Here is a 537,661-nt window from a genome sequence, read left to right on the forward strand (position 1 = left end):
ATCTCCCAGGCTGCTTTGCAAGATCCAGGGTGCACGGCTGCACCGCACGGCACTATGGGGGAGGTTATTTAAAGGAAGAGAGAAGCGCGCGAAGGGGGGGCCTTTCTGCGCTGGACTCTGAGGAACCAGCGAGCGAGAGTGAAGGACTGACACTGGATATTGGGCCAGAGCCTTTTAGCCTGGAGGGACGACGTGGAACCGTCCCATCTCAAGCACGAGGCACATTCCTGGAGGTCATACTGCTGTTTGCAGAGACCGGAAGTCATCCGCCAGAAGGACCCCGTGCGGCTGGCATATAGCCAAAGGACTGAGACCGCAGTGGAAGCGCGCGAAGGAGAAACTTCTGTTGGTGAGAGGGCACATGCCCAATAACTGACTTTATCTGCTGAAGAGACAGTTTTATCTACAGATAGCGGTAGCGCAGCAGGAGGTGATAAAACCCCGGGGTTTATCACCATACTCTCTCAGGAGACTCATAGACAAACAATAAGGTCTGTAAAGGAGTCGCCAGAGGCTTATCTCTCTCGCAGAAGTTATTGCTCAGTTACGCAGACACCCTGCGGTGACAACTAACAGCTCGTTGTTTTCTCTCTCTTGATCTTTATTCCTAATCTGGATTACAAATGAGCTCTATTCAATAACCTTGCTAGCGAAGATCAACAAGAAAGAAGAGAACTCTGGGGGAGGGACTCAGATAGGCCCACCTATCTGGTACTGTGTCTAGCCTTAATGCAGGAGGAGTGTGGGGGTATTCTTTTACCTTTTTAAAGCTGTTTTAAATAACCTTTTATGGACTTGTATTGTATTGTATTGTATCTCCCCTATTCAATTTGATATATAGTAAACTAAGTTTGGTTAATTACAATCTTGTGCGTTGTTCCATTGTGTCACCCAGAAGGACTACTATTCAAGAAGGTAACAAGGTATTGTTGCATAGTGAAGTATTGTATTCCAACCTGTGTATCTATTTGATAGTCCAGTCCTATTCTGGGTCAGTTGTGCCTGAGGAGGGATCGAGCCAATTTGATTGGGTTGTTAGGCAGGGTGTAGACCCAATAATATAATCAGCAGCTCCTGCGGGGGTGGTGCTACACGTGGGGGCTCGTCCGGGATTTCTACAGTCCTGCAATACAACCCTCTCAGCCATAGAATCCCCTCCCACGCAGAAATGGATCCTGTCGCTGCTGCTGAGTGGTGCAAGGAAGAGAATGTCATAGTGGAAAATGGCCTGGTGGTTGAAATCAAGGGAGAAGCCTGGACTGAAGAAAAGCTCCTCCCTGTTTTGAGGGCACTATCCACAGACAGGAAATTCTGGGTGATTGACATGAAAACTGACACCACTGTCCCACACACGTATGCACTGTGTGAGTGGAGGAAGGGGGTCCCTGATTATTTCAACGGAAACAGTGTAAAAACTACTGACCAAACAGAACTTTTCCTGATACATCCAGGAGTTCCTATTGCGGGTCCCTCATCCACCACCCCTGGGGTATCCAGCCAAGAAAAAGGTGTCCAAGAAGGGCATCCTGAGTCATCACCTTTGTCGACTTTTAGCTCAGAACTGTGTGCTGTTCTTGGGGAGATTGTGGCAAAATGTAGTAGGGACTCCTCGAGCTATTTGATGACTGGATATAGGAAGCTCCGGACATTCTCTGGGAAACAGCCTGTGCCTTCAGCAGAAGATGGGTTCGAAGAGTGGTTAGATACCGCCACTCAGGCTTTGGAGGAATGGGAGGTACCAGAACAGCACAAGAAGCAGAGAATCACAGAGAGTTTAAGGGGACCTGCATTAGAGGCTGTACGTAATCTAAAGCTTAGCAAGAAGAACTGCACTGCACAGGATTATTTGGACATTCTGCAAGATGTGTTTGGTCGGACGGAGAACGCGGCTGAACTTCTCTACCAGTTGGACCACTGTTATCAAGAAGAGGGGGAGAAGTTGTCCGAATTCATTAAACGTCTGGATAGGATTATCCACCAGATTCTGTTAAAGAAAGGAATAGACCCCCGGAAAATAGATGAGACTCGTGCACGACAGGTTCTGAAAGGGGCTCAACCTTTAGATCCCATTGCCATACTGTTACGAACTCGTCGAGATGGCGGCATTCTAGAATACCCCGACCTGATTCGAATGGTCAGAGAGGAAGAGGTCATGTTGGACAACAAGAAGAAAAGTCGGCAGTTTGACTCAACTGCCCGGGTTGGAGTGATAAGTGTGGAAGAGGGTGACTCTCAAGTTGAACTCCTAAAGACCCAAGTGTCTCAGTTGATAGAAATGGTGTCCATCCTGACTGGTCAGGTATCCACTCTACCCAAGGGGAGTATATCGGAGAGGCCAGATGAACCTGTTAGTCTCAGCACAGATCCAGAGCCACGGCCTGCAAGATTGTTAACTTGTTTCAACTGCGGGGGAGTTGGGCATGTTAGAAGGGTATGTCCCAGCTCAGGAAAGGTTGCCACGAAAGCTCGCGAGCCAGCGGGAAACTTCAGAGGACACCGGTGAAGGAGTCAACCGGGTGTCTGCCAGTTTTAAGGGACTCCAGGAGTGGTGCAGGATCAGGGAAACCGAGTCAGGGGGTTAGACCCCAATATAACACCCCCAGTTCTAGACTCCGGGTTACTGAGGGAAGGAGAGTCAATGCACACCGGGTTCAGCGGGGGCCCAGATCAAGGAAGAAAAAGGAGAAGAGGGCCAGGGTACAGAGAACTGAATCAGACAACCAGGCTACATCAAGAGAATTCCCAACTAACTTGGTCGGGCCCTCCCCAGTGGTCTCGGTTCAGGTGGAAGGAATTTACACAAGAGCCCTCCTTGACACAGGGGCCCAGGTGACTCTTTTGTATAGAGACTTCTATGATAAATATCTTACCCATCTACCTTTGCAGAAGTTGGAAGATCTGGAGATATGGGGTATTGGGACCCAAAGTTTTCCCTATGACGGGTATCTGCCAATCAAGTTGACCTTTGATCCATCAGTGGCTGGTGAAGCGGAAACCTTCGACACCTTAGCGGTGGTCTGTCCTCGTCCACCAGGGGCCAACAAAAGCTCTCTCATCGTAGGAACAAACACTGACCTGGTAAGGCGCCTTCTGATACAACTGGTCCAGGGACAAGATGCTCAGGCACCAAGGATCCATCCCATGCTACGGCAGGCCTACCAACGATTAGTGTTGGAGCAAGAGACCCCCGCAGAAGGAGTTGGACGACTCTGGAAGCTGGATAGAGCAGAAAAGGTCTTACAGCCAGGAGAGGTGGCCTGTTTTAAGGCTTCTGTTAAACTCACATGGCAACAGCCGGGTCCCTTCATTATCTTTGAATCAGGTCAAAAGGAGAGACAGAGAGGGATAGAAGTGATCCCTGAGGTGATCCCTTTGAAGGTGTTACAGGAAAACCGTGGAAGGGTTTTAGTGAGTGTCAGAAACACCTCTATTACACCAGTGAAGGTACCGGCCAGAGTGCTCCTGGGCCAAGTCAACCCGGCTACCCCAGTTGCCCCCATTGATTTCAAAGAAAAGGAACAGGGTGAAGCGGTTATAGAGGAGCTTTGCTCTGGAAACGCTGCCCTCCCGCCGGAATGGGTGAAGAGGGCCAAGGCACAACTTGCTCGATGGAGGGAAATATTCTCTAAGGACGAGTTTGACGTGGGATGTGCCAGGAGCGCCACTCATAAGATCCGCCTGAGTGAGGACAAGCCTTTCAGGGAGAGAGTCCGGCGAGTCCCCTTAGGTGACTTAGAAGATCTACGTCAACAGCTGGCAGAGCTCAAAAAGATCGGGATTATCCGAGAATCCAGGAGCCCGTATGCTTCCCCGATAGTGGTAGTCCGGAAGAAAAATGGATCTTTGAGGCTTTGTATCGACTACCGAACGCTGAACAGAAGAACCATCCCAGACCAGTATACCACTCCTCGAATCGAAGATGCCCTACAGAGTCTGTCAGGGGCGAAGTGGTTCAGTGTGATGGACTTAAAGAGTGGGTATTATCAGATCCCCATGCACCCTGAAGATCGGGAGAAAACAGCCTTCATCACCCCTGTGGGGTTCTTTGAGTTCAATCGCATGCCTCAGGGGTTGTCCGGGGCCCCTGCTACCTTCCAAAGGCTGATGGAGAGGACCGTTGGAGATATGAATTTGATAGAGGTACTGGTATACTTGGATGATGTTATCGTGTTTGGCAGAACTTTGGAAGAACATGAGGAGAGGTTGGAAAAGGTCTTGAAGAGGCTACATGAAGAAGGTCTGAAACTTTCTCCTGAGAAGTGCCAATTCTATCAGTCCTCGGTCCATTACCTGGGCCATATCGTGTCTGAAGAAGGGGTGGCCACTGACCCGGACAAGCTGGATGTTGTTGCTTCCTGGCCGAGACCCACAAATGTGACCGAACTCCGGTCATTCTTGGGCTTTTGCTCCTATTACAGGAGGTTTGTGGAGGGGTTCGCCCAGATTGCCCGACCCCTAAATGAGGTCCTGAAGAATGAAGAAGATGATGTCCCTGAGTTGGTAAAGCCGGCGAAGTCCACCATGGGCCCCCGGAAGGCTAAGGAATCCATCCAGGATCAGTGGACCCCGGAATGCGAAGGGGCCTTTGTCCAGCTGAAGGAAACCCTAACCACTGCCCCTGTGTTGGCCTATGCGGACCCCACAAAACCATATGAACTGCATGTTGATGCCAGCCGAGATGGGCTGGGGGGGGTACTTTATCAGGAGCATGAGGGTCATCTGCGACCTGTTGCCTATGTGAGCAGAAGCCTACTGCCTGCTGAAAGGAATTATCCTACTCACAAACTTGAATTCTTGGCCTTGAAGTGGGCAGTGGTTGACAAATTGAAAGACTACCTGTACGGAGCTGAATTCATTGTCAAGACAGATAATAATCCCCTCACCTATCTGTTGACTACGGCCAAGCTGGATGCAACAGGACATCGATGGTTGGCTGCCCTCTCTAGCTTCAATTTTAGCCTGAAGTATCGGCCAGGAATCGGAAATAGGGATGCAGATGCCCTATCCAGAAGATTGCATGTTCCACAGGAACCTGCGGAAGAATGGACTCATTTGGCTCCAGAAGGGGTGCGTGCCCTATATCAGGGAACTGAATTTCGATCCCGAGGAGGGTCAAGAGCAGAAGAGATTGGGGTTTCGGCTATCGGAGTACCCAAATGCTACTGCCAGGTGACCCAGGTTGAAGGGGAGGGTTTGCCCCGGCTGTCCAAAAGGGACTTGCGGAAGGAGCAGTTGGAAGACCCTTTGGGAAAACTTCTTTTGGAAGCCTTGGAGATCCAGAGCCCTGAGTTGCTTCTAACTGACTCCCCTCAGGGGGCCCGTCTGTTACATAGAGAGTGGACCCGGTTACAGATCAGAGAAGGAGTGGCCTACCGGAGAGGTCCATCTGAAGATCTGGAGGAGAAGTGGCAACTGTTCTTACCAGCTAAATACAGAGAGGGAGTTCTGGCCGCTCTTCATGATAATCATGGCCATCTGGGGCCCGAAAGAACCTTTCAGCTTGTCAGGGACAGGTTCTACTGGCCTTGTATGAGGGCCGAAGTTGAAGGATACTGTCATTCTTGTGTCCGGTGTATACAGAGGAAGACTCTGCCACGTCAAGCAGCCCCAATGGGCCATCTACAAAGTCAGGGACCCATGGAGCTGGTGTGCATTGATTTCCTTTGCTTAGAGCCTGATCTGAGTGGCCAGGGGAATGTCCTTGTGGTAACAGACCATTTTACCAGATATGCTCAAGCATTCCCAACAAGGGATCAGAAACCCTCAACGGTAGCCAAAGTTCTTGTAGAGAAGTTCTTTGTACATTATGGGTTACCACAACGCCTCCATTCTGATCAGGGAAGGGACTTTGAAAGCAGACTGATCAAGAGACTGTTAGATATGTTAGGCATTCAAAAGACTAGAACCACTCCCTACCATCCACAGGGGGATGCCCAGCCTGAACGATTTAACAGGACTCTTTTGGATATGTTGGGGACTTTGAGCTCAGAGAAGAAACAGCATTGGGGCAAGCACGTAGCTGCCATTGTGCATGCCTACAACAGCACTGTCAGTGATGCTACTGGATATTCCCCTTATCGGCTGATGTTTGGAAGGGAGGCTCGGTTGCCAGTGGATTTGGCCTTTGGCATTTCGCCTGATCATACCTCTTCAGCATCGCATAGAGGATATGTGGACCGACTGCGGAAGAGTCTGAAAGCGGCCTATGACAAGGCTCAGGCCACATCTGATCAACGTGGACTGCGGAATAAAAAAAATTTCGACCTAAAAGTTCGGATCCATGACCTGCAACCAGGGGACAGGGTTTTGTTGAGAAACTTGGGTGTCCCGGGAAAACACAAGTTGGCAGACCGCTGGAAGTCCCAACCTTATGTTATCTGCAAGCAACTGCCAAACCTTCCTGTGTACCAAATTCGGCCTGAAGGAAGTGTGGGTCCATTGAAGGCTTGGCATCGGAACCATTTGCTGCCTCTCTCTGAAGCGGTTCGTATGCCCCCTGTGGAAGACTTGTCAGAGGCCCCTTCGACTTCTCGCCGGTCCAGACCAGTTACCAGATCTCAGACGACGCTCCCAGATGAGGGAGAGGGAAGTTCTCCATCTGAAGATTTGGAAGATGAAGAGGAGGTACCCGACTGGTTGTGGTCATCTCAGTTGCCAGAACCCACACCTGCCTCCCTGTCTTCATCTGACTTGGCTGATAGAGGAGCCCTTCGGGCAGAAGCCCCTGAATTCATACCCTTTCATATGCTTCCAGAAGAAGCAGCTGAGGATGAAGATCCTGAGGAGGAGGTTGCACCCTTCTCTGAAGAAGAACTGACCTCTCTTGAACCATCAGGTTCCTCTGTGTTGGAACATGAGGAGGGGGACATTGAAGAATCCTCAGAAGTGCCTGATCCTAGCACCTCTGAGAGCATGCCTCCACGGGAACAGAGGGAAAGGAGAGTCATTCACCCACCTAAGAGACTGACCTATGATCAATTGGGTGAATGTTCGGAAGAAGCTGTTTTTACCTCCAAAAGATCTCCTGACCAGCCTAGTTCCTCCACTGTAGATTTGGTGGGGGACAACCCTAGCTCACCCCCAGGCACAACTGTACAAGCCACCCAAGTTTTGGGGGGTCTGTGAGAGATCATGAGAACAAAGTATTGAAGTAGAAAACGTTTGCATTTAAGTTTGTACATAAGGATATTGGGTTTGGCCATTATAATAAGCACAGTTTTTGATGTTCACAATTTGGTTTACTTTGTGAGTTAATGTTTGCGCACATTTTGTTGCTCTGACCTCACTATATGTTTTTTTCTCTTTCTCACCTTTTGATGTTTTTTTTTCAACACAAACTTTAAGATGTAAGTGTTTAAGAAATTGCAAAGGCACATGTGCTTTTTAAAGGAGCACTATATAAAAGCACTAGAAATCAGCACTATATTAACACTGTAGAAATCACTTATTTGCTTATTAATTGCACTTTATCGTTTTACTGTTGCACTGCTATTAGAATACAAAATTGGATGTATTCAGATTGACTTATTTCAGCAAAATGTTAATGTTTTTGTTGTATAATGCCAACCTATGCACTAGGGTACATACTGTTGACCTCTTTGGGGACCAAAGTTTCTCAAGTGGGGGGAGTGTGTAGCGGGGTTAAACATGCCTAAAGACACTGTTTGATATGTGGGAAGGAACTAGGCTCCCTCTAGTGGTAGCTGCATGGAATTTCCCGGGCTGTGACTTCCTTTTCACAAGATGAAGAAACTACATCTCCCAGGCTGCTTTGCAAGATCCAGGAACTAGGCTCCCTCTAGTGGTAGCTGCATGGAATTTCCCGGGCTGTGACTTCCTTTTCACAAGATGAAGAAACTACATCTCCCAGGCTGCTTTGCAAGATCCAGGGTGCACGGCTGCACCGCACGGCACTATGGGGGAGGTTATTTAAAGGAAGAGAGAAGCGCGCGAAGGGGGGGCCTTTCTGCGCTGGACTCTGAGGAACCAGCGAGCGAGAGTGAAGGACTGACACTGGATATTGGGCCAGAGCCTTTTAGCCTGGAGGGACGACGTGGAACCGTCCCATCTCAAGCACGAGGCACATTCCTGGAGGTCATACTGCTGTTTGCCGAGACCGGAAGTCATCCGCCAGAAGGACCCCGTGCGGCTGGCATATAGCCAAAGGACTGAGACCGCAGTGGAAGCGCGCGAAGGAGAAACTTCTGTTGGTGAGAGGGCACATGCCCAATAACTGACTTTATCTGCTGAAGAGACAGTTTTATCTACAGATAGCGGTAGCGCAGCAGGAGGTGATAAAACCCCGGGGTTTATCACCATACTCTCTCAGGAGACTCATAGACAAACAATAAGGTCTGTAAAGGAGTCGCCAGAGGCTTATCTCTCTCGCAGAAGTTATTGCTCAGTTACGCAGACACCCTGCGGTGACAACTAACAGCTCGTTGTTTTCTCTCTCTTGATCTTTATTCCTAATCTGGATTACAAATGAGCTCTATTCAATAACCTTGCTAGCGAAGATCAACAAGAAAGAAGAGAACTCTGGGGGAGGGACTCAGATAGGCCCACCTATCTGGTACTGTGTCTAGCCTTAATGCAGGAGGAGTGTGGGGGTATTCTTTTACCTTTTTAAAGCTGTTTTAAATAACCTTTTATGGACTTGTATTGTATTGTATTGTATCTCCCCTATTCAATTTGATATATAGTAAACTAAGTTTGGTTAATTACAATCTTGTGCGTTGTTCCATTGTGTCACCCAGAAGGACTACTATTCAAGAAGGTAACAAGGTATTGTTGCATAGTGAAGTATTGTATTCCAACCTGTGTATCTATTTGATAGTCCAGTCCTATTCTGGGTCAGTTGTGCCTGAGGAGGGATCGAGCCAATTTGATTGGGTTGTTAGGCAGGGTGTAGACCCAATAATATAATCAGCAGCTCCTGCGGGGGTGGTGCTACACATATCATCACCTTTTTTGTGTTTCCTGCACATAGGGCAGCCCATTGAAATGAATAGGGGGGCATTCAAACAAGTGCACATTAGGACACACCTCCTTGTGTGAACGAGCCCAAAGAGTCCCTGTCACCAGCTTGTAAAATTTTTAACCGAACCGAAAAATCTTGTAAATCGAACGCTTACCGGCCGCAATTTTGTGTTTCTTTCCATAACTGATTTTTAGATCACTTGCAGTGTGCTTCGGGACTTGCTGGAAAATTTTACTTTTCAGGAAGGAGCCAATTGCCTAGCACCCCCCCCCCCCTCCCGTTCCTCCTTGCACGCCATAAGCCCTCCACTTCTGGGAGTGTCCAACTGCTCTCTGTGCTGGCCCAGCTCCTCCAACCCTCACCCTTTCTACAAAGCCTTTATGTGGTGATTGAGGGAGGAGTGAAGGGGAATTTTATAGAGGTCACCTGAGTGACGGCTCGGAGTCTGCTGACATCACATCCAACATGGTGACACCCAGCAGCAGTCAGAGAGATAATATGCACAGGATACATTACATTCACATACAGTATCTGACTAAAGTAAGTACACCCCTCACATTTATGAAAATATTTTATTCTATCTTTTCATGTGACAACACTGAAGAAATGACACTTTGCTACAATGTAAAGTAGTGAGTGTACAGCTTGTATAACAGTGTAAATTTACTGTCCCCTCAAAATAACTCAACACACAGCCATTAATGTCTAAACCGCTGGCAACAAAAGTGAGTACACCCCTAAGTGACAATCTCCAAATTGGGCCCAATTAGCCATTTTCCCTCCCCGGTGTCATGTGACTTGTTAGTGTTACAAGGTCTCAGGTGTGAATGGGGAGCAGGTGTGGTAAATTTGGTGTTATCGCTCTCACTCTTTCATACTGGTCACTGGAAGTTCAACATGGCAACTCATGGCAAAGAACTCTCTGAGGATCTGAAAAAAAGAATTGTTGCTCTACATAAAGATGAACGATAATACATCTATTAGCTAAACCCCTGTTTTTAACGCATGCTGTTAGACAGGTCAATTCAGTTGGTCGCTGGATGGTTGGTAAGTTGTGACTGGAAATCCCCTTGCTTTTTTGATCTACATAAAGAGGGCCTAGGCTATAAGAAGATTGCCAAGACCCTGAAACTGAGCTGCAGCACGGTGGCCAAGACCATACAGTGGTTTACCAGGACAGGTTTCACTCAGAACAGGACTCACCATGGTCGACCAAAGAAGTTGAGTGCACATGCTCAGCGTCATATCCAGAGGTTGTCTTTGGGAAATAGACGTATGAGTGCTGCCAGCATTGCTGCAGAGGTTGAAGGGGTGGGGGGGGGGGGGGGGGTCAGCCTGTCAGTGCTCAGACCATACGCCGCACACTGCATCAAATTAGTCTGCATGGCTGTCATCCCAGAAGGAAGCCTCTTCTAAAGATGATTCACAAGAAAGCCCACAAACAGTTTGCTGAAGACAAGCAGACTAAGGACATGGATTACTGGAACCATCTCCTGTGGTCTGATGAGACCAAGATAAACTTATTTGGTGTCAGATGGTGTCAGGCGTGTGTGGGGGCAACCAGGTGAGGAGTACAAAGACAAGTGTGTCTTCCTACAGTCAAGCATGGTGGTGGGAGTGTCATGGTCTGGGGCTGCATGAGTGCTGCCGGCACTGGGGAGCTACAGTTCATTGAGGGAACCATGAATGCCAACATGTACTGTGACATACTGAAGCAGAGCATGATCCCCTCCCTTCAGAGACTGGGCCGCAGGGCAGTATTCCAACATAACGACCCCAAACACCTCCAAGATGACCACTGCCTTGCTAAAGAAGCTGAGGGTAAAGGTGATGGACTGGCCAAGCATGTCTCCAGACCTAAACCCTATTGAGCATCTGTGGGGGATCCTCAAACAGAAGGTGGAGGAGCGCAAGGTCTCTAACATCCACCAGCTCTGTGATGTCATCATGGAGGAGGGGAAGAGGACTCCAGTGGCAACCTGTGAAGTTCTGGTGAACTCCATGCCCAAGAGGGTTAAGGCAGTGCTGGAAAATAATGGTGGCCACACAAAATATTGAAACTTTGGGCCCAATATGGACATTGTCACTTAGGGGTGTACTCACTTTTGTTACCAGCAGTTTAGACATTAATGGCTGTGTGTTGAGTTATTTTGAGGGGACAGTAAATTTACACTGTTATACAAGCTGTACACTCACTACTTTACATTGTAGCAAAGTCTCATTTCTTCAGTGTTGTCACATGAAAAGATAGAATAAAATAGTTACAAAAATGTGAGGGGTGTACTTACTTTTGTGAGATACTGTATAATCTGATAGGAAGACAATTGTGCAAAGGAATGATCTGGTTACAGGGTCTCTTTAAGTAGCTGAATCTGGAATATTTCTTTCACAACTCAACAGAATACATTGTATGTACAGCGCACACCATGCAGTACCTGCTCCGGATTCTGGACAATGTATCTTCTGAGGGTTCCCTGCTGTGAGTACGGCCCGGGAGACTGAACTTCCTGCAGAATAGAAACATTTTATTAAATCCTCCCTCCGGCCTCCCTTTCAGTCTTGCACAGTTGTATTGGCTCTTCTCCTGGACTGAAATTACTTACGCCTCTTGCACTGCCGCTTGAAAAAGCTCAGTACAGCTTTTTTATTGTTTTTCACTGAGCTAAAATACAGCCCAATAATTGTAATAGGCCTGTGCACACAGAAGCGTAAGCAAGCGCCGTGCATTCTTCAGTAAAAAAATTAAAATAAAATAATCGACTTTTTTGGTCAGAAATTTATGCCTCATGTGCGCAAATGCGTGCAAATACACACAAATGTGCATTTACATATTGTGCAGTGCAAGAACACGTTTTCGTGAAATTGCACAAAGGCAGACGTGAGAATGCACGTAAAAACATACAAAAGAAAAACCTCTGAAAAAGTAGATGCTCAAACAGGAGTATCGTGTGCAAGGGGGGCAACAAGCCTAAGCCCCCGTTCACACTGGGGCGACCTGTGAGGCGACCTGGTCGCCTCACAGGTCGCCGCAGGTCGCCTCCCATAGGGAAGCTGCGGACCCGTTCTGATAGGAGCGACACAAGTCGCTCCGACTCAGAAAAAGGGTCCGGAGCTTCTTTGGGGCGACCAGGAGGCGACCGCCATAGACTTCAATGTTACGAAGTCCGTGGCGGCCGCTCCGAGGTAGCGGCGCGCTGCTCACACCGCGACCTCGGAGGTCGCGGTGCGAAGTAGCGTCGCCCCAGTGTGAATGGGGGCTTACTCTAATTTCACTGCACCCTTTATAAACAAATAAAACTACAAAATATAAATAAACAAAAGAAAAAACATAAAAGAACATAAATAAGGAAATTAAAAAAACAAAACTATCCTAAATGTATCAATACACAGGACAAGCCCCAATGTATCAATACACAGGAAGAGATCCAATGTATCATTACACAGGACGAGCCCCAATGTATCAATATACAGGAGGAGATCCAATGTATCAATACACAGGAGGAGATCCAATGTATCAATACACAGGACAAGATCCAATGTATCAATACACAGGACGAGATCCAATGTATCAAGACACAGGACGAGATCCAATGTATCATTACCCAGGACAAGATCCAATGTATCAATACACAGGAGGAGATCCAATGTATCATTACACAGGACGAGCCCCAATGTATCAATACACAGGAGGAGATCCAATGTATCAATACACAGGAGGAGATCCAATGTATCAATACACAGGAGGAGATCCAATGTATCAATACACAGGAAGAGATCCAATGTATAATTACACAGGACGAGTCCCAATTTATCAATACACAGGATAGGATCTATAAATGAGGAGATTTCATAGAAGACATTTCCATCTGAGTATCGGATTCTGGAATCTTCCGTCTCTCGGCCATCTTTATATATTCTAGAACACGTTACCTGCTCATTGTTCTGGACGATGTATCTTCGGACAGTTTCCTGTGTGTACGGTGCGGGAGTCTGAACTTCCTGAAGAGAAATATTACATTAAATATTTTCACATAAAATTTGTTGAAAAACAAAAAATCATTCTATAAACAAAAAAGAATGAAGATAAGTGCAACACCGCTGAAAATATAGATTATATGAAAGTAACTTCATATCTAAAAAAACTTCCTTTAAGGTGCGTCATATTTCCAACATTCACAATCCCCATATAAATGCACATTCACTTATTATGTCAAATAAAATGAATAATGTAAAATCACAATATTCTACACACGGTGCAGATAGAAATATATAACTAAAAAAAAAAAAATCCACTTTGATTAAAAAAAAAAAAAAATGTTCTGTGTTAATAATGCTTCAAAACTTCAAATATCAAACGTCCCCAATTTCCAAATCTCTTGTGTGCAACAATGAAATAACAAGCAGGAGTGCTCCACCTCTATATGAAATAAACAAAACTATCCTAAATGTATCAATACACAGGAGGAGATCCAATGTATCAATACACAGGATAGGATCGAGAAATGAGGAGATTTCATAGAAGACATTTCCATCTGAGTATCGGATTCTGGAATCTTCCGTCTCTCGGCCATCTTTCTATATTCTAGAACACGTTACCTGCTCATTGTTCTGGACGATGTATCTTCGGACAGTTTCCTGCGTGTACGGCCCGGGAGACTGAACTTCCTGAAGAAAAATATTACATTAAATATTTTCACCAAAAATTTGTTGAAAACCAAAAAAAGCAATCTATAAACAAAAAAGAATGAAAATAAGTGAAACACCACTAAAAAAAAATAAAAAAAACTTCCTTTAAGGTGCTTCATATTTTCAACATTCACAAGCCCCATATAAATGCACATTCACTTATTATGTCAAATAATATAAAATATGTAAAATAACAATATACTACACACAGTGCAGATGAAATATATAACTGATAAAATAAAAATAAAGATCCACTTTGATAAAAACGTTCTGCATTAATAATGCTTGAAAACTTCATATATTAAACGTCCCCAATTTCCAAATCTCTTGTGTGCAATATTGAAACAACATGCAGGAGTGCTCCATCTCTATATGAAATAAACAAAACTATCCTAAATGTACCAATACACAGGATAGGATCCAAAATATCAGTAAACAGGATGAGCCCCAATGTATCAATACACAGGAGGAGATCCAATGTATCAATACACAGGAGATTAAATGTATCAATACACAGGACGAGACCCAATGTATCAATACACAGGACGAGACCCAATGTATCAATACACAGGAGGAGACCCAATGTATCAATACACAGGAGGAGACCCAATGTAACAATACACAGGAGGAGACCCAATGTATCAATACACAGGACGAGACCCAATGTATCAATACACAGGACGAGACCCAATGTATCAATACACAGGACGAGATCCAATGTATCAATACACACGACGAGCCCCAATGTATCAATACACAGGAGGAGACCCAATGTATCAATACACAGGACGAGACCCAATGTATCAATACACAGGACGAGACCCAATGTATCAATACACAGGAGGAGACCCAATGTATCAATACACAGGAGGAGACCCAATGTATCAATACACAGAAGGAGATCCAATGTAACAATACACAGGAGGAGACCCAATGTAGCAATACACAGGACGAGACCCAATGTATCAATACACAGGACGAGATCCAATGTATCAATACACCGGACGAGACCCAATGTATCAATACACAGGAGGAGATCCAATGTAACAATACACAGAAGGAGATCCAATGTAACAATACACAGGAGGAGACCCAATGTATCAATACACAGGAGGAGACCCAATGTATCAATACACAGGAGGAGATCCAATGCATCAATACACAGGAGGAGAGCCAATGTATCAATACACAGGAGGAGATCCAATGTATCAATACACAGAAGGAGATCCAATGTAACAATACACAGGAGGAGACCCAATGTATCAATACACAGGACGAGACCCAATGTATCAATATACAGGACGAGATCCAATGTATCAATACACCGGACGAGACCCAATGTATCAATACACAGGAGGAGACCCAATGTATCAATACACAGGAGGAGACCCAATGTAACAATACACAGGAGGAGATCCAATGTATCAATACACAGGAGGAGACCCAATGTATCAATACACAGGAGGAGATCCAATGCATCAATACACAGGAGGAGAGCCAATGTATCAATACACAGGAGGAGATCCAATGTATCAATACACAGGAGGAGATCCAATGTAACAATACACAGGAGGAGATACATTGTATCAATACACAGGAGGAGATCAAATGTATCAACACACAGGAGGAGATCCAATGCATCAATACACAGGAGGAGAGCCAATGTATCAATACACAGGAGGAGACCCAATGTATCAATACACAGGAAGAGACCCAATGTATCAATACACAGGACAAAATCCATTATATCAGTAACAGGAGGAGAGCCAAAGTATCAATACAAAAGACGAGATCTAGAAATAAGGAGATTTCATAGAAGACATTTCCATCTGAGTATCGGATTCTGGAATCTTCCGTCTCTCGGCCATCTTTCTATATTCTAGAACACGTTACCTGCTCATTGTTCTGGACGATGTATCTTCGGACAGTCTCCTGTGTGTACGGTGCGGGAGTCTGAACTTCCTGAAGAGAAATATTACATTAAATATTTTCACATAAAATTTGTTGAAAACCAAAAAATCATTCTATAAACAAAAAAGAATGAAGATAAGTGCAACACCGCTGAAAATATAGATTATATGAAAATAACTTCATATCTAAAAAAAACTTCCTTTAAGGTGCGTCATATTTCCAACATTCACAATCCCCATCTAAATGCACATTCACTTATTATGTCAAATAAAATTAATAATGTAAAATCACAATATACTGCACACAGTGCAGATAGAAATATATAACTAAAAAAATAAAAAATAAGATTCACTTTGATAAAAACGTTCTGCATTAATAATGCTTGAAAACTTCAAATATTAAACGTCCCCAATTTCCAAATCTCTTGTGTGCAACAATGAAATAGCAAGCAGGAGTGCTCCACCTCTATATGAATTAAACAAAACTATCCTAAATGTATCAATACACAGGGTAAGATCCAAAATATTAGTAAACAGGACGAGACCCAATGTATCAACACACAGGAGGAGAGCCAATGTATCAATACACAGGACGAGATCCAATGTATCAATACAAAGGACGAGCCCCAATGTATCAATACACGGGGCGAGATCCAATGTATCAATATACAGGATGAAATCCAATGTATCAATACACAGGAGGAGATCCAATGTATCAATACAAAGGACGAGCCCCAATGTATCAATACACAGGAGGAGACCCAATGTATCAATACACAGGAGGAGACCCAATGTATCAATACACAGGAGGAGACCCAATGTATCAATACACAGGATAGGATCTAGAAATGAGGAGATTTCATAGAAGACATTTCCATCTGAGTATCGGATTCTGGAATCTTCCGTCTCTCAGCCATCTTTCTATATTCTAGAACACGTTACCTGCTCATTGTTCTGGACGATGTATCTTCGGACAGTCTCCTGTGTGTACGGTGCGGGAGTCTGAACTTCCTGAAGAGAAATATTACATTAAATATTTTCACATAAAATTTGTTGAAAAACAAAAATCATTCTATAAACAAAAAAGAAAGTAAAGTGCAACACCACTGAAAATATAGATTATGTGAAATATTTGAAAGTAACTTCATATCTAAAATACTTCCTTTAACTGATTGTAAGCCCCGGTTCACACTAGGGCGACCTGTGAGGCGACCTGGTCGCCTCACAGGTCGCCGCAGGTCGCCTCCCATAGGGAAGCTGCGGACCCGTTCTAATAGGAGCGACACAAGTCGCTCCGACCTAGAAAAAGAGTCCGGAGCTTCTTTGGGGCGACCAGGAGGCGACCACCATAGACTTCAATGTTATGAAGTCCGTGGCGGCCGCTCCGAGGTCGCGGCGCTCTGCTCGCACCACGATCTCGGAGGTCGCCCCTGGAAGTAGCGTCGCGGTAGTGTGAACCGGCGCTTAAGGTTCCTGTGTTTTTTTGTTTTTTTTTTCAAATAATAAACATTTTATACTTTCCTCCTCTGTGTAAGGCTCCATGTACACGGGATGTTAGAAAAAACCCTGCAAAGCTATTTCTGACGCCGGGAAAAAGTAGCTGTTAAACGTGCTTTCAGTAGCTTTTTCCATTTGCGTTATTGCACGTTTGGCCCCGTTGCTTTTAGCAGCGTTTTTCTGCCTCCATTCAAAATCAATGGTTCCCTATGGGAGCCTATTGATTTGAATGGAAGTCGCACCGCAAGTCGGATCCGACTTGCGGCGCGACCTGCACTGTGAGAATCTTGAGGGGGAACTCCACGCCAAAAAAGGGAAAAAAACTGTGTTGGGTTCCCCCCCCAGGTTCCAAACCAGGCCCTTCGGGTCCGGTATGGAATTTGAGGGTAGCCCCACGCCGAAAAAACGGCGTGGGGCCCCCCCCCAAAATCCATACCAGACCCTTATCCGAGCATGCAGCCTGGCAGGCCAGGAAAGGGGAGGGGACGAGCGAGCGGCCCCACCCCCCCTGGACCACACCAGGCCACATGCCCTCAACATGGGGGGGTGTTGGTGCTTTGGGGCAGGGGGAGCTCTGCACCCCCCATCTCAAAGCACCTTGCCCCCATGTTGATGAGGACAAGGGCCTCATCCCCACAACCCTGGCCGGTGGTTGTGGGGGTCTGCGGGCAGGGGGCTCATCGGAATCTGGAAGCCCCCTTTAACAAGGGGCCCCCCAGATCCCGGACCCCCTCCCTATGTGAATGGGTATGGGGTACACTGTACCCCTACTCATTCACCACATAAAAGGCAGTGTATGGAAATAACGACAGGAGACGTTTTGGAAAGTTTATTAAAAATCTTCATCCGGCTCTTCTTGTCTTCTCCTCTCTGGGGTCTTCTGCTGTCCGCTCTTCTTGTGTTCTTCTCTCCGGGGTCTTCTGCTCTTCTGCTGTCCCCTCCGGTCTTCTGCTCTTTTGCTGTCGGCTGTCGGCTCTTCTTCCTCCGGTCCTCCGACGACGACGTCTCCGCTGATTATGCCGGTCTCCAGTCTCTGCAGCTTATTATATAGCCATTGTGGGCGTGGCCCCGATGACGTCATCGGGAGGCCCCGCCCTCTCATGGCACAGATGACGTCGTCTGTGACATGAGGGGGCGGGCCTCCCGATGACGTAATCGGGGCCACGCCCCCAATGGCTATATAATAAGCTTCAGAGACTGGAGACCGGCATAATCAGCGGAGACGTCGCCGTCGAAGGACCGGAGGAAGAAGAGCCGACAGCCGACAGCAAAAGAGCAGAAGACCGGAGAGGACAGCAGAAGAGGGGACAGCAGAAGAGGGGACAGCAAAAGAGCAGAAGACGCCAGAGAGAAGAACACAAGAAGAGCGGACAGCAGAGGACCCCGGAGAGGAGAAGACAAGAAGAGTGGACAGCAAAAGAGCAGAAGACCGGAGAGGACAGCAGAAGAGGGGACAGCAAAAGAGCAGAAGACCCCGGAGAGAAGAACACAAGAAGAGCGGACAGCAGAAGACCCCAGAGAGGAGAAGACAAGAAGAGCCGGATGAAGATTTTTAATAAACTTTCCAAAACGTCTCCTGTCGTTATTTCCATACACTGCCTTTTATGTGGTGAATGAGTAGGGGTACAGTGTACCTCATACCCATTTACATAGGGAGGGGGTCCGGGATCTGGGGGGCCCCTTGTTAAAGGGGGCTTCCAGATTCCGATAAGCCCCCTGCCCGCAGACCCCCACAACCACCGGCCAGGGTTGTGGGGATGAGGCCCTTGTTCTCATCAACATGGGGGCAAGGTGCTTTGAGGTGGGGGGTGCAGAGCTCCCCCTGCCCCAAAGCACCAACACCCCCCCATGTTGAGGCCTGGTGTGGTCCGGGGGGGTGGGGCCATTCGCTCGTCCCCTCCCCTTTCCTGGCCTGCCGGGCTGCATGCTCGCATAAGGGTCTGGTATGGATTTTGGGGGGGACCCCACGCCTTTTTTTCGGTGTGGGGCTACCCTCAAATTCCATACCGGACCCGAAGGGCCTGGTTTGGAACCTGGGGGGGAACCCCACGCTGTTTTTTTCCCATTTTTGGTGTGGAGTTCCCCCTCAAGATTCTCACAGTGCAGGTCGCGCCGCAAGTCGGATCCGACTTGCGGTGCGACTTCCATTCAAATCAATAGGCTCCCTTAGGGAACCATTGATTTTGAATGGAAGAAAAAAAACGTATAACGTGGCTGAACGTAGGTTCATCACGTTCAGTCACGTTTAGTCACGCTCGGCCGCGTTTCTGCGTTTGAAACGTCGGGAAACACACGTTCGAACGCAAATAATTGCGTTCTAAAAAAAGTCCCTGAACGCAACTGCCTGCAAATGACTGTAAACGACCATGTGCACATGGACAGATAAGATAACATGGAGCTGCGTTCAGGGGCTTCTGAAAAAAACACCCAACTGCTCCTAAACGGCCATTTCCAGCGACCCGTGTACATGGAGCCTAAGGGTTTTGCACAGAGCAGCCCGGATCTTCCTTTTCTGGGATGCCCTGACGTCGCTCCTGGCTCCTCCTCTTCTTCGGGTGCCCCCACGGAGAGCTGCTTTCCTTGGGGGGCACCCATGAGGGCGCACTACTGAGTCCTGCCGCTGTGTCCATTGACACAGACAGCAGGACACGGCCCCGCCCCTGGCTAAGGTGTCATCGGATTAGATTGACAGCAGCAGGAGCCAATGGCTCCTGCTGCTATCAGTCAATCCAATGAGGACCCGAGACAGCGGCTGGGGCTGCTGGGCTCGTGCTCATTGCTGTATCAATGTATCAATACATGGGACGAGCCCCAATGTATCAATACACCAGACGAGAGCCAATGTATCAATACACGGGATCAGACCCAATGTATCTATACAAAAGACAAAATCTATAAATGAGGAGATTTCATCTATCCTAAATGTATCGATAGGGTTCAGGTAAGAAAAACGGGGTGGGGGGAGGGATCTGGGGGGCAGGTGAAGCAGAAAAGGATGAGACTTTACAACTCCTTATAAAGGTGCTTCATACTTCCAACATTCAAAATTCCCATATATATGCACATTCACTTATTATGTCAAATAACATAAATAATGTAAAATAGCAATATTCTACACACACAGTGCAGATGAAATATATAACAAAAAAAAAATATATATATATATATATAATTACTTTAATAAAAATGTTCTGCATTAAAAATGCTTGAAAACTTCAAATATCAAAACGTCCCCAATTTCCAAATCTCTTGTGTGCAATAATGAAATAACAAGTGTCCACCACCAGTCTCCTCTGCCACTTACCTCCACCTCCACAGGACGAGATCCAATGTATCAATACACAGGACGAGCCCCAATGTATCAATACACAGGACGAAATCCAATGTATCAATACACAGGACGAGATCCAATGTATCAATACATGGGATGAGCCCCAATGTATCAATACACAGGACGAGATCCAATGTATCAATACACAGGAGGAGATCCAATGTATCAATACACAGGACTAGAACCAATGTATCAATACAGAGGACAAAAGCCAATGTATCAATACACGGGACGAGCCCCAATGTATCAATACAAAAGCGGAAAGCCAATGTATCAATACACCAGACGAGAGCCAATGTATCAATACAAAAGACAAAATCTATAAATGAGGATATTTCATCTATCCTAAATGTATCAATACACAGGATAAGAGCCAAAATATCAGTAAACAGGACAAGTCCCAATGTATCAATACACAGGACAAGACCCAATGTAACAATACACAGGATCATACCCAATCTATCAATACACGGGACGAGAGCCAATGTATCAATACACAGGATAGGATCTAGAAATGAGGAGATTTCATAGAAGACATTTCCATCTGAGTATCGGATTCTGGAATCTTCCGTCTCTCAGCCATCTTTCTATATTCTAGAACACGTTACCTGCTCATTGTTCTGGACGATGTATCTTCGCACAGTTTCCTGTGTGTACGGCCCGGGAGTCTGAACTTCCTGAAGAGAAATAATACATTAAATATTTTCACGTAAAATTTGTTGAAAAACAAAAAATCGTTCTATAAACAAAAAAGAATGAAAATAAGTGAAACATCACTGAAATTATAGATTATGTAAAATTTGTGAAAGTAATTGATATTTTAAAGACTTCCTTAAAGGTGCTTCATATTTCCAACATTCACAATCCCCATATAAATGCACATTCACTTATTATGTCAAATAATATAAAATATGTAAAATAACAATATACTGCACACAGTGCAGATAGAAATATAGAATTTAAAAAAAAGATTCACTTTGATAAAAATGTCCTGCGTTAATAATGCTTGAAAACTTCAAATATCAAATGTCCACAATTTCCAAAACTCTTGTGTGCAACAATGAAATAACATGCAGGAGTGCTCCACCTCTGTGTGTCCACCACCAGTCTCCTCTGCCACTTACCTCCACAGGACGAGACCCAATGTATCAATACACTGGATGATAGCCAATGTATCAATACACAGGATCAGACCCAATGTATCAATACACAGGACGAGACCCTATGTATAAATACATAGGAAGAGACCCAATGTATCAATATACAGGACGGGACCCAATGTATCAATACAGAGGAGAAGATCCAATGTATCAATATACAGGATGGGACCCGATGTATCAATACAGAGGAGAAGACCCAATGTATCAATATACAGGACGGGACCTAATGTATCAATACAGAGGACGAGATCCAATGTATTAATACACAGGATCAGACCCAATGTATCAATACACAGGACAAGATCCAATGTATCAATACACAGGAGGAGACCCAATGTATCAATACACTGGATGAGAGCCAATGTATCAATACACAGGACGAGACCCTATGTATAAATACATAGGAAGAGACCCAATGTATCAATATACAGGACGGGACCCAATGTATCAATACAGAGGAGAAGATCCAATGTATCAATATACAGGATGGGACCCGATGTATCAATACAGAGGAGAAGACCCAATGTATCAATATACAGGACGGGACCTAATGTATCAATACAGAGGACGAGATCCAATGTATCAATACACAGGATCAGACCCAATGTATCAATACACAGGACAAGATCCAATGTATCAATACAGAGGACGAGATCCAATGTATCAATACACAGGATCAGATCCAATGTATCAATACACAGGACGAGAGCCAATGTATCAATACACAGGACGAGAGCCAATGTATCAATACATAGGATCAGACCCAATGTATCAATACACAGGACGGGATCCAATGTATCAATACACAGGACGAAATCCAATGTATCAATACACAGGACGAGATCCAATGTATCAATACACAGGACGGGATCCAATGTATCAATACACAGGATTAGACCCAATGTATCAATACACAGGACAAGAGCCAATGTATCAATACACAGGTCGGGATCTAATGTATCAATACACAGGATGGGATCCAATGTATCAATACACAGGACGGGATCCAATGTATCAATACACAGGACGGGATCCAATGTATCAATACACAGGACGGGATCCAATGTATCAATACACAGGACGAGAGCCAATGTATCAATACACAGGACGAGATCCAATGTATCTGTAGCACTGTCCCCGTAGGGATTGCTGTATGATGACTTCTCGGGCCTCCTCTGATTACCTGCACACGGTCACTTAGGGTACAATTCACACATCCCTACTTACTCCGATGGCTCGTCACACGATAAACAGTCCAGGGGGTATTGGTTTTAGTGTTTATTTTGGAACTTGGATGGAGGAAGGGAATAGTGGGATACTCCAACTGGAACTATTCACAATGGATAAGGACAACTCTCGCCCTCACCAGGTTGCTTGTGGACGCAGCTGCACTGCTTAATCCATACTGCCACATGTATGGAAAGATTTAAGTCTCCTTGCTCTTTTCTCTCCAGCAATAGACTTGGTGAACCTATATTTTGTTCGGGACACTCACTAACATCCCCCTTACTGACACCCGTCCACTGACTCTTCTAGCTGCAGGGGTGGCCCCCCTCAGGTCAGGCCCCTTGACACAGATCTGTACTCACTGTACTGCAGAATCAGATCCTCCAATGTCCCTCCCTTTCAGTCAGCTTCACAGGACCTCTGGGCTCCCTCTAGGCCCTCAGGTCGACTCCCTGAGGCAGCAGCCACCCCCTCCTTCCGGAATTCCGCTATCCAGCTGAAAGACCTCATGTGCTCCTGGCTTTTATACAGTATCCCAGCATGCACCGGGGCACTTTTCCTCTGCCAAATCACCAGGGCTGTACTAAATGCCTGTGCACTCATTTGTCAGGTTTCCTACCACTGTCCAAATTGCCTCCCTATTGGACCAGTGTGGAACACTCTGCAGACAGAAGGAGTTGCACCTGAGCACAATGAGAAGACCTCACTAAAAGATCCTGCTCTCTGGTAGGCAGAGAACAATATAGATTTACCTGAAATCTCTCTGGTAAGCAGACAAGATTCAAAACGATACTTTCTCTCAAGCACCAACCTAGGAGGGTGCTACATCCGCCCCCCACCAAACTGAGCCATGTCCTCTCTGGCTCTGGGCATCCGCCCCTACAAAAATACCTGTACAAAAATTTACAAAGGAGTATCCCACAAAATTGTAAAGGAGGAGAAGGGAAATATATGTACAGGGCCATGGGCATACCCCATATGTGGCCAGTGAATACAGTAAGGTACGGGAAAAAATAAATATCTCTGCTGTACAATATTTACACATAGGAAGGTACTGGGTAGACTTGGTAAATCTACATGATCTTCCGGACACTCACTAGCACTCCCTTTACTGACAACCGTATACGTCTAACTGCAGGGGTGGCCCCCCTCAGGTAAGGCCCCTTGACACAGATCTGTACTCACTGTACTGCAGAATCAGATCCTCCAGTGCCTGAAAGCTCCCCTTTCAGTCAGCTTCACAGGACCTCTGGGTTCAGTTCTTCACTAGCACTCTCCAGGCCCTCAAGTCGACTACCTGAGGCCACATGGCACCTCTACAGGAGGAGGAGGCAGCCACCCCCTCCCTGCAGGACCCCCCTATCCAGCTGAAAGTCCCCGAGCACATGTGCTCCTGGCTTTTATACATTACCCCAGCATGCACTGAGGCACTTTTCCTCTGCAAAATCACCAGGGCTGTACTAAATGCCTGTACACTCATTTGTCAGGTGTCCTCCAACTGTCCAACATGCCTCCCTATTGGACCAGTGTGAAACACTCTGCAGACAGAAGGAGTTGCACCTGAATACAATGAGCAAACCTCACTAACAGATCCTGCTCTCTGGTAGGCAGAGAACAATATAGATTTACCTACAGTCCTTCTGGTAAGCAGACAAGATTCCAAACTATACTTTCTCTCTCTAGCACCTACCTAGGAGGGTGCTACATATCAATACACAGGAGGAGATCCAATGTATCAATACACAGGAGGAGATCCAATGTATCAATACACAGGAGGAGATCCAATGTATCAATACATAGGAGGAGATCCAATGTATCAATACACAGGAGGAGATCCAATGTATCAAAACACAGGAGGAGATCCAGAAATGAGGAGTGTCTAATTCTGGAATCTTCCGTCTCTCGGTCATCTTTCTATATTCTAGAACACGTTACCTGCTCATTGTTCTGGACGATGTATCTTCGGACAGTCTCCTGTGTGTACGGTGCGGGAGTCTGAACTTCCTGAAGAGAAATAATACATTAAATATTTTCACATAAAATTTGTTTAAATACCAATAAATAATCCATATAGAGAGACGCTCCACCCAAAGTGATATTTTATTATAGGCGGAGTCTGGTGGCCTCAGTTAGTCCTTATTTCTTGTATCATCTATCAGCCAGATCTCCGAGCCACTAATTCCCAACTCTGCTCCTGTCCACCGTACAACCGTACATCCTCCGTAGGGTCAAATAAATATGCAACCCAACAAGGATGGTGGGAACCCGTCATATTGGGTACAGCAGGTGTGCAGACCCGGGAACTCAGCATAGGGATGGAGGGAACCCCTCATAATGGGCACAGCAGGTGTACAGACCCGGGAACTCAGTACAGGGATGGAGGGAACCCCTCATAATGGGCACAGCAGGTGTACAGACCCAGGAACTCAGCACAGGGATGGTGGAACCCCTCATAATGGGCACAGCAGGTGTACAGACCCAGGAACTCAGCACAGGGGTGGTGGGAACCCCTCATAATGGGCACAGCAGGTGTACAGACCCGGGAACTCAGCACAGGGATGGTGGAACCCCTCATAATGGGCACAGCAGGTGTACAGACCCGGGAACTCAGCACAGGGATGGTGGTAACTCCTCATAATGGGCACAGCAGGTGTACACATGGGCTGAAAGCTGTCCGGTTCCTATTGGACCAACTGCTTTTATCTCGTGTGCCCCCAGCCTAACTCACAAATGTCCTGTAAATACGAAAATGTCAGTTTTGGGCGAAGTCATTTCGAAACTTTAGTTTTTTTCTGGGAGGCTTTTAAAGGCTTCTAATGCTGGGTACACATGGGCTGAAACGTAGCTAAAAAAGACTCGATTCAGCAATTACCAGCAGACTTGTTTTGACCCGTGTGTACGGCTCCCTGACCGACAGAAACCTGCCTCATGTCCGGCTTCTGGCGAACGAGCATGCTGGAAAACCAGCAGCCGATTGGCATCTGATTAGCGCTCTCTGCCAATGGCGGTCCCCTGGTCAGAACACAACTGCACAGCGGGAGATCGCTGTACTAACATCGCATTGTTTGTACAGTGACCTCTTCCCCCCCGTGTGTACCCGCCTCCGTTCACCTATCCTGGACACCTTCTAGCGTCTCGTTATTATTTTTTTGTTTGTTTTTGTTTGTTTTTTTCACAGAAAGTAAACAGTGAAAAAAAAAGTAAAACAAACATAAAGTGACAGAACATAAATGATCAAACACACAATACACAACCAAAACATGAAAAGAACACAATACAAGAGAACAATAAACGGTACAACCTAAAAACTGCCCAAAATACTCCCCCATCCCCCACACTCTAAATAAAAAAATCTCACCTAAGAAGTTTAACTCCTTCATGATGAGTATAAAACAAATGTTAAAGTGATATTAAAGGTTAATTTTTTTCATACTTACCTGCTCTGTGTAATGGTTTTACACCTTACACCTGAAATTTTTTTCATACTTACCTGCTCTGTGTAACGCTTCTCCTCTAAGGGCATACAATGCGATTAGAGGAGAAGCGTTTTAACCTCAGGCAACGTGGGGGGTTCTTTACTGTTAGGGCAACAAGATTGTGGAATTCTCTACCACAAGAGGTGGTTTCTGCGGGTAGTATGGTGGCTTTCAAAAGACTCTTAGACTTACATCTCAAGGATCAGAACATTCAGGGGTATGGGAGATGATTACAGCCACACATGCCTACACAGGTTGAACTGGATGGACTATTGTCTTTATTCAACCTCACCTACTATGTAACTATGTAACTATGTTTTGCACAGAGCACCCCGATCCTCCTCCTCTTGGGTCCCTCGCATGCACTCCTGGACCCTCCGTTCTGCCTAGTTCCTGCTTGCTATGGGGGGGGGGGCACCCAAGCAGGTACGCTCCTGAGCTGCTGCTCCATGTGTCCATTCACCCACAGAGCATGGCCTGGCCTCACCGCAACCCCCCCCCCCTCTCTCCTCATTGGCTCCCTGGCTCTGTGATGGACAGTAGCAGTAGCCAATGGTTACTGCTGCTGTCTCAGTCAATGAGGAGGTAGAGACCCAGGAAAGTCGAGGCTCTAGTGCATGTCACTGGATCCAGATGGGGTTGAAGTAAGTTTAAGGGGGCCTAGAGCCAAAGTATCAATAAACAGGATCCCACCATGTGTATTGGATCTTGTCTTGTTTATTGATACATTGGATCTCCTCCTGTGTATGGATACATTGGGTCTCATCTTGTTTATTGATACATTGGGTCCCATCCTGTGTATTGATTTTATCTAGTCCCGTGTATTGATACAGTGGATCCCGTCCTGTGTATTGATTAGATCTTGTCCTGTGTATTGATACATTGGCTCTGACACTGTGTATTGATACATTGGATCCTGTCCTGTGTATTGATTGGCTCTTGTCCTGTGTATTGATACATTGGCTCTCGTCCTGTGTATTGATACATTGGCCCTTGTCCTGTGTATTGATACATTGGCCCTTGTCCTGTGTATTGATACATTGGGGCTCGTCCTTTGTATTGATACATTGGATCTCGTCCTTTGTATTGATAAATTGTCTCTCGTCCTGTGTATTGATACATTGGATCCCGTCCTACGTATTTATACATTGGCTCTTGTCCTGTGTATTGATTGGATCTTGTCCTGTGTATTTATACATTGGCTCTTGTCCTGTGTATTGATTGGATCTTGTCCTGTGTATTGATACATTGGCCCTCATCCTGTGTATTGATACATTGGATCTCAGCCTGTGTATTGATACATTGGATCTCAGCCTGTGTATTGATACATTGGATCTCGTCCTGTGTATTGATACTTTGGGGCTCGTCCTGTGTATTGATACATTGGATCTCGTCCTGTGTATTTATACATTGGATCTCGTCCTGTGTATTGATACATTGGGGCTCGTCCTGTGTATTGATACATTGGCTCTCATCTTGTATTTATCGTCATTACACAGGAAGATTTGCAATCCTGTCAGTCCTCCGAGGGGAGCAGCTGTGTGATGGAAGGGATGAGATTCAGGGAATGATGAAGACAGTAGAAGATTTTTATGTCATTCGGAGAATCGGTCACTGACCACAATAGTGGGAATATCGGAATCTTCTGTCTCTCTGTCATATTTCTAGAACACATTACCTGCTCATTGTTCTGGACAATGTATCTTCTGATGGTTCCTTGTGCGTACGGCCCAGGAGACTGAACTTCCTGCTGAAAAATAAAAAATAATATTCTTTTAATACTTTGACCTAAAAATTGTTCAAATATAAGAATCTACTACATATAAAGGGGTGCTCCACCCAAAAGTGAGATTTTATAGGTGAGGATGTAAAGAAAGGTGCAGCCAAGTGGTGGACTGAGCTAATCCCTGGATTCTTACAGTGCCATCTAAAGGCCCGTACACACGTACCGATCGTCGGCAGACAAGCGTCGGCCGACGAACGATCTGCTGATTGTACGCTTGTTAGTATGGTGCCTCCGACAGCCGTCAGCGCACATTCTGCCGACAAGAATCTGTCATGCAAGCATTAAAATTTTTGTATGCCGACACCAGAGTGGCCGATTGTTCGCCAGTCAGTACAGAATTCGGCCGACAGACCGCAGATTTGCAAGACTGGGCATGCTCAGAAAAGAAAAAACACAGGGAAAGTTAACCATTACATGACATCACTTCTGCAGTCGGCTGTAGTCGGCGGACAAAATTCTTGTGCTGTCTTTGCACTTTTCAACAGACACCGACAGCCCGGGGACAAAAGACGGCCGATCGTTCGCCGACAATCGGTACGTGTGTACGGGGCTTTAAGAGCATTATAGGCCCCCGGGCATTGCAGTGCAATGGAGTCCCACCTACACAATCACCCACCAGAATAAAATCGCAAATTATCGATAAGGTGATCTTTATTATTACCACATTGTTTGGGCAATAAAACACGAGCTTGAAAAACAAGAAATTAAAAAACAAGAGATTACAGAGTGAAATGGCGCAGTACGGAAGCACTATGAATTATTTATTAAATTTGGGATACTTCTTTGTAGAGAATTATTTTATAATTGGCTTGAAGTCAGTGGTCTTCGGGATGTCATTTTCTATACACATGAGTGTAAGCCAGTTCAAACGCTGCTGCCCCATTGTGCTACGAAGCTCATTTTCTTTATTACATAGTCCCCCCATGGACCACTTTACATTACACAGCCCCCCATGGACCACTTTACATTACACAGCCCCCCCTACCCACCTACCTTTGGACCCCTTTTTATTACACAGCCCCCCCATGGACCTCTTTACTTTACCCAGCCCCTCCATGGACCCCTTTACATTACACAGCCCTCCACCACCTACCTATGGACCCCTTTTTATTACACAGCCCCCCCATGGACCTCTTTACTTTACACAGCCCCCCCATGGACCCCTTTACATTACACAGCCCCCCCCACCACCTACCAATGGACCCCTTTAAATTACACAGCCCCCCCATGGAACCCTTATTACACAGCTTCCCCCCCCCCACACCTCTGGACCCCTTTACATTACACAGCCTCTCCCATGGACCCCTTTACATTACACAGCCCCCCTTGACCCCTTTACATTACACAGCCCCTCATGAACCCCTTTACTTTACACAGACCCCCCACAGACCCCTTTACTTTACACAGCCCCCCATGGACCCCTTTACATTACACAGCCCCACCATGGACGCTTTACATTACACAGGCCCCCCATGGACCCCTTAACATTACACAGCCCCCCCATGGACCTCTTTACTATACACAGCCCCCCCCCCCCCCCCGTGGACCGCTTTACTTTACACAGCCCCCCACATGGACTGCTTTAAATTACACAGCCCCCCCACCAATGGACCCCTTTATATTACAAAGCTCCTCCCAGCGCTCCCCCTTCCTACCTTATTTGGGCATGCTGCATGCAGAGCGGAAGACACCCCCCTAGGTGGGGGGTTTGTATGCAGCTGTCTCAGCATTGTTGGAGCTCAGAGCACTAGCGCACTGGGGGAAAAAGTCACAACTCTCCACCCCACACCTCTGGACCCCTTTACATTACACAGCCTCGCCCATGGACCCCTTTACATTACACAGCCTCCCATGGACCCCTTTACATTACACAGCCCCCCATGGACCCCTTTACATTAAACAACCTCCCCATGGACCCCTTTACTTTACACAGCCCCCCCATGGACCCCTTTACATTACACAGCCCCCCATGAACCCCTTTACTTTACACAGCCCCTCCACGGACCCCTTTACTTTACACAGCCCCCCATTGACCCCTTTACATTACACAGCCCCACACGGACCCCTTTACATTACACAGCCCCCCATGGACCCCTTTACATTACACAGCCCCCCATGAACCCCTTTACTTTACACAGCCCCTCCACGGACCCCTTTACTTTACACAGCCCCCCCCTCCACGGACCCCTTTACTTTACACAGCCCCCCCATGGACCCCTTTACATTACACAGCCCCACCATGAATGCTTTACATTACACAGCCCCCTATGGACCCCTTTACATTACACAGCCCCCCATGGACCCCTTTACTTTACACATCCCCCAATGGACCGCTTTACTTTACACAGCCCCCCCATGAACTGCTTTACATTACACAGCCCCCCACCAATGGACCCCTTTACATTACAAAGCTCCTCCCAGCACTCCCCCTTCATACCTTATTTGCTGCATGCAGAGCGGGAGACACCCCCCTAGGTGGGGGGTTTGTATGCGGCTGTCTCAGCATTGTTGGAGCTCAGAGCACTAGCGTAAAAAGTCAGATGGGCCCAGAGCCAATGAATGAAAGCTCCAGAGTGCCAGCCCCGAAAACCAGGTTCTAATCAGGGAGAAGGAAAGATCTGGAGGGGAGTTTTTTTGCTTTACAAATGAGCACACTGCCAACCTAAACAAATGATGGAACCTCATTAAAATTGTGTGCGGAGAGACACTTTAATGTCAGTCCCATAAGATCTCCTTCATACAATAAAAAGAATAAGAAGCTTAAAAGCCACTCTGGCACCCGGACCTTCCACTCCACACATCCAAGTTCTATAAAGATCGGTCAGGACGCATGGCGACACGATAATTCTCTGAAGTGAGGAGAGTAAACCTCTCCGCCTCCTCCTGTATTGTGATTGGAGAGGATCTTATGGAGAGCACACACCAGAATAAAGAGCCAAAATCTCCTTTTACAAAGTGAGACTTAAAATTCAACAGCGTGTCGCAGCGCAGACCTGCTCAGACATTCCCCGCGCCCCGGGCTCATAGACATTCCTATCACCAGAAGACGGGGTCACCCCAAGAGCTCGCACCTTTAACCACTTGCCGACTGCCTAATGTACATTTACCGCGGCAAAGTGGCTCTGTTGCACAAAATCACGTACCTGTAAGTCATTTCGTGCAATAGATACTAGAAGGCTGATTGGACAAAGGGAGAGCCAATCAGCGAGTCCGGTGGACCCGATTCCCGCCAGCCACCTGCGATCGTTCCAGAGACATGCAGATATAAACAAGGCAGATCGCCGCTCTGACAGGGGAAAAGATAGAGATCTTGTGTTCCTACTAAGCATGAACACAGATCCCTGTACTCCCACAGCCAGAGCACCTCCCACACACAGTTAGCAAGCACCCCTTAGGGACACAGTTAATCCTTTGATCGCCCCTGATGTTAACTCCTTCCCAGCCAGTGTCGTTAACCACTTAAGGACTGCCCGCCGCAGTTATACTGCGGCAGGCTGGCCCTCCTGCGCAAACCGCTGTAGGTATACATCGGCCGCGCGCCTGCAGCTAGGGGGCGAGTGCGCACCACCGGCGGCGTGCTCCCACCCCCACTCAGCAGCAGGGACTCCGATGCACGGGGCCAGCAGCTCCTATTGCCGCCTGACACCCGCAATCGATCCCCACTGAGAGAGAAGGACGGTCAGCTGTTGTAAACACTGCCAACCGTTCTTCTCTCTAGAATGATCACACAGCTCCTTCTATATAGGATCACAGGTCTCTGTGATCATTTCACAAGCCCCTCCCCCATACAGTTAGAAACACGCCCCTAGGTATACATTTAACCCTTTAATCGCCCCCTGGGTTAACCCCTTCCCTGCTAATGGCATTATTACAGTAACAGTGCATATTTTTAGCACTGATTACTGTAGTAATGTCACTGGCCCCCCCAATAGTGTAAAAAATGTCAGTTAGGGGTCCGATCTGTCTGCCGCAATGTCGCAGTTCCTCAAAAAATCGCAGATCGCCGCCATTACTAGTAAAAAAAAAAAAAAACACAATAAAAATGACTTTTGCAAACTTTTGCGCAAACTGAACAAAATCCGCTTATTGCGATTTTTTTTTTTTTTACCAAAAATATGTAGCAGACAACAAATTTGCCTAAAATGTTAAAAAATATTGATTCAAAATTATTTTTGGGAGGGAATGTTTTACAGCAGAATGTGTAAATTATTGTTTTATTTTCAGAATTGTCGCTCTATTTTTGTTTATAGTGCAAAAAATAAAAAAAAAAATCGCACAGGTGATCAAATACCACCAAAAGAAATCTCTATTTGTGGGAATAAAGGGGCATCATTTTTATTTAGATACAGCGTCACACGACCGTGCAATTGTCAGTTAAAGTAACGCAGTACCGAATAGCAAAAAAATGGCCTGGTCATTAAGGGGGCAAATCCTTCCGGTCCAGAACTGGTGAATACAGTAACCGTGCATATTTTTTAGCACTGATCACTGTATTGGTGTCACTGGTCCCTGGAAAAGTGGCAAAAGTGTCAGTTAGGTGTCCAATTTGTCTGCCACAATGTCCCAGTCCCGCTAAAAATCGCTAAACACCGCTATTATTAGCAAAAGATAAAAAATAAATAAATATAAATGCCATAAAAATATCCCATATTTTGTAGACACGATAACTTTTGCGCAAACCAATCAATATACACTTATTGGGATTTTTTTGTTTTACCAAAAACATGTAGCAGAATACATATTGGTCTAAATTGATGAAGAAATTAGATTTTTTTATATTTTTTATTGGATGTGTTTTATAGCAGAAAGTAAAAAATATATATATATATTTTTTTTTTGTTATTTGTTTTTAATTGTCGGTCTTTTTTTGTTTATAGCGCAATAAAAATAAGTAAAATAAACAAATAAAAACCACAGAGGTGATCAAATACCACAAAAAAAATCTCTATTTGTGGGGGAAAAAAAGGACAAAATATATATTTGGGTGCAGCGTCACATGACCACGCAATTGTCAGTTAAAGTAACGCAAAGCCGTATCGCAAAAAATGGCCTGGTCATGAAGGGGGGGGGGTAAAACCTTCTGGGGTCTAAGGCTCCTTTCACACTATCCGTCCGTCGGACGGATTCCGTTTTTCTCAGCGGGGGATTGAGACGCCGATCCCCCGCTGAGCAGAAGGATGACAGCTGTGTCTCTGCGCTGTGTGCGGAGACACAGCTGTCAGTTCCCCATGCATCTCTATGGGGAAAAATCGGATGGGAACGGACCGTTGGTCCGTTCTCATCCGATCCCATCCGATCTGCTGGACGGATGGAAAATAGGGTTTCCATCCGTCCAGATTTGATGGATCGGATCGGGTCGGATGTCAGCGGACAGGTCTCCGCTGCCATCCGATGCCCCATAGGAATGCATGGGGGGGACCGTTCAGATCCGCGAAAAAAACGGACAGGCGGATCTGAACGGTCCACCTATGTGAAAGGGGCCTAATTGGTTATAGAGCCAATCCAGCCTTCCCTTCAGTATTGCACTGGTGTAGCGGCTCCTCTGCTGGACTAAAATGGATTCCTCTGATTTCACTGCACACTGTGAGCTTCTCGCAATGTGCATTAGAAGCTGCAGCCAGTCAGAGAGAGTATCAATAAGAAAGCCATTTCCTGGATGGAGGATATTCAGCATTATCTAGCTTCTTCTTCCCCAGCCTGACTGTCCCTGGCTCCACCCCTTTCAGATTAGCCTAAAAAAACATTCTTCTTGATAGAAAAGAATGTATTAATTATTTATTTTATTTATTTCAGGTACTTATATAGCGCCAGGGTTTTTTTTTCAGGGGGAATGCGGGGGAACGCAGTTCCGGCACCTCCAGCTCTGAATGTATGTAATGGCAAGGTGTGTAAGGTGTGCAGGGTGTGCTACAATGTCTATTGATGCTGGTCACGGGGGGATCTATTGTTGCTGGAGGGGAGACATTTTTGTGGGGAGGTTATTGTTGCTGGGGAGGTCTATTGTTGCTTGTGTAGGATCTATTGTTTCTTGGGTTCATCTTATGTTGCTGGGGGGCAGTTGTTGTTGGGATGGATCTACTGTTGATGGAGAGATCTATTGATGCTGTCTGTGGGGGGATCTGTTGTTGCTTCTGGGGGTCTATTGTTGCTGGGGGGGGGGTAATTTGTTGCGGGTGGCCCATTATTGCTAGGGAAATCTACTGTTGCTGGGGGCTGCAGAGGATCTATTTTACTGCTTTTCTTGTTATTATTAACAAATTCCATATAAATAACTTAGTACCACAACTGATACTAGGTTCTGTATTCTCTAAAAAATGGCAGAACTGGGAGGTGGGCAGGGGGTGGACCCAAGGAACGGTACTCGGAGGTAGGTAGGGCCGAAGACAAGGGGTAACTCTAAAATGAGGAGTTCCTGCACCTGTTCTCTGAGAAAAAAAGCCCTGTATAGTGCTGTCAATTTACGCAGCGCTTTACATATACATTGCACATTCACATCAGTCCCTGCCCTCAAGGAGCTTACAATCTAAGGTCCCTAACTCCCATTCATACATACATAGTAGGGCCAATTTTATACAGGATCCAATTAACCTACCAGCATGTCCATTCACTATATTAGATTATGATTATATAATATTTCTTTTTATTTTTAATATAATATTTGTTCTATTTTTATATATTTATTTATTTTATGTTGTTTTTATATGTATATGCAGGACAATTTCTTTTGCCCCATTGTCTCCTCCCATCCCTTCCTACTGGGATCGGTATTGTGCAGCACAGCCGCCGCGGCTTCCAGCTTACCTCCGCCGCGGTCTGCGCATTCATTTCGCACCCACACCGGAAGTGACGCTGGACTCGTGCTCCGGCGAGTCCCTTCCGGTGGGACCATCCCCTTATAGAGCCGCAGGAGGCGAGGACGCCGCTATCGGCAATCTCTCTGCCGCTATGGTGGCGTCCAGACCTCACCACATTGCAGGTAATGATTATACTTTTATTCATCAATAATGCTTGATTTATATATTAGGAAGCCTCCTTCTGCTTATGTCCTAGTGCTGGCCATTAGCCAATATACTTTGTGCTTTTGAATTAGTTATATGTTGTATTGAGAGAGCAGATATGGCTAGTGGTGGCCCTTTTGTTGGTCTGCCACTCAGTGCCATCTTAAGAGCATAAAAGGGCCCCGGGCAATGCAGTGCACTGGGGCCCCGCCTATACAATCACCCATGAGAATAGAAATGTAAATTATTTATTGGTACAGCAGTGCCAGGCTAATGACACCTTCCAAGTTCGGCAGCTGGGTCCGGTGAACACACTCACAGATGGGAGTCAGACTCGACTGTCCTGTGTGTTCCTGTGGAGGCAGACAGGCATTCCTGTAGTTATGGGCTCCCCGTCCATGGCTCAAGTGGCCTGACAGCAGCACAGGGCCAACAGGCACTTGCCACCTGCTAAGTTCGGCGGCGGGATGCACACCGGAATCGGGACTAATGCTTGGCTGGGGCTGGGCAGGTGGGGCCCCCTGGGCAAGTGGGACCCCCGAGCAACTGCCCAGCATGCCCATTCGGTAAGATGGCCCTGCTGCCACTTTTACAAGTCAATTGTTGCCCTTTGAAGCCTGCTACACCTTGTTATTAGCTCTACTGCTATATCCTATGCTTATTTATCCAAAAGTACACTTCTTATATAGGTTGGCTAACCATATTACAATGTCCCACTTTGAGCAAATGTCCTATTTCTATTATATACTTTATTTGTTTCAGGTAAGTGGTGGCCGTTATCAGCCATCCACAAGATCTAGAGATATTTGATGTCTCCATCTTTTGGGGTTTTTTCCCCATATCTGCAACTCTTCGACTCTTTGAAGGTTTGGTCCAATCCGCAACACCCCCGTGGCTCCTAGTACCCACTTGGGGGGAATACTGGAGGCATCTCCCCTCGATAGGTTGTTTGGGTTGACTTGGAGGAACATATGTCAAGGTAGACCGCCTATTGTATGGGTGAGCACCATCACATTTTTTATGTAACTAATTCTTGACTGTAAATATATATATGCACTACCAATCCATTTTGTGCCATGTTCTTATTTTCTTTTGTTTATCTCCTTTTTCTAAAATCTATAAAGGACACAAATCGACTATAATGGTTCCTGAGGAAGCTACTTCTCATGTACCTTCGAAACGCGTTGAACCATATAGAATGTCCTCTGCTCTTCTTCTTGATGTTTACAGTCTGTAACAATTTTATATATGACAGTCTATGCCAGGCATGTCCAACCTGCGGCCCGGGGGCGACATGCGGCCCAGAACCTCAGGCAATGCGGCCCACTGCCCTCTGACAATTTTTTTTTTTTTTTGCTGGGGAGGAAGGAAGTCAAGTCGGGGGCACGGCCACAGAGGCAGCCTTGGAGGGGATCATCCACTAGTTGTGTTATATTAGTGCTGGGGGGGGTCGTGGCAAGACGGGAAGGGCGCGGCGGCGTTTTATTACTTATATACCTTAACTATAGTATATATTTTATATGCGGCCCGAGACAATTTCTCTACACTCAATGTGGCCCAGAGAAGCCAAAAGGTTGGACACCCTAATCTATGCTATGTTTTTATCTAAGACTTTAATAAAATATTGAATTTTATATTCTATGTGTGCTCACTGTAAGCAAACCCTTACCCTATAAAGTCCACTATTATCAGATCCACTGTGACCATCTGGTCCTAATTAATTAATTACACAGTGAGATCTTTGTTGTTTTTTTCTTTCCTTCAAATTTACACGGATGTGGGTATTGGACTTGCATTCTTTGGTCATTTGCAGTTCCCTATATCTTTATATGTATATGTTATTTTCATAATAATTTATATTTTATTTATTTAATCCCATTCACTATATTAGATTATGAATTTATAATATTTATCTATTTTTAATATAATATTTCTTCTATTTTTATATATTTATTTTGTGTTTTTTTTTGTATGTATATGTTATTTTTATAATAATTGATATTTATATATTATATATGTATTTATTTTTATTTAATACTTTTTATATATTTTTTTTAAATAATTTTTATATTTTTTTTATATATTATATTATTATTTTTTATTTCTAATAATATATATTTATTTTGTACATTTTATTTTACTGTATATTATATTTATGTATTTTTTACCCGCACACACACCTGGAAGATCTGATTTAAAGTGACAGCGGAGGAGTAACAAGTCATATCTAATTGCTGAACTCATACTCCCAAAGAAAATTCCTTGTAAACATCCAGCATGGTCGTCCATCCCCTCAGCCAGTGATTGAGCCTCATTAACATTCCTTGACTTCTATGGAATCCTTGACTTTGACACCATTGTTGGTCTCCCCTGTCAGTTCTGGTATGCGGCCGTACCTGGAAGTCATTCTGCCCACATACCAGAGGACAGGAGGCTGCAGGTTGGAACCTGTCCCTGTAATGACACCTCTCCATCTCCTAAACATGATGGACACCTGACCAGACTAAACCCCTCCGACGGATGCCGCGGGAGGCGGAGAACATGCTCTGGGTCATCGCTGAGAGGAAAACAAAGAGCATTTCATTCCTTCCATCCATGGAGAAGTCTGAGCCATCACGCAACCTGAAAATACCTGAAAACACTGTCCAACAACCGTCCAACAACCGTCCAACAACCAGCCTCCGTCTTCACAGCAGTTCTGAAGTACTTTCAAATGAAATTTGTTAGGCCTACATTGGCATTATTTCATGCACTGATGAAACTATTACTACGAATGTCTGTATAAAATTCTCCCAGTGTATGGCCAGCGTACAATCTACCACACATAAGATTCCACCCAGATCAGACCGATTTCTGGTGGTAGACATTCACTTTTGGCTGTGAATTTGTATGCAGCTTCCCACTTGCTGTATTGTAGTCCTTCCAGTCTGCCCTGGGCCATCCCAGCTTTCCTTGGCCCATCTGTTCCTCCAGTTCCCCCTGGACTGTCCAAATCTTCCCAGCCTCCCATGGACCATCTCCTCCTCCCTTGGCCCATTTGGCCTCCCTGCCTTCCCTGGGCCATCCCGTCCTCCCTGCCTTCCCTGGGCCATCCCGTCCCCCCTGCCTTCCCTGGGCCATCCCGTCCCCCCTGCCTTCCCTGGGCCATCCCGTCCCCCCTGCCTTCCCTGGGCCATCCCGTCCCCCCTGCCTTCCCTGGGCCATCCCGTCCTCCCTGGGCCATCCCGTCCTCCCTGCCTTCCCTGGGCCATGCCGTCCTCCCTGCCTTCCCTGGGCCATGCCGTCCTCCCTGCCTTCCCTGGGCCATCCCGTCCTCCCTGCCTTCCCTGGGCCATCCCGTCCTCCATGCCTTCCCTGGGCCATGCCATCCTTCCTGCCTTCCCTGGGCCATCCCGTCCTCCCTGCCTTCCCTGGGCCATGCCATCCTTCCTGCCTTCCCTGGGCCACCCCGTCCTCCCTGCCATCCCTGGGCTATCCCTCCCACACTTCTAACCTCCCCTGGATCATCCCATTCTCCCAGCCTTCCCTGGGGGTGTCCAGTCCTCAAAGCCTCCCCTGGGACATGTTATCCTCCCTGCCTTTCCCTGGAGTTTTCAATCCTCCAAGCCCCACCTGAGCCATCTCATCCTCTCAGCCTCAACTGGACTTTTCTGTTCTCAAAGCCTTCCTTGGGCTCTCCTGTCTTCCCAGCCTCCCGTAGGCCAATTTATCTTCCCATTCTCCTCTTGGCTGTCTGGTCTTCACAGTCTCCCCTGGGATATCCCATCATCTCAGTCTCCCCTGGGCTGTCCTATCCTTCTAGCCTCCCCCTGGACTTTCCATTCAATCTAGTTTGCCCCAGGGCTTTCCTCTCTTCCAAGTTTCCCCTTGGCTTTCCTTTCTTCCCAGTCTCCCCCTGGGTTGCCCTATCATCCCAGTCTCTTTTGGGTTGTCCCATCCTCCCAGTCTCTTGTAGGCCATCCTGTCTCCCCAGCCTCTTCTGTGCTGTCCCAACATCTTAGACTTCCCTGGACTGTTCTATCCTTTTAGCCTCCCATGGGCTTTCCCTTCTTCAAGGTCTCTCCTGCATTGTCCCATCATTCCAGTCTTCTGTAGGCCATCCTATCTTCCCAGTCACCTCTGGGCTGTTGTATCTTTTAAGTCTCCTCTGGGCTGTCCCATCACCCTGGTCTCCAATAGGTTGTCCTTTCCCTCTAGCCTTCCCTGGGCCTTCCCATCTTCTAAGTGTCCTCATGGGTTGTCCCATTCTCCTACTCTCTTTTGGATTGTTCCATCCTTCCAGCCTCCCCTGGTCTTTCCTGTCCCCCAGCCTTTCCCCCACAGGAAGAGTTGTATCACCAGAGAGAACTCTACAATAGAAAGCACTGCAGAGGAATTTAAAACCCCACCCCACGCTTGTCACTGCTGTCAATGCCTCCACCAATCACAGTGCTTCTCAGAGCATACATTGGGCATCACTTGCTTTAACATATCACATCAGAGTTTGCACTAATGGTCCCTACAGCAACTGTCCCCCACAGCCTCTGACCTACAGAGCTATGGGACCAGTCCAAGATGGAGGACATGGCCAATTCCACACACACCATATCAGGCAGGGTTAGGCCTGGGATCCATTAGTAACTGAGGGACAGAGTCAGTGGAAGTTGGGGTCACAGGGAAAGAGTTAGTGGAAGTTGGGGTCATGGGAAAAGAGGTAATGGAAGTTTGGGTCACGGGGACAGAGTTAGTGAAAGTTGGAGTCACGGGAACAGAGTCAGTTGCAGTTGGGGGTCACAGGAACAGAGTTAGTGGAAGTTGGGGGGTCACAGGGACAGAGTTAGTGGAAGTTGGGGGGTCACAGGGACAGAGGAAGTGGAAGTTGGGGTCACAGGAAAAGAGTTAGTAGAAGTTGGGGTCACGGGGACAGAGTCAGTGGAAGTTGGAGTCACGGGAACAGAGTCAGTGGAAGTTGGGGGTCACAGGGACAGAGTCAGTGGACGTTGGAGGTCACAGGACAGTCAGTGGAAGTTGGGGTCATGGGGACAGAGTCAGTAGAACTTGGGGGTCACGGGGACAGTTAGTGGAAGTTGGGGTCACAGGGACAGAGTGAGTGGAAGTTGGGGGGGCACAGGGACAGAGTTAGTGGAAGTTGAGGTCACAGGGACAGTTACTTGGAAGTTGGGGTCACAGAGTCAGTGGAAGTTGGGGTCACAGGGACGCAGTCAGTGGAAGTTAAGGTCACATCACAGGGAAAGTTAGTGGAAGCTGGAGGTCACAGGGACAGTTAGTAAGAAGTTGGGGGTCACAGGGACAGATTTAATGCAAGTTAGGATCACAGGGACAGTTAGTGGAAGCTGGGGTCACAGCCTGGGACAAAGTGAGCAGAAAATGGGGGTCACAGGGACAGAGTGAGTGGAAGTTGGGGGTCACAGGGACAGGGTGAGTGGAAGTTGGGGGTCACAGGGACAGAGTCAGTGGACGTTGGAGGTCACAGGACAGTCAGTGGAAGTTGGGGTCATGGGGACAGAGTCAGTAGAACTTGGGGGTCACGGGGACAGTTAGTGGAAGTTGGGGTCACAGGGACAGAGTGAGTGGAAGTTGGGGGGGCACAGGGACAGAGTTAGTGGAAGTTGAGGTCACAGGGACAGTTACTTGGAAGTTGGGGTCACAGAGTCAGTGGAAGTTGGGGTCACAGGGACGCAGTCAGTGGAAGTTAAGGTCACATCACAGGGAAAGTTAGTGGAAGCTGGAGGTCACAGGGACAGTTAGTAAGAAGTTGGGGGTCACAGGGACAGATTTAATGCAAGTTAGGATCACAGGGACAGTTAGTGGAAGCTGGGGTCACAGCCTGGGACAAAGTGAGCAGAAAATGGGGGTCACAGGGACAGAGTGAGTGGAAGTTGGGGGTCACAGGGACAGGGTGAGTGGAAGTTGGGGGTCACAGGGACAGAGTCAGTGGACGTTGGAGGTCACAGGACAGTCAGTGGAAGTTGGGGTCATGGGGACAGAGTCAGTAGAACTTGGGGGTCACGGGGACAGTTAGTGGAAGTTGGGGTCACAGGGACAGAGTGAGTGGAAGTTGGGGGGGCACAGGGACAGAGTTAGTGGAAGTTGAGGTCACAGGGACAGTTACTTGGAAGTTGGGGTCACAGAGTCAGTGGAAGTTGGGGTCACAGGGACGCAGTCAGTGGAAGTTAAGGTCACATCACAGGGAAAGTTAGTGGAAGCTGGAGGTCACAGGGACAGTTAGTAAGAAGCTGGGGGTCACAGGGACAGATTTAATGCAAGTTAGGATCACAGGGACAGTTAGTGGAAGCTGGGGTCACAGCCTGGGACAAAGTGAGCAGAAAATGGGGGTCACAGGGACAGAGTGAGTGGAAGTTGGGGGTCACAGGGACAGGGTGAGTGGAAGTTGGGGATTACAGGGGCAGAGTTAGTGGAATTTGGGGCTCACAGGGACAGTTTCTTGGAAGTTGGGGGTCACAGAGTCAGTGGAAGTTGGGGGTCACAGGGACGCAGTCAGTGGAACTAGGGTCACATCATTTAATGCAAGTTGGGATCACAGGGACTCAGTGGAAGTTGTGGGTCACAGGGAAAAAGTTAGTGGAAGTTGAGGTCACGGGGACAGGTACTTGGAAGTTGGGGTCACAGAGTCAGTGGAAGGTGGGGTCATCGGGACAGAGCCAGTGTAAGTTGGGGGTTACAGAGACACAGTCAGTGGAAGTTAGGGTCACATCACAGGGACAGTTAGTGGAATTTAGGGGTCACAGGGACAGTTAGTGGAAGTTGGGGTCACAGGGACAGAGTTGGTGGAGGTTTGGGGATCACAGGGAAAGTTAGTGGAAGTTGGGGTCACAGGGACAGAGTCAGTGGAAGTTGTGGGTCACAGGGAAAAAGTCAGTGGAAGTTGGAGTTACAAGGACAATTTCAGTGAAAGTTCGGAGTCACAGGGTCAGTTAGTGGAAGTTGGGGTCACAGGGTCAGAGTCAGTGGAAGTTGGGGTTACAAGGACAAAGTCAGTGGAAGTTGTGGTCACAGGGAGAGTTACTTGGAAGTTGGGGGTCACAGAGTCAGTGGAAGTTGGGGTCAATGGGACAGAGTCAGTGGAAGTTGGGGGTTACAGGGACGCAGTCAGTGGAATTTGGGGTTACAAGGATAGAGTAAGAAGGAGATCCTAATTGGGGGTGTATGTGGTATGAAGCCCTGAGAAGGGAGAACGCCAACAATTTACACTGTGGATGGGTTATCATATTACATACAATAGATGTATGAAAAGCCAAAACTCGTTTTGTTTTGGATACAACAGTAAAGGTGAAAACTCCTGTTAGGTAATGTTAGATCTTCAGCACTTGGTCACCTGGGGCCGTATGACATAATATTTAGGGTACTTCCCCATCATACACCCACCATGTGGCTGTGTACACGAGGCCTAATGCTGCCTGTGTCCAATTTAATGATCACAGATCAATGCATTAGACCGAGGACAATGAGGAGGGTGCAGGACTGAAGGATGGACAATGCCATGATGGAACTGTAGACACATGGAGGGCTGTGCATGCAACCATTCCATGGATAATCATCAGACCTGTAGAAGGACCATCATGGTGACCGGGACAGTCTGAATATCTAACGTGGCCCAGATCATCTATACGGGTCTACTGGGATGACAGAGATAATAAATATCTTTTATAAAAAATGCTGATTCAGTGGGATGCCGTCTGTTTGATGGATGCACTTAACCACTTCCAGTTATACATAGCTACTTTGACGGTAAATACCGGGGTTATGGCAGCAGGGCGGGCAGTCCTCTTTCACATAAAAGTGGTGCCAGCGGCGGATTCGCCGCGAGATCACTTTTATGGGTGGCGGGAAAGGAGCCCCTTCCCTCCCTCTGCTTCCTGGTCGCTTTCCCCGCTTACCGGAGCCGTCGGTAGCGGGAAAACGATCCAGTCCTTTCCCCTCCAAGGCAGGAAGTCGAGTAAGGGCAAGCTGGCCCCCAATCCACTGCACTGACACCAATGATGGGGCACTATTCCCCCCACTGACACCAATGATGAGGCACTATTCCCCCCACTGACACCACTGATGGGACACTATTCCTCCCACTGACACCAATGATGGGACACTATTCCTCCCACTGACACTAATGATGGGGCACTATTCCTCCCACTGACACCAATGATGGGGCACTATTCCTCCCCCTGACACCAATGATGGGACACTATTCCTTCCACTGACACCAATGATGGGGCACTATTCCTTCCACTGACACCAATGATAGGACACTATTCCTCCCACTGACACCAATAATGGGGCACTATTTATATTTTTTTTACTCCCACTGACCACCAAGTCTAAAGCCACTGACGCTGGAGCATTTTCTATTCTATTCTATATCTGGTGTCAGTCATTCTGGCCCCCCTAAAGTCTGAAGGACAGTAAACTGGCCCTTTGTTTAGAAGGTTTGGAGACCCCTGATCTAAGGCTCTCCTGCCTCTGGCTGTGAATCTTGCCAGAACTGCTGTGAGATTTGGTGATGCAACGACTGTTCTGCTCACTGTTCTCCTTGCTGGAGGCTCTGACATGAGGAAGCAAAGCCCTGCCTCTACCAAGATGGCCGCCTCCACATAGAGTGCAGAAATGGTAATGGGAAAATACCAGTTGTGTAGACCAGGGGTCTACAGACTATGGCCCTCCAGTTGTTCAGGAATTACAATTCCCATCATGCCTAGTCATGTCTGTGAATGTCAGAGTTTTACAATGCCTCATGGGACGTGTAGTTCTGCAAAAGCTGGAGGGCCGTAGTTTGGAGATCCCTAGTGTAGACCACAAGCAGCACTTGGGACTCACAAAGACCTCAAAAAGAAAACCTTACAGGGGGTCTAAACCCCCCCCCACTCCTCCCAAATAGATGCACATAGCATGGACCACCATGAGGCACCGTGATCCACCTCTATCGGGAATTCGTCAGCTTGGTGTGAGGAAGAGGATTCTGGTCTGAGATGTATAATCAGAATATTGTGGGCGAAGGGAGTGAGACATATCGCAGGGATATGACAAATCTCTCCATTGTGAGATCATCACAGAGGAACCTAGAAGGTGAATTCCTGTGCAGAGACTACAATGTATCCATAGAGATCACTATGGGAATAAATCGAAGGAATCCTAAAGATTGAAATGGACGGATACTATAGAAAATCCTTCTCATCCTTTCCAACATGGAGGAACCCTAAAAGAGTGCGCAATACTAATCATACCTGACATCCATGGCTGTTCTATACAATGAATGTACTATCAGTAATAATTATAAATGAAACACAGACAGTGAAAATTGTATTCTTCCTTACATTGGTGATCAGTGTCCCTTACATTGGTGGTCAGTGGGAAGAATGCTCCTTACATTGGAGGTCAGTGGGAAGAATGTCCCTTACATTGGAGGTCAGTGGGAAGAATGTCCCTTACATTGGTGGTCAGTGGGAAGAATGCTCCTAAGGCTCCATGTATACGGGACGCTGGAAATGGCCGTTTTTTTTAGAAGCCCCTGAACCCATCTACATTTTATCTTATCTGTCCATGTACACCAGGTCGTGGACTTTTTTTATAACGCAATTATTTGCGTTCGAACGTGCGTTTCCCGGCGTTTCAAACGCAAAAACGCGGCCGAACGCGACCGAACGCGATGACCTGCGTTTAGCGTTCGCGTTTTTCCATTTTAAAGGGGAATAATTTTTTTGACCTCTAGGAACGGTTCTAAACGCAAACGCCCGCTAAACGCCCGTTAAACGCGGGTACAAACGCGACCTAACGGACGTTTCAAACGTCCTAAAAATTCCAGCATTCAAAGGGACTTTTAACAACGTCCCGTGTACATGGAGCCTTACATTGGTGGGCAGTGGGAAGAATGTCCCTTACATTGGTGATCAGTGGGAAGAATGTCCCTTACATTGGTGGTCAGTGGGATGAATGTTCCTTACATTGGTGGTCAGTGGGAAGAATGTCCCTTACATTGGTGGTCAGAGAGAAGAATGTCCCTTACATTGGTGGTCAGAGAAAAGAATATCCCTTACATTGGTGGTCAGAGAGAAGAATGTCCCTTACATTGGTGATCAGTGAGAAGAATGTCCCTTACATTGGTGGTCAGTGGGAAGAATGTCCCTTACATTGGTGGTCAGTGGGAAGAATGTCCCTTACATTGGAGGTCAGTGGGAAGAATGTCCCTTACATTGGTGATCAGTGGGAAGAATGTCCCTTACATTGGAGGTCAGTGGGAAGAATGTCCCTTACATTGGAGGTCAGTGGGAAGAATGTCCCTTACATTGGTGGTCAGTGGGAAGAATGTCCCTTACATTGGTGGTCAGTAAGAAGAATGTCCCTTACAGATAGGTAAGAAGATCAGTGGTTATGTATCTGAGAAGCAGAATATGTTAATTGTTAGATCAGTCTCGGAGGTTCCACATTTCCACAGAATCCTGGCTGATAATGACTCATATATCGGTATGCAGAGAAACGAGCACTGCGACATGTGTAAAATTTTTAAATGTTCAGTGACGTCATCGAGCGCTTTGGTTGATGAGCAGCGGGACTGCCAGCGGCTCTGAAGGTCGCCATGATAAATTACTGTCAGTAGGAGTAATTGACCAATAGGCATGATTGTTGTCTGTGTTTTCTATAATCTGATACTAGGAAGTCCTGGCTCTGGAGCACTGAAATATATTATAATGCTCCCCTTGTGTTTATACACAAAATACGGTAAATGTCCTTAAAATGCAGCACCCCGCTGCCGGGCGACCGGCCGAGACTCCGCAGGAACTCAGGAAGCCGCCCTATAAACCTTTACTTCCTATAAAATTCTTTTGTTAAAGCCGTTCCCGACTATTGAATGTTTTCACATAGATCCCGCCTTCATTATTCGGAAACATTCTGTGCCGTAGAAGAGAGTCGCCGTTCTCCGGGCACAGCGAGGCGGAATTACACAAACCTCTAAAAAGCCTTCTGCAACCACAATCTTCACACCTCATCATTTCCATTACAAATCCAAAACAATAAGGACTTTATATTTTATATAATAATTGCCAAGTAAATCCACCCTTCAGGTCAACTGTCCATCCAGAGCCTCTGGTTTATAGACCGGATACATCCTAAATATAGAGCCATTTATCCAACTGTCCATCCAGAGCCTCTGGTTTATAGACTGGATACATCCTAAATATAGAGCCATTTATCCAACTGTCCATCCAGAGCCTCTGGTCTATAGACCGGATACATCCTAAATATAGAGCCATTTATCCAACTGTCCATGCAGAGCCTCTGGTTTATAGACCAAATACAGCGCCTTTAAAAAGTATTCACACCCCTTGAAATTTTCCACATTTTGTCATGTTGCAACCAAAAACGTAAATGTGTTTTGTTGGGATTTTATGTGATAGACCGACACAAAGTGGCCATAATTGTGAAGTGGAAGGAAAATGATACAAATAAATCTTTGAAAAGTGTGGCTGCATTTGTATTCACCCCCCTTTACTCTGATACCCCTAACTAAAATCTAGTTGAACCAATTACCTTCAGAAGTCACCTTATTAGTAAATAGAGTCCACCTGTGTGTAATGTAATCTCAGTATAAATACAGCTGTTCTGTGAAGCCCTTAGAGGTTTGTTAGAGAACCTTAGTGAACAAACAGCATCATGAAGGCCAAGGAACACACCAGACAGGTCAGAGATAAAGTTGTGGAGAAGTGTAAAGCAGGGTTAGGTTATAAAAAAATCTCCCAAGCTTTGACCATCTCACGGAGCGCTGTTCAATCCATCATTGGAAAATGGAAAGAGTATGGCACAACTGCAACCCTACCAAGACATGGCCATCCACCTAAACTGACCGGCCGGGCCCCTACCAAGACATGGCCATCCACCTAAACTGACCGGCCGGGCCCCTACCAAGACATGGCCGTCCACCTAAACTGACCGGCCGGGCAAGGAGAGCATTCATCAGAGAAGCAGCCAAGAGGCCCATGGGAACTCTGGAGGAGCTGCAGAGATCCACAGCTCAGGTGGGAGAATCTGTCCACAGGACAACTACTATTAGTCGTGCGCTCCACAAATCTACCCTTTATGGAAGAGTGAGAAGAAGAAAGCCATTGGTGGAAGAAAGCCATAAGAAGTCCTGCTTGCAGTTTGGGAGAAGCCATGTGGGGGACACAGCAAACATGTGGAAGAAGGAGCTCTGCTCAGAGGAGACCAAAATTCAACTTTTTGGCCTAAAAGCAAAACGCTATGTGTGGGGGAAAACTAACACTGCACATCACCCTGAACACACCATCCCCACCGTGAAACATGGCGGTGGCAGCATCATGGTGTGGGGATGCTTTTCTTCAGCAGGGACAGGGAAGCTGGTCAGAGTTGATGGGAAGATGGATGGAGCCAAATACAGGGCAATCTTAGAAGAAAAGACCTGAGACTGGGGCGGAGGTTCACCTTCCAGCAGGACAACGACCCGAAACATCCAGCCAGAGCTACAATGGAATGGTTTACATCAAAGCATATTCATGTGTTTGAATGGCCCAGTCACAGTCCAGACCTAAATCACATTGAGAATCTGTGGCAAGACTTGAAAATTGCTGTTCACAGACGCTCTCCATTTAATCTGACAGAGATGAGATATTCTGCAAAGAAGAATGGGCAGAAATGTCCTCTCTAGATGTGCAAAGCTGGTAGAGACATCCCCAAAAAGACTCCCAGCTGTAATTGCAGGGAAAGGCGGTTCTACAAAGTATTGACTCCAAGGGGGTGAATACAAATGCAGCCACACTTTTCACAGATTTATTTGTATCATTTATCATTTTCCTTCCACTTCACAATTATGGCCACTTTGTGTCGGTCTATCACATAAAATCCCAATAAAAATACATTTACGTTTTTGGTCGTAACATGAGAAAATGTGGGAGATTTCAGGGGGTGTGAATACTTTTTCAAGGCACTGTATATAAATATAGAACTATTTATCCAACTGTCTATCCAGATCCTCGTCGGGTTTATAGACCGGATAAAGTTTTTTTTTCCCATGCCAGGCTTTGTAGTTGCCCGACTGTTAAAGGTCCACGCACAGCAAAATCTTAAATGAGAGCACCAATGCGGGCCAATTATCTGACATTAGCAGTTCATTAATTAGAAGACCCCCCCCCCCCCCGCTCATCTGCCCCCCTCCCTGCCCATCCCCCGCCCTCCATGAGAATGGAAGTATAAAATAAGACATGACATGGGGTGTGAACCCGCTGACACCCTGTCATTGTATCACTTATTCTGCATTCAGATGAAGATATAAAACTTCAGGGCGACTCCTAGAGAACGCCTTCCATCTCACCTACACCCAGAATACCCCTCCCCCCCCTCCGTACAATCACCTCTGACTCACACTGCCTATACACAGGCCTGATCACAGCTATATGCCCCATAATTACAGGTGACAACCATTCCCTACTTTATCCAAATCAATATATATATATATATACATACACTTTAAATATAAAATAAAATAGAAAAATCATAATAATGATCAAAATCATACCAATTATAATAATGTTAAAATAAATAAAAAAGCCATTAATAATAATAAGGCGCCATGCACACGGGACATTTTCTTTACTCCTCTGCGCCTAACATAGCCTAAAGCTGCATTTGGGTGTTCATTCATTTAATTGGCCAAAATATAAATTTATTCTGTCCATTCCAATGACTTACCGCTCAAGTGCTAAACGCACCTAACGCTTAAGCGCTTTTCAAAGCGTTTAGGCGCTTCTTCCGCTCCTAAATGCGATGACGTTTTTTTTTTCCCTCGCATAGTGGGAACAAACGTTCACACTTGCGTTTTTTTTTTTTTTTTGCGTGATTTACACACATGATGCGTGTTGCGCATAAGGCAGCCCCTTTCATTTCAAAGAGCTGCCCTATGCGCTTTTCTCCTCCTCCCTTCTCCTTTTTGGGTGACAAGCTTTGCAAGGTTTTCTAAGGCTCCATTTACGCCTGAGCGTATCGATCTACTGGCGTTTTTCAGGCACGTTTTTTACAAGCTTTCTTAACCACTTAAGCCCCGGAAGATTTTACCCCCTTCCTGACCAGGGTTTTTTTTCCGATTTTTTTACTGCGTGACTTTAACGGACAATTGCGCGGTCGTACGACGCTGTACCTAAACGAATTTCACGTCCTTTTTTTCCCACAAACAGAGCTTTCTTTTGGTGGTATTTGATCACCTGTGCGATTTTTTGACCATGCGCTATAAACAAAAAAATTTTTGCAAAAATAACAATATGAAATATTATATGAAATCCCCCCCAAAAAAATGTAAAAATCAAAATTTTTTAACATTTTCGGCCAAATTTTTTTATGCTACGTATGTTTGGTAAAAAAAAAAAAAAAAAAATTGCAAAAAGCGTATTTTGATTGGTTTGCGCAAAAGTTATCGCGTTTACTAACAAAGGGAAAGATTTTTGTCATTTTTGGTGTTTTTTTTTTTTTAACGAGTAATGGCGGCGTACTGCGATTTTTTTGCGGGACTGCGACATTGCGGCGGACAGATCGGACCCTTGACTGACATTTTTGACACTTTTGGGGGTACCAGTGACATTACTGCAGTAATCAGTGCTATATATATGCACTGTTACTGCAAAAATGACACTGGCAGGGAAGGGGTTAACTGTATTGGACAGGGAGGGGTTAAGTGTGTCCTAGGGGCGTGATTCTAACTGTAGTGGGACAATGCTATTGGTGTAAAAACAAAGATCAACGGTCCTACATAGTAGAACTGTCTGATCTTCATTTTTACACAGGGGAGAATGACAGGCGGCTTGTTTACATAAGCCGCTCTGCCTTTCTCCCGCTGTACCGACGATCGGCGAGTGACCGGCGGACATCGGGTCCGCTGGTCACACGCCCGCACTCCTCCCTGAACGAGCCGCGGCGGGCGCGCGCTCGCCCGCTATTGGCTCTAATAGCAGTGACAGGCAAGTGACGTAGATCTACGTCACTCTGCCTGGCCGGGGCTGACTGCCTCAGTAAATATACTGTGCGCAGTCGGCAACCGGTTAAAGCGATTTAGAAGTGTATTTCAAGCGTTTTACAGATTCAGGTATTTTTGTTTAGCCAATAGAAAGCACTAGGGGGAGGAAAGGGAGAGGAAATTAGGGGCGGAGACGTGCGATTTGAGATTTTACTAGCATTTTTATGCTCAAGTCAGGCGTTTCTATTGAAGTCCATGGGGCCAAAAACCAGTGGCGGCCCGTCCATTGGGGGCTCCATGTGTCCGGCCCCCTAATCTATATGCAGGGCACTGGACGCATGGATTCCGATGTTTTTTTTTTTTTTTTTAAACGTGATTAGAGCCAGAGGCTCTGATAGGCTTCAAAAAGGGTGGGCTCGGGGTGCAGAGCAGTGCGCCCTGAGCCCATGCAGTTGTGTGACAATAGCGAATGAATATTCGTTATTGCCACACTGATTCTCCTCCTGGCCAATCAGAAAGCGGGTCCTGAGACCCATTTCCAGATTGGCCGAAAGGAGAAGCCATGCTATTGGTTGGCCAAGGAGGAGGAGGGAGGAGACACAGGGGAAGCACACCGGAGGGAACTACTGAGGGGGAAGCCACCGCCGCCGCTGCCTGCCGAGGGTGAGTGAGTAGGCGACCTGGGGGGGGGGGGGGGTAGATCAGGTGTGCGGGCTAGGGCTGGTGTGGTCCGGGGGGGGTATGGTGTGGTCCGTCTACCGCCCCCCAGCCCAAGGAGCACCAGCCGCCACTGCCAAAAACGCTAGTAACCTGCCAAAAAAAAAAGCTGATGTATTTTTTTGAGCTTCAGGCATTTTGCGTGGGGCGGTCGGCAAGTGGTTAAGGGGGGTGGCAGTGGGTGTGTCCTATGCCTACATACTCTTGCTAATAGGTGTCCCTCATTTCCATCTCAAAAAGTTGGGAGGTGTGCACATGGACACTGGATGTAAAAAAAAAAGAAAAAAAAAACAAAACACATTTTTGACATGCAGTGTCCATGCGGCCTACGATAGTCACAATTGGCGAGTTGCTGACCGCCCTGAGAAAAGAATCCATACACTGAGATTAACTAAACTAACAAAGAAAAGGTTTCCGGAAGCTCTGAGAATTTATTGTTGTGGAATTCAGCCAAGACCACTTATCTTCCGTGCAACAAGACGAGGAAGTGTTTTTACACGTGTATGGTACGTTCTGTATTCAGAGAGTGCCAACTACAAGCGTCACGTGTACCTTGTAGGAGACACATAATAGGTGATCGGTCTTCACAGACATTAGGCAGGAGACTGAAGAGATTGTACAGATGGGATGTCTCTCTGTATATAAACGGCCAGCCGGGTACAGGATAACCTTTGACATACCAGACAGTCATGGCCAAAAAATGTCCACACATTACCTAAAGCGGTATTTAATAGAAAAGCAAACATTATATTGCAGCTTACTGATTCTTAGATGCGATGGCTGCTTTGGTTTTCTTTCTTTTAGAGCAAAACCTTGGATTGAGAGTGACTTGGTTTAAAAATCGTTTTGCAAGAGGAGCAAATTTTTATTTTTTTTTATAAATTTTGACTTGATTAACAAGCGATGTATTGATATAGAAGTAGCGTCACGACTAAGTATAAGTCCCAGTTCACATATATGCGATTTCAGACATCGCATGTGATTCGCAGCGCACTGCTCTGAAAATCACATGTGATGTCTGTGTGATGCAAATTCAGCCATACAGATTGTACGGCTGAATTTGCATCACATTTGGACACAAGTCGCAGAGGACCCTTTTTTTGGGTCTGTACCAGAATCAGATCGCATGGTGGTTCACACCGATTCATATCCGAACTGACAGTTCGCACTGCGATATGCGAACTGATCCGGCGGCGCGCGCTCGTCCCCTAGAGGCTCACAGGCTAGCGACGGAATACTACATCACTTTGCCCAGGAGGGGCTGACTGCCGCAGTAAATATACTGTGGGCGGTCGGCAAGTGGTTAAATGGGCCCAGTAGAACCCCAGCTCATAAGTACCCCTGTTCAGCATATCCCCAGCTCATTTTTGTCCCTGTTCAGCGGATCCCCAGCCCCTTAGTACCCCTGTTCAGCAGATCCCCAGCTCATTAGTACCCCTGTTCAGCAGATCCCCAGCTCATTAGTAACCCTGTTCAGCGGATACCCAGCTCATTAGTACCCCTGCTCAGCAGATCCCCAGCTCATTAGTTCCCCTGCTCAGCAGATCCCCAGCTCATTGCTACCCCTGTTCAGCAGATCCCCAGCTCATTAATACCCTTGTTCAGTGGATACCCAGCTCATTGGTACCCCTGTTCAGCAAGGTTTGATCTAGGTCAGTGCCAGGGTTAGTGTTTGGGTCAGGGTCAAAGGTCAAGGTGAGGGTCAGTATATTTTTGGCATCATTTTTTTTTTTTAATTTTTAATTTTTTTTTAGGTAGGACAGAAAAAGAAGCAAAATATTATTTCTGGGCCGTACTATTCGCTGCGCTCCTCAGGAGCAAGAGAATTTATGTTTGGTTGTTCTGTGGTGATAGGTTATGGTGGTAGAAAAAAAAAAAAAAAAAATTTAATATATATATATATATAGCTTTTTTTCCTCGAAGAATAGGTGCAGGAACTCCCCCTTTCTGACTCACTCCTTCTCTCCACCCCTACCCACCTCCGAGGACTGTTCCCTAATTACACCCCCTGCCCACCTCCCAGTACTGCCCCTTATAGAGAATACAGAACTATTTTTGGTACCAAGTAAGTATGGAATTTGTTAATGATTGTTAATGAGAACAAGAAAATCAGTCAAATAGATCTCCTGCAGCCAGTAACATCAATATACCCTCTACCAACAATAGATCCTCCCCAACAAGAATGTACCACCCACAAGAAAAATATCCCACAGTACAACAAAGCCCTGGCAGCAACAACAGATCGCCCCACAGCCTGCATCAATAGACCCCCCCCCTTAACAGCAGATTTCTCCCAGCATCAACTGACCCCCCGGCAACATTAGACAAACCCCAGCAACAATAGATCCTCCACTAGTAACAATAGACTTCCCCAGCAACAATAGACCCCCCTGCAGTGCAAATATGGATTCCTTCCAGCTACAATACATCCCCTAGCAGCCAGTATCAGTAGACCCTTCAGCACACCCCAGCACCCTTTGCATACATTCAGTGCCGGAGGTGCCGGAACTGCGTTCCCCCGCGTTCCTGCTGAAAAAAAGCCCTATATATATATATATATATTTAAATGTAGCTGTATATTTTTATTTTTTAATTTTTTTTTTATTTTGGGCCACTTTTTCCTTAGATAAATAACCACTTCCTCACAGCTGGACGTCATATGAGGTCTTGGGCATTAACTGGGAACATCTGGATGACGGGTACAAGCTGCAGGCATCATTCAGATATTTTTTTTTTTAGCTGGCGATTCCCTGCACCATAAAAACAATCATAGCGGCTGTTCAGCCGCTTGATCGCTCTTTACAGGCAGCGGCAGGGGACATCCCCCCTCTCACCGCCCTCCGGTGCTTCTACCATCTCACTCATGCGATAGGCGAGCCGGAATAGGAATTTGCTGGCAGCGGAAGTACACCATAGAGACTGGCGAGGACCAGATGGTCCCCGGAAGTCTCTATGACTCTCGGAGGCCCAAGGGTGACGTCATAACGTCACGCCCGGCCTGGCAGTTGTCAATACTGCACTGATCTCGGCTAGATAGTCAAGATAGTTTTTTTTAATTGATTTCAGTCTTTCTAGCCTGTAGGAGAGATGTGAGGTCTTATTGACCCCAGATTTGTCCCTAAGGAGGACCTGTCACTATAAGTCCCGGTTCACACTTAGGCGACCTGTGAGGCGACCTGGTCGCCTCACAGGTCGCCGTAGGTCGGCCTCCCATAGGGAAGCTGCGGACCCGTTCTAATAGGAGCGACACAAGTCGCTCCGACTTAGAAAAAAGGTCCGGAGCTTCTTTGGGGCGACCAGGAGGCGACCGCCATAGACTTCAATGTTATGAAGTCCGTGGCGGCCGCTCCGAGGTCGCGGCGCGGTGCGAAGTAGCGTCGCCCCTATGTGAACGGGGCCTTACAAGGGATGTTTACATTCCTTGTAATAGGAATAAAAGTGATAAAAAAATAAATGAAAGAGAAAGTGTAAAAATAAAAAAATAAAATAAACAATAAATTTTTTTTTAAAGTGCCCCGGTCACAGCATGCTTGCACGCAGAAGCGAATGCATGGGTACGTCGCGGCCACATTTGTAAACGGCGTTCAATCTATACATGTGAGGTATCACCGCAAACGTTAGAGCGAGAGCAACAATTCTAGCCCTCTAAACTAGTAACCTGTGAAAAATTTTAAAGCGTTGCCTATGGAGATTTTCAAGCACAGAAGTTTGGCCTCATTCCAAAAAAAATTGAAAGTGCCTCCATCCCCGCATGCTCGCACGCAGAAGCGAACGCATGCGTACATTGCGGCCACATATGTATACAGCGTTCATTTCATACATATGAGGTATCACGGCGAACGTTAGAGTGAGAGCAACAATTCTAGCCCAAGACCTCCACTATAACTCTACAGGTTACCAGTTTAAACATTTTTAAAACGTAGACTATGGAGTTTTCAAGTACCGAAGTTTGGCGAGTGTGCGCAATTTTGAAGCGTGACATGTTAGGTATCTATTTACTCAGCGTAACATCATCTTTCACATTATACAAACAAAATTGGGCTAACTTTAGTGTTTTTTTTTTTTTTTTAAATTCATAATACAGTTTTTTTCCCCAAAAAAAACACTTTCGAAGAATTTCTGTGACATAAAAAGTTGCAATGACCGCCATTTTATTCTGTAAGGTCTCTGCTAAAAATATATATAATGTTTTGGGTTTTTTAGTAATTTTCTAGCAAAAAAATGATTATTTTTACATGTAGGAACAGAGTGCCAGAAATGGCCCGGTATGGAAGTTGTTAAAAAAAAAAAAAAATCAGGAGATATATGTTACCATTTTCCACCAAATGAAAGCCCAATTTGTCCTGAAAAAAAAAAAAAATGCGGTATAATCCACCTGAATGCACAAAGTAGTTTTGATGATGATACTGTATGTACAGTTTTTTAACACGTCAAAGTTGCAAAATTGTGCTTAGGCATTAACATTTGTTTTACTGTTAGCCGTAAAGGGGTTAATGAACAATGTAGTTTGCTGGACGAGTGAACTGCTGCATGTCCAGGTGCTCCTTACCTTGATTATATGGTATCCTCAGATCTTCCTCCTGTTACTGTACACAGTATAGTATAATCATTCTGGGCTCATCCAACAGACAACACACCTTCAATGGAGGAGATGTTATGAGCCCCTCGGGGTCACCAGCGCCCAGAGCCGTCCACATTCCAGACTTCGGAATATAATAAACTACAATGGTGGGATCCCACCCTCCCCCACCCACAACATTCCAGCCAGGCAGGTCATAAACTGCCCAGTCTGATGGACCCCCCATTCATCCTCCTGTATGGGGCCCTTCTGTCCGTGGGTGTCAGGGACTCTTTGCAGCCTTTGAAGATTTCTCTCTGCAAATGTATCATTAATGAGCAACAAAGAAGAAATAATAATGAATGGTTACAATGTATCAAACCTCCACCCTCTAGTGTGACAGCTGCATAGTAAGGATAGGCTCACACAGCTGTGCGTCTGAAATGTGCGCAAAATGGCACGCTATCCCCACACTCAGTCCCCGTTCACATCTCAGTGTTTCTGATAGTAAGGCGGCAAAACTGCACAGAAAATGTGCATCACGCTTACGTTGCTATTAAATGTTAATAGCACTCCAAACGCAGGTAGCGGGTGCAATTTACAGCATGTTTTGTCGTGCACCAAACGCACCAAAAAGCGCGGTAGAAAAAATGTGCAAAAAAAGTACAGGAGCTTCTTTGGGGCGTTTGCTGCACACAGGGCAGCCCACTCAGGGCCCCATTCATACCTGGGCATTTGTGATCGCGAAAATGCTCTGCAAAACTGACAAATCGCACCACGCTTGTTCAGGTGCCATTCGTTTTCAATAGCAGGTGTGATTCTGCCATGATATATCGCGCTGCAATTGCGGCAATTCGCATCGCCTGAAGCTTGTCTTTCAGAAAGAAGCAGGGGCTTCATTTGGGTGACAATCTTCGCACAATGCAAATTGCAGCCTGAAAATTGCGGTTGAATCGCTTGGTATCAGTGGGAGGAATAGTGCCCCATCATTCAGCTTCGGGTGTGGCTGCTGGAAGGTTCTCTGGCTGTGTGTCTGGAGCTGCTGCAGGTGATCTGTGTAAGAGGGGAGTGAGGTGAAATTCCTCCCAGCTCTCCTGGCTCCCTTCTGGGGAAGCCATGGAGGCCAGCAGGGCCTCTCCTGCTGTAGGCTCTCAGCCATCCCCTGGGCGGATGGATGGCATGCATGCTCCTGTGCAGCCCGTGGTTGGTGATCTCTCTGCACCTGGGGAGGATGAAGATGCTGGATCCATTCGGGAGCGAGTGGTGGCCGGGATCAAAGTCCTCAATAAGGAAAGAGACAAGCTCTACAAGGTTAGAGCGGATTTGAAACGCCTGAGAAAGCAGCGTGAAGGCTTGTTCAGCAAGAACCGTGGATCCATGGATTCAGAGATCCAATTAGCGAAAGTCAGTGTGGAACATCAAGAAACTATCGTGGCCATGATGGAAGGCAGGGATGGTCCCTTCAGGGAGAAGGTTTGCAATGAACGAAGGTTTGCAAAGATGGAGGTGGAGGAGGAGACCCTCAGTTCTGACCCCCTTCCCCCTCAAGGTGAGGTAAGCAGCCCATTGCCATCTCAGGGCTCAGGAGGCATGCTGAAAGTTATACAAGTAATGGAGTCTCCAATGCAAGAAGATCAGCTGGTGTTTGGTGGTGTGGAGGACTTACCTGACAGTGTGCCTGATAAAGTAAAGGATATAAAGCCCCAGATTACAGATAAAACTGTTTTTGTGCCTTTTAGCACCTTGCCTAATGATGGGTTTCCTAATGACACTCGGGGTGATTCCCCTAGGCTCAGCAATGTTGTGCCTGCTGCTGATGTCTCTAAACAGGAAAAGTTTTGTTTAAAAAATTACATTTCTGCTGAAGAACCACAAATCCCAGAAGAGCCGATTAACCCCCCTTCTGCTGAGCTTAAAACTATTTCAGTCACTGTTGAACAGGACTCTACAGCGCAGAAACAGGAAGCACCTGGTACTGCATCAGAAACAGTTATCCCTAACCCACCATTGTGTGTGGAACTGATAATGCTGCTGGTTTAGCCCAAGCAGGTAAAAATAATAATAGTAGCGTACCAGCTAATGTGACATCAGTATGGGGTCTTGGCCCTAAAAAACCTACATTTGCACAGGTGGTAAGCTGTGCTCCTGGCAATATCATCAAGCCAGGGTTACAATCAAGGAGGAGCTCTGCTTCTAATCGGGGGTTTCCCTCGCAGGCTGCCACTATGAGCACCATTGGATCTGGTCTTGGGTCTATGGCTTCTGCTGGGGGTCCAAGGCGGAACGTAGTCCTCCTTAAATGGGAAGGTGGTGCAGTCCCTCTAGCAAGGCGTATGGTGGTGGACCTGATTTTAGATATGGGTTTTGGAGCTGATGACCTATATGCCCTGATACATGTGGCTGGAAGCCGGGAATACACAGTTAGTTTCACCAGACCAGAGGGTCTTGACTTGTTCTGGGAGCGATATATGGCTCGGTGCAGGTCAAGACCCGAATGGGAAGGTCTGGTGCCAGTTTCCCAAAGGTCAACAGTAAAGAAAATTACTATTATCCTTACAAATGAGAGTGTTCCTGCTCGGGACTTAGAGGTCTGGTTGAAAAATTATGGGGATGTTTTGACCAGGCCGGATAAAATTTATGATGAGCGTGGCATCTGGACCGGGGGTTGGTCGGTAACGGTCAGGTTGGCTCGGGATGGGAATGTTGTCCGTCACCTGCCCGCCTCTGCCTTTATAGGGAGGGATAGGATGACTATTTTTTATCCCGGTCAGCCAAAACTGTGTCACCGCTGTGGAGAAAAGGGGCATTTTAGCTCCTCTTGTTCAGTACTGATCTGTTCAGTATGTCGGGGACAGGATCATGTGGCCAGGGACTGCACCCAGGCGATAAGGTGCAACCTGTGCTTGCGCCTTGGTCACCCCTACAGCCGATGTCCTGAAGCCTGGCATAATATGGATAGAGAGGTGATAGATGATCTGTTAAGGCTGGACAGGTTGGAGGATGAGGCCCCTGGTGTACCACCCTCCTCTGCTGGGACTGACTCCCCTGGTCTTGTTCAGGATCCCTCCCTAGTCCCTGTGCCCACCCCTCCTGTATCTGTAAGTATTCCTTCTGTGTCTGTCCCTGTGTCCCCCCAGCCTACTGTACCTGCTACTCTTGTGTCAGAACCTTCCAAGTCTGTGCCCCCCAAGTCAGTTATTCCCGATCAGTCTTCCCTTCCTAAGTGTGACCTTAAAGAAGCCCCACACCCACCAGGAGTGGTAGAGGGTAACAAAAAGGGTGCTGCTGCGGCTTCCTCTGTAAATAAGTCTTCTGTGAAGACTTCAAAGAAGAAGAAGAAGACAAGAGATGAAAGCATCTCTGAATCGGACCTGCAGTACCTGGAGGAGAGAAGGAAGGTTGTGAGGCGGAAGAGACAGACAGTGAGGACGGAACAGGGACAGGATGCCTCAGTGTCTGTCTCCAACCGGTATAGGGCTTCTGCTTGGGATATCTCCTCATCTGGGGATTCTTCTGAGCAGAATTCAGAAATTGAAATGGAATTGGAGGAGGCTTCAAGAAAGAGAGAGGCTTCTGGTGATGAGCAGCAGAGGGAAGCTAAGAAGCAATCCACCCAATAACCCAAATGGCGGTTCCCCCTCCGTTAAAAGTGATGACAATAAATGTCGCCAGTATTAAGTCGGTAAGAGCTCGTTCTATGGCCTTCTTTTTGTTCAGCCAATTAGATGCTCAAATGTTATTTTGTGCAGGAGACTAGGCTCACCTCCTTGGCAGATATTCATATGGCAAAGAGAGAGTGGAGGTATAGTCCATCTTACTGGTCTCTTGCGGCCGAGCCTTACGGCGGGGTGACGGTGTTGTTTAAAACCGGCATGGTAACTGTCCGGCGGGTTATTGAGGTGGAGATTGGGAGATGTATGGTCTTAGACGTTCTTGTGGGAGGGCAGGACCTGCGCCTAATTAATATTTATGGGCCGCACACAAAGTGGGACAGGAAATGCCTTTTTACAAGGATCAAGCCATTTCTTTTTACATCCCGGCAAGTGGTTTTTGGAGGTGACTTTAATACTGTGACTAGGCCCAAGGACAGGAAGGACTTCAATGACAGGCTGGGATATGATAGCGTTTTTTTAAATAGTATGGTTAGGGATGCTGGTCTTGTGGATGTGCACATTAAGCACCTTCCGGATGACACAGGGTTCACCTTTCATCGAGGTAATAGTCAGAGTAGGATAGATAGTTTTTTTTTGAAGGAGGCCTCTGCTTTCTCACCCCCAGTGGTGCAGGCAGTGGAGTTCTCTGATCACTGTATGCTATCTGTGGTCTTGAATGCTTCAGACTTCCCTCAGAGGGGCAAAGGCATCTGGAGATTAAATTCGACTCTCCTTGAGGAAGAACATGTTAGACAATCCTTTGAGGAATTCTTTCAGGCACAGGTGACCATCCTGGACTTTTGTAGCAGCAAGGCTGAGTGGTGGGAGCTGACCAAAAAGAGGATTGCTGGATTCTTCAGGGGCCTAGCCAATAAAAAACAGTTTAATAGATACATGACCTACCAACGTTTGCGGAGGAAGCTGGATATTCTTGTCTCGAGAGGAGGAGATCCTGGGGCAATCTCTGAAGGGAAAATCCTCCTCAGGAAGTGTCAATATGACCGGCATACCTCTTTGGTTCTGGAGAGGGACTATGGGAAATACCACTCGCCTGACCCTTACCAGAACTGCAAACAGGGTGTAGCTGTTAAGATGGTCGTTGGCCTTAAGGATAGTACAGGTTCCTTGACAAAGTCCAGGTCAGGGATCCTGGAGGTCGTGAGGTCTTTTTATGCTGAACTTCTTGGGAGGAAAGAGCTTGACCGAGACAAGATGGAAAGCTTTTTGGACTCTACTCCAGGTCTAAATGGTGGAGATGTCCCTTTGAGGAATTTGATGGAAGAGATCACAGTTGAAGAGGTGACGAGGGCAATTGAACAGCTTGCCATCAAAAAGTCACCTGGACCGGATGGTCTGACGGCTGAGTTTTACAAAGCCTTTAAGTCTATTCTGGCCCCACATTTGGTAGAGATTTTTAACAGTTGTCTTGCTGAGGGGGTGCTTCCCCCTTCCATGAGACTCTCAGCTGTGATTCTTCTTTCAAAAGGTAAAGATCCTTCGATGATTGAGAATTGGCGCCCCATCAGCCTTCTCAATGTCGATAGAAAGGTGCTGGCGAAGATACTTTTCTGGCGCCTATCGGCAGTAGCAGAGTCTTTGCTTTCTCGCTATCAGCACTATTCGATCCAGGGTCCCTGGGTGTAAGTGCCCCTGGGGTGGCAGCCCAGGGGTGCCTTAATTTCTCACTGGTGAGGGGCAGCTCGCTGTGAGTTCTTTTGGCACCTTGGTCACTGCACTATGCACACCTTTTTCGCACCTGCCTCTTGGGACAGGCCTTTTGGCTTGCACCAGAGGAATTTTTTATTCCGGCTGGAAGGCCTGCCTTGGTTCCTCACATGGCACCATTGCACTTTCCCCACTTCCCCTTCCCCACTTCTATGTTTTGTTTGTCTTTTTCTTTGGAGTCCGTCACTGCACTATCACCTTTGTTTTCTTTATTTGCACAGACTGGAGTGTGTGGGTCCTCGGGCCCAGCCTTAAGTCTTGGGAGGGGGTGGATATGGCCTTTTGGCTTAGTTCGCCCTCTCCCATGGGGTCTCCCTTCGGGGGAGCCCTACTTAGTACTCGGTGGGGGCTGTTTCGGCAGTCCCCCTGAAGAACGGGGTCTGTCTGGTTTCGGCCAGACAGACCATGAGTACCTTTTGTCCCTGTCAGGAGTCTTGCGCCCCGGGGGATTGAGGTTTCGGGTCCTACCTCTTCGGAGGGAAGACCATACGTTGTCGCACACCCTGTGCTTTTTTGTGTTACTCACTTTGTGTGTGTGCACTTTTTTATGCACCGGGTGGAGTCTTTTGAGTGTGTTGCACACGCTACGGGCTTTAAAAAAAAAAAACTATTCGATCCAGGGTAGGAGCACCTTCACAGCGGTTTTAGCTGTCCGGGAGTCAGTGTCAGTGGGAGGAATAGTGCCCGTCATTGGTATCAGTGGGTGGAATAGTGCCCCATCACTGGTGTCAGTGGGAAGAATAGTGCCCATCATTGGTATCAGTAGAATAGTGTTCCATCACTGGTGTCAGTGGGAAGAATAGTGCCCATCATTGGTGTCAGTGGGAGGAATAGTGCCCCATCATTGGTGTCAGTGGGAGGAATAATGCCCCATCACTGGTGTCAGTGGGAAGAATAGGCCCCCATCATTGGTATCAGTAGGAGGAATAGTGCCCCATCATTGGTGTCAGTGGGAGGAATAGTGCCCCATCATTGGTGTCAGTGGTAGGATTAGTGCCCCATCATTGGTGTCAGTGGGAAGAATAGTGCCCCATCACTGGTGTCAGTAGGAGGAATAGTGCCCCATCATTGGTGTCAGTGGTAGGATTAGTGCCCCATCATTGGTGTCAGTGGGAAGAATAGTGCCCCATCACTGGTGTCAGTGGGAGGAATAGTGCCCCATCACTGGTGTCAGTGGGAGGAATAGTGCCCCATCATTGGTGTCAGTTACCTATGCAAATGCAGCCTGCCTGGGTAAAATATAAGCAGATTAAACCAATCAGCACATCAAAGCCTCTTACCCTCCTGAATTCATATTCTCTGGTCACCTCCCATCCCCCGGCAGAGAGCACGCTCCTCCCACCTCGTATAATATCCATAAAAAAGATTTCTGATTAATTTCCAGGCTGGAAGCCGTTGAAGCGCAAATACTCAGGAAAGCTTAAGCAGTGATTGGTTAATATTCTACAGACTGGGGGGCGGGGATTCTGGTGGACTCTGACCCGCTGCTGACATTTTAATCTAACACATGGAGTGACACTTGGCAGACACCTGATTGTGTGACACCAAATCATACATTCTATAGACAGAGAATAATGGGGGGTGTGTTCGCTTTTCTTCCTCCCAATGTATCACCCAACCATAGGAAATCACTTCATTCCTCGTCTGGCAGATCACAGGCGACCCACAGACAGTTCACATTTCAGCACATGTTTGAGGAGCAGGTGGAGGAGCCGGAGGCGGCTGTGATTTCAGGGGAAAACCTACAGAAAGGAGAAATACGAGAATATCGCCAGCCGACTGCAAACACGAGTCAGAGGTCATCAACGTCTTCCACATTGAGGGTTACAATACCAGGAGACTCCATAGACTCTGATCACCCCAATTCCTGCACCACCAAACCTCGGATCATCCCAATTCCTGCACCTCCACCCCTCAGATCACCCCAATCCCTGAACCTCCAAACCTCGGATCACCCCAATTCCTGTACCTTCGCCCCTCCAATCACCACAATTCCTGCACGCCAAACCTCGTATCATCCCAATTCCTGCACCTTCACACCTCAGATCACCCAAATTCCTGAACCTCCAAACCTTGGGTCACCCCAATTCCTGCACCTCCAAACCTCGGATAACCCCAATTCCTGCACCTCCAAACCTCGGAAAACCCCAATTCCTGCACCTCTAAACCTTAGATCACCCCCATTCCTGCACCTCTAAACCTCAGATCACCCCCGTTCATGCACCTCCACCCCTCGGATCACCCCAAATCCTGTACCCCCAAACCTCAGATCACCCCAGTTCCTGCATCTCCAAACCTCGGATCATCCCAGCTCCTGCATCTTTACACCTTAAATCACCCCATTTCCTGCACCTTCACCCCTCAGATCACCCCGATTCCTGCACCATTACACTTCAGTGAACCCCAATTCCAGCACCTTCACCCCTCAGATCACCCCAATTCCTGCATCTTCACATCTCAGATCACCCCAATTCCTGAACCTTTACATCTCAGATTACCTTAATTCCTGCACCTTCACCCCTCAGATCACCCCAATTCCTGCACCTTCACCCCTCAGATCACCCCAATTCGTGCACCTTCACACCTCAGATCACCCCATCTCCTGCACCTTTAACCCTCAGATCACCCCAATTCCTGCACCTTCACGCCTCAGATCACCCCAATTCCTGCACCTTCACCCCTCACATCCCCCCAATTACTGCACCTCCAAACCTTGGATCACCCCCATTCCTGCACCTTCACCACTCGATTCACCCCAATGCTTGAACCTCCAAACCTCCGATCACCCCAATTCCTGCACCTCCAAACCTCGGATTACCCCTGTTCCTGCACCATTTCACTCCAGTGAATCCAAATTCCTGCACCTCACCCCTCAGATCACCCCAAATCCTCCACCTTTAACCCTCAGATCACCTTCAATTCCTGCATCTTCACATCTCGGATCACCCCAATTCCTAAACCTTCACACCTCAGATTACCCCAATTCCTGCACCTCCAAACCTCAGATCAACCCAATTCCAGCACCTTCACGCTTCTGATCACCCAAAATCCTGCACCTCTACACCTCAGATCACCCCAATTCACGTACAACTGTGCAAGACTGAAGGGAAGGCTGGAGGTCAGATTTAAATACAATAGCTGGGATTGTCCGTAAATTATATAAAAAATATATAAATAAACTTTACTGTAAGCCCTCCAAATATTCCAGAGTTTCTTTAACTGAGATGATATTATGTATAATCTTTTTTTTTTTTTTCAATAAATGCAATTGTAGGCGAAACACCATAACCTGAAGCAACCAAGACCAGAATATTTCCAGCTCCTCACACTGGAAGCCCATTCCTCTACAACGCCCAATAAACTTTCACCGTTTTCATAAAAGGGAAATCTCTGTACAAACCCCCTCCCCCCTCACCTGTACTTACACTTCTCACTGCAGACACAATACAGGTGGACCATAAATACTTCATGTGCCAGAAAATATGTTCATGCATTTAGAGACACCCCCACCCTCCCTGATGACGCAAGACACGCACATGACTCATCTTTATTTCTTCAGGCTGTCTCATAAATCTCATTACTTCAGAGCGGTCTGTGATGTTCTGTATGAATTCTCACCTGTCAGTAAAACTTCCAGCTAAGATATCCCAAACTTCTACCAGATCCAACCCTCTGCCAGCCCCAACCCCTACCAGTCCAAGCCCCCTACCAGTCCCAGCCCCAATTTCCAACCAGCCCCAATCACCTACCAGCCCCAACTCCCAACCAGCCCCAACCCCTACCAGTCCCAGCCCCCTACCAGTCCCAGCCCCCTACCAGTCCCAGCCCCAACTTCCAAACAGCCCCAATCACCTACCAGCCCCAACTCCCAACCAGCCCCAACTCTTACCAGTCCCAGCCCCAACTCACAACCAACTCCAACCCTCTATCAGTCCCAGCCCCCTACCAGCCCCAACCCCTACCAGACCCAGCCCCCTACCAGCCCCAACTCACAACCAGCTCCAACTCTCTGGCAGTCCCAACTCCCTGCTAGCACCAACTCCCAGCCAGCCCCAACCACCTACCAGCCTCAACTCCCAAGTGGTCCCAACTTTCTACCAGTCTCAACTCACAGCCAGCCCCAACCACCTACCAGCCTCAACTCCCAAGTGGTCCCAACTTTCTACCAGTCTCAACTCACAGCCAGTCCCAACTTTCTACCAGTCTCAACTCACAGCCAGTCCCAACTTTCTACCAGTCTCAACTCACAGCCAGTCCCAACCCTCTACCAGCCCCAACTCCCAACCAGCCCCGACTCTCTACCAGTTCCGACTCTCTACCAGTTCCCACTCTCTACCAGTTCCCACTCTCTACCAGTTCCCACTCTCTACCAGTTCCCACTCTCTACCAGTTCCCACTCTCTACCAGTTCCGACTCTCTACCAGTTCCGACTCTCTACCAGTTCCGACTCTCTACCAGTCCTAACTCCCAACCAGTCCTACCTCACAACCAACCCCAACCCCCTACCAGCCCCAACTCCCAACCACCCCCAATTCACTACCAGCCCCAATTCCCAACCAGCCCCAACTCCCAACCAGCTCTAACTCTCTACCAGTCCCAACTCCCTGCTAGCACCAACTTCCAACCAGCCCCAACCCCCTACCAGCCTCAACTCCCAACTGGTCCCAACTTTGTTCCAGTCTCAACTCACAGCCAACACCAACCCTCTACCAGTCCCAGACCCTACTTCCATCCAGCCCCAACTCCCAACCAGCCTCAACTCCCAACAGCCCCCTACCAGCTTTAACTCCTAACCAGCTCCAACTCTCTGCTAGTCTCAGCCCCAACCCCCAACCAGCCTCAACTCCCTACCAGCCCCAACTCCCTACCAGCCCCAACTCCCTACCAGCCCCAACTCCCTACCAGCCCCAACTCCCTACCCGCCCCAACTCCCTACCCGCCCCAACTCCCTACCAGCCCCAACTCCCTACCAGCCCCAACTCCCTACCATCCCCAACTCCCTACCAGCCCCAACTCCCTACCAGCCCCAACTCTATACCAGCCCCAACTCTATACCAGCCCCAACCCTCTACCAGTCCCAACCCTTTAACAGCCCCAACACCCAACTGGCCCAAAATCTCTACCAGTCCCAACTCCCAACCAACCCCAACCCTCTACTAGTTCCAACTCTTAAGCAGCCCCAACCCTCTATCAACCCCAACCACCTACCAGTCCCAACTCCCAACCAGCCCTAACTCTCTACCAGTTCTAATCACTCACCAGTCCCAATTCCCAACCAGCTCCACCCCTCTACCTGTCTCAGCTCCTAACCAACCATAACTCTCTACTAGCCCCAACCCTTTACCAGTTCCAACCCAATACCAGTCCCAAGCCTCTACCAGTTCCAAACCTCTTCCAGTCCCAAGACTCTACCAGTCACACGTCAGTGCTATTTATATGTTCCAAGCTAAGTTTTGTTTCCTCCACCTGCCTATAGACCTATTAGCTCCTGAGATAATCAGTCTAGGTCAACTGTATCACTAATTGTTCCAGCTTCTTACATTTGTGTGCAAACCAATGGTACTTCCAGCATATCCCTGGACTCTGACCACATGGAACTTAGGAACAGGTTCACTTCATAGGAGGTGTAGCAGCATGTATAAGCCCCCCCACACCCCACATTGCCAGAGTGAAAGTGACTCTATGAACTAGGATAAGGGGGGAAGGAGGGCGGGACTTTAAATGAGGCACATGGTGGGGTAACCATGTGTCTCCATCCCAAATTTCATATAGAAAAAAAGCCAAAAGGCAAAATGTTGGGACTTTGTATGAGAGACATGACAATGACAGGGCTAGTCGGTAAAAATATAGTATTTATTATTTTTTGTATATATATATATATATCATATAGTCATAATATACAAAATAAACAATGCATGGTATATAAAAAACTGGAGTAATACAAATGATGAATGGTCCCCAAGCCAGCCTGAAAGAACCAGCATAGCAATAGACAATAATAAAGTAAATTGAGTATGATCATAACATCCATAACTGACGCGTTTCGTGGCCTAGTATCGCCACTTCTTCAAGAGTAGGTGTATGATCCATATCTATAAACAAAAAGATAATACGTATAAAAGTATTTTGCAATTTTGCATAGCATGATGGTCATTAAAAAGCTGAGAGGGGAGGGGAGAGGGAGGGAAAAGCCCCCACAGTCTCACAACTTACATGGTGGCTCCGGCAGTAGCTGGCAATGACGGTGGGACATGGACCCAGTGCCTCCCACGGGAGCTGAGGATGCAGAGGGTCAGCGGAAGAGGCGAATAGCGCCACACACAGGAAGAATTTGTAAGTACAAGTAGCTGCGGTAATATAGGTAGTAACATACACCTGTATCAAATGAGTAGAAACGTATGTTTGTATGAGGACTTCACATAATGTTGCCTATATTGTATCAGTAAAAATTGGAAGAGACTCAAAGTAAATTTGGAGGAAATGAATTAGATGAAAATTATGGAATAAGTGAGAAAGATAAAAATGTAGATAATGACGTTTAACTATATAAATGGGGTGGGGAAGTGTGTGTTATGTGAATTGACCTGGTATAATTATATATGGTGTGAGTAAAAATATAGTAATATGTATGAATTAGTGTGAGTTGAAAATGAATGAAAATATAAAAGTATAAAAATTATAAAAAATATATAAAAATGAGGAAGTGTGGATGTGATTGAATGGTATAAAAGAGGTTGTGCATAATGTGAAAAGAAACAATAATTGAGGAGTGTGTAAGTGGATGAGAGGGTGGAAATGTGAGAGCAAGAGAATAAGTGCCGAAGTAAAGAGAGGAGAGAGAGTGGGATTGGAAAACCAAGTAAGCCAAAAAACCAGAGGATGAACACCACGAGGTGAATGAACATAAGAAAATAGATGTGTGATCCAAAGTGAGTGGTGAAGGTGCAGGAGGTCAGGAGGTGAATACCCAGGAATGGAGTATGAAGGAGTGTGTCTTGCTTTCGCCGAGGACCGCCAAACCAGTAACATCCAGCGTCACGTCGGTGCATACAGTAGATGGGAAGACCCGCGGGAGCGGCTGGCAATGCCGACCGTCCAGCGGGCTCCCTCTATATGCACTGAGATGTGAAACAGTCGTCGGCGTGTCGGCGCCAAAATGACGTCACACGTCGGCGCAGGACGTGGCGCCGATGTGTGGTGGCACCGCCCCCCCGATCACCCAAGTCCAATGGGGTAAGGAGAGGGGGAGGGCATACAGCACACATCGCAGCTCCCGGGAGAGACAGGGGAAGGAAACCCCACCAGCCAGCCATGTCGGAGCATCCATGCCAAACACCAAAAGTAATGATTAAACAGCAATGAGCTAGGATAAGCCAAATCAATGCTTGCTTTAAAAAGTCCCTGACACCACCCTGGGCAATTCAAATTTGAGCATGTACAGTAATTAAAAAACATAAATCAAGGGGTTATAAATGGAGATTCTGAGATAGCAGCAGCGGAAGTTATGTGCAACTCTCACTATAAAATCAAACCTTCCCACCTCCTCCAGAGCTTCCCTATTTGTCCTTTAATGTGATGTGCATCCTCACTAATCAACCAGGAGACACAGGAGGTGGGGTGGGAGTGGGCAGGAGCAAACTTGACTTTTACAGTATAAGTGGGGAGCTGCACATAACTTCAGCCACCTATATCTGTGGATCTAGTGATTGCTATTGCTTTGACATGCAATTCACAAAAGGTGACTTCTGCTTGTGTATTTATTAACGCATGCTGGGACTGCATTGCCCAATTGAGGAACAGGTTACATATTATTAAAAATATGATAAATATGACTAGGAATAGTAGTAATAATAATATCATTGTGATAATTATCATCATAATTAATATTATTTATTATTATTATAATTCATATTCCTAATAATAACAAACATCATCATAAAAAAAATCTTCCTCTTAATTAGGATTATTATTCATATTATCATTGTTCATATTATATGTATTCATTATTTTTCATATTATTATTATTTATATCATGATGATGATTATTATTATTGGTAATAATAATAAAAAAACGAATACAAATAATAATAATACATTGTAATACTGCCTAATGCGTTGTAATACTGCTGATTAAGTAAAAGAATATTACTATTCATATTATTATTACATACTATAGTAAATAACAGCAACAATTATGTTGTTATTATTATTATTATTATTATTATTATTATTAATAATAATAATAGTAGTAGTTTTGTTCAGTATTATTATTACTATGGCTATTACTACCACTACTACTACTAATAATAATCATAATAATATTCATAATATAAATAATAAATCAATTTAACAGTAAAAATCAGTAAAACTACAAAAACACAAACCACTTTATTGCTTGCTTAAAAATTAACTAATATATTGGTTCTGTAAATGTTACTCTTCTAATAGTACTTAAAACTTTTTGATTGTTGCTGTGGGCAATATCATCGCTATTATTATAATAATTACTACTACCTCTAATAAAAAATAATAATAATCATAAATACCAGCCACAATTTTAACAGTGTTGTGCTAAAAATAATAATATTTTATACTTATTTATATTAATATTATTATCATTTATATTTATTATTATTATTAATAATAGTAGTGGTAGTAGTATTAGTAGTAGTAGTTTTATTCATTATTATTATTGCTACTGCTATTACTACCATTACTACTAATAAGAATATTTATAATATTCCTGATATAAATAATACATTTTAACAGTAAAAATCAGTATAAAACTACAAAAATTCAACCCACTTATTTGCTTGCTCAAAAATAAACCAATATATCGGCTCTGCCGGCAGTAAATTATCCTTGTTACTCTTCTAATAGAACATAGAACTTTTGATTGTTGCTAATATTGCTATTATTATAATAATTACTACTACTACTACTAATAAAAATAAAAAAATTATAGCAATAATAAATACCAGCAACATTTTTAACAGTGATGTGCTAAAAATAATAATATTATATAATTATTCATATTAATAATATCATTCATAATATTATTCATATTATAACTACTATTTGTACTAACAAAAGAAATAATACCAACTATAGTAAATAACAGCAGAAATGTTGGTATTATTATTATTTTTATTATTATTATTATTATCATTATTATTAATAATAATAATAATAATAATAATAATAGTAGTAGTAGTTTTATTTGTTGTTATTATGATTATTATTACTACTGCTATTACTACCACTACTAAGAATATTGATAATAATATTCATAATATAAATAATAAATCCTTTTGTAAAAATACTGTTAAAATGTAAAACAAATAAAAAAAGTAAAAAAAATTACAAGAACAAATATACACCTTATTGCTTGCTTAAAAATAAAAAAAATTTACTGGCAGTAAATGATTCCTATTACTCTTCTAACAGTACATAGAACTTTTGATTGTTGCCATTGGCAATATCCTCACTATTATTATTATAATAATTACTACTAATAAAAAAAATATTAATAGCAATAATAAATACCAGCAAAATTGTTAACAGTGATGTGCTAAAAATATTAATAATTTTTCATATTAATAATATTATCATTCATAATATTATTTATATTATAACTACTATTTCTACTAACAATAGAAATAATACCAACTATAGTAAATAACAGCAATCATTTTTGTATTATTATTAATAATAATAATATTAATAATATTAGTAGTAGTTATATTCGTTATTATTATTACTACTGCTATTACCACCACTACTACTAATAATAATATTGATAATCATTTTCATAATATAAATATTAAATCATTTTTACTGCTAAAATGTAAAAAAAAAAATGTAAAAAATAAAAAAAGTAAAATAAATTACAAGAACAAATATACACTTTATTGCTTGCTTAAAAATAAACAAATTTACTGGCAGTAAATTATTCCTATTACTCTTCTAACAGTACATAGAACTTTTGATTGTTGCTATTGGCAATATCCTCGATATTGTTTTTAATCATTTTTACTGCTAAAATGTAAAAAAAAAAAAAAAAAAATGTAAAAAAAAAAAAAAGTAAAATAAATTACAAGAACACATACCACTTGATTGCTTGCTTAAAAACAAACAAATATACTGGCAGTAAATGAATCCTATTACTCTTCTAATAGTACATAGAACTTTTGATTGTTGCTGTGGGCAATATCATTGCTTCCCCTTATACTTGTATTTGATTAAGGGCAACAATTAGATGGGAAAGAGACACCAGGTAAAGCAAATATTTTTAGGCAAAGTCCAATCCCTTGTCAGATCTCCCCCCCCCCCCTTCCTCCCCAACAATATACTATAGGCAAGTTATAAAAGGAAAAAAAAAAAAAAAGAGACAAACTTGACATTTGCAAAACATACATTTGCAATCCAATACAAAAGACATGTAATGAAAGTATTTGCACCTAAACCAGTAGAAAAAAAAAAAAAACACAGCTAAATAAAAGCACCCGGATGAGTGTAAAAAATAGAATGTAAAAAGCGTAGATGGTTTGTTTAGACCCATGAAGCATGAAATTGTTACTCTACGGCCTGTGCAAACACTTGTCTGTTTGTACCGGGTAGCAGAACAGAACTCATGCAGACATTATCCCTCCTCAAACAACACTCAGCATGGCGCGCTCACCCATCGCATCCCCATGCGATCCATTGCTCAGAAGGGGCGGTTTTGCTCGGTCTAGCGGTGGCGCTCCCGGTTAACCGATACAAACTCAGGATAAATTTGGCAGGAGGACTGAAGGTGGTGGAACTCCAGTGAGTGAGCACCCGACTTCTGCTGAGCAAACAGAGATTCAAACTGGAGTTTATGATGACACAAGTATGCTACACACGGCACACCCATGTCACCGCCACCAACGTACATTCTTAAAGGTGCACGGCGTCCATAAAAAAAAAAAAGGAAAAAATGCTTATGGTAAGCAAACAGGAACACCCTTAATCCTCAGCTTAACTGCCGGGATCACATCAGCCATTCCCTTTAAGAGGCAAGGCCTGGAAGCAGCACAGTAAATGGCGTGGGATAAAGACACTGTCACGGCAGAGACAGGTAGGGTGACAGGCCACTGGGAGCCGCAGTATGGAATCACTGGTTTAATGAGCAAAGCAGGAATTTTCGGGTTTTGAGTGGATGATATTAGCTTCTTGGGGAACTCTGGTGATGAGATTGCTTCCCACCTACCTGCCACCATTAGGAGGTAGTCTCCTTTTCTCTACTGGATTTCACATTCATTTTACATGACAGAGAATATGGCAGAAGGAGTGAGACTTCTAAGGGAAGCAGCTGTAGGAGGAGGATCAGAGAAATCTCAACAAAAGATATAATGGACCTGCGTTGGTGCCTAATCCTTCTGTGACCTCCAAATACTGGTGTCTCAACCTTTTGGGACTTCCCCCTTCTCCAAATGTTGTTGTCTCAACCTTTTTGAACCCCGGTGTATCCCACGTCAGTGTATCAGACCCTCTACCCCACGCCAAATGTCAGTGTCTCAACATTCTGGGCCCCCACCAGATGCCAGTGTCTCAACCTTCTAGAAACCCCCACCAATGTGTTGTTGGACAGTGTCCCCATCACGTGGGCCCCTCCACATTCTTCTATAGCACCCCTCAAAACATTGATGCTTCGTCCTTCTGAAAATCTGTTCCCTAATCAGTGCTTCATCCTCTGCGGGAACCCCACAAGTATCAATGCTTCACCCTCCTGGGACACCCACAAGCATCATAGCTTCATCCTCCTGGGAAGCCCACAAGCATCAGAGCTTCATCCTCCTGGGAAGCCCACAAGCATCAGAGGTTCCTCCTCCAGGGAAGCCCACGAGCATCATAGCTTCATCCTCCTGGGAAGCCCACAAGCATCAGAGGTTCCTCCTCCAGGGAAGCCCACAAGCATCAGAGCTTCATCCTCCTGGGAAGCCCACAAGCATCAGAGCTTCATCCTCCTGGGAAGCCCACAAGCATCAGAGCTTCATCCTTCTAGGACCCCTACACGCATCAGAGCTTCATCCTCCTAGGACCCCACAAGCATCAGTGCTTCATCCTCCTGGGAAGCCCACAAGCATCAGAGCTTCATCCTCCTGGGAAGCCCACAAGCATCAGAGCTTCATCCTCCTGGGACACCCACAAGCATCAGAGCTTCATCCTCCTGGGAAGCCCACAAGCATCAGAGCTTCATCCTCCCGGGAAGCCCACAAGCATCACTGCTTCATCCCCCTGGGACCCTTACAAGCATCGGAGCTTCATCCCCCTGGGACCCTTACAAGCATCGGAGCTCCATCTGCCTGGGAAGCCCACATGCATTAGAGCTTCATCTTCTGTGAGAACTCCTACAAGCATCAGAGCTCCATCTGCCTGGGAAGCCCACACACATTTGAGCTTTATCCTCTGTGGGAACCCCTACAAGCATCAGAGCTTCATCCGTCTGGAAAGCTCATAAGCATCAGAGCTTCATCCTCCAGGAAAGCCCACAAGCATCAGTGCTTCCTCCTTATTGGAAGCCCACAAGAATCAAAGCTTCATCCTCCTGGAACCCCTGCAAGCATCAGAGCTTCATCTCCTGTGGGAACCCCTACAAGCATCAAAGCTTTATCCTCCTGAGAAGCCCACAAGCTTTAGAGCTTCATCCTCCTAGGAAGCCCACAAGCATCAGAGTTCATACTCCTGGGAAGCCTACAAGCATCAGAGCTTCAACCTCTTGGGAACCCCACAAGCATCAGAGCTTCATCCTCCTGGGAACCCCACAAGCATCAGAGCTTTATCCTCATGAGAAGCCCACACAATGAAATTCCAAATTCAAACTAGAACAAAGTTCCCCAGTTCAGCCTCTGTCATTACAGAGATGGTACACATACCGCGAGTATGCAAAATAGTGCCCTGGAATTTGTTTATAGTAAATATTACATTGGTAAGGAAGTCAGCGAGATCACACAGAGCCCGGGGATTACATGTAATTACATATGTAGGCAATGAACGGGATAAAATATCATCACATAATACAAGGGTACTAAATGAAGGATAACTCCGACTTTTCAATCACCACATCATTTCCTAAAGAAACCTGAATGACAGAAATGTAATTTGTCTGACCGAACTATGAATCATAGTGACAGCCAGGTACGCCTTTCTATCTCCCACTCACATAATTACAGAGCGAACGAAAGGTACAGCCAAATATTACTCTGCAGAACAAATCCTTTCTCCATTAGCAGAGGAGGGAGGGGCCACATCGCTGTAATTAGCAGAGGAAGGAGGGGTCACTTTCCTGTAATTAGCAGAGGAGGGAGGGGCTACATTGCTATAACTAGATGAAGAGGGAGGGGCCACATTGCTGTAACCAGCAAGAGAGGGAGAAGCCCCATTGCTGTAATCAGCAGGAGAAGGAGGAGCCCCATTTCTGTATTTAGCCGGAAGAAGGAGGGGCCACATTGCTGTAATTAGCAGGAAAGGGAGGGGCCACATTGCTGTAATTAGATGGAGAGGGAGGGGCCACATTGCTGTAAGTAGATGGAGATGAAGCCTCCATCTAATTACAGCAATGTGGCCCCTCCCCTCCATCTAATTACACAATGTGCTACTCCCTCTTCAATCACAGCAATGTAGCCCCGCCCTCTCTAATTACAGCAAGGTGGCCCCTCCCTCTCCATCTAATTGGAGACATATGGCCCCTCCATCTCCATCTAATTACAGCAATGTGGCCCCTCCCTCTCCATCTAATTACAGAAATATGGCCCCTCCATAATGGAGGGGCCACATTGCTGTAATTAGATGGAGATGGAGGGGCCATATTTCTGTAATTAAATGGAGAGGGAGGGACCACATTGCTGTAATTGGAGAAGGAGGGGCTACATTGCTGTAATCGGAGAGGGAGGAGAACATTGTGTAATTAGATGGAGGGGAGGGGCCACATTGCTGTAATTAGATGGAGATAAGGGGGCCACAATGCTGTCATTCGAGGAGATGAAGAGGCCACATTTCTGTGATTAGATGGGGAGGGAGGGGCCACAATGCTGTAATTAGAGGAGATGAAGAGGCCACATTTCTGTGATTAGATGGGGAGGGAGGGGCCACAATGCTGTAATTAGAGGAGATGGAGAGGCCACATTTCTGTGATTAGATGGAGAAGGAGGGGCCACATTGCTGTACTGGAGAGCGAGGAACCACATTGTGTAATTAGATTAGATGGGGGGGGGCACATTGCTGTAATTGGAGAGGGAGGGGCAGGGCAGCCATCAGGGGGGGACAGCCCATACACATGTAAGGGGCCCAGGCGTTCCGAGGGGCCCGTCCGCCCAGGCCCCAACCAAGGAGACCAAGTAGTTGCAGCTGCAGTAACTAGCAATTGCTAAAGCATAGCGGCTGCAGAGTAGGGATGTCTCTTTGCTGGATTGCGTTGTCTCATTGCTGAAAATATGAGGCTGTCTCTTTGCTGGATTGGGATATCTCTTTGCTGAATATATGAAGCAGTCTCTTTACTTGATTGGGATGTCTCTTTGCTGAATATATGGGGATGTCTCTTTGATGGATTGGATTCATTTTCATTTATTAAGTTGTAAGAGTGTTAAAATAGAAGTAGGTGCACTGAAGGACTCGGTGGGACGGCCAGAGGGCGGGCCCTGCGGAATGTTGGTGGTCAGGCCCGGTGGGGCCCAGGCCTTAAGCTGTGTAAGGGGCCCCAAAATTTCTGATGGCTGCCCTGGGGAGGGGTCACATTGTGTAATTAGATGGAGGGGAGGGGCTACATTGTGTGATTTAATGGAGGGGAGGGGCCACATTGTGTAATTAGATGGGGGAAGATATTGCTGTAATTGGAGAGGGAGGAGCCACATTGTGTAATTAGATATTAGATAGGGGGGGCACATTGCTGGAATTGGAGAGGGAGGGGCCACATTGTGTAATTAGATGAAGGGGAGGGGCACATTGCTGTAATTATCAGAGAAGAGAGGGGTCGCATTGCTGTAATAGATGGGGGGGGGGGTGCACATTGCTGTAATTGGAGAGGGAGAGGCCACATTGTGTAATTAGAGGGGAGGGGCACATTGCTGTAATTGAAGGGGAGGGGAACTTTGCTGAAATTAGCAGAGGAGAGAGCGGTCGCATTGCTGTAATAGATAGAGGGGGGGCACATTGCTGTAATTGGAGAGGGAGGAGCCACATTGTGTAATTAGATGGAGCGGGACACATTGCTGTAACTGGAGAGGGAGGAGCCACATTGTGTAATTAGATGGAGGGGGGCACATTGCTGTAATTGGAGAGGGAGGAGCCACATTGTGTCATTAGATGGAGGGGGGCACATTGCTGTAATTGGAGAGGGAGGAGCCACATTGTGTAATTAGATGGAGCGGGACACATTGCTGTAATTGGAGAGGGAGGAGCCACATTGTGTAATTAGATGGAGCGGGACACATTGCTGTAACTGGAGAGGGAGGAGCCACATTGTGTCATTAGATGGAGAGGGGGGGGCACATTGCTGTAATTTGAGGGGGAGGAGCCACATTGTGTAATTAGATGGGGGGGCACATTTCTGTAATCAGACAGAGAGGGAGAGGCCACATTTTGTAATTAGATGGGGGGGGGGGGGGGTACATTGCTGTAATTAGATGGGGGGGCACATTTCTGTAATCAGACAGAGAGGGAGAGGCCACATTTTGTAATTAGATGGGGGGGGGGGTACATTGCTGTAATTAGATGGGGGGGCACATTTCTGTAATCAGACAGAGAGGGAGAGGCCACATTTTGTAATTAGATGGAGGGGGGGGGGGGGGGTACATTGCTGTAATTAGATGGAGAGGGAGAGGCCACATTGCTGTAATCAGTAGAAGAGTGAGGGGCCACATTGCTATAATTAGATGTAGAGGGAGTGGACACGTTTCTGTAATTAGCAGGAGAGGGAGGGTCCACATTGCTGTAATTAGATGGAGAGGGAGGGACCACATTGCTATAATTAGATGTAGAGGGAGGGGCCACCTTACTATAATTAGGAGAGGGAGGGGGTCACATTGTTGTAATAAGATCTGGGGGGGGGGCACATTGTTGTAATTAAATGTAGAGAGAGGGGCCATACTGCTATAATTAGAAGAGGGAGGGGCCATATTGCTGTAATTAGCAGGAAAGGGAGGGCCACATTGCTGTAATTAGCAGGAGAGGGAGGGCCACATTGCTGTAATTAGCAGGAGAGGGAGGGGCCACATTGCTGTAATTAGCAGGAGAGGGAGGGGCCACATTGCTGTAATTAGCAGGAGAGGGAGAGGCCACATTGCTGTAATTAGTAGGAAAGGGAGGGGCCATATTGCTGTAATTAGTAGGAAAGGGAGGGGCCATATTGCTGTAATTAGATGTAGAGGGAAGGGGCCATATTTGCATCTTGACGCACATCTTAACGCATGCAATTCGATGCGTTTTGATTCGCTTCCATTATCTTGAATAGAAAACTCGTGAATGTGTAAATCCAGCCTCATAAAAAGCTGCGTGTGCTGCAATACGATTCCCCGCTGAGGACAAAACTCACCTCCAAATATTGATGTGAAAATGAAAGTAATTCTTTGTAGACAGTTTGAAAAAAATATAACATCATTGACAGATGAGAAATCACCTGGGCCATGGCATGAACACAATCGTATATTCCTCGTCCGACTCCTCTGATCCCGGGTTACTCCATGAATGATGTATTCTGATCCGGATGGTTACATAACAATAGAATGGAATTTTCTACATCGTGCTCTGCAGAGGCTTCTATAGCAACATCTCCATCAACAACAACCCATACATTGTACTCCATCACAAAGGGAGGAGGAAATCCCGGAGCGATTCTCATTCACACATAGAAGAATAACCAACAACCACAAGCCGCAACCTCTATATACACCGCCAGCCGCCCCCGACTGTCTCTGGAGCAGTGTTCATTTATATATCAAATTTCAATTTAGTTTAGTCTTTGGACTAAAATGCCATTTTAGTTTTAGTCGTATTTTAGTCATCTGAGTTGTTTTAATTTTAGTAGTATTTTAGTAAACTAAAACCTCCAGTACATTTTAGCCGACTAAAATGTAATAGGTTTAGCTAACCACTTGCCGACCAGCCGTCACTTATATACTGCGGCAGGTTCCCGCGAATCACCGTTCCTGTACCGCGGTTTGCAGGAGCGATCCTGGGGGCACACGTGTGCCCACTCGCTAGCGGGAAGCCAATGCACGGGGCACCAGCGATCGCTCCCCGTGAAGAGAGAACAGTGGTCTGCTGTTGTAAACACAACAGAACATTGTTCTCTCTGGAATCAATACAGATCTCCTGTGTTCTTCCTATTTAGAAACACAGGTCTCTGTATTCATTTCACAAGCCCATGCCCTCACAGTTAGAAAGCACCCCCTAGGCTCACATTTAACCCTTTGATCGCCCTGGGTTAACCCCTTCCCTGCCAGTGTCATTATTACAGTGCATATTTTTAGCACTGATTACTGTAGTAATGTCACTGGTCCCCCCAAAAGTGTCAAAAATGTCAGTTAGGGGTCCGATCTGCCCGCCACAATGTCGCAGTCCCGCTAAAAATTGCTGATCGCCGCCATTACTAATAAAAAATAAATAAATAAAAATAGCGTAAATCTTTCCCCTAGTTTGTAGACGCGATAACTTTTGCTCAAACCAATCAATATATACGATTATTGGGATTTTTTTAACCAAAAATATGTAGCGGAATAGAAATTGGCCTAAAATTATGAAAAATGTGTATTTCTTTTGGTGGTATTTGATCACCTGTGCGATTTTTATTTTTTGCGCTATAAACAAAAAAAGAGCGACAATTCTGAAAAAAATATATATATATTTATTTCACATTTTGCTATATAACATTCCCAATAAAAAAAATTAAAAATCAATTTTAAAAAAGAACAATTTGTATTATGCTACATATTTTTGGTTAAAAAAAAAAAAAAAAAAAAAAGCGTATTTTGATTGGTTTGCATAAAAGTTATCGCGTCTACAAACTTGGGGAAAGATTTATGTCATTTTTATTTATTTTATTTTTTTTTTTACTAGTAATGGCGGTGATCTGCGGTGATTTTTAGCAGGACTGCGACATTGCGGCGGACAGATTGGACCCCTACCTGACATTTTTGACACTTTTGGGGGGACCAGTGACATTACTACAGTAATCAGTGCTAAAAATATGCACTGTTACTATAATAATGACACTGGCAGGGAAGGGATTAATCTAGGGGCGATAAAAGGGTTAATTGTGAGTCTAGGGGAGTGTTTCTAACTGTATGGGGGAGGGACTTGTGAAATGACCATAGAGACCTGTGATCCTATATAGAAGGATTTACAGGCGCTCTGTGATCACTTCAGAGAGAACAACGGTCAGCTGTGTTTATAACATCTGACCGTCCTCACTTAGCGGGGAACGATCGCGGGTGCCCAGCGGCAATCGCAACCACCAGTCCCGTGGATCGGCATCCCCGCTGCCTAGTGGGGCGGGAGCGCGCTGCCGGCGGCTCGCGCTCGCCCCCCCCAGCACCAATCTCGCAAACCGACGTACCCCCTACGTCGATGCGCGCAGTCGAGCCAGCCTGCCTCAGTTTATATGCTGCGGGCGGTCGGCAAGTGGTTAAAAATCGCTGCTCCCCAACAAACAGAATAGTTTAAAAAATGTTTCCACTTTGGTACATATCCCCCAGAGCAGCGCCTGGCTTCCCCCCCATTTGCTTTACAATCTCTTGCCTATTAGCCTAGAAAATGACTCAAACTGTTTTTTAACATTCGGCTCCCATTGCCTTTAGTGGGGTATGGCTTCAGCACCTGAGCTTTATTTCTTCTGTGAAATGTGCCCTGAACCAATCCCGAGAGCAGAGTGTTCCTGGGTTCATCCAAAATGTTTACTGAACCAATCCCGAGAGCAGAGTGTTCCTGGGTTCATCCAAAATGTTTACTGAACCAAACCCGAGAGCAGAGCGTTCCTGGGTTCATCCAAAATGTTTACTGAACCAAACCCGAGAGCAGAGCGTTCCTGGGTTCATCCAAAATGTTTACTGAACCAAACCCGAGAGCAGAGCATTTCTGGGTTCATCCAAAATGTTTACTGAACCAAACCGGAGAGCAGAGCGTTCCTGGGTTCATCCAAAATGTTTACTGAACCAAACCCGAGAGCAGAGCGTTCCTGGGTTCATCCAAAATGTTTACTGAACCAAACCCGAGAGCAGAGCATTCCTGGGTTCATCCAAAATGTTTACTGAACCAAATCCGAGAGCAGAGCGTTCCTGGGTTCATCCAAAATGTTTACTGAACCAATCCCAAGAGCAGAGCGTTCCTGGGTTCATCCAAAATGTTTACTGAACCAAACCCGAGAGCAGAGCGTTCCTGGGTTCATCCAAAATGTTTACTGAACCAAACCCGAGAGCAGAGCGTTCCTGGGTTCATCCAAAATGTTTACTGAACCAAACCCGAGAGCAGAGCGTTCCTGGGTTCATCCAAAATGTTTACTGAACCAATCCCGAGAGCAGAGCGTTCCTGGGTTCATCCAAAATGTTTACTGAACCAAACCCGAGAGCAGAGCGTTCCTGGGTTCATCCAAAATGTTTACTGAACCAAACCCGAGAGCAGAGCGTTCCTGGGTTCATCCAAAATGTTTACTGAACCAAACCCGAGAGCAGAGCGTTCCTGGGTTCATCCAAAATGTTTACTGAACCAAACCCGAGAGCAGAGCGTTCCTGGGTTCATCCAAAATGTTTACTGAACCAAACCCGAGAGCAGAGCGTTCCTGGGTTCATCTAAAATGTTTACTGAACCAAACCCGAGAGCAGAGCGTTCCTGGGTTCATCTAAAATGTTTACTGAACCAATCCCAAGAGCAGAGTGTTCCTGGGTTCATCCAAAATGTTTACTGAACCAAACCTGAGAGCAGAGTGTTCCTGGGTTCATTCAAAATGTTTACTGAACCAAACCCGAGAGCAGAGCGTTCCTGGGTTCATCCAAAATGTTTACTGAACCAAACCCAGGTACATTTGGCTCATACCCTGGGCACTGCGGTATCATGTGAGGTGGGGGCTCCACAAGGAGATTGAGGGAGAGGGGGATTTGTGTTGGAATTTATGGGGTGGCAGGGGGTAAGTATTGTTCTAGAAGGGGAAATTTGGGAGGGGGGGCTAAGAGTGATGATTTGGGGAGATTTGTGTCAAGAGGGAGGGTGGAGTAGATTTGTGATAGGAGGGGGGATTTGTGCTTGGAGGTTGGGTTTGGAGTGGGGGGGAGATGTGTACTAGGAGAAATTTACTAGGAGGGGTAGAGGATTTGTGCTAGGAAGGGGATATTTTGTGGGGGGGGGGGATTTCAGCAGGGGGGTGGATTTGTACTGGGAGGAGGGGGGATTTATGCTTAGAGGGTAAGCATGCAGGTTAGTGTTCAGTTTTTTTGGGGGGGATTTTTGCAAACACATGCTCATACATCTTGGGGGGAGGGGGGCGCAGTTTGGCATGGGCTCTAAATGTCCTTGTCCCAGCACTGCTAGTGACTGTCCTCTGCTTACGCACCACAGGTCTTCTTTAACTTTGTTTCTTATGGGTTGAGCCAGATGGACTTGTGTCTTTTTTCAACCTGACTAACTATGTAACTATGTAACTATGTAACTATGTAATTGTTCATAGCTACATAGAGACAGCAGACATAGTGCAAAGGTAAGAAACAAGATTTATAAAGCGTGTAGCGGTGATGATAATCTGCTGTTATAAGGAAGAACTTTGATGTTATTGCCAAGAATTATAAAGATATTATAATGTGGGACAGATTGGACAGGAAAATCAAATACACTAACATATCACTTATGACCGATACAGAGAGATTGGCATCAGATTGTACATAGGAAATAACATAATAATGAAGGAAATAAACAATGTAGCGCTCATATAAATACATATAAAGAGCATGCAACCAGCGTAGACAGCGCTATCCGGAAATAGGTAATATCATAAAGACCTCCACAATTGTAGAAAGCCAGTGATAAGTCTGAGAGTTTTTACTGAACAAAAAGTATTGATATGAGGTTAAACGCGTCGTTCAGGCAAAGCTCTCCCTTTGCGTTCCAGGCTGGTTGGACTGGCTTCCTGTTCCAGGCATGGCACATCCGGTCCTGAGTTCCTGAGTCATGATCACGTCACACAGAAGCGACGGCGGGTTCTGGATTGGCTCCTGAACGCCTGTGTCTCTACTCAGCGGTTGGTTACCACACTCCAGTGGTCTTTCCCATCCCATTAACTGGACTCAACAGACATTGACCCAGTTCCAGGGGCGTAACTACAGGGGTTGCAATTGCAACCGGGCCCAATGATCCTGGGGGCCTGTGCGGCTCCCCTGTACACCTGGATAGGAAGGGCGACGGGGGCAGCATGTAGAGAAATCACTGTCCTCCTTTTTTCACCTGTAGCTGCAGGAGGAAAATGGAGGAGATTGGTTCCTCTGTATGCTGCCCCCGCCACTCCTCTTATCCAGTTCACTTGTGTTCTGCTGTCTCTGGGCCCCTGTGTGCTCCCCTGGTCCCCCCTCCCCACTGTGCTGCCCCCCGCCCCCACTGTGCTCCCTCCCCTCTCCTGCCGGCTGTGTCACAATAGAGAACCAGGAAGGGGATGGTAAATATGTAATTTACCAGCTCCTTCCTTTTCTGAATGGACAGAGTCATAGTCAGTCACATTGTAAAAAAATAAAATAAAATGATAAAAAATAATACAATTAAAATACCAAAAAATAAAAACTACTGACACCAGTGAGGGAACTTCCAGGATCGCAAAGGTCACACTTGCGACCGGGTCCTGGCATTCCACCACCGAGGCCCCAAGATGGCAGGAAGGGGGTCCACGTGAAAGAGTCCCACTGTGGGACCGTAATAAAGGGCTACGCAATGAGAGTAAAGGTTCCCAGGATCAGTGGGAAGAGCCCCAGGCTTGAAGAGAAGGGCCCCGACCAGGGATCCGGGGGGCCCTTCATGGTTTCTTGCACCGTGGCCCTGAAGGTTCTAGTTACGCCTCTGCCCAAGTCCATCTGTCCATGCCGGCTTGGTATCGTTATTTTAACCTCATATCAATACTTTTTATTCAATAAAAACTCTCAGACATATCACTGGCTTTCTACAATTGTGGAGGTCTTCCTGATATTACGTATATCCGGATAGTGCTGTCTACGCTGGTTGCTTGTTGGATAGTCCTTTCATGTACTAACTTTGACGGCTGCACCGGATTGGTTTTGGACAGTGTACATTGTTGATTTCCTCCGGTTAGTGCTGGGGACTGTTCACATAGAGCATATATAGAGAATATGGTAGTATTTAGTATCATGGTGTCAGAGAACAATCCACATATCTGTCAATAGCCATCAGAATCACGCATTGGCGAACAGAAATTCGCCAATGCTAATGCGCACACGGACAACAACGGTAAAGAAGTTATATGTGCCAGAGCGCACGCAATGTGTGACAGATCCTGGCGCCCAATGGCCTATTTAAAGCCAGGAGCAGCAACCACTAATTGCTGGATGATCGTCAGCCCCGTGTTCCCTGTGCCTTGTGTATTCTGACTTTGGACCTCCTGTTGCCGACCCGGATCGCCTTTGACCTGATTCGCCTCAATTCCTGGCTCTGACCCTTGGCTTGAACTTCTGACTTGCTTCTCCTTGATCCACTGTGTTTGAGCTCGGCTTGGCTCACCGACTCTGCTATTACCAGTGTAGCACTGCCCCCTAGAGGACTGCTGAGAATTGCACTTTCTGGATTCCCCTGGGTTACCCTTAGCAACTGATAGCAGATAATTAGCATTTGAAAGTCAATAATCAATCCAGGGGATGTTGATTTTTGTGTTTTTTATTTGGAACTGGGATAGGAGAAGGGATGAGTGGGATACTCCAACTATAAACTATGCACAATCTTTGGGACAACTAGCTGTAGTGTGCGGCAAGGCCGCTGCTTCACCTTGCCACTGAAGTGAAGATAGATAATGTGTTCCTGTTTGAATTACTCTTCAGGGTTCTAACTTGGCACCCCCTTTCTCACTTGCCGTGTGTGCTGACACCTGTCCACGACTCTCCACTGGAGTGGTCCCCTTCCTGGGCAGACCCCCAGGCAAGCTTCCCAGTACTCACAGACACTGTTTTTCCCAAGGTTGCTCTGCCTCCAACTCCACCAGTCAGCATCCACTGGACCTCCTGGCTCAGCTCCACACTCCTGGCTCACAAGGCCGACCGCCTGTGACCACCACCCACAGCAGCAGAAGGAGAGACAACTATCACCCTCCTTCTGGGACCTGGCTTCCCACCCAATGACACCCTGTCACATGTGCCCTTGGCTTTTATAACATATCCTAGGATGCACCACTGTTTGTGCCAACCCACTGGGATAGTTACAAAAGCCTGTGTGTCACTGGCTGGGTTTCCTCCACTGTCCAACAGGCCTCCTCTATTGGATACAGTGGGGACACTCTCTCAGGCCAGATTAATCACACATGGACACATGCAACAGGCAAAACCAACAATCAGGCTCCCCTGATAAACAGATGGAGAAACTAGGCTTTACCTACCTAGGAGGGTGCTACATCAGCTTACCCGTGTATGACTCCAGCTTGTTCCAGTTCTGCTTCCTGCTTGCCTTGCTGCAAAGCACACCTGGAACTGCTAAGGACACCTGAAACTGCTAAGGACACCTGCCCTACAGAGCATCCTACCTGTTCCTGCTGCCATCCGGTGCTCAGCTCTGCTCTGCAGATGGCAACCCGTGCTTCTTTGGGCAGTGCATCCCCTGTACCACCTCCAGGGGTGTTCTGCACTTTGCCGCAAGGGGAGCCCTCTCAGCACCCCGGTCTCTGACCAGGTACGTGACACATGGAGAGAGGGATTGCCAGGCTGCAGCTGCCTAATGAAATATAAGTCGTTCGGCTTGAACATTCACTGACACTTTGGCAGAAAAGTGTGAATATCGGCACAAGCCTCAAACCTCGAATAATAAAATTATTGATGTCGCTGGGGATAGAATTTGGTTGGGCTGCACACGTTGCACCCCCGCCACTAAATGACAGATCCCTGGCTGCCATATGGTCATCCTGGGTGATGACATTGACCATAGAAATGAAGGAGTAATCGGCCGAACACCGCCAACTGCTTGGAAGATATAATCCAGGGGCGTAACTACAGGGGTTGCAATTGCAACCGGGCCCCATGCTCCAGGGGGCCTGTGTGGCTCCCCTGTACACCTGGATAGGAGAGGGGAGGCAGCATGTAGAGAAATCACTGTCCCCCTTTTTTCACCTGTAGCTGCAGGAGGAAAATGGAGGAGATTGGTTCCTCTGTATGCTGCCCCCGCCACTCCTCCTATCCAGTTCACTTGTGTTCTGCTGTCTCTGGGCCCCTGTGTGCTCCCCTGGTCCCCCCCCCCCCCCCGCACTGTGCTCCCTCCCCTCTCCTGCCGGCTGCTGCAGGGGATTTGTCACAATAGAGAACCAGGAAGGGGGTCGGTAAATATGTAATTTACCAGCTCCTTCCTTTTCTGAATGGACAGAGTCATAGTCAGTGACATTGTAAAAAAAAATAATAAAATGATAAAAAATAATACAATTAAAATACCAAAAAATAAAAACTACTGACACCAGTGGGGGAACTTCCAGGAGTGCAAAGGTCACAAGACCAAGATGGCAGGAAGGGGGCCCACTGCAGAACTTGTGAAAGGGTCCCGCTGCAGGACCGTAATAAAGGGCACCGCAATGAGAGTAAATGGCCCCAGGATCAGTGGGAGGAGCCCCAGGCTTGAAGGGAAGTTTCCCGGCCAGGGGTCCGGGGGGGCCATTCATGGTTTCTTGCACCCGGGCCCTGAAGGTTCTAATTACGCCTCTGATATAATCCTTTTATTTTCATACGCCAATGGTACACAGGATACAAAGATAGACGCGTTTCACACTATTCACAAAAAACAGTGGTTAGTTCCGCTCTATAACCACAAGCTGTGGTATCCATCCCAAAATTCAATGTAAAGAAAACCAATTCCCAAAAAAAGGGAACTGGTAAACGGGGATAGGGACGTTGTGATACCGGGGAAGGTAATGGAAAATGTACATACAAAATCAATAAAACTTATCTTTTATTAAATCCAGATAAAAAAATCATCACAATGCTGAAACAACAGCTTTCAACCATAGGTACAAACATTGTAACAACTGATTGAAAAATAGTGCACAAAATTAGACATGGTACAAAACAGGACTTATTCACTCATATAGCAAGACATATAGACTCCAAGGAGCCCCTACGCGTTTCGACTAAGGGTCTTCTTCTGGGGGTATATTCATCCAGAGTTTTACACCATATATACAAGTGAGGAACACATAAGGATGTACAGTGCATTGCGAAAGTATTCGCCCCCCTTGAACTTTTCAAACTTTTGCCACATTTCAGGCTTCAAACATAAAGATATAAAACTGTAATTTTTTGTGAAGAATCAACAAGTGGGACACAATCATGAAGTAGAACGAAATTTATTGCATATTTCAAACTTTTTTAACAAATAAAAAATGGACCTCTGAGACTATCACAGTGCAGGTGCATTCATACGGAGACTTGATTACACACAGGTGGATTCTATTTATCATCATTAGTCATTTAGGTCAACATTGGATCATTCAGAGATCCTCACTGAACTTCTGGAGAGAGTTTGTTGCACTGAAAGTAAAGGGGCTGAATAATTTTGCACGCCCAATTTTTCAGTTTTTTTATTTGTTAAAAAAGTTTGAAATATCCAATAAATTTCGTTACACTTCATGATTGTGTCCCACTTGTTGTTGATTCTTCAAAAAAAATTACAGTTTTATATCTTTATGTTTGAAGCTTGAAATGTGGCAAAAGGTCGAAAAGTTCAAGGGGGCCGAATACTTTCGCAAGGCACTGTAAAGTCTTTTATTAAAAACTGTAAAGCATGGCCGTAATTGGAAGGTCCGCGGGGGGGACAGCAGGGCTCACACCAGAACCCACAAGGGACTAGGGCATGGATGAGAAATGCATTTCCCCAGTATTCACCAGAGGAACATAGGATTAAATCAAGTCCTTTCCAGAATCGGTGGAAAAGTATTGCATAGGTAAAGCCCCAGACTCAAGGCGGACTCATGTGTCAAAGGGTGAAACCCAATCAAATCTGTATTGACCTGAGCCCAGCGCACTTCCTTCCAGACCAGAGACGGAATGGAATCCCACTATACACACTATACACTCACCATAGTGAACAAGCACTTTTTTTTTGGGGGGGGGGGATTTTTGCTGACACTTCATGTTCATACATCTTGGGGGGTGCAATTTGGCATGATATGGTCACACCTGATGGGTTATATACAGTATATGTCTAAAGCTATTTGGATCTAAGACGTAACCCATGTCTATTGTGATATATAAATGAACATGCATTGTGTGCAATGGCTACTTTGTCATCTTGAAACAACAAATGCATGGCCGACAGTCCTTATCAGCTGCAAAAATGCAATTCTTTCATATGATGCATGCTAACACAGAAAACATATTAGCGGGGGGGGGGGGGGTCTCCTTTTTCCCTACACAAATGGTTGGGTGGAGTGATTTCAAGTATCAGTTATTTGCCGGTGAAGGGTTAATCAGCCATGCACACCGGGGAGCCGTGCGCGGTCTGTACACGGAAAGGTGTGGCAGCTTCTTTGGTTTGAATCTGTGAAGGGATCAAAGGATGGGCGAGGCCCGAGGTATGCCAGACGCCGAGAAATGCACGAGCCACACACAGCGAGATCGAGCTAACTGAGCAGAACTTAACCAATGGGGGACAGGAAGACCCTCATAAACCTCTATTGTCTTCTGAAGGGGAGAGAATAAAATCAACTATTTAATCTAAAATGTTTTTTTAAAGTCCCTGCTTCCTGGGTCTGTACCCCTGCTGTGCCCATTATGAGGGGTTCCCACCATCCCTGTGCTGAGTTCCCGGGTCTGAGTGTAGCATGCCAGCCAATTACAGAGTGTAACTGTCATGGACAGAGGTGTATCCACTGAAAGAAGAACAGTCCTGGTGAATAAGGAGTTTACTGGAGGAAGCCTGGAGACACTGAGGCTAATAGGTGTTCAACCGAAGACATTGGGGTGCACAAGGGTGCAATTGGAGACACTGCAGTCATGGTGCGTACCACTGGAAGAAGGACAATCCAATTCCCTTACTGCCCCGAGAGGGCTGTGCTGGATGGCAGAGCTGTGTAAATTTCATGACAGGATGAACAGCAGTGGCAGCTAAAACCGCTGCCATACAGTGTATATGTATTCCATCTGTTTATTTAGCTGTTTCTACAGAGTTCAGCTTTAAAGTCTCAAACTGCCAATTATTTCTGGATGGGGGTCAGATGTGGGACCTTCGGGGAGCGGGATTGTCCCTACTGCTATGTCCTGCTACACTCATCTCAGGGTGCCAAATATACAAAGTACACAGAAGCCAGGTCTGTGCCATGGCTCTTCTTACCTCGATAACCTGTGGCTCCGGGGCCCAAGCCACCGACTGATACCTGGAGGCCGGTGAGGCCGGGGACAGCGGTGTGGGACTGTCCAGGACTTGCACAGTCTTGGTGATAGGACTGTAGGTCCTCACGCGCTCCATGAAGACGTTGTCCCTGTCGGTGGGGCTGCCGTTCTCGGAAATCCAGTAGCCGGAGGTGGACATCTCGTCAGTGACAGCGACCAAAACCGCCTTCCGAAGCCTGAAAGGTGGAGGAAATTTTTTTTAAAAGCAACTCCAGCCATTGACAGCCCTGAGACTATGCTGCCGTCTCAGAGTCCCTCTGTTTTATATCATTTTCCTTTTATAAGTTTAAGCAGGGCTATCAGAAGGCCTCTGGGCAGGAATGCTGCCTCCTCCTAAACATGGTGTACTATAAGCCTCTATTAGATCTACAGTATCTCACAAAAGTAAGTACACCCCTCAGATTTTTGTAAATAGTTTATTCTATCTTTTCATGTGACAACACTGAAGAAATGAGACTTTGCTACAATGTAAAGTAGTGAGTGTACAGCTTGTATAACAGTGTAAATTTACTGTCCCCTCAAAATAACTCAACACACAGCCATTAATGTCTAAACCGCTGTCAACAAAAGTGAGTACACCCCTAAGTGACAATGTCCAAATGGGGCCCAATTAGTCATTTTCCCTCCCCCGGTGTCATGTGACTCGTTAGTGTTACAAGGTCTCAGGTGTGAATGGGGAGCAGGTGTGTTACATTTGGTGTTATCGCTCTCACTCTCTCATACTGGTCACTGGAAGTTCAACATGGCAAAGAACTTTCTGAGGATCTGAAAAAAAGAATTGTTGCTTTACATAAAGATGGCCTAGGCCAGGGATTCCCAAACTACGGCCCTACAGCTGTTGCAGAACTACACATCCCATGAGGCATTGTAAAACTCTGACATTCACATACATGACTAGGCATGATGGGAATTGTAGTTCCTGAACAACTGGAGGGCCGTAGTTTGGGAATCCCTAGCCTAGGCTATAAGAAGATTGCCAAAACCCTGAAACTGAGCTGCAGCACGGTGGCCAAGACCATACAGCTGTTTAACAGGACAGATTCCACTCAGAACAGGTCTTACCATGGTCAACCAAAGAAGTTGAGTGCACGTGCTCAGCGTCATATCCAGAGGTTGTCTTTGGGAAATAGACGTATGAGTGCTGCCAGCATTGCTGCAGAGGTTGAAGGGGGGAGGGGTCAGCCTGTCAGTGCTCAGACCATACGCCGCACACTGCATCAAATTGGTCTGCATGGCTGTCCTCCCAGAAGGAAGCCTCTTCTAGAGATGATGGACAAGAAATCCCACAAACAGTTTGCTGAAGACAAGCAGACTAAGGACATGGATTACTGGAACCATCTCCTGTGCTCTGATGAGACCAAGATAAACTTATTTGGTTCAGATGGTGTCAGGCGTGTGTGGCAGCAACCAGGTGAGGAGTACAAAGACAAGTAAGTCTTCCTACAGTCAAGCATGGGGGTGGGAGTGTCATGGTCTGCGGCTGTATGAGTGCTGCCGGCACTGGGGAGCTACAGTTCATTGAGGGAACCATGAATGCCAACATGTACTGTGACATACTGAAGCAGAGCATGATCCCCTCCCTTCAGAGACTGGGCCGCAGGGCAGTATTCAAACATAACGACCCCAAACACACCTCCGAGATGACCACTGCCTTGCTAAAGAAGCTGAGGGTAAAGATGATGGACTGGCCAAGCATGTCTCCAGACCTAAACCCTATTGAGCATCTGTGGGGATCCTCAAACAGAAGGTGGAGGAGCGCAAGGTCTCTAACATCCACCAGCTCTGTGATGTCATCATGGGGGAGGGGAAGAGGACTCCAGTGGCAACCTGTGAAGCTCTGGTGAACTCCATGCCCAAGAGGGTTAAGGCAGTGCTGGAAAATAATGGTGGCCACACAAAATATTGACACTTTGGGCCCAATTTGGACATTGTCACTTAGGGGTGTACTCACTTTTGTTGCCAGCGGTTTAGACATTAATGGTTGTGTGTTGAGTTATTTTGAGAGGACAGTAAATTTACACTGTTATACAAGCTGTACACTCACTACTTTACATTGTAGCAAAGTCTCATTTCTTCAGTGTTGTCACATGAAAAGATAGAATAAAGTATTAACAAAAATGTGAGGGGTGTACTGACTTATGTGAGATTCTGTATATTTCTCTGGCACTGGTTCTTCCTGTGCATTGTGGGGTGGAGCAAGGCTGTAAATAGTACATTTCTGAATGATATAAGGGTGTGAATAATGATAGTGCTGACAGACTGCGATTTGGAACATCAGGTCACTGGAGGATTGCACATTGTATACTGCAATAATAAATTATACTATAAAAATGCCCTGTAATTGTGCCTATGATGCATTTGTAATGCCAGCATGGTAAGTCAGACTCTATAATGCTGTCATGTTTCAGGTGTTGGGGGCGGTGTATAGCAATGCATCCAAGAAGGACCTCACCTGTGTGATGATCCACATTTGTAGTCCAATGAGAAGCCTAAAGGCAAAGAGGTAACACCATTGAGCTGCGGAATCTGAATAGTGGTGCTACGCCCTGGCTTTATAGTGTGGAAGGGGAGTGTGGACTGTGCCGAAAGACAACAGCATATAATAACCTGACAGATGACAGGAGACATCCCATAGTCACATGGGTAAACATGTGACTATGGGATTTATGAAGATGGACCCCCAGTAGGATTTGAACCCAGGACCCCAGTTCTGCATGGCTACAGTTCCAAGTACTGAGCTGCTACAATCTGACATTGCACAGGAATTCTCCTTCAATTGATATTAAATCTACCATCAGCACAGGGTGACCCAGAGCCAAGCCGGTGGCCAGCAGAGGGCGATGCTGGCACAGTCCACATAGGGGTAGGCGACGGAGGGAGTTGTGTGGGCCAGAACTGGGCTGCGGCCTGATGGGCGGGAAAATCTGTGTTTTTTTTTATATTAAACTTCAGCTCTTTGTAAGCTTGTGCAAGTCTCATCATCTCCTGTCACCCAGGGCAAAATAAACCGGTTGTAACAATTTCAGCTCAGCAAAGATGCGTGAAGGTGGAACTTCTCTCCTAACGCTGTCATCTCTAATGATTTATCCAATTAATATCTGTATCAAATCTTGTATGGACAGGGGAGTCCGGGGATGTTCCTGACAGGCACCAAGGCCAGCGGAGGTCTGCTCCACCCACATGTCTACAGAGGAACTGATTTATGGAGGTGCCTGGGGGTGGATAATGTTTATATATGGCCGACATATCGATACAGTGACACACTATGGCCGACATATCGACACAATGACACTCAATGGCCAACATATCGATACAATGACACTCAATGGCCAACATATCGATATAATAATACTCAATGGCCAACATATCGATACAATGACACACTATGGCCGACATATCGATACAATGACACAATGACACTCAATGGCCAACATATCGATATAATGATACTCAATGGCCGACATATCGACACAATGACACTCAATGGCCGACATATCGATACAATGATACTCAATGGCCAACATATCAACACAATGATACTCAATGGCCAACATATCGACACAATGACACTCTACGGCCAACATATCGATACAATGATACTCAATGGCCAACATATCGATACAATGATACTCTATAGCCAACATATCGACACAATGATACTCTACGGCCAACATATCGACACAATGATACTCAATGGCCAACATATCGATACAATGACACTCAATGGCCGACATATCGATACAATGACACTCAATGGCCGACATATCGATACAATGACACTCAATGGCCGACATATCGATACAATGACACTCAATGGCCAACATATCGACACAATGATACTCAATGGCCAACATATCGACACAATGACACTCTACGGCCAACATATCGACACAATGATACTCAATGGCCAACATATCGACACAATGACACTCTACGGCCAACATATCGACACAATGATACTCAATGGCCAACATATCAATACAATGATACTCTATAGCCAACATATCGACACAATGATACTCTACGGCCAACATATCGACACAATGATACACTATGGCCAACATATGAAATGCTATGGCCAATATATCGATACAATGATACGCTATGGCCAACATATCGATACAATGACATGCTATGGCCAACATATGACACGCTATGGCCAACATATCGATACAATGACACGCTATAGCCAACATATGACATGCTATGGCCAACATATCGATACAATGACATGCTATGGCCAACATATTGACACAATGATACGCTACGGCCAACATATCAACACAATGATACCCTATGGCCAACATATCGACACCATGATACACTATGGCCAACATATTAATACAGTGAAACTCTACAGCTGACATATCAATACAATGATTCGCTTTGGATGACATATCGTAACAATGATATGCTACGGCTGACATACCAAAACGACAGCCGACATATGGATACAATGATACTCTACAGCAGACATATCAATACAATTATACGCTAAGGTAGACATATCGATACAATGATAAGCTACAGCCAACATATTGATATAGTGATACGCGACGGCCAACATATCAATAATATGATATGCTATGGCCAACATATTGATACAATACTATAGCCAACAGATCAATACAATGACACTCTACATCCAACATATCAATACAATGATACTCTGCAGCTGACATATTGATACCTTGATACCCTATGGTCAAAATATTGATGCACTCATATGCTACGGCCAACATATTGATTCAATAAAACACTGAGGTCTACATATTGATACAACAATACGCTATGGCCAATGTATCTATGCTCGACATATCAGTAGTGATACACTGCAGCCGACATACTGTAACTATACAGCGCTACAGCCTACATAGTGATACAATGATACGCTGCTGATAGTTCCAGGAAACAATAAAAATCGGGTATCTGTTGAAGTTTCAGAAGTTTTAATTCCGAGTTATTAGAAGTTTCTGAAGGCTCTGAAGTTTCTTAAATGCAGAACATTTCACCAACTAGAGAATTTTCCACTGCTGAGGGACTACAACACCTGGGTTGACAAATACAACCAAGTGACCCTTTCATGGTAGGAAATGTTCCTGGGAGCAAAAGAGAGTTCAACAGATAAAGTCAGCTACAATATCACAGTGACTGGTGGGCTGAACATGGGGGAGTTACTGTATACAAGGCCCAGGAGCAGATGTCATTGACTGTGAGGCTTGCTCTGATTGAAGTATGAATTGGGGAGTGTCTCCTCCACTGTGGGCCGCCAGCCATTCATTCAATGCACTGGCCACCGGGCCCCCCCCCAGCTCATTCCTCCACCGCTTGAAGTTTTGCAGAAATTGAAAGATCATTAAATAGTTTGCAATGTGCAATCAGAGCATAACATAGATGGAACAACTGCAGATCTGAAATGCCACATGAACCACAAGTCCCAGCATGGCTTTACAGATGCAACTTCCACAGGTCTGCCAGGAAAGATTCCACAAACTAAAAATATATCAAAGATTACAGACCGAACGTGAGAAGAAAAAAAACTATATTATCTAGGACAGCCATTGTAAACCAGAGATTAGTGGAACCCCAGGGTTCTTCCAGAGGGTAGGTGTTCCTTGAGTTGAGGCTGACTGTCCGGCTGTATGATGGTGCCTCCAGAGTTCCAGGGCAATGCAGAGCCAGCAACATGAACCCAATGATCTGTCTGTTAGTGGGGCAGTCTTCCAATTAGCCAACAATGCAAGGGACATTCTTCCCACTGACCACCAATGTAAGGGACATTCTTCTCACTGACCAGCAATGTAAGGAACTTTCTTCCCACTGACCACCAATGTAAAGAGGGCATTCTTCCTATTGGCCTCCAATGTAAAGAGAGCGTTCTTCCTGTTGGCCTCCAATGTAAAGATGGCATTCTTCCTATTGGCCTATAATTTGAAAAGAGCATTCTTCCTATTGGCCTCCAATGTTAAAAGGGCAATCGTCCAATGGCCTCCAATGTAAAGAGGGCATTCTTCCTATTGGCCACCAATGCAAAGAGGGCATTCTTCCTATTGGCCTCCAATGCAAAGAGGGCATTCTTCCTATTGGCCTCCAATGTAAAGAGGGCAATCTGCCGATTGGCCTCCAATGTAAAGAGGGCATTCTTCCTATTGGCCTCCAATGCAAAGAGGGCATACTTCCTATTGGCCTCCAATGTAAAGAGGGCATTCTTCCTATTGGCCTCCAGTGCAAAGAGGGCATACTTCCTATTGGCCTCCAATGTAAAGAGGGCAATCTGCCTATTGGCCTCCAATGTAAAGAGGGCATTCTTCCTGTTGGCCTCCAATATAAAGAGGGCATTCTTCCTGATGACCTCCAATATAAAGAGGGCATTCTTCCTATTGGCCTCCAATGCAAAGAGGGCATTCTTCCTATTGGCCTCCAATGCAAAGAGGGCATTCTTCCTATTGGCCTCCAATGCAAAGAGGGCATACTTCCTATTGGCCTCCAATGTAAAGAGGGCATTCTTCCTGTTGACCTCCAATATAAAGAGGGCATTCTTCTTGTTGGCCTCCAATGTAAAGATGGCATTCTTCCTTTTGGTTCCCAATGTAAAGAGGGCATTCTTCCTATTGGCCTCCAATTTAAGGAGGGCATTCATCCTATTGGCCTCCAATGTAAAGAGGGAATTCTTCTTATTGGCCTCCAATGTAAAGAGGGCATTCTTTTTATTGGCCTACAATGTAAAGAAGGCATCCTTCCAATTAGCTTCCAATGTAAAGAGGTCATTTTTTCCCCCCATTAGCCGCCAATGTAAGAGACATTTTCCCAAAGACAACCAATGAATTGTGTTGTGAATTGTGCAAGGATTCCCCTAGGTTAGTTAAAGGGTTCCCCTGGGGTACAAAGGCTAAGAAAGGCTATCCTAAGGTGTGACAAGGTCTGTTAACTCTTGTCTGTTTTCTTGCCATTAAACATTTTTCTACATGAAGTTACAATCTCATTGTTTCCCATGTGGCCAGTTCACATTTATGTGCTGCAGTTTAGTTTGTTTTTAAAGGAAAACTGTAGTGGCTTTTTCACTGCTAGGAATGATCATTGTTGCAACATGTGTACACGTGTGTACATGGGCCCTTCGACCCATCCCGTGCAGCACAGACCACCTATGAATGCACTATGAATAATAGATAACCATGCAAAGTTGCATATTTGCAACACTGCAGACTTTAACAAGTTTGGTGATATTCTGCATCCATATGTGTGTTCTCTTGTAGTATATGTAGTATACTTCTCCATCCTTGTATATGATTTAGGCCGGACGTTCTCAGTCAGGATTCCACTAAACTTTATGGTTACTCCAGGAGTGGTTAGGGGTTCCTTGAGCTGTGGCTGATAGACCTTTCATTTGATGGTGCCGCCATAGTTCTGGGTTGAATGCCACTTAACAGAGCAAGGGACAGAACCTCACTAGCTATGTAAAAGGATAGCACCCTGACCCCTGCTGTAAGGAGGTCATTCTTCATACTGACTACCGATGTGAGGGGCATTTTTCCCCTTTGACCCCTGATGAAGTGCTTTTAGAAGGGATTTCTCAAGATCTGAAAATTATTTTAAGGGTTCCTATGGGGTAAGAGAAATGCCGATTTAGAACTCTTACCTATATATCAGTGGTCTCCAAACTGTGGCCCAGGGGGCCAGATGCGGCCCTTTTCTAGATTTTATCTGGCCCTTGGGGCACTATTTTCATCCAGGGATACCAACAATAGGACATCATTTCCCACATTGACACCAATGAAGTGGCAGAATTCCTCCCAATGACATCAACAATGGGGCACACAATTCCTTTCAATGACACCAACAATGGGGACCAATGACATCAATAATGGTGAACAAAAGCTCCAATGACTCTAACGATGGGGCACAATTCCCTCCAATGACACAATGATGGAGCAGAATTCCTCCCAATGACACCAAAGATGGGGCAGAATTCCTCCAATGACACCAACGATGTGGCACACAATTCCTCCCAATGACACCAACGATGGGGACCAATGACATCAGTAATGGTGAACAAAAGCTCCCAATGACTCCAACGATGGGGCACAATTCCCTCCAATGACACCAATGATGGGACACAATGCCTCCCAATGACACCAAAGATGAGGCACAATTACTCCTAATGACACCAGCAATGGTGCCCAATGACACCAATAATAGGGAACAAATGCTTCCAATGTCTCCAACGATGGGGCACAATTCCTTCCAATGACACCAAAGATGGCGCACAATTCCACCCAATGACACCAACAATGGTTCACTATGATACCAATAATGAGGTACATTTCCTTCCAATGACTCCAACGATGAAGCACAATTCCTCCCAATGACACCAAAGATGGGGCATACTTGCTCCAAATGACCCCAATGATGGGGCACAATTCCTTCCAATGATAGAGCACTATTCCTCCCAATGATACCAAAGACGGGGCATAATTCCTCCCAATGACACCAAAGATGGGGCATAATTGCTCCCAATGACACCAATGATGGGGCACAATTCCTCCCAATGACACCAATGATGGGGCACACTTCCTCCCAATGACACCAAAGAAGGGGCACAATTCCTCCCAATGACACCAAAGATGGGGCATAATTGCTCCCAATGACCCCAATGATGGGGCACAATTCCTTCCAATGATAGAGCACTATTCCTCCCAATAATACCAAAGACAGGGCATAATTCCTCCCAATGACACCAAAGATGGGGCATAATTACTCCCAATGACCCCAATGATGGGGCACAATTCCTCCCAACGATCCCAATGATGGGGCACAATTCTTCCAATGATATCAATGATGGAGCACTATTCCTCCCAATAATACCAAAGACGGGGCATAATTCCTCCCAATGACACCAAAGATGGGGCATAATTACTCCCAATGACCCCAATGATGGGGCACAATTCCTCCCAACGATCCCAATGATGGGGCACAATTCTTCCAATGATATCAATGATGGAGCACTATTCCTCCCAATAATACCAAAGACGGGGCATAATTCCTCCCAATGACACCAAAGATGGGGCATAATTACTCCCAATGACCCCAATGATGGGGCACAATTCCTCCCAACGATCCCAATGATGGGGCACAATTCCTTCCAATGATATCAATGATGGAGCACTATTCCTCCCAATGACACCAAAGACGGGGGAAAATAATTCCTCCCAATGACACAAAAGAGGGGGCACAATTCTTCCTAATGACACCAACAATGGGTTTTAATGGCACCAATAATAGGGTACATTTCCTTCCAATGACTCCAACGATGGGCTATTATTCCTCCCGCTGGCACCAAAGATGAGCTATTGTTTATTTCCACTGATGTCGGGACCTTTTCTACTCCCAATAGCCACAGTCCGGCCCCTCCTAAATTCTGAAGAAAAGTAAACTAGACCTTTGTTTTTGAAAGTTTGGAGACCCCCTGCTATATATTGTAACCAACAAGATCTTATTCTGGACACACAAACCTATACTTCATAGGCCGGCTTTATCTAGTTATAATTAACTTTATTAATTGTTTGATCAATGTTCCTTCTCGTCCCTTTTTGACACCACTCTTATGTAGGCATTCATTTATATAGTTTTAGAAGTATTTGTATTAATAAACATCTATTTTTATACGTTAGACCTGAAATTTGGTAACCCCACCGAAGATTTCTACCAGTTTTATCCAAAGGCTGGATTTTAACCATCAAGTCGTATGACTCATTGGGGTTGAGTTACTAAAACTGGAGAGTGCAAAATCTGGTGCAGTGCCAACCAATCAGCTTGCTGATTTTATTGTCAAAGCTTCATTGAACAAGCTGAAGTTAGAAGCTGATTGGCTGCCATGCAGAGCTGCTCCAGATTTTACTCTCTCCAGTTTTAGTAAAACAACCCCATTGTTCAAGGTGCTCCTCACCAACCACATACTGATGCCACTAGATACCACCACTAGACTGGTCCTCCCGGGAGTTGGGCAACCAAAGACCAAAAGAAGCTCTCCTATAGAACGGCCATCTGAACTCCCAGCGTGGGGTTCTGACTCAGTGTTGGGGGTAACGAGTTACAATGTAACGCGTTACGTTAACTAAATTACTTTTTTTGGTAACTTAGTAACGTAACGCGTTACATTCATAACATATGTAACTATGTTACTTTACTCGGCTTGAGTAACGCGCTTTCCTGCGTTACCCAAGCCGGGAGGTGGGAGGACTGAGGAGAGCAGGGGATCGTGTGGCGGCGGCCGAGGACTCAGAGGAGGCGGGAGGACTGAGGAGAGCGGGGGATCGTGTGGCGGCGGCCGCCGAGGACTCGGAGGTGGCGGGAGGACTGAGGAGAGCGGGGGATCGTGTGGCCGAGGACTCGGAGGTGACGGGAGGACTGAGGAGAAGACGCCTGCCACTGCAGGTAAGTGCACTGGTCACTCTGGCATTGAAAGGGCCGGGGCACACTGTGGTCACTCTGGCATTGAAAGGGCCAGGGCACACTGTGGTCACTCTGGCATTGAAAGGGCCGGGGCACACTGTGGTCACTCTGGCATTGAAAGGGCCGGGGCATGCTGTGGTCACTCTGGCATTGAAAGGGCCGGGGCACGCTGTGGTCCCTCTGGCATGGAAAGGGCCGGGGCACACTGTGGTCACTCTGGCATGGAAAGGGCCGGGGCACACTGTGGTCACTCTGGCATTGAAAGGGCCGGGGCACGCTGTGGTCACTCTGGCATGGAAAGGGCCGGGGCACACTGTGGTCACTCTGGCATTGAAAGGGCCGGGGCACCCTGTGGTCACTCTGGCATTGAAAGGGAGGCACCCTGTGGTCACTCTGGCAGTGAAAGGGAGGCACCCTGTGGTCACTCTGGCATTGAAAGGGAGGCACCCTGTGGTCACTCTGGCATTGAAAGGGAGGCACCCTGTGGTCACTCTGGCATTGAAAGGGAGGCACCCTGTGGTCACTCTGGCATTGAAAGGGGGCACGCTGTGGTCAGTCTGGCATTGAAAGGGGGCACGCTGTGGTCACTCTGGCATTGAAAAGGGGGCATGCTGTGGTCACACTGGCATTGAAAGGGGGCACGCTGTGGTCAGTCTGGCATTGAAAGGGGGCACGCTGTGGTCACTCTGGCATTGCTGTGGTCTCTCTGGCATTGAAAGGGAGGCACGCTGTGGTCACTCTGGCATTGACAGGGGGCACGCTGTGGTCACTCTGGCATTGACAGGGGGCACGCTGTGGTCACTCTGGCATTGACAGGGGGCACGCTGTGGTCACTCTGGCATTGACAGGGGGCACGCTGTGGTCACTCTGGCATTGACAGGGGGCACGCTGTGGTCACTCTGCATTGAAAGGGGGCAAGCTGTGGTCACTCTGCATTGAAAGGGGGCACGCTGTGGTCACTCTGCATTGAAAGGGGGCAAGCTGTGGTCACTCTGGCATTGAAAGGGGGCACGCTGTGGTCACTCTGGCATTGAAAGTAACTAGTAAAGTAATCTCATTACAATTTGCAGAAGTAACTAGTTACATTTTTTTGAGTAACTACCCCAACACTGGGTTCAGTCTATGGCAGCACCAACCAACACACCCAACTTTCTAAATAGAATAAAGTCTATCCAGAAATGCTTTGTCTTCTCCACCTGAGCTTCTGGTGCTTCTCATTGGACTGTTTAGTAGTGCTCCCTACAGTGACAGAGAAAGTGTCAAGCGATCGGGGCTCTTTGCATACAGCCTCACCCCGCCACTCCCATTTTTTTGGAAGTTTTAGGATAATGGATATCTGCAGCCCCAAACGTGAACTAACAGACATTTTTATATGCAATGCACCTGCAGCAAAATGCATCAAATAGTTGAAATTTAAGTTTTTTTTTCTTCCAGAGACAACTTACTGCTGGTTCCTATATAAGAGCCTGCTGGTTCCTGACTATCCTGCACAATGATATACCCGGTTGTATGGAAAGCTGGAAGATGCGTTTACAAAAAGCAGAAGCGTCCTCAACTTTTATACGGAAGGAGACAGAATAATGCTGACAGTTGCAGAAAATGGGATCTGAGGGAGCAAAACTTTCCCAGGACAGACCTGCAGCGGCCAGGCGTGAGTGGTCTCCCATTGCAGGCTCAGTGGTCAGGAATGTCTCCAAGCAGCTCACTAACAAAGCGAGTCTGGCAGGATTGGGCTCAGGGAGAGCAGACTGGGGGGGGGGGGGGATTGTTTCTACTGGCTTCCATGGGAATCTCCCACCCTCCCCAAGAGTCTCCCTCCTCTTCCTTCACCCTGTGCAATGCAAGTCATCTCTACCTGTGCAGAGGTAAGCCCAGGATTCTGCAAGCAGAAGTAGAAGTTACCTGGAGACAGAGAAGCCTTCTTTGCTGGTAGAGCTCGGTCTGTGCTACCTCTTCCACTGCTCAGCCTGCAGAGAGGAGGGGGCGGGACACACAAAGCCTGGGGGGCTGTCATAGGCTGACTGGGCAGTCACACAAAGCATAGGAGGGCTCTGATAGGTCCAGGTGGAATGCCAAGCTTACATCACAGCCAGGTGTGTTTACCTGGCCTCAGGTGGCAGACAGGGAGGGGAGAGCGTGTACAGGATCATAATGGGTTATATTGTATTATGTTTTATTGTCCTAAAACTTGTTATGTAATAATATATTAGATCATGCTATATTATATTTTTTACTATAATATTTTATGTCATGCTGTTCTGTTTTGTCTTAAAACATATAATACTAAATTATATCATGTAACGTAATATACTACGTTGTATAACTTAACTATTTTTATATGCATTCATTTTACTGCTGCCATGGCATTTATGTAATTAATTACCCCCCCCCCCCCTTTTTTACATATATATTTAGTTGCTATTACCATGGCAACTTTGCATAAATATGTTATTTTTCCTCTTTATTATTTCCATACCCAACTTACCCTCCCCCCCCCCCTTATACCTCATTTTACAATTTTATTTTTGTCCCCTTCCCCCATTTTTTGACACTATGTAATATATTATATTTTATATATTATATACATAAATAATACATACATTATATATTTTTATATATTATATACATTATTATATATGTTATACTGTCCCATTATATTATCATTATCATTATTATTATTATTATTATACAGGATTTATATAGCGCCACCAGTTTGTGCAGCGCTGTTCTAAAAAAAAAAAAAAATGTTATATATATATATATATATATATATATATATATATATAAATAAATCTCTGTAATCTCATGTTATATAATATTAGATTTCATAGATTACTCTCTGTGTGGCCCCCCCTGTGTGCTCGGGCCCCCTACAAGAGGGCTGGTGGTCCCCCCCTATCAGCGGCCCTGGCTATAATATTTAATATAATACTGTTTTATTATTTTGTTATGCTACATTATGTTATATTGCGCTATATTATACGATAAAATATACATATTTTACAATTACTATTATTTTGTAAATATGATATTGTATCCTATACCGTATGTCCTTATATAATATAATATATTGTCCTGTAACAAATTTCATAATTTAACTATACAGTATAATGTTATATTATAGAACAAAATACATTGAAGTCCTGGTTGACCAAATCAACACCACATCCCAAAAACTGACATAGAAAACAAAAAATAGACAAATGGGACTTTGAAAGTGTTGAACTCCGTTTCAGTATAATTATCGATACAAAGACATTATTAAAAATAAAATACTTTATTTGTACAAAAACATAGTTACATAGTTACAAAACATTATTTGTTTAAAAATACATGTGGGGAGGGGTCTCAATCTTCAGGGGTGCCTTTTTTTGTTACAACATTGATGTGCAATATCATTCATTGTTTTTAGGGGAATTTGTTAATCCCCATTCCCCACATATGTATTTTTAAACAAATAATGTTTTGTAACTATGTAACTATGTTTTTGTACGAATAAAGTATTTTATTTTATGAATGTCTTTGTATTGATAGTTATACTGAAAGGGAGTTCAACACTTTTAAAGTCCCCTTTGTCTATTTTTTTGTTTTTCAGTGTTATATTATAGCATATTCTGCTATGTTATATTTTTTTATATTGGCATAAAAAATATTATATTATACTACATTATATATAACAAGCTATACAGTATTATAATAGTTAGAATATATTATGTTGTCCAATTATATATTATACTATGTTATATTGTACTATATAATGGACTATGTGTATGTACAATATAAATATATTATGTATATATATATATATATATATATATATATATACACATACATATATATATATATACAGTAAAACCTTGGTTTGAGAGTAACTTGGTTTAAGAGCGCTTTGCAAGACAAGCAAAATTTTCAAATAAATTTTGACTTGATATACAAGCGATGTCTTGATATACAAGCGATGTCTTGATATACAAGCGATGTCTTGATATACAAGTAGCCTCAAGTCACAGCTAAGTATAAAAGAGAAGAGAGGCGCCTCTAAGTGTAGCAATATGGTTAAATTTAATGAAGGTACAACATTTAGCAACTCACATGGTTGATGATTGGAACAGGCACATATAAGGATACAGGCATCCGGGGTAAAGCTGTCCACATAGACCGTCCTCACCGCCATCTACGTCATCCCTTCCATGCTGCCCCTCGCTTTCAGATCGCTTTACTGCAGGGTGGTCTTCCCGGTCAGGATTACAGACTGGCAGCTGGCGGTACAGAAGATAGTCTATGTGGACAGCTTTACCCCGGATGCCTGCATACTTAGATGTGCCTGTTTTATTCATCAACCATGTGAGTTGCTAAATGTTGAACCTTCATTAAATGTAACCATATTGCTACACTTAGAGGCGCCTCTCTTCTCTTTTATACTCTGTAGCTCCTGCTGGATTTTGCTTCTAATCCCCTTATGGAAGCGGCTATTTGTGGATGGACATTTTATGGTTATATAACCTCTCGCAATGCTATAATCTTTTTATATGGACTATAAACTGAAGGATTTATGAATAAATGGTTGTGGAATGAATCATCTGAGTTTCCATGATTTCTTATGGGGAAATTCGCTTTGATATAAGAGTGTTTTGGATTACAAGCATGCTTCCGGAACGAATTATGCTCGCAATCCAAGGTTTGGATATATATGTAAAATAACATTACAAAAAAAACGCGAATTACCGGGACCGCAAAAACTGAACCGCGATGTAGCGGGGGATTACTGTATATATATACACATACACACAGTATATATATATATATATATAATGTAAAGCGCTGCAAAAATTGACGGCGCTATATATGTACCTGTAATAAATAAGTAAAATATCATATTAAATTATATTGTCCTAATACTGAATTATATAATACTACATTATATTACGTTATATTGTCTTGAAACACGAGACATCATACTATGTTATATTGTACTAAAATATTATATAATACTACCTTTTAAAATGCTGTATTATAATATATTTTATTATTATAATACAGAATTTATGTAGCGCCAACAGTTTGCGCAGCGCTTTACAACACAAGGGCAAACAGTACAGTTATAATGCAATGTAATACAGGAGGAATCAGAGGGCCCTGATCATTAGAGCTTACAATCTAAGATTATGCAATATTATACAATGTTATGTTTTATTGTCCTATGTATATTCTATTATACTATAAAAGATTGTTTCATTATATCATTCTATATTATATTAAATATTTTTCTATAATATTTTATACTATATATATATATATATATATATATATATATATATATATATATATATATATATATGTTATGTAATATGTTATGCTATATTATATTATCGCATAATATATCATACTATGTTATTGAGCTATACTATATTATGTATAATATGTTGTTATTATAATTGGATTTTTGTATGCAGCAATATATCATACAATGTTATAGCGCTATATTATATTTTATATTATGCATACTTATGTTTTGTTATTGTTGGTTGTTTTGCTGTATATCACACTATGTTATACTGGGCAGTGGTTTTAGAAAACTCTGTTGCAGGTTCTTACCTGCTTCTGGACTGTACATATTATGTCAGGTAACTTAAATAAAAGTGAAGTTTTTATGTGTAATGGATGTATTTTGTCCCCAGTAGCTGTGCTGGGCTCTGTGTGTTGTGGTTTTTGGGAAATGACCCAACTGTGACTCTCTCTATGTATTATATGGGAGACACAAAGGCATTTCCATGGTGGAGACACAAGCATTCTCTGGCTTCTATAGAAAGAAAGGCAATTAATATCTCCATTTTCTGCTTAGTGACCGGTCAGTGGGCAGAAATTGGCGATAAAAACAAGAAGCGTCTCCAATATCCGATAATTGGGGCGATGAGAGGAGACTGAGGGTCACTTCTCAATAAGCCAGATTAACATTAATGTCACCAATTCACAGCTGACTGACTGAGACAAATCTATAATTATAGAGATATAGAACAACGCAGAGGGGACCCCACCAAGAGCTCCTCTGACCCCCACTGCATAGTGACTGAGCCAGCACAAGAAATACTAACTGCATCTATATATCTCTGACATATACCGCAGCGCTGTACAGAGATCACTGAGCCAATCACATCAGTCTCTGTACCAGAGGAGCTTACACTCTAATGTCCCCTCCCCCACAGTCACATCAGTCTCTGTACCAGAGGAGCTTACACTCTAATGTCCCCTCCCCCACAGTCACATCCGTCTCTGTACCAGAGGAGCTTACACTCTAATGTCTCCTCCCCCACAGTCACATCAGTCTCTGTACCAGAGGAGCTTACACTCTAATGTCTCCTCCCCCACAGTCACATCAGTCTCTGTACCAGAGGAGCTTACACTCTAATGTCCCCTCCCCCACAGTCACATCCGTCTCTGTACCAGAGGAGCTTACACTCTAATGTCCCCTCCCCCACAGTCACATCAGTCTCTGTACCAGAGGAGCTTACACTCTAATGTCCCCTCCCCCACAGTCACATCAGTCTCTGTACCAGAGGAGCTTACACTCTAATGTCCCCTCCCCCGCAGTCACATCAGTATCTGTACCAGAGGAGCTTACACTCTAATATCCCCTCCCCCACAGTCACATCAGTCTCTGTACCAGAGGAGCTTACACTCTAATGTCCCCTCCCCCCACAGTCACATCAGTCTCTGTACCAGAGGAGCTTACACTCTAATGTCCCCCCACCCCCACAGTAACACACTATTATTATTATACATTTATATAGCTCTGACATATACCGCAGTCCTGTACAGAGATCACTGAGCCAATCACATCAGTCTCTGTATCAGAGGAGCTTACACTCTACTGTCCCCTCCCCCACAGTCACATCAGTCTCTGTACCAGAGGAGCTTACTCTCTAATATCCCCTCCCCCACAGCCACATCAGTCTCTGTACCAGAGGAGCTTACACTCTAATGCCCCCCCCCCCCCCACAGTCACATCACTCTCTGTACCAGAGGAGCTTACGCTCTAATGCCCCCCCCCCACAGTCACATCACTCTCTGTACCAGAGGAGCTTACACTCTAATATTAGGTTTCATTTAAGTGAAGCTCTGTTGAAGGAAGTGACACATGCTAAGTGTACATAAATCGGTGCCCCAAAGGCAAGCTGCCCCATACCACTGCCTATTCATCCTAATCCATCCTCTTCTCTCCGGCATACACCCCGTTGTAAAAGTCTGAATGCGCTTCGTGTTTTTTTACCATTGTGTCCACCATGATTGTACAACATTTATCATTTATAACCATTTTAACCCTGCGGCTGCTGCACTGGAGATTTACAACTTACAAGGCGTCATTTCTACCTGGCTGGAAGGTGTCATAAACCCCGGCGGCTGTAAATCACCAGAGAAGGTGACATTACCACTCAGAAGACAATGAAGAGATATTCCCTCCCAGCTTATTATTGGGACAAGTTTACAGCTCACAACATCTGTTCCTGGAGGTGGCCCTCCGACGCTACGGCTGGACATCATTGGGGGCCAGAAGAATCCCCCTATGGATCACTTCCATCCAGCGCACTTTTTTCTTTTCTTTTCATAATATATATTTTTTTTGTAACTTTAAATTTGTACATTTTCTCCTGAATAGTTTTCCCCATTAGTCATCGATTAGATTGTAAGCTCTTATGAGCAGGGCCCTCTCTTGTATTGTATTGTAATGTATGTTGCTCAAACTGTTGGCGCTATAAAAATACTGTATAATAATAATAATAATTTTAATACAATAATAATACAATAATACTAATAATAATACAATAATAATACAATAATAATAATACTAATAATAACGCAATAATAATAATAATACGAATAATAATAATAATAATACTAATAATAACAATAATACAATAATATTAATAATAATAATAATACAATAATAATAATATTACTAATAATAATAATACGAATAATAATACTAATACTAATAATAATAATACTAATAATAATAATACAATAATAATACAATAATATTAATAATAATAATAATAATAATAATAATACTAATAATAATAATAATACTAATACTAATATAATAATATAATAATAATAACTAACAGTGATTAACCACTTCCGGACCTGAAGATTTTCCCCCTTAATGACCAATCCATATTTTGCGATTCAGCACTGCATTACTTTAACTGACAATTGCGTGGTTGTGCGACGCTGTACCCTAATAAAATTGATGCCCTTTTTTTCCCACAAATAGAGCTTTCTTTTTGTGATATTTGATCACCTGTGCAATTTTCAAATTTTACGCTATAAACAAAAAAGGGCGACAATTCTGAAAAAAAAGCAATATTTTTACTTTCTTTTATAAAACATTCCCAATGAAAAAAAAAATTAAAATCAATTTTTTTCATAATTTTAGGTCAATTTGTATTCTGCTACATATTTTTGGTTAAAAAAAAATCCCAATAAGTGTATATTGATTGGTTTGCGCAAAAGTTATCGCGTCTACAAACTAGGGGAAATATTTTTTGACTTTTTATTTTTTTGTTTTTATTATTTATGGAGGCGATCAGCGATTTTTAGCAGGACTGCGACATTGCGGCGGACAGATCGGGCCCCTAACTGACATTTTTGGCACTTTTTGGGGACCAGTGACATTAATACAGTAATCAGTGCTAAAAATATGCACTGTTATTGTATAAATGATACTGGTAGGGAAGGGGTTAATACTGGGGGTGATCAAAGGGTTAAATGTAAGCCTAAATGTGCTTTCTAACTGTGGGGGGGCTCTATGAAAGGCAAACAGAAATCGGAGAGCTTAGCTGAGACACACGATCTCTCTGTGCCTGTCTGACAGGAGAGCCGCCTGCTTTGTTTACATAGGCAGGCGGCTCTCCTGTCAGTTTCTGTGAAGGCCACAGGAGGGCGGCAGCAATCGAGCCCGCTCCTCCCGCGGTCTGACTTCCGCTGTGTCTAATCACGTGATTAAGCGCAGCCTGCTGCAGTAAATCTGTGTGGAGCGGTCGGCAACTAGTTAACTTCTTAAGGAATGCCCGCCGCAGAGTTACTGCGGCAGGCATTAACTGTATACAGCGTAACTGTACATCGGTGGCGCACCTGCAGCTAGGGGGCGAGCATGCGCCGCCGGTGCGCTCCCTCCCCACTCGGCAGCGGGGACTCCGATGAACGGGGTAGGCGGCTCTGATTGCCGTCTGACACCAGCGATCGCTCCCCGCTGAGAGAGAAGGACGGTCGGATGTTGTAATCACAGCTGACCGTTCTTCTCTCTGGAATGATCACAGAGCTCCTGCGATCAGGGAGAACCCCGCAGACGAGGAAAATGGGGACTAAACCACTTTAAGAAGGATTTGCCCCCTTAATGACCAGGCCACTTTTTTCAACTTGGCACTGCGTGATTTTAACGGACAATTGCCAAATTCCAAATAAAATTTACGTTTCCTTTTTTTTTCCCCCACAAATAGAGATTTCTTTTGGTGGTATTTGGTCACCTCTGCGATTTTTTTTTTTTTTTTTTGTGCTATAAACATAAAATAGAGCAACAATTCTGAAAAAAAAAAAACAATATTTTTCACTTTCTGCTATATTTTTAAATCAAAATTTTTTAACATTTTAGGCCATTTTGTTTTCTGCTACATATTTTTGGTAAAAAAAAAAGTGTATTTTTATTGGTTTGTGCAAAATTTATCGCGTCTACAAACTAGGGGAAAGGGGAATTTATGTGATTGTTATTTATGTTTTATTTTTTTTACTAGTAATGGCGGCGATTAATGTTTTTTTAGCGGGACTGCGACATTGCGGCGGACAGATCGAACCCCTGACTGACATTTTTAACACTTTTGGGGGTACCAGTGACATTACTACAGTAATCAGTGCTAAAAATATGCACTGTCACTGTACTAATGACACTGGCAGGGAAGGGGTTAACACCAGGGGCAATACAGGGGTTAAATGTGTCCCTAGGGTGTGCTTCTAACTGTGTGGGGGATGGGCTTATGGAACGAGCACAGGGACCTGTGTTCCTAAATAGGAGAAACACAGGAGCTCTGTGGACAGATCTGATCACTAACTGACATTTTTGACACTTTTGCACTACTAGTAATGGCGGCGATCTGCGATTTTTAGCGGGACTGGGACATTGCGGTGGACAGATCGGACCCCTAACTGACATTTTTGACACTTTTGGGGGGACCAGTGACATTACTACAGTAATCAGTGCTAAAAATATGCACTGTCACTGTAATAATGACACTGGCAGGGAAGGGGTTAACATTTTGGGTGATCAAGGTAAATGTGAGCCTAGGGGAGTGATTCTAACTGTGGGGGGGTGGGGCATATGGAATGACCATAGAGACATGTGACCCTATATAGAAGGATCACAGGCGCTCTGTGATCATTCCAGGGAGAAGAACGGCCGGCTGTGTTTACAACAGCTGACCGTTCTTTTCTCTCAGCGGGGAGCGATCACGGGTGGCCGGCGGCAATCGGAGCCATCTGCCTGCTGTATCGACTTCCTTGCTGATGAGCGGGGGCGGGAGCGTGCTGCCTGCGGCGAGTGCTCGCCCACTAGCCTCCTGCTTGCGACCGCTGTACTGTTACGGTGGTTTGCGCAGGAGCGGCTGCCTGCCGCAGTACATCTACGGTGGGCGGTCGTAAAGAGGTTAATGTGCCCAAAGATATCAAAAGAAAAACAAATCATAAAAAATATAAGTGTTATTGAAAACAAAATGGTAAAATGGACATGTAGAAATACAGTATATATAAAAGGTGTATCACATAACATAGCACATCCTAAAGTACGATGGATCGACGCGTTTCGCCCGTAGTTTGGGCTTCCTCAGGATCTGGATGTGTGGCAGACTTTTCAAAGAGTATATATATATATACACACCCTGGATGAAAACACAAAACTAAATCATATAAACCAAGCCAGGAAATCTAGAATAATAAACTGGAAAGTAACCGGTTGGTCTAAGCAGAGAGAGGGAACATATAATCCTCTACAAGAATTAATAACCCAACCAGGGATGAATACAATCAAATATTAAAGCGGAGTTCCGGCCTTGGGGGTCAATTTGAGCTAAAAATCCCCCCGGGACAGTCAGGGCTAGTACATTCCACAATGGATAGCCTCTGTACTGTTCTGGGTCGCACTTACCTGTAGGAAGAAATACTTACCTTGAAAATTTCTTCTCCAGCGCTGCCATCTCAGGTGTGGGCAGCTGAAGCCGCAGCGTCCCTCTTCTGCGGCCTCTTCCGTGACGTCGTAGTCCCACAATGCACTGCACCGGCCCCGCTCGTCACTTCCGGTGCAGGCACGGCATCCCTGCACAGCTTCTGGGCATGCCCAGAAGCTGTTTAGCAGGGAATGCGGCGCCTGCACCGGAAGTGACGAGCGGGGCCGGTGCAGGCGCATTGACTCCTGGGAGCGATGACGTTCAGCTCCCAGGAATCATCGCAAACCGGAAGTGACGGCGCGGCCACAGAGGGAGGAAGTGGAAGGAAGGTGAGTATATTTTCTTCTATAATAAGGTAAGTGACCAAAAAAAAAAAAATCGTCATTATCCATTTCTTTTTCAGGTTGCCCTCAGCAAGCAGATGGCCCAAAATCAATTTTATCGTTTTTGAGACCGGAACTCCGCTTTAAGTGCAAGTGAATTCAAAGCTAAACAAGCGTATAACTTTCATATACAGCCAAGAATATATGATAAATATCCAATAAGGGAAAAAATGATTGCATATCATATGAGAGAACCGGCGTCCCTGCTGCAATCAGACCGCCCAGTCATCTCATTTCCCTTTTGTTACCTTACTGTAACTAATTATTGCGATACGTATCCATTTCATGTATTATGTGGTGCATTTTTTTTGTTTTCACATTTTTTATTTAGAAAACGAAAGCAGTTTCCAGATTATTCCGGTGACAAGATACACACAAAAGAAAAAGAGTTTAGCCAAAGGTACAAAATGTGTCCAACAACGTCTGCAATCCAAAGCTGCGATAAAGCTCAGAGGTAGTGAGTGCGTTTTCTATAATTCATGCTTTGAGGTCACTAGAAAAAAAACAAACAACAAATATATCCGAATCAATTCTGATCGTTCGTTGTGTCGTTACGTTATTTCGGATGCTTCAAAACATTAACACTTGTCCACCGCGCTATAGCCGAATGAGTCGCCGAGTTCTGGAATGCTATCATATGACGGCGTCCCTTGATCGCGCCCACGGTAGGGTGCGGGCGTTGCTCTCTGTGATCACAGTGTCCGGAGGACACTGCTAATCACATATTGAGGTAAAGAGCCAATCAGCTCTTTACCATATGATCAGCGATAACCAATCACAGCTGATCACAGAGGAGGTATCGGCAGTTCTTTCCTCAGACCGATAACCGGCTTCTCTAAAAGGGACATCTACACTGGACACTGGTATATACTGATTATCAGTGTCCTGATTTTAAGTGCAGTCCCAACAGTGCCCATCAATGCTGCCAATCAGAGCCCACCAGTGCTGCCAATCAGTGCCCACAAGTGCTGACAATCAGTGCCCACCAGTGCTTCTAATCAATGCCCATTAATGCTGCCAATTATCAGTGCTCTCTCATAAGTGTCACCTATCAGTGCTGCCTACCAGTGCTGCCTCTCAGTGCTGCCTACCAGTGCCGCCTATCAGTGCACATCGGTGATGCATATCTGTGTTGCCTATCATTGCCGCCTAATCAGTGCCCATCAGTGCTGCCTACCAGTGTCCATCAGTGCCACCTATCAGTGCCCCTATCAGTGACCATCAGTGCCACATATCAGTGCTGCCTACCAGTGTCCACCAGTGTCCATCAGTGCCACCTATCAGTGCCCCTATCAGTGACCATCAGTGCCACATATCAGTGCTGCCTCATCAGTGCCACCTAATCAGTGCCCATCAGTGCCGTCTACCAGTGCCCATCAGTGCCACCTACCAGTGCCCATCAGTGATGCCTATCCATACTGCCTATCAGTGGCACCTATCAGCGCGGCCTCATCAGTGCCCATCAGGGCAGCCTGTCAGTGCCGCCCCATGAATGCCTGCTCATCAGTGCCGCCTCCTCATCAGTGCCTATCAGTAAAATCTCATCAGTGCCCATAAGTGCCGCCTCATCAGTGCCCATAAGTGCCGCCTCATCAGTGCCCATCAGTGAAGCCTCATCAGTGCCCATCAGTGGGGCCTCATCAGTGCCCATTAATGAAGGAGGAAAAATTACCTGTTTGCAAAATTTTATAACAAACTATGAAAAATGCTTTTTTTTTTCCCAAAAATGTTAATCTTTTCTTATTTATTTAGCAAAAAATAACCCCCCCCCCCCCCCCAGTGGTGATTGAATACCACCAAAAGAAAGCTTTATTTATGTGAAAAGAAATGATACAAATGTCATTTGGGTACAGTGTAGCAGCGCTGAAAGCTGAAAATTGGCCTGGGCAGGAAGGGGGGGAAGTGCCCCCGGTAGGCAAAAGATCCAAACTATCGCATCTTGTCATCCAGTTGAATACAAATGAATTCATTGTTTTTGTTATAATTTATTTCAGATCAGTTGAAATGAATTACTATTGTGATTCGGAGATACATCCAAATACATCCGAATCTCCAAATAATGAAAATTTTGTCCAAAGTTTGATTTGTAACAAAGCGGATCGCACATATCGATCACTGTGCTGCTTCACCTTAAACTGTCCAATCACAGGCCTGTCCAGGATGAACTTGGCTTAGAGGAAGACCATTGAATTATGATGGTCTTTAGACTGAGGACATCTAGTGGCAGAAAAAAGTACCACAGGGGGCTAATCTCCGGATTCAAGGAGAATATTGCAGCAATAGCTGATTTTGTGATTTTTAGCTTTTAAAGTGGTTGTAGACTTTTACCTAAAGGTGATCCTATGATAAGGCTTACCTATAGGTGCTATAAATATCTCCTAAACATGCACCGTTTAGGAGATATTTAATTTGCATGCAGCTGATGACGTCATCGGCGCATGCGCTCTGAAGGAACGGCCACCCGCGCCGTTCCTCCAGAGCCCTGTGCTGCGAACGGCGGCTCCCGCGCTCATGATGTAATCGCGCCTCCGGCCAATCAGATGAGAACCAGGAAGCAGGATGGCCGGATTGTTGCTGAGCGGTTGGCACTGCGGGGGCTTCATTTTAAGGTAAGTATTTCATAATGAGCTAGTATGCAATGCATACTAGCTCATTAAGCCTTTGTCTTACAGGGTTTTTTTTTTTTTTTTCATTTTTTTGGGGGAGTTTACTTCCTTTTTAATGGACTATTTTTTTAACCTTGTTTTTTAGGGTCCGCTTTAAAACAAAAAAATGCAAAAAGAAAAAGAGGGGGAGAGGCGGAGTCAATGGATCATCTGGCCAGGTCTGGTCAAGTAGCAGGTAAAGACTATAGAGCAGGGGTCTCAAACTCAATTTCATCGCGGGCCGCATCAGCATTATGGTTGCCCTCAAAGGGACGGTTATATCTGTAGGATTAGATGTCCAGAGCACCCCACGTCCCCTTACACCCTTACATGGGATGTCAAGAACCCCTCCACCATCATAAGTCAAGAGTCACCCACCCCTCCTTACATCACAATGCACCCCCTTACCTTGTGCTGCTGCCAGGAAGAAGATGCGGGTGGATCTGGGAAGAAGTGCAGAGTTGGGAGGAGAACCAGAGGAGGGCTGGAGTCCGCTTCCAGAGTCTGCTGAATGCTGAGACCAGGGGAGGCAAAGGCAAGGCGGTGTTGCGGCTGCACAGAGAGGTGAAGGATCTGCAGGAGGAGTTCTGCCCTTCTCTGCTGCGGACAGCTGAGAAGAGGGGGTGGGCAAAGATGAGCCTTTCTGTAGCTGCACAGAGGAGTGCAGGATCTGGCAAAGGAGTTCTGTCCTCTCTCCTGCCAACTACAGAGACAAGGTGGGGGCAAAGGCAAGGGGTTGCCGCAGCTGCAAGAGAGGTGCGAGGGCTACATGAAATGGCCTGGGGGGCCGCATTCGTTTGACACCTGTGCTATAGAGGGTTTGCTGATTCTTTTTTTTTTTTTTTCTCAGTTTTTTTCCTGCTACATTTCTTTCATTTGGACATTTCTTTATGGCTGGACCCATCGCATCATTTCTTTCTCAGTCTTCTCTATGGATGCACCTCGTTTTTTTTTTATAATGTTTTTTAACACATATTTCCGAACGTCTACTAGAAGATTCTGTGATTATTTTGCCTCTGTGAAGTTTGTCGCCAGCTGCTGTCTGCATTCCATCTGCAGTAAAATGTATCCGGTCCCTTGTGTCCGTCTGGGTGTCTTCTGATGCCTTTCATCTTCTCCGGAGACCCCAGACCAGACCCGACCCCCATTACCCTCCCTGGTGGTCCGATTATCTCAGTATTTTTCAATGTCAAATCAGTACATTGTTTTGCATGGAAATCTGTTGTTTTATATTGCAGGCCTGTAATTCTTAGGAGAAAAAAATTAATAAATTATTAATTCATAAATTATTAATAAAAAAATAATAATAAAAATAAAAGGGATAAAACAGTAAAAGTGCAGGCAGGGCACTGGACAAAGCACTGGGGACAAAACTGATCCTAACAGATTACAATGTATCATGTCATGTTTTGTGTACTTTTTTTGGAAGTTCCCGCCCGGTTCCGCCCCCCCCTGCATCGCGGCGCTCGCAGGGAAGGAAACCCGGAAGACGGATGCCGGTGTTCTATGAGAATAGCGCTACCTATCAGATTCTGCAACCGGAAGTGACGTTCGGACCAGAAAAACTTACTGCGCATGCGCCATGCCTTCCAACATGGCCGCTACGCATTCCAACATGGCTGCTATGCGTTCCAACATGGCCGCTATGCGTTCCAACATGGCCGATATGCGTTCCAACATGGCTGCTATGCGTTCCAATTGCTTTCCTAATGTGACAGAACAGGAAACAGCAGCGGACATCTTCTTACACCCACGCAAGTCTTGAATTTTACATTTATTTTAGCAGTAAACTCACCTTATAGACTGAATAACAATATTACATTTCTATTATTATTGTAATATAATAAATATAGCGAGAAACCTGCAGGTAAAAGGTGGCGGTGGCCATCTTGGTTCACCCCGCACTGCTCAGCGACAAACTGATTATATAGTGAAATAGACTATTTCAGCATATAAGGTGAGTTTACTGCTAAAATCAGTCTGAAATTCAATAGTTTATTGGGTGTAAGAAGATGTCTGCTGCTGCTTCATGTTCTATCAGATTAGGAAAGCTATTGAAACGCATAGCGGCAATGTTGGAGCGCATGGCGCATGCGCAGCAAGGATTCTTGCACCAGTTTTTTCCATCCTATACCCCTGCCCACTGAAACCGTCTATACCTCTACCCACTGCGACCGTCCTATACCCCTACCCACTGCGACCGTCCTATACCCCTACCCACTGCGACCGTCCTATACCCCTACCCACTGCGACCGTCCTATACCCCTACCCACTGCGACCGTCCTATACCCCTACCCACTGCAACTGTTCTATACCCCTACCCACTGTGACCATCCTATACCCCTACCCACTGCGACCGCCAATACCCCTACCCACTGCGACCGTCCTATACCCCTACCCACTGCGACCGCCAATACCCCTACCCACTGCGACCGTCCTATACCCCTACCCACTACGACTTTCCTATACCCCTACCCACTGCGACCTCCAATACCCCTACCCACTGCGACCGTCCTATACCCCTACCCACTACGACTTTCCTATACCCCTACCCACTGCGACCTCCAATACCCCTACCCACTGCGACCGTCCTATACCCCTACCCACTACGACTTTCCTATACCCCTACCCACTGCGACCACCAATACCCCTACCCACTGCGACCACCAATACCCCTACCCACTACGACTTTCCTATACCCCTACCCACTACGACTGTCCTATACCCCTACCCACTGCAACCGTCTATACCCCTACCCACTGCGACCGTGCTATACCCCTACCCACTACGACTGTCCTATACCCCTACCCACTGCGACCGCCAATACCCCTACCCACTGCGACCGTCCTATACCCCTACCCACTGCGACCGCCAATACCCCTACCCACTGCGACTTTCCTATACCCCTACCCACTACGATTGTCCTATACCCCTACCCACTGCAACCGTCTATACCCCTACCCACTGCGACCGTGCTATACCCCTACCCACTGCAACCGTCAATACCCCTACCCACTGCGACCGTCCTATAACCCTACCCACTGCGACCATCCTATACCCCTACCCACTGCGGCCGTCCTATACCCCTACCCACTGCGACCGTCAATACCCCTACCCACTGCGACCGTCAATACCCCTACCCACTGCGACCGTCCTATACCCCTACCCACTGCGGCCGTCCTATACCCCTACCCACTGTGACCGTCCTATACCCCTACCCACTGTGACCGTCCTATACCCCTACCCACTGCGACCGCCAATACCCCTACCCACTGTGACTGTCCTATACCCCTACCCACTGCGACCACCAATACCCCTACCCACTGCGACCGTCCTATACCCCTACCCACTACGACTTTCCTATACCCCTACCCACTGCGACCGCCAATACCCCTATACACTACGACTGTCCTATACCCCTACCCACTGCGACCACCAATACCCCTACCCACTGCGACCACCAATACCCCTACCCACTACGACTTTCCTATACCCCTACCCACTACGACTGTCCTATACCCCTACCCACTGCAACCGTCTATACCCCTACCCACTGCGACCGTGCTATACCCCTACCCACTGCAACCGTCCTATACCCCCTACCCACTACGACTGTCCTATACCCCTACCCACTGCGACCGCCAATACCCCTACCCACTGCGACCGTCCTATACCCCTACCCACTGCGACCGCCAATACCCCTACCCACTACGACTTTCCTATACCCCTACCCACTACGATTGTCCTATACCCCTACCCACTGCAACCGTCTATACCCCTACCCACTGCGACCGTGCTATACCCCTGCCCACTGCAACCGTCAATACCCCTACCCACTGCGACCGTCCTATAACCCTACCCACTGCGACCATCCTATACCCCTACCCACTGCGACCGTCAATACCCCTACCCACTGCGACCGTCAATACCCCTACCCACTGTGACCGTCCTATACCCCTACCCACTGTGACTGTCCTATACCCCTACCCACTGTGACCGTCCTATACCCCTACCCACTGTGACCGTCCTATACCCCTACCCACTGTGACTGTCCTATACCCCTACCCACTGTGACTGTCCTACCCCCCCCCCCCCACCCAAATATTCACAGATTAAAGTGTATGGAAACCCGATATCTATTTTTCATCTCCTCCCACTGACACCCAATGGTACCACGTAAAGCCTCTACCACCAGATATAATACAGCGGCCATTAGTAAAGGCGGAGTACAGACATAGAGCTCCTCCCACTGACACCCAATGGTACCACACCAAAGCCACTACCACCAGATATAGTGCACTGGCCAATAGTAGGGGCGGAGCACAAACATAGAGCTCCCCCCACTGACACCCAATGGTACCACATCAAAGCCTCTACCAGCAAATATAATACGCCAGGCCAATAGTAGAAGCGGAGCACAGACACAGAGCTCCTCCCACTGACACCAAATTATACCAAATCAAAGCCTTTACCACCAGATATAATAGACCGGCCAATATTAGAGGTGGAGCACAGACACAAAGCTCCTCCCCCTGACACCTAATGATACCACATCAAAGCCTCTACCACCAGATATAATACAGTGGCCATTAGTAAAGGCGGAGTACAGACATAGAGCTCCTCCCGCTGACACCCAATAGTACCACACAAAGCCTCTACCACCAGATATAATACACTGGCCAATAGTAGGGGTGGAGCACAGACACAGAGCTCCTCCCACTGACAGCCAATAGTACCACACAAAGCCTCTACCACCAGATATAATACACTGGCCAATAGTAGGGGTGGAGCACAGACACAGAGCTCCTCCCACTGACAGCCAATAGTACCACACAAAGCCTCTACCACCAGATATAATACACTGGCCAATAGTAGGGGCGGAGCACAGACACAGAGCTCCTCCCACTGACAGCCAATGGTACCACACCAAAGCCACTACCACCAGATATAGTGCACTGGCCAATAGTAGGGGCGGAGCACAAACATAGAGCTCCCCCCACTGACACCCAATGGTACCACACCAAAGCCTCTACCAGCAAATATAATACGCCTGCCAATAGTAGAGGCAGAGCACAGACACAAAGCTCCTCCCACTGACACCAAATTATACCAAATCAAAGCCTTTACCACCAGATAATTCACACTGGTCAATAGTAGAGGCAGAGCACCGACACAAAGCTCCTCCCACTGACACCCAATGATACCACATCAAAGCCTCTACCACCAGATATAATACACTGGCCAGTAGTAAAGGCGGAGTACAGACATAGAGCTCCTCCCACTGACACCCAATGGTACCACACCAAAGCCACTACATTCACATATAAAAGGAAAACCTTTAAGAGAAAAGGTAAGTTGTATGAATCTTGGGTCAAAGTGGTGTGAATCTTGGGTTGAAGTTGTGTGAATCTTGGGTCAATGTTGTTTGAATCTTGGGTCACAGAGACATGATTCTTGAGTCAAATCGGTGTAAATCTTTGGTCAAAGAGGTATGACCTTTGGGTCAAAATGATGGGAATCTTGGCTCAAAGTTGTGTGAATCTTGGGTCAATGTTGTGTGAATCTTGGGTCACGGAGGTATTATTCTTGAGTCAAAGTGGTGTCAATCTTTGGTCACAGAGGTATGATCCTTGAGTCAAAGTGGTGTGAATCTTGGGTCAAAGTGGTGTGAATCTTGAGTCAAACTGGTGTGATTGTATCTTGGGTCAAAGTGGTGTGTCTTGGGTCAAAGTGGTGTGAATCTTGGGTCAAAGTGGCATGAATCTTGAGTCACAGAGGTATGATTCTTGGGTCAAAGTGGCATGAATCTTGAGTCACAGAGGTATGATTCTTGGGTCAAAGTGGTGTGTATCTTGGGTCAAATTTGTGTGATTGTATCTTGGGTCAAAGTGATGTGTCTTGGGTCAAAGTGGTGTGAATCTTGGGTGAAAATAATAATAACTAGGCCCCCTATTTAGGTTTTTAGTTCCCGGTGGAGTATATTTTTATTGCACTCCGCAGTGCCGTCAGTGAAATAACTCCACTAATTCCGGTTTTACCATTTTGTTTGGCGGGTTATTAAAGTTTTTAATTAAACGCGTTGGTGCTGATATTGGGCAATCCTCGTTAGAAGGTGATGTGAGTATTAAAGGCAATGAGTAATTTTATTTTCTCAGGTAATTGTGCGAGGCGTGGCGGGGAATTAGCGAGGCGCTCAGTGCGCATTGTCTCTCCTTTATGACCGGCTTCCATTGAGTGAGAAGACCGAGCTTATCGGCTTCTTAAATTACAATAAAATATGACGGGAAAGCTGACAGCTCCCACCCAGCAAAAATGGAGCAGAACGAGTTCCTGCGTCCCCTGCGGGGGGGAATATCGGCTTAAATTACTGAGACGCAGCAGGTATGCGGTAAACAAAGCTCAATAACGACCTTCTGGATGTCCACTGAGTTCAGCCTCAGAAAGAAAAGACTTTTCCAGAACCCTCCTGGTTCCAGAGGAGGCCAATAAACTCCAGCAGAACATAAGCTGGGGGTGTACATGGGGGCCCCGAAATCCAAACGCAACCTTCAGCTTAAATCAAAGAAAGGTGCATCAAAAGATCTGCAGGGTTGCTTTTCTTTAGAAAGCAGCCACAGCTTGAGTAGAAAAGCCTTTCTCCAGCCAGCATGCGGCAGAGAAAGACCCTGGGTGTGGAAGCAGTGGTCTCTCTGCAGAGGTCTGTTTTCTTTAGAAAGCAGCCACAGCCCGAATGTAAAAGCCTCTCTTTTGCCAGCATGCTGCAGGGAAGCTCTCAGTAGCATGTTTACCGTGGACAGGCTTTTCCAATCAGGCTGCGGCTACAGAGAAGGATCCTGGCACCCCGTGTTTGGAAGCAGTGGTCTCTCTGCAGTGGTCTGTTTTCATTAGAAAGCAGCCACAGCCTAAGTAGAAAAGCCTTTCTCCTGCCAGCATGCTGAGACAAAGACCATTGTTCCATATGTGTGGAAGCAGTGGTCTCTCTGCAGAGGTCTGTTTTCATTAGAAAGCAGCCACAGCCTGAGTAGAAAAGCATTTATCGTGCCAGCATGCTGCAGACAAAGACCCAGTGTGTGTAAGCAGTGGTCTCTCTGCAGAAGTCTGTTTTCATTAGAAAGCAGCCACAGTCTATATAGAAAAGCCTTTCTCATGCCGGCATGCTGCAGACAAGGACCCTGTGTGTGTGGAAGCAGTGGTCTCTCTTCAGAGGTTTGTTTTCTTTAGAAAGCAGCCACAGTCTATGTAGAAAAGCCTCTCTCCTGCCAGCATGCTGCAGAGAAGCTCTCCTCAGTAGCATGTTTACCATGGACAGGCTTTTCCAATCAGGCTGCGGCTACAGAGAAGGATCCTTGCATCCCGTGTGTGGAAGCAGTGGTCTCTCTGCAGAGGTCTGTTTTCATTAGAAAGCAGCCACAGCATAAGTAAAAAAGCCTTTCTCCTGCCACCATGCTGCAGACAAAGACCCAGTGTGTGTAAGCAGTGGTCTCTCTGCAGAGGTCTGTTATCTTTAGAAAGAAGCCACAGCCTAAGTAAAAAAGCCTTTCTCGTGCCAGCATGCTGCAGACAAAGACCCAGTGTGTGTAAGCAGTGGTCTCTCTGCAGAGGTCTGTTATCTTTAGAAAGAAGCCACAGCCTAAGTAAAAAAGCCTTTCTCGTGCCAGCATGCTGCAGAGAAAGACCCAGTGTGTGTAAGCAGTGGTCTCTCTGCAGAGGTCTGTTTCTTTAGAAAGCAGCCACAGCCCAAATGGAAAAGCCTCTCTTTTGCCAGCATGCTGCAGACAAAGACCCAGTGTGTGTAAGCAGTGGTCTCTCTGCAGAAGTCTGTTATCTTTAGAAAGCAGCCACAGTCTATGTAGAAAAGCCTCTCTCATGCCATCATGCTGCAGACAAGGACCCTGTGTGTGGAAGCAGTGGTCTCTCTTCAGAGGTTCGTTTTCTTTAGAAAGCAACCACAGCCCGAATGGAAAAGCCTCTCTCCTGCCAGCATGCTGCAGAAAAGCTCTCCTCAGTAGCATGTTTACAGTGGACAGGCTTTTTCAATCAGGCTGTGGCTACAGAGAAGGATCCTTGCACCCGTGTGTGGAAGCAGTGGTCTCTCTGCAGAGGTCTGTTTTCTTTGGAAAGCAGTCACGGTTTGAGTAGAAAAGCCTGTCCCCAATCAGCATGTTGCAGAGATAGACCCTTGCTCTCTGTATGTGGAAGCAGTGGTCTCTCTGCAGAGGCTATCTTTGTTTTGTTTAGAAAGCAGCCATAACCATGCTGCAGAGAAGAACCCTTGATCCCTGTGTGTGGAAGCAGCAGTCTCTCTGTAGAAGTCACAGTCGGAGTAGAAAAGCCTGTCCCCTGAAGAGTAAAACCTTCTCTTTCACAGATCAGGGTAAAAGACCAATCACAGCGGACCTTTACCACATGATCAGTTGTGTCCAATGACAGCTGGTGACAGAAGTAAACACAAGCAGGTTATTGGCTTTTCTCTCCTCATGCTGACAGCATGAGGAGGGGAGAGGAGAGCCGATAACCGGCTTGTGTAAAGGGACATTGGCACTGATTATCAGTGTCCTGATTATCAGTGCAGTCCCAAAAGTGCCCATCAGTGCTGCCAATCAGTGCCCACCGGTGTTGCCAATCAATACCCACTGGTGCTGCCATTTAGTGCCCATCAGTGCTGCCAATTAGTGCTCATCAGTGCTGCTTATCAGGGCCTTTCAGTGCCGCCTATCAGTGCCCATTAGTGCCGCCTATCAGTGCCATCTAGCAGTGCCCATCAGTGCTGCCTATCAGTGCCCATCTTCCTATCAGTGCCCATCATTGCTGCCTATCAGTGCCCATCAGTGCCACCTAGCAGTGCCCATCAGTGCTGCCTATCAGTGTCTATCAGTGCCTATCAGTGCCACCTAGCAGTGCCCATCAGTAACTTATCAGTGCCCATCAGTGCCGCCTATCAGTGCCACCTAGCAGTGCCCATCAGTGCTGCCTATCGGTGTCTATCAGTGACTATCAGTACCACCTAGCAGTGCCCATCATTGCTGCCTATCAGTGCCACCTAGCAGTGTCCATCAGTGCTGCCTATCAGTGCCCATCAGTAACCTATCAGTGCCACCTTGCAGTGCCCATCAGTGCTGCCTATTGGTGTCTATCAGGGCTTCCTAGCAGTGCCCATCAGTGCTGCCTATCAGTGCCCATCAGTACCACCTATCAGTGCCCATCAGTGCAGCCTCAGCAGTGCCAGTGCCACCTATCAGTGCCAATCAGTCCCGCCTCATCAGTGCCTCTTATCAATGCCGCCTCATTAGTGCGTATCAGTGCAGCCTATCAGCGCACATCAGTGAAGGAGAAAAATTGCCTGTTTAATTGCAAAATTTTAATAACAAACTATGAAAAAAAAAAAAACTTTTTTTTTTTTCAAAATTTTCGGTCTTTTTTTTTGTTTGTTTAGCAAAAAACTATAAAAACTCCAGCGGTGATTAAATACCACCAAAAGAAAGCTCTACTTGTGTTCAAAAAAATTATCCAAATGTCATATGGGTACAGCGTTGCATGACCGCGTAATTGTCATTCAAAGTGTGACAGCGCTGAAAGCTGAATATTGGCCTGGGCAGGAAGGGGGTGAAAGTGCCCGGTAGGCAAATGGTTAAAGAGCATCTTTGCACCTAATGACAGTCGCAGTTACCCTGCATGCAGTAAAGGAACACTACCTACAGTCTCAGCACAGGTGCAAGGTTCATGCGGTTCAGATGCGGTAAAGGATCGGTAGAACGCGGTTTAGGGTTGGTATCGGTGCAGTCTAGGTTTGGAATAAGTGCGGTATAGAGTTCAGTATGGGTGTGGTATGGATTTGGGTACACTTAGTGTCAGGGGCGTAGATAAGGGAGGGGGTCAGGGGGATCAATTTCACAGCAGCTAGGCTAGTGTAGCCTATCAGCTGCAGGAGCTGCACTGCCACTGGGAAGACCACCTGTCTCATCCACGAGAGCCCGGCTGACATTGAAGCCATGTTTACTATTTGTTCACTAACAGATGTGCCTGCTGGGGGCGCTGTATATACCATATACTGTATATATTCACACCACAGTCTGTCACAGCGTGGCAGGTGTGCTAATTTTTGTTCTCTTAGTACTCAAGACTGAACCCCCCCCAGGAAAGAAAATTATCTACGGCCCTCCTTGGTGTCCGGCTCTTAGCGGCTTAGCCCCGGCTAGCAGTATCAGCAATGGGCGAATAGCCCTCTCACCAGTCCCCGGGATGCTGCAGTGCCATCTCGCTGTAGAAGGGGGGCCCCCTCGGTCTCTCCCCCAAAGCCTCTGGCGATCAGCGATGGGAAGCAGAGGATGATTGGATGCTCTAGTCTCCCTTCTGCAGCGGTGCAGTGATGTGGGCGGTGCTACGCTGACCCTGGGTGTCCTCACTGCCAGTTTCAGGCTCTCCACTGGTATGGTCCCCAAACCAGGGCCCGGGGACAAGGGGTGGGCAGGAGGGACGGTTACCCTGGGTGCAATGGTTTATTGCAAGGAATGGGGCGCCCTGACCCTAACCCTAATGGAGGGGAGGGGGGGCAGATTGGCATCTGTGCCCTTGGCGCTGGATGGCCTTGCCCCGGCCCTGCTCCAGACTGGCAGACTATCCGGACAGAGCTGCCCTCTCTCTCTAACTCCCTCCATGCCAAGAGGAAGAACTTTCTGAAGTAGTTTAATAAAAATCATCTCTCCATTTCTTCTACTGCCCAGTGCCTATTGGGATCTGTAGTGTAAGGAGTCTATTCATCCCATTATATGGCTGCTGTCTCAAACTACAACTCCCAGGATTCTCAGAGATCTGCATAGAAGTCTGTGGGCTTGCTTGGCTTTAGCTCTCCCCCCTGCTGGCTGGAAGAGGATGGTGCAGCATAACATCAGTAGCTAAGTATAGGGAGAGAAGAATAAAAGGCAAAGTCTCCTTCTCCGTATTGCTGTAGCCCAGCACCTGGTTACATCGTATTCATAAGTGAGTGTATTGAATATATTTTGGGTGTATGTGAATTTGATATAAATAAAACAATAAAAAAAAATACAGAAAGTAGTCAGTCTCTCCAACAAGACATCAAGCTGTATTATACAGCCGTGGTCAGCATCCTACAGTGCCTTGCAAAAGTATTCACACCCCTTGAAATTTTCCACATTTTCTCATGTTACACCCAAAAACGTAAATGTATTTTATTGGGATTTTATGTGATAGACCAGGGATCTTCAAACTACGGCCCTCAAGCTGTTGCAGAACTACACATCCCATGATGCTTTGTGAAACTCTGACTTTCACACACATGACTAATGGGAATTGTAGTTCCTGAACAACTGGAGGGCCAAAGTTTGGAGACCCCTGTGATAGACCGACACAAAGTGGCCATAATTGTGAAGTGGAAGGAAAATGATAAATGATACAAATAAATCTGTGAAAAGTGTGGCTGCATTTGTATTCACCCCCCGGAGTCAATACTTTGTAGCTCCGCCTTTCCCTGCAATTACAGCTGCAAGTCTTTTTGGGGATGTCTCTACCAGCTTTGCACATCTAGAGAGGACATTTCTGCCCATTCTTCTTTGCAGAATATCTCATCTCTGTCAGATTGGATGGAGAGCGTCTGTGAACAGCAATTTTCAAGTCTTGCCACAGATTCTCAATGTGATTTAGGTCTGGACTGTGACTGGGCCATTCTAACACATGAATATGCTTTGATGTAAACCATTCCATTGTAGCTCTGGCTGGATGTTTCGGGTCGTTGTCCTGCTGGAAGGTGAACCTCCGCCCCAGTCTCAAGTCTTTTCTTCTAAGATTTCCCTGTATTTGGCTCCATCCATCTTCCCATCAACTCTGACCAGCTTCCCTGTCCCTGCTGAAGAAAAGCATCCCCACATCATGATGCTGCCACCACCATGTTTCACAGTGGGGATGGTGTGTTCAGGGTGATGTGCAGTGTTAGTTTTCCCCCACACATAGCGTTTTGCTTTTAGGACAAAAAGTTGAATTTTGGTCTCATCTGAGCAGAGCTCCTTCTTCCACATGTTTGCTGTGTCCCCCACATGGCTTCTCCCAAACTGCAAACAGGACTTCTTATGGCTTTCTTCCACCAATGGCTTTCTTCTTCTCACTCTTCCATAAAGGGCAGATTTGTGGAGCGCACGAATAATAGTTGTCCTGTGGACAGATTCTCCCACCTGAGCTGTGGATCTCTGCAGCTCCTCCAGAGTTCCCATGGGCCTCTTGGTTGCTGCTCTGATGAATACTCTGCTAGCCCGGCCGGTCAGTTTAGGTGCACGGCCATGTCTTGGTAGGGTTGCAGTTGTGCCATACTCTTCCCATTTTCCCATGATGGATTGAACAGCGCTCCGTGAGATGGTCAAAGCTTGGGAGATTTTTTATAACCTAACCCTGCTTTACACTTCTCCACAACTTTATCCCTGACCTGTCTGGTGTGTTTCTTGGCCTTCATGGTGCTGTTTGTTCACTAAGGTTCTCTAACAAACCTCTGAGGGCTTCACAGAACAGCTGTATTTATACTGAGATTAAATGACACACAGGTGGACTCTATTTACTAATTAGAAGACTTCTGAAGGCAATTGGTTCCGCTAGATTTTAGTTTGGGGTATCAGAGTAAAGGGGGGTGAATACAAATGCAGCCACACTTTTCACAGATTTATTTGTATCATTTATCATTTTCCTTCCACTTCACAATTATGGCCACTTTGTGTCGGTCTATCACATAAAATCCCAATAAAATAATAGATTTACGTTTTTGGTTGTAACATGACAAAATGTGGACATTTTCAAGGGGTATGAATACTTTTTCAATACACTGTACACTAAAATATTGTAAGGACTTCTGCATCCTCCCTTATACACTAATGTAACACCGATTGTAAGCTCTTCTGCCTCCTGTATACTTTTTATTTACTAATAGATTGTAAGCTCTTCCGCCTCCTGTATCCTTTTTATTCATTAATAGATTGTAAGCTCTTCTGCCTCCTGTACCCTTTTTATTAATTAATAGATTGCAAGCTCTTCTGCCCCCTGTATCCTTTTTATTTACTAATAGATTGTAAGCTCTTCTGCCTCCTGTATCCTTTTTATTCATTAATAGATTGTAAGCTCTTCTGCCTCCTGTATCCTTTTTATTTACTAATAGATTGTAAGCTCTTCTGCCTCCTGTACCCTTTTTATTCATTGATAGATTGCAAGCTCTTCTGCCTCCTGTATCCTTTTTATTTACTAATAGATTGTAAGCTCTTCTGCCTCCTGTACCCTTTTTATTCATTAATAGATTGTAAGCTCTTCTGCCTCCTGTATCTTTTCTATTTACTAATAGACTGTAAGCTCTTCTGCCTCCTTTATCAGTTTTATTTACTAATAGATTGTAAGCTCTTCTGCCTCCTGTATCAGTTTTATTTACTAATAGATTGTAAGCTCTTCTGCCTCCTGTATCTTTTCTATTTACTAATAGACTGTAAGCTCTTCTGCCTCCTGTATCAGTTTTATTTATTAATAAATTGTAAGCTCTTCTGCCTCCTGTACCCTTTTTATTCATTAATAGATTGCAAGCTCTTCTGCCCCCTGTATCCTTTTTATTTACTAATAGATTGTAAGCTCTTCTGCCTCCTGTACCCCTTTTATTCATTAATAGATTGCAAGCTCTTCTGCCCCCTGTATCCTTTTTATTTACTAATAGATTTTAAGCTCTTCTGCCTCCTGTACCCTTTTTATTCATTAATAGATTGTAAGCTCTTCTGCCTCCTGTACCCTTTTTATTCATTAATAGATTGTAAGCTCTTCTGCCTCCTGTATCTTTTCTATTTACTAATAGACTGTAAGCTCTTCTGCCTCCTTTATCAGTTTTATTTACTAATAGATTGTAAGCTCTTCTGCCTCCTGTATCAGTTTTATTTACTAATAGATTGTAAGCTCTTCTGCCTCCTGTATCTTTTCTATTTACTAATAGACTGTAAGCTCTTCTGCCTCCTTTATCAGTTTTATTTACTAATAGATTGTAAGCTCTTCTGCCTCCTGTATCAGTTTTATTTATTAATAAATTGTAAGCTCTTCTGCCTCCTGTACCCTTTTTATTCATTAATAGATTGCAAGCTCTTCTGCCCCCTGTATCCTTTTTATTTACTAATAGATTGTAAGCTCTTCTGCCTCCTGTACCCCTTTTATTCATTAATAGATTGCAAGCTCTTCTGCCCCCTGTATCCTTTTTATTTACTAATAGATTTTAAGCTCTTCTGCCTCCTGTACCCTTTTTATTCATTAATAGATTGTAAGCTCTTCTGCCTCCTGTACCCTTTTTATTCATTAATAGATTGTAAGCTCTTCTGCCTCCTGTCCCCTTTTTATTTACTAATAGATTGTAAGCTCTTCTGCCTCCTGTATCCTTTTTGTTTACTAATAGATTGTAAGCTCTTCTGCCTCCTGTATCCTTTTTATTTACTAATAGATTGTAAGCTCTTCTGCCTCCTGTATACTTTTTATTTACTAATAGATTGTAAGCTCTTCTGCCTCCTGTTTACTTTCTATTTACTAATAGATTGTAAGCTCTTCTGCCTCCTGAATCCTTTTTATTTACTGATAGACTGTAAGCTCTTCTGCCTCCTGTATCCTTTTTATTCACTAATAGATTGTAAGCTCTTCTGCCTCCTGTATCCTTTTTATTCACTAATAGATTGTAAGCTCTTCTGCCTCCTGTACCCTTTTTATTCACCAATAGATTGTAAGCTCTTCTGCCTCCTGTATCCTTTTTATTCATTAATAGAATGTAAGCTCTTCTGCCTCCTGTATCCTTTTTATTTACTAATAGATTGTAAGCTCTTCTGCCTCCTGTATACTTTTTATTTACTAATAGATTGTAAGCTCTTCTGCCTCCTGTATACTTTTTATTCATTAATAGATTGTAAGCTCTTCTGCCTCCTGTACCCTTTTTATTCATTAATAGATTGCAAGCTCTTCTGCCTCCTGTATCCTTTTTATTTACTAATAGATTGTAAGCTCTTCTGCCTCCTGTACCCTTTATATTTACTAATAGATTGTAAGCTCTTCTGCCTACTGTATCCCTTTTATTCACTAATAGATTGTAAGCTCTTCTGCCTCCTGTATCTTTTCTATTTACTAATTGATTGTAAGCTCTTCTGCCTCCTGTATCCTTTTTATTTATAATAGATTGTAAGCTCTTCTGCCTCCTGTATACTTTTTATTTACTAATAGATTGTAAGCTCTTCTGCCTCCTGTATCATTTTTATTCACTGATAGATTGTAAGCTCTTCTGCCTCCTGTACCCTTTTTATTCACTAATAGATTGTAAGCTCTTCGGCCTCCTGTACCCTCCTTTGTACCCTTATAGATTGCAAGCTACTTCCAAATCCGATGACTTCATCTTCTCTACATACAGATCAATCTTTCGATTGGTTTTATTGCAGTGAAACCTGTGAGAGAAGTGTGCGGGAGAATCGCACCGAGACTGGCGGGGCCCTCAGGAGCCCGCACTCCGCTCTGCATACAAATCCCCAATCTATGCTCCACCCAGAGCTGAGCCCAGCAATCTCACTAATGATGGCTTCTGCTGCTGCAATTATCAGACTTCTTACACAACACACAGTCAGACCCGTTCCTCCGCACACTGTCAGCAATTCTCCGACCAATCACAGGGCTGCCCCAAATCTCATCACCTACAACCTAATTATCTCCAATTAATAAAGCCGCGTCCTCTGCCAGCCAACCCAGGAAAATAATTATTACATGATTCAATTTAACTCCTCTCCTGAAATACTCTGCACTGCTGGAGGACTCTGCTCCTTCCTCTATAACTCCCCTCTCCTGAAATACTCTGCTCTGCTGGAGGACTCTGCTCCTTCCACTATTACTCTCCTCTCCTGAAATACTCTGCACTGCTAGAGGACTCTGCTCCTTCCTCTATAACTCTCCTCTCCTGAAATACTCTGCACTGCTGGAGGACTCTGCTCCTTCCTCTATAACTCCCCTCTCCTGAAATACTCTGCACTACTGGAGGACTCTGCTCCTTCCTCTATAACTCTCCTCTGCTGAAATACTCTGCACTGCTGGAGGACTCTGCTCCTTCCTCTATAACTCCCCTCTCCTGAAATACTCTGCTCTGCTGGAGGACTCTGCTCCTTCCACTATTACTCTCCTCTCCTGAAATACTCTGCACTGCTAGAGGACTCTGCTCCTTCCTCTATAACTCTCCTCTCCTGAAATACTCTGCACTGCTGGAGGACTCTGCTCCTTCCTCTATAACTCTCCTCTCCTGAAATACTCTGCACTGCTGGAGGACTCTGCTCCTTCCTCTATAACTCTCCTCTCCTGAAATACTCTGCACTGCTGGAGGACTCTGCTCCTTCCTCTATAACTCTCCTCTCCTGAAATACTCTGCACTGCTGGAGGACTCTGCTCCCTCCTCTATAAATCTCCTCTCCTGAAATACTCTGCACTGCTGGAGGACTCTGCTCCCTCCTCTATAAATCTCCTCTCCTGAAATACTCTGGGCTGATGGAGGACTCTGCTCCTTCCTCTATAACTCTCTTCTCCTGAAATACTCTGCACTGCTGGAGGACTCTGCTCATTCTCCTCCAACTCTCCTGAAATACTCTGCACTGCTGGAGGACTCTGCTCCTTCCTCTACTCTCCTCTCCTGAAATACTCTGCTCTGCTGGAGGACTCTGCTCCTTCCTCTATAACTCTCCTCTCCTGAAATACTCTGCTCTGCTGGAGGACTCTGCTCCTTCCTCTATAACTCCCCTCTCCTGAAATACTCTGCTCTGCAGGAGGACTCTGCTCCTTCCTCTATAACTCCCCTCTCCTGAAATACTCTGCTCTACTGGATGACTCTGCTCCTTCCTCTATAACTCTCCTCTCCTGAAATACTCTGCCCTGCTGGAGGACTCTGCTCCTCCCTCTATAACTCTCCTCTCCTGAAATATTCTGCTCTGCTGGAGGACTCTGCTCCTTCCTCTATAACTCTCCTCTCCTGAAATACTCTGCATTGCTGGATGACTCTGCTCCTTCCTCTATAACTCTCCTCTCCTGAAATACTCTGCACTGCTGGAGGACTCTGTTCCTTCCTCTATAACTCTCCTCTCCTGAAATACTCTGCACTGCTGGAGGACTCTGTTCCTTCCTCTATAACTCTCATCTCCTGAAATACTCTGCACTGCTGGAGGACTCTGCTCCTTCCTCTATAACTCTCCTCTCCTGAAATACTCTGCACTGCTGGAGGACTCTGCTCCTTCCTCTATAACTCTCCTCTCCTGAAATATTCTGCACTGCTGGAGGACTCTGCTCCTTCCTCTACAACTCTCCTTTCCTGAAATACTCTGCACTGCTGGAGGACTCTGCTCCTTCCTCTCTCTGGTGTTGTTGATCCCCTCCTGCTGCAGATAGACTCATATATCACGGAGTGATGTGTTTGCCCCTGGTGGGTTGCGCACTCTCTGCCCTGGGGGGAGATGGGGGGGGGGTTCAGACATTCTTCAGATCTTCATTCTTCTCTCACATTCCTCGTAGAGTAAAAACTTCATCTGACTTTAAAATCTCTCCGACTTGTTTGTTGTGAAATTCTCAGACTCAGCTGAAGGAAAATTGTTTTACTTAATGATTTTTTTCACTTTCTAGAGAAGAAACTTGAGATCTCCACCAGGGAGTGCCGGAGTGCGCTGCAGCCTTCGCCCATCCATACCCCAGGGTGAAGGGCTGTCTCTGCCACTCGGGGTGTCCAGGTGCCCCATGCAGGCAGCCTTCACCCATCCATACCCCAGGGTGAAGGGCTGTCTCTGCCACTCGGGGTGTCCAGGTAGCAGGCAGCCTATTAAAATCACTGACAGGTGGCTGAATGCACCAACCTCCATTGACCTCCAAAGACCTTTGCAGACCTCCTGGGACCTTTACAGACCTCCACGGATCTCCGCAGACCTCCAACAATCTCCTCAGACCTACACGGACCGCCACAGACCTCCATTGATCTCCTCAGACCTCCACGGACCTTCACAGTCCTCCATGGATCTTCTCAGACCTCCACGGACCTTCATAGATCTTCACAGACCTTTATTGACCTCCAAAGTCCTTAACAGACCTCCACGTGCATCCTAGAGTGTACATCTGTATAGTTTTGATACAGGGATCACAAACTCAGTCTGTTTGTGCTCTGAACTTTGCATCCGACCCCTGGGGATGTGCACTCTGGGATGCATGTGAAAGTCTGTGGTGGTCCGTGGAGGTCTGTGAAGGTCCGTGTAGGTCTGTAAAGGAATGTGGAGATCCATGGAGGTCTGTGAAGGTCTGTGAAGGAATTTGGAGGTCTATGACGATCTGTGAAGGTACATAGAGGTTAATGGAGGCCCTGTGAAGGTCTGTGAAAGAATGTGGAGGTCCATGTAGGTCTGTGAAGGTACATAGAGGTTAATGGAGGCCCTGTGAAGGTCTGTGAAAGAATGTGGAGGTCCATGGAGGTCTGTGAAGGTACATAGAGGTTCATGGAGGCCCTGTGAAGGTCTGTGGTGGTCCGTGGAGGTCTGTGAAGGTACATAGAGGTTCATGGAGGCACTGTGAAGGTCTGTGAAAGAATGTGGAGGTCCATGTAGGTCTGTGAAGGTACATAGAGGTTAATGGAGGCCCTGTGAAGGTCTGTGAAAGAATGTGGAGGTTCATGGAGGCCCTGTGAAGGTCTGTGGTGGTCTGTGGAGGTCTGTGAAGGTACATAGAGGTTCATGGAGGCACTGTGAAGGTCTGTGAAAGAATGTGGAGGTCCATGTAGGTCTGTGAAGGTACATAGAGGTTCATGGAGGCACTGTGAAGGTCTGTGAAAGAATACGGAGGTCCATGGAGGTCTGTGAAGGTACATAGAGGTTTATGGAGGCCTGTGAAGGTCTGTGAAAGAATACCGAGGTCCATGGAGGTCTGTGGAGGTCCATGGAGGTCTGTGAAGGTACATAGAGGTTTATGGAGGCCCTGTGAAGGTCTGTGAAAGAATACGGAGGTCCATGGAGGTCTGTGAAGGTACATAGAGGTTTATGGAGGCCCTGTGAAGGTCTGTAAAAGAATGTGGAGGTCCATGGAGGTCTGTGAAGGTCCATGGAGGTCTGTGAAGGTACATATAGGTTTATGGAGGCCTGTGAAAGAATGCGGAGGTCCATGGAGGTCTGTGAAGGTACATGGAGGTCTGTGAAGGTACATGGAGGTCTGTGAAGGTACATGGAGGTTCATGGAGGCCTGTGAAGAAATGTGAAGGTCCAAGGAGGTCCATGCCACCTGTCACTGATTTCTAAAGGCTGCCTGCATGGAACCCCTGTGTATCCCAGGAGGCTGAGAGGCCTTCACACCTAAAAGAGAACTGTTGTGGTAGTTTCAGCCTTCTATTACTCTCTCATATTTTCTGGTGGCATGTTGGTGGTCTCTCAGCAGTCTCTAAAAGTTTCCTGTTGCATGCCATGGCCTCCAGTTGTCTCTATCATTATGTCAGTGCTCTCTAATAGTCTCTTTTCCCATGTTGTTACCTCTAGACGCCTCTTTCATTATGTCAGTGCTCTTCAATAGTCTCTTGCCACATTCTGTTAACCTCCTTTAGCAAATCAGCGCTCTCTAAAAGTCTCTTGTCACATGTTGCTAGGCTCTAGTGGCGTTCTTTTCTGCAATCTCTAAAAGTTTCCTGTTGAATGTCATGGCCTCTAATAGTCTCCATTAACATGTTAGTTGATGGAGACTCTTAGTCTCTCTTGGCATGTGCAAGCCTCCAGCAGTCTTTTTTTAGCATGTCATCGCTCTCTAATAGTCTCTTGTGGCATGTTGGTGACCTCTCTGTTTGTGGTCTTTAACAGTTTTCTGTTGCATATCATTGTCTTCAGTAGTCTCTATTAGCATGTTAGCCGTCTCTTGTGGCGTGTCCATGGACTCCGGTAGTCTCCTTTCACATGTCAGCATTCTCTAATAGTCTCTTGTCATATGTTTGGTCTCTATTAGTATGTCAGTGTCCTCTAATAGTCTCTTGTTGTGTGTTTTAGCCTCTAGTAGTCTCTGCTAGCACTCGTTAAAAGTCTATTGCAGATGCCATTTCTGAGCTCCTACTTAAAATGCTATTTTCCTGGCTGTTTCTGGCTCCAGTATTTTCAAAGACAGTCCTTCAAAATCTGAGCCAATCGGAAAGTTCTGTCTGCATAGTCAGTGCCTGAAAGATGACATATGACAGCTGGAGGGAAGCCAAGCAAAGAGCATTTTCAGAGTAAGAGTTTCTTGCCTGACAGCATTCCTTTAACCCTTTGCATTCTTTTACTGAATTCGAAGGTATTTCTCTGTAATGTTATTTTGTATCTCATGCAATCCGAGGACCTTTACCCGACTCCTCCCCAGGACATGAGATTTATATAACAAAGGACTGTTCTATGTCAGATATCTTCCTTCTTTGTATAAAATTAGTGTGTGACTTTGGGGGGACATTAGAGTGTAAGCTCCTCTGGTACAGAGACTGATGTGACTGTCTCAGTGATCTCTGTATAGCACTGCAGTATATGTCAAAGATATACTGTATAAAGTATCTCACAAAAGTAAGTACACCCCTCACATTTTGTTCTATCTTTTCATGTGACAAAACTGAAGAAATGAGACTTTGCTACAATGTAAAGTAGTGAGTGTACAGCTTGTATAACAGTGTAAATTTGGTGTCCCCTCAAAATAACTCAACACACAACCATTAATGTCTAAACCGCTGGCAACAAAAGTGAGTACACCCCTAAGTGACAATGTCCAAATTGGGCACAAAGTGTCAATATTTTGTGTGGCCACCATTATTTTCCAGCACTGCCTTAACCCTCTTGGGCATGGAGTTCACCAGAGCTTCACAGGTTGTCACTGGAGTCCTCTTCCCCTCCATCATGATGACATCACAGAGCTGGTGGATGTTAGAGACCTTGCGCTCCTCCACCTTCTGTTTGAGGATCCCCACAGATGCTCAATAGGGTTTAGGTGTGGAGACGTGCTTGGCCAGTCCATCACCTTTACCCTCAGCTTCTTTAGCAAGGCAGTGGTCATCTTGGAGGTGTTTGGGGTCGTTATGTTGGAATACTGCCCTGCCCCCCAGTCTCTGAAGGGAGGGGATCATGCTCTGCTTCAGTATGTCACAGTACATGTTGGCATTCATGGTTCCCTCAATGATCTGTAGCTCCCCAGTGCCATCAGCACTCACACAGCCCCAGACCATGACACTCCCACCACCATGCCTGACTGTAGGAAGACACACTTGTCTTTGTACTCCTGACCTGGTTGCCACCACACACGCCTGACACCATCTGACACCAAATAAGTTTATCTTGGTCTCATCAGAGCACAGGAGATGGTTCCAGTAATCCATGTCCTTAGTCTGCTTGTCTTCAGCAAACTGTTTGTGGGCTTTCTTGTCCATCATCTTTAGAAGAGGCTTCCTTCTGGGATGACAGCCATGCAGACCAATTTGATGCAGTGTGCGGCGTATGGTCTGAGCACTGACAGGCTGACCCCCCACCCCTTCAACCTCTGCAGCAACGCTGGCAGCACTCATACGTCTATTTCCCAAAGACAACCTCTGGATATGACGCTGAGCACGTGCACTCAACTTCTTTGGTGGACCATGGTGAGGCCTGTTCTGAGGGGAACCTGTCCTGGTAAACTACTGTATGGTCTTGGCCACTGTGCTGCAGCTCAGTTTCAGGGTCTTGGCAATCTTCTTATAGCTGAGGCCATGACGCTGAGCACATGCACTCTGCTTTGGTCCACCACGAGGCCTGTTCTGAGTGGAACTGCTGTATGGTCTTGGCCACCGTGCTACTGCTCAGTTTCAGGGTCATCATTTTCTAGGCCATCTTTATGTAGAGCAACAATTCTTTTTTTCAGATCCTCAGAGAGTTCTTTGTCATGAGGAGCCATGTTGAACTTCCAGTGACCAGTATGAGAGAGTGAGAGCGATAACACCAAATGTAACACACCTGCCCCCCATTCACACCTGAGACCTTGTAACACTAATGAGTCACATGACACCGGGGGAGGGAAAATGACTAATTGGGCCCCATTTGGACATTGTCACTTAGGGGTGTACTGACTTTTGTTGCCAGCGGTTTAGACATTAATGGCTGTGTGTTGAGTTATTTTGAGGGGACAGTAAATTTACACTGTTATACAAGCTGTACACTCACTACTTTACATTGTAGCAAAGTGTCATTTCTTCAGTGTTGTCACATGAAAAGATAGAATAAAATATTTACAGAAATGTGAGGGGTGTACTTACTTTTGTGAGATACTGTATGTCAGAGCTGTATAAATGTATAATAATAGTGTGTGACTGTGGGGGGACATTAGAGTGTAAGCTCCTCTGGTACAGAGACTGATGTGACTGTGGGGGAGGGGACATTAGAGTGTAAGCTCCTCTGGTACAGAGACTGATGTGACTGTGGGGGAGGAGACATAAGAGTGTAAGCTCCTCTGGTACAGAGACTGATGTGACTGGGGGGGAGGGGACATTAGAGTGTAAGCTCCTCTGGTACAGAGACTGATGTGACTGTGGGGAGGGGGCATTAGAGTGTAAGCTCCTCTGGTACAGAGACTGATGTGACTGTGGGGAGGGGGCATTAGAGTGTAAGCTCCTCTGGTACAGAGACTGATGTGACTGTGGGGAGGGGGCATTAGAGTGTAAGCTCCTCTGGTGCACAGACTGATGTGACTGGCTCAGTGATCTCTGTACAGCGCTGCGGTATATGACAGAGCTATATAATGCATAATAATAATAGTGTGTGACTGTGGAGGGGACATTAGAGTGTAAGCTCCTCTGATACAGAGACTGATGTGACTATGGGGGAGGGGACATTAGAGTGTAAGCTCCTCTGGTACAGAGACTGATGTGACTGGGGGGGAGGGGACATTAGAGTGTAAGCTCCTCTGGTACAGAGACTGATGTGATTGGCTCAGTGTTCTCTGTACAGCGCTGCAGTATATGTCAGAGCTATATAATGCATAATAATAATAGTGTGTGACTGTGGAGGGGACATTAGAGTGTAAGCTCCTCTGGTACAGAGACTGATGTGACTGTGGGGGAGGGGACATTAGAGTGTAAGCTCCTCTGGTACAGAGACTGATGTGACTATGGGGGAGGGGACATTAGAGTGTAAGCTCCTCTGGTACAGGGACTGATGTGAATGTGGGGGAGGGGGACATTAGAGTGTAAGCTCCTCTGGTACAGAGACTGATGTGACTGTGGGTGGGGGATATTAGAGTGTAAGCTCCTCTGGTACAGAGACTGATGTGATTGGCTCAGTGATCTCTGTACAGCGCTATATAAATCTTTAATGATAATATAATAATTGTGTGTGAAAACATCTGCGCTCCTGCAGGCCGCACCCCATATAATAAACTCGCACCGCACACACATCTCATTTTTCTGGCATGGAATGAGTGGAAGTTGTTTGTAGAATTGATCCGTACAATCTGCAGCGCCAGCGCTCCCGGGAATGACAGAACATTATTCCTGCCGCGGCTTGTCCCAAACATCACCATTACTAATACCGTGAACACATAAATTATCGGGGTGCCTGGCGCGGTGCCCGCTCTCTGGAAGGCGCTGACTCCCCGCCACTCACTGGGTGGAAAGACAAGGAAGCGTCTGTCCTATCACCTCCCCCTGTGAACTTCAACAAATATTTACAGATTGAAACAAATAATCTTTTATGACTTAATAACAATGTAACCAAACTGAGATTGTAGATTCTTATCACATTGCTCTGCGCAGGATGAGGGGGCGGGGCTGAAACACTGACTACATCTTCACAGACGCACATTCTGAACATCTGTTGTCGTAAAATCAACCAAAATCTATTTTCCGACGCGTTTAGAATCAAATAAGTGGAACTAAAGTTCCAGATTCAGAAAATGTGAACAGGCAGATCGTTATTGCAAACGCAGCTTAGTTCAGAATTACCGCTGGGGGACATCATTATACGCCGGCCATGGCGACAGCGGCAACCCTGTGCCCAGAAGAAGGCTGGTAGGCGATGCCAACGCCAGCAACGGGACATCAGAATGTTGAAGGAGAGGTAAGTATCATGGACTTTAAGCCTGGTTCAGACCTCAAAACAAGCGTTTCCGCCTGCAATTTTTAAAGCGAGATTTACAAGCGGAAACACGTGTTGCGCATAGGGCAACCGGTGCACTTCAATGGGCCGCCCTATGTGTGTTTGTCACCGAAAAGAAGCTCCTACTCCTTTTTGGGCGACAAGCGTAGCGTGATCTTTAAACCGCACATTTTGCCGCAATTGCTGCATGATTCGAAAAAAACACCATGTTTGGGGTGCCACTCGAATCGTGCAGCAATTGCGGCAAAACGCGCGGTTGAAAATCGCGCTACGCTTGTCGCCCAAAAAGAAGTAGGATCTTTTTTCGGGGACAAACACGCATAGGGCGGCCCATTGAAGTGCACCGGCTGCCCTATGCGCAACACGTGTTTCCGCTTGTAAATCTCGCTTTAAAAATCGCATATATACAGAGGCAGGTCGGCAGGTTCCCGCGAAGCGCCGTACGTGTACGGCTTTTCAAAGGAGCGATCGTGGGGGCGCACGTTCACCCGTTCACGCGGAGCCAGGCACCCGCGATCGCTCCCCGTGGAGAGAGAACGGTGGTCTGCAGTTGTAAACACAGCAGACCGCTGTTCTCTCAGCAATCAATACAGAGCTCCTGTGTTCCTACTATTTAGGAACACTGGTCTCTGTGATGATTCCATAAGCCCACCCCCCCCCCCCCACAGTTAGAAAACACCCCCTAGCAGTGTTGGCGAACCTTGGCACCCCAGATGTTTTGGAACTACATTTCCCATGATGCTAAACTTCACTGTAGAGTGCTTTGGCATCATGGGAAATGTAGTTCCAAAACATCTGGGGTGCCAAGGTTTGACATCACTGCGGGCCTAGACATATAGTTAACCGTTTGATCGCCCCTAGGTTAACCCCTTCACTGCCAGTGATAGTGCATATGTATAGCACTGATTACTGTAGTAATGTCACTGGTCCCCCCAAAAATGTCAAAAATGCCAGTTAGGGGTCCGATCTGTCCACCGCAATGTCGCAGTCCCGCTAAAAATCGCTGATCTCTGCCATTACTAGTAAAAAAAGAAATAAATAAATAAAAATGACATAAATCTTTCCCCTAGTTTGTAGACGCGATAACTTTTTCGCAAACCAATCAAAATACGCTTATTAGGATTTTTTTTAGATTTATTTTACCAAAAATATGTATTTTTATTATTAATAATTAAAAAATTATTATTATTTTTGGCCTAAAATGATGAAAAAATTTGATTTTTAATTTTTTTTATTGGGAATGTTATATAGCAGAAAGTAAAAAATATTGTTTTTTTTTTTTTTCAGAATTGTCGCTATTTTTAGGTTTATAGCGCAAAAAAAAAAAAAAAAATTGCACAGGTGATCAAATACCACCAAAAGAAAGCTCTATTTGTGGGGAAAAAAGGACATCAATTTTATTTGGGTACAGCGTCACAGGACCGCGCAATTGTCAGTTAAAATAACGCAGTGCCAAATCGCAAAAAAAATGGCCTGGTCATTAAGGGGGTAAAACCTTCCGGTCCAGAACTGGTTAAGAATAATGGCACCCAATCGTGCGTCACGCGTTTTGCCACAGTTTGGTATTGCGGGCAGAATCACAGCAATTGTGTTTGCTATTTCAAATCGCCTTATGTGAATGGTGTAGCGCTAAAACGCACCAAAAACGCCAGTGAAATAGTCTCCTTTAACCCCTTTGCTGCCAGAGCCGGTTTTTGCGTTTTTTGCACACGCATATAAAATAATTTTATGCCTGAAGATTACATAAAACCCCCCAAAACATTATTAAGGAGATTCACCAAAACTGGTGTATCTTTGCACAGTAGCTTTGCACAGTAGCCAATCAGCTTCCAGGTTTTTTTTTTTTTTTTGGTAAAGCTTAATTGAACAAGCTGAAGTTAGAAGCTGATTGGTTAAGTGGGGTACACACTATAAAGAAAATCGGGTAAACGATCGTCCGATTTTCCTTGTTGTTTTACAGCAAATCGGAACGGATGAACGAAAATTTGTACGAAAATTCTCGTACGACAAAAGGCTTTTTGTTGTTGTTTATTGTTTCTGATCATGCGCAGTCTTTATTTTCTGAATTTTCTTGTACGAAAATCGTACGAAAACGGTACACATTAAAGGAAAATCGTTCGTTCTGTTCCTGTACGAGAAAATAATTTTGGAATTTGTTCGTACGAAAAGTCGGAATCGGCTGTCAAAAGTTGTGTACACACTATACGAAAATTGTACAAAAAATTATGGAGATGAAAATGTTCGCCCGATTTTCTTATAGCGCGTATGAGCCTTTACTCTGTACATTAGTATGAACTCGACTTTTTTCATCACGGGGGGGACAAAATGTGGTGACAGGTTCTCTTTAATAAGACATCTGGGATCTAAAAGAATCCTGATGTCTCACCTTTGCTCCAATGCATCGAATGCAGCGCAGATCGCAATGCATTCTATTCTTTCCCAGCCAAGCTGGCCGGGGAAACAAAGTGACGGTTTACATATTGCATCTGGGTCAGCAAGAAGGGGAGGAGAGTGAGCGCATGTTTGCTCTGCTCCCTCCCATCTACCTGGTGGCACCCGCTCTGTCCATCCCGGGCGCGCTGATGGGTGCGCACAGCCCGGGATACATTGTAAAGGTGAGTGGGCACGTGAGGGTAGCGTGGGTGGCACCGGGCATCACGCATTTCTAATTGTTTTCTGTAGTTATAAATGTATGTGAAAATGGGTGCAGGCCCCTTTCACCCTCATATATACAATGATTACATTTGTATTTATCTGGTAACCCTGATGAGGGGCATTGGCTTTTTTTTTTTTCTTAATGACCATTTATTGAACAATGCAACAATTTTGGATCTTTATGGCTGAGAGCCCTAGCGGGTGACATGGGCTCACCCAAGGGACAGAGTCTAAGTGACAGAGGGGTTAGTGAGCCTAGTGGCTCACTTTGCTGCAAGTTGACAACCGGTCACAGCCTTCAGGATTGCCCCGCCAAGCAGGGCCAGATTAACGTAGGGGCTATTGGAGCTGCAGCTCCAGGCCCCTACCTTTTATATAGGCCCCGGGTTGGCCATATTCACTGTTACCGCTCTTCTGTCACTTGTAAACACAGAAGTCTGGCTTCTATGCTCGCTTCCCCAGGCAGCACCCTCAGAACCTCCCCACACAGCGCGAAGGCCGGACAAGGAGGGACAGTTGCCGATGCATGGATGTGTTTATGGGCTTCAGAGACAGCATCCCATGTTGAATTAGGCATGCATGGCTGCACCCTTCCTCCTCTGGGTGCATGGCAAGGCACGGCCCTTAAGGCCCTTCAAAATCCTCAGCACCAAGCCCATGATGCTCTTAATCCGGCCCTGCCGCCAAGTGGTCACAGAAGGGGGATGGCTATACTGTGGAGACACAGTGAAAGATAAGAGAAAGTCAGAGTCCGAGCTGAGATTGAGGCAGGGGATAGCCAAGTAAGTAGCCAATGTTCAGACAGAGGTTGAGGCAGGTGGCAGGCAAGAGAGTATTCAGTGTCCTGGCCTTGGTCAAGGAAAGTAAAAGTCCAAAAAGAGATCAAGGCAGCAGGCAGGCATGAAAGTATTCAGTGTCAAGGTCAAGGTAGGTGACAGGTAAAAAAGTAGTCAGTATCCAGACAGAGCTCATGGCAGGTAGCAGGCAAGAGAATATCCAGGCAGGTATCCAGGCAGGGGCTGAGGTGGGCAGCAGGCAAGAGAGTAGCCTGTATCCAGGCAGGGGCTGAGGGGGGCAGCAGGCAAGAGAATAGTCTGTGTCCAGCCAGAGGTTAAGGCAGCAGGCAGGCATGAGAGTTTTCGGTGTCCAGGCAGAGGTCAAGGTAGGCGACAGGTAAAAGTGTAGTCAGTATCCAGACAGATGTCATGGCAGGTAGCAGGCAAGAGAATACCCTGAATCCAGGCAGGGGCTGAAGTGGGCAGCAGGCAAGGGAATAACCTATCTCCAGGTAGGGGCTGAGGTGGGCAGCAGGCAAGAGAGTATCCTGTATCCAGGCAGGGGCTGAGGGGGGTAACAAACAGGCAAGAGAGTAGTCTGTATCCAGACAGAGGTCAAGGCAGCAGGCAGGCACGAGAGTGTTCGGTGTCAAGGCTGAGGTCAAGGTAGGCGTCAGTAGTCAGTATCCATACAGAGGTCATGGCAGGTAGCAGGAAAGAGAATAGCCTGAATCCAGGCAGAGGCTGAGGTGGGCAGCAGGCAAGAGGGTAGCCTGTGTCCAGGCAGGGGCTGAGGGGGGCAGCAGGCAGGAGAGTAGTCTGTATCCAGACAGAGGTCAAGGCAGCAGGCAGGCAAGAGAATAGTCGGCATCCAGGCAGAGGTCGAGGCAGGTGGAAGGCAGGAGAATAGCTTGCATCCAGGATGTAGGCAAGGTAGATAAAAGAGTAGTTGGTGACCAGGCAGAGGTCTAGGCAAGCAGCAGGCAAAAGAGTAGTCAGTGTCCAGGCAGCATTTGAAGCAGGTGGCAAGCAAGAGAATAGTCTGTATCCAGGCAGAGGTCAAGGCAGGCGTTAGGTAAAAGAGTAGTCAGTATCCAGACAGAGGTCAAGGCAGGCAGCAGGCAAGAGAATAGCCTGTATCCAAGCATTTGCTAAGACGGACACCATGCAAGAGAGTAGTCTGTTTCAAGACAGGTTGATGCAGCAGGCAGGAAGGAGAGTAGTCTGTGTCCAGGCAGAGGTCGATGCAGGCAGTAGGCAAGAAAATATTCATGCAGAGGTCGAGGCAGGTAAGTTTGATGACCAGGCAGAGGCCGAGAAAGATGGCAGGCATGAGTGGGTAGATTCCAAGCTGAGATTGAGGCAGGCAGCAGGCAAAAGAACAGTCTGCATTGAAGCAGAGGTCAAGGTACGCAGCAGGAATGAGAGTAGTCAATATCCAGACAGAGGTCATGGCAGGCAGCAGGGTAGAAAGTAGTCGGTATTCAGGTAGAAGTTGAGGCAGGTGGCAGGCCAGAGTATAACATGTGAGCATGCCCAGTTCGGGGCCACATGCTCATCCACACTCACGCTACGCATGCAACCAGCCACAGGCAAAGAGCCATGAACCAGTGTGCAGAACATGCTGTATATGGACAGGACGGGCCCTTCGGCTGTACAGGCGTGGATCCCCAAGGGCTGTAATGTGGACACTTTCACCATTTGGTTTGGCACTTGTGATATTTGTACATGCATTGAGTCACTTTCTGGGAACCCCCGAGGAGAACTTTGTTCCACATGAGCGGCATTACCAGAGCGAGCCAGCTCAGCGAATGTTCATGGATACTTCCTTGTTGGGATGACGAAGGGTTAAAGTCCCTCTGGTGTTTCGTCTTGGAGATGTGACAGATTGGACGGGAAAACGTTGAAGCTGAAGGAAAATAAACCATTAAATCTGCATCACACACACCCTGACAATTACCAATGAGACGCGCCATGTCTGGAAATAATGCCAGACTGATCGGGCCGGGCTGAACCGCTTTGGCTGAACCTGAGACAAACAACGACACCGACTGCACGGCAATGAGAGCTGAACTATAGCAAAACCAGAAAACCAACTGGACACTGGGGGGCGTCATTTCCATCCTGGCATTCATCTTGTGTACCTGGCTGCCTCCCTTGGTTCCAGCTCCTCCCCTGCTCACACACAGTAGTGCATGAGAGGGAGGTTGCACAGCATTGTTATGTAATGACTGTACAGGATCTTGTGGTATCCACTGTCTGAGTAGTGTTAAACTCTTGTGCGGTCGGCAGGGGCTGACTGGCAACTTTCAGCCCAGGGGGCAAGTACAAACCAGAGGCCCATGGTGCAGCGACACGGCCCCCTCCCACTCTCCCTCTTCCTGTCCTCCTCCTGACCCTTATTCCAGGCTGAAGCTCCGCTCCAGGTACTCTCCACTCACTGGCTGAATCCCAGCTCCCGACCTGGCCAGCAGGGGGTGGTTGGGGGGGAGCTGGGACAGCTTAGTTGGGGCTGGCTGGGGCCGGAGAGGCTCCAGTGGGGCATGGAACCGGTCTCTGCTCAGACACATTTTACACCATCCATGCTGGGGGGGGGGGCTGCTCTCTGTCCTTGTCTTAAACCCGCACTCAGTAGGTCAGCAGCAGGGGCTTTTTACTTATCTTCACCAGGAATCCTTTAGGCATGTCTGTGGCAGAAGCGGTGCAGCCTTTTTACGGGGAATCAGAACGGCCCAGGGGGCAATTGCCCCCCTGGCCGAGTCCTCCCCTGACAGTCGGCATTTGAAATGACAGGTCTGTAAATGGCAGAGACCATCAGGGGAAAGAGTATAACAAACTCCTCCCCCCACCACCCCCCTTCCGGATGAAAGCCTCATAGATCTTTGAGTTTATATCAGCTAAAAACATTCCAGGGGCATCAAAACTAAAGGCATGCAAACATGCTTTTTTTTAGCAGCCACAGTTGAGTAGAAAAGTCTGTTCCCTGCCAGCATGCTGCAGAGAAGGACTTGCTATCTATGTGGAAGCAGTGGTCTCTCCGCAGAGGTCTGACACACCCCCTGCTAGGTCAGACCTATCAATCTGCAATCAGTCAGTCTCATGCTCCCTGCTGATTGTAGAGCTCTAGCTCGGGGGTATGTTTGACCTCTGCAGAGAGACCACTGCTTCCACACAGAGAGCAAGTGTCCTCCTCTGAGCATCGGCACAGTAGCATCACTATGGGAGTATGAGGGGTGCAGGCCGCCCCCGAGTGACACCCGCCAGAGGGTGACACCAGGCCTGGACTGACACCGGGCGCCTCATTAAGAGGGGCGCCACGGCTCCCTCCTTCCCTTCCGGGAACTTTGCTATCCCCTCAGCTCCATGCAATCTGTGAGGAGGGTGGTGGAGGAGGGAGTAATGCAGAGACAGAAAGGGTCCTAGGGGTCAGATTGTCCCACACACCCCATAATCGCATCTCTCTTCGGCTGCAGGAGTTTCTCTCCATACTGACTGCACTCACTGCAGACCGGACTATTACCGCCTCCTCCTCGCCTCTGACGTTCATGTACACAGGCCGGGAGGAAGAGGAGGAGGAGGGACACCATGCACACAGCTGAGGTCTGTAGTAACAGGAGAACATGGTGGGGACATGGTAATTGGGAAGGGGGGCATGGGCAGGTAACAATTGTAATGTCAGGAGTGATTTTAGGGAGGGAGGGGAGGTTACAGGATATGTGCCAGGAGGTGCTTTGTTTTGGATTAGAGAGGACTTGTGCTAGAAGGAGGGGGGGGGATTTGAAGTTTGACCCCCCCCCCAGCACAATTCCTCTCCCCTCCCAAAGCACCCTCTATCACATATACTTTAACTCCCACACCCCTTGAATCAAAGATCCCATCCCAACTCCTTCTATTCCATCCATTTCCCATCCCGACTCCTTCTATTCCCCCGATCCCATCCTGGCTCTATCTATTCCCCCCCAATTCCATCCCGGCTCCATCCATTCCCTTAAACTCATCCCGGCTCCATCCATTCCCTTGATCCCATCCCGGCTCCATCCATTCCCCCGATCCCATACCGACTCCATCCATTCCCCCGATCCCATACCGACTCCATCCATTCCCCCGATCCCATACCGACTTCATCCATTCCCCCGATACCATCCTGGCTCCATTCACCACCTTAATCCCATCTTGGCTCCGTCCACCACCCCGATCCCATCCCGGCTCCATCCTTCCCCCCCGATCCCATCCCTCTTCATCCTTCCCCCCCAATCCCATCCCTCTTCATCCTTCCCCCTGATCCTATCCTGGCTCCATCCTCCCACCCAATCCCATCCCGGCTCCATCCATCCCCTGATCCCATCCCAGCTTCATCCTTTTCTTGATCCCATCCTGGCTCCATCCACCACCCTGATCCCATCCCGGGCTCCATCCATCCCATGATACCATCATGGCTTCATTCCCTGTTCCAATTCCAGCTCCATCCACCACCCAGCTCCATCCACTGTGACAGGCTGGGGGAGGGGGGGGGAGCCCTGCCAATGCACCAGCCTGCTTAGTGCCTTGGGGGGGGGGGGGGTGGACACCATGTTTTACTGCACCAGGTGACACCAACTCTAGTGATGCTACTACATGGGCATTCAGAAAGATTCTTTATCACTCATCGCTTGGGGTCTGGGTGCTCTCCTGAGAGCTGCCAAGGCGCGAGGAGGCGTGTCATGTGACTGGCGGCTCTCCAGCACACAGCTCCTCTTCAGGTGCTAATCATTATAATGGCTGCCAGATCACAGCGGAGGATAAATACAATGGAGGCTTCTCCTCCGACCTCACACTATGGAGGATGAGGATAGGATTAGAGCGCACTCTCCTGGATACAACCAGATGTTACTGCAGAGACGTACGTGTGACTCCAACGGGAAACAGATCTGAGATAATCACATCAGAAACAAAGTAACAACGTGATCCTGTAATGTGGCAGGAACATGAATATGATTAGGAATATTATTGGAGGCTTGGAGGGTCCAGTGACACCTTTCCAGTCCAGGGCGTACTTTTCAGCGGGAATACGGGGGGGGGGGGGGGCGCAAGTGGACCGCATGCGATCCTGAAAATGTAAATTCACTGCTATGCGATATTCACTGCACAGGAGTAAACATCAATACACAAACAAAAATGAAAATTGCATTCTGTAACCACTTCCGGACTAGAAGATTTTCCCCCTTAATGACCGGGCCATATTTTGCGATTCGGCACTGCATTACTTTAACAGACAATTGTGCGGTCGTGCGATGCTGTACCCAAATAATATTGATGTCCTTTTTTTCCCCACAAATAGACCTTTCCTTTGGTGGTATTTGATCACCTCTGCGATTTTTATTTTTTGTGCTATAAACAAAAAAAATTTAAAATCTATTTTTTTCATCATTTTAGGCCATTTTATATTCTGCTACATATTTTTGGTAAATAAAAATCCCAATAAGTGTATATTGATTGGTTTGCGCAAAAGTTACAACCTAGAGGAAAGATTTACATAATTTTTATTTATTTTTTACAAGTAATGGCGGCGATCTGCGATTTTTAGCGGGACTGCAACATTGCGGCGGACAGATCGGACCCCTGACATTTTTGACACTTTCGAGGGGGACCAGTGACATTACTACAGTAATCAGTGCTAAAAATATGCACTGTCACTGTACTAATGACACTGGCAGGGAAGGGGTTAACACCAGGGGAGATCAAAGGGTTAAATGTGTCCCTAGCGGGTGCTTTCTAGCTATGTGGGGGATGGGCTTGCTGCACGAACACAGAGACCTGTGTTCCTAAATAGGAGGATCCCTGTGTTCATCACTAACAGAACAGCGGCCTGCCGTGTTTACATTGTCAGACCGCCATTCTGTCTCCACGGGGAGTGATCGTGGGTGCCTGGGGGGGGGGGAAATGGCAGGGGAGGACAGCGGGATGATGGCTGGAGGACAGCGGGATGATGGCTGGAGGACAGCGGGGGGGGGCAGCGGGATGATGGCTGGAGGACAGCGGGGGGCAGCGGGGGAGGATGGCAGGGGAGGACAGCGGGAGGATGGCTGGAGGGCGGGGGGGATCGCAGGGGAAGGTGAGTTTTCAAATATAAAACAACAGATTTCCATGCAAAACAATGTACCGCTTTTAGCACAGAAATCAGGACATAATCAGACCGCCAGGAAGGTTAAAAATCCACCCTAGAAATCCAGTCAGTGATGATGTCATCAGGTTCTGTTCTGAGGTCATAGGTTGGGGTCGTGGTTTCGGGTGATGTATTGATTTCTTTATTATTAGGTTTTGGGGTGCTCCACCCGAAGCTGCACAAGGAGCCGTACACCCAGAGCACATGTTGGGCGGAGCCCGGGCTCAGGCAAATGTTTGCTGGTGTGGCAGTGACAGGTCCTCTTGCAGTGACTGCGGGCGGGTGCGGGGGGGGGGGGATGCGCAGCGCTCCCAGACCTCGTGTAATATTTCTTCCGACATCCTGACAAACCTGAATGTTGGCCACAGACTGCCAGGTTCCCACCTCGCCTTCTGGGACGTCTGGGATGGGATTAAGGGAATGGATGGAGCCGGGATGGGATCGGGGGAATAGAAGGAGTCGGGATGGGATCTGGGAAATGGATGGAGCCAGGATAGGAGTGGGGTGATGAATGGAGTTTGGATGGGATCTTTGATTCAAGGGGTGTGGGGGTTAAAGTATATGTGATAGAGGGTGCTTTGGGAGGGGAGAAGAATTGTGCTGGGGGGGTGTGTCAAACTTCAAATCCCCCCCCCCCTTCTAGCACAAGTCCAGGATAGGATCAGGGGGAAGGATGAAGAGGGATGGGATTGGGGGGGGAAGGATGAAGAGGGATGGGATCGGGGGGGAAGGATGGAGCCGGGATGGGATCGGGGTGGTGGACGGAGCCAAGATGGGATTAAGGTGGTGAATGGAGCCAGGATGGTATCGGGGGAATGGATGAAGTCGGTATGGGATCGGGGGAATGGATGGAGTCGGTATGGGATTGGGGGAATGGATGGAGTCGGTATGGGATCGGGGGAATGGATGGAGTCGGTATGGGATCGGGGGAATGGATGGAGCCGGGATGGGATCAAGGGAATGGATGGAGCCGGGATGAGTTTAAGGGAATGGATGGAATTGGGGGGGAATAGATAGAGCCAGGATGGGATCGGGGGAATAGAAGGAGTCGGGATGGGAAATGGATGGAATAGAAGGAGTTGGGATGGGATCTTTGATTCAAGGGGTGTGGGAGTTAAAGTATATGTGATAGAGGGTGCTTTGGGAGGGGAGAGGAATTGTGCTGGGGGGGGGGTCAAACTTCAAATCCCCCCCCCCCCCTCCTTCTAGCACAAGTCCTCTCTAATCCAAAACAAAGCACCTCCTAGCACATATCCTGTAACCTCCACTCCCTCCCTAAAATCACCACAGTCACCAGCCTGGTGGCGTCACTCCCTCACCGACCGCCACCCCTCATATCAGGAGCCCCAGATAAAGACACTGCAGAGACGCGGGGGGCGGGGGGGTAACTTCACACGTCTGTGTGAATAATCCCCGACACCTCACAATATACAGCAACACGATCATCATCCAGAAAATCTCCAATTCTTATCATTAAAGCTGCAATCAGTGACTCAATATATAATTATAATTGTAAAATATGTTCTCTCCAGGCATCACAGACCCCCTGAGGAAGACCTCATCACATAGGCCGAAACGCGTTGGGGTTCCTGCATCTCAATGTGATGATCTCTTATGCGATTGTTACCTTTGTAGCATTATGTCATTTTTGTAACCAGAGCTCATAATTTACCTTTCTTTCCCCTCTGGGGATTTTTTTATCATGTGTGTTTTTTACATTTTCTATTTACAATAAAGGAATTTTTTAGATAATATTACAGTCTCATACATTCTACCTATATAATTATTGCTGCTAAAAAACCTGGGGGTTTGTACTTTTGTACTTCCTTCTTCTAGTGCATATTTGGGGTATGCAGCCTCTCCAGTACATGTGTTGTTTTCCCTTTGGCAATCAGTGACTTTGCCTAGGCTGAGATGATGTCATCAGTCTGCTGCAGGCAGTCGGAAGCATTTCCTCAGTCTCTCCTTCCCCAGTGATCAGACTGTACATTGTAACTTTGTAGAAGGGGGAGGAGGCATTTCCTCAGTCTCTCCTTCCCCAGTGATCAGACTGTACATTGTAACTTTGTAGAAGGGGGAGGAGGCATTTCCTCAGTCTCCCCTCCCCCACTGATCAGACTGTACATTGTAACTTTGTAGAAGGGGGAAGAAGCATTTCCTCAGTCTCCCCTCCCCCAGCAATAAGACTGTACATTGTAACTTTGTAGAAGGAGGAAGCATTTCCTCAGTCTCCCCCTCCCCCAGCAATCAGACTGTACATTGTAACTTTGTAGAAGGAGGAGGAGGAGGCATTTCCTCAGTCTCCCCTCCCCCAGTGATCAGACTGTACATTGTAACTTTGTAGAAGGAGGAGGCATTTCCTCAGTCTCTCCTTCCCCAGTGATCAGACTGTACATTGTAACTTTGTAGAAGGGGGAGGAGGCATTTCCTCAGTCTCTCCTTCCCCAGTGATCAGACTGTACATTGTAACTTTGTAGAAGGGGGAGGAGGCATTTCCTCAGTCTCTCCTTCCCCAGTAATCAGACTGTACATTGTAACTTTGTAGAAAGTGAGAAGGTGAGAGGCAGCAGCGCGGTGGGGGGATTTAGAATTTACCAGCAATCACGGGAACATGCGTGCAGCAAAACGCAGCTCTGTTATGGTAATCTGTGGGATATTTATATCCGGATTTGTAGCTGATTTTCTAAAACTGCTGAAAAAGTAAAAAAAAAAAAAATGAATAAATAAATCTAAGTTCTCTTATCTATGATTGGCTCACCGCCAGTCCCCACAGCTGCTCAGAACGGTGGGGGTTGGCACCATCTTGTGGTCATTTACCAAACTGCAGCTTAACAATATACAGGCAAAGAAAGGGATGAATTTCCAAAACCCAACAAAGTATAAAACACCCCGAGACAGTGCTTTAAGTGGGCCGGTACGCACCGTTTCTCAGTACCGCCACTTCCAAACATGGCTCTTGAGCATACCGCCACCTCTCCGTGTGCCTTAGCATACCGGTACGCTCATTTCCCACTCCAGAGCCAGACCAGTCACCACCAGTGAGTTCCCCTGCTCCGGAGTCCCAGGCCAGCAGCGGCGGCAGAGCTGCCACGCTGTTGGCCTGTACTGCGGGGTACTGGTTGCTATCGCCGCCTGGCGTCTAGCAACCAGTGATGTCATCTGAGGAGGAAGAGAGCGAGGTCCCAGCATACACTGCCAGACATCCCAACCTGCACAAACTCATTTCAGGGAGGTGGCACTCCGCGCCGCCGCGCCCTTCCCGCGCCACCCCCCCCCCCCCCACCAATTTAACACAACTATAGGATGCTCAAATTAAATGGAATCAGTATACCAAGGTTTACTTCTTCTGAGAGATATTAAAATTAAAGATAATATTAATAACACGCAGAGCACAGCTTAGCCAGTGATCAGCCCTTGTAGAAATGTCTCCACCAGCCCAGTAATGAGCCCCAGTCTTGCAATGACTGTCATATTACAGACATCTGTGTGGGCTGTACTACAAGTCCCAGCAAGGCCTAGCACATTAGACCCTCCATTGCACTAATACTTGCCCCATAATCAGTGTGTAATAAGAGAAATAATCCCAGACCTCCATATACCTGGTTCTGTGCAATTCTCTGGCTCTCCTCTCTGTTCCCGCCCACTTCAAACTTTTCAGTTTTCTCCTAGGAAGTCAGGGACTCGGCAGCACCATATACCAACTGCAAAGCACATTCACCCTTCCCTAAGAGATAGCCCTCAATCAACCACGCCATATTTCCAGATAATATTATTCACATCACCAACGGCAGTCATGGTACGTTTCAGGTAAAGGTTAACACTAGCACTAACGTCATGTTAACTATCGCCCTGCAAGGACTCCTCGGGTCTTGAAGTCCGCATGGAACGCATGTGTGAGTTTGTGCGTTCCACGCTGTCAGGTAGTCGGCTCGGCGTGGGGAAGCTGAATGTGATTTTGCTTCAGTATCTGTCCAGAGATTACTTCAGAGTGCTCACCGCAGTATGTGTGTGTTTACTAGAGAGGGGAGGATGGGCGGCAGGCTTGTGTCTACACTGGGAGCTCTGTGTGTACTTGTGAGAGGTGAAGACATCCTAAGTCTCCTGCGGCAGCCGGGAGATTGCACGGCACTTGCGGGTGTCCGTGAGCCACTGGCAAAAGGCGGGAGACTCCCGCAAGTTGCGGGAGACTTGGGATGTCTGCACTGCGGAGCCTCCTTCCCCCTCTGCTGCGTGCCGAGTGGGGCATTGGCTCCACCCACCTCCTCCCTCCAGCTACTCCAGGCCAGCACAGCACAGTGAGTCCTGTGTGTCAGCCTCAGCCTAAAAACGTGAGTAGGGGCAGTTCTGGGGGGCTCTGTGGGGACCCTAATGTGAGGAGGGGGGGTGCTCTGTGGGGACCCTGATGTGAGGAGGGGGGTCCTCTGTGGGGACCCTAATGTGAGGAGGGGGTGCTCTGTGGGGACCCTGATGTGGGATGGCGGCTTTGTGGGGACCCTGATGTGAGGCGGGGGGGTGCTCTGTGGGGACCCTGATGTGAGGCGGGGGGGTGCTCTGTGGGGACCCTGATGTGGGATGGAATGGGATTAGATGGGGGGGCTCTGTGGGGACCCTAATGTGAGGAGGGGGGGTGCTCTGTGGGGACCCTGATACAAAAAAAAATTATAGGCTATAATAGAGTACCGGCACCTCTTTTGGGCCACTTAAAGCACTGCCCCAAGAGACCAAGGAGAACATCTCTGGAAGGGTTTTCGGCACACATCATATCCTATTCATGAATCGCACAGAACGGGGGACGTCTCAGTGCCACCTTGTGGCCAAAAATTACTGAAAACACAAAGCAATTGGCTGCATGTAGAAATAACTGTTTAACCCCTTTTGACCACCCAACACATATATGTCTGGCGTAAAAAGGGTGGACTTTATTGCCCACATGCTGCACATATGTGTCTCTGGGTGGCTGTGCTGAGAGCTACAGGCCGTCTACAGAAAACTACAGGAGGGGGGCGGAGACAATTCCAGTACCCTTGCACAAGGAGAGAGCAGAGCTGTGGGAGGGGTCCAGAATTCTCCACCCACTACAGGTTGCCTGCAGAAAATGACAGGAGGGGGGCGGAGACCAGACCTTTCACCCTGCACAGGGATAGAGCTGAGCTGTGGGAGGGGCCCAGCAGGCTCCACCTACTACAGGCCGCCTGCAGAAAATTACAGGAGGGGCAGAGACAAGAACAGCCCCCTGCATAAGGGGAGATAGCAGTGAAAGGTGTTGCAGATCTATAAATGTTGGTGTAGATTTGGCACTTCACATGGTTGTCTGAGGAGCGGAAAGTGGGAGGGCCATATGGTAAACCCCATACCTTCCCTCAGGGGCTCACATTGACGACAGAGCACAGATTCATTGCATTGAATCCTATTATCATATCAGAGTTCCCTCCTTACATCAAAGCCCCCCCCCCCCCTTCACAATGTCCCTGTTGGGTACCTCTTAGGTAAAGTCCGAAGTGGAGTTTGAGTGCTGAGGATTCAGGCGAAAACGAAGTCAGGGATCAGGCCGGCAAAAGATCAGGCAAAGCGGTATCCAAACGTAATCCAAAGAATGGTGAGGCAGGCAGAAGTCATACACAAGCTGGCAGTGAAGTACAGATTCAGCAGGCTGAAGAGGGGTCACGAATACAGGCAAAAGTTCATACACGAAAGTCTATCAAAGGGCAAGCAGCACACCCAGGAAGATATTCCAAACAAACGGGCATTGAGGAACAGGAAGTGCTGCTTTTTGAAAGCTGAGTAAATTGTACATTGTTCACAGCTGGTTAAATTGTACATTGTTTGCAGCTGGCAGCAGGTGGAGCTAGTGAGTCCAAAAGTAAAGCATCAAGCTGGAAAATCACTGCAAAAACTCCAGAGCTTCTTTGTGGCAAAACAGATAAGGCTGCAAGCTATGGAACAGGGAAGCTCCCGGTTCACCCAGGTACACGACAGTCCTCTCCTCATCAGAGTCCCCCAATCACAGTGTCCCCTTTTTCTGCTGATCTGCTGCAGCCTCCTTGCAGCTACATCCTGTTTACATGCACTCCAGTGAAGGTTGTTTGGCATTTCTCAGGACTGGTTTTCTAATGGTGACAACAGAATCTGTATCTGTGTAATGGCCATATATAGTCTCCTTTGGAAGCCCATGAGACAGGGTGACAACACAGGAGCACAATTGGGAGACAGGGAGAGAGCATTGTCACTCTATAGCAGGAAGTGCCTGGAAAAGGAGCTAAGTGGCAGGATCACCAGGAAATATTTAAAGGAAAGCTGCAGATTTGAAAATGACTTGACATGACATGTGAGAGTTTATTGATTAGGTACATAGTTACATAGTTGAGGTTGAATAAAGACAATAGTCCATCCAGTTCAACCCGTGTAGGTGTGTGTGGCTGTATTCATTTCCCATACCCCTGAATGTTTTGATCTTTGAGATGTATGTCCAAGAGCAGTGGCGGCTGGTGCTCCATCAGTCAGGAGGGCGGCGGACGGCAGATGGACACCCACCCAATCACTCTGGCAGCAGACGGACCCTCCGGATCCCCTTCCAAATACTCCAGCGGCAGACACCCCCCCCCACGCCAGTTTACTTACCCCTGCGGGACTGACAGGCGGCGGCTTCCCCCTCAGTCCCCATGTTCCCTCTCGGTGGCTGTCTCCTCCCTCCTTGGCTTCCTTTCGGCCAATCGGGAAACAGGTCTCGGGACCCGCTTCCTGGTTGGCTGAGAGGAGAATCAGTGTGGCAATAGCGAATATTCATATTGTCACAAAACTGAGTGGGCTCAGGGCACAGTGCTCTGCACCCCTTGCCCACCCTTTTTTGAAGCCTATTAGAGCCTCAGGCTCTAATCACGTGCTTCAAAAAAAAAAAAAAAAATTGGAATCCATGCGTCCGGCGCCCTGCATGTAGATTAGAGGGCCAGATGCATGGATGGGGGGAGGGGGGGCAGCGCCCCTGCACCCCCAATGGACGGCTGCCACTGCCCCAGAGGTTCCCCCTATTGCATATTTTGCGTTTATGTTTTTAGTCCCCAAGTGCAAAACCTTACACTTCTCCACATTAAACCTCATTTGCCATGTCGTTGCCCACTCCGTTATTTTGTTCAGGTCATTCTGTAAGATTTCTGCCTCACGATGTGCAGTTATTGCCCTGCTTAATTTCGTGTCATCAGTAAAAACAGAGATTGAGCTACTGATCCCGTCCTCAATGCTATTTATGAATAAATTGAACAAGGTTGGTCCAGGACTGAGCCTTGGGGGACTCCACTTCAGGGCCGGACTGGCCTATCGGGATACCGGGAAATTTCCCGGTGGGCTGCTGGCCCTGGGGCCGCTTTGGAGCCGGCCGCTTTAAGCATTGGGGCTGCTGTGATGATGGCCGCTGCAGGCAGCCCCGGGTCCCGCTGCGCTCCAGAGTGACTGTCCGACTCTTTCTACGTCAGCCGCTGTGAGCGGCATGACGTCACATCCGGCAGGGGCGGATGAGCGGCAGTGGATCAACTGACTGGCTGAGACTGTCACGGCGCCGATGCCGATCCCTCCCACACAGAAGATGCGCCAGAAGCAGCAAGATCGCTGGTGAGCCTGAGGTGAGGTCACACTTAGACTGAAGATGAGTGAAGAAGACTGAGAGAGATTGAATGAGCGGCTGGGGAGCGGCTGGGGAGCAGAGCCTGAAAGTGACAGCCAGAAAGAGTAAATGGGCAGGGGGGAGACCTCGTCCTCTTGCATTTGGTGGGGGGGGGAATCAGCATATTAGGGCCCCTACTGCTAACCTCCCCCCTCCCCCCTCCCCCTAATACAATGCTGGCCTGACTTGCCCCCCTCCCCCTCATACAATGCTTATCTGCCACCCCCCCTTGGGGCCCCCTCCCCTCCCCCTAATACAATGCTGATCCCCCCCCCAAATTTAGGAGGTGGGGATGAAACAGCATTGTATTAGGGGGAGGGGGCCGGGGGGGGGGGTCATCATTTTATTAGGGGGACGGGGGTTTGTCCGCACATCCTGCGACATCCTCTGTACATGTTCGCACAGCCTCCGACATCTCCAGTGCATGTCGGCACAGCCTCTGACATCTCCTGTGCATGTCGGCACAGCCTCTGACATCTCCTGTAACATGTCCGCACAGCCTCTGACATCTCCTGTACATGTCGGCTCAGCCTCTGGCAACTTCTGTGCATGTCGGCTTAGCCTCTGGCAACTTCTGTACATGTCGGCACAGCCTCTGGCAACTTCTGTAAATGTCGGCTCAGCCTCTGACATCCTCTGTACCATGTCCGCACAGCCTCTGACATCTCCTGTACCATGTCCGCACAGCCCCTGACATCTACTGTACCATGTCCGCACATCCTCTGACATCTCCTGTAACATGTCCGCACAGCCCCTGACATCTCCTGTACCATATCCGCACATCCTCTGACATCTCCTGTACCATGTCTGCACACCCTCTGACATCTCCTGTACCATGTCCGCACAGCCTATGACCATCTCTTGTCTTTTATCATGTCTGCAGTCTGAAGAGGAGTCAGGAGTGGGAGTGCCACCGGGATGTCAGACGTATGTGGACTGTGGAGAGGAGTCATAGGATAAAATCAGAGCCAGCAAGCTGGAGCCCACTGAATGAGCCCTGCATGGTGCACCTGAGAGGAGGTCAAAGACAGCTCCGCCAGGCCAGTCTAAAGAGAGGGGGGGGGGGGTCAGTGATGTAGGGGGAAGTGAATACAGTAATGTAAGGGGGCACTGATATAAAGGTTACCCCCTTATATCTGTAACCCCCTCCCCACGTTACTTTAGTGTATTCTTTTTGCGGAAGGTGGTCTCTGGTCACATTTCCAGAGTTCCTGGGGTTCCCCTTTATAGCAAAGTCTGCAGGATTCCCCCTTACAGTGCAAGGGGGAACTCTGCGGACCCTGATGTAAAGGCAAACTTTGATTCTTTTTTATTCTGGTAATATATCACCATCGCAATAAGTGGACTATTCTTGATAATTGCTCCACTTTTAACTGGAATTTGCTCATATATATATATATATAAAGCCCTATGTGATTTCATATCTGTCTTATCTATATATAATACACTCTTCACATGTGCTTTAAAATGCATGGTTTTTCCTTGTATGATCAAGAAAATGACGTCATGCTGTTGGGCTGGTATAATAATGCTGTGAGGCTGGTATGAAATTATTTCCAGGGCTGGTTTTTATTCCCAGTCCGGCCCTGCTCCACTTACCACCTCAGACCAGTCTGAGTATGCGCTGTTTATTACCACCCTTTGGACACGCCCCTTTAACCAGTTTTCTATCCAAGAGCAAACCCTGTGATCTATGCCTGCAGACCTTATTGACTAATAGACATGTGCATGAAGAAAAAAATGTGTTTTGTTTAGATTTGTTCATTTAGTTATTTAGTTTAGTTAAATGCAGTTGATTCGTTTAATTCGCATTTTGGAATTCGTTTTATGTCTTTTTAATTTTTTTTTTTTTCGAATGTACAGATTTTTTTTTAGTCAAAACCAGTGGCGGCCGGCCGATAGGGGGCGCAGGGCCCCCCCCCCAAAAAGAAAAAGAGAAAAAAAAGATTTTTTTGGTGCCTATGGGGGTGGGGTTTTCCACCCGCAGAGGCGCCGATTGACGGCCTTCTGGGGCGTAACTGTAGCGCAGAGCACTGCGCTACACCACCCCCTTTTGGCCCCCGCCTCATTGGTGCCTATGGGGGGTGGGGTTTTCCACCCGCAGAGGCGCCGATTGGCGGCCTTCTGGGGCATAACTGTAGCGCAGAGCAATGCGCTACACCACCCCCTTTTGTGATGTCTTGGATCATGATTGGTCCAGACTCCAGCCTGGACCAATCATGATTCAGGACATCATTGCTGGGGGCGGTGCGGTCACCTTCCCGCCGTCAGATGGTCAGAGCGGGCTCCAGAATGGCACGCATCGGAGGAAGAAGAGAAGAGGACGTCTTGTCTCCACTCCACTCTCCAGAGAGTCCCGACTGGCCGACTCCCGAGAGCAGCAGCAGTGACAGGTAAGTGCCTCAGTCAGACAGACTCAGTGTGGTCCTCTCTGTCCTGTCTGTGTGCCTGTGTGTGTGTGCAGACAATGGAGATAGATTGCAGAGTGAGAGGAAACACACAGGCAGCGACAGTGCAGCTCTCGGGGGAGGTCTCACTCTGTGTGTTTTGCAAGAAGCACATGTGGAGTGATGAGAGAAGAAGCTGCTTACTGTTCAGGCAGGATGTGCTTTAATAGAGGCAGCCAAGAGCAGTGCTCATCTCTGCTGCCATTCATCCTATTCCATCCCATCTGCCACCCATGCCATCTGCCACTCATCCCATCTGCCACTCATCCCATCTGCCACTCATCCCATCTGCCACTCATCACATCTGCCACTCATCACATCTGCCACTCATCTCATCTGCCACCCATGCCATCTGCCACTCATCACATCTGCCACCCATGCTATCTGCCATCCATCCCATCTGCCACCCATGCTATCTGCCACCCATGCCATCTGCCACTCATCCCATCTGCCACTCATCCCATCTGCCACTCATCTCATCTGCCACCCATGCCATCTGCCATCCATCCCATCTGCCACCCATGCCATCCGCCATCCATCCCATCTGCCACCCATGCCATCTGCCACTCATCCCATCTGCCACCCATGCCATCTGCCACCCATGCCATCTGCCACTCATCCCATCTGCCACTCATCCCATCTGCCACTCATCCCATCTGCCACTCATCCCATCTGCCACTCATCTCATCTGCCACCCATGCCATCTGCCATCCATCCCATCTGCCACCCATGCCATCCGCCATCCATCCCATCTGCCACCCATGCCATCTGCCACTCATCCCATCTGCCACCCATGCCATCTGCCACCCATGCCATCTGCCACTCATCCCATCTGCCACTCATCCCATCTGCCACTCATCCCATCTGCCACTCATCTCATCTGCCACCCATGCCATCTGCCATCCATCCCATCTGCCACCCATGCCATCCGCCATCCATCCCATCTGCCACCCATGCCATCTGCCACTCATCCCATCTGCCACCCATGCCATCTGCCACCCATGCCATCTGCCACTCATCCCATCTGCCACTCATCCCATCTGCCACCCATGCCATCTGCCACCCATGCCATCTGCCACCCATCCTATCTGCCACCCATTCCATCTGCCACTCATCCCATCTGCCACCCATGCCATCTGCCACCCATGCCATCTGCCACCCATTCCATCTGCCACCCATCCCATCTGCCACACATGCCATCTGCCACTCATCCCATCTGCCACCCATTCCATCCCTGCTTCCACTCATCCCACCCCATCCCATCCCTGCTTCCACTCATCCCACCCCATCCCATCCGTGCTGCCACTCATCCCATCTGCCACCCATCCCATCCCTGCTGCCACTCATCCCACCCCATCCCATCCCTGCTGCCACTCATCCCACCCCATCCCATCCCTGCTTCCGCTCATCCCACCCCATCCCATCCCTGCTGCCACTCATCCCATCTGCCACCCATCCCATCCCTGCTTCCACTCATCCCACCCCATCCCTGCTTCCACTCATCCCACCCCATCCCATCCCTGCTGCCACTCATCCCATCTGCCACCCATCCCATCCCTGCTGCCACCCATGCCATCTGCCACCCATGCCATCTGCCACTCATCCCATCTGCCACCCATCCCATCCCTGCTTCCACTCATCCCACCCCATCCCATCCCTGCTTCCACTCATCCCACCCCTCCCCCTTTTCTGTTTGCACCCCCCCAAAAATTTTGAGCACCAGCCGCCACTGGTCAAAACCTATAAATCGATACATTTTGAAAGTTTTTGGTCAAATCAAACTTTTCGATTTTACTTACTTTTTCGATTAGAAGTGAACAAACAAAAGAAAAATCTTCATTAACCAGTTCTGGACAGAAAGGATTTTCCACCTCAATGACCAGGCCATTTTTTGCGATACGGCACTGCGTTGTTTTAACAGACAATTGCGCGGTTGTACAACGCTGTACCCAAATAAAATTTTTTGCCAACAAATAGAGCTTTTATTTGGTGGTATTTGATCATTTGTGTGATTTTTATTTTTTGTGCTATAAACAAAAAAAGAGCGACAATTCTGAAAAAAAAATATATACCGTATATTTTTCACATTCTGCTATATAACATTCCCAATAAAAAATAAAATAAAAATCAAGGCAAATTTGTATTCTGTTATATATTTATGGTAAAAAAGATGCCAATTAGTGTATTTTGATTGGTTTGCGCAAAATTATCGCGTCTACAAACAAGGGGAAATATTTATGTCATTTTTATTTATTTTTTACTAGTAATGGTGGCGATCTGCGATTTTTAGCGGGACTGCGACATTGCGGCAGACAGATCGGACGCCTGACACTTCTTGGGGGACCAGTGACACCAATACAGTGATCAGTGCTAAACATATGCAGTTACTGTATAAATGACACTGGCAGGGAAGGGTTTAACATCAGGGGCGATCAAAGGGTTAAGTGTGCCCCTAGGGAGTGCTTTCTAACTGTGTGGGGGATCAACGCACTAGATCAGGGATCCTCAAACTCTGGCCCTCCAACTACACATCCCATAAGGCATTGTAAAACTCTGACATTCACAGACATGACTAGGAATGATGGGAATTGTAGTTCCTGAACAACTGGAGGGCCGTAGTTTGAAGACCCCTGCACTAGATGAACACAGAGATCCGTGTTCCTGAAGAGCAGGCATGTTTACATAGGCAGACCGCTGTTCTGTCTCCATGGGGAACAATCGCAGTGGTGGGTGGACTTCGCGTCCGCCATCCCCCTCTGGCCAATCGGCGCACATGCGCCCCCACTATCTATTACGCGAAGTGGCGTACAGGTACGTCGTTTCGCATAATAGAGCCGACCTGCCGCAGTTAAACAATATTCCCAAATCGTTATTATTGTCTCTAATGCACTAGCACAGAATTTAAGGAATCCCTTCCTCCTAAAGAGCTCTTCTATATGTTCATCTCTGGATTTACCTGTCTGTGGTGAGTGTTACAAAGACAGAAAAATACCAAATCTCACCAGCAGGTGTCACACTAAGACCATCAGTCCAGTCAGCCAAGATCTCAGATGGTCCTTCTATGGGAGAGCTTGTCAACATTTTCCAGTCTTGGACCCCTTAAAAAGTATGACAAATGTCCCCCCCCCAGTCTGAAATTTTACTTACCATTGGGAAACCTGAACCTGGGATGATGCACACAGTCCTCCACCTTGGTCATATTAACTTCAGAGTCCCTCCTATATAGGAAAGTTCCCCTATCACAACAGAGGTCACACTTATACTGTACACACTTACCCCCCCCCCCATCATATCAGACCCCCTCCACCTCATCAGAGGTCCCTCTATACATGCATACCCCACGTTACATCAGAGTCCCCTCCTTACTAACTCCCCCCCTTCAGAGTCCTATCATCATATCAAAATCTCCTCCTTAATCAACTCCCTCCCTACCCCACCCCACCATCAAATCAGACCCCCTCCACCATATCAGAGGTCCCTCTATACATGCAAACCCCCCATCACATCAGAGTCCCCTCCTTACTGATCAGTCTCCTCCTTACTAAACCCCCCCCCCCCCCCCATCACATCAAAGCCCCATCCATCACATCAGAAGTCCCTCTATACATCTATACAAGTGAACCCCCTATCACATCAGTTTCCCTCCTTACTGAACCCCCCCCCCCCCCCCCATCACATCAGTGTCCCCAATCACATCAGAAGTCCCCTCCCTACTGAATCCCCCCCCTAATTACATCACATTCCTGTACCTTCACACCTCCGATCACCCCAATTCCTGCACCTTCACCACTCAGATCCCCCCAAATCCTGCACCTTCACCACTCAGATCCCCCCAAATCCTGCACCTTCACCCCTCAGATCACCCCGATTCCTGCACCTTCACCCCTCAGATCACCCCGATTCCTGCCCCTTCACACCTCAGATCACCCCAATTCCTGCACCGTCACACCTCAGATCACCCCAATTCCTGCACCTTCACACCTCAGATCACCCCAAATACTGCACCGTCACACCTCAGATCACCCCAATTCCTGCACCTTCACACCTCAGATCACCCCAAATACTGCATCTTCACACCTCAGATCACCCCAATTCCTGCACCTTCACACCTCAGATCACCCCAAATACTGCACCTTCACATCTCAGATCACCCCAATTCCTGCACATTCACTTCTCAGATCACCCTGATTCCTGCACCTTCACATTTAAGATCACCCCGATTCCTGCATCTTCACACCTCAGATCACCCCAAATACTGCACTTTCACCTCTCAGATCACCCCAATTCCTGCACCTTCACATCTCAGATCACCCAAATTCCTGCACCTTCACTCCTCAGATCACCCAAATTCCTGCACCTTCACTCCTCAGATCACCCCAATTCCTGTACCTTCCCCCCTCAGATCACCCCAATTCCTGCATCTTCACCCCTCAGATTACCCCAATTCCTGCACCTTCACACCTCAGATCACCCCAATTCCTGCACCTTCACACCTCAGATCACCCCAATTCCTGCACCTTCACCCCTCAGATCACCCCAATTTCTGCACCTTCACACCTCAGATCACCCCAAATCCTGCACCTTCACACATAGTTACATAGTTACATAGTTAGTGAGGCTGAAAAAAGACACTAGTCCATCCAGTTCAACCTATGTGTGTGTGTGTGTGTTTGCTTTTAACCGTACATTGTATACCCCTGTATGTTGTACATTGTATACCCCTGTATGTTGTACATTGTATACCCCTGTATGTTGTGGTCTTTAAGGTGTCCATCCAATAGTTTTTTGAATCTATCAATGCTCCCCACTGATACGACCGCTTGCGGAAGAGAATTCCACATCCTTACTGCTCTTACAGTGAAGAACCCCTTACGCACTTTAAGGTTAAACCGCCTTTCCTCAAGTTTTAGTGAGTGGCCACGTGTCTTATTGTATCTCCTCTCTCTGAATAGTTTGTTCCTTATGCTAGGGTCGCCAGTACAGTATTTGTACATTGATATCATATCCCCCCTCAATCGTCTCTTCTCCAGAGAGAATAAGTTCAGTGCTTGTAGTCTTTCCTCATAGCTGATGTCCTCCATTCCCCTAATTATTTTTGTTGCCCTTCTCTGGACTCTCTCCAGTTCCAGCACATCCTTCCTGAGGACCGGTGCCCAGAACTGGACAGCATACTCCAGATGTGGCCGGACCAGAGTCTTGTAGAGTGGGAGAATAATCTCTTTATTTCTGGAGTGAATCCCCTTTTTTATACATCCCAGTATTCTGTTGGCTTTGCTTGCAGCGGCTTGGCATTGCATGCCACTTCCAAGCCTGTTGTCTACCAGTACCCCCAGGTCCCTTTCCATCCTAGACTCACCCAGAGGTTCCCCCCCTAGTGAGTAGCTTGCTTTCTGGTTTCTGGCCCCCAAGTGCATTACTTTACATTTTTCTACATTAAATCTCATCTGCCATGTAGTTGCCCACCCCGTTATTTTGTTCAGGTCTGCTTGCAAGATTTCCACATCCTGCATAGAAGATATTGGCATGCCTAATTTAGTATCATCTGCAAATACTGAGATTGTACTAGATATCCCCTCCTCTAGATCATTTATGAATAAATTAAACAGGATTGGTCCCAGGACAGAACCCTGGGGGACCCCACTTTCCACATCCGCCCAATCAGAGTACTCCCCATTAATCACCACCCTCTGGACTCTCCCCTGGAGCCAGTTCTCTATCCAGGTACTCACCTTATGGTCCATACCTACCTTCCTTAGTTTGTACAGTAAGCGTTTGTGGGGAACGGTGTCAAAAGCCTTTGCAAAGTCCAGATACACCACATCCACAGGCTTTCCTTTATCTAGGTGGCTGCTCACTTCATCGTAGAAGGTTAATAGATTGGTTTGGCATGAACGATTTTTCATGAATCCATGCTGATTACTACTTATAATACCGTTTTCATTACTAAAGTCTTGTATGTGGTCCCTTATCATCCCCTCCAAAATTTTGCAGACTACTGATGTTAGGCTGACCGGCCTATAGTTACCCGGGATATATCTCGGCCCCTTTTTAAATATTGGTACCACGTTGGCTTTTTTCCAATCAGCTGGCACCATACCTGTCTGTAAACTATCCTTAAAGATCAAGAATAATGGTCTGGCAATCACCTGGCTGAGCTCATTAAGAACCCTTGGGTGCAAGCCATCCGGTCCCGGGGATTTATTTATGTTAAGTTTCTCTAGTTTAGCTCTAAGTCTATCTTCTGTTAGCCATGGCGGCACTTCCTGAGGTGTATTATTTAGTTCGGCCTTACACCTCAGATCAGTCCCAATTCCTGCACCTTCACACCTCAGATCACCCCAATTCCTGCACCTTTACACCTCAGCTCACCCCAATTCCTGCACCTTCAGTCCCTCCTATATAGGAAAGTTCCCCTATCACAACAGAGGTCACACTTATACTGTACACACTTACCCCCAACCCCATCATATCAGACCCCCTCCACCTCATCAGAGGTCCCTCTATACATGCAAACCCCACATTACATCAGAGTCCCCTCCTTACTAACTCCCCCCCCCCCTCCCCTCCCTCCCAATCACTTCAGTGTCCCCCCCTTCAGAGTCCTATCATCATATCAAAATCTCCTCCTTAATCAACTCCCTCCCTACCCCACCCCACCATCAAATCAGACCCCCTCCACCATATCAGAGGTCCCTCTATACATGCAAACCCCCCATCACATCAGAGTCCCCTCCTTACTGATCAGAGTCTCCTCCTTACTGACCCCCCCGCTCCCAATCACATCAGTGCCCCCTCCTTACTAAACCCCCCCCCCCCCCCATCACATCAAAGCCCCATCCATCACATCAGAAGTCCCTCTATACATCTATACAAGTGAACCCCCTATCACATCAGTTTCCCTCCTTACTGAACCCCCCATCACATCAGTGTCCCCAATCACATCAGAAGTCCCCTCCCTACTGAATCCCCCCCCCCAATTACATCACATTCCTGCACCTTCACACCTCAGATCACCCCAATTCCTGCACCTTCACACCTCCGATCACTCCAATTTCTGCACCTTCACCACTCAGATCCCCCCAAATCCTGCACCCTCACCCCTCAGATCACCCCAATTCCTGCACCTTCACACCTCAGATCACCCCGATTCCTGCACCTTCACATCTCAGATCACCCCATTTCCTGCACCTTCACCTCTCAGATCACCCCAATTCCTGCACCTTCCCATCTCAGATCACCCCAATTCCTGCACCTTCACTTCTCAGATCCCCCCAATTCCTGCACCTTCACTTCTCAGATCACCCTGATTCCTGCACCTTCACATTTAAGATCACCCTGATTCCTGCATCTTCACACCTCAGATCACCCCAAATACTGCACCTTCACCTCTCAGATCACCCCAATTCCTGCACCTTCACTTCTCAGATCACCCCAATTCCTGTACCTTCCCCCCTCAGATCACCCCAATTCCTGCATCTTCACCCCTCAGATCACCCCAATTCCTGCACCTTCACACCTCAGATCACCCCAATTCCTGCACCTTCACACCTCAGATCATCCCAATTCCTGAACCTTCACCCCTCAGATCACCCCAATTCCTGTACCTTCCCCCCTCAGATAACCCCAATTCCTGCACCTTCACACATCAGATCACCCCAATTCCTGCACCTTCACTTCTCAGATCACCCAAATTCCTGCACCTTCACCCCTCAGATCACCCCAAATCCTGCACCTTCACACCTCAGATCACCCAAAATACTGCACCTTCACCTCTCAGATCACCCCAATTCCTGCACCTTCACATCTCAGATCACCCCAATTCCTGCACCTTCACTTCTCAGATCACCCCAATTCCTGCACCTTCACTTCTCAGATCACCCTGATTCCTGCACCCTCACATTTAAGATCACCCCGATTCCTGCATCTTCACACCTCAGATCACCCCAAATACTGCACGTTCACCTCTCAGATCACCCTAATTCCTGCACCTTCACATCTCAGATCACCCCAATTCCTGCACCTTCACTTCTCAGATCACCCCAATTCCTGCACCTTCACCCCTCAGATCACCCCAATTCCTGCACTTTCACCCCTCAGATCACCCAATTCCTGCACCTTCACCCCTCAGATCACCCCAAATCCTGCACCTTCACCTCTCAGATCACCCCAATTCCTGCACCTTCACTTCTCAGATCACCCCAATTTCTGCACCTTCACACCTCAGATCACCCCAATTCCTGCACCTTCACCCCTCAGATCACCCCAATTCCTGCACTTTCACCCCTCAGATCACCCAATTCCTGCACCTTCACACCTCAGATCACCCCAAATCCTGCACCTTCACCTCTCAGATCACCCCAATTCCTGCACCTTCACTTCTCAGATCACCCCAATTTCTGCACCTTCACACCTCAGATCACCCCAATTCCTGCACCTTTATGCCTCAAATCACCACAATTCCTGCATCTTCACCCCTCAGTCACCCCAATTCCTGCAACTTCACCCCTCGGATCACCCCAGTCCCTGCACCTTCACACCTCAGATCACCCCAGGATATATCGGTGGCCGATATGCAATTTTCCCGATTTCTCGCAATCGGCCCCTGAGGTTACCGATATTGCCGATATTTCGGGAAAGTGCATGTACCGGAGTGATGCCTGCAGCTAGAGGCATCAGCCCGGTACCGGCATCCATAGCCGACGGTCGCCTGTCTTGTAATGACAACCGATGCGGCTGAGAAGCCGCTCGGCTGTCATTTCAAGGAGTGGGAGGGGACGGCTCTGACCGGGTCTCCATTTTTTTAAATTCAGCGCCGAGTACCCGGAAGTGATGTAATGGCACGATCACTTCCAGGTACTGGCGGCGCCAAATTCAAAAAACTTACAGCATTCAAAACAGCAAAACTTGGCATTTTGAATGCTTTTAAGTGCAGATGAGGGTTTTGGGGTCTTTTAGATCCCCAGATCCCTCCACCACAGTACCTGTAGACATTTAAAAAAATATATATTTTTTGTTAATGTCCGAAAATATCGGCCAATATCAGCCGATACCGATATCCGATGACCAAAATATCGGTATCGGTGTTAAAAAAATGATATCGGTTGATCAATAATGGCAAGCGTCATGTCTGGAGGAAACCAGGCATCGCATTTCACCTGGCCAATACCATCCCTACAGTAAAGCATGGTGGTGGTGGTGGCAACAATCCCCATTTTTATTTATTGATTGCCTTTAAATTTGATAGTCATTTCTTTTGCATGTGTGCGTTATTCTCTGTAAAAATGCACGTTGCTTGGTTCATAGCTGCACCAGCTTTAGAAATGCATGTTCAGGGTGTGCCCCCCCCCCCCCCCCCCAGGTCTTTGTTTGTTTGTTATGTATTTGGTCTGACCAGACTTCTGTGGTTGAGCACCCCACCCTCCCACACCTGTACTCTATCAGTGTCCACTAGCAAGCAGATATAGGAGGAGACCCTTTATAGTGCAGTTGCACATCTCTCCCAGTAAGGAGTAAGTATCTCCAATGGTTTAGAGAGGCTGGATTAATCCTTCTTTTTATGGAAATTGTAGGACCCACTGACAATGGGGTACTTTGACGTAGTGGTGGGCTTGATATGGCCATATGGTGGGACTAAATCCCCATTTTTATTTATTGATTGCCTTTATATTTGATAGTCATTTCTTTTGCATGTGTGCGCTATTCTCTGTAAATATGCATTTTGCTTGGTTCATAGCTGCACCAGCTTTAGAAATGCATGTTCAGAGGCAGGAACTGGGAGACTAGTCAGGATTGAGGGAAAGATGAATGCAGCAATGTACAGAGACATCCTTGATGAAAACCTTCTCTAGAGCGCTCTGGGCCTCAGACTGGTACGAAGGTTCATCTTCCAACAGGACAACGACCCTCAGTACACAGCCAAGATAACAAAGGAGTGGCTATGGGATAACTCTGTGAATGCCCTTGAGTGGCCCAGCCAGAGCCCAGACTTGAACCCGATTGGACATCTCTGGAGAGATCTGAAAATGGCTGTGCACCGACCCTCCCCCATCCAACCTGATGGAGCTTGAGAGGTCCTGCAAAGAAGAATGGGAGAAACTGCCCAAAAATAGGAGTGCCAAGCATGTAGCATCATACTCAAAAAGAATTGAGGCTGTAATTGGTGCCAAAGGAGCTCCACCAAGGTATTGAGCAAAGGGTGTGAATACTTATGTACATGGGATTTTTTTTTTATTTTTAATAAATTTGCAAAGATTTCAAACAAACTTCTCTCACGTTGTCATTATGGGGGATTGTTTGTAGAATTTTAAGGAAAATAATGAATTTAACCCATTTTGGAATAAGGCTGTAACATAACAAAATGTGGAAAAAGTGAAGGTCTGTGAATACTTTCCGGATGCGCTGTAAGAGAGATCGGTGGTTGTGTTTAGATGGGTTGTAGACCCTAAATGACATAAATGTGCTCTGCAATTATTTATATATTATTACAATATATGTCCTATTATCTAATATAATATAATATATTATCAGATAATATAATATCATATCATATCAGATAATATAATATAATATTTTATATTATATTATACTATATTTTATTATACTATATTATATTATTTGATATTATATTATATTATATTATCTGATATTATATTATATTATATTATCTGATATTATATTATATTATATTATCTGATATTATATTATATCCACTCAACTGTTTTACCAGAAGTAGAATTTAGAGCAGACTCCAGTTGAAGTGGACCTATTTTGGCTATACATTGAAAGATTCACGTTCCATCCATCCAACACCGCTGAGGTTATTGTACTTTGTATTTTAATAGCCAATGCTGACGGCTGTCATAACAAAGTGGACGGTGCCAAACATTGTCAGCAGGCAATTGGCTGCAGTCACTGTTCGTCCAAGAATTACCCGCTTCTCCCCTTCAATTTTCAGATCGAAGAAAGTTGAGTGGTAGGATACCAACAGGTCTACCCGCTGCTCGACTTTTGCCCGTCTCATCCAAAACGCGTTGAAATTTGATTAGTGTATGGCCAGCTTTAGTCCCTGAAAAAAAGGCAGCACTGCAGCCATGTCCCCTCTTCCTACAAATGTAATGAGGATGGAAAATCAGCTCAGGGGGGTAATGTAGAAGATGCCAAGGCATTGCTCTTTAAGTTATTTTTACTTCTGGACCAATGTTTTTTATTATGGGCTATAGTCAAATATGGCCACTAGATGGTGCTGAGGGGACAGGAAACATGTCTTTGTAATGAGAGATACAATGTAACGATTCCATGGAAGACTGGAGGGAATTAGCAAATAAATGTAACAAATTCAGGCAAATCAGAATTTTACATTGAAATGTATTTCCTAATAACAAATGTTTCCTATTTTCCTTCTTCTGATCTCTTAGCCCGCATTCACACCAGTGTGACTTATTATTCGACTTGACAGTTCCAAATCGCATGACAAGTTGCCGCTGATATTGCTGCCACTCATGTCGCAGCGATTATGAAAAAGGTTTCTGCACTACTTTTTGTAGATTTCATTGAGACTTGCATAGATGTCCGTTAAATGAAATTGGCACGGCACTGCACCGGTGTGAACCAGGGCTTAAAGCTGAACTCCAGCCAAAAATACTAATAGGATAGGCAATGAGCTCAGGGGTGGTGATGAAAAAGATGCAGAGGCATTGGTCATGTGATCTTTGTTTTTTTTTGTTTTTTTTTCTGTTAACACGCAAAAGTTACGCCCACACAGGGACTAGCATTGAAGAGCTAACAAGGAAGGCAAAAAATGAGGTAAAACATGAACAGGCCCGACCCTACCATTGGTCCTGCTGGGTCCGTTGGACCCAGGCGGCACTTTGAGAGAGGCGGCAAACTGACGCTCAAGATTTTTTTTTCCAGCATTTTTGTGTGTCATCAGTTTGTAGCACGTTACAGGCAGCATTTCCCCATCTCATACTGCCGCCAGGAGGCATTTCCCCATCTCATACTGCCGCCGGGAGGCATTTCCCCATCTCATACTGCCCCCGGAAGGCATTTCCCCATCTCATACTGCCGCCAGGAGGCGTTTCCCCATCTCATACTGCCGCCGGGAGGCATTTCCCCATCTCATACTGCCGCCAGGAGGCATTTCCCCATCTCATACTGCCGCCGGGAGGCATTTCCCCATCTCATACTGCCCCCGGAAGGCATTTCCCCATCTCATACTGCCGCCAGGAGGCATTTCCCCATCTCATACTGCCGCCGGGAGGCATTTCTCCATCTCATACTGCCGCCGGGAGGCATTTCCCCATCTCATACTGCCGCCAGGAGGCATTTCCCCATCTCATACTGCCCCCGGAAGGCATTTCCCCATCTCATACTGCCGCCGGGAGGCATTTCTCCATCTCATACTGCCGCCGGGAGGCATTTCCCCATCTCATACTTCCGCCGGAAGGCGTTTCTCCATCTCATACTGCCGCCGGGAGGCATTTCCCCATCTCATACTGCCGCCGGGAGGCATTTCCCCATCTCATACTGCCGTCAGGAGGCATTTCTCCATCTCATACTGCCGCCGGGAGGCATTTCCCCATCTCATACTGCCGCCGGGAGGCATTTCCCCATCTCATACTGCCACCGGAAGGCATTTCCCCATCTCATACTGCCACCGGAAGGCATTTCCCCATCTCATACTGCCGCCAAGAGGCATTTCCCCATCTCATACTGCCGCCGGGAGGTATTTCAGAATCTCATACTGCCGTCGGGAGGCATTTCCCCATCTCATACTGCCGTCGGGAGGCATTTCCCCAACTCATACTGCCGCCGGGAGGCATTTCCCCATCTCATACTGCCGCCGGGAGGCATTTCCCCATCTCATACTGCCGCCGGGAGGCATTTCCCCATCTCATACTGCCGTCGGGAGGCATTTTCCCATCTCATACTGCCGCCGGGAGGCATTTCTCCATCTCATACTGCCGCCGGGAGGCATTTCTCCATCTCATACTGCCGCCGGGAGGCATTTCCCCATCTCATACTGCCTCCGGAAGGCATTTCTCCATCTCATACTGCCGCCGGGAGGCATTTCTCCATCTCATACTGCCCCCGGAAGGCATTTCCCCATCTCATACTGCCGCCAGGAGGCATTTCCCCATCTCATACTGCCGCCGGGAGGCATTTCTCCATCTCATACTGCCGCCGGGAGGCATTTCCCCATCTCATACTGCCGCCAGGAGGCATTTCCCCATCTCATACTGCCCCCGGAAGGCATTTCCCCATCTCATACTGCCGCCGGGAGGCATTTCTCCATCTCATACTGCCGCCGGGAGGCATTTCCCCATCTCATACTTCCGCCGGAAGGCGTTTCTCCATCTCATACTGCCGCCGGGAGGCATTTCCCCATCTCATACTGCCGCCGGGAGGCATTTCCCCATCTCATACTGCCGTCAGGAGGCATTTCTCCATCTCATACTGCCGCCGGGAGGCATTTCCCCATCTCATACTGCCGCCGGGAGGCATTTCCCCATCTCATACTGCCACCGGAAGGCATTTCCCCATCTCATACTGCCACCGGAAGGCATTTCCCCATCTCATACTGCCGCCAAGAGGCATTTCCCCATCTCATACTGCCGCCGGGAGGTATTTCAGAATCTCATACTGCCGTCGGGAGGCATTTCCCCATCTCATACTGCCGCCGGGAGGCATTTCCCCATCTCATACTGCCGTCGGGAGGCATTTCCCCAACTCATACTGCCGCCGGGAGGCATTTCCCCATCTCATACTGCCGCCGGGAGGCATTTCCCCATCTCATACTGCCGCCGGGAGGCATTTCCCCATCTCATACTGCCGTCGGGAGGCATTTTCCCATCTCATACTGCCGCCGGGAGGCATTTCTCCATCTCATACTGCCGCCGGGAGGCATTTCTCCATCTCATACTGCCGCCGGGAGGCATTTCCCCATCTCATACTGCCTCCGGAAGGCATTTCTCCATCTCATACTGCCGCCGGGAGGCATTTCTCCATCTCATACTGCCGCCGGGAGGCATTTCCCCATCTCATACTGCCTCCGAAAGGCATTTCTCCATCTCATACTGCCGCCGGAAAGGCATTTCTCCATCTCATACTGCCGCCGGGAGGCATTTCTATATCTCATACTGCCGCCGGGAGGCATTTCCCCATCTCATACTGCCGCCGGGAGGCATTTCCCCATCTCATACTGCTGCCGGGAGGCATTTCTCCATCTCATACTGCCGCCAGGAGGCATTTCCCCATCTCATACTGCCGCCGGGAGGCATTTCTCAATCTCATACTGCTGCCGGGAGGCATTTCTCCATCTCATACTGTCGCCGGGAGGCATTTCTCCATCTCATACTGCCGCCGGGAGGCATTTCCCCATCTCATACTGCCACCGGGAGGCATTTCTCCATCTCATACTGCCGCTGGGAGGCATTTCCGCATTTCATACTGCCGCCGGGTGGCATTTCTCCATCTCATACTGCCGCTGGGAGGCATTTCCGCATCTCATACTGCCGCCGGGTGGCATTTCTCCATGTCATACTGCCGCCGGGAGGCATTTCTCCATCTCATACTGCCACCGGGTGGCATTTCCCCATCTCATACTGCCACTGGAAAGCATTTCTCCATCTCATACTGCCCCCGGGAGGCATTTCCCCATCTCAAACTGCCGCCGGGAGGCATTTCTCAATCTCATACTGCTGCCGGGAGGCATTTCTCCATCTCATACTGTCGCCGGGAGGCATTTCTCCATCTCATACTGCCGCCGGGAGGCATTTCCCCATCTCATACTGCCACCGGGAGGCATTTCTCCATCTCATACTGCCGCTGGGAGGCATTTCCGCATTTCATACTGCCGCCGGGTGGCATTTCTCCATCTCATACTGCCGCTGGGAGGCATTTCCGCATCTCATACTGCCGCCGGGTGGCATTTCTCCATGTCATACTGCCGCCGGGAGGCATTTCTCCATCTCATACTGCCACCGGGTGGCATTTCCCCATCTCATACTGCCACTGGAAAGCATTTCTCCATCTCATACTGCCCCCGGGAGGCATTTCCCCATCTCATACTGCCGCCGGGTGACATTTCTCCATGTCATACTGCCACCGGGAGGCATTTCCCCATCTCATACTGCCGCCGGATGGCATTTCCCCATCTCATACTGCCACTGGAAAGCATTTCTCCATCTCATACTGCCCCCGGGAGGCATTTCCCCATCTCAAACTGCCGCCGGGAGGCATTTCTCCATCTCATACTTCCGCCGGGAGGCATTTCTCCATCTCAAACTGCCGCCGGGAGGCATTTCTCCATCTCATACTTCCGCCGGGAGGCATTTCTCCATCTCAAACTGCCGCCTGGAGGCATTTCCGCATCTCATACTGCCGCCCGTAGTGCAAATAGTATGAGGAGGCAGAGCCTCTCCTCTGGGGAATGTCACTCGCGTGATTATGGTGTGCGCAATGACGTCAGACATCAGTGCACTCCATCTAATGCAGGACAGGCTGGATCTTCTAGGGCGGTGGCAGACACAGGAGTGACAGGAGGACTGAGGACAGACAGCGGATGTTTGGTGGACCGGTCTGATGGTAAGTTTTGGAAGAAGATAACAGTAAATATATTAAAGCGAAGTTCCGGCCTGAAAAAAAAAATTTTGATAAAAATACCCCCGGGATAGTTAGGGCTAGTGCATTTCAGCAATGATAGACTCTGGACTGTCCCCGGGTTCACTTACCTTTTAGAAGAAATACTTACCTTGAAAATGTCTTGTCCAGCGCTGCCATCTCAGGTGTGGGCAGCTGAAGCCAGGGCGTCCTCTTCGATCCCAGAATGCCCTGCACCGGCCCGGCTCGTCAGTTCTGGCGCAGGCGCGTCATCCATGCCCAGAAGCTGTTTAGCAGGAAATGACGCGCCTGCGCCGGAACTGACGAGCGGGGCCGGTGCAGGCGCATTGATTCCTGGCGCTCCCAGGAGTCAACGCAAGCAGGAAGTGACGGCGGCGGCCGCAGAGGGAGGAAGAGGAAGTAAGGTAAGTATATTTTCTTTAAAAACAAGGTAAGTGAATAAAAAAAAAAAAGTTAATGATCCAATTGTTTTACATGTATTTTTGAGCAAGCGGAAAGTGAAAAAAATAATTCAGAGTGGAACTCCGCTTTAATTTCCTAAATTTTATATTTAACCAGTTCTGGACCGGAAGGATTTGCCCCCTTAATGACCAGTCCATTTTTTGCGATACGGCACTGGGTTACTTTAACTGACAATTGCGCGGTCGTGCGACACTGTACCCAAATACAATTGATGTCCTTTTTTCCCACAAACAGAGCTTTCTTTTTGGTGGTATTTGATCGCCTCTGCAATTTTTATTTTTTGCGCTATAAAACAAAAAAGAGCGAAAATTCTGAAAAAAAAAAGCAATATTTTTTACATTCTGCTATATAACATTACCAATAAAAAAAATGTAAATATCCAATTTTTTCATAATTTTAGGCCAATTTGTATTCTGCTAAATATTTTTGGTTTAAAAAATCCCATTAAGCGTATATTGATTGGTTTGCGCAATAGTTATCGCGTCTACAAACTATTGAAAATATTTATGTCATTTTTATTTATTTATTTATTTTTTTACAAGTAATGGCATCGATCAGCGATTTTTAGCAGGGCTGCGACATTGCGGCAGACAGATTGGACCGCTAACTGACACTTTTGGGGGGACCAGGGACATTACTACAGTAATCAGTGCTTAAAAAAAATATGCACTGTTACTGTACTAATTACACTTGCAGGGAGGAAGGAGTTAACACCGGGGGCGAAAAAAAAGGGTTAAATGTATGTCCTAGAGAGTGCTTTCTAACTGTGTGGGGGATGGGCTTGCTTCATGAACACAGAGACCTGTGTTCCTAAATAAGAGGATCCCCGTGTTCATCACTGACAGAACAGTGGTCTGCCATGTTTACAATGGCAGACTGCCGTTCTGTCTCCACGGGGAGTGATTGCGGCTGCCAGACAGGCTGATTGGCTCCCCCTGTGGCCAATGGGCGTGCCCCCGCTAGCTGTCCCATGAAGCGACGTACAGGTAAATCTTTTGCGGGACAGAGCCGAACTGCCGCCGTAAAACGATGTGGTTAATAAAGTTATTACTGGTTATTTTGTTTTTCTTTGTTTTGTGTCCCTTTTCCCCACAATGCAGCCCCTTAGCACCCCCCCTCCCCACAATGCAGCCCCTTAGCACCCCCCCTCCCCACAATGCAGCCCCTTAGCACCCCCCCTCCCCACAATGCAGCCCCTTAGCACCCCCTCCCCACAATGCAGCCCCTTAGCACCCCCCCTCCCCACAATGCAGCCCCTTAGCACCCCCCCTCCCCACAATGCAGCCCCTTAGCACCCCCCTCCCCACAATGCAGCCCCTTAGCACCCCTCCCCACAATGCAGCCCCTTAGCACCCCCCCTCCCCACAATGCAGCCCCTTAGCACCATCCTCCCCACAATGCAGCCCCTTAGTACCCCCCTCCCCACAATGCAGCCCCTTAGCACCCCCCCTCCCCACAATGCAGCCCCTTAGCACCCCCCTCCCCACAATGCAGCCCCTTAGCACCATCCTCCCCACAATGCAGCCCCTTAGCACCCCCCCTCCCCACAATGCAGCCCCTTAGCACCCCCCCTCCCCACAATGCAGCCCCTTAGCACCCCTCCCCACAATGCAGCCCCTTAGCACCCCCCCTCCCCACAATGCAGCCCCTTAGCACCATCCTCCCCACAATGCAGCCCCTTAGCACCCCCTCCCCACAATGCAGCCCCTTAGCACCCCCCCTCCCCACAATGCAGCCCCTTACCACCCCCCTCCCCACAATGCAGCCCCTTAGCACCCCTCCCCACAATGCAGCCCCTTAGCACCCCCCCTCCCCACAATGCAGCCCCTTAGCACCATCCTCCCCACAATGCAGCCCCTTAGTACCCCCCTCCCCACAATGCAGCCCCTTAAAGGTGGCCCAAGCTTTGTTTTTTGTTTTTTTAAGGAGATTTGAGACCAATATACAGATGGAGTCAGCCAAGCATTGTCCTGCTGTAGTTCACTAATGAGGTGTCACACAGCCGGCCTTCGCCAACATCTTTTTCCTCTTCAGCTGGCTGCCTCTTCCATGTGTCAGCATCCGGCTCAGCCCGCCCTCCCCGGCTACTCTGTGTGCCGATCCTGCAGCCTCCTGGGATACAGATACACATTATCTCACAGAAGTAAGTACACCCCTCCCATTTTTTGTAAATCTTTTATTCTATCTTTTCATGTGACAACACCGAAGAAATGAGACTTTGCTACAATGTAAAGTAGTGAGTGTACAGCTTGTATAACAGTGTAAATTTACTGTCCCCTCAAAATAACTCAACACACAGCCATTAATGTCTAAACCGCTGGCAACAAAAGTGAGTACACCCCTAAGTGACAATGTCCAAATTGGGCCCAATTAGCCATTTTCCTTCCCCCGTGTCATGTGACTCGTTAGTGTTACAAGGTCTCAGGTGTGAATGGGGAGCAGGTGTGTTACATTTGGTGTTATCGCTCTCACTCTCTCATACTGGTCACTGGAAGTTCAACATGGCATCTCATGACAAAGAACTCCCTGAGGATCTGAAAAAAAGAATTGTTGCTCTACATAAAGATGGCCTAGGCTATAAGAAGATTGCCAAGACCCTGAAACTGATCTGCAGCACGGTGGCCAAGACCATACAGTGGTTCAACAGGACAGGTTCCACTCAGAACAGGCCTCATCATGGTCAACCAATGAAGTTGAGTGCTCAGCTTTATATCCAGAGGTTGTCTTTGGTAAATAGATGTATGAGTGCTGCCAGCATTACTGCAGAGGTTGAAGGGGTGGGGGAGGGGTCGGCCTGTCAGTGCTCAGACCATACGCCGCACACTACATCAAATTGGTCTGCATGGCTGTCCACTGCCCAGTAAGAAGTCTGCTACCGCTGTTTTACCAGATTACCACTACCCGTCAGATTATGAAATGTTTGGAACGCATGTTGTAATACATCGCGCATGCGCAGTAAGTATTTTTTAGTTGGAACATCACTTCCGTTACACAATCTGATGGGTAGCAACATTCTGATTCTGAATGGCGGTGGGGCGGGGCTGAAAATGAAATAACATTTTTACTAATAGTTCTGCTTGAAGGGGGGAGGGGTAAAGTGGAAATAACTTCCTTTAAAGTAGTTTAGTTCTGCTTTAATGTGGCTGTAGCTGATTAAATTGCAAGTTTAGGATGGAGTGCCCCTTTAAACCTCAGTCCCTAAACAATAGAGTTATATCTTCTGCTTTTCTTACTGTTGAAAATTGATTTTTCAGCTCACTGAACACATTACCATACGATTCGTCTGGATTTACTCCGTGCAGGAGACTGAAAGCGGAACTAAACCACCAGACCGGAGGAATGATTTGGGGGCCCCCGGGGGGGGGGGCTTATTTATATTTACACATTACGCAACACCTACCTATGAAAGTGACCCCTCCCCCTCCAACGCTGCGACATCCACGCTGCCCTCTATTGTTATTTGCATACTGTTAGGACTGTCTTCATGCTTCTTTCTTTCTTTCCTTTCACTTCTGGACTGGAAGATTTTACCCCCTTAATGACCAGGCCATTTTTTGCAATACGGCACTGCATTAATTTAACTGACAATTGCGCGGTCGTGCGACGCTGTACCCAAATAAAATGTAAACCTTTTTTTTCCCCCACAAATGGGGCTCTCTATTGGTTGTATTTGATCACCTCTGCGGTTTTTATGGTTTGCATGATAAACAAAAAAAAGAGCGACAATGTTGAAAACAATATTTTTAACTTTCTGCAACAAAACACAGCCAATAAAAAAAAATAAAAAATAAATAAAAAATATAATTTCCTCATCAATTTAGGCCAATATGCATTCTGCTACATAGTTTTGGTAAAAAAAAAAATCCCAATAAGTGTATAATGCTTGGTTTGTGCAAACGTTATCACATCTACAAACATAAAAAAATATTTTTATGGAATTTTTATTTATTTTTTTACTAGAAATGGCGGCGATCAGCGATTTTATGGGGCGAATCGGACAAATCTGACACTTTTTGGGAACCTACGAAAAAGCACAGTCACTGCATTAATGACACATCAGCGGTGATCAAAGGGTTAAATGTGCCCTTGGGGGTGCTTACTAACTGTGGGGGGGGGGGGGGGTTACACTGCCTGGGGGGAAACAGAGTTCTGGGTTCCTGCTTAGCAGGAACACAAGATCTCCACCTTGTCTCCTTGCAGAACAGCGATCTGCTTTACTTACATAAGCAGATCACCATTCAGCCTCTCCCGGGGATGATTACGGGTGGCCGGAGGACAATGGGTCCGCCGGACCCATTGATTGACATCCCCACTAGCCAATCAGGGTGTGATGGTGTGCCTGGCTAGTGGCTATTGAACAAAACGACGGACAAGTACATCGTTTCACGCAATAGCACCACTTTGCTGCAGTATATATGCAGCGGCCGATTGGCAAACGGTTCAATCAATAATGCATTACATGATCTCGGAAACAGACAGGTGATCCCGCTGCGAATCTGCTGCTGGGACCACTTTTATGTGAAAGAGGACCACCCGCTCTGTATAAAAATACCGGGGTTATAGCAGCTATCTGCTATCTGCTGCCTTAACCCCGGTATTTAACGTCAAAGTAGCGATGTAAAACTGCGGCTTGCGGTCTGGAAGTGTTTAAAATCAGTATTTTTTGCTAGAAAATTATTTAGAACCCCCAAACATTTTATGTATGTGAAGATAGAAAAAAGATAACACTATACTAGTGTATCTCCCCGCGCCTCGGAAAAGGTTTTGTTTAAATATAAGATAAAAATATAAAAATGTGTGTAATTAGTGAGATATAAATATAAAAATATATATTGTGTGGCAGCAGCTGTAGATTTAAAATGGATGATAGAAAAATAGCCTAGGCTATATCTGCTAGCCTCCTAGCAGAGTGGTGAGCGGAGTGTTCCGGCTTGCGTTCCACGTGGTGCGTAGCGTGCTGACGTGCGTTCCACAACCTTGACGCTTTTCGTCACTTCCTGTGACGTTTTCAAAAGGTTACCTAGGAGGTGTTTGTAAGCGGTTTCTTTGCCTGCAAACTTGGAGTTTTAGTCTTTCTTCGCTGAATATTTGATGAATAAACTTTTAAAACGATAATACACTATCTGGAGCCTTTCTTTTAACCCCATGTCCTGAGGATCGAGATCGGGTAAGGAGGAACCTAACCTGTATCCCACCAGGATCATCCACAGAGGGGATCCCCAATCCGGCCTGAACGCCTCCAAGTGCTGTAGGTCCTAGTGCTATACAGCACATAGGACCCAACAATTCTGGTAAGTCATTTATTTCTACCCAGGGCAGCCATCAGAAATTTTGGGGCCCCTTACACAGCTTTAGGCTTGGGCCCCTCTGGGCCTGACCACCAACATTCCAAAGGGCCCGCCCTCTGGCCGTCCCACTGAATCGCCTACTGGCCATCCCACCAAGTTCTTCAGTGCACCCACTTCTATTTTAACACTCTTATAACTTAATAAATTCAAATGAATCCAATCCATCAAAGAGACATCCCCATATATTCAGCAAAGGGACATCCCAATCCAAAAAAGAGACGGCCTCATATATTTAGCAAAGAGACATCCCAATCAAGTAAAGAGACGGCCTCATATATTCAGCAAAGAGACATCCCTATCCAGCAAAAAAACAGCCTCATATATTCAGCAAAGAGACATCCTAATCAAGTAAAGAGATGGCCTCATAAATTCAGCTAAGAGATATCCCAATCCAGCAAAGTATCAGCCTCCTATTTTCAGCAAAGAGACATCCCTTCAGCTGCATCGGCTTACTCTTCAGCCGCTATGTTTCAGCAATTGCTAGTTACTACAGCTGCAACTACTCGGTCTCCTTGGTTGGGGCCTGGGCAGCTGGGCCCCTTGGAACGCCTGGGCCCCTTACATGTGTATGGGCTGTCCCCCCCTGATGGCTGCCCTGTTTCTACCACATGGAAAAGAGGAAACCACGTTACGAAAGTCACAAACTTTTATTTATTGAGCACGAAGCACTTTGCACCTGATCACCACTTGAAAAGACTTTATTTATTGAATTTTACATTTATTTTATTCACATATATTGATCACCGCTGGAAAAGACTTATTTATCTATTTATCAATTCCTTGGAACTTTTTATTAATTTTCATGTGTTTAATTGATTTGTATTTTCACTTATACTGTAAAGATAAGTTTTCAACATCGTTCACATACATTAAGTTAATTGTTGTTCTGCGGCAAGCGCTGTATATAGCCTATGCTATTTTTCTATATATATATATATATTTTTTTTTTTTTTTAGCAGAGACCTTAGAGAATAAAATGGCGGTTGTTGCAATATTTTATGTCACACTGTGTTTGCACAGCGGTCTTTCAAACACAATTTTTTTTGGTAAACATTACACCTCAAAAAGTAACAAAAAAAAAAAAAAAAAAATGAAACCGTGAAGTTAGCCCAATTTTTTTGTATAATGTGAAAAATAATGTTAGACTGAGAATCGGGATCTTTATTCTAGGAAAATTATTATTATTTTTTTTTAATTTTAAAATTATTATTTTTTTTTTACTTGGATGTGTTTTATAAGCAGAAAGTAAAAAAATTTGTTATGAGCTGTAGAAAAATATGGCAATATGCCCACTAGATGGAGCTGAGGAGCTTAGGAAACACTTTATGTCGTTGTAACAAGAGATACAATGTAACAACTCAATTGAACACTGGAAGGAAATCGCAAATAAATGTAACAAGTTCAGGCAAATAAGAATTTATTTTATTGTATTTCCTAACAACGAATGTTTCCTATTTTCCTTCTTTTCATCTGTTAGGCTCGGTTCACACTAGCCTGGCTCCAAAGTCACACAACTTTCAGTGCAACTTTGCGACTTTGATGTGACTTTTTACACTCCATGGCACTGAAGTTGTATCCAAGTATAGCAGAAACCTTTTCTAAAGTCGAACAGATTTGTGTCAGATCAGTTAAGATGACTCTAATAGGGAATCACTGAATTTTACGTTATCCGACTTGGGGTCTCACAAGTCAAAACCCAAGTCGCATCAGTGTGAACCGAGCCTTGAAACTGAACTCCAGCAAAATATACAGTGCCTTGAAAAAGTATTCACACCCCTTGAAATTTCCCACATTTTCTCATGTTACAACCAAAAACGTAAATGTATTTTATTGGGATTTTATGTGATAGACCGACACAAAGTGGCCATAATTGTGAAGGGGAAGGAAAATGATAAATGATACAAATAAATCTGTGAAAAGTGTGGCTGCATTTGTATTCACCCCCCTTTACTCTGATACCCCTAACTAAAATCTAGTGGAATCAATTGCCTTCAGAAGTCACCTAATTAATAAATAGACTCCACCTGTGTGTAATTTAATCTCAGTATAAATACAGCTGTTCTGTGAAGCCCTCAGGTCAGGGATAAAGTTGTGGAGAAGGTTAAAGCAGGGTTAGGTTATAAAAAAATCTCCCAAGCTTTGACCATCTCACGGAGCGCTGTTCAATCCATCATGGGAAAATGGAAAGAGTATGGCACTACTGCAACCCTACCAAGACATGGCCGTCCACCTAAACTGACCGGCCGGGCAACCCTTCCAAGACATGGCCGTCCACCTAAACTGACTGGCCGAGCCTCTACCAAGACATGGCCATCCACCTAAACTGACCGGCCAGGCCCCTACCAAGACATGGCCGTCCACCTAAACTGACCGGCCGGGCAAGGAGAGCATTCATCAGAGAAGCAGCCAAGAGGCCCATGGGAACTCTGGAGGAGCTGCAGAGATCCACAGCTCAGGTGGGAGAATCTGTCCACAGGACAACTATTAGTCGAGCGCTCCACAAATCTGCCCTTTATTTTTGCTAGGGGGGGTAAATCTTCCTGGATGGCAGGCGGTTAAAAGTATCATAATTTACCCCTTGTATTCAGCAGGTGGTGCTCTCTGAGTTCTCTCTGTCTGTGCCACCTAAGACATAATGCAGCTTTAATACACAGAAATCCCATAACCAAACCCTTCCACTAACAGTGTGCATTAGACATCAGCCAGAGCCCGACTCATTTCCTAGCTGGAAGACGTCCAGCATCATCTAGTGCTTGCTGCCCCCACCCTCACTTTCCTGGCCCACCCCTTTCACTTATTATAATTCAGTTCTCTTAATCATGAAGGCTCTGCATCAAATGTGGGCGTTACCTAAGGTGGTCTGTATGCAAATACAGCCTGTCTACGCAGTGGTGTATTTTGGTTTTGTGCTGCCCTAGGCAAGACTAAAATTGAGTGCCCCCTCCTATGTAAATTTGCCCCACTCCTTTATCAACGGATGTGACTCCATCCAAAAATTGAAGGACTATAAGTCCCAGCATGAACCCCTGAGATCTCACAAGAGGGGGTGAGAGGGGGTGGGAGAAAGAGAAGGGGGTGGATGAGGGAGAGAGAGAGGGGGGTGGGTGAGGGAGGGAGAGAGAGAGGGGGGTGGGTGAGGGAGGGAGAGAGAGAGGGGGGTGGGTGAGGGAGGGAGGGAGGGAGAGAGAGAGGGTGGATGAGGGAGGGAGAGAGGGGGGATGAAAGAGGGGGGGGGTGAGAGAGAGGGGGAATGAGAGGGGGGGTGAGAGAGAGAGAGGGGGTGAGAGAGAGGGGGAATCAAAGAGTGAGAGAGAGAATGAGAGAGAGAGAGAGAGAGAGGGGATGAGAGAGAGAGGGGGATAATAGAGAGAGGGGGATGAGAGAGAGAGAGAGCGAAGGGGGGTGAGAGAGAGAGGGGGTGAGAGAGAGAGGGGGTGAGAGAAGGGGATGAGAGAGAGAGGGGATGAGAGAGAGGGGGTGAGAGAGAGGGGGGTGAGAGAGGGGGAATCGAAGAGTGAGAGAGAGGATGAGAGAGAGAGGGGATAAGAGAGAGAAGGGGATGATAGAGAAAGGGGGGATGAGAGAGAGAGGGGGGGTGAGAGAAAGGGATGAGAGAGAGAGAGAGGGGGGGGTGAGAGAAGGGGGATGAGAGAGAGAGAAGGGGGATGAGAGAGAGAGGGGATGAGAGAGAGAGAAGGGGGATGAGAGAGAGAGGGGATGAGAGAGAGAGAAGGGGGATGAGAGAGAGAGGGGAGGAGAGAGAGAGAAGGGGGATGAGAGAAGGGGGTATGAGAGAGGGGGGGTGAAAAAGAGAGAAAGGGGATGAGAGAGAGTGAGGGGATGAGAGAAGGGGGGATGAGAGAGAGAGAGAGAGAGGGGGGGTGAGAGAGAAAGAGAGAGGGGGTGGGAGGGAGGAGGGGTGAGAGGGGGGTGAGTGAGAGAGAGAGGGGGGTGAGAGAAAGGGATGAGATAGAGAAGGGGATGAGAGAGAGAGGGGATGAGAGAGAGGGGGGTGAGAGAGAGAGAGGGGGAATCGAAGAGTGAGAGAGAGGGGATAAGAGAGAGAAGGGGATGATAGAGAAAGGGGGGATGAGAGAGAGAGGGGGGGTGAGAGAAAGGGATGAGAGAGAGGGGGGTGAGAGAAGGGGGATGAGAGAGAGAGAAGGGGGATGAGAGAGAGAGGGGATGAGAGAGAGAGAAGGGGGATGAGAGAGAGAGGGGAGGAGAGAGAGAGGAGGGGGATGAGAGAGAGAGGGGAGGAGAGAGAGAGAAGGGGGATGAGAGAAGGGGGTATGAGAGAGAGGGGGGGTGAAAGAGAGAGAAAGGGGATGAGAGAGAGTGGGGGGGATGAGAGAAGGGGGGATGAGAGAGAGAGAGAGGGGGGGGGGTGAGAGAGAAAGAGAGAGGGGGTGGGAGGGAGGAGGGGTGAGTGAGAGAGAGAGGGGGGTGAGAGAGGTGGCTCTAGCAACCAGTGGCCAATAGAGTCTCAGGTGGAGGTGGGGGCGGCTTTTTGGCTGCCCCCCTGCAAAGTGCCGCCCTAGGCCTTGTTGGCCTTGGCCAAAATGCAACACTGTGTCCGGGAACACCCACTCCTCCAGACTGACACCCACCTATCAAGGCATTTTGATATTTGCATAACTCCTCCCGCTGATTGCATCAGGCCTCTTGAGAGGAGTACTGAGGCAGGGTGCTGTGATGTTATCAGGAAGGCGATTTACAGCACCCTGCGGGCTCAGCTCACCAGCCATGAACTGCATGCATTGCGTAGAGAAACACAGAGGCCCAGAGATTACATCACTGGGACTAAAATAAGATAGGTAAAGGTTTTATTTTTAAAAAGTCATTATCATGTGGATGGGGGGAGGGGGGACCAGGAATGGTGAAATAGAATCATATGAAACCTCAGCTTTCAATCTTCCTAATAGAGAATCTTCCAGACAGAAGCGCCTCCGGCTCTCCAGAAAGTTGAAGTTGAAAAAGTTTGTTGGAATTTTTTTGCATTTGATGGCACATAAGCAATCCATCTGCAGGAATAGTGGTGAGCCGCGCACCGCGCTGTCATGTTCATCCACACGCCGTAATATCTGATGCTCCTCTCCCGCCGTCGTCTCGCTGTTTTCCATACATCACCCGAATTCATTTTTCGGACAGCGAGAAATGATAGAGTCAGAATTGAAGTCGCTCCTCTCCGTGCGCAGAGAAGCCTTATTTATTTTCCGCCATCGAGGCGCAGTTATTCTTAGCGGGGGCCGATTGTAACACGGCGCCGACTCCAGAGATGGCCATCAAACAGCGGCGTCAGGCCGGGGCTCAATTGTCCCATCCCCCGGGGAGAGGCTGAGTGCCGCCACACAGATTGCTTCTGAAACGAGTTCCTGTCATCGGAGTGTCTTCGTCCCCCGGGTTATGGCGTCCCGGATAAATCCTCAGAATGCCAATGATTAATGGCAACATTCCCACCCGGATCCACCAAACTTTCCAAAACGTGATCTCTGTACATAGAAAATGACCAAAGCAACTCCAACCCCATCACTTCCTAATTATTGTGTGTAATGTGGAATATTTAATATTAGTGTGCGCTCTACGGGTCATTCTGGAGAGTTAAAAACTGCAACAGTCCATTTTACTTCTCAGGAGTTCCCACCATCCCTGTGCTGAGTTCCGGGGTCTGTACACCTCTGTGCCCATTATGAGGGGTTCCCACCATCCCTGTGCTGAGTTCCCAGGTCTGTACACCTGATGTGCCCATTATGAGGGGTTCCCACCATCCCTGTGCTGAGTTCCCGGGTCTGTACACCTGCTGTGCCCATTATGAGGGGTTCCCACCATCCCTGTGCTGAGTTTCTTGGGTCTGTACACCTACTGTTCCCCATTATAAAGGGGTTCCCCCATCCCTGTGCTGAGTTCCTGGGTCTGTACCCCCGCTGTGCCCATTATGTTCATGGGTGGGGTACAGAAGGGTAGGGTGGGGTGGGGTATGGGAAGGGTATGGTAGGGTAGGGTGGGGAAGTGTGGGGTATTGGAAGGGTAGGGTAGGGAAGGATAGGGTGAGGTGGGGTGGGGCAGGGTATGGGAAGGGTAGGGTAGGGTTGGGAAGGGAAGAGTAGGGAAGTGAAGGATACGGTAGGGTAGGCTAGGGTGGGGTGGGGAAAGATACAATACAGTAGGGAAGGAAGCAGTAAGGTATGGTAGGGTGGGGTGGGATGAGGAAGGGTGGGGTGTGGTAGGGTAGGGCAGGGTGGGATGTGGCAGGGTGGGATGTGGTAGGGTGGAGTTTGGTAGGGTGGGGCAGGGTGGGGAAGGATACAGTAGGGTGGGGTGGGGTAGGGTAGTTGTTTTATTGTTTTTTGCTTTATATTCTGATATCCAACATGTTATACAATTGTTATATATTCTTTATTGAACTTGAAACCCACGATAGGGGTGCTGTGTGGCTGCGCAGAAGGTTTATTGTTTGAGAAGTCAAACATCAAAGTTGTTACAAAAGTTTTAATTTCAAGGAATACAAAGTAAATACTGTATCTTCAACCTGTAATACAGAAATATACAGTAGATAATTGAAACAGAATTATAAATATGTATACAGTACCAATTATTATATTACTGTAAGTACTGGAATGAGCTGGGAGGGACATGAGTGGTAAGCCCAAGCAAGTTGTGGGGTAACACACAAAGGTATACAGAGGATAGAAAATTTCCTGAGTGGAGGCTCTATGGAGTGTATATGTAGGATAGGGCAGCTCTATTGGGTGTATATAGAGGATTGGATAGGGTGGCTCTTTGGAGTGTAAATGGAGGATAGGGTGGCTCTATGGAGTGTATATGGAGGATAAGGGGGGGCTCTATGGAGGGTATATAGAGGATAGGGTGGCTCGATGGAGTGTATATGGAGGATAAGGTGGCTCTATGGAGGGTATATAGAGGATAGGCGGCTTTATGGAGTGTATATGGAGGATAGGGCGGCTCTATGGAGGGTATATGATAGGACGGCTCTATGGAGCATATATGATAATCGACTCTATGGAGTGTATATGGAGGATAGGGCAGCTCTACGGCGTGTATATGATAATTGACTCTATGGAGTGTATATGGCGGATAGGAGCGGCTCTATGGAGTGTATATGATAGGGCGACTCTATGGAGTGTATATGGAGGATAGGGCGACTCTATGGAGTGTATATGGAGGATAGGGCGACTCTATGGAGTGTATATGGAGGATAGGGCAGCTCTATGGAGTGTATATGATAGGGCCGCTCTATGGAGTGTATATGAAGGATAGGGCAGCTCTATGGAGTGTATATGGAGGATAGGGCAGCTCTATGGAGTGTATATGATAGGGCCGCTCTATGGAGTGTATATGAAGGATAGGGCAGCTCTATGGAGTGTATATGGAGGACAGGGCGGCTCTATGGAGTGTATATGAAGGATAGGGTGACTCTATGGAGTGTATATGGAGGACAGGGCGGCTCTATGGAGTGTATATGGAGGACAGGGCGGCTCTATGGAGTGTATATGAAGGATAGGGCGGCTCTATGGAGTGTATATGGAGGATAGGGCGGCTCTATGGAGTGTATATGGAGGATAGGGTGACTCTATGGAGTGTATATGGAGGACAGGGCGGCTCTATGGAGTGTATATGGAGGACAGGGCGGCTCTATGGAGTGTATATGAAGGATAGGGCGGCTCTATGGAGTGTATATGAAGGATAGGGCGGCTCTATGGAGTGTATATGGAGGATAGGGCGGCTCTATGGAGTGTATATGGAGGACAGGGTGGCTCTATGGAGTGTATATGGAGGACAGGGCGGCTCTATGGAGTGTATATGGAGGATAGGGCAGCTCTATGGCTTGAATATGGAGGATAGAGCGGCTCTATGGAGTGTATATGGAGGATAGGGCAGCTATATGGAGTGTATATGAAGGATAGGGCGGCTCTATGGAGTGTATATGGAGGATAGGGCGGCTCTATGGAGTGTATATGGAGGACAGGGCGGCTCTATGGAGTGTATATGGAGGACAGGGCGGCTCTATGGAGTGTATATGGAGGATAGGGCGGCTCTATGGAGTGTATATGGAGGATAGGGCGGCTCTATGGAGTGTATATGGAGGACAGGGTGGCTCTATGGAGTGTATATGGAGGACAGGGCGGCTCAATGGAGTGTATATGGAGGATAGGGCGGCTCTATGAAACGTATATGAAGGATAGGGCGGCTCTATGGAGAGTATATGATAGAGCGGCTCTATGGAGTGTATATGAAGGATAGGGCGGCTCTATGGAGTGTATATGAAGGACAGGGCGGCTCTATGGAGTGTATATGGAGGATAGGGCGGCTATATGGAGTGTATATGGAGGATAGGGCAGCTCTATGGCTTGAATATGGAGGATAGAGCGGCTCTATGGAGTGTATATGGAGGATAGGGCAGCTATATGGAGTGTATATGAAGGATAGGGCGGCTCTATGGAGTGTATATGAAGGACAGGGCGGCTCTATGGAGTGTATATGGAGGACAGGGCAGCTCTATGGAGTGTATATGGAGGCTAGGGCGGCTCTATGGAGTGTATATGATAGGGGCTCTATGGAGTGTAAATGTAGGACAGGGCGGCTCTATGGAGTGTATATGATAGGGCGGCTCTATGGAGTGTATATGAAAAGGCGGCTCTTTGGAGTGTATATGAAGGATAGGGCAGCTCTATGGAGTGTATATGGAGGATAGGGCGGCTCTATGGAGTATATATGATACGGCGGCTCTATGGAGTGTATATGGAGGATAGGTCGACTCTATGGAGTATATATGATACGGCGGCTCTTTGGAGTGTATATGGAGGATAGGGCGGCTCTATGGAGTATATATGATACGGCGGCTCTTTGGAGTGTATATGGAGGATAGGGCGGCTCTATGGAGTATATATGATACGGCGGCTCTTTGGAGTGTATATGGAGGATAGGGCGGCTCTATGGAGTATATATGATACGGCGGATCTATGGAAGGTATATGGAGGATTGGGAAGGGAAGGCTGGGGGAAGGTGGAAAGAGAAATAAGGAGAGAAGGGAAACAAAAGGCAGCAGGGAGCAGACATGAGAGTTCGGGAGTCACTTGGTGGTTAGGTCCGTGGTCAAGTTGGCAAACTTCTAGAATGCATTCATGTTTCATTTAGGCAAAACGTTATCCAAATGAAAGTAAATTTAATATTGCAAGGTAATGGGTGAAGATCGGGCTTTCCTATTTGCGGAATATACCATCTCGGATACTATAATAGGAATATTTTTTGTGGTCAATACTTAAAGTCGTCACCCTGGTAAGGACAGTCGGTGTGGTGTGCCTGAACCGACGTAAGGGGGGTAGCCTGTAAATAAAGAGGGCACCCCTAAGGGAAAGAGGTTGAGAAAAAGGGTGAAGGAGGGTGGGGTGACGATCCGAGGCAGCAGGCCGGTCTAGGGGAGGGGCGGCGCTATAAAGCCCGCTAGCTCCTCCCACAAATACCGGCCTGCGGCCGCACACTTGTGGTCAATACTTAAAGTCGTCACCCTGGTAAGGACAGTCGGTGTGGTGTGCCTGAACCGACGTAAGGGGGGTAGCCTGTAAATAAAGAGGGCAAAAAGAGTAAGCAAAACATCACACTTTATTCAAAACAACTTAGGACACAAGCCTGCGAAATGCCAGTCTTAATTCCTTCTCTGGGTGCGGTATATAAACTTGGAAGGCGTCCGACTCCCACCTACCAAGCCTTTTAATGATATGGCCTGGCGTATTATTCCCAGAAGCAGCCGTAGCCGCACCTATCCGGAAGGAATGGCCAGAGTGCGCTGCAGGGTCCCACCCCAGTCTGATGCAAATAGAACGTATGTAAAAAATGAATTTGGACGTAGTGAGGGGAACGTCCAGTAGCGCAAAGAGTGGTGCATGGCCGGGAGTGCTCAGGGTCTGAGCCACGAAAACATCCAACACTCTGACAGGGCACCAATGATTCCCAGACGGGTAAAACGGGATGGTAACGGGGTGGCCCACCTGCCTGGTCTTGGTGCACTGCAGTGTCAAAACATAATGATCCCCCCATTTGACCAGATCTCGTTTGAGGAGACACAAACGCCCCTCAGCTGCGGAAGCACCCGAAAACTCCCCGGGCCTGAGAAAGCCGTAGAAGGCCAGATACATTGCCGCTTTGACAACTGCATTCGTGTATGGCTCAAAAGGCGTCGTGTCCAGTAAGTTGGAGAGAGCCCTGAATTTCTCCCCATCTATCGGCAGCCGCCTGATGGGGGAATGGTGATCCATCCTGCCAATGCCCTTCAGGAGGCTCTTCAGAGGATATGCCCGGAGGAAAGGCAAGGAGTTTGGATGGTGCGTCAGAACGTGGTGTTGAACACCCGCCAGATACAGTTTAATAGTACTGACAGATAACTTAAGTTGGAGGTGGCAAAAAGCAGCGAAGGCGACCATGGTCTGCACTGACTGGTCATCCAACCCAAATTCTACTAAAAATCTTTGGAAGATGGCCATGGCTCGGTCATAGGCCTTCCTGGTGTTGGATGACAGAGCCATACGGGCCAACTCCCGTCCATGCGCCATGATACGGGCTAGTCCAGGAGCAGATCCTTGAACTCCGGGGTCCGCGTGGGGCATCTGTCGGCCGTCGGGTGGAGAGTGAAGAAAACCTGCAATTTGGAGCGGGAAAGAGCGTCAGCGGCTGAGTTGGAGTGACCCGGAATATGCTCACAGTATAGAAAAAACTGGTAAGTGGCAGCTACCAAGGTCAGCCTGCGGACCAGCCTCATGATAGTCAGGGATGAAGACCGGCCTTTGTTGATGATATCACAAGCAGCCATGTTGTCACTGAAACATTTGACTGCCATCCCTGACCAGCACCTACCCCAGGTGACAGCAGCTGCCACAATAGGGTATAATTCAAACAGCGCTGAGGTCTCCTGGAAAGCAGGTAAGGCTAGAGACTCAGCCGGCCAACTATCCCTGAACCATGAGTCCCCAAAGATGGCTGCGAACCCGGTATTAGCGGCCGCATCCGTCCAAAACACAGGGGACTGGGCAGAGATGGGCGGGATGAACATGGAGATACCGTTCCAGCTTTCCAGGAACTCAACCCACATGCCCAGGTCCGCCCTGGCAGGGGGATCCAAGTGGGAGATGACACCCTCCGGAAGACCTGGCAACAGCCGCAGCAACCGAGAGATGAAGGACCTGCCCTGGGGGATGATCCGCATGGCAAAGTTCAATGACCCGATCAAGGACTGCAACTCCTTCCTGGAAAAAGCCCCTAGTTCCAGGAACCTGCCTACCACCCCACGAATACGTTCAAGTTTGTCCACAGGGAGGCTGGACTGCATAGAGACAGAATCCAGGGTAATCCCCAAGAAATCCAACCTGGTGACCGGACCGACCGTTTTGCCTGGTGACAAGGGAACCCCTAAGGTGGAAAATAAGGCCAAGGTACTTCTTAAACTGACCGGCGTGCAGTTGCTACTCTCGACCAACAGAAAATCATCAAGGTAGTGCAACACCGAGGGGCACCTGGAGACATTCAGAAGGAGCCAGCAGAGCGTCTCTGCAAAGGTATCGAAAATCTTGGGGCTGCTTTTAGACCCAAAAGTCAGCCTGGAGGCGAAATAATATTTCTCCCTCCACTTAACACCGTGGATGTGCCATAAGGAGGGGTGAATAGGCAGCAGCTTGAAGGCGTTGGCAATATCCGTTTTACTGAGCCAGGCAGCCCTGCCAGCCCCTAAAATGGCCTGGATGGCATTGTCCACGGTGGCATAGTGGAGAGAGAACTCGGCTGAAGGAATAAGGGAATTAAGGCTGGGGTTGGTGGAAGAATGAGGAGCCGACATGTCGATAATTAAGCGTTTTTTATTGGTGAATTTGCTTGTGGCAATACCGATCGGGTTGGTACGCCAAGAGGAGAAGGGGGGGGCCGGGAAGGGGCCTAACATGAACCCCTCCTGCACTTCCTTCTCAAGTAGTAGATCTACCGACTCCGGGTCCTCCCTGGCCGACAGTAAATTGGGACATTCCAGAGTCCCCGTGGGAAGAGACACCAGCCCAGTGTGGAACCCACCCGAGAACCCCTGAATCAGATACTCCACCAGGTGAGGAGACGGATGAGCCTGCAGGTAAAACTCCAGCACCTCGACCTTGACCCCGGTTAGTCATTGTTTAGGGTAAATCTTGGATGGACACATGGATTTCGTGTGAGCCCTGAAACAGATGGAGCAGACATGGAGCAGCCTGCAAGCACTGAAGCTGCACGCCCCCCCATTGAAATTATTGCAAACCTGGGCTTTACCCAAGAACACGATGGGACGACCCAGCTTATCCCTAAGGCCACGCTGCTCTGACCTGCCGGCACCCCCCCCTGGGACCCCGGCCGGGGAGGATACAGCCTCCATGGGGCAAAGGCTGGCAGAATGTGATGTGGAGGAGCAAGTGGCACAGGAGGGAGGTGCCAAGCCTGCAAAGTGCCTGCAGAAGAGCTCGGTATCCAGCAGACTCCAATCCACACGAACGTTGAATTGAGCCAAGGCTGCCGCCGCCTTGGCCGAGACTGACTTATGAAAGTCGAAGAAGGTAAAACCCCCGTATTTATGCCCTAAATCCACTATCTTATGCAAGTAAAGATCTAACTCTTCCCGCCGCTGCGGGTAAACGGAACACAAAACGTCCCTGTAGATGCCGAAGGCCAGGACAAACTCAGGGATAGTGAGCTTCTTATTAAGCCTGGGGTCCCTGGCCTTCATGACTATGGACAAATCACCGTAATTGTAGACCTTACTTTCGACCATGTCCTGGGAGGCAATGAGGAGAGCCACTAGGTTGACATCCTTCCCTTCCAAGATATCCTTGCGGAGAGCCGCGGGGACCAAGTGGGCCGGGGTGATAATAGGAGAAACCGTGGAAGAAGGCAAGATGGGAACTGGGGGCCTACCCTGATCACTAGCGGGAACTGTGGTCGGGACCGGCAAGGAAGGAGGGGGACCCCCTTGAGCCGGACTGGCGTCCTCCAGCTTAGTCAGCCTATCGCCGATGGACTGCAGGGAAGATAGGATGGAGTCCAGGGTCCCTTGTATAGCAGACGAACAGCCCTGAGAGCTGGTGCCCAGTCCCGGATCTTCTGGGTGTTCCATCATCAATCTGAACAGCTCCGCTTTTCTTGCAGTGGCCGGGAACGGGATACCCTTCTGGCGTAGGACCGCCGAGATCTTCGGAATAGTCCAAGACCCGTAAGAGCCCAGCGGAGATGGAACCCGACGACCCCTGGGGGTACCGGACCTGACAGGGGTGCTAATCCTGGCTGGCGTGGAGGGGGAGGAAGATCCATCTTCCAGGATGGCTCCTTGAGGCCCGCTGTTGAAGGAAACAGAAAAAGTAGAACGCCCAAGTCCGATTAACGACCGTAACGTATAGGAGGACCACTGGCTGGCTAGCTAGTGCCCAGAGGCGAAAAACTTAACTACCCCGTGACAGGTGAGGCCCTGCTAGATGCCAAGCGGCCGGTGAGAGGCTCTACCTATGATTTGGGCGAGGGACGTGAGCCACTGACGTGGTGGCGGGAAAGATGGCCTCTCGGTGACAGTAAAAGAATCAAAACGTGTGGCCGTGACAGGTGAGGCCCTAACTATAAACCCCATGAGAAGGGTGGAGCGAGGCGCTAGCTTTGGTTTGGCCCGAGGGGCGAAATAATCTCCGACGAGATTGGGGGGTTGGCCTCACGGGACCGGCTATGAAGGGGGGAACTAGGGCCAGCACCTGAACCCTAACAGCCAGTAGACTTGCCCTACAAGGGAGGGGGAGGGGCAAAACATGACAGAACAACACAGCTGGAGTGCCACAGCGAAAACAGTGTAACGAGAAGGACAGACGACATGAAGAGTGGTATGTGCACAGAGGTGATGAAGCCGTGACGGAGCACAGGAACCAAATGCAACCGCAGGTGAATGACATGAGGAGTATACGAGCCTGAAGTGTACATGAAAGGGGGTGGCCACCGGGCAGCCAGACAAGGTGACTAAGTGTGTGGGGCCAAGTGACGGAACTGGCTTAAAAGTGTCTATGGGCGACGCCAGAGTAGCGTCTTGTGAAGACTAAATAATGCTGAGCCGTGAGGTACACAAAGGAACCTGAACCTGAAGTAGTACCTGGTGCCGGCATTGAAAGACATGGAGAAAACCTGAAGGAAAAAAGGCAAATGGTCAAAAAAGGGGGAACGACCCGTGACCCCCCACTAGAGATACATCACATGCACCCGGAACGGAACACACACCCTGCAATGCAATGAGACCCCCCCCCACCAACCCTCAGGCACCAACCCTCCGGCCTCTTTCTGACAAAGGCCGGGGCGACCCCCCCCCAAACAAGGCAGCCATGAAACAAGCAGGGACAAGCAGGGGAACATGAGATGAGGTAGCCAACCTTACAGAGGCCGATACAGAGAGGAGGAGAACATAAAATACAGGTAGCCGTGGCCTAGTAAGGCAGGCAGTGTGTGCATGAGCCTGTGTACGGGGGTAGCCGTGGCCTTACTGGAAGGCAGGCAGTGTGTGCAGGATTGTGTGTGAAAGATAGCCGTGGCCTACAGAGGCAGGCAGTGTGTGCAGGAAGATGCCTCCCCCCCCCATAATTGCAAGTACCTGATCCCCTACTGAACAGCGGGAGAAGAAGCGGCGTAGCTGGCAGTCACGGCAGTGAAGCTGGACTGGATGGCAGCGGTGGGTGAGCTTAGCACCGTCAGAGGTCGAGCTGGAATAGCGGAGATCCGCGCCACAAGCAGCGCTTCCTGACACAGCACCCGACCGGACGTCTGGTCCACGAGGAGGCGGTATTCGGCCGACGTCAGGTGACCACCCAGAACACCTGACCAAGCCGAGTGACGATCCGAGGCAGCAGGCCGGTCTAGGGGAGGGGCGGCGCTATAAAGCCCGCTAGCTCCTCCCACAAATACCGGCCTGCGGCCGCACACTTGTAAAAGAAATAAAGTTTTTTTTTATTCATCTTCATAAATTATTGGGATACTTCAAGTATTTTTTTTAAAAATCCCATATTAATACAGCAAAAAAAACCCCCTCTCAGTGTTATAATGGTCATCTTCTCCAACTATATGGCAGTAAAAGGCGATCGCCCTCCCATAGGAAGAACGCTTCTCCTCATTACTGTTTAGCATATTCTCATTATGAAGTTATTTGTGAACGCTCCAGCAGACGGTGGTCTCCGCATACATTAACTCCTTGTTTTGCCTACAGCTCTGCCTGCAAATAACAGAATGTTTTCCTCTGAATGTCAAAGTTTGTCAACCATTAAAGCGATCGGCTTCTCATTACTGAACTCAATAAAGGGAAACGTCTGATAGATCGGGAAATATGCAGATCACTCCACAACGGGGGAACCAGGATAATTCTTAGATATGGTGTATGGGGCCACCCCTGTAGGGGCCGCTGGTTTTAACTGTTTCTTCCCCATCGCTGCAATCACCAGTCCATTCACACCAGCTTCAATAATACAGTCTAGGGCAGGGGTGCGGAATAACAATTCACTGGAGGTCCGGTCAGTACATTATTATTCCTGCAGAGGTCCAAATCTCATTTCTGTTCTAGGACTCAGATCCTTCACATCACAGCCACCCCCCCCCCCCTTTACATCACAGCCCCCTTATTACATCAGTGTCCTCAGACCCCCTCCTTCACATCACAACCCCCTTTCACATCACTGTCACCTTTGCAACACAGACCCCCTTGCAATCACAGACCCCCTTAAATCAAACCCTCCTTAAAATCACAGACCCCTTTTACACTACAGTCCCTTTCTCATCACAGCCCCTCTCCTCATGTCACAGCCCCCCCCCTCATCATCACAGCCCCCTCCCTCATCATCACAGCCCCCTCCCCTCACATCATAGACCCCCTTACATCACAGTCCCCCTCAGATAACAGCTCCCCCTGTCCATACATCACTGTCCCCCCTTACATAACAGCCCCCTTTGCAATTACAGCCCCCCTCCTCACACCAAATTCCCCCCTCCACACATCACAGTTTTCCCCCTTCTCACATCACAGCCCTACCCCCTCCTCATCATTAAATCCCCCCCCCCCGTTATCACATCACAGCCCCCCTATTCTTATATCACTGTCCCCCCCCTTACATAACAGCCCCCTTTGCAATTACAGCCCCTCTCCTCACACCAAATTCCCCCTCCACACATTATTATTATTTATTATTATACAGGATTTGTATAGCGCCAACAGTTTGCACAGCGCTTTACAATATGAGGGAAGACAATACAATTCAATACAGGAGGAATTGGAGGACCCTGCTCGTTAGAGCTTACAATCTAGAACAGTTTTCCCCCTTCTCACATCACAGCCCTACCCCTCCTCATCATTAAACCCCCCCTTATCACATCATAGACCCCCTTACATCACAGCCCCCCCTATTCTTACATCACTGTCACCCCCTACATAACAACCCCCTTTGCAATTACAGCCCCTCTCCTCACACCACATTCCCTCCCTCCTCACATCACAGCCCCCCCCCCAAATCATCACAGCCCCCCTCCTCACATCACAGTTCCCCCCGCCCCTCATCATCACAGCCCCCCTCCTCACATCACAGTTCCCCCCGCCCCTCATCATCACAGCCCCCCCCCCTCCTCACATCACAGCCCCACCCCCTCCTCATCATTACCAAAGCTCCCTCCAATCACATCATAGACCCCCTTTCATCACAGCCCCCCCCCCATCCTTACATCATCGTCGCCCCCTACATAACAACCCACTTTGCAATTACCGACCCTCACACCACATTCCCTCCCTCAGCATCACAGCCCCCCTCCTCACATCTCAGTCCCCCCCTCATCATCACAGCTCTCCTCCTCACATCACAGTCCCCCCCTCATCATCACAGCCCCCCTACTCACATCACAGACACCATTCAATCACAATCCCCCCTTGCTATCACAGCCTCCCAATAAATTACAGTCCCCACGGCAGTTACATCTCTTCACAGTCCTACCTTCACACAGCAGGGCAGAGGGCAGGAGGCACAGCAGATTTGCATTGAGGTCAGGTGCTGCCTCATTTTTCAAATTAACAAGTGGGTGATGGGTTGCTAGGACAGAAGGCGGTCTTAACAACCAATCACATGCTTGTTAACAAGAAGAGTTGGGCAGATCTGCCCTCAGTGCAGAGCTGCCGTACCTCCTGCCCTCTGCCCTGCTGTATGTTTACCAGCAGTAGCAGCGGCGGGTGGGTGCGCACAGAAGAGGAGTCCACTCAGGCTGCTAAGTGGTGCGGCCGCTGTCCTGATAGGACTGTCACTTTGTCTGTGTCTGGACCGCGGTTCACCATTTAGTGACACCTGGTCTTTGGGATGTCTTTTTGAAGTTTATTGCTTGAGGATCTTTAACAGGAAAGGGGGTTTGGGGTCTGGGCTACTCCAAAATGCTCAGCACTTAAAGATGGGAGGACAATCTTCTCTTAGAACAATAGTGAGAGTTGAACAGTCTAAGGCCTCACAGCTGAATAATATGGTGCAAGTCTTTACGCATCTGGATACCTTATATCCTTATATATATATATATATATATGTGTAGCACTGCCCCCGTAGGGACTGCTGAATAACCACTCTGCAGGTCCCCCTGGTTACCAACACAAGGCTATAGGCAAATGCAATTCTTACATTCCTCTTGGCTCTTTACTCCATTACACAGTCCAGGGGTGTTTGGTTGTTTTTGTTGTTTATTTTGTGATGGGGATAGGAGAAGAAATAGTGGGATATTCCAATTTAACTATTCACAATGTCTGAGGACTTCTATCTTCTACCATGCTTGTAGGTATGGAACAGCCAGGCTGTTAATTCATCCTGCCACTTTAGATGAAAGAGATTAAGTCTCTTTAAGTTCTCTCTAGATGACTTGATGGACAATATAATATCTTATCATCAAGATACTCTTTCTAGCATCCTCTTTCTGCTGACACCCGTCACTGACTATCCTATGAGCAGGGGTGTCCCCCCTCAGGTCAGGCACCTTGACACGAGTCCCTGTACTCACGATACTGAAGCCACAGTGTCTCCCCTCTCAGTCAGCTTCCCTGGACCTCTGAGGGGTTCAGCTCCTCTCAACCGCTCCTCTGGCCCTCAGGATGACCTCCTGCGACCGCATGGCACCTCTACAGAGGAGGAGGCAGCCGCCCCCTCCCTCCAGGACTCTGCTCTCAAACGAAAGACCCCGAGCACATGTGCTCCTGGCTTTTATACAGTATCCCAAAATGCACCTCTTTCTGCTGACACCCGTCCACTGACTATCCTATGAGCAGGGGTGGCCCCCTCAGGTCAGGCCCCTTGACACGAGTCCCTGTACTCACAAAACTGCAGCCACAGGGTCTCCAGTGTCTCCCCTCTCAGTCAGCTTCCCTGGACCTCTGGGTTCAGCTCCTCTTAAACGCTCCTCTGGCCCTCAGGATGACATGAATGGCGCATGGATGACGCCCTCAGGATGACGCATGGCACCTCTACAGAGGAGAAGGCAGCCGCCTCCTCCCTCCAGGACTCTGCTCTCCAACGAAAGACCCCGCAGCTTTTATACAGTATCCCAAAATGCACTGAGGCGACCTGCCCTCTGCCAATCATCAGGACTGTATCAAAAAGCCCATGCACCCATTCGTCAGGTTTCCTCCCACTGTCCAACATGCCTCCCTATTGGACCAGCATGAAACACACTTCAGACTGAATGAATCACACACTGAGCACAATGAGAAGACCTCACTAACAGATCCTGCTCTCTGATAGGCAGAGAACAATATAGATTCACCTGCAGCTCCTCTGATAGGCAGACAGAGCTCAAAACTATACTCTCTCACTAGCACCTACCTAGGAGGGTGCTACACTCACCCCCCGCCAAACGAGCCATGTCCTCACTAGCACCTACCTAGGAGGGGGCTACATATAGTTACATAGTAGTTAAAGCGGAGTTCCACCCAAAAGTGGAACTTCCGCTTTAGGTATTCTAACCCCCTGACATGCCACATTTGGCATGTCATTTTTTTTGGGGGGGGGGGGAAGCGGGTACCTAGTTTTGACAGGTACCCGCTCCCACTTCCGCTCGGAGCGCCGCGGCGCCCTGAACGGAAGTTCTCCTCTCCCCCTCCCTCCCTGCAATCTTCTGGGACATGTCAGAGGTCCCAGAAGATTGCTGGCCAATCAAGACGCGCATGCGCAGTGGGTACCCGGCTGTGAAGCCGCAAACTGTCACAGTCGGGTGCCCACAGCAGTGATGCCGGCGCCGAGGGAGAGGATCGAGGCTTCGGGCGGCCGCATCGCTGGACCGTCGGACAGGTGAGTGAAATGGCTGGAACTCCGCTTTAAGGTTGAATAAAGACAACAGTCCATCCAGTTCAACCTATGTAGGCATGGGCGTCCGCAGAACTTTTTTGGGGGGGCATCATTTTAACCACTTGCCGACCTCCGCAAGTACATATACTGCAGCGGTCAGCCCCATGCAGGCAAAGTGACATATGGGTACGTCACTCGCCTGCGAGCCAATAGGGGGCGAGCATGCGTCGCCGGAGGCGCGCTCCCGCCCCCGCTCGCTCATTGGGATCCCCGCGCGTGTGACCGGCTCAGGAGACTGTAGGGGGCGATCGTGCGCCGCCGGCCACTCGCAATCTCCCGCAGCTGACAGAGAAGGATGGAAAGCTGATGTAAACAGAGCCGTCTGTCATTGTCCCTGAAGTGATCACAGAGGCTATGTGATCCTGATATATAGGATCACATGTCTCTGTGATGACTTCACAAGCCACACCCCCTGACAGTTAGAATCATGCCCCTAGGGACACATTTAACCCCTTGATCAAAGGTACAGTTAACCCCTTCCCTGCCAGTGTCATTATTACAGTGACAGTGCATATTTTTAGCACTGATTAATGTAGTAATGTCACTGGTCCCCACAAAAGTGTCTAAAATGTCAATTAGGGGTGCGATCTGTCTGCCGCAATGTCGTAGTCCCGCAAAAAAAAAAATCGCCGCCATTACTAGTAAAAAAAAAAACAATAAAAATGACATAAATCTTTCCCGTAGTTAGTAAACGCAATTACTTTTGCGCAAAACACTCAAAATACGCTTATTGCAATTTTTTTTTTTACCAAAAATATGTAGCAGAAAACAAATTGGCCTAAAATGTTAAAAAGTTTTGATTTTCAATTTTTTTTTTTGGGGAATGTTATATAGCAGAAATTTTTTTTTTTAGAATTGTCGCTCTTTTTTTGTTTATAGCGCAAAAAATAAAAATCGCAGAGGTGATCAAATACCCCCAAAAGAAATCTCTATTTGTGGGGAAAAAAGGACGTCAATTTTATTTGAGTATAACGTCGCATCACTGCACAAATGTCTGTTAAAATAAAGCAGTGCCGAATCGCAAAATAGGGCCTGGTCAGGAAGGGGACAAATACTTCAGGTCTTAAAGTGGTTAAAGGGGAAGTTGAGATTTTAGGAGGGGGGGCATTTGCCCCCCCTTGCCCCTATCTGCGGATGCCCATGTATGTAGGTGTGTGTGTCAGTGAGGATATTACTCTCCCATATCCCTGAATATTGAGTTCTTTGAGATGCACATCCAAGAGTCTTTTAGATGTATCGATACTCCCCACTGACACCACCAATTGTGGAAGAGAGTTCCACATTCTTACCGCCCTGACCAGTGAAAAAGCCCTACACATCTTAAGGTTAAACCGCTTCTCCTCTAATTTTATTGTGTGGCCACGTCTTCTTACACTCTGAGACTAAACAGTTTATTTCCTATGCTGGGATCGCCATTGAGGTTGATTTGTAAATCGCCATCATGTCCCCTCTCAGGCGTTTTTTCTCCAGGGAGAATAAATGAAGCGCTTGTAATCGCTCCTCGTAATTATATTTATTTATTGGGATATTTTTATTTATTTTTTTACCAAAAATATGTATCAGAATACATATTGGGCTAACTTTATGAAGAAATTACAAAATGCCCTTCTGGAAGAATGGTGAAACATTCCCATAGACACTCCTAAACCTTGTGGACGGCCTTCCCAGAAGAGTTGAAGCTGTTATAGCTGCAAAGGGTGGAGCCAACTCAATATTGAACCCTACGGACTAAGACTGGGATGCCATTAACCACTTAAGCCCCGGAAGATTTTACCTCCTTCCTGACCAGGGCCTATTTTGCGATTCGGCACTGCGTGATTTTAACGGACAATTGCGCGGTCGTGCATCGCTGTACCTAAACGAATTTAACGTCCTTTTTTCCCCACAAACAGAGATTTCTTTTGGTGGTATTTGATCACCTGTGCGATTTTTTGATCATGCGCTATAAACAAAAAAAGAGCGACAATTTTTCAAAAGTAACAATATTTTTCACATTTTTTTATATGAAATTCCCCCCAAAAAATGTAAAAATCTAAATTTTTTAACATTTTAGGCCAATTTGTTTTGCTACATATGCTTGGTAAAATAAAATCGCAAAAAGCGTATTTTGATTGGTTCGCGCAAAAGTTATTGCGTTTACTAACTACGGGAAAGATTTTTGTTGTTTTTTTTTTTAACAAGTAATGGAGGCGATCTGCGATTTTTTTTGCGGGACTGCGACATTGCGGTGGACAGATCGGACCCTTGATTGACATTTCTGACACTTTTTGGGTTACCAGTGACATTACTACAGTAATCAGTGCTATACATATGCACTGTTACTGTAAAAATGACACTGGCAGGGAAGGAGTTAACTTTATTTGAGAAGGAGGGGTTAAGTGTATCCCTAGGGGCGTGTTTCTAACTGTGATTGGATGTGGCTTGAGGTGTAAGAACAGAGATCAACGGTCCTACATAGCAGAACCGTATGATCTCTGCACTTACACAGGGAAGAATGACAGGCGGCTGTGTTTACATCAGCCGCCTGCCTTTCTCCTGCTGTAACGGACAATCGCGAGTGACCGGCGGACATCGGGTCCAGTGGGCACACACGCAGGGGGGGGGGGGGTCCGTGAGCGAGTGGGAGCGCGCCTCCGGCGGCGCGCGCTCGCTCCCTAGAGCCTCACAGGCTAGCGACGTAGACCTAAGTCGCTTTGCCTGTGAGGGGCTGACTGCCGACGTAAATCGTCGTTAGGCAGTCGGCAAGTGGTTAAAGTTGATGTGTGTGTAAAGGCCGGCGTCCCAATACTTTTGGTAATGTAGTGTAGGTAGGTACCAGCCTGTATGCATGAAGTCGCGGGAGGAGGTGCTGTGATGGGCGACATAAAAGTCAAGACTTTAAATTTTTTAGACTGCGGATACATTCGACTTTGCGTTCTCCTGCGCAAAAGTCTGAGCGGGCCTCGGCTGTTTGAACTGCGATTGGACGACGTTTCAAATGATTGCTAGAAGTATTCCTCCTCTCCACAGTCACTCATCTCCAATTACTGAAAGATGTTCTCCTTCCAGCAGCAGCAGCTGAGAAATCCGAATCGTTTCAGCGCCCAAAACTTTCATCTTCCCTTCAGAATATTTTCTCGCGCTGCATTCGTCGGCGTGCCACCGCGACAGATGGCGTTCGGGCTGCGCAGGTGAAATCAAACGCGGGGAGCATCTGGCACGAGCAGCGGGGAGGATTGAAGAATACAGGAATTCAGAAATTAAAGTATTCTTGGATTTTCCGTAATGTCAGAAATAGCATGCAAATGAAGATGAATAACCGCGAAGAGTCTTCACATGATGAATCGCACGGAGAGCGACCCACCGCGAGGCTGCTGCGTATCCCCCCCCCCACCCCCAGAATGCCACACTGGTGATTTATGCACTGTTACCATAGCTAATGGCGAATTAAATGTTCTATTGACTCCGCAATGTGCTGCATAACGCATGGATAGGGAAGAAAGACGCATTTAAAGTGAAACTCCGGTTATGTTGAGGGGAAAAAAAATTCCTCTCCAGGTCATCCGGAAAATATTCACAGCGCTTCACTTTTTCCACATTTTGTTATGTTACAGCCTTATTCCAAAATGGATTAAATTCATTATTTTCCTCAAAATTCTACAAACAATCCCCCATAATGACAACGTGAGAGAAGAATGTTTGAAATCTTTGCAAATTTATTAAAAATAAAAAAACATCCCATGTACATAAGTATTCACACCCTTTGCTCAATACTTTGGTGAAGCTCCTTTGGCACCAATTCCAGCCTCCAGTATTTCTGAGTATGATGCTACAAGCTTTTCACACCTATTTTTGGGCAGTTTCTCCCATTCTTCTTTGCAGGACCTCTCAAGCTCCATCAGGTTGGATGGGGGAGGGTCGGTGCACAGCCATTTTCAGATCTCTCCAGAGATGTTCAATCGGGTTCAAGTCTGGGCTCTGGCTGGGCCACTCAAGGACATTCACAGAGTTGTCCGGTAGCCAATCCTTTGTTATCTTGGCTGTGTGCTTAGGGTTGTTGTCCTGTTGGAAGATGAACCTTCACCCCAGTCTGAGGTCCAGAGCGCTCTGGAGAAGGTTTTCATCAAGGATGTCTCTGTACTTTGCTGCATTCATCTTTCCCTCCATCCTGACTAGTCTCCCAGTTCCTGCCTCTGAAAAACATCCCTGGCACTACCATGCTTCACTGTAGGGATGTTATTGGCCAGGTGATGAGCGGTGCCTGGTTTCCTCCAGACATGACGCTTGCCATTCAGGCCAAAGAGTTCAATCTTTGTTTCATCAGAGCAGAGAATTTTGTTTCTCATGGTCTGAGAGTCCTTCAGGTGCCCTATGGCAAACTCCAGGCGGGCTGTCATGTGACTTTTACTGAGGAGTGGCTTCCGTCTGGCCACACCCACACAGGCCTGATTGGTGGAGTGCTGCAGAGATGGTTGTTCTTCTGGAAGGTTCTCCTCTCTCCACAGAGAAATGCTGGAGCTCTGTCAGAGTGACCATCGGCTTCTTGGTCACCTCCCTGACTAAGGCCCCCCTCCCCCCATCGCTCAGTTTGGCCAGGCAGACGGCTCTAGGAAGAGTCCTGGTGGTTCCAAACTTCTTCCATTTACAGATGATGGAGGCCACTGTGCTCATTGGGACCTTCAATGCTGCAGAAATGTTTCTGTACCCTTCCCCCGATCTGTGCTTCCATACAATCCTGTCTCCGAGGTCTACAGACAATTCCTTGGACTTCATGGCTTGGTTTGTGCTCTGACATGCACTGTTAATTGTGGGACCTTATATAGACAGGTGTGTGCCTTTCAAAATCATATCCAATCAACTGAGATTACCACAGGTGGACTCCAATCAAGTTGTAGAAACATCTCAAGGATGATCAGTGGAAACAGGATGCACCTGAGCCCAATTCTCAGTGTCATGGCAAAGGGTGTGAATACTTATGTACATGGGATTTTTTTTCATTTTATATTTTTAATAAATTTGTTAAGATTTCAAACAAGCTTCTTTCACATTGTCAATATGGGGGATTGTTTGGAGAATTGTATGGAGGAAAATAATGAATTTAATCCATTTTGGAATAAGTTCCGGATGCACTATGCCTGTTTTTGTTCTGCAAATACCAAACAAGGCCATCTCAACAAGATCCTCAGTTAGGGAAGTAGTTATCATGTTGGAATACTGCCCTGTGGCCCAGTCTCTGAAGGGAGGGGATCATGCTCTGCTTCAGTATGTCACAGTACATGTTGGCATTCATGGTTCCCTCAATGAACTGTAGCTCCCCAGTGCCGGCAGCACTCAAGCAGCCCCAGACCATGACACTCCCACCCCCACGCTTGACTGTAGGAAGACACACCTGTCTTTGTACTCCTCACCTGGTTGCCACCACACACGCCTGACACCATCTGACACCAAATAAGTTTATCTTGGTCTCATCAGACCACAGGAGATGGTTCCAGTAATCCATGTCCTTAGTCTGCTTGTCTTCAGCAAAATGTTTGTGGGCTTTCTTCTGCATCATCTTTAGAAGAGGCTTCCTTCTGGGACGACAGCCATGCAGACCAATTTGATGCAGTGTGCGGCGTATGGTCTGAGCACTGACAGGCTGACCCCCCACCCCTTCATCATCTGCAGCAATGCTGGCAGCACTCATACGTCTATTTCCCAAAGACAACCTCTGGATATGACGCTGAGCACGGCACTCAACTTCTTTGAGTTCGAGTGGAACCTGTCCTGTTGAACCGCTATATGGTCTTGGCCACAGTACTGCAGCTCAGTTTCAGGGTCTCGGCAATCTTCTTATAGCCTAGGCCATCTTTATGTAGAGCAACAATTATTTTTTTCAGATCCCCAGAGAGTTCTTTGCCATGAGGTGCCATGTTGAACTTCCAGTGACCAGTAAGAGAGAGTGAGAGCGATAACACCAAATTTAACACACCTGCTCCCCATTCACACCTGAGACCTTGTAACACTAACGAGTCACATGACACCGGGGAGGGAAAATGGATAATTGGGCCCAATTTAGACATTGTCACTTAGGGGTGTACTGACTTTTGTTGCCAGCGGTTTAGACATTAATGGCTGTGTGTTGAGTTATTTTGAGGGGACAGTAAATTTACACTGTTATACAAGCTGTACACTCACTACTTTACATTGTAGCAAAGTGTCATTTCTTCAGTGTTGTCACATGAAAAGATAGAATAAAAGATTTACAAAAACGTCATGGGTGTACTTACTTTTGTTAGAGACTGTAGCTTCCTGAAACCATCACAGCAGCCAGACTCTGTACTCCTCTCAAGAGGCCTCAGTCCTGATGCAAGCAGTGGGAGGAGTTATGTAAATAATTTGATGGGTGAAGATCAGTCTGGAGGAGTGGGCGTTCCTGGTCAGGCTGAATTTGCATAGGTAACGCCCACATGTACAGCAGAGCCTCCATGATTGAAATAACTGGAATCCAATGAAGTAAAGGGGGGGGGGGGCAGGGAAAGCCAAGGCTGGGGAGGAAAGATCTAGATCAAGGGTGTCAAACTCAATTTCACGTCAGGCCGCAACAGCATTAGGTTACCCCCCCTACCTTGTGCCGCTGCTGGGTAGAAGCTGGGGGTGGAGCTGGGAAGCAGAAAGTGTAGGGTCTGGAGGAGGACCAGAGGAGGGCTGGAGTCAACTGCCGGAGTCTGCTGAATGCTGAGATGAGGGGGTGCTGCAGCTGCATAGAGAGGTGCAGGATCTGTAGGCGGAGATCTGAGTTCTGCCAACTGCCATTGGGAAATGTCACATTGTATATTGGGGGATAATACGTTGTATATCGGGAGACGGCCGGTTGTATATTGGGAGACGATAAATTGTATATTGGAGGATGATACATTGTATATTGGAGGATGATACATTGTATATTGGGAGATAAAACATTCTATATTGGGAGACGATACATTGTATATTGGAGGATACGTTGTATATTGGGGGATTGTATATTGGAGGATGATACAGCATATATTGGGAGATAATACATTATATATTGGTGGATGATACATTGTATATGGGGAGATAATATATTGGGGGATGATACGTTATATATTGGTGGATGATACATTGTATATTGGGAGATAATACATTGGGGGGGGGGGGGGGTGATACGTTTTATATTGGGGGATGATACATTGTATATTGGGAGATAATACATTGGGGGATGATACATGGTATATTGGAGGGTAGGTTGTATATTGGGGGATGACACGTGGAGGATGATACTTTGTATATTGGAGGATGATATATTCTATATTGGGAAACTACACGTTGTATATTGGAGAATGACACATTGTATATTGGGGGATGATACATTGTATATTGGGGGATGATACATTGTATATTGGGGGATATTAGCGGATGATACATTGTATATTGGGGGATGATACATCGTATATTGGAGAATATTAGGGGATGATACATTGTATATTGGGGGATGATACATTGTATATTGGAGGATATTAGGGGATGATACATTGTATATTGGGGGATGATACATTGTATATTGGAGAATATTAGGGGATGATACATTGTATATTGGAGAATATTAGGGGATGATACATTGTATATTGGAGAATATTAGGGGATGATACATTGTATATTGGAGAATATTAGGGGATGATACATTGTATATTAGAGGATATTAGGGGATGATACATTGTATATTGGAGGATATTAGGGGATGATACACTGTATATTAGAGGATATTAGGGGATGATACATTGTATATTGGGGGATGATACATTGTATATTGGAGAATATTAGGGGATGATACATTGTATATTAGAGGATATTAGGGGATGATACATTGTATATTGGAGGATATTAGGGGATGATACACTGTATATTAGAGGATATTAGGGGATGATACATTGTATATTGGGGGATGATACATTGTATATTGGAGAATATTAGGGGATGATACATTGTATATTAGAGGATATTAGGGGATGATACATTGTATATTGGAGGATATTAGGGGATGATACATTGTATATTAGAGGATATTAGGGGATGATACATTGTATATTGGAGGATATTAGGGGATGATACACTGTATATTAGAGGATATTAGGGGATGATACATTGTATATTAGGGGATGATACATTGTATATTGGAGGATATTAGGGGATGATACACTGTATATTAGAGGATATTAGGGGATGATACATTGTATATTGGAGGATATTAGGGGATGATACATTGTATATTGGGGGATGATACATCGTATATTGGAGAATATTAGGGGATGATACATTGTATATTGGAGGATATTAGGGGATGATACATTGTATATTGGGGGATGATACATTGTATATTGGAGAATATTAGGGGATGATACATTGTATATTGGAGAATATTAGGGGATGATACATTGTATATTGGAGAATATTAGGGGATGATACATTGTATATTAGAGGATATTAGGGGATGATACATTGTATATTGGAGAATATTAGGGGATGATACATTGTATATTGGAGAATATTAGGGGATGATACATTGTATATTAGAGGATATTAGGGGATGATACATTGTATATTGGAGAATATTAGGGGATGATACATTGTATATTAGAGGATATTAGGGGATGATACATTGTATATTGGAGAATATTAGGGGATGATACATTGTATATTAGAGGATATTAGGGGATGATACATTGTATATTGGAGAATATTAGGGGATGATACATTGTATATTAGAGGATATTAGGGGATGATACATTGTATATTGGAGAATATTAGGGGATGATACATTGTATATTAGAGGATATTAGGGGATGATACATTGTATATTGGAGAATATTAGGGGATGATACATTGTATATTAGAGGATATTAGGGGATGATACATTGTATATTGGAGGATATTAGGGGATGATACATTGTATATTGGGGGATGATACATTGTATATTGGAGAATATTAGGGGATGATACATTGTATATTAGAGGATATTAGGGGATGATACACTGTATATTAGAGGATATTAGGGGATGATACATTGTATATTGGGGGATGATACATTGTATATTGGAGAATATTAGGGGATGATACATTGTATATTAGAGGATATTAGGGGATGATACATTGTATATTGGAGGATATTAGGGGATGATACATTGTATATTAGAGGATATTAGGGGATGATACATTGTATATTGGAGAATATTAGGGGATGATACATTGTATATTAGAGGATATTAGGGGATGATACATTGTATATTGGAGGATATTAGGGGATGATACACTGTATATTAGAGGATATTAGGGGATGATACATTGTATATTGGAGGATATTAGGGGATGATACACTGTATATTGGAGGATATTAGGGGATGATACATTGTATATTGGAGGATATTAGGGGATGATACATTGTATATTGGAGGATATTAGGGGATGATACATTGTATATTGGAGGATATTAGGGGATGATACACTGTATATTGGAGGATATTAGGGGATGATACATTGTACTCCTCAAAGTGCAGAGTTTGAGAAATTTGTAGAGATGTTGAACTGTATAAAGCAATCCTCAATATATATATATATATATATATAGAATTATCCGTCTCTCCGGGTGGGCGGGGTTCATATCACTATATCAGAATATTTACGGATTTAAGAATCAAAGTAACAATCGGGTTTATTTGAGAATTGTATGTGAACTGACAGCGGCGAGCCGCGTTCGCTAAGCAGCGTTCCTTTGTTTGTTACCTGGCCATAAATAATGATCCGTTGTGGAATATCACACAGAATTTTAATTACATCAACATTAAAGTGAAATGAAAGGAGCCGCGATGTGCAATCTGCCAGAAACCATATGTGGGGAGAGGAGAGCCGCAATAAATGTCACTTTCTGCTCCACTCTAATTGCATTTGTTTTACAGAAAACAGCTTTTGTGCCGGCACTCCCGCCGAGTACGGGAGAGGCTCCGGCTTTGGTGGCAGACGTCTGAAGAACAATATCCGCATTTTCTTTGGTTTATTTATTTATACAAAACATCTTCTTGTAGTGGATATGAGAGTGGGGGGACGGCTCAGGGATCGGGGAACTTCTGCTACTAATCTACTACTTTTATGTCAATCGTGTTTTATATCTTTTGATGAAGTGACATAAACCGAGAGACCTAAACAAGACAAATAAATAATGGAAGACCTTGGAAAAGAAGAGTCAGCTTGTAGACATTAAAACATAGAAGAGTGTCAACAGGAAAAAGACCGAGAAGTCCATCAGATCTGCCCCCCCCCCCCCCTGTTTTTTTAAAAACCTTTTATGTCCGAGTATAGATCTACAGTGCCTTGCGAAAGTATTCGGCCCCCTTGAACTTTGCGACCTTTTGCCACATTTCAGGCTTCAAACATAAAGATATAAAACTGCAATTTTTTGTGCAGAATCAACAACAAGTGGGACACAATCATGAAGTGGAATGAAATTTATTGGATATTTCAAACTTTGTTAACAAATAAAAAACTAAAAAATTGGGCGTGCAAAATTATTCAGCCCCTTTACTTTCAGTGCAGCAAACTCTCTCCAGAAGTTCAGTGAGGATCTCTGAATGATCCAATGTTGACCTAAATGACTAATGATGATAAATAGAATCCACCTGTGTGTAATCAAGTCTCCGTATAAATGCACCTGCACTGTGATAGTCTCAGAGGTCCGTTTAAAGCGCAGAGAGCATCATGAAGAACAAGGAACACACCAGGCAGGTCCGAGATACTGTTGTGGAGAAGTTTAAAGCCGGATTTGGATACAAAAAGATTTCCCAAGCTTTAAACATCCCAAGGAGCACTGTGCAAGCGATAATATTGAAATGGAAGGAGTATCAGACCACTGCAAATCTACGAAGACCTGGCCGTCCCTCTAAACTTTCAGCTCATACAAGGAGAAGACTGATCAGAGATGCAGCCAAGAGGCCCATGATCACTCTGGATGAACTGCAGAGATCTACAGCTGAGGTGGGAGACTCTGTCCATAGGACAACAATCAGTCGTATACTGCACAAATCTGACCTTTATGGAAGAGTGGCAAGAAGAAAGCCATTTCTTAAAAATATCCATAAAAAGTGTTGTTTAAAGTTTGCCACAAGCCACCTGGGAGACACCAAACATGTGGAAGAAGGTGCTCTGGTCAAATGAAACCAAAATCAAACTTTTTGGCAACAATGCAAAACGTTATGTTTGGCATAAAAGCAACACAGCTCATCACCCTGAACACACCATCCCCACTGTCATACATGGTGGTGGCAGCATCATGGTTTGGGCCTGCTTTTCTTCAGCAGGGACAGGGAGGTTAAAATTGATGGGAAGATGGATGGAGCCAAATACAGGACCATTCTGGAAGAAAACCTGATGGAGTCTGCAAAAGACCTGAGACTGGGACGGAGATTTGTCTTCCAACAAGACAATGATCCAAAACATAAAGCAAAATCTACAATGGAATGGTTCACAAATAAACATATCCAGGTGTTAGAATGGCCAAGTCAAAGTCCAGATCTGAATCCAATCGAGAATCTGTGGAAAGAACTGAAAACTGCTGTTCACAAACGCTCTCCATCCAACCTCACTGAGCTCGAGCTGTTTTGCAAGGAGGAATGGGCAAAAATTTCAGTCTCTCGATGTGCAAAACTGATAGAGACATACCCCAAGTAACTTCCAGCTGTAATCGCAGCAAAAGGTGGCGCTACAAAGTATTAACTTAAGGGGGCTGAATAATTTTGCACGCCCATTTTTTTCAGTTTTTTTTTTTTAAAGTTTGAAATATCCAATAAATTTCGTTCCACTTCATGATTGTGTCCCACTTGTTGTTGATTCTTCACAAAAAATTACAGTTTTATATCTTTATGTTTGAAGCCTGAAATGTGGCAAAAGGTTTAAAAGTTCAAGGGGGCCAAATACTTTCGCGAGGCACTGTATGTTCTTCCCAAGCAGGTCTAATTTTCCCCACTTTTGGCTGATTCACTACCTCTGCTGGAAGTCTATTCTAATGGCCAACTCCTTCTGTAAGTAATACTTTCAATGATCAGTTTTGAACTTTTCTCTTGCTAGTTTGAGATCATGTCACAGTCTTCTTCATCTGAGCTTCATAATAAAAATCCCATCCCCCTCCTGAACCTCATTCACCCCCTTCATGTATTTAAAGGTTTCAGTCTAGTCCTTTCCCTTCCTCTTCTCCAAAACTGGATATATTAAAGTGGAAGTAATGGCAAAACCTAACTAACTCTAAACCAAATCTATCTAACCCTGTACAGAAAAGATCGCTATACTTACCTATTTTTGCATGCGATCCAATCAGGTCCCAGGCTAAGCTGTCGGCAATGCCTTTGGAGTGTAGGAGAGACATCCAACAACTGAAGCCCCATAGTAAGTCTATAAAGATGTATACAGAGGAATCAGGACCTTCTTTCTCCTGTTGGTGATCCCTCTAGTGATATAAAGATCTACAGTCAGATCCATAAATATTGGGACATCAACACAATTCTAATGTTTTTGGCTCTATACACCACCACAATGGATTTGAAATGAAACAAACAAGATGTACTTTACCTGCAGACTTTCAGCTTTAATTTGAGGGTATTTACATCCATATCAGGTGAAAGGTGTAGGAATTACAACAGTTTGTATATGTGCCTCCCACTTTTTAAGGGACCAAAAGTAATGGGACAGATTAACAATCATAAATCAAACTTTCACTTTTTAATACTTGGTTGCAAATCCTTTGCAGTCAATTACAGCCTGAAGTCTGGAACGCATAGACATCACCAGACGCTGGGTTTCATCCCTGGTGATGCTCTGCCAGGCCTCTACTGCAACTGTCTTCAGTTCCTGCTTGTTCTTGGGGCATTTTCCCTTCAGTTTTGTCTTCAGCAAGTGAAATGCATGCTCAATCGGATTCAGGTCAGGTGATTGACTTGGCCATTGCATAACATTCCACTTCTTTCCCTTAAAAAACTCTTTGGTTGCTTTCGCAGTATGCTTCGGGTCATTGTCCATCTGCACTGTGAAGCGCCGTCCAATGAGTTCTGAAGCATTTGGCTGAATATGAGCCGATAATATTCCCCGAAACACTTCAGAATTCATCCTGCTGCTTTTGTCAGCAGTCACATCATCAATAAATACAAGAGAACCAGTTCCATTGGCAGCCATACATGCCCATGCCATGACACTACCACCACCATGCTTCACTGATGAGGTGGTATGCTTTGGATCATGAGCAGTTCCTTTCCTTCTCCATACTCTTCTCTTCTCATCACTCTGGTACAAGTTGATCTTGGTCTCATCTGTCCATAGGATGTTGTTCCAGAACTGTGAAGGCTTTTTTAGATGTAGTTTGGCAAACTCTAATCTGACCTTCCTGTTTTTGAGGCTCACCAATGGTTTACATCTTGTGGTGAACCCTCTGTATTCACTCTGGTGAAGTCTTCTCTTGATTGTTGACTTTGACACACATACACACCTACCTCCTGGAGAGTGTTCTTGATTTGGCACACATACACCTACCTCCTGGAGAGTGTTCTTGATCTGACACACATACACCTACCTCCTGGAGAGTGTTCTTGATTTGACACACATACACCTACCTCCTGGAGAGTGTTCCTGATCTGACACACATACACCTACCTCCTGGAGAGTGTTCTTGATTTGACACACATACACCTACCTCCTGGAGAGTGTTCCTGATCTGACACACATACACCTACCTCCTGGAGAGTGTTCTTGATTTGACACACATACACCTACCTCCTGGAGAGTGATCTTGATCTGGCCAACTGTTGTGAAGGGTGTTTTCTTCACCAGGGAAAGAATTCTTCGGTCATCCACCACAGTTGTTTTCCGTGGTTTTCCGGGTCTTTTGGTGTTGCTGAGCTCACCGGTGCGTTCTTTCTTTGTAAGGATGTTCCAAACAGTTGATTTGGCCACACCTAATGTTTTTGCTATCTCTCTGATGGGTTTGTTTTGTTTATTCTGCCTAATGAGTGCTTGCTTCACTGATAGTGACAGCTCTTTTGATCTCATATTGAGAGTTGACAGCAACAGATTCCAAATGCAAATAGCACACTTGAAATTAACTCTGGACCTTTTATTTGCTCCTTGTAAATGGGATAATGAGGGAATAACACACACTTGGCCATGGAACAGCTGAGCAGCCAATTGTCCCATTACTTTTGGTCCCTTAAAAAGTGGGAGGCACACATACAAACTGTTGTAATTCCTACACCTTTCACCTGATTTGGATGCAAATACCCTCAAATTAAAGCTGAAAGTCTGCAGTTAAAGCACATCTTGTTTGTTTCATTTCAAATCCATTGTGGTGGTGTATAGAGCCAAAAAGATTCAAATTGTGTTGATGTCCCAATATTTATGGACCTGACTGTAGAGGAATCTGGACCTCCTTCCTCCTGCTGGTGATCCCTCTAGTGATATAAAGATCTATATAGAGGAATCAGGACCTCCTTCTTCCTGCTGGTGATCCCTCTAGTGATATAAAGATCTATACAGAGGAATCAGGACCTCCTTCCTTCTGCGGACGATCCCTATAGTAATATAAAGATCTACTGTATTTTTCGCTGCATATGATGCACCCCCCCCCCCAAAAAATGGGGGGAAATGTCTGTGCGTCTTGTGGAGCGAATACTGAGTCTCCCAGCGGTGTCTGCTGGGTCGCGGCTCAGCCGTCACTTACTTGCATTGAGCCACTACTTCCTGAATACTGTATGGCCAACCTCACAGGCGGAGTGGTATCAGATGCACTCCACCTGTGAATGGAAGAGCCATACACAGGAAGCAGCGGCTTTGCTCTGTACTGCAGCCGCATGCTTCCCGGGCTCGACCACAGACAGACAGTGCCTACAAACATATCCCTGCAAATACTCTTATTGCTATTACTGTATACTGTGTGTATACATATATATATATATGTGATATGTGTGTGTGATATATATATATATATATATATATATATATGAGAGAGAGAGAGAGAGAGAGAGAGAGAGGAATCAGGACCCCCTTCCTCCTGCTGGAGACCCCTCTAGTGATATAAAGATCTATATAGAGGAATCAGGACCTCCTTCCTCCTGCTGGTGACCCCTCTAGTGATATAAAGATCTATATAGAGGAATCAGGACCTCCTTCCTCCTGCTGGTGAACCCTCTAGTGATATAAAGATCTATATAGAGGAATCAGGACCTCCTTCCTCCTGCTGGTGATCCCTCTAGGGGTAACAAATTCTGTTTCCCTCTTATCTGCACAGGAGTAATTCTAGGAAATCAGTGATCAGGATTTAATGAAATGAAAACATATTTATTGCAGACATATACACAGGAGAATAATTGGAGACACATTGCAGGTAAACAGAAGGCGTTGTGCGGTGACACATCTGGTGGCGCTCGGCTTCGTCGGATATGCGGAGGATCAGAAGCCTTCAGAGCTGTGAGATGGTTTTGTATCCAGCTGAGGTGAAATCATTCGGTTTTTGGTTCCTCGGTTAGGTTTTCATTCGGCGTCTCTTCTTTGGACTCCTCAGCAGCTCTCGTTTCTGACGCATCTGGCTGAGCTCCCTCTCCGTCGTAAATGATATCTTCTGGGTTTGGTGCTGGAGGACAGAACTCTTCTGATGGATACATCGCCGTGAAAGTGTTCTCCGCCTGAAAACACAAAACGCACCCCACTCAAAACAATCATGGAACAACAGTATGCGAGTTTATCACCACGCTACTATCTATATGTTCATAGGTACTGTTGGTTAAATCAATAAGAGAAAGGTGTGCAGGTAGACACTGTAATGTGTTCCCCCACCCATTACACAAGAATAAACAAAAAAGAAGGGATTCCTTCTCCTCACGCTGCGCAAACTGTTGGCTCTATATACAAACCCAATTCCAAAAAAGTTGGGACACTGTACAAATTGTGAATAAAAAAAGAAATGGACTAATTTACAAATCTCATAAACTTATATTTTATTCACAATATAATGTAGATAGCATATCAAATGTTGAAAGTGAGACATTTTGAAATGTCATGCCAAATATTGGCTCGTTTTGGATTTCATGAGAGCTACACATTCCAAAAAATTTGGGACAGGTAGCAATAAGAGGCCGAAAAAGTTAAATGCACATATAAGGAACAGCTGGAGGACCAATTTGCAACTTATTAGGTCAATTGGCAACATAATTGGGTATAAAAAGAGCCTCTCAGAGCCGGTTCACACTGCCACGACCATAAAGTCGCCCCATGTTGGAGCGACTTTTTACCGTGATTTTTACCACGACTTTACCGCGATTCTACATCGATTTTACCGCGACTTGTGAATTATTTTGCAGGACTTATATGACAGACGACTTTGTGTTTGGCCAATCAGAATATGATGTGTTGTGACCTAATTCCCCTTTTCTGTTTTTTTTTTATACCCATTTCCTCATTGCCCACCAGTGCCACGTATCAGTGCCATGAATCAGTATCCACCAGTGCCACGTATTAGTGCCACGTATCAGTGCCATGAATCAGTGTCCACCAGTGCCACTTATCTGTGTCCACCAGTGCCACGTATCAGTGTCAACCAGTGCCACATATCAGTGCCACGAATCAGTGCCACATATCAGTGCCACATATCAGTGCCACGTATCAGTGCCACATATCAGTGCCACGTATCAGTGTCCACCAGTGCCACCTATCAGTGCCACGTATCAGTGCCACGAATCAGTGTCCACCAGTGCCACGAATCAGTGTCCACCAGTGCCACGTATCAGTGCCACGAATCAGTGTCCACCAGTGCCACGTATCAGTGCCACGTATCAGTGCCATGAATCAGTGTCCACCAGTGCCACTTATCTGTGTCCACCAGTGCCACTCACACAGACCAAGCAGAAATAATGGAATATACATACCATTATATATATATATATATATATATATATATATATATATATATATATATATATATATTCCATTATAGGCATGGCTGCAATGTGGGGAATGCCTGGCTAATCTCTTTCTTCTTCCTGGAAAGTCTGATAACAAGTCGTGTCAATTAAGATAAGGAGGCGATTTCCATTGAAGTATATGGGACAGTCGGATCACAGGTCGCTTCAAAGTAGTACAGGACCCTTTTCTGAAGTCGGAGCAACTTCAGTAGTGCCAATTAAGACGGCACTGATTGATTAACATTGCTTTTGTTATGTCAAGCTACCTGGGGCAACACAAGTTGCCTCACAAGTCGCGCTAGTGTGAATGGGCTCTCAGAGTGGCAGTGTCTCTCAGAAGTCAAGATGGGCAGAGGATCACCAATTCCCCCAATGCTGGTGGGAAAAATAGTGCAGCAATATCAGAAAGGAGTTTCTCAGAGAAAAACTGCAAAGAGTTTGAAGTTCCCATCATCTACAGTGCATAATATCATCCAAAGATTCAGAGAATCTGGAACAATCTCTGTGTGTTAGGGTCAAGGCCAGAAAACCATACTGGATGGCGGTGATCTTCGGGCCCTTAGACGGCACTGCATCACATACAGGAATGCTACTGTAATGGAAATCACAACATGGGCTCAGGAATACTTCCAGAAAACATTGTCGGTGAACACAATCCACCGTGCCATTCACCGTTGCCGGCTAAAACTCTATAGGCCAAAAAAGAAGCCATATATAAACATGATCCAGAAGCGCAGGCGTTTTCTCTGGGCCAAGGCTCATTTATAATGGACTGTGACAAAGTGGAAAACTGTTCTGTGGTCAGACGAATCAAAATTTGAAGTTCTTTTTGGAAAACTGGGACGCCATGTCATCCGGACTAAAGAGGACAAGGACAACCCAAGTTGTTATCAGCGCTTAGTTCAGAAGCCGGCATCTCTGATGATATGGGGTGGCATGAGTGCGTGTGGCATGGGCAGCTTACACATCTGGAAAGGCACCATCAATGCTGAAAGGTAAATCCAAGTTCTAGAACAACATATGCTCCCATCCAGACGTCGTCTCTTTCAGGGAAGACCTTGCATTTTCCAACATGACAATGCCAGACCACAAACTGCATCAATTACAACATCATGGCTGCGTAGAAGAAGGATCCGGGTACTGAAATGGCCAGCCTGCAGTCCAGACCTTTCACCCATAGAAAACATTTGGCGCATCATAAAGAGGAAGATGGGACAAAGAAGACCTAAGACAGTTGATAACTAGAAGCCTGTATTAGACAAGAATGGGACAACATTCCTATTCCTAAACTTCAGCACCTTCTCCTCAGTCCCCAGACGTTTGCAGACTGTTATAAAAAGAAGAGGGGAGGCCACACAGTGCTAAACATGGCCTTGTCCCAACTTTTTTGAGATGTGTTGATGCCATGAAATTTAAAATCAACTTATTTTTCCCTTAAAATGATAAATTTTCTCAGTTTAAACATTTGATGTCATCTATGTTGTATTCTGAATAAAATATTGAAATTTGAAACTTCCACATCATTGCATTCTGTTTTTATTCACAGTTTGTACAGTGTCCCAACTTTTTTGGAATCAGGTTTGTAAATCCTGTATAATAATAACAATAATATATGAATAGTGGTGCTTCTGCATTACAAAATGCGAGTTTATATGTGAAAAGATTATCAAGTGACAATACAAACAATAGCTCCAAACTAAAGTGCATAAAATAATAAAGTGAAACAGTGGTGGGAACCTCTAAAATCAGAGTTCTATTTAACTACTTGCCGACCGCCGCAAATACATTTACCGCGGCAGTCAACCCCTCCTGGGCAAAGCGCCATAGTACTACGGAGCCTGTAGGGGGCGAGCGCGCGCAGCCGGAGGCGCGCTCCTGCCCCCGCTCGTAAACGGCCATCCCCGCGCGAGTGACCGACGGCTCTGATGTCCGCCGGCCACTCGCGATCTCCCGCTGGAGAGGGAGAAAGGCAGGCGGATGATGTAAACAAAGCCGCCTGTCATTCTCCCTGGTGTAACTGCAGAGATCATACGATCCTGCTATGTATTGGCACTGATAGGTGGCACGGGTGGGCACTGATAGGTGGCACTGGTGGGTGGCAACAACTGGCAATTGATGGGCAGCACTGAAGAGCATTGGTAGGTGGCACTGAAGGGCACTAATAGGTGGCACTGATAGGTGGCACTGATGGGCAATAATAGGCACTGATGGGCAGCACTGATGACGGGACACTGATTGGCACTGATAGGTGGCAAAAGTGGGCACTGATAGGTGGCACTGCCTGGTGGGCACTGGTAGATGACACTGGTAGGCACAGGTGTCCCTCTGACAGCTGCTTTTTTATTCTCCTCATGCTGACAAAAAAAAGGCTCATCGCCGGCTGCTGCTGCTGACATCACAACATCAGCTGTCATTGGCTGACAGCGGTCCCGGCTCTCATGGACTCACTGATCACAGAACGAGCCGCACACGCTCCACAGGGAGGGCACAGGCATCTCATGCATGGGAGGACGTACATGGACGCCGTCCCGGCAATTAAGGTCCGCGCTGTATCCGTCTTTCGGCTATAGCGCAGATGGGAAGAGGATAAATTATTTTATTTTTTTCCTCTCTCGCCAGGCCCCCCACCCACATCTATTTTGTGTCACGGAATCCTAGAGACATCAGGGGTTTACTAAATGATAATACCTCTATAGTACGTAAACTGTCCCACCCCCCCCCTTTTTTTTTTATTATGTCATTTTCTTGTGCATATATATGTTTCTAAAGCCCTAAAAGTTTTACTTTTACAAATTGATATCCTATAAGTTTTGTACCTCTTATATTTTATTTTAATATTGGATGGCTGTCTCTTCTACTTAGCGCTTGGGAAGAAAACAAAGTACACCCTCCATTGTTATCCTAAGTGCACTCTTTAACCAATTCTGGACCGGAAGATTTTCCCCCTTAATGACCAGGCCATATTTTGCGATTTGGCACTGCATTATTTTTAACATGCAACTGCGCGGTCGTGCGACGCTGTACCCAAATAAAATTGATGTCCTTTTTCCCCACAAACAGAGATTTCTTTTGGTGGTATTTGATCACCTCTGCGCTTTTTATTTTTTGCACTATAAACAAAAAAAGAGCGACAGTTCTGAAAACAAAAAAAATCTATATTTTTCACATTCTGCTATATGACATTCCCAATAAAATTTTTTTTCAAAATCTAAATTTTTTAACATTTTAGGCCAATTTGTTTTCTGCTACATATTTTTGGTAAAAAAAAAAAAATCGCAATAAGCGTATTTTGATTGGTTTGCGCAAAAGTTATCACGTTTACTAACTACGGGAAAGATTTATGTCATTTTTATTGTTTTTTTACTAGTGGCGGCGATCTGTAATTTTTAGCGGGACTGCGACATTGCGGCGGACAGATCGGACCCCTAACTGATATTTTTGACACTTTTGGGGAGACCAGTGACATTACTACAGTAATCAGTGCTAAAAATATGCGCTGTTACTGTAATAATGACACTGGCAGGGAAGGGGTTAACATTGTGGGTGATCAAGGGGTTAAATATGAGCCTAGGGGAGTGATTCTAACTGTGGGGGGGCGTGGCTTGTGAAATGACCATAGAGACATGTGATCCTATATAGAAGGATCACAGGAGCTCTGTGATCATTCCAGGGAGAAGAAAGGTCAGCTGTGTTTACAACAGCCGACCATCCTCCTCCCTCAGCGGGGAGCGATCGCGGGTGTCAGGCAGCAATCGGAGCCGCCTGCCCCGTGCATCGGCTTTCCCGTTGCCGAATGGGGGCGGGAGCGCGCCGCCAGGGGCACGCGCTTGCCCCCCTAGCTGCAGGCGCGCGCTCGCCCCCTAGCTGCTGGCGCGCGCTCGCTCCCTAGATGCTGGCGCGTGCTCCCCCCCTAGCTGCAGGCGTGCGCTCGCCCCCTAGCTGCTGGCGTGCGCTCGCCCCCTAGCTGCTGGAGCGCTTGCCCTGTAGCTGCAGGTGCGCGACCGACATAGGTCTACGTCGGTTCGTGCGGGAGAGCCACCCTGCCACAGTAAAAAGGCGGCGGGTGGTCGGGAAGCGGTTAATTTCTCTGTTATACTGGAAAATTGTAATAAAAATTCAGTAAAAAAAAAAACTCTTCAAGATAAAGTCTATTACAAGGAGCTCATCGCTGCGATCCACTCACCTGCCGGACGGCGTGGTCATATCCGAAGCACGGGTCCGGCCCGCTGCAGACAAACACATTAGAAGGGAGCCCGACGTAGGACTGGCGCTCTACCGCCGAGGAGTCTCTCATATTAAAGTAGAGGAGCCAGAGGACCCGCGGCCTCTCCTCGCTCTCGGGATCTGAAACACAAGAAGAACAATCATCATTAACATAGAAAAAGATACAAACATAAATTCTGCAAGAGCCATGACCGGACCGAGGAGGTAACTCCACTTTCGTAGGAAAAAAAAATATATATAAAAACATAAATAAATAAATAAATAATCTATTGCAGTGTTCCCCAACCCCCAGGCCGCGGACCAGTACCATTCCGTGGATCAAATGGTACCGGTCTGCCCAAAGAACATTACATTATTTCCATTTTAGAAAAAAAATAAAAAAAATTTTCAGAAAAGGGTAGACCCTGGGCGCAGAGCAGTGCACCCTGAGCCCACCCATTTGTGTGACAATAGCGAATGAATATACGCTATTGTCACCCGAATACTCCTCCTGGCCAATCAGGAAGCGGGGCCGAGACCCGTTTCCTGATTAACTGAAAGGCGAACCCATGCCATTGGCCAAGGAGGAGGAGTAGGAGGGAAGACTGGAGGAGACGTGGGAAGACTGAGGAGAAGCCGCCGCTGCAAATCAGGTAAGTGCACTGGTCACTGTGCATTGATGGGGGCACGCTGTGGTCACTGTGTATTGATTGGGGGTATGCTGTGGTCACTGTGCATTGATGGGGGCACGCTGTGGTCACTGTGTATTGATTGGGGGTATGCTGTGGTCACTGTGCATTGATGGGGGCACGCTGTGGTCACTGTGTATTGATTGGGGGTATGCTGTGGTCACTGTGCATTGATGGGGGCACGCTGTGGTCACTGTGTATTGATTGGGGGTATGCTGTGGTCACTGTGCATTGATGGGGGCACGCTGTGGTCACTGTGTATTGATTGGGGGTATGCTGTGGTCACTGTGCATTGATGGGGGCACGCTGTGGTCACCAGGGCCAGATTAACGTAGGGGCTATTGGAGCTGCAGCTCCAGGCCCCTACCTTTTATATAGGCCCTGGGTTGGCCATATTCACTGTTACCGCTCTTCTGTCACTTGTAAACACAGAAGTCTGGCTTCTATGCTCGCTTCCCCAGGCAGCTCCCTAAGAACCTCCCCACACAGCGCGAAGGCCGGACAAGGAGGGACAGTTGCCGATGCATGGATGTGTTTATGGGCTTCAGAGACAGCATCCCATGTTGAATTAGGCATGCATGGCTGCACCCTTCCTCCTCTGGGTGCATGGCAAGGCACGGCCCTTAAGGCCCTTCAAAATCCTCAGCACCAAGCCCATGATGCTCTTAATCCGGCCCTGGTGGTCACTGTGTATTGATTGGGGGTATGCTGTGCTCACTGTGCATTGATGGGGGCACGCTGTGGTCACTGTGTATTGATTGGGGGTATGCTGTGGTCACTGTGCATTGATGGGGGGCACGCTGGTCACTGTGCATTGATGGGGCACGCTGTGGCACTCTGCATTGATTGGGGGCACGCTGTGGCACTCTGCATTGATTGGGGGCATGCTGTGACACTCTGCATTGATTGGGGGCACGCTGTGGCACTCTGCATTGATGGGGGGCATGCTGTGGCACTCTGCATTGATTGGGGGCACGCTGTGGCACTCTGCATTGATTGGGGGCACGCTGTGGCACTCTGCAATGATTGGGGGCATGCTGTGGCACTCTGCAATGATTGGGGGCGTGCTATGGCACTCTGCATTGATTGGGGGCACGCTGTGGCACTCTGCATTGATTGGGGGCACACTGTGGCACTCTGCATTGATTGGGGGCACGCTGTGGCACTCTGCATTGACGTCCCCCCCTCAGCGGGCCACGGAAAAATTATCAAATGTTGACCGGTTCGCGGCGATAAAAAGGTTGGGGAGCACTGATCTATTGTATACAATTGCGACACAAGTCATAATGTAAGTGAATGTTATTAATAATCCCCTTTCCTTTTCATTCTGCAGCCGCTGTCATTTTCTGACCACCTGGAGGCGCTCTGTACACAGATTGCATACAGAACACCCCTCCCAGAAATGTCACTTACTGCTTGTGTGATTGGCTCACTGATCTCCCCAGGACTCTGCCATTCACTGTATCTGATCTGCCCAATAGCCTGCACTAGGATACAAGTCAGATTTTGGGCATCCCCTGCAACACAAATGTCACTCCCAAAGGGAAATCACGTCCAAAGGAATGCAGACCCTGCTAACTTCCTTATTAGAACCCTGCAAGTGCAGCAGTTGATTGATAATAGACAGAGAGAAACAAACAGTAATTACTTCAGAATAAGGAAAGTTGGGAATCTGCAACAAAGTTTCTTACAATCCCTGCAATGTACAGAGATCACCCAGAGACATCAATAAATGATCTATGTGGTGAATTCAGCTGATCTGTGAATCGTGTTAAGTATGATTGAGACAAATTCTACTTATTGTTTTAGATTTGATGAGCCTTCACATGTCACACTTATTTTTGACCATAATACAGTGTTTGGTATTGTGATCCCTGTACTTCTGTGATCCCTGTACGCCTGTGACCACTGTGATCCCTGTACTCCTGTGACCACTGTGATCCCTGTACTCCTGTGCCCACTGTGATCCCTGTACTCCTGTGCCCACTGTGATCCCTGTACTCCTGTGCCCACTGTGATCCCTGTACTCCTGTGCCCACTGTGATCCCTGTACTCCTGTGCCCACTGTGATCCCTGTACTCCTGTGCCCACTGTGATCCCTGTACTCCTGTGCCCACTGTGATCCCTGTACTCCTGTGCCCACTGTGATCCCTGTACGCCTGTGACCACTGTGATCCCTGTACGCCTGTGACCACTGTGATCCCTGTACTCCTGTGCCTACTGTGATCCCTGTACTCCTGTGCCTACTGTAATCCCTGTACTCCTGTGCCTACTGTGATCCCTGTATTCCTGTGCCTACTGTGATCCCTGTATTCCTGTGCCTACTGTGATCCCTGTACTCCTGTGACCACTGTGATCCCTGTACTCCTGTGACCACTGTGATCCCTGTACTCCTGTGACCACTGTGATCCCTTTACTCCTGTGACCACTGTGATCCCTGTACTCCTGTGTCTACCGTGATCCCTGTACTCCTGTGTCCACTGTGATCCCTGTACTCCTGTGACCACTGTGATCCCTGTACTCCTGGGATCCCTGTACTCCTGTGCCCACTGTGATCCCTGTACTCTTGTGACCACTGATCCCTGTACTCCTGTGATCCCTGTACTCCTGTGTCTACCGTGATCCCTGTACTCCTGTGACCACTGTGATCCCTGTACTCCTGTGTCTACCGTGATCCCTGTACTCCTGTGCCCACTGTGATCCCTGTACTCCTGTGCCCACTGTGATCCCTGTACTCCTGTGCCCACTGTGATCCCTGTACTCCTGTGCCCACTGTGATCCCTGTACTCCTGTGACCACTGTGATCCCTGTACTCCTGTGACCACTGTGATCCCTGTACTCCTGTGACCACTGTGATCCCTGTACTCCTGTGACCACTGTGATCCCTGTACTCCTGTGACCACTGTGATCCCTGTACTCCTGTGACCACTGTGATCCCTGTACTCCTGTGCCCACTGTGAGCCCTGTACTCATGTGACTCCACAGACTCTGTGACCCCCTTTGCACTCCAGTGACACCAGTGTCCCCATCTCTCCTGAGTCTACAGTTGCTTCTGTGTCTCCAGTAACCCCAACTCTCCTGTATCTCCAGTTACTTCTTCGGTATCGCCAGTGACCTCAGCTCTCCTGATTCTCCAGTCACTTCTTTGTCTCCAGTTACTTTTGTGTCTCCAGTGACCTCAGCTCTCCTGTGTCCCCACTGACCCCAGCATACATGTGTCTCCAGTTACTTCTGTGTCCCCAGTGACCCCAGCTCTCCAGTGTACCCAGTGACCCCAGCTCAGCTGTCTCCCCACTGACCCCAGCATTCCTGTGTCTCCAGTTACTTCTGTGTCTCCAGTGACCTCAGCTCTCCTGTGTATCCAGTGACCCCAGCTCACCTGTGTCCCCACTGACCCCAGCATTCCTGTGTCTCCAGTTACTTCTGTGTCTCCAGTGACCTCAGCTCTCCTGTGTATCCAGTGACCCCAGCTCACCTGTGTCCCCACTGACCCCAGCATACATGTGTCTCCAGTTACTTCTGTGTCCCCAGCTCTCCAGTGTACCCAGCTCAGCTGTGTCCCCATTGACCCCAGCATTCTTGTGTCTCCAGTTACTTCTGTATCCCCAGTGACCCCAGCTCTCCTGTGTCTCCAGTTACTTCTGTATCTCCATTAGCCTCAGCATTCCTGTCTCCCCAGTAACTTCTGTGTCCCCAGTGACCCCAGCTCTCCTGTATCACAAGTGAGCCAAGTTCTCCTGTGTCTCCAGTTACTTCTGTGTGGCCAGTGACCTCAGCTCCCTGTGTCTCCAGGTTATTCTGTGTCTCCAGCAAACCCAGCTTTCCTGTGTCTCCAGTTGCTTCTGTGTCTCCAGTGACCTCGGCTCTCCTGTGTATCAAGTTACATCTTTGTCTCCAGTGACCCCAGCATTACTGTGTCTCCAGTGACCCCAGCTCTCCCATGTCTACAATTATGTCTGTTTCTTTAGTGACCTTAGCTCTCCTGTGTCTCCAGTGACCTCAGCTCTCCTGTATCTCCAGCGATCCCAGCTCTCCAGTGACCCCAGCTCTCTTTTATCTCCAGTTACTTATGTGTCTCCAGTGACCCTAGCTCTCCCGTGTCTCCAGTGACCCTTGCTCTCCTGTGTCTCCAGTGACTCCTATGTCTCTGGGGAACCAAACATCTTTAGTGACTCCTGTACTCCTGTGTCTTCTATGACTCCTGTGTCTCCAGTGATGATGAGTAATTTGAGCAAAGTTCAGTTTGTTGGACATTCACTGAAAAATCAAAAATATTGGAGATCCCTGAACATAGAACAGGAACAGCACTGCAGTCTATGAGTAGGGAATCTGCCCTGCCCGTGAGGACATGTATCAATGCCAAAAAAATGTTTAAGAACACCGTTCAGCGAGGAGCAGGTCTTCTAATAAGGTTTAAAGGGCAACATTAATAATACACAACGCTTGCAAATAGCATGCATGGGGGAAGCCTTAAATGTGCATGTAAAGTGGTGAATCTGTAGGATGTACTCCAGTCAAAAAACATTTGCAGCTAAATGACGTTTCCCAGCTCCCAGACTTCTTTTGTTGGTAAAAAAAAATCACAATATGAGCTACACTCAAATCCATACCAGACCCTTATCCTAGATAGGTGCCCGGTATGGATTTGTAAAGAGGGTCACAGGCAAAAAAAGTGCAGTTTTCCAGGAAATTGTCATCCGTGGAAAGAGCTTTTTTATGAGCTGAATCATCATACGCGGGTCAGTGAATCATGTTGGATCCACATCAATGTACAATGTAACTGTTAGATATTCATAGGGGAATACTTTTTATTTTTTTTTAATAAAGTACTTGGTTACACTGTGTGTATTTACATTTACTATCTGTACAAGAGGAGCTTACACTCTAATGTACCGCAGTTACACACTATTATTATTATACATTTATATATCTCTGACAAATACCGCAGTGCTGTACAGAGATCACTGAGCCAGTCACATCAGTCTCTGTACCAGAGGAGCTTACACTCTAATGTCCCCTCCCCCACAGTCACATAAGCCTCTGTACCAGAGGAGCTTACACTCTAATGTCCCCTCCCCCACAGTCACATCAGCCTCTGCACCAGAGGAGCTTACACTCTAATGTCCCCTCCCCCACAGTCACATCAGTCTCTGTACCAGAGGAGCTTACACTCTAATGTCCCCTCCCCCACAGTCACATCAGTCTCTGTACCAGAGGAGCTTACTCTCTAATGTCCCCTCCCCCACAGTCACATCAGTCTCTGTACCAGAGGAGCTTACACTCTAATGTCCCCTCCCCCACAGTCACATCAGTCTCTGTACCAGAGGAGCTTACACTCTAATGTCCCCCCCCCCCCACAGTCACATCAGTCACTGCACCAGAGGAGCTTACACTCTAATGTCCCCCCACAGTCACATCAGCCTCTGTACCAGAGGAGCTTACACTCTAATGTCCCCTCCCCCCCACACACACTATTAATATTGTTAATATAGCTCTGACATAGTCCATAGCGCTGTATACAATGTATCAGTCTGTGTCGCAGTGGGACGACACTCATACAGGGACAATGGACCATGATCTGCAGTAGGAAGTGAATCCAGGACTCCGGCACCACAAGGGCATTGCGCGGTTTTGATGAACGATGCCGGGGTGACCTCCATAATCCTGTTTTACAGAATGCCAACAAACTGAACTCACATCTCATAACCATTGAGGTAAATGTGATTGCTGGTATGGAATATGCGGGAAGCGTACATACGATGACAGCGATGGTACACGGATGTATACATTTATTTCCTGCAGCGCGCACAGCGGAGAGATTATTACTGCGGTGATATAAGGGGCACAGGGGACGTGTCAGGTGAAAATGTCAGGGATGTCATTAAGACAAATGTCACAGATCGGTAATAAACATGATGAGACTGTCGCAGAGGGATAATGGATTCCGCTAACCAGAAGAGAGGTGAGCGCGTTATGGAGGACTCGCTGCTGTGTACAAGGCGTGCAGTGATCCCGCCACCTCGCCATTACAACGTATCCGATGCTTATCGCATTCCAGACACAGTGACAGCGCAGACCCCGCAAAGGGCATCCACAGGGGGACAATTTTAGATTTTGCTGAAATTTAGCATTAGATTTGGCCATGTGGTGGGGGGGGGGGGAGAGTCATGTGATCACCATGAAATAGTGATCACATCGTAAGGAGTGATAAGACGAGAGCACAAAGCACAAGCTATGAATTTTTTTTTTCTCATTAAAAGGATCTATTGATTCATTATCCAACGCGTTTTAGGGGTTACGCACAATTCCCACTTCATCAAGGCTTAGCTTTATTGTGCAAGAGAGATCTAAATGGGTGGTCAGTCCTGGACCAGGAGGAGCACAGGAGCCATCCAGAGGGGGGTAGGGGAATGCGGCCAGCACATAATGGGGGAGATTTACTAAATCATACAGTGCTGTGCATGGGAGCCAATCAGCTTCCAACCTCAGCTTGTTCAATTAAGCTTTGACAATAAAACCTGGAAGCTGATTGGCTCCCATGCACAGCTGCAGCAGATTTTGCACTCTCCAGTTTTAGCTAATCTCCCCCAATGAGTCATAAAAGTGATTGGGCAGCTCTACATCCCAGCAGTGGCGGCTGGTGCTCCATTGGCTGGGGGGAAGGGGGGGGCGTCAGATGGTTCACACCTTACCCCCCTCCCGGACCACACCAGCCCACACACCGATCGCCGGCTCACTCACCCTGGACATGTGGAGGGCAGTACGCAGTCAGCAGCAGCGGCGGCGGCTTCCCCCTCGCTCGGTCTCCTGTGTCTCGGCAGTCAGCGGCGGCTTCCCCCTCGATCGGTCTCCTGCGTCTCCTCCTCCTCGGCCAATGGTATGGCTTCTCCTTTTGGCCAATCAGGAAACGGGTCTCAGGACCCGCTTCCTGATTGGCCAGGAGGATAATCAGTGTGATAATAGCGAATATTCATTCGCTATTGTCACACAACTGGGTGGGCTCGGGGCGCAGTGCTCTGGGCCCCGAGCTCACCCTTTTTTGGAGCCTATTAGAGCCTCTGGCTCTAATCACGTGCTTAAAAAAAACCCATTGAAATCCACGCATCTGGCACCCTGCATGTAGATTAGGGGGCCGGATGCATGGATGTGGGGGCGACGCCCCTGCGCCCCCAATGTACGGGCTGTCCCTGTAGTCCAGAGGCTGCTAACAGAAACAAGCCCATGGCTGCTACTGCACCACAATGGGTTTACATTCTAACCTGCGATATCCTCTGCACCTTGATGCCCTGGACTTCAAGTCCCTTCCCTGTTCCTCCTCCAAGATATTTGTTTAAAAGTGACACACAAAACAGCATTGTCCTTTTAGCATATACACAGTTTTATATCATCCTGCAAAACTGGGGTAGTTGTATGGGGCATTTTATAACTACGAGGAGAAGGGAATTAGATGTTGGATATGAGTGAGGACATGTGACCATTAGGGGGATTGGTCAAACCCAACCATATGAACATATTGGGTCTATGATGTCATAAGCTTCCCTGCCCCTATGTGTATATGCAGCTGCAGGGCTTTTTCCAGGCTTTGGCTATGGTTTGCTTTGCTGCCAATAAGGTGCAAGTCGCTAATCTGAATTGAGTTTTGTTGAGGACTGAGGGTTTAACCACTTAAACCCCGGAGGATTTGGCTGCTGAAAGACCAGGGGGTATTTTGCGATTCGGCACTGCGTGAATTTAACGGACAATTGCGCGGTCGTGCGACGCTGTACCTAAACAAATTTGACGTCCTTTTTTTCCCACAAACAGAGCTTTCTTTTGGTGGTATTTGATCACCTGTGCGATTTTTTGATCATGCGCTATAAACAAAAAAAGAGCGTCAATTTTGCAAAAATAACAATATTTTTCACATTTTCGGCCAATTTGTTTTATGCTACATATGTTTGGTAAAAAAAAAAAAATCTCAAAAAGCGTATTTTGATTGGTTTGCGCAAAAGTTATCGCGTTTACTAACAAAGGGAAAGATTTTTGTCATTTTTGTTTTAACGCGTAATGGCGGCGATCTGCGATTTTTTTTGCGGTACTGCGACATTGCGGCGGACAGATCGGACCCTTGACTGACATTTTTGACACTTTTGGGGTTACCAGGGACATTACTACAGTAATCAGTGCTATACATATGCACTCTTACTGTAAAATTACACTGGCAGTGAAGGGGTTAACTTTATTTGAGAGGGAGGGGCTGTGTGTGTCCCTAGGGGCGTGATTCTAACTGTGATTGGCTGTGGCTTGAGCTGTAGGAACAATGATCAACGGTCCTACATAGTAGAACCGTATGATCATTGTTTCTACGCAGGGGAGAATGACAGGCGGCTTGTTTTCTCCCTCTCCCCCGACGATCGCTGAGTGACCGGCGGACATCGGGTCCGCCGGTCACATGCAGGGGGGGGGGTCCGTGACCATGCGGCGGTCAGCCCCTCACAGGCAGAGTGACGCGCCCATACGTCACTCTGCCTGTGAGGGGCTGACCGCCGCAGTATATGTACTTGCGGCGGTCGGCAAGTGGTTAAGGTGAAGCAATGCGAATCATGGGTCTCCCAGAAAAGAGCCGTGGAACAAGTTTGATGACCTTGCTCCAAAGGCTTGCGACCATGGGGACAGGTTGACCGGATGTGCAAAGTGGCTCCTGAGACAGTGCATCCATGAAAGCCTACGTCTGGGAGGGATGGGAAGAGATGGGCCAATCTGGCTGGAACCATATACCATCTTGTAACGGTCCTCAATATGGATTCAGCTGTAATTATATTGATAGAACAGGAAGCGATAGTAGGCCAGATTTGTAACCGGTCTTCTCTGGCCTTGGTGCACAGAAGGTCCTTCTCCTATTTGGAAACACACTACAAAGACATGTTGCTCAAAAGCAGCAAAAGCTCAGTGCAGCCGATCTGCCTAATAAATGTCCATGCATGAAACTACCAAAAAACAAACGCTAGGGAAGGTTCTTTTCAAAGATTTCATGCCAAAGCTTTCTGTGGCCTGCAGCAGAGCTGGAAGAGCCAAGGGGGATTGCTGTCAAAAGCTGGCTGGGAGGAGAGTGGAAAGGTTAAAAGGAATAGCAGCCAGCAGCCAATGGCTTACATTACAGCAGGGATATGCAAACTGTGGCCCTCCAGCTGTTTCAAAACTACAAGTCCCATCATGCCTCTGCCTCTGGGTGTCATGCTTGTGGCTGTCAGAGTCTTGCTATGCGTCATGGGACTTGTAGTTCTGCAACATCTGGAGGGCCACAGTTTGCATATCCCTGCATTACAGGATCCACGCTGTGCATGAGCACTACTAGGAAGAGATCCTTTTGGAGAAGCTTGACAATGGAGGCTCAGACTGAAACGCGTTGCCTGGCAACTACACATGCAACCCCTTCACCTGGCAGGATTTCCCTACTGGATTGCTAGGAAAGGACTCCTGTTATTCTAGTGCAGGGGTGTTGAACTTGATATCATCATGGGCAGCATCAGCATTATGGTATCTGTAAGACTAGATGTCCAGAGGCCCCACCCCCCCTTACATCAGATGCCAAGAGCCCCCCCCCCCCCCCCCCCCACCATCAGAAGTCAAAAGTCCCTCACCCTCCCTTACATCACAGTGCACCCCTCTAACCTTGTGCTGATACCAGGAAGAAGCTGAGGGCAGAGCTGGAGGCAGCTGCCAGATTGCTGAATGCCGAGACCAAGGAAGGCAGAGCAGAGGGGGTGCATAGAGGGGCACATGATCTGTAGGAGTTCTGTCCTCCTTTCTGCTTCTGAATGCTGAGACGGGGGAAGAGGCAAGCCTCTCTGTGGTTGCACAGAGAAGTTATGGATCTAGAGGAGGAGTTCTGTTCTCCTCTGTGCTGCCAACTGCTGGGACAAGGTTTGGGCAGAGATGAGGGGGGTGCTGCAGCTTCAGGAGATGTGCAAGGGCCACATGAAATGGCCCGGCGGGCTATATTCGGCCCATGGGCCTTGTGTTTGACCCATATTTTAGTGGCTGCTAGGCGGCCTACGTATATGGCGTACAGACAGCAGACATGTAGGGGTGCTGTGTAGCTGAAATCCTGGTTGGAAGCATGCAAATGCTGAGTCTCCAAGGAGACCCCTCAAGGCAACATAACACACCCTATAGGGCAGTGATGGTGAACCTTGGCACTACATTTTTGGAACTACATTTCCCATGACGCTCATGCACTCTGCAGTGTGGTTGAGTGTAGTTGAGCATCATGGGAAATGTAGGGCCAAGGTTCGCCATCACTGCTATAGGGGGGGAAGTGTGGTGGGCAATATCCTCAAGTAGATCTTCTGAAACATGGAAAGACCTGGGAAGAAAATGACTGGGCATCTGTCTAGAACAGCCTTTCTCAACATGGTGTGCCGCGGCACACTGGTGTGCCGCCAGAGGTCCTCAGGTGTGCCGCGGGATCATGGGAGAGAAGGGCTGTCAGATGAGCCCGATCTCCCGATCCCCTGCCGAACTGTACATTGGCACTGTGAGGAAGCTCCGTCAGCCTCAATAAAGTGAAAGTAATGGGAGGGTGGAGTGTGTTGTGCTCTCTGCTTTCCAGTGCAGTAACCGGCTGAATGAGGAAAGGTACTGTGCTAAAACATTTTAAAAGGGCTTTACAGGTGTGTGTGTGTGTATATGTACATGTGTGTGTGTATGAGTATATATATATATATATATATATATATATATGTGTGTACATGTGTGTATACATGTGTGCATGTCTGTGTGTGTGTACATGTGTCTGTATACATATGTGTGTGTACTTGAGTGTATGTGTGTACTTTGTGTGTGTGTACATGTTTGTATGTGTTTGTTTGTACATGTGTTTGTATGTGTGTGTACATGTGTACGTGCCTGTATGTGTGCATATATACGTGTGTCTGTATGTGTGTGTGTTTGTTTGTACATGTGTTTGTAGGTGTGTGTACATGTGTAAGTGCCTGTATGTGTGCATATATACATGTGTCTGTATGTGTGTGTGTGCATGTGTCTGTATGTGTGTACATGTATGTTACCTTTAATCCTGCCCCTTACCCGCAGAAATGCAGGGAAAGAAGTCCCTGACCATTTTTTTAAAATTGCGCCACACCAAAAGCAACCCCACATTTGGCAATGTGCGGGATACCATTAAGAATTAATGGCACCCCTAAACATCAGAGAATTTGTCTTTGTGTCAGGAACGAACGCGATTTTGCACGTGTTCCGCGACATACAGTAATGTGAACCAAGCCTTGGACAGGGGTGCCTCAAGACTGAAAACACTATCCAAGGGCGCCCCGACTGGAAAAAGGTTGAGAAACACTGGTCTAGAACATGGGTCTTCAAACTATGGCCCTCCAGTTGTTCAGGGACTACAATTCCCATCATGCCTAGTCATGTCTGTGACTGTCAGAGTTTTACAATGCATCATGGGATGTGTAGCTCTGCAAAAGCTGGAGGGCCGTAGTTTGAGGATCCCTGGTCTAGAAGGTGCCCTATAGATGGACCTTATTCCTGACCCAGCCTGCGGTCTTTGACAGTGACCAACAGGATACTCAGCAGATGACAAGCTCTAGGGAGGATTATTGAGGAGCACCAAGTCCAAAAGTTCATATCACTCAATGTTTATTGGTTAGGAGTATCAAGTAAAGCCACCCCTGAGCAGGGGAGGACTGGGCCAGGGGGCAGGGGGGCAATTACCCCCTGGGCCGCTCTGATGCTCCCTAAAAAGGCTGCACCGCTTCTGCCACAGACATGCCTAAAGGATTCCAGGTAAAGAGAAGTAAAAAGTCCCCACTGATGACCTACTGAGTGCGGGATGAAGACAAGGACCGAGCGCAGGCCTCTCACCAGCATGAATGGTGTAAACAGTGTCTGAGCAGAGGCCGGTTCCATGCCCCACTGGAGACTCTCTTTCCCCATGCAGCCCTGACTAAGCTGTCCCAGCTCCCCCCCAACTGCCCCCTGCTGGCCAGGTCAGGAACTCAGATTCGGCCGGTAAGTAGAGAATACCTGGAGCGGAAATTCAGCCTGGAATGGGGGTCAGGAGGAGGCCGGGAAGAGGGAGCGTGGAAGGGGGGCCGAGTCGCTGCACCATGGGCCTCTGGTTTGTACTTGCCCCCTGGGCTAAAATGTGCCAGCCTGCCCCTGCTACTGAACCTAGCATGTTTGGTCTTAGATCCCTCAAAAAAAAAAAAAAAAAAACAACATTTCCATTTAAAAACGAAAACTAAAAAGTCGAGACTCAAAGCGTCAGAAAAAAGACAAAAAATTAAATTCTTCTTTAAATTCTGCCTAATTTTAGAGAACGGCTTATTAAGAGCAGAGGCGGAGGAGGGGGGGGAGGGGAAATATACGCGGCCAATAAGTCAAAACTGCTTGAACGGGAACATCGTTAGTGAGTCTTTTATCATGTATTTTGTAAGGTTAGGGAATCGTTTAAAATGCTAATTAAATCCAACAGCCTGTGAAAAAATCGTCTCTTAATAAAATGCAAAAGGCAAAAAAAAAAAAGAAAAATCTTAAAAGTTGATAATGGTGCAGAAGTAACTCCCGACTCACTTAGCAGGAGAATGGATGGAGTGGCGGCGGCAGGTGACTTTGTCTGGCTGACCTGCCTTGGTCCGCTGCCTCTCTCTATCTGGTGATTCATTCTCTAGAACTCCGACAGTATTTGTTCTGACATTTTAATTAAAACATGGCTACTACCTGGCCGCGATGATGAAAAGGCTCGGAGTGTCGGGGGAAGAGAGGACCTTATTGATTAGATGGTTGCTGTGAAGGATTTTGAAGGGCCTTTCCGGAAGGAGATCAACAGCGGGCCATCCACAGGTGAATGACAGGGCCTCTTTGTGAAAGGTCAGGGGTGATCTTCAATGAAAATCTGATGTGAGGGAATTCTAATATTCTATTAGAAGGGCACACTCACCACCTATGGGATCCTATGGTGGGTCTCCTCCTGGAAGATGGCCACCAAACATTCCTGGGTTTCATCGGTAGGGCCAGTTTGGCAACAAAACGGCTCTCCTGCCCAGCATGGCTTTAATGAGGGAAAAAACTTTGGGCTCGATGTTCGGCAACGCGTCCCAATGCCGAACTTCGTGCTGTCCTCCATGTCTGCCCACAGTCCATCTTGTGCCCCAGTGATTCCAGTGCACCTCACAGCATTAAAGCATCCTGGGTCATCTGTGACCCCCATGTCTTCAGTGCACCCCTCAGCCTTGAAGCATCCTGGGTCACCTGTGCCCCCCATGTCTTCAGTGCACCCCTCAGAATAAGAGCATTCTGTGACCTGTGCCACCCATGTCTTCAGTGCACCCCTCTGCATTAGAGCATCCTGGGTCACCTGTGCCCCCAATGTCTTCAGTGCACTCCTCTGCATTAGAGCATCCTGGGTCACTGTGCACCCATTGTCTTCAGTGCACCCCTCAGTATTAGAGCATCCTGGGTCACCTGTGTCCCCAATGTCTTCAGTGCACCCCTCAGCATTACAGCATTCTGTGACCTGTGTCCCCAATGTCTTCAGTGCACCCCATAGCATTAGAGCATCCTGGGTCACTGTGCACCCATTGTCTTCAGTGCACCCCTCAGTATTAGAGCATCCTGGGTCACCTGTGTCCCCAATGTCTTCAGTGTACCCCTCAGTATTAGAGCATCCTGGGTCACCTGTGTCCCCAATGTCTTCAGTGCACCCCTCAGCATTACAGCATTCTGTGACCTGTGTCCCCAATGTCTTCAGTGCACCCCTCATCATTAAAGCATCCTGGGTCACCTGTGCCCCCCCCCATGTCTTCAGTGCACCCCTCAGCATTACAGCATTCTGTGCCCTTTGTCCCCAATGTCTTCAGTGCACCCCATAGCATTAGAGCATCCCGTGTCACCTGTGCCCCCCTATGTCTTCAGTGCACCCCTCAGCATTAGAGCATCCTGTGACCTGTGCCCCCATGACTACAGTGTCCCCCGCAGCATCCGAGCATCTTGTGTCACCTGTAGCCCTCATATTTTCAGTGAACTTTACATCTGTGTTACCTGTGAACCCCAGGACTCCACAACATCTGAACAGCCTGTGTCACCTGTGCCTCCCATTAAATTTAGTTTCCCCCCAGCATTTGCGCAACCTGTTCTCCCTATAACTACAGTGCCTCCCCCCCCCCCCCCCATAGCATCCAAGCATTGTGCGTCATTTGGGCGCTCTATGACTCCAGGACATCTCACAGCATGCAAGCGTCCTGTTTCGCCTGTGTCTCTTATGACTTCATAGCATTAGAGCACTCCGCATTACATGTGCCTCCTGTATGGGGCCCGGGTCAGGAGGGAGGCCGAGGCAGCAGAGTGAATCAGATGTAAGCAGGGAGGGTGAGCAGGCAGGGGGATCAGTGCTGCAGGGGGGCGGGGAGGGGGGAGGGGGGAACTACTGGAACCAATCATATCCATGAGTGTCTTGGACATCCGGGACTTTCCCTCCTGCTTGGCTGAGACACAGCAGCGATGTCATTGGCTCCTGCTGCTGTCAAAGTCAACTAGCCAATCAGGAAAGAGAGGGGCGGGGCTGGGCCGCAGCTCCGTTGTCTAAATGGACACAGGGAGCTGTGACTCAGCTCAGGTACCCCGTAGCAAGCTGCCTGCTGTGGGGGGGCCACTCAACAGGTGGGAGGGGCGAGGAGCAGCAAAGAGGGACCCGAGAAGAGGAGGAGCCGGGCTGCCCTGTGCTAAACCAACTGCACAGAGGAGGGAAGTGTAACATGTTTATTATTTTTATTGAACAAAAAAAAAAAAAAACAAGACTTTACAATCACTTGAAGCATTGGCTGTATGGGGCCCCGTGTCAGGTTAACTGTACCGTGTCAGGTTGGCTCCACCCCCACTCGGCAGTGGGGACTCCGGGGCAGGCGGCTCCGATTGTTGCCTGCCACCCGCGATCGTTCCCCGCTGAGAGAGAAGGACGGTCGGATGATGTAAACACAGCTGACCGTTCTTCTCCCTGGAATGATCATAGAGCGCCTGTGATCCTTCTATATAGGATCACAGGTCTCTATGGTCATTTCACAAGCCCCGCCCCCATACAGTTAGAAACACGCCCCTAGGTACACAATTAAGCCTTTGATCGCCCCCTGGTGTTAACCCCTGCCCTGCCAGTGTCATTATTACAGTAACAGTGCATATTTTTAGCACTGATTACTGTAGTAATGTCACTGGTACCCCCCCAAATACCACCAAAAGAAAGCTCTATTTGTGGGAAAAAAAGGACATCAATTTTATTTAGGTACAGCGTCGCACGACCGCGCAATTGTCAGTTAAAGTAACGCAGCGCCGAATCCCAAAATATGGCCTGGTCATTAAGGGGGAAAATCTTTCCGGTCCAGAACTGGTTAATTTGCAGGGATTTCCTCTCACTTCCTGTTTGGCTATGGAACAGGAAGTAAAGAGAAATCTCGACACAAATAGTGGAAAAAAAAAAAAAAACCTGACAGGGGTTATAACCCTTCGTTACTTTATCCAAAATTAAAAAAAAAAATGTTTTCTCTATTGTTCTACTTTAAATTTAGTTGGGTTTTGACTCCTTCTCCACTTTAATCGCTTACCGATCGTCTACCGCATATTTACTGTGGCAGGTCGACTCTATTGCGCAAAATCATGTACCGGTACGTTCATTTTGTATAATAGCCACTGGGTGGCGCATGTGCACCGCCAGAGGAGCGATTGTGGGCTGGTTGAACACAGGGGATGCCAATCAGCGGGTCAAAGGGACTCGATGTCCGCCAGCCAACCGCGATCGTTCCCCCCGAGAGGCTGAGTGGCGATCTGCCTATGTAAACAAAAGCAGATCGCGCCATTCTTGACAGGGAGGAAGATGGAGATAATGGTGTTCCTGATCTCTGTCTTCATCCAGTCAGAGCTTGTCCCCCCACAGTTAGAAAGTACCCCCTAGGCTCACATTTAACCTTTCATCGCCCCTGGTGTTAACCCCTTCCCTGTCAGTGTCATTACTACAGTCACAGTGCATATTTTTAGCACTGATCCCTATATTATATAAACACAGCAGACCTTCGTTCTGTCAGCAATCATCGCAGAACTCCTGTGATCCTCCTATTTAGGATCACAGGTCTCTGTGTTGATTCCACAAGCCCATCCCCCTAACAGTTAAAGAGCACCCCTAGGCATATAGTTAACCCTTTGATCTCCCCTGGGTTAACCCCTTCCCTGCCAGTGTCATTAGTACAGTGACAGTGCATATTTTTAGCACTGATTACTGTAGTAATGTCACTGGTCCCCCCCAAAAGTGTCAAAAATGTCAGTTAGGGGTCCGATCTGTCCGCCGCAATGTCGCAGTCCTGCTAAAAAATCGCAGATCGCCGCCATTACTAGTTAAAAAAAAAACAATAAAAATGACATAAATCTTTCTTGTAGTTATTAAACGCAATAACTTTTGGGAAAACCAATCAAAATACGCTTATTGCGATTTTTTTTTTTACCAAAAATATGCAGCAGAAAACAAATTTTTGATTTTTACATTTTTATTTTGAGAATTTAATATAAAAAAATGTGAAAAATATTGTTATTTTTTCAAAATTGTCACTTTCTTTTTGTTTATAGCGCAAAAAATAAAAAAAATCACAGAGGTGATCAAATACCACCAAAAGAAAGCTCTATTTGTGGGAAAAAATGTCAGTTAGGGGTCTGATCTGTCTTGCCGCAATGTCGCAGTCCTGCTAAAAATCGCTGATCGCCGCCATTACTAGAAAAAAAAAAAATGGAAACTGGTCTGTGTATTTAGGCCCCTTTCACACTTGTGCATCTTAAAATTTGCACGATTTTACCGCGATTTTGATGCGATTTTGACTGGGCTTGAAGCAATGCCTATGTCTTTGGACCTCAAAACGCATTAAAATCAGGCCAAAGTAGTGCAGGGACTAAATTGAAGTCGGTGTGACTTCAAGTCGCACAGATATGAACGGTACTCATTGGAAAAGATAGAGAACGACTTGTCATGCGATTTTGCAGTCCCAAATGGCAGGACAAGTCGCACAAGTGTGAAAGGGGCCTTAAACAAGGCAGATCGCCATTCTGTCAGTAGGGAAGGCAAGGATCCTGTGTTACTGCAAAGCAGGGAGAAGTATTCATGTCTTCCCCCACCAAGTAAAAGCACCTCCCACAAAGTAGACAAAAACACTGGCTAGGCACACAGTTAACCCCTTGATTGCTCCTTCCCAGCCAGCGTCATTAGTACAGTGCATATTTTTAGCACCGATCACTGTATTAGTGTCATTGGTTCTCACAAAGTGTCAGTCAGTGTCATGTGTTCGTGTCAACTAGATTGTCCACTGCAATATCGCAGCTCAGCTATAAGTCGCTGATCATTACTAGTAAAAAAAATAAATAAATAAAAATTCCATAAAAATATCCCATAGTTTGTGGGCGCGATCACCTTTTTGCAAACCAATCAATAGATGCTTTTTTGGGATTTTTTTAACCACTTGCCGACCGCCACACGACTATTTACTGCGGCTGCCAGCCCCTCACAGGCAGAGTGACGTAGATCTACGTCGCTAGCCTGTGAGGCTCTGGGGAGCGAGCGCGCGCCTCCAGAGGCGCGCTCCCGCACGGTCACAGACCCCCCCGCGCGTGTGACCGGCAGACCCGATCGTCCGCCGGTCACTCGGCGATTGTCGGTGGAGAGGGAGAAAGGCAGGCGGCTGATGTAAACAAGCCGCCTGTCATTCTCCCCTGTGTATGAATGCTGATCATACGGTTCTACTATGTAGGACCGTTGATCACTGTTCCTACACCTCAAGCCACAGCCAATCACAGTTAGAATCACGCCCCTAGGGACACACATAACCCCTCCTTCTCAAATAAAGTTAACTCCTTCCCTGCCAGTGTCATTTTTACAGTAACAGTGCATATGTATAGCACTGATTACTGTAGTAATGTCACTGGTACCCCCAAAAGTGTCAAAAATGTCAGTCAAGGGTCCGATCTGTCCGCCGCAATGTCGCAGTCCCGCAAAAAAAATTGCAGATCGCCGCCATTACGCGTTAAAAAAGAAAAACAACAAAAATGACAAAAATCTTTCCCTTTGTTATTAAACGCAATAACTTTTGCGCAAACCAATCAAAATACGCTTTTTGCTATTTTTTTTACCAAACATATGTAGCAGAAAACAAATTGGAAGAAAATGTTAAAAAATTTTGATTTTTACATTTTTTGGGGGGAATTTCATATAAAAAAATGTGAAAAATATTGTTATTTTTGCAAAATTGTCGCTCTTTTTTTGTTTATAGCGCAAAAAGTAAAAATCGCACAGGTGATCAAATACCACCAAAAGAAAGCTCTGTTTGTGGGGAAAAAAGGACGTCAAATTAATTTAGGTACAGCGTCGCAGGACCGCGCAATTGTCTGTTGAAATCACGCAGTGCCGAATCGCAAAAAAAACCCTGGTCGGAATGGGGGTAAAATCTTCCGGGGCTTAAGTGGTTAAACTAAAATATGTAGAATACATATTGGCCAAAAGTGATGAAAAAATTTGATTCTGTACATTTTTTTAAAAAGGATATGTTATATAGCAGAAAGTAAAAAATAATGTTTTTTTTTTTTCACAATTGTCACACTTTTTATGATTATAGCCCAAAAAATAAAAATCGCACAGGTGATAAAATACCACCAAAAGAAAGCACTGTTTGTGGGAAAAAAGGGCATCAATTTTATTTGGGTAAAACATTGCACGACCACATGTTAACCACTTTAAGACCGGAAGGATTTGCCCCGTAAATGACCAGGCCCTACTTTTTTCAACTTGGCACTGCGTGATTTTAACGGACAATTGCGTGGTCGTACGACGCTGTACCCAAAGAAAATTTACGTCCTTTTTTCCCACAAATAGAGCTTTCGTTTGGTGGTATTTGATCACCTCTGCGATTCTTTTTTTTTTTTTGCGCTATAAACAAAAAACGAGCGAAAACATTATTTTTCACTTTCTGCAATATAACATTCTCAAAAAAAAAAAAAAAAAGAAAATTTAAAAATCAAATTTCTTTTAACACTTTAGGTCAATTTTGTTTTCTGCTACATATTTTTGGTAAAAAAAAAAAAAAAAAAATGGCAATAAGCGTATTTTGATTGGTTTGTGAAAAAGTTATCACGTCTACAAACTAGGGGAAAGATTTATGTCATTTTTTTTTTTTTTTTACTAGTAATAGTGGAGATCTGCGATTTCTAGCAGGACTGCGACATTGCGGCAGACAGATCGGACCCCTGACTGTCATTTTTGACACTTTTGGGGGTAGCAGTGACCTTACTACAGTAATCAGTGCTAAAAATATGCACAGTCACTGTACTAATGACACTGGCAGGGAAGGGGTTAACAAAGTGGGTGATCAAGGGGTTAAATGTGAGCCTTGGGGAGTGATTCTAACTGGGGGGGGGGGGGGGGGCGTGGCTTGTGAAATGACCATAGAGACCTGTGATCCTATATAGAAGGATCACAGGCACTCTGTGATCATTCCAGGGAGAAGAACGGTCAGCTGTGTTTACAACATCCGACCGTCCTTCTCTCTCATCGGGGAGCGATTGCGGGTCTCAGGCGGCAATCAGAGCCACCTGTTCTGTGCATCGGAGTCCCTGCTGACTTGCCCCCTAGCTGCAGGTGCATGGCCGACATAGGTCTACGCAGGAGGGCCAGCCTTCTGCAGTAAAAAGGCGGTGGGCGGTCGGCAATTGGTTAAAATAAGGCAGTGCCGTATTGCAAAAAATGCCCTGGTCATGAAGGCGGGTAAAACCTTTCGGCGCTGAAGTGGTTAATGCAAGCCTGACCAATGTACCCAGTGCCGCGTCTTACCTTCTTCCCCATCAACTACAAATAAGTTCTGTATCACCGGCTCCAGGTCTTCTCTGGCTGTGGCCTTCATCGAGGAACATGAGAGGTGGACCAAATCTGCAATCACAGAATCAGATTCCAGTTAAAAAAGGAAAAATGGAAGGAAACGATCAGTAAGGTGACTCAACGACTAACGACGGTGTACCAATCACAAAAGAGGAGCAACCAATCAGAATCCAGCTCAGTGCAGTTAGATTCATTAAACAGGATGGTCTCTCTATTGTCATCCAGTAAACTGCTATAATCTCAATTTTTCCCTGAGAGAATGTTTTCACCACTACACATAAATAAGTCATCAATGTATTATTGGTAAATATAAAAATAACAAAACCACCAAAAAGATAAAATTGCATGAGCGCCATTCATGTGTAACATCCAAACACACCGAATACATGGGAACAATTCACGTGTTAGTTCACCTTTACAGAGAACATGGCTAAAAAGTGGTGACCCAACACACCGTACCCTGTAACAGTTTATAAACATTGATCAGATGGGAGATGGAGAGATACAAAGTAACATTGCTTATAAACATTGATCAGATGGGAGATAGAGAGATACAAAGTAACATTGTTTATAAACATTGATCAGACAGGAGCTAGAGAGATACAAAGCAACATTGTTTATAAACATTGATCAGATGGGAGATAGAGAGATACAAAGTAACATTGTTTATAAACATTGATCAGATGGGAGATAGAGAGATACAAAGTAACATTGCTTATAAACATTGATCAGATGGGAGATAGAGAGATACAAAGTAACATTGTTTATAAACATTGATCAGATGGGAGATAGAGAGATACAAAGTAACATTGTTTATAAGCATTGATCAGATGGGAGATAGAGAGATACAAAGTAACATTGTTTATAAACATTGATCAGACAGGAGCTAGAGAGATACAAAGCAACATTGTTTATAAACATTGATCAGATGGGAGATAGAGAGATACAAAGTAACATTGCTTATAAACATTGATCAGATGGGAGATAGAGAGATACAAAGTAACATTGTTTATAAACATTGATCAGACGGGAGATAGAGAGATACAAAGTAACATTGTTTATAAACATTGATCTGACGGGGGATAGAGAGATACAAAGTAACATTGTTTATAAACATTGATCTGACGGGGGATAGAGAGATACAAAGTAACATTGTTTATAAACATTGATCTGACGGGGGATAGAGAGATACAAAGTAACATTGTTTATAAACATTGATCTAACGGGGGATAGAGAGATACAAAGTAACATTGTTTATAAACATTGATCTGACGGGGGATAGAGAGATACAAAGTAACATTGTTTATAAACATTGATCTAACGGGGGATAGAGAGATACAAAGTAACATTGCTTATAAACATTGATCAGATGGGAGATAGAGAGATACAAAGTAACATTGTTTATAAACATTGATCAGACAGGAGCTAGAGAGATACAAAGCAACATTGTTTATAAACATTGATCAGATGGGAGATAGAGAGATACAAAGTAACATTGCTTATAAACATTGATCAGATGGGAAATAGCAAAATACAAAGTAACATTGTTTATAAACATTGATCAGATGGGAGATAGAGAGATACAAAGTAACATTGCTTATAAACATTGATCAGATGGGAGATAGAGAGATACAAAGTAACATTGTTTATAAACATTGATCAGATGGGAGATAGAGAGATACAAAGTAACATTGTTTATAAACATTGATCAGATGGGAGATAGAGAGATACAAAGTAACATTGTTTATAAACATTGATCAGACGGGAGATAGAGAGATACAAAGTAACATTGTTTATAAACATTGATCTGACGGGGGATAGAGAGATACAAAGTAACATTGTTTATAAACATTGATCTAACGGGGGATAGAGAGATACAAAGTAACATTGTTTATAAACATTGATCTGACGGGGGATAGAGAGATACAAAGTAACATTGCTTATAAACATTGATCAGATGGGAGATAGAGAGATACAAAGTAACATTGTTTATAAACATTGATCAGACAGGAGCTAGAGAGATACAAAGCAACATTGTTTATAAACATTGATCAGATGGGAGATAGAGAGATACAAAGTAACATTGCTTATAAACATTGATCAGATGGGAAATAGCAAAATACAAAGTAACATTGTTTATAAACATTGATCAGATGGGAGATAGAGAGATACAAAGTAACATTGCTTATAAACATTGATCAGATGGGAGATAGAGAGATACAAAGTAACATTGTTTATAAACATTGATCAGATGGGAGATAGAGAGATACAAAGTAACATTGTTTATAAACATTGATCAGATGGGAGATAGAGAGATACAAAGTAACATTGTTTATAAACATTGATCAGACGGGAGATAGAGAGATACAAAGTAACATTGTTTATAAACATTGATCTGACGGGGGATAGAGAGATACAAAGTAACATTGTTTATAAACATTGATCTAACGGGGGATAGAGAGATACAAAGTAACATTGTTTATAAACATTGATCTGACGGGGGATAGAGAGATACAAAGTAACATTGTTTATAAACATTGATCTGACGGGGGATAGAGAGATAGGGCTCTTTTACACGGCCGCTCCGATTTCTTCTTCCGCTGCAGCACTTTTTTTTTTTTCACGGACATGGATGACATTTGTGTCATCCGCTTCGTATGTCCGCATATAATCCCATCCGTTTATGGATGATACATGGACATAATGTATGTCTGTGGGATTGCGGATGACACCGCTGACATCCGATTTTGCATCCGTTCCGTTTTTTAAACGGAAGAAAAATAGGGTTCTGTTCCGTTCCATTCCAAAAAACGGAACAGAACTGAAAGGATGCAAATCGGATGTCAGTGGATGGTCATCCACAATCCCATTGACATGCATTATGTCTGTATATCACCCGCAAATGGATGGGGTGATATGTGGACAAACGGAACGCCCGTTTGAAAGGGGCCTTAGAGAGATACAAATTACATTGTTTATAAACATTGATCAGACAGGCGAGAGATACAAAGTAACATTGTTTATAAACATTGATCAGATGCGAGATAAAGGGTTTTAACCACTTCCTGCCCGCCTGCTATGTAGTGTTGGGGGGGGGGGGGCATATGGAGGTATAATTTGGTTGAAGGGTGGATACAGTTATAGGATCCTAATATTTTCAGAAAGGGGGTCAGTGATGGCAGCATCCAAACTCCTCCCATAACAGGTTCCCTTTAACCCCTCAATTCTTTTGTTTCTGTTCACGTTTAGCCAACAGAAGCTGCAGAACTACAAGTCTCAGCATGCTGATTAGACTTCTGGAGCCGCGCAACCTTTTTCCCTTTCTATAAAGACGCCGATAATATCAGAAGAGATGGGGAGGCATCAAAAAACGAGGAACAAAAGCCGTAAACAATTTTAATCTTATCGGGTGCCACTTTCCCGTATAATCCTTAGTATGTTTCCTCATTAGGAGACGTAAAAAGCAACAATGAGGAAAAAGAGGAAATACAAAGCGGCCGCCCGCCCCAACACAAATAATTAATAGAAGAGACGAGTCAACAAATATAAACATCGTCTCACTTCTACAAAGGGACCGTCGGAAACGGCCAATGGCAATCAAAGGACGTGGCGTGTCTCTAAAGACGTCGCTGTACAACTTCCATAAACTTTTAATGAACTGGATTTTTTCCTTTATCACGGCAGATCAAAGCCCTAACAAGGTACAATCTCCTTTTCATGTTTAATAATAATTAGTCTCTTCTGGTTTGGTGCCGTAATACGAGCGCTCTTATAAAACACACTGAGCCCTGTGTACTCCGAACGCTGACAATTATCCCGTCCAGTGACACACGGCGAGGGGCACAGCCGCGTCCCACCAGATCAGACGCTTTATTGGGAGTCCAAAGAAAATGGGGAAATATATATACTTGTTTTTGTGGACAAAAAAAAAAAAATTCTGCCTCTTCCCCCTCACCCGATGCATAAAACGAACTATTGAATTTCCACATTTATTATATTCGTTGTGTCCTGCATGCTGCGCAATCTTTATCTTCCTAATTATATTTCATATTTTACTAGATTTTATTTACGGTTTAATTTTATATTTCAATCTGTTTATTGAAGTTATTAGATTTTCAAGCAGTACAAAAAAAAAAAAAAAAAAAAAAAAGGAAGATTGCGCCATATCAAAGGTATCCAACAACAGCAAAACTGCTATTATGTCTTTATTATTATTATTATGTGTTCCATAAATAAATGTAAGCTAGGGATGGACCGATTATTGGTAAGGCCGATGTATCGGGGGTCGATATGCACTTTCTCCGATATATCGGTATCAGCCCCGGAACTGGCCGATATTGCCAATATTTTTGTGACGTCATTCTGCCTTCTTAGGCCGCCTCCCTCGCCTTGGACAGCCTTGTCTGGAGTCGGGACTAGTCTGGCGGGAGTGTATCACAGCCATACACTCACCCACAGCAGCCCGGTGCCAGCCAGCCACCCACATCCACAGGCCCTGTACCAGCCAGACACCCCCCCACCCACCACAGGGTTCCAGCCAGCCAGCCACCCACCACAGGGTGCCAGACCAGACAGCCAGCCATCCACAGACAGGGTGCCAGACAGCTAGCCACCCACAGGCCCTGAACCAGCCAGCCACAGGCCCTGTACCAGCCAGCCACCCACAGCCCCTGTGCCAACCACCCACCCACCCACCAAAGGGCTCCAGCCAGCCACCCACCACAGGGTGCCAGACAGCCAGCCACCCACAGACAAGGTGCCAGACAGTCAGCCACCCACAGGCCCTGTACCAGCCAGCCAAAGGCCCTGTACCAGCCAGCAGCCCACAGGCCCTGTACCAGCCAGCCACCCACAGGCCTTGTACCAGCCAGCCACTCACAGCCCCTGTGCCAGCCACCCACCCACCACAGGGTTCCAGCCAGCCAGCCACCCACCACAGGGAGCCAGCCAGCCACCCACCACAGGGTGCCAGCCAGTCACCCATTAAAAGGTGCCGGAGAGACACCACAGGGTGCCAGCCACCCACCACAGGGTGCCAGCCACTCACCACAGGGAGCCAGCCACCCAGCACAGGGTGCCAGCCAGCCAGACACCCACCCACCCACCACAGGGTGCCAGCCACTCACCACAGGGAGCCAGCCACCCAGCACAGGGTGCCAGCCAGCCAGACACCCACCCACCCACCACAGGGAGCCAGCCACCCACCACAGGGAGCCAGCCACCCACCACAGGGTGCCAGCCAGCCAGCCACCACAGGGTGCCAGCCAGCCACCCACCCACCACAGGGTGCCAGACAGCCACCCAACCACCACAGGGTGCCAGCCAGCCACCCACCCACCACAGGGTGCCAGCCAGCCAGCCATTAAGCATTAAACAAAAATTAACATGTTCAGTACCAGATTTGTGTCAAAAATTGTCTTTATTTTTCAAAAGTACAAAATATCGGCCGACACCGATACATTGTGACCAAAATATCGGTATCGGCCCTGAAAAAACTATATCGGTCTATCCCTAGTGTAAACCCTTATCTTGTAAAACAACTCACTCAGATTATCTATTGCCTACTAAGCACTTTCACCCGCTTCCTGCTCAGGCCAATTTTCAGCTTTCAGCGCTGTCGCACTTTGAATGACAATTGCGCGGTCATGCAGCACTGATATTTTTATAATTTCTTTCACAATAATATAACTTTTCTTTTGTTGGTATTTAATCACCGCTGGGGGCATTTATTGTTTCTAAACAAGCAAAAAAGACCAAAAACTTTGAAAAAAAACAAACAAAATGTTTTCATAGTTTGTTATACAATTTTGCAAACAGGTCATTTTTCTCCTTTACTGATGTGCGCTGATGAGGCGGCACAGATAGGCTGCCCTAATGGGCACTGATAGGCTGCACTGGTGGGTACTGATGAGCGGCACTGATCAGCTGCAATGATAGGCTCTGCTAGGCTGCAGAGATAGGCTCTGCTAGGCTGCACAGATAGGCTCTGCTAGGCTGCACAGATAGGCTCTGCTAGGCTGCACAGATAGGCTCTGCTAGGCTGCACAGATAGGCTCTGCTAGGCTGCACTGATGGGCACTGATAGGCTGCACTGATGGGCACTGATAGGCTGCACTGATGGGCACTGATAGACTGCACGGATGAGCACTGATAGGCTGCACGGATGAGCACTGATAGGCTGCACAGATGAGCACTGATAGGCTGCACTAATAGGCTGAACTGATAGGTACTGATAAGGCGACACTGGTGGTCACTGATAGGCTGCACGGATGAGCATTGATAGGCTGCATGGATGAGCACTGATAGGCTGCACGGATGAGCACTGATAGGCTGCACTAATAGGCTGAGCTGATAGGTACTGATAAGGCGGCACTGGTGGGCACTGATAGGCTCCACTGATGGGCACTGATAGGCTGCACTGATGGGCACTGATAAGGCAGCACTGATGGGAACTGATAAGTGGCACTGATGGGCACTGATAGGCTGCACTTATAAGCGGCACTGATAGGCTGAACTGATAGGTACTGATAAGGCAGCACTGGTGGGCACTTATAGGCTGCACTTATAGGCGGCACTGATAGGCTGAACTGATAGGTACTGATAAGGCGGCACTGATGGGAATTGATAGGTGGCACTGATAGGCAGCACTGATTTGCACTGGTAGGTGGCACTATTGGGCACAGATGAGGCGGCAGTGGCTCTCTCTGTTTGGGACTGATGTCCCTCTGAAAGCTGCCATGTAATCCGTTTTTTTTTTTCTCCTCATGCTGTTTACATCACGTGATCAGCTGTCATTGGCTGACAGCTGATCACGTGGCAGAGGGCTGGGATCGTACATGGACGCCTGCTGCATCCGTTGCATAGAAAGCGGGACTCGGCCACGCCTCCTTGCTTCTGTGTCACTGGATTTGATGGACAGCAGGGGGAGCCAACCAATTTATCCACGTAAAGACCACCCACCGTAGTTTTATTGCAGCAGGTCGGCTCTGTCTCGTGAAACAACGTAACTGAACGTCGCTTCGCTGGATGGCTAGCAGCAGTGCGCACATTCGCCACATGGGACGCCGATCAGCGGGTCCCTAGGGTCCGCTGCAATCCCGCTAAAAATCGTAGATCGCCGCCATTACTAGTAAAAAAAAAAATATAACATAAAAATTACATAAATCTTTCCCCTAGTTTGTAGATGCGATAACTTTTGCGCAAACCAATCAATAGACAGTTATTGGGATTTTTTTTTTTTACCAAAAATATGTAGCAGAATACAAATTGTCCTAAAATGATGAAAAAAATTAGATTTTTTTATTTTATTTTATTGGGAATATTTTAAGGCAGAATGTGAAAAATATATATTTTTTCAGAACTGATGCTCTTTTTTTTTGTTTATTGCGCAAAAAAATAAAAAATAAAATCGCACAGGTGATCAAATACCACCAAAATAAATCTCCATTTCTGGGGGGAAAAAAAGGACATCAATTTTATTTGGGTACAGCGTCACACGACCGCGCAATTGTCAGTTAAAGTAACGCAGTGCCAAATCGCAAAAAAATGGCCTGGTCATTAAGGGGGAAAATCCTTCCGGTCCAGAAGTGGTTAAGGTTAATTAATTTATTTTATTTATTATTATTTAATATTATTTATTTTGCTAGGTTAGGACAGGTGTCAAACTGGCAGCCCTCAGGCTGTTGCAGAACTACAAGTCCCATGATGCTTTGCAGATACAAATATGACTCCCATAGGCAGAGGCATGGTAGGACTTGTGGTTCTGCAACAGCTGGAGGGCCACCAGTTTGACACCCCTGGTAGGGGTTAGGATTAGGGGCTAATATTAGTGTTAGTGGTTGCAGGTTAATACTGGGGTTATTAGAGTTCAGATTAAGAGTTAATACTGGGGTTAGGGGTTATTAGAGTTCAGATTAGGAGTTAATATTGGGGTTAGGGGTTATTAGAGTTCAGATTAGGAGTTAATATTGGGGTTAGGGGTTATTCGAGTTAGGATTAGGAGTTAATATTAGGGTTAGGGGTTATTAGAGTTCAGATTAGGAGTTAATATTGGGGTTAGGGGTCATTAGAGTTCAGATTAGGAGTTACTATTGGGGTTAGTGGTTATTCGAGTTAGGATTAGGAGTTAATATTTGGGTTAGGGGTTATTAGAATTCAGATTAGGAGTTATTATTGGGGTTAGGGGTTATTCGAGTTAGGATTAGTAATTAATATTGGGTTTAGGGGTTATTCGAGTTAGGATTAGGAGTTAATATTAGGGTTAGGGGTTATTAGAGTTCAGATTAGGAGTTAATATTGGGGTTAGGGGTCATTAGAGTTCAGATTAGGAGTTACTATTGGGGTTAGGGGTTATTAGAGTTAGGATTAGGAGTTAATATTGGGGTTAGGGGTTATTAGAGTTCAGATTAGGAGTTAATATTGGGGTTAGGGGTTATCAGAGTTCAGATTAGGAGTTAATATTGGGGTTAGGGGTTATTCGAGTTAGAATTAGGAGGTTAATATTGGGGTTAGGGGTTATTCGAGTTAGGATTAGGAGTTAATATTGGGGTTAGGGGTTATTAGAGTTCAGATTAGGAGTTAATATTGGGGTTAGGGGTTATTAGAGTTCAGATTAGGAGTTAATATTGGGGTTAGGGGTTATTAGAGTTAGTATTAGGAGTTAATATTGGGGTTAGGGGTTATTAGAGTTAGGATTAGGAGTTAATATTAGGGTTAGGGGTTATTAGAGTTCAGATTAGGAGTTAATATTGCGATTAGGGGTTATTCGAGTTAGGATTAGGAGTTAATATTAGGGTTAGGGGTTATTAGAGTTCAGATTAGGAGTTAATATTGCGATTAGGGGTTATTCGAGTTAGGATTAGGAGTTAATATTAGGGTTAGGGGTTATTAGAGTTCAGATTAGGAGTTAATATTGGGGTTATTAGAGTTCAGATTAGGAGTTACTATTGGGGTTAGGGGTTATTAGAGTTAGGATTAGGAGTTACTATTGGGGTTAGGGGTTATTAGAGTTAGGATTAGGAGTTAATATTGCGATTAGGGGTTATTCGAGTTAGGATTAGGAGTTAATATTAGGGTTAGGGGTTATTAGAGTTCAGATTAGGAGTTAATATTGGGGTTATTAGAGTTCAGATTAGGAGTTACTATTGGGGTTAGGGGTTATTAGAGTTAGGATTAGGAGTTACTATTGGGGTTAGGGGTTATTAGAGTTAGGATTAGGAGTTAATATTGCGATTAGGGGTTATTCGAGTTAGGATTAGGAGTTAATATTAGGGTTAGGGGTTATTAGAGTTCAGATTAGGAGTTAATATTGCGATTAGGGGTTATTCGAGTTAGGATTAGGAGTTAATATTAGGGTTAGGGGTTATTAGAGTTCAGATTAGGAGTTAATATTGGGGTTATTAGAGTTCAGATTAGGAGTTACTATTGGGGTTAGGGGTTATTAGAGTTAGGATTAGAAGTTAATATTGGGGTTAGGGGTTTAATAGAGTTAGGATTAGGAGGTTAATATTTGGGTTAGGGGTTATTAGAGTTAGGATTAGGAGGTTAATATTTGGGTTAGGGGTTATTAGAGTTAGGATTAGGAGGTTAATATTTGGGTTAGGGGTTGAGCTTATTTTATTTATGAAGTTTATTTATTTTTTATTTTTATGTATTTATTGTTATTATTTATTTTTTATTATTGCATCTGAGCAGAAAAATGCTCAAAAACGCTGAAGTGTGAACGGGGGGGGGGGGGGGGGGGGGTTCCTCAAGCTGAAAATTTCAATTTGCAATTGAGGGAAACCACATCACAAGAAGCTTGTCGCCCAAAAATGGGTCAGGAGCTTCTTTCGGGCGACAAGGTGCGCACGATGAAGGTGCTATTACAATGAACGCCATCTGAAATTTGCATTGTACAATTTGTCATTTTAGCAGAACGTTTTGAAATTGGGGGGCAGAATCGTGAAGATTTGAAACGTCCAGATGTGAATGAAGCTTAAGAGCTGGGTGGGTGGGGGGGGGGGGGGGGGGCGGAGGAGATACAGCAGGACACTTATCTTCCCAGTGAATGGCTGTGCAGTGGAGTAGAGCAGCCCGTGCTCCCAGCATAGCTAGAGAACTGACCATGGTGTCTCTCCTGTTTAGCATGGTCAGTTTTTAATAGGAAAGCAAGGGGGCTGACAGATACACCAGGGGTTTTATACAAAGGAAGCAAAACAAAGAGAATAGGATACATTTTAGTCCATGGTACAGCAGACACATTCCAGGAATAAGTCATGTTGGGTTTACATACTCTAATCATTTTTTTATTACATATTTTTTTTTCCAAATTACTTTAACTTTTCTAATTCTATTTTATTTTTAAATTGTATTTTCCTAAATATTTTTCTTTATTTATATTTTTATTGTACATCACATCGTCCTAATCATTATTTTTTTTATTTTTTCTTCTAATCATAGTTATTTTTCTAATTATATATCTATTTTTTAATTATATTTTATTTTTTTACATTAGTTTCCTAATTATATTTCATATTTTACCATATTTTGTTTTTATTTTCATTTACTTCTTTTCCTAATAACATAAAGTATAATTTCCTAATTATATAAACCAAAAAAGAGAGCGGCACTCACTTGTCTTGAAAGGTGACGCACGATAAATATTTTATTTGACGTTTCAACGAGACAGAACCTCGTCTTCCTCACCATCCTGAGGAAGAGGAGCTTGTGCCTCGTCAAAATGTCGAATGAAATCATTATTGTGCGTTCACTTTTCAGGGTAAGTGAGTGGCGCTCTCTTTTTTAGTTTATATGCACTACAGTCTTTGCTGTGAACCCGGGCCCATTTTTTATCCCGGATTTGTGTGCGGTGGCAACCATTGGACATCATATTCCTAATTATATATATATATATATATATTTCCATTTAACTTTTATTTTCCTAATCACAATTATTTTCCTAATTACATTTTGCCAATTGCATATATTTTTCTAATTCTATTATGCTAATTATATCTGTTTTCCGATTTATGTTTTTATTATATTGTATTTATTTTATTTATTTATTCTAATTTTATTTGATTTAATTTTTCTAATTCTCTTCATTTTCCTATTTGAATTTCATATTTTACTATATTTAGTTATATTTTATTATGCATTTTATTTTCCCAATTATATATATTCTTTCTAATTACTGTATATTTAATTATTTTAATTATATTTTATTTTGCTAATTAAATTTGTTTTCCTATTTATAAACTTTTAATATAATGTACTTATTTTATTACACTGAATTTTTCTAAATATATTAATTTTCCTATTTATATTTCATATTTAACTATATTTATATTTTATTATACATTTTATTTTCCCGGTTACCTTTTTCTAATTATATTTTATTTTTATTTCTTTTAATTCAGGTTTTATTTTCCTAATCATAGTTTAATTTTTTTTTAAATGTGTTGATATTTTGGTTTGCTAATTATATTTATTTTCCCTAATTACATTTTTTTTTTTTTTATTATATTATATTTCATTTTTCTAATTAAAATAATTTTCCTATTTCTATTAAATGTTTTAATTATTTGCTACTATTCATTGTTCATCGCTGTGTGTCACAACCAGTGACCTCTCCTCTTCTAATCTGGGGACAGCTCAGGAAGGATCTGCGCATGCTTAGGGTACCCCCTCCCCCCCACTATATACACCAATAGAATGACTTAAAAAAAATAAAAATTAAAAAAGCTGTACATTCAATAAACCATTCCTAAACTCAAACCAGCGATTTTCTCTAGGCTAGTCTAAATGATGTTACCATTTCCTCAGTCTCCCCTCCCCCAGTGATCAGACTGTACATTGTAACTTTGTAGAAGGAGGAGGAAGCATTTCCTAAGTCTCCTCTCCCCCACCGATCAGACTGTACATTGTAACTTTGTACCGCATCCAAGGTGAGAGGCTGCAGCAGGGGCTGATCTGTGTCAGACATTTGTGAACACAGCCAATAATTTCACAGGCACCATGATTGTGTCATCTCCGATCCGGCATCTCAGCCTTGGTAGTGGATGGTGGCCCTGGATGATGCCTGAACAAAGATGGCGCTGTCCTGATGAAGGCGATGTCAGGGGAATTCTGAGATCTCTGTAAGAGGTAATAAATACCCAGAAGGGTCACACTGACACATTACTTAACCACTTCCTGACCGGGCTATAGCCAAATGATGGCCACAGCGTGATCGTCCATATCAGGGAAAAGGGCCAATCACAGCTGATCACGATGTAAACAGAAGCTGGTTATCAGCATTCCTTTCCTCACACTGACAGCATGAGGAGAGGAGAGAGGAGTGGGGAGAGGGGAGAGAGGAGAGGAGAGAGGGGAGAGGGGAGAGAGGGGAGAAGAGAGAGGGGAGAGGAGAAAGGGCAGAGGTAAGAGGAGAGAGTGGAGGGGGAAGAGGAGAGGGGGAAGAGGAGAGAGGGAAGAGGAGAGAGGGGAGAGGAGAGAGGGGAGAGGGGAGAGGAGAGAGGGGAGAGGAGAGAGGGGAGAGGAGAAAGGGCAGAGGTAAGAGGAGAGAGTGGAGGGGGAAGAGGAGAGGGGGAAGAGGAGAGAGGGAAGAGGAGAGAGGGGAGAGGAGAGAGGGGAGAGGGGAGAGGGGAGAGGAGAGAGGGGAGAGGGGAAAGGGGAGAGGAGAGAGGGGAAAGAAGAGAGGGAAGAGGAGAGAGTGGAGGGGGAAGAGGAGAGGGGGAAGAGGAGAGAGGGAAGAGGAGAGAGGGGAGAGGAGAGAGGGGAGAGGGGAGAGGAGAGAGGGGAGAGGGGAGAGGGGAAAGGGGAGAGGGGAGAGGGGAAAGGGGAGAGGAGAGAGGGGAAAGAAGAGAGGGAAGAGGAGAGAGTGGAGAGGGGAGGGGGGAGGAGGGAGAGAGAAGAGGAGAGAGTGGAGGGGGGAAGAGGAGAGAGAAAAGAGGAGAGAGGGAAGGGGAGAGGAGAGAGGGGAAAGAAGAAAGGGAAGAGGAGAGAGTGGAGAGGGGAGGGGGGAGGAGGGAGAGAGAAGAGGAGAGAGTGGAGGGGGAAGAGGAGAGAGAAAAGAGGAGAGAGAGGGAAGAGGAGAGAGGAGAGAGGGGAAAGAAGAGAGGGAAGAGGAGAGAGTGGAGGGGGGAAGAGGAGAGAGGGGAGGGGGGAGGAGGGAGAGAGAAGAGGAGAGAGGGGAGAGGAGAGAGGAGAGAGGGGAGAGGAGAGGGGAGAGGAAAGGGGAGAGGAGAGGGGAGGAGAGGAAAGGGGAGAGGAGAGGAGAGGGGAGGGGAGGGGAGGAGAGGAAAGGGGAGAGGAGAGGAGAGGGGAGGGGAGGAGAGGAAAGGGGAGGGGAGGCGAGGAGAGAAGAGGAGAGGGGAGCAGAGGTGTGTGAAAGGGACATTGGCACTGATTATCAGTGCAGTCCCAACAGTGCTGACAATAATTGCCCATCAGTGCAGTCTATCAGTGCCACTTATCAGTGCAACCTCATCAATGTCTCCTCATCATTGTCCATCAGTGCCACCTATAACCAATGCTTGAGTCTGCCCCTGGTCCGTTGGGTCACCTGACAAGCTGCAGAACTTTACAAAAGATTTGCAAAAGCCACATGACAGGTAAGTAGCGAATCAAATGAAATTAATTTTAAACTGCCCATTTGATTCCGTCCGAGGTCCCATAGGTAGGGGTCACTATTGTGTTCCCCCCCCCCCCCAACCTTTCATTCTAAGCTTCTTACTCTCCTTAATAATGCAATGGGCTTGCTGTCTAATCCAGTGGCTCCGGTACTTTGAACCGTTTTTCCCGCTCTCTCTGCTTGATTCGGATCACTGTCCCAGAAGGTATTGAAGACAGAAGATAGCCAGGCAATCAACATTCTCGGGTCAGCAATGGAAAGAATAATTTCAGCTCAGGCTCCCATTACAATTATGGACATCTGGAAATGAAACGTCTTGTTGCCATTTCTCAGCCCGGCTGCAGGTTATTCACACGATCGTCTTTTAATCAAAGCCTTCGAGTGGATGAAGAGCGCGTCGTTAGAAGTGAAACATTAAGCCAGACTAATTGATTTAAAATAGGTTTTATAGATTTTTGCTCCAGTCGGTTATAAAATCATCACGGCCGCTGCCCATTTAATTTCAATATAGGCTTTCCGTTATATCGCTGACAGAGCCAAGGAAAGCTCATCACTCTCCATCCTGATTAGGTGTGATTTACTTAGGTGGAGCCGCCTTAGTTACACGGCATTTGTCTTCAGGTCATTTCTCCGGGGAGGAAGAACGATGATCGGCCCGCCGTCATTCCATCATCTCGATTTTTTAGGGCAACTGAAGGAGTTCCGTTCCAGTCAGCTGGCAACGGCGATTATGTGACTGTCATCTCCCCGCGGTGATCAAAAGCAAGATGTATTTGTATATTTATCTTAAGCAATTGTTTGAAGGGGAGATCGCTCACGCTCATCTCATTTGCCGCTAATGAAGTCAAAATACAAGCGGGGGATTTATGGGCTGGGGATTGCGCCGGGGGAATGAATGCGGGATATTGTCTTGGATGGATTCTTTGTGAAAACATGGACAGGGGGGGGGAGCGAAGGTGGAAGGAGACTTCTATGACTGAAGCCATGAAGCCATGAAGCGTAGAGATGGATTTTAACGCTTTTGCGGTTCATCAAACTGAGGCCAAAATTTGCAAATTATTTCACAACATCCTGACAGTAGAAGTGTCAGGCGTACCGGACTGGACTGCTGCAAAACATTGGGAGTATATTTTAGAGATCGACCGATTATCGGCAAAGCCGATATATCGAGGGCCGATTTGCACTTTCCCCGATATATCGGAATCGGTCACCAAGGTGACCGATATTTCGGGGAAAGTGCTTGTACTGGAGTGATGCCTGCAGCTAGAGGCATCACCCCGGTACCGGCGTCCATAGTCGGCTGTTTTGTAATAACAACCAATGCGGCTGAGAAGCGGCTCGGCTGTCATTACAAGGAGCGGGAGGGGACGTCCCCCGCCCCTCCCACCGCCTTCTGCGGCTCACCCGGGTCTCCCATCCCACCGAGAGACCCGGGCAACCAGCCTGCAGGACCGCCGAAGACCCGATCAAAGCCACATTCGGCTCTGATCGGGTCTCCATGTAAAAACCCCGAAGTGATGTCATGAGTGACATCACTTCCGGGTACTGTCTGGCGCCAGATTTAAAAAAAATGACAGCATTCAAAACAAACTTGGCGTTTTGAATGCTTTTAAGTGAAAAGGAGGGGTTTGAGGTCTTTTAGACCCCCAGATCCCTCCACAAGAGTACCTGTCAAATAAAAAAAAATTTTTTTTTTTGTATGAAAATATCGGGCAATATCGGCCGATACCGATATATGCATTGGCCAAAATATCTGTATCGGTAACAAAAAAACGATATCGCTCGATCACTAGTATATTTCATACTTTTCATACCCAGAGGTCGTAGATGCCCAAGCCAAGAAAATAAGGAACGCCAGTATGCGCTGATTACCTAGAGTTCAAATCTAAAATAATTTTACCGTTTTAATAAAAAAAACCTGCTGATTTTTTAATATATACTTTTTTAAATTCTATAAATGTATCAAACAATTACAGTATTAAACAGAGACTCACTGCCATCTACAGGCTGCAGTGGCCTCAACAAGCTGGAATCATTTACTTCTGAATGAAGCCTTCAACTTTTACGTGATCACTTTGTTACAGTTGGCATAGTGATCATGTGATCAGATGCCATTCTGATTGGAAAGTGGAGACTGAAGCGGTCAGTGACAGCCAAGTTTGACAGCTAGCAGCCATAGGAAGTGCCAGAGATCATCGATGCCTAGATGTCAACACAGAATTTTAGCAACCTCTGCAGCAATGCTGGCAGCACTCATACATCTATTTCCCAAAGACAACCTCTGGATATGACGCTGAGCACGTGCACTCAACTTCTTTGGTCGACCATGGTGAGGCCTGTTCTGAGTGGAACTTGTCCTGTTAAATCGCTGTATGGTCTTGGCCACTGTGCTGCAGCTCAGTTTCAGGGTCTTGGCAATCTTCTTATAGCCTAGGCCATCTTTATGTAGAGCAACAATTCTTTTTTTCCAGATCCTTTGCTAGAAAATAATTTAAAACCCTCAAACATTATATATTATTTTTTTCTTTTTTGCTAAAGGCCCTAAATGGTGAAAATTAAATTGCAATTTTCTATGTCACATGATTTTTGCGCAGCAGTTATTCAAACGCAATTTAAAAAAAAAAAAATAAATTTTAATGAATTAAAAAATGAGTAAAATTAATGAATATAAGAAAAAAAAGAAAACATAACACAATATATATCCAAATTTTTTGTAAAATATAAAAGATGAAGTTACGACAAGTAAATGCATACCTAACATGTCATGCTTTAAAATTGCATGTGGAATGGCTCCAAACTACGGTACTTAAAAATCTCCACAGGTGATGCTTTAAATTTCTGCAGGTTCTGGAGGAGGTCTAGCGCTAGAATTCTTGCTCTTGCTCTAAAGTTCACGGCGATAACTCATGTGTGGTTTGAACACCGTTTTCATACACTATATTGTCCAAAGTATTGGGACGCCTGCCTTTACACACACATGAACTTTAATGGCATCCCAGTCTCAGTCCGTAGGGTTCAATATTGAGTTGGCCCACCCTTTGCAGCTATAACAGCTTCAACTCTTCTGGGAAGGCCGTCCACAAGGTTTAGGAGTGTCTATGGGAATGTTTGACCATTCTTCCAAATGCACATTTGTGAGGTCAGGCATTCATGTGGACGAGAAGGCCTGGTCATCTCAAAGGTGTTCTATGGCAGTGGTCCTCAACCCTGGCCTACAGGGCCCATTAACAGGCCAGATTTGCAAGATAACTGAAATACATCCCAGGTGATATCATTTGCTGCTCAGTGATTGCAGTACTCTAGTCTGCATCTCCCCAAGGTAATACTTAAAATCTAGCCTGTTAGTGGGCCCTGAGGACTGGAGTTGAGGACCACTGTTCTATGGGGTTGAGGTCAGGACTCTATGAAGGCCAGTCAAGTTCCTCCACCCCAAACTCGCTCATCCATGTCTTTATGGACCTTGCTTTGTGCACTGGTCCAAATCATTTGGTGGAGGGGGGGATGTGGTGTGTGGAGGGGGGAATATGGTGTGTGTGTGTGGGGGGGGGGGGGGGGAATTATGGTGTGGGGTTGTTTTTCAGGGGTTCAGGGGTTGGGCTTGGCCCCTTAGTTTCAGTGAAGGGAACTCTTAAGGTGTCAGAATACCAAGACATTTTGGACAATTTCATGCTCCCAACTTTGTAGGAACAGTTTGGGGATGGCCCCTTCCTGTTCCAACATGATTGCCCACCAGTGCACAAAGCAAGGTCCATAAAGACATGGATGAGTGAGTTTGGGGTGGAGGAACTTGACCGGCCTACACAGAGTCCTGATCTCAAGTGATACACTTTTATCTGAAATTTCAGTGCCTTAGGGAAAATAAAATACGGGGGTTACTACACACCTGTGTAGTTCTGGGCTGATCCCTCACTTTTCTCATGATCATACTTACCCCATGAGGAGAAACCTTGCATGGAGCTCCAGACCGAGGGCGACTGATCATTATTTTGTATTTCTTCTATTTGTGAATAATCGCTCCAACAGTTGTCTCCTTCTCACCAAGCTGTTTGCTGATGGGCTTGTAGGCCATTCCAGCCTTGTGCAGGTCTACAATCTTCTCCCTGACATCCTTTGATAGCCCTTTGGTCTTGCCCATGATGGTGAGGTTTGAATGAAAAAGAAATTCTGTAGACCGGCGTCTTTTATACACATAAAGAGTTGTCGTTAGGAGCTCCTTCAGGACTAATCTGTGTACTACATGAGCACCTACTGTAGCCAGTCTGCGGGAGCCACAATTATTGTTGGTTTGGAGCACTAATGCACTTTATGTAATTTTTGTGAATAATTCGAGCACTTTTGCACTTATTTATTATGCCACTTTAACCACTTAAGCCCCGGAAGATTTTACCCCCTTCCTGACCAGGCCCCATTTTGCGATTCTGCACTGCGTGAATTTAACGGACAATTGCGTGGTCGTGCAATGCTAAACGAATTTGACATCCTTTTTTTCCCACAAACAGAGCTTTCTTTTGGTGGTATTTGATCACCTGTGCGATTTTTTGATCATGCGCTATAAACAAAAAAAGAGCGTCAATTTTGCAAAAATAACAATATTTTTCACATTTTTTTATATGAAATTCTCCCCCAAAAAATATGTAAAAATCAAAATTTTTTTAACATTTTTGGCCAATTTGTTTTCTGCTACCTATGTTTGGTAAAAAAAAATCGCAATAAGCGTATTTTGATTGGTTTGCTCAAAAGTTATTGCATTTACTAACTAAGGGAAAGAATTTTGTCATTTTTGTTGTTTTTTTTAACGAGTAATGGCGGCGATCTGCGATTTTTTTTGCGGGACTGCGACATTGCGGCGGACAGATCGGACCCTTGATTGACATTTTTTACACTTTTGGGGGTACCAGTGATATTTCTACAGTAATCAGTGCTATACATATGCACTGTCACTGTACTAATGACACTGGCAGGGAAGGGGTTAACTTTATTGGTGATGCAGGGGCGTGCTTCTAACTGTAAAGGGGTGTGGTTAGTGATGTAACCACAGAGACATACGATCCTACATAGCAGGACTGTATGATCTCTGCTGTTACACAGGGGAGAATGACAGGCGGCTTTGTTTACATCAGCCGCCTGCCTTTCTCCCTCTGTAACTGACGATCGCGAGTGACCGGTGGACATCGGGTCCGCCGGTCACTCGCGCGGAGGTGTCCGTGAACGAGCGGGGACGGGAGCGCAACCTCAGGCGGCGCGCGCTCGCCCCCTATTGGCTCACAGGCGAGTAACGTACCCATACGTCACTTTGCTTGCACGGGGCTGACCGCCGCAGTATATGTACTTGCGGCGGTCGGCAAGCGGTTAAGCACTTTATTGAGGGTATGAAAATATTTTTTTGCACATGAACACTTTATTACACCATTTATTACTGTTTTAGGTGTAAGCGCTGTTTTATTGTTATTATATAAAAAAAAAAGCGACTGAACTGATTAAATGAACGGTCTCTGCATGTGTGAAAGGGGCCTTACAAAATGTTGTAAATAAGTAAGAAAAACTTTTTTTTTTTTTAAATTTTCAGCTCTTTTTTCATTTGTTGAGCAAAAAATAAAAACCCCAGTGGCGATTAAATACCCCTAAAAGAAAGCTCTAGCTGTCTCAAAAAAATTATATAAATTTCATTTGGGTACAGTGTTGCATGGTCACGTAATTGTCTTTCAAAGTGCGACAGCGCTGAAAGCTGAAAATTGGCCTGGGCAGGAAGGGGGTAAAAGTGCCCGGTATTGAAGGGGTTAATACTGTAATTGTCTGATACATTTATGGAATTAAAAAAAAACACAACTATTAGGAAAAATTGTATACGGTGGGGAAAAAATTGATTTTTGTAAAATCTTACCGTAAAATCCTTTTCTCTTAGCTCATTGACAGACGTAGTCCTCGGTGATTCAACAACCTCGGGTTATGCTGCCCTCTACAGGAGTAGGACTAGACAGGAAAGAAAACGTTCTGGCCACACCCTAGGGGCAGTCCCAGAGGGTATATCCTCTCACTTCCTGCTCTAGCAAATCAGTTATGTCACAAAGCAGTGTTTAGAGAATTTAACCCAACCCAACTCAAAAACAGAGGGGCGGGTACTACGTCTGTCAATGAGCTAAGAGAAAAGGATTTTACGGTAAGATTTTACAAAAATCCATTTTTCTCTATCGCTCATTGACAGACGTAGTCCTCGGTGATTCAACACCCTCGGGACGTCCCAAAGCAGTACCACAAATGAGGGGTGGGAAAATGGAAATCAAATCCAATCTAGAAGGCCCAACCGGTGCCAACTAGAAGTTTACAATGCTCGTCCTCAGTGATGAGACTCAACAGAAATTTTTCAACAGAAAAAAACCCTCGAGGTAGACCACCGGTCTCCTCAAATTGCGGCCTGCAAAACCTTGCGGCCAAATGAGGCATCCGCCGATGCCATCACATCAATCTTATAAAATTTTGTAAAGGTATGTATCGACGACCAGGTGGCCGCCTTACATACCTGGACCACTGACGCCTGATGGCGATAGGCCCAGGAAGTACTGAGCGCTCGAGTGAAGTGCGCCCTAACAGGGAACGGAGGATTCCGACCCTTAATAGAATAAGCCTGTACCACCGTCTGTCTGATCCATGTAGATATGGTCGCGGCAGACACAGGCAACCCCCTTCAAGGGCTATCCGTGATCACAAAAAGTGAGTCCGTCTTACGAAAACCACTTTAGGAAGGAAGGATGGATTCGGAAGAAGAACCACCTTATCCCTATGAACCACCAGATCTGGGGAACGACAGGATAATGCGGCCAGTTCTGACACCCTGCGTACAGAAGTAATGGCCACCAAGAAGGCCACCTTCTGGGATAATGTAAGCAAGGGAATCTCCCTAATATCTTCAAAGAGAAGTTTCTGAAGAACCGACCACACTAAATTAAGATCCCAGGCAGTAAGGGTGCGCGCACTGGCGGAGCCAGATGTCGCACCCCCTGGATGAAATTCCGCACCAAGGAATGATTAGCCAAAGGTTTCTTGAAAGAAGATTGCTAACGCCGAAAACCTGACCCTTGATCGTGCTCAAGGATAGTTTCTGCTCAACCCCTTGTTGCAGACAGACCAAAATTCGGGTCACCGAATAGGTATGTGGGGGAAATCCAATAGATTCACACCATGCAATATAAGACTTCCATGTGCTGGAAGTCGCTTTCCTTGCTTTAACTGGAGGTAGGAATAACTGAAGCAGACACTCCCTTGTCCTTCAGTACCTGGGTCTCAATGGCCAGGCCATTAAGCCAGCGACTGTAAAGCAAGATGGAAGATCGGTCCCTGAGACCGCAAATCCTCCCTGAGAGGAAGTCTCCAAGGAGCGTCCGCGACTAGCCTCACCAAGTCGGCGTACCAGGCTCGACGAGGTCAGTCCGGAATTTCCAGAATAACTGGAATTCCCTCCACCTCTATCCTGCGAAGAAGTTCCCGCAGCAACTTGAGAGGATGGAAGGCATGCCGTAGCTGATACTGCCCCCACGGGGCGATCAGCGTTTCTGCTGCGTCCGCTAGAGGATCGCGGCGCGAGCTACAAACCTCCGCACCTTCCTGTTAAGCCAAGGTGCCAACAGATCCACATCCGGGATGTCCCAATGAAGGGACAGCTAGTGAAAAACCTCTGGATGAAGAGGCCATATGCGATTGGATCCGAATCGGGCTGCTCTAGAGCTGCTCGATCCAGTAAATCAGAAAAAATCTGATCGCTCTCAGTTCCGATACCCTTATTGGTAATCTGGATACTATCGGAAGAAATGACTTCCCCTGGTTGAGCATCGGAGACTTCCTGGTCCGCTCGCTCAACCGGATCCGATTGTCCAGGGAATCGGAATTCTGATTCCATTAAAAAAGAATCTCCTTCAGGAGAATTCGGGTATGAGACTGGGTATACGGTACTGCCTCTAAGAAGGCCACCATCAGTCCCAGCCAATTGACGGACAGCAACATCCGAATCGTTGACTGAACCTTCTGGAGTTTCTCCGCAAGGAGAAACTCTCTTGCCCAGGATGTATCCAACCTTAGGCCCAGATAGTTCAGTCTCCTGGTGGGAACCAGGGATGATCTTTGGGAAAGCGAAAAAACGCTGATGTCCTGCGATGATGGGGATATAAAGATAGGCCTCCTATATGTCTATGGACGCCAGGAAATCCCCCTGATGCAGGGAGGCCACCACTGTACGGATGGACTCTATTTCTTCCCAAGTCCAGATTTGGACGCACCTTGCCCTCTTTCCTGGGCATTGTGAATAGGTTTGAATAGAACCCCTGAAACCGTTCAATGTTAGAAGGGAAGAATCGCACCGGTGGAAGTGATCGAAACTCGATCCTGTGTCCTCCAGAAACCGGTGAAGACATTCCCCCACCCCAGAGATGGGTAGGGGCGCATCAGGCTGTATCTTCAGGCTTGGCTGAGCCGGACTTTTTGTTTAGCCGACCAGCGCCCTTTGAAACCCCTCTAAAGGGGCTTTGGAGGGTTTCCCCTTATCACCCGCCCTCGCGGAACGAACAACTCTTTATGAGCAGAAAAGGAAGGTCCTCGTTAGTTACGAGGTCCTTTTATCCTAACAGTCTGTGGCAAGACAGCAGGTGGTACCGTCTATCCTATAAAGAGGAATTCCTCAAACTGATAGCACCTAGCCATGCGTTTGGAAATAACAGGGGTTCGTTTCAAAACGACCCCATTTGGGTAAAGGAAAATCCTTCGCCCTTTTGGTAGGCTAACAAGTACCAAAAAGGAATCTCAGTCTCAGCTACCTCTGCCGGTGTAACCTCAAGACTAAAGGTTTCCCGGACGGACACAACTAGTGCATCCACCACTCTTGTGCTATGGTGGAGGCAGAAACGTGCTCCTCACTGCTGAGGAGATATTACCTGAGACAACAGCCCCTGAAGTATCAAAGACAAAGACAAAGTAAAAAACTTTTTTTTTTTTTTTTTTTTGTGTCCCCCAGTCGCAACAGCGCCCCTCAGTGTTACCTGCCTTTTTGGACCCCCCAGAGAGAGAGAGAGAGACCCCAAGGCTCATCCCTGATGCACAGAAGTTTTCATCAGCTTGCTCAGTGCTTGTCTTGTTACAGACAGGAAGTCTTTGGCCCTATTTCCTGGGTAAAGGAGGCGGCTCCGCCCCTTAACACGCCTGCCGGCGCCTCCCCCTGGCTCCATGAGGTGTTTGAGTCACATCAAACATGGACGCCCCCATGCTGGAGACACGAGGCTACACCAAAATGGCGGCCTCGTGCGATCTACCAGACAATGGCGGCGGCCTGCACAGAATAGCGGCATGTCTGCAGAAGGATCTCGGCCTCACAACCCTTCACCCTCATGGTGGTCAGCGTGGTCGGCGGTACCGGACCCTGGCGGGCCGTATGCGGTCCGTGGCCGTCGGGAGGCATCTGCTTAGCTGGAGGAATGATCTGGAATGCAGTATACATGTATAGATATCGCCCTGTGGCTACTGACAGGTAGGATACCTTATACTATCACAGTAAAGTTCTAGTACTGCCACTGACTACAATCATTTTCACATTTTTACAATTAGATTGTCAGCTCCCAAACCAAGCCTCCTGGCTTCTTGTACACAAAAATCACACTCAATTAGGGGGATCTGTGACATGTTATAGGATAGAGGGGAACCCATCCTTACCATTACAGAGAGGGGCCCGCGTTCACCACAAGACCCGTCAGGGGGAAAGGGGGAACATACTACTCACCGTACCGGAACTAGGCGGGCGCCAACTCCTGACAGTACCCCTCTCCACCGAGGTAGGAGGGCTGTCGACCAATACGGACGCCGTGACTCATGGTCTTTGGCGTTTCAGCGAGACGTTTAACTCGCAGGGTCAGTCCCCGTCCAGTGGGACTATGTCGCGGCCGACCCAGCGCGGAGCTATGGCCTGCACGCGCTCGTAGGCTGAACTGGGGTGACCACTGGATCTCAACATCCCGCCCGTCGCCCAGTTCAGCTTTCTTGCTTGAAGATCTCACAGGAACACTGGAGAAAAAAAGCTGTCTAAAAAATCTTTTCTAAGAAAAAAATCCTGCCAGGACCGAAGATCCCAGCAAGGTATCTAGGTCCTTACTCCTAACTGGACAGAAAAAAACTGATTTGCTAGAGCAGGAAGTGAGAGGATATACCCTCTGGGACTGCCCCTAGGGTGTGGCCAGAACGTTTTCTTTCCTGTCTAGTCCTACTCCTGTAGAGGGCAGCATAACCCGAGGGTGTTGAATCACCGAGGACTACGTCTGTCAATGAGCGATAGAGAAATAATTATTTGATCCCTGCAGATTTTGTAAGTTTGCCCACTTACAGAGAAAGGGCGGGTGTATAATTTTTTTATCATAGATGTATTTTATATGATAGAGACAGAATATCAACCAAAAATCCAAAATAAACACATGATACAAATGTTATAAATGGAGTTGCAGTTCAGTGAGTAAAATATTTTCATACCCACAATAAAGTGCTGCGGAGTTCCGTCCTCAAAATCGACACAATTGATTTTGTGCCATCCGCTTGCTGAGTGTAACCTGAAAAACAATTGGATAGTCCCGATTTTTTTTTTTTTTTTACTTACCTTGATTCAGAAGAAAATATACTCACCTTACTTCCACTCCTCCCTCTGCGGCGCCGTCACTTCCTGTCCTGCAATGCGTCCTGGGAGCTCTTACTCATCACTCCCAGAAGGCAATGAGCAATGACGTAGGCGGCCGGCCGCTCCTCTCATCGCGTTATTTGCAAAAAGGAAATGACGCGATGATATGGAAACCGATCGCATAGTACTGCGCATGCGTGAGATTTCGCGCCGCATTCTGCATACACAATGAGCTCAAACCAGGAAGAAGGGAAGACATCTATACACCGCGGCTTCGTATAACCCCAGCAAAGATGGCCGCGCTCAGCAAAGGATTATAAAAGTACGAATTTCTGATAAATCAAAACATATAAAACTATTAACTACGGGATTAGCGGGTATATTAAGGGCTAAGGACCACTATTTGGGCAGTATTTTTATTAAAAAAACGTTTCTGCGCCCGGAACTCCGCTTTAACCCCTTCAGCCCCGCACACCGTACATTTACTGCGGCACTCTGCCGCTGCTGGGCAAAGCGACGTAGCCCTACGTCGCTCGCTCAGGCGCCCGTGGGGGGCGAGCACGCGCCGTTGGCGGCGGCGCGCTCCCGCCCCGCTCATTCCCTGGGCCGCCGGTCACTCACGATCTCCCGCTGCAGAGGGAGAGAGACAGACGGCTGATGTAAACACAACCGTCTGTCATTCTCCCTTAGATTATCCAGAGGCTATGCGATCCTACTATATAGGATCGCATGTCTCTGTGATGATCTCACAAGCCACGCCCCCTGACAGTTAGAATCACACCCCTAGGGACACACTTAACCCCTTGATCACCAGTAAAGTTAACCCCTTCCCTGCCAGTGTAATTTTTACAGTAGCAGTGCATATTTATAGCACTGATTACTGTAGTAATGTCACTGGTACCCCCAAAAGTGTCAAAAATGTCAGTTAGGGGTCTGATCTGTCCGCTGAAATGTCGCAGTCCTGCAAAAAAAATAGCAGATCGCCGCCATTACTAGTTAAAAAAAAAAACAATAAAAATGACATAAATCTTTCACGTAGTTAGTAAATGTAATAACTTTTGTGCAAACCAATCAAGATACGCTTATTGTGATTTTTTTTTACCAAAAATATGTAGCAGAAAACAAATTGGCCTAAAATGTTAAAAATAGAATAGAATATTATTTTTCCAGAATTGTCGCTAGCGCAAAAAATACAAATGGCACAGGTAATCAAATACCACCAAAAGAAAGCTCTGTTTGTGGGAAAAAAAGGACGTCAATTTTATTTGGGTACAGTGTCGCACGACCGCGCAATTGTCCGTTAAAGTCACGCAGTGCCGAATCGCAAAATAGGGCCTGGTCTTTGAGCAGCAAAATCCTCCGGGGCTAAAGTGGTTAAAGTGGTATAATAAATAAGTGCAACAGTGCTCCAAGTATTCACACAAATTACACGTAGCACTGCCCCCTAGGGAGCTGCTGAGAATTACACTTCTTGGGTTCCCCTGGGTTACCATTAGCAACTGACAGCAGATACATGGCATTAAAAGTTCTCGGCTCAGACAATGAACAGTGCAGGGGATTGGGTTTTTTTGTGTTTTATTTGGAATTGGGATGGGAGAAGGGATGAGTGGGATACTCAAACTTGAACTATGCACAAATTCCTGAGGACAACTAACTGTAGAATGGGGAAAGGCCGTTGCTTCACCTTGCCACTGAAGTGAAGATAAAGAATACGTACTCTCGTTTTTATGTTCCTCTTCAGGGTCCTTTCTCACTGACCTTCTGTCCACTGACACCCTACTGGAGTGGTCCCGTTCCGGGCAGTGGTGTATTTAGGTTTTGTGCTGCCCTAGGCCTGACTAAACTTGTGCACCCCCTAATTTAAATATGACCCACCCCTTCCTGTAAAGGCCACACCCCTTCCTGTTTATGACCCACCCGGTCATCTGTAAACCACAGACCATAACCACAATCTATCAGTGCATAGCTTCATCAGTTCCCATAAGTTCAGCCTCATCAGTGCTGCCTTTTCAGTGCCACCTCTTTACTGCCAATCAGTGCAGCATATCAGTGTGGCCTCATCAGTGGTCACCAGTGCAGCCCCATCAGTGGCCACCAGTGCAGCCTTATCAGTGCCCATTAGTACAGCCTTATGTCACAGGATTAGTAAGATTACTCTTTTAGGATATTTGCTGCCCCCCTGCAAAGTGCCGCCCAAGCCTGGGCCGTGTTGGCCTAGGCCAGAATACAGCACTGGTTCCAGGGCAGACCCCCCGACAAGCTTCCCGGTACTCACGGACACTGTTTTTCCCTGGGTCGCTCTGCCTCCAACTCCCTGGTCAGCATCCACTGGACCTCCTGGCTCAGCCCCACAGTTCTGGTCCACAAGGCCGACCCCCTGTGACCACCGTCTTCAGCAGCAGGAGGAGAGACAGCCATCACCCTCCTTCTGGGACTTAGCTTCCCGCCCAAAGACACCCTGTCACATGTTGCCCGTGGCTTTATAACATATCCCAGGATGCAGCACTGTTGTGCTTACCCACTGGGATAGTCATAAAAGCCTATGTGTCACTGGCTGGGTTTCTTCCACAGTCCAACAGGCTCCCCTATTGGATACAGTGGGGACACTCCCTAAGACCAGATGAATCGCACATTGACACATGCAACAGGCAAAACTAACAATCAGGCTCCCCTGATAAGCAGGCAGAGCAAACTGTTCTTTTTCCTAGCACCTACCTAGGAGGGTGCTACATACATAAAGTGCATTAGTGCTCCAAAAATGTCCATAAATATACAAAAGTGCTTGGAAGTGGAAAAAAGTGCTGGAGTGCTTTAGGGGGTGCGGGGTGTGTCACTCCCCTCCTGTGTCCCCCAGTCTGAGGGTCAAAGAAGCTTTGATCCTTGTTCCACCTGTAGGGTCCTGTCACTCTATCACTTGGTAGCATCTAAAGCGGGTCTTTGGGGCTCAAGCAAGCAGAATAGCCAACATAGTGAAGTCCATAAAGGCAAGTTTAACCGCTTGCCGACCGCCGTACGACGATTTACGTCGGCAGTCAGCCCCTCACAGGCAAAGTGACGTAGGTCACGGACCACCCCCCCCCCCCGAGTGTGTGCCCGGCGGACCCGATTTCCGCCGGTCACTCGCGATCTTCTGTTACACCGGAAGAAAGGCAGGCGGCTAATGTAAACTAAGCCGCCTGTCATTCTCCCCTGTGTAAGAATGGAAATCACACGGTTCTGCTATGTAGGACCGTTGATCTCTGTTCTTACACTAGTAGCCACAGCCAATCACAGTAAGAAACACGCCCCTAGGGACACACTTAACCCCTCCCTCTCCAATAAAGTTAACTCCTTCCCTGCCAGTGTCATTTTTACAGTAACAGTGCATATGTATAGCACTGATTACTGTAGTAATGTCACTGGTAACCCCAAAAGTGTCAAAAATGTCAGTCAAGGGTCCGATCTGTCCGCCGCAGTGTCGCAGTACCGCAAAAAAAAATCGCAGATCGCCGCCATTACTCGTTAAAAAAAAAAAAAATGACAAAAATCTTTCCCTTAGTTAGTAAACGCAATAACTTGTGCGCAAACCAATCAAAATATGCTTTTTGCGATTTTTTTTACCAAACATATGTAGCATAAAACAAATTGGACTAAAATGTTAAAAAAAATTGATTTTTACTTTTTTTGGGGGGGGGGGATTTCATATAAAAAAATTTGAAAAATATTATTTTTGCAAAATTGTTGCTCTTTTTTTGTTTATAGTGCATGATCAAAAATTGCACAGGTGATCAAATACCACCAAAAGAAAGCTCTGTTTGTGGGGAAAAAAGGACGTCAAATTCGTTTAGGTACGGCGTTGCACGACCGCGCAATTGTCTGTTAAAGTCACGCAGTGCCGAATCGCAAAATAAGCCCTGGTCAGGAAGGGGGTAAAATCTTCCGGGGCTTAAGTGGTTAATGTGCGCTTAAAAAGTTACTTACAAGAACAAATGGAAAAAACAGCTTGTAGAACGAGGAAGTCCATCTTCCGGGAACGCCATCCAGAGTGCGTTCCACGGAGGGCAGGAAGTGACGTTTTTTTGTCATCAGTTTTTTTTCCAGCCAATATCAGTTTTTCATCCTTTGGCTCCTTTCACACAGGCGGTGCGCCCGGCAGAGCCCGTTCTGCTCAGCTGGGGGATCGATCCGCCGATCCCCCGCTGAGCAGGCGGATGACAGCTCCGTCTCCGCTCTGTGTGCAGAGACGGAGCAGTCAGAGTCCCGCTCTCCTCTATGGGGAGATCAGATGAAAATACCGATAACTGTCATTTGATTACATGTGATCGGCTGCGATTGGACACAGCTGATCACATGGTAAAGAACTTATGTCGTCAGCTCTTTACCCTGATCGGTGATGGGCTGTGTCCCAGAGACACAGCTCGCAACCGATCGCCGCAATGTGCGTCCCCCCAATGACACGTGAAGCAAGTCATATGATGTCCAGTCACGATTGGAAAACCACTGCCCAACCGTTATTCTGCCACGGCCCAGCTGTCATTCTGCCACCGCCCAGCCGTCATTCTGCCACGGCCAGGCTGTCATTCTGCCACCGCTCAGCCGTTATTCTGTCACCGCCCAGCCGTTATTCTGCCACGTCCCAGCCGTTATTCTGCCACGTCCCAGCCATCATTCTGCCACGGCCCAGCCTTCATTCTGCCACAGCCCAGTCTTCATTCTGCCACGGCCCAGCCGTTATTCTGCCACCGCCCAGCCGTTATTCTGCCACCGCCCAGCCGCCATTCTGCCACCGCCCAGCCGCCATTCTGCCACCGCCCAGCCGTCATTCTGCCACCGCCCAGCCGTCATTCTGCCACCGCCCAGCCGTCATTCTGCCACGGCTCAGCCGTCATTCTGCCACGGCTCAGCCGTCATTCTGCCACGGCCCAGCCGTTATTCTGCCACCGCCCAGCCGCCATTCTGCCACCGCCCAGCCGTCATTCTGCCACCGCCCAGCCGTCATTCTGCCACCGCCCAGCCGTCATTCTGCCACCGCCCAGCCGCCATTCTGCCACCACCCAGCCGTCATTCTGCCACCACCCAGCCGCCATTCTGCCACCACCCAGCCGTCATTCTGCCACCGCCCAGCCGTCATTCTGCCACCGCCCAGTCGTTATTCTGCCACCGCCCAGTCGTTATTCTGCCACCGCCCAGTCGTTATTCTGCCACCGCCCAGCCGTCATTCTGCCACCGCCCAGCCGTCATTCTGCCACAGCCCAGCCGTCGTTCTGCCACCGCCCAGCCGTCGTTCTGCCACCGCCCAGCCGTCGTTCTGCCACCGCCCAGCCGTCGTTCTGCCACCGCCCAGCCGTCGTTCTGCCACCGCCCAGCCACCGTTCTGCCATAAGCCGGGCAGGAAGGTGTTAAACAGAAACTTGCCGACATATACGGGCTGCAGTGGCCTACAAAAGCTGAAACCATTTATTTCTGAATGAAACCTTTTGAATTATTTTTCTGCATTTTCAGAGACTCGCTGAGAAGAAGAGTTTTCCCATTAAGCAGTTTAAGAATATTTATCTGTAACTAGTAGAGGCGGAGCTCTCGTATCAATATGATCTGAGTGATAAATACACCCCCCCCCCCCCAATTCTTTTCATCAGCTTTTACCCCTCCGCGCTGTTGTCTATCAGTTTTCTTGAACCGTCGCAGGTCGCCACCGTCTTTTCTATGTCGTGTTTTGGACTTATAATAAAAGTCGGTGTATTAGGACTCTGTGAAGGAGCAATAAAAAGGCAGAAAAGTAGGAATCGGGGAGCAATAATTACACACTTCGGGAAAGCGCTTGTTCGGATCCGGCGCGCAAATATCGATTAGGGAGAAAATAAAATGCTGGTTTACAACCGCTGCTTGTCAAATGGAAAGAGAGCCGGTTATAGGAGAGGAGAAAGACTCCGCCATAAACTGGCTGAGATAAAGCTATATTATTAGAGATAATGGAGTCTATAGAGCGGGGAGAGTCCGAGCCCTGAGCCATCTATATACAGGAAGGATGAACAAAATACACACCCAGAGAAAGAGTTACATAATACCCTATATACAATATCTCACAAAAGTAAGTACACCCCTCACATTTTTGTAAATATTTTATTCTATCTTTTCATGTGACAACACTGAAGAAATGACACTTTGCTACAATGTAAAGTAGTGAGTGTACAGCTTGTATAACAGTGTAAATTTGCTGTTCCCCCAAAATAACTCAACACACAGCATTAATGTCTAAACCGCTGGCAACAAAAGTGAGTACACCCCTAAGTGACAATGTCCAAATTGGGCCCAATTAGCCATTTCCCCTCCCCGGTGTCATGTGACTCATTAGTGTTACAAGGTCTCAGGTGTGAATGGGGAGCAGGTGTGGCAGCAATCAGAGCCGCCTGCCCTGTGCATCGGAGTGCCCGCTGCCGGGTGGGGGAAGGAGCACACTGCCGGCGGCGTGTGCTCGCCCCCTAGCTGCAGGCCCGCGACCAACGTAGAGCTATGTCGGTTCGGGCAGGAGGGGCTGCCTGCTGCAGTAAAACTGCAGCGGGCGGTCCGGTAGCGGTTAATTTTACAAGGTCTCAGGTGTGAATGGGGAGCAGGTGTGTTAAATTTGGTGTTATCGCTCTCACTCTCTCATACTGGTCACTGGAAGTTCAACATGGCACCTCATGGCAAAGAACTCTCTGAGGATCTGAAGAAATGAATTGTTGATCTACATAAAGATGGTCTAGGCTATAAGAAGATTGCCAAGACCCTGAAACTGAGCTGCAGCACGGTGGCCAAGACCATACAGCGGTATAACAGGACAGGTTCCACTCAGAACAGGCCTGACCATGGTCCACCAAAGAAGTTGAGTGCACGTGCTCAGCATCATATCCAGAGGTTGTCTTTGGGAAATAGAAGTGACAATGTCCAAATTGGGCCCAATTAGCCATTTTCCCTCCCCGTTGTCATGTGACTCATTAACCACTTCTGGACCGGAAGGATTTGCCCCCCCCTAATGACCAGGCCATTTTTTGGGATTCGGCACGGCGTTAGTTTAACGGACGATTGCGCGGTCGTGCAACGCTGTACCCAAATAAAATTTAATGTCTTTTTTTCCCCACAAATAGAGATTTCTTTCAATGGTATTTGATCATCTATGCGATTTTTATTTTTTTTAGTTTTAAACAAAAAAGAAGCAACAAATCTGAAAAAAAACAAAACAAAAAACAACATTTTTCACTTTCTGCTATATAACTTTCCCTAAACGAATTTAAAAATCAAAATTTTTTTTACCATTTTAGGCCAATTTGTATTCTGCTACATATTTTTGGTAAAAAAACAAAAAATCGCAATAAGCGTATTTTATTTGGTTTGCATTATGTCATTTTTATTGCTTTTATTAGTAATGATGGCAATCTGCGATTTTTTGCGGGACTGCGACATTACGGCGAAAAGATTGGACCCCTAACTGACATTTTTGACACTTAAGGGGGGGGGGGGGACCAGTGACATTACTACAGTAATCAGTGCTAAAAATATGCACTGTCACTGTACTAATGACATTGGCAGGGAAGGGGTTAACACTGGGGGTGCTCAAGGGGTTAAATGTGAGCCTATGGGAGTGATTCTAACTGTGGGGGGCGTGGCTTGTGAAATGATCAATGACACATGTGATCCTATATAGTAAGGATCACAGGGGCTGTATGATCATTCCAGGGAGAAGAACAGTCAGCTGTGTTTACAACATCCGACCGTCCTTCTCTCTCAGCGGGGAGCGATTGCGGGTGGCAGGCAGCAATCGGAGCCGCCTGCCCTGTGCATCGGAGTCCCCGCTGCCGGGTGGGGGAAGGAGCACACCGCCAGCGGCGCGTGCTCGCCTGCTAGCTGCAGGCGCGCGACCGACGTAAAACTATGTCGGTTCGGGCAGGAGGGGCTGCCTGCTGCAGTAAAACTGCAGGTGGCGGTCCGGTAGCGGTAAATGTTACAAGGTCTCAGGTGTGAATGGGGAGCAGGTGTGTTAAATTTGGTGTTATCGCTCTCACTCTCTCATACTGGTCACTGGAAGTTCAACATGGCACCTCATGGCAAAGAACTCTCTGAGGATCTGAAAAAAAGAATTGTTGCTCTACATAAAGATGGCCTAGGCTATAAGAAGATTGCCAAGACCCTGAAACTGAGCTGCAGCACGGTGGCCAAGACCGTGTAATCACTTTTGTGAGATCCTGTATATTACAGATTCAGTCCATTCAAAGCTCATATTTCAGGGTTTGCTGAATGCTGGAATATTAAACCCCCTGACAGCATATATTTTATAGGAAAAAAAAAAATAATAAATTCCAGCATATATCCCAAGGACTGGAGATACTTTAAGCACTTCTGGACCGGAAGGATTTGCCCCCCCTTAATGACCAGGCCATTTTTTGCGACACGACACTGTGTTACTTTAACTAACAACTGCGTGGTCGTGCGACTATGTACACAAATAAAATTGATGTCCTTTTTTCCCCACAAATAGAGATTTCTTTTGGTGGTATTTGATCACCTGTGCGATTTTTTTTTTTTTGCGCTATAAACAAAAAAAGAGCGACAATTCTGAAAAAAACAATAATATTTTTTACATTCTGCTATATAACATTCCCAAAAATAAAATTTAAAAATCAACATTTTTTTAACATTTCAGGCCAATTTGTTTTCTGCTACATATTTTTGGTAAAAAAAAAATAAAAAAATCGCAATAAGTGTATTTTGATTGGTTTGCACAAAAGTTATCACATCTACCAACTACGGGAAAGATTTATCTCATTTTTATTGTTTTTTTTTTTTTTTTTTTTTTACTATTAATGGCGGCAATCTACGATTTTTAGCAGGGCTTGTGAAATGATCATAGAGACCTGTGTTCCTATATAGAAGGATCACAGGAGCTCTGTGATCATTCCAGAGAGAACGGTCAGATGTGTTTACCACATCCGACCGTTCTTCTCTCTCAGCGGGGAGCGATCGCGGGTGTCAGGCAGCAATCGGAGCCGCCGGTGCGCGCTCAACCCCTAGCTGCAGGCGCGCGACCGACATATACCTACGTCGATTCCAGCAGGAGCGGCTGCCTGCCGCAGTATAACTCGTTAGCCGGTTAACTTTCACACAACCAGTAGCAGAATACATTTTGGCCAAAATGTATGTAAAAAACTTGATATTTGTTATTGGATATGTTTTATAGCAGAAAGTAAAAAATTGTTTTTTTTTTGTTTTTTTTTTAAATGTTCTGTCTTTTTTCGTTTAGATCTCAAAATATACAAAAACCTAGTTGTGTGAAAAAAAGATATAAATTTGTGTACAGCGTTGCATGGCCGCGCAGTGGTGTGGTGGTGGTAAGTGGTGAAACCCACTTAAAGCGGAGTTCCGGGCACAGAAATGATTTTTCAACAAACATACCCCCGGGACAGTCAGGGCTAGTACATTCCACAATGGCTAGCCTCTGATCTGTCCCGGTTCGCACTTACCTTTTAGAAGAAATACTTACTTATAAAATTTCTTCCACAGCGTTTCCATCTCTCTTGTGGGCAGCTGAAGCTGGCGCGGTCCTCTTCAGAATCTTCTTCCGCGTCTTCTTCTCCCAGAATGCGCCTGCACCGGCCCCTCTCGTCACTTCCGGTGCGGCGCCGCATTCCTCCACAGCTTCTGGGCATGCCCAGAAGCTGTTTAGCAGGGGAATGCGGCGTCGCCCGGAAGTGACGAGCGGGGCCGGTGCCGTCGCATTTATTCCTGGGAGCGATGACGTTCAGCTCCCAGGAATCAGTGCAAGCCCGGAAGAGATGACTGAGCCTCGGCACAGAGGGAGGAAGTGAAGACTAGGTGAGTATCTTCGATCTTCAATTACAAGGTGAGTAAATAAAAAAAAAACCTAACTATCCAATTCCTTTTCAGGTGAAGGTGTAGAAGCGGACGTGCACAAAAAAAAAATATCGATTTTGTGCCCGGAACTCCGCTTTAAGTATAATCTCCTTTTTCGCATAATAAGGCAGAAAGAAGATCAGCAATTTAGTATATCTAGATCGCTGAACATCATCTGGAATGCCCAGAAGCGCCAGCTCCGGAGTGCAGGAGATCGAGAGTTGTAGACGAGTGTTGATAAAGTCAAACACCTCCCTCCAGAACTCGGCCACCTGTGGGAGCGTCCAGAACATATGGAAATAAGTACCCTCCGAAGTAAGACATCTAGTACAAGCAGAGGACCTTCGGGGGTAAATTCTGTGCAGCCTCTGGGGCGTATAATACACTCTGTGCAGGAACTTTGTTTGTATGTACTCGTCTCTGGACGCTATAATCAGTCTAGAACAGTCCCCAAGACAGTCCTCCCAGTCCTCCCAGTCCAGTCCGAGTATGTCAGTCAGCCACCTCTGCCAGAACCTATCCAGCCCAGGGGAGTCCACCCTCATCAAGGCAGCATACATTGCCGACAGAGGTTTAGACAGTGTTTCTTGCGCCACCAGGTCCTCCAATCGGTCAGTCTTCATCACAGGAGCGACAGGGAATTGAGCCCAAAGTGATGCTGCAACTGAAAGTATCGAAAGCCCATCCAACGGGGCAGGCCAAAAGACCGTCTCAAGTCCAACTGAAAGTATCGAAAGCCCATCCAACAGGGCAGGCCAAAAGACTGTCTCAAGTCCAACTGAAAGTATCGAAAGCCCATCCAATGGGGCAGGCCAAAAGACTGTCTCAAGTCCAAATGAAAGTATCGAAAGCCCATCCAACGGGGCAGGCCAAAAGACCGTCTCAAGTCCAAATGAAAGTATCGATAGCCCATCCAATGGGGCAGGCCAAAAGACCGTTTCAAGTCCAACTGAAAGTATCGAAAGCCCACCCAATGGGGCAGGCCAAAAGACCGTCTCAAGTCCAAATGAAAGTATCGAAAGCCCATCCAATGGGGCAGGCCAAAAGACCGTCTCAAGTCCAACTGAAAGTATCGAAAGCCCATCCAACGGGGCAGGCCAAAAGACCGTCTCAAGTCCAACTGAAAGTATCGAAAGCCCACCCAATGGGGCAGGCCAAAAGACCGTCTCAAGTCCAACTGAAAGTATCGAAAGCCCATCCAATGGGGCAGGCCAAAAGACCGTCTCAAGTCCAACTGAAAGTATCGAAAGCCCATCCAACGGGGCAGGCCAAAAGACCGTCTCAAGTCCAAATGAAAGTATCGAAAGCCCATCCAACAGGGCAGGCCAAAAGACCGTCTCAAGTCCAACTGAAAGTATCGAAAGCCCATCCAACGGGGCAGGCCAAAAGACCGTCTCAAGTCTAAAAAACGAAAGGAGCACCCCATAACATCCTTCAATCTCCATATACCATACCGAGCCCATACATGCAAAGCTTAGCTATTTTTACTAGTAGCTCCTAACCCCATACCCAAGATGTTTCAGAGATGGAAGGTTTTTAAATCCTTTGCATGTTCTTTTTATCTTTGATCTCTTTTGCTTTTGATAGACCCTTGACGACCTGACCTTTCACCATGACCATTCTGTTTTTTTTTTTAGGCTTCTTTGATTTCTACAAAGTTGCTGAAGGGATCTCTTGTCTCTCCAATTCTACAGCCATCTTCTAGTTGTCTGCTCATTTAGGTTTATCTCTTTATCTCTACCTGATGTTCTCTAGAATTATGGATGCAGTTGGACATCTATCTCCCCCCCCTCTTTATTGTTCTTTGTTTAACTTCATTTTCTGGGCTATTTGCCTTTGGAATGGTCTTCCTATCCCGGATGGTTTTGTTGCTCTGTCCTGGATGTCATCACCAGTTTCTCTTCTAGTTCCTGAGACTCTCTGTCTTATAATCAGTGTTGGGGTAGTTACTCATAAAATGTAATTAGTTACTAGTTACTTCTGTAAACTGTAATGAGATTACTTTACTAGTTACTGCATTTGAAAAGTAACTTCACTACTTATTACTTTACTCTCCTCTTTCTTAATTGACTGTGTAGAAGAAGATACATGACACTCTTTCTGCATAGAGTTTATTGTATAAACACAGGCTTTGGGAAACATGAGAACAAAACCTGAAAAAACAGAATAAAACATAAAGTGCAACAAAAAGTCATAAACTTCATCCCTCTCTATTCTTCCAAATAACGATTGTATCGTATGGCTTGGGTAACGCAGGAAAGCGCATTCCTATAGCCTAGTAAAGTAGTGTAGTTACCTCCTATAGCCTAGTAAAGTAGTGTAGTTACCTCCTATAGCCTAGTAAAGTAATGTAGATACCTCCTATAGCCTAGTAAAGTAGTGTAGTTACCTCCTATAGCCTAGTAAAGTAGTGTAGTTACCTCCTATAGCCTAGTAAAGTAGTGTAGTTACCAATATTAGTATTGTAACTAGTTACTTTACTTTGTTACCAAAAAAAGTAATGTAGTTACTGTAATCAGTTACTTTGTAACTACTAACCCCCAACACTGCTTATAACTGCATGATGATACAGGAGAATGGTGCAGACAGATCTGTCCACGACCCACAAATTAAGCCAGGAATAGACGGTTCAAATCTCAGCCTATTCAGCAGGGACCGGCCGAGATTCGATCCACATATGGGCAGCAGTGGCGGCTGGTGCTCGGTAATTTGGGGGGGGTGAAAAAAACCAATGCGCACACACCCCCTCCTCTGGGTAGGTCGGTCAGTCAGTTGGCAGGCGACACATTCTCCCCCCCCCCCCCCGTCTGCCTCCTTACCTCCTGTCCAAGCCAGGGAGTGCTGGATGGCTGAGTCGCTGTCCCCCTCCACCCGTGTCTCTTCTGCCTCATCCTGTCCACTGGCCAGTAAGATCGCTTCTCCTTTTGGCCATTTGTGAAAGGGGTCTCACAACCCTCTTCCTGATTGGCTGGGAGGAGAGTCAGTGTGATGATAGTGAATATTCATTCGATATTGTCACACAACTGGGTGGGTTCAGGGCACAGTTCTCTGCGCCCCAAGCCCATCCTTTATGGAAGCCTATTAGAACCTCTGGGTCTAATCACGTGCTTGAAAAGAAAAGAAAAAAAAATCCCCTATTGGAATCCATGCGTCCGGCGCCCTGCATGTAGATTGGGGGGTAGGACGCATGGATAGGGGGAGTGGTGCCCCTGCGCCCCCAATGGATGAGCCACCCTTGATGGGCAGGCTGATTGTACCCAAGTTGATCGATCAACTTGGGTACAACCAGCCTCTCGGATTTTTCATGCGGTTATAGCCACTAGCAATAATCAGATGTGTTCTCCCGGCCGCACCCCTGTGGTTGCATGAAAGAAAATTGCACTGCCTATGCCCGGCTTTTTTTTTGTGGTAAGTTCTATTGGTTTGTCAGGTACCTGATTACATACTCCAAAGTCAAACTTGCCATTTTCTTATTGCCACCTTTAGCACTCTAGTCATTTAATCGAAGCAAAGCCTCCATTTGTTGGTGTCACATCCAGAACGTGCAGAAAATTGGTGGTGTCCAGCATCTTTGGTATCTTCAGAAAAGCTTAAAGTGTTACTAAATCCACAACAGTGAAATCAAGTGTGTATATGCAGTAAAGCATGCTTGTTATACTCACTGTGGAACCTAAGGGGTTAATCCTCTGCATTGTGTAAAAAAGGCTGTTTGATCCTGTATGCACAGGTCTTCCCCTTCTTCTACTGTCCCCAATCCATCTCCTGATAAGACAGAGCCTTTGGAGTCACTCAGCACATGCTCAGTTTGGTGTGTTTTGCTGGAGAATTTTTATTTTCTCTGGCGAGTGAGTGCATGTGATCAGCACAGGACCAATCAGCACTGTCCAGACAGAGGGTCGGGGTCCTGCAGCCTCAAAGGACAGTCAGAGGAGAATGAAAACTCCTCCTACAAGCTTTAACCAGACACTGATAAAAGTCACCAAGCAGTGGCAGGTGGTGCTGCAGGATTTGGGGGGGTGGGGGAGTTATATAGAAGTCAGACTATATATTGCTGATGAGAAAAGGTATTTAGCCATTTATATTTACTAAAACTATTGCATTTCTATGTTCTATGTACTGTGGGAGATCAGATATAGTGACTGCAGGAGCCTGGGGAGACCAGATAAAGTGAATGTAGAGTCCTTGGGGAGACCAGATATAGTGAGTGCAGAGTCCTGGGGAGACCAGATATCGTGAATGCAGAGTCCTGGGGAGACCAGATATCGTGAATGCAGAGTCCTGGGGAGACCAGATAAAGTGAATGCAGAGTCCTCGGGAGACCAGATATAGTGAATGCAGAGTCCTGGGGAGACCGGATATAGTGAATGCAGAGTCCTGGGGAGACCAGATAAAGTGACTGCAGAGTCCTGGGGAGACCCGATATAGTGAATGCAGAGTCCTAGGGAGACCAGATATAGTGAATGCAGAGTCCTGGGGAGACCAGATATAGTGAATGCAGAGTCCTAGGGAGATCAGATATAGTGACTGCAGAGTCCTGGGGAGACCGGATATAGTGAATGCAGAGTCCTGGGGAGACCAGATAAAGTGACTGCAGAGTCCTGGGGAGACCCGATATAGTGAATGCAGAGTCCTAGGGAGACCAGATATAGTGAATGCAGAGTCCTGGGGAGACCAGCTATAGTGAATGCAGAGTCCTCGGGAGACCAGATATAGTGAATGCAGAGTCCTGGGGAGACCGGATATAGTGAATGCAGAGTCCTGAGGAGATCAGATATAGTGAATGCAGAGTCCTGGGGAGACCAGATATAGTGAATGCAGAGTCCTGGGGAGACCAGATAAAGTGACTGCAGGCTCCTGGGGAGATCAGATAAAGTGACTGCAGGCTCCTGGGGAGATCAGATAAAGTGACTGCAGGCTCCTGGGGAGATCAGATATAGTGAATGCAGAGTCCTAGGGAGACCAGATATAGTGAATGCAGAGTCCTGGGGAGACCAGATAAAGTGACTGCAGGCTCCTGGGGAGACCAGATATAGTGAATGCAGAGTCCTAGGGAGACCAGATATAGTGAATGCAGAGTCCTGGGGAGACCAGATATAGTGAATGCAGAGTCCTAGGGAGACCAGATATAGTGAATGTAGAGTCCTGGGGAGACCAGATATAGTGAATGCAGAGTCCTAGGGAGACCAGATATAGTGAATGCAGAGTCCTGGGGAGACCAGATAAAGTGACTGCAGGCTCCTGGGGAGACCAGATATAGTGAATGCAGAGTCCTAGGGAGACCAGATATAGTGAATGCAGAGTCCTGGGGAGACCAGATATAGTGAATGCAGAGTCCTAGGGAGACCAGATATAGTGAATGTAGAGTCCTGGGGAGACCAGATATAGTGAATGCAGAGTCCTGGGGAGACCAGATATAGTGACTGCAGAGTCCTGGGGAGACCAGATATAGTGACTGCAGAGTCCTGGGGAGACCAGATATAGTGAATGCAGGCTCCTGGGGAGACCAGATATAGTGAATGCAGAGTCCTGGGGAGACCAGATATAGTGACTGCAGAGTCCTGGGGAGACCCGATATAGTGACTGCAGGCTCCTGGGGAGATCAGATATAGTGAATGCAGAGTCCTGGGGAGACCAGATATAGTGAATGTAGAGTCCTGGGGAGACCAGATATAGTGAATGCAGAGTCCTGGGGAGACCAGATATAGTGACTGCAGAGTCCTGGGGAGACCAGATATAGTGACTGCAGAGTCCTGGGGAGACCAGATATAGTGAATGCAGGCTCCTGGGGAGACCAGATATAGTGAATGCAGAGTCCTGGGGAGACCAGATATAGTGACTGCAGAGTCCTGGGGAGACCAGATATAGTGAATGCAGAGTCCTGGGGAGACCAGATATAGTGAATGCAGGCTCCTGGGGAGACCAGATATAGTGATTGCAGGCTCCTGGGGAGACCAGATATAGTGAATGCAGAGTCCTGGGGAGACCAGATATAGTGATTGCAGGCTCCTGGGGAGACCAGATATAGTGACTGCAGGCTGTTTCAGTTAAAGACACCCAGGACCAGGGATGAGAATTGGCAAACTAATCATATTTGGCCAGTATGCCCACCTGAATCCACGACTGCTAGAATACAAACAAACAACTGAGAATCCCAGCACGGTCGTTGACCAGATATGGACGTTTTCATGGTGTCTGTGTTTTTATATAATTTTGACTTACTAATATACTCCATACACATTCCTCTGAGAGGGCACAGCTATCTGGGGGGGGCCCTTATTCTCACTGTGGCTTTCAGATTTCTAGAAGTCCCATCCACATCTCTTTTGGGGGGGGATAGGATTTGGGAAGGAAGCTCCTGTCCCTCAACATTGACACAAGGTTCCTTGAAAGTGCAGGATGGGTTTCCGGTTCACTCATCCCGATCCAGGACATTGACCCCAGTTTTGGCATTACATAAAGTTGTCCTGGTATTAATTTTTAAATTCCACATTTCAGTGGGGTATAGGAAGGAAGTCAGGGTCCTCTCTTCATCTCCAGACACACCAAATACCTAAAGTAACTCTTTGAAAACACATCAGAGATCTTCATGGGGAAAAATATCATCCTGGATAAGTATACTGGTATGGACTGGGTAATGTGTTAGGATCTATACTGGTATGGACTGGGTAATGTGCTAGGATCTATACTGGTATGGACTGGGTAATGTGTTAGGATCTATACTGGTATGGACTGGGTAATGTGTTAGGATCTATACTGGTATGGACTGGGTAATGTGCTAGGATCTATACTGGTATGGACTGGGTAATGTGTTAGGATCTATACTGGTATGGACTGGGTAATGTGTTAGGATCTATACTGGTATGTACTGGGTAATGTGTTAGGATCTATACTGGTATGGACTGCGTAATGTGTTAGGATCTATACTGGTATGGACTGGGTAATGTGTTAGCATCTATACTGGTATGGACTGGGTAATGTGTTTGGATCTATACTGGTATGGACTGGGTAATGTGTTCAGATCTATACTGGTATGGACTGGGTAATGTGTTCAGATCTATACTGGTATGGACTGGGTAATGTGTTCAGATCTATACTGGTATGGACTGGGTAATGTGTTAGGATCTATACTGGTATGGACTGGGTAATGTGTTAGGATCTATACTGGTATGGACTGGGTAATGTGTTAGGATCTATACTGGTATGGACTGGGTAATGTGTTAGGATCTATACTGGTATGGACTGGATAATGTGTTAGTATCTATACTGGTATGGACTGGGTAATGTGTTAGGATCTATACTGGTATGGACTGGGTAATGTGTTAGGATCTATACTTGTATGGACTTGGTAATGTGTTAGGATCTATACTGGTATGGACTTTGTAATGTGTTTTATGATATATACTGGTATGGACTGGGTAATGTGTTAGGATCTATACTGGTATGGGCTGGGTAATGTGTTAGGATCTATACTGGTATGGGCTGGGTAATGTGTTAGGCTCTATACTGGTATGGACTTGGTAATGTGTTAGGAAGGAAAGGATGCCACACCGTTTGATGGAAATAAAAATGATCACCCTACAGAGAGCTGAATTCAGAGACACCCCAAAAATCAAAGTGAATAAATAATGCAGCAGGTGAGCCCATTTTGCTGAAATTTCATTGCAGCAACTCAGAATGGTCCTCAGTAGTTTGTACGGCCCCCATGTGCTTGTATGTATGCCTGACAATGTCGGGGCATGCTCCTAATGAGAGGACGGATGGTGTCCTGGAATATTTCCTCCCGGATCTGGACAAGGGCATCACTGAGCTCCTGAACAGACTGAGGTGCATCCTGGCTGTGTCGGATGGCCCGAAACATAATGTCCCAGAGATGTTCTACTGGATTTAGGTCAGACAAGAGTGGGGGTCATTCAATGGTATCAATTCCTTCATTCTCCAGGAACTGGCTGCATACTCTCGGCACAAGGCCGGGCATTGTCATGCACCAGGAGGAACCCAGGACCCACTGCACCGGCGTAGGGTCTGACAATGGGTCCAAGGATTTCATCTCGATACCTAATAGCAGTCAGGGTGCCATTGTCTAGTCTGTAGGAGGTCTGTGCGTCCCTCCATGGAAATGCCTCCCCAGACCAACACTGACCCAACACCAAACCGGTCATGCTGAACGTTCTCCATGGCTTCTCCAGACCCTTTCACGTCTGTCACATGTGCTCAGGGCGAACTGCCTTTTATTTGTAAAAAGCACAGGGCGCCAGTGGCGGACCTCCCAATTCTGTTGTTCAATGGAAAATGCCAATTGAGCTCCAGGGTGTTGGGCAGTGAGCACAGGGCCCACTAGAGGACGTCAGGCCCTCAGGTCACCTTTATGAAGTCTGTTTCTGATTGTTTGGTCAGAGACATTCACACCAGTGGCCTGCTGGAAGCCATTTTGTAGGGCTCTGGCAGCACTCATCCTGTTCCTCCTTGCACAAAGGTGCAGATACCGGTCCTGCTGATGGGTAAAGGACCTTCTACAGCCCTGTCCAGCTCTCCTAGAGTAACTGCCTGTCTCCTGGAATCCCCTCAATGCTCTGAGACTGTGCTGGGAGACAGCAAACCTTCTGGCAATGGGACGTATTGATGTGCCATCCTGGAGGAGTTGGACTGCCTGTGCAACCTCTATAGGGTCCAGGTATGGCCTCATGCTACCAGTAGTGACACTGATCCCCTCTATAGGGTCCAGGTATGGCCTCATGCTACCAGTAGTGACACTGACCCTAGCCAACTGTAAAACTAGTGAAAAACAGTCAGAAAAGATTAGTAGGGAAAACAAAATGTCAGTGGCCTCCACCTGTAAAACCATTCCTGTTCATTGTTGCCAATCTAATGCACCTGTTGTTATTTTATGAACACCAAAGCAGCTGAAACTGATCACCAAACCCCTCTGCTACTTAACTTACCAGATTAATATACCATGAGTTTTTATTGACTTGATGCTACACTCTGATTAAAAAGTGTTCCTTTAATTTTTTTGAGCAGCGCCTATAGATATCCTCTCTGCTTTGGGAGAGGGAGGAAAGGGCATGGGGAGAGGGAGGAACTGGTATGTGGAGAAGGAGGAATGGGCACGGGAGGAGGGAGAGGGAGGAACGGGCACTGGAAGAGGGAGGAACAGGCACAGGAGGAGAGAGGGAGGAAAAGGCATGGGGGGGAGGAGGGAGGGAGGAAAGGGCACGGAAGGTGGAGGGAGGGAGGCAAGGGCACGGAAGGTGGAGGGAGGGAGGAAAGGGCACGGAAGGAGGGAGGCAAGGGCACGAAAGGAGGAAGGAAAGGGCACGGGAGAAAAGGGCACGGGAGGAGGGAGAAAAGGGCACGGGAGGAGGGAGAAAAGGGCACGGGAGAAAAGGGCACGGGAGAAAAGGGCACGGGAGAAAAGGGCACGGGAGGAGGGAGAAAAGGGCACGGGAGGAGGAAGGAAAGGGCACGGGAGGAGGAAGGAAAGGGCATGGGAGGAGGGAGAAAAGGGCACGGGAGGAGGGAGAAAAGGGCACGGGGGGTAGGGGGAAAGGGCACAGGGGGAAGGTGGAAAGGGCACCGGGGAAGGAGGGAGAGAGGAAAGGGCATGGGGAGGAGGAAAGGGCACGAGGGAGAGGAGGGAGGGAAGAAAGGGCACGGGGAGGAGCGAGGGAGGAAAGGGAATGGAGGAGGAGCAAGGGAGGAAAGGGCACAGGGGAGGAGCGAGGGAGGAAAGGGCACGGGGGGAGGAGTGAGGGAGGAACGGGCACACTAGGAGGGAGGGATGGGGGGGGGAAGGGCACGGGGGAAGGGGGGGGGGAGAAAAGGCACGAGGAGAGGAGGGCACAGGGTGAGGGAGGGAGGAAGGAAAGGGCACAGGGGAGGAGGGAGGGAGGGAGGGAGGGAGGAAAAGGTAGGGGGGGGCAGGGAGGAAAGGGCACACTAGGAGGGTGGGATGGGGGGGGGGGAGAAAGGGCACGGGGGGGGGAGAAAGGGCATGAGGAGAGGAGGGCACAGGGTGAGGGAGGGAGGAAAGGGCACAGGGAGGGAGGGAGGGAGAAAAGGGCACAGGGGAGGAGGGAGGGAGGGAGGAAGGAAGGAAAGGGCACAAGAAAAGAAGGGAGGGAGAAAAGGGCACGGGAGGAGGAAGAAAAGGGAGATTTATTACAGTGATCCTTCGGCTCTGGTATTTTAATAAATCAATATTAACCTGGTATTGGGAGCAAGTCACATAGGAAAACCTATATTCATTTACACCTTAGATGTGATGTAGATATCAGAGGTTTAAGGTACTTACATGTGTTCTTTATACATGTGTTTGTGGAGGAGCTCAGCTCCGTCATGTACACGGCATTCTGATGTCCATCTTCTGAGGGAACGGTCAGCACAGATATCTGGAGGATAAAGACATTTCTTAAGAAATCTAATTTAGGAATAATATACACCAATCAGCCATAACATTATGAACACTGACAAGTAAAGGGAATGAAATTGATTATCTCATTATAATGGCATCTGAAAGTGGGTGGGATATATTAGGCAGCAAGTGAACGTGTTGTCCCTGAAGTTGGATGTGTTGAAAGCAGAGAAGATGGTCAAGCGTAAGGATTTGAAGGGACTTTGACAAGGACCAAAATCTGCAGGGTCTGCAGTGGTCAGGACCGACCAAAAGTGGTCTAAGGAAGGAAAACCGGCGACAGGGTCACGGGCGGCCACGTGAGCATCAGAACTGGACCACAGAGCAATGGAAGAAGATTGCCTGGTCTGATGAATTGAAGAATAGTTTGAGGAACACAAGGAGTTTGAGGTGTTGACCTGGGCTCTAAATTCTGCAGATCTCAATTCAGTTGATTGTCTGTGGGATGTGCTGGGACAAACAGTCCCCTATGTGATGATTTTTGGTGACAGGTTCTTTTTAACCTCTTTACGAACGCCTACCGCAGATATACTGCGGAAGGCAGTCGCTACCAGGCGAATCGTCGTACATGTACAGCACTCGCTCTCGGGAGGCTAGGGAACAAGCGCGCGGCGCCGGCGGCGTGCTCCCATCCCGCTCATCAGCAGGGAAGCCGATGCAGTGGGCAAACGGCTCCGATTGCCGCCTGACACCCGCGATCGTTCCCCGCTGAGAGAGAAGGACGGTCAGATGTTTTAAACACATCTGACCGTTATTCTCCCTGGAATGATCATAGAGCCCCTGTGATCCCAAGGATCACAGGTCTCTATGGTCATTTAAGAAGCCACGCCCCCCCACAGTTACAATCACTCCCCCAGACTCACATTTAACCCCTTGATCACACATAATGTTAACTCCTTCCCTGCCAGTGTCATTATTACAGTAACAGTGCATATTTTTAGCACGGATTACTGTAGTAATGTCACTGGTCTCCCCAAAAATGTCAGTTAGGAGTCCGATCTGTCCGCCGCAATGTCGAAGTCCCGCATAAAATCACAGATCGTCGCCATTACTAGTAAAAAAAACAAAAAAAAAACCCCCAATAAAAATGACATAAATCTTTCTCGTAGTCAGTAAACGCGATAACTTTTGAGCAAACCAATCAAAATACGCTTATTGCGATTTTTTTTTACTAAAAGTATGTAGCAGAAAACAAATTGGCCTAAAATGTTAAAAAATTTTGATTTTTACATTTTTTTTTGAGAATGTCATATAGCAGAATGTGAAAAATATTGTTTTTTTTTTTCAAAATTGTCGCTTTTTTTTTGTTTATAGCGCAAAAAAATAAAAATCGCACAGGTGATCAAATACCACCAAAAGAAAGCTCTGTTTGTGTGGCAAAAGACATCAATTTTATTTGGGTACAGCGTTGCACGACCGCGTAATTGTCTGTTAAAATAACGCAGTGGCGAATTGCGGAAAAACTTGATTTTTGTAAGAATGTACCGTAAAATACGTTTCTCTGAAGTCCATTGACAGACGCAGCTTCCATACTTCTTATCCATCGGCTTTTGCTGCCTCCTGCAGGAGTAGTTCTAGGCAGGAAAAAAGTAATTCTCCATGCCCAGGGGGCTGTCCCCACTCCATGCCCAGGGGGCTGTCCCCACAGGCATAACCCCACACCCTCTGCTCCAGCATACCAGTTTCGTTGTAAGCAGTAAAGAAGATACAAAAACCATCCCCATAACAGAGAGGCGGATGCTGCGTCTGTCAATGGACTTCAGAGAAAATTGATTTTTTACGGTAAGTTCTTACAAAAATCCAGTTTTCTCTATCGTCCATTGACAGACGCAGCTTTCATACTTCTTATCCATTGGGACGTCCCGAAGCAGTGTAGGCATGAGGGGTGGGAAGAACGCAACCAGATAGTAACATAAACTCCAAAGGCTAAACTTAGCCCACTGGGTAACATGAAGCTCAACCAAGAACAACAGGAGCTCACCCAGGAGAAAAAAACCCTAAAGAGAAATAAACAATTCTCTTATGAAACAGCAGCCTGCAAAACCTTGTGGCCAAAGGAAGCATCCGAAGATGCCAACAAATCAACCTTGTAGAATTTTGTAAAGGTGTGTACAGATGACCAAGTCGCTGCTTTACAAACTTGCACTACTGAGGGCTGATGGCGAAATGCCCAAGAGGAACTCCGCGCTCTTAGTAGAATGTGCCTTCACAGGGAAAGGAGGAACCTGATCCTTGAGTGAATAAACCTGAATAACCATCTGCCTGATCCATCTAGATATGGTCACAGCAGATGCAGCCAAGTCCACTAGCTAGCAGATATAGGAGGAGTCCCTTATAGTGCAGTTGCGCATCTCTCCCAGTAAGGAGTAAGCATCTCCAATGGTTTGAGAGGCTGGATTCATCCTTCTTTTTATGGATAGTGTAGGACCCACTGACAATGGGGTACTTTGACGTAGTAGTGGGCTTGAGCACGATATGGCCATATGGTGGGACTAAATCCCCATTTTTATTTATTGATTGCCTTTATATTTGATAGTCATTTCTTTTGCATGTGTGCGCTATTTTTTGTAAAGACGCAGCCAAACCTTTTCGAGGTCCTTCAGTAACCACAAAGAGAGAGTCCGATCCCCTAAAAGACTCAGTTACCGTCAGATATACCCCTATCGAATGAACCACATCCAGAGAATGCAAGGCAATTTCCTTGGGATGCTTAGGCTTAGGACATAAGGAAGGCAACACAATGTCTTCATTGAGATGAAAATCCGACACCACCTTAGGGAGGAAAGACAGATTAGGTCGGAGAACCACTTTATCTCTGTGGACCACCAAATAAGGCAAACGACAGGACAGCGCCGCTAACTCAGACACTGCGAGCAAAAGTAATAGCCACCAGAAAGGCAACCTTCTGTGGCAAAGAAAGCAGAGAACTCTCCCTAATATTCTCAAAAGGAGGCTTTTGAAGAACAGACAAAACTAGATAGAGATCTCACGGAGGCAACGGGGATCTCCTCGGAGGAGCCAGATGATGCACCCTCTGAATAAAGGTGCGAATCAAGCTATTAGTAGCCAACGGACGTTGGAAGTAAACAGCCAAGGCAGACACTTGGCCCTTGATAGTGCCCAAAGCCAAACGCTGCTCAACCCCTTTTTCTAAAAAGGCCAAAACCCTAGCTATGGAAAACAAGTGAGGGTGCAGCTGCAGCGATTCACACCATGAAATGTACGATTTCCATGTACGATGATAGATCTTCCTGGACGTTGATTTGCTAGCCTTCAAAAGAGTAGGAATCACAGAATCAGAAAGGACTCTATCCCTCAACACCCTGCTTTCAACAGCCAAACCGTTAAAGCCAGCAACCGTAAAGCAGGATGGAAGATCGGTCCCTGAGGCAGCAGATCCTTCCGCAGCCTCCATGGAGAATCTATGACCGTTTTTACCAGATCGGCGTACCAAGACCGCCGAGGCAAGTCTGGTGCTAACAGAACTACTAGAATTCCACCGCCACCCTGCGGAGAAACCTCAGCAGGAGTACAAGCAGAGGGAAGGCATAAATCAGCCGATACTGGCTCCAAGGAGCCACCAAAGTGTCTGTGGCGTCGGCCAAAGGATCCCGAGACCTGGCCACAAACCGGTGAACTTTTCCATTGAGGCGAGATGCAAACAGATCCACCTCCAGGGTCCCCCACCAGACAACCAGGAGATGAAATACCTCTGGGTGAAGGGACCATTCCCCTTGATCCAGCACCTGACAAATCCACTTGCCAATTCTCCACACCCGGAATGTGGACTACGGAAAGAGCTAGGACATTGGCTTCCACCCAAACCAGAATCTCGGCCACCTCCGTGGCCACAAGGGCACACTTGGTGCCCTCTTGATGAGTAATGAAAGCCACAGCCGTGGCATTGTCTGATTGCGTCCGAACCGTAGACTCGCGTAGCCGACTCGTTCAGTGGAACGAGCAAAGCTTGATCGCTCTGAGCTCCAGAATATTGATCGGCAAGGAAGACTCTTCTGTCGACCAAGTCCCCTGGGCACAGAGCTTCTCAAGCACTCCGCCTCAGTGCGACAGGCTGGCGTCCGTGGTGACCACCGCCCAGAACAGCCACAGAAAGGACTTGCCCTGACACAAAGCTGGCGAATGGATCCACCAGGAGAGAGCCAATCTCGTGCGATTGCTCAAACTAATCTTCTGGTCCAACAACTGAGGGTTCCTGTTCCATTTTGCAAGAATCTCTTTTTGCAGAGGCCTCGAGTGAGACTGAGCAAACGGGACCACCTCGAAGGTCGATACCATCAGACCCAGGGCCCTCATGCAAGTCCGTAGAGAAGACCGATCGGTTTCCATCAGCAACCTGATCGTCCTTTGCAACTTCTGAAGCTTTTTCAATGGAAGAAAGACCCTTACCAGAGCAGAGTCGAGAGTCAGCCACAGATAAGTGACCTGTACGGATGGCGTCAGAGCAGATTTTTTTTAAATTGATTGTCCACCCGAATTCCTGAAGGGTCTGAACCTTAATTGAGATGTTGCCCAACAGAACTGAATAGGAGGTGGATTATCGGCGACAGGCGAGTAAGCCTCTGCCAACGGATTGGGGCGTTTATATGTGTCTATATTCAGCCCTCTATCCCAATGGAGTAACATATCTAATAAGATGGGAGGACAAACATATTCACCACAACATTAGGAAAAAGTGAAACCTAAGTCATCAAAGCCTGCCATCCCTGCATATTCCCACCTCCTCCATATCCTATATGTAACCTTTGAGTGACAAGACAAATTGACAATAACGATACCTCTATTGAATTCTCTCGCCCCTGAGGAAGCTTTATATAGCGAAACATGTCGGGCAAAGGATCAAAAATGGAGGCACCAATAGCCCCACAAACTATGTAAAGAGGACCGTATTGTTCAAAAATAGTCTGTAATGTCACCAAAACTATGTTGGTTATTTATATGTAGCTCTTTTTGTGTATATGTCTTGTAACGTCAATTGTGAGAACTATGCATGTTAAAATTTTAGATTTCAATAAAATTTGTTAATCTTTTATAAACACATGTTCATATATCTTTGAGTACGATACCAGAAAAAGTCCCCTTTATCCCACTTCTTTTCCGACATCCTTCTTGGAAGTTGGTATCCTCTTATGTGATTTGGGATGTAGGTATCCAGTAACTTCTATCTAAGCATTAGAGCACAATCATTTATAAAGATATAAAACTGTATTTTTTTGTGAAGAATCAACAAGTGAGACACAATCATGAAGTGGAACGAAATTTATTGGATGGAGAAATGGGCAAAAATTTCAGTCTCTCGATGTGCAAAACAGATAGAGACTGTGACGAGACCAATCTCGCCCCATTGCATTGGAGGAGCCTGGTTGCCCGCCTGCTGCCTTTGGACTATGGACCAGGCTTTAAAAGACTTTGGCTCCATGGCGATTAAACTGTATTCGTGGGGTCTGAGTGCTATTCACCTAATAATGTGCACTCAGACCTGAGCTATCTGGGGATATGTAACATGTCTATGTTTAATGTATAAAAAGTAACTTTATATATTTTAAAGCATAATACTGTATTTGGGTCCCCATGTGGATAATGGAGTCTTGCCTCTATCTTGGAAGCTAAACCTTCTTCCTGTAAACTGTAAGGCACAGGAAGTCCACTCCTAATATGGTCATCCCAGGAAGTTCTGAGGAGACAGACTGTCTAAGGTGGCTCCCCATTCACCTTTTGTCAGGTGTGCTAATGACCTGACCTGTTGTCTGCAAAGGGAGGTATTGACACTCAGAGTAATGTGTATTGAGGGCTCGTTAGGGAACCATTGTTCTGTGTCTGACTATAGTTTACATTGATTGCCCCCTGGGGTTTCTGTCTCCTTGCATTCGTCAAAGCTATCTGACCAATCACTATTGACTCATTTTCAAGCCCTCATTTGCATGGGCTGGAGAGGACCTTATTGGGAACTGCAAGTACTTTACAATTGACCAATGGGAAAGCGGTTGTTGGGGGAAGGATGTTCCAATTTCTGTATAAAAGTGTGCTGTGTTCTTCCAATAAATGTTGTTCCTGCTTTAACCCCAACACGGAGCTTTGTCTCGTTATTGGGGGAATCTGCTGCAGGGATTGCTATGGTCTTCCATACTCCCTTAGAGAATCACTAAGCTCTTGTAAGAGCTTGTGTAAGAGCTTGTTCTGCTGCACTCTCTGGGGAAAGAGAGGTTCACCCACAGGAACCTGGAGCCTTGTCGTTGGTCCAGGGTGGGTAGGAGATGCCAAGACCCTAACCAAGCTGCGGCGGTTCGTGGAGTCTGAAGTGCTTACGGTGTCTGGTGGAGTGCTTGGAGCCCTCGGGAAGCACTAGGAGCATCTGTCAACGGAGGTACCTGCTCAGGGGTGCCCTGTTCCGTAACAGAGACATACCCCAAGCGACTTACAGCTGTAATCGCAGCAAAAGGTGGCGCTACAAAGTATTAACTTAAGGGGGCTGAATAATTTTGCACGCCCAATTTTTCAGTTTTTTATTTGTTAACAAAGTTTGAAATATCCAATAAATTTCTTTCCACTTCATGATTGTTTCCCACTTGTTGTTGATTCTTGACAAAAAATTACAGTTTTATATCTTTATGTTTGAAGCCTGAAATGTGGCAAAAGGTCGCAAAGTTCAAGGGGGCTGAATACTTTTGCAAGGCACCGTAGTTGTGGTGATATGTACAGTTTTACTAACACATGTCAAAGCTGGGTTCAGGCATTAAGATTTGTTTTACCTTTGTCATGAAGTGGTTAAACAATTTATAAAAATAAAAAAAAAACTACCAACACATTTCAAGAATCTGCATCCCCTTCATCAGGGCAACAGAAATATCTAAAAATATCTCAGCATGCAGCCCCAGTGAACAGGAAGCTCTGTATTATGAATGTGTTTTCATGCATGAAACCTGTAATAGGGAACATAAAAAAAAAATCATGCAAGAAAAATGTGGCCTTCCTACCTCTTGGTCAGACTCTGATCTTAGCACGGAACGATCAGTGATGAGAACAGCGCGAGATATTTGCCTGCAGAATAGAAAGAAAAAATAAATAAATAAAAAAAATCTGTAAAACTTTACAGTTTAGTTTGGCCTCCAGTTGACAAAAAAGATTCCAGGAAACTAAATGGAGTGCAGAGAAGAGAAACTAAACTGATAAGATAGACATGGAGGAGGAGTGCCACTATGAGGAAAGATTTTATTCTCCTTCAGGCCCCTTTCACACTTTTGCATCCTAATTGTTGCATGATTTTGACTGGACTTGAAGCAATGCCAATGTAATCTTGAGGTCTATGGACCTTAAAACTAGTGATCGACCGATTACCGGCAAAGCCGATCTATCGGGGGCCAATATGCACTTTCCCCGATGTATTGGAATCGGCCCGAGGTTACCGATATTGCCGATATTTTGGAAAGTGCTTGTAGCGGAGTGATGTCTGCAGCTGGAGGCATCACCCCGGTACCGGCGTCCATAGCCGACGGTCGGCTGTCTTGTAATGACAACCGATGGGGCTGAGAAGCCGCTCGGCTGTCATTACAAGGAGCAGGAGGGGACGTCCCCCCCCCCTCCCGCCGGCATCCGCGGCCCACCGGGCAACCAGCCTGCACGGCCGCCGAAGACCCGATCAAAGCCGCATTCGGCTCTGATCAGGTCTCCATGTAGAAATCCGGAAGTGATGTCATGACGTCACTTCCGGGTACTCGGCACCAGATTAAAAAAAAATGACAGCATTCAAAACAGCCAAACTTGGCGTTTTTTAATGCTTTTAAGTGCAGAGGAGGGGTTTGGGGTCTTTTTGACCCCCAGACCCCTCCACAATAGTACCTGTCAAGTTAAATGTACGAAAATATCGGCCAATATCCGCCGATACCGATATGCAATGGCCAAAATATCAGTATCGGTATCGGGAACGAAAAACCGATATCGGTCGATCGCTACTTATAACGCATCAAAGTCTGACCAATGTAGTGCAGGGACTACTTTGGAACTTCACTCTCCCAATAAACAATTGTTTTTAATCCTTCTGCTGCTATCATTAGTAAATAGATAGAAAAGTGTATCATATTTACTTGTTTTAACGTTTTTTTTTTTATTTTTTTAAACTTTCTTTTAATTTTTTTTTACACTTCTTCAGTTACTTCCTGGTTTCTGGCCTAGGCGAATGATGTCATACATCACACCTCCCAACTTTCTGAGATGGGAACGAGGGACACCTATTAGCAAACCTATGTAGACATAGGACACACCCACTGCCACGCCCCCCTTAAAGGAGTATTATAGAAAAAAAAAAAAAAGAGTAGTTAAACCCACTAGTGCTTTTTTTTTTTTTTTACCACTACTGGTCCATTATATTGGCTATTGAAATTTACAAATGCAGCAATTTAGAAATTGGAGGAAAGGTTTAGCACTGGGAAACACTTTCTGATAGATAAATAGTGCATTTTATAAACAACTCTATAGATCAGACCAAAATGAGGGACAAATGGGGAGGAAAGAGGGACAGAGGGACTTTGTTCCAAATCAGGGACAGTCCCTCAAAATCAGTGACATTTGGGAGCTATGCATACATCCCAGGAGTCTTCAGGAGGGGAGGAGGGGCTTTTCTCAACTAAGCACACCCTCCTCCCTGCATGCTTGAGCTAAGGGTAGATGCAGAGGCGTAACTAGAACCTTCAGGGCCCCGATGCAAGAAACCATGAAGGGCTCCCCGGACCCCTGGGCGGAGCCCTTCCCTTCAAGCCTGGGGCTCTTCCCACTGATCCTGGGGCCCTTTACTCTCTTTGCAGGACCCTTTCACAAGTTCTGCAGTGGGCCCCCCTTCCTGCCATCTTGGCGCCTCCCCATGGTGGTGGAATGCCAGGGCCTGGTCGCAAGTGTGACCTTTGTGATCCTGGAAGTTTACCCACTGGTGTCAGTAGTTTTTATTTTTTGGAAATTTTAATTGTAAAAAAAATAAAATAAAATGATAAAAAATAATACAATGTCACTGTGACTGACTATGACTCTGTCCATTCAGAAAAGGAAGGAGCTGGTAAATCACATATTTACCGACCCCTTCCTGGTTCTTTATTGTGACACATCCCCTGCAGCAGCCGGCAGGAGAGAGAAGGGAGCACAGTGGGGATGGGGCGGGGGGAGCACAGTGGGGATGGGGCGTGGGGAGCACACAGGGGCCCAGAGACAGCAGAACACAAGTGAACTGGATAGGAGGGGTGGCGGGGGCAGCATACAGAGGAACCAATCTCCTCCATTTTCCTCCTGCAGCTACAGGAGGAAAAAGGAGGACAGTGATTTCTCTACATGCTGCCCCCGTCGCCCCTCCTATCCAGGTGTACAGGGGAGCCACACAGGCCCTCTAGAGCATGGGGCCCGGTTGCAATTGCAACCCCTGTAGTTACGCCCCTGGGTAGATGGATTCCAGGAATTAAATGCTGTATGAATCATTTGGTGTGTTATTCACAGTGATTTCTCAACATAATAAAGCATTGGGACATTGATCGGCGGACAGATGGATGGATGTATGGATGAAGACATGGATGGATGGACAGTTGGATGGATGTATGGATGAAGACATGGATGGACGGACAGATGGATGGATGGATGTATGGATGAAGACATTGATGGACGAACAGATGGATGGATGGAAGAAGACATGGATGGATGGACAGATGGATGGATGGATGGAAGAAGACATGGATGGATGGGGGGAGTTTGCTTTGAATAATAAAAATGAATTCGTATTTTCGGTTTGTGGTGCTCAGATGCAGTGAAGATCTGCTTTAGGAAGATTTTCTCTAACATTTTGGATCGGGTTGGAAGGGTCAACACCAAGTTTTGATTTTTGGCTGTGACCCCCATTGGGGGAGATTCTCCTTCACAAGGAATGGCGGTGGACGGTGCAGTTCTCTTTGGTACAGGAAGGCACAGACAGCATAAAAATTGATAGAAAATGTAACCCTTCCCCCACTCCAGGAGGTCCGGCTTCTTACCTGTACTGTACCTGTGCGCAGGTTTCCTCTGTCAGGTAGCTGTCCTCTACAAGGACATATTTACAGCTGATGCGATTCCCGCTGCTGTCAATGACGGCCGTACATCTGTAGAGAGAAAGTTCCGCACATCACATATCCAACATCATTTAACTCTCATTCAGCTCTAAGCTGGACTCCCCCATATTGGAACCCCATATTGCTTGTAAAAGTACCTTTATGGAAGCCTAGGTGTCCATGAACATATACACAGGGATCTCCAAACTACGGCCCTCCAGCTGTTGATGAATTACACATCCCATGAGGCATTGTAAAACTCTGACATTCACAGATATGACTAGGCATGATGGGAATTGTAGTTCCTGAACAACTGGAGGGCCGTATGTTGGAGACCGCTGATATAGGGGTTTACAGGTGTATTGGAAAAGAGTTTACAGGCAGAACCCTCCCCCCCCCCCCCCTGCACCAAAGGCACATTCAGGAAAGGAACTGCAGAGCAGAAAAAACGTGGAACGCGCCTAAACATGCATAAACGCTAGACGTGTTTGAGCATTAACCCCTTGGTGCCGGCGCCTCCAGGCCTTTTAAGGGGTTTCAAATGCCAGGAGGCGGGACAGGGTTTCTGATCACATGACCGCTGTGATTGGCTGTCACAGTGGTCACATGATCAGAAAGCTCCCGATCGCCGATTGCTGCCGGTAACTGTGCAGGACGCGTACTCTCGGTACATCTGTGTTTGTAATGCGGTACACGAATATGCAGCCACTCTATGCCAAGGACCACCCGCCGGGAGGCCACATATTTGCATGCCATCAGCACCCAGAGGTTATCGCATTCCAATAGCCAGGATAAATGAATATTCCGGCCAATGCTAATGTATTAACTGAAATATAAGGAATCCGCGCTTAGGATAATTTATTTTAGCCTTTGGTATGTTATTGGGTACTGGCTGCAGCCCACCTATGCACTATATTCCTAAAAATATAGTAGAAGTGAAGAATAAGAAAAAGGTTTGTGGCGCTGCCAGAATATGCTAATTGGTCTATATGTTTTTCAACGATGATAGAGATAAATTAAATAAATATGTGTCTCCGATGTAAGATAAAAAGATGAATCAAATAAATATGTGTCTCCAATGTGAAATAAAAACTTAATAAAGTGTCACGTGTACTTTCCAAATGCAATGTATATTGTGTGAGCTTGAACCAATATTCAATTTGGTGTATTTTTTCCTGAAAATTTGTGACAAACCGCAGCATATATATCATGTAATATGAAAAAAAAAAACTACCACCATATTATTCTACAAGGCCTCTACTTTTAGCTAAAAAAAACATAAAAATAATGATAATAATAATTATATATATAAAAAAAAAAAAAAAATATATATATATATAAATATATATATATATATATATATATATATATATATATATATATATATATATATATATATATATATACACACATACACAGTGCCTTGCGAAAGTATTCGGCCCCCTTGAACTTTGCGACCTTTTGCCACATTTCAGGCTTCAAACATAAAGATATAAAACTGTAATTTTTTGTGAAGAATCAACAACAAGTGGGACACAATCATGAAGTGGAACGAAATTTATTGGATATTTCAAACTTTGTTAACAAATAAAACACTGAAAAATTGGGCGTGCAAAATTATTCAGCCCCTTTACTTTCAGTGCAGCAAACTCTCTCCAGAAGTTCAGTGAGGATCTCTGAATGATCCAATGTTGACCTAAATGACTAATGATGATAAATAGAATCCACCTGTGTGTAATCAAGTCTCCGTATAAATGCACCTGCACTGTGATAGTCTCAGAGGTCCGTTTAAAGCGCAGAGAGCATCATGAAGAACAAGGAACACACCAGGCAGGTCCGAGATACTGTTGTGGAGAAGTTTAAAGCCGGATTTGGATACAAAAAGATTTCCCAAGCTTTAAACATCCCAAGGAGCACTGTGCAAGCGATAATATTGAAATGGAAGGAGTATCAGACCACTGCAAATCTACGAAGACCTGGCCGTCCCTCTAAACTTTCAGCTCATACAAGGAGAAGACTGATCAGAGATGCAGCCAAGAGGCCCATGATCACTCTGGATGAACTGCAGAGATCTACAGCTGAGGGGGGGAGACTCTGTCCATAGGACAACAATCAGTCGTATACTGCACAAATCTGCCCTTTATGGAAGAGTGGCAAGAAGAAAGCCATTTCTTAAAGATATCCATAAAAAGTGTTGTTTAAAGTTTGCCGCAAGCCACCTGGGAGACACCAAACATGTGGAAGAAGGAGCTCTGCTCAGATGAAACCAAAATCAAACTTTTTGGCAACAATGCAAAACGTTATGTTTGGCGTAAAAGCAACACAGCTCATCACCCTGAACACACCATCCCCCACTGTCAAACATGGTGGTGGCAGCATCATATTTTGGGCTTGCTTTTCTTCAGCAGGGACAGGGAAGATGGTTAAAATTGATGGGAGGATGGATGGAGCTAAATACAGGACCATTCTGGAAGAAAACCTGATGGAGTCTGCAAAAGACCTGAGACTGGGACGGAGATTTGTCTTCCAACAAGACAATGATCCAAAACATAAAGCAAAATCTACAAGGGAATGGTTCACAAATAAACATATCCAGGTGTTAGAATGGCAAAGTCAAAGTCCAGACCTGAATCCAATCGAGAATCTGTGGAAAGAACTGAAAACTGCTGTTCACAAACGCTCTCCATCCAACCTCACTGAGCTCGAGCTGTTTTGCAAGTAGGAATGGGCAAAAATTTCATTCTCTCTATGTGCAAAACTGATAGAGACATACCCCAAGCGACTTACAGCTGTAATCGCAGCAAAAGGTGGCGCTAGAAAGTATTAACTTAAGGGGGCTGAATAATTTTGCACGCCCAATTTTTCAGTTTTTTATTTGTTTAAAAAGTTTGAAGTATCCAATAAATTTCGTTCCACTTCATGATTGTGTCCCACTTGTTGATTCTTCAAAAAAAACTACAGTTTTATATCTTTATATTTGAAGCCTGAAATGTGGCAAAAGGTCGCAAAGTTCAAGGGGGCCGAATACGTTCGCAAGGCACTGTGTATATATATATAATATATATATATATATACACAGTTGTGTTCAAAATTATTCAACCCCCAATGCTGTAAAGGGTTTTAGGGAATTTAGTGTACATTTGTAATTGTATTCAGAATGAAATCCTACAAGGACTTCTTAAAGAACCATATGCAACTAAAATGACATCAATTGGTTTTGTAATACAGTAGTAAATGTTTATTTTGTGAATTCTTCATTGACACAATTATTCAACGCCTTAAAGACTACCACTCTGAAGAACAGAGGTTCATTGAAGTGTTTTCAATCAGGTATTGAAAACAACTGTAGATGTTAGGGAGCAGCAATAAAGCCTAATAAGCACCAATTAGGCAGCTTTAAAATGACTGTGATACTCAGCTCCTTCTAGACATTTACTGGTGTGGTTACAAACATGGTGAAGTCAAGAGAATGGTCCAGGAAGACAAGAGAAGAGGTGATTACTCTTCACAGGAAAGGCAATGGCTATAAGAAGATTGCAAAGATGTTAAACATACCAAGAGACACCATAGGAAGCATCTGTCACAGGGTAATGTGGCAGAGCCTGACGTAAGAGGAGTGGCTTACCGGGTAACTGGCGTGGCACAGGTTCACCAGAGGCGCGGAGTCTAAGTGTTAGCCGGTTTTCACCAGGGGCCCCAGATGGTGGGGATGGATTTGGCTGCTTGCTAGCACCAGGTCGCGGTCCCCCGGATTCCCTGGTGGAGCCAGGATCAGGTCCAGGACCAATAGCCGGTAGCGGATAAACAGATCAGGATCAGGCAGGAGAATAGTCAGGACAAGCCAAGGTCAAAGGCGAGCTGCAGGTAATCAGAATCCAAAGACAAGCCGGGTCAGGTAAACAGGAACAGCAGACTACAAACAGGCACAGGAAACAGGAGAGCTGAAAATAACACAGCAACTTCCTGTAGTGACAGCTGTGTTTAAATAGGCCAATTTGGTAGCCTCGAGCTATACTGAGGTAGCCTCTAATTATTCCAAGGTAGCCTTTGACTATTCCAAGGTAGCCTCTGACTTTTCCAAAGTAGCCTCGAACTACTGCAAGGTAGCCTCAAACTACTGCAAGGTAGCCTTGAGCTATTGTGACCTCTAGCTTTTCAAGTTGCCTCTTCGTACGTGCAAGCGCATAGGCATTCGCCGGTTGGCAGCGCCAGTGCGCCTGCGCAGGGTATTGATTCCCTGACAGCATCATTCGCAAATTCAAGGCAAAGCGCACTGTTGAAACGCTACCTGGTCGTGGCAGAAAGAAGATGCTGACTTCGACTGCTGTGCGCTACCTGAAGCGTAGAGTGGAGAAAAGTCCCCGTGTGACTGCTGAGGAACTGAGAAAAGATTTGTCAGATGTGGGTACTGAAGTTTCTGCTCAGACAATACGGCGCACACTGCGTAATGAAGGCCTCCATGCCAGAACTCCCAGGCGCACCCCCTTGCTGTCTCCAAAGAATAAGAAGAGTCGACTGCAGTATGCCAAAAGTCATGTGGACAAACCACAGAAGTTTTGGGATAGTGTTCTGTGGACTGATGAAACAAAATTAGAACTGTTGGGCCCATGGATCAATGCTATGTTTGGAGGAGGAAGAACAAGGCCTATGAAGAAAAGAACACCTTACCTACTGTGAAGCATGGCGGGGGGTCAATCATGCTTTGGGGCTGTTTTGCTTCTGCAGGTACAGGGAAGCTTCAGCGTGTGCAAGGTACCATGAATTCTCTTCAGTACCAGGAGATATTGGATGACAATGTGATGCAGTCCGTCACAAACCTGAGGCTTGGGAGACGTTGGACCTTTCAACAGGACAATGATCCCAAGCATACCTCCAAGTCTACTAGAGCATGGTTGCAGATTAAAGGCTGGAACATTTTGGAGTGGCCATCACAGTCATCAGACTTAAATCCGATTGAGAACCTCTGGTGGGACTTAAAGAAAGCAGTTGCAGTGCACAAGCCTAAGAATGTGACTGAACTGGAGGCTTTTGCCCATGAGGAATGGGCGAAGATACCCGTAGATCGCTGCAAGACACTTGTGTCAAGCTATGCTTCACGTTTAAAAGCTGTTATAACTGTAAAAGGATGTTGTACTAAGTACTAAGATTGAATGTCACTTGGGGGTTGAATAAAACTGATAATGATGTGAGCACAGAAAAGACATTTGTGGTTATTTCATTATAAATGTTATATTTGTCTGACCTACACGTGACTCTTTGATTTCATTGTAAGCAGGATGACTGAATGATCAAAATCAATGTCAAACTGGCCAAAACAATCAATTTCAGTGGGGGTTGAATAATTTTGAACACAACTGTATATATATATATTATATATATATATATATAAACTGTTTGGGGGTTTAAGGTAATTTTCAAGGAATAAAATGCAGATTGTGTGCAATTTTTTTTTTTAAAACTGCGCTGACAGACAAGTGGTAATAAAAATAATTTATTACTTATGTTCTACAAATGTAAAAAAAATAATAAAATAAAAAATAAATGTATAAGCAAATAAAGAAACGAGAAGAGATTTGATGTCCATACAAGACAAAGGAAAGAATATATGTTACAATAACTTGCAGCTGATTGCGGAGTGATATAATTCCTGGCCGGCCATGACACGGGCAGCGAGGGCCGCGTCCCTGCCATTTTGTACTGACATAAAATGAAAAGATTAATTTGGGAGATGCGGCGGGGTGCTCGGCCCTCTCAGCAGACATATAGATCAAGTTCGGTGCGGCGATGACATCAGACGCACTCCAGTTAATGTGACACGATTAGACGGCATCTGATTTCAACGCTAAGCGATACGCAGTTCAGGAGGTGTCAGAGGTCACGGCGAGGCCTCATCCTTCCTAAGTGACTGGCGCCGTAATTGGATAATAGCCGTGTACTTACACATGATGCGAAACGCCAACGTTAATCACACAAATGAGGAGAGCGCGGCCTTTGGCGTGACACGGGCCGCCTGTGCTGGGCTGACATCAGGGAACTCTTTCAATGAGGTCTTCAGGCAAAAGATTTAAATTGCACGAGGCTCCGATCGGGTCAAACCATTACTTCTCAAACACATCATTGTACCAGCTAAAGTGTGCCCATTCCTGAATGAGGGGGTTGGTATGCTGGAAGCTGTGGTAGTGACAGTGGGGGGAGGGGGTGGGATGCAAGAACAGTGGTAGTGAGGGGTTGGAGTGGCGGTTGCTTCCTGAGTGGTGATAGCAGGGCAAGAAATTAAGCAAGAGCAGGGGAAGTCTGAAGCAGAGTGCTATGGGGTAGTCTGGTAGAGTGGTAAGAGTGGGGAAGGGAGGGAGGGGGGGGGGGGCATCAGAGAGTGAGGGGCTCTGGCAGAAAGGAAGAGTGCTAAGAGTGGGAATGGGGGTGGGGAGTGGAAGACACTTCTCAAATTCCTGCCAATGCATTAAATTTTGCTGCCATGTGGCAAACTGGTGAAAGTGGAATTGGGGGTGCACAAAAAAGGGGTGCTCTTCTTCATTGATAAAAGTGGAGGTGATGGAACCACCAGTGGAGTGTTGAAAATATGGGGGGGGGGGTTTACAAGGAAAGAGGTGCACTGTTGGGTGATGAGAGTGGGGAAGTGGGGGGGGTGGAACGGCTAGTGGAGTGTTAAAAATGGGGGGGGGGGGGTTATAAGGAAAGAGGTGCTCTGTTGGGTGATGAGAGTGGGGGTGGTGTAACAGCTAGTGGAGTGTTGAAAATGGGGGGGTTTACAAGGAAAGAGGTGCTCTGTTGGGTAATGAGAGCGGGGGTGGTGGAACGGCTAGCTAGTGGAGTGTTGAAAATGGGGGGTTTACAAGGAAAGAGGTGCTCTGTTGGGTGATGAGAGTGGGAGTGGAGGAACCTCCACTGGAGTATTGAGTAGGGGTGGGGGGGGGTGTTATGAGGAAAGGGGTGCTCTGTTGGCTTGATAGAAGTGGAGATGGTGGATTACTAATAATGGGGGGGGGGGGGGACTATGAGGAAAGGGGTGCTCTGTTGGGATGGTTCTGGTAGGAGTGCCCTCAAACTTGCTGCAATGAGGAAAACTGGTGAAAGTGCAATGGGGGGAGGGGGGTTTGGGAGGAGGTGTACAAAAAAAGGGGTGCTCTACTGCAGCAATGAGAGTGGGGTGGTTGAACGGCTAGTGGAGTGCTAAAAATGGAGAGGCATATGAGGAAAGGGATGCCCTGTTGGGGGTGACGAGAGGAGTGCTGAGAATGGGGGGGGGGGGTGGTAAGAAGGGGTGTTCTATTGAGTTGATGAAAGTGGACGTGGTTGATTACTAAGAATGGGGGGGGGGGGCTCTGTTGGGGTAGTGACAGTAGGGAGGAGCATCAGAGAGTGGGGGCTTTGGTAGGGAGTGCTAAGAGTGTCTTTAAATTTGCAGCAATGTGGAAGGGGGGGGGGTTACAAGGAAAGGGGTGATCTGCTGGAGCGATGAGAATGGGGGTAGAGGAACCTCCACTAGAATATTGAGTATGGGGGGGGGGGGGGGATTGTGTTACGAGGAAAGGGGTGCTCTGTTGGGTTGATGGAAGTGGAGGTGGTTGATTACTGAGAATGGGGGGCTATGAGGAAAGGGATGCTCTGTTGAGTTGATGAGAGTGGGGGTGGTGGAATGCTGACAATGGGGAGGCAACAAGGAATGGGGTACTCTGTTGAGGTAGAGGGGTGCTCTCATGGATTACTGGAACCATGTCCTGTGGTCTGATGAGACCAAGAAAAATTTATTTGGTGTCAGATAGTGTCAAGCGTGTGTGGCGGCAACCAGGTGAGGAGTACAAAGACAAGTGAGTCTTGCCTAAAGTCAAGCATGGTGGTGGGAGTGTCATGGTCTGGGGCTGCATGAGTGCTGCCGGCACTGGGGAGCTACAGTTCATTGAGGTAACCATGAATGCCAACATGTACTGTGACATACTGAAGCAGAGCATGATCCCCTCCCTTCAGAGACTGGACCGCAGGGCAGTATTCCAACATGATATCGACCCCAAATACACCTCCAAGACGACCACTGCCTTGCTAAAGAAGCTGAGGGTAAAGGTGATGGACTGGCCAAGCATGTCTCCAGACCTAAACCCTATTGAGCATCTGTGGGTCATCCTCAAACAGAAGGTGGAGGAGCGCAAGGCCTCTAACATCCACCAGCTCAGTGATGTCATCATGGAGGAGTGGAAGAGGGCTCCAGTGGCAACCTGTGAAGCTCTGGTGAACTCCATACCCAAGAGGGTTAAGGCAGTGCTGGAAAATAATGGTGACCACACAAAATATTGACCCCTTGGGCCCAATTTGGACATTTTCACTTAGGGGTGTACTCACTTTTGTTACCAGCAGTTTAGACATTAATGGCTGTGTGTTGAGTTATTTTGAGGGGACAGCAAATTTACACTGTTATACAAGCTGTACACTCACTACTTTACATTGTAGCAAAGTGTCATTTCTTCAGTGTTGTCACATGAAAAGATACAATAAAATATTTTAAAAAATGTGAGGGGTGTACTCAATTTTGTGGGATACTGTATGTAACGAAACCACAACCCACACTGTGCTTGTGGACTTCCGTTAGTATACGGCTTCCTCCCAGTCGTGAACATAGATATCAGATTTTCCCAGCCGCCCCCAAACAAAGCTAGCCAACAACTTGTACAAGTTTTGGATACTTACAGAATAAGAACTGTTTATTCAAACACAGGCACAAAGAGATATACACTGTGGGCGGTTGGCAACTGGTTATGTCATCCTGCTAGTTAGTAGAGCAGAGTTCTGGGCAATCTGAGTGTATGGAGTACGGCTCATATAGTCAAACGTGAATCAACAGACAGAACAAGAGCGCAAGAACTGGTGTCACATTTCAGGAAAGCGCCATTAGACAAGGCATGTCACATACAACTGTCACTTTACTTTGCATTTCCATAGAAATGAGCTTCTTCCATCAGTCCCACACACCATTCCCATCTATTCCCAATGGAACGCAATCAAGTTACCTTCCCTTCCGTATTAATGGTGATGACCTTTAGGAGAGTTATTTGGTAGAATGTATTTTATAGAACGAGCAAATGATACCAAACATCATTCAGGGCGAACGAAACACGGAATAATCTCCGTCTGTACATTATTTTCACATTAATGTTTCCGTGTGTCAAACGCCGTCCCGTTCCTCTATCCTGTAACAGAGGAGACGCTCTGCGTTCTGTAATTGTTTCTGTTTAGGGAAATCAAAAATGGAGAATGATCGACGTGATCTTTATTGGTCTGTGCTTAGAGAACGCCAGGCGAGCGGATAAACAGTTTTATTTTTCTGCTGTAACATTCAGAAATATTGGAAACATTCATCTGATTATATGGGAAATATTTATATCATTATATTTAGGAATGTACAGATAGATCGGCCGCCAAAAATGATCAAACAAAAATAGAGTTACATTACATAGGCAGTCAGGTTGAAAAAAGACACAAGTCCATCTGGCTCAACCAATAAAAAAAAAAAAAAAAATTAATGAAAATCCAACCATACAATCCCATATACACAATCCTATACCCGCAGTTGATCCAGATGAAGGTGAAAAAAACCCCAGCAAAGCATGATCCAATTTGCTACAGCAGGGGAAAAAAATTCCTTCCTGATCCCCTGAGAGGCAATCGGATATTCCCTGGATCAACTTTACATATAAATATTAGTACCCATTTATATTATGTACACCTAGGAAAGAATCCAGGACTTTTTTTAAAGCAATCTAGTGAGCTGGCCAGAACCTCTTCTGGAGGGAGTCCATTCCACATTTTCACAGCTCTTACTGTGAAGAAACCTTTCCGTATTTAGAGACTAAATCATTTTTCCTCTAGACATAAAGAACGTCTCCTTGCCCTCTGTGTTGACCTTAAAGTGAACAACTCAACCCCAAGTTCACTATATGGACCCCTTATGTATTTATATATGTTGATCATATCCCCCCTTATGTATTTATACATGGAGATCATATCCCCCCTTATGTATTTATACATGGAGATCATATCCCCCCCTTATGTATTTATACATGGAGATTATATCCCCCCTTATGTATTTATACATGGAGATCATATCCCCCCCCTTATGTATTTATACATGGAGATCATATCCCCCCCCTTATGTATTTATACATGGAGATCATATCCCCCCTTATGTATTATACATGGAGATCATATCCCCCCTTATGTATTTATACATGGAGATCATATCCCCCCTTATGTATTTATACATGGAGATCATATCCCCCCTTATGTATTTATACATGGAGATCATATCCCCCCTTATGTATTTATACATGGAGATCATATCCCCCCTTATGTATTTATACATGGAGATCATATCCCCCCTTATGTATTTATACATAGAGATCATATCCCCCCTTATGTATTTATACATGGAGATCATATCCCCCCTTATGTATTTATACATGGAGATCATATCCCCCCCCTTATGTATTTATACATGGAGATCATATCCCCCCTTATGTATTATACATGGAGATCATATCCCCCCTTATGTATTTATACATAGAGATCATATCCCCCCTTATGTATTTATACATGGAGATCATATCCCCCCCCTTATGTATTTATACATGGAGATCATATCCCCCCCCTTATGTATTTATACATGGAGATCATATCCCCCCTTATGTATTATACATGGAGATCATATCCCCCCTTATGTATTTATACACGGAGATCATATCCCCCCTTATGTATTTATACATGGAGATCATATCCCCCCTTATGTATTTATACATGGAGATCATATCCCACCTTATGTATTTATACATGGAGATCATATCCCCCCTTATGTATTTATACATGGAGATCATATCCCCCCTTATGTATTTATACATGGAGATCATATCCCCCCCCCTTATGTATTTATACATGGAGATCATATCCCCCCCCCTTATGTATTTATACATGGAGATCATATCCCCCCTTATGTATTTATACACGGAGATCATATCCCCCCCCTTATGTATTTATACATGGTGATCATATCCCCCCTTATGTATTTATACATGGAGATCATATCCCCCCTTATGTATTATACATGGAGATCATATCCCCCCTTATGTATTTATACACGGAGATCATATCCCCCTTATGTATTTTATACATGGAGATCATATCCCCCCTTATGTATTTATACATGGAGATCATATCCCCCCTTATGTATTTATACATGGTGATCATATCCCCCCTTATGTATTTTATACATGGAGATCATATCCCTCCTTATGTATTTATACATGGTGATCATATCCCCCCTTATGTATTTATACATGGAGATCATATCCCCCCTTATGTATTTATACATGGTGATCATATCCCCCCTTATGTATTTATACATGGAGATCATATCCCCCCCTTATGTATTTATACATGGAGATCATATCCCCCCCTTATGTATTTATACATGTTATGAACCTTTTGCTGACTGAAAAAAAAAGTGCCGATAATGCCATGTTATATCCTATTGATTTCAATGCAAAATTGTGTCCCAATTGACTTTGATGCAAAAACGCCAGCCACATTAATTAAATTTTTTTGAAAAAGTGTAAATTTCGGTTTTTGTGTTTTTCGGTTGAAGTGCATCCTGAATTTTCATTTCTGTGCACCACAAATGGTTAGAAATGTTTATATGATTGTTATATTATAATTATTGTTATTATATTGGAGATATTTATATCATTAAATGTAGGGATGCACTGATATACAGGATGCCTAAATTATCGGGTGAAAATAGGGCTGTGTTTTGCTGAAAAAACAAACAAAAAAACTGCCAATAATGGCATCCTGCGTCTTACTGACTTCAATGTAAAAAGGCGTCCTATTGACTTCAATATAAAATGGCGTCCCGATGGTTTCAATGCAAAATCGCTTCCAAAAAAAAGGGAAAAAAAAGAGTTAGCGGGGGGAAATTTTGTGAGTCTGTATGAGGTTAGATATACCACCGGGGGCATTCTTTTGGGCTAATTCCCAATGGTTTACATAATGAGTAACACTATAAGAGTAACGTAGTGTCTGTGACCATTGGGAGTCCGAGAAAAAACAACGTAAATCCCACACCCATTGCTGCATAGGTGAATTTTTATGAAAGGTTCCTTTACGTTGGAAGAGGGAGAAGAACAAAGAAATGCCCTTACTATGAGGTAGAAAAATGAATATGATTATCATATTAGAAATCTTCTTCCTGCTGCACGGTATTGCTTCCTCTGGGATTCTGCTGGACTGCTCCTGCTGCACTGTATTGCTGCCTCTGTGATTCTGCTGGACTGCTCCTGCTGCACTGTATTGCTGCCTCTGTGATTCTGCTGGACTGCTCCTGCTGCACTGTATTGCTGCCTCTGTGATTCTGCTGGACTGCTCCTGCTGCACTGTATTGCTGCCTCTGTGATTTTGCTGGACTGCTCCTGCTGCACTGTATTGCTGCCTCTGTGATTCTGCTGGACTGCTCCTGCTGCACTCTATTGCTGCCTCTGTGATTCTGCTGGACTGCTCCTGCTGCACTCTATTGCTGCCTTTGTGATTCTGCAGGATTGTCAATACTGCACGGTATTGCTGCCTCTGTGATTCTGCAGGATTGTCAATACTGCACGGTATTGCTGCCTCTGTGATTCTGCTGGACTGCTCCTGCTGCACTGTATTGCTGCCTTTGTGATTCTGCAGGATTGTCAATACTGCACAGTATTGCTGCCTCTGTGATTCTGCTGGACTGCTCCTGCTGCACTCTATTGCTGCCTTTGTGATTCTGCAGGATTGTCCAGGCTGCACTGTATTGCTGCCTCTGTGATCCTGCAGGATTGTCAATACTGCACAGTATTGGTGCCTCTGTGATTCTGCTGGATTGTCCCTGCTGCCTCTGGGATTCTGCTGGACTGCTCCTGCAGCACTGTATTGCTGACTCTGTGATTCTGCTGGATTGTCCATGCTGCACTATATTGCTGGCTCTGTGATTCTGCTGGATTGTCCATGCTGCACTGTATTGCTGGCTCTGTGATTCTGCAGGATTGCTCCTGCTGCCGCTGTGATCCTGCAGGATTGTCCATGCTGCACTGTATTGCTGCCTCTGTGATTCTGCAGGACTGCTCCTGCTGCACTCTATTGCTGTCACTGTGATTCTGCTCAGCTGCCCTTCCCCGATTGTACCCTATGGCTACCACTAAACTCTCGACTTACCCCTTTTGCTGTACCTTATTGCCGCCCAGCATTCCTGCTAATTGTCCCTTGCTGTACTATAACTGCTGTCCTGCATCTCCCTGCACCTAACCCCGGCTCCCCCGCACTGCTTCTGTGTCACCGTGCACTTCACCTCAGCTTATGGCAGCAACAAATCCTGCGTCTGCTGAACCTTCTAATAAAGAACGTCCCCCCCTATCCCCAATAATTCTGTGTGTGTTCTGTTCAGCCCACACCTGCCAAAAGGATTTAACTTCTGTTCAGCCAGTCTAGTGATCAGACCCTCCTGCCAGACAGCATGGCCAGGACTCTACATGCAAGCCCACACACTGCAGTTAGCTCTCCCCTTCCTAACAATACAGCCAAATCCTCAACCGGCACTGCTGCAGCACAGTTTGGTCAAGGTTTTCGATGGAACAATTTAAGGAGGCGGAGTCAGTACAGGAATCGGCAAGGTACCGTGTATCAGGAGGCGGAGTCAGTACAGGAATTGGCAAAGTACCGTGTATCAGGAGGCGGAGTCAGTACAGGAATCGGCAAGGTACCGTGTATCAGGAGGCGGAGTCAGTACAGGAATCTGCAAGGTACCATCTTTCAGGAGGCGGAGTCAGTACAGGAATCGGCAAGGTACCATGTTTCAGGAGGCGGAGTCAGTACAGGAATCGGCAAGGTACCATGTTTCAGGAGGCGGAGTCAGTACAGGAATCGGCAAGGTACCATGTTTCAGGAGGCGGAGTCAGTACAGGAATCGGCAAGGTACCATGTTTCAGGAGGCGGAGTCAGTACAGGAATCGGCAAGGTACCATGTTTCAGGAGGCGGAGTCAGTACAGGAATCTGCAAGGTACCATCTTTCAGGAGGCGGAGTCAGTACAGGAATCAGCAAGGTACCGTGTTTCAGGAGGCGGAGTCAGTACTGGAATCGGCAAGGTACCATGTTTCAGGAGGCGGAGTCAGTACAGGAATCGGCAAGGTACCGTGTATCAGGAGGCGGAGTCAGTACAGGAATCGGCAAGGTACCATCTTTCAGGAGGCGGAGTCAGTACAGGAATCGGCAAGGTACCATGTTTCAGGAGGCGGAGTCAGTACAGGAATCTGCAAGGTACCATGTTTCAGGAGGCGGAGTCAGTACAGGAATCGGCAAGATACCATGGGGTATGTAGTCCTTAGAAATAGCGGAGAAGCTGCAAAGCATGCTGGGAATCCAGGAAGTTGTGGAAAGAGACGGCCAGCAGACAGTCAGCGCTCACAACATAAAGATTTTTTTACCAGTAGTCTTATGCTAGCCATACACGTATAGATTTTTGGACGGGAATATTCTTTGAACATTCTTTGAACATTCTTTGAATAGACGAATGTCGTTCGAAAATTGTCTTTTGCTTTTAACATTTAATTTTAAAATGAATGTAATTTCTGAACGATTACCACATACACTGCCCGAAAATTCGTTGATCGAGAAAAGTTTTCCCTTCTGCCCCTACGAATTTTCCCGTCGCTGCAGTCGAAAAAGGACATCGATTTAACCCCACTAACGATTAGAAAATCAAACGAATTTTCTTGAAACGAAAATTTCCGGCCGAAAAATCTATACGTGTATGGCCAGCATTAATCTTGGATTGTCAGTAATAACTATGGTTTGTATTCTTAATAAAATGCTGATGTTATAAAATAAATAGTACACAGTGACCAGAGATCTCCTTTAACAGATCAAAAAAAAAAAGCAAATGACATCCATTGTTAGCGTTTACATAAACTTCAAGGAAATATTTAAATTATTAGATGGAAGAGCTTGGCTGGAGCTTCATTATGTTCTGGAAAACATGCAAACAGAAATGTTTTGTCACGCTAAATAAAAAACAAAAAGCACCACTGAACATCTAACATTAATGTCAATAAATAAAAATGTATCTATTTTTCTAAACACCTAAAAAAAAAAAAAATACAACGACAGAAAAAAACTAATTTCTTAGAAGTTTTTTGTTTTGCTCTCGTTTATATGGAGTTTTGGGTTTTGATAGAACGGTTATGCAAAGTAGTAGTACTACATTTTGCAATATGGAGCACATTTAGGAAATATTGGGAGTACTTTTAGTAACAGAAATTTGTCCATTTCTATTTTTTTTTTTTTTAAGTAAAATTTAATTTTTTTATGCTAAAAAAAAAATACTTAAAAGTTTATACTTTTAAACTAAATTTTAATATTTTATTTTTATATTCATTTTTATATTTTTTTATTTTATATACTTTTGTATACAACTTTTTTTAACTTAATTGCAGAATCTGGAAATAAATATATGATTTTCAAAGTTTGACCATGGATACATTTTAAATTGTATCATTGAAAGCCTTGACCAAACTGTGCTGCGGCAGTGCCGGTTGAGGATTTGGCTGTATTGTTAGGAAGGGGAGAGCTAACTGGAGTGTGTAGGCTTGCATGTAGACCCCTGGACATGCTGTCTGGTAGGAGGGTCTGATCACAAGACTGGCTGAGCAGAAGTTAAATCCTTTTGGCAGGTGTGATGGAGGTGTGGGCTGAACAGAACACACAAAGAGAATGAATGTAAAAAGATTATTTTTTTATCTCATTTTTTTTATATGATTTATTTTATTATTTATTATTATTTTCAATTTATTTGACAGAAAATGAAAATCCTAAAATTTACAACTTTTTTTAACTTTTAAATTCAATTATTTTCTTCTTTATATTTGTTATTTTTACTTTATATTATTTATTAATATTTTATCAAATATTGTGGCAAAAAATGAAAACTCAAAATTATGTACAATTTTATTAAATGTTTTAAAATTCTTACTATATGGCACATTGTTTTTCTTGTCTTTGATTTGTAATTGTCTGTAATTTTTTTTTTTTATCTAATTTTTTTTATATTATTTATTTTATTATTTATTGTTTTATTATTAATTTTCAATTTGACAGAAAATGAAAATCCTGAAATTTACAACTTTTTTAACTTTTAAATTCAATTATTTTATTTTTTATATTTGTTATTTTTACTTTATATTATTTATTAATACTTTATCAAATATTTTGGCAAAAAAATGAAAACTCAAATGATGTATAATTTTATTAAATGCTTTAAAATTGTTACTATATGGCACGTTGTTTTTCTTGTCTTTGAATTTAAAAAGGTAAAAAAAAAAAAAAAAAAACCTCAGAGTGTGGCATCTTGACTTTAGCAGGTCGCCGTGATCTGATCCTGCGTTGGGACAATGAATCATGCGCAGACCTCCATTGACCTTCTTTCAATGTGTCGAAGACAGAAGGATGAAAAGCAGAATCCATCTGCGAGCAGCGCCATCCGTTATAAACCTACTTTATAGGTCTCATTACCCAAACTAATGGGCTAAGGGCAACATCCTTGAAATGGACTTACCCGACACTGACAAAGCCTGGCGGCAATATTTCAAAGCAAATATGTAAATGTCCCCGGAGTTCGCATCCTCTTTTTTATTAAGGAAATAGATATTTATTGCGTTTTTTTCTCCGGTTTGAGGGACACAATTTTCAGGGGGGTGAGAAATGAGGAGGAGTTGTTTTTTTGCGCAGAAGAAAAATGATGTCCGAATTGATTAAATCGATATATTTTACGCCGTGATTTAGGCTGCAAAGTTAAGCAGCTTTAAAAGTGTTGCCGAAGTTTTTTATTACTATTTAATGTGTAAGCAATTATGGGCAAATGGGGCACTGAAGGTTTTATAACTTGGATGCCCTTACGTGTCGAGGACTGCCAAGGCGGACTTTCTTTTTAAGATCTAAAAATTTGAATTTAGGTTTTATCACTTAGCAGTAAGCATTGTACACAGGAGGGAAACGTAGTATAGGCAGCCATAATGGTTATACGAATATCAAGGAGCAATCCACCCAAAACCTTTTTTATGGTTGGAGGTTGGTGGGATGATTCACTTGTTATAGGAGGAAAGTTTTTTCTTCTGCTGCACCGTCTAATAACATCTTCAATGAAAAAAATAAATCCAACAAGGTCGGGCCTCCTTGGTCGGTAGGCAAAGCTGGAAACAAGAGGGCTAACCATCAGGTTCTACAAGGAATCTACTATAATAAAGTACAAGTGTCTCTGCGTCCAGTCCCTGTGTCCGTGGGATTGCGCTACTGCGCATGTGCCCCACTGACAGCCGTTGGGACTTGGAGCGCAGAGACTTCGGGCGGCTGGATAATGCCTCCCGTCGAAGAATGCATCCAACTTACTGATGTCACTTCAGCTGACTGCTCCGATCAGCTGTGCTGGCGGTGACGACACTGACATGCGCAGTATGACGGATGCACTATCCGACGGTAGATAGAGAGCGGAGGGGAGAGAATCTATTGTCAGATCCTGCCTCGCTCTCTGTTCTATCTATGGGGACGGATTGGATTACAGAGTATTTATTCTTATATGAGAAATGGCGGGAATATTGTCTGATTAGAGATAAAAAACACAGCTCTTATCAGGGCACATTAAAGGGGAGTGTCCCGATAAGAGCTGTGTTTTTTATCTCTAATCAGACAATATTCCTGCCATTTCTCATATAAGAATGAATACTCTGTAATCCAATCCGTCCCCATAGATAGAACAGAGAGCGAGGCAGAATCTGACAATAGATTCTCTCCCCTCCGCTCTCTATCTACCGTCGGATAGTGCATCCGAAAAACTGTGCGACCAGCCATAGCCCGTGGGCCAAATGGAATTTCGATCCTGGTATGACGCTGCGCGCATGCGCAGATCGTCAGGCAGAATCCGACGATTCTTCCCGCAGTCTCCTGTAGAAAAATGCATCTGACGGACTGCGCATGCGCAATAATGACGTCAACCCCAGCTGAGCGGAGCAGTCAGCTGGAGTGACGTCATCAGATGCATTCTTCGACGGGAGGCATTACCCGACGCTACACCGGGCAAAACTGTTGAAGCGGCGTGTGTGCGCGGGCACGCCTTACTGGAACAAGTCTGTTTTTACAAATGTTTGACCACATATGTTCTAGCGCCCGTTAATTTAACAGGCTGAATGTCTAGTAAACATTATAAGACCAAAAGTAAGCCGACATCTAATATCTAATACTAATATCAAGGAGCAATCCACCCAAAACCTTTCTTATGGCTGGAGGTTGGTGGGATGATTCACTTGTTATAGGAGGAAAGTTTTTTCTTCTGCTGCACCCTCGAATACCACCTTCAATTAAAAAATAAATAAAAATCCAACAAGGTGGAGCCTCCTTGGTCAGTAGGCAAAGCTGGAAACAGAGGGCTAACCATCAGGTTCTCCAAGGAATAAACATTATATGACCAAAAGTTAGCCGACATCTGACCATCACACCTATGTCATCTCATAAAATTAGAATATCATCAAAAAGTTAATTTATTTCTGGTTGTACGAATATCAAGGAGCAATCCACCCAAAACCTTATTTTTATGGTTGGAGGTTGGTGGGATGATTCACTTGTTATAGGAGGAAAGTTTATTCTTCTGCTTCACCATCTAATAACACCTTCAATAAGAAAAAATCCAACAAGGTGGGGCCTCCTTGGTCAGTAGGCAAAGCTGGAAACAGAGGGCTAACCATCAGGTTCTCCAAGGAATAAACATTATATGACCAAAAGTTAGCCGACATCTGACCATCACACCTATGTCATCTCATAAAATTAGAATATCATCAAAAAGTTAATTTATTTCTGGTTGTACGAATATCAAGGAGCAATCCACCCAAAACCTTATTTTTATGGTTGGAGGTTGGTGGGATGATTCACTTGTTATAGGAGGAAAGTTTATTCTTCTGCTTCACCATCTAATAACACCTTCAATAAGAAAAAATCCAACAAGGTGGGGCCTCCTTGGTCAGTAGGCAAAGCTGGAAACAGAGGGCTAACCATCAGGTTCTCCAAGGAATAAACATTATATGACCAAAAGTTAGCCGACATCTGACCATCACACCTATGTCATCTCATAAAATTAGAATATCATCAAAAAGTTAATTTATTTCTGGTTGTACGAATATCAAGGAGCAATCCACCCAAAACCTTATTTTTATGGTTGGAGGTTGGTGGGATGATTCACTTGTTATAGGAGGAAAGTTTATTCTTCTGCTTCACCATCTAATAACACCTTCAATAAGAAAAAATCCAACAAGGTGGGGCCTCCTTGGTCAGTAGGCAAATCTGGAAACAAGAGGGCTAACCATCAGGTTCTACAAGGAATAAACATTATATGACCAAAAGTTAGCCGACATCTAATATCTAATGGCACTTTTCCACTGCAAGTACCGGCTCGGCTCTACTCTGCCCTGCTTGGCCCGGTTTGCTTTTCCACTGCTGGTACCGCATGGTACGGTGTTGGAACGGTTCGGTACGGTACGGTATGGTTTGCTTTTCCACTAAAGTAGTACTAAAGTTAAGTGGATGGGATAACAACGGGGTGGGTGGGATTCTCTGACCAATCAGTGGCTAGTAGTGACTGCATGCAAAGGATTGTGGGATATGGTACCGGGTATGGTACCTGTTGGAACCACAATCGAGGTGGTACTGTTTTTGAGAGCCGTACCGTTCGGTTCCATGTAGTGGAAAAGCGCCGCCGTACCGTACTGTACCGTTCCTACACCGTACCATGTAGTACCAGCAGTGGAAAAGCACAAAAGCGAGCCGAACCGTTCGGTTCCATGCAGTGGAAAAGCGCCATAATACTAATATCAAGGAACAATCCATCCAAAACCTTTGCTATGGTTGGAGGTTGGTGGGATGATTCACTTGTTATAGGAGGAAAGTTTATTCTTCTGCTGTCTTGTCTAATAACCCCTTCAATGAAAAACAAATCCAACAAGGTGGGGCATCCTTGGTCAGTAGGCAAAGCTGGAAACAGAGGGCTAACCATCAGATTCTCCAAGGAATAAACATTATATGACCAGAAGTTAGCCAACATCTGACCATCACACCTATGTACAGAGTCATCTCATAAAATTATATCATTAAAAAGGTAATTTATTTCTGGTTGTACTAATAGCAAGGAGCAATCCACCCAAAGCCTTTGTTATGGTTGGAGGTTGGTGGGATGATAGGAGGAAAGTTTGTTCTTCTGCTTCACCGTCTAATAACCCCTTCAATGAAAAAAAAATCCAACAAGTTGGGGCCTCCTTGGTCAGTAGGCAAATCTGTAAACCGAGGGCTAATCATCAGGTTCTCCAAGGAATAAACATTATATGACCAAAAGTTAGCCGACATCTAATATCCAATACTAATATCAAGGAACAATCCACCCAAAACTTTTAATGGTTGGAGGTTGGTGGGATGATTCACTTGTTATAGGAGGAAAGTTTATTCTTCTGCTGTCTTGTCTAATAACACCTTCAATGAAAAAAAAAGATCCAACAAGGTGGGGCCTCCTTGGTCGGTAGGCAAAGCTGGAAACAGAGGGCTAACCATCAGGTTCTCCAAGGAATAAACATTATATGACCAAAAGTTAGCCGACATCTGACCAGCCAACATCTGACCATCACACCTATGTACAGGGTCATCTCATAAAATTAGAATATCATCAAAAAGTTAAAGCAGTGCCAGGCACTTGCCAGAAAGTGGCCACTCACAGCGCCGGAGCCACCGAACCCGGAAGAGACGCCGAGGGAGCAGCTTCCACAGCGGTGTCCGGGGGTCCATGTCGGAGCTTCGTTTTAAGGTAAGTATTTCAGAATGAGCTAGTATGTGACGCATACTAGCTCATTATGCCTTTGTCTGGCAGGGTTTGTTTTGCTTTTTTCGGGAGTATACAACCGCTTTAACTGAATTCAGTAATTCATTTTAAAAAGTGAAACTCATATTTTACATAGGTGCGTTACACACAAAATGACAGCCAGTGACACCCCAAAATTCAGTATCTCAGAATATTAGAAAATTACATAATACCAATAAAAAAAAAAAAAGATTTTTAATACAGAAATGTTGACTTAGTGAAAAGTCTGTCCATGTACAGTATATAGGATGCACTCAATACTTGGTCGGGGCTCCTTTTGCATGAATTACTGCATCAATTCGGCGTGGCATGGAGGTGATCAGCCTGTGGCACTGCTGAGGTGTTATGGAAGCCCAGGTTGCTCTGATAGCAGCCTTCAGCTCCTCTGCATTGTTGGGTTTGGTGTCTCTCCTCTTCCTCTTGACAATACCCCACAGATTCTCTATGGTGTTTAGGTCAGGCGAGTTTGCTGGCCAATCAAGCACAGTGATCCCATGATCATGTGACCAGGTATTGGTAGTTTTGGCAGTGTGGGCGGTGCCAAGTTCTGCTGGAAAATGAAATCAGCATCTCCATAAAGCTGGTCAGCAGAGGGAAACATGAAGAGCTCTAGAGTTTGACTTTGGACTTGAAAAAACACAATGGACCAACACCAGCAGATGACACGGCTCCCCAAATCGTCACTGTGGAAAATTTTGCATTTCATTTGGAAACCAAGGTGCCAGAGTCTGGAGGAAGAGTGGAGAGGCACAGAATCAAAGTTGCATGAGGACCAGTGTGAGGTTTCTCGTAAACTGGTGACCTGGCCAATCCTGTCAACACCACATCCCAATGGGAAACCTCAGCAGTGCCACAGGCTGATCGCCTCCACGCCGTGCCACATCAATGCAGTAATTCATGCAAAAGGAGCCCCGGCCAAGTATTGAGTGCATCCTATACTGTACATGGACAGACTTTTCACTAAGCCAACATTTCTGTATTAAAAATCCTTTTTTCTTTTTATTGGTCTTATGTAATAATTTTCTGAGATACTGAATTTTGGGGTGTCACTCGCTGTAAGCCATAATCCTCATAATTGAAAGAAAGAAATGTGTGAAATATATCACTCTATATAGAATATAGGCGTTTACCTTTTTGAATCGAATTACTGAAATAAATTAACTTTTTGATGATATTTTAATTTTATCAGTGCACCTGTATTGCCAAAAATATGTGGACCGCCCATGCTCAAATGCTTGTGCCAGCACACAAATGGACTCCAGTCTAACACATTGGCGCACGCCCAATCCCGGGAATGGTGCCAAGCTGCCTATTTAACCACTTTGCAGCTGCTCCATAGAGCTCTACTGCGGCAAAGTGGCTCTTGTAGGTCTGACGACGTAGACCTACGTCGCCAGACACTCCCCCTTTTCAGCGGCGCGCGCGCGCCGCCAGAGGCTCGCTCCCGCTGCTATTCAGTCACAGCGGGAGTTGGGCCAGGGGAGGAGCAGCGGCGATCGCCGCTGCTCTTCCCCGATCGTCGGGGAATCGAGTCTGGAGATCCGCCTGCTTGTGTAAACAGAGCGGGCGGATCTCCTAAGTGACAGGCAGGGTCAGATTGCAGGGTTCAGCATAGCTCAACATGCGATCTGTCCCTGTGTCACTCAGTCACCTCCCCCCACACACACGTCAGTAAGCACCAGGCATACATTAACCCCTCCCTCTCCAATAAAATTAACCCATTCCCTGCCAGTGTCATTTTTACAGTAACAGTGCATATTTATAGCACTGATTACTGTAGTGATGTCACTGGTACCCCCAAAAGTGTCAAAAATGTCAGTCAAGGATCCGATCTGTCCGCCGCAATGTTGCAGTCCCGCAAAAAAATCGCAGATCGCGGCCATTACTCGTTAAAAAAAAAACCCACCAAAAACGACAGAAATCTTTCCCTTAGTTAAACGAAATAACTTTTGCGCAATCAATCAAAACGTTTATTGCAATTTTTTTTAGCAAAAATATGTAGCAGAAAACAAATTGGCCTAAAATGATAAAAAATTCAGATTTTTCCATTTTTTTGGGGGGGAATTTCATATAAAAAAATGTGAAAAATATTGTTATTTTTTCAGAATTGTCGCTCTTTTTTTGTTTATAGCGCAAAAAGTAAAAATCGCACAGGTGATCAAATACCACCAAAAGAAAGCCCTGTTTGTGGGGAAAAAGGGACATAAATTTAATTTGGGTACAGCGTCGCACGACCGCACAATTGTCCATTAAAGTAACGCAGTGCCGAATCGCAAAATATAGCCTGGTCAGGAATGGGGTAAAACCTTGCGGTCATAAAGCGGTTAAAAATACGCTCATTGAGAATTTTTTTGTCAAAAACATGTAGCTAAATACATTTTGGCCTAAATATATGACAAAAATTGAATATATTGGATATTTTTTAACTGTCAAAGTAGAAAAATATTGTTATTTTTTCAAATTTGTCGCATTTTTTTAAATTAATAATCGCAAAAAATGAAAATCGCAGAGGTGATCAAATACCACCAAAAGAAAGCTCTGTTTGTGGTTAAACAAAAGGACATCAATTTTATTTGGGTACGGCGTTGCATGACTGCACAATTGTCAGTTAATGTCGCACAGTGCCGAATCGCAAAAAGTGGCCTGGACGTAAGACAGCAAAATCCTCCGGTGGTAAAGTGGTTAACCACTTTACTACCAGTCACGTAACCTCTACGTCGGCTGACTTTGAGTGGTTATACCGGGATGATGCCTCTAGCTAGAGGCATCATCCCGGTACCGTTGTTTGAAGCCGACGGTCGGCTTTCCGTCGGTAACGATCGATGCGGCTCGGGAGCCGCTCGATCGTTACCCGGGGGGGCGGGAGGGGACGTCCCCCCCCTCCCGCCGCCTTCCGCGGCTTTGCTCGGGGCTACCGTCCCACCGGGAGCCCCGAGCACCCAGCCGGCACGTCCGCCGGCTGGATGGAGTCCCGATGAATGCCGGAAACGGCATCGATCGGGTCTCCGATGACGTAACCCGGAGGCGGCGTCCATGACGTCACGTCCGGGTTACTGTGCTGCAAAAGGCGGCAGATTTGAAAAACGGCTGTATGCAAAAATGCCGTTTTCGGCGTTTTGCATACAGGGAAGTGTAGTGGAGGGGTCTAGGGTCTTTTAGACCCTCGATCCCTCCATAAAGTGTACCTGTCACGACATATTGCTGTCACCAGGGATGTTTACATTGCTTGTGACAGCAATAAAAGTGATCAGATTTTTTTTTTTTTTAAAAACCTGTAATAAAGTTTAAAAAAAAAGAAAAAATAAATAGGAAAAAAAAAAAAAAAAAAATTTAGCCGTCCCCGTCACCGTTAGCTCGCGCACAAAAAAAAACGTATACGCAAGTCGAGCCGCAAATGAAATCGCTGTTCAAACCACACATGTGAGGTATCGCCGCGATCGCCAGAGCGTGGGCAATAATTAAAAAAAAAGAGCTACACTCTAACTCTAAACTGGTAACCGTTAAATAAATTTAAAGCGTCGCAGATTGAGATCTCTATTGACCGTAGTTTGTCGCCATCCCACGGGGGGGCGCAATTTTAAACCGTAACATGTTTGGTATCTATTTACTCGGCGTGACATCATCTTTCACAATATACAAAAAAAATGGGCTAACTTTACTGTTTAGTATTTTTTAAATGCAGTGAAATGTGATTTTTCAAATTTTTTCCAAAAAAATGGCGTTTTAAAGACCGCTGCGCAAATACCGCGTGACAAAAAATTTTGCAATGACCGACATTTTATTCTCCAGAGTCTTTGCTAAAAAAATATATATAATGTTTGGGGGTTCTAAGTAGTTTTCTAGGAAAAAATACTGGTTTTAACTTGTGAACAAAAAGTGTCCGAAATAGGGCTGGGGCTAAAGTGGTTAAAGACTGCACCATTTTAATTTTCTTGTTGGTGTATGGGACTTTACCTATTATCCACTCATATATTATCTGCTGATGCACTTTGTATTTAAGATTTTTATGGATGTATATTGTTTAATTATATAATGCACTTTAGGTGTAATTTTTACCACTTATACGTTTTCACGATTTTGTTGCAGCCACCTTCTTTTGTTTTTTTTTTTTTTACCAAACATATAAATTGTGCCACATATGCACCTTTATATTGCACTTTATGGATTTATTTAACACATCATTTTGAATAATACTCACGTTTTTTCCATTTGCGCAGGTATTATTGGCGACTAACGCCAATTTATTCTATTATCTCTGGAATACATCCCTTTCTTTATGCATGCGAATATTCTGCTGGCTTTGGCAGCTGCCGCTTGACATTGCATGCTGTTGCCTAATCTATCATCAACCAAGACTCCCAGATCCTTCTCCATTTTTGATTCCCCCAAGGGTTCCCCCCCTAAAGTGTATTGTGCTTTTATGTTTTTAGTCCCCAAGTGCAAAACCTTACACTTCTCCACGTTAAACCTTGTTTTGCCATGTCGTTGCCCACTCCGTTATTTTGTCCAGGTCATTCTGTAGGATATCTGCTTCATGCTGTGCAGTTATTGCCCTGCCCAATTTTGTGTCATCTGCAAAAACTGATATCGAACTTTTTTGATTTTATTACAGCACTCAGTCTTTTTGGGCATGGCACATCTTGACTTGCCAATATTTGCCGGCTCTTCTTTGCAAAAACACTCATAATCTGTCAGATTGCAAGGGCGTCTCCTGTGCACAGCCCTCTTCACATCACCCCACAGATTTTCAATGGGATTCAGGTCTGGGCTCTGGCTGGGCCATTCCAAAACTTTAATCTTCTTCTGGCTCGGCCATTCCTTTGTTGATTTGGATGTATGCTTCGGGTCGTTGTCATGCTGAAAGATCAAGTTCCTCTTCATGTTCAGCTTTCTAGCAGAAGCCTGAGTCTCCATTCACACTGGTACGACTTGTCAGGTGACTTGGTCAGCCTGACAAATCACGCACCGTCGCGTCCCATAGTGTAGTACAGGAACGGTTCGAATAGGAGCGACACAAGTCGCTCCGACTTAGAAAAAGGCAGGGTTCATACACATTTTCACCAATGAAATTCCATGACTTTTCCATGACTTCACGTAAATATTCATGACCTAATGTTTCATGAAATGTCTATGTATACGTGTTAAATAAGAAGAAAATCTATGTCACACCCAGCATATTTTTACTAATATAAATGACAAGCTTGTAGTGTACAGTGGAATATGAAATATTTCACAGTCAAAGGGTCCTGTACTGCTTCAGGACGACCTGGAGCGACTTGCATAGACATTCATTTTATGAAGTCCGTGCAAGTCGCGGTGCACGGGACTTCACTGGTCGCCCCCAAAGTCGGAGCGACGTAGTGTGAACCGAGCCTAAAGATTTTGTGCCAATATTGACTGGTATTTGGACCCGTTATCATTCCCTCTACCTTGACTAAGGTCCCTGTTCCAGCTGAAGAAAAACAGCCCCAAAGCAGGATGCTGCCACCACCATGCTTCACAGTGGGTACGGTGTTCTTTTGGTGTTGGGCAGTGTTGTTTTTGCGCCAAACATATCTTTTAGAATTATGGCCAAAAAGTTCAGTCTTGGTTTCATCAAACTAGAACACATTTTCCCACATGCTTGGGAGACTTCAGATGTGTTTTTGCAAAATTTAGCCGGACTTGGATGTTTTTCATGGTAAGAAAAGGCTTGCCCCTCCCCCCATAGCCCAGACATATGAAGAATACGGGAGATTGTTGTCACATGGACCACACAGCCAGTACTTGCCAGATATTCCTGCAGCTCCTTTAATGTTGCTGTAGGTCTCTTGGCAGCCTCTCTTCAGTTTTCTTCTCGTTTTTTTTTTATCAATTTTGGAGGGACGTCCAGTTCTTGGTGATGTCACTGTTGTGCCAAATTTTCTCCACTTGATGATGACGGTCTTCACTGTGTTCCATGGTATATTGAATGCCTTGGAAATTCTTTTGTATCCTTCTGACCGATACTTTTTAACAATGAGATTCCTCCGATGCTTAGGGAGCTCTCTGAGGACCATGGCTTTTGCTGTACAACGCGACTAAAGCCCCGTACAGACGCACCGATTGTTGGCCGACCGATCGGCCGTCTTTTGTCCAGTGTTATTGTGTCGGTTGAAATGTGCTCTAGACTGCACACAAATTTTTTCGGCCAACAACAACCAACTTCAGAAGTGATGTCATGTGCTGGTTTACTTTCCGTGTGTTTTTTCTTCTCTGAGCATGCCCAGTCTTGCTCATCTGAATTTTGTCTGCCGAAAATCTGTACTGACTGACGAACAATCGGCCGTTCTGTTGACGGCCAACAAAAATTTTATAGCATGCACATCAGATTTTGTTCGGCCGAAAAGTCGCGGTCGGTTGTCGGAATCATCATACTAACAAGCCGACAATCGGCCGATCGGACGTTGGCCGAAAATTCACGGCCAACAATCGGTGCGTGTGTACGAGGCTTAAGAAAATGTCAGGAAAGACCTACTAAAATAGCTGAACTTTATTTGGGGTTAATCAGAGGCACTTTAAATGATGGTAGGTGTGTACTGACTCCTATTTGGCATGAGTTTGAATGCGATTGCTTAATTCTGAACACAGCTACATCCCCTGTTATAAGAGGGTGTGCACACTTTTGCAAACACATTATTTTAGTTTTTTATTTTTACCCCCCCCCCCATAAAATATTTCAGTTTGTTTTTCAGTTGAGTTTATAGGTTACATTAACCACTTGCCGAATGCATACTATATATATATATATATACACACGTCGGCAAGTTGGCTCCTACAGGCAAAACCATGTAGGTCTACGTCGATCGCCTGGGAGGAGCTAGGAGGCGAGCGCGCGCCATCGCCGGCGGCGCACTCCCGTCTCCAATTGTCAGCGGGGAAGCTGATGCGTGTCAGGCGGCTCCGATTTCCGCCTGACACCCGCGATTGCTCCCCGCTGAGAGAGAAGGACGGTCGGATGTTGTAAACACAGCTGACCGTTCTTCTCCCTGGAATGATCACAGAGCGCCTGTGATCCTTCTATATAGGAACACAGGTCTCTATGGTCATTTCAGAAGCCACACCCCCCCCCCACAGTTAGAATCACTCCCCTAGGCTCACATTTAATCCCTTGATCACCCACAGGGTTAACCCCTTCCCTGCCAGTGTCATTAGTACAGTAACAGTGCATATTTTTAGCACCGATTACTGTAGGAATGTCACTGTTCCCCCCAAAAGTGTCAGTTAGGGGTCCGATCTGTCCGCCGCAATGTCGCAGTCCCTCAAAAAAAAACCTTGAAAAAGTCACATGTTTTTGTGACGCAACGCATCGGGAAAAACCGTGGGGACGTCACTTCCGGTCCACGGCCGAGACCGGAAGCGCAGGAACGGACCGCAACGGCGGGAGCCGGTTATGATTTTATGCTGATTTTTATCATCTTAAATGTAAGTGCTTCATGTTGTGATTAATTAAAAGTCGATTTGTGAACATACTGCACCATGAGGGTCCCCTTTGTCCTTTATCTTTGAGATAAAAAGTATCCCAGGAGGTATATCTATCGGAGGTCATCAAGAAAGTATACTAGCTTTACATCCAGCATACCTAGTACCCCAGGAAGCATAAGGATACCCCAGAGGCTATTAGGAAGACACCTCGCCTTATCCATTCATCCATCCAGTGCACCCAGCACATTTAATTGGAGGAGTGATATCGAGGGATTAATTGGAGATCGGATCTAGAGGGTCTACAGGTTGACCTTAAACCTGAAAACGCTCATTTGAGTGTTAATGGAGGTGAGCGGCCATTACACACTCGTGTGGATCTCGTAGCTCACGAAGGGTTTCCAGCACTGGGACGTCACTGGGAGCACTCTTTTGCACCTTATTTTTATGAACTTTTACTACATGAACTCTTTTTTGATCATCACCTGTTTTGTAAAGCACAGGGATTTTGTCTACACAGTTCTTTATCTGTGATCACTGCACGTGTGCATACAATAATAATTTCTTGACTTGTACTCATCATTACTTTATTTATATTGGATATTTCTATAGCACTTGCAGCTTGCAATTTGCACATTAGTTTTGGTTTCTCACAACCTCTTTCATTCACAGTTGACAGAGGTTCACTTTTCAGAGGACACTGTTCCTCATTTATTTTGTTCAAATTTGAACAGTCACCTGTAGTTTTTCATCTATTATTCACGTTCACGGTGTTATCTCTTTGCCCCAAGGGTTCACCTTTCAGAGGACACGTCATCTATTTTTCACTGAAGAGCTTATTTAGGGGTTCACTCTTCAGAGGGCACGTTATATATAATTTTTTCCTCATTTTCACTTGACTTTGATATGATATTATTTTATCACTCAGCTCATTGAATTATTTATTTGTTTGTGTTATTTATCTGGTTCACCCAGTAGGAATTTTTGCGCTGGTTCTTCTTTACTTCTATTCAAAAAAAAACATTGCCGCCATTACTAGTAAAACAAACCAATAAAAATTACATAAATCTTTCCCGTAGTTAGTAGACGCGATAACTTTTGCCCAAAAAATAAAATACGCTTATTGCAATTTTTTTTTTTTTACCAAAAATATGTAGCAGAAAACAAATTGGCCTAAAATGTTAAAAAAATTAGTTTTTTTTTTTAATGAGAATGTTATATAGCAGAATGTGAAAAATTTTATTTTTTTTCAAAATTGTCGCTCTTTTTTGTTTATGGCGTAAAAAATAAAAATCACACAGGTGATCAAATACCACCAAAAGAAATCTCTGTTTGTGGGGAAAAAAGGACATCAATTTTATTGGGGTACAGCGTCGCACGACCGCACAATTGTCCATTAAAATAACGCTGTGCCGAATCGCAAAATATGGCCTGGTCATTAAGGGGGCAAATCCCTCCGGTCCAGAAGTGGTTAAATGATGGCAGGTGTGTACTGACTCCTATTTGACATGAGTAAGAATGCGATTGCTTCATTCTGAACACAGCTACATCCCCAGTTATAAGAGGGTGTGCACACTTTTGCAAACACATTATTTTAGTTTTTTATTTTTACCACCGGGGGGGGGGGGGTAAAACAAACTGAAATATTTTATGGGGGGGGGGGCCCCCATAAAATATTTCAGATTGTTTTTCATTTGAGTTGTACAGTTTATAGGTCACATTAAAGGTAGAAAAAGATTTGAAGTGATTTATCTTTGTCTCATTTTTTTTACACTGAACAAAATTATAAAACGCAACACTTTGGTTTTTGCCCCATTTTCCATGAGCTGAACTCAAAGATCTCAGACTTTTTCTATGTACACAAAAGGCCGATTTCTCTCCAATATTGTCCACAAATCTGTGTAAATCTGTGTTAGTGATCACTTCTCCTTTGCCGGGATAATCCGCCCACCTCATAGGTGTGGCATATTATCAAGATGCTGATTGGACAGCATGATTATTGCACAGGTGTGCCTTAGGCTGCCCACAATAAAAGGCCACCCTAAAATGTGCAGTTTTATCACACAGCACAATGCCACAGATGTCCCAAGTTTTGAGGGAGGGTGCAATTGGCATGCTGACTGCAAGAATGTCCACCAGAGCTGTTCCCCGTGAATTGAATGTTCATTTCTCTACCATAAGCCGTCACCAAAGGCGTTTCCGAGAATATAAAAGTACATCCAACCGACCTCACAACCGCAGACCACGGACCAGGACCTCCACATCCAGCATCTTCACCTCCAAGATGGTCTGAGACCAGCCCAGGACCTCCACATCCAGCATCTTCACCTCCAAGATGGTCTGAGACCAGCCCAGGACCTCCACATCCAGCATCTTCACCTCCAAGATGGTCTGAGACCAGCCCAGGACCTCCACATCCAGCATCTTCACCTCCAAGATGGTCTGAGACCAGTCCAGCACCTCCATATCCAGCATCTTCACCTCCAAGATGGTCTGAGACCAGCCCAGGACCTCCACATCCAGCATCTTCACCTCCAAGATGGTCTGGGACCAGCCCAGGACCTCCACATCCAGCATCTTCACCTCCAAGATGGTCTGAGACCAGCCCAGGACCTCCACATCCAGCATCTTCACCTCCAAGATGGTCTGAGACCAACCAGGGACCTCCACATCCAGCATCTTCACATCCAAGATGGTCTGAGACCAGCCTAGGACCTCCACATCCAGCATCTTCACCTCCAAGATGGTCTGGGACCAGCCCAGGACCTCCACATCCAGCATCTTCACCTCCCAAGATGGTCTGAGACCAGCCCAGGACCTCCACATCCAGCACCTTCACCTCCAAGATGGTCTGAGACCAACCAGGGACCTCCACATCCAGCATCTTCACCTCCAAGATGGTCTGAGACCAGCCTAGGACCTCCACATCCAGCATCTTCACCTCCAAGATGGTCTGAGACCAGCCCAAGACCTCCACATCTAACATCTTCACCTCCAAGATGGTCTGAGACCAGCCCAAGACCTCCACATCCAGCATCTTCACCTCCAAGATGGTCTGAGACCAGCCCAGGACCTCCACATCCAGCATCTTCACCTCCAAGATGGTCTGAGACCAGCCCAGGACCTCCACATCCAGCATCTTCATCTCCAAGATGATCTGAGACCAGCCCAGGACCTCCACATCCAGCATCTTCACCTCCAAGATGGTCTGAGACCAGCCCAGGACCTCCACATCCAGCATCTTCACCTCCAAGATGGTCTGAGACCAGCCCAGGACCTCCACATCCAGCATCTTCACCTCCAAGATGGTCTGAGACCAACCCAGGACCTCCACATCCAGCATCTTCTCCTCCAAGATGGTCTGAGACCAGCCCAGGACCTCCACATCCAGCATCTTCACCTCCAAGATGGTCCGAGACCAGCCCAGGACCTCCACATCTAACATCTTCACCTCCAAGATGGTCTGGGACCAGCCCAGGACCTCCACATTCAGCATCTTCACCTCCAAGATGGTCTGAGACCGGCCACCCGCTTTTTATATCCAAAGAATTTCTGCCCAAACTGTCAGAAACCGTCTCAGGAAGTTTATGTGCATGCTCGTCATCCTCATTGGGGTCTCCACCTGACTGCAATTCCTCATCATAACCGACTTGAGTGGGCAAATGCTCACACTGGATGTCGTTTGGCACTTTGGAGAGGTGTTCTCACGGATGAATCCCGGTTTTCTTAGATATTTGAGTTCAGCTCATGAAAAATGGGGGCAAAAACAAAAGTGTTGCGTTTATAATTTTGTTCAGTATACATGACAAAAACCTGACATTGTAACAGGCGTGTGTAGACTTTTTATATCCACTGTATCTACACCCCATGACTCCAGTGCACCCCAGAGCATTGTGTGTTCAGTGGCTCCTGTGTGCCCCATGACTCCAGTGCACCCCAGAGCATTGTGTGTCTAGTGGCTCCTGTGTGCCCCATGACTCCAGTGCACCCCCGAGCATTGTGTGTCTAGTGGCTCCTGTGTGCCCCATGACTCCAGTGCACCCCAGAGCATTGTGTGTCTAGTGGCTCCTGTGTGCTCCATGACTCCAGTGCACCCCAGAGCATTGTGTGTCTAGTGGCTCCTGTGTGCTCCATGACTCCAGTGCACCCCAGAGCATTGTGTTTCTAGTGGATCCTTTGTGCCCCATGACTCCAGTGCACCCCAGAGCATTGTGTGTCCAGTGGATCCTGTGTGCCCCATGACTCCAGTGCACCCCAGAGCATTGTGCGTCTAATGGCTCCTGTGTGCCCCATGACTCCAGTGCACCCCTGAGCATTGTGTGTCTAGTGGCTCCTGTGTGCCCCATGACTCCAGTGCACCCCAGAGCATTGTGTGTCTAGTGGCTCCTGTGTGCCCCATGACTCCAGTGCACCCCAGAGCATTGTGTGTCTAATGGATCCTGTGTGCCCCATGACTCCAGTGCACCCCCGAGCGTTGTGTGTCCAGTGGCTCCTGTGTGCCCCATGACTCCAGTGCACCCCAGAGCATTGTGTGTCTAGTGGCTCCTGTGTGCCCCATGACTCCAGTGCACCCCAGAGCATTGTGTGTCTAGTGGCTCCTGTGTGCCCCATGACTCCAGTGCACCCCAGAGCATTGTGTGTCTAATGGATCCTGTGTGCCCCATGACTCCAGTGCACCCCTGAGCGTTGTGTGTCCAGTGGCTCCTGTGTGCCCCATGACTCCAGTGCACCCCAGAGCATTGTGTGTCTAGTGGCTCCTGTGTGCCCCATGACTCCATTGCACCCCAGAGCATTGTGTGTCTAATGGATCCTGTGTGCCCCATGACTCCAATGCACCCCTTCCAGTGTTCAAGCACCAATCAGGAGGGCTGTCTCCTGATTGGCTATTCTCTGGGAGAGGCACGCCAGAGACCCAAAGTTTGAGAGTGAATCTCCCCAGAGGAGAATTTAGCTTTGGATAGACTGTAATATATTGGAGACGAGGTGATAAGAAAAAAATGGATCCGCCCACACACAACAATGTAACTTTATAAACAAAAACGACCTTTTTGCTGTAACTTTATCCAGCACAAATTGTCATCATAAGGGACGGCGCGGTGACACAAACATCTCCTGTGCGGCCAGCAGAGCGATCACCCCAGATAGGATATGACAAGTTTTTTTTTTTTTTTCTGGTGCTTTCAGAACTGACTTAATAAGTTGTTGAGGAAAAAGAAAGGTTGTGAATTGGAACGATGCATCACAAAGTTCTGTCACCCGGCGCCCGGCGCCCACCTATTATCCACCCTCTGCTCGGAAGAGGCCGGTGATTTACACCCTGGAAGAAATTACATACCTTTGAAAAGAAAACGGGAGCAATGCGTGTTTTTTGTTCCTTTATCTTCTGGGTGAACATTACGGCCATAACTCAGCCGAAACGCAGCGGCCATCGAAAGGACATGAAACAAGCCACAGAAACCATCGCCGCCGTCTAAATGACTTTCTTCTCTACACATCAAAGGCAGCCGAGAGTCCCACCTCTCCGCAGGTAGCCGGGGGGGAAACGGCGGACGTTTCCCTTAAAGGTGAATTTTATAGGAATAAAAGAGGAAAATTGTGTCCCCCCCCCCCAAATTGATGAACTGCTGAAATCACTAAACGTTTTGTACCGCCGGGAGATAAATGGAGAATATGCATCTTCTTCTCGTGGGGCTGAGAACTGATTTCCAAAAACCTCTCAAACACTTAAACCAAAAAATTTCATATATGGCAGCTTACCAATCATTCGATGTGGTGGCTGCATTCGTTTTCTTTTCTCCCCTCTGTTTTTACCTGGTGATCTGGCCAGTAACATACCACCTGTATTAGAGCGCCCCCTACTCTGGATGAACGAGCACAGGAGGGACCTTTGGACAGAGGCATGGTGTCCGTCTGGGGGGGGGTGGAGTGTTAGATGGACTAGCAGATTTACATACATTACCAATATAAAGCCAAACTCCAGCCTATTATTAACCGCTTCCGGACCGCCCGCTGCAGTTATACGTCAGTACTTTGACGTTAAATACCGGGGTTATGGCAACAGATATCTGCCATAACCCCGGTATTTATTTGAAACTACCGGCACTCCTCTTTCAGATAAGGGTGGTCCCAGCAGCGGATTCGCCATGGGATCACCCTTACGGTGCGGCAGGAGAGGTGCCCCCCCCCCCCATTCCGGGTAATTTTCCCCGCTTACCGGAACCACCGGCAGCAGGGAAAACGATCCGGTCCGTGCTCCTCACAGACAGGAAGTCGGATGAGGGCAAGATGGCCCCCACTCCACTCTATGGCCTTGGAGGACTGGAGCGACGTCAAACCTCATCTCCTAGCAATGGATTTAAAGAGTCATTTTTTTTCCCATCACTTTTTTAGTATAGGTGTGAGGTCTTTTTGACCCCGGATCTCACATTAAAGAGGACCTGTCCTGCTTATTTCCATTACAAGGGATGTTTACTATCCTTGTAATAGGATTAAAAACTATCAAATTTTTTTTTTCTTTTAAAACTGTGTAAAAATAAAAAATAATAGATAAAATAAATAGGAAAAAAAAAAGCGTCCTGTCCCTTTTGTGAAAGTGTGCACAGACGACCAGGTGGCCGCCTTGCAAACCTGCATTACTGAGGCCTGATGACGGAAGGCCCAGGAAGCACTAAGCGCCTGCGCAGAATGCGCCTTAATAGGGAAAGGAAGAACCTTACCCTTGATTGAATAGAAAACAAGAGAAGGGCGCACCGACCTTGTGCATTACCACTTAAAAGTTTATTAAATTCAAAGAAGGGTAGCGCACAATATACTCAAAAACGTAGCATATGAACAAGCATATAGGAAATGGGCACCGCTTCGCTTTCTCTACTGCTGGATAGCGTGATGGCGTCCTCAAAACCTGATGTGGCTTACGCGTTTCGAGGGAGGACCCTCTTCCTCAGAGCCAAAATCGCCACTCAGAGGGTCCTCCCTCGAAACGCGTAAACCACATCAGGTTTTGAGGACGCCATCATGCTATCCAGCAGTAGAGAAGTGTCCTGGAAACGAGCGGTGCCCATTTCATATATGCTTGTTCATATGCTACGTTTGTGAGTATATTGTACGCTACCCTTCTTTGATTTTAATAAACTTTTAAGTGGTAATGCACAAGGTCGGTGCGCCCTTCTCTTGTTGTTTTACTTGTAGTGCCTTTTGGATACCCTTGGTCCTGAGGGGGGCAGCAAGACCACTTCATTTGCGTCATAAAACCGCCACTCGAGCGCAGGAGAGATATTGTTGTTCCTTGATTGAATAGGCCTGCACTACCATCTGTCTGATCCATCTGGAAATGATCGTGACAGACGCGGCCAACCCTTTGCGAGGTCGATCCGTAAGGACAAAAAGTGAGTCTGACTACCTGGACGACTCAGTTGCCACCAGGTACACCCTAATCCCCGGAAACACATCCAGAGAATGCAAGGCAATCTCCTTAGGATGCCTAGGCTTAGGACACAGGGAAGGCAACACAATGTCTTCATTCAGATGGAAACCAGAGACAACCTTAGGACGGAACAATTGACAAGGGCGAAGCACCACTTTATCTCTGTGAACCACCAGATAAGGTGAACTACAAGACAAGGCTGGCAGCTCGGACATCCTATGTGCGGAAGTAATTGCCACCAAGAAGGCTTACTTCTGGGACAATGTAAGCAGAGGAATCTCGTGAATATTTTCAAAAGGCGGTTTCTGAATAAACCGACAGTACGAAAGTGAGGTCTCACGGAGGCAATGGAGACCGCACAGGTGGAACCAAGTGGCAAACCCCCTGAACAAAGGTACGAACCAAGGAATGTGTAGCCAAAGGACGTTGAAAGAAAAACGCCAAAGGCCGAAACCTGGCCCTTGATGGTACCCAGGGCCAGGCGCTGTTCCACACCTCTTTGGAGGAACACCAAAATGCGAGCCACCAAAAATGAACGAGGAGAAACCCCCAGGGACTCACACCAAGCAATGTATGCTTTCCAAACGTGATGGTAAATCTTCCTAGAGGTAGATTTCCTAGCCTTTAACAGCATGGGAATCACCAAGTCTGACAAACCCCCTATCCTTCAGCACCTTGCTTTCAACAGCCAAGCCGTTAAAGCCAGTGACTGTAAAGCAGGATGGAAGATCGGCCCTTGGACCAACAGGTCTTTTCTGAGAGGGAGTCGCCAAGGGACATTGTCGACCAGCTGTACTAGATCTGAGTACCAAGACCGGTGAGGCCATTCTGTGGCCACAAGGATGACTGGAATTCCTTCTGCCTAGATCAGTCATGTCCAAAGTCCAGCCCGCGGGCCAGTTGCGGCCCGTCCTTTAGTTCCATACGGCCCCCAGAGACACTGCTGACTTTTATCAATGTCTCTCTCCGAGACATCTCACATCCACGCCCCAATGCCGATGCGATGGCTCGGGGGCGGGGCCTCTGGCCTCCCTCGGCAGCTCAGCTGCTCCCGAGTCCCTCTTTGCCCCCCCCCCCCGCTCTATCTGGCTGGCGCCGCCCACGACTGCGTGGAAGTGCAGAATGAATTTGAAAACTGCATTCCTTCTCTCCTTCACCACACACAGGCACCTATAGAAGCCGACCGAGGATCTTGTGAAGCTGACAGAGGAGGGGTCATCTCTACAATTCTACTGCCTGTTTATATAAGTGTGATTTTATTCATGAAGCACTGATGTTTTTTATTTCATATATATATATATATATATATATATATATATATATATATATATATATATACACACACTCACACGAAAACATTTAATTTTTTTTTTTAAAGGACAGTGTAAAAAAATAATAAATAAAAGATAAAATAAATAGGAAAAAAAATTAAAAAGAGCTCTGTCCCCATTAGCTCGCGTGCAGAAGCGAACGCATACGCATGTAAACGGTGTTCAAAACCACGCATGTGAAGTATCGCCGCGATCGTTAGAGCAAGAGCAATAATTCTAGAGCTAGACCTCCTCTGTAACTCTAAACTGGTAACCTGTAGACATTTTTAAAATGTCGCCTATGGGGATTTTTAAGTACCAAGGTTTGTTGCCATTTCACGAGTGTGCGCAATTTTGAAGCATGACATGTTGGGTATCTAGTTACTCGACATAACATTATCTTTCACATTATAGAAAAAAATTGGACTAACTTTACTTCTTTCTTTTTTTTTATTTAAAAAAGTGTATTTTTTCCAGAAAAATTGCATTTGTAAGACCGCTGCGCCAAATACGGTGTGATAAAAAATATTGCAACGATCTCCATGTTATTCTCTAGGGTCTCTGCTAAAAATTATATATATATATATATATATATATATATATATATATAATGTTTGGGGGTTCTAAGCAATTTTCTAGCAAAAAAAAAAAAAAAAGGTTTTAACCGGTTGCCGACCGCCGCACGACTATATACTGCGGCGGTCAGCCCCGGCCAGGCAGAGTGACGTATCGGTACGTCACTCGCCTGTCACTGACTTGCGAGCCTATCGCGGGCGGGCGCGCGCCCGCCGAGGCGCGCGCCCGCCGCGGCTCGTTCACAGGCAAGTCAGTGCGTGTGACCGGCGGACTCGATGTCCGCCAGTCACACTGCGATCGCTCCTGTGAAGGGAGAAAGACAGAGCAGCTTGTGTAAACAAGCTGCCTGTCAGTTCTCCCTGTGTAAAAGTGAAGATCTGTCCGTTCTACTATGTAGAACGGTTGATCTTTGCTTTTACACCAATAGGAATGTCCCTACACAGTAGAAAGCACGCCCCTAGGACACACTTAACCCCTCCCTGTCCAATAAAGTTAACCCCTTCCCTGCCAGTGTCATTTTTGCAGTAACAGTGCATATGTATAGCACTGATTACTGCAGTAATGTCACTGGTAACCCCAAAAGTGTCAAAAATGTCAGTCAAGGGTCCGATCTGTCCGCCGCAATGTCGCAGTACCGAAAAAAAAGTCGCAGATCGCCGCCATTACGCGTTAAAAAAAAAAAACACCAAAAATGACAAAAATCTTTCTCTTTGTTAGTAAACGCGATAACTTTTGCGCAAACAAATCAAAATACGCTTTTTGCGATTTTTTTTTACCAAACACATGTAGCATAAAACAAATTGGCCGAAAAATGTTAAAAAATTTTGATTTTTACTTTTTTTTTTGGGGAATTTCATATAAAAAAATGTGAAAAATATTGTTATTTTTGCAAAATTTACGCTCTTTTTTTGTTTATAGCGCGTGATCAAAAAATCGCACAGGTGATCAAATACCACCAAAAGAAAGCTCTGTTTGTGGGAAAAAAAGGACGTCAAATTTGTTTCGGTACAGCGTCGCACGACCGCGCAATTGTCCGTTAAAGTCACGCAGTAAAAAATCGCAAAAAAACCCCTGGTCCTTTAGCAGCCAAATCCTCCGGGGCTTAAGTGGTTAACTTGTAAACTTAACTTGTACTTCTTTCTTATTTTTTAATTTAAAAAAGAGTATTTTTTCCCACAAAAATTGCATTTGTAAGACACGCCAAATACGGTGTGATAAAAATATTGCAACGATCTCCATTTTATTCTCTAGGGTCTCTGCTAAAAAAAAAAAAATAATAAATTATATATATATATATATATATATATATATATATATATATATATATATATATATATATATATATATATATTATATAAAAATATATATATATATATATAATAATTTATATAAATATAGAGAATATAATATATATGTATAATTTAAATATATATATCATATAATAATATAATATATATGCAATATATAATGTTTGGGGGGTTCTAAGTAATTTTCTAGCAAAAAAAAAAACAGATTTTAACTTGTAAACAACAAGTGTCAAAAAAAGGGCCGGTCCAGAAGTGGGTAAAATGTATCCTTTGAGGCCCATGTAAAATCCTGCTCTATATTTACCATTATATAAGGAGAGTTCCTTACTTGCCCCAATACATCATCCAGGACCTTTCTAGGAGTGGGGTTCTGCATGCCACGTCCCATACGAGGGTCCAATGTCCGTATCACATAGGCTAGAGGGCGGAATGTGTCATCAAATCTGAGTGGGACATCGTCCTCCTGGTGGGAGATTTTTTTTTTTTTTAGCATATATATTTATGAATTGTTTCATTTTGTATCTTTGAGGGGAACGCTGGCTGTGAGATCAGGATTCTGCCTTTTCCCGTACGAGTAGATTTTGGCGGAGTTGCTCTGGGAAAGGGGTTAAGTCAACCTTCAGCAGGGCAGGCTGGTTTATGACAACAATCTCCCCGAAACTCATTAAAGTCTTTTCTCTTTGGAGTGACACGCATTATCAGCAGAGATTAATCTGATGCCTGTTTAGGTGAGCTCCATTTTTAAAAATGCAATAACAGAGGGCTTTGTGTCATCCGATGAAAATCAATTAGACGAACTAAGGCCACAAGGAAAACTTAGCATCACTCATCGCGGCCCCCTCCCCGCCAGCCCGTATGATTTGTCTTCCGAGGCTGGATGATCAGGAGCTGCAGTAATATTGTTGGGGAAAATTAATTTATTTTCTATACTGTGGCCCCGCTCCTCTCCTGCTTGCGGGACCAATACACAGATTACTTTTAATCAAGGCTGATATGTCATTAATATCAAGGGGGCCCTTTGAAGTTTATTTTTTGCCCTTTTTTTTTTTTTTTTCCCAAATCAGCTTTGGAGTGCTTGTGGCGCTCGCTGCAGGTCAATAAAAAGAAAGAGTTTACTTACTGCTTGGACTCTTCGTCTATGACCAGGCACTGGAGGGAATGATGTAAGCAGTAGATCCCACCAAAAACCGCACTCATCCTGCAAAAGGATACAAAAGATTGCTTAAAAAAAAATTACAATGGAACAAAACCAAATGTAAAATCATAAAATAAAACAATAAAAGAAAATTACAGTGCCTTGCGAAAGTATTCGGCCCCCTTGAACTTTGCGACCTTTTGCCACATTTCAGGCTTCAAACAAAGATATAAAACTGTAATTTTTTGTGAAGAATCAACAACAAGTGGGACACAATCATGAAGTGGAACGAAATTTATTGGATATTTCAAACTTTGTTAACAAATAAAATACTGAAAAATTGGGCGTGCAAAATTATTCAGCCCCCTTATGTTAATACTTTGTAGCGCCACCTTTTGCTGCGATTACAGCTGTAAGTCGCTTGGGGTATGTCTCTATCAGTTTTGCACATCGAGAGACTGAAATTTTTGCCCATTTCTCCTTGCAAAACAGCTCGAGCTCAGTGAGGTTGGATGGAGAGCGTTTGTGAACAGCAGTTTTCAGTTCTTTACACAGATTCTCGATTGGATTCAGGTCTGGACTTTGACTTGGCCATTCTAACACCTGGATATGTTTATTTGTGAACCATTCCATTGTAGATTTTGCTTTATGTTTTGGATCATTGTCTTGTTGGAAGACAAATCTCCGTCCCAGTCTCAGGTCTTTTGCAGACTTCATCAGGTTTTCTTCCAGAATGGTCCTGTATTTGGCTCCATCCATCTTCCCATCAATTTTAACCATCTTCCCTGTCCCTGCTGAAGAAAAGCAGGCCCAAACCATGATGCTGCCACCACCATGTTTGACAGACCAGATGGGCACTGACGGGTGGTACTGATGAACACTGATGGGCAACACCATCAGTGCCCACAATCAGTGCCCATAGTGCTGCCAGTCAGTGCCTAGATGAGCAGGCACTGACTGGCAGCACTATGGGCACTGATTGGCACTTTATTTCAATTTTCTGTAATCAGAGCCCTGATTACCTGTCTTTGTCTCCCCTGCGAGGAGGAGCCGCTGATCGGCTCTCCTCGACTCTGACAGTGTGAGGCGAGGAGAGCCGAATAACGGCACTTCCTCATTTACATGTGACTGGCTGTCTTAGGACACAGCCGATCACATGGGTAAAGAGTCATGTCATTGACTCTTTACCGAGATCACGGTCGTGCCGTGTCCTAGCAACATGGCAAGGCCACGATCGCTGCTCCGCGCACCCCCGCGGGCGCGAGAGAGGCCGTTCTAGTGCGCCGTCATATGACAGCATCCCAGAACAGTGGATGCACTGCTCCGTTGTCATTTCACGGCGGTCGAGTAGGAAGCGGTTAATAAACAATGATGCAAAACCAAATATAAAAAAAATAAAACAATAAAAAAAATATTAATAAAACAAAACAATTAAGCAAAATCAAACATAAAACAATAAAAAAATATTATTAAAATACAAGGAAACTAAATCAAATAAAATGTTTAAATAAAAACAAAAAATCAAAATCAAATAGAAAAAAAAAACGAAATCTAAAAATAGTAAAAAAAAAAAAAACAAAACATATAGGATGCAGCCTGGCAAATGTAATCACATAAACGCATTTATTGTTAATCTCAGTCCCACCTTAACACAGTCTTGATAACGACAAAGCCATTGATTTTCTACTTCCTGACAACGCTGTACGTCCTGCCAGGAAATCAGTGCAGTGTGGTCATCCTGCAGACAAAAAATTAAACTACCAGCCCACAGGGTGACAACACTGCACTGATTTCCTGGCAGGACGTTCAGCGTTGTCATCTTGCTGGAGTTGGGCTTTAACTAGATATTTATCAAATGTATATTTTCATTAAAAAAAAATACAGTAAAATACATTTTAGCGCAAACACAAAATAAAAAAAAAGAATAAAAAAAAAATAATATATATATATATATATAATAAAAAAAAATAAAAATTAAGTTTGCGATGCAGTCCCCAGTTTTTTGGGTATAAAAGATGTGGTTGTCTCGAGTAAATAGATACCAAACATGACAAGCCTTAAAATTGCGCATGGTCATGAAATCGCATAAAAACGATGGTACCCAAAATTGCTCATAGGCAACGCTTTAAAAGTCATTACAGGTCATCAGCATGAAGGTAACTGTGAAATAAGGCCCAAGAATTATTGCACTCACTCTGATGTTTGTGGCGATAACTCACATGGTGTGGTGCAATTTATGTTAACTGCACCAATTGAATTGGTGCGTGTTAGGAGGTGCTTTATTTTTTTTTTATTATTATTTGTATTATATATATATATATATATATATATATATATATATATATATATATATATATATATATACACATATACACATACACACAGCATTATACATTTTTTTTTTTTAACCAACACAAATTACCAAAATTACAAGAAAATGCATTTTATTCTTTTTATTCTCTATGAACATCAAAAAAAAATAAAAAATGAGTATCCAAATTTGCCAAACTAAAGCCTGATCTGTCCCCAAATAAAGACATATAATATGTTAGGGTAGACTAAGAAACCTAAAATATATAATAATCTAAAAGACGACATAGCCTAAACAGGGAAAAAAAAAAACAAAGTATCCAAATTTTATACCAAATAAATACCTTATCTGTCCCCAAATAAAGATGTATTTATAATACCATAGGGTAAACTACAAAACCTAAAAGATATAATGTAAGGAAATAAAAATTATCCAAATTTGCTACCAAATTAATACCTTATCTGTCCCCAAATAAAGATGTATAATAACGTAGGATCAGCTACAAAATATAAAATATATAATGTTCTGAACCAAGGCATTGCTTAGATAAAAAAAAAAAAAAAAAAAAATTCTGGGACACGAGGGAGAAAAAATGGCCCTGCTGATACAGTTGTGTTCAAAATGATTCAACCCCCACTGAAATTGATTGTTTTGGCCAGTTTGACATTGATTTTGATCATTCAGTCATCCTGCTTACAATGAAATCAAAGAGTCACGTGTAGGTCAGACAAATATAACATTTATAATGAAATAACCACAAATGTCTTTTCTGTGCTCACATCATTATCAGTTTTATTCAACCCCCAAGTGACATTCAATCTTAGTACTTAGTACAACATCCTTTTACAGTTATAACAGCTTTTAAACGTGAAGCATAGCTTGACACAAGTGTCTTGCAGCGATCTACGGGTATCTTCGCCCATTCGTCATGGGCAAAAGCCTCCAGTTCAGTCACATTCTTAGGCTTGTGCACTGCAACTGCTTTCTTTAAGTCCCACCAGAGGTTCTCAATCGGATTTAAGTCTGATGACTGTGATGGCCACTCCAAAATGTTCCAGCCTTTAATCTGCAACCATGCTCTAGTAGACTTGGAGGTATGCTTGGGATCATTGTCCTGTTGAAAGGTCCAACGTCTCCCAAGCCTCAGGTTTGTGACGGATTGCATCACATTGTCATCCAATATCTCCTGGTACTGAAGAGAATCCATGGTACCTTGCACACGCTGAAGCTTCCCTGTACCTGCAGAAGCAAAACAGCCCCAAAGCATGATTGACCCCCCCGTCATGCTTCACAGTAGGCAAGGTGTTCTTTTCTTCATAGGCCTCCTCCAAACATAGCGTTGATCCATGGGCCCAAACAGTTCTAATTTTGTTTCATCAGTCCACAGAACACTATCCCAAAACTTCTGTGGTTTGCCCACATGACTTTTGGCATACTGCAGTCGACTCTTCTTATTCTTTGGAGACAGCAAGGGGGTGCGCCTGGGAGTTCTGGCATGGAGGCCTTCATTACGCAGTGTGCGCCGTATTGTCTGAGCAGAAACTTCAGTACCCACATCTGACAAATCTTTTCTCAGTTCCTCAGCAGTCACACGGAGACTTTTCTCCACTCTACGCTTCAGGTAGCGCACAGCAGTCAAAGTCAGCATCTTCTTTCTGCCACGACCAGGTAGCGCTTCCACAGTGCCCTTTGCCTTGAATTTGCGAATGATGCTTCCTATGGTGTCTCTTGGTATGTTTAACATCTTTACAATCTTCTTATAGCCATTGCCCTTCCTGTGAAGAGTGATCACCTCTTCTCTTGTCTTCCTGGACCATTCTCTTGACTTCACCATGTTTGTAACCACATCAGTAAATGTCTAGAAGGAGCTGAGTATCACAGTCATTTTAAAGCTGCCTAATTGGTGCTTATTAGGCTTTATTGCTGCTCCCTGACATCCACAGGTGTTTTCAATACCTGATTGAAAAGACTTCAATGAGCCTCTGTTCGTCAGAGTGGTAGTCTATAAGGGGTTGAATAATTGTGTCAATGAAGAATTCACAAAATAAACATTTACTACTGTATTACAAAACCAATTGATGTCATTTTAGCTGCATATGGTTCTTTAAGAAGTCCTTGTAGGATTTCATTCTGAATACAATTACAAATGTACACTAAATTCCCTAAAACCCTTTACAGCATTGGGGGTTGAATAATTTTGAACGCAACTGTACTTCCTGATTTGGCATGGGTATCTAGGAATAAATTAACTCTGGTCAAAAAAGGGTTAATCTATGTGCTGGTTATCTAGTAGTGGAATGCATCACCTCCCTCCACAACCAAAAAAAGAAAAAAAAAAAAAAAAAAGAAAAGAAATTAAAAAAAAAAAAAAAGTATCCAAATTTGCTACCAAATTAATACCTTATCTGTCCCCAATAAAAATGTATAATACCATAGGATCAGCTACAAAACCTAAAAGATATAATGTTCTGAACCAAGGTATTGCTTAGAAAAAAAAAAAAAAAAAATTCTGGGACACAAGAGGGAAAAAAATGGCCCTGCTGATACTTCACAATTTGGCATGGGTATCTAGGAATAAATTACTTCTGGTCATAAAAGGGTTACACTATGTGCTGATTATCTAGTATTGAAATGTATTACCTCCCTCCCCAACCAAAAAAAAAAAAAAAAGTAAAGGAAATTAAAAAAAAAAAAATTACGAAATTTGCTACCTATTTAATACTTTATCGGTCCCCAAATAAATATGTATAATACCGTAGGGTAAGCTACAAAACATAAAATATATATATAATGTTATGAACCAAGGCATTGCTTAGATAAAAAAAAAAAATAATAATTCTGGGACTCAAGGGAGAGAAAATGGCCCTGCTGTTACTTCTTAATCTGGAATGGGTATCTAGGAATAAATTACCTCTGGTCAAAAAAGGGTTAATCTATGTGCTGGTTATCTAGTAGTGGAATGTATCACCTCCCTCCAACCAAAAAAAGAAAAAAAAAAAAAGGAAATAAAAAAAAAATTTGGTACTAAATTAATACCTTATCTGTACCCAAATAAAGATGTATAATACTGTAGGATAAGCTACAAAACCTAAAATATTCTGAACCAAGGCATTGCTTAGATAAAAAAATAAAAACATTCTGGGACACAAGGGAGAGAAAATGGCCCTGCTGATACTTCTTAATCTGACATGGGTATCTAGGAATAAATTACCTCTGGCTATGAAAGGGTTATACTATGTGCTAATTATTTAGTATTGGACTATATCATCGCCCACCCCCCTTAAAAAAAAAAAAAAAAAAAAATTAAAATAAAATAAATAATATAAAAAAAAGAAAAATTCTGCGATTTAAGGGAGAGAAAATGGCCCTGCTGATACTTCTTAATTTGGCATGGGTATCTAGGAATAAATTACCTCTGGTCATAAAAGGGTTAATCTATGTGCTGGTTATCTAGTAGTGGAATATATCACCTCCCTCCACAACCAAAAAAAAGAAAAAAAAAAAAAAGAAAGGAAATTATAAAAAAAAAAAAAAATTATGCAAATTTTCTACCAAATTAATACCTTATCTGTCCCCAAATAAAGATGTATAATAACGTAGGATCAGCTACAAAACATAAAATATATAATGTTCTGAACCTAAGGCATTGCTTAGAAAAAAAAAAAAAAAAATTCTGGGACACGAGGGAGAAAAAATGGCCCTGCTGATACTTCCTGAATTGGCATGGGGATCTAGGAATAAATTAACTCTCGTCAAAAAAGGGTTAATCTATGTGCTGGTTATCTAGTAGTGAAATGTATCATCTCCCTTCCCAACCAAAAAAAAAGTAAAGGAAATAAAAATTAAAAATAAGAAAAAAATTAAATAAATAAAGATGTATCATACCGTAAGGTAAACTACAAAACCTAAAAGATAGAATGTTCTGAACCAAGGCTTTGCCTAAATAAAAAAAATTAAAATAAAATAAATAATATAAAAAAAATGAAAAATTCTGGGATTTAAGGGAGAGAAAATGGCCCTGCTGATACTTCCTAATCTGGCATGGGTATCTAGAAATAAATTACCTCTGGCCATGAAAGGGTTATTCTATGTGCCAATTATTTAGTATTGGACTATATCATCGCCCACCCCCCTTAAAATAAATAAATAAAAATAAATGAAACAATATAAAAAAATGAAAAATTCTGGGATTTAAGGGAGACAAAAGGGCCGTGCTGATACTTCCTAATCTGGCATGGGTATCTAGGAATAATTTATCTCTGGGCAAAAAAGGGTTAATCTATGTGCTGGTTATCTAGTAGTGGAATAGATCACCTCCCTTCCCAACCAAATAAAAAAAGTAAAGGAAATAAAAAAAAAAAAAAATAAAATAAAGATGTATAATACCATAGGGTAAACTACAAAACCTAAAATATATAATGTTCCGAACCAAGGCATTGCCTAAATAAAAAAAAAATAAAAATAAAATAAATAATATAAAAAAAATGAAAAATTCTGGTATTTAAGGGAGAGAAAAAGGCCCTGCTGATACTTCCTAATCTGGCATGGGTATCTAGGAATAAATTAACTCTGGTCAGAAAAGGGTTATTCTATGTGCTGATTATCTAGTAGTGGAATGCATCACCTCCCTTCCCAACCCAAAAAAATAAATAAAGGAAATTAAAAAAAAAAAGATAAATAAAGATGTATAATACCGTAGGGTAAACTACAAAACCTAAAAGATAGAATGTTCTGAACCAAGGCATAGCCTAAATAAAAATAAATGAAAATAAAATAAATAATATAAAAAAATGAAAAATTCTGGTATTTAAGGGAGAGAAAATGGCCCTGCTGATACTTCCTAATCTGGCATGGGTATCTAGGAATAAATTACCTCTGGTCAAAAAAGGGTTATTCTATGTGCTAATTATTTAGTATTGGACTATATCATCGCCTACACCCCTTAAAAAAATAAAAAATAAAATAAATAATATAAAAAAATAAAAAATTCTGCCATTTAAGGGAGAGAAAATGGCCCTGTTGATACTTCCTAATCTGGCATGGGTATCTAGGAATAAATTACCTCTGGTCAAAAAAGGGTTAATCTATGTGCTAGTTATCTAGTAGTGGAATGTATTACCTCCCTTCCTAACCAAAAAAATAAATAAATAAAGGAAATTAAAAAAGATAAATAAAGATGTATAATACCATAGGGTAAACTACAAAACCTATAAGATATAATGTTCTGAACCAAGGCATTTACTAAATAAAAAAATAAATAAATATAAAAATATTTATTTTATACATAGAAATATTTTATACATAAAAAAATATAAAAAAATGAAAAATTCTGCGATTTAAGGGAGAGAAAATGGCCCTGCTGATACTTCCTAATCTGGCATGGGTATCTAGGAATAAATTACCTCTGGCCATGAAAGGGTTATACTATGTGCTGGTTATCTAGTAGTGGAATGCATCACCTCCCTCCACAACCAAAAAAATAAAGGAAATTAAAAAAAAAAAAAAAAAGATAAATAAAGATGTATCATACCGTAGGGTAAACTACAAAACCTAAAAGATAGAATGTTCTGAACCAAGGCATTGCCTAAATAAAAAAAAAATAAAAATAAAATAAATAATATAAAAAAAATGAAAAATTCTGGTATTTAAGGGAGAGAAAAAGGCCCTGCTGATACTTCCTAATCTGGCATGGGTATCTAGGAATAAATTAACTCTGGTCAGAAAAGGGTTATTCTATGTGCTGATTATCTAGTAGTGGAATATATCACCTCCCTTCCCAACCCAAAAAAATAAATAAAGGAAATTAAAAAAATAAATAAATAAATAAATAAAGATGTATAATACCGTAGGGTAAACTACAAAACCTAAAAGATAGAATGTTCTGAACCAAGGCATTGCCTAAATAAAAAAAATTAAAATAAAATAAATAATATAAAAAAATGAAAAATTCTGGGATTTAAGGGAGAGAAAATGGCTCTGCTGATACTTCCTAATCTGGCATGGGTATCTAGAAATAAATTACCTCTGGCCATGAAAGGGTTATTCTATGTGCCAATTATTTAGTATTGGACTATATCATCGCCCACCCCCCTTAAAATAAATAAATAAAAATAAATGAAATAATATAAAAAAATGAAAAATTCTGGGATTTAAGGGAGACAAAAGGGCCGTGCTGATACTTCCTAATCTGGCATGGGTATCTAGGAATAATTTATCTCTGGGCAAAAAAGGGTTAATCTATGTGCTGGTTATCTAGTAGTGGAATGTATCACCTCCCCCCAACCAAATAAAAAAAGTAAAGGAAATAAAAAAAAAAAATAATAAAATAAAGATGTATCATACCGTAGGGTAAACTACAAAACCTAAAAGATTGAATGTTCTGAACCAAGGCTTTGCCTTAATAAAAAAAATAAAAATAAAATAAATAATATAAATAAAATGAAAAATTCTGGGATTTAAGGGAGAGAAAATGGCCCTGCTGATACTTCCTAATCTGGCATGGGTATCTAGGAATAAATTACCTCTGGCCATGGAAGGGTTATTCTATGTGCTAATTATTTAGTATTGGACTATATCATCGCCCACCCCCCTTAAAAAAACAAAAAAAACAAAAAAAAACTGAATTAAAAAAAAAAGAAAAAAAAATAAATTAAAAAAAAAAAGAAAATTCTCTGCTACAGCTGCTTTGTGATCAGAACCTTGGATGGTTGCACAAGACAAAACTGAACTGTGTGCTGACAGCAGAAAGGTGAAATGCAATAAGCACTTACTACATACTAAGAACAAGCGATTGCTATCAGTATGTGACAAAAAAAAAAAAAAAAAAGGAACGAAAACACATTAATGACAAGCCAATTTTTTTTTTTTTTTTTTGCAGGAGGGGACCAGCCATCGAAAAAAAAAACAACAAAAAAAAACCCCCCACAAGGCGTTCCTTGAGTTTGATCAGCCTTGCAGTCCTCGGAGAGATGACAATAGTCTATTCAGAGCAGACCTGACCGCAGCTGATGTACCTGCTGAAGCTTTGATGCCATTAACCCCGAAACGACAGACGGTTAAAGCGCAATTCCTCACTCTAATTAACATGCTCCTGTCACCGCCAATGAGAAGGATTTCGTGAAAGACGGGAGCGCGGTGTACTCCGATTCAACTTTGCCCCGGTGACTTCACATCATATTACGGGCAAAATTAAGAGTTGTGAAAATGTTTGCCCTGCCGGGGCCCCCCGTCCCGCGCAGCCCTTTAAATGCCATTTCAGCTTCTATCAGACGCAGAATCAGCCGTTGTAATTTTTTCATACAGCTGCACAACAATAGGGACCATTAAAGGGGCGAAAAAAAAAAAAAAAAAACCCTGACAGCGCACCTCATAATGATTTATGAGTTGGTGTATAATTTGATTATTCTATTAATTTTGCTGATTACTCGTTCAGCTAATACAGTGAAGGTCACTCCCAAAATAAATCTTCATTAGCTCTGGCGGAAAATAACTGCCTACAACTCGTTGTTTTCTTTAATTAAACGCTAATATAACAGGAAAGTAAACAGGCTTGAGGCTCGCAGCATCTGTTGGCGAGCCAGTCAGAGAAGATGGGTACGGACGGGTAGAGGCCAATCAAACTCTGCCAACCTTGGGAAGCCATAAACAGCAGACTTGGAAAAAAAAAATATATAATGCAATTTTTTTTTTTTTTTTTGTAATTGTGTAAAAAAATCGATAAATGGAAGGGCTAGAACCTCTGTCAAGTTCTTATTTCTATGTCTAGGTCCCTGCTGGGGAGATGTCATGGTACAATGCAATAAACAACTATTTCTGGCTTTAGATCTGTGTTTTTGACAAAATCCATTACATAAATAAAAAAAAAAAAAAAAGTGAAAGGTTCAATTATTTTTTTTTGTTTGTTTTTTTTTAATGTTTTTTAATGTTGTAAAGTTTGGAGATGTCAAGGTACAATTCGATAAACACTTATATCAGGCTTTAGATTCTGTTTTTGGACTAAATTTATTACATTTATCAAATAAGTAAAAAAAAAAAAAAAAAAAAAAGAAACATAATGCCAGTCAAAGTTTTTTTTTTTTTATTTTGTAATTGTGGAAAAAAATCGATAAATTGAAGGGCTAGAACCTCTGTCAAGTTCTTATTTCCATGTCTAGGTCCCTGCTGGGGAGATGTCATGGTACAATGCAATAAACAACTATTTCTGGCTTTAGATTTGTGTTTTTGACAAAATCCATTACATATATCAAAAAAGTAAAAAAATAAAAATAAAAAAAAAGGAACATGTAAAAGGTTCAATCATTTTTTTTATATGTTTTTTTTTAATGTAAATTTTGGAGATATCAAGGTACAATGCAATGTATTACATTTATCAAATAAAAAAAAAAAGAAGAAGGAACATGTAATGCCAAAGTTTTTTTTTAAACAACTATTTCTGGCTTTAGATCTGTGTTTTTGACAAAATCCATTACATATCAAAAAAGTAAAAAAAATAAAAATAAAAAAAAGGAACATGTAAAAGGTTCAATTATTATTTTTTTTTTTGTTTGTTATTTTTTTTGTTATGTTTTTTAACGTTGTAAAGTTTGGAGATGTCAAGGAGGTACAAATCAATAAACACCCATATCAGGCTTTAAATTCTGTTTTTTGGACTAAATCTATTACATATATCAAAAAAGTAAAAAAAAAAAGGAACATGTAAAAGGTTCAATCATTTTTTTATTTTTTTTCATGTTTTTTTAATGTAAATTTTGGAGATATCAAGGTACAATGCAATGTATTACATTTATCAAATAAGTAAAAAAAAAAAAAAAGAAGAAGGAACATGTAATGGCAGTCAAAGTTTTTTTTAAACAACTATTTCTGGCTTTAGATCTATGTTTTTGACAAAATCCATTACATATATCAAAAAAGTAAAAAAAAATAAATTAAAAAAAAAAAAAAAGGAAAATGTAAAAGGTTCAATTATTTTTTTTTGGTTATTTTTTTGTTATGTTTTTTAACGTTGTAAAGTTTGGAGATGTCAAGGGGGTAAAAATCAATAAACACCCATATCAGGCTTTAAATTCTGTTTTTGGACTAAACCTATTACATATATCAAAAAAGTAAAAAAAAAAAAAAAAAAAAAAAAGGAACATGTAAAAGGTTCAATCTTTTTTTTTTTTTTTTTTTCATGTTTTTTTTATGTAAATTTTGGAGATATCAAGGTACAATGCAATGTATTACATTTATCAAATAAGTAAAAAAAAAAAAGGAACATGTAATGCCAGTCAAAGTTTTTTTAAACAACTATTTCTGGCTTTAGATCTGGTTTTTTTTTTTTCTTTTTTTTTTTAATTGTGGATAAATCGAGGGGCTAGAACCTCTGTAAAGTCCTTATTTCTAGGTCTAGGTCCCTGTTGGGGAGATGTCATGGTACAATGCAATAAACAACTTTTTTTTTCTTATTTATTTTAATGTTTTTTAATGTTGTAAAATTTGGAGATGTCAAGGTACAATGCAATAAACACCTATATCAGGCTTTAGATTCTGTTTTTGGACTAAATTTATTACATTTATCAAATAAGTAAAAAAAAAAAAAAGGAACGTTATGCCAGTCAAAGTTTTTTAAAAATGTTTTTGGAATTGTGGATAAATCGTAGAGTTAAAACTTCTGTCAAGTCATTATTTCCATGTCTAGGTCCCTGTTGGGGAGATGTCATGGTACAATGCAATAAACAACTATTTCAGGATTTAGATCTATTTTTTTTTTTTTATGAAATCCATTGCATATATCAGAAAAGTAAAAGGTTTAATTTTTTTTTTTTTGTTCTTATTTTTTTTTTATTTTTATGTTTTTTAATGTAAATTTTGGAGATGTCAAGGTACAATGCAATAAACACCTATACCAGGGTTTAGATTCTATTTTTAGACAAAATCTATTACATTCATCAAAAAAGTAAAAAAAAAAAAAGAAAAAAAAAGGAACATGTAATGCCAGTCAAAGTTTTATTTTTTATTTTGTTTTGGAATTGTGGATAGATCAAGGAGCTAGAACCTCTGTCAAGTCCTTATTTCCATGTCTAGGTCCCTGTTGGGGAGATGTCATGGTACAGTGCAATAAACAACTATTCCTGGCTTTAGATCTGTTTTTTTTTTTTTTTTTATTAACGAAATCCATTGCATATATCAAAAAAAGTAAAAGGTTTAATTTTTTTTGTTTTTATTTTTTTTTTTTTATGTTTTTTTTAATGTAAATTTTGGAGATGTCAAGGTACAATGCAATAAACACCTATACCAGGCTTTAGATTCTATTTTTAGACAACAAAATCTATTACATTTATCAAAAAAGTAAAAAAAAAAAAAAAAAAGAAAAAAAGGAACATGTAATGCCAGTCAAAGTTTTATTTTTTTTTGGAATTGTGGATAAATCGAGGAGCTAGAAACTCTGTCAAGTCCTTATTTCTATGTCTAGGTCCCTGTTGGGGAGATGTCATGGTACAATGCAATAAACAACTATTTCTGGCTTTATCTGTTTTTTTGACTAAATCCATTACATACATCAAAAAAGTAAAAAAAAAAAAAAAAAAATGATCATGTAAAAGGTTTATTTTTTTTCTTATTTATTTTAATGTTTTTTTAATGTTGTAAATTTTGGAGATGTCAGGGTACAATGCAATAAACCCCTATATCAGGCTTTCAAATATGCTTTTGAACTAAATCTATTACATTGATCAAGTAAAAAAAAAAAAAAAAAGAAAAAGAAAAGGAACATATAATGCCAGTCAACGTTTTTTTTCTTTCTTTATTTTGGAATTGTGGAAAAATCGAGGAGTTAAAACTTCTGTCAAGTCATTATTTCCATGTCTAGGTCCCTGTTGGGGAGATGTCATGGTACAATGCAATAAACAACTATTTCAGGATTTAGATCTGTTTTTTTTTTTTTTTTTATGAAATCCATTGCATATATCAGAAAAGTAAAAGGTTTAATTTTTTTTTTTTTTGTTCTTATTTTTTTTTTATTTTTATGTTTTTTAATGTAAATTTTGGAGATGTCAAGGTACAATGCAATAAACACCTATACCAGGCTTTAGATTCTATTTTTAGACAAAATCTATTACATTCATCAAAAAAGTAAAAAAAAAAAAAGAAAAAAAAAGGAACATGTAATGCCAGTCAAAGTTTTATTTTTTATTTTGTTTTGGAATTGTGGATAGATCAAGGAGCTAGAACCTCTGTCAAGTCCTTATTTACATGTCTAGGTCCCTGTTGGGGAGATGTCATGGTACAGTGCAATAAAAATGGATTTTTGTAAAATCTTACCGTAAAATCCTTTTCTCTTAGCTCATTGACAGACGTAGTCCTCGGTGATACACCACCTTCGGGTTATGTTACCTCCGCAGGAGCAGGACTAGACAGGAAATTAAAAAGCTCTGGCCACACCCTAGGGGCAGTCCCAGAGGGTATATCCTCTCTCTCTCTGCCTCAGCAAATCAGTTATGTGAAAAAGCAGTGCTTAGAGAATTTAACCCAACCCAACTCCAAAACAGAGGGGCGGGGACTACGTCTGTCGATGAGCTAAGAGAAAAGGATTTTACGGTAAGATTTTACAAAAATCCATTTTTCTCTAGCGCTCATCGACAGACGTAGTCCTCGGTGATACACCACCTTCGGGACGTCCCAGAGCAGTATCACAACTGAGGGGTGGGAAAATGGAAATCAAATCCCAATCTAGAAGGCCCAACCGGTGCCAACTAGAAGTTTACAATGCTCATCCTTAATGATGAGACTCAACCAAAAAAAAAAAGAAAACAATTTTTCTTTTTTTTTTTTCAAACAGAAAAAAAACCCTCGAGGTAGACCACCGGTCTCCTCAAATTGCGGCCTGCAAAACCTTGCGGCCAAATGAGGCATCCGCCGATGCCGTCACATCAATTTTATAGAATTTTGTAAAGGTATGTACCGACGACCAGGTGGCCGCCTTACATACCTGGACCACTGACGCCTGATGGCGAAAGGCCCAGGAAGTACTGAGCGCTCGAGTGGAGTGCGCCCTAACAGGGAACGGAGGACTCTGACCCTTAATAGAATAAGCCTGTACCACCGTTTGTCTAATCCATTTGGCAATGGTCGCGGCAGATGCAGGCAAACCCTTTCTGGGGCCATCCGTGATCACAAAAAGTGAATCCGTCTTACGGAATGATTCCGTAGCTTTCAGGTATACCCTGATTGCCCGAACCACATCTAAGGAATGCAACGCATGTTCCCGATGATGCTTGGGCTGAGGACACAAGGAAGGTAGTACAATATCTTCATTCAGATGAAAATCTGAAACCACCTTGGGAAGAAAAGATGGCTTAGGATGAAGTACTACCTTAACCCTATGAATCACTAGGTATGGTGACTGGCATGATAATGCAGCCAGTTCTGACACCCTGCGAGCAGAAGTAATAGCCACCAAGAAGGCCACCTTCTGGGATAGAGTAAGCAAGGGAATCTCCCTGATGTCTTCAAAAGGAGGTTTCTGTAGAACCGACAAAACCAAATTAAGATCCCAGGGCGGTAAGGGCGCGCGGACTGGAGGAGCCAGGTGCCGCACCCCCTGGATGAAATTCCGCCCCAAGGATTTGGTAGCTAAAGGCTTCTGAAAGAAGATTGCTAATGCTGAAACTTGACCCTTGATGGTGCTCAAGGCTAGCTTCTGCTCAACCCCTTGTTGCAAAAAAGCCAATATTCGAGTCACCGAATAGGTACGTGGAGGAAATCCTAAAGATTCGCACCACGCAATATAAGTCTTCCATGTGTGATAATAGACTTTGCTGGAAGTCGCTTTCCTTGCTTTAATAAGGGTAGGAATGACTGAAGTAGACAAACCTCTGTCCTTCAGTACTTGGGTCTCAATGGCCAGGCCATTAAAACCAGCGACTGTAAAGCACGAAGGTAAATTGGTCCTTGAGACCACAGACACTCCCTGAGACGAAGTTCCCACGGAACGTCTGCGACTAACATGTCCAAGTCGGCCAGGCCGGCTTGAGGAGGCCAGCCTAGAATTTCTAGGACCACTGGCGCTGATTGGATCTGAACCAGGCGTCCCTAGAGCTATCTGGCCCCGACCATCCGAGAAAGTCTGGTCGTTTTCTGTTCCCACACATTTATCAGATACCTGATAGTTATCAGGAAAAGTGATCTTTTCTGGTTGAACCTCAGGGACCGAAGTCACCCGACTAGAGGCTACTTGGCCTATCTGGTCAACCAGATCCGATTCCTGTGAGGTATCGGGACTAATCTTAGGAAAAGGTAAAGGAAAAGATCTTTTCAGGGAACGGTAACTACCGCTTCCTGTGGTACTTAAATGTTGGAAGGGAAGAATCGCACCGGTAGTAGTGGTTGATGCACGATCTAATGTCCTGAATACCGGTGAAAACGTCCCCCACCCTGAAACCGGGTGGGGGCGCACCTTCAGGCTGTGTACTCCTTTGCTTCGGGTTTGGCTGGGTTGGTCCCCTTCTTGAACCCTCCTGGAGGAGTCTTGCCTTTCCCGCTAGTACCAGCCGGGCGCCCTTTATGGGCGGTAAAGAAAGGTCCTCGCTTGTTGCGAGGTCCCTTAGCTTTTGCAGCCTGTGGCAAAAAAGTGCTCTTGCCCCCAGTGGCATCCTTAATGATTTCATCTAGGTTGGCTCCAAATAGACGATTCCCCTGAAAGGGGAGATTGGTCAAGGTCTTTTTGGAACCTAGGTCAGCTGACCAGCATTTTAACCACAGCACACGTCTGAGGATCACTGCTAACTTAGATGCATGCCCTAATAGGGGAGTAGTGTCCAAGGCTGCGTCACAGATAAACCGTAGCCCTTGTATGATCTGTTCCATCAAATCAGATGTCTCCTGGGGAATATCTTTTCCCCTAAGATCTTGGCGTACCATCTTCGCCCATTCCGTAAGTGTCTGGGAAACTAGACCAATAACGATTACTGGTCTAAATGCTGACCCTATCAGAGAAAAGATAGTGCGGGACTCTGCTTCTATCTTTCGATCCACCGGATCCTTAAAGGACGAAGTGTCCTCCACTGGAATAACCGTGGCTTTATTCAGCCTGGAAATAGGCGGATCCACGACTGGTGGTACCGTCCATTTCTTAATGATGGATTCCTCAAACGGATAGCGTCTAGCAATACGCTTGGAAATAGTAAAGGTACGTTTAGAATGCTCCCATTCTCCTTTAATCTGATTACCAAAACATTTAGGTACAGGAAAAGCCTTCGCCGTCTTGATGGGCTTATTAGTCCCAAAAGGCCTCTCTGTTTCAGTTGCCTCTGCCGGTAAAGCCTCAAGTTTTAAGGTTTCTTGCACTGCCACAACTAGTGCGTCCACCAATGCTTCTTCCTGAATTATAGCAAGAGAAGAAGCGTCCTCCTCACTGTCTGAGGGGGCTTTACCTGGGATAACAGCCCTTGCAGAGGAACCTGCAACTGCCGTGACCATCTCTGAATCTGAGTCAGAGGTGTCAGATGGTATAGGGGTAGGCGGGGGTCGCTTTCTTGACCCCCGTCCCTGACAGGCCGCCTCCACCCGAGCCACCATAGACTCCAAAATTGCTGTAAATGACTCTATACTCTGTGCACCGGCGGGTCCCGTGGCCCCCTCGAGGGAAACAGGTGGGGGAATATGTGTGGCAGGGTCCATAATAACTCCAGTTACTTCCTGGATAATATAATTCAAAAGTAAAGAAAAAAACTTTTTTTTTTTTTTTTTTCTTTTCTGACCCCCAGTGCCACAAAAAAGCCCCTTAGTGTTACCTGCTTAGGGATCCCTATCGATCGAGAGAGAGAGAGATAGACCCCCAGGCTCACCACTTGATGCTCAGAGTTAAACTGCAACAGCTTACAGCGCTGTCTTGACAAACAGGAAGTCTTTTGGCTGGCTGCCCAGGAAGAAAGGAGGCGGCTCCGCCCCTCTGCACGCCTTCCGGCGCCTCCCCCAAGCTCCACGAGGTGTAGGATCACCTCAAACATGGCCGCCCCCATGCTGGAGACACGAGGCTACGCCAAAATGGCGGCTCGTGCGATCCTGCAAGAAAAAATGGCGGCGGCCTGCTGAATGTCGGTGTGCTGCACACAACACTGTCTCTGCCTGGGGATATGGCGTGGTTGGCGGTATCGGCCCCTGGCGGACCGCATGGCCGTTCGGGAGGCCTGCTAATAGCTGGAGATCTGATTTGGAAGGCAGTCTACATGTCCGTGGCTTCTGACTGGTAGGTAGCTTATACTTAACCCATAAGATTCCCAGAATGCCACAGATTACATCTTTTAAACATGTATACAATAGATTGTTAGCTCCCAAACCAAGCCTCCTGGCTTTTTGTACACAAAAAATCACACTCAAAGTAGGAGGATCTGTGACATGTTATAGGATAGAAAGGACTCTTTCTTACCATACCGAGAGGGGCCCGCGTTCACCACAAAACCCGTCAGAGGGAAAGGGGGAACATACTACTCACCATACCGGAACCAGGCGGGCACCAACTCCTGACAGTACCCCTCTCCACCGGGGCGGGAGGGCTGTCGACCGATACGAACGCCGTGACTCATGGTCTTTGGCGTTTCAGCGAGACGTTTAACTCGCGGGTTCAGTCCTTTTAATGGGACTTTGTCGCGGCCGACCCAGCGCGGAGCTATGGCCTGCACGCGCTCGTAGGCTGAACTGGGGTGACCACCGGATCTCAACATCCAGCCCGTCGCCCAGTTCAGCTTTCTTGCTTGAAGATCTCACAGGAACACTGGAGAAAAAGCTGTCTAAGAAAATCCTTTAAGAAAAAATTCTTGCCAGGACCTAAGATCCCAGCAAGGTGTCTAGGTCCTTACTCCTAACTAGACAGAAAATAACTGATTTGCTGAGGCAGAGAGAGAGAGAGGATATACCCTCTGGGACTGCCCCTAGGGTGTGGCCAGAGCTTTTTAATTTCCTGTCTAGTCCTGCTCCTGCGGAGGTAACATAACCCGAAGGTGGTGTATCACCGAGGACTACGTCTGTCGATGAGCGCTAGAGAAACAACTATTCCTGGCTTTAGATCTGTTTTTTTTTTTTTTTATTAACGAAATCCATTGCATATATCAAAAAAAGTAAAAGGTTTAATTTTTTTTGTTTTTATTTTTTTTTTTTTATGTTTTTTTTTAATGTAAATTTTGGAGATGTCAAGGTACAATGCAAAACACACCTATACCAGGCTTTAGATTCTATTTTTAGACAACAAAATCTATTACATTTATCAAAAAAGTAAAAAAAAAAAAAAAAAAAGAAAAAAAGGAACATGTAATGCCAGTCAAAGTTTTATTTTTTTTTGGAATTGTGGATAAATCGAGGAGCTAGAAACTCTGTCAAGCCCTTATTTCCATGTCTAGGTCCCTGTTGGGGAGATGTCATGGTACAATGCAATAAACAACTATTTCTGGCTTTATCTGTTTTTTTGACTAAATCCATTACATACATCAAAAAAGTAAAAAAAAGAAAAAAAAAATGATCATGTAAAAGGTTTATTTTTTTTCTTATTTATTTTAATGTTTTTTTAATGTTGTAAATTTTGGAGATGTCAGGGTACAATGCAATAAACCCCTATATCAGGCTTTCAAATATGCTTTTGAACTAAATCTATTACATTGATCAAGTAAAAAAAAAAAAAAAAAAAGAAAAAGAAAAGGAACATATAATGCCAGTCAACGTCTTTTTTTTTTTTCTTTATTTTAGAATTTTGGATAAATCGAGGAGTTAAAACTTCTGTCAAGTCATTATTTCCATGTCTAGGTCCCTGTTGGGGAAATGTCATAATACAATGCAATAAACAACTATTTCTGGCTTTAGAGTGTTTTTTTTTTTGTTTTTTGTTTTTACGAAATGCATTGCATGGATCAAAAAAGTAAAAGGTTTCATTTCTTTTTTTGTTATTTTTTTTAATGTTGTAAATTTTGGAGATGTCACAGTACAATGCAATAAACACCTATATCAGACTTTAGATTCTGTTTTGGACAAAATGTATTACATTTATCAAGAGAAAAAAAAAAAAAAAAAGAAAGAAAAAAAAAAAAGGAACATGTAATGCCAGCCAAATTTTTTTGTTTTTCGATATTTGGTAATTTTAGATAGATTGAGGGATTAGAACCTCTGTTAAGTCCTTACTGCCACATCTAGTTCCCCATTTCAGCCTTTAGATCCCATTTTTTGACTAAATCCATTACATATACAGTAAACCCCCCTCCATTGCGGGGGTTACGTTCCGGATACACCCGCGAAAAGTGAAAATCCGCGAAATAGAAAAACCCTATTAAAATACACCCCAGGCATGTTTTTTTTTTACTGTCACTGTACTTTTAAAAGCATTTTAAGGCATTTAAACACATTTTTAAAACAATAGAAACTCATTTAGGCTCCGTTCACATCTAGGCGTTTTGGGGCGTTTTTGGGGCGTTTTTCTGCTCTAGGATCAGCTCTCAAAACGCCCAACAAGACAAATCCTATTCATTTCAATGGCCCCTGTTCACATCTGAGCGTTTTGACGCTGTATACAAAACGCCCAACGCTCAAAAAAGTACATGAGCTTCTTTTTGGGCAGATTACAGGCGTTTTCCATTGGTTTCTATTCAATCTAAAAACGCCTGCACAAAAAACGCCTGTAAATCGCGGTAAATAATTGTGGCAAAATCGCGGTAGGAAACGCTACGCTCAGGTGTGAATGTAGCCTAAAGACACTGAGAGACATAGCAAGAGCTATGGAAAACACAAAAATATGTAATTTTCAATGATTTATATAGTAAAATAACATTACAGAAAAAAACGCAATATACCGGGACCGCAAAAACTGAACCGCGATGGAGCGGGGGATTTACTGTATCAAAAAAGTTAAAAAAAATAAAAATGTAACATGTAATCCCAGTAAAAGGTTTAATTTTTTTTTTTTTTTTAATACTGTAAATTTTAGATAGAACAGGGAGGGGTTAGAACCGCTGTCAAGTCTCCTGAGGAGATGTCACGGTACACTGCAATAAACACCTATATTAGGCTTTAGATTATCTCCATATCCCCAGTGAAGTGACCGGCCTCAGGTGATACCAAGAGATGAAACAATTCCTCCGACAGACATTGTATCTGTTTATCTGCAGTCTTCTCTTCCCTACAACTCTTCAAAGTGATAAAATCCTTCTGCGTCTATAAATAGTACAAAGTACAAAAATAGTACAGAGCAGACTTGTATAAAGTACTCGAAATTTCTACTTGAGTAAAAGTACAAGTGCTCGATCAAAAAATTACTTGAGTAGAAGTGGAAGTGCTCGCAGAAAAAGTTACTTAAGTAGAAGTACTAAAGTATTCAACATTTTTTTTACTTAAGTATTGCAAGTAGTTTTTTCAAAAAATTTGCTACTTAAGTACTAAAAGTAAAAAGTACCAGTAGTTTTGAAAAAAAATTTCTACTCAAGTACTGAAAGTAGAAGTACAAGTACTGTGTTATGTAGTTATTAAAGAAATAAGTCAAAAGTTTGAACATCATATTGTTTTTATTATTTCAAATGATTTATTCAAATGATTAACCTGTGTTTGTTAGTAGTTTCTTGATGCACTTTAAGCGCTGTAGCACCATTTATTTGTTTGTTTCATATTTTCTTTTTATTGGAAAGATTTGGTATAGCAGCTTTTATTATACACAGCCTTTATTTTCGTATTCGCTGATTTACAAATGACATTATACACATTTTTTTGAGCGTTATGCAACCTGCCATCTACTGTTCTGGCAGTGGTAATTTTTTTAAAAGTAACGAGTAACTATGCAGCACAAAAAAAAAATACTTGAGTAGAAGTATCGAAATCATCGAAAAAATGTAGTGAAGTAAAAGTAGAAGTAGGAGAAAAAAATTATACTCTAGGAAAGTACAGATACCGCATTTCGGTACTTAAGTACAGTACTTAAGTAGTTCTACTTAGTTACTATACATCTCTGGTACAGAGAAGGAAGTAGAAAACTGCAGTTAACAGTTCTCAGACATTGTGTGAGAGCTGATTGGAGGAAATGAACACCCCCCCCCCCCCCCACACACACACATAGGCAGAGGAACGAAGGATTGTGCAGAGTTGTATTCTGAATAGACAAGCTCTGTGCTCATCTCCCTCCCCGTCATAAATTTGTAGCTCATGCCATCTCATGTATCGGAAAACATGCTGATATCAGAGGAACGGAGCGCCAAAGATAAACGACACTTGGAGCTTTGGAGAGAGACAAGTAAACACTAGAAATCTGGTTGCTTCTCTCGGATTCCATGACTGAGGATTACAAACACTTTACCTGCTTCCCGCACTGCGCTATAGAGAAAAGATGGCTACAGAGCGGGCTTAGTTAGCTGGGAGGGCGTTCATGAATGTCCTCCCATGATTACGCTGCCCATGCGCCCCCTGAGGCGCACTCTGTGGTTGCCGAATTCTTTGGACTCAGCTGATCACAGATCGGGGTCAAGGGCCAATCACAGCGGCCCTTTACAACGTGATCAGATGTGTCCAATGACAGCGGGTGACAGAAGTAAACACAAGCCGCTAATCGGGATTCCTTTCCATCACACTGACAGCATGAGGAGGGGGGAGGGGAGGGGAGAGCAGATAACCGGCTTCTGTAAAGGGACATCTACTCTGATAAACAGGGCACTGATTATCAGTGCAGTCCCAACAGTGCCCACCAGTGCTGCCAATCAGTGCCCACCAGTGCTGCCAATCTGTACTCATCAGTGCTGCCAACTAGTTCCCATCAGTGTTGCCAATCAGTGCTGCTTCATCAGTGTCCACCAGTGCCTCCTCATCAGTGTCACCCATCAGTGCTGCCTACCAGTGCGCCTATAAGGGCAGCCTCACTAGTCCCCTTCTCATCAGTGCACACCAGTATTGCCTCTTCAGTGCCCCTCTCATGAGTGCCACCTATTAGTGCAGCCTCATCAGTGTCTCATCAGTAACCATCAGTGCTGCCATTCAGTGCCACCTACCAGTTCCGCCAATCAGTAATCGATGCTGCCAATCAGTTTCCATCAGTGTTGCCAATCAGTGCCTCTCCATTAATGTCACCCATCAGTGCTGCCTATTAGTGCAGCCTCATTAGTGCCCTTCTCATCAGTGCACACCAGTGTTGCCTCTTCAATGCCCTTATCAGTGCCACCTATTCGTGCAGCCTCATTGGCGCCTTCTCACCAGTTCTGCCATTCAGTGCCACCCAACAGTGCTGCCAATCAGTGAACTAATAGGGTGGCACTGATGGGCACTGGTAGGCGGCACTGATAGGTGACACTGATGAGGAGGCACTGGTGAGCCCTGATTGGCAACACTGATGGGAATTGATTGGGAGCATTGATAAGTACTGATGAGAAGGGAACTAATGAGGTTGCACTGATAGGCAGCACTGATGGGTACTGGTAGGAGGCAATAATGGGTGACACTAATGAGGAGGCACTGGTGGGCACTGATTGGCAACACGGATGGAAACTGATTGGCAGCATTGATGAGTACTGATGAGAAGGGAACTAATGAGGCTGCACTGATTGGCGGCACTGATGGGCACTGGTAGGAGGCACCGATGGGTGACACTAATGAGGAGGCACTGGTGGGCAGTGATTGGCAACACTGATGGGAACAGATTGGCAGCATTGACGAGTACTGATTGACGGCACTGGTAGGTGGCACTTCTTATCAGTGCACACCAGTGTTGCCTCATCAGTGTCTCATCAGTGCCCATCAGTGCTGCCATTCAGTGCCGCCTTACCATTGCCGCCTATCAGTGCAGACTCATCAGCGCCCTTCTCATCAGTGCCACCTATTAGTGCAGCCCCATAACCTCCCATCAGTGCAGCCTCATCTGCGCACATCAGTGAAGGGGACAAATTACCGGTTTGCAAAATTTTATAACAAAACTATGAAAAAAAATGTTTGTTTGTTTATTTTTCAAAATTTTCGATCTTTTCTTATTTGTTTAGTAAAAAATAAAAACCAGCGATGATTAAATACAACCAAAAGAAAGCTCTATCTGTGTGAACAAAATAATAAAAAGATTTTATATGGGCACAGCGTTGTATGACCGCGCAATTGTCATTCAAAGTGTGACAGCGATGAAAGCTGAAAATTGGCCTGGGCAGGAAGGGGGGTGACAGTGCCCGGTAAGCAGGTGGTTAATCAGGAACTTTTTTTTAAATTTTTTTTTTTATGTAATTTGATCATTTATTTGCGGTACACATTGGACAGAAGTAGATAATAAATGTTTTTACTAATATATGTTGAAAAATGAAAAAAGACTGAACAGGTTCCCCGCTTATGGTCAAATTTTTATTTTTTCTAAAAGTACAAATGTTTCACATCAAGTTTTGCTTACACCCAACTATTACCTCAAATCAATAATTGAAGTTAAAAAAAAATAAATAAGTGAATGAATACAAAAATCATAACTATTCATCATAAATGTTTTTAAGACATTGCTGGTTATTGACGATTCTTAAATAATAACAAAAAATTAAATATGGTACAATAATACTGATAAAAAAAAAAAAACACACACAACATAATTAATCATCCTCAACTTTTTTGAATGTTTGTAATATATAATATTATAATTTGTAAAAAATTATATTAAATAATAAAATAATAATATAAAATATATATTATAATATATATATATATATATATATATATATATATATATATATAGTATATATATATATATATATATTATAATAAAATAATATTAAAATATAAAATAATATAATATTATATTTGTAAAAAATTATATTAAATAATAAAATAATAATATAAAATATATATTATAATATATATATATATATATATATATATATATAGTATATATATATATATATATATATATATATTATAATAAAATAATATTAAAATATAAAATAATATAATATTATATTTGTAAAAAATTATATTAAATAATAAAATAATAATATAAAAAAAAAATATATATATATATATATATATATATATATATATATATATATACTATATATATATATATATATAGTATATATATATATATATATATATATATATATATATATATAATATAATAAAATAATATTAAAATATAAAATAATATAATATTATATTTGTAAAAAATTATATTAAATAATAAAATAATAATATAAAATATATATTATAATATATATATATATATATATATATATATATATATATATATATATATATATATATATATATATATATATAATATAATAATATAAAATAATATTAAATAATAATATAAAATAATATAATATTATATTTGGAAAAAAAAAATTATATTGTTTATTATTTAAACATTTTAAGACATTGCTGGTTTTTCTTTTTTAATAAAAGCACAAATGTTTTGCATTAAGTTTTGCATACACCCAACTTTTACCTCAAATCAATAGCTGAAGTTAAATAAATAAATAAATGAATGAATAAAAATGTCATGACTATTCATCATAAATGTTTTTAGGACAGTTATTGATGATCCTTAAATTATATAGGACACAATAATACTGATAAAAAAAAAAAAAAAACACAACATAATTAATCATCCTCAACTTTTTTAAATGTTTGTGATATATATAATATTAGAATTATATTGTTTATTATTTAAACATTTTAAGGCATTTAAGGCACAACTATTAGTCGTGCGCTCCACAAATCTGCCCTTTATGGAAGAGTGAGAAGAAGAAAGCCATTGGTGGAAGAAAGCCATAAGAAGTCCTGTTTGCAGTTTGGGAGAAGCCATGTGGGGGAGGAGCAAACATGTGGAAGAAGGAGCTCTGCTCAGAGGAGACCAAAATTCTACTTTTTGGCCTAAAAGCAAAACTCTTTGTGTGGGGGAAAACTAACACTGCACATCACCCTGAACACACCATCCCCACTGTGAAACATGGTGGTGGAAGCTTCATGGGGTGGGGATGCTTTTCTTCAGCAGGGACAGGGAAGCTGGTCAGAGTTGATGGGAAGATGGATGGAGCCAAAAACAGGGCAATCTTAGAAGAAAACCTGTTAGAGTCTGCAAAAGACTTGAGACTGGGGCGGAGGTTCACCTTCCAGCAGGACAACGAGACGAAACATCCAACCAGAGCTACAATGGAATGGTTTACATCAAAGCATATTCATGTGTTAGAATGGCCCAGTCACAGTCCAGACCTAAATCACATTGAGAATCTGTGGCAAGACTTGAAAATTGCTGTTCACAGACGCTCTCCATCCAATCTGACAGAGATGAGATATTCTGCAAAGAAGAATGGGCAGAAATGTCCTCTCTAGATGTGCAAAGCTGGTAGAGACTTCCACAAAAAGACTTGCAGCTGTAGCCCCCTTCTAGGTAGGTGATAGTGAGAGAGTATAGCTTTTGGCTCTGTCTGCTTAGCGGAGGAGCTGCAGGTAAATCTATATTGTTCTCTGCCTACCAGGGAGTAGGATCTGTTAGTGAGGTCTGCTCATTGTGCTCAGTATGAGATTCATTCAGTCTAGAGAGTGTTTCACGCTGGTCCAATAGGGAAGAATGTTGGAAGAATGTTGGACAGTGGGAGGAAATCTGACCAATGGATGCACAGGCTTTGGTACAGTCCTGGTGATTGGCAGGGGCAGGTTGCATCGGTGCATTCTGGGATACGGTATAAAGGCCAGGAGCACTTGTGCTGCTCTCTTTGGCTGGAGAGCGGAGTCCCGGAAGAAGTGGATAACGCAGCTTTTTGCACTTAGGCGTGGCTCTCACATAAAGGTGCGACCGAGTGCGTTTTTAGTGCGATCTTGCCAATCATGCGCAAGAAATGCGGAAAAGAGGTCCCTTCTTTCCCAAAAAATACACCGCCCTAAACCGCATGGTGCTGCGGAGCCGCGAAGCATGGGAGTGCCATTAACAAGTAACCGCCCGCCGCAGATTTACTGCGGCAGGCTGGCTCTCCCGTGTAAACCGACTTAGCTCTACGTCGGTCACGTGCAGAGTGCTAGGGGGCGAGCACGTGGCGCTGGCGGAGGGCTCCCGCCCTCACTAGGCAGTGGACATGCTGATGTACGGGAGCAGCTGCACCGATTGCCGCGGGTCAACTGCGATCGCTTTCCGCTGAGAGAGAAGGACAGTCTGCTATATAGGAACACAGGTCTGTATGGTAATTTCACAAGCCCCTCCCCACACAGTTAGAAACACCCCCTAAGGCTTACAATAAACCCTTTGATCACCCCTAGGTTAGCCAGATTGCCGCCTGACACCCGCGATCGTTCCCCGCTGAGAGAGAAAGACGGTCGGATGTTGTAAACACAGCCGACCGTTCTTCTCTCTGGAATGATCACAGAGCTCCTATGATCCTTCTATATAGGATCACAGGTCTCTATGATCATTTCACAAGGCACGCCCCCCACAGTTAGAAAACCCCCCCTAGGCTCACAATAAACCCTTTGATCACCCCTAGGTTAGCCAGGTTGCCACCCGCGATCGCTCCCAGCTGAGAGAGAAGGACGGTCGGATGTTGTAAACACAGCCGACCGTTCTCTCTGGAATGATCACAGAGCGCCTGTGATCCTTCTATATAGGAACACAGGTCTCTGTGATCATTTCACAAGCCCCTCCCCCATACAGTTAGAAAACAACCCCTAGACTCACAATTAACCCTTTGATCACCCCTGGTGTTAACCCCTTCCCTGCCAGTGTCATAATTACAGTAACAGTGCATATTTTATAGCACTGATTACTGTAGTGATGTCACTGGTCCCCCCAAAAGTGTCAAAAATGTCAGTTAGGGGTCCGATCTGTCCGCCCCAATGTTGCAGCCCCGCTAAAAATCGCTGATTGCTGCCACTAGTAAAAAAAAATAAATAAAAATGACACAAATCTTTCCCGTAGTTAGTAGACGCGATAACTTTTGTGCAAACCAATCAAAATACGCTTATTACAATTTTTTTTTACCAAAAATACGTATTAGAAAACAAATTGGCCTAAAATGATGAAAAAAATTAGATTTTTTTTTTTTTTATTGGGAATGTTATATAGCAGAAAGTGTTTTTGTTATGGTTATTGTTTTTTATATTATATTTATATATATATATATATATTTTTTTTTTTTATTTATATTATATTTCATTATATATATTATTATTATATATATATATATATATAAATAATATTATTATTATATTGTTATTGTTTTTTTTTTTTTTAGAATTGTCGCTCGTCTCTCAAATTGGCCTAAAATGTTAAATAATTTTGATTTTAAATTTTTTTTTTTTTGAGAATGTTCTATAGCAGAATGTGAAAAATATTTTTTTTTTTTTTTTTTTTCAAAACTATTGCTCTTTTTTTGTTTATAGCGCAAAAAAAAAAAAAAAAAAAATTGCAGAGGTGATCAAATACCACCAAAAAAAAAATCTCGATTTGTGGGAAAAAGTGGACATCAATTTTATTCGGGTACAGCGTCGCACGACCGCGCAATTATCAGTTAAAGTAACGCAGTGCCAAATCGCAAAATATGGCCTGATCATTAAAGGGGTAAATCCTTCCGGTCCAGAAGTGGTTAATAACACAAAGGGCAGTGCGTTTCTGTACGCAGTTTTGCGCACGACACACACAGCTGTGAATGTGGCCCTAAAGCTGAATCTCCGGAGTTCTTCTGTAAGGGGAGGCGGAGAGCCATTACTTTGCGCTCTCCATAGAGAAGTCTCGGCGCTCCAGGTTTGCGCACGCCTCCTCTCTGCGCACACGGATGGGAGATGAATTCGGGGAGGTTTGATGTAAAATGAGACCGGCGAAGTCCTGGAGAGAATACATAGAAGGGCGCGGGAGCGCGCAGCCACTTTATTAATGATAATGCTCAATGATCTGTGAATAACCCAGGAAAATGGAAGATTATTGAGTTACTTTCTCAATCTATCCATCCGTCACCGGAGAGCCGTGATAGATCGCTGCGCCCCTCCAGTCCCACGCTTCCCATTCTCCTTGGAGGGGGGGGGGGGCACTTCGGTGAATGCACCGCGACTTTTAGCAGAGACCACTGAGGCAAACACTAAAAAATTATTTCCACTAAAATCTTCTAGCACATCTTTCATTTTCATGCACACTAGGTGAAATCTGAAAGTAGGCGGATGCTGCAAGTCAACAGAGAAAACACCCGCGCATATTTCTGAGAGTTGTTGTTTACAAGTTAAAATCATTTTTTTTTCCTAGAAAATTTCTTAGAACCCCCAAACATTATATATATATATATTTTTTTTAGCAAAGACCATAGAAAATAAACCGCTTGTAAGGTGGAAACCTTACAAGTGGACCTGAACAAAATAACGGGGTGGGCAACTGCATGGCAGATGAGGTTTAATGTTGAAAAATGTAAAGTAATGCACTTGGGTGCCAGAAACCAGAAAGCAAGCTACTCACTAGGGGGGGGGGACCTCTGGGTGAGTCTAGGATGGAAAAGGACCTGGGGGTACTGGTAGACAACAGGCTTGGCAGTGGCATGCAATGCCAAGCAGCTGCAAGCAAAGCCAACAGAATACTGGGATGTATAAAAAAGGAGATTCACTCCAGAAATAAAGAGATTATTCTCCCTCTCTACAAGACTCTGGTCCGGCCACATCTGGAGTATGTTGTCCAGTTCTGGGCACCGTTCCTCAGGAAGGATGTGCTGGAACTGGAGAAAGTCCAGAGAAGGGCAACAAAAATAATGAGGGGAATGGAGGACATCAGCTATGAGGAAAGACTACAAGCACTGAACTTATTCTCTCTGGAGAAGAGACGATTGAGTCGGGGATATGATATTAATGTACAAATACTGTAAGGAACAAACTATTCAGAGAAAGGGAATACAATAAGACACGTGGCCACTCACTAAAACTAGAGGAAAAGCGGTTTAACCTTAAAGTGCGTAAGGGGTTCTTCACTGTCAGAGCAGTAAGGATGTGGAATTCTCTTCCACAAACAGTGGTATCAGCAGGGAGCATTGATAGTTTCAAAAAACTATTAGATGGGCACCTTAGAGACCACAACATACAGGGGTATACAATGTACAACATACAGGGGTATACAATGTACAACGTACAGGGGTATACAATGTACAAAATACAGGGGGTATATAATGTACAACATACAGGGGGTATATAATGTACAACATACAGGGGGTATGCAATGTACAACATACAGGGGGTATGCAATGTACAACATACAGGGGGTATACAATGTACAACATACAGGGGGTATACAATGTACAACATACAAGGGGTATACAATGTACAACATACAGGGGGTATACAATGTACAACATACAGGGGGTATACAATGTACAACATACAGGGGGTATACAATGTACAACATACAGGGGGTATACAATGTACAACATACAGGGGGTATACAATGTACAACATACAGGGGGTATACAATGTACAACATACAGGGGGTATACAATGTACAACATACAGGGGTATACAATGTACAACATACAGGGGTATACAATGTACAACATACAGGGGTATACAATGTACAATATACAGGGGTATACAATGTACAACATAAAGGGGTATACAATGTACAACATACAGGGGTATACAATGTACAACATACAGGGGTATACAATGTACAACATACAGGGGTATACAATGTACAACATACAGGGGTATACAATGTACAACATACAGGGGTATACAATGTACGGTTAACAGCAAACACACACACACACACACATCATAGGTTGAACTGGATGGACTGATGTCTTTTTTCAACCTCACTAACTATGTAACTATGTAAATATGTAAAATGGAGATTGTTGCAATATTTTTTACCACACCGTATTTGCGCAGCAGTCTTCCAAACGCAATTTTTTTAGAAAAATTTCACTTTTTTTAATTAAAAAAATAAGAAAACAGTAAAGTAAAGTTAGCCCAATTTTTTTACATAATGTGAAAGATAATGTTACGCTGAGTAAATAGATACCCAATCATGCTTCAAAATGGAATGGCGTGGAATGGCGACAAACATTGGTACTCAAAAATCTCCATAGGCGACACTTTAAAAGTTTCTACAGGTTACCAGTTTAGAGTTACAGAGGAGGTCTGGGGCTAGAATTATTGCTCTCGCTCTAACGATCACATATGTGGTTTGAACACCGTTTACATATGTGGGCGGGACTTGCGTATGCGTTTGCTTCTGCGTGCGAGCTAACGGAGACGGGGCGCTTTAATTTTTTTTTCTTATTTATTTTATCTATTATTTTTTATTATTACACAGTTTTTTTTTTTTTTTTAATTTCTGATCATTTTAATTCCTATTACAAGGAATGTAAACATCCCTTGTAAAAGAAATAAGCAGGAGAGGACCTCTTTAACCACTTTACCACCGGAGGATTTTGCGGTCTTATGTCCAGGCCACTTTTTGCAATTCTGCGCTGTGCAACTTTAACTGACAATTGCACTGTCGTGCGACGCTGTACAAAAACAAAATTGACGTCCTTTTTTCCCCACAAACAGAGATTTCTTTTGGTGGTATTTGATCACCTGTGCAAATTTTACTTTTTGCGCTATAAACAAAAAATGAGCGTTTATTTTGAAAAAATAACAATATTTTTAACATTTTTTTATATGAAATTCCCCCCCCCCCAAAAAAATGTAAAAATCAAAATTTTTTTAAATTTTTGGCCAATTTGTTTTCTGCTACCTATGTTTGGTAAAAAAAAAATCACAATAAGCGTATTTTGATTGGTTTGCGCAAAAGTTATTGCGTTTACTAAGGGAAAGATTTCTGTCATTTTTGGTGGGTTTTTTTTAACGCGTAATGGCGGCGATCTGCGATTTTTCTTGCGGTACTGCGACATTGCGGCGGACAGATCGGACCCTTGACTGACATTTTTGGGGTTAGCAGTGACATTACTGCAGTAATCAGTGCTATACATATGCACTGTTACTGCAAAATGACACTGGCAGGGAAGGGGTTAACTTTATTGGGGAAGGAGGGGTTAAGTGTGTCCCTAGGGGCGTGCTTTTTTACTGTGATTGGACATGGCTACTGGTGTAGGAACAGTGATCAATGGTCCTACATAGTAGAACCGTATAATCACCATTCCTACACAGGGGAGAATGACAGGCGGCTTGTTTACATTAGCCGCCTGCCTTTCTCCCTTCACAGAGGACGATCACGAGTGACCGGCGGACATCGGGTCCGCCTGTGACACGCACTGACTTCCCAGTGAACGAGCCGGGGTGGGCGCGCACCTCTGCGGGCGCGCGCTCGCCCGCTATTGGCTCACAAGGAAGTGACAGGCTAGTGATGTATATATACGTCACTTTGCCTGGCCGGGGCTGACCGCCGCCGTATATAGTCGTGCGGCGGTCGGCAACCGGTTAATTTCTGATCATTTTTATTCCTATTACAAGGAATGTAAACATCCCCTGTAATAGAAATAAGCAGGACAGGTCCTCTTTAATGTGAGATCTGGGGTCAAAAAAGACCTCACATCTACACTAAAAAGGAAGAAAAAAAAAATAAATGGATTTTTGTAAAATCTTACCGTAAAATCCTTTTCTCTTAGCTCATTGACAGACGTAGTCCTCGGTGATACAGCACCTTCGGGTTATGTTGCCTCCACAGGAGCAGGACTAGACAGGAAATTAAAATGCTCTGGCCACACCCTAGGGGCAGTCCCAGAGGGTATATCCTCTCTCTCTCTCTGCCTCCGCAAATCAGTTATGTGAAAAAGCAGTCTTTAGAGATTTTAACCCAACCCAACTCCAAAACAGAGGGGCGGGGACTACGTCTGTCAATGAGCTAAGAGAAAAGGATTTTACGGTAAGATTTTACAAAAATCCATTTTTCTCTATCGCTCATTGACAGACGTAGTCCTCGGTGATACAGCACCTTCGGGATGTCCCAGAGCAGTATCACAAATGAGGGGTGGGAAAATGGAAATCAAATCCCAACCTAGAAGGCCCAACCGGTGCCAACTAGAAGTTTACAATGCTCATCCTTAATGATGAGACTCAACAAAAAATAAATTTTTCAAACAGAAAAAAACTCTCGAGGTAGACCACCGGTCTCCTCAAATTGCGGCCTGCAAAACCTTGCGGCCAAATGAGGCATCCGCCGATGCCGTCACATCAATTTTATAGAATTTTGTAAAGGTATGTACCGACGACCAGGTGGCCGCCTTACATACCTGGACCACTGACGCCTGATGGCGAAAGGCCCAGGAAGTACTGAGCGCTCGAGTGGAGTGCGCCCTAACAGGGAACGGAGGACTCTGACCCTTAATAGAATAAGCCTGTACCACCGTCTGTCTAATCCATTTGGCAATGGTCGCGGCAGATGCAGGCAAACCCTTTCTGGGGCCATCCGTGATCACAAAAAGTGAATCCGTCTTACGGAAAGATTCCGTAGCTTTCAGGTATACTCTGATTGCCCGAACCACATCCAAGGAATGCAACGCATGTTCCCGATGATGCTTGGGCTGAGGACACAAGGAAGGTAGTACAATATCTTCATTCAGATGAAAATCTGAAACCACCTTAGGAAGAAAGGATGGCTTAGGCTGAAGTACTACCTTATCCCTATGAATCACTAGGTATGGGGACTGGCATGATAATGCAGCCAGTTCTGACACCCTGCGAGCAGAAGTGATAGCCACCAAGAAGGCCACCTTCTGGGATAAAGTAAGCAAGGGAATCTCCCTGATGTTTTCAAAGGGAGGTTTCTGTAGAACCGACAAAACTAAATTAAGATCCCAGGGCGGTAAGGGCGCGCGGACTGGTGGAGCCAGGTGCCGCACCCCCTGGATGAAATTCCGCACCAAGGACTTGGTAGCTAAAGGTTTCTGAAAGAAGATTGCTAATGCTGAAACTTGACCCTTGATGGTGCTCAAGGCTAGCTTCTGCTCAACCCCTTGTTGCAAAAAAGCCAATATTCGAGTCACCGAATAGGTACGTGGAGGAAATCCTAAAGATTCGCACCACGCAATATAAGTCTTCCATGTGTGATAATAGACCTTGCTGGAAGTTGCTTTCCTTGCTTTAATAAGGGTAGGAATGACTGAAGCTGACAAACCTCTGTCCTTCAGTACTTGGGTCTCAATGGCCAGGCCATTAAAACCAGCGACTGTAAAGCACGATGGTAAATTGGTCCTTGAGACCACAGACACTCCCTGAGACGAAGTTCCCACGGAACGTCTGCGACTAGCCTGTCCAAGTCGGCCAGGCCGGCTTGACGAGGCCAGCCTAGAATTTCTAGGACCACTGGTGCTGACTGGATCTGAACCAGGCGTCCCTAGAGCTATCTGGCCCCGACCATCCGAGAAAGTCTGGTCGTTTTCTGTTCCCACACATTTATCAGATACCTGATTGCTATCAGGAAGGGTGATCTTTTCTGGTTGAACCTCAGGGACCGAAGTCACCCGGCTAGAGGCTTCTTGGCCTGTCTGGTCAACCAGATCCGATTCCTGTGGGGAATTGAGACTAATCTTAGGAAAAGGTAAAGGAAAAGATCTATTCAGGGAACGGTGACTACCGCTCCCTGTAGTACTTAAATGTTGGAAGGGAAGAATCGCACCGGTAGTAGTAGTTGATGCTCGATCTAATGTCCTGAATACCGGTGAAAACGTCCCCCCACCCTCAAACCGGGTGGGGGCGCACCTTCAGGCTGTGTACTCCTTTGCTTCGGGTTTGGCTGAGTTGGTCCTCTGTTTGTCCGACCAGCCTTTCTTGAACCCTCCTGGAGGAGTCTTGCCTTTCCCGCTTGTTCCAGCCGGGCGTGCGAACCCTTTATGGGCGGTAAAGAAAGGTCCTCGCTTGTTGCGAGGTCCCTTAGCTTTAGCAGCCTGTGGCAAAAAAGTGCTCTTGCCCCCAGTGGCATCCTTAATGATTTCATCTAGGGTGGCCCCAAATAGACGATTCCCCTGAAAGGGGAGATTCGTCAAGGTCTTTTTGGAACCTAGGTCAGCTGACCAGCATTTTAACCACAGCACACGTCTGAGGATCACCGCTGACTTAGATGCATGCCCTAATAAGGGAGTAGTGTCCAAGGCTGCGTCACAGATAAACTGTAGCCCTTGTATAATCTGTTCCATCAAATCAGATGTTTCCTGGGGAATATCTTTTCCCCTAAGGTCTTGGCGTACCAATCTCGCCCATTCCGTAAGTGTCTGGGAAACTAGACCAATAACAATTACTGGTCTAAATGCTGACCCTATCAGAGAGAAGATGGTGCGGGACTCTGCTTCCATCTTTCGATCCACCGGATCCTTAAAGGACGAAGTGTCCTCCACTGGGATAACCGTGGCTTTATTCAGCCTGGAAATAGGTGGATCCACCACTGGTGGTACCGTCCATTTCTTAATGATGGATTCCTCAAACGGATAGCGTCTAGCAATACGCTTGGAAATAGTAAAGGTACGTTTAGAATGCTCCCATTCTCCTTTAATCTTATTACCAAAACATTTAGGTACAGGAAAAACCTTCACCGTTTTGATGGGCTTGTTAGTACCAAAAGGAATCTCTGTATCAGTTGCTTCTGCCGGTAAAACCTCAAGTTTTAAGGTTTCCTGCACTGCCACAACTAGTGCGTCCACCAATGCTTCTTCCTGAATTATAGCGGGAGAAGAAACGTCCTCCTCACTGTCTGAGGGAGCTTTACCTGAGGTAACAGCCCTTGCAGAGGAACCTGCAACTGCAGTGACCATCTCTGAATCTGAGTCAGAGGTGTCAGATAGTATAGGGGTAGGCGGGGGTCGCTTCCTTGACCCCCGTCCCTGACAGGCCGCCTCCACCCGAGCCACCATAGACTCCAAAATTGCTGTAAATGACTCTATACTCTGTGCACCGGCGGGTCCCGTGGCCCCCTCGAGGGAAACAGGTGGGGGAATTTGTGTGGCAGGGTCCATGATTATTCCAGTAACTTCCCGGATAATATAATTCAAAAATAAAAACCTTTTTTTTTTTTTTTTTTTCACAGACCCCCAGCGCCACAAAAGCCCCTTAGTGTTACCTGCTAGGGATCCCTATCGATCGAGAGAGAGAGAGAGAGAGAGATAGACCCCCAGGCTCACCACTTGATGCTCAGAGTTTAACTGCAACAGATTACAGCGCTGTCTTGACAAACAGGAAGTCTTTTGGCTGGCTGCCCAGGAAGAAAGGAGGCGGCTCCGCCCCTCTGCACGCCTTCCGGCGCCTCCCCTAGCTCCACGAGGTGTTTGGATCACCTCAAACATGGCCGCCCCCATGCTGGAGACACGAGGCTACGCCAAAATGGCGGCTCGTGCAATCCAGCAAAAAAAATGGCGGCGGCCTGTACCGAATAGCGGTGTGCTGCAGGGCACACAACACTCTCTCTGCATGGGGATTTTTGGCGTGGTTGGCGGTACCGGCCCTGGCGGACCTCATAGCCTTCGGAAGGCCTGCTATAGCTGGAGATTTGACTAGGAAGGCAGTCTACATGTCCGTGGCTTCTGACTGGTAGGTAGCTTATTCTTATCTCCGTAAGATTCCCAGACTGCCACTGATTACAATCTTTTAAACATGTATACAATTAGATTGTTAGCTCCCAAACCAAGCCTCCTGGCTTTTTGCACATAAAATCACACTCAAAGTAGGGGGATCTGTGCCATGTTATAGGATAGAGGGGGACTCTATCTTACCATACAGAGAGGGGCCCGCGTTCACCACAAGACCCGTCAGGGGGAAAAGGGGGAACATACTACTCACCATACCGGAACCAGGCGGGCACCAACTCCTGACAGTACCCCTCTCCACCGGGGCGGGAGGGCTGTCGACCAATACGGACGCCGTGACTCATGGTCTTTGGCGTTTCAGCGAGACGTTTAACTCGCGGGGTCAGTCCCTTAATGGGACTTTGTCGCGGCCGACCCAGCGCGGAGCTATGGCCTGCACGCACTCGTAGGCTGAACTGGGGTGACCACCGGATCTCAACATCCAGCCCGTCGCCCAGTTCAGCTTTCTTGCTTGAAGATCTCACAGGAACACTGGAGAAAAAAGCTGTCTAAAAAAATCTTTTTAAGAAAAAAATCTTGCCAGGACCGAAGATCCCAGCAAGGTATCTAGGTCCTTACTCCTAACTAGACAGAAAATAACTGATTTGCGGAGGCAGAGAGAGAGAGGATATACCCTCTGGGACTGCCCCTAGGGTGTGGCCAGAGCATTTTAATTTCCTGTCTAGTCCTGCTCAATGAGCGATAGAGAAATATATATTTTTTTTCATGATGAAAAAAAATTGGCTCTTTAAATCAGTTGCTAGAAGACGACGTTTGACGTCGCTCCGGTCCTCCAAGATCATAGAGTTGAGTGGGGGCCATCTTGCCCTCACTTGCCTTCTTGCTTCCTGCCTGTGAGGAGCGCGGACCGGATAGTATTCCCCGCTGCCGGCGGGTTTGGTAAGCGGGGTAAACGAACGTGAAGTGGCGGGAGGGAGGGTCACTTCTTCCGCCGCACAGTAAGAGTGATCCCGGGGCGAATCCGCCGCTGGCACCACCCTTATAAGAAAGAGGACCGCCTGCAGATTAAAAAAATCCAGTGGTTATCAGAGCTATCTGCTGCCATAACCCCGGGATTTAACGTCTGCGGGTGGTCTGGAAGCCGTTAATAATAGGCTGGAGTTTGGCTTTATATTGTTAATGTATCTAAATCTGCTAGTCAATCTAACACTCCACCCCCCCCCCCCCCCCCCAGACGGACACTATGCCGCTGTCCAAATAGATCACAGTAGAGCTGCACGCCCCCCCATCACGATCATAAAACTGCATGTCCTCGATTCTTAATCCCCTTTCACACGGGATTTCCGATCAGTGTCAGTTTTTCAGGCGGTCCGGATCGGATGCCCCATGTACCTCTATGGAGCGGCGGATGTCAGCGGAGACATCTCCTCTGACACCCGCTGCTCTCCGATCCGAACCTGTCCGTGAAATCCAGACGGATGTAAACCATATTTTCCATCCATCTGGAGGATCGGATCGGATGAAAGCGGACAGGCAGTCCATTTTCTTTCAACATATTTTATTGAACAAACAGCATCAAAGTTATACATCACTGGTTTTCAAGAAGAGAGTTCCATAACTATGACAGAATTAGGCTCCTTTCACACGACCGGTGCACCCGGCGGACTCAGTTTTGCTCAGCGGGGATCAATCTGCAGATCTCCGCTGAGCAGGCGGATGACAGCTTAGTCTCTGCTCTGTGTGCAGAGACGGAGCTGTCAGATCCCCGCTGTCCTCGATGGGAGATTGGATGAGAACGGACCGCCTGTCCGTTCTCATCCGATCCAATCCTCCAGATTGATGGAAAAATAGGGTTTTTATCCGTCCACATTTCAAGGACAGGATGGGATCAGATAGTAGCGGGTGTCAGAGGAGATGTCTCCGCTGACATCTGCTGCTCCATAGGGCTGCATGGAGGATCCGATCCGGAAAGCCAGTCTGAAAGGGACCTAAGTGAGGAGAAATCTTTTAAAGAACATTAACAATAGCTATTAAACTGTCTTCCAGGAGGTTACATGCTGAACTAAGACATTAACAGAACATCAGAAAGCAGTGGCGGCTGGTGCTCAAAATTTTCTTTTGGGAGGTGGGGGGAGGGGGCGCAAACAGAAAAATGTAATAGGCATTGCTTTGCGGCAAAAAACGCTGTAAAAATTGCGTGACTTTGAGGTCACAAAAGTGTGAAAGGGGCCTCCAATAATCAAGGTATAGTGTGCCCCCTTCAATGCAGAGTGACCAGCGCACCCCCATTCAATGCAGAGATCAGTGTGCCCCCTTTCAACACAGAGTGACCAGCGTGCCGTTCACCCCCCCCCCCCCCCCTTCGAGACCAGTGCAGTCTCCGACCCATTTCCTGATTGGCCAAGAGGAGGATCCGTGTGACAATAGCGAATTTTCATGCGCTATTGTCACACAATGGGTGAGCTCGGGGCACACTGCTCTGTGCCCCAGGTCCACCCTTTACTGAAGCCTATTAGAGCCTCTGGCACTAATCAGGTGACTCAGAAAAAAAAAACCCCATTGAACTCCATGCATCCGGCGACCCGCATGCAGATTAGGGGGCCGGACGCATGCATGGATGCGCCCCCAACGCACCCGCCGCCACTGTCAGAAAGACAGTTGGGTTAGGTTGGTTCAGATATCATGGTTGAGTACCGTGATATGTTTTTCTCTTGATCCCTAATATCCCTTGGTTAAATGTACCTTGTTGGGCGGTACCTAGACGATGTGTCTTCCCGACGGACACCCCAACGGGAACTAACTGTGTCCATTGAGGGAGGTAATCCAGGGCCCGCTCCGTGGCATTACGGTCAATCAAGGGGTTCAGAAACGTTACCTTTGCATCTTGTAATGTTTGGTGGGATATCTTGACCATACTTCTCTAAGGAGTAATGGAGAAGTGGGAGTGAGGGAAAGGTATGCAGATGGGCAGTGAATTCAGGATGTTGCTCCTTGGCTGCTGCCTGAATTAGGACACATTCAGTAACATGATACATAGTTACATAGTAGTTGAGGTTGAATAAAGACAATAGTCCATCCAGTTCAACCTGTGCAGGTGTGTGTGGACTAGGGATCGACCAATTATCGGCAAAGCCAATGTATCGTGGGCCGATATGCACTTTCCCCGATATATCGGAATCGCCCCCGGAGGTTACCGATATTGCCGATATTTTGGGAAAGTGCTGTACCGGAGTAATGCCTGCAGCTAGAGGCATCACCCCGGTACCGGTGTCCATAGCCAACGGTCGGCTGTCTTGTAATGACAACCGATGCTGCTGAGAAGTCGCTCGACTGTCATTACAAGGAGTGGGAGGGGACGTCCCCCCCCCCTTCCGCTGCCTTCTGCGGCTCGCCCGTCCCACCAGGCAACCAGCCTGCGCGGCCGTTGAAGATCCCAACAAAGCCGCAATCAGCTCTGATCGGGTCTCCATGTAAAAACCCGTAAGTGATGTCATGTGCCCATTATGAGGGGTTCCCACCATCCCCGTGCCGAGTTCCTGGGTCTGTACACCCACTGTGCCCATTATGACGAGTCCCCACCATCCCTGTGCTGAGTTCCTGGGTCTGTACACCTGCTGTGTCCATTATGAGGGGTTCCCGCCATCCCTGTGCTGAGTTCCCGGGTCTGTACACCTGCTGTGTCCATTATGAGGGGTTCCCACCATCCCTGTGCTGAGTTCCCGGGTCTGTACACCTGCTGTGTCCATTATGAGGGGTTCCCAACATCCCTGTGTTGAGTTCCCGGGTCTGTACACCTGCTATGTCCATTATGAGGGGTTCCCACCATCCCTGTGTTGAGTTCCCGGGTCTGCACACCTGCTATGTCCATTATGAGGGGTTCCCACCATCCCTGTGCTGAGTTCCTGGGTCTGTACACCTGCTGCGCCCATTATGAGGGGTTCCCACCATCCCTGTGCCAAGTTCCTGGGTCTGTACACCCGCTGTGCCCATTATGAGGAGTTCCCACCATCCCTGTACTGAGTTCCTGAGTCTGTACACCCGCTGTGCCCATTATGAGGGGTTCCCACCATCCCTGTACTGAGTTCCTGGGTCTGTACACCTGCTGCGCCCATTATGAGGGGTTCCCACCATCCCTGTACTGAGTTCCTGGGTCTGTAAACCCGCTGTGCCCATTATGAGGGGTTCCCACCATCCCTGTACTGAGTTCCTGGGTCTGTACACCTGCTGTGCCCATTATGAGGAGTTCCCACCATCCCTGTACTGAGTTCCTGGGTCTGTACACCTGCTGCGCCCATTATGAGGGGTTCCCACCATCCCTGTGCTGAGTTCCCGGGTCTGTACACCTGCTGCGCCCATTATGAGGGGTTCCCACCATCCCTGTACTGAGTTCCTGGGTCTGTACACCTGCTGTGCCCATTATGAGGGGTTCCCACCATCCCTGTGCCAAGTTCCTGGGTCTGTACACCCGCTGTGCCCATTATGAGGAGTTCCCACCATCCCTGTACTGAGTTCCTGAGTCTGTACACCCGCTGTGCCCATTATGAGGGGTTCCCACCATCCCTGTACTGAGTTCCTGGGTCTGTACACCTGCTGCGCCCATTATGAGGGGTTCCCACCATCCCTGTACTGAGTTCCTGGGTCTGTAAACCCGCTGTGCCCATTATGAGGGGTTCCCACCATCCCTGTACTGAGTTCCTGGGTCTGTACACCTGCTGTGCCCATTATGAGGAGTTCCCACCATCCCTGTACTGAGTTCCTGGGTCTGTACACCTGCTGCGCCCATTATGAGGGGTTCCCACCATCCCTGTGCTGAGTTCCCGGGTCTGTACACCTGCTGCGCCCATTATGAGGGGTTCCCACCATCCCTGTACTGAGTTCCTGGGTCTGTACACCTGCTGTGCCCATTATGAGGGGTTAATTTTGTTTATTGGAAATTCTTACAATCAATCAACTTGTATACAATAAAACCATAATAAATAAATTATAAATAACATATTTACAAAATAATTGAATATAACTATACAAAACAAGAACATAATAAATAAACCAAACTGCACACAGCATAAACCCTACGAGAGAGCCGGACTAAGAAACTTCACCATGCATGGAGCCTTTAATGAAAAATTATATTTTAGGACTGATTTTCAGCTGATAACATTATTGGTTGCCACTTTTAACAGATAATTGAGGCAGCCGTTTCTTAGCCTGACTACTCTCTCCCCCTGGAGAACCAGTGCGCTTCACTGCACCCTGCGACTCATCATCCATGGAAGATTCTGTACTCAACAAGTCCCATTCATCGTCATCATCTGACAGGACCCCAAACTTATTTGTCAAAGGCAAAACCTCAGGACTGTGGGTAGCTGAACACTTTTTTTTCCTTCTTTTGCCCTTCTTTCTTTTCTCCTCCAACCATTCCGTATCCCCCTTGGACAAATTGGAAATAACAGTTTCCCCACTCTTACCCTCCCCTTCACCCCCACTCTCCCTTACCTTATCTACCACCAGGCCAGCCTCTTCACCATTCTCCCCACTCCTCTGCACCCCATGGTCCCTAATGGAAGCCCTGCAATGTCTAGGGGAGGGGACTGGCACTGTACTTGATGCCCCTGCCTCAGCACCTCTTGCCGCCTCTGCAATTTTGGAAGACATAGACACAGAAGGATTGGACACATTCTTAGTAACCGATACCTTACATACAGACTGGGAAGACACTGACACACTGGGCATTGGCACAGACTGGGGCACCACAGACTGGGAAGACACTGACACACTGGGCATTGGCACAGACTGGGGCACCACAGACTGGGAAGACACTGACACACTGGGTATTGGCACAGACTGGGGCACCACAGACTGGGAAGACACTGACACACTGGGTATTGGTACAGTCTCGGAGGGAATCGCAGGCACCCTAGCTGCTGAGCTCTGAACATCCTCCATGTCCAGACGGAAAAACTCTCTCATGAGCTCAGGCTGGTTGTGCATTGCCTCAGGACACTGGCTATAAGGATGCCCAACTGCATTGCACAAGTTGCACCTTATAATATTGCAATCCTTTGCCAAATGCCCTAAATCCTGACACAGAGAGCATTTCATTACTGGACAGGAGGATGCAAAGTGCCCTTTATCCCCACACTTATTGCACAGCTTTGGCTGGCCTGGATAGAAGATGGTCAGTCTGTCCCTCCCTAGGAAAGCTGAGGATGGCAGATGCTGGATGACATTATCAATAACCCTCAGTTTTAGCTGCACAGACCATCCCCCCGTCCATATTCCTCGATCATCCATAATTTTGTGTAAGGGGCTCAGGATGTCTCCATATCTCCTCAGCCATACAGATAAATCCCCTTGTGGAATGGACTCATTGCGCACAAGAATCGTCACCATTTTAATAAGTGGCTGACGTGACACAACTTTGGGGATGAGCCCTTTCCAGTCCGGCAGGCTCCTACACACATGTTCATATTTCTCCCAAAATATGTCCAAAGACTCCGGACGGACAAAGGACAAATCGTACTCATAGGAGCCGGTCGGACTGATCAGGGCAAAGATATCTGCAGGTTTAAAGCCCATCTGCAGAATCTTATCAACCACAGCTCTCCTATATGGCGGAATACCTTCGCCTTCCCATCTGAGCTGTACCACATTCCTCCTTTTAAATAATGAGGAAGATGAAACATTTCCATGCTCCTTCCCTGCTTGCACCCCCCTCCCAAACCCTTCAGCAACACCAGCATAGGTTTTCCTCCCAGAAACATCAGCAATTACAGCATTGTCTTTAGACCCAACCACACCTGATGACAAGGAGCCTGAATCAACCCTTGCAGTCTTTGGAGCAGCAGAGACAAGACCCACCCCCTCCCCCTTCTCTGAGCACTCAGCTGCTTTCCTGGGTTCAATCACAGCCTTGTCTACTGCAGACTCCAAAAAAGTTATAGTACTACTGCTCCCAGCATCTCCTCCACCATGCTCAGGAACAGCCACTGTATTTGGTCCAGGCAAAGCCTCTGCAATGTCCGTGGTGCTCCTCTCTGCAGACTCTTCAACCAGAAACACACAGTTTTTTCCAATTTTCTCACCACTTGCATTTAAAAGTGGAATTTTTTCAGCAGGTGTATCAGGTTGCACTGCATGCTGCACATTGTCTATGGGTGTGGGCTGACAGCCCATAGCACTACAACCCTCAGCAAGCACATTGTCATTAAAGTTCACATCACCACCTTGCACACACACTGTACCTGCTTGCTGTGTTGTTACCTCTGCAGTGTCATGGCTGATGGTGGGATCAAACTCCCTCCTGGATGTTGCAGGCTTAATGGTGAATTTTCCTCTCTCCACAGGTCTCTCTCTCATAGGGCGAGGAACGGTATCCATCTCCTCATCTGGGGAATCTGCAGAAAAATGGAACTTTCTTCCATCCAGAGGGGATTCCAGCTCAGCGACGAACTCCAAACTGCCAGTACCCCCCTCAACCTCCTGCTCAGATGTTCCACATTGCTGCTGCAGAGGGAGGGAGACAGAGGCCTCCGCCATTGGGGGCTCAGCAGATCTCTGAGGTGTTGAAGAGCTGGGCTCATCCTCCGGGCCCACTTTCTCACTCTCTGCTGACTCTGTCGGTACCTGAATCTCCTCACTGACTGGGTCACTCTCCATGCTGGAAACGGCTCCTCTCCTCATACGGCTGAAACGCTCCTCATTCCTGTATTTCTCCTGAAGTGCTTCACAGCTTTCCTTCAGAGAGCTCACCAACTCTTTCTGCTTCCTCAAAGCTTGCTCCAAGTCCTTCAATTCAGGCCTCAGAGCCGGTCTCTTCTTACTGTACAGTTTGGCACAATACAACTTTTTCTTTTTAAATTCTACTTTCAAAGTTGCCAATTTCTCCTCCTCTTTCTCAATCCGCCTCAGCTTTTCAACAGTCCTCCGTCTAAAGGTAGGCAGGGATTCACCCCTCCTTCGGCCGAGCTCCATGTCTTCCATAGTCTCAGGCCTATCCAGGGGGCCCCCGCCAGGGTCCTCCCCAGGATCCAGCATCCTTCCTGGGGCAGAGAAGCAACTCTAGCCCCTGGCTTCTGGAAGCACACGAGCTAAGGAACCAGCAACCTCACACCTCGCTGTCAGGGAGTGGAATGGCAGTTTCCCACCATCCCTGTGCTGAGTTCCAGGGTCTGTACACCTGCTATGTCCATTATGAGGGGTTCCCACCATCCCTGTACTGAGTTCCTGGGTCTGTACACCCGCTGTGCCCATTATGAGGGGTTCCCACCATCCCTGTGCTGAGTTTCTGGGTCTGTACACCTGCTGTGCCCATTATTAGGGATGGTGGGAACCCCTCATAATGGGCACAGCGGGTGTACAGACTCAGGATTTCAGCTTACAGGTACAGCCACTGTGTAACAAATGTAGATGTTGTATCTAAAAGGAATGGTAAGAAAAATGTGATTCCTGGAAACACACAATGGCTTTCTTTTTTTATTTGGGGGGGGGGGGGGGGGTTGATGAGAGCGGCGGGGGTTTGGGTACAGCCCCCCCCCCCCTCGGTGTCAGCCATTGCTGTGAGGTACAGCTCTGTTTATGCAGCAAACATTCATAACCTGCAAATGTGACTTCCAAATGTCTTTGACTCATTGCCATAAATATGCATGGTGCGCCATATATAACGGCAGCCTTGATGAGAACGCGCGGCGGCGAGCAGCTTAAGAGGTTTACATTAAAGCCCGGCGCGGGACGGCGGCGAGAAATCAACGGAAAGCGACACCTGATCCTGATCCGCCGCAGATAAAAGCTGTAAGCGGTGATGTATGGAGGCCGCGCTCACCTCCTTTACTATACACACTAAACAATCGGCCGCCAATATTCTTCATTACCCGCCGAGCGATAAAACGCTCAGCCGTGTCACACCTCGAACCTCCAAATATAATTCTCAGAGCCGAGGGCTGCGTGGTTCCGGGAAGGCCGTCCCCGCAATCTTCTATTTACAGTTTTCACCTCCTCCGTCCTGTGATGGACTGACGGGACGGTTATTAAAACAACGCGCGGAGAGGAGGGCAGAGACCGCCATCAAGGCCCCCTCGTGACAGCGATCGTTCTGAAAGAGGCAGAACTCCACTCTTCTCCGATATACACTAACATAGATAGAGGAAGGAGCAGAGTCCTCCTGCAGTGCAGAGTATTTCAGGAGAGGAGAGCAGAGGAAGGAGCAGAGTCCTCCAGCAGAGCAGAGTATTTCAGGGGAGGAGAGTTATAGAGGAAGGAGCAGAGTCCTCCAGCAGAGCAGAGTATTTCAGGAGAGGAGAGCAGAGGAAGGAGCAGAGTCCTCCAGCAGAGCAGAGTATTTCAGGGGAGGAGAGTTATAGAGGAAGGAGCAGAGTCCTCCAGCAGAGCAGAGTATTTCAGGAGAGGAGAGTTATAGAGGAAGGAGCAGAGTCCTCCAGCAGAGCAGAGTATTTCAGGATAGGAGAGTTATAGAGGAAGGAGCAGAGTCTTCCAGCAGTGCAGAGTATTCCAGGAGAGGAGAGTTATAGAGGAAGGAGCAGAGTCTTCCAGCAGTGCAGAGTATTTCAGGGGAGGAGAGTTATAGAGGAAGGAGCAGAGTCCTCCAGCAGAGCAGAGTATTTCAGGAGAGGAGAGTTATAGAGGAAGGAGCGGAGTCCTCCAGCAGAGCAGAGTTATAGAGGAAGGAGCGGAGTCCTCCAGCAGTGCAGAGTATTTCAGGGGAGGAGAGTTATAGAGGAAGGAGCAGAGTCCTCCAGCAGTGCAGAGTATTTCAGGAGAGGAGAGTTATAGAGGAAGGAGCAGAGTCCTCCAGCAGTGCAGAGTATTTCAGGAGAGGAGCGTTATAGAGAAAGGAGCAGAGTCCTCCAGCAGTGCAGAGTATTTCAGGGGAGGAGAGTTATAGAGGAAGGAGCAGAGTCCTCCAGCAGTGCAGAGTATTTCAGGAGAGGAGCGTTATAGAGAAAGGAGCAGAGTCCTCCAGCAGTGCAGAGTATTACAGGAGAGAAGAGTCATGTATTAGTATCACTCGGTGGATCATTCATCAGGTGATTATCATTGGACTCCTCCGGGTTCCTCTCGTTGTGTTCTCTGATCTATGAAGAAATGTAGGATAGGAATGTTCTCGGTGTCCTCGGCTCGGCCACAATACGTCACTCCCAAAGAATTTGTCTGAAGTCTGACATTGCGGATGAAGAGCGACTTTTCCATTAATATCCTGCGCCGCGGTCAGCACCTCACACGGCTCGTCTGGCAGATCAGAAGACAAGTATAACCTTAAAAGAGCCCACACACACGGGTCATTCTGGGTGGGGGGGGGGGGGATCTCCGACACACGGGTCATACTGGGGGGGGGGATCTCGGACACACAGGTCATACTGGGGGGGGGGATCTCGGACACACAGGTCATACTGGGGCGGACCTTCGACACATGGGTCATACTGGGGGTGGGGGAATCTCCAATACATGGGTTATACTGGGGGGGAATCTCCGACACACGGGTCATATTGGGGGGGGGGGGGAATCTCCGACACACGGGTCATACTGGGGGGGGGGGGGGAATCTCTGACACATGGGTCATACTGGGTGGGATCTCTGACACATGGGTCATACTGGGGGGGAAGGGGGATCTCCGACACACATGGTCATACTTGGGGGGGGGGGGGGGAGAGGATTTACATGAGTAAAACTGACCTTCCAGCAAAACATACATTATGCCCCATTCTAATCCTCCCCTCCCCAATACATAGCTAGGTCCATATATATTTGGACACAGGCACAGTTGTCGCTCTGTATGCCACCAGGATAAAATTAATACAAAAAGATCAAAGCAAACGTTAGACTTTCAGCTTTAATTCAAAGAGTTGAACATAAATATCAAGTAGAAATTTTAGGAAATTTGACCATTTTTATACGCAGTCCTCCCATTTTCAGGGGCTCAAATGTAATTGGACAAATTAATATAATCATAAATAAAATGTTAATTTTTAATATTTTGTTGAGAATCCTTTACTAACAATGACTGCCTGAAGTGTGGAAGCCATGGACATTACCAGAGACCGGCTTTCCTCCTTTCTGATGCTTTGCCCGGATCTACCTGCGGCCGTCTTCAGTTGTTCTTTCTTTGTGGCTCTTTCTGCCTTTAGTTTTGCCTTCAGCAAGTGAAATGTTCAATTAGGATGAGATCAGGTGATTGGTTCGGCCATTGCAGAATATTCCACTTCTTTTTCTTTCGGAAGCTCCTGGGTTGCTTTTGCAGTGCGTTTTGCATCGTTGCCCATCTGTACTGTGAAGCGCCGTCCAATCAACTTGGCTGAATCTGGGCTGACAGTATATCTCTAAACACTGCAGAATTCATCCATCTGCTTCTGTCTTCGGTCACATCATCAATAACCACCAATGACCCGGTGCCACTGGAAGCCATGCATGCCCATGCCACCACACTGCCTCCACCATGTTTTACAGATGACGTTGTGTGCTTTGGATCATGAGATGTTCCAAACCTTCTCCACACTTTTCTTCCCGCCATTCTTTTACAGATTAATCTAAGATTCATCCATCCAACGAATGCTTTTCCAGAACTGGTCTGGCTTTTTTAAGGCAAAGTCTAATCGGGCTTTTCTAGTGTTCTTTTGTACATATTTTATTCTATCTTTTCATGTGACAACACTGAAGAAATGACACTTTGCTACAATGTAAAGTAGTGAGTGTACAGCTTGTATAACAGTGTAAATTTACTGTCCCCTCAAAATAACTCAACACACAGCCATTAATGTCTAAACCGCTGGCAACAAAAGTGAGTACACCCCTAAGTGACAATGTCCAAATTGGGCCCAATTAGACATTTTCCCTCTCCGGTGTCATGTGACTCGTTAGTGTTACAAGGTCTCAGGTGTGAATGGGGAGCAGGTGTGTTAAATTTGGTGTTATCGCTCTCACTCTCTCATACTGGTCACTGGAAGTTCAACATGGCACCTCATGGCAAAGAACTCTCTGAGGATCTGAAAAAAATGAATTGTTGCTCTACATAAATATGGCCTAGGCTATAAGAAGATTGCCAAGACCCTGAAACTGAGCTGCAGCACGGTGGCCAAGATTATATAGAGGTTTAACAGGTCAGGTTCCACTTGCCATGGTCAACCAAAGAAGTTGAGTGCACGTGCTCAGCGTCATATCAGGAGGTTGCCTTTGGGGAATAGAGGTATGAGTGCTGCCGGCATTGCTGCAGAGGTTGAAGGGGTGGGGGAGGGGTCAGCCTGTCAGTGCTCAGACCATACGCCGCACCCTGCATCAAATTGGTCTGCATGGCTGTCATCCCAGAAGGAAGCCTCTTCTAAAGATGATGCACAAGAAAGCCCGCAAACAGTTTGCTGAAGACAAGCAGACTAAGGACATGGATTACTGGAACCATCTCCTGTGCTCTGATGAGACCAAGATAAACTTATTTGGTGTCAGATGGTGTCAGGCGTGTGTGGGGGCAACCAAGTGAGGAGTAGAAAGACAAGTGTGTCTTCCTACAGTCATGCATGGTGGTGGGAGTGTCATGGTCTGGGGCTGCATGAGTGCTGCCGGCACCGGGGAGCTACAGTTCATTGAGGGAACCATGAATGCCAACATGTACTGTGACATACTGAAGCAGAGCATGATCCCCTCCCTTCAGAGACTGGGGGGCAGGGCAGTATTCCAACATGATAACGACCCCAAACACCTCCAAGATGACCACTGCCTTGCTAAAGAAGCTGAGGGTAAGGTGATGGACTGACCAAGCATGTCTCCAGACCTAAACCTAAATGCTGAAATGCTAAAATACCTAAACATGAAATGCTGTGTCTGTGTATAAAGCTCATACAATGAAACGCGTTGCCTAGAATTGGTTATTAATGAATGGATCTAGTCTGTTCCTACTGGAGCACTCACCTGCAGAAACACTGCGGAATCTCCCCCAATCCGTACATGTGGAAGAGGAAGGGGGTGTTACCATAGCGGCCCAGACACTGCAAGAAATGCTGCGTCGCCCTCAGCCCGTCTACCGTGTTGGTGCTTTTGGAAACCATGGCGATGGAGCAAAGGACGAAGTGCTGCAAACTGGGCGTCAGCCGCTTCGCCTGCAGGAACTCCGCAAAGGTGGAATCCTTGTGATCTGCAAAAAAGAAAAGATGATTCAATTTACATAATAATAACAAAATAACAATAAGAATAAATTACATTAATGGTTATCATTTACTATAAAATATGTACAATAATAATAGGGCTTTACAATACAAAATATATAATAATAATAAATTAATATTTGTGTCGTAATTATTACTGCAATTATTATTGTTTAACCACTTGCCGACCGCTCACTTGAGCTCTACTGCGGCACAGTGGTTCGTTATCGTCCAGCGATGTAGACCTACGTCGCTGGATTCCTCCCCTTGTGGGCGGCGCTCGCGCGCCGCCGGAGGCTCACTCCCACTGTATTCATTTACAGCGGGAGTCGGGCCAGGGGAGGAGCGGAGGTGATCACAGCCGCTCTTCCCCGATCGTCTGGGAATCGAATTTGGAGATCCGCCCGCTTGTGTAAACAAAGCGGGCGGATCTCCTAAGTGACAGACAGGGTCAGATTGCAGGGTTCAGCATAGCTCAACCTGTGATGTGTCCCTGTGTCACTCAGTCACCTCCCCCCCACACATGTTCGTAAGCACCAGGCATACATTAACCCCTCCCTCTCCAATAAAAGTTAACCCCTTCCCTGCCAGTGTCATTTTTACAGTAACAGTGCATATTTATAGCACTGATTACTGTAGTAATGTCACTGATACCCCCAAAAGTTTCAAAAATGTCAGTCAAGGGTCCTATCTGTCCCCGCAATGTCGCAGTCCCGCAAAAAAAAAAAAAAAAAAAAAAAAAAAAAAAATCGCAGATCGCAGCCATTACTCGTTAAAAAGCAAAAACACCAAAAATTACAAAAATCTTTCCCTTTGTTAGTAAACGCAATAACTTTTGCGCAAACCAATCAAAATACGCTTATTGTGATTTTTTTTACCCAACATAGGTAGCAGAAAACAAATTGGCCAAAAATTTTAAAAAATTTTAATTTTTACATTTTTTGGGGGGGGAATTTCATATATAAAAAATGTGAAAAATATTATTTTTTCAAAATTTACGCTCTTATTTATAGCGCAAAAAGTAAAAATCGCACAGGTGATCAAATACCACCAAAAGAAAGCTCTATTTGTGGGAAAAAAAGGACGTAAATTTTGTTTGGGTACGGCGTCGCACGACCGCGCAATTGTCAGTTAAAGTCGCACAGTGCCAAATCGCAAAAAGTGGCCCAGACGTAAGACAGCAAAATCCTCCGGTGGTAAAGTGGTTAAATATAACTAAAGGCAAAACCATTTTTTTTTATTTTATTTTAGATTAGAACCCCTGTTTTTTTTTTTTTTTTATTGTGGTCTGTGTCCCCCGGGAGATTCACCCCTCTCCATTTGTCCTGTTTACCATTATCAATAAAAGTGAAAATCAAAGAAAATCTCAAATTTTGGGTTTTCCCCCAAAAAGTAATTGTTCTGGACATTTTATAGATCGTCAACTCCTCCTATCCTCATATTGATCAGTGATTACAAATTAATAATAACTACTGCAGTAGGGAACAGACACAAAAAGATAAACTCCGCATCTTTCCAAAATAACTCTCCTGCTTTATTTGACGCAGTTGAAGGTTTTTATACACCGGATTACGTAGGGATCACAATTGTACTTTTATGGGAACAAAGGGCGTAACATACACAGGCTAAATTCTAATCAGGACTCAATATCAGGATTCAAATAATGCAAACATTATTAGTTCCATGTGCAAAACATACAAAATAAAATACAATAATGTACAGGATGTACAAATTTCCTTTACAGTAATAGAGGGAAAATCTTCCAATGGGGACACTAGTTCTGATGATCTGGGGGTCCCCAAAGAATTCCATTCATTTGCAGGGATTTACTTTCACTTCCTGTTTGGCTATGTGACAGGAAGTGAAGGGAAATCTCCATAATGGGAAACAGATGGCGAAAAAAAAAAAAAGAAAATCTGACAGAGATTACAACTTTCCTTGCTCTATTCAAAATGGAAAAAAAAAAAAAGTTTTCCTTATAGTTCTACTTCAATATTCTTAGTCATATTAAATAAAATAATAATGATGTAATTATTTTATTACTACTACTAATAATGACAATAATACTAATAATAATTATTCCTATTGTTATTTCGATAATTATTATAGCCCTGATTGTAAAACTTATTATTATTAGTAGTAATAATTTTTACAATCAAGACAATAATAATAATTACTGTATAGAAATAATAATAGGAATAATAATAATTATTAGTAGTAGTACATTTAATAATAAGTATTCCTATTATTATTTCTATAATTATTATAGCCATGATTGTAAAACATAATATTATTAGTAGTAGTAATTTTTACAATCAAGACAATAATTACTGTATAGAAATAATAATAGGAATAATAATAATTATTTGTAGTAGCAAACAAATTAATTACATCATTATTATTTAACGATTTAACATGAGCATTATAGTAGAAATACAGGCAAAACTTTTTTTTTACCACTTGTCGACCAGCCGCTGTCAATGGAGACACTAGTTCTGATGATCTGGGGGTCCCCAAGGTATTTCCTTAATTTGCAGGGATTTACTTTTACTTCCTGTTTGGCTATGTGACAGGAAGTGAAGGGAAATTTCCGTAATGGGAAACAGGTGGCGAAAAAAAAAAAATCTGACAGAGATTACAACTTTCCTTGCTTTATTCAAAATGAAAAAAAAAATAAATAAAGTTTTCCCTATAGTTCTACTTCAATATTCTAAGTCATGTTAAATAAAATAATAATAATGTTGTAATTATTTTATTATTACTACTAATAATGACAATAATACTAATAATAATTACACTTATTATTATTTCTATAATTATTATAGCCCTGATTGTAAAACATAATATTATTAGTAGTAGTAAGTTTTACAATTAAGACAATAATAATAATTGCTGTATAGAAATAATAATAGGAATAATTATAATTATTAGTAGTAAATGTAATAATAATTATTCCTATTATTATTTCTATAATTATTATAGCCATGATTGTAAAACTTATTATTATTAGTAGTAGAAATTTTTACAATCAAGACAATAATAATAATTACTGTATAGAAATAATAATAGGAATAATAATAATTATTAGTAGTAGCAAAAAATTAATGACATCATTATTATTTAACGATTTAACATGAGCATTATAGTAGAAATACAGGCAAAACATTTTTTTTTTAACCACTTGCCGACCAGCCGCTGTCAATGGGGACACTAGTTCTGATGATCTGGGGGTCCCCAAAGAATTCCATTAATTTGCAGGGATTTACTTTCACTTCCTGTTTGGCTATGTGACAGGAAGTGAGGAGAAATCTCGTAAATGTGACAAACAAAAAAATCTGACAGAGATTCCAACTTTCCTTGCTCTATTCAAATTGGAAAAAAAAAAAAAAAGTTTTCCCTATAGTTCTACTTCAATATTCTTAGTCATGTTAAATAAAATAATAATAATGTAATTATTTTATTACTACTACTAATAATGAAAATAATACTAATAATAACTATTCCTATTATTATTTCTATAATTATTATAGCCCTGATTGTAAAACGTATTAGTAGTAGTAGTCATTTTTACAATCATGACAATAATAATAATTACTGTATAGAAATAATAATAGGAATATTAATTATTATTATTAGTAGGAGTAAAAAAATACATACATCATTTTTATTCAACTATTTAACATGACTTTTTATTTATTTTTTATTTATATTTATTTATTTCAGGTGCTTATATAGCGCTGTCAATTTACGCAGCGCTTTTACATATACATTGCACATTCACATCAGTCCCTGCCCTCAAGGAGCTTACAATCTAATGTATTTATATTATATAATTACTTATTATATATGTGTATTCCTTATTATTACCATCTTAATCAAAAATAATCAATAATAATTCTAAAATTACAATATTAAATTGTAATTATACTTTTATTGTAAATACTACTACTAGAAATGGTAACAGTTGTTATTATTTACAATAAAAACATAAAAAATAACAAATGTTATCATTTGCAAAAAAAAAAAATATTTACAATAATCATTTTTTTTTTTGTTTTTGAAATGATTGTAGCTAATATTGTTATAAATAATATGAATCGTAATTATGGTCTATTATTATTACCATTATTATTGTTAATGTTATTATTCAGGATTATTATTATATTTGAAACATTATTAACATTATTATTATTAGATTATTATTATTTTTATTATTCATGCTAAAAATTCTACTACTACTGCTAATAAAACACAAATAATTCCTAATACTGTAATCATTATTATTCTAGAACATTTATAACTCATTATTCGGTCTTTAGTATGGATGGAGTCTTCATGATTTCAGACCGCCGCACCCTCTGACCCCCAGTTGAGGATCTTTATAGGTTTAGCTCTTTTTTAGTGTCATTGAGCTGCTTCTACATGTTGATCCTGCCAGAAATCTTGCGAGCTGTCGGTTCTCTCTGCTTGTGCAGCCCTCTAATCAGTTACATTGTTTCCAGCTGTCAGAACTCCTCCCTAAATAATATGAAGATGAAGAGAGGGGGGCGGGGGTTGTTTTGTAGTCGTCCTGCCCTAAGGTGACACCGCTGCTCCTCCATAGACACAGCAAAGTGAGCGTTGTCACCCGAGGACAGGAAGTGCGTTGCTGGCAGGATCAGAAGGTGAAAATGAAGGGGGATAAAAAAAAGAATTCAGCCACCACAACGAAGGACTGGTAAGATGCAATGAAGGAGTTTATTTTTCTTCATGGGTTTAGATACATTTTACGGAACCCTCTGATTGGTTACCTTGATATTCCTCTGCATGCTGCTCATAGTCGGCACAGAAGGTCAGGAACTTCATGAGTGTCCGTTTCTCGATCATAGACAACTGCTTGCTGGAGAAAACGTCGGCCCGGGAACACGGCACCTGACACCAAGGAGACCGCACATTATACAACGATAAAAGCTGAAATTTCATTCATTTGCCTATATTTTGCCTTCCCTGGGGGTGGGGGGGGCTAGTGGGCACCTGCCCTGGGTGCTGTGTTGAAGGGGGGGGGCGCTGCTGATATGGCTGCTCGTCCCAATCCTTACTGGGTGGGGTGACTGCAGTGTCACTCCTGTCAGAAGGAGCAGCGGCAGATATCTGCTGCCAGAGGGAGGATTCTGCTTTCTCCTCCCTCCAGTCTGCATGAGAAGGGCCGGCACTGAGACAGAGAACTGTCCTCAGTCTCAGCCCTGCTGAGGAAGGAGAGAGGACTGAGTCCTTCTTCCTCTTTCCTCCTGTCATGTGACTTGTCGGGAATGGTTGCTCTTTTTTTGTTTATAGCGCAAAAAGTAAAAATCACACAGGTGATAAAATACCACCAAAAGAAAGCTCTGTTTGTGGGGGACAAAGGACATACATTTAATTTGGGTACAGCGTCGCACGACCGCGCAATTGTCCATTAAAATAACGCAGTGCCGAATCGCAAAATATGGCCTGGTCAGGAATGGGGTAAAATCTTCCGGTCTTAAAGCGGTTAAAAATACGCTCATTGAGAATTTTTTTGTCAAAGACATGTAGCTAAATACATTTTGGCCTAAATATATGACAAAAATTGAATATATTGGATATTTTTTAACTGTCAAAGTAGAAAAATATTGTTATTTTTTCAAAATTGTTGCTCATTTTTTATTAATTTCAAAAAAAATGAAAAGCGCAGAGGTGATCAAATACCACCAAAAGAAAGCTCTATTTGTGGGGAAAAAAAGGACGTAAATTTCGTTTGGGTACGGCGTTGCATGACCGCGCAATTGACAGTTAAAGTCGTGCAGTGCCAAGTTGCAAAAAGTGGCCTGGACTTAAAGCGGAGTTCCACCCAAAAGTGGAACTTCCGCTTTAGGTGATCCTAACCCCCTGACATGCCACATTTGGCATGTCATTTTTTGGGGGGGGGGGAGCGGGTACCTAGTTTTGACAGGTACCCGCTCCCACTTCCGCTCAGAGAGCCGCGGCGCCCTGAACGGAAGTTCTCCTCTCCCCCTCCCTCCCTGCAATCTTCTGGGACATGTCAGAGGTCCCAGAAGATTGCCGGCCAATCACGGCGCGCAGCGCGACTCGCGCATGCGCAGTGCGTACCCGGCTGTGAAGCCGCAAACTGTCACAGCCGGGTGCCCACAGCAGTGATGCCGGCGCCGAGGGAGAGGATCGAGGCTTCGGGCGGCCGCATCGCTGGACCGTTGGACAGGTGAGTAAATGGCTGGAACTCCGCTTTAAATCAGGAAAATCCTCCGGTCCTAAAGTGGTTAATGACTTGGAGAGGATCTGCAAAGAGGAGTGGGACAAAATCCCTCCTGGGATGTGTGAGAACCTGGGGGCCAACTACAAGAAACGTCTGACCTCTGTAATTGCCAACAAAGGGTTTCTCCACCAACTACTAAGTCATGTTTTATGAAGGGGTCAAATACTTATTTCACTCATTAAAATAAAAATAAATTTACGTATAACTTTTTTGAAATGCGTTTTTTTGTTGTTATTTTGTCTCTCACCGGTGACCACCTCTGGACCGGAAAGATTTTACCCCCTTAATGACCAGGCCATTTTTTGCAATTCGGCACTGCGTTACTTTAACAGACAATTGCGCAGTCGTGCGACGCTGTACCCAAATACAATTGATGTCCTTTTTTCCCCACAAATAGAGATTTCTTTTGGTGGTATTTGATCACCTCTGCGATTTTTATTTTTTGCGCTATAAACAAAAAAAAAGCAACAATTCTAAAAAAAAAAAAATATATATATATATATATATTTTTTAATTTCTGTTATATACCATTACCAATGAAAAAAAAAAAAAAAAAATCTATATTTTTCATAATTTTAGGCCAATTTGTATTCTGCTACATATTTTTGGTAAAAAAAAAAAAAAAACAATTAGTGTTTATTGATTGGTTTGCGCAAAAGTTATCACGTCTACAAACTAGGGGAAAGATGTCTTTTTTTTTACTAGTAATGGCGGCGATCTGCGATTTTTTGCGGCACTGCGACATTGCGGCGGACAGATCGGACCCCTAACTGGCACTTTTGGGGGGAACAGTGACATTACTACAGTAATCAGTGCTAAAAATATGCACTGTTACTGTAATAATGACACTGGCAGGGAAGGGGTTAACACCAGGGGTGATCAAAGGGTTAAACGTGAGCCTAGGGGGTGCTTTCTAACTGTGAGCGGGCTGGGCTTGTGGAATCAACACAGAGACCTGTGATCCTAAATAGGAGGAACACAGGATCTCTGTGTGGATTACGGAGAGAACAACGGTCTGCCGTGTTTACATCAGCAGACCGCCGTTCTCTTTCCACAGGGAGCGATCGCAGGTGCTCGGCGGCGATTGCAGGTGGCTGGTAGAAATCGGGGGTGCCCGGCTACAATTGGGGGTGCCCAGCAGCAATCAGGGGTGCCTGGCGGCAATCGCGGCTGCTGGCTCTGTGCATCAGCTTCCCCTCTGGTGAATGGGGGCGGGCGGGCACGCGCCCCGAGGATCACTCCTGCGATCCGCAGTACAGGGACGGCGATTCACAGGAACCTGCCGCCGTATATAGGCGGCGGCAAGTTGGCAAGTGGTTAGAATAAATCGACCATTAAAATGATAGACTGATCATTTCTTTGTCAGTGGGCAAAAATACAAAATCAGCAGGGGGTCAAATACTTTTTCCCCCTCACTGTACTGATCATTCACCTGTTGATTTTGTAATATTTCTGTAATGAATAATATTTAAACCTTTTTGTTTTTTTTTTGCTTTGTTCTTTAATTTTTTTTTTAGTGTTGCAAAAGTTGAAAAAAATAACAACCCTTTATTTCAAATGTGAATAATGCTGCAATGGTTTGTACCAGAATCATTCAAGTGAATGGGCTGCCCTGTGCGCAGGGGAGGACAGGGCCAGGGGGGCAATTGCCCTCCGGGCCTCTCTGATGCTCCCTAAAAAAAAAGGCTGCACCGCTTCCAGGGGAGGACTGGACCAGGGGGCAGTGGGGCAATTGCTCCCCCGGCCTCTCTGATGCCCCATAAAAAGGCTGCACCGCTTCCAGGGGAGGATTGGGCCAAGGGGCCAATTGCCCCCTAGGCCAATCTGATGCCCCCTAAAAAGGCTGCACTGCTTCCAGGGAAGGACTGGGCCAGGGGGGCAATTGCCCCCTAGGCCGCTCTGATGCCCCCTACAAAGGCTGAACTGCTTCCAGGGGAGTACTGGGCCAGGGGGGCAATTGCCCCCTAGGCCGCTCTGATGCCCCCTAAAAAGGCTGTACTGCTTCCAGGGGAGTACTGGGCCAGGGGGAAGGGTGGCAATTGCCCCCCGGGCCACTCTGATGCCCTGTAAAAAGGATGCACTGCTTCTGCCACAGACATGCCTAAAGGATTCCTGGTGAAGAGAAGTAGAATGTCCTCACTGCTGACCTACTGAGTGCGAGATGAAAACAAGGACAGAGCGCAGGCCTCCCCCCTCCCCCCCCCCAGCATGGATGGTGTAAACTGTGTCTGAACAGAGGCCGGTTCTATGCCCCACTGGAGACTCTCCTCCCCCAGCCAGCCCCAACTGAGCTGTCACAGCTTCCCCCAACTGCCTCCTGCTGGTCAGGTTGGGAACCCAGGTTCGACCGGTGAGTAGAGAGTACCTGGAGTGGAGCTTCAGCCTGGAATGGGGGTCAGGAGGAGGCCGGAAAGATGGGGAGTGGGAGGGGGGCAGGGGGCTGAGTCGCTGCACCATGGGCCTCTGGATTGTAGCTGCCCACTGGGCCAAGAATTGCCAGTAGGTCCCTGCCCATGTGCAACAGGAGGAAATTTGGGAAAAATTATAAACAAAATTTTTTAAAAAAAGCGCAAGAGTGTGACTTCCAGCTACACTGACATGTGAGTGGGGCCTAAAGGAGATTGCACAATCAAATTGTAATGTGTGTGGGGAGCTTTACGGACGCTCACATCAAGCTTACCAGCTACACACCTGTTCAATCTTGCCGTTATGATAGGTGAGAATTCGGGTGACGTTCTTGAACTCTGTGTAGCGGCTCACGTTGGATTTGATGAGGAGATCGATTAGCAATCCTCTGGAGTACAAGAACTATGATTGGAGAAAAAGATAAAAAAAATATTAATAAACCCGGAAATACAGCCAATGCAGAGCAGACACCGGGCACCGGGCACCGCAACAAGAGAAAAGAAAGGTCTCAACCCAATACCTGGTCCCGTACCACCACCTCCAGACCCCCCATATTGAAATGTCACTCAACTGGCTGCATCAATGAGCCCAGACAGGTCACACCTGGTCTTTAACCACCTTCAGCTCTAGGAGGATTTACCCCCCCTTCATGACCAGCCCATATTTTGCAATTCAGAACTGCGTTATTTAACTGGTAATTGCGTGGTCGTGCAACAATCTACCCCCAAAAAAATGTATATTTAAAAACTTATTTTTATATTTAGCTACTTTATATATATATATATATATATATATATATATATATATATATATATATATATATATATATATATATATATATATATATTTTTTTTTTTTTTTTTTTAAATTTACTTTCATTTTTATATTTATTTAAAAAAAAATTATATTTCATTTTTATACATTTAATATTTCATATTACATCTTTTTTTTTAGTTTCTTATTTTTTTATATTTAGCTACTTTTTTATGTGTTTTATTTTTATATATTTTATTATTGCATATTACTCAATTTTTATATTTTGTATTATTTTTATATATAACTACTAGATTTCATTTTTTTTTATCATTTCTTTACTTTCCTAATTTTTTTTTTTTTAGATTTAGCTACTTTAATAAAAATTAAATTTTTGACATTTTGATTTATTTTTTTATTTTTATTTATTTTTTTATATATATTTTCTTACTGCATATTACGCAATTTTTATATTTTGTATTATTTTTATATATAACTACTAGATTTCATTTCTGTTTTTTTTTTTGTATTTCTTACCTTTCCTAATATTCACACACCTGCCGCATTGCACGTTTCACAAGACTGCTGAACAAAATTACACTTCCTGTACCAGGTAAATCAGTAAACATTTCTGGTATTTTTCACCATTTGCCTGGACCTAAGGAGTGACCACCGAAGGATAACCACTAGAGCATCTTCAGCAACAGGCCACATCCACCCCCACAAGAGGTTGTCAGGCCACACCCACAAATGTCCCACAAGAGGTTGTCAGGCCACACCCACAAATGACCCATAAGAGGTTGTCAGGCCACACCCACAAATGCCCCATAAGAGGTTGTCAGGCCACACCCACAAATGACCCATAAGAGGTTGTCAGGCCACACCCACAAATGCCCCACAAGAGGTTGTCAGGCCACACCCACAAATGCCCCACAACAGGTTGTCAGGCCACACCCACAAATGCCCCACAAGAGGTTGTCAGGCCACACCCACAAATGCCCCACAACAGGTTGTCAGACCACACACACAAATGCCCCACAAGAGGTTGCCAGGCCACACCCACAAATTAAGGTTTCGCATTTCCAGCTTATATATGTAAAACTGACCTTAGAAACGAGATCAATGTTGAACCTCCGTCCTTCTCTCACAATATCGGAGTACGTAACACACTTCTTGAGCTCCGCTTGGCACACTTTGGTGGTGTTTGGTTCGGCGTCAGGCGTGTCGCCGCTCTCTGAGGTTGGTGTGATGTCGGCAGCGGGGGTTCGGTCACTTCCATCGGACGCTTCTTGATGTCCGGGGCTTCCAGACTCCGGATCCTGCAGCTCCAGGGGCACAGGCTCCTCATGGGCGGGGCTATCCGACAGAGGTTGGTCACTATGTGTAGGGTTTGGGTTGAGGAGTTCTGGCTTTATACGGAGCGCCCCGACTTCCTCCACAATGTCCGACTCTTCACCTCTGGAATCAAAGAATGGTGTAAGGGTCACAGCAGAAAGTTCCCCAAGTTATTTTGTCTACTTTTCGTTTTTGTTTTTTTTTTTGCTTTATTTCATATTTTTCTGTCATCAGCAATTTTCCACTCATCTTCACCAAACATAAGTATGCATTTGTCTAAAATATTTCGGTATACAGTATCTGACAAAAGTAAGTACACCCCTCACATTTCTGTAAATATTTTATTCTACCTTTTCATGTGACAACACTGAAGAAATGAGACTTTGCTACAATGTAAAGTAGTGAGTGTACAGCTTGTATAACAGTGTAAATTTGCTGTCCCCTCAAAATAACTCAACACACAGCCATTAATGTCTAAACCGCTGGCAACAAAAGTGAGTACACCCCTAAGTGACAATGTCCAAATTGGGCCCAATTAGCCATTTTCCCTCCCGGTGACTCGTTAGTGTTACAAGGTCTCAGGTGTGAATGGGGAGCAGGTGTGTTAGATTTGGTGTTATCGCTCTCACTCTCTCATACTGGTCACTGGAAGTTCAACATGGCACCTCATGGCAAAGAACTCTCTGAGGATCTGAAAAAAAGAATTGTTGCTCTACATAAAGATGGCCTAGGCTATAAGAAGATGGACCAGACCCTGAAACTGAGCTGCAGCACGGTGGCCAAGACAATACAGCAGTTTAACAGGACAGGTTCCGCCCTGAACAGGCCTCGCCATGGTCCACCAAAGAAGTTGAGTGCACGTGCTCAGCGTCATATCCAGAGGTTGTCTTTGGGAAATAGACGTATGAGTGCTGCCAGCATTGCTGCAGAGGTTGAAGGGGTGGGAGATCAGCCTGTCAGTGCTCTGACCATACGCCGCACACTGCATCAAATTGGTCTGCATGGCTGTCATCCCAGAAGGAAGCCTCTTCTAAAGATGATGCACAAGAAAGCCCACAAACCGTTTGCTGAAGACAAGCAGACTAAGGACATGGATTACTGGAACCATGTGCTGTGGTCTGATGAGACCAAGATAAACGTATTTGGTTCAGATGGTGTCAAGCGTGTGTGGTGGCAACCAGGTGAGGAGTACAAAGACAAGTGTGTCTTGCCTACAGTCAAGCAGGACGGCCTTCTCAGAAGAGTTGAGGCTGTTATAGCTGAAAAGGGTGGGCCAACTCAATATTGAACCCTACAGACTAAGACTGGGATGCCATTAAAGTTCATGTGCTTGTAAAGGCAGGCGTCCCAATACTTTTGGGAATATAGCATGTATATATTCATATATAAATAATAATATGCGATACACTTTAGCACACTCTACTGTGTGACTGTAAAGATTACCATAATTGTCTTTTTTGTATCTTTTATGAAAAAAAATGATAAAAGATTGAACTAAAATATTTTACCCAAATTTCTTAGAAATAAAATCACTTTGCTTTGATCATTGTCAGATTGAATGTTTTAAGTTTTTGTACTTCTCTTTATTTTTATAACACATTACTGTTTGGGGGGAAAAAAAAGGTAAATTTGTTTTTCCAAACGCGCAATAAAAAGTTAATTGATATTATTATTGTTTTACAGAATTATTTTCTAAATTAAAACTTTTATAAAAATTTTAAAGGCAGAAAACAGCTCTCCAGATCAAACATGTTAACAACGGTGTATGAGAAAACTAGATTTTTGTAAGAACTTACCGTAAAAATATTTTCTCTGAAGTCCATTGACAGACGCAGCCATTTTGCTTCTTAGACCATTGGTTTATGCTGCCCCCAACTGGAGTAGCACTAGGCAGGAAAAAAAAAAAAGTTTACCACGCCTACGGGGGCTTTCCCTATAGGCATAAACCCCACACACCCTGCTCCAGCATACCAGTTTCGTTGCAAGCAGTGATAAGAAGACACAAACCATCCCCATATCAGAGGGGCGGGTGCTGCGTCTGTCAATGGACTTCAAAGAAAAAGGATTTTAGGGTAAGTTCTTACAAAAATCCAGTTCTCTCTATTGTGCATTGACAGACGCAGCTCTTATGCTTCTTAGACCATTGGGACGTCCCAAAGCAGTGTAGGCATGAGGGGTGGGAAGAGCGCAAACCAAATAGTTAACGTAAACTCCAAAGGCTAAACGTAGCCAACTAGGTAACATGAAGCTCAACCAGGAACAACAGGAGCTCAAGAAAAAACCCTAAAGAGAAACAAATGAGTCTCGTTAAACAGCAGCCTGCAAACTTCGCGGCCAAAGGATGCATCCGAAGATGCCAAAAAATCTACTACCTTGTAGAATTTTGTAAATGTATGCACAGACAACCACCTTACAAACTTGCACTACTGAGGCCTGATGGTGAAAAGCCCAAGAGGCACTCAGCACTCTAGTAGAATGAGCCTTCACAGGGAAAGGAGGAACCTGACCCTTTAATGAATAAGCCTGAACAACCGTCTGCCTTATCCATCTGGATATAGTCGCAGCAGACGCAGCCAAACCTTTACGAGATCCCTCAGTAAGGACAAAAAGAGTATGTGATTTCCTAAAAAACTCAGTGGCCGTCAGGTAAACCCTGATCGCCCGAACCACATCCAGAGAGTGCAAAGCAATTTCTTTGGGATGCTTAGGCTTAGGACAGAGTGAAGGCAAGACATTGTCTTCATTTAGATGGAAATCAGAAACCACTTTAGGGAGGAAAGACAGATTAGGTACCACTTTATCTCTGTGGACGGCCAAATAAGGCGAACGGCAGGACAGCGCCGCCAACTCAGACACTCTATGGGCAGAAGTAATCGCCACCAGAAAGGCAACCTTCTTGGATAAAGAAAGCAAAGCCATTTCCCTAATGTTCTCAAAAAGGCTTTTAAAGAACAGACAAAACCAGATTGAGATCCCACGGAGGCAACGGGGATCTCTGCAGGGGAGCCAGATGACGCACCCCCTGAATAAAAGAGCGGCCAACGGACGTTGGAAGTAAATAGCCAAGGCCGACACTTGGCCCTTGATAGTGCCTGTGACGAACGCCCATTTGCTGTCACGGGTTACTGGAGGAGTGTGGAGGCCAGCCTCCTGCCCATGGACTAAGGCCTTGGCTTGTAGGGGAGTGCGGCTCTGGTTGGGGGTGTATGCTGGGGGACCCTTGGAGTACTGTTACTTTGAATTCAAGTCCCTGTCACCCCAAGCGTCACAGACTTTGGGCCTAAGCTGCATATTACAACAAAGGACTTCAAACCATGAGAGACTAAACAAATGCTAATGACATAAGACTCAGCTATGGTATAAAGGGAGGATGTGAATTGACACTTGAGTTAGAATAAGGTGTATTGAAAATGGAGAGGGGCAGTCTGAGAGCCTATGTCTTCTGCTTTCATCTGTTTAGAGGCGGAGTGTGTTCACACTTCTAGGAATGCGTATTCGGCTATGTTTTGGGCTTGCTGTTTGCCGAGTTAATTATGATAATGTTGCAGTCTCATTCACCTATTGTCCAAATATATATAGACTGTATATATTGGAAGTGAGTTGTTGAATAAAGTTTCTTTTGTTTTACCCTTCATCAAGCTTATGCTGATGATTGGGGGGAAATTGAGGGGCCAGGTCACTGCATCATGTGAGATTCTGGAGACCTAAGACAGAAATGCTTGTTCCAAGTATTGGGGATCTGTTACAGTGCCCAAGTTCAACCGCTGCTCAACCCCTTTTTATAAAAAAGGCAAAAACATTAGCTAAAGAAAACAAGCGAGGGTGCAGCGATTCACACCATGAAATGTACGATTTCCACGTATGATGAAAAATCTTCCTAGAAGTCGCCTACCTAGCCTTCAACAGGGTAGGAATCACAGATTCAGAGAGACCCCTATCTCTCAACCCCTGCCCTTCAACAGCCATGCCGTTAAAGCAGGATGGAAGATTGGTCCCTGGGACAGCAGATCCTCCCTCAGAGGAAGTCTCCACGGGGGATCGGGAACCATTTTTACTAGGTCTGCGTACCAAGACCGACAAGGCTAGTCTGGAGCCACCAGAACGACCAGAGATCCTTTCACTGCCACCCTGCAGAGAAGCCTTGGCAAGAATTTTATCGGAGAGAAGGCATAGATCAGCCAATACTGGCTCCAAGGAGCCACCAAGGCTTTTGTGGCGTCAGCCAGAGGATCCCGAGACCTGGCCACAAACCACATTTTTGTTGAGGCGAGATGCAAACAGGTCTACCTCCGGAGTTCCACACCGGACACAGAGAAGATGATACACCTCCAGATGAATGGACCATTCCCCTTGATCCAGCACCTGACGACTCGGGTAATCCGCATGCCAACTTTCCACACCCAGAATGTGGACTGCGGAAAAAGCCGGAACATTGTCTTCCGCCCATACCAGAATCTCGGCCACCTCCTTGGCCACTAGGACACTCTTGGTGCCCCCTTGATGATTGATGTAAACCACAGCTGTGGCATTGTCCGATTGGATCCGAACTGGAGAACCGCGTAGCCGATTCGTTCAGTGGATCAGGCAAAGCTTGATTGCTCTGAGCTCCAGAATATTAATCGGTAAGGAAGACTCCTCTGTTGGCCAGGTCCCCTGGGCACAGAGCTTCCCCAGAACTCCACCCCAGCCTGACAGGCTGGCGTCCGTGGTGACCATCATCCAGAACAGTGGTAGGAAGGACTTGCCCTGACACAATGCTGGTGACTGGATCCACCATAACAGAGCAGACCTCGTGAGTCGGCTCAAGCGTATCATTTTGTCTAATGACTGTGGATCCCTGTTCCATTTGGCAAGACTCTCCTTTTGCAGAGGTCTCGAGTGAGACTGAGCAAACAGAACCGCCTCAAAAGTTGATACCATCAAAACCAGAGCTCTCATGCAAGTTCGAAGTGAGGACAGATCGGTTTCCAACAGCAACCTGATCGCCCTCTGCAACTTCTGAAGTTTTTCCTGAGGAAGAAAGACTCTCGCCAAGGCAGAATCTAGATTCAGCCCCAGATAATCCAACCTCACTGAAGGCGTCAGAGAAGAGTTTTTGAAATTGATAGTCCACCTGAATTCCTGAAGGGTCTGAACTGTAATCGGCAGGTCGCCCAACAAAGCCGAGTGGGAGTCCGCTCCCACAAGGAGATAGTCCAGATATCCCAGGATCGCAATCCCTTTCTGGCACAACAAAGCCAATACCGGAGCCAGTACCTTGGTAAAGACTCTGGGAGTGGAGGCGAGACCAAAGGGTAACGCCACAAATTGAAAATGCTCCTCTGCCACCGCAAAACGGAGAAATCACTGGTGTCCCCCGCAGATGGGGATGTGTAGATACGCATCTTTGATATCGATGGAAGCCAGAAAATCCCCCCTGATTTAAAGACGCTACCACTGACCGAATGGATTCCATTCTAAACTTCTGTACTCACACAAAGTGATTTAGAGCCTTGAGGTCCAGGATTGGGCACAGCGAACAAGTTTGAATAGACACCGTGAAAGCGTTCTTGTGGAGGAACCGGCACAATCACTCCTTGAGCAAGGAGATCCTGCACTGTGTCTCGGAGATCCTTCAAACTATCCGGAGACAGGCGAAGATTTGACTGAAAGAACCTGTACGCCCGCTGGAAAATCGATCTTGTACCCGATAATCAGTTTGTGAACCCATTTGTCTTAAATAAAGGAAGTCCAGGGTTCCTGAAAGAAGCGCAGACGTCCATCCCACCCCAGAAACAGGGGAGGGTGCCCCTTCATGCTGAAGAGGACTTGTCCGCAGAAATGGACTGGCTGGTTTTGGTCTTGCCTGACCATGGCTTTTTAGCCCCTCCAGAAGCCCTGAATGGCTTACCTTTGTCTTACGCCCCTGAGGCATGAAAAAAAAAGTCTTACTACGGGGTGCCTTACCTTTGGAGGATTGAGGAAGAGGAGTACTTTTACCACCAGTTAAACCTTTGACCAACGCATCCAGCGAGTCACCAAATAATCGCTCTCCCAGGAAAGGGAGATCTGTTAAGGCCTTCTTGGAAGCCCGGTCTGTCGACCAGCTCTTCAGCCAAACCATGCATCTTATAGCAATCCCCACAGCCGACACTATGGCCACCAGGGGAGCCGCATCCAAGGACGCATCACACAGGAACACCAAGGCCTGGACTATCTGGTCTATGAGTTCCATGAACTCTGGGGAAACTAGTCAGCATCTAGGTTCCCCTTAAAAACCTGTACCCATTCCGTAACCGTCTGTGATACCAGAACAGACACAAAAATTGGTTTCAGGAGTGAACCCACCAACATATGAAGGTGGCGGGATTGGATTCCACCTGCCTGCCCACCGGGTCCGAAAACACTGGGGAATCCTCCACAGGCACTATAGTAAATTTGTTCAACCTGGATACAGGGTGATCAACCTTAGGCGGTACCGTCCAAAGGTTCGAAATCGTCTCTGCAAAGGGATAACGGAGTTTAAAGTGCTTAGGCACTACTAGCACGTGCTTGATGAACCACTATTGTTCATTAACAATATCATGAAAATTCTCGGGACAAGGGAAAACCTTGCCTGATTTTTGGGTTTGCGGGAGCCAAAGGAGACCCGTGTCCCTGTTGGTGTGGGCTCATCTGCGATTTTTAAGGTTTCCCTTACTGAAACTATCAGGGCTTCCATCAAAGTGTGTTCCCGTGCTGCAGCTGAAGAGGACAGGTCCTCTTCACCATCCAATTGCGAGGACAGCGATCCCTCAAGGAGGGGGGCATCCGTGGGGACCATCTCAGCCCCTGAATCAGAGGACTCCACCTATGGCGGTGAAAGCAGCGGCCGTTTTTGGCTATTAACCTTTTTCATCACAAAATCCACCTTGGTCGCCAGGCTTTCCAATGCTGATGAAATCGCGGCCAGCGACTGTGATCCGGAAAGGTCAGGTAGTCGCGCTAAGGGGGTCTGAGGGTGAAACCACTGCCTGGGACTCGGTCATTAGTTAAAACTAAAACAGGTGTACTGTCTCTTTAAGAGCGCTGAGCGTGGTCCCCCACCGCGAAAAGCAGAGAGCACAGGGATATGCCCACAGAGACCCCAGTACATTACCCCTCTCTGAGAAACCTCCAGAGCCAATCTGTGCAGCAGGAAAGTGAAAATGAAAGTCACAGGGTAGGACATCAGCCTGGGTAGAATGTGAAAGGTCACGCTGCCTGCGTAACTCCATAGGGCTACACAAAAATGGCTGCCAATGCAAATCAATGGGAAGCACAGGGAAAATGGCCTCACCATGCAGGTCACAGGGGAGAAATTCTCCATATTCCCACACTAAAGATGGCAGCCCCCACGGCTTGCCATGCGGTCAGGGGACCACAAATTGGAGGCCACAGAGGATCTACAACAAGCCCCAGCATGAACAGGATCTACAACAAGACCACTAAGGGATATGGGGGGGCTGCATTTACTCACCATACTATGGACCTGATGGGCTCCACTCTGAACAGACCACCCCGCACCCGGAGTGGGGGTGCTGCCAGCCGAAAGGTACTCTGCGACTCAGGGCATTCCAGGGTGTCGTGTCCCAGCGAGACATCCACTCGCAGGCTCATCACCATCCAAAAAAGGGGCTCTGTCGTGGCAAGGCCTAGTGCGGGACTATAGCCTGCTCATGCTCATAGGCCAGGCTGGGAGACCTTAAGGGTCTAGATTATCCAGTGCAAAACCTCAGCCAGCTATTGCTTGTAGTGCCCCAGGAGGTATCCCCCTGAACACTAACTAGCAGAAGTGAGTAAAGAAAGTAAAAACAAAATATTCTTAAAAGAATAAAAAACTGAGACCGAAGTCCCAGCAGGAAACCTAGGTCCTACTCCTTCACTAGGCAGAAACAAACTGGTATGCTGGAGCAGGGTTTGTGGGGTTATGCCTGTAGGGACAGCCCCCGTAGGTGTGGTAAACTGATTTTTTCCTGCCTAGTACTACTCCAGTAGGGGGCAGCATAACCCAATGGTCTAAGAAGCATAAGGGCTGCGTCTGTCAATGGACGATAGAGAAACCCAAATCTGTCTATGAAAAAGAATCTTCAGTACTTAAAAAAAAAAAAAAAAAAAAAAAGGAACGAGCCTCTTTGTGGCTGCATGGAGAAGGGACTAGGTGGAGGAGCCGTGTCCTCCTCTTTGCTGCTGCATGCTGAGATGGGGGAAGGAGGGGCAGAAATTGGCCTTTCTGTGGCTGCATGGAGAAGAGCAGGATCTGGTGGAGGAGTACTGTATTCCTCTCTGCTGCCGCCTGCTGAGAAGGGGGAAGGGGGACAGAGATAAGGTTCTCTGTGGCTGCATGAAGAAGAGCAGGATCCAGTGGAGGACTTCTGTCCTCCTCTCTGCTGCTGAACACTGAGACAAGGTGGGGGTGGAGGCGAGGGGGATTACTGCATTTGCAAGGGCAACATGAAATAGCCTGGGGTGCCAGTTTTGGCCCGCAGGCCTTTTTGTTTGACACGTGTTCTAGAGGGATCCCATAAGTATGGTATATACATAGTTGATCCAAGCTGGAACAATGTAACTATGTAAAAAAAAAAAAATCCATACCTGGAATTCGTCTTTATTTACAGTACCTTGAAAAAGTATTCATACCCCCTGAAATTTTCCACATTTTGTCATGTTACAACCAAAAATGAAAATGTATTTTATTGGGATTTTATGTGATAGACTGACACAAAGTGGCCATAATTGTGAAGTGGAAGGAAAATGATAACTGGTTTTCAAAATGTTTTACATAAAAATATGTGAGAAGTGGGGGGGGGGATTTGTATTCAGCCCCCTTTACTCTGATACCCCTAACTAAAATCTAGTGGAACCATTTGCCTTCAGAAGTCCCCTAATTAGTAAATAGAGTCCACCTGTGTGTAATGTAATCTCAGTATAAATACAGCTGTTCTGTGAAACCCTCTGAGGTTTGTTAGAGAACCTTAGTGATCAAACAGCATCATGAAGGCTGAGGAACACACCAGACAGGTCAGGTATAAAGTTGTGGAGAAGTGTAAAGCCGGGTTAGGTTATAAAAAAATCTCCCAAGCTTTGACCATCTCACGGAGCGCTGTTCAATCCATCATGGGAGAATGGAAAGAGTATGGCACAACTGAAACCCTACCAAGACACGGCCGTCCACCTAAACTGACCGGCCGGGCCCCTACCAAGACACGGCCGTCCACCTAAACTGACCGGCCAGGCCCCTACCAAGACATGGCCGTCCACCTAAACTGACCGGCCGGGCAAGGAGAGCATTCATCAGAGATGCAGCCAAGAGGCCCATGGGAACTCTGGAGGAGCTGCAGAGATCCACAGCTCAGGTGGGAGAATCTGTCCACAGGACAACTATTAGTCGTGCGCTCCACAAATCTGCCCTTTATGGAAGAGTGAGAAGAAGAAAGCCATTGGTGGAAGAAAGCCATAAGAAGTCCTGTTTTCAGTTTGGGAGAAGCCATGTGGGGGACACAGCAAACATGTGGAAGAAGGAGCTCTGCTCAGAGGGGACCAAAATTCAACTTTTTAGCCTAAAAGCAAATCGCTATGTGTGGGGGAAAACTAACACCGCACATCACCCTGAACACACCATCCCCACTGTGAAACATGGCGGTGGCATCATCATGGTGTGGGGATGCTTTTCTTCAGCAGGGACAGGGAAGCTGGTCAGAGTTGATGGGAAGATGGATGGAGCCAAATACAGGGCAATCTTAGAAGAAAACCTGTTAGAGTCTGCAAAAGACTTGACACTGGGGCGGAGATTCACCTTCCAGCAGGACAACGACCCGAAACATCCAGCCAGAGCTACAATGGAATGGTTTACATCAAAGCATATTCATGTGTTAGAATGGTCCAGTCACAGTCCAGACCTAAATCACATTGAGAATCTGTGGCAAGACTTGAAAATTGCTGTTCACAGACGCTCTCCATCCAATCTGACAGAGTTTGTGATATTTTGCAAAGAATGGGCAGAAATGTCCTCTCTAGATGTGCAAAGCCGGTAGAGACATCCCCAAAAAGACTTGCAGATGTAATTGCAGGGAAAGGCGGTTCTACAAAGTATTGCCCCCGGGGGGTGAATACAAATGCAGCCACACTTTTCACCGATTTATTTGTATCATTTATCATTTTCCTTCCACTTCACAATTATGTGCCACTTTGTGTCGGTCTGTCACAGGGATATGCAAACTGTGGCCCTTGAAATGTTGCAGAACTACAAGTCCCATGAGGCATAGCAAGACTCTGACAGCCACAAGCATGACACCCAGAGGCATGATGGGAGTTGTAGTTTTGCAATAGCTGGAGGGCCACCGTTTGCATATCCCTGGACTCTATCACATAAAATCCCAATAAAATACATTTACGTTTTTGGTTGTAACATGACAACATGTGTAAAATTTCAAGGGGTGTGAATACTTTTTCAAGGCACTGTGGCTGCTTACCTGGAGTTCAGTTTCAATGGCAGTAACCACCTTTATTTAATCTATTTACAAGCTGCTGGTCCCTCTGATACTTGTAGTTCCACAGCAGCCTCAGAGCAGCCCAGGCCTGGCACTGACACCTCGCCCTCTCTCTCCGCGCTCCTGACACGGATGGTAAATGTGTCCGGTGTGAGTGATTTTTTTCTGCCTAATCTATCTGTCCTTAGAAACTCAATTATGCTTTTGATTTGCAGGAAGCAGCAGAGACTAATCACGGTGATGAATCACGGCAGCCGGGCGACTCGCCCTCTCAGAAAACACAGAGACATTCCTTCTCACTTTCACATCTATATTACAAAATGATACACTGTGGCAAGGGCCATTAATATTCATTTCTGCTACAAGATATAATTATTAAAAGGGAGAAAAAAAAAAAGAATTTTATGGGAAAATAAACCATTAAAGCTAATTAAGTGAATGTGGAGTGTCAGTTGCAGCCAGCTTATTCCAGCACTATGTAAATATTAGATTTTATTTAATAGAGGGTGATCAGAGCAATATATTCTTCCATCCAATCTTCCAGGCTGGGCACTGACCCAACCATTCTCCTGGGTGCTTCCTGTGCTCGGGGCTGGACAGATACCAGCTGCACCTGGAAAATTTAGGGCTGGGGAGCAGAATACTCTGTTTTAAAGATCTTTGAAGGAATTTGATTTTCTTTTGCTGAAATTTGATCTGCTTTGAAGCTAAGATGTTTTCATGTCAAAATAGTTTTCAGCTCTGGATGACATTTAGGTTTCTATGAGCATTGTGTATCATAAACCAGGACGCCGCAACCCGCTGGGGCGCCCTCTGGGACCATTAGGGGCAGGGGCGTAACTACAGGGGTTGCAGGGGTTGCAATTGCAACCGGGCCCCATGCTCCAGGGGGCCTGTGCGGCTCCCCTGTACACCTGGATAGGAGATGCGGCAGGAGCAGCATGTAGAGAAATCACTGTCCTCCTGTAGCTGCAGGAGGAAAATGGAGGAGATTGGTTCCTCTGTATGCTGCCCCCGCCACTCCTCCTATCCAGTTCACTTGTGTTCTGCTGTCTCTGGGCCCCTGTGTGCTCCCCTGGTCCCCCCCCACCCCCCACTGTGCTCCCTTCCCTTTCCTGGGGGCTGCTGCAGGGGATGTGTCACAATAGAGAACCAGGAAGGGGTCGGTAAATATGTAATTTACCAGATCCTTTCTTTTCTGAATGGACAGAGTCATAGTCAGTCACATTGTAAAAAAATAAAATAAAATGATAAAAAAAATAATACAATTAAAAAAACTACTGACACCAGTGGGTGAACTTCCAGGATCGCAAAGGTCACACTTGCGACCGGCCCTGGCATTCCACCACCGTGGGGAAACATAGAATGTGTCGGCAGATAAGAACCATTTGGCCCATCTAGTCTGCCCAATATATCTGAATCCTATGAATAGTCCCTGGCCCTATCTTATATGAAGGATAGCCTTATGCCTATCCCATGCATGCTTAAACTCCTTCACTGTATTTGCAGCTACCACTTCTGCAGGAAGGTTATTCCATGCATCCACTACTCTCTCAGTAAAGTAATACTTCCTCATATTACTTTTAAACCTTCGCCCCTCTAATTTAAAACTGTATCCTCTTGTGGTAGTTTTTCTTCTTTTAAATATGCTCTCCTTTACCGAGTTGATTCCCTTTATGTATTTAAAAGTTTCTATCATATCCCCTCTGTCTCTTCTTTCTTCCAAGCTATACATGTTAAGGTCCTTTAACCTTTCCTGGTAAGTTTTTTCCTGCAATCCATGTACTAGTTTAGTAGCTCTTCTCTGAACTCTCTCTAGAGTATCTATATCCTTCTGGAGATATGACCTCCAGTACTGCGCACAATACTCCAAGTGAGGTCTCACCAGTGTTCTGTACAGCGGCATAAGCACTTCTCTCTTTCTACTGCTTATACCTCTCCCTATACATCCAAGCATTCTGCTGGCATTTCGTGCTGCTCTATTACATTGTCTTCCCACCTTTAAGTCTTCTGAAATAATTACTCCTAAATCCCTTTCCTCAGATACTGAGGTCAGGACTGTGTCAAATATTCTATATTCTGCCCTTGGGTTTTTACGCCCCAGGTGCATTATCTTGCACTTATCCACATTAAATTTCAGCTGCCAGAGTTCTGACCATTCTTTTAGTTTTCCTAAATCCTTTTCCATTTGGCGTTTCCCTCCAGGAACATCAACCCTGTTACATATCTTTGTGTCATCAGCAAAAAGACAAACCTTACCATCGAGGCCTTTTGCAATATCACTTATGAAGATATTAAACTAAATTGGTCCCAGTACAGATCCCTGAGGTACCCCACTGGTAACATGACCTTGTTCTGAATGTTCTCCATTGACTACAACCCTCTGTTGTCTGTCACTCAGCCACTGCCTAATCCACTCAACAATATGGGAGTCCATGCTCAATGACTGCAGTTTATTAATAAGTCTTCTATGTGGGACAGTGTCAAAAGCCTTACTAAAATCTAGATATGCAATGTCTACTTGAGGGAGGCCTCAAGATGGCAGGAAGAGGTCCCACTGCAGAACTTGTGAAAGGGTCCTGCTGCAGGACTGTAATAAAGGGCCCCAGGAACAGTGGGAGGAGCCTCAGGCTTCAAGAGGAGGGCCCCGACCAGGGGTCCGGGGGGCCCTTCATTGCACCAGGGCCCTGAAGGTTCTAGTTACACCTCTGATTAGGGGTGCCTTACTGCCCCTAATATTTTTGCACATTGTTATGTCTTTTCATGGTGTAGGTGGGACAGCCACTAGCACACTGGAAACGCATGGGGCTAATGCTGGATGAGCGGCATACAGGGCAGCCCCAACATTCAGAAAAGGAACAGAGTGTGTGTGGTGACGCAAGCAGGGGATGCATTTAGATTGATGCAGTGTCCATAAAACAGTCTTTTAGACTACTAGTTCTGTCCATTAAATGGATGAAAGTCCACCGCCTACTTGACCTTCCCCGCCTCTTGCTCGCTTCCATAGCCACGCTGCAGTAAAGATTGGAAGGTAGGACTCTTAAAATGGGGGGTGGGGGTGACTGTGGACACTTATGTGGAAGGAGGGGGGAATAAAGACTTATGTAAAAAGAAGGGGGGACTGAGAAATCTGATGTGAAAGGGAGGAGAGAAGTGGAGGATTCTGATGTGAGGGGGGAGGAGAGGAACTGAGGACCCTGATGTGAGGGGGAGGAGAGGAACTGAGGACCCTGATGTGAGGGGGAGGAGAGGAACTGAGGACCCTGATGTGAGGGGGAGGAGAGGAACTGAGGACCCTGATGTGAGGGGGAGGAGAGGAACTGAGGACCCTGATGTGAGGGGGAGGAGAGGAACAGAGGACCCTGATGTGAGGGGGAGGAGAGGAACAGAGGACCCTGATGTGAGGGGGAGGAGAGGAACAGAGGACCCTGATGTGAGGGGGAGGAGAGGAACAGAGGACTCTGATGTGAGGGGGAGGAGAGGAACAGAGGACTCTGATGTGAGGGGGAGGAGAGGAACAGAGGACTCTGATGTGAGGGGGAGGAGAGGAACTGAGGACCCTGATGTGAGGGGGAGGAGAGGAACAGAGGACTCTGATATGAAGAGGAGGAGAGGAACTGAGGACCCTGGTGTGAGGGGGAGGAGAGGAAATGAGGACCCTGATGTGAGGGGGAGGAGAGGAAATGAGGACCCTGATGTGAGGGGGAGGAGAGGAACAGAGGACTCTGATATGAAGGGGAGGAGAGGAACTGAGGACCCTGATCTGAGGGGGAGGAGAGGAACTGAGGACACTGATATGTGAGGGAGGAGAGGAACTGAGGACTCTGATGTGAAAGGGAGGAGAGGAACTGAGGACCCTGATGTGAGGGGGAGGAGAGGAACTGAGGACCCTGATGTGAGGTGGGAGGAGAGGAACTGAGGACCCGGATGTGAAGTGGGAGGAGAGGAACTGAGGACTCTGATGTGAAGGGGGGCTTTTGATTTGATGGGGGAATATGTGAAAGAGGGAACCTATTCTAGACTGGGGTGCCCCAAAATATAACATTCTTTTAAAGGGTGCCATGACAGAGAAGGTTAAGAAATGCTGCTGAAAACAACTGCCACTTTTTTATATAAAACTCAGTTTGTAACCTTTTCCCTATCTCTGCTGATCTCTTCCAGCCACTTCCTGTCTAGATGCACTCGTTCCAGCATCAGCTGCATGTCATTGCATCAGCTTCCTGATAGTGATAATGGGGGACCATGCCTGGGCAGGCTGTGTAGTCTCCACTGGGGGTGGGGGCACATGTGACAGGGTGACATCGCAGGAGCATAACTGGAAGACAGGGACAGAGCGTTGTCACCCTAACAGGAAGCGCAAGAAACCAATCAATATATGCTTATTGAGATTTTTCTTTACCAAAAATATGTAGCAGAATACACATTGGCCTAAGTTTATGAAGAAACTTGATTTTTAAAATTTTTCTTTTATTGGTTATCTTTAATAGCAGAAAGTAAAAATCAGTGTTTTTTTTTTTAAATTGTTGATTTTTTTAGTTTTTAACGCAAAAAAAGTAAAAAACGCAGATGTGATCAAATATCACCAAAACAAAGCTCTATTTGTGGGAAATAAATACAAATTTTATTTGGGTACAGTGTTGCATGACCATGCAATTGTCAGGTAAAATAACGCAGCGCCGTATCGCAAAAAATGGCCTGGTCACGAAGGGGGCTAAATCTTCCAGAGGGCAAGGGGTTAACAAGGGAGAAGATATTGCAGTCTGTTCCTCAGGTTCATTCTACTGAGGAAGATGGCTGCGCTTGCCACCAGTAGCATCCTTAATGTTGACAAGAGCTAGTCCAAAGAGACACCGGCCCTAGAAGGCCAATGCACTTTTTGCACTAGGGTTCTATAGTTCAGTGTCCTATGCAAATGAACGGACATGAGAGACATGCAAGAAAAGGGAAGGGAGGCTCTTAACAAAACAGAGAAATTTAGCACTACAGCCACCAAGTGTCCTATAAGCAAGGGCCGATCAGGTCTAGAATCTGCCGGACAGGGCGTAAGAGAGCGTTGTGGCCTCTGCAATAAAAGTCAGCAAATATCTGGGAAATTTGGGTCATAAAATCATGCATGATCATGGAAAAAACCTCAGCTGAGAGGTGAGAAGGCCATACCTAACAGAACCACAGAGGACTCCAAGGATAGAATAGACTCCAAGAACAGAAGACATGATTTCAAGCTGCAGACATCAGCTCCATCATCAGCCAAGAACCATTGGTGGAATTTAAAAAGGGGAAAGTGACCATCCCATGCCCCCCCAACCCTAGAAACAGACATGTTGTGAGTGTGTGAAGGTAAACATCACATGCCTGATGAAGGGGTCCTGTGCGGCTTCGAAACGTTGCACTATATTTTTCTGATGTGATCTTATCTTGAATAAAGTTTTTTTGGACTGGTAATGGCAGCATATCGGCTCTATGTAAAAAGCAAGGCCTCGGGTGCTCACAAAAACCTAGGGTTGGGGGGGCATGGGGTGGTCACTTTCCCCTTTTTAAATTCCACCAATGGTTCTGGGCTGATGATGGAGCTGATGTCTGCAGCTTGAAATCATGTCTTCTGTTCTTGGAGTCTATTCTATCCTTGGAGTCCTCTGTGGTTCTGTCCGGTATGGTCTTCTCACCTCTCAGCTGAGGTTTTTTTCCATGATCATGCAAGATTTTATGACCCAAATTTCCCAGATATTTGCTGACTTTTATTGCAGAGGCCACAACGCTCTCTTACGCCCTGTCCTGCAGATTCTAGATCTGATCGGCCCTTGCTTATAGGACACTTGGTGGCTGGTGGCAGGCGAGGGTCGGATGGTCAAAGAAGGGCAAAAGTCACTGTAGGTGGGCAGAAAATGGAGTGAAGAGTGGCAGAAAACGCTCCTCTGATTCTCTATGGCAGGAAAGAATGCATGCAACACCCCATCTACAGGATGACCTCGGAGCCTAGTACCACCTTTGTGGCAAAACCACCAGAAATATGGATTAAAGGCTCCTAGCGACTTAATGAGTCCTAGCAAATGAAGAAGCTCCTAGTGCTTGGCCCAACAGGTTAACTCACTCAGTATTCAGAATTAGGGCAAGCGCTGAGCTAATGCTAAAAGGGCCAATGCCAATGGCTCCGGACCTTGCAACTGCTCAGCAGTAAACTTTTACCAGAACAGAGTCTGGAAAGGGCTCTATGTAAAACCAAGTACCCAAATGTTCCTTCTGAGCTCACACATCCAGTCCAATGGGGTAAGGTCATGTTAATCCAAAAGCCAGGCTTCAAACTGCATTTGAAGAGATTAAACTCCTGCAACGATGTAAAGAAGAATCTTTATTGAAGAAAACCAAAAAGGAATAAAAAAAACCCAAAAAAACATGCTAACTAAAATTTAACTAATCTTAACACAGCACAGCTGTAGTAACGACGCCCACCCTCTGTCAGGGCCCAGACTTGAACCTGGGATCTCTATTGTGTCTGGCATTGACTCTGCTTGCTGAGCCACCTGGAATTCTGGACAGTTCCCTGGACAAATCTTTGAATGATCCTGACGTAAATCTTAATTGCCTTGAACCGTTTGCTCCTCCCATGAACTTCATGATTAAAGGCATGTCTCTGCCCTTCCTGGTTGCCAGAAAATTGTGCTTTCACCAGCCAATATCTCGCTGGTCTCTCCCGCTGCCGTCCGTATCTTCACTATTATCCGTTATCGACATTTGGCTTGTTCCTCGACTACACTTCTGCTTAATCCAAACCTGCAACTACTCGTTACAGACCTTTGGATACTCCTTGACTACACTTCTGCTTGATCCCTATCTACTATATCTGCTACTGGACCCTGGCTTGCTCACCTCCTGGTGGGGAGATCCTGAGGACCGCAACCGGGTGCTAACACGCAGCAAAATCCATCTCCACCATCAGGAGCTCTGGTGAACACCGGTTAGTACTTTGATTCCGCACCTCAGATGAGCCTGCGTCATCTGCCAAGGTGACCTACCTGTGTTCCTATCCTGCTGGTTCCTGTGCAAGCTTCCTCTGCTATAGCTACTGGCCTCCGAGCCTGACTCCAGACCGTGACACCCTCCTTGGGACAATAGGAGCATGCTGATAGTTCCAGTGTCCCTCAATGGACGGGAAAACAAAATAGATTTTGCTGGATTAATATTATGCGTTTTGGTGAAAATCAGGAGAGAATTGCTCTGAGCAGCTTTATAACCAGCCAAAAACGTCACACTGAATTTCTTTAAACATGGCTTATGGAGTTCCGCCTTTTTTACATTATTCTTCTTTACTTAAAAAACAATAAGCATTTTCATAATGGTTAGATTGTCACAGCTTCTCGGTGTGTTTCCACTCCAGATAAAATATTGTATATAATTTAGGTTCAATAAAATAAACTGCATTTAATTACACAGTCTGCTAATATTCTTCTCTCTTCACATTATCATACTGGATTAAATAATCAAAATGATAATGATGTATAAATTAGACATAATGAATGATCATTAAAGTGTAGAGTTGTTTTTTTTTAAGCAAATTTCATCTTAAAATAACGAGTTAAAAACAAAAAGAAGAATAGCAGAGTAAGAGAATAAATAACCCTTGTGTAAAAAGCATTTAGTTAATGGTGTTGCTATGGCTTTTATGGCGTAGATCTACAAACCCGATTCCAAAAAAGTTGGGACACTGTACAAATTGTGAGTAAAAAAGGAATGGACTCATTTACAAATCTCATAAACGTATATTTTATTCACAATATAATATAGATAACATATCAAATGTTGAAAGTGAGACATTTTGAAATGTCATGCCAAATATTGGCTTATTTTGGATTTCATGAGAGCTACACATTCCAGAAAATTTGGGACAGGTAGCAATAAGAGGCCGGAAAAGTTAAATGTACATATAAGGAACAGCTGGGGGACCAATTTGCAACTTATTAGGTAAATTGGCAACATGATTGGGTATAAAAAGTCTCTCAGAGTGGCAGTGTCTCTCAGAAGTCAGGATGGGCAGAGGATCACCAATCCCCCCAATGCTGCGGCGAAAAATAGAGGAGTAATATCAGAAAGGAGTTTCTCAGAGAAAAATTGCAAAGAGTTTGAAGTTATCATCATCTATAGTACATAATATCATCCAAAGATTCAGAGAATCTGGAACAATCTCTGTGTGTAAAGCCCCGTACACACGTACCGATTGTCGGCGAACGATCGGCCGTCTTTTGTCCCCGGGCTGTCGGTGTCTGTTGAAAAGTGCAAAGACAGCACAAGAATTTTGTCCGCCGACTACAGAAGTGATGTCATGTAATGGTTAACTTTCCCTGTGTTTTTTCTTTTCTGAGCATGCCCAGTCTTGCAAATCTGCGGTCTGTCGGCCGAATTCTGTACTGACTGGCGAACAATCGGCCGCTCTGGTGTCGGCACACAAAAATTTAAATGCTTGCAAGACAGATTCTTGTCGGCAGAATGTGCGCTGATGGCTGTCGGAGGCACCATACTAACAAGCGTACAATTGGCAGATCTTTCGTCCGCCGACGTTTGTATGCCGACGATCGGTATGTGTGTACGGGCCTTAAGGGTCAAGGCTGGAAAACCATACTGGATTCCCGTGATCTTCGGGCCCTTAGACGGCACTGCATCACATACAGGAATGCTACTGTAATGGAAATCACAACATGGGCTCAGGAAAAATTCCAGAAAACATGGTCGGTGAACACAATCCACCGTGCCATTCGCCGTTGCCGGCTAAAACTCTATAGGCCAAAACAGAAGCCATATCTAAACATGATCCAGAAGCACAGGCGTTTAAAATGGACTGTGCCAAAGTGGAAAACTGTTCTGTGGTCAGACAAATCAAATTTGAAGTTCTTTTTGGAAAACTGGGACGCCATGTCATCCGGACTAAAGAGGACAAGGACAACCCAAGTTGTCATCAGCGCTCAGTTCAGAAGCCTAGTAATAGATAAAGAGGGGGATCTACGCGCTGTCAATCTGGTATAAGAATTAAAAGGGAGCCAGTGGAGGGGAATGTGGATAAGGTAAAATCACCAATAAAAGATGAAATAAATAAAAATTGAATTAAAAAAAAAAAAAAAAAAAGAAGATATATATATACATAGGACATAGGACATAGGATATATATATATACATAGGACATAGGATATATATATACATAGGACGAACTCCTATATCATCAGCAGCCAATTCTAGTATTATCACCAATACTGCTATAATGAGGTATAAGAGGTGAATCGGCGCTAATGAGACGACAATAATCTCAATGTGTAATAAATAAACAATGCTAGAAGCATATAAGATCTCCAATCCTTAGTAGAAACGCCTGAGCAAAATAACTAAAAATACTTGCGTGATAGTGAGTGACAGATGAGTGAGGGATGTGTAATCCAAAAAAGCTGGCCAATTGGAATACTGAAACAACCTGATGCGTTTAATCAAAAACGCATCATGCGATAAAGAAGCGATAAACAATAAATTTCACCAGCAATCCCAAGGCTGATATACCGGAAGAATAAGGTGGGAATAAGAATAAGCTTTCCTTGAAAAAGTCACGTGCCAGAAGTACCTTTTTGATGTACACCGCAACTTTGCGGCTGCCTGTTTTTACATTTGTCCATGTGAGTGTTACTTTGTGTCTTATAATAAATACCCCTTTGGTTACAATACTTCACTATGGAGATTATTATGTTTCTTTGAACAACTGGGAGTTTTTGGAATACCTATACTGAGCGGAGGAGATCGGTGGTATACTGGTGAGCAGAAAATCTAGTAAACATTTTTTGAGATGTGTTGATGCCATGAAATTTAAAAATCAAATTATTTTTCCCTTTAAATGATAGATTTTCTCAGTTTAAACATTTGATATGTCATCTATGTTGTATCCTGAATAAAATATTGAAATTTGAAACTTCCACATCATTGCATTGTTTTTATTCACAATTTGTACAGTGTCCCAACTTTTTTGGAATCGGGTTTGTAGAAGTGATGCATTTTGGTTGCAGATGTTGTTGAGAGGTTGCCTTCCCCTAGTCATATGCTAATTAACTCATTGGACTGGTTCATGAGCTCAGGACAGGAAGTGATGCCACAGGAAGTAGAGGGGAGGGAATAGACTTGAGAACATAAAGGAGAAAGTTTTGCAGGACTACAAAAAGCCAGGAGCAGTCTGGAAGATCCTGGAGGTCGACTTCATCATAAAGAAAGACTGAAAATAGAAATGTTACAAATCTACTAAATCTACAACCCAAGTTAAGTAACTTTTGGTGTATCCCTCTTGTATACCATTATCCGTGCTAATTTGCTGGCAAGAATAGATAGTATGTGCACATCTATATTGCATGCATATTTTGTGATACTTTGTATGCCATGAATTGTTTTTCTACGATTTAGTGCAGCATTTTTGTTTCGTAAAGCAAATTAATATACACTACAGAGGTTTTTATGCTTCCTTGCTTTTACTGTGAAGAACTTTAAAAGGACACAAAGCAAAACACTCATATGGTCTTCAAGGGACAGCCTTTATTTGGACCACCTTTTGTAAATATCATCAAAGATGCTACTGGTGGCAAGAACACTCATCTCTTCAGCAGAAGAAACCTAAGGAACAGACTGCAAAGTCTTCTCCTTTGTTAGTTTATTTTTTTTTATTTCTCCACTTGACCCAACACTCTGAGAACCCCCAAAGCTTGGACTCTTGTCAACCCATAAAACCTAGCACCCGAAGTCTACCACATCCCCAGAGAAGTCTTCCTCTACATGGTCCTCAGTCTGGTGGCCAACATAATTCAACCCATTTCCTCGGAGACCAGGCTATCATGGACCTGCCTCTTTGCCTTAGGCACTTTGAAGGAATACCGAACACTTGTGTCAAAAGAGTTTAATCTGCATGGCCTTTAAGGGACAGCAGCTCTTCAGACTAGCTCTTGTCAACATCAAGGCAGTGGCAAGAGCACCCATCTTGCTCACCAGAAGAAACCTAGGGAACAGACTGCAAAGTCTTCTCCCTACATAATTGAGTTGTTCTAGTTTCTCCTTTACACAAGCTCCCACATCGAGATCCCCCATGTTTGGCTTCCGGTCTACCGACACAACCCAGCACTCAAAGTCTACCAAATCCTTAACAAGCCTTCCTCTATTTGAAGGTCCTCAGTCTGATGGCCAACATCATTCAACCCAGATAGTCTTGGACCAGCTCCAGCTTGTGACTGTACAGTGAAAGGAGAAACAGCACTGTGATGAGCTTATCTACCTGTCGCTCTGCTGCCTCCTTCTATCAGCATGCTTCTTGTCAGCACATGAGCTGAAAGGCCTTTGTACTTCTTTCTCACACTCTCCCAATTTGTGGGGTCTAGTATTGATGTTGGATGAGAAGACCTGGCACTCATTCAGCGTTTCATTTCATCACAGGTGTTCAGTACCGGTCAAACCACGTCTTTAGGGATCTGGCCCAGACTGGTCAAACCACATCCTTAGGGATCTGGCCCAGACCGGCCAAACCACGTCTTTAGGGATCTGGCCCAGACCGGTCAAACTGCATCTTTAAGAATCTGGCCCAGACCGGTCAAACTGCATCTTTAGAAATCTGGTCCAGACCGGTCAAACCGCATCTTTAGAAATCTGGTCCAGACCGGTCAAACCGCATCTTTAGGGATCTGGTCCAGACCGATCAAAGCCACGTCTTTAGGGATCTGGTCCAGACTAGCCAAACCACGTCTTTAGGGATCTGGTCCAGACCGGTCAAATCACGTCTTTAGGGATCTGGTCCAGACCGATCAAAACCACGTCTTTAGGGATCTGGTCCAGACCGATCAAAACCACATCTTTAAGGATCTGGTCCAGACCCGCCAAACCATGTCTTTAGGGATCTGGTCCAGACTCGTCAAACCACGTCTTTAGGGATCTGGTCCAGACTGGTCAAAGCACGTCTTTAGGGATCTGGTTCAAATCATGGTTTTATGGAGCTGGATTTGTACACAGGGGACAATCTTGGTGGAACAGAAAAGGGTATTCTCCAAACAGTTACCGCAAGATTGGAAAAGCACAATTGTTTACAATGTCATTGTATGCTGTACTGTAGTATTAACAATACCCTTTACATCTGGACTCAGTCATTTGGAGAAAGTCCACAAAGAGGTTGTGTAGTGTGTTTGTATTTTTTTATTTATTTTTGGACAGCAAACATCTAAAATGTAACTTTGGGGTTACCAGTAATACCTCTGAAGATTGGCTCACTGAAAATCACATCACAGCTTCCCTTTAAAGAAACAAATGTAGCAAGCGTTGTTGGACTGTAATCAGTTCTGCCATGACAGGTCGACTTTGACAAGTATTATTCAGCTGTCATTTGATCCCTGAACTAGAAGTCAACCATTGTTTACTGATGTGCGGACGGACACGGTGGTCTCATTGGAGGCATCGCTCGGGGCCTATTCTGTGCTGTATTCTGCTCAGTCAACCGACAACCTGCAAACAACAACAAAACTAAGGACACAAAGAAGCTCCGGCTAGGTGATGGAACCTGCACTGGATGGGCCGCATCACAGGAGACTGCCAAACCCAAGCAGTCGCTCCTCACCCAGCACGTCCATGCTGTACTCACTGGGCTGGATAAAAACGCCAGTAAAATGCAGATCAGGCTTTTTATTTAGGCTAATGCTGTCAGGTTAATGACGATTTGGGTATGATAACGCTCTGGCCGCACGACTTTGTGCTGAACGCGATGTGAAGAGTTCCCTTCTGCATGGACGCACAATCACTTTTCGTGTGTAACAACTGGTGATGTGCAACAGACAGACAGCCTTATAAATAGCAGGCAGCTCGCGTTTTATTGGACGTTTCGGATCTTTTTTAAAGCTCGACGTTTTGCCTTATTTGTACTGAATGAGGAAACGAGTCGAACAGCATAATCATAGCACTGGAATAGGAAAGAACGAATATTAAAGTAGATGCAAACCCACCCTAACTGAATGAAATCTCATTTCCTCTGTGCATTGTGAAAAAGTGCCAGGTTTTTAAAGTTGAACTCCAAGCAAAAAATTGATTAAATTCATTATTTTCCTCAAAACTCTACAAACAATCCCCCATAATGACAACGTGAAAGAAGTTTGTTTAAAATCTTTGTAAATTTATTAAAAATAGAAAAGGAAAAAAATCCCATGTACACAAGTATTCACACCCTTTGACACTCAAAATTGAGCTCAGGTGCATCCCGTTTCCACTGATCATCCTTGAGATGTTTCTACAACTTTGAGTCCACCTGTGGTAAATTCAGTTGATTGGACATAATTTGGAAAGGCACACACCTGTCTATATAAGGCCTCACAGTTAGCACAAACCAAGCCATGAAGTCCAAGGAATTGTCTGTAGACCTCTGAGACAGGATTGTATGGAGGCACAGATCGGGGGAAGGGTACAGAAACTGGCTGGCTAAACCGTAGCGTTAAAAAACTTATTAGGGGAAAAAAATTGGCCTTCAAGAAATATAAATCAGAGGGCACAGTATCGGCCTTCCAGCAATACAAGGAGGAAAATAAGAAGTGTAAACACGAAATCAAGATGGCTAAAATCAACTTTGAGAGACAAATAGCGGAGGATAGTAAAAAAAACCCAAAGAAATTCTTTAAATATATCAACAGCAAAAAAACTAGGGCAGAGCATATTGCACACATAATTAACAATGATGGGAGGATGGTTACAGAGGACACTGAAAAAGCAACCGTGCTGAATTCTTTTTTCTCGTCAGTCTTTACACAGGAAAAGGAAGGGTACACTGACCATGACTGTATGGTTAGTAGTAATACACAGGACTTGCCACTATGGCTAACAGAGGGGGAAATCAGGGAAAGACTGGATAAACTTAACACAAACAAATCACCAGGCCCGGATGGCGTACATCCGAGAGTGCTCAAGGAACTCAGTAAGGTTATATCTAGACCACTGTTCCTGATCTTTGCTGACAGTATTAGGACAGGAGATGTACCAGGGGATTGGAGGAAGGCTAACGTGATTCCAATATTCAAAAAGGGCCAGAGACATATCCCGGGAAATTATAGGCCTGTCAGTCTGACATCAATAATATGTAAACTTTTGGAGGGGATGATAAGGGACTATATCGTAGAGTTTGCTAAAAACAACAACATCATCAGTAGTAATCAGCACGGGTTTACAAATGGGCGTTCTTGTCAAACCAATCTCTTAGCATTCTACGAGGAAGTGAGCTGTGAGCTAGATAGGGGGAGACCAGTGGATGTGGTGTACTTGGATTTCGCTAAGGCGTTTGATACAGTTCCCCACAAGCGCTTAATTTATAAAATAAGGTCTGCAGGTATCGACAGCAGGGTTTGCTCTTGGATACGGAATTGGCTAAAAGGCCGTGTCCAAAGGGTAGTAATAAACAGCGCATACTCAGACTGGTCTGAGGTAGTAAGCGGGGTGCCCCAGGGCTCAGTCCTGGGACCAACCTTGTTCAATTTATTCATAAACAGCATTGAGGACGGGATCAGTAGTTCGTTATCAGTTTTTGCAGATGACACAAAATTGGCCAGGGCAATAACTGCACAGCATGAAGCAGATATCCTACAGAATGACCTGGACAAAATTACAGAGTGGGCAACGACATGGCAAATGAGGTTTAATGTGGAGAAGTGTAAGGTTTTGCACTTGGGGACCAAAAACATAAAAACACAATACACGTTAGGAGGGGAACCCTTGGGGGAATCAAAAATGGAGAAAGATCTGGGAGTCTTAGTTGATGATAGATTAGGCAACAGCATGCAATGCCAAGCGGCAGCTTCCAAAGCCAACAGAATATTAGCATGCATAAAGAAAGGGATGTATTCCAGAGATAAGACTATAATCCTTCCACTTTATAAAACTCTGGTCCGACCGCATCTGGGAGTATTCTGTCCAGTTCTGGTCGCCAGTCCTCAGGAGGGATGTGTTGGAGCTGGAGAAAGTCCAGAGAAGGGCAACTAAACTGATTAGGGGGTTGGAGGACCTTACCTATGAAGAGCGGCTGCAATCGCTCGATTTATTTTCCCTGGAGAAAAGACGTCTGAGAGGGGACATGATAGCAATTTATAAATATCTTAATGGGGATCTCAGCTTAGAAGAAAAGCTGTTCATTCGAAGGAATTGCATGAGGACTCGAGGACATACAATGCGATTAGAGGAGAAGCGTTTTAACCTCAGGCAACGTGGGGGGTTCTTTACTGTTAGGGCTACAAGATTGTGGAATTGTCTACCACAAGAGGTGGTTTCTGCGGGTAGTATGGTGACTTTCAAAAGACTCTTAGACTTACATCTCAAGGATCAGGAGATTGAGGGCTATGTTAGATGATTACAGTCACACACACCTACACAGGTTGAACTGGATGGACTATTGTCTTTATTCAACCTCACCTACTATGTAACTATGTAAGAAACATTTCTGCAGCATTGAAGGTCCCAATGAGCACAGTGGCCTCCATCATCCGTAAATGGAAGAAGTTTAGAACCACCAGAACTCTTCCTAGAGTGGGGTGCCCGGCCAAACAGAACATTCAGGGGAGGGGGGCCTTAGTAGGGGGGGTGACTAAGAACCCGATGGTCACTCTGACAGAGCTCCAGTGTTTCTCTGTGGAAAGAGGAGAACCTTCCAGAAGAACAACCATCTCTGCAGCACTCCACCAATCAGGCCTGTATGGGAGTGGCCAGACGGAAGCCACTCCTCAGTAAAAGGCACATGACAGCCCACCTGGAGTTTTCCAAAGGGCACCTGAAGGACTCTCAGACCATAAGAAACTAAATTCTCTGCTCTGATGAAACAAAGATTGAACTCTTTGGCCTGAATGGCAAACGTCATGTTTGGAGGAAACCAGACAATCGCTCATCACCTGGCCAATACCATCCCTACAGTGAAGCATGGTGGTGGCAACTTCATGCTGTGGGAAGGTTTTTTAGTGGCAGGAACTGGGAGACTAGTCAGGATGGAGGGAAAGATGAATGCAGCAATGTACAGAGACATGCTTGATGAAAACCTGCTCCAGAGCGCTCTGGACCTCAGACTGGGGTGAAGGTTCATCTTCCAACAGGACAACGACCCTAAGCACACAGCCAAGATAACAAAGGAGTGACTAAGGGATAACTCTGTGAATGTCCTTGAGTGGCCCAGCCAGAGCCCAGACTTGAACCTGATTGAACATCTCTGGAGAGATCTGTGCACCGACACTCCCCATCCAACCTGATGGAGCTTGAGAGGTCCTGCAAAGAAGAATGGGAGAAACTTCCCAAAAATAGGTGTGCCAAGCTTGTAGCATCATACTCAGAAATACTGGAGGCTGGAATTGGTGCCAAAGGAGCTTCACCAAAGTATTGAGCAAAGGCTGTGATACTAATGTTTTTTATTTTTAATAAATTTGCAAAGATTTCAAACAAACTTCTTTCACGTTGTCATTATGGGGGATTGTTTGTAGAATTTTGAAGAAAATAATGAATCTATTTAATTTTGGAATAAGGCTGTAACAACAAAATGTGGAAAAAGTGAAGCACTGTAAATACTTTCCAGATGCACTGTATATTCTTCAATAGCCATAAAAAATATAAATCCACCTTCAAACCCAAAAATATTACCTTGTAAAAGTAGCAATGACTTCATAACTGTGCTGTACATAGCCTGTGCAGAGAGCAGAGCTGTGGGAGGGGCCCAGCAGGCACCTCCCACTACAGGCTGCCCACAGAATACTATAGGAGGAGGCGGAGACAAGACCAATCACCATGCACAAGAGGTGAGAGAGCAGAGTTGTGGGAGGGGCCCAACAGGCACCTCCCATTACAGGCTGCCTGTAGAAAACTACAGGAGGGAGTGGAAACAAGACCAGTCACCCTGCACAAGGAGAAAGTGCACAGCTGTGGGAAGGGCCCAGCAAGCTTCACCTACTACAGGCCACCTGCAGAAAACTTCAGGAGGGGGCAGAGACAAGACCAGCCCCCTGCACAAGGAGAGCGAGCAGCAGTTAGAGGTCTTTATTACAGAAAGTCTCACAATGGGTGACTGCACAGATCTGGAAAAAAAAAAGCTAAGCACACCGAGATTCAATTAAGAACACGCATGGGCTAGCTTTAAAAATAAACGTTATTACACACTAATCTCCTTATACATATAAATGTCAAATTATATTTTCTAATATACAGGCAGCACATCCTTTTCATATTTGGCTGCCTCACGGAACTACAAGTCCCATGACGCTTTGGGACATTAACAATGGTGGTTGACCGGATAAGAGGTGGGATTGTGGGCAGGCATTTATATGAGCCAATCAAGTCAAGTAGATGTCAATGGGCAGACAGGGAGACTCTTGCCCTGTCAGTCAATTATTGCAGGTAAAGTGAGAGGGGCAGCCTGGGAGTCTCTGCAGCCCAGGACCTCCAACAGCCCTGCTGTCCCAACTGTTCAGAATAGACTACAGAATAGCAGTGTCAGGGGTTCACCGTGGTGCGCAGGCGCTGCAAACCGGTGAACGCATATGCGCATGCGCGTACGCAGAGGCGTCTTGAACAATTAGAGGCCAACATAACGTCCTCCCGTTCGTGCGAACGCGCATGCTCGCGCAATCATCATTGGCGCAAAACGGCTTATTTAAGGGCAGTAGTCACACTGAATCTTTGCAGTGTGATCTTCAGCTCTCCTGTGCCTGTATTTACCTGCTGTTCCTGATCGTCTGACCCGGCTTGACCTTGAATACCTGCTGCCTGCCCTGACCCCAGCTCGTCTTGACTACTCTTCTGCCTTATCCCGATCTGCTTAACCGCTACCGGCTATTGAACCTGGACCTACTCTTGGCCTGGCTGGGGAATCCGGAGGACCGCGACCTGGTGTTAGCACGCAATTCGCCAAACATGCTAAATCCATCCCCCATCTCCCTTCAGGTATATCTGCCCTACACCTGTCCATTAAATGCATGTGCTTCCATTGTTGGAGACTCACAGAATTTAGAGTTAGGACCACAGATAATGGGGTGCCTTGACGGGGCTCTTTGGCTTACGCATGTATTTGCAAATGTGTGCAACTAAACCCCTGTTTTTAACGCGTACTGTTGGACAGGTCAATTCGGTTGGTCGCAGATTGGTCGGTAAGGAGAGCTTGGAAATCTGTTTGTCTTGTTAAATCCATCCCCACCATCAGGGGCCCAGGTGAATTCCGGCTAGCACTTAGACTCTGTGCCTCTGGTGAACCTGTGCCCTGCTAAGGTATCCTGTTAGCATCCCTGTCCTGGGATCGCATATACGTTCCAGGCTCTTCACCCGGTGAGAAATCCTTCTACACGTCAGGCTCTGCCACGACAACCCCCGACAAGTAGCAATCCTCCTCAAGAAGGGAGTATAGCTGCCACTGGCTTTACAAAACAAGATATGCAGGAGACTGAGAGCAAGCTGATAGGTGGAGAAGGCACAGTGACAGAGAAGCTCATAATTATGCTGCTACATCCAGTTGAGGGCTGGGGGGTGGGTCCATGACAGCCTTGGTTTACAGGAAGAAGTAGCTTGAAGGATGCTGGCTGTCACACTGAGGACATCTAGTGGTGGAATGGAATGGTTACATGCTCTCTAAGTCTAAAGGGGGGGGGGGGGAGGGTTGGGGAATGGCCCGGGACCCCCAACAGTGCCGTTGTCACAGCTGTTCAGAATATACTACAGAAAGGTAGTTAGACAACCAGAATTCCCATTTAAGTAGAGAGGATACCTGCCACCGGTCTTACAAACAGGATCTGCAGGAGATTTTCAATTGTCCATTTGATGTGACTCAAAGAACTATTGTGAATTAAAAACAGACTCAATGTTGATGCAAGGTAGGAGAAGACGCAAAGGTGTTTTAACACGTCCAAGCAGAGTTCAGCTTTGGATTCTTGCACAGTCCTAGTCATGACAGGTTCTCTTTGATCTGGAGCACCAGGTTGAAGATCTGTATAAGCCATAGCCTGCCCCTGCTCATTGGGTGATATACGACTTTTATACACAATATTCTTATTTCTGTCATGGTGCTGCCCTCGCCAGACGCCCGCTGCACTACTTTTATATCCGGCGGTTGCTAAAATGACACATTACACAATGTAAGAGATTGATGGTTTACATAAAACAACAAAACCGGCATTTGTTTGAGAAGTGCCAGCGTGTTCCCCGGCAGTGCTTGCGCCGCCTAGTTTATGCGGAAGGGTCATAATATTTACGAGCAAATTTCCTCAAGGACTGGCTGGCCGCGACGGCGGAGGAGAATATTACCGAGTATAAACAACACCTGTTACCGCGGGGCCACCATTTGAATGCACCAATAAATACAGAGACTCGGTAGTCGGAAATTTTCACTTTGCGGTGGTGGCCGTCGTTGTAAAAACAGATGCGGAGTGTTATAGAAAGTGTCAGCGATGAACTCAATGTGAGAGTGAGGGATGAAATATTATGGCGGGAATAGGGCGGTAATTCTATATGCTGGCCGGACTCCCAAGGATGCCACGTCCAAAGCTATGGACCTAAAGGGTATCCACAGACTGAACTTTGTTTTTATTTGGGACGCAGAATGGAAAGGGTTAAAGCCGGTCAGATGTTTTTATCAAATGTCCTACTGGGGAGTTTTGACTTCACTTCCTGTTCTGCGGACACAACAGGAAGAGAGAGAAATTGGACTTGTACTCACCATAAAATCCTTTGCTCCGAGTTCATTGAAGGAAGCAACCAAATCATTAGACAGATGACTGCCTCCATCTGTTTTTGCATGAGAGTTCTGGGTCCTGTGGTTGCTTCCTTTAAAGCAGTTGCTTACGCACAACATCATTCCAGACCACTGCAACGGGAGATTCTATATAAATAGAACAGTGTCCACGGCTTGCTAGACCGGCACATTTGCCTGTCCAACCAACAAAAGCATCACTGTTCTGGTGGGATTGCTCTCCCCTCTTGCTGTCTGGGAAGACCCTCCTTCCTCGAACTGTCACTACTGATGCAAGTCCCTTCTGGAGGGGACAGTAATGAGTCACCTGTTGGTCCAGGATCAATAGACTTTGAAGGAAGCCATCTTCCAATCAACATCCTGGAGCTCAGGGCGATCAACCTAGCTCTATTCCACTGGACGACTTTTCGAAGGTTGCCCAATAAGGGTCCAACTGGACAATGCCCCAGCTGTAGCCAACAACAATCACAAGGGCAGCAGCAAGAGCTCTCTTACAGCTCTGGAGGCATTTCGGATTCTCGTTTAGGTGGAACTTCATCTCCCAGCCTTATCTGCAGTCCACATTTCATGAGTGGATAACTGACAAGCGGACTATCTTAGCATTCAAAGTCTGGATCAAGGGGAATGGTCTCTACATGAGGAGGTACTTGGTTGAGGTCCAGCAGAAGAAAAGACCTCTCTTGCACCTCTTGTCCAACAACCATGGTAGTGGTGACAGGAGATGTAAGAACACAGTGGCACGAGGGTGGATGTTGCGGTTAGCGCCATCTGTCAGTAGGGTTTCATCAGGGCTCAAAACTGCTGAATAAATGGTGTACTGGAATGATAAAGTTGGAGGCATAATCAAAGGTTATGATGATTGATCCAGCACCAATTCCCAATAAAGGAGGACCCTTTGAATCCCTGAAATTCATTGGATATTTATAAGATAAGAATTTGAATAAAAATGAATCTGGACTATTCTGCTTTTGGTGCTTTCCCCCTTGTACTCCCATAAGTCTTACTCAAGCAAACTGTAAACCTGGGTTCATCACTCCTGGGAGAGACACCTAGGAAAAAGCTTTCCCTCGACACTCTTCAACATCTGATTGACAACCTTCTTGAAGAGATCCAGAACCCCAAACCTTTCTTCTACTTCTAGCAATAAAAACACTCTCTTTAGGCATCGATCACCGCTATGCCCAAAGAACAAATTATACTACCATCCCTGAATATGATGGGATATACCATATAGTTGAATACGGCAACTGGAGAGATGGAAACACCATGTGGTGCCGCACAGTAGATTTCCGCTTAGCCTGGGCAGATCAGGAAGTAAAAGTGATATAAAAGTATTTATATTCAATTTTTGCTCCTTTTTAACATTTTCTGCCAGAAACAGATAATAGGTAGTTCAAGGGGAGCTATAAGAAGGGTTATGAGATTTGTTGTTATCCTAGAAAATAGCTTTAAAACATTCTAGGTATGGATATTTTGAGCACTATATGGCCATATGGTGGGACCAAATCCCCATTTTTATTTATGGATTGTCTTCAAATTTGGTAGTAATTTCTTTTGCATGTGTGCGCTATTCTTTCTTAATATGTATGTCTCTTGGTTCACAGCTGCACCAGCTTTAGAAATACATGGGTATGCTCCCCCAATTTTTTGCTGGTTTATTATGGATATTTTTACAAAGTTATATTGCTCCAGCATAGAAGAATGTAAATATGCATTTACCATACTTGTGGGATCCCTCTAGAACAGTGATGGTGAACCTTGGCACCCCAGATGTTTTGGAACTACATTTCCCATGACTCTCAACTACACTGCAGAGTGCATGAGCATCGCGGGAAAAGTAGTTCCAAAACATCTGGGGTGCCAAGGTTCACCATCACTGTTCTAGAAGCTGGAAATTGCCGAAGTAGACACCGCTACTTCACCATTACTCCAGTGATCTCCATGAGCTTCCAGGTGCAGTATAGAGTGGCTACCTAGCTGTGAACCCAGAAGGTTGGCTGCTCAGCACAAGACACCATTCTCAGATAGCTTTGCACTTTCTCAAGGAAAGCAAAGCATTCTCTATTAGGACAAGGTGGAGGGCATGGCATAACAGCCTCGCCACTCCACCTCGTCCAGAGAACACTTTGTGGTGATTGAGGAAGGAGCGCGCATGCTCCGAATGCGAGCACCCCCCTGCCACTATTGGATGTAAGCCTGGATACTGAACGCTGCCAGAAACACAGGAAGTGTTGAACTCCACCGGCACAGCCAGGACCACGGCCGCCACAGTGTACTTCCCTTACATCCCTGCAGTGTTGCAGATGAACCATCACCATTTGCTGGTCAACTATTTCCTCTGTGTGAGTTAAAATCAAAATTTTTTAACATTTTCGGCCAATTTGTTTTATGCTACATATGTTTGGTAAACAAAAATCGCAAAAAGCGTATTTTGATTGGTTTGCGCAAAAGTTATCGCGTTTACTAACAAAGGGAAAGTTTTTTGTCATTTTTGTTGTTTTTTTTAACGCGTAATGGCGGCGATCTGCGTTTTTTTTGCGGGACTGCGACATTGTGGCGGACAGATCGGACTCTTGACTGACATTTGTGACACTTTTGGAGTTACCAGTGACATTTCTACAGTAATCAGTGCTATACATATGCACTGTTACTGTAAAAATACACTGGCAGTGAAGGGGTTAACTTTATTTGAGAGGGAGGGGCTGTGTGTGTCCCTAGGGGCGTGATTCTAACTGTGATTGGCTGTGGCTTGAGCTGTAGAAACAGTGATCAACGGTCCTACATAGTAGAACCGTGTGATCACAGTTTCTACACAGGGGAGAATGACAGGCGGCTTGTTTACACTAGCCGCCTGCCTTTCTCCCTCTCCCCCCGACGATCGCTGAGTGACCGGCGGACATCGGGTCCGCCAGTCACACGCGCGGGGGGGTCAGTGACCACGCTGGAGCGCGCCGCCGGCGGCGCGCGCTCGCTCCCCAGAGCCTCACAGGCTAGTGACGTACCCCTACGTCACTCTGCCTGTGAGGGGCTGACCGCCGCAGTATATCTACTTGCGGCGGTCGGCAAGTGATTAATGACCTCACATTGTTCTGTCCAGATGGCTAGATAATTCGTTCAGGTTCTGTTTCTGCATACAAATTCATCTGCATATGATATTGTAATGCGGCAGAGGGGAGGGAGGGTGTACACTGTATGAGAGTGACTGAGTGTAAAACTCTGTTTTTATTGGATTGTGAATTTCATGTCCTGTTCCCCACAAGGTCCACCTGGGCGGTAACCTTTTGGGGGAAAACTGTACCATTAAACCTAGAGAGAGTTCTACTTCACCCTTAATCTAGAGTCCCATTTCTTATTGGGGGAATCTGCTACAAGAGATTGCTATGCTCTTCATACTCCCTTGAATAATCACTAAGCTCTTGTAAGAGCTTGTCCCTGTTCCTGCTTCACTCTCTGGGAAAAGAGAGGTTCACCCACTGGAACCTGGAGCCTTGTCGTAGGTCCAGGGTGGGTGGGTAGGAGACGGCGAGACCCCAACCAAGCTGTGGCGGTTCGTGGGGTCTGCGGTGGTTACGGTGTCTGGTGGAGTGCTTGGAGCCCTCGGGAAGCACTAGAAGCATCTGTCAACGGAGGTACCAAATCGGGGTGCCAGTTGATCCGTTACAGGTGGGTTATGGTTTTGCCATGATTTAGGGGCCCACTGATGCCTGTTGTACTGGCAATTCAGAGAACTGTTTTATACCCATAGTAAGCCAGTGCCTCCTTTTGTAGGTGTCGCTGGGGTGGTGTTGTGGTCTGCCTGTTTGTTAATGGCGTCGCTTCGATATTGTTCTGGTGTCCTTGAGTGCCCGCTCCACTGTAAGTGCACGAGTTACGTTCTGCCTGCGCATGTGCGGAAGACTCCTTTCTTCGCAGTCGTGTGGTGGCGACGGCCATTTGAGGTCCCAGTGAGGGCTCTAGGTGGGCAGTCGATTGCCAGTATCTCTCGCCATTGGCAGAGTTGGGTGCATTTGGGCGTACCTGTCGCTTGGGGCAGAGGCTAGGGCAGCTTAGATGTTATTTTCAGATCGGCATCCAGGCAGTGCCCGCGCAGGATGATGACATCACAGGTATAGCCAATACCCCACTATATACAATATCTCCCACTATATACAATATCTCCCACTATATACAATATCTCACAAAAGTGAGTACACCCCTCACATTTTTGTAAATATTTTATTCTATCTTTATGTGACAACACTGAAGAAATGACACTTTGCTACAATGTAAAGTAGTGAGTGTACAGCTTGTATAACAGTGTAAATTTGCTGTCCCCTCAAAATAACAACACACAGTCATTCATGTCTAAACCGCTGGCAACAAAAGTGAGTACACCCCTAAGAAATATGTCCAAATTGGACCCAATTAGCTATTTTCCCTCCCCGGTGTCATGTGACTCGTTAGTGTTACAAGGTCTCAGGTGTGAATGGGGAGCAGGTGTGTTAAATTTGGTGTTATCGCTCTCACTCTCTCATACTGGTCACTGGAAATTCAACATGGCATGAGGATCTGAAAAAAAGAATTGCTGCGCTACATAAAGATGGCCTAGGCTATAAGAAGATTGCCAAGACCCTGAAACTGAGCTGCAGCATGGTGGCCAAGACCATACAGCGGTTTAACAGGACAGGTTCCACTCAGAACAGGCCTCACCATGGTCCACCAAAGAAGTTGAGTGCACGTGCTCAGCGTCATATCCAGAGGTTGTCTTTGGGAAATAGACGTATGAGTGCTGCCAGCATTGCTGCAGAGGTTGGAGGGGTGGGGGGGTCAGCCTGTCAGTGCTCAGACCATACGCCGCACACTGCATTAAATTGATCTGCATGGCTGTCATCCCAGAAGGAAGCCTCTTCTAAAGATGATGCACAAGAAACCCTGCAAACAGTTTGCTGAAGACAAGCAGACTAAGGACATGGATTACTGGAACCATCTCCTGTGCTCTGATGAGACCATGATTAACTTATTTGGTTCAGATGGTGTGAAGCGTGTGTGGGGGCAACCAGATGAGGAGTACAAAGACAAGTGTGTCTTGCCTACAGTCAAGCATGGTGGTGGGAGTGTCATGGTCTGGGGCTGCATGAGTGCTGCCAGCACTGGGGAGCTACAGTTCATTGAGGGAACCATGAATGCCAACATGTACTGTGACATAAAGGTGTATAATCTGTGCTATGGATAAACACCAATGTGTAATAAAGTGCTAAGTGTGCATAGAGCTGCTGCCACACTTCGACTGCTACCAAGGTAGTGCCTGTTGTGAAACCTATGTAAAAATTGGGTTTTCGCGCTGCTCTGTGTGCAATAAATGTACAACTAGTATAGTGTATCATAAACCAAAAAACAGAAAATGTATGAAAGAATATTGTACAACATATGCAGAAATTATGTGCAAAAAAATTACAATTATGAATAAAGTGCATGCGCTAAATAAAAGGTGCCCAAGTGATGTAAACATCCAATTTCAGGAGACAATTTATATATAAACTGTGGGCTAATACAAGGTGATCCGTGTTTAAAGTGAATGGTCCATAAATCTTATGCAGTATCTCGTTAGTCCCAACTCTCCAGCTCTTCTTGTTGGTCCTTTTGGTGGTATCAATAAAAGCAACAATATTTCATGATATTACAGCCAGGGGGTTGTGCAAACGCATGCAGAGTGCCCGGTGTCTCCACTCATGCCCCCCTCCTGCTACTTCACTCACGAGACATCTCTCCCCTTGCCACAGGGGTATCCAGCCTTTACAGCTACACCCGGCTGTATGCCTCTGACGTGCTCTCCTTCCAATCCCTCACAGTATCAGAAGTACATAGAAATGGCAAAAATAGACCCCGTAGTGTAAATCCGAACAAATGGTTTTATTAAGAAATCACAGTAGTGCACTTACATTAGATCAAAATCAATCTGCTGTGTCAAACCAGGAAGTCCACAATGCGATGCGCTCCACTGACCCAAACCGGAAGTGGTGCAATGAAGCTAGGCTCCGCTCTACGTGTTTCGTCACACTGACGTCATCGGGAGCGGCACCATCTTGCTCCACTCACCGGTTTATATCAGGTAAGGTATCCTAGCAACCCCAGGTCACGTGATCCGTGGCCATTTTTAATAATTAGTGGCCCGGGAGTGTATCCAATGTCTCCAGGCAACCCTATATCCCATCCAAATGCTTCCGAACACAGCCTCTCCCCCCCCCCAGCCTACAACACAACGACAGACATCAATGGGTGTATAATGTTATTCATCCTGTACTCAAAGTTTGCCTCTGTGTTTATTTTTGGACCCATGCTAATCCACCCAGTTACTATTAAAATGTAATGTTTTTTTCTTGAATAGGCCATTTTTCTTTGCTGCCAAGATACAAAAGGACCCGAGGAAGCGATTATGCGAAACGCATCGACCTTTAGGAGCACATAGCAAAAGACATGTCGATCTTTTTACACATTACGTGTATTGTCCCACGTTGATATGAAAATATGGTTTTACGAATGTTTTTATATCTTTTGTAGATCTGGTATAAACATTGTCATTATACTATAATATGTAGTTGTCTTTCCCATGGTGAAAGTAAAGTCCAAAACCCTCTAGTTTGTTAATATAGGTTTCACGTGAATGAGGTATCTTATATATAGGCTGACGTTTTCTCTTTTTATTTTTAAAAAATAGGGGGCAGTTTACTGTTCTTCAGACCATAGGTACCATGATCCAAGGTGGAACAATGTAACTATGTATCAACTATCCATATCTGGAATTCAGCTTTAAGTCAACATACACTCACCAGCCACTTTATTAGGTACACCTTTTCAATTGCTTGGTAACAAACTGCTAATCAGCCAATCACATGGCAGCAACTAAATGGATTTAGGCATCTAGACGTGGTAAAGACAACTTGCTGAAGTTCAAACGAAGCATCAGAATGGGGAAGAAATGGGAATTTAGGCGACTTTGAACGTGGCATGGTTGTTGGTGGCAGACGGGCCGGTCTGAGTATTTCTGGGATTTTCACACACAACCATCTCTCGGGTTTACAGAGAATGGTGGAAAAAAGAGAAAATACCCAGTGAGCGGCAGTTGTGTGGACGAATGTCTTGTTGATGTCAAAGAAGAATGGGTTCCAGATGATAAAAAGCAGAAACTCAATTAACCACTCATTACACCTAAGGTGTGCAGATTACCATCTATGAACGCACAACACATCTAACCTGGAAGAAGATGGACTACAGCAGCAGAAAAAGACCACACCGGGTTCCACTTCTGTCAGCTAAGAACAAGAAACTGAGGCTACAATTCTCACAGGCTCACCAAAATTGGCCAATAAAAGATTAGAAAAACATTGCCTGGTCTGAGAAGTCTCGATTTCAGCTGCGATATTCAGGAGGCAAGGTCAGAATTTGGCATGGATCCATCCTGCCTTGTATCAACGGTTCAGGCTGGTGGGGGTGTAATGGTGTGGTGATATTTTCTTGACACACTTTGGGCCCCTTAGTACCAATTGAGCATGGTTTAAACACCACGGCCTACCTGTGTATTGTTCCTGACCATGTCCATCCCTTTATGACTACAGTGTCCCCATCTTCTGATGGCTCCTCCCAGCAGGATAATGCACCATGTCACGAAGCTCAAATCATCTCACCACTGGTTTCTTTGACAATAAGGACACTGTCCTCCAATGGCCTCCACACTCACCACATCTCATCCAATAGAGTACCTTTGGGATGTGGTGGAACGGGGAGATGGGCATCATGGATGTCCATCCCTGTATGACTACAGTGTCCCCATCTTCTGATGGCTTCTTCCAGCAGGATAATGCACCATGTCACAAAGCTCCAATCATCTCACCACTGGTTTCTTCACCATGACACAATGAGGTCACTGTACTCCAATGGCCTCCACACTCACCACATCTCATCCAATAGAGCACCTTTGGGATGTGGTGGAACGGGTAGATGGGCATCATGGATGTCCATCCCTTTATGACTACAGTGTCCCCATCTTCTGATGGCTCCTTCCATCACGATAATGCCCCATGTCACCTTTGGGATGTGATATAACAGGGGATTGGCATCATGAATGTCCATCCCTTTATGACTACAGTGTCCCCATCTTCTGATGGCCCGTTCCAGCAGGATAATGCACCATGTCACAAAGCTCCAATCATCTCACCACTGGTTTCTTCAACAATAAGGACACTGTCCTCCAATGGCCTCCACCACTCCCCACATCTCATCCAATAGAGCACCTTTGGTATGTGGTGAAACGAGGAGATTGGCATCATGGATGTCCATCCATTTAAGACTACAGTGTCCCCATCTTCTGATGGCTTCTTCCAGCAGGATAATGCCCCATGTCACCTTTGGGATGTGATGGAACGGGGAGATTGGCATCATGGATGTGTAGCTGACAAATCTATAACAACTGCATGATGCTATCATGTCACTATTGACCAAAATCTCTGAGGAAAGTTTCCAACACCTTGTAGTATCTATGCCATGAAGAATGAAGGCAAAAGGGGGTCCAACCCACTACTAGCAAGGTGTAACTAATAAACTGGCCGATGAGTGTATTTCTTGGCTCTGTACAGGGAACGCACACATGCACAATCGAAGGATCGTATTCTAACAGAAGATTAAAAAATATTTACAGCTCTGAACAAATCTGATTTCACAACATGGACCAGGTGACTTACTTGGAATAAGAGAAAACTTCAAGGTTTCGGATAGTCCCGTTCCTTCGGTTTAGAAGAACGATTCCTTCATTTTCCAGAATATGTTCCTTGCTGGTGTGGGGCTCTTCCCTGGTGGCCTCCCTCTGCTGATAATCAAAAAGATTCTGTAAAATGGCAATCTAAGCAATTCAGACAAGATCTTTGGATCCTTTAACCACTTAAGCCCCAGCCCTATTTCGGACACTTTTTGTTCACAAGTTAAAACCAGTATTTTTTCCTAGAAAACTACTTAGAACCCCCAAACATTATATATATTTTTTTAGCAAAGACTCTGGAGAATAAAATGTCGGTCATTGCAAAATATTTTGTCACGCGGTATTTACGCAGCGGTCTTTAAAACGCCATTTTTTTGGAAAAAATTTGAAAAATCACATTTCACTGCATTTAAATAATACTAAACAGTAAAGTTAGCCCGTTTTTTTTGTATATTGTGAAAGAACATGTCACGCCGAGTAAATAGATACCCAACATTTTACGGTTTAAAATTGTGCCCCCCCCCCCGTGGGATGGCGACAAACTACGGTCAATAGAGATCTCAATCTGCGACGCTTTAAATTTAACGGTTACCAGTTTAGAGGTAGAGTGTAGCTCTTTTTTTTTTTAATTATTGCCCATGCTCTGGCGATCGCGGCGATACCTCACATGTGTGGTTTGAACAGCGATTTCATTCGCGGCTTGACTTGCGTATACGTTTTTTTTGTGCGCGAGCTAACGGTGACGGGGGCGGCTAAATTTATTTATTTTTTTTCCTATTTATTTTTTCCTTTTTTTTAACTTTATTACAGATTTTTTTTAAAAAAAAAAAAAATCTGATCACTTTTATTGCTGTCACAAGCAATGTAAACATCCCTTGTGACACCAATATGTAGTGACAGGTACTCTTTATGGAGGGATCGAGGGTCTAAAAGACCCCAAACCCCTCCACTACACTTCCCTGTATGCAAAACGCCGAAAACGGCATTTTTGCATACAGCCGTTTTTCAAATCTGCCGCCTTTTGCAGCACAGTAACCCGGAAGTGACGTCATGGACGCCGCCTCCGGGTTACGTCATCAGAGACCCGATCGATGCCGTTTCCGGCATTCATCGGGACTCCATCCAGCCGGCGGACGTAGGTGGGACGGGAGCCCCGAGCAAAGCCACGGAAGGCGGCGGGAGGGCGTCCCCTCCCGCTCACCCGGGTAACGATCGGGCGGCTCCCGAGCCGACCGTCGGCTTCAAACCACGGTACCGGGATGATGCCTCTAGCTAGAGGCATCATCCCGGTATAACCCCGCAAAGTTACCCGACGTACCGGTACGTCGCTATGCGGTAAGTGGTTAAGCTAACAATCTATAAAAAGTTTCCAGTGATAATATGACATTTACCTTGAACTCATCAATCCAGGACTGTAAACCTGAAAATGTGAAACTGGCCCAGTTCCCACCATAATAATTCCTCCTGCAAGGTAAAAGAAGAAGAAGAAAAAAAAACAAGTTAAAAGGATCTATAAAAAAAAAAAAGTACTTTGCAATTAATTCCGAACTGTCGGAGAGAGTTAAGTATGGCCATGATTTGTATCTAAAGAGAAATATTAAAGAGAGAGACAAAGAATTCGCTTACAATACATCACTCCAAGCTGGAGATTAACGGTTATGTATCTTGGCCGGATTCCGCTATAGGTGTATTCCTTGATCAAAGTACATATATTCAAATATCACGATGAATATAGAATATATAGAGCGCTACTGAAGGGGAAATTTGTTTGATAAAAGTGCAGACGTTGAATAAAAACGGCACGGCTCTTCTTTTGTTCTTGAAGTCTTTGGGGCCGGTTTGTAAAAAGGTCGATAATTCGCCCTTTTATGTGAAATATCAGTCCTGACAGTTTGGTGGCTTTTTAAAGATCCTCTGGGCCACTTTTCTACTCACCTTCATCCAGAAAAATCTATTTTGAAGATGGACTTCGCCAAATTATTCAAGTTTTCCCCCTAGTTTTTTTTTTTCCAATAAAAATTTTGTAAAGAATTACCCTCTGTGACAAGTTTAGAGACGCATTTGGGTACAACGCTCGTGCAATGCTAGTTAGGAAAGCTTGTATCTTCAATCTAATGCTCTGGTTTAATAGAGAGTGTCACTCTGATATTATATTATTTATCAATGGCTTCTCTCAAGCTTTTTTAACACAAAGGAATCCTTAAAAATAACTTCAAAGTCTCGGGAACCCCTGCTAGTAATTATTTTACACTACAGCCGCAAGAGAAAGTATGTGAACCCTTTGGAATGATATGGATTTCTGCACAAATTGGTAATAAAATGTGATCTGATCATCATCTAAGTCACAACAATAGACAATCACAGTCTGCTTAACCACTTAAGCCCTGGAGGATTTGGCTGCTCAAAGACCAGGGCCTATTTTGCGATTCGGCACTGCGTGACTTTAACGGACAATTGCGCGGTCGTGCGACGCTTTACCCAAATAAAATAGGCGTCCTTTTTTTCCCACAAACAGAGCTTTCTTTTGGTGGTATTTGATCACCTGTGTGATTTTTATTTTTTGCGCTATAAACAAAAAAAGAGCGACAATTTTGAAAAAATAACAATATTTTTCACATATTTTTATATTAAATTCCCCCCCCCAAAAAATGTAAAAAATCTAAATTTTTTTAACATTTTAGGCCAATTTGTTTTCTGCTACATATTTTTGAAAAAAAAAAAAAAATCGCAATAAGCGTATTTTGATTGGTTTGCGCAAAAGTTATTGCATTTACTAACTAAGGGAAAGATTTATGTCATTGTTATTGTTTTTTTTTTTTAAACGATTATGGCGGCGATCAGCGATTTTTTTTGCGGTACTGCGACATTGCGGCGGACAGATCGGACCCCTGACTGACATTTTTGACACTTTTGGGGTTACCAGTGACATTACTACAGTAATCAGTGCTATACATATGCACTGTTACTGTAAAAATGGCAGGGAAGGGGTTAATTTTATTGGTGATCAAGGGGTTAAGTGTGTCCCTAGGGGCGTGTTTCTAACTGTAAAGGGGCGTGGCTTTTGATGTAACCACAGAGACATACGATCCTACATAGCAGGATTGTATGATCTCTGCAGTTACACCAAGGAGAATGACAGACAGCTTTGTTTACATCAGCCGCCTGCCTTTCTCCCTCTCCACCGGGAGATCGCGAGTGACCAGCGGACATCGGAGCCGCCGGTCAAACGCGCGGGGATGCAGGGAAACGAGCGGGGGCGGGAGCGCGCCTCCGGCGGTGAGCGACGTAGTACTACGTCGCTTTGCCCAGGAGGGGCTGACTGCCGCAGTAAATATACTGTGGGCGGTCGGCAAGTGGTTAACACAAAAGAATCCTTAAAATAACTTCAAGGTCTCAGGAACCCCAGCTAGTAATTATTATACACTATATTACCAAAAGTATTGGGACGCACATGAACTGGGGAAATGAAAAGGGGATTGGAGGACCTTAATTATGAAGAGCGTCTGCAATCGCTTGATTTATTCTCCCTGGAGAAGAGACCCCTGAGGGGGGACATGATAGCAATTTATAAATATCTCAATGGGGATCTCAGCATAGAAAAAAAGCTATTCAGTCTAAGGGATTGCATGAGGACTCGGGGACATACAATACGATTTAGAGGAGAAGCGTTTTAACCTCAGGCAACGCAGGGGGTTCTTTACTGTTAGGGCTACAAGATTGTGGAATTCTCTACCACAAGAGGTGGTTTCTGCAGGGAGTATGGCTACATTCAAAAGACTCTTAGACTTACATCTCAAGGATCAGAACATTCAGGGGTATGAGAGATGATTACGGCCACACACACCTACACAGGGGGAACTGGATGGACTATTGTCTTTATTCAACCTCAACTACTATGTAACTATAATGGCATCCCAGTCTTAGTCCGTAGGGTTCAGTATTGGGTTGGCTCAACCTTTGCAGCTATAACAGCTTCACTTCTTCTAGGAAAGGCTGTCCACAAGGTTTAGGAGTGTGTCTACAACAGTGGTTCTTAACGTCTGTCCTCAGGGCCCACTAACAGGCCAAATTTTAAGCATTACCTTGGGAAGATGCAGACTAGATTACTGCAATTACTGAGCAGCAAATTATATCACCTGTGATGTATTTCAGTTATCTTGCAAACCTGGCCTGTTAGTGGGTCCTGAGGACCGGTGTTGAGAACAACTGGTCTATGGGAATGTTTAACCAGCCTTTCAGAAGCGCATTTATGAGGTAAGGCACTGATGTTGGACAAGGCCTGGCTCGCAGTCTCCGCTCTAATTCATCCCAAAGGTGTTCTATCAGTTTGAGGTCAGGACTCTGTGCAGGCCAGTCAAGTTCCTCCACCCCAAACTCGCTCATCCAAGTCTTTATGGACCTTGCTTTGTGCACTGGTCCAAATCATTTGGTGGAGGGGGGATTATGGTGTGGGGTTATTTTTCAGGGGTTGGGCTTGGTCCCTAAGTTCCAGTGAAGGGAACTCTTAAGGCATCAGCATACCAAGACATTTTGGACAATTTCATGCTCCTAACTTTGTGGGAGGAGTTTGGGGATGGCCTCTTCCTGTTCCAACATGACTACAAACCAGCGCACAAAAGCAAGGTCCATAAAGACATGGATGAGCGAGTTTGGATGGAGGACCTTGACTGGCCTGCCCAGAGTCCTAACCTCAACCCGATAGAACACCTTTGGGTTGATTTACAGCGGAGACTGTGAGCCGGACCTTCTCTCGAACATCAGTGTCTGACCTCACAAATGTGCTTCTGGAAGAACGGTTAAACATTCCCATAGACACTCCTAAACCTTGAGGACAGCCTTCCCAGAAGAGTTGAAGCTGTAATAGCTGCAAAGGGTGGGCCAACTCAATATTGAACCCTACAGACTAAGACTGGGATGCAAAGTTCATGTGTGTGTAAAGGCAGGCGTCCCAATACTTTTGGTAATATAGTGTATCTACAGCTCATGGTATATTCTCAAAGACCGCAAATTTAAATGCAAGAATGAATAAAAAAATAAGGAATGTTGTACTGTAATTATTGTATTTGACACCTAGGATTGCCTGATAAGAAAATCTCTTTTCAGTAAAAATGTTAATAATGATGATGGTGAAACAATTATTAATAATGGCCAGAAAAGAAATGTAGAGTGTGACATTTGTAGGGTTCCCTCACATTGGTGGGGAGTGGGAGAAGACCCTCTTACCCTGAAGATCAGCGGGAGAAGACCCTCTTACATTGAAGATCAGCAGGAGGAGACCCTCTTACATTGAAGATCAGCAGGAGGAGACCCTCTTACATTGAAGATCAGCAGGAGAAGACCCTCTTACATTGAAGATCAGCGGGACAAGACCCTCTTATATTGAAGATCAGCGGGAGAAGACCCTCTTATATTGAAGATCAGCGGGAGAAGACCCTCTTACATTGAAGATCAGCGGGAGAAGACCCTCTTACACTGAAGATCAGCGGGAGAAGACCCTCTTATATTGAAGATCAGCAGGAGGAGACCCTCTTACATTGAAGATCAGCAGGAGGAGACCCTCTTACATTGAAGATCAGCGGGAGGAGACCCTCTTACATTGAAGATCAGTGGAAGAAGACCCTCTTACACTGAAGATCAGCGGGAGGAGACCCTCTTACATTGAAGATCAGCAGGAGGAGACCCTCTTACATTGAAGATCAGCGGGACAAGACCCTCTTACATTGAAGATCAGTGGGAGAAGACCCTCTTACACTGAAGATCAGCGGAGAAGACCCTCTTACATTGAAGATCAGCAGGAGGAGACCCTCTTACATTGAAGATCAGCAGGAGGAGACCCTCTTACATTGAAGATCAGCAGGAGAAGACCCTCTTACATTGAAGATCAGCGGGACAAGACCCTCTTATATTGAAGATCAGCGGGAGAAGACCCTCTTATATTGAAGATCAGCGGGAGAAGACCCTCTTACATTGAAGATCAGCGGGAGAAGACCCTCTTACACTGAAGATCAGCGGGAGAAGACCCTCTTATATTGAAGATCAGCAGGAGGAGACCCTCTTACATTGAAGATCAGCGGGAGAAGACCCTCTTACATTGAAGATCAGTGGGAGAAGACCCTCTTACATTGAAGATCAGTGGAAGAAGACCCTCTTACACTGAAGATCAGCAGGAGGAGACCCTCTTACATTGAAGATCAGCGGGAGGAGACCCTCTTACATTGAAGATCAGTGGAAGAAGACCCTCTTACACTGAAGATCAGCGGGAGGAGACCCTCTTACATTGAAGATCAGCAGGAGGAGACCCTCTTACATTGAAGATCAGTGGGACAAGACCCTCTTACATTGAAGATCAGTGGGAGAAGACCCTCTTACACTGAAGATCAGCGGAGAAGACCCTCTTACATTGAAGATCAGCAGGAGGAGACCCTCTTACATTGAAGATCAGCAGGAGGAGACCCTCTTACATTGAAGATCAGCGGGACAAGACCTTCTTACATTGAAGATCAGTGGGAGAAGACCCTCTTACATTGAAGATCAGTGGGAGAAGACCCTCTTACATTGAAGATCAGTGGGAAAAGACCCTCTTACATTGAAGATCAGCAGGAGAAGACCCTCTTACATTGAAGATCAGCGGGAGAAGACCCTCTTACATTGAAGATCAGCGGGAGAAGACCCTCTTACATTGAAGGTCGGCAGGAGAAGGACCCTCATATTGGTGGTCAGTGGGAGAAGGACTCACATATATTGGTGGTCACTGGGAGGAAGACCCTCATACACTGGAGGTTAGTGGGAGAAGGACCTTCTCATATTGGTCATCAGTAGAGAAGGACCCTCTTATCTGAGAAGCATAAATTGGTAAATGCTCAATGATCTCCTAGCAACCCCTGGAGAAACCCTAGAATTTCTCAGAGCCCTGGTTGAGAAAGACTGATTTACACAACCTGGTTATACAGTGCTGTGAAAAAGTATTTGCCCCCCTTCCTGATTTTTTTTGTGTATATTTGAGACACTATTAAAAGAAAAAAAAAAAAAATGTAGAAACCTGCAAGGACCTAATAACTGGTTGTGCCTCCCTTGGAGGCAACAACTGCAATCAAGTCTTTTACATTGCTGTCGAGGAATTTTGGCTCACTCTTCTTTGAAGAATTGTTGTAATTCATCCACATTGGAGGATTTTCCAGTATGACCAGCCTGTTTAAGGTTATGCCACAGCATCTCAATCGGATTTAAGTCTAGACTTTGACTAGGCCGCTCCAAAACCTGCATTTTTTTTTGAGCCATTCAGGAGATGGACTTGCTGGTGTGTTTGGGATCATTGTCCTGCTGCATAACTCAAGTGCGCTTAAAGTCAGGAACTGATGGACAGACATTCTCCTTCAGGATTTTCTGGTAGTGCGCAGAATTCATGGTTCCATCAATGAAGGCGAGCCATCCAGCCCCAGACCATCACACTACCACCACCATTGTCTGACTGTTGGTATGATGTTCTTTTTATGAAATGTTAGTTTTACGCCACATGTAACGGGAATCACACCTTCCAAAAAGTTCAACTTTTGTCTTATCAGTCCACAGAATTTGCCCAAAAGTCTTGGGGATAATCAAGATTTTTTTTTTTTTTTTTTGGTATACACGAGACAAGCCTTTTTGCTCTTTTTGGTCAGCAGTGGCTTTGGCTTTGTAACTCTCCCATGGATGTCATTTTAGCCCAGTCTCTTTCTTATTGTTGAATCATGAGCACTGACCTTACCTGAAGTAAGTGAGACCTGCAGTGTAGATGTTGTTCTGGGTTCTTTTATGACCTCCTGGATGAGTGGTCGTTGTGCTCTTGGAGTAATTTTAGGCCATTGTAGGCCAGCCACGCTTGGGTAGGTTCACCACTGTTCCAAGTTTCCTGTATTTGTGAATAATGTCTCTCGCCGTGGTTGGCTGGAGTCCCAAAGCCTTAGAAATGGCTTTGTAACCGTTTCCAGACAGATACATGTCTATTACTTTGTCTCTCATCTGTTCTTGAATTTCTTTAGATCGCAGCATGATTTGCTGTTAGGTACCTGTGAGGTAAAGTCCTAAGTGGAGCTTGAGTGCTGAGGATTCAGGCGAAAACTAAGTCAGAGAGATCAGGCCGGCAACAGATCGGGCAACGCGGTATCCAAACGAAATCCAAAGAATGGTCAGGCAGGAAGAAGTCATACACAAGCTGGCGTTGAAGTACAGATTCGGCAGGCTGAAGAGGGGTCACGAATACAGGCAAAAGTTCATACACGAAAGTCTATCAAAGAGCAAGCAGCACACCCAGGAAGATATTCCAAAACAAACGGGCACTCAGAAACAGGAAGTGCTTCTATTTAAAGGCTGGTAAAATTGTACATTGTTCACAGCTGGTTAAATTGTACATTGTTCGCAGCGGACAGCAGGTGGGGCTAGTGAGGCCAAGGCAAGCATCAGGCTGGAAAAATCACTGCCAAAACTCCAGATCTTCTCTGTGGCACAACAGGTAAGGCTGCAAGCTATGAAACAAGGAACCTTCCGGTTCAAGGACACCCAAGTACATGACATTTGCTGCTTTTTTAGATCTTTTTTGCGTGCTTTACTTTGTCAAACCGCTTCTGTTTAAGTGATTTCTTGATTCAACTGGTCTGGCAGTAATCAGACCTGGATGTGGCAAGTGAAATTTAACTCCGCTTAACAAAAAATTTGGTTTTTGGAGGGGGCTGGGGCTAGTTACTTTTTGCCATAGGGCCAGGCAGGTTTGGGCAGGTTTTTTCCTTAAAGCGGAGTTCCGGGCACAGAAGTCAATTTTCAATAAGCATACCCCCGGGACAGTCAGGGCTAGCACATTCCACAATGGCTAGCCTCTGATCTGTCCCGGTTCGCGCTTACCTTTTAGAAGAAATACTTACTTATAAAAATTTCTTCCACAGCGTTTCCATCTCTCTTGTGGGCAGCTGAAGCCGGCGCTGTCCTCTTCTGTGTCTTCTTCCGCGTCTTCTTGTCCCAGAATGCGCCTGCACCGGCCCGTCTCGTCACTTCCGGTGCGGCGCCGCATTCCTAAACAGCTTCTGGGCATGCCCAGAAGCTGTTTAGCAGGAGAATGCGGCGTCGCCCGGAAATGACGAGCGGGGCCGGTGCAGGCGCATTCTGGGACAAGAAGACGCTATGACGTTTAGCTCCCAGGAATCATAGCGAGACAGGAAGTGACGGGGTGAGCCGCGGCTCCGAGGGAGGAAGTACTGTGAGGTGAGTATTTACGATCTTCAATTAAAAGGGGAGTGAACAAAAAAAAAAAATAAATAACTATCCAATTCCTTTTCAGGTCAGGTCTACCTAGCGGAGGGGCACAAAAAAAAATATCGTTTTTGTGCCCGGAACTCCGCTTTAATAAAGGAAATCATTCAAAAACTGCATTTTATATTTACTTGGGTTATCTTTGTGTAATAATAAAATTAGTTTGATGATCTGAATCAATTAAGTGTGAGAAATATGCAAAAAAAAAAAAATCAAAAATCAGGAAGGGGGCAAATACTTTTTCTAGGCACTGTATATTAGGAGAGTACCAGCATAACCAAAAGTCATACATTTAGAAACAAAATACCAATAGTGGAAGCTATAAATCGAGATGGTATGAACTCATGCATCATGATCATAAAGAAGTATCTCTTCTCCAGTTCAGTTATTTTTCTGAAGGGAACAAAGATCCAAGAAGTTGAAAAGAGCCTACACACAAAACAAGGGAACCCCAGTCCCCAACAGCAGCTCTGATGTCAAACTTTCTGCATTCTTTGATGACCAAAGACATACAATAGTCCAATTACAACACTTTTGTACATGATAAACACGCATTGGTCTACTATTTTATTCCAAAACAACTTTTGGCTCCAAGACTCCTAGGGTCTGCGGCCATCCGGTAAGTATAAACGAAACTGTGGCAGATACTCCCATGAAAAGTTTTATTCAGGTGTATATCTGAGATGGCAAGTCCACTATTTCCAATGGAAGTAGGTTGTAAGAGAAACTAAAAAAGCAAAGGGGGTTCTCCCCCCATTTCCACCAATCTATCCCTTATGTAGCCACTTTTTCAACTTCAGAACTTTCCATAACGATTCCAATAATTAAGCTCCAATTGGGGACAAAACACATGAGGGGAAGAAGTTTTGTCCACCAGGAATGACCCATCTAAAAAACGTGATGCAGTGGTTTCATTAAAGCTTAATGAAAAACACACAACTTTCCAAAAACTGGGTAAAATTGGACAAGATTCTGAAGTTCACAATTTTTGCCTCTTTCTGAATAGGCCCCTGGTAGGTCACCAACAATCTGCTGGGCTCAACCTAGGATGTGTAAGCTGCTCCTGAGGGAGCAGAAGGGTTAGGAAATTAATGTGGAAATGAGAGTTGAAGACAAATGAGGTCTGGGCTATTGATGATGGCCAATGTCAACATCATATATATCATCACACCAGGAAGAGAGGTGTTGGGTCTCTCAAGACCACATTTTTTTAGGGCCAGTCCATCCAAATCTGAAATTTTAGTGTATGGGGGACGTTAAACCAGCTAATAGCTTTTTTCTTCCTGCTTGAATATTTAGGTGGTTGTCCCGGGTCCAACAATAGCTGTGGGGCCACCTTCAACCCCCCGCTCAAACAGCCCTAGAGTGCCACTGCCCAGTCCTTTAATCAGTGCAGCATGACCCTTCCTCTCAAAATCCACTTACATCTTGACATAGGCAACATTTGAAAGGAAGGGTCGCGCTGCCCGATAACAGAGATGGGCAGCAGGGCTTATGAAAGGCATAATGGGCTATAACCCTGGAATCAAGAAATGTTAATGCTTGCCCCAGTACCAAAGGCCAGTGACTATAGCTGGAGGAGTGTAGCTTCACCTATATCAGTCCACGTTCCCTTAAGGCAACCAAGCCTACTGGTACGAAAGTGTACCAAAGAGTAGCTTCGCCTATAGCAGTCCACATTCCCTTAAGGCAAGCCTACTAGGTAAAGAAAGAGTACCACCTGTGGTCTTCAGTGGAGTCAGACAAGGACTGATGTGACAGCAATGGGCAATGGTGAGGCTGCAGATGGGCACTGATCAGGCTGCATTGATGGGGAATGGTGAAGCTACAGATAGGCCCTGATCAGTCTGCAATAATGGCCAATGATGAGGCTGCAGATGGGCACTGATCAGTCTGCAATAATGGCCAATGATGAGGCTGCAGATGGGCACTGATCAGGCTGCAATAATGGGCAATGATGAGGCTGCAGATGGCCACTGATCAGGTTGCAATGCTGGGCAATGGTGAGGCTGCAGATGGGCACTAATCAGGCTGCAGTGATGGGATATGGTAAGGCTGCAGATGGACACTGATCAGGTTGCATTGATGGGCAATGGTGAAGCTACAGATTGGCAATGATCAGGCTGTACTGATGGGCAATGGTGAGGCTGCAGATGGCCACTGATCAGGCTGCATTGATGGGCAATGGTGAGGCTGCAGATGGGCATGGATCAGGCTGCAGTGATGGGCAATGGTGAGGTTGCAGATGGGCACTGATCAGGCTTCATTGATGGACAATGGTGAGGCTGCAGATGGGCACTGATCAGGCTGCATTGATCGGCAATGGTGAGGCTGCAGATGGGCACTGATCAGGCTGCATTGATGGGCAATGGTGAGGCTGCAGATGGGCACTGATCAGGCTGCATTGATGGGCAATGGTGAGGCTGCAGATGGGCATGGATCAGGCTGCAGTGATGGGCAATGGTGAGGCTTCAGATGGGCATGGATCAGGCTGCAGTGATGGGCAATGGTGAGGCTGCAGATGGGCACTGATCAGGCTGCATTGATGGGCAATGGTGAGGCTGCAGATAGGCACTGATCAGGCTTCATTGATGGACAATGGTGAGGCTGCAGATGGGCACTGATCAGGCTTCATTGATGGACAATGGTGAGGCTGCAGATGGGCACTGATCAGGCTTCATTGATGGACAATGGTGAGGCTGCAGAAGGGAACTAATCAGACTGCATTGATGGGCAATGGTGAAGCTGCAGATGGGCACTAGTGAGGCTGCAGTAATGGGCACTGACCCCAATTTTGCTTCAAAGCACTTTATTTAACATTTAAGTTTTTTTCCTGAAACGTCCCTCTTAAAATTAGATTGCTGCGGTACATATTTACTGGCCCCTTCCCCTGCTTGCTATCCTGTCTATCCTATCCTGAAGCAGTTGGCAGGAGGAGAGGAGGGAAGCCAGCAGCTCTATGGGAGGATGAGGAGGGGCAGCAAGGGAAATCTGCACCCTAGGTTTGTCAATCTTCGCTGATACTTTGTAACTCATACAGTAATTATCCTATTAAAACAGAAATGTGCATTGCTGAATGTGTAGCGGACTCCCGATAACGAACGGCGTGGACCAGGTCCATTAAAAAACACTTTGGACCTTTTTTTGATATACGCCAAGCCGCCGAAAATTCTAGTGGCAAAAAGGAATTCAAGTGTTGGACAGCTCTGGATTGAAGGTGAGTGTTGCAGAGAAAACTCTTTGGCTGTTGGGTTTTAATTTAGGTTATGAAGAACACAATGGAGAGAAGTTGGAACACGAAAAAGTTGACAATACACAAAAACTCCAATGTGGACGAGAACAGAGCCAGGCAAGATCTCCCCCGCAGAGCCCATCAGGCTCCACCTATCACACAAATCCCTGTTCTGTGCACTGACCCTTTAAAAACAAAGAGAAAACAAAATCAGCTTCCATGATGAACGAATATTTATTGGCAAACGCTGATGCAAATACCTCGTGCTACTTTTTTTGAAGAATAAGAGAAAAAAAAAAAAGACTTGGCCCGTTACCATCCAGGGAAATTCAGCCCCCTCTCTTCTCCGCCCTGAGAACTGGAATGATCAGCTCACACTTATGACAAGTCCCAGACAATAAGAGCAATGGGGTAAAAGAAATTTCACTGAGCAAACCAACAAATTACTGTGGGAACCGGATTCATTTCAAACAATTAAAAAAAAAAAAAAAGGGTCACAAACAACTTCCCGCCGGCGAGTTTACTGTCCTCTCCAAACTCGGCCCCCAACGCCCATCTCGCCGTTTTGAATTGCAAATTACTTTTCTAAATCACTCAGTGTCTATCCTTGAAATTCCACATGTCAACATCTCATTAATATCTGCGGCAAACGTGGATTCTTCTTTTTATTTTATTTTTTTTTCAAAAGCGGCAAAGAAGACTCCACTTATTGAGACGGGTAGCTGGCACACACAGGCGGGCCTCCTTCAATTACAATTTGGCAGAAGCTGACTTTAGGTTCAAATCAGCGAGCAAGAATTTATGACAAGCTGGCAATCAGGGGCCGTTCTGAATGAGATTAGCTGCTTTTTTTTTTTGTGAATTAGGACCGGCTCGGTATAAAGAAAAAAGAAGGAAAAAAAGGTGCCACTCCGTTCTTTTTAATGGACCTGGTCCGGCCCATTAGTTAACAGCAGTCAGCAGCACACTAATCAATTCCCATTTCAGATTAAAATAACGGTTATCTCTCGTTGTCGCAACCCGCAACCCTCCCCAGGCCTCATTTTGGCCTTCTATGCCTCCTTAAACACGGGGGGAGGGGTCCAGAGGGTTACCGGAGTGGTTAGAGGGAGTTCTCTATAGACGGGGTGTCCCAGAGGAGTCCTGGAGTGATTAAAGGGGGCTCCCTATAAACAGGGTGTTCCAGAGGGTGCCTGGAGTGGATAGAGGGAGCTTCCTGTTAGACGGAGTTTCCCAGAGGGTCTCTGGAGAGCATAGAGGCAGTTGTTAGATGGGGTTTCCCAGAGGGTCCCTAGAGTTGTTAGAAGCAGCTCTCTATAGACGGGTTGCCCCAGAAGATCCCTGGAGAGGATAGAGACAGCTCTCTGTCAGATGGGGTGTAACAGAGGGTCCCTGGAGGGGATAGAGGCAGCTCCCTGTTAGAGGAGGTGTCCTATAGGGCAGTGGTCCTCAACCCCGGTCCTCAGGGCCCACTAACAGGCCAGGTTTTCAAGATAACTGAAATACATCCCAGGTGATATCATTTACTGCTCAGTGATTGCAGTACTCTAGTCTGCATCTCCCTAAGGTAATACTTAAAATCTGGCCTGTTAGTGGGCCCTGAGGACCGGAGTTGAGGACCACTGCTATAGGGTCCCTGGATTGGTTAGAGGCAGCTCTCTCTATAGATGGAGTGTCCCAGAGGGTCCCTAGGGGGATATAGGCAGCTCTCTGTAAGAGGGACATTCCAGAGGGTCCCTGGAGAGGATTGAGGCAGCGCTCTGTTAGATGGGGTGTCGAAGAGGGATCCGAGAGAGAATAGAGGCAGCTCTCTATAGATGGGGTGTCCCAGAGAGTCCATGGAGGGGTTAGAGGCAGTTCCCTGTTAGATGGGGTGTCCCAGAGGGTCCCTAGAGTTGTTAGAGGCAGCTCTCTAAAGGCAGGTTGTCCCAGAAGGTCCCTGGAAAGGATAAAGGCAGCTCTCTGTTAGAAGGGGTGTCCCAGAGGGTTTCTGGAGAGGCTGGAGGCAGCTCTCTATAGACGGGGTGTCCCAGAGGGTTCCTGGAGTAATTAAAAGGGAGCTCCCTATAGACAGGGTGTTCCGGAGGGTCCCTGGAGTGGATAGAGGCAGCTCTCTGTTGGGGGGGGGGGGGGTTTCGCTGTCTCAGAGGGTCCCTGGGGAGAAAGCGGGTCCCTGGGGAGAATAGAGGCAGCGCTCTATAGATGGGGTGTGCCAGACGGTCCCTGGAGTGGTTAGAGGCAGCTCTTTATGGACAGGGTGTTCCAGAGGGTCAATGGAAGGGATTGGGCCGCTCCTTGTTAGATAGGGTATCCCAGAGGGTCCCTGGAGAGCATAGAGGTAGCTGTCTGTTAGACAGGGTTTCCCAGAGGGTCCCTAGAGTGGTAGAGGCAGCTCTCTATAAACGAGGTCCCAGGAGGTCCCTGGAGAGGATAGAGACAGCTCTCTGTCAGATGAGGTGTCCCAGAGGGTCCCTGGAGGGGATAGAGGCAGCTCCCTGTTAGAGGAGGTGTCCTATAGGGTTCCTGGAGTGGTTAGAGGCAGCTCTCTCTATAGATGGGGTGTCCCAGAGGGTCCCTAGGGAGGGATATAGGCAACTCTCTGTAAGGGGGGAGTCCCAGAGGGTCCCTGGAGAGGATAGGGGCAGCGCTCTGTATAGATGGGGTGTCCCAGAGGGTCCCTGGAGTGGTTAGAGGCAGTTTCTTGTTAGATGGGGTGTCTCAGAGGGTCCCTTGAGAGCATAGAGGCAGCTGTCAGATGGGGTTTCCCAGAGGGTCCCTAGAGTTGTTAGAGGCAGCTCTCTAAAGACAGGTTGACCCAGAAGGTCCCTGGAAATGATAAAGGCAGCTCTCTGTTAGAAGGGGTGTCCCAGAGGGTCCCTGGAGAGGCAAGAGGCAGCTCTCTGTTAGTAGGGGTGTCCCAGAGGGTCCCTGGAGAGGCAAGAGGCAGCTCTCTGTTAGTAGGGGTGTCCCAGAGGGTCCCTGGAGAGGCAAGAGGCAGCTCTCTGTTAGTAGGGGTGTCCCAGAGGGTCCCTGGAGAGGCAAGAGGCAGCTCTCTGTTAGTAGGGGTGTCCCAGAGGGTCCCTGGAGAGGCAAGAGGCAGCTCTCTGTTAGTAGGGGGGTCCCAGAGGGTCCCTGGAGGGGACAAAGGCCGCTCTCTGTTGGGGGGGGGGGGTCCATGAGTGTCCCTGGGGGGGTTAGAGGCAGCTATTAGATGGGGTGTCCCAAAGGGTACCCTGGAGAGGACAGAGACAGCTGTCGGGGGGGTTCCCGGAGGGTCCATGGAGGAGTTGGAGGCAGCTCTTTGTTAGATGGGGCTCCCAGAGGGTCCCTGGAGTGGTTAGAGACAGCTCTCTCCTAAATGGGTTTTCCCAGAGGGTCCCTGGAGTGGTAAGAGGCAGCTCTCTGTTGGGTGGGGGGGGGGAGGGTCCAGAGTGTCCCTGGAGAGGATAGAGGCAACACCCTGTTAGATGGGGGTGTCCCAGAGGGTTCCTGTACGGATTAGAGGCAACTCTATGTAAAGGGGGTGTCCCAGAGGGCCCCTGGAGTGGTCCGAAGAACAGAAGGAGGATGAGAGCGTAAAGGAATCCAGTATAAGTTTTCTGTATTACAACAAGAGGCCAACAAAGCGTTTCTGGGATCAAAGATCCCCTTCATCAGGGCTATAAAGTCTGGTAACCCAAATCATTAAAGTGGTTGTAAACCTCTGACATGAGAAATAGAACAAATAATATCATTCTATAGTGTGTGTGCTTGCCTCAATCCAAAGCACAGATTGTGATTTCTGTCTGCTCTCTCATCCTTCAGTTATCTGCATGAGTCACTTCTGACTGTATATGCCAACACCAAGCAACCCTGAGAGATGGCCCTACCACCCACCGTACCCCCCCCCCCCCCACACACACACACACACACACACACACACACACACACACACACACACACACACACACACACACACCACAGCTGGTATTTGACACCTCAGCTGTGCATGTTTCCTTATAAGACTGTGTAGGAGGTGGGGGGGGTGTCCATTCCCACCACTTAAGTCTCAGATTACACTCAGCTCCTTGCTCTATGCTATCCAGTGTACAAAGTCATATCCCTGGTGCAGTGTTGCAATATTGTTCTTAGTTTACAAACTTTCAGCTCATTCTGCCCAAGTTCTAGGACATTCTGAGTGTTAGGAGCTCACACCTGGCACCCCAGGAACAGTGCGCTTCTGCATCCCAACCCATGAATGCACAGTGCGCTCTCCCTCAGTTTCTGGTGCTGCCGCCAGCTCGGAGAAAGGGCAAGGTGCATGTGCGGGATTGAAGCGTGGAAGCTCGCTTGCCCCTGGGATGCTGTGAGGAAGGTCAGTGTAACCCAGACATTGGGCCGGCCTGGCTGATCACCTCAGTGGGAGTTTTTCTTGCAGTCTTCAGGGATGTCCCTCATGGTCTTATGTTAAAGTGTTTAACCACTTTACCACCGGAGGATTTTGCTGTCTTACGTCTGGGCCACTTTTTGCGATTCGGCACTGTGCGACTTCAACTGACAATTGCGCTGTCGTGCGACGCCGTATCCAAACAAAATTTACCTTTTTTTCCCCACAAACAGAGCTTTCTTTTGGTGGTATTTGATCACCTGTGCGATTTTTACTTTTTGCGCTATAAACAAAAAAATAGCGACAATTTTGAAAAAATAACAATATTTTTCACATTTTTTTTATATGAAATTCCCCCCCCCAAAAAATGTAAAAAATCAAAATTTTTTATTATTTTTGGCCAATTTCTTTTCTGCTACATATTTTTGGTAAAAAAAAAAAAAAAAAAAAAAAAAAAAAAAAAAATCGCAATAAGCATATTTTGATTGGTTTGCACAAAATTTATTGCGTTTACTAACTACGGGAAAGATTTCTGTCGTTTTTGGTGTTTTTTTTTTTTAACGAGTAATGGCGGCGATCTGCGATTTTTTTTTGCGGGACTGCGACATTACGGTGGACAGATCGGACCCCTGACTGACATTTTTGACTTTTGGGGGTACCAGTGACATTACTACAGTAATCAGTGCTATAAATATGCACTGTTACTGTAAAAATGACACTGGCAGGGAAGGGGTTAATTTTATTGGAGAGGGAGGGGTTAATGTATGCCTGGTGCTTACTGACGTGTGTGGGGGGAGGGGACTGAGTGACACAGGGACAGATCGGATGTTCAGCTATGCTGAACCCTGCAATCTGACCCCGTCTGTCACTTAGGAGATCCGCCCGCTTTGTTTACACAAACAGGCGGATCTCCAAACTCGATTCCCCGACGATCGGGGAAGAGCAGCGGCGATCACCTCCGCTCCTCCCCTGGCCCGACTCCCGCTGTGACTGAATGCAGCGGGAGCGAGGCTCCGGCGGCGCGCGCGGGCCGCCGCGAGAGGGGAGTGTCTGGTGACGTAGGTCTATGTCGCCAGACGTTATCGAACCACTTTGCCGCAGTAGAGCTCTAGTGAGCAGCGGTAAAGTGGTTTAGCTGCTCTCTTCGTGTTTTTGCTCCGCTCACCAACATTACCAGCAATACTCAGCTGTCAAAATGACAGCCAGGAATTGCTCTGTATTACACTGCAGGCATGACACTTGTGTAGACAAGCCTGCAAATATGGAGTAAATACAATGCAACAATGTATCCTGTCATTGTATTAGCGCACACTACACAGGGAGCTCATGTGATATGGTGACAACGCAGAAGAATAACTGGGAGAGGAGTATTCTCTCCCTAGGGCATGGATGGTGGGAACCCCTCATAATGGGCACAGAAGGTGTACAGACCCGGGAACTCAGCACAGGGATGGTGGGAACCCCTCATAATGGGCACAGCAAGTGTACAGACCCAGGAACTCAGCACAGGGATGGTGGGGACCCCTCATACTGGGCACAGTGGGTGTACAGACCCAGGAACTCAGCACAGGGATGATGGAAACCCCTCATAATGGGCACAGCAGGTGTACAGACCCGGGAACTCCTCACAGGGATGGTGGGAACCCCTCATAATGGGCACAGCAAGTGTACAGACCCAGGAACTCAGCACAGGGATGGTGGGAACCCCTCATAATGGGCACAGCAAGTGTACAGACCCAGGAACTCAGCACAGGGATGGTGGGAACCCCTCATAATGGGCACAGCAAGTGTACAGACCCAGGAACTCAGCACAGGGATGGTGGGGACCCCTCATACTGGGCACAGTGGGTGTAGAGACTCATTAGAAAACATGCAGAGTTCAGGGAGACTTACACATCAAGATGGAGGACCCGCTGTCCTATTCTAGAGCAGGCAGCTGCTACAATGGACTCCGGCAGACCTGTGATAAAAAATAATAATAATAATAATTAGTAGAAATGATTGGACAACCTTCATGTTCTATATAAATTTGTCACATTGGGTGGAGGTGATGTGCGGAGTAGAGCCTCGTTAGGCTTCCCTCGTCCTCCGGCTCTATAGATGAAGCCGGTAATATGGATAATGATGATTTGGTACTTAGGCTGTTATTAGCTAATTGATCGGTGCAGATGACATTATCGGTGTCTATGGTGGAGCTCGGCTGCTCTCAGATTTCATTTTTGTGCGAGAACAGATTTTCAATCTTGTCCTCCTCGCTGAGCCGGCCAAACACATTACAATCATCATTCGGCTCGATCGTCATTTTATGTTACAGTGAAGGTAAGCCCGTTCCCTGAATGGAACCAGTTTGGAAGGACAACGCTCTAATATTTATATCAATGTAACATGCCAATCAATGGATTGGATTCAGAATTGCGCAATTTTTACTGGTGTGGCAGGTGCATGGTGGACACTGGAGGGCGGGGCATGTGCAGATGAAGGCGGGGTTACAGGCACCTTGCTTAACCATTTCCCCAATTCTGACATTTCTCTCCTAAAAAATAATTTTCTTGCTAGAAAATTACTCAGAACCCCCAAACCTTTTATATTTTTTAAAGCAGAGGCCCTGAAGAATAAAATAGCGGGTTTTGCAATTTTTGATGTCACGAAGTGACTTTTTTTCAAACACAATTTTTTGGGGAAAATTAATTATTAATGAAATAAAAAAAAAAAACAATATATAACAAATTTAAAGACCCGGTCTGTTCTGGCACTTTTTTTTTTTCCCCAATTCTGACATTTTTCTCCTAAAAAATAACTTTCTTGCTAGAAAATTACTCAGAACCCCCAAACCTTTTATATATTTTATTTAAAGCAGAGGCCCTAGAGAATAAAATAGCGGGTTTTGCAATTTTTGATGTCACGCAGTGACTTTTTTTTTTCAAACACAATTTTTTGGGGAAAATTAATTATTAATGAAAAAAAAACCCAATATATAACAAATTTGAAGACCCGGCATGTTCTGGCACTTTTTTTTTTTTTTTTTAAATGTAAAAAGCTCTATTTTTTGTTAGAAAATTTGTCAGAACCCCCAAACATTATTTGTGAATATATATATATATATATATATATATATATATATATATATATATATATATATATATATATATATATATAAAAATAAATATATATACATATATTATATAAATATATATACATATATATATATATATATATATATATATATACACACATATACACACACACAGACACACACACACACACACACTGTATATATAAATTATTTTATTTTTTTTCATTTTTTTAAGCAGAGACCCTGGAGAATAAAATGGTGTTGCTTTAGTTTTATGCCATATGGCATACACTTTATGCCACAAATATGCAGTAATTTTTCAAACGCAATTTTTTTTTTTTTTAAAATACACTTCAGTGAATTTTAATGCAAAAAAAAAAAAAAAAAAAACACCATATATAACCCAATTTTATGTTAAAATATAAAAGATGATGTTATAGGCGACGCTTTGAAATTTTTTTTACAGGTTACCAATTTAGGGTTACATAGGAGGTCCTGTGCTAGAATGATTGCGATCGCTATAACGCTCGCGGTGATACCTCACAGGTGTGGTGCGAACACCGTTTCCATAGGCGGGTGCAACCTATGTGAGCACAAGGGGAGGAGGGGATTTTAATTGTTTTTTTTATTAATATTTTAGACTGTTCTTTTACATTTTTTTTTTTAATCACTTTTACTACTAATCACAAGGAATGTACACATCCCTTTTGATAGAAATAAGGGATGACAGGTCCCCTTTATGGAGACATCTGAGGTCTACAAGACCCCAGATCTCTCCTCTACCCTAGAAAGCATGAGATAAAAAAAAACAATTAATCTCTGCTTTCCAAAAAAAAAATAAAAAATAGCAGTGTTTACATCTACCAGAGCTGAAAGTGACGCAGTGACGTCATTCCCAGCTTCCTAGGCTGTGGCCGCCCATCCATTAGGGGCACTGCCCCCCCCTATCCATGGGTCCGGCCCCCTAATCTACATGCAGGTGGATTCCAATAGGGAATTTTTTTTTTTTTGAAGCACGTGATTAGAGCCAGAGGTTCTAAAAGACTTCAAAAAATGGTGGACTCAGGGTGCAGAGCCCTGCGCCCCGAGCCCACCCAGTTGTATTGCAATAGCGAATAAATATTTGCTATTGTCACACCGATTCTCCTCCCAGGCAATCAGGAAGAGGGTTGTGAGACCCCTTTCCTGATTGGCCAAAAGGAGAAGCGATCTTACTTGCCAGGAAGAGGGAGGAGACACATGGCAGGCGGCTCTGCCATCCAGCACTCTCCGGCTCGGACAGGAGGAGGTAAGGAGGCAGGCCGCCCCCCCCCCCCCACCCCGAATTGGTTTAGGATGTTTAATACAGAAATGTTGGCTTAGTGAGAAGTCTGTCCATGTACAGTATAGGATGCACTCAATACTTGGTCAGGGCTCCTTTTGCATGAATTATTGCATCAATGGGGCGTGGCATGGAGGCGATCAGCCTGTGGCACTGCTGAGGTGTTATGGAAGCCCAGGTTGCTTTGATAGCGGCCTTCAGCTCATCTGCATTGTTGGGTCTGGTGTCTCTCCTCTTCCTCTTCACAATACTAGAATTTCCTGCTAGAGGACTGCACTGATTTTGGACTTGAAAAACACAGTGGGCAAACACCAGCAGATGACACGGCTCCCCAAATCATCACTGACTGTGGAAACTTTTGCATTTCATTTGGAAATCAAGGTCCCAGAGTCTGGAGGAGGAGTGTAGAGGCACAGAATCCAAGTTGCATGAGGTCCAGTGTGAAGTTTCTACAGTCAGTGATGATTTGGGGAGCCATGTCATCTGCTGGTGTTGGTCCACTGTGTTTTATCAAGTCCAAAGTCAGCGCAGCCCTCTAGCAGGAAATTCTAGTATTGTGAAGAGGAAGATGAGTACTCATAGCAGAACCAGCAGTACCAGTCAGAGCCAGCAGTACTCAAAGCAGTATGCCAGCCAAAGCCAGCAGTACCAGCCAGAACTAGCATTACCCACATTGGTACCAGCCAGAGCCAGCAGTACTCACAACAGTACCAGCCAGAGCCAGCAGTACCCACAGCAGTACCAGCCAGAGCCAGCAGTACCCACAGCAGTACCAGCCAGAGCCAGCAGTACCCACAGCAGTACCAGCCAGAGCCAGCAGTACTCACAACAGTACCAGCCAGAGCCAGCAGTAACCACAGCAGTACCAGCCAGAGCCAGCAGTAACCACAGCAGTACCAGCCAGAGCCAGCAGTACCCACAGCAGAACCAGCAGTACCCACAGCAGTACCAGCCAGAGCCAGCATTACCTACAGCAGTACCAGCCAGAGCCAGCAATACCCACAGCAGAACCAGCAGTACCAGCCAGAGCCAGCAGTACCCACAGTAGTACCAGCCAGAGCCAGCAGTACCAGCTAGAGCCAGCAGAACCCACAGCAGTACCAGCCAGAGCCAGCAATACCAGCCAGAGCCAGCAGTACCAGCCAGCGCCAGCAGTACCCACAGCAGTACCAGCCAGAGCCAGCAGTACTCACAATACCAGCCAGAGCCAGCAGTACCCACAGCAGAACTACTGCATCTACTGCAGCCTACTGCGCTCCATACTGACCGACGCAAACCTGGAAAACCAGTTGCCAGTAGCAACATCATCAATACCAGCTAACATCACACACCTCACCAAAGAGAAGCAGTTGCAGCCATCACAATAGGGGTGAGTTAATTAAATGTTTGACCAAATATAACAGGCACATTTTTAAGTTGATAAATTTGTACGGCCCCCGAATCATTTTATAAATACTTAAATGGCCCTTGACAGAAAAAAAGGTTCCCCACCCCTGCTGTACATGGACAGACTTTTCACTAAGACAACATTTCTGTATTAAAAATCCTTTTTCTTTTTTATTGGTCTTATGTAATATTCTAATTTTCTGAGATACTGAATTTTGGGGTGTCACTCGCTGTAAGCCATTAATATCAAAATGAAAAGAAAGACATGCTTGAAATATATCACGCTGTGTGTAACGCAACTATATAAAATATAGGAGTTTCACTTTTTGAATTGAATTAGTGAAATAAATTAAGTTTTTAATGATATTGTAATTTTATGAGATGCACCTGTGTGTGTATATATATATATATATATATATATACACACACACACACACACACACACACACACACACACATACATATGTATGAACACACAAACACACACACAGTTATGCTCAAAAGTTTCCCTCCCCTGCAATGTTTGGCCTTCGTACAGACACACAAGGTGACACACACAGGTTACAATGGCTATTAAAGTTTTATTTCCCACATCTGCTGCTTTTTAAATTGCAATTAGTGTCTGTGTATAAATAGTCAATGAGTTTGTTAGTTCTCACATGGATGCACAGAACAGGCTAGATACTGAGCCATGGAGAGCAGAAAAGAACTGTCAAAATACCTGCGTAAAAAGGTAATGAAACTTTTTAAAGAGGAAAAAGAATATAAAAAGATATCCAAAGCCTTAAATATGCCAGTCAGTACTGCTCAATCACCTATTAAGAAGTGGAAAATTCAGGGATCTCCTAATACCAAGCCAAGGTCAGGTAGACCAAGAAAGTTTGCACTCACAATTTTCAGAAGAACGGCGTGGTTGTTCCAAGGAACATAATACGACAGGGTTCGACAATCCCCGGGCGCCAGGTCGCATTTGCGACTAGAATTAGGGACCTGGCGCCTGGGGTGCACTGCAGGAGATGTCCTGTCGATTTGCGCCCCCCTCGAGCGCTCGAACTCCGCATCATCTGAAAATTGAGGCCCCGGCTTTTGGGCCTTCTCCACTGAGATGCTGTCAATGGGAAACTGGCGGCCTCTTGTGGTAGCCGGGAGTATTACAACAAGCAGTAATTAGGAATGCAAGGGATTTCCACTGCTTGTTTTCAATGCTCGCCCTTCTCCTTCCCAAGAGGTGGAGAGACGGAAGTTTTTGCAGTCTTCATCTGGCGCCCTTTGCTTAAAGGTAAGTGTGCAGGGAGTGTGGGTATTATTTGATTTTATTTTTATTTTTAAATCCCATTTTACTTTGCTCTCTCCTGGAAGTTCAAGGATAATGTGTTCTACATATTTATGCACTTCTGCAAAAGAGTGTTAGGGCTCTTTCAGATGGCCGCTCCGCTGTTTTTGTCCGCTGCGGGACCTTTTTTTTTTTTTTTTTTTTTTTTTTCACGGAGCGGATGACACTTGTGTCATCCGCTCCGTGTGCCCGCATATCATCCCATCCGTTTGCGGATGATATGCGGACATAATGTAAGTCTATGGGCATTGCGGATGTCAGCGGATGACACCGCTGACATCCGATTTTCCTTCCTTTCTGTTTTTTGAACGGAGGAAAAATAGGGTTCTGTTCCATTCCAAAAAACGGAACAGAACTGAAAGGAGGAAAATCTAATGTCAGGGGATGGTATTCCGCTGACATCCGCAATGCCATAGACTTACATTATGTCCGCAAATCATCCGTAAAAAAATAGGATGATTTGCGGACATACGGAGAGGCCGTGTGAAAGAGCCCTAAGGGCTCTTTCACACGGGCGGTCCGATCAGATCCTCCTGTCAGTTTTTTAGGCGGATCTGATCGGATGCCCCATTCAGCCCTATGGAGCAGCGGATGTCAGCGGTGACATGTCCGCTGACACAGCTGCCATCCGCATCCGATCCTGTCCGTGAAATCCGGACGGATGGAAACCCTATTTTCCATCCGTCCTGGGGATCTGATCGGATGGGATCGGATGAGAGTGGGCAGGCGGTCCGCTCTCATCCGATTCCCCATAGAGAGCAGCGGGGCTCTGACACCTCCCTCTCCGCACACAGTGCGGAGACGGAGCTGTCATCCGCTGGCTCAGCGGGGATCGGCGGATCGATCCCCGCTGAGCAGAGCACGGTCTGCAATGGAATGCGGACAGTGTGAAAGGGGCCTTACTTTAAAAATTGCATTTTGTAATCTCCTTGCAATGTGTTGATCTTTTGTTTTGCATTAAAATCCCTTATTCACAATAAGAATCTTTTATGGAAAAAAAAAAAAAAAAATATATTATTTTTCATCATCTCCCTGCCCTGCCACACAGCCGATGGCCCCTTTCACACTGGCTTTCTGATCAGGTCCGCCTGTCAGTTTTTCAGGCGGACCTGATCGGACCCTTCAGTCTCTATGGAGTGGCAAGCCGCCGCCATAAAACAGACGGATGGTGGTTCTATTTACCATCCGTCCAGTGAATCGGATTGGATGGCATCGGATGGAAACAGATGATCCGTTTCCATCTGATTGCCCCATAGAGAAGAATGGGCTGCGTCTGCATAGCAGAGCGGACAGGACCTGTCATCCGCCTGTTTAACGGGGATCAGCAGAAAGACCTCCACTGAGCATGTGGATTCTGCTTAGCGTAGGCGCCCGTGTGAAAGGGGCCTAAGGTGGCATATGTTACTCTTGGTCACTGAATCTCCTATCGCCCCAACCTTGCTGCACTGTTTAAAGCAGAGTTCCACCCTGGATTTTTTTTTTTTTTTTAATACCCCCGGGACAGTCAGGGCTAGTGCATTCCACAATGGATAGCCTCTTATCTGTCCCGAGTTGCACTTACCTGTTAGGACAAATACTTACCTTGCAAACGTCTTGTCCAGCGCTGCCATCTCAGATGTGGGCAGCTTGAAGCCAGCGAGATCCCCTTCGGCGTCCTCTTCCGCCTTCTTTGGTCCCACGATGCTCTGCGCCGGCCCCGACGTCACTTCCGGGTCGCGCGCGTCATCCCTCTACAGCTTCTGGGCATGCCCAGAAGCTGTTTAGAAGGGGATGACGCGCGTGACCCGGAACTGACGTTGGGGCCGGTGCAGGCGCAATGATTCGTGGGAGCTATGACGTCCAGCTCCCAGGAATCATTGCAGAGCCAGGAAGTGACGACAGGCCGCGGCCGAGGAAGGAGAAAGAAGGAAGAAGGAAGTAAGGTAAGTATTTTTTCTTCGCTACGAGGTAAGTAAAAAAAAAAAAAAATATGCGATTATCCATTTCTTTTTCAGGTGACCCGGAGCGAGAAGATGGAGGTAAGTATAAAAATAGGGTGGAACTCCACTTTAAATTTAAGATCGGTTATTTTCGTCATTGAAAATAAAGCTTTGTTGTTAAAAAAAAAAACTGGCTCCTAGATTCCAAACAAATTTGTCAAGCCCTGTAATACGATGATGATACGATGATACTTGAACAAAAAAGAACAACAATGAGCTGCATGGTGGAGTTGCCAGAAAAAGGCCTTTACTGCGCCAATGTCACAAAAAGCCCAGTTACAATATGGCCGACGACACCTCGACACGCCTCACGGCTTCTGGCACACTGCAATCTGGAGTGAGACAAGAATACCATGAGACCACAATAGAACTTTATGGTCACAACCTGTCAGGGACTCAATACCCTGCGCAGGCGCACTGGCGTCGCTAACCGGCGCACGCCTATGCGCATGCGCTGAGGCTACCTTGGTAGAGTTCGAGGCTACCTCAGTGTAGTTCGAGGCTACCAAATTGGCGCCAAAACGGCCAATTTAAACACAGCTGTCACTCTAGGTGATTGCTGTGTTGTCTTCAGCTCTCCTGTATCCTGTGCCTGTTATATCTGCTGTTCCTGTTTACCTAACCTGGCTTGTCTTTGGATTCTGATTACCTGCTGCCCGCCCTGACCTTGGCTTGTCCTGACTATCCTCCTGTCTCGTCCTGATCTGTTTACCTGCTACCGGCTATTGGTCCTGGACCTGTTCCTGGCTCTCCCAGGGAATCCGGGGGGCCGCGACCTGGTGTTAGCAAGCAGCCAAGTCCATCCCCACCATCTGGGGCCCTGGTGAAAACCCGCTAACACTTAGACTCCGCGCCTCTGGTGAACCTGTGCCATGCCAGTTACCCGGTAAGCCACTCCTCTTACGTCAGGCTCTGCCACGTTACCCCGTGACACAACCATAATCGCAATGTTTGGGGAGGAGTCAACATGGCCTATAGAGACAAGAATACCATGCCCATTATGAAGCATGGTGGTGGCTTACTTATGTATTGGGGGGGGAGGGGGGGGGGGGTTCTAAAGGAACGGGGAATCTTGTGAAAATTGATGGCAAGATGAAGGCCGCATGTTATCAGAAAATACTGGCAGACAATTGGGATTCTTCTGCAGAAAATCTGGGCATGGGACACTTTAGGACTTTTGAGCATGACAATGACCCTAAGCACAAGGCCAAGCTGACCCTCCAGTGGTTACAGCAGAAAAAGTTTCAGGAGCCTCCTGACCCTAATATCATCGAGCCACTCTGGGGAGATCTCAAACGTGCAATTCTTGCAAGACAACCAAAAACTTTGCATGACCTGGAGGCATTTTGCCAAGAAGAATGGACAGCTCTATCACCTGCAATTCGGGGGCCTACCCAAAAGCTGCAATCAGATATGAGAAGCTCCAGTGCCTAGTCTTCTCTCCTCTCCTGTTTGCAGGAGGTGGGGTCAATCTTTGGGTAGCCCATGTTACTGCCTACAAGACTTGGACATTTCCTATTGGCTGTCCAGGGGCAGGGTCCTCCCAGGATACAGAAGAGGAGTCAGCAGGGATGACGTCAGCGTGGGGAGACTATCAGGGACCGGCTAGTATGCACATATCTGCAGCACTGGATTAGCGGCCCTTTACAACAAAAGAAAACCCTAAAATATGGGTTAATATTGTTCCGGATAAATATTGGTCACAGGAAATGGGAAATATTAATTTCATATCACTGGTCTGGACAGACCTGCATGTGTGTGGTCAATATTCTTAATTTTTCTATTGACACGTCTCTGAATACAGGTGCCTGCACCATGTGGTCTATGACAAGTCCTCTTTAGCGCTGTACTAACACAACATAAACATCACTACATTTGGGGATGGTGGAGATGCCATGTCAGACCATAAATAACGCCTCCCGGTGACAGGCCACTGATGACCTGGCACGCTTTGAAAGCTTTCAGCCGACATCCTGCAGACCCGTAAATCACTCTCTACTTCACACAACCGCTCAAAATGGATCCCAGCGTTCCACCTTGAAGGCTGCTTTGTGCGTTATTTATAACCGCAGAACGTCACAAGGAAAATTGCAGAGAAGCAGAAAATTTATGGCAGTGGCATTTATCGAGGAAGATTTCCGAGGGAACAGAAATTAAACACAATTAAAGGCGCTTCGATAAAAAAATAAAACCAAGTAAATCAAAGGAATATTAGATATTAAAATAATTTATTGTTCGCTTTCAAATAATTGTTACTTTCAAGATGGTTGGGAAACACTAGGAACTCCTGATGGTAAGGGACTAAGCACTATCAGTGCTGCCTCCCAGTTATATCCTAAAGACCATCTGAAAAATTTGCGGCATAATGGCTTTGGGACGAATGTTAAATGCAGCAACCGTACAAGAATCCAACCATTAACCCAACATAGCTAGTGCTTTGTTATGGCTATGATGGAATTCCTGCAAGTGCTCCCCAAGGCCGGACTTCCCACTGGGCGCTCCCCAAGGCCGGACTTCCCACTGGGCGCTCCCCAAGGCCGGACTTCCCACTGGGCGCTCCCCAAGGCCGGACTTCCCACTGGGCGCTCCCCAAGGCCGGACTTCCCACTGGGCGCTCCCCAAGGCCGGACTTCCCACTGGGCGCTCCCCAAGGCCGGACTTCCCACTGGGCGCTCCCCAAGGCCGGACTTCCCACTGGGCGCTCCCCAAGGCCGGACTTCCCACTGGGCGCTCCCCAAGGCCGGACTTCCCACTGGGCGCTCCCCAAGGCCGGACTTCCCACTGGGCGCTCCCCAAGGCCGGACTTCCCACTAGGCGCTCCTCAAGACTTCCCTTCCCACTAGGTGCTCCCCAAGGCAGACTTCCCACTAGGGCAGGGATCTCCAAACTATGGCCCTCCAGCTGTTGCGCAACTACATGTCCCATAAGGCATTGAAAAACTCTGACATTCACAGACATGACTAGGCATGACGGGAATTGAAATTCCTGAACAACTGGAGGGCCATAGTTTGGAGACCCCTGTACTAGGCGCTCCGCAAGGCAGACTTCCCACTCGGCGCTCCCCAAGGCAGACCTCCCACTAGGCGCTCACCAAGGCAGACCTCCCACCAGGCGCTCACCAAGGCAGACCTCCCACCAGGCGCTCACCAAGGCAGACCTCCCACCAGGCGCTCACCAAGGCAGACCTCCCACTAGGCGCTTACCAAGGCGGACCTCCCACTAGGTGCTCACCAAGGCGGACCTCTCACTAGGCGCTCACTAAGGTGGACTTCCTGTAGGCACTCTCCACTGCAGACATTCCGTAGGCACTCACTAAGGTAGACACCCTGTAGGCTCCCATCGACAGAAGCTAGGAAAGGGATCAGCAAACTTTCCCACACCAAGAAAAGAAAAGGGAGCTATCAAGAGCGTGCCATAATCCTATGTTGGATTGGAATGACAGATGTGCATGGACATCTGTGAAGAGGTGGACTTTAAAGGCACATTCATGAGACAGATACATAGGCAAAAAAGTATAAAAAATAACATGTTACATAATAAAACCAATTCAATTAAAATAGAGAATGACTAACCCAAACAGAAGGGATTTAGCTTAATCATGAAAAAAGCTCACATACAGAGTGAATAGTACAAGTCACTTATGTAATGATAAAATCAATTACATATCAGAATTACGCAGATGTTAAGGTACGTCTGTATCCGGGGTCGACGCGTTTCACAATATGCTTCATCAAGACCATGTAGATACACAGACACAAGTACTCTTAAAGTAAGCAAAATCAATGTTAGTAATTCATAATAACACCAAAGGGTATTTACAACTATTACATATGTTACAATACATATAAAAGTAGCTTACTATCCCATCTAGACAAAGTACTGCTAATTATAAATTATATAATGCTGATTATTACACCATTATACCATTTATAATTAGCAGTACTTTGTCTAGATGGGATTTATTTCTATCTTATTATATACACTATCTATTTAAAAACATCTATTTATATCTGTGCAGATAGCGACTTGCCCCTTAGTCCTATTATTTTCCCCTGTGTCCGCCCTAAGCTAAAAGCATTCCTTTGAGTGTTTTGAAAAAGGTCGTCCACTAGCAGTGCCGGGGCAACGTCATCCAGCGGCCAGGGCAAGGATGCCAAACTGCACCCCCCCTTCCCTTAGGATTAGGGTCAAGGCGCCCCCGATCCCTACAATAAACCATTGCACCCAGGGCAACCGCCCCTCCTGCCCACCCCTTGTCCCGGCCCTGTCCACCAGTAAGCATACTTTATATGTATTGTAACATATGTAATAGTTGTAAATACATGTTAGTGTTATTATGAATTACTAACATTGATTTTGCTTACTTAAGAGTACTTGTGTCTGTATCACAATGGTCTTGATGAAGCATATTGCGAAACGCGTTGACCCCAAAACAGATGTACCTTAACAGCTACGTAATTCTGATATGTATTTGATTTTGTCATTACATATGTGAATTGTACCATCCCCTCTGTATGTGTGCTTTTTTTTTCATGATTAAGCTGAATCCCATCTGTTTGGGTCAGTCTTTCTCTATTTTAATTGCATTGGTTTTATGTAACTAATAAATGTGTCTTTTTTTTTTATACTTTTTTGCCTATGTATTATGAATATGTGCCTTTAAAGTCCACCTCTTCACAGATGTCCATGCACATCTGTTATTCCATTCTTTCCCACACCAAGTGTCAAAGGCGTTTACTGGGAAATACAGAGGTGCTCGGAGATGCACTGATGGCAACTGGGTATATTGAGTAACACAGAGGCCCTCAGAGATGTGCTAGAGGTGCACTTGAATATATGAAGGTGAACTGAGGCACACTGGTGGCACAAGGGTATACAGTATGGGGAGACAAGGAGTCGCACAGGAGTATGAGAGGCACTAAAGGTGCTAAGAGAAGCGAGGGATGCACATGGGTATACTGGGAAATAAGGAAACACTTCAAAACAGGTTGGTGGCACGGGGGAGACACAAAAGCAAGCTGGAGACACAGGGGTATACTGGGAGATATGGATTCAGTCAGATATGGGCTAGTGGCACAGGGGTTTATTGGGAGATACAGAGGTACTCAGAGACAGGTTGGAGGTTCAGAGGTATACTAGGAGATACAGAAGCATTCAGAGATGTGATGGGGGCACAGGGTCATATTGGAAGACACAGAGGGGCACAGAGGCACACTGGAAACACAAGAATTTACGGGGAGACATGAATGCGCTCAGATATATGCTTGTGGCACAGAGGTATACTGGGAGACAAGGAGTCACACTGGAGGCACTGGAGTATACTAGGGGACACTACGGCACTCGAGAGAGGCTGGTGGCACAGGGGATGCCCATGGAGGCACGCTGGAGACACAGGGGTATACTAGGAGATACAGGAGCATTCAGAGATGTGATGGAGGCACGGGGTCATATTGGAAGACATGGAGGGGCACAGAGGCACACTGGAAACACAAGAATGGCACAGGGGTATACTGGGAGACAAGGAGTCACATTGGAGGCACTGGAGTATACTGGGGGACACTACGGCACTCGAGAGAGGCTGGTGGCACAGGGGATGCCCATGGAGGCCCGCTGGAGACACAGGGGTATACTAGGAGATACAGAAGCATTCAGAGATGTGATGGAGGCACGGGGTCATATTGGAAGACATGGAGGGGCACAGAGGCACACTGGAAACACAAGAATGGCACAGGGGTATACTGGGAGACAAGGAGTCACATTGGAGGCACTGGAGTATACTGGGGGACACTACGGCACTCGAGCGAGGCTGGTGGCACAGGGGATGCCCATGGAGGCCCGCTGGAGACACAGGGGTATACTAGGAGATACAGAAGCATTCAGAGATGTGATGGAGGCACGGGGTCATATTGGAAGAAATGGAGGGGCACACTGGAAACACAAGAATTTACTGGGAGACATGAATGCGCTCAGATATATGCTTGTGGCACAGGGGTATACTGGGAGACAAGGAGTCCCATTGGAGGCACTGGAGTATACTGGGGGACACTACGGCACTCGAGAGAGAGGCTGGTGGCACAGGGGATGCCCATGGAGGCACGCTGGAGACACAGGGGTATACTGGGAGAGACAGAGGCATTCAGAGATGTGATGGAGGCACAGGGGTATATTGGGAGACCTGGAGGTGCACAGAGGTGCGTAGGTGGCACAGGGATATACTGGGAGACATGGATATGGGCTAACAGCATACTGGTAGACACAGGGGTGCACCGAAAATACTGGGAAACCCTAGGGCGCACAGGAGGTGTTCTGGGGTCACAAGAGTGAGCTAATACACATGGAGGGGACACAAGGATTGGCGGAACCCTATAACATAGGAGACACAGAGGAGGCCGAAACTCGGTACAGCAAGACACCAGGAACAGGGGGGGGTTCAGCTTAGGTGTAGCGACCAATGCTTGAATGCCAAGCCCCGTGTCGCGTTATCATTTTGGCCGGCGCCAACCAGGAGATTTGTGCCGAAGAGAAGACCCAGCACTGGATCCCCGAAGGGGTGAGCATTACACACAGACTAAGCTTTTTGCAATCCGGCGATCTGAATGACAGATGCTCCAGTCCCCGCACTGTGACTAGATGAAGTAAACAAACTTTCCCAAAGTTCCTCTCCTTTTTTTCTAATCCCTGAAATGGCTCGGCGGCTCGGCACATTTATTCTGATCATCGGAAAAAAGAAATCAATGTTTAAAAATGGACAATCGGCAAATGAAAAATCCTGCAGCTGAAATGAAGATAAGTCTGACCGGGGGAGACAGAAGCCATAAACAGCCTATTGACAAGCATGGAACAGGAATACATCTTCCTTTATGAGGACGCTGAAGCGGCGGGCTCCCTAATGCGCCATTACAAATTATTAATGGACGTTTCCCTCCCGGACAGTACGCGGGATCGCCAGCCCCGATTGTATTTTTCAGACATTTTTCACAGATAAGAGAAGAAATGTGGTGGCCGTTATAAATTATCATGCTGCAAACATCCAAGACCGGCAAACTTATAATGGCAGAAGGGGATTGTTGTAAAATTAAAGAGAACCAGTCACAACTGAGCATATGAAAGAACCTGAATGTTCCGTCTTATTATTAGAATTGTGCAGATTCCCGCTTGTCCCCATACCCTTTCTTCCAGGGAAGTTTTATCTTTCCCTTCCTGTCCTATAGATGCAACAGGAAGTGAGAAGAAATTTCTCCAAAGTGAATGTGTCACGCCTTGGCCGGCATTCGATCTGGTGCCCTGTTGTGTTCTGGGTCATCTCCCTGCTGCCTGGGCCACGGGATGATTCCTATTCTGAGCAAGCTTCTCTTATCAGCTACCTTTGGGTATTTGACGCTTGCTCCGCCCAGTGGCCAGCTGTTGTCAATTACCTAGTCCTAATACCCATAAATACCCTCTTCCACTTCCTACTGGTGCCTTAGTATAGGTTTTTCTTCCTGGTTTGTCTGTGGTGTATGGTCGATTCTCATTGCTGACCTTGACTTCTCTTCGGATCACCCCCTTGGACTGTACCGGCTCTGGCTATGGATCTCGGCTCTCTTGACCTCTCTTCGGATCACCCCTTTGGACTGTATCGGCTCTGGCTATGGATCTCGGCTCTCTTGACCTCTCTTCGGATCACCCCTTTGGACTGTACCGGCTCTGGCTATGGCTCTCGGCTCTCTTGACCTCTCTTTGGATCACCCCCTTGGACTGTACCGGCTCTGGCTATGGCTCTCGGCTCTCTTGACCTCTCTTTGGATCACCCCTTTGGACTGTACCGGCTCTGGCTATGGATCTCGGCTCTCTTGACCTCTCTTCAGATCACCCCTTTGGACTGTACCGGCTCTGGCTATGGATCTCGGCTCTCTTGACCTCTCTTCGGATCACCCCTTTGGACTGTACCGGCTCTGGCTATGGATCTCGGCTCTCTTGACCTCTCTTTGGATCACCCCCTTGGACTGTACCGGCTCTGGCTATGGATCTCGGCTCTCTTGACCTCTCTTCGGATCACCCCTTTGGACTGTACCGGCTCTGGCTATGGATCTCAGCTCTCTTGACCTCTCTTTGGATCACCCCCTTGGACTGTACCGGCTCTGGCTATGGATCTCGGCTCTCTTGACCTCTCTTCGGATCACCCCTTTGGACTGTACCGGCTCTGGCTATGGATCTCGGCTCTCTTGACCTCTCTTTGGATCACCCCTTTGGACTGTACCGGCTCTGGCTATGGATCTCGGCTGTCTTGACCTCTCTTTGGATCACCCCCTTGGACTGCACCGGCTCTGGCTATGGATCTCGGCTCTCTTGACCTCTCTTCGGATCACCCCTTTGGACTGTACCGGCTCTGGCTATGGCTCTCGGCTCTCTTGACCTCTCTTTGGATCACCCCCTTGGACTGTACCGGCTCTGGCTATGGCTCTCGGCTCTCTTGACCTCTCTTTGGATCACCCCTTTGGACTGTACCGGCTCTGGCTATGGATTTCGGCTCTCTTGACCTCTCTTCAGATCACCCCTTTGGACTGCACTGGCTCTGGCTCTCTTGACCTCTCTTTGGATCACCCCTTTGGACTGTACCGGCTCTGGCTATGGATCTCGGCTCTCTTGACCTCTCTTCGGATCACCCCTTTGGACTGTACCGGCTCTGGCTATGGATCTCGGCTCTCTTGACCTCTCTTTGGATCACCCCCTTGGACTGTACTGGCTCTGGCTATGGATCTCGGCTCTCTTGACCTCTCTTCGGATCACCCCTTTGGACTGTACCGGCTCTGGCTATGGATCTCGGCTCTCTTGACCTCTCTTCGGATCACCCCTTTGGACTGTACCGGCTCTGGCTATGGATCTCGGCTTTCTTGACCTCTCTTTGGATCACCCCTTTGGACTGTACCGGCTCTGGCTACCCAACTTGGCTTGCTCTTGACTACTCTTCTGGACTTCGCTGCCTTGGGGTCTGGCTCCCGACCTACTCCAAACCGTGAGTCATTTTCTTATTAGTTGTTCCCTAAGTTTGCTGGTTTCACTTTCATTTGAGGTCCGGATATTTTTCGGCTGCAGGACCCTATCCGCTCCTCCACCTGATACCGGGATAACAAGACTACTGGTCAGGAAACTGGAGGAGTGGTTGGGGTCTCTGGCAGGCCTAACAGAATGCCTCTTAGGTGCAACCAGAACTAACTTCCCCTTTGGAGGTTTTTCACTCTATTACCATTGTGGTGACAACTCAAAACTAGGAATTTTCTTCACTTTCTGTCCCAGTGACTATAGCATCCCAGACAAACCGAGAGGATGAATCTACTGATGGGTTCAAACTTGTCAATTGACTTCTGAGACAGCTTCCGGATCTCACAAACCATCTCCGAGCAAATAACAGTCCCAACAGAGGAATGAAGAAGAGGGGGAATGCATGTAAAAGTAAGTAAGGATGGGGCAGGGGGAGAGACAAAATAAATAATACAATACAGTGAGAAGAAAAAAGTATTTGACCCCCTGCTGATTTTGTAGGTTTGCCCACTGACAAAGGAATGATCAGTCTATAATTTTATGGTCGGTTTATTTTACCAGTGAGAGACAGAATAACAACAAAAATATCCAGAAAAACGCATTTCAAAAAAGTTATAAAATTGTTTTGCATTTTAATGAGTGAAAGAAGTATTAGACCCCCTTCGCAAAACATGACTTAGTAGTTGGTGGAGAAACCCTTGTTGGCAGTCACAGAGGTCAGACGTTTCTTGTAGTTGGCCCCCAGGTTTGCACACATCTCAGGAGGGATTTTGTCCCACTCCTCTTTGCAGATCCTCTCCAAGTCAATAAGGTTTCGAGGCTGATGTTTGGTAGCTTAAACCTTCAGCTCCCTCCACATATTTTCTATGGGATTAAGGTCTAGAGACTGGCTAGGCTACTCTAGAATCTTAATGTGCTTCTTTTTGACTTCTTTGGTGCCTTGCCCATGTGTTTTGGGTCATTGTCATGCTGGAATACCCAACCATTCCCCATTTTCAATGCCCTGGCTGAGGGAAGGAGGTTCTCACCCAAGATTTGATGGTACATGGCCCCGTCCTTCATCTCTTTGATGCGGTGAAGTTGTCCTGTCCTGTTAGCATAAAAACACCCCAAACGTTTCCACCTCCATGTGCGACGGTGGGGGATGGTGTTCTTGAGGTCATAGGCAGCATTCCTCCTCCTCCAAATACGGCGAGTAGCCAAAGAGCTCGATTTTGGTCTCATCTGCCCACAACACTTTCACCCAGTTCTCCTCTGAATCATGTAGATGTTAATTAGCAAACTTCAGACGGGCTGTACATGTGCTTTCTTGAGCAGGGGGGACCATGTGGGCACTGCAGGATTTCAGTCCTTCACGGTGTAGTGTGTTACCAATTGTTTTCTTGGTGACTGCGGTCCCAGCTGCCTTGAGGTCATTGACAAGATTCTCCCGTGTAGTTCTGGGCTGATTCCTCACCGTTCATCATCATTGAAACTCCATGAGGTGAGATCTTCCATGGAGCCCCAGACTGAGGGAGAGTGACAGTTATTTTGTATTTCTTCCATTTGCGAATAATCGCACCAACTGTTGTCACCCTCTCACCAAGCTGCTTGGCAATAGTCTTGCAGCCCATTCCAGCCTTGTGTAGGTCTACAATCTTCTCCCTGACCTCCTTGGACAGCTCTTTGGTCTTGGCCATGGTGGAGAGATTGGAATCTGATTGTTTGATTACTTCTGTGGACAGGTGTCTTTTATACAGGTAACATGCTAAAATTAGGAGCACTCCCTTTAAGAGATTCCTCCTAATCTCAGCTTGTTACCTGTATAGAAGACACCTGGGAGCCAGAAATCTTGCTGATTGATAGGGGATCAAATACTTATTTCACTCATTAAAATGCAAATCAATTTATAACTTTTTTGAAATGCGTTTTTCTGGATATTTTTTTTGTTATTCTGTCTCTCACTGTTAAATAAACCGACCAATAAAATTATAGACTGATCATTTCTTTGTCTGTGGGCAAATGTACAAAATCAGCAGGGGATCAAATACTTTTCCCCCCTCACTGTACATGGCCTATAGTTTTTAGAACCCTGACCATCACGTCTATATGAGCTTGTTCGACATCAAATTCCAAAACTATGGTCATCATTATGGAGCTGCTCTCCCTCCCCCTTATTGTTCTCCCTTTAAGACTAACAGCCTCCATGCCCATGGGAAAACATTCTACAAAATTTTGAAGTGTGTCTGTGGGAATTTGACCCCATTTGTAAGGTCATTTACTGATGTTGAAGCTGGATCCCCATTGGTGTTCCAATTCATTACAAAGGTGCTCAGTAAGGCTGAGGTCAGAGCTCTGTGTAGGACACTCTAGTTCCTCCACACCAAACTGGTCAACCAATGTCTTTATCAAGCTTGTCTAAACTGGTCAACCCACATCTTTACGGAGCCGGTCAACCCACGTCTTTACAGAGCCGGTCAACCCACGTCTTTACGGAGCCGGTCAACCCACGTCTTTACGGAGCCGGTCAACCCACGTCTTTACGGAGCCGGTCAACCCACGTCTTTACGGAGCCGGTCAACCCACGTCTTTACGGAGCCGGTCAACCCACGTCTTTACGGAGCCGGTCAACCCACGTCTTTACGGAGCCGGTCAACCCACGTCTTTACGGAGCCGGTCAACCCACGTCTTTACGGAGCCGATCAACCCACGTCTTTACGGAGCCGGTCAACCCACGTCTTTACGGAGCCGGTCAACCCACTTCTTTATGGAGCCGGTAAACCCACACTCTTGTGGAGCCGGTCAACCCACACTCTTGTGGAGCCGATCAACCCACATTCTTATGGAGCCGATCAACCCACATCTTTATGGGAGCTGTTCTACCTATTTCTTTATGAAGCTGGTCCAAGCTTGTCAACCCATATGTATATGGAGCTGGTCCAAACTGGAATAACCATGTCTTTATGGAGCTCGTCCAAACTGGCCAAACCTTGAATTTTTGGCGCTGGCGCAAACTGGTCAAACTGTATCCTTATGGAGCTGGTCCAAACTGGTCAGACTATGTCTCTATGGAGCTGGATTTGTACACAGGGGCACAGTCATGCTGGAACTGAAAAGGGTCTTCACCAAACTGTTACTACAAGTTTGGAAGAGCATACCGGTCTACAATGTCTTTGTATACTATAGTATACAAGCATCCTTCACCGGGAACTGGCTTTTAAAGTGGGGGGGTCACATATTTTTGGCCATATGGTCTATGGTCTTTGATCTAATTGCAATCATCCCTCAAAGCAAATGGGCTGCCAATTTTCCATTTCAAGGCACGCTCATACGTTGCACTGTGACCCACGTTTATTGACTAGGTGTGCTGGGGTGCCATTCAAAATGAATGGTTTCACATTGCACCAATGCATGTAAGGTGTGTTACTGCAACACCATAGTGTGAATGAGCTCTGGACTGCCAAATACCTCTGCTACCCATTCAGCTTTACACCCTCGGGTTGAGATTTTTACATAAAAAGTAGTGAGTGTACGGCTTGTATAACAGTGTAAATATTCTGTCCCCTCAAAATAACTCAACACACAGCCATTAATGTCTAAACTGCTGGCAAGTGAGTAATTCATCCCAAAGGTGATATATAAGGTTGAGTTCAGGACTCTGTGCAGGCGAGTCAAGTTCCATCACCCCAAACTCGCTCATCCATGTCTTTAGGGACCTTGCTTTGTGCACTGGTCCAAATCATTTGGTGAAGGGGGGGTTATGGTGTGGGGTTGTTTTTCAGGGGTTGGGATTGACCCCTTAGTTCCAGTGAAGGAAACTCTTAAGGCGTCAGCATACCAAGACATTTCGGACAATTTTATGCACCGAACTTTGTAGGAACAGTTTGGGGATGGCCTCTTCCTGTCCCAACATGACTGCGCATCAGTGCACAAAGCAAGGTCCATAAAGATTTGGATGAGCGAGTTTGGGGCAGAGAACTTGACTGGCCTGCACAGAGTCCTGACCTCAACCTAATAGAACACCTTGGGGATGAATTAGAGCGGAGACTGCGATCCAGGCCTTCTCTCCAACATCAGTGCCTGACCTCACAAATGCGCTTCTGGAAGAATGGTGAAACATTCCCATAGACACTCCTAAACCTTGTGGACAGCCTTCCCAGAAGAGTTGAAGCTGTTATAGCTGCAAAGGGTGGGACAACCCAATATTGAACCCTACGGACTAAGACTGGGATGCCATTAAAGTTTATGTGCGTATACACACATACACACACATATATACATACATACACATACATATATATTAACTTATTTATAGTTATTTATAAGATTATAATTTATGATTTTGTGTTTCAAACTTTATCACATCTGGGATGTCTACTAGAGTCTTGTTTGGTCAGGTTTAAGTCAGTAAGTCAGCCTATGATACATAACGCCAAATTTCCATGCAAAAAAATTGTACCGCTTTGGCTCCGTTCACATGTAGGCGTTTTGGGGCGTTTTTGGGGCGTTTTTCTGCTCTAGGTTCAGCTCTCAAAACGCCCAACAAGACAAATCCTATTCATTTCAATGGCCCCTGTTCACATCTGAGCGTTTTGAAGCTGTATACAAAACGCCCAACGCTCAAAAAAGTACATGAGCTTCTTTTTGGGCAGATTACAGGCGTTTTCCATTGATCTCTATTCAATCTAAAAACGGCTGCACAAAAATCGCGGTAAAAATCGCGGTAAAAATCGCCGCAAAAAATCGCGGTAAAATCGCGGTAAAAAAACGCGCGAAAAACGCTACGCTCAGGTGTGAATGTAGCCTTTTGGTACAGAATTCCTGACATATTCATACCGCCAGGGAGGTTAATATAACTACAGTTTAATTGTTATAATTATTATGAACAGCTGTTCAAAAGGAAAAAAACAATGCGCTACAATAACCAATCGAAAGCTGCAACTTAAATGTGAGATAAAACACAAATATCACTGTATACGGGTGAAGTTGCGCTGTGCTACATATTATTCTTAATAACCGCTTGCCGACCGCCGCACGACTATTTACGTCGGCGGTCAGCCCCTCACAGGCAAAGCGATGTAGGGCTACGTCACTAGCCTGTGAGGGTCTAGGGAGTGAGCGCGCGCCGCCGGAGGCTCCCCCCCCCCCCCCGCACGTGTGTCCGGTGGACCCGATGTCCGCCGGGCACTCGCGATCTTCTGTTACACCGGAAGAAAGGCAGGCGGCTAATGTAAAAAAAGCCGCCTGTCATTCTCCCCTGTGTAAGAATGGAGATCATAAGGTTCTACTATGTAGGACCGTTGATCTCTGTACTTACACTAGTAGCCACAGCCAATCAGTTAGAAACACGCCCCTAGGACACACTTAACCCCTCCCTCTCCAATACAGTTAACTCCTTCACTGCCAGTGTCATTTTTACAGTAACAGTGCATATGTATAGCACTGAGTAATTTACTGTAGAAATGTCACTGGTACCCCCAAAAGTGTCAAAAATGTCAGTCAGGGGTCCGATCTGTCCGCCGCAATGTCGCAGTCCCGCAAAAAAAAAAAAAAAAAAAAAAATCGCAGATCGCCGCCATTACTAGTAAAAATAAATAAATAAATAAAAATGACACAAATCTTTCCCTTTGTTTGTAAATGCGATAACTTTTGCGCAAACCAATCAAAATACGCTTTTTGCGATTTTTTTTTTTTTTTTTTACCAAACATATGTAGCAGAAAACAAATTGGCCGAAAATGTTAAAAAATTTAGATTTTTACATTTTTTTGGGGGAATTTCATATAAAAAAATTTGAAAAATATTGTTATTTTTGCAAAATTGACGCTCTTTTTTTGTTTATAGCGCATGATCAAAAAAAAAAAAAAAAAAAAAATCGCACAGGTGATCAAATACCACCAAAAGAAAGCTCTGTTTGTGGTAAAAAAAGGACGCCAAATTAGTTTAGGTACAGCGTCGCACGACCGCGCAATTGTCCGTTAAAGTCACGCAGTGCCGAATCACAAAATAGGGCCTGGTCAGGAAGGGGGTAAAATCTTCCGGGGCTTAAGTGGTTAAAAAAATGATGTGCAATATTGACAAAAATTCATAAACATAAGAGCAATTATGAAATAAAAAAAATAGTCCGATCGCATTAGTGTGCGACACCTGCAAAATAAAAAAATAATGTCCATCACAAAATATTATGTGTCTTCCCCGGGACAATCTATCCTTCCACCACCTATAGTGAAATCCTCCACCCAACGGGACGGCCGGCTTACCAGGAAAAAAAGACCTCAGTAGGTCAGCAGCGCTTTGGGTTTAACCCAGCCAGGTCCTCGTGTCACCAGAGGAATGGGAGGGCTAATGGACTCTCCTACATACATCCGGCCATTCATCCAACTTCACAGCCTTATAAAAGATGTCACTCCCCATGGAATACCAATAAATATCACCATAGAGTAAAAATGTAACATATATATTGAATATATAAAATGTATGTTCTTACAACGAAGCAGTGTATTCCCACATATATATAAAATCATAGCCAGCCGGCTACCGCAATGTCGCCCGTCATTCCCGGATCTCTGAAGCACGGTGACGTCAGCACGTCGCTAACCCGATGCATTTAGTCAAAATGCCGTCGTCTTCGTATTATGAACAGCTGTTATAATGGTTACATTTGCTGTAGCTCATATATAACCTTCCCCTCCCCCCCATGTCTCTTCCTAATAATAATAACAATTATAATATTAATTGGAAGATACATGGGGGGAGGGGAAGGTTATACATCGCCTACACTAAATGAAACAATTCTAACAGCTGTTCATAATACGAGGACGACGTCATTTGTGATGGAATGCGCCGGGTTAGCGACGTGCTGACGTCACTGCGCTTTAGTTAAAACAAAAAAAAATATTTAAGATATTTTAATTGATCCATTATTATTCTTCTTGAAGATAAAGTACAGATGTCACCCCCCTCCCCCTTTCCAAGTTCTCTCTCTGGTGGTATTATCACCCCAATGTAAAGCGCTGCGCAAACTGTTGGCGTTCTATAAATCCTGTATAATAATAATAAATAATAATGTAACCAATAGTAAAAAAAAAAAATATATATATATATATATATACATAACTACTGTATACACAGATTATTGTTCCATTATTATTCTTCTTCCTGTAGGTAATTTACAGATGTCACCCCTCCCCCAGGCCTCTGGTGGTATTACCCCCTTTAGTCTCCCATAAAATAACAACAATCATATAATTATAAATAATTGCCGGTACCCATAATTGTTCATATAATAATAATAATGACTATTAGTATAATTGTTATATTTCTTCCTCCTGTAGGTGATTTATAACCCCCCCTCCCCCCCCCCTTGTATCTCCCCAATAGCAATAATATTAATAATAATGTAAATGATAATCTATACAATCATTGTTCCATTATTCTTCTTCCTGTAGGTAATTTACAGATGTTACCCCTCCCCCCCAGGTCTCAGGTGGTATCACCCCTTTACTCCTCCAAATAATAATAACATAATTATAAATAATAATAATATTCATCATCATATAATTATAAATAATTTGTACACATAATTCTTCATATAATAATAATTTATATTCTCATTACCATTAATTATAATTATTATATTTCTTCCTCCAGTAAATAATATATAACCCCCCCTCCCCCCATGTATCTATTATTAGTAATATTATAGCAGTTTTCTCTCCTCCTCTTCCTATAGGTGATGTATATTCCTTATCTTCCTCCCCCCACTGCCTGTATTACCCCCCACCCCCATATATACCCCCGTGCAGTATTCTCCCCTGTTGCTCCCCCCTCCTCTGATATCAGGGGGGGCGCTGCCCCTCACCCACCTGTGCCCAGAATGACCACATCAAATTCAGCAGGCAAGTCTGCCGCCATCTTGACAGCTGTCTCGGGTCATGTGACTACTACGGGCGGATGTGTAGCGTCAGTGCGGGCGGCGGCCATCTTTGGTGTGGGCAGGGTGGTCACGTGACGTAGGACTATTGAGAGCGCTGCGAGGCGGTGTACAGAGTGAGCGGAGTGGGCGGGGCTGTGCAGGGTGTGGTCCTCTGAACAGCTGTGATCAGAGGAATAGAGTTACATTGTATGTGTCAGGTGATTGGTGGATCTGTATGAGATGGAGGGGTTTTCATACACTTCTCTCTTTACAATGATTTACCCCCCCCCAATATTATATTACTATGTCCACCAATCACCTCCCTTCACCCATCCTACACCTACACCCAATATATATATTCACCCACTGACAGGAAACATCAATGCTATTCAGAAAGTAGTCCACCCCCCCTCCCTTTACTTCAGAGCCCCTCCTCTTACTATAAAATCCCTATCAGAGCCCCCCCTACTATATAATCCCTATCAGAGCCCCCCCTACTATATAATCCCTATCAGAGCCCCCCTACTATATAATCCCTATCAGAGCCCCCCTTACTATATAATCCCTATCAGAGCCCCCCTTACTATATAATCCCTATCAGAGCCCCCCTTACTATATAATCCCTATCAGAGCCCCCCTTACTATATAATCCCTATCAGGGCCCCCCCCTTACTATATAATCCATATCAGAGCCCTCCTTACTATATAATCCCTATCAGAGCCCCCCTACTATATAATCCCTATCAGAGCCCCCCCCCCTTACTATATAATCCCTATCAGAGCCCCCCTTACTATATAATCCCTATCAGAGCCCCCCTTACTATATAATCCCTATCAGGGCCCCCCCCTTACTATATAATCCATATCAGAGCCCTCCTTACTATATAATCCCTATCAGAACCCCCTTACTATATAATCCCTATCAGAGCCCCCCTTACTATATAACCCCTATCAGAGCCCCCCTTACTATATGATCCCTATCAGAGCCCCCCTTACTATATGATCCCTATCAGAGCCCCCCTTACTATATGATCCCTATCAGAGCCCCCCTTACTATATGATCCCTATCAGAGCCCCTTTTACTATATAATCCCTATCAGAGCCCTCCTTACTATAAAATCCCTATCAGAGCCCCCCTTACTATATAATCCCTATCAGAGCCCCCCTTACTATATAATCCCTATCAGAGCCCGCCTTACTATAAAATCCCTATCAGAGCCCCCCCTACTATATAATCCCTATCAGGGCCCCCCTTACTATATGATCCCTATCAGAGCCCCCCTTACTATATGATCCCTATCAGAGCCCCTTTTACTATATGATCCCTATCAGAGCCCCCTTTACTATATAATCCCTATCAGAGCCCCCCTTACTAAATAATCCATATCAGAGCCCCCTTTACTATATAATCCCTATCAGAGCCCCCTTACTATATGATCCCTATCAGAGCCCCCCTTACTATATGATCCCTATCAGTGCCCCTTTTACTATATGATCCCTATCAGAGCCCTCCTTACTATATAATCCCTATCAGAGCCCCCCTTACTATATAATCCCTATCAGAGCCCCCCTTACTATATGATCCCTATCAGAGCCCTCCTTACTATATAATCCCTATCAGAGCCCTCCTTACTATATAATCCCTATCAGAGCCCCCCTTACTATATGATCCCTATCAGAGCCCCCCTTACTATATGATCCCTATCAGAGCCCCCCTTACTATATAATCCCTATCAGAGCCCCTCTTACTATATAATCCCTATCAGAGCCCCCCTTACTATATCATCCCTATCAGAGCCCTCCTTACTATATAATCCCTATCAGAGCCTCCTTACTAAATAATCCCTATCAGAGCCCCCCTTTCTATATAATCCCTATCAGAGTCCCCCCTTACTATATAATCCCTATCAGAGCCCCCCTACTATATAATCCCTATCAGAGCCCTCCTTACTAAATAATCCCTATCAGAGCCCCCCTCTTACTATATGATCCCTATCAGAGCCCTCCTTACTATATAATCCCTATCAGAGCCCCTCTTACTATATAATCCCTATCAGAGCCCCCCTACTATATAATCCCTATCAGAGCCCCTCTTACTATATAATCCCTATCAGAGCCCCCCTTACTATATAATCCCTATCAGAGCCTCCCTTACTATATAATCCCTATCAGAGCCTCCCTTACTATATAATCCCTATCAGAGCCCCCCTACTATATAATCCCTATCAGAGCCCTCCTTACTAAATAATCCCTATCAGAGCCCCCCTCTTACTATATGATCCCTATCAGAGCCCCTCTTACTATATAATCCCTATCAGAGCCCCCCTTACTATATAATCCCTATCAGAGCCTCCCCCCTACTATATAATCCATATCAGAGCCCCCCTTACTATATAATCCCTATCAGAGCCCCCCTACTATATAATCCCTATCAGAGCCCTCCTTACTAAATAATCCCTATCAGAGCCCCCCTTTCTATATAATCCCTATCAGAGTCCCCCCTTACTATATAATCCCTATCAGAGCCCCCCCTTACTATATAATCCCTATCAGAGCCCCCCTACTATATAATCCCTATCAGAGCCCTCCTTACTAAATAATCCCTATCAGAGCCCCTCTTACTATATAATCCCTATCAGAGCCCCCCTTACTATATAATCCCTATCAGAGCCCTCCTTACTATATAATCCCTATCAGAGCCTCCCCCTACTATATAATCCATATCAGAGCCCCCCTTACTATATAATCCCTATCAGAGCCCCCCTTACTATATAATCCCTATCAGAGCGCCCCCCTTACTAAATAATCCCTATCAGAGTCCCCCTTACTATATAATCCCTATCAGAGCCCCCCCTTACTATATAATCCCTATCAGAGTCCCTCTTACTATATAATCCCTATCAGAGCCCCTCTTACTATATAATCCCTATCAGAGCCCCTCTTACTATATAATCCCTATCAGAGCCCCCCCTTACTATATAATCCCTATCAGAGCCCCCCCTTACTATATAATCCCTATCAGAGCCCCCCCTTACTATATAATCCCTATTAGAGCCCCTCTTACTATATAATCCCTATCAGAGCCCCTCTTACTATATAATCCCTATCAGAGCCCCTCTTACTATATAATCCCTATCAGAGCCCCCCCTTACTATATAATCCCTATCAGAGCCCCCCCCTTACTATATAATCTCTATCAGAGCCCCCCCTTACTATATAATCCCTATCAGAGCCTCCCTTACTATATAATCCCTATCAGAGCCCTCCTTACTATATAATCCCCATCAGAGACCCCCTTACTATATAATCCCTATCAGAGCCCCTTTTACTTTATAATCCTTATCAGAGCCCCCTTACTATATAATCCCTATCAGAGCCCCCCTTACTATATAATCCCTATCAGAGCCCCCTTTACGATATAATCCCTATCAGAGCCCCCTTTACGATATAATCCCTATCAGAGCCCCCCTTACTATATAATCCCTATCAGAGCCCTCCTTACTATATAATCCCTATCAGAGCCCCCCTTACTATATAATCCCTATCAGAGCCCCCCTTTCTATATAATCCCTATCAGGCCCCCCCTTACTATATAATCCCTATCAGAGCCCCCCTTACTATATAATCCCCATCAGAGCCCCCCTTACTATATAATCCCTATCAGGCCCCCCCCTTACTATATAATCCCTATCAGAGCCCTCCTTACTATATAATCCCCATCAGAGCCCCCCTTACTATATAATCCCTATCAGAGCCCCCCTTACTATATAATCCCTATCAGAGCCCCCCTTACTATATAATCCCTATTAGAGCCCCCCTTACTATATAATCCCCATCAGAGCCCCCCTTACTATATAATCCCTATCAGGGCCCCCCCCCTTACTATATAATCCCTATCAGAGCCCCCTTTACTATATAATCCCTATCAGAGCCCCCCCCCCTTACTTCAGAGCCCCTTTTACTATATAATCCCTATCAGAGCGCCCCCCCCCCTTACTAAATAATCCCCATCAGAGCCCCCCTTACTATATAATCCCTATCAGGCCCCCCCCTTACTATATAATCCCTATCAGAGCCCTCCTTACTATATAATCCCTATCAGAGCCCCCCTTACTATATAATCCCCATCAGAGCCCCCCTTACTATATAATCCCTATCAGGCCCCCCCCTTACTATATAATCCCTATCAGAGCCCTCCTTACTATATAATCCCCATCAGAGCCCCCCTTACTATATAATCCCTATCAGAGCCCCCCTTACTATATAATCCCTATCAGAGCCCCCCTTACTATATAATCCCTATTAGAGCCCCCCTTACTATATAATCCCCATCAGAGCCCCCCTTACTATATAATCCCTATCAGGGCCCCCCCCCCTTACTATATAATCCCTATCAGAGCCCCCTTTACTATATAATCCCTATCAGAGCCCCCCCCCTTACTTCAGAGCCCCTTTTACTATATAATCCCTATCAGAGCGCCCCCCCCCCTTACTAAATAATCCCTATCAGAGCCCCCCTTACTATATAATCCCTATCAGAGTCCCTCTTACTATATAATCCCTTTTAGAGCCCCCCTTACTATATGATCCCTATCAGAGCCCCCCTTACTATATACAGTAATCCCTATCAGAGCCCTCCTTACTATATAATCCCTATCAGAGCCCCCCTTACTAAATAATCCCTATCAGAGCCCCCCTTACTATATAATCCCTATCAGAGCCCACCCTTACTTCAGAGCCCCCCTTACTATATAATCCCTATCAGAGCCCCCCCCCCCCCCCTTACTTCAGAGCCTCCCTTACTGTATAATCCCTATCAGAGCCCTCCTTACTATATGATCCCTATCAGTGCCCCCTTTACTATATAATCCATATCAGAGCCCCTCCCACTTTACTTCAGAGCCCCTCTTACTATAGAATCCCTACCAGAGCCCTCCCTTACTTCAGAACCCCCCTTAATATAGAATCCCTATCAGAGCCCCCCCCCCCCTTTACTCCAGAGCCCCCCTTTCTATATAATCCCTACTATTAGAGCCCCCCCCCTTACTTCAGAGTCCCATCACACCCCCCCCCCCCTTACTTCAGAGTCCAATCCGAGCCCTTTTCTTTTTTCTTTATTTCAGAGTCCCCCCCCCCCCCTTACTTCAGAATCTTTTACATCATACAAAAAATTGGGCCAACTTTACTGTTTAGTTTTTTCTTTAATTCATGAAAGTGTATTTGCAGCAGAGATCCTAGGCATTCTCTGCTGACTTTACTCACCAATCTGTGCACATTGAGGAAGTCCCAAGCTGGCCGGATGTGGCCCGCGGGCCGTAGTTTGGAGAACCTTGGTGTATTTCATTATTTTTTTCTTTTTTTTTTTTTTTTAGGTTTTCACACGAAATAAAAAGTTAAACTGACACAAATATCCTCCCCCCCAACCCCCCGCCCCCTCCTCCTCCTTGCCCTGGAGTGACCATCCATTATACCGCTCCATGTCACGCCTTCATGTGACCGCGCCGACCAATGAGAAACGCATCTCAGGCTCCGCCTTCATAAACTGTCAGGAAGGAAAATTTCTGGTGACAAAGTATCAATCTGGACCTCCCGGGACCAGCCATGAACGGGTTAATTCACTATTTTGCCACCCGGTGTGAAATAAAATCGCAAACGCGAAGACAAAAAAAAACAAAACAATTCGAGTCATAAAACGCAGTTATTTAATTTCCTGGCGCATTCCGCCGCAGCCAATGGAAGCGATGAAGGATGCGGGAAATGCGATGATACGGAGTCATTAAAGATGTATCGCCTCTCGTTTTCTACCGCCTCCTAAACCGTTTAATCACGCGACGCAAAACGAAGCCGACTTCCCGCTCAATTATTCAGCAGCAGTTCCTGAACCCAGAGCCGGCGACGTAACGCGTTCCGCCTGGAATCTGCTGACAACATAAACTATATTACCAAAAGTATTGGGACGCCTCTCTATATACACTATATTACCAAAAGTATTGGGACGCCTCTCTATATACACTATATTACCAAAAGTATTGGGACGCCTCTCTATATACACTATATTACCAAAAGTATTGGGACGCCTCTCTATATACACTATATTACCAAAAGTATTGGGACACCTCTCTATATACACTATATTACCAAAAGTATTGGGACACCTCTCTATATACACTATATTACCAAAAGTATTGGGACACCTCTCTATATACACTATATTACCAAAAGTATTGGGACGCCTCTCTATATACACTATATTACCAAAAGTATTGGGACGCCTCTCTATATACACTATATTACCAAAAGTATCGGGGCGCCTCTCTATATACACTATATTACCAAAAGTATTGGGACACCTCTCTATATACACTATATTACCAAAAGTATTGGGACGCCTCTCTATATACACTATATTACCAAAAGTATTGGGACGCCTCTCTATATACACTATATTACCAAAAGTATCGGGGCGCCTCTCTATATACACTATATTACCAAAAGTATTGGGACGCCTCTCTATATACACTATATTTACAAAAGTATTGGGACCCCTCTCTATATACACTATATTACCAAAACTATTGGGACACCTCTCTATATACACTATATTTACAAAAGTATTGGGACCCCTCTCTATATACACTATATTACCAAAAGTATTGGGACGCCTCTCTATATACACTATATTACCAAAAGTATTGGGACGCCTCTCTATATATACTATATTTACAAAAGTATTGGGACGCCTCTCTATATACACTATATCACCAAAAGTATTGGGATACCTCTATATATATACACTATATTACCAAAAGTATTGGGACGCCTCTCTATATACACTATATTACCAAAAGTATTGGGACGCCTCTCTATATACACTATATTACCAAAAGTATTGGGACCCCTCTCTATATACACTATATTACCAAAAGTATTGGTACGCCTCTCTATATACACTATATTTACAAAAGTATTGGGACCCCTCTCTATATACACTATATTACCAAAAGTATTGGGACCCCTCTCTATATACACTATATTACCAAAAGTATTGGGACGCCTCTCTATATACACTATATTACCAAAAGTATTGGGACGCCTCTCTATATACACTATATTTACAAAAGTATTGGGACCCCTCTCTATATACACTATATTACCAAAAGTATTGGGACGCCTCTCTATATACACCATATTACCAAAAGTATTGGGACGCCTCTCTATATACACCGTATTACCAAAAGTATTGGGACGCCTCTCTATATACACTATATTACCAAAAGTATTGGGACGCCTCTCTATATACACTATATTACCAAAAGTATTGGGACGCCTCTCTATATACACTATATTACCCAAAGTATTGGGACGCCTCTCTACATACACTATATTACCAAAAGTATTGGGACACCTCTCTATATACACTATATTACCAAAAGTATTGGGACGCCTCTCTATATACACTATATTTACAAAAGTATTGGGACGCCTCTCTATATACACTATATTTACAAAAGTATTGGGACGCCTCTCTATATACACTATATTTACAAAAGTATTGGGACGCCTCTCTATATACACTATATTTACAAAAGTATTGGGACGCCTCTCTATATACACTATATTTACAAAAGTATTGGGACGCCTCTCTATATACACTATATTACCAAAAGTATTGGGACGCCTCTCTATATATACTATATTTACAAAAGTATTGGGACGCCTCTCTATATATACACTATATCACCAAAAGTATTGGGATACCTCTATATATATACACTATATTACCAAAAGTATTGGAACGCCTCTCTATATAAACTATATTACCAAAAGTATTGGGACGCCTCTCTATATACACTATATTACCAAAAGTATTGGGACACCTCTATATATATATATACACTATATTACCAAAAGTATTGGAACGCCTCTCTATATACACTATATTACCAAAATTATTGGGACGCCTCTCTATATACACTATATTACCAAAAGTATTGGGACACCTCTCTATACATACACTATATTACCAAAAGTATTGGAACGCCTCTCTATATACACTATATTACCAAAAGTATTGGGACGCCTCTCTATATACACTATATTACCAAAAGTATTGGGACACCTCTATATATATATATACACTATATTACCAAAAGTATTGGAACGCCTCTCTATATACACTATATTACCAAAATTATTGGCACGCCTCTCTATATACACTATATTACCAAAATTATTGGGACGCCTCTCTATATACACTATATTACCAAAAGTATTGGGACACCTCTCTATACATACACTATATTACCAAAAGTATTGGAACGCCTCTCTATATACACTATATTACCAAAAGTATTGGGACGCCTCTCTATATACACTATATTACCAAAAGTATTGGGACACCTCTATATATATATATATATATATACACTATATTACCAAAAGTATTGGAACGCCTCTCTATATACACTATATTACCAAAATTATTGGCACGCCTCTCTATATACACTATATTACCAAAAGTATTGGGACACCTCTCTATACATACACTATATTATCAAAAGTATTGGGACAGGGTTCTGCAGTTGTTCCATCCAGCCCTGCTCGTGAGACTCCAGCCAGCTCATCGGAGGCAGCGGATCCTTTCCTCTTCCTCCGCTTGAGATGCCTTGTTACAGCTGGCGGCGCGTCATGAATAGGCTGGAAGTCCTCCATGCCTTTCGGACCCGCCCTCTTTCACGTCCTCTCACGGGATTGGGCCAATCCTTCCTTCGCGCCCTTCCTGTTCAGAGCGGGGCGGGGGCGGTACTTTTGCCGGACTGCAATGACGTCACATGCCATTGCGGCGTGCTGGCTTTTGCAGTTGGGGGCTATTTAACCCAGACCAACGATCGGGTCGGTCTGGTTGCAGCGGAGGTCACGGCGCTCCAGCAAGTGTCACGATAGGCACTCTTTTCGTTTTGGCCAGCTTTACAGGTTAGTCTCTATAGTTTACATCTTATGACTACCATATCTCTCTTGGTTTTCATCTTTTTACCCTCTCACTTGGATTATTTTTTCCTCCAGGCTCACCTTGCTCTCCAGACACCACTGGGGAGTCTCCCTAAAACATATTTTTGTACGCCAGCTTTTCTACTCTTGCTATTGCAGTACACATTCAGGTATGTCATCCTATTCTAGCCTGTTCTAGCCATATTTTTTATCATGGCTATTCTCCTTCTCCCCTTTTCCCAGGCGAGTGTTAGTTTATCCCATATCCTGTATCTCTATTCATACATATTTTCCCTCTTTCTCCGCAGTGAACACATATTTGTAAATTTATACCTACATACCTACATTTCACTGCTCTGCCGTGCCAAAACATCTGCCTTATTGGTGACCTCCCTAATTACAGAGTTTAACGTTTTTCTTTATGGGTAAGACCTTGCGCATGATCATCCTTGTCATTTTCGTTTTTCTCCTCTTTTCATTAATTTACAATATACATTTTCCTACTACGTCTTTTTTTACTATGTTTAGATTGATGTACCAATAAATATCCCCCCACCGCCACCATTTTTTTGGCATTGGTGCTGGACCCTCTGGACTTCTGCTCACTTTCTGCCATGTGACCACAAACGCTGATACTATACAAAAATAAAATAGTGCTATCAATATTCTCACTTTGGTAAGAAAATACACCTAATCTGTCCTCATGCTATATGTAAAAAATTTTATATTCTTGATATCTGAGCATTTTTATGCCTTTAACAGATTTGAACGAATCTCAAAAATTCTTGTTTTCCTCTACTTCTATAGACCAACTACAGTCTCCACATAACGATTTTCTCCTGAAGAAGCGCACCTGGCGCGAAACATGTAGAGAATGTTATGAAAGAGAATACTACTACTGAATATTGAGCCCTTGAAACCACCATCATCGTTGGAACCGTATTATTTGCCAATTAAGTCTATTGATAACAACCACGGGTTGTCCGTTTTTCTGTCTTTTACTATACTATAGACGGTTTACCTTTTCCAATGAGGTGGTTACAGGGGTTATAGTTACATTGACTATCATATCAGCAGCTACGCTTGCTTTTAAGACTTTGTCTTTAGTCTTGTTTTGCTTTTTGTCTTATGTCTGTTTTGTACATATACATATATTTTTAACATTTTCAGAATAAAAATACAATTTTTTATGACTTAATTGTCCTGTCATGGTGCCAACAAAGTCCATCCAGTTCTATCCCCTCTATATAGTAAAGGAGATGGTCAGAGACTACAGACATGATACAGGAGATGGTCAGAGACTGAGGACATGATACAGGAGATGGTCAGAGACTACAGACATGATACAGAAGATAGTCAGAGACTGAGGACATGATACAGGAGATGGTCAGAGACCGAGGACATGATACAGGAGATGGTCAGAGACTGAGGAAATGATACAGGAGATGGTCAGAGACTGAGGACATGATACAAGAGATGGTCAGAGACTGAGGACATGATACAGGAGATGGTCAGAGACTGAGGAAATGATACAGGAGATGGTCAGAGACTGAGGACATGATAGAAGATAGAAGGACACTAGGGGGGCCGGAGAGCACAGGGAAAGCAGAGAGCACTGGAGGAGCTAAAGGGCAGGGGGGGGGGACTGGAGAGAATTAAGGGGGGGTTTGGAAAGCATTGCAGGAGGCTTGGAAGGCGCAGGGTGTGGATAGCACTGGGGGAGGGGGCAGGGAAAACCAGGGGGATGGAGAGCTTGGGGGGAGGGGGGAACTGGAGAGCACTGGGGGGAACTAAAAATCACTTAGGGGGGAGCCAGGGAGCACAGGGGGGTGGAGAGCACTGGGGGGAGCCAGAGAGCATAGGGGGAGATGAAAAGCACTGTGGGGACTTGAAGAGCACAGGGGGGGCTAAGGAGCACAGGGGGGGGGCTATAGAGCACTGGGGGGGGGGGGTTAAGAGCACTGGGGGGGGTTAAGAGCACTGGGGGGGGTTAAGAGCAAGGAGGGTGTTAAGAGCACTGGGGGAGGTGTTAAGAGCAGGGGGGGTGTTAAGAGCACTGGGGGGAGGTGTTAAGAGCAGGGGGGTGTTAAGAGCACTGGGGGGGTGTTAAGAGCACTGAGTGGGGTGTTAAGAGCAATGAGGGGGGAGGTGTTAAGAGCAGGGGGGGTGTTAAGAGCACTGGGGAGGGTGTTAAGAGCACGGGGGGGGTGTTAAGATCACTGGGGGGTGTTAAGAGCATAGGAGAGGGGATGGGACAGCTGCATATAGATGATTTGATCTTTACATATTCCTCCTGCAGCCGCAGAATGACTGCAGGAGGGAGAGGAGAATCAGCCATTCAACGGCAGCAGGAGGAATAAGGAAAGATGAATTCCTCTATATGCAGCTGTCCCATCCCCTCTCCTATCCAGTCACACATACACAGGAGGAGGACGCTGCTCACCTTCTTCCCGCCGTTGAAGGAGCTGCCGCTGCAGCTGCCTTTACAGTTACACTGTCTTACACTGATATGCGGGTCGGCCTGACACCCGGGCGGGCCGCCCCCCCACACCCCCCTTACCCCCCGTTGGTACGATGAGGAAGCCAGTCAGCAGATGCTTGTAGTGTCCTTCCATTGATGTGGCACAGTAGCGAGCGGACCAGCCTTTGCAGTCTTCTCTTCCTCCCAGGCAGCGCTCTGCTCACGTGTTCTAATGTATACATCCTCCGGCCGGGCGGTTCAGGTTACAGCACAGCACACTCTAGATCCTAGATTTACCAGCACAGACATGGGGAATCATTCATTGCACTCATTTGTAGTCATGTCGCCAGCTCACACACCCCCCCTGAGCAGAAGGCTGATTGACCGTGTAGCCGGCCGCAGTGAGCAGTGACTGAGTGAGGGAACTTCTTTGTGATGAGCAAGCCGCGGCCCACCGGGAATATGCCCGGTCTGCCCTATGGCCAGTCCGGGCCTGAATGTAAACATCTCCTGGGAAGGCCGTCCACAAGATTTAGGAGTGTGTCTATGGGAATGTTTCACCATTCTTCCAGAAGTGCATTTGTGAGGTCAGGCACTGATGTTGGATGAGCAGGCCTGGCTCGCAGTCTGCGCTCTAATTCATCCCAAAGGTGTTCTATGGGGTTGAGGTCAGGACTCTGTGCAGGCCAGTCAAGTTCCTCCACCCCAAACTCACTCATCCATGTCTTTATGGACTTTGCTTTGTGCACTGGTCTAAATTATTTGGTGGAGGGGGGATTATGGTGTGGGGTTGTTTTTCAGGGGTTGGGCTTGGCCCCTTAGTTCCAGTGAAGGGAACTCTTAAGGCGTCAGCATACCAAGACATTTTGGACAATTTCATGATCCCAACTTTGTGGGAAAAGTTTGGGGATGGCCCCTCCCTGTTCCACCATTACTGCGCACCAGTGCACAAAGCAAGGTCCATAAAGACATGGATGAGTGAGCTTGGGGTGGAGGAACGTGACTGACCTACACAGAGTCCTGACCTCAAACTGATGGTGGTATAGCTATAAACAAAAAAAAGCTGACAATTAAAAAAAATATATATATATTTTGTACTTTCTGCTATAAAACACGTCCAATAAAAAAATGCAAATATTTTTGTTGACACTTTGTAGGAATCAGTTACACTAATACAGCGATCGGTGCTAAAAATATGCACTGTCACTGTACTAATGACACTGGCTGGGAAGGGGTTAACGTCAGAGGTGATCAAAGTGTAAACTGTGTGCCTATCCAGTGTTTTTGTGTACTGTGTGGGAGGACATGGATCCTTGTCTCTGCTTTGCAGGAACACAGGATCCATGCCTTCCCCCCCGTCAGACCGCCATTCTGGCTCTCTGCCTAGCGATTGGCGGGTCCCGGCGGATATGGAGTCCGCGGTACCTGCAGATCAGCTCCCGCTGTGCATAACGCTGTGCATAATCACAGTGAAAGCGGGCCGCCTGCAGCGCGCATGCACACTCCCTACCTAGTAGTGGCAGATCATATACTAGGTACGTGATCCTGCACAGGAGAGGCACCTTGCCGCCGTATATATCATTTTTACCGTTGGCAAGTGGTTAACCACTTGCCGACCAGCCGCTGCTTATATACAGTGGCAGGTAGGCAAGTTCCTGCGACTCACCGTACCTGTACGGCGGTTTGCAGGAGCGATCCTGGGGTCGGGAGCGCGCCCACTCGCCAGCGGAAAAGCCGTTCTACGGGGGCCGAGCACCCGCAATCACTCCCCGTGAAGAGAGAACAGAGGTCTGCCGTTGTAAACACAGCAGACCGTTGTTCTCTCAGCTATCAACACAGAGCTCCTCCTATTTAGGATCACAGGTCTCTGTGTTGATTTCACAAGCCCCTCCCCCCACAGTTAGAAAACACCCCCCTAGGCTCACACTTAACCCTTTGATCGCCCCTGGGTTAACCCCTTTCCTGCCAGTGTCATTAGTACAGTACCAGTGCATATTTTTAGCACTGATTACTGTAGTAATGTCACTGCCCCCCCCCCCCCCAAAATTGTCAAAAAATGTCAGTTAGGGGCCCGATCTGTCCTCTGCAATGTCGCGGTCCCGCTAAAAATCGCTGATTGCCGCCATTACTAAAAATAAATAAATAATGACATAAATCTTTCCCCTAGTTTGTAGAGGCGATAACTTTTGCTCAAACCAATCAATATACGCTTATTGGGATTTTTTTTTTACCAAAAATATGTAGCAGAATATAAATTGGCCTAAAATGATGAAATTTGATTTTTAATGGTTTTTTTTTTTCTTTTGAAAGGGGAGGGGGGGCGAAGGAGAATGTTAATTAGCAGAAAGTGAAAACTTTTTTTTTTTTTTCAGAATAGTCGCTCTTTTATTGTTTATTGGCGCAAGAAATCGCACAGGTGATCAAATACCACCAACAATGACAGGGCATATACCTCCAACTGCGACATTTGTACTAATCTGGCCACTGCAGCTAAAGAGGGTGGGGGTGATAAAAACACATCTTACCTATGGGGTTTTACCACACCCAAACTGCAAATATAAATGAACCCTTACTTTTCTGAGCCCCCTGTAAGGCTTCTTTCACACTGCTGTGCTGCGGTTAACCTGCACCGCGATTGCAGCACAGTGCATCTGCGACCTTCCTGGATTTGCTGCGCTTAGCCATAGACTTCTATTATATCCTGCGGGTTTGCTGCACTTAGCCATAGACTTTTATTATATCCTGCGGGTTTGCTGCACTTAGCCATAGACCTCTATTATATCCTGCGAGTTTTCTGCACTTAGCCATAGACTTCTATTATATCCTGCGTGTTTGCTGCACTTAGCCATAGACTTCTATTATATTCTGCGGGTTTTCTGCACTTAGCCATAGACTTCTATTATATCCTGCAGGTTTGCTGCACTTAGCCATAGACTTCTATTATATCCAGTGGGTTTGCTGCACTTAGCCATAGACTTCTATTATATCCTGTGGGTTTGTTGCACTTAGCCATAGACTTCTATTATATCCAGCAGGTTTGCTGCACTTAGCCATAGACTTCTATTATATCCTGCGGGTTTGTTGCACTTAGCCATAGACTTCTATTATATCCAGCAGGTTTGCTGCACTTAGCCATAGACTTCTATTATATCCTGCGGGTTTGCTGCACTTAGCCATAGACTTCTATTATATCCTGCGGGTTTGTTGCACTTAGCCATAGACTTCTATTATATCCTGCGGGTTTGCTGCACTTAGCCATAGACCTCTATTATATCCTGCGAGTTTTCTGCACTTAGCCATAGACTTCTATTATATCCTGCGGGTTTGCTGCACTTAGCCATAGACTTCTATTATATCCTGCGGGTTTGTTGCACTTAGCCATAGACTTCTATTATATCCTGCGGGTTTGCTGCACTTAGCCATAGACCTCTATTATATCCTGCGAGTTTTCTGCACTTAGCCATAGACTTCTATTATATCCTGCGGGTTTGTTGCACTTAGCCATAGACTTCTATTATATCCTGCGGGTTTGTTGCACTTAGCCATAGACTTCTATTATATTCTGCGGGTTTGCTGCACTTAGCCATAGACTTCTATTAAATCCTGCGGGTTTGCTGCACTTAGCCATAGACTTCTATTACAGAATCTCACAAAAGTAAGTACACCCCTCACATTTTTGCCCTCCGCATATATATATATACTGCAGCAGGCTGGCTCGGCTGTGCAAATCGCCGTACCTGTACTGCGGTTTGCAGGAGTGCTCCTGGGGGCAAGTGCGTGCCACCAGCAGCGCGTGCCTGCCCCCACTAGGCAGCAGGGATGCTGATCCATGGGGCCGGCGGCCGCGGTTGCCTCCAGGTGCCCCTGATCGCTCCCCGCAGAGAGAGAAGGACGGTCGGCTGTTGTAAACCCAGCAGACCATTGTTCTCTCTGAAATTTTCACAGAGTGCCTGTGATCCTTCTATATAGGATCACAGGTCTTTGTGTTTATTACATAAACCCATCCCCCATACAGTTAGAAAACACTCCCTATGCTCACACTTAACCCTTTGATCACCATTGTGTTAACCCCTTCCCTGCCAGTATAATTATTACAGTGACAGTGCATATTTTTAGCACTGATTACTGTAGTAATGTCACTGGTCCCCCCCAAAAGTGTTAAAAATGTCAGTTAGGGGTCTGATCTGTCCGCCGCAATGTCGCAGTCCTGCTAAAAAATCGCAGATCGCACCATTACTAGTAAAAAAATATATATATACAGTATACAGTATATAAATAAAAAAGACCTAAATCTTTCCCCTAGTTTTAAAACGCAATCACTTTGATTGGTTTCAATATACGCTTTTTTTTTTTTTTTTTTACCAAAAAGATGTAGCAGAATACAAATTGGCCTAAAAGGATGAAAACATTGATTTTTTATTTATATTTTTTATTGGGAATGTTATATAGCAGAAAGTAAAAAATAATGTTTTTTTTTTTTTCAGAATTGTCTCTCTTTTTTCCTTTATAACGCAAAAAATAAAAATCGCAGAGGTGATCAAATACCACCAAAAGAAAGCTCTATTTGTGGGGAAAAAAAGGACATCAATTTTATTTGGGTACAGCGTCGCACGACTGCGCAATTGTCAGTTAAAATAGCGCAGTGCCGAATCGCAAAAAATGGCCTGGTCATTAAAGCGGAGTTCCGGCCACAAAATCGACATAATCGATTTTGGGCCATCTGCTTGCTTATGGTCACCTGAAAAACAAATGGATAGTTACAATTTTTTTTTTTTGGTCACTTACCTTGTTATAGAAGAAAATATACTCACCTTTCTTCCACTTCCTCCCTCTGCAGCCGCGGCCCGCGCCGTCACTTCCTCTTTGCATTGATTCCTGGGAGCTGAACGTCATCGCTCCCAGGAGTCAATGCGCCTGCACCGGCCCCGCTCGTCACTTCCGGTGCGGGCACCTCATTCTCTGCTAAACAGCTTCTGGGCATGCCCAGAAGCTGTGCAGGGATGACGCGCTGCAGTGGAAGTGACGAGCGGGGCCGGTGCAGTGCATTCTGGGAGAAGAGGACACGGAAGAGGCCGCAGAAGAGGGACGCTGCGGCTTCAGCTGCCCACACCCGAGATGGCAGCGCTGGAGAAGAAATTTTCAAGGTAAGTATTTCTTCTAAAAGGTAAGTGCGACCCGTGACAGTACAGAGGCTATCCATTGTGGAATGTACTAACCCTGACTGTCCCGGGGGTATTTTTAGCTAAATTTCACCCCCATGGCCGGAACTCCGCTTTAAGGGGGGTAAAACCTTCCGGTCCAGAAGTGGTTAAGACGGATGAGCTAGGCGGCCCAGGAAAGTGGGACTCACCTTTCTTTTCTGCGTTACTGTAGAGTGAAAGCGGCTCTGCGCGGCGGCGATGGCAGCGGGACGAGGCTCGGCGGCACGGATGAATGAGCGCGTTAAGTGAAAGAGATTCAATAGAGTAAATCAAACAGCGGATTAGATTATTTTCTGCATAGCGGACCACAAAATGGGGAATAATTCCCACCAGCGGCCTCTCCCCGTCCGCATAATAAGAGCCAACAGCGCCAGAGAATCCCATCGCCCGCAGGGTTAACCCGTTCAGTGAAAGTTCAGATGCAGCCAGAACTTTATTTATGTTTTTTAGTTTGGATGGAGTGTTGAAGGGTTAGAACCCAGGTCGGGTTTTTATTGCTGTCCTGGTGACCATTAGGCCTCATGCACACTGGACATTATAAAAAAGCTAGTAGCTTTGTAGTGCGTTTTTCAGCCTGTTTTCTGTGTTTTTTTGGCGTTTTTAGCTAAAAATCCCCTCTCTGTTATTTTAGTAACGCCGACTTTAACACAGTGCAATTCTTGCCAGAATTGCATTGCATGGGTGTTCACACCCAAGCCATAAGATTTAGGTGCAGGCAGTGCTGTATTTTGGCCTAGGCCGACAAGGCCCAGGCCTAGGGCAGCACTTTGCATGGGGGCAGCAAAAAAGCCACCCCACTGCACCTGAGACTCTATTGGCCACTGATTACTAGAGCCACCTCTCTCACCCCCTTCTCTCTCTCTCTCTCTCTCTCTCTCTCTCTCTCTCTCTCTCTCTCACACACTCACCCCCCCTCTCTCTCACCCTCACCCCCCCCTCCTCTCTCTCTCACACCCCCCTCTCTCTCTCGCCCCCCCCTCTCTCTCTCGCCCCCCTCTCTCTCTCTCACCCCCCCCCTCTCTCTCTCTCGCCCCCTCTCTCTCTCTCACCCCCCCTCTCTCTCTCTCTCTCTCTCTCTCTCACCCCCCCCCTCTCTCTCTCTCTCTCTCACCCCCCCCTCTCTCTCTCTCTCTCACCCCCCTCTCTCTCTCTCACCCCCCTCTCTCTCTCTCACCCCCCTCTCTCTCTCTAATCACCCTCTCTCTCTCTCTCTCTCTCATCCCTCTCTCTCTCTCTATCAACCCCTCCTCTCTCATCCCCCCTCTCTCTCTTCCTATCCCTCTCTCTCTCATCCCCCCTCTATCTCATCCCCCCTCTATCTCATCCCCCTCTTTCTCTCTCTCACCCCCCCCCCTCTCGCTCTCTCTCATCCCCTCTCTCACTCTCACCCCCTCTCTCTCTCACCTCCCCCCTCTCTCTCTCTCTCACCTCCCCCCTCTCTCTCTCTCTCACCTCCCCCTCTCTCTCTCTCTCTCTCTCTCTCTCTCTCTTTCTTTCTCTCATCTCCCCTCTCTCTCTTACTCTCATTCCCCCCCTCTCCCTCCCTCACCCACCCCCCCTCTCTCTCTCCCACCCCCTCTCACCCCCTCGTGAGGACTTGTAGACCTTTAATTTTTGAAGTTACATCCGTTAAAGAGGAGTGGGGAAAATTTACTAAGGAGGGGGAGGGGGGCACCCAATTTTAGTCTTGCCTAGGGCAGCACAAAACCAAAATACACCACTGGGTGCGGGGGAAAAAAGGGTCCTACGACATTTTGGTGCAAATGTGGACCCTTTTTTTTCCCCCGCATTAAATCGCATCGCATGGGCGTCAACACCCATGCGATGCAATTTTGTCAAGCTCACTGCATTTTTTAATCTGTTTCGGGGTGTTGTTCATGGAACATGCAGCCCCCCATTCACATCGGGCAGATTTGACGTGTCAAATCGCATGCCAAATCCGAACCTATTGCCGGCAACGTCACTGTTCGATTTCTGGCATCCCCTGCAGCAAAAATGTCATTGTTGGTGAGATCCTCCCAATAGGAACACGACTAACTGGATGCAGGCCCAGCAGCTTTCCTCATTAGAGCCCTGCAGCTGTGCAGCTGATAGATAATTATGAAACCCCTCCCATATGACCCACTCAGCACAGAGGAACAAACAATGATTTCTTCAGAAGAACAAAAGGAAGGAATCTGCAACAAAGTTTGTTACAATCCCTGCAATGTACAGAGATCACCCAGAGGGGAATGTTTTTTTCTCAACAAAAGAGTTACGCTTTAAAGTAACGCAATTCTGTATCGCAAAAAATGGCCTGGTCATTAAGGGGGTTCAGCTTCAGAAGCGGTTAAAGCAGGGTTAGGTTATAAAAAAAATCTCCCAATGGATTGAAAATCTCACAGAGCGCTGTTCAATCCATCATGGGAAAATGGAAAGAGTATGGCACAACTTGCAACCCTACCAAGACATGGCCGTCCACCTAAACTGACCGGCCGGGCCCCTACCAAGACATGGCCATCCACCTAAACTGACCGGCCGGGCAAGGAGAGCATTCATCAGAGAAGCAGCCAAGAGGCCCATGGGAACTCTGGAGGAGCTGCAGAGATCCACAGCTCAGGTGGGAGAATCTGTCCACAGGACAACTATTAGTCGTGCGCTCCACAAATCTGCCCTTTATGGAAGAGTGAGAAGAAGAAAGCCATTGGTGAAAGAAAGACATAAGAAATCCTACCCCTAGCCATAACCCTAGCCCTATCCTTAGCCTAGCCCTATCCTTAGCCTAGCCCTATCCTTAGCCTAGCCCTATCCTTAGCCTAGCCCTATCCTTAGCCTAGCCCTATCCTTAGCCTAGCCCTAACTCTAACCCTAGCCCAAACTCTAACCCTAGCCCAAACTCTAACCCTAGCCCTAACTCTAACCCTAGCCCTAACTCTAACCCTAGCCCTAACCCTAACCCTAACCCTAACCCTAGCCATAACCCTAACCCTAGCCATAACCTTAACCTACCCCTAGCCATGACCTAAAACCTAGCCAAAACCCTAACCTTAACTCTAGCCATTAACATAACTCTAGCCTACCCCTAAATCTAGCCTAGCCCTAACCCTAGCCATCACCCTAACCCTAGCCAACCCCTAGCCATAACCCTAACCCTAGCCATAACTCTAACCCTAGCCTTAACCCTAGCCATAACCCCAAACCTTGCCTAGCCCTAGCCATTAGTCTAACCCTAACCCCAGCCTACCCCTAGTCTAGCCTTAACCCTAGCCTAGCCCTATCTCTATCCCTAACCCTAGCCTAACTCTAACCCTAGCCATAACCCTAACCTAACCCCTAGCCATAACCCTAACCTTTGCCTAACCCTAACCCTAGCCATTAGCCTAGCCCTAACCATAGCCTAGCCCTGTCCATAACCCTAGCCTAACTCTAAACCTAGCCATAAGCCTAACCCTAGCCTACCTCTAGCCATAACCCTAACCCTTTTCTAGCCCTGACTCTAACCCTAGCCCTAACCCTAGCCTAACCCTAATCCTAGTTATAACCTTAACCTACCGCTAGCCATAACCCTAACCCTAGCCTAACTCTAACCCTAGCCATAACCCTAACCCTAGCCCAGCCCTAACCCTAGCCATAACCCTAGCCCTAGAAATAACCCTAACCCTAGCCTAACCCTAATCCTAGTTATAACCTTAACCTACCCCTAGCCATGACCCTAAACCTAGCCATAACCCTAACCTAAACTCTAACCATTAACATAACTCTAGCCTACCCCTAGCCATAACCCTAGCCTAGCCCTAACCCTAGCCATAACCCTAACCCTAGCTTAATGCTTACCCTAGCCTACCCCTAGCCATAACCCTAGCCATAACCCTAACCTAGCCCTAGCCATTAGCCTAACCCTAGCCTAGCCCTAACCCTAGCCTAGCTCTAACCCTAGCCTAACTCTAACCCTAGCCTACCCCTAGCCATAACCCTAACTCATGCCTAAAGATAGCCATAACCCTAAACCTAGCCATAACCCTAAACCTAGCCTAAACATAACCATAATCCCAACCCTAGCTTAAACCTAGCCCTTACCCTGGACATAACCCTAACCCTAGCCTTAAACCTAAGCCTAGCTATAACCCTAGCCTAGCCCTACCCCTAGCCTAGCCCTAACCCTAGCCATAACCCTAACCATAGCCTAGCCCTAGCCATTAGCCTACCCCTAGCCTAGCCCTAACACTAGCCTAGCTCCACCCCTAGCCATAACCCTAACCCTAGCCTACCCCTAGCCATAACCCTAACCTTTGCCTAGCCCTAACCCTAGCCATAACCCTAGCCATAACCCTAGCCTAGCCCTATCTCTATCCCTAACCCTAGCCTAACTCTAACCCTAGCCATAACCCTAACCTAACCCCTAGCCATAACCCTAACCTTTGCCTAACCCTAACCATAGCCTAACCCTAGCCATTAGCCTAGCCCTAACCATAGCCTAGCCCTGTCCATAACCCTAGCCTAACTCTAACCCTAGCCATAAGCCTAACCCTAGCCTACCTCTAGCCATAACCCTAACCCTTTTCTAGCCCTGACTCTAACCCTAGCCCTAACCCTAGCCTAACCCTAATCCTAGTTATAACCTTAACCTACCGCTAGCCATAACCCTAACCCTAGCCTAACTCTAACCCTAGCCATAACCCTAACCCTAGCCCAGCCCTAACCCTAGCCATAACCCTAGCCCTAGAAATAACCCTAACCCTAGCCTAACCCTAATCCTAGTTATAACCTTAACCTACCCCTAGCCATGACCCTAAACCTAGCCATAACCCTAACCTAAACTCTAACCATTAACATAACTCTAGCCTACCCCTAGCCATAACCCTAGCCTAGCCCTAACCCTAGCCATAACCCTAACCCTAGCTTAATGCTTACCCTAGCCTACCCCTAGCCATAACCCTAGCCATAACCCTAACCTAGCCCTAGCCATTAGCCTAACCCTAGCCTAGCCCTAACCCTAGCCTAGCTCTAACCCTAGCCTAACTCTAACCCTAGCCTACCCCTAGCCATAACCCTAACTCATGCCTAAAGATAGCCATAACCCTAAACCTAGCCATAACCCTAAACCTAGCCTAAACATAACCATAATCCCAACCCTAGCTTAAACCTAGCCCTTACCCTGGACATAACCCTAACCCTAGCCTTAAACCTAAGCCTAGCTATAACCCTAGCCTAGCCCTACCCCTAGCCTAGCCCTAACCCTAGCCATAACCCTAACCATAGCCTAGCCCTAGCCATTAGCCTACCCCTAGCCTAGCCCTAACACTAGCCTAGCTCCACCCCTAGCCATAACCCGAACCCTAGCCTACCCCTAGCCATAACCCTAGCCTTTGCCTAGCCCTAACCCTAGCCATAACCCTAGCCATAACCCTAGCCTAACCCTAACCCTAGTTATAACCTTAACCTACCCCTAGCCATGACCCTAACTCTAGCCTACCCCTAGCCATAACTCTAACTCTATCCATACCCCTAACTCTAGCCATAACCCTATCCCTAGCCTAACCCTACCCATAACCCTAACCCAAATCTAAACCTAGCCATAACCCTAGCCTACCCCTAGCCATAACCCTATCCTACCCCTAGCTTAACCCTAGTCATAACCCTAACCTTAACCCTAGCCTAGCCCTAGCCAATACCCTAACTCATGCCTAAAGATAGCCATTACCCAAACCCCACCCTAACCCTAGCCATAACCCTAACCCTAGCCATAACCTTAAACCTAGCCATAACCCTAACCCTAGTCTAAACCTAGCCATAACCCCAACCCTAGCTTAAACCTAACCCTTACCCTGGCCATAACCCTAACCCTAGCCTTAAACCTAAGCCTAGCTATAACCCTAGTCCTAGCCTAACCCTAGCCATAACCTTAACCCTAGCCATAACCTTAACCCTAGCCCTAACTCTTACCCTAGCCCTAACTCTAACCCTAACCCTAGCCCTAACTCTAACCCTAGCCTAACTCTAACCCTAGCCATAACCCTTACCCTAGCCATAACCCTAGCCTAACCCTAATCCTAGTTATAACCTTAACCTACCCCTAGCCATGACCCAAAACCTTAACTCTAGCCAGTAACATAACTCTAGCCTACCCCTAGCCATAAAACTAGCCTAACCCTAGCCATAACCCTAACCCTAGCCTACCCCTAGCCATAACCCTAGCCTAACCCTAGCCATAACCCTAACCCTTGCCTAGCCCTAGCCATTAGCCTAACCCTAACCCCAGCCTACTCCTAGTCTAGCCCTAACCCTAGCCTAGCCCTATCTCTATTCCTAACCCTAGCCTAACTCTAACCCTAGCCATAACCCTAACCCTAGCCTACCCCTAGCCATAACCCTAACCTTTGCCTAGCCCTAACCCTAGCCTAACCCTAGCCATTAGCCTAGCCCTAACCCTAGCCTAGCCCTGTCCCTAGCCATAACCCTAACCCTAGCCTAAATCTAACCCTAGCCATAACCCTAACCCTAGCCTACCTCTAGCCATAACCCCAACCTTTGCCTAACCCTAGCCATAACCCTAACCCTAGCCCTAAACCTAGCCTAACCATAATCCTAGTTATAACCTTAACCTACCCCTAGCCATAACCCTAAACCTAGCCTAACTCTAACCCTAGTCTAACCCTAGCCATAACCCTAACCCTAGCCTAGCCCTAACCCTAGCCATAACCCTAACCCTAGCCCTAGAAATAACCATAACCCTAGCCTAACCCTAATCCTAGTTATAACCTTTACCTACCCCTAGCCATGACCCTAAACCTAGCCATAACCCTAACCTAAACTCTAGCCATTAACATAACTCTAGCCTACCCCTAGCCATAACCCTAGCCATAACCCTAACCCTAGTCATAACCCTAACCCTAGCTTAACGCTAACCCTAGCCTACCCCTAGCCTAGCCCTAACCCTAGCCATAACCCTACCCTAACCCTAGCCTAGCCATAGCCCTAGCCATTAGCCTAACCCTGGCCTACCCCTAGCCTAGCCCTAACCCTAGCCTAGCTCTATCCCTAGCCATAACCCTAACCCTAGCCTAACTCTAACCCTAGCCTACCCCTAGCCATAACCCTAACTCATGCCTAAACCTAGCCATAACCCTAAACCTAGCCATAACCCTAGCCATAATCCTAACCCCAGCCTAACCCTAGCTTAAACCTAGCCCTTACCCTGGCCATAACCCTAACCCTAGCCTTAAACCTAAGCCTAGCTATAACCCTACCCCTAGCCTAGCCCTACCCCTAGCCTAGCCCTAACCCTAGCCATAACCCTAACCATAGCCTAGCCCTAGCCATTAGCCTAACCCTAGCCTACCCCTAGCCTAGCCCTTACCCTAGCCTAGCTCCATCCCTAGCCATAACCCTAACCCTAGCCTATCTTTAACCCTAGCCCAACCCTAGCCATAACCCTAACCCTAGCCTACCCCTAGCCATAACCCTAACCTTTACCTAGCCCTAACCCTAGCCCTAGCCTACCACTAACCCTATTCCTTGTTAAACCCTTAACCTACCCCTAGCCATGACTCTAACCCTAACTCTAGCCTACCCCTAACTCTAACTCTATCCATACCCCTAACTCTAGCCATAACCCTATCCCTAGCCTAACCCTACCCATAACCCTAACCCAAATCTAAACCTAGCCATAACCCTAGCCTACCCAAAGCCGTAACCCTAGCCTACCCCTAGCCATAACCCTATCATACCCCTAGCTTAATCCTAGTCATAACCCTAACCTTAACCCTAGCCTACCCCTAGCCAATACCCTAACTCATGCCTAAAGATAGCCATTACCCAAACCTCAACCTAACCCTAGCCATAACCCTAAACCTAGCCATAACCATAAACCTAGCCATAACCCTAGCCTAAACCTAGCCATAACCCCAACCCTAGCTTAAACCTAACCCTTACCCTGGCCATAACCCTAACTCTAGCCTTAAATCTAAGCCTAGCTATAACCCTAGTCCTAGCCTAACCCTAGCCATAACCTTAACCCTAGCCATAACCTTAACCCTAGCCATAACCTTAACCCTAGCCCTAAACCTACCCTAGCTATAACTCTAACCTGGGTCCTAGCCTAACACCCAGCCATAACCCTAACCTAACCCTAGCCATAACCTTAACTCTAGCCCTAAACCTAACCCTAGCTATAACCCTAACCCTAGTCCTAGCCTAAACCTAGCTATAACCCTAGCCCTAGGCTAACCCTAGCCTAACACTTTCCCTAACCCTAACACTAACCTTACAATTAATCACTGCAGCAGGAAAACTATGTATGTTACCATTGGTCAAAGCCAAAGTCGCAACAAAGTCACACTCATCCAAAGTCACATCAATTTGCACTGTAATGTTGAAATAGAAATTGCACAATTTGGAAGTTGCACAAGTGTAAATTGAGTCCAGCTGTACTGTCTCCCTTATAGCACTGCAAAAATTATATAAATCCTGTATAATAATAATAATAATAGTAATATGAATAATAACAAAAATAATAATTTTTGAAATGGAGGAATCAATTCATATCTCCCAGGACAGAATCTTACACTTTCATATGGTTTGGGCATGCTGGATTCACTATAAATCTATGGCTGGCTATGCCTGGGCACTTCAAAGCATTGGGTGGGGGTCTTGTCTTTTAACCCCCCCCCCCCACCCCCTTTGTTTTGTGTCCCTATGCCTGACCACAGGGAGTGGGGATGGGTTTGGTTTTTTGTTTTTTCCTTTCTACCTTGTCCCTTTTCTCTTCCCTGTCTACCTCTCCCTTCCCCTCCTTTTTTTTTTTTTCTCTACACCGCTTTTATTTTATTTATTTTTTAGTTCTCCATTTGTTTCTTTTACTTGCCCTTTTCATTTCCCTTACTGACAAGGTATATTGTACTTTATTTCCTGGCCCTGGCCAGAGGGCTTTTTTGACCATATTTTTTTGTGCATATTTTCATGCTCCTTACTTACCTTAGGATAGTCTTCCTTGGTTTTCCGGTTTTTGGTGTCTATATGCCTCTTTGGAATATTGGGTCTGTTTCGTTTTTTTGCGTGTGACCCCCAACGCAGCATTTTGGTATGTTTTTATGCACATTGTCACTTTGATTATTTGTACCTGTTTCCTGTGACATTTGCACTGTTCCTATTTTTAAATAAAGCTTTCATGGAAGAAAAAAAAAAAAACTAAAATAATAAAAAAAATTATTATAATAATATATTCTTATCATTATTTTCCATCAATAGGTGGTACAATGAGGATATGTAGTGCCAACATATGGACCTTATTTACAATACTATTTATAATTATTTGTGCCTTTTTCCCATGACGTTTGTACTGTTCCTATTTTTAAATAAAGCTTCTATGGAATAATAAAAAATAAAATAAATAAATAAATAATAATATTGTATTACTACTATGTTCCATCAATAGGTGATTAATTTAGGACATGTAGTGCCAACACATGGACCTTATTTACAATACTAATTACAATTATTTGTGCCTGTTTCCCGTGATAATTGCACTGTTCCCATTTTTAATTAAGGCTTTTATGAAATTATAAAAAATAATTTAAATTAATAAATAATAATAATAATTATAATAATAATAATAATAATGTATTATTACTATGTTCCATCAATAGGTGATACATTTAGGAAACATAGTGCCAACACATGAACCTTATTTACAATACTAATTATGATTAATTTTGCCTGTTTCCCATGACATTTGTACTATTCCTATTTTTAAATAAAGCTTCTATGGAATAATAAAAAATAATTAAAATAAATAAATAAATAAATAAATAATATATTATTATTATTATTACTATGTTCCATCAATAGGTGATACATTTAGGACACATAGTGCCAACACATGAACCTTATTTACAATACAATTTTTAATTATTTGTGCCTGTTTCCCCTGACATTTGTACTGTTCCTATTTTTAAAAAAAAGCTTTTATGGAATAATAATAAAAAAAAACTTAACTAAATAAATAAATTAATTATTATTAATAATAATAATAATAATAATATTGTATTATTACTATGTTCCTTCAATAGGTGATTCATTAAGGACATGTAGTGCCAACACATGGACTTTATTTACAATACTAATTATGATTATTTGTGCCTGTTTCCCGTGATAATTGTACTGTTCCCATTTTTAAATAAGGCTTTTATAAAAAAAATAATTTAAATAAATAATAATAATAATAATAATATATTGTATTATTACTATATTCCTTCAATAGGTGATTCATTAAGGACATGTAGTGCCAACACATGAACCTTATTTACAATACTAATTATGATTATTTGTGCCTGCTTCCTGTGACATTTGTACTGTTCCTATTTTTAAATAAAGCTTTTATAGAATAATAAAAGATTATTACAATAAATAATTAAATAATAATAATATATTATTATTACTGTTTTCCATCAATAGGTGATACATTTAGGACGTGTAGCGCCAACACATGGACCTTATTTACAATACTAATTATGATTATTTGTGCCTGCTTCCCGTAATAATTGTACTGTTCCCATTTTTAAATAAGGCTTTTATGAAATAATAAAAAATAATTAAAATAAATTAATGAATAATAATAATAATATTGTATTATTACTATGTTCCATCAATAGGTGATACATTTAGGACACATAGTGCCAACACATGAACCTTTTTTACAATACTATTTATGATTTTTTTGTGCCTGTTTCCCGTGACATTTGTACTGTTCCTATTTTTAAAAAAAAGCTTTTATGGAATAATAAAAAAAAATTAAATAAATAAATTAATAATAATAATAATAATATTGTATTATTACTATGTTCCATCAATAGGTGATACATTTAGGACACATAGTGCCAACACATGGACCTTATTTACAATACTAATGATGATTTTTTTGTGCCTGTTTCCCGTGACATTTGTACTGTTCCTATTTTTAATAAAGCTTTTATGGAATAATACAAAAAATAATTAAAATAAATAAATAATAATAATATGTTATTATTACAAATTTTCCATCAGCAGGTGATACATTTAGGACATGTAGTGCCAACACATGAACCTTATTTACAATAAAAACCGAAGTCCCACCTGTCATATCATAGCCCTGATGAAGGTCCCGTAGAGCTCACAAAACACGTTGAATGTTTTTCGCAAAACAAAACTTGTGACCAGTAAACCAGTTCCGGACGTCAAAGTTACAGAGTCGGTAAGGCTGGAAAAAGACGCAGGTCCATCCAGTGCAGTGTGTCAGTGTCAGTTTGAGTCTTTTAGAATTTAATACCCCTGTATGCTCATTGAGGAAGACATCAAGCAGTATTTGTCCACACGCCCAGCTGATACTACTACCTTGGGATCTGAGTTCTGCATTTTTGCTGCTCTAACTGTAAAGAACCCTCTAAGCAATTTAAGAATAAACTGTGAGTACCGCTTTACAACAAAAACAACCAATGCTTTATCTTCCTTGCTTGCATCACGTGCACTAATGTGTGTTGTGTCTCGTGTTAGGCCCCTTTCACACTTATGTGACCTAAAATCAACAGATTTCACCGCAATTTTTTTTGCTGCAATTTTGACTGGACTTGAAGCAATGCCTATGTCTATGGACCTCAAAAAGCATTAAAATCGACCCAAAGTAGTGCAGGGACTACTTTAAAGTAATTGCGACTTGAAGTGACACAGATATGAACGTTACTTATTGGAAATCATAGGGAACGACTTTTCATTAGACTTTGTAGTCCCAAGTCGCAGGAAAAGTCGCACAAATGTGAAAGGGGCCTTATAGTGGGTTGCATTAGGGGAACCCATTCACATCGGAGCTCAACATCTGAAATCCTGCCATTTTCTACTGTCTACACCTCAGTGTAGCGTCACTTGAAGCACCAAAAAGTACATGAGCTTCCTTTGTGCTATAAACAGGGCTGGGACAAGGGGTGGGCAGGAGGGACGGTTGCCCTGGGCACAATGGTTTATTGCAGGGATGGGGGGGCACCTTGACCCTAAACCTAAGGGAAGTGGGGGCACTGTTTGGCATCCTTGCCCTGGGCGCTGGGTGACCTTGTCCCACCACTGGCTACAAGCTTTGAGCTTCATGCATTTTGTGGCCCCAATGGACTGCAATGGAAACACACAAAAATAACGAGTAAAGGAGCTTATTTTTTTTTTCCCCGCTAGTAAATATGTTGTAGCTTTGCATTGGCTAAAAGTAATCAAAATAAGAAACCCGCAAGCAAACACGCTTGAAAAAATGCACAAAAACACCCGAAAACGTCAATAAAAAAACACCCAGATGTGAATGTGGAAAATAGAGATGGAAGCAACCATCTCCACAGGGGTAACCCAGTCCAAGCATGAAATCCTCTCCCAGGTGCCATGGCTTTGTGGGTCCTTTCAGCATACAAACATAGAAAGAACCGGCAACACTGTTATCCTTAGAAGTTGTACTTTATTTGGTTACATCAGTGTCACGCCGCGTTTGGGATTTGATCCTGGGACCTGGTGTTACTTGGATGGTTCTCCATTGGCTGTGCCACTGGGGAACTTGCTTTTTGAATACACCCTTGTTTTTCTACTCCTTAAGTTTGGATGCTGGCCCCACCCTATGTCCAGCTGTTGGCTGTCATCTAATATAGTGATCCTATAAATCTTTACTTCCCCTTCCTGTCATTGCCCTAGTAAAGGTCTTGTTCCATGGGTGTTGGTTGTAACTTGGAGTTTGTTGATGGCTGTTGCTGACTCTGCCGGTTCCCAACCTTGCCTCTTGGACTACTCCTTTGGATTTCATTGATTGCTGTTGCTGACTCTGCTTGTTCCCGACCTTGACTCTTGGACTACCCCTTTGGATTTTCGCTGATCTTGGTTCATTGACTTCTCTCTCTACTAGCCGTGAGTGCTTGTTTGGTGTTCCTTGATAAAGCCTGTGTGCACTTTCAATTGAGGTCCCATATTTCTGGCTGTAGGATCTCAACCGCCCTTCCACCTGATACTGGGATAAGAAGACTACCGGTCAGGAAACCGGAGGGAGGGACGGTGAGAGTCTCCTGACAGACCTGACAATCAGAGCGACAATAAAATAGCGCTGACGTGTTTTGGCAGAGAGCCTTAGTCGTTGTGCAAATGTGGCCATAATGGAGCGAACCAGTTCACCATGGTGGACCAAAAAGCATTTTCGGCATATTGCAACACACATCCATCAACTAGGTGCATCGGGGGTCCATTCAGAAAAAAAGAATGTCATCACATCAACGCATTTCCTGTAATATGCACGTTACTGCAGCAGGGTGGTGTGAATGGGCCCTTGTGAGGGAACCACTTTGGCACCCCATTTGGGGGCTTCCTTCCGCCAAATGGTGCCTCCTGCCCTCCAAACTGTTCCCGAGCAGACCGAGACTTACCAGCCTTTTGCCCCAATCATCTGCTGCTGTTCTTTGAACCGGGACACCAAGGACTCGATAAGGAGTACACCCCGGACCTGCATACCATTTAAAACCCTTGGTCTTCCATATCCAACTATTCCAGATCTGTGATCCAGCAACCCGAGACAGTAACTGGATACTCCTGAGCCCTTCCATTCAGGTACTCCTGTTTTAAAACCACACATAAAGACTCTATATCAGTGATCGCGAACCTTGGCACCCCAGATGTTTTGGAACTACATTTTCCATGATGCTCATGCACTCTGCAGTGTAGTTGAGCATCATGGGAAATGTAGTTCCAAAACATCTGGGGTGCCAAGGTTCACCATCACTGCTCTATATGATATATATCAATAGATAAAAAACAACATACCCATGTACGCTTCCATTTTCAGTACCAACATTGGGGCCGTTCCACTCCCACTCGCCCTGGAGCGACGCTGGACCTCTCCTTACCACTCTCCCTGGATGAACATCTTATTATATTTGTTACCCATTTACAACTACACCAAGGAAATTAGTCTCAAGCTGGAAACACACATCTTTGCATTTGGAGCCTTCCTAAATACTCCTTAACGAACGTGTTGACACCCTCTATAAGAGACGCCTTCGCGACCTTCCTATTTGGCATCCTCGCTGAAGCCCCCTGCGGGAGGGACACCACTTGGCGGGACCCCCTGGTGCACCGACAGCACTCCCCCACAGCAGACTCTCCTCTTTGTTTTTAACTGCCGCGACTCTCTTGTCGCAATTCGATCATTCAACGTGAAATCAATATTCTCCACATCCAGACCCCTGAAGAAAGGCCTATTCGCCTGAAACGCGTTGGGTTGGAGGATTTCCTTTATACCAACATATACCCCCACAGTATATGTATTACTATCATTTCCATTTCTTTGGTTTTACACCCACACACGATTTTTGTGTACATATTGTATGAATTGTATATCTTCAGATCTTCCATAGATCTATTTTTTTTTTTTTGTTACTTAATACAATTATTTAATTTTACTACTTGTGGAAGTTTGTTTGCCGTTAAAATCCCGCACTCAGGGGGAACCCTTTTTCTATTTGGTTCAGTCTCAAGGGATGTTGGCGAATCACTTCCAGTTTTTCTCATAACTGGGGCACACTACTCTGCAATCATCATACACAGACAAGATGTTGGGATAAGAACCAAAGGAATGACTGTTTACTGAACAGAAATACAGGTTTTTATACACTTCAAAAGTAGGTTAGTCACCATAGGAACAATAAAACCAAATACTACCCAAAAGATCACACCATGGTTAGATAACTGTAGAGCTGACACAAGGCAAATCCCATCATGGATACCTCCAAGAGTTAGCCAACAGACAGAAACAGTAGGTGACTCAGTTAACTACTTTAAGACCGGAAAGGATTTGCCCCCTTCCTGACCAGGCCCTATTTTGCGATTCAACACTGCTTAACTTTAACGGACAATTGCGCGGTCGTGCGACGCTGTAGCCAAATAAAATTGATCTCCTTTTTTTCCCCCACAAACAGAGCTTTCTTTTGGTGGTATTTGATCACCTCTATTTTTATTTTTTGTGCTATAAACAAAAGAGCAACAATTTTGAAAAAAAAAAAAAATAAATATTTTTCACATTCTGCTATACGACATTCTCGAAAAATAAAATTAAAAAATCAAAATTTTTTAACATTTTAGGCCAATTTGTTTTCTGCTACATATGTTTGGTAAAGAAAAATCGCAATAAACGTATTTTGATTGGTTTGCGCAAAAGTTATTGCGTCTACTAACTGCGGGAAAGATTTATGTCATTTTTATTGTGGTTTTTTTTTTTACTAGTAATGGCGGCGATCTGCGGGTTTTTTTTTTCGGGATTGCGGCGGACAGATTGGACCCCTAACTGACATTTTTGACACTTTTGGAGGGACCAGTGACATTACTACAGTAATCAGTGCTAAAAAATATGTACTGTTACTGTAATAATGGCATTGGCAGGGAAGGGGTTAACATTGTGGATGATCAAGGGGTTAAATGTGAGCCTAGGGGAGTGTCTCTAACTGTGGGGGGCGTGGCTTCTGAAATGACCATAGAGAAAAGTGATCCTATATAGAAGGATCACATGGGCTCTGTGATCATTTCAGGGAGAAGAACGGTCAGCTGTGTTTACAACATCCGACCGTTCTTCTCTCTCAGCGGGGAGCGATCGCGGGTGTCAGGAGGCAATTGAAGCCACCTGCCAGCTGCATCCGATTCCCCGCTGACAAACGGGGGCAGGAGTGCCGGCGGCGCATGCTCACCCCCTAGCTTTCTGAAAGCGTGCGCCGTACATGTACGGCGATTTGCCTGGGAGCGGCTTCCTGCCGCAGTACATCTGTGGCAGGCGGTCGTAAACTGGTTAACTTAGCTAACGGGGATTCACACAGTGGGAGAGACCTACCTAACGATAAACACATAAAAAACCCCACCCCACCCCAAGAAAAGTCTACAGCACTCTATGAGACAAACTCATACAATGTTCCAGCAGTCTGTATAGGTGGAATTCATTTATCTTCATAGATCTTTTGAGGGATATTGTTGATAAAGATTTCTGTCCCAAGTGAAGGAGCCTCTCCAACCCAGTCTGCATGAAGGCCACCATATTCCATCTGACCATTACTCTGTACAGGATTAACCACTTCTCCCTAGGTGGACGTCATATGACGCCTTGGAGTTTAGGTGGTTAGATCTAGATGATGGGTGCAGCTGCAAACATATTTCAGATATCTTCTTTTTCTGCCGGCAATTCCCTGTCATGTAAAAAACAATCATGGCGGCCGTTCAGCCGCTTGATTGTTTTTACAGGCGGCGGGAGGGGACGTCCCTCCCCTCCTGCCGCCCTCCGTTGCTTCTACCAGCTCTCCCGTGCAATTGCCGAGCCGGAGAATTAATCCACCGGCAGGGTAAGTATTCCAGATGGTTCCCGGTCAGCTCTACCACTCTCAGGGGCCAGGTGAGACGTTATGATGTCACGTCAGGCCCAGGCAGATGTAAACACTGCCGTGTGTTTGGCTAAAGAGCCCGAGATCGTGTTTTTTTTTTTTTTTATCTTAGTCTATCCAACCTAGAGGGGAGATTTGGGGTCTATAAGAGAAAGAGGACCCGTCATGCCCCATTCTTATTACAAGAGATGTTTACATTCTTTGTAATAGGAAAAAAAGTGATTAAAAAAAAAAATTTAAGGGAAAGTGTCAAAATAAAAAATAAAAGTAAGATAAAAATAAATAAATAAATAAACTGAAAGCACCCCCGTCCCTGAGTGCTCGTACGCAGAAGCGAACACATGCGTACGTTGCACTTGCATATGTAAACCGCACATGTGAGGTATCGCCGCGAACTTTAGAGCAAAAGCAATAATTCTAACACAAAACCTCCTCTGTAACTCTAAACAGGTAACCTGTAAAAATGTTTAAAACGTCGCCTATGGAGATTTTTAAGTACCGAAATTTGGCGCCATTCCACGAGTGTGCGCAATATTAGAGCATGACATGTTTGATATCTATTTACTCAGCGTAACATCATGTTTCACATTAACCACTTGTCGACCGCCGCATGACTATATACTGCGGCAGTCAGCCCCTCCTGGGCAAAGCGACGTACCGGTACGTCGCTCGCCCACAAGCCTCTAGGGGGCGAGCGCGCGCCGCCGTAGGCACGCTCCAGCCCCCGCTTGTTCCCTAACATCCCCGCGCGAGTGACTGGCAGCTCTGATGTCCGCCGGCCACTCGCGATCTCCCGCAGGAGAGGGAGAAAGGCAGGCGGCTGATGTAAACAAAGCCGTCTGTCATTCTCCCTGGTGTAACTGCAGAGATCATACGATCCTGCTATGTCGGATCGTATGTCTCTGTGCTTACATCACAAGCCACGCCCCTTGACATGTAGAATCACGAACACACTTAACCCCTTGATCACTAATAAAGTTAACCCCTTCCCTTCCAGTGTCATTTTTACAGTAACAGTGCATATTTATAGCACTGATTACTGTAGTAATGTCACTGGTACCCCCAAAAGTGTCAAAAATGTCAGTCAGGGGTCCGATCTGTCTGCCGCAATGTCGCAGTCCCGCAAAAAAAATCGCAGATCGCCGCCATTACTAGTTAAAAAAAAACAATAAAAATGACATAAATCTTTTCCCGTAGTTAGTAAACGCAATAACTTTTGCGCAAACCAATCAAAATCCGCTTGTTGCAATTTTTTTTTTTTTTACCAAAAATATGTAGCAGAAAAGAAATTGGCCTAAAATGTTAAAAAATTTAGATTTTTACATTTGTTTTGAGAATTTCATATAAAAAAATTTGAAAATATTGTTATTTTTTCCAAATTGTCGCTCTTTTTTTGTTTATAGCGCAAAAAGTAAAAATCGCACAGGTGATCAAATACCACCAAAAGAAAGCTCTGTTTGTGGGAAAAAAAGCACGTCAATTTAATTTTGGGTACAGTGTCGCACGACCGCGCAATTGTCCGTTAAAGTCAGGCAGTGCCGAATCGCAAAATAGGGCCAGCCAAATCCTCTGGGGCTTAAGTGGTTAAACAAAAAAATCTGGCTAACTTTAGTGTTTTTTTTTTTTTTTTTTTTTTATTAATGAAAAATTGCTGCGCAAATACAGTGTGACATAAAAAGATGCAACAACCACCATGTTATTCCACAGGGTCTCTGCTTAACCACTTGCCGACCGCCGCACGACTGTCTACGTCGGAGGTCAGCCCCTCACAGGCAAAGTGACGTAGGTCTACGTCACTAGCTTGTGAGGGTCTAGGGAGCGAGCGCGCGCCCCCGGAGGCGCGCTCCCGCTCCCGAGTGGTCACGGACCCCCCCCGCGCGTATGACCGGCGGACCCGATGTCCGCCGGCCACTCTGCGATCGGCGGGGGAGAGTGAGAAAGTCAGGCAGCTTGTGTAAACAAGCTGCCTGTCATTCTCCTCACTGTATGAGAGCTGATCATCTGGATCTACTATGTAGCCAATCACAGTTAGAATCACGCCCCTAGGGACACACACAGCCCCTCCCTCTCAAATAAAGTTAACCCCTTCACTACCAGTGTATTTTTACAGTAACAGTGCATATGTATAGCACTGATTACTGTAGAAATGTCACTGGTAACCCCAAAAGTGTCAAAAATGTCAGTCAAGGGTCCGATCTGTCCGCCGCAATGTCGCAGTACCGCAAAAAAAATCGCAGATCGCCGCCATTACGCGTTAAAAAAAAAAACAACAAAAATGACAAAAATCTTTCCCTTAGTTAGTAAACGCAATAACTTTTGCGCAAACCAATCAAAATACGCTTTTTGCGATTTTTTTTTACCAAACATATGTAGCATAAAACAAATTGGCCGAAAATTTAAAAAAATTTTGATTTTTACATTTTTTTTTGGGGGAATTTCATATAAAAAAAAGGGAAAAATATTGCTATTTTTGCAAAATGGACGCTCTTTTTTTGTTTATAGCGCGTGATCAAAAAATCGCACAGGTGATCAAATACCGCCAAAAGAAAGCTCTGTTTGTGGGAAAAAAAGGACGCCAAATTCGTTTAGGTACAGCGTCGCACGACCGCGCAATTCTCCGTTAAAGTCACGCAGTGCCGAATCGCAAAATACCCCCTGGTCGGAATGGGGGTAAAATCTTCCGGGGCTTAAGTGGTTAAAAAAACATATGATGTTTTTTTTTTTTTACCAGAGACCATGGGGAATAAAATATGACATATAATGTTTGGGGGTTCTGAGTAATCAGAATAGGCCAGGTATGGAAGTAGTTAGTATTACACCTTTCCTTCCACTCCAGAAGGGAAGCTTTATTGTCCTTATTTAGAGAAATAATCCAAACCTCGTCCTCAGCATCCATTAGGTTGTTGTCCTTCATTAAGGAATGATTTGCTCTCTCCATGGGCCATAAAACAATGGGTAGGAGGTTTGCCCCTACTCCTCTCCAAATGCCCCTGTCCTGGTTGGGTTTGTTACAGCCATTAAAGTGATACTAAACAGAGAAGTGTTAATTGACATAATTCATTCACATAAATCATTATATACCATGGCACTGCACTTTTTTTTTTTTTTAACCACTTCCCGACCACCCGCCGCCTTTTTACTGCAGCAGGGTGGCTCTCCTGCGCAAACCAACGTAGGTCTACGTCAGTCGTGTGTGGTAAGCTAGGGGGCGAGTGCCACCCCACACTCGGCAGCAGGGGAATATAGGATCACATGTCTCTATGGTCATTTCACAAGCCTCAGCCCCCCCCCCCCCCCCCCCACAGTTAGAACCACTACCCTAGGGTCACATTTAACCCCTTGATTACCTATACTCAGAGATGTATAGTAACTAAGTAGAACTACTTCACTACTGTACTTAAGTACCGAAAGGCGGTATCTGTACTTTCCTAGAGTAGAATTTTTTTCTCCTACTTCCACTTTTACTTCACTACATTTTTTCGATGAATTTAATACTTCTACTCCGATATTTTTTTTTTTTTGTGCTGCATAGTTACTCGTTACTATTATAAAAATTACCACTGCCAGAACAGTAGATGGCAGATTTCATGAAGTTCAAAAAAATGTGTATAATGTCATGTGTAAATCAGCGCATACGAAAATACCGTATTTTCCGGCGTATAAGACGACTCCCCTATTACATGATCTACTGGTAATACTTATACTTAGGTTACCTTGGAGATATTATACTCGACGTATAAGACGACCTCCCATTTTTGGGGGATTTTTTGAGGTTCAAAAGTAGTCTTATACGTCAGAAAATACAGTAAATGTTACTGTATGTATAAATAAAAGCTGCATTTGAAATAATAAAAAACAATATGATGTTCAAACTTTTGACTTCTTTCTTTAATAACTACATAACACAGTACTTGTACTTTTACTTTCAGTACTTGAGTAGCAAAATTTTTTAAAAAACTACTTGCAATACTTAAGTACAAAAATGTTGAATACTTTAGTACTTCTACTCAAGTCACTTGTTGATCGAGCACTTGTACTTTTACTCAAGTATGGGTTTTGAGTACTTTATACAACTCTGCCTATGCTGTTACCCCCTTCCCTGCCAGTGTCATTATTACAGTAACAGTGAATATTTTTAGCACTGATTACCATTGGTGGCTGGTGTATTGGGGGTGCAGGGGCGCCGCCTCCCTATCCATGCATCCAGCCCCCTAATCTACATGCGGGGTGCCAGACGCATGGAAATCAATGGGGCTTTTTTTTTTTAATCATTTGACTAGAGCCAGAAGCTCTCACAGGCTAAAAAAAAGGGTGGTCTCTGGGCGCAGAGCACTGCGCCCCAAGCCCACTCGCTTGTGTGACAATAGCGAATGAATATTCGCTATTGTCACACGGATCTGCCTCCTGGCCAATCAGGAAGCAGGTCCTGAGACCTGTTTCCTGATTGGCCGAAAGTAGAAGCCATGCTATTGGGCATGGGGAGGAGACGCTTCTACTGAGGGGGAAGAAGCCGAAGCTGCCGCCACTGCTGAGGGTGAGTGAGCCGTGGGGGGGTCCGAGGTCCTGGTGTGAAGCCTGGTGGGGGCCGGGGGGGGGGTGTATGGTGCAGTCCGTCTGTTGCCCCCCCTGGCCCATGGAGCACCAGCCGCCACTGCTGATTACTGTAGTAATGTCACTGGTCCCCCCAAAAGTGTCAAAAATGTCAGTTAGGGGTCCAATCTGTCCGCCGCAATGTCACAGTCCCGCAAAAAATCGCAGTTCGCCGCCATTACTAGTAAAAAAAAAAAAACAATAAAAATGACATAAATCTTTCCCCTAGTTAATAGACGCGTTAACTTTTGCGCAAACCAATCAAAATACGCTTATTGCGATTTTTGGTAAAAAATAAATAAAAATATGTAGCCGAAAACAAATTGGCCTAGAATGTTAAATTTTGATTTTTAATTATTATTTTTTTTTTTTTTTGAGAATGTCATATAGCAGAATGTGAAAAATATATATATATATATTTTTTTTTTTCAAAATTGTTGCTGTTTTTTGTTTATAGCGCAAAAAATAAAAATCGCACAGGTGATCAAATACCACCAAAAGAAAGCTCTGTTTGTGGGGAAAAAAAGCACAGTGTCCAGCAATGCAGCCTCATCAGCAGTGTCCAGCAATGCAGCCTCGCCAGCGCAGTATCCATATATGCAGCCTCGCAAGCGCCATTGACACTATCCAAATCAGTTTTAAAAAAGGCTGGGAAACAGCCCCGAAAGCAGAAGGGGGCAGGCCGGGACGAGGATAAGAGAGAACAAGCGATCGCTGTCATCGGAAGTCCCGCCTATGATAGACGTCACACGTTTTGGCAGAGGAGGTGGGACTTCCTATGACAGCTAGTCCTTCCTTCTCCTCGGCCCGGCCCGCCCCCTTCTGCTCTCTCAGCGCTGCTTCCTGCCCTTTTTTTTTTTTTAATATAGGCGTATAACACGCACATTTTTTTAGGAGGAAAAAGTGGGTGTTATACGCCGATAAATATGTTACATTAGATATATTTATTCCTGATTTCTAATAAAACTAAGCCTTTTTGTGAGTTTCTTAGCTAATGTAATCAATCAGAATACTATGTCCCGCCCCCATAGTGTTTACTAATAGGAGGACATGGAGGAGAAAGGGAGTGTAATTTAGCACTGTGTATACACCCACATGTGTGACTCTGTAGGCATGTGGGCTGCACAGATAAGAAAAAAGAAGGAAATTAAGAGTTTAGAAGGGAACTGAAATATGAGCATGCTCAGTAGAGGACACCAGCTGGTCTACACAATCTCAGGCTGCAGTGGGGACACAGAGAAGATGGGAGGGACAGCTGAAGGCAGGATCAATCAGGCATATTTCTCCCAGTTATATAGCATGTAATGAGAGTTTTTTTGTACTCTGGGTTTAACCTCTTCCTGCCTTCGCTATAGCCAAAAGATGGCTACAGCACGGGCCTAAATTGCCAGGAGGTGATTAGTGAATCCACGAGACTTGACCGATCACAGATCAGAGAAAGGGGCCGATCTTGGCCCCTTACCACGTGATCAGCTGTCAGCTTCTTTCAGAGGGACATTGGTCCTGAACACAGAGAGAGCCAATGCTGCCTCATCTGTGCCCACCAGTGCCACATACTAGTGCCCATCAGTGCCACCCATCAGTGCCATCTATCAATGCCACCTATCAGTGCCCACCAGGGCCGCCTTATCAGTGCCTATCAGTGCAGCCTCATCAGCGCACATCAATGAAAGAGAAAAATTACCTGTTTGCAAACTTTTATAGCAAACTATGAAGACTGTTTTTTTTTTTTTTTCTTTAAACATTTTCAGTCTTTTTTTGTTTGTTAAGCAAAAAATAAAAACTCCAGTAGTGATTAAATACCACCAAAAGAAAGCTATACTTGTGTGAAAAATTATAAAAATTTCAATTGGGTACAGCGTTGTATGACCGAGCAATTGTCATTCAAAATGCAATGGAGCTGAAAGATGAAAATTGGCCTGGGCAGGAAGGGGGTTTAGGCGCCAGTAGGCAAGTGGTTAATGACAGTTTGAACGTGATCACAGAGGTGTATGGCCCTGGTAGTGCCAAGGGGTGGGGGGGGGGGGTCACCCTGCGGCTGTGTAATCGCACCAGGTAGAGGATTTCATAACCATCTTTTTGTTGCATGGACGTTACCTGTACAGCCTCTGGTTTATAGACCGGATACATCCTAAATATAGAGCCATTTATCCAACTGTCCACCCAGAGCCTCTGGTTTATAGACCGGATACATCCTAAATATAGAGCCATTTATCCAACTGTCCATCCAGAGCCTCTGGTTTATAGACCGGATACATCCTAAATATAGAACCATTTATCCAACTGTCCATCCAGAGCCTCTGGTTTATAGACCAGGTACATCCTAAATATAGAACCATTTATCCAACTGTCCATCCAGAGCCTCTGGTTTATAGACCGGATACATCCTAAATATAGAACCATTTATCCAACTGTCCATCCAGAGCCTCTGGTTTATAGACCAGGTACATCCTAAATATAGAACCATTTATCCAACTGTCCATCCAGAGCCTCTGGTTTATAGACCGGATACATCCTAAATATAGAACCATTTATCCAACTGTCCATCCAAAGCCTCTGGTTTATAGACCGGATACATCCTAGATACACAGCTGTCTCTGACTCATTAGCTCTCATCAGTGGAAGATATAAAGCACAAATGGACAAAATAACTATTAGGGTTTTCATATCTCTCTGAAGGGGAATCTGGAGGTGTAGACTATGTCAGCTGGCATGCTGACAGTTGTAGTTCATTGGTGAAGTGAGGGGGGTCACTCGGCTCCTATTGCCCTTGATCTCCAATATTGAATAGCGAGCGTTCCTGGAGCTCTAATCCATTCAATGGTAATTTGTTTAGCAGGTTTCGGAAACAGATGACACCTGCCGCCTGGGATTTGCTTTGTGTCCTCTCATCTGGATTGTGAACATATGCTATGAACAGCAATGTGAATCGGAGGCCCGGGATTCACAATAACAAAGAGAATGGATAATTTCATATTCCCCCGGCCTCCATTCAAAGCCCTGGAGCCCTGGAACAGAGTTCATGGACAGGCGCGTCTCATAAAATTAGAATATCATCAAAAAGTTTATTTCAGTAATTAAATTCAAAAACTGAAAGTCATTATATTTTATATAAATGCGTTACACAGAAAAAGGATTTTTAATACAGAAATGTTGTCTTAGTGATAAGTCTGTCCATGTACAGTATAGGATGCACTCAATACTTGGCCGGGGCTCCTTTTGCATGAATTACTGCATCAATGCGGCGTGGCATGGAGGCGATCAGCCTGTGGCACTGCTGAGGTGTTATGGAAGCCCAGGTTTATTTGTTAGCGGCCTTCAGCTCCTCTGCATTGTTGGGTCTGGTGTCTCTCATCTTCCTCCTGACAATACCTCACAGAATCTCTATGGTGTTTAGGTCAGGCGAGTTTGCTGGCCAATTAAGCACAGTGATCCCATGATCATGTGACCAGGTATTGGTAGGTTTGGCAGTGTGGGCGGTGCCAAGTCCTGCTGGAAAATGAAATCAGCATCTCCATAAAGCTGGTCAGCAGAGGGAAGCATGAAGAGCTCTAGAATTTCCTGCTAGAGGGCTGCGCTGACTTTGGACATGATGAAACACAGTGGACCAACACCAGCAGATGATACGGCTCCTCAAATCATCACGGACTGTGGAAAATGTAGCATTTTATTCGGAAATCAAGGTCCCAGAGTCTGGAGGAGGAGTGGAGAGGCACAGAATCCAAGTTACATGAGGTCTGCTGGTGTTGGTCCACTGTGTTTTATCAAGTCCAAAGTCAGTGCAGCCCTCTAGCAGGAAATTCTAGAGCTCTTCATGCTTCCCTCTGATGACCAGCTTTATGGAGATGCTGATTTCATTTTCCAGCAGGACTTGGCACCACCCACACTGCCAAAACTACCAATACCTGGTCACATGATCATGGTATCACTGTGCTTAATTGGCCAGCAAACCTGCCAGACCTAAACCCCATAGAGAATCTGTGGGAGATTGTCAAGAGGAAGATGAGAGACACCAGACCCAACAATGCAGAAAAGATCAAGGCCACTATCAAAGCAACCTGGGCTTTCATAACACCTCAGCAGTGCCACAGGCTGATCGCCTCCATGCCACGCCGCATTGATGCAGTAATTCATGCAAAAGGAGCCCCAACCAAGTATTGAGTGCATCCTATACTGTACATGGACAGACTTTTCACTAAGCTAATTCAATAAAAAAGGATTTTTAATACAGGTCTTATGTAATATTCTAATTTTCTGAGATACTGAATTTTGGGGTGTCACTCGCTGTAAGCCATAATCATCAAAGAAAGAAATGCTTGAAATATATCACTTTGTGTGTAACACATCTATATAAAATACAGGCATTTACCTTTTTGAAACAAAAAATTGAAACTTTGGACCCAATTTAGACATTGTCACTTAGGGGTGTACTGACTTTTGTTGCCAGCGGTTTAGACATTAATGGCTGTGTGTTGAGTTATTTTGAGGGGACAGCAAATTTACACTGTTATACAAGCTGTACACTCACTACTTTATTATTATTATTATTATTATACAGGATTTACATAGTGCCAACAGTTTGCGCAGCGCTTAACAAAATGAAGGCAGACATTACAGTTACACTACAAAAAGGAATCAGAAGGCCCTGCTCGTTAGAGCTTACAATCTAAAAGGGAGGGTCAATTGATACAAAAGGCAATAGCTGTAGGGGATGAGCTGATGGAGCAAGTGAAACAGTGTTATTAGTTAGTAGCCGGGTAGGCTTCTTTAAAGAGAAGGGTTTTCAGGGATCGTCTAAAGATGGATAGATTACTTTACATTGTAGCAAAGTGTCATTTCTTCAGTGTTGTCACATGAAAAGATAGAATAAAATATTTACAAAAATGAGAGGGGTGTACTTACTTTTGTGAGATGCTGTAAAAACTTGAAAGGCGAGGCTTTTTCTAGGACACTTTTTGTTTACCAATATTTTTTGCTAGAAAATTACTTATAACCCTCCAAACATTGTACTTTTCTTTAGCAGAGACCCTGGAGAATACAATAGTGATTGTTGTAATTTTCTATGCCACAAGGTACTTGCGGGGCGATTTTGCAAAACAGTTATTTTGAAAAAAAAAAAAAAACACTTTAATTTAAAAAAAAAATAAATAAATAAAAAAAAAACACAATGTTCTCCAATTTTTGTAACCGATAAAAGATAAAATCCCAAAAATCATTTTTTTTTTTTCATAATTTTAGACAAATATGTATTCTGCTAGATATTTTTGGTAAAATAAAAATCCCAATAAGTGTATATTGAATAAAATATTTCCAAAAATGTGAGGGGTGTACTTACTTTTGTCAGACACTGTATATGAACCCAGCTGCTGCATGAGCTTACTTTGCTCATAATTGAAATATTGATGGCCGAAGTGACACATTTTTTTTTTTTTTTTAGCTCTCACAATGGATTATCAGATTTAAAATTTTGTATAACCAATATATTTCTAGATTTCTCCGATCCAAGCTCACTTCTCTACCCCGCTTGCAACATTCTAATTGGGTGAAAAATGCAATTAAAACCTTTTTATTTTTCCTCTAGGGGGAAATTTGTGTGGCTGACGGTATTTTTAATTATCTACAAAAATATTATGAATGCAGCGCTCTTATTAATAGCTACATTTTAATACCCCGGGAACAGGTTTGGTGACATTTACCTGTCTCACGCCTGGAAGGGTATACACGTGTTTTTGGAGAAACAATAAATAGAGAGTTCTGTAAGAGTGTAACACTGTAACAGGAGCAGCATGTGGTATAATATTAATGTATCAAACATTTTATTGTAGTTTCATTCTTACTGAAAACCATCAACAAAAAAGACTAAAAAAAAGTAAAAGATTTGCAAAAAAAAAAAATTATGGATATCCCTAAAAGGTCTCATTTTTTTTCATCACATCCTTTTTGCGCTGTGTATTAGCACTTTTATAAAATAAAAATTTGCCGCGCTGGAAAATTAATGATGAGATAAAAAGGAACAAAAAGTGACAAAAGTTATTCCCGTGTAACAGATTTTTCATTATGGAGCCTCCTACCAGAGATCAAGAAGTGCAATTTCCACTGGTCGGGTGGGAGTCGAAAAGCACTGTGTGTAAATCCAAAAAATGGAAATTCCGGTATTCCTTTCCTCTAAGTATAACATGTTTGTTATTTTAAAATAAGGAACACTCCTATCCTATACTTACCATAATTTTCTTTACCTTATGGACTCTGTGGCAGCAGTGGGTAGAGTCCGACCCTCGATTACCCTATAAAAGGTATCTTTATTAAAGAGGTTGTAAACTCATTTAAAAAAAATTTTTTACAACCTGCAAGAGAAAGACATAATGAGCTAGTATGCTTCGCATACTAGCTCATTATGAAATACTTACCTTAGAACGAGCCCCCGCCGTGCCGCTCTCTTACCTGTATGACGGGCGACATGACATGTCGCCCGTCTTCCGGGATCGCGGCATCCGGTCATCTGATTGGCCGGAGCCTCGGTGACGTCACTCCCGCGCACGCGCACGGGAGCCGACGGTCACGGCACGGGGCTCTGAAGGAACGGCACGATCAGCCGTTCCTTCAGAGCGCATGCGCCAGTGACGTCACTGGCTGCATTAAAGGTAAATATCTCCTAAACGGTGTAAGTTTAGGAGATATTTACAGTACCTATAGGTAAGCCTTATCATAGGCTTACCTATAGGTACAACTTCCTGAGGAGGGTTTACTTCCTCTTTAAATCCCACTCAGAGGTACCTATAGTGTTGTGTGGCTAGTGTGCTCCTGGCTCGTGGGTGGCCCTCTATGCTGCTATGGAGTCCTTCAGGAAAGGAAAATAAATTAAAAACAAACATCCACATAGTTATAACTATATAACCACATTATTAAAATTAAAGAAATGCTAATAACTCACAATAAAGAAGATAAAATCCAGCATATGTATAAAAATGTTGGCCCCAGAAACCGATCCAACCACCTCCATGATGTCACGAGCGTGGACTCCTTCCTACGTGTTTCGTCAGAGTTGACGTCATCTGGGGCATCATACTATGTGGATATTTTCCATGCATACTTTATGTACATCATGATGGAGTTCTCCTTAGCTATGGTACCACTCTGAACTGAAAGGGTAACTCCACTTTAGCAAATAAAGAAAAAGCACTATAGTGTATACCAGCCCTCAAATTTTTCACTCGCCTGCTCGCATTTTGCGAGTGAAAAATGATTGAATGCGAGCGAGGAGAGGAAGAAACAGAACACTGTCTGGACGTGCAGGGGTGGGCAGTGTCCATATCTGTGATGAGGGGGGGGGGCGCACTAGGAGCTTCTGCCTTCACCTGCCTGACAGGAGTGAATGTCATTCTCCCTCCTGTTATTGCAGCAGCACAATGCATGATTTCTGGACTCCTCCGTTCCAGCCACTTATCTCTCCTGCAGCCGTTAATCACTTCTCTCCTTCCAAGCTCCCCTCAACAAAAGTGGAGTTATGCTGTGTCTCAACGAATCAGCAGAGAGAGTCCCGGACAGCTGAGGCACTCGTGGACATCGATGGATAGAGAGGGGGCTCAGGTAAGTATTAGGGGGGGCTGCTACACACAGAAGGCTTTTTATCTTATTGCATATAATGCGCAATGACATTACAACTCCTTTAATAGGAAAGGAATACTGGATATCTATTTTGATTTTATACACAGTGCTTTCGTCTCTTATAATTTGGAGCCCACTGTTTCTGGTAAAGAGGCAATTTTTCGTTATCTACACCCACATTGGATGTATACCATACAGTGGCGGCCCGTCCATTGAGGGCGCCCCCCTTATCCATGCATCCGGCCCCGAACGCATGGATTCCAATGGAGTTTTTTTTTTTTTTTTTAAGCACGTGATTAGAGCCAGAGGCTCTAATAGGCTTAAAAAGTGTGGGCTCGGGGCGCAGAGCCCACCCAGTTGTGTGACAATAGCGAATGAATATTCGCTATTGCCACAATGATTCTCCTCCCAGCCACTCAGGAAGCGGGTCCTGAGACCTGTTTCCCGATTGGCTGAAAGGAGAAGGCATGCTATTGGCCAAAAAGGGGGGAGGAGACGGGACATGAAGGAGCCTGAGGGGGAAGCCGCCGCCGCCTGTCATTCCGGAGGAACAAGGTAAGTAAACTGGCGGGCGGGGGTGAGAGATGTGGTGGTGCAGGCTAGAGTGATATGGGGGGGGGGGGAGGTGCGTCTGCTTCCCCCTCCCCCAACTGATGGAGCACCAGCTGCCACTGATACCATATGAGTTTTTAACCAGTGCAAATTGCACTTCTTGATCTCTTGTATGAGACACTATAATGAAATATTCTGTTGCACAGGGATTACCTTTTGCCACTTTTTGTTCCTTTTTATCACATCATTCATTTTTCAGCGTTGCAATTTTTATATGTTATACTTTTTATTCACAAATGTATCATATTGTGTTCTTGCCAACGGCTTGTTGGTTCTACCAGCTCAATAATTTCTGTTTATTTTCTTGATGTAAAAATCATCATTTTTCATACTTGCCAACTGTCCCTTTTTTTTGCCAGGACAGTCCTGGCAAATAGGAGCCTGTCCCGGGGTAATTTCCTTTGCCGGGACTTGTCCCGGCAAATCAGTGTTGCCTACTGCCCGTTAATCGGGTTGCCCATAAATGCCCGTAAAAAAAATGGTTGCGGGCCGACATCCTAACTGTGCATGCGCCGTTCTGATGCCTGCGGGGCTCGGGTAAGCTCGTACAAGCGCAGTTACGTAATGGCACCAGCCTGGCGCCATTTTTAAATCAAAGGCACTCGTTCTCGGCAGCGCCTCCACAGCAGAGCAGAGAAGGACCCCTGGAGAGTGAAGAAATGACACTCACAGACATGATGGTAGGTAGGATGTGAGAAAGGGAAGGTATGTGGTGGCGCTGCCTAAAGGTAAAATATCACATAGGCAAAGCAACAATCTTAGGTGCCAAAATATCTGGAAACATGACAGGTGAATAAAGTGTGAATGTGCTCAGGTGTGGCCATACAAAAAACGTAAATATAAAGTGCAAGGTGTAAATAAGTACGATAAAACCTAATTATAGCAGATAGTACAATTAGGTTTTATCGTACTTATTTACACCTTGCACTTTATTTATATTTACATTTTTTGTATGGTCACACCTGAGCACATTTGACATTTTAGAATTGCAGGGAATTGTGATGAGAATTTTAAACTTAAGCCAGAAGTAGTGCAGCTGAATGGGAGAATTATTCCAACTCCGCTACTTTGGCCTTAAGTTTGAAATTCCCTTTTCAATTTCCTGTAATTCTCTCTTTATTGAGAAGACCCTATAATCTGATGATAAGTAGGAGGAGACTAATTATGCAGAGTGGGCGGAGCTTCAGAGAAGTGGGTGGGGTACATTTTCAAGTAAGTAATTGATAGCTGTGCTGCAAAGTGTCCCTGGAAATTTTTTTCAAATATTGGCAACCAGGACTTTATTTCTTACAGAATAGGTGCAGGTACTCCTCCCTTCCAAGTCACCCCTTGTCTCCACCCTCTACCCACCTACGAGCACCAACCCCTGGTTATACCCAATACCGACCTCCAAGCACCATCCCTTGGTTCCACCCTCTACTTACCCCCAAGCACCGTCCCTTGGTTCCATCCTCTACTTACCTCCAAGCACCGTCCCTTGGTTCCATCCTCTACTTACCTCCAAGCACCGTCCCTTGGTTCCTCCCTCTACTTACCTCCAAGCACCGTCCCTTGGTTCCATCCACCACTTACCTCCAAGCACCGTCCCTTGGTTCCATCCTCTACTTACCTCCAAGCACCATCCCTTGGTTCCATCCCCTACTTACCTCCAAGCACCGTCCCTTGGCTCCTCCTCTACTTACCTCCAAGCACCGTCCCTTGGTTCCATCCACTACTTACCTCCAAGCACCGTCCCTTGGTTCCATCCTCTACTTACCTCCAAGCACCGTCCCTTGGTTCCATCCCGTACTTACCTCCAAGCACCGTCCCTTGGTTCCATCCACTACTTACCTCCAAGCACCGTCCCTTGGTTCCTCCTCTACTTACCTCCAAGCACCGTCCCTTGGTTCCAACCACTACTTACCTCCAAGCACCGTCCCTTGGTTCCATCCTCTACTTACCTCCAAGCACCGTCCCTTGGTTCCAACCTCTACTTACCTCCAAGCACCGTCCCTAGGTTCCATCCCCTACTTACCTCCAAGCACCGTCCCTTGGTTCCTCCTCTACTTATCTCCAAGCACCGTCCCTTGGTTCCATCCACTACTTACCTCCAAGCACCGTCCCTTGGTTCCATCCACTACTTACCTCCAAGCACCGTCCCTTGGTTCCATCCTCTACTTACCTCCAAGCACCGTCCCTTGGTTCCATCATCTACTTACCTCCAAGTACCGTCCCTTGGTTCCATCCCCTACTTACCTCCAAGCACTGTCCCTTGGCTCCTCCTCTACTTACCTCCAAGCACCGTCCCTTGGTTCCATCCACTACTTACCTCCAAGCACCGTCCCTTGGTTCCATCCTCTACTTACCTCCAAGCACTGTCCCTTGGTTCCATCCCCTACTTACCTCCAAGCACCGTCCCTTGGTTCCATCCACTACTTACCTCCAAGCACCGTCCCTTGGTTCCTCCTCTACTTACCTCCAAGCACCGTCCCTTGGTTCCATCCACTACTTACCTCCAAGCACCGTCCCTTGGTTCCATCCTCTACTTACCTCCAAGCACCGTCCCTTGGTTCCAACCTCTACTTACCTCCAAGCACCGTCCCTAGGTTCCATCCCCTACTTACCTCCAAGCACCATCCCTTGGTTCCTCCTCTACTTACCTCCAAGCACCGTCCCTTGGTTCCATCCTCTACTTACCTCCAAGCACCGTCCCTTGGTTCCATCCCCTACTTACCTCCAAGCACCGTCCCTTGGTTCCATCCACTACTTACCTCCAAGCACCGTCCCTTGGTTCCATCTTCTACTTATCATCAAGCACCGTCCCTTGGTTCCATCCACTACTTACCTCCAAGCACCGTCCCTTGGTTCCATCCTCTACTTACCTCCAAGCACCGTCCCTTGGTTCCATCCCGTACTTACCTCCAAGCACCGTCCCTTGGTTCCATCCACTACTTACCTCCAAGCACCGTCCCTTGGTTCCTCCTCTACTTACCTCCAAGCACCGTCCCTTGGTTCCATCCACTACTTACCTCCAAGCACCGTCCCTTGGTTCCATCCTCTACTTACCTCCAAGCACCGTCCCTTGGTTCCAACCTCTACTTACCTCCAAGCACCGTCCCTAGGTTCCATCCCCTACTTACCTCCAAGCACCGTCCCTTGGTTCCTCCTCTACTTATCTCCAAGCACCGTCCCTTGGTTCCATCCACTACTTACCTCCAAGCACCGTCCCTTGGTTCCATCCACTACTTACCTCCAAGCACCGTCCCTTGGTTCCATCCTCTACTTACCTCCAAGCACCGTCCCTTGGTTCCATCATCTACTTACCTCCAAGTACCGTCCCTTGGTTCCATCCCCTACTTACCTCCAAGCACTGTCCCTTGGCTCCTCCTCTACTTACCTCCAAGCACCGTCCCTTGGTTCCATCCACTACTTACCTCCAAGCACCGTCCCTTGGTTCCATCCTCTACTTACCTCCAAGTACCGTCCCTTGGTTCCATCCCCTACTTACCTCCAAGCACTGTCCCTTGGCTCCTCCTCTACTTACCTCCAAGCACCGTCCCTTGGTTCCAACCTCTACTTACCTCCAAGTACCGTCCCTTGGTTCCATCCCCTACTTACCTCCAAGCACTGTCCCTTGGCTCCTCCTCTACTTACCTCCAAGCACCGTCCCTTGGTTCCATCCTCTACTTACCTCCAAGTACCGTCCCTTGGTTCCATCCCCTACTTACCTCCAAGCACTGTCCCTTGGTTCCATCCTCTACTTACCTCCAAGCACCGTCCCTTGGTTCCAACCTCTACTTACCTCCAAGCACCGTCCCTAGGTTCCATCCCCTACTTACCTCCAAGCACCATCCCTTGGTTCCTCCTCTACTTACCTCCAAGCACCGTCCCTTGGTTCCATCCTCTACTTACCTCCAAGCACCGTCCCTTGGTTCCATCCCCTACTTACCTCCAAGCACCGTCCCTTGGTTCCATCCACTACTTACCTCCAAGCACCGTCCCTTGGTTCCATCTTCTACTTAGCATCAAGCACCGTCCCTTGGTTCCATCCCCTACTTACCCCCAAGCACCGTCCCTTGGTTCCATCCTCTACTTATCTCCAAGCACCGTCCCTTGGTTCCAACCTCTACTTACCTCCAAGCACCGTCCCTTGGTTCCATCCTCTACTTACCTCCAAGCATCGTTCCTTGGTTCCACCCCCTACTTATCCCCAAGCACCGTCCCTTGGTTCCATCCACTAATTACCTCCAAGCACCGTCCCTTGGTTCCTCCTCTACTTACCTCCAAGCACCGTCCCTTGGTTCCATCCTCTATTTACCTCCAAGCACCGTCCCTTGGTTCCATCCCCTACTTACCTCCAAGCACCGTCCCTTGGTTCCATCCACTACTTACCTCCAAGCACCGTCCCTTGGTTCCATCCTCTACTTACCTCCAAGCACCGTCCCTTGGTTCCAACCTCTACTTACCTCCAAGCACCGTCCCTTGGTTCCATCTTCTACTTACCTCCAAGCACCGTCCCTTGGTTCCACCCCCTACTTACCCCCAAGCACCATCCCTTGGTTCCATCCTCTACTTACCTCCAAGCACCGTCCCTTGGTTCCTCCTCTACTTACCTCCAAGCACCGTCCCTTGGTTCCATCTTCTACTTACCTCCAAGCACCGTCCCTTGGTTCCATCCCCTACTTACCTCCAAGCACCGTCCCTTGGTTCCATCCTCTACTTACCTCCAAGCACCGTCCCTTGGTTCCATCCGCTACTTACCCCCAAGCACCGTCCCTTGGTTCCATCCGCTACTTACCTCCAAGCACCGTCCCTTGGTTACACCCTCTACTTACCTCCAAGCACCGTCCCTTGGTTCCAACCCCTACTTACCTCCAAGCACCGTCCCTTGGTTCCAACCTCTACTTATCTCCAAGCACCGTCCCTTGGTTCCACCCTCTACTTACCCCCAAGCACCATCCCTTGGTTCCATCCGTTACTTACCTCCAAGCACCGTCCCTTGGTTCCATCTTCTACTTACCTCCAAGCACCATCCCTTGGTTTCATCCTCTATCCAACTCCCAGTACTGCCTTGTTAGAGAATACAGAACCAAGTATCATTTTGTGGTGATAACAAATTTGTATGGAATTTGGTAATGATAACAAGAAATTCAGTGAAATAGATCCCCTGTAGCCAGCAACAACTCCCCCCCCCAATATAAATAGATCTTCCAGCAACAATAGATCCTCCAGAACAAAATATATGCCCTAGCAACATTATATCCCCCACAACAAAATACCCCCAGCAACAATAGTTCTCTCAGCAGCCAGTATCCATACACCCTGTAGAATCCAGAAACAGTAGATTTCTCTCAGCAATAACTGACTCCCCAGCAACCTACAACCCCCCCCCCCTCCCCCAGCAATAACAGATCACCCAACAGCAACAATAGACGTCCTCAGCAACAATAAACCCCCTGCATACATTCAGCCCTGGAGGTGCTGGAACTGCGTTCCCGCGCGTTCCCGCTGAAAAAAAGCCCTGTTGGCAACTATGATTTTTGGCTATATACTGTACTTCCCTATAACCCCAGTGAAGCAAAAGACAAGCGGAGCGCCTCTAAGTGCAATACGTTTATTAGGTTTAAAGCATACAGTAAATGGTAACTCACTAGAGGTAAGATGAGTGAAGGCTCAAATGCGGAGTCATGGGGTCAAACTGTCCATAATGCTGCTGCCGAGAGGAGGGATATGATGGCGATCCTATCCGGTAGATGAATGGCGGGGAGATGCCGGCTCTCTCTTCTGGGACCAGACTCTCAAGGCAAGCTGGGACTCAGCGTCGACCACGCGACGTAGGCTGGGTCAAAGTGCACACGACGCGTTTCAGAGAGTGCGCCAAGCTCATGGGGAGCTTGCGCGCTCTTTTCTCAAGTGTAAATGCAGGGACCACTTAGAGCCGAAAGATTCATATGTTCGCAATTTATGAATGGGAGTATACAAAGACCGGATAACCAATAGATTTGCATGGCGGCCATATTGGAAGGCACCACCCATACAAAATTGCGAAGTAATGTATAAACATAATATATACTTATAATTGGGAATAAAATATGTCTACGTATAAAAAATATATAAAATATAGACCAAAGAACTACGGTGTATACATAGTCTCAGCACTGATCTCTCAATAAAAGAAATGTATAATGAAAAAAATCATGTATAATGAAGGAATCAAATAGGAAAATGGTGTACTAGATTTAACCATTAAAAATGGATAATAAATAAATGTATATGTATACGATAATATATATGTATATATATATATAAGGATAAAAAGGGCTGATGGAGATATTCATGAAGATATAGTCTCACAAAGACTATGACTGACCAAAAATTAGAAAAAATTAATTAAACATATTAAAATGAGGGAGATAGCTAAAAGAAGTATGAGATATGTCTAAGATATACATATGTATATAAGGGATATACTAAAAATATTTAAAATATTTTAAAATATATATTAGAGATATATTTAAAAAAGATATGTGTGTTAGGATCTGGGAAGGGATTAAAAATAATTTAATTTAACAATGTAAATAAAATTATGGACAAAGTAATATATTAAAAAGTCACGATACATATAATAGTGCACATATCTGATATAAGGAAGCCTCTATAGGAACCTCTGATAAAAAATACTTATAAAATAGTGCTAATATCAAGTTCCTTGTTTAGGCCATGAGGCTTTAATGTGTTCAAAGAGAAGATCCAAAATGTCTCACGTTCACAGAGTCTAGAGAACCGCTGTGCCTCTGATAGTTTGTTAGATATGGCCTCAATAATCCAAACTCTTAACCCCTCAGTAGATTTGTTATGATATTCTAAGAAGTGTCTAGGGACACTGTGCTTGTCGGATCCTTCTTCAATAAGCCAACGGTGTTTGCCAAAACGTTGGCGCAGGGGACATATGGTACGGCCCACATATAACAACTTGCATGGGCAAGTCAAACAATATACCACATGGTCTGTGGAACAGTTATAAAAATTGTCCAGCGAGTATGTGCGGCCATCATGGGAAAAAGATTTTTGTCCATAAGTTATAAAATTACATGTTTTGCATCATTTTTTCTTACACGGATACATTCCCTTGAGGGGAATGAGATGCAATGGTTGAGCTGTACGATTCTCGGGTAATTTACTCGGAGCTATCTTATTCTTCAACGTTGGTGCTCTCCGATAGGTGACTATAGGACGTGGGTTTAAGGTTGTCTTAAGATGTGGGTCTTGTAACAGAATATTCCAGTGCCTACGAAGTATCCCCTCCATGTTTCTATACCTAGTATGGAATCTGGTAATGAAGCGAACTGGTGGGTCCGCCTCAGTCTTTGGAGCCTTAGTAGGTTTACCCTTGGCATATGTATTGCAAGCTAGGTCAACCAGGTCTGATGGATATGAAAAAACAAGAATATCAGCGCAACCATGAATAAATAAATGGATGGAAATAGATAAAAGCAGCTGACACCAAGGTAAAAAATATGTAAAACCCAATGTAAAACTGATAATGAAAAGTGCAGCGCTAAAACAATAAGACAATAAAAACATCAATGGATAAATGAAGAGTCTATGAATGGCACACAGTAGTCTTGTAAAAAAGAGGAGAAAACAGTCCAATAAGAAATCCCAATGAAAGTGCTCAGTGCTGATCAGTAAACAGGACACAAGTGCTTGTTCAGTGCAATCCTTCACCAGGGGTGCTAGCCTCTCACCTGTAAGCTGTGAAAAGACAGCCTTAAAAGTACACTCCCAGCAATGTGAAAATCCTGACCAGGACAGCAATCACAGAGGGCATCTCTCCTTTTTGTTAAGGTGTTCACAACGATCCCCATGTAATAGAAAGGGGGCAGACCATAGTGCAATATGTTTCAAACAGCACAATTTATTGATAAAACAAATGGACAGCCTCTTACTTCAAGGTAATGCAAAAACGAGCAGTACAGCAATCCAGCTGGTCTCCAGACAGAGCGGAACGCTCTGCTGACAGGGGCTACGAGTGACGTCACGATCTCCTCTCCCTTGCGCACGCGTATCGTCCGTGGGCGGGACTTCCTCAGCGTATGGGCGGAGGGGCGGACGTCACTCTTTTTATATGCAAAAAGGAGAGATGCCCTCTGTGATTGCTGTCCTGGTCAGGATTTTCACATTGCTGGGAGTGTACTTTTAAGGCTGTCTTTTCACAGCCTACAGGTGAGAGGCTAGCACCTCTGGTGAAGGATTGCACTGAACAAGCACTTGTGTCCTGTTTACTGATCAGCACTGAGCACTTTCATTGGGATTTCTTATTGGACTGTTTTCTCCTCTTTTTTACAAGACTACTGTGTGCCATTCATAGACTCTTCATTTATCCATTGATGTTTTTATTGTCTTATTGTTTTAGCGCTGCACTTTTCATTATCAGTTTTACATTGGGTTTTACATATTTTTTACCTTGGTGTCAGCTGCTTTTATCTATTTCCATCCATTTATTTATTCATGCTTGCGCTGATATTCTTGTTTTTTCATTGACTTGTGGTATTTTAGAATATTTTTATATCTAGCTGCAGCATTAATATGGATAATCTTGATGTGTTTAATTACGTGGAGAAAAGGGAAATTAATTTAGGGGATATATTCTCCAGTAATCCTTTACCCAAGGTGGAGGGAGATGTTGCATCCTGTTTCAAAAGGCTGAATTACGCCCTAGAAAAGAAACTAAAGTTATGGTGGGACATCACCTCATTCGAACATTATTTAACCACCAAGATTGTTCCAAGGCGCCTAAGGTGGGATATCCCACCCAATGATGGCCTTTTGGACAGAGAGTCACTTGATGAATGGAGAGATTTCTTCACTAAGAAAGGTTTAGAACTTATTGATTTCCTGCTTCTGAGAAAGAAGCGGAAATTAAAAATAGTGGAAAATCAGATTAAAGAGATCCAATCCCTTTTGGAGACCCATAAAGATTCTGAGGAATATATCAGACTTTCTGGTATCCTCAAAAACAGATTGGCCAAATGGGATGTGGAGAATCAAAATAAGAAAAGAAAGAAATTTATTAGGGATCTTACTGATCTGAACACAGACAATGTGTTCAAATGGCAGAAGACCATAGCCAATTTGGATAATGATATGGAGGTTGGTGAATCCGACCCACCCCAAACCCCTATGGTTGCATCATCCCGACCCATAATGCATCCTCCCCCTCTAGTTCACCCAGAAACACAGGAGTTTGTCCCAGTGGTTCACAACAAGGGGAAGAAAAAGAGGGGAGGAGGAAGGGGGGGAGGACGTAACTCAAATGGAGGAAGAGGGAGAGGTTATTATCACCATGAAAACCCAGGAGGTAACCATGGTGACCCTCATCATTATTATCAGAATGATCAATACTATGCTCATAACACTAATCAGTATGTGCCAAGCCCTAGGAGAGGAGGCAATAGAGGGAGAGGGAGACCACCCTCTAGACCACCACCCAGACTACCTAATCTCACCCTAAATACTCATAACAGGTTTGAACCCCTGCAGGATAATTTTTTAGGGTATCAGGGGGGTTGGGAGAGACCACCTCCCCCCACCCCCTTCCCCCACCCCTTCCACCTCGTGTTGCACAGGAGAACGGCTGGTGGAGAAACCGGAGTCCGGGGCCCGCCAGTCCGTTCCCCGGAAAAAGAAAAAACTCAGAGGCAACAGAGGGGGAAGGCGAGTTCAAAAGAAAAAAGTCCCGATAGGTACAGGTATTTTTAACCTAAGCGGAGTCCCTCTTGATGCAAATGAGATAAGGGTTTTGGACAAAGGTCTTAAGTTTGCTCCAATTAAAAACTTAAATAAATTCCAGGCATATGTAGGAATCAAGAAATTTGTTCGGAGCCTAAACATCAAAAAGTACTACCTTTCAAATCCTATAGTGCGGAACTCTGAACAAACAGCGATCGCTGATCAAAGGCCAGTACCCCCTAAATTCACCAAGTTAAAAAACAAATCTGTTTTTAACCCTCCAAACAAAGATAATAAATTTTTAGATGTTTTTAAAAATCTAGTGTGCAGTGATCTGGAGAATCTGAAGATCAAACCATATACCGACCCTAGGTCGATTAAAGCCGGTATCAAATCCTTAGAAGCCAATAAGGATATTGTCATCCGACCGGCCGATAAGGGAGGCGGTCTGGTAGTCCTTAGCAAAAGTTATTATCAGGACGAAATGAACCGGCTTCTGTCTGATAAAGAAACATACACTATATTACCAGGAGACCCCCTTATTAAATATAAGGGAGAGTTGAAAAAGCTGGTCAAGACAGGAAAAGAGAGAGGTATATTAAGTAAGAAGGAATCACACTATCTGGACCCACTGTTCTGCCGTACACCAGTTGTGTATTTCCTACCAAAAATACACAAGAACAGTGAGGTCCCTCCGGGTAGACCAATTGTCAATGGTATTGACTCGGTCTCATCGCGACTGGGTCAATACATTGACTTACATCTTCAACCTCTCGTCATTTCCACACAAGCTTACCTTAGAGATACTAAGCATGTGATACAAATTCTACAGGACTTACCATGTAATCCCACGGTACTGCTGGTGACAGCAGACGTGGGTTCTCTTTATACCATCATCAATCATGAAGAGGCCCAGGATGCAGTTAAATGGGCCTTTAAACAATCGGATCTCTCAAGAAAGAAACGCAGCTTCATTTTGAGTAGTTTGTTTTTTTGTTTGTCTAAGAACTACTTTTGGTTCGACAGACAATACTACTTACAAACAAGAGGCGTAGCGATGGGCGCTCGTTTTGCTCCCAGTGTGGCCAATCTTTTTATGGCCCACTGGGAGGAAGAAGTCATCTTTAAAGAGCGCCCTCCCGAGTTACTTTGCTACAAACGCTATATAGATGACGTGCTGCTCATTTGGGATGGTACAAGAGACTCTTTAGATAGATTTATGGAAAAAATGAACAACAATGATAAAAATATAGTCCTCACATGGACCGTGAGTGACAGTGCTATTGTCTTTCTTGACCTTGTCATTTCTAAGGACAATGATCACTTCAAAACGCACACGCACTTTAAGGTAACTGACCGTAACTCGTACATTCCGTTAGACAGCTGCCATCACAGGAACTGGTTATGTAACATACCTAAAGGGCAGTTTATGCGTTTAAGAAGGAACTGCACAATAGTTGAAGAGTATGAAACACAGGCACATATATTAAAAGATCGGTTTGTCGAAAAGGGTTATGACACTACAAAACTTGAGAGTGACATCCTTGAAGTAAAAAATAAAGAGAGGTCCAGTTTATTGGCAGATAAGACACAGGTAGCACCATATAACAACGGTGGATATAAGATTGTCATGGAATATAATGCACAATTTAAGAAAGTGGAGAAAATCATCACCAAACATTGGCCAATACTCCAGCAGGACAAGATCCTAGGCCCTACCTTACCCAATAAACCAGCGTTTATTTATAAAAAAGCCCCCACAATGAGAAATTTCCTGGCACCAGGGGTAATTGATCCCCCCAACCTGGGTGAAAATAAGCTTTTTTCATTTCTTTCGGGTTTTCATGCATGTGGAAGGTGTGTGGCCTGTAAAACTTCTAAGTTTAATACTAAGAAGAAAAAGGAATTTGTAGCCCACACCACGGGTGAATCCTATAAAATCAAGGACCTGATCACATGTGCGTCCACAGGGGTGGTCTACATGCTGGAGTGCAAGTGTGGGCTCCAGTATGTGGGCAGGACCACTAGGGCGCTACAAGTCCGTGTTGGAGAACATATGAGTAGTATAAGAAAGGGCAAGAAAGCCCATCATGTTGTCCAACACTTCAAACAATTTCACAACAAAGATCCCAAGGACTTGAAATTTTGGGGGATCGAAAAGGTCAAGAAACATTGGAGGGGGGGTAATTTTATTAGGCAAATAAGTAAGCGTGAATCTTACTGGATCTTTGAGACAAAAGTTGGGGTCCCCAGAGGTCTAAATGTGGACTTCGACCTCAACTGTTTTATCTCAGATCGGTAGTTTTTACTTCGTTTTTACCCTCAAGTTTTTTATCAATACTTTTTATCAACATATGAATTTTAGGTCCCTTATACATATGGGCTTTTATGATATGGACTCTATTATATACCCATTTTATGTATGTTTATTTGACCTTTGAACGCTATTGTATTTATGGATATACATTTGATGTTTTTATCATACGTTTTTTATTATATATTGTCGTTTTTTTTTTTTTCTGTACTGCTTTCTTTTGTATACAGGGGCTGCGAGTGATTTATCATGATCCCCTCATGTATTTATATATTTAGGGGTATTAGTTCCCAAATATATGTTTTTTCTGTAATTTTTATTAATATATGTTTTGCCATATTTATGTTAGTTCTGATATTCTATATCCCCCCGCTCTTGAACAGTAATGGGCGTTACTAGCCCTTTAGCCCTTGTTGCTGTGTATATGGAGGACTCTGTTTATGTTCCTGGGTCAATGTACTGCTTCCTGTGTGGGGCGGGCCCTGGGGCACTTCCAGTTTTCCTCCGACGTTGCTATGCCAGCAGCGACGCTGAATTGAGCAGAGTGATGCATATAAAAAGAGTGACGTCCGCCCCTCCGCCCATACGCTGAGGAAGTCCCGCCCACGGACGATACGCGTGCGCAAGGGAGAGGAGATCGTGACGTCACTCGTAGCCCCTGTCAGCAGAGCGTTCCGCTCTGTCTGGAGACCAGCTGGATTGCTGTACTGCTCGTTTTTGCATTACCTTGAAGTAAGAGGCTGTCCATTTGTTTTATCAATAAATTGTGGTGTTTGAAACATATTGCACTATGGTCTGCCCCCTTTCTATTACATGGGGATCGTTGTGAACACCTTAACAAAAAGGAGAGATGCCCTCTGTGATTGCTGTCCTGGTCAGGATTTTCACATTGCTGGGAGTGTACTTTTAAGGCTGTCTTTTCACAGCCTACAGGTGAGAGGCTAGCACCTCTGGTGAAGGATTGCACTGAACAAGCACTTGTGTCCTGTTTACTGATCAGCACTGAGCACTTTCATTGGGATTTCTTATTGGACTGTTTTCTCCTCTTTTTTACAAGACTACTGTGTGCCATTCATAGACTCTTCATTTATCCATTGATGTTTTTATTGTCTTATTGTTTTAGCGCTGCACTTTTCATTATCAGTTTTACATTGGGTTTTACATATTTTTTACCTTGGTGTCAGCTGCTTTTATCTATTTCCATCCATTTATTTATTCATGGTTGCGCTGATATTCTTGTTTTTTCATATCCATCAGACCTGGTTGACCTAGCTTGCAATACATATGCCAAGGATAAACCTACTAAGGCTCCAAAGACTGAGGCGGACCCACCAGTTCGCTTCATTACCAGATTCCATACTAGGTATAGAAACATGGAGGGGATACTTCGTAGGCACTGGAATATTCTGTTACAAGACCCACATCTTAAGACAACCTTAAACCCACGTCCTATAGTCACCTATCGGAGAGCACCAACGTTGAAGAATAAGATAGCTCCGAGTAAATTACCCGAGAATCGTACAGCTCAACCATTGCATCTCATTCCCCTCAAGGGAATGTATCCGTGTAAGAAAAAATGATGCAAAACATGTAATTTTATAACTTATGGACAAAAATCTTTTTCCCATGATGGCCGCACATACTCGCTGGACAATTTTTATAACTGTTCCACAGACCATGTGGTATATTGTTTGACTTGCCCATGCAAGTTGTTATATGTGGGCTGTACCATATGTCCCCTGCGCCAACGTTTTGGCAAACACCGTTGGCTTATTGAAGAAGGATCCGACAAGCACAGTGTCCCTAGACACTTCTTAGAATATCATAACAAATCTACTGAGGGGTTAAGAGTTTGGATTATTGAGGCCATATCTAACAAACTATCAGAGGCACAGCGGTTCTCTAGACTCTGTGAACGTGAGACATTTTGGATCTTCTCTTTGAACACATTAAAGCCTCATGGCCTAAACAAGGAACTTGATATTAGCACTATTTTATAAGTATTTTTTATCAGAGGTTCCTATAGAGGCTTCCTTATATCAGATATGTGCACTATTATATGTATCGTGACTTTTTAATATATTACTTTGTCCATAATTTTATTTACATTGTTAAATTAAATTATTTTTAATCCCTTCCCAGATCCTAACACACATATCTTTTTTAAATATATCTCTAATATATATTTTAAAATATTTTAAATATTTTTAGTATATCCCTTATATACATATGTATATCTTAGACATATCTCATACTTCTTTTAGCTATCTCCCTCATTTTAATATGTTTAATTAATTTTTTCTAATTTTTGGTCAGTCATAGTCTTTGTGAGACTATATCTTCATGAATATCTCCATCAGCCCTTTTTATCCTTATATATATATATACATATATATTATCGTATACATATACATTTATTTATTATCCATTTTTAATGGTTAAATCTAGTACACCATTTTCCTATTTGATTCCTTCATTATACATGATTTTTTTCATTATACATTTCTTTTATTGAGAGATCAGTGCTGAGACTATTTATACACCATAGTTCTTTGGTCTATATTTTATATATTTTTTATACATAGACATATTTTATTCCCAATTATAAGTATATATTATGTTTATACATTACTTCGCAATTTTGTATGGGTGGTGCCTTCCAATATGGCCGCCATGCAAATCTATTGGTTATCCGGTCTTTGTATACTCCCATTCATAAATTGCGAACATATGAATCTTTCGGCTCTAAGTGGTCCCTGCATTTACACTTGAGAAAAGAGCGCGCAAGCTCCCCATGAGCTTGGCGCACTCTCTGAAACGCGTCGTGTGCACTTTGACCCAGCCTACGTCGCGTGGTCGACGCTGAGTCCCAGCTTGCCTTGAGAGTCTGGTCCCAGAAGAGAGAGCCGGCATCTCCCCGCCATTCATCTACCGGATAGGATCGCCATCATATCCCTCCTCTCGGCAGCAGCATTATGGACAGTTTGACCCCATGACTCCGCATTTGAGCCTTCACTCATCTTACCTCTAGTGAGTTACCATTTACTGTATGCTTTAAACCTAATAAACGTATTGCACTTAGAGGCGCTCCGCTTGTCTTTTGCTTCACTCCGTCCACAGATTGACTTCCTGTGCAGCAGAGCCGGCCCTTCGTGCAGACTTTTATTCCACTATTCATCTTCCTTCCAGTCCATCCACCGTACAGACTTCACCCCTGCCTATTGTCATATAGGTAACCCATTTGTTCACCCAGTTATGTTCTGATCCATGATATTGCCTTTTCACTAAACCGTATCTCAGTGCACTAGAGCGCCAGCCTATCTTTTATTTTTCCCTATAACCCCAAGAACATAATATATTTTCTGAAACCACAGGCCCTGTAGAATAAAAAGATTGCAACTTATTGTGTCGCACGATATTTGCGCAACTGTTTATCAAATGCATATTTAACCACTTGCCGACCACTGCGCGACTATTTACTGCGGCAGTCAGCCCCTACTGAGCAAAGCGACGTAGGGCTACGTCGCTCGCCCAGGAGCCTGTAGGGGGCGAGCGCGCGCCGCCGGCTTCCCTGCCAGCAGCCCAGCCCCCTCTCCTCCCATGACAAATCCACCCCCCTGTTGAAATCCCCCCCCCCAGCACAAATCATTGCCCCCTCCAAAAAATCACCCCTCCTAGCACAAATATTCTATCCTTCAAATGTTCCCTCCCAAGTACACATCCTCCCCCTCGCTGCACACTCCAAATCCCCCCCATATTCCTGCTCCTAGCACAAATACTCCCCCCTCCAAAAAATGTCCCTTCCTAGCACATATACTTCCCAGTCATCCTTACTAGCACAAATCCCCCCACCCCCCTTCTAGCACAAATCCTCTTCTTCCATCCCCCCTCCCAAAACAAATCCCCCTAAATCACCACTCCCAGCACTTCCACCTAGATTTCCCCTCCTAGGAAAATTCTTACCCTCCTGCAGCGCTCCATATTTCCCCTCCCAACACAACAGAGCCCCCCCCCCCCCCACCTCACATGATACCGCAGCATCCAGGGCAGCCGGCCCTCCTGCCCACCCCCTATCCTGGCCCTGCGTATTGCGGTCAGCTTGCCTTCCCTGGATTCTTTGTCTTCTTGCTAATGAAAGGTTTAAATAAAACCTTTTTTTCATTATATACAGTATCTCACAAAAGTAAGTACACCCCTCACATTTTTGTAAATATTTTATTCTACCTTTTCATGTGACAACACTGAAGAAATGAGACTTTGGGCCTGATTCATAGTACGGCGAATTG

General features: G+C 45.4%; 2 protein-coding genes across 4 annotated transcripts in view; both read right to left on the minus strand.

Annotated features, from left to right (window-relative positions):
* POF1B (POF1B actin binding protein) overlaps positions 1-100,781 on the minus strand; it is a 165,927-nt gene extending 65,146 nt beyond the window's left edge. Inside the window, exons 1-10 of the mRNA XM_082263304.1 lie at positions 100,596-100,781; positions 88,186-88,420; positions 27,946-28,014; positions 24,727-24,795; positions 21,013-21,081; positions 16,519-16,587; positions 15,560-15,628; positions 13,577-13,645; positions 12,911-12,979; positions 11,416-11,487 (exon numbers count right to left, since the gene is read on the minus strand). Of these exons, the coding sequence (XP_082119430.1) occupies positions 11,416-11,487; positions 12,911-12,979; positions 13,577-13,645; positions 15,560-15,628; positions 16,519-16,587; positions 21,013-21,081; positions 24,727-24,795; positions 27,946-28,014; positions 88,186-88,383 (753 nt within the window). The 5' untranslated portion in view covers positions 88,384-88,420; positions 100,596-100,781. The remainder of the gene's footprint in view (positions 1-11,415; positions 11,488-12,910; positions 12,980-13,576; positions 13,646-15,559; positions 15,629-16,518; positions 16,588-21,012; positions 21,082-24,726; positions 24,796-27,945; positions 28,015-88,185; positions 88,421-100,595) is intronic.
* A 112,081-nt stretch (positions 100,782-212,862) lies between these two features.
* On the minus strand, positions 212,863-475,555 carry CHM (CHM Rab escort protein). 3 transcript variants are annotated; one of them, XM_082263122.1, is made up of 15 exons: positions 475,462-475,555; positions 451,400-451,466; positions 434,021-434,093; positions 432,616-432,737; positions 393,457-393,808; positions 391,883-391,999; positions 387,714-387,834; positions 382,691-382,913; positions 334,025-334,102; positions 293,834-293,938; positions 290,807-290,870; positions 283,695-283,791; positions 239,241-239,336; positions 218,686-218,846; positions 212,863-213,227 (listed from the first exon to the last, which is right to left on the minus strand). In XM_082263122.1, the coding sequence occupies exons 1-15, from the start codon at positions 475,508-475,510 to the stop codon at positions 213,045-213,047; spliced, it is 1,908 nt and encodes a 635-aa protein (XP_082119248.1). In that variant the 5' UTR covers positions 475,511-475,555; the 3' UTR covers positions 212,863-213,044. The 3 variants fall into 3 exon arrangements, with proteins under 3 accessions (XP_082119248.1, XP_082119246.1, XP_082119247.1); XM_082263120.1 differs by having other exon boundaries at positions 432,616-432,758; XM_082263121.1 differs by having other exon boundaries at positions 432,616-432,740; positions 475,462-475,554.
* Positions 475,556-537,661: the final 62,106 nt, after the last annotated feature.

The sequence above is a fragment of the Pelophylax lessonae genome, assembly GCF_965119305.1.
Source record: "Pelophylax lessonae genome assembly, chromosome: 7".
NCBI lineage: Eukaryota > Metazoa > Chordata > Amphibia > Anura > Ranidae > Pelophylax > Pelophylax lessonae.

Coding starts and splice junctions, on each gene's coding strand:
- CHM (XM_082263120.1), bottom strand. CDS start 475,510: ATGGCGGCAGACTTGCCTGCTGAATTTGATGTGGTCATTCTGGGCACA. Junction 334,103..382,690: donor ATTCCGCAGTGTTTCTGCAG/GTGAGTGCTCCA, acceptor ATCCTTTTGCAG/GATGAGTGCGGTTTTTGGTG. Junction 218,847..239,240: donor TGTAGTTGATGGGGAAGAAG/GTAAGACGCGGC, acceptor CTTGTGTTTCAG/ATCCCGAGAGCGAGGAGAGG.